General features: G+C 37.6%; 1 protein-coding gene and 2 long non-coding RNA genes across 15 annotated transcripts; 2 read left to right on the top strand and 1 right to left on the bottom strand.

Moving 5' to 3' along the window:
* Positions 1-107,006: 107,006 nt before the first annotated feature.
* ADGRL2 (adhesion G protein-coupled receptor L2) lies at positions 107,007-493,380 on the bottom strand. Of its 13 annotated transcripts, XM_059854096.1 has the most exons (24): positions 493,239-493,380; positions 418,778-418,953; positions 282,004-282,045; positions 231,191-231,363; positions 178,575-178,788; positions 158,038-158,147; positions 151,656-152,456; positions 143,444-143,740; positions 142,791-142,894; positions 141,767-141,952; positions 140,091-140,129; positions 137,027-137,210; positions 135,016-135,138; positions 134,545-134,750; positions 133,295-133,468; positions 132,075-132,284; positions 130,887-131,107; positions 129,546-129,612; positions 121,587-121,678; positions 119,536-119,704; positions 115,779-115,907; positions 115,267-115,363; positions 112,448-112,576; positions 107,007-109,084 (listed from the first exon to the last, which is right to left on the bottom strand). In XM_059854096.1, the coding sequence occupies exons 4-24, from the start codon at positions 231,261-231,263 to the stop codon at positions 108,330-108,332; spliced, it is 4,380 nt and encodes a 1,459-aa protein (XP_059710079.1). In that variant the 5' UTR covers positions 231,264-231,363; positions 282,004-282,045; positions 418,778-418,953; positions 493,239-493,380; the 3' UTR covers positions 107,007-108,329. The 13 variants fall into 13 exon arrangements, with proteins under 13 accessions (XP_059710079.1, XP_059710081.1, XP_059710078.1 ...); XM_059854098.1 differs by lacking the exons at positions 418,778-418,953; positions 493,239-493,380 and adding an exon at positions 394,020-394,094; XM_059854095.1 differs by lacking the exons at positions 282,004-282,045; positions 418,778-418,953; positions 493,239-493,380 and adding an exon at positions 262,686-262,823.
* Positions 245,159-252,597, top strand: LOC132331088 (uncharacterized). The gene is made up of 3 exons (XR_009487489.1): positions 245,159-245,404; positions 247,228-248,415; positions 250,263-252,597. It is a non-coding gene; the product is annotated as an uncharacterized LOC132331088 (long non-coding RNA).
* LOC132331089 (uncharacterized) lies at positions 492,885-518,379 on the top strand. Its single transcript, XR_009487490.1, has 3 exons — positions 492,885-493,258; positions 499,864-499,936; positions 518,299-518,379. It is a non-coding gene; the product is annotated as an uncharacterized LOC132331089 (long non-coding RNA).
* The last annotated feature ends 58,337 nt before the right edge of the window (positions 518,380-576,716 follow it).

The following is a 576,716-nucleotide window of genomic DNA, read 5'->3' as shown; positions in this document are numbered from 1 at the left end:
CTGGTCTGAATTCCAGTTTTATGACAAATCTGTAGTCACATAAAAACTCATCTGGTTCTGGTGAAATTTTGTTGTCAGTTTTCTCACAGCCTTCTTGAAAAGCACTGGCAACAGAGTTGGCTTTAGCACTGTCAGAGCTCTGGAGTGGCACAAAGGAGCAATAAGGCATGGATCTTTCAACAATAAGTGTGACACTAGGCACCAACTCTGTTCATCATTACTGCTCTACAGCTTTGTCCTGCACCTTTTGAGATTTTCCTTGTGAGAAATATGTTGCCTCCCTGGGCTGGCAGATAAAGCTGCTGCCTGAACTAAAACAGGGAAGCAGTATTCAGCAACTTCACTTCTGTGCTCTCTTTGTGAAAACATCTATCTTTTACTCTTCTGTAGCCCCTGCTTCACACTAACATCTTTAAGTAACCCTGTAAAGCAGTTTTCACTGTGCTTTTCTAACACTTGTATTTAACAATTTCATTTCTAGTATTTTTCTTTGCTTCTTCATGCAGCCATTACCCTCTTTTGCTATTCCCTTTAGAACTCTTCTGATGACAATATATAAAATACAGTTCAGCTCTTTCTCAATAGTTATTCATGGCAGATAGAGAATAGGAAAAACACGAGTTTGTCCTCTATAGGAACTGTCTCCTCATTGCCTACCCACCTTCTGCCAGAGGGATGCTGGCTGACATGTAGCAGCATGTGTATCTCCCAAGATTCCCCAGGCTTGGAGTTGCCTATAGGATTTTGTCTGCACAAGTAGAGCTTCATTTAGGTTTTTGGCAAGATTTTTGAGTTCAAAAAAGTAGTTTGAACTCTTGGACAAAATCCCCTATCATTCCTGAGCTTAAAGGTGAAATTAAGCTTCTATTAAGGCTGCTATCTATAATTGTTAACAAAATTGGAGATAATGTTAAAAGAGAGAAAATTAGAGATATTTTGAAAAATTAATTCTAGATTATACTTAAGAGACAAGTTGGTTTCTAGTTGTTTTGCCCTCACTTGAGGGACAAATGACTCAGACACCAATGTGACAAATATTTGTATTTAACCACAATGAAAAGTACTTTATATTAAAGGTAGCCTTTACATCCTGCTTACTTCAGTCCTTTGCTAAGCCTGTTTCTCTCTGTTTTTTCTGCTGCATTTTGTTGCTCAGGTCTGATCCCCAGGTTCTTTACCTTTCTTCCTTTTAGTTAGTCCTTGTATGGGCTGCTGTAAATGTCTGCACTGTGGATTCTATTAGGAAATTGCAATCCCCAGTTGTCCTGGACAAAATTCCTGGAACAAACAATGTTTATGGTTGAACATGATTGTGGTAGTTGGTGAGGAAAACAACCAATCCAATCCCCCTGCATTCCTAACAGACTTGCCTAAATAATATGCTTCATGGCACCACTGGATGTTCTGGGGAAGCCAACATTACTTGAATATTTCTCTTTTACTGCTATTGTTGCTTTGACAGCTTTGATTTTATAGCAACTTTAATCATGTGTGTCTTATTCCTTCACCTCTGGCATTTTGCAAGTATTCTATTTCTCACTTTTTGCTACCATAACTACCTTCATCAAGTTATAATTCATCAATCTTTTTCTCTGACACCCACAGGGGAAACCCCAAAAGTATACTATGTCAGCTAAACAAGAAAATGCTAAATGTATACATGTAGGAAAAGCTATTAATTAAAAAATAAAAAAAACCTGAAAAAGAAAAATTAGGTATATAAGTTAATGTGACCCCAAGGCAGCATTGGCAGTAACTTATGTGCTGACAGTTATGAGCCTGTTTATTCCATGCTCAACCATACATGAGAAAAAAGTGCCATCAAGTAGAACAACAAAATGGACTTGTGTTATCCTAAAGATAAAAAGTAGCAATAAATTATATGAGGGACATTATTGCTATATTTACATTTTTCCCTAAAAAAATAATTTTCTGAGGCTTTTTTTTCCTCATAACATTTGTTTAGCTCATTGTTCCAGGAAAAGCTGTATGAGGTTCTGCCTGGATTACAAGAATCTATGGAGCTGTATGTGCCATCAAGAGCTATACAGAATTGCATTTGCAGGGCTCCTAGCAGCTCCCATTTCTTGTAAGATGTATTCTTCTTCATCACCTGGCAGCTTTTAAGTGTGGTGGATAAAAACAGGCCCCCCAAAAATACTTCTGTGTTTGTTTTTTTTTTTTTAATACTAAGGAGTATTGGCTGCTGGTCCTGGTCTCTCAGCAAGACTGGATGTGGACACAGGCAGATTCCTTATAGCTGGCAATGTGTGAAGGGTTTTTGTTTTTTTTTTGGTGGTTGGTTGGTTGCATTTTGGGTTGGTTTTTTTAATAATCTCTTTTTGTAAATGAGAATGCAAAGAGGGTGAAGTCAATGAAAGCAAACTAAAATCAAGTTTTGAGCGTGCTTCTATAGCTTCCCCTCCCCCAGTTATCATCCTAGAAAGAACTTGATATTAAATGTCCTTGGGGAAGGAGATGGTGAAGGACCAAACGTGGTGAAGGGCCTCGAGGGGAAGCTGTGTGAGGAGCAGCTGAGGGCACCGGGTCTGTTCAGCCTGCAGGAGACTGAGGGCAGACCTCACTGCAGCCACACCTTCCTCGGGAGGGGAGGAGGAGCAGCAGGCACTGATCTCTGCTCAGTGACCAGTGACAGGACCCGAGGGAATGGCCTGAAGCTGAGTCCGGGCGCGTTTAGGGTGGATATCAGGAAAAGTCTTCACCCAGAGGGTGTTTGGGCACTGGAACAGCTCCCCAGGGCAGTGCAATCTGATTCTTATTGACTTGAAAGGGAGCACGTTTCAGTCCAAGATGGTTCTTTTGATGGTAAGCCTGAATGTAGATTAATAAAGCAATGCAACCATGAGAGCTGCATCCAAAATGTATCAAAATTGCCTTTTGACTGAAGAAGGACCAGATGCAAAGCTACCAAAACTCTGCAAAACCTTCCTTTTAAAATTTGTTTCCTGTAATCAGAAATGGGAGCATGTATTTCTAGACATGTAATTGCACATTTGCTTGCTAAAATTCAATTGAAAGATGTACATGAAGTAGTTTTAAAAATTTTTAATTTTTCAACAATTTAGAAACTATGTTTCTAAATTTTTAGTACTGTGGATATGGACCCATCAAAAGGATAATCCTTACAGAATATTGTTCCCACAGCATTTTCAGCAAATGCAAATTTTCCAAAGCACAAACAGCAATTGTTGTTTAAAAGGATAACCGAGTGGTAAAAATGTAAGAAGTATTTTTCTAAGCAATGTCTGAGTTTCAAACCTAAACAGAGAACACTGAACTAAATGCTGAAAACTGGGAAGTTTTCACTAGTGAATCACTAATGATAGAGAGCTTTTGAGTAACAAATCTTCTCCTGAGAACCTCCTGCATTTTACCTCAAGTATAATCAACAGACAGAAGAGAATCCATTAAATCCTTAATAATAGATGAAAGCACCAATTGATCTAAGTAGCAATTTAAAATCGACAGAAATATTAGAAATTTAGAAAAACAGCATGAGTCCATTGCTTTACATCAATCATCTTCACTTAAAAGTGATGTCATCCCTACATGAGATCCATGGGAGTGACTTCCAATTAGTAAAAGACCTTAAGCAGCTCAACATGCAATGATGACATTAAAGAGAGCTTGTTAAAATTACATACCATAGTTAGCTGAACAAAGAGGTAATGGGAGAATTTTGCTATACAGCAGCTCATCAATACGAGCGATGCTACTCCTTATGCTTGACCATTTGGTCTGTTAGATTTTATGTAATTAATTTCTCCTAAGGTGTTGAAAGCTTGTATGTCATTTCCCAGCAGACTTAACTATGATGACACACAAAGCTTAGTGCTTTCTCTTTCATTTCATATAATGGGGGACCATTATGGGGAGTCGTAATATACTTTAGAAGTAAAGTAGCTCTTTTGTTTATGGTGTAACATAGTCTTCCTACTCAAATGCAAAAATTAGCAAAGTGATTTAAATTACCAATTTAATTCGGTCTGAATTAAGTTCTAGCACGTACCAAAACAGGAATGAAGAGCTGTATTTTTCTTGGGATTGTGCCAAACAAATGAAAATATTTTGTTAATAGGTAGACTGCATATACAGTGCATTTTTCCTCCCTCTCCAATTCTTCATCTCAGCATTGATAGATATTTATCACCATGGCACAGAACAATGTTAGATGTGAACACCCCAGCTGAACATGGCAGTGTGGTATGACAAATAAGCTGAGACACAGGGAACAATTAACTCTACTAGCTCCAGAGGAATGTTGTGCCATTGCAGGTGCACATTTTCAGTATTCACAAGCATGAATATTCTCTAGCATGAGAGCCTTTCTGGCTTTTGGCAGCTGGAAGAGGTTTGAAACAGCAGGGCAAGTGTTTGCAGGGGTTTCAAAATAATCTTCTTCCCAATGGCCTATGAAGGAAGGAGACAAATACAAAGAACAAATGCCATCCCAAATGCTCTTTTCTGTTTTGTTCCTGTATAGGTAACAGGAATTTATAAAAAACAATAAAAACTCATTTTCCACCTCCAAGCAGGTAGGTTTTTCTCTGAAATATGTATGTGATTGATTTTCTGAACAAGAAAGCTTGTTATGCACAGGGATTTTGTAATAAAGCAAGAAGCTTGGTCCTAAAGGCTATTGTAATAATTGCATGGTTGCAGGTGTCTCCTTACACTTAATTTTCCATGAACACACCAACACAGTGTTGAACAGGATCTCTTTCAGAAATGTTTCAGTTCTTCACTTGTCAATTTTAATTGGTTGTGTGTTGATTAACATTCTCTTTTTAATTGCTTCTGTAGGACAGCAGTCCTTAAATCTAAAGAGGCAGCTTTTGCAGATTTTGTTGCTCTTGTTGCTCTTCCTTGCTGTCTTTTGGTATATATAAGAAGAAAGCTTTCCTTTATTTACCACTGCACTTGAGCTCATGTAAATGTGCTCAAGTGATCTCTCTAGAACATCAAAATTCTCTGCAAATTTCACTTGCATTGCTAAACTGGGAAGGAGTCTTTTATTATGTAGAATGCTCTATTAAAAACAAAAAGACTTAAGCAACTATTTTTCAGTAGCTTTTCTGAATAGATCTCCAAGGCTATGGATGCAAGTCCCATGTTTTCTTAATCATCTTCCTCTCAGCTCTGGTTGAAAAAGACAAGCAAAGAATTGAATAGCAGTTTCACTTACTAAAATCTGCTCCCACTCTCTGCTGCTTTTAGGTACTGGCACACACAGCCCCTCCAACTTTAGCCTGTGCACTGCACAGGAATGAGGACTTTTTTCTTTCTTTTATTGCACTTCCCAGTACTGCCCTGCAGCTTTCCCTTATTCCTCCCAGTCAGCCAGCCAAATTAAATTCTTAATGCCAGTGAGCTTTCTTGAGCTGAAAAGAATTAGATTCGCCTCGTTCTTTTCATTCGTCTCCAAAATATTATGTATTAGGGTACAATATGTTCCAGCAAGGAGCTTGTAGTGGTTGGATTCTGCAATAAATCCGTGCTAAGTGAGACCTGCTATACAACTCACTGATTTCCAATATTCACCTGTGCTATATCTTGCATCTCATCTCAGATTATCAATAGAGAGAAGATCCACTTTTAAAAAACTAATATAGAATATGCTTCTTGATGTTGGTCCAGAAAGTGTGCAAAATGTAGACCACCTATATATACTCTGCAATTCAAACTATTGTAGAAGATTCAGACACAAATTACAGGAATTCACAGAGACAGAGAAGGCAGTAAATTTGCTGTCAGGTGTGTAAGTGCAACAAGAACTTATGGCTGGGGAGCCTATCAAGACCACTGAATTTTGTCCATTGCCTTTCATGACTTGGACCTAATTTAAAATATATGGTTGGAAGATTTATTCACTTCCTGTTAACTTACTGTAGGCTTTCCCTGTATTTTCTTATGCTATGCTGTGTTAGACATTACGGTTTTCTCAATTACGTTCTTCCAAAACCAAAAAGGCACAAGGTATCTGCTGTCACTGATTTAACTGAGGGTGTTTTATTGAGGTCTGTGCCTGCAAAGAAATAAAAAGAACATAAAAGGAACTGGTGAAAAGACAGAGAAAAGCAAGAGTGTGTTTTGCCCTCCAAATCCCAAATCAAACAGAAATCCACACACCGTCCCTCTTGTATGCCTGTATGTTTGCCCTAAATAAATAAATTAATGAACAAAAGAGCCTGAAAGGATTGTTGCTATAAAAACAGAGGTAGAAACAGTTAAAGATATCTGTCCCCTGTTCTGAGGGGACCAGGATTTTACCACATGCCTTTGAAGAAAGAGGCAATGTCCTTATCTTTTCAGAGAAGGGAAAGAGAAATTCCTTCTCCTGACAGTCCTGAAGTGCAACAGAATGGTTAGGGCAAGAAGACAGAGCAATTTGAAGAGCTAATCTTTAGTGAATATCATCCTGAATGATTAAAGGGATTTAATTCATATACCTAAAATGATCAGCCACTGCTGAAATACAGACATTTTGGATAGTGTATTTCATGTACTGGTGGCTTTTCTGGACCAGGTGCCTTGAGTTTCTATTTCTGTGACATTTCTCCCCTTTTTCTTCTGACCACTTGGTTTAAAGGACTCTAAGCTACAAATATTGAGTTCCAGATCCTGATTTCAAACCTTCTGTGTTCAGAAAGATTCAGATCTGTAGGGGCATTTTGACCCATTTCTCATCATAATTAAATATATTAAACAATGTTAGCCTTGTTGCTGTTCCCTAGAGTATCCCCCTATTAATCTTTCCTACACAGAGAATGGGCTATTTATTCCTACCCCTTGCTTCCTTCCTGTTAGCCAGCATTTAATCACTGACAAGAATTTACCTCTTACCTTGTGGTTACTAAATTTCCTTAATAGTCTCTTGTGATGAACTTTCTCAAAAGCTTTCAAAAGTTATAAGTACATCATATTAATTTCTGCTTCTTTATCCATTCTTTTGTTTATCATTTCAAACAATCATAGTGGTCTGAGAAGCATAAATTATCCTAGTCAAACCAGGTTTTCTTTTTATTATATTGTTTTCTAGAGTATTTTAATTTTTAAAATATTAATTAACTTTTAAAATTAATTTTTAATTTATTTTAATTTTTTAAATTAATTTAATTTTTTTAATTGGTTTTATTTTCATGGTACTGTAGTGTATTTGTAAGGTAAGGGGAAGGAAATAACATCCTCTCAATGATATGACTTTATTTTTCTAGTGCTCAAGAGCTTTTCTTCCCACTTTTTTTTTTCAAGTGCCCCCTTCCCTGTAATTCATCCTAAACCAAAATCTATTTCTGTTTATACACTGGCTTCAGCAAAGCTGTCTAACACACAGCTTGTATGTTGGGTTGGTTGGGAATATGTCATGTTATGATTATGACAAATATAAATATTTTCTATAGATTAAAGTAGAAAACAGTTATATATGATTGACTATAGCATAGTCTTAGCTTGGAACACAAGCTCTATAAAACAGAAATTGTTCTCCTCTACAGCTATTAATTTTCAAAATTATTTAAGATCAGGACTTCAAGTAATTTAGGCAGATAGATGTGCAGCACAATTTTATTTTTGTGAAGTCAGATATCTGTCCTTGCCAACAGGCAAATAAGCAGAGAGGAGAAAGATGGAGGCAGCTTAAAGAGGTCATGAATTATCTTTTGAAAGCTGAAAAGCCCAGCACAACACAGAATATTTAGCAATGAGTCTCAGAAATTTTCATTCTCCTTGTTGGGTAAAACTCAACTTTTGTCAGTCTCATGCTCAGGATGTGAAAGGGTATCCAAGTCCTTTCCTTGTCTGGGGAAAACAGTGCTCAGTGTTCGGGATACAGTGGAGCCCTGACTCTGAATATTGGCCATAATTAAAAACATAGTTTTTACTTTTTCTCATAATGTTTTTATGACACTGGGAAATAATTTTAAAAGTCATTTACTCAAGAAATGCCTAAGTACTCATATGTATTATCCTAAAATGCCAAAGAGCAACAATTCCAAATAACACTTGCCTTGTGCTTTGTGGTAGATGATTGGTACGCTGGAGAGTAATTAGTGTGGCACTGAGAGTGCACCAAAGTGCACATTAAATGGTAGCACCACCTTTAACAAAATGTTTCCAGAGCCTGGCACAACGAGGCATTGAAACCTGATTATGGTACTTAGGTACTACCATGGTATGAATAAATGATGATAGAAGAAAATTTTCTACTGCTGACTGCAATACCTCGCCTGCTCTTTCAGCTTCCTCAGCAGCCCCCTCCCCTCACCCTCTCCTCACCACTTCCCTGGTGCTTTTCCCTCCCTTCAGTCAATACCAATGGTTCAAGTGACAAATAAAATTCCTGCCTCTCAGTACTTTTCTAGGCTGCAGGTAGGAACGAGTGAACCATTAGTCACTTCATGAAATCCTCCTTTGTGCCACCAGGCTGAGAGCAGTTGCACCTTTATGCATATTTTATGCACATTTATGGGCTGCATTTCACAGTGCTGTATTTAGTTCCATTACAGTTTTCCATCATATTGCTCTTTTATTATGGCATTAATTATGTATTGCTTTTACTTTATCTTACACTATTTTTTTCCATTATTTTCATGGTTGTGTTTCATAATGTGTATAAAGTTAATTTCTAACAGTAAGGTTAATGTTTTCCTGGCACTTTAGATTAGCCAAGTTGTTATTTTTTGAATGATTTCGTTTGGGTACCTCTTAAATTTCCTTTAAAAAAAAAAAATCAACATTAAAAAGTCTGAGACACTAAATAATTCATAAGCAGAGGGAATTTTTATAACAATAAAAGTGCTTTTTTAGGAGGATGAGCTTCCACTGTCACCATTCCAGGTCATATGAAGCAGCCATGTTGAAAGTGGGCCACAGTCAGCTTGGGAGATGTGGTGAAACAGTAGTGAAAGTGATTGAAAATAGCACATAGACTTAGGCTCACAGTAATATAAATACTTTCTCAGCAGAGATAATTTTGATTCCCACATGTGACGATGTACAGCGAGCATCTGAGCTGGCAGCAAGACGAGAATGAGTCAGCTATCAGTTGTGGGTTTTTCCAGAGATAATTCAAGGCACTAAGGGGAGAATCCTCTGCCTTTGGGTAAGAGTCTGTTACAGAATACCCTGGTTTTTTCAAAAGTGCTGATAAAACAGTTATGCACACCAAATAAGAGTGATGCAAGTAAAAGCGAAACATTATGATCAAGAGTTGTTTGGATACATTGTGATTTCTTGTGAAAAATAATAAAATGTTTGAGCTTGCATAGGAGATGAACTTAAATGAAGTTATTTCCATTGCACTAACCTAAGATAAGAAAAAAACTATTTCTTTGTGTGATATTTAGAAGCTCTGATGTGACTTATGAAAGTAACATCATCCAGACTTTGAATTGCAGTTGTGGATAACAATCTGCATATTTTATTGTTATGGAGGTAATTTCAGGGCTGCTTTCTGTGTTCTGCTTCATCTGGCAAGTCCCAGCAGAAGCAGAAGTGTAGAAGTCCCAAAAAAACTTTGCAGCCAAAATTCGTAATATGAGCTTCTTACAGTAAAAATTTCTAGGGCTAAAAAGCCTGGGTGAGGGTCAGTGACATAACATTAGGAAGTGCTGTCTTCTATTTCACATAGAAACTTGTTCATTGTCTTTTGATTTTCTGTCCAGTCATACCCCAGTTGTTCTTAATTCTTGGTAGGAAGATTTATTCAAATCAGTCCTGATTTGTAAATAATAAAAAATTATCCAAGTTAAGGATGGGTTAGAAATTCTGCAATAATAATGGAAACAGAAGAAAAAGTGTAATTGACAAAGCTTTGGTTATGTCTTCCCACATTATTTGTAGATTTAACTCTTTAAATATATTAATTTATTAATTCTTTTTTAAAAAGGTAATGACTACGCTAACAAATCTGAGATCTTAATTGCTAAACACATGCAGATCTCAGAAACTGTGGCTGCTGACAGCTTTTGAAAATCAAACTAACATTTCATATTGAGCTTTTCCAAATATTTTCCTCTGTTTACAGAGGACAGAAAAAATCTTTTGAGTTTGGTGATTGTTTGAGAACATTCATTTTGAAGAGATTTGCCCTCTTGAAACAAAGACTGAAAAAAAGAGGCGAAGGGAAAAGGTCATTTTGTCCTTTGTGCTGTTTTGCTGTTCTTAAGAGCTCAAAAATTCTTTTGTCTAGTGCTTTTCTAGCTGCAGGCACAGCTGGAGTTCTGGCTACCTTTCCTACCTGAACACTGGTTCCTCCTTCGTATCTAATTTGGGGTAGGCAGGAAAGGAAAAAATATCTAAATGTAATCAGCGAAAACAAACATTTAATATTAAAAGAAGGCAGGTAAAGTGATCATATACATACTTCTTCCCTCATTAGATTTGCCACTTGCCTCCTTTATTTAATTATAAGGGTCATGTTGCACATCTATTCTGTCGTTCCTGCTTCAGTGATATTATTCTTCCCTGGCATTTCTATGGCAAAAAAAAAGTCATAAATCTTTCTGACAGAAAAATCTGGGTAATTTCTTCTCAGTTACACTTCCTTGTTTTATGCATGGGGGCTGAGCTGTCCCACCAATTTACCCCAAGTACCAAATGTAGGCACTGCAACAATAACACGTGGAGCTGAAAGCAGTGCATTAAGCAGAAATCACTTTTTAAAGACAGATCATATAAAACAGCATTAGATTCATTTATAATTGGGCAATCATTTAGAAGTCACGTAACTTAAAAATAATTAGTTACATTCAAAATAGTATTTTGTAATGCATCATCTTAAATTACATCTACATATATCATCAGAATGAAAATAAATATAGAACTTCATTTAATAGTTGTGAAATAAACCTAGGTTTTATATTTGTGTCTTGTGAGTATACTAGAAAACAAGGAAAATAATTTCATATTAAAATCTGGGTAACTGCAGGGCATTTACTAAAACTAATATTATCTCAGTTAACTTTCAAATATAAAAAAGGGCTGGGTAAATAACTCTCCGTGAAATCTGAAGTATAATTTGTAATGAATTTGTACTAATGATATCTAATGTGCCTAGTTAAAATGAAAGCTTTATTGAAAATAAATGTTACTCATTTACTTCAAAGGGAGTTACCAGACATATATAGTTTGACAGTAATTTTAAAAATAAAACAATATTGGCTAATAAATGCACAATTTAAATATCTCCCTTTTGAAAATGAGAATCTTAATGTAAAAAATTTTATTTAATAGTAGAATATTTTTTTAAAAAATCTCCAGAATACTTTAGTTGCAAAACACCTAAAAAGGAAGTTCCTGAAAATCTCTTTCTTTGATGAATTCTTCAATAATAAGAATTGCTACTTAAATCAACAGACAAATAACCTTATTGAAATACTAAATTAGCTATTATACTGGTACTATGAGGTATAGTTTCCTGGAGATGTTCAAGAATTTGAATTTGTATTTAGTTAATTTTTATAGTCAAAATATACATTGGTTCTGATTCTGTGAGTACAATCAAATAATTTAGGCAAAAGGAGTCGTGCACCATATATTTTATTTTTAATTTTTATGTTTAGTGTTAGGTAGATTCATTAAGAGAAAAATACAGCAGAAGGAATCCCATTTTATAAACCAGTCATTGTTTTTAATGAATGTATAATTAGTTCTACTGTAATAAAGTGAAAATCTATCCCATAGATAGATTTCCTTGGATTTTCTTTGCAGGCATGAAACTCCTAATTTAGTGTAGCATCGTCTAAAATATTTCCCCCCATATATTTTTTCACATTTTACTGAGGAACCCTTCAATCATCCTTATGGCTTGCAATATAAAGATTTGTTCCATCGTTAAGGGAACTTGCAGAGACCTTTGCTCACATCATTGTTCCATGGGGAATGTCGGGTGGTTTTTTTATTTTATTTGTTTCATTTAAAGTGAAGGAATGCTTAGTATTTCAGGCTAGAAATACAGGGTGGTGTTGCAGTTTCACACAGCCACACATTTTCATGTCTTACTTAGTATACATTAAAGGATCTTTAAAAAAAAGAAAAGAAAATTATTTTCTCATGCTTACTTAAAACAGTATCTTGTATATATTTAATGGCAAATTCTCTAGTACATTTACTTTTAAAGATGAGAGCTATGGCTTGGCTTCCTGGAATATTCAAGGCATAGCAGAGTTAGATCCATACAGCGTACTGATGTTTTCAGTTTTTACAGATGGTGAAAGAACATTGTGGGGTTTGTCTGATTGTGAGGTTTTTTTGGTTTTTTTTGTAGGAAGTTGTCAAGATTGGTAGTAATCATTTTACATCAACTGTTTTCTGCAGGGGCACCTCCAGAAATGCTTATAAAAAATCTTTGCTGAACTGAAATTAAAATTTGAAACCTTTTTTTATAATCTATTCTTTCGCTGATGTCCTAGGGCAATTCCTTGATTTGATTGCATTTTGCATCATTGAAAGCTGATTCCAGTGGATTGGATCAGTTCTCCAGTGAGCTGAAGCCGTCAGTGATGCACAAAGAATGAGAACAAGCTCTTCCAAGGGAGGAACTCTCATGCTAAAGGAAAGTTATGGCACTAAAAATTCTAACAAAGACTAGGCAGCTGTAGTGACTCGTCCAGGTCACAGATGTTCAAGATGCTTTGACAAGTCAGTATTTTTATTTATTAAGCATATAAATTTTGAGGAGAAGAGAGGTGCCTTTGTTTCTGCCCCAGGCAGAGAGAGCAGCAGTACAGTGTAGCTGGCCTGGACTATCCTAGAAGGGGAATGTCTCCTGTTTACCTGGCTGCCACATTTCTACCCACCTTTAGGTATATTTGTACCTTGGCACAGGGACACTCAGGCTGCTTAGTCCCTGTGTAAGTTGTATTTGTTCATTCATAAAAGCTTTGGCAAAGGGTGAAGAAAGTTGTTCTGACGAATATTACCTGGTCTAAGTCTCATTTACAAAACCATTTCTATTATTTCCTTTCTTTCAGTGACAGCCCTTCTCCCAATTTGGTTGCAGCAGTTTAGTGGCCAAATGTGTGTGTACCAGGTTGGTCTGTGACAGAAATGCCATCCTGTCCTCTTCCTCGTGCAGTACTTGTGTGACAACACTGATGAGCTCAGGGTGGGGCAAAGTAAGGGAGCAGATGAGTGTTTTGTTAGATGAATTCCACTTGTGGTGTCAGTACCACTTGCAAGGACAAAACCATCCAACTCCTTGCTAGATATATGCTCATTCCAAACAAGGGGATCTCTGTTAATGGAAAAGCCTCTGATTTATCTGCATAGCAACAAAACTTATTTTTCAGTAATGGTAGTCTAATGTTGTGGCTTTAACAGCACTTCACTCCTAACAAAATTAAAAGGAGTGTTTTCTTACCTTCCATGTTTTGTGAAAAATTAAAGCTTCTCTGCTCTTTCTTGTGCATGTTTTTGTCTCCTCTGGGAGTAAAAAGCTATGAGACAGTGCAACAAGGGTTCATAAAAGTCGCAGGATTTGCCATAATGTTCTGAACCCCCTAGAGGGTAGATTTTGGAGTCATGCAGGGAAGTTTCACTGCAAAGTCCAGACTACTGGCTCACAGTATTTTGACTCCATTCCTGTTCCCTCTGAAAAGTAACCCCTCAAAACGTCAGGGCAGTACTGAGAATGTGGATACTGGTTGTGGGCTACGGGGCTGCCAGAGACCTCCCTGGAATTTTATTGTTCTTCAGAATTCGGATAGTTTGCTCTCACTGTATTCTTCTTCACATATTTCTGTGCTCAGGACTAAAGAGGAAGCATGATTAGTACCTGTGCTGCTGTTGTACACTGTCAGCTTAGGATGGCTGCAGACCTTTTCATCTAATCAGCACTCATGTGTCAGCTAATGCAAGCGTAACACTAAACATGTTCTGATCATCCCCCAGAGAAATGACATTTCATCTCTGGGTGTACACTGTGAGAAATCCTAAATGTTTTTCTCATTGGACTGAACACTGTGTGAATACAAAAAAAACCCAGCTAAATTCAAAAGGTCACATTAGACAATTCTGAGGTGAACAGATGTGAGTGTATAAGGTTACAGCTAGGAACTTCATTGTGCACTTTTTAGATTTGTGTTGGGAATTGCATTTCTGAGACAGTCTCATTGGTGCTGTTATGCAAATTCAAGTGTAAATCACCAGGAGACCAAAAACTAAGCAAGTCTAAACCCTTAGTAAAACATTTATTGCACATTAGATGAGTCAAAGCAAAGCCCAAAAACATACCCTTCTGTGAAGTTAAACCTTAATTAGATGATAAATCTAGAATTTTATGATCTGATAAGTAATTTTGAATTAGATTTTTAAATGCCAATTTTTTCAGTTAATAGCAAATTACCTGAGAAAAAGCACCTATTAGATGGCATGTCCTACTAAGTGACATGAAAGGCTCTATTCTCTAATGAATACTCACAGTTCTCACCACCATTGACCACAGGTGTGCAGGTACTGTCAAACCATGAGCAGACTTCTCTCTGTATTGAGATAAGCAAAACGTTATCACAGTAAACAAAGCTCAAGGCAAAGTAATATATTTTTACTTGGTAAGTGGTGTCTGAGGGAAAGCTGAAAGGATTACATTCTCATCCCCACAGTATAGAACCTCTCTGATACACTATATTTTCACTAATGCAGAAGGTATAAAAAATTTCTGGCTATCCATGTTGACTGTTCTGATAACAAATAACACATAAGCTTTGCTTTTGGATTAGTGGATGCCAATGCTTCAGTATATGAATTCCTAACCTGTTGGATTCTGCTGCAATTCACAAGTCAAAACTTGTGATGCTTCTCACGGACATTAACACTTTGCAGTTAACAAGTTCTGTGACTACAGAGAGTCAAGCAGAGATCTCAATAAGAAAAAGGATTTTACATTACCTTATCTTAAAATCATAGTTCCTGCATTGGAAATATACTCAGTATGATAGTTTGTAAAGGTAAAGTTCAGAGAACAAAAAAATCATATAAGTAGAAAACTAAATGTAGCAAATGGTCCCATATTTATATCTCAGTAGTCAGAATACAAATAAACATCCTTGGTAAAAACACATCAGTGCTTCCAATTAAGGTAATATAATTGCATGCTTTGAAGTGGAACAATGGAAAATTCTGACAATTCCTTTTATTAATACGAGGCACAGACTTCAGAAATGTATAAAAATAACATTTAATCTGTTTAAAACATCTGTTACTATATACTCTTCGTATAACATTTATGCATTTTGTGTAAACACACACATTAGATCAATAAACAGATATCTAAATAGATAAATATCTATCATATGAGATCTTGCCCTGTCTTAAAAAGCCTTAAATTTTCACACATTAAATTTAAGTGCATTTTTAGTAGGCACAAGTACTATAATGAAAGCATGGGACACTAATGTTGTTGACAAAGGAAGGAACCATCACTGTCATGACCATAACTGGCAAAACTATTTAAACTCTAAATGAAAACTATTGATGTTTCATTAATTATATTAATTATTGAACAACATAAGTAAACTATTGGAGCTTTTTCTCATCATATCACATACTCTTTTTTCCTTTCTCCTTCTTGTCATTTGAAAATTTGTGGTAGAGCATTCTTCAGTCAAAATCACCAGAATGGGTGTTTACATTCCAGTCTGTGCTCATGGGACTTGTTAGCCTTGATTATAAAATTGAGCTCCTATAAGTTAAACATCTTCAACTAAAACTAGCTGTTTTGTCATAAATATTTATGTATGGACAGGGCTCTACGTTAGTAGTTTTTAAAAGATATGGGCTGCAGTTATCTTCTTTGGGTGCACTGTCACAAGAAGTTTTACAGAGAGCCAGCTCGCAGAGCCTTTCCACGGGAAGGGAAAGCAGCTTCCTAACAAAAATGAGTAAATGTTTACTCTGCCTGTTTAGCAGCCTGGCTGTTAAAGCACTGTTCACTCACCAGAAGAGAAACTGGGCCAGGCATGCGGATTTCACCTCAGGAAGGCAGAGGTAGATCAAGTGGCTTCATCCTCAAAAGGGGGGGTCATTTAAATCATTGGTACTGCTTCTAGATGGCATAACACAGCTTCTTTATGCCAGTGCAGAGCAAAGGGCATTTAAATACTACCTCTTCCTTTGGAAATGTTTTAGACCCTCCTAGCACTTAGTGGCAGGTGGGAATCAAAAGAACTGGTCTGACACCATGTGCTGACAATTGCCTCAGTTTGCTGCTCCCTGTGCCTGGGATTTGTGAGCCTGGTCATCCATCAAAGCCTACCCCATGCTCTTCCAGTGGGTGTTTATTCCACAGGGCACGTTGGCACTGTTGACTTCCTGGCTACAAGCCCTGAGCAAGTTTCAAAATTGAATCTAGAAAGTCTTTGGGTGGTTTCCATGCTCCTTCCTTGAGATGATGTTCAGAGGTAAATTATTTGACTAAACCAAAGGTTTTATGAATGGGGCAAAATGAAATGAGAAGATGTTAAGCTGGATGTAAAAAGTGAGAGGACATCTGCGATTGCTACTACTGGATGGAGAGCTGCAGAACTGCTGCTGCATTTGCTGCTATCTCTGCCTCTGCTCTTGTGTACCACAGTTGCAATGCACTGCCACAATTATAAGAGTTGGTCTTGCTTTTCATTTTGACTTTATTAGTGTAAGGAGATTTTATTAGTGTAAGGAGATTTTTTACTGAATTTTGTTGCTGATATGTAACCCCAGCTATATTTTAGAGCATAAAATCTCTTGCAGTACCTGAACCCTCCTGGCCTGAAGCAGCAAAGCAAACATATTTTACTGATGTGCTTTGAGAAGAAACTGTTTTCCATCTCTCTCTCTTTTGTACCAGTTTCTGTTCTCAGCTAGTTACGCTTGATAGCTGGCATAAATTTAGTCTATTTTCTTTCGCATTATCTAATGCTGCTGTAACTGAGGGAAGATGCTATTGCACCCTTTGCCTGCAATTTGAGCAGTATGTTCTCCTCGCCTGATGAAATCTCAGAATAATTCAGGTTGGAAGGGACCTCATGAGGTCTCTTGTCCACCTGCAAGCTTAAAGCAATTCCTGCTGGAGGTCGGACAAAGCTGCTCAGCTGGTCCTTGGAAACCTCCAAGGAAGGAGACTGCACACCCCTGCACAGGGTCCCTGCTGCTCTGCTCAAGCAGCAAACCTGTCTGCACGGCGAGTGTGATGGCAGATAGGTGTGCCCTTCCCTGCAGCAGCAGGGCTCCCACTAGTGTCACTTGCTGCATCCTATTGGGGATGTTGCCCAAAACAGAGACTTCCCCCTCTTAGCTTGCTATCAGGGAACTGAACCTACTTTAGAGTTGCAAAGCTGCAGGTGGAGAAGGAGCCAAGTGCCAGAAGCTGTGAGCCTTCAGGCTTCCCAGCCTTGGGAATTGTGGTTTAACCCCAGCCAGCAACCAAGACCCACATACCTTTCTGTTCTTGTGGCTTGTGTGTATTTTTAAGGAATTTTTAGTGTTTGTGAAAAGGAAGCAATTGAATAACTCAGTAATTAACTCCTAGGGTAACAGCATCTTTACTTTTCCCCATCGCTGCTGTATCTCAATCCTGATCTTCAAAAACTGTAGCTTGGGGGTCCAGGCAGCAGTTCAGAGTCTTTGGCCCTAGGACAGCCCAGTCCTGCCAGACGTTCAGGAGGTGTTTAAGCACGGGCTCCTGCTACATTACACAGACAATGCCTCGGGGTGATAGTGATTGTTCACCATTCAGTATTACAATAGGGTTTTTTGTTGGGGTTTTTTCAGTAGCTGCTATCTGAAGAAAAAGGGAATACTGCATTTTAAATAGAAAGTGCTTATAAAGATTTTATTCCTTACTATATTTTGTCAGTTCAACACTGCAATACTAAAACGCTCTGAATTCAAGAAAGTGAGAAACAGGAATCTTTTTTTTCCTTCTTCTTCTTCTTTTCTCCTCTGTGCACCTCTTGGATACTTAGAAACAACCTTGAGAGGTAAAGACTTAAGTACTGGAGCCTGAGTGTAATTATGCTTTAAGTTTGGAGTGTCACCCCTATAAGTTACTACAATTATTTCACATGCACCTTATTTCAAATTGAATATAATCTTATTTTTATCAGAGTTATAAGCCTGTAGTTCTGAAATGAGAATGGGCTTGTGAATATGTAGCAAAATATTAGAAATATGTTAAAGTAGATCACTGGTGACAAAGTAATAATTTTCAGTGCAAAAAGTCTGCTAATAGACATTTTTTACAATCAGGCAAAATGAATAAATGTGAGCTTGAAGGTGTCTTCAGCAGCTTTTTCCTGTGAACACAAGGCAATGATGTGAACGGAGGAAAGAATTTTAGCCTACCTTTACAAACAACCCTTGCCAAGAGCTTGCAACAACCAGCATTACTTGACAGTTTATGGAGAGTGTTTAAAATGTATGTAAAAAAAGAAGTGTTAGCAAGTTGGCCATGTTGCTGTATTAAACACTGTATGCTGCAGTGCTCTCAAATTTGGGTCATCAGGCCTCTTAATGTTGTTACAGAAATAAAAATAGTCTGTGTTTAAATGTCTGTATTTACACCTTTCTCATACCTTTCCAACCATGTTTGTATTAATACATTTCTCTCAGCTTTTAAGCCAAGAAGCCTTATAGGTTTTTATGTTCTTTTGTAAATAGCAGACTTCAATTAACTACAGTGGAATTCACCTGAAAATGTCACTGAATTTTGCTAACTAAGTGGCTTCCTTCAGACAAAATGACACCTATTACTGACTGTCAGTTGATCCATTAGTGAGAGTGAACAAAATCCTGTTTCTCAGTTCAGCTGCACAGCAAGCTCTTTTTTTTTTAACATATCAGTCATCTTACTAGGAAAACTATCTGTTAAAAAGACTTAGGGAAATGCATGCATAATGGAAATGGCCTGTGTTTGAAGGGGAGTATGGAAGAACACACTGTTTTTAGGGAGGAGTTATTAGTTATTAATTAAAAACAAAATTATGGAGCTTCCAAAAATAAATGCTGAAGTTCTTGACATTTTGTTTCTTTTCTCCTCCTGAGTTATTTTTGTACCATTTCCTTTCCTTCTTGAACAATATAATCTTTGTTTCCTTTACAAAATGCTTCCATTGTTTTCCACTGCATTTAATTTTTCAGGATGGAAACATGACCTAAAGAGAGTATTGTTGTCTGTCAAGATGAAACACAATGCATTTTTGTGCTATCTTTCCCTGGTTCTACCCCTATTTCTTCCCTATTTCTAGGCAGATATTTGTGGTCATTTTCAACAATGTAAATAGTGAGGCATTGGAGGAAGAGCAAAAAAAATCCTATTTTTTAATTGCAGGGCTTAAAAACCTGAAATATGGTCACAAGTGGGATCTAAGGTGGCAAGAGTTCATTATCCATAATTAAAAAGAAATGCAACAAATGAACTGAAATGGACCAGAAAACAGAAGGGGAAAACTGAGCTGTTTCTCTCTCTGTTATTAAGGTCAAGCAGATAACTTGTGTTTTAATACTCCATTTTCTTGTAGTCAGAACTTGCTCTACTACTACAGCTGGGCACTGGTTAAGTCCATTCTCCATTTTATTAACTCATCCTTATCATAAACTGCTAAGCTTGGCTCCTGGTGAACTTTTCTGTGAACTCTGCCAAAGTTCAGGGCCTGAAGTCAGAGATATGTCTTGCTCCTTTCTCAGACTGTTCCTACACATTGCAGTGTACTTCAGGAAAGTCTGTCAGCAGTAATCTCATATTACCTCTTCTTGACTTTTTCATTTCCTCACTGTCTTGACTTTTCTTTGTGGTCAGTCCACATGTGCCTGTGGCAGTGTTTGTCAGGACCTGCTAAGTGGGTGGCTGGGCCAGTTCCTGATGAATGTGCAGGGAGTGCAGGGAGGTCAGCCCAGGCGTGCTCTGCAGTGCAGGCAGCTCAGGGCCAGATTGCTGTACAGACAGAGGATTAACTATGTGAAAATACAGTTCAGACAAGACCCTTGACAAATTTTATGAAAATGATCTACAGTGAGGAATTTGACGAGGCACTCAGTGCTGCAGTCAGCACTAAATCCCTTGTATTTTACAACCCAATAATCAACCTGCTGCTGTGATTATCAGAGTGGAAGGGGATGAGTGGCGAGAGTAAGTGGCTCTTGGTGTGGTGCCCAGACCTACCAGGGCCCTGAAGCAGCTCCAGCAGGAAGCTATCCCCATTTGACATCCTTGCAGTCTAAACAGACAGTGGCAATTTGCAGAAGAAGGAATTCATGGAGAAGACCTTTAGTCATTTGCCTTTGTCCTCTATTTGCTCTCATCAGAATCCTTCCTTTACTCTTTTTTTTTCTAGTATCTCAAAGTTACTTAAAATATAGTTTAACATTTTCACCTAAGAAAAAAATGTCACCTAACAATCTAACACTTTACCAGCATTGATTTATTCTCTCAGATACAATTGTCACCAACTCTAGGACTACCAACAGTTTCACTAAAATATCACTAAGAAAATGTCTTAGTTTTTATTTTATTTTTGTTTTTTTTTCTTTTCTTTAGAAAAAGTCCCATTTCTCCCCATCAGGAGACAAAGTTCTTTGACAGATGTAAAAGCATTACATCTGTAAAGCCAGTGAAATAGCAAACTTGGGTGAAAATATCACCAAACTGACTTTTTGAATTTTAGAGAATGGTTCCTTTTCAGTATGTGGCAGCTCTTTGGCATTTTTAATAAATCTGATACTCAAGATGCATGAAATCCTATGAGTCAGAATTCATCTATTAAGAATAACTACTCCAAGACCATGTATGAAATCTGAGACCTGTCCAGTCCTCCCTTATGTTTTTCATTGTATCCTGCTTGAATTGCTGTGGTCTCAAGAGCTCAGATCCTCTCCAAACCTGCAAAGAAGGGAGCAGGCAGTGCCCTGGAGAGCATTGCATAACAATGGAATGAGGGGTTTCCAAACCAAACAGGATATTAAATAATACAGATATTGAGTAAGTTCTGCCAGTTCAGCTTGACTGCAGAAGGAGAAATGAGGACTGGAAATGTTCCTGCAACTGCAGTATCACCCTCCAAACCTGCCAGTGCCATAAAGAGGTGCAGCTGAGCCTAACTTGCTTTTTTGCTCTTAAGTGACTTTCTCCCTAGGAGGAGACTGAGTTTAGCAACCCAAGTCAATCCTCTACTTTATACTCAACTCTTCATTTTCTGCTTAAGTCTTCAGTGAGCCTAGCTCACATGGACTGGAGGATTCAGTTTGGAGAGGTTGTTCTTGCTGACATCTTTTGCTTTTGTCCTTGTCTGTTGAACTATTTGCTCTAAGATGTCACTAATGACATATTTAGGAGTCACAGAAAATCACATTTCGTGTGGATAAGAAAAGATTATTACTGCAGGCAAGTGTCAAGGTTATAAAGGTTAGATGTGTTTTTTCATCACCACAGAGGCAGGGGAGTGGAATGAAGGGAAGAAATAAATATTTTCAAAGGATACTTTACTCTGCACACAAGGTGGAATTCCAGTGTTTCCTTTTGAGTTATTTAATGCAGTGGCAGAAGAGGGGTTTGTTTGTAAGGAAATTCAACTTCTCCGTTGCTAAGAAAAGTTGAACTTTTGCTGTTCAGTGACTTCGAAAAGATTTAAGGATCACTGATCAATTGCCATGCTTTCTTGTACGTGAGGGGGAGGATATCTGATTAATGACCTGTGACACAAGCTTCACCTGTCTGCAGGAATCTGCATACCAGCTGAATTCTGAGATGACAAATTAACAAAGCATTTTGTATGGCCTTCACTGAAAAAACTTATGGGGTCTGGAGGTCAGTTTAGCAAGTGCCAATGCATGGTTATTTTTAATTACACATAAACTGTCCTTATTCCCTGAAAAAGCAGAGAAAGAGATTTGCCATCAAGTTTGGAGTGTGGACACACTTGTCCTTTTTTTCTTTTATTGGCCTGGAGATTTTCCCAGTGTTAATCCTTTAAGAATACAACTCCACAGCTTTTTTTTTTCCCCTGCTTTTCATTCTGCTTTTTTTTTTTTTTCCAATTAATGTGCTACAACTGACTCCTTGTTTGTAAGCCTGAATCTAGACATTTTTTTAGTGAGGATAGACAGATTAGACAGACTTCTGAATTACCTATTATAAATTGTAAGAGCTGTGATTAATTGGTAAAAAAACCAGCTGCTTAATTTATGGATATGCACAACAGGACAAACAATTTCAACATGGCCAGCAAAACACTCATCATTGATAGAGTTGGCATCATTTCCTCATGTGTGGCAGTTGCAGTAGGAATCTTTGTCTTTTGGAGTCAATTCAGTGCTTTAGAAAGGTGCTGGATAGGGCCCTGGGGACAGCAGCCCTGGGCTGGGCACAGCATCAGGTGCAGTGCAGGTGGCACAGGCAGCAACCTGGCAGCCTCTGTTCCAGCAGCAGCACAGATTTGTTCATCCCACCGGGAGGGAAAATCACCAGAGGAGAGAAAATGAAGGTGCCAGTGTCCCATGGCCTGTGATCTGAGATTGCCAGCAGCTGTGTCAGTTTGAAGGCAGAAATTTGTCCGCTGTAAAGAGCTGGGCTCTTCTCAGAAAGATGATAGTGAGTGCTCAGTAGATAGTAATTAAGCTTTTGTCACTACACTGGCACCTTCTCTTTTGTGAGGAATATGCTCATTAAAAAAATAATGTCTCTTTTAAACCATAGATTTGATATGTGCAGGAAAAGAAAGAACTAAATGACTGGAACATGACTTCATGGTCAGGTACTCCATGCTCTCAGCTCTGCATAGACATTGTGCTGCACTCATTAATCTCTTGAGAGTGCCTTTCAGCAGATTATTAGGAAACATCTGTTTAATAGTTATTATTTTATTTCCTTATTGTGTATTCTTTCTTATTCTCAAAATATTCTCCCCAGGGGCAAAAACATGTGTGGTGGAAGCTATGATTTCGATAGCATTATTGTTTGTGTTGATTCTTCTCTTCTCTTCTCTTCTCTTCTCTTCTCTTCTCTTCTCTTCTCTTCTCTTCTCTTCTCTTCTCTTCTCTTCTCTTCTCTTCTCTTCTCTTCTCTTCTCTTCTCTTCTCTTCTCTTCTCTTCTCTTCTCTTCTCTTCTCTTCTCTTCTCTTCTCTTCTCTTCTCTTCTCTTCTCTTCTCTTCTCTTCTCTTCTCTTCTCTTCTCTTCTCTTCTCTTCTCTTCTCTTCTCTTCTCTTCTCTTCTCTTCTCTTCTCTTCTCTTCTCTTCTCTCTCTTCTTCTCTCAATAAGTGTTCCGTAACTGTTATATGATCACAGAAGTGCAAATTGAATTTACTTTTGTCTTCCATCATTGGGGATGTTCTGTCTTCTATGTAGATGAGTTGTAACTCTCTGAGTTTATGGCACTGAAACAGTAAAGATGTATTTTAAGGTTGTTGATACCAAAATTTAGTCTTCTAAAAATCTTGGCCCCAGGCTATTGTTTGTCTTGAAAGTGGTAACTGAGATTTTCCCTTGCTTTAGGAGTCTGGAAGAAGTCACTGTAAGAGATGATAGATTTGCTCAGGGCAGCTCATGTATTACAGCATGTTGTACTAATTGGAGTTTCCTAAGGTGGGATGGCTTCATGCCCAGGAACTACATGGCTGTAATCCAGCTGAGAGGTGACACATGTAAATAACCAAAAACTGGGCTTCATCTGCCAAAATGGGATGGAACCTTGTAGCAATCAGTGATAATAGAAACTGCTGCTTGTGGATAGCACTGTATAACTTAGTTGGATCAAGGAATCCATATACTCTCAGGCTATATATAAAGCTGGTTGATTTGGGGCACATTTTCAATCAAAGAAAAATTCACCTTCCTTCATTTTCTTTCTAATTCCTCCCCCTGCCCCTCAATGCTCTTTTTAGATTCAAATGCTGCCTGATGTTTTTATAAATGAATTGATTTTATCTAAGCAGTTTGTATACTTGACTTGTGGTAAAACATAGAAAGAGCTGAATATCATCAATGTTTTAATAACATACCACCCTAGGTGATCTGACAAATTCCCCTTGGTGATTGAGAGAAATACAGAAAATTAGTGGAGAGAATGGAGTAGTGTGGGAGGCCACAAATGAATGAAGCAAAAAAAAAATCATTATGACACTTTGAGAAGAATTAAAAGCTGTGTACTCTTGTCACCTCTTTCAAAAGATACCAAGATATCTTCAGAGAAACTGTTGTTGAATGAATTTGTACAATAAGGGTGAATGTCTTCCATCTATTTACAGCTACAGATCCATTCAATCTCTAAGCAATTTCAGCAGTATGGTCTGGTTCACTAATGGTTCTTTCAAGTCTAGAATAGTATCAATCTTTTACTACATTTACTGTTAAGTTTTTTCCATCTTATCTTTGAGCCTTTTAAAGGATATCTTGATTATCACTAGATGAATTTAATTGGATATTTAGGATGGCCTAATCAGTGACACCTGGAAAATAATGGCATCTCTGAAGAAGGAAAGCCACCAGTTTGTATTGCTGACAGGCATGAACTGTTGTACCAGAAATCAAAGGGGTTTCTGTCCTTTAACCATCCACCCACAGCTCTGACACTCCTGGCATACAACACAGTTCTTTGGCTCATCAGCCCTGCTAGCATTGCTTTCATTCTCCATAGCTAGACTGTGGTGATAGTTCTTGTTACAGTGATGCATCATTGCTTCAGTCAGGAATGTCCTATGGTTGCAATGTTTTCTGTTTTTCTTGAGGTAGGGAAGACCCACGCTGAATCCAGGTGTTGCAATGCAGGGTGTGATGTGTGATGAAATGCCACAAATGAAAGCATCATTTGTTCAGCAGCTCTGGACAGAGCAGCCCTTGGGATTTGGGAAGGCCTTTCCATGGATGTCACCTTTGAGAGTAACGAGGTAATAGGTGTGATTCAAGTCCTTGCCATTACTGAGCTCCTGTTTCAAAACAAATCTTTATTATAATCAATAACATCTGAATAACAGCATCTTATACATATTGACAAATTTCAAGGGTGTCCTATGAGTAAAAAAAATGTGAATCAACCATGGCTCTAATTATATAAGCTGCTGTCTTGGTACATCTCATCTGGATAGAAATAGAGAGGACTGGGTATTTTCTAAAAGCCTGGTCTCACATGATTTCTAGCTTCATCAAGAAAGTTCATTGAGTACTTAAAAATTAAGGAAGCTACTTGACCTCCCAGTCCTCTGAGACTAACTTTTCCACCACTGCAGAGACCAATAAATATCTATATCCTGTTGTATGGTATGAGGGAGCAGTTGGACCATTTTTCAGTCTGTGGGCAATTAAACTCCGTGCAGGATAACCTAACATGTGAATTAGGGGACAAAGCCAATACACCCTTTCTTTTCCAGCCTTTAATTTTCAAGCCAAACCTGTGTATCCACTACTCCAAATCAGTGTGTGCACTGTTTTATAAAGTTTGATGTGCAAGTCTTAGAAGTCATTGAGGTGAACTGTTAGACTTGCTTTGATTTTGATAGCAGATTCTCTGTGTATTTAGAAGGACACAGTAGCTAAAACTCATAAAAAGAATTAATCAATTTTCCTGTATTATTAATTACACCCTAAATTATTAAGTGATGGAATTTTCTAAATGCAATTTATTTTTCCACCACCTGTTGCTGCTAATCAACTTCCTCTTCAATTTAGACAAAGGGAAAGGACCTATGCTTTCATTTTCTGTATTACATAATACTGTACTGTTTGTGCTCACATATAATGCAAAGGAATGTCAAACATCTAAAAAATATTGTTTTAAATGTATCATTACCTGTGATGCTGTTGCACACATTGATTAGTATGAAAATCTCAGAAAGGTAGATCTGTGTCAGCACATGTCCTGTGGGAAATTCCCTACTATGTAGTGGACAGCACTACCTGTTAACATGCAAGTATTCTGCTTCCCTAGCCTTAGAAATTAATTTCTTTTTTGTTAAGCAATACTAGTGCCCTGATATGTGCTGCCTAACTTCAACAGAAGGGAAAATTATTAAAAAAAACTCATCCAGGTACAGACCTGATTATGATCTTTGGACATAATACAGTGGGAGTTTTTCATGATTATTTTTAAACTTTAAAAAATGGACTTTAAAATATGGTCTGAAAAATGAATACAAAGTACCTCCTTATGCAGCACTGCATTGTAAAAAAAATGAAGAGAATGGAAGTTTTCAGCATAATATCTGATAAACTGTGAAAACCTGCATATATCAAGCAAAGTGTAGTTTACAAGAGGCAGACTTCTTCTGTGCATGTGCATAAGGTACTAAGAGCAGACTCATCATGCTTGAAAAGAAATAAGAATTTAATTGACAAGTCCCTCAATTACCTGTGTAACAATATGGTCATATAATTAGTATAAAAATAAATGTGCAAGCCAAAGATTAATGTAACAAATGTAGTTTTAGTGTAACAAAGGGTGGTGACAGGAAGATATTAAATACAGAAACGTGCTTAGAGGCTGCTCTTTAATCATTTGCCACAGATATTTATTTTACTCACAGTGAAATTCCAGTGGTTTGTTTGTGAACTTTTAGTATGGGGAAAAGAGTAGCTGGAGGGCACTTGAAAATGGCCACTAATATGATAATAATTGTGTAAGCAACCAAATGTCTCATCCTAGTAAGGAGAGTAGACGAACACAGTATGTGCTGGAAAGACAGGACTTTTCTCAGTTTTGGCTGTGGTTGTATCTCAGATAGCAGCCTGCCAACACAGCCTAAATAACTGGCAGCCAAACTTGCCTGTTAAATCAGGCTCTCCCATTTCCCAGCTCTAATTCATTTCTATCCCTGTGACAAACACTAACACTATTGGAAATAACTACGTATCCACCTGCCAGTGTCATTGAGCAGGATTTTCTGCCAATCTAATTGAGAAGGAAGTTCTTGGCTTAATTATAAGAAAGAAGGCACCTGGTTATTTTAAGACCAGTCTAGAAATTGTCATCTTGCTGCTAATTTCTGCTCTCCACATAATTCACAGTGTAATGCTTCCTTGTTTTGAGGTCTTGCAAGGGTCCTGGAGCTATCATCCATCATTAAGGTAAAAGTTAATAGGACACAGTTTCAGAGGGAATAAGAATAAATCCCTTATCTATACAGATATTCTCCATCTTCCTAACATGAGCATTTTGAAATGTTCACTGCCTAAACTCCCACCTCACATGAATTATCACAGTTACCCCTCATATCTAGATCACTTACAGCTTCAGCATGCCACCTGTGTCACTGCTACTATCTTCAAGCTAAGTGAAACATTCCAAGGAATATCTATCATTATAAAGTCTATGCTAAAAAAAACTTTGAATTTCATTAAGATGACACTATTTACCAGTTTTGGGGATTGTGCTTTGGCTTTTGTATTTTTAATTATGTATTTCCTGACTTTTCCTTTTATCTTTCTTGCATACCTGTATGTTTTTATGTTCTTGAAGTTCAAGGAACTCCCACATTAAATGTTCAGATTTTATCCACAAAATTTTCTTTTCTAAATATTGAGCCAAACATACATTATTTTTTAAAGATTAAATATATAGTCCCAGCAAAGCTGATCTCTCCTCCATCACTCTTTATTTTTCAAATGAAGTGGAGCTCCTACCACAGAATTGAAATTAGTTGAAGACAGAAAAAAATTGCCTGGAAAAAACATGGTTTAAGTTTTGAAGGATATCTTGAAGACAAACAATCTCAGAGTTAAAACATTAGAATTATTTCAGTGTTCTACTGGAAACATTCCTCCCTTTCATCTAAATTCTTTTATAAACCAAAAGACTCTTTGCTGATGTTCTGCCAAATGCATATTTTGCTTTTTTTTTGAGGGAGCTGGAGCAGACAACTGATCTGGTTGCTGTCTTGAAGTCCCATGCACACTGGGGATATGGTTTTGGCTCCAGACAGCTACTTTAGGGTAATATGGGTTGCCTCTTGTCTTCAGCAACTCCAAATAGATGCATGGAGGAGGAATAATCAGCCACTGAGTCTTCTAGGCTTAGAGAAACTTGGAAAACCATCACAGAGTTTGGTGTATAAGGGAGGGGCTTTTGCTCATCAAAGGAAAATGGAAGTTCCTTATTCCAGCCAGGAGATCTGGTGAAGATATTTCTCCTATGTGATTTTTCACCTGGTGTTGTCTCTGTTACGATTTTTACTGAAACAAAAAGTGTTCCTTGAAGTAAGGCAGTTATATTTAACCTCTAAAGCCAGAAGCAAAATTTTCTGCTAAAACCACATACACATTGTACAATTTTTTAGAGCCTTTGATAACTGAAAAGCTCTTTAATTTGTTTTAATATTTCCTTTTTCTCTTTTATTCCTCTTTTTCAATTGGTCTTTATGCTAAATAAGAAGAAACAACCTTGGAAAAACAGAAGGCAACTGTTTTCTGTAAGTGGTTTTAAGTCATTAGATTTTTTTATCTCTTCCTCACACCCCCCCTTCTCTATTAGAACAGTTTCTATCTTATGCCACAAGCAAATGTAATTTCTGTTGTTGCTTCTTTGCAAAATCCAATTTGTTATGATGTATTATGCATGCGAGTATAATTGCAGAGGAGGAGTTAAACTGAGTGACAGTTTAAAGAGGTGCATTCCTTTGGCTGTGTCACTCACAAAGAGCAGCAGAAAGAAAAGTGGGACAAATTGATGCCCTGATGAAAGTATTAATCTGCTAAGACTTCAGATGAAACAATGGGACTGCCCTAATCAAGCCATACCCTCTGGAGAATAAAATCCTGGCACTGACTTGTGATAGAGAGAAGATTACTGTAGCCTCAGCAGCAATATCAGGGCTGAGATCTACTGCATTCTTTGTGTATACATTTCTAGCAATTAAAAAAGTACTTGTCAGTAGCAATCTTAGCATAAACCATTTTTTCCCAAGAAATGTGAGAGTTTTATGAGATCCTGTATAATGAGTTAGTCTTTTGCCATTTATTTTCATAGAAGAAATAGAATAAAGTATGTAATAACAATAAATAAAAGCAAAATAGCAAGGTAGGTGAGTATTCCAAGTGAAATATCTTTTAAAAAGTGTAAGATTTTCACTGCAAATGAGGATAGAGGTTATAAATACAAAAAATTCTACCTTTATAATTCTGATGCTGGGGAACATGGTGTATCTATTAAAATAATGGTAAGGTGTTTTATCTTTTCTATTTTCTTCCTCAGTTTGAGGTGGTAAGTATGGGCTTTTAAAATCAAGCTTTTTTAATTATTATTATTCTTCATATCACTGAACTACAATTCCTTTGTAATATTTTAGAGATAACAGCTCTGAAAATATTTGGGCCATGTGTTTTTGCACTGTTTCCTGAGTCTGTCCCAAACAGCCAGATCAGATGGCAACAGATGTATGGTGCAGGAAGATTTCATCAGTAACCTTTGATGCTGGAGACTTCATGCTTGAATCTTCCAGAGTTACTCAAAGCTGCCTACTGTTGGACAGGAACCTGAAATCTAGGATGATTCTTCTTTCACACTGCCTCACATTATCCTGTCCCAGATCTTTGAGCAGAGGAAAGAATTTATTGTTGTTTTAAACTAGTTACAGGAGGCTCTACACTACAAAGTTCTGTGTGCAATGGGAAAGTAAGACTGATGTTTCATATTCCTTAATTTTATGTGACTCAGATTAGATAAATCATCTTCTCAAATGCAGAAATTATAGTTTTGATGGTTGACTTGAATGGGAATAGGCAGCAGAGTAAAACTGGCCAGTTGTAGTATCATTTGGCTCACTTCTTCAGGGACATTTCAGAATAAAATGTCCTGTCTATTTCTTCTGAACATAATGAACTAGGCCTTGGAAACTTGCCTGGTACTCCTGGAGTCTCTTCTCATTAAGTATTTCAATATTTGCATGTGAAGGTCATCAATTTACCCATTCAATCACATTAGCTGTTATTTTGGGAGTTTGGGCTTCCTGTAATTCTGAAGATCTGAACTTTTCAGCATGTCTCAGTAGATAAATTCTACAATCCTTATTAAGGACAATGGGAAATCCGAGAAAAGTAGGTCAGATCCTCCTTCCTTGATAAACTAGTTAGTGAACACACTATTCACTGGGTGTGAATACTACCAGATAAGAAATCAGTCTGTCATTGTAGGTGTGACATTATGAGATCTCCCCAAGAACCCTAAATGGTGGACACAGAAACTTTTTGGGTTTTGGAGGGTTTTTAATAGAAGTGTCCCTATAAGGCCATCACCTACTGTTCCAAGAAACACTGAATTTTTCTTTTTTTATCTGAATTCAGACAAAATCAAGTCTCTGTATGGAGAGACTTATGGACTGAATGGGATTCTATAATAGTTTTATCCCAGGGAAGATCAATTAAAAGAAAAAGACCTCACACATAAAAGCCTTTTTTGAGTGCTAGTTAGCAAGTCCTTTATAAACAGAATCTGTTTATTATTTCCACAGAGTTTTCTTATCAAATCCTTATAGAAATGAGATCTATCTAAAAGTGTCTTTAGAAATTGCAAACAGATACATAAATTGAAGCAAAGTCTTGCTATTCATGACAATAATCTTTTTACAGGATATTTTTGTACAAAGCAAAATATTATGTTTAGTAATTTCTTTTCAAAGATACACTTTAGGCTTCTGTAATAAATAGTTCTGTTATCAACACACACACAAAAGTCAAGTGACTACAAATTCTGATAGAAGTGTCATGGACTTTGGCAAGAAATACTTCTTTCAGTCACAGAGTTGTATAGTCCTGAATAGAATGGAAATACTCAGAAAAGAAAGAAAACCAAACTCTTCCAAATTTTAAGCCTTTTTTTGCTAGCTACCCCAGCTGGTAAAAAATTAATGTACTGGATAAGTATTGAATATATTTTCAAAGCTGACACTTGTCTCTCCCTCCCTGTTTAGTGGGTAGGTGAGTGCCAACCAAGCTACCAGCTCAGAGAGCATTCTAGGCCAGGTAGCCTCACAAAAAGCACCATTCCCAATGAAGATGTGAAAGAATCAGTGTACTAATGCATTTCCCAAATATTCAGCTGCTGAAAGCCCTCCATGTGCCTGCTCATGACATCTGTGGCAACAAGCCTCAGGATCATGGATACACAGAATGGAGACTGCCAAGACACAGTATTTCACAGCTGAAAAAAGCATAACTTTCTCTCCAAATTTCTGGTTCTAAGTGTAAAGCTGAAAATAAAAAGGAAAAAAAAATTGGCTTAACAGCCCCTTTCCATTTCATAGCAGATGAGACACTGCTCATAAAAATCAGCACTAACTTCTGTTATGGAATTCCTGGTGTACACATTCATTGAGTAAAGAATCCAGTGTCTGTAGGATACATAAAGTAACTGATTTCAGAAATCAATAGTAAAATTAATAACAAACAGCCAGTGCTCATCTAGTCCTCATTTAATACCAGTATTTTCTCTGAATATTTTTTTCCTGCTCTTTTCCTAGAATGTCTGTTTAAACAGCGTAGTTATGACAGGTTTCACTACAAAGGTCACTCATTTGCTCTCACTGTGTGAAACAATTTTGGCCAGATAGCTCATGATACATAGAAGCAGGCAGATAGAGGAGAATTTTGGGAAACCATTAAGACCTATTAAATTTGGCTCAGTCAAACTTTATTTTACAGTGAAGAATAACTTTGTTCTTAAAGCCCAGTACAGAAGCACTGCAATTTCCTAATGATTTCTGTAACTAGAGTCAAAATGCCTTCATTGCAAGAGTGGTGAAATATGGGTCTAATCTCCCCAGCCCACACTGATTTAGGGTCTTCCTGCTGCTCTGAATGATCCTTGGTAGCTGGTTGTCCAAAGAAACCATACAGGATAGATGGGATCACATGTTTGTCAATATAATGAAAATATTTCAATAAAATGAAATTTAGTGCTCTTTAGGAAGATTCTCTTTGTGGAAGAAGGAATTAAATAGAAGAAGATACAGCAGCCTTGCTGCAGGTTATCCATAGAATAATCATTATTATTCAGTTAAAGTCATTTCAAAGGTGATCTCTGCTACCTTGAAAGCAGGCCACAATGAGAGGCTGCAGACATCATTATAGGAAAGTGAATCCTTCACTGTTAGGTGCCTTTACCTTATTTGTCTATATGTTATAGCTCAAAGAAGAACAAAAAGAACTTTTCTTTTAGAGCTATTGTATTCCTGTTGGTGTTTAGAGCAAGTCACAGTCATCTGAAAATAGCTGCTGATGTTGTTTTTCCATCTGCTGCTTGGATGGATAGGTCAGTTTGAAAGAGCTTTCTTCCCTGACTTTTAAATATGAACTAGAAATGCAGTATCAACTGGGTTTTTTAATCCTTTTATTCATACTGTATCATAGTATAAGTGAGCATGAATATTATTTGGGTCTTGTGATATATTAATCACAGGTTAATAAAAAACAGTATCAAGAATTACAGAATTTAGTCTGGAGTATTTAATATAGAAAAATCTTCTCTTGTTTTAGACACAGCTGGTGGAATTCTTGACATTTCTAAGCACTGGAAATGCAGAATGCACTGGAACTTTCCAAACAAGTTCAGTTTTTACCATCTTGTACTATAGACTGTAAGTGTCTATGGAAAGAGCAGGATCACAGGTCTTAGAGATTTAAGAAGACCTCTTTATTCACTAAGTCAACTCCCATTTAACCAAACCATGCTGTTTTCTGTAGAACATGCACTACTGCCTTATGATGGAGGACTTCTGACATTAAAGAGGTTCCACAGAGCAGCCCTGGCAACAACAGATCAAAGATGTTCAGAGGCCAAGCGTGGGCTTCAGTGTATCCCAGGCTCCCTCCAAGGCTTGGACCTGGAGTCACCCCTCAGAGCCAGGAGCAGACCAGGACAGAGCAGTCCTGTCACTCTCACCTGCAGTTTTGAAGGTGCCCTGAATTTTGTTCAGACATCCTGTGCCTGGGGAAGCCCCAGGCCTGATTCAAGACTAGAGATTTTCCTTCCTACTTTCTGTGCCTTTATGATTCATCTGATTTTATTTCTTTGTTCTGAAATTTATTAAAAGAAAAAGCATGTATCCAAAGGGAAACAGGTTTCAAAATGTTAGCTTTGAAGCTTTTAATCTCCCACAGAAATCCAGGTGAAACTTGCAGCGTGGTTTGCCCCACAGAGAGCAGGTGAAAACATGATTTGGAGCAGCGTGACAATGGCTGTCAGCTCCAAATTCTTCAATTAAAAAGAGAATCCTTCTGCCCACGAATTCTGTCTGCATTCAGTTAGAATGAAAGTATAACAGAAAAGTAGATGGATTAAAGAGCACTTGTTTTTCTTTCTCTTCGGTAGTCGAAATGCAATATAATGCAACTTTTCAGTTTAATTTGCATAGATCTAGTTGCTTGCTTGGTCAGGCATTTCTGTTCCAGCCTTCTTCAGCTGCTAGGGTTGCTAGTATTGCTTGCATTCTTTTCATACTGTGTATACATTGAATTCATATTATCTATTGTTTATTCCAAACTTCTGACTTTGTTTTGCCAAGGCTATCTGTTTTTAAATTAGTAATTTTCACTCCCTCATTCAAGTCTCCTAAATTACTTTTTGGAGCAGTGGCTATTAATATTTTAGGTATCTTTGATGTTTTACTTTATAGTCTTCAATTTTATTTTACATTTCACAGGTTCCTAGTTGCAAATAATCCTACAGGCAATTTTCTCACATTGCAACTATTCCTTGAAAGATATGCTAATGTAGCAGGCACTTGTAATACTGGGGGTTAAGTTAATCACCCAAAATGAGCTGTATTACTGTCAGTGGTATGTAAAGACATCCCAAAGTGAATTACCAGGTGGACTAGCATTAAAGCTCCCTTATAAAATAACAGAACCTGAAGGTGTGCGGGAATATACATTCGTTTCAGAATCAATTGTGCTAAGGAATCTGGGTTTTGTAGTTTCTGCTCTTGAGGATACCAAAAAAATACAATATTTGTGTTGTCTTTTAAAAAAAAATAATTCCCATATTATTTGAAAAGCCTTTGTGAATTAAAAAAGAAGTTTAAAACTAATAATGAATGCCTTTATGTGCATATACTTGTACATAAAAAAATTTGTCACTCTGTGCTCAAGCTGAATAGAACACCCAAATAAGAAACAGATATATTTAATTACATCACTTAAATGAAAATTGCAATATTTCTCGTATCTTTAGTCTTATTTGCAAGTATCCAGAAGACATCCACAATAGACAAATGTCTTAATTTGTTCATTTAATAGTATAATTCACAGTGTATGTTCAAATAGACAGATTGAACACTGTATTGGAAATACACTTCCCATTCCTAGAATAACCAGAGACTATCAAACGAGGTGTTCCCCTGCTCTAGGTGGGCACAGAGGGCAGCTGAGAGCCCCTGTGAGAGCAGCTCAGCTGAAGAATGGAGTCAGGCTGTGCTGCCAGGTCTGATTTCTGTTGGTGCATCATGGTTGATGCAACAGTGCTGTCTACATGGACAGCTGTTAAGGAGTTTCAGATAGTCTTAATCTGCTCTGTCACAAGGACACTTTCTCAGCAGACTGACTCTTTAGAGGGAGGCAGAGGTACAGATCAGGGCTGTGTTCTAAAACAGTGGTACAGCCGTAGTTACAACCATCTAGATTTGTGTTTCTTGTCTGGAAAAAATGAAAATAAGATTTAGTTACATTGTAGTGATATGCATTTTTATTAGAACAAATATATTTCAAAGAATAAAAGATAGGGGTTATGCAGGGAAGGTTTATGTGGAACACACTATTTATTTGCCATGCATATTTGATATGCTTTCATTAAGCAGGCAATAGAAATGTCAACATAAAGCGCAGTTTAGATCATCCTGTAAAAACAAACTGCATTGGTATTAGAATTGGATGCACTAATCTTTGGTTAAATACAAGCCTTATTTGCTATCCAGCAAAGAAATATTTGGTTGAGTGTTGTTAAATAACTGTACATTTAACCTAATTTAATTTACCCTTAATTTACGATGTCTGATGAAGTGATACAGTGTCAGTGTAAGCAGCACTTTCCTGTACCATCATCTGTCACTATATGGGGGTTTTTCCTCTCTCTCACTCATTGGCATTCAATCACTAGCAATTATCACCAGCCCACACCTAAAATAAGATTATTTTTTCCAGTCTTGCTGAACCATGACCAATCCTTCCTACAGAGAAGAAATAACATCCATCTCTTCAAGGAATATTTTTGTAGCCATACAGTCATCTGACATAACTAAAACAGATTAATCTATTCCTCACTAAAGTAACATTTGAGATAGAGGCCTGCATTTGTGAGTTGGAACTTTAAACTAAATGCTAAACACTCCTAAGTTTGGGGATTCTGGTTTGCATTGCTTGATTGGTTTTTTTTATTTTGCTGGTGTATACAGGCTGACTTAAAAAGTTATTCTTCACCACATTTGACTCGCATTTTTAATTAGTGTTTATAAAGATGGCTAATATATACTGAAAATATTCTTCTAGAACAAACACAGGAAAGGGGCTTTTAATCAGTATATCCAATTAGGAATATAAAATATACCATACAGTATTGTCATCTAAATCTTACCTGTACCCGCAGTTTATAGGGAACTTTAAATTGAGGTTTATGCCCTGAAGCATAATAATATCTCTCCCTTATAGCCTTTGCAATTATTTCATTCTCTGTAAAGTAATTGTGATGATCCTGCTGTCTGTGTATCCAGTATTTTGGGAGGAGCCTTACTGCACTGTATTACTAACACAATATTTTTTAGAAGGAGTTCCATAGGTGTATAATTTATCTAACAACTGTCTCTCTAGAATCTTCTGTAGGTTTACCCAGCAAAAGTGCCTGCAGTGTAATGCAGAGACACCTGAGGCAGACGTAAATTCAAACACTGGTAACAACCCAAGCGAGGCGGCGCCGAGCTCAGCACAGCCAATTTGCTTTGCTGAGGAGCTGAGTAAATCAGCTCCTGCTGAGCCCCTGCTGCCCTGGTGCCTGCTGGAGTCCTGGGAGAGGGGGCAGAGCCTCCCTGGGGCTCTCCAGGTGCTGCTGTCACTCCTGATGGACTCACAGGGTAGCGGGGACGCAGGCACCCAAATCATTGCTTTCCTGTTTCTGTGGGTGGCTTCCTGGTGAGTATGTTACATCTAAACAGTTCCTATATTTCTTGCTCTGACATTATAGTTATAATTTTTATCCTGTCCTCTTTCTGGTCTATTTTTCAAAAAATAACAACAAATCCCTTTTTACTTGGTTTTGCCTTTAGCTTCTTTCCACTGTTCCACGTGGAGTGACCAGAGTAAGAAACATGTAATCTCCTTCCACGAGCATCACACTGCTGTCAATACCTGCCCCATCTGAATGTCTCCCATCCGAAATAAATAGCAGGATGGTGCCCCACAGCCTTTAAGGAGATTTCCTTCACATAAAGACATAATGTGTCAGTTCCCAGCACAGCAGGCTCACTGCAGCCTGGTTCCCTGAAGATTATACATACCACACATGTTCCAGAACTACGAAGGAGTCACAGTGTGCACAGGCTATGCTGGGGAAAAATTAAATACACAAGGGAAATTAGAAATAAATTTTGCAAAATATCAAGAACAACTAAGTCCAATCATTTTTATAGTTCCTCTCCAAATATTGGTATACCTTTTTTTCTCTCCTCTTCCTGTTCTCATTTCTTTGTCTTTTTGTACTCTGCCCACTGTGAGTCTGACTCTTGAAAAATATGCTTTGATAGATATAGCATCCTCTCAGCTCATTAAAACTGTGCTTTCATGGCTATCCATTGTGATAGAATAATTGAGCATATATCTTGGTGCATAAGAAATACAAACAAAAAGTAACAAAAGTTTGTCTCATTCAACAGGTTTATTACAGTAATTTATTGTTTCACATACCTGTTGAAGTAGATACTACTGTGAATGGGGCCAGGTAGATAGACAGACACACAAGCAAGACTTTGTACTTTATTGCTTTTGATGATTGATGAAAAATTATAATATTTGGCAAAAAATTCTAAACTTTATGGGAGGAAAAGGCCACAGGAAAAAAAAAAAGACATTACTGTATTTAGGGATTTCATTACATCCTTCATTAAAGATCAGAACAAAAATGCAGGATTTTAATAATGAGGTATAATTCAAAATAAATTAGACAATTAGAATAAATGCCTTATTAAAATAATGAGTTTGTGTGCTATACAATGCCACTTGTTTATTCCTCATTCCAAACTATGGAAGTTTTGGTTAATATGTTGAACTCCCAAAAATGCTGTTTTTCCAAAGGAGGCTTTAATCCAAGACCAAAGTAATGACTGGCCTGAACTGCATGGTGCAGGTGAGCACTGCTCCTGAGACTCAGAGGGACACAGCACATCCTTCAGAACAAAGTGGCAGGGACTGCATGCCTTAGCTGCCCTGAATGGTTTTTTGGAAAAATGGTGTAAATTTTGTCACTTTAAAAATTATATTTTGAGGGGAAATAATGGAAAATAAAATGGCTGTTAGCAGGATAGGAACACCTTGGCCTCCAGGCTTTTCATGAAAGAAACACATTTCATTGCTGTCTGAAACTACCAGAGAAATATTTGTTTGCATTCTCATATCACAAACACCTAATCAAAATGGTATGAAGAGACAGGGAAAATCATTACCAAGCTGAGCTCAAATATGCCCAGTTTCAGCCTGAGATAAATGTTTAGCCTGAAGTTATAAGCCGCTGTGAATAGGTGTTTATAATGGAAGTGCCATCTTAACCTTATCTGTAGTGGCACTACTGCTTTGCCATAATATCTCTGCTCCTAACATCTGTGAAATTTTTAATCTGTCCTATGGCTGGCAACTGAGGAGTTGGTGAAACCCAGGGATTCGCTCTGAGCTACCCTAATTTGTCTGTACTCGGCTTTTACTGGCACATAAAACGGGAAGGTGAGCAGTGGGTGAGCAGAAGGGGCTCGTGTCAAACAGATGAGTGCCTCAGGGAGAAAGGGAAATGGGCTACCACATGGCTGTCTGCATCAGTCACCAGACTATTTTATAATTCTTCTTTCTCTTCAGGAAACATGCACCAAAATTGTTCATGATGTTTGAAGGGTTAATCTATGGCATTTGTTTTTCAGCCTGGTGCACCTATAAGCAAGTCAGTGTAGGACATCATAGCCTCACTAATGAAGATGTTATCTCTGGAAACTTTCTGCCTGACTCAGCAGTAATGCTGCCCAGCCACCAAATCGTGGTGTGTGCTACACTGACTCTGTAATTAAAATAGCTCTTCCATTACTGCTTTTAGCAAGCAGGCATGATGAGAGAGAGCTGAAATGCTATCTCTGAAAACAGCCATGGTGAATATTTTTGTTGTTTAAACACCTAGTAGTTTTTCTCCCCTAAATCATTTGTTGCCTTACCCGACCTCTTTGTAAATTGGCCAATTGTATCTTTAATACAAATTATCTGCAATGGTCCAACAAATGAACTTATTTTTCAGATAGTTATGTTTCTACTCTTTAGCTCACAGTAATGTTCAAGGAGATAGGATTTGACTCCTTCGGTCTTTTCTTTTGGAATTAACCTTTATCCCATTTGAACAAGAGCACTTAAATGTTGGGGGCATAAGTGATGTGAGCCCTGAAAGAAGATGGGATTTTAAGCCACGGGAGAGAAAGCTTTGCTTATGACTGAAGTGGTACTCTGTGTCTTTACCCAGGCAGAGGTCCAAAAAGGTCTCACTTCAGCCCTGCTGTCAGTCTGCAGAGCTGTTCAGACAAATCTGGTGAAGCTTTGGATTTGATTCTCTGCAGAAGAGAGGAATTGACAGAAATGTCTTCCATCTGAAATCACTAAGTTTGAACTCCTCCTCTTAGCCTATCTTTGTAGCCAGTTTTCATTTATTTCATGTGCATAACACAGAACTGCTAGAATGAAGGATTCACAGGGGCTCTGTCTTGGACACTACTCAGTGCAGTTTGTACCTCATTCTCTGGCCTCATTTCCTCAGAAAATAACCTTGTTAACACCGTGCTTTATCCTTGTAATACCTTTTGATTCTCTTAAAGCTCTGTGAGTGCTCTTATTCTGGCTCAGGCAGATACACAACAGTCATCAATGATTTCTCAGCACCTCACATCATTTACACTTCTGCTAATTCTGGGAACTGGTTGGCAGTAAGGGACTAAATTTCCCTGTGGATGTATTGTTTGTTAGTAACCATGTGGACAACCAGTGTAGGCAGAGCAGGAGAGGCAGTTCTTGTGTGTGTGCATGCACATGTGGTTAAGTCTTGGAACTCTCAGCATATGTGAAGAGAGCAGTTGTATTTCCCATACATAGATGATATTTTTAATACTATTTTCAAATACACTATTGTATTTTTTTTTCTAAATTTGACTATAGTAGTGTATGAAGAATAACAAAAAATGCTAGATATTTTGGAAAACAGGAGAAATCCTAAAACAGAGGGAGAGATAAAGAGCTAAAATGCCTCCCCATCCCCCCCCCCATATCAAAACGAGGCCATGCAAACCCAATACACTGTCAAATCTATTTTTTGATAACAATCAACAGCAAAGTAACAATTAATTCCTTGCACAAGGACCTGTACAGACTCTTTCCCATATTGTACCTTGTAATAGTGTTTCCCTAATTATCAGAAGACTGTTTCAAACTCTTTTGATATTCTTCTTAGTAGTGAATGTTATTGTTGTTTTGTTTTTTTTTTTTCAATTGGCATTACAATTTCAGCTACCTTCCTGAAAAAAAAATAAAAAAGTGATTGCCCTGTAAATAATGTTTAGATAAGCTGGTTTCTTATCTGAAATGTCAGTTTTTCTAATACTTGTTAGGACACTTTAGACTCATTCCAACCCAGAACTGACATAAAATTTTACCATCCTATTTTCTACATATCCTGATGCTCTCGTGCTGTCCGTTATCCAGATGTCCTTCACTACCAAGATGATTCTCTGAATAGCTGCATCTGTGTTGGGAAATGTCACCTGAAATTGGACAACAAGAGATAATCTTTTTTATTTTCTGATTTTTCAATAATCTGTGCCCACTTTGGTGGAGAAAATAATGAACACAGAGACTTTTATCAGCTGTTTGGCAGGCATGTATTTGCATGTGCCTAAATACCTTTCCTGTTTGCTTTCCAAGGTCCTGATCCAGGGTGCAGCAACATCCAGTAGCACTGGGTAAGTTCTCTGATTGCAGCTGCATTCTCCCCTCCATGTAAGGGTCTTTGCAGAAATTTTTGTTTGAAACAATCCAGCTGTTTATTTCCTGCCAGTCTGTCTCATGTATCATAGTCTCAAGCTATTAGTTAAGAAGACTTCAGAGCTAGAGGTGTCTTCTACAACAAAAAAAGTATTTAAATTCACCTCAGTTGATTTCTACCTGAGACAAAGAAATAAACACAATAGAGATTCAAACAAGACAATCCTAAGAGCCTTCAAAATACTTTTATCATTCAAAGGACACAAACACTTTGCTTTGGCTAGACATAAAATCCCTGAGATATTGAGCCTTGATTTCTGTTTAAATTCTGTAGCATTTGGTAAATAAATCTATCTTTCTGAAGTTAGAATGTATATGGATATAAAATATATGTAAATCACACCATTTTGCCTTAGTGAAGCTAGGTTAAAAACATTCTCTAGAAGCACAAACCGCAGGAACAGAAACTGAAAAAAGCATTCATTGAAATTCATGCCTCCGGAATTCATACATTTATATAACAAGTTTGTTGTGGTCTTTCAAACTGGTGAGTTAACTCTAAAGTGTGCATAGATGACCCACTGCCCCCTCTCTAAACCCTCTCCCCAGACCCCCTCCCCTCACCCCTTACAACCTGTACTTTTGAGTGAGAAACATCTGCTCCTCCTCAGCAGTTACTTTTTAATTACTTTGTGTGCCCTACTTCTTTTGTTAAGAGAGCCTGAGGTTTCCAAAACCACTTTTAAACTGAGAAATTGCTATTTTTTGTGCTAGAACTGAAGTCAGTCAGGTATTGATTTCAAGAAAAAAAAAAAATTACTGAGGATTGTGGGGATTTTGCTCTTTCAAGAAAACAACTTTTAAGACCTCCAAAACTGCAAAATTATTTCAGTGAGAGCATTAATGTTAATCAGTGTGTGTTGCTATTGTTCAGCAGAAGCCAGGACTGAACTTCACAAAACTCTTTCAGCCTTTTGTCTCTAACTGTATAGATGTGAAACTAACAATAAATCTTGTTGACAATTGCTTCCACATCTATTGGCAGTCAGTCAGCTGCAATGTGAACAGTGTCGTGCGCAATATGTGCAGCACAGCCAACACCCATTAACTATCTCCCTAGTTTCTCCTGTGACTTAGAGAACATGTCATTTTTCCCCAGTGAGCAGCCTTTTCAAATGTTGAATTAGTAATATTACCACCAAATACTACTAATTTGTCAGCCAGGCTGTGTTTTTCCAAAGTGTTCGCAATGGGATCTGATAACTGCTTTGTAGAGAAGCAGAGCAAAGATGAAAATTCATAAACTTTTGTAAATCATTTGTATAAGATGTAAAGAAGTGGTACGAAATTCTTTCTTTTTGTTTTTAACATTCAAATAGCAAGAGCTCATCTTAAAAAAAAAAGAATTGGAATTTCAGCTCTACCCAACAACAGACCTGAACACATGCTAATATGAACCATATACATAAGTTTTGTGAAGAAACAGAGCTAGAAACATTTAGAACAATATGAAATAGTTATTCAAATAGGGTATTCTCTTGATCTCTGTATGTTCAGATTTTAATGGCTAGCTTTGAAAATATTTATTGAGAAGAAAGCTCTGCTATAAGTAACAAATTTCTATTATATATCATGCATTCATTTCTTGCATAGTTTCTACAGACATCAGTATGACATCTGAGTAAATACTCATGTAGCTAGTGAAACTGAAAATCACAAATGGGCCAGAGTTGATAGTCTTATTTTTCTAATCAGTTTTCCTATGCAATTCTTACAGGCAAATGCACATCCACACTTATATGTGAAGCTGTACCCATAAAGATAGATAGACTTGTATGTATCTAATTTTCATAAATACATAGCATCTACCATAGGTAAAAACATGGCATTCAATAGAAAACAGAGATTCACCATGGACATCTGAAAACCACATTCAGTTCCTTTCCTTTCATGGATCTCTAGAAGCAGGGGTTATTGCAGCTGCAGCTATTGGTAGTTTTCCACTTTGCAGGATTTGCTGCAAGTCAGCATTAAGCCAACTGACCTAGTGCAGGGAGGGAAAAGGAGCCATTCTGGTGGCTAGGAAAAAGGCATAGGAAATCTTTGCCAGAATTGTCTAAAATTTGGAAAGAAGCTTGTGAATTGTGATTATCCAAGGACTTCTGTCCACATCTGTATAGCACTATTTTGTAAGGAAACAAGGTGTAATCTCCCTGGAGAGTGGATGGCATTTTAGGAATAATGACTGGAGGCAGAGCTTGTGTTACTGAGTAGCTTTGTTATCCTGCAGTCCCCAGAAGGTTCCTCATTTCCAGGACTAGGGAGCCAGATGCTGCACATGGAGAAGGGCCACATCATGGGAGATGGAATTCTGTCTTCTGTGACTGCCAGTCACTTCTCAACTGGCCTAATGAACTGCTTCCAATTTCTAGAGGAGCCAGAGCACTCTGCAGTCTCTCTCTTGCAACTTGAAAGTTCTTCCTAGTTTTTCAGCTGAATCATTTGTGGATTTTGATATAATTTTAGGAACATCCTCTGTGTTGCTTTTCTATGCTCTGAAAGTTGTGTTACAGGAAAGCTTGTAATGTAGGAAAACTGTCTTTTGTTCCTGGAGTATGAATGTTGAATGAAAAAAATATTTATACTGGCGGTGAGGACTGTGAGGTTGGTTCTGTTCTGAGAGTTAATCCTGATTTACCTGACCAGGCCAGTGATGGGAAACAGTTTCAGTGCTACATGAACTGGATGGCTAAATCCATTTTAGACAGTTGCTTGATGGATATCCCCAGATCTCCCCAAAACAGTGGCTCTGGCACTTCCCTAAATATTTGATAATGTGGAGAGAGGAACACTGCCCAGAGATTGTGGAAATAGAATAAATTTCATCATTCTGAAATGTGTTCTGGGGTGCTTAACATCTAGCTCCCAATTTTGTCATTGCCCTTCCTGGATCCATTGTATATGTCACAGACCTACCAAAATTTTGACTTACAGATTTTTGTCTTGGTTAGCCAATATTTTAAAACATTATGATATCCTTCCATGGAAAATTCTACACATGAAAATGTACTGCCCATTGCATAATATATTAGATACTACCTTTAATTTATTTTACTGAAATTTTGAGAAAGAGTTAATGGAATTATTCAGCACTAGCAGAGCTGAAGCAGTGATACTGGTTGTAAAAACTGCCCCTGTGCAAGAATGTTATGTTTTTATTGAAGTGAGTCTTCTGTTTTATGCCATGCAATTGCCCTGTGTTTTAATTCCCTCATAAAGATCACAAAATAAAAAGGAGGGAAAAAAAGGAAAATAGAAGACTATAGGCTGTAACTGTTATGTTGGCACTTTTTTTTTCCCCCACAAAGAAAAGGAAATTGCTAGAAATGTTGAATTGTTTTAAACCTTTCAACAATTGGAGATTATTGAAATACTAAATTACTGGCACACAAGAGAACTAGATGATTGTTGTTCCACATTTACAACACAAACCAATTGATGTCTCAGAAAAAAACAACTGCAGCAAATATTTTGAGTCTTAATTATCAGGCTGAAAAGGCTGATGAACAAAAGAGAGAAGGGGGGGATGTGTGGAATAATGAACAGAAGGGCAAACACGTTAAAAAAATTTTAAAGCCTTTGTCAGGCTCAAAAAGAGAAACAGACTTAATTATTATTTTGTCTTCATTCCATTTTGGGAGCTTTATCTGAAACTATAACTTACAAAGAGCAATTATAAGCAAATGGCACCCAGCATGAATACTTCTCTGTGATTTGATTGTCTCATCCTTGGCTCTTGCATCAGCACAATGATGTGATGCCCATTGGAAACCAGCATGAGTAGGAGCGTGGAAGGGAAGCCATGCAGTGATTTAAACCTATGGCTTCATTTATCTGCTCCATATGGAATTACAACCTGGACAATAGTATCAATCCATTAAAATGAAGGGCTTATTCCAAAGGAACCTGGCTGGATTAGTTAAAGTATTCTGCAATTCATGGAGAACAGCAGAGAATAAGGAAATAATTTCCCAGAATAATCCAGAGAATTATTTTATGTTTCTAATATAGATCGCTAGGGAAATAATTTAAAAACATTTTTAAATATCTTCCATTTTCTATTATGAGCCTTTGGATTTCTACAGTTTGAGAGAAGTGAGACATTGTGGCTTAGAAAACTAATTACAAAACATAAAAATGCTCAAGACTAATGGAACAAATCAGACAGAAAAAAGATTTTCATACAGAAAGATCAATGTTGGAATGGAAGCTACAGATTTTACGTGTCTTCCTCTCAACATCTTCGTTATACATTCTCTTTGTTCCTGTTAGCTTACTAATTAGCTGTGATTTTTTTAATGCCCCTTACACTGGGTTAATTTTGTCTTACTCAACAGCAGGGGTTTGTGTAATAATAATTCACAAAGCAATGTCAATGATTAAAATCCTTTCATTAACATGGTACCTTAAAGATAATGAATGTGAAGCTTTTAGCTAACCCAATCTGTAGGCTCAGAAAGGCAGTTTCTGCAGAAAATAATAAAAAAAATCCTTGTGCAGATTAGCTTTTGCCAGCAGAACAAATGAGATCTTTGTTTGGGTCTATTACAAACACAAAGTCATACAAATCAAAGAGCATTTATTATGAATACAATGATGTAGCATGCTTCTCTTGACAAAAGAATTCTAATAGTGTAGTTGAAGAATGCAAAACAGGCGTTCAGAAGTGCTAATTTTCTGGCATTTTTTGTAGACAGCATTGTCAGTGCCCAGATCATCATCTGTGGGGTCAGAGTGCCTTGAGCTGACTGTTGTCACAGATGTGGTGGAAGGTGCTCAGGGCTGGGTCCGTCATTTCTCTCCAGCCCCTTCAAGAATTTTAAACAGGTTTATCTGTCAGGATACAAGAAGTGTGGTTCAGTAATTAGGCACATGAGAAGAATTAACATTTTGAAAAGTTTTGATAAGTGCTAGAACAACTGTTCTGCTGAATTTGTTGTCTTTTCTAAAGAGTACCCCTCTACCTACACTGTAATGGTTCTAACATCTCATTTTACCCAGTGCAAAGATGCAAGATGTTTGCTGGAAGAATTAATCCATGTACAAATAGTATAACTGATAAAGAAAGGTGCCTCTGCAGCAGCATCTGGATAACAACATTGAAAAGACCAGGAACTCTCATTCAAATTTCTCACATTGCTCTCCCCTTAATGTATAGTGCTTTCACTTCTCTAAGTCAAATTGTGGTTTTGAAAACTAATTTATTGTGTGTCTGTATTGTCTGTCATCCCAGTGTACTAGAAATCTGCATTTGTTTTAATATCAAATAACATTTGTACAGCAGCCAATTTACATTATTAAATTCTGGCTTCAAAAGGTTTGTGTAAAAACTAGGAAAAAATCCCCTGTCCCTGAACCCATTCTTTCCAGTTAAGACTGTGGAATTTTTATACATTTTAAACTAGATTTTTCCAGTGCAATGGACACTTCTAAATCTCAAATTAAGGGATCATGCTGCAGAGGCTTAAGCAAATCTGTGTCTTTATAAAAATAAATGTTGTCATTGAATTCATCTCTATGCTTGCTAAGCTTCTACTGCATCCTGCTCTGACTGTTGTAGCAAATGATCAATATGAACAGAATTCCTCAACAAATGAGCTCATCATTTTCAATGGGTTAGCAGCCAAGTGGGTCTTTCAGATTGTCTTTGTGCTGTGTCATTCACTCAGGTAAGTAATTTAAGATGCAGGTCAGAAAAAGGGTACATTTACTTCAGTTATATCTTCTCTGTACTTTTTTTTGTGTGGATAATTTCATATATTTTTTGTCTTTAGTGCAATGCTGTCCCCATTGTTCTCATAAGCTCAAATAATTGCTCCCATTTTTTTAAAGGAAAGAAAGCAGGTAATAGCCCGCTAGAAAGCTGAGTCACTAGGCTTGCTACTTAAATTGATATAAATATGACTAAGTAAAAGTTTCACCTGATAAAGGCATTAATATGAGAGCCAAAATAAATGTTTTTTTTTGTAAGAGACTGTCAAGACAAAGCTTCGGGGTTCAATTTGCCCAGGAAGATGCAGAAACTGTGAAAATTGTTAATTTCATCTCTGCAAACAGAAATGGACTGTATAGTATTATTTTTTTTCATATTTTGTCTTACAGGCAATAATAGCCTGATAAATTTGGTTCAGCTGAATGGAGTTCCACATAGTGTGCAACTTGCCTTATATCTCTCCTCTCAAAAAACCCCTGCACTGATCCATATAGATTCTTATTTCCCAGAATGTTTCACAGTCTTAAAATGAGAAGAAAAATGCCAATTTGTAAATGGTGAGTATTTAAGTAATGTTGTCTGGTTCAGTATTTTGAATGTATTTGGTTTTATTTTTTTTATTTGCTTTTATTAATAAGTTCTTGTGGAAAAAGTGCATCCTCATTCCTTTTTCAGAGGTCGCATTTCAGCTCTGTTTTTCACTGATTTCCTCTCTTTTTTTTCCATCCTGACATGAAATGCTCCCCTTACCCTTCTAAAAAGTAATGAACTTTGTCTCATCAGTAAATATTTTCCTAAAAGAATGGGCTCAAATGGATCAACATCCCGACCTTCATCTCTCTGTCCTGGATGAGCTGTGCTTAACTGAGGCACTGATAGTTACCTATCAGGAGATACCTGCTTCAATAACTCTTTGAAATCATGCTATGCCAATCATATCTTATTGAATTGAAAAATGTGTATCTTATAAGAGTTATCATTTTCTTCTCAGCCTGCAGATGTGTGAGAGTGTATTTTCAGTAAAAACTACTAATAAAAGATACAGACCTATTGTTCCTATATATATTGCTATATTCTGATAGACATTTCAACTTCTCTGGCAGGTGGAATGGCATACATGATAAAAGTGAGACAAAATCAAGTGAAATTGAATACAGATAATCTCATAGTGGATGAAGGAAATATTCTTCCCCTAGAAAATATTTTGAAGCAGCTTATTTCTGTGTGAAGAGGTGTCATTCTCCATGTACCAGAAAGGCATTGGAACTTGATCTTTTAAAATTTTTTTAATGAGAAAATCAAATAGTGAAATAGGTAAAAATAGCTAAATAAAAAAATAGCTAAATAAAAATAAATAAAAATAGCTAAATAAATTGAAATAATTTTTAGGTTATTTGTTTGGGGTTTTTTTTCAGAAATGCCTAGCTGAAGTGTTAAAGCCTCTAAGTAGTGCTGATTTTGGCTGTAATGGAGTTGATTTGCTTCGTTTGTGGTGCAATGCTGTGGTTTTGATTCAGTATGAGAACAAGGTTGATAATGCACTCATATTTTAGTTGTCACTAAGGGATTCTTATTCTGAATCAGGGATTTTGCATTTTCCCATGCTCTGCCAGTGACCTGGTACATGAGAAACCTGCAGGGAAGCACAAACTGGCCAAAGAGATATTCCATAATATAAAATGTCATGCTCAGTGTATGAACTGGAAGGCTTTGGCCAGAAACTCCCAGTTGGGAGAGAGGTGGGTTACAGGTGCTGAGCAATTGTACTGTGCACCACTTGTTACTCTTGGGTTTCCTTCCTCTCTACCTCCTTTTCACTATTATTGTCATTGTTACTTTTATTATAGTTTGTTTATTATTATTACTATCACTAAATTTAAATTATTAAACTGTTTGTTTTTCTCCCCAAGAATCTCCTCCCCATCCCACCAGGGCAGGGGATATGGAATGAGCCAGAGGCTCTCTCTCACAGCTGTGGTTAAATTACAGCATAAGTGTGTTGGGCACTGGTGGCTGTGCCTCACAGTGGAGTTGGTAAGAAGCCCTACTGTCACTAGCAGAGCACTGCCAGTGTACTTATTGTCTGGGCTGAGAATTCATTTTGGGCTATCATTAGCAACAAGGATAACCTTCACACTGAAGTTTGTTGCACTTTTTTATGAGTGCTGTCTCACTGAAATGCATTCTCCCCAGCCTACAGCCACAGCCTACTAGTCTGGAACAATGCTTTTGCACATAATGAGAAAAGTGAAATCATACTGGAGAAAATTAATGGCAAGTCCTTTCTGCTGGCTCTGTAAAGACTGTGACCTCAGCAAAGCTGAATCAGTGTCCATGCTGCTTCTTCTGCCTGGAGATGTGCAAGATTTCCTACTTCTATAAATTTGGTCTGGAGAAAAACATATTTATGTAGCTGGAAGCCAATAGATGTGTAGGTCAGGACTTGGTCTCATAGGTCTAAAGAATAACAGCCTGTATGTGATATTTGTGCTCTGCAAACTGCAGTCTGTGTCTTGTCCTTGTGGCAGACCCTGCCCTCAGTGAATCATGACTCCTTTCACCTAGGGCAGGGGGGTTGTGACTCAGCTTGTGTTCCAGACGTACCACAGGTCCAAACAGATTCTTGCCCCATTCTGAGGGACTTTGGAACAGATAAATACAAATGCTGAGAGGAGAAGGGAGAGATTTATAATGCAGCTATTGGCACAGTTAGAGGAAAAGTTTTCTTGATTCCCTAACAAAAATGTGAGGTGTTCAGCTTTGGGGAACAGAAACACAGGACAGACTGTAATCTCTTAGAGTAACCATTCTGATAGATAACTCTCACTCAGGGAGAGTTCTGTCTCCACTAGTTGCATATAACAGAAAGGTCAGGTTCCAAGATGGAAACCCACCACTTTCCAAGCAAGAAAACTCTGAAAGTGTTTTGGAAGACCTGCTTAATTTCTGTGCTTTTTGCCTCTAAGAGAAAATATCAAGTATTCCCCCCAAAGAGGGTTTCTATGGCAAATGCTAACTAGCCCTTCAACAAGTTCTTGAAAATGGTAGCATTTTACTAGTCTTGACAGGAGTTCAGATTTTGGGGTTTTGACCTATCTGTACCTAGGTACCTATCTGACCTATCTGTATCTGTAGGTGTTATTTTATTGTCCATTTTTCAGAACATCTCCATATGGTGAATAAAGTGGAAGCAGAGTTGACTGGCAAAATATAGCCTTGCATTTCAACCTGTGGCCCTGCCCTTACTATTCCTGAAATAATGAGATTCTCAGGGTGTGTCTGAGTACTCCACTATGGTTTCAATCATAGAAATGCACTCCTCTGATTGTCAGGTGATGATTTTATTTCTTCATCTTGGACTGGAAAATAAACAGGAGGCCATAATTAACTGATCATTGCAGAATTAGATGGCATTAAAATGAATTTATTTTAATAAGCTGTACTACTTGCCCAGATGAAAGGCTCAGTGCTCTGAAGGACCTCTGGAAAGAACAGGGAATAAGCTACTGATTTAATTATCTGTGGTTAAAGAATGAGAAAAATGTAGCTGAGCCAAATATGTCTTTCAAAACATATAGTAATAATTGCTGCATATCCTCATATCAGAGTAGGAAAGTAGAGAAGAAAGATGAAAAATAACATTTAAGCACTCTTGTTAGAATTTCTTAGGTTCAAAAGAAATTCTGAATTTCTTATTTGAATGTGAAATTCACTGGTGGCTGTTACAAGTGCTAGAAATGCCCAATGTAATACTTAGCTGGCTTGATAAGACGTTGGTGAGCAAGGATTTTATCCTGCAGTCTCTTGAATCCACATCCATCCTCCATATTCCTCCCCCATGATTCATGTCTGTCTTGACTTCACATGAGTAGAACAATTTTTGGTGTTGAATTATGCTGCTTTTAATTTGGCTAAGTGGGTCACAACCAAATGATGTGGATGATGTTTCTGCTTTTTTCTTCACGTCTAGCTCTTGGTGGTGCATTTCATTATGATCCCTAAGGTAACCTAAGTCTCTCCCACGGAACATTGCAGAAAACTAATCCACTATAACTCAGAAACCACTTCAAGAAAAGGAACAAATTCCAAGGCAGTAAGTTATGCTACTTGAACTCACAATTGCATAGATTACTCACACTGACACTCATGAGTACAAAATGGGCACACACCTTTGTGTAAGTGAGATGGAATAAGGCACAGGAAAGATATAAATAGGACATGATCTGCTCTTAGCATACATCCTGCCAGTAACTGCTTTACTGCTTCTACTCCACTCAGTAATTTTCAACATCATAGGTCAAACTCAGTAACAATGTTTCAATGATACAGTGGTAAATGATAATATGGTAAATCTTAGGGCCTCCTCTGGAAGAAAATTAAAAATTATATCATCCATGAACTCTTCTTGAATGTATTCAGATACGTCTCTGAATTTGATGCTGTGTTCATGTCAATACAGATCACAGTAAATGATTTTACTGCAGAATTTGGTACTCTGAAACAGCATTATTTCATGTTCATTGGGGGCTATCAGAGTGGTCTTTACTGCAATTAAATGGTGGTGGTGGTGTGAGGATGGACATCAATGCAGTCACAGGAAAAAGGGATGTGTAAGTCATCCTGAGGGTAATAAATGCTTGAGAATTTGACAATAACAATTTGAGAGTCAACAGGGAAGCTTGGCACGATGAAGTGCAGTGAATCAGGATGATCAAATGATTTTATTAGTTTGCTTTTATTAGTCAGATCTATTTTCATTTCTTTAATATGACCAGGGAAAAAAGAAGTAATTGTAATCAGTTTATCAAACACAACCCTGGCAGAGAGTATGCCACTGGTAACTTGATTTTGTTCTTACTGAACACACTATGTTTTGACTAATCTTCAGCATCCAGGATCATTTCTCTTAAAATGTCAGGAAGATGAGTCAGAGTAATCGTTTATTTGTTTTCTTTTGGTGTTGTATTTAAAATAAGCTCAAAATACGTCTTGGAGCTGGCCTCTTTTCTGGCAGACATGGGATGGATGAAGCTTAAAAACTGAATAACATCTCAATTTATCTTCAGACCACCAGCTGAGAGTCTATCAGGGACAGTCACAATATGAGCTTTGCCATGCCCCTGCCCTATCCCCCTGCTACATGAACTTCACCTAGAATAATCACATACTCAGTGGGAGAGTAGGGATTCTGTAACTGTGATAGCTAATGCCCAAGGCTCCCCTAAGAAGTGATGAACAATTATTATAAACTATTCCAAATTATAGACTGTAGGCACTGTGGTGGAGGCTTTTGTAGACTGGACTGAGACAATTACGAAATGAAGGAAAATATTATTATTTTAGGAAATGTAACATTTTAATACATTGTGAAAAATGATGAGGGAATAATAAATGGAGGGCATAAAAAGAGCTAATAATAAAAAGGAGCTTGGTGAGAAATCCCGCTGTCATATTTGCATTTACCCTGAAACTAATGCCGTGCACATTTTTGAATGCAAATAATTCACATGAGGAAGCAAAATGAGGATGTTAATAATCATTTTTCCCTTAATGAGAAGCTGTACTTTGATTGAAAGGAGCTTTAAGGTGGCCTAAACTAGGCCTAACAAAGGAGCTTTTGTGAAGGTGGGTTTTTTTGAGACTTTAAAGGAATGAGTTAGAATAATATTCTGTCACTTAAAATCCCCAGCATTAACATTTTTATCACAAATCTTATTCCAAATTAAAAAAGACATGTTAGAAAAATTATTCATTCCATTTGGGATTTTCTTTTTCTCTGTGGCTATTAACTTAAAATGCTTTTTCTTTTGGGAACAAGTTTATAAGTTCCTTTTATTTTTTTTTTTTTTTTAATTCCCATTCACAAAATAGATTTTTGCATCAGTCCCTTATCTCAAGACTTCCACATCAAAGTTCTAGGTTGCCTGCCATCATTCTTTTACTTAGGGAAGGCTAGTTTGTCTCAGATGGCTTAAACAGAACTTGCCTCCTGAACTGGCTGAAGTCTCCATCTTCTCACTGATGCATCAAGAGAGTAATGAATTTCATATGAAACATTTCATGAACTGAAACTAGATTAATTCAGGTTTGAGAACACCATTTCCAAGCATCAGGAGTATGGAAATATTGGATTAGACTGAGGACACATTGGCAGTGTTGGCCATCACCTTTTTATCCATTCATGGCCAGCCCTACAAGGACATAATTCTATTAAATTAACCACACCTTCTCAAAAGGAGGTGAGCCAGATTGATAAGATACAGGCTATGCAGGGATGAATCATTCTCCCCACCAGAGGAGTATCATATAATTCCCTGAGTCATCAGCAGCACACTGAACAGCTAATCAAACATCCTTCCCTGCCACCCCATGTATCCTGGAAGGCAGTGTTCGTGTTTTCCATGAGCATTTCCTGCACACGGGGTTTGATTTCTCTCTGTGTGTTTGTTTTCAGTCAGTATTTTGACAACAGCCTGTGGGTTATGTGTGCACTGCACTGCATGTGGCATGTGGCTGATCACTGGTGTGTTGTGTGAGGCACTTCCTGCTTGATTGCACCTGTTGTAGCAGAGACACACAAAATTAATATGATGAAGTAAATAATAAATAGGAGCTGTACAAGGATCCTGGTATTCAAATTAACCCACATGGGCTTCCAGCCCTAAAAGTCCCTCCTCCTATTTAGTTGACATGGAATAGGGACCTGTAAGTCCCTCCACACAGCATCAGTGTGGGCAGCCATTCTATTCCAGGCACCACTTAGTGACAGGGGCCTTATGCACATTTTCAACTATAAAATTACTCTCACAGTTCATATGAGAGTTTAGATGGACTCTAGGAGTCCAAGCACAATTTGGCTCACAAAATCAGAATAAGTTGCCACTAATAATTCTTCCCTGCAGTGACCATTGTGCTGTAGTGGGCATTGACAGGGCACAATTAATGCTGCCTGTCATTAAGATGCACTCTCTTTCTTATATTTCTCTTAATTACTTTGTTTTGATGCTTCTCATCACTCATCAGCTGGCAATGGCACGGCAGGATAGATGTGTTTGTAAAAGCAAATGGTGACTTAGGGATGGTTGTTAGCATTTCATAGAATTAGTTTGTGAAATGAGCTAGGTAATCGCCTTGGCCCCTGCAAGACTGAAACTAAGCAGGAACAAAGTTCAATTAATGGGATTAATTCTGTTCTGCATGCCAACTTTACACACTTAAGTAATTTTGTCTTACATGTTTATAGGTTTTTGAGACATTATGATACCTCCAATTTTGGCTTGGTTAAGTCTCCTGAACAATCCATGAAAATGGATTGATGGTAGTAATGACTAAAGATTTTAACATATTATTTAATTAAGGAAGCATTTCTTTGCCTCTTTCCCCTGAGGTTTTTTTCAGGCTTCTCATTAACGTTGCAGCATGATAACTTCAGGTTGATCAACCAACAATTGTCATCTCTAATGGTGCAATGCTGCCATTTTTCTCATGTTGTGTTGCATTAACTCCACAAATAATCCAATTCAAATGCATTGGGTTGGATTATTCAATTAAATAACCAACACTGAGGTTGGCTGAGTATCAATCTCAGGAACAGCTTCCCAATCATCTGAGCATGCACTTATTTAGGACCGGATTCTGCAACAGCTGATTTGTCTTGAACTACATGTGTGAGATTTATCCATGAGGTAGTTTGTGTGCATAAACACGTGCATAAATCATTGTTTGATTAAGGCCTTACACAGTACAACTAATGAAATGGATTTATTTGTCCTCTTTAAGGTTCATGGGTTTCTTTCTCTTAACAAGTATGTGTGATTTTAATGGGCTAGTTTTGATTATGTTTTAGACTTAGAAAAATATTATTTCTTGTGACTATGAAACTGCTCTGTAACTCCTTTCAGGTACATTTTCTTAATGGTGGTATAAGAGTGCTCACATTTTTGGAATGGCTTCCCTGGCATTTGCCAACTTTTAGTTCAAGTTTAATAGGTTACAGGTTTAATAGTTCAATTAAATTTTCTGATGTGTGTTCACAATGCAGGGTATAGAGACAGAGTTTTTAATGCAAAAATACAAAACCAATCATTGTACACAAAACATGGTATTCTTTACATAGATATATAGATCTATTTAGAAAAGCCTGAAAAGGAAACCAGAGGCAATTCCTAGATTTCATTTGAAGGAAAAAAATGCATGTAGACACTATTTGCCTTTCCAAACAAAATTATTTGTAGGAGACATACTCAAATGGAGAGACAATAATAGAATTCAATGCACATATTTCTATTTTTTTCATATGCATATGTGTTGTTTTATTTTATTTGAAATATTGATGTTATAAAATGTACCCCAGAACTATATATTGGCTAGTATTATGTAAAGCAAAGTTTTTAAAAATAGACTAAAATATGCCTTGGATTTCAACTACTACAAAAAAAAAGAAATTAATTTGAATCTCAAAAAATTACAGCAAAAAGAACTGCAACATCTTTGGCAAGTACAGTGTGTGCATGTGTTCAATATTTTGTTCACTGTCTTGTGGCATTGGTGTTTAATCTCACACTGATTTATTGGCTTGTCTCTTTCTATGCACATGTGCACATATGTCCAGTTTTTTACAAAAATTTGTGTCAGTGATTGTTTAAATGGAAATATTCCTAAGAATATCTATCAGACATGGTACTTATGTTTGAGTTCTACTTTATGTCCTTTTCCACAACTTCTGACCTTTTATCTAGGCTATTCTTCTTTCTCTCACCCCATGAGTTTTGTCCCCATAAGACTTTTGAAGTTTTATATTTTCAGATCTCTAACAAAAAATAACAGGGGAGATGATAGAAACAATTGGATAAAATGTCATGGATATAATCTAGTCCCACAGAACTCTGATTTATGTTTACTTAGTCTTTACTTTTCAAGTATATATGACTTTTTACACCTCTTCCTTTATCTTCAGCAAATACTGGATAGATTTATGTCACAATTGCTAATTGGAAATGTTGTTGCAGGTTTTCCCATTTGAAAACTGATAGAAACTTTATATTCTGAGCTGAAAAAAAGTGCCCACAACAACTATAGGTGCATATGGTATTGCTTTAAACTAGTATTTACAATCACCCTCTATCCTGTAGTCTCTAAGCCTACTGTATATTTATTTATGTAGCTGTAGAAAATGACAACATTTTTCCCTGAAAATCAGGATTTTCAAGAACTGAGAGTAATGCATAGATTAATGAATTGCTCTTTAAGCCATGTTTCTTTGTTTATATATATGTATATACAAAAAAAAAAAAAAAGAGAAAAAAGAGATCTGGTTTTAAATGTAGTTATATTTTAAACTGATGTTAGTCCTAAAAATTCTTTCAGGCTAAAAATACCAATAATATATTAAAAAATAAATAAATAGCCTTAATGACCAAGTATTCCTGAGGCAGTCTCCTTGCTCACAAGTATTGTTTTTATGGATGCAGAAGCCAACAAACGCTGCCCTCACATACTGAAGATTTAGGTTTTGTCAAGGAAGGAACACTTTCAATGTATTTTTAAAAGTGTAACATATCTTGTTGTGCTACATAAAGCTATAATGTTTTAACGTATACCATACACTTCATTTCCCCTCAGACTCCCCATTATCAGCTTATATTAGGATTTTTGTTTTCCCTTTGACAGCTGTCATTAGTAGGGAAGTCAAGGGGCTCATCCAGCTCAAGTGACTCTTGCCCCAGTTTTCCTCGAGAACAGGAGAAGGAGCAGATGCATTTACTGCACTAGGAATGCTTTTCTTCTAGCATTGGAGGCTGGAGACTGAGTTTAGACAGGTACAGCTGCAGCTCCTGGATGATGCTTTCTCCCTGTGAGACTCCACGCTGAATTCCTTGCCCTGGATCCCTGTTGGGAGTGGCAGAAATCACACCTTCCATGGCAGCTGGAAGATATTGACTGAGGAAAAGTCCCTGTGGGCACTTTGGTGATTTTCTTGTTGTTCTTTGCACTGCAGGCATTAGGGAAAATGTTTATCAGGAGAGAAAAACCTGGGGGTTAAACAGAACTAAAGAGAAATTCAAGCATGTTTAAACAGTTTTCTCCCAGGCATTGCACCAGATCTTGATTTGCATACCTCTACCAAAATTAAACAGTGCTTTAAATTTAGCAATCTTTTGTATTCCTTATTTAATTCTGAACTCCTGACTTGAGAATTATTAATAACATTAAATATTAGTCTTACCATGTTAGCTGACTAGGAAATGGAAAAGATGTCTAAGAGGTCTTATTATTACTCTTACTGGAAACATTTCACATAGTTAAAAGGTACAAAAGACATGCTAATATTAGAATCATGTAGAGGAGCTATCCAATAAAGAATAAGAATATTTAATATAATACCAAATAAAATGAGATGCAAAAAGGATCTAATACTAATTGCTTTTATCTCTAAATTACTAAAATAGTTATAGTCTACAGAAACAAGAATCCTATTATTCCTAATTTATTCTATAACAGATAACTGCAATGGTTTAGAGATAGACAGAGGTATTTAGTTTTAGGATTGAGAAATCCTTACTGGCATTTTGGATTAGGTAGGAATTAGTAAATGCAGAAATGCAAGTGACTTGACCTAATGGAACTGAAGGTGTTTAATTTAAATAATGGGATGAACATCAGTGGATTTTACTTGTTAGACCTCTATTTATAAAGAGCATTTGGAACAGACATATTAATGAAGATTGTAGGCATCAAATTAGACATAAATTGAATTTTTTTCATTAAAATTTCTCTTTTTTCTGGACTGCACAGTAGACAGTATAACATGCTTTTGGAGTGATTTGTTACTGCTCTAACTTCTAGTACCATTCTCAAAATCCTATTTGTTGATAATAAAAAATTATTTAATCAAATCTCTTAGAAGATCTTTTGACAATAGTATCTAACCAATAATGCTGAAATTGAATTGCAGAAACAATGGTTGTCTGGGTTGTTTTTCATGGCTCTATCAGGCAGCTTTCTTTTTTTCTTTAGCAGCTTCCTCGTTTAGGCAGTCTAAAGTGAAAGTGTGTAAATGTGGAATTAGCATCTCATTTTAGAAAGCAGTACAATTAGCACTTCTATGTTTCCTTGATCTCTTTTTCTTTCCTGGCACAGTGAAGGACCTTTTTCAGGGATTAAAGAAGGCATTCCTTCATGAATGTAACATGGTGTGTTGATTACATCTCATTTTATGAGCATGCCCCCTGCTAGCACATGTGCAATGGGCTTTATTGACAGATTTCTCTGAATATTATTATTATTATTATATTAAGTTTATGAGGTAGAGCTTTTCTTCAATCAGTTATATCTCTGTTTGAAATTGATCTAAACCACACCTAAGATCTTTGCTTAAATCTCTATATGCAAATGAACAGCAATGACCAAGTTCTATTAAGTGTTTCTAAAGCTGATTGTTAACTTTCTGACTGAGTTTTTAAAGGAAACTGGAAAAAACTAAATTTTCCTGTCAAATCTGGTTAAGAAATTGAAAAAAAAAATTGGTGGACTGTAGAAGCAAACAATTTATTTGCATAAGATATTTTTGGGGAGGGAAGAGTTTTACTGACTATTTTCGTTCAAATAAGAGCTATTCCATCCTCAAGTTTCCATTTTCCCTTCATGGGAAGGAGCTCTTTCTGTTTTGGGGAGGAAAAAAGATTATTATAAAAAAAGCCTTCTCCTTTCTTTTGGGCTGTGTTTTATTACTGTGTATCTTTTACTGGTCTGGGTTTCTCCAGAGCACAGGAAACACGGAGGAGCACAGTTTATAAACATTTATTTTCAGTCTTACCATGGGGGTTCCAGGCATTCCAGCTGGCAACACATTAGCTTCTGATTTGAAAGCCATTGTTCCAGTTCAGTTCTTAATTAACTGCATGTCCTGAGGTTAGTTATCTCAGATTTTCTTCATATAATCTAATACAATGGAAAGGCATTTTTATTATCTCTAAATTTGGGGCTACAAGATCCTTTACAGTCATATTTCTGAACTTTACCTGAATTTAAACTAGGTATGGTTATGTTTGATTGTTTCTGTTTAGTTTGGTTTTGTTGTTTTGTTTTTTGGTTTTGGTTTTTTTTCAATTATGTATAAATAATACATATAGTAGGATTATAATTTTTTTGTTTTCACATGAAAAATCTTATAAATGATAAGGGTATATAACAACTACTTAGATTGGAATGGTGCCATTTTTTGTGAATTGGAATTCCAGCTGATTTTGGGTTTAGTCAATAGATGTGATAGACGACTGTGTCCTAACTGAAGGAGCCAAGGTTTGGCATGTGGAGGTCCATTGATAGGAATTCAGCAGGAGTCTTGGCTATGTCTCTCTGTACCTGGTTGGCCTAAAATAATTTCATTTGTCTTTCACACATGTAAGCAATTTATTCACAACTCTACAAAACCCTGTTAATATTTTAAAGAAATGTATATTTGTGCCTGATATTTTTAACAATATTTCCAAATGAAAACATTTAGAAAATATTATCCCAAAACTGTGCCAAGAAAAAGCAACCTTGCATTTTCCAATGTGTAAGGACTGACTGGGTGAACTAGAACTTGCCACAGTGCTCTAATCTGGACAGCTCACATCTGAGATAATTTTCCACTTTTAAAATTGATCTGTTTTGTACTTTTTGAGAATTCTGCAGTCATTTTGAGAATAATGAAGTCTTTTTTTCTTAAATTACTCAAAATATAATCTTTTTCTTTAAAAACCTAATATTTTTGAATTTATCTGGGAAGTTTAAAAGAATGTTTCAAACAGCTATTAGTTCAAGATCAAATAATTTCTTATTTTGCACCTTGGAGGTTGTTATGAACTTCTGCATTTCTATTAAGTGATCCTATGTTTTCTTCAGTCAATGCTATTTAACTATTCCAGTAATTAATTAAACCAAAGAATGGTTCCTGCTGTGAGTTTTGCCTACATGCTTTTAAGTCTGCATATCAGAGGTGAGGATATGCTTGTAAAGTTTGGCATTTAATTAAGTTGTTTTGATCTTTTGTTCCTCTTTTTTACACATATTAATTATTATACCTATGAAGTCTAATTCAATTGTTTAAGGTGTGTTGATGATTTCATAATATAACAAGGCTTTGTTTCTTGTGTACCAGAGTTATTGTGTAACTGTGATCACAAGACACCCAGAGCTTTCTAACATATGATAAAAATATACCCATGACCCAAGTTTATAACTCTGTTTGTTTTCCTTGTAAAGTAAATGTCAATAATTTGAATATGTGAATTGATTTCCTTTGTGATAGCTACATTTAATATAATGGGACTAAGGTCAAAGCTTAGAGAAGGAAGACCTTTTAAATGGATGAAAGAGATGAGCCCTACTTTTCACTGTATATGACTTTTAAAAATTTTTGCCCAGTTCATTTCAGCAGGAAATCTTGAAGGGCATAAATTAATATGGTCATTTGGAAAAATAGTCAATATTCTTCTATAAATAGATCTGCATCTGAAACCTCTTTCCTACAAAGAAACTTCATGCCCTGGATGCAATTGTAATTTGTATCCTCTGGTAGTCTTGGTTTTGGTGGTTTTGCTCCTATTTCCCCAGGCTTAGCTGAATTCCTCCCTCCCCACAGGTATTCCCACCTATCCCACAGGTTACTGAACCTTTTTGGAATGCATGGCAATGGACAGTGCACACATCTTCTGACAAAGATCTCTAAAAGGGACTATGGAAAGGAAGCTTCTTATGAAACAGGAAATTTTTATCCGAATAGATGGGAGCAAATTAAGCCATATAATGCTATTGCATTAAGCAGCATAATCAATAATTACACTGATTTTAAAAATTAATTCTCACTCCATTGAACTAGCCCCAACTCAAAATCATTGGAAGTTTTAGTGAACATCTTCTAAGATGAAGCATTCTTTGGGTTGACTTTTGCTGGCCTTTAGAGGTGTATTCCATGAACCAACAAGGAAAGTACAGTGGTAGGTCATAACTTACCCTGTGGGAGATCTATGAATATGGAGTGAGTAAAGGGTGTGAGGTTTTTGTTATGCTTTGGTCCATACTAACTCTTCAGTACCTGGCAGGTCCACAATTAGTGTGCATTTTCTCATCTGTATGTGCACAGTTCTAGCCTTGTTTCCAAGAGCTGAAGGGAAGGACACAGTAAGGTACTGATCCAAAGCTGATCCAAAATGCCTGTAAACCTCAAGCTCAAAATCTGAATCTCTGCCACTCATGGAATTTGCCCTGTTCCTTTCATGTTGGCTCGCCTATAAAACCAAAGGATTTGTTTTTCTCTTCATTCACTACAGCAGCCAGTTGTCCATGTCACGCAGTCTGAAACTACATCCTTCACCTTTCAGATAAAATAATATTGTTAATATTTTGGATAAAATAGCTGGTTGAATTTTTCGTTATCCAAATGTATAGGAGGTGTATTTCAAAGAGGCTAAGAGAGTGTATTTGAATTTTTTCTTAGATGGAGGAGCTTCTCCCCTATTTAGGATATGAATTTATGTAATATTGAAAAAGAATTATTTTGATGTTGTAATATTTTGTTTCTTCAGTTCATTTTCATCGATGTTTAAAATTTTTTTTAGTCCAGACAAAGCAGTCAATTACAGTGCTATGTATCCCTGGTTATTCTGGTAAATTCCCTGGTTTTTCTAGTAAACTACCCTAAACTTTTTCAAGTTTTACAAGGAATATATTTTCTTCAGGAAATACCTTGTAGAGTGGTCTTTTTGGACTCTTGCTCATTTTGATATTTTAAGGTTTATAAACTGCTTTAGAGTTGTTTTGCTTGAAGATAAAGGAACAATTTACAATAATGAGAAAGTCTCTTCATATTCATCATAAAGAAACACACCCTCTGAGTGGAATTCTCCTTGTTCTTTGTTAATCCTGCATTTATTAATGTAAGGCTGCTGATGATTCCCATATGTGCATGGTGTCCTTCATACTTCAGATAAGTGCCACAGAGTAGACAAGGCATATTTTTCCATTATTTAGGTAAAAAAATAGTGCCAAGAATTATTATTGTCTTGCTTGCTTTATTATAGATTTAGAAGATAATTTGCCAGTGAGTAGAGTTATCCTTTTTTGTTGATATTTTTATTCAGGCATGCCTTGATTCAAAACTCTTGTGGAGGCACTGGATGTGCCATGACCTTTCTCATTGTATGTAAATAGGAAGCCAAACAATCTTAAAAGCTCAATGGAAAACCTCTCTGGGAGGCAGTAATTAGAAATACATTTCTACAGAGGCAATTGTCCACTCCTAAGGCCTTCATCTTCATTGCCTCAAATACAGAAGAGGCAAGGATTTAAAGTCTTTCTTAGAAATACATTGCCATTCTTTTTCTATTAATGATGTTTTGTATCGCTTGCCTTGCAAACAAATGTGACCCTGTGAGTATTGAGAAAGTATTCATCTAGACAACTGACTGTTGTTATTCTTATTTGAAAAAAGATGTGAAAGAGGAGCAGCAGGCTTGTCATCAGAAATGCAGTCACAGGGTAATTTTTCAATATTGAAAATATGATCTAATACAAGGCACAAAAGCTAAATTCCAGTGCAATGAGCAATGGTTGGACCAGCAATTTTTCATAATGGAGGAACAAACTGTTAAAAGCAAAGAAAGCAATGACCTATATATTGATCCTGTATGCATGAATCAATCATGCAAATGTTAAAAACCTCAGAACCTTGTTTATAGCATAATAGAGATTATTCATTTAACTACAAGAGACTAAACTGCAATTCACATTTGGATATGCAAAGCTACACAATGGTGCTTCATTAATATTCAAAATTACTATAGACAATTTTCAGGTCTTGATATTGTTTCTTAAAACCTGACCCATCTAGGCAGCCCTTGTTAACACAGTCCAGTGGATTTTCATGCCATTAAGGCTACTTAATTTTTAGTTCTGTGCTTCTCCTAGTATAATATCCTAATTACCCAGTGACACTACTTACTGCATACTCCTCATAAAGTAGCTTTGTAGAAGTTTTTTTGACTGAAGAAATTTTTTGCAAGTTTACAGATCAAACATGAATAAATTTGACAATTTAATAAATTTTCAAACACTTTAAGACAGCAAAAAAATTCTCCTCTTTTTGATAAAGCCTTTTTTTTTCCTGTAAGCTCTCCAAGAAGGTCTCCACCTCTCACCTACCAGCCCAAAAGAGCATGGCACACTCCCCCACATCATATGAACTGATGGCACTTGCCTGCATAGCTGAGGTTTTTTCTATCCATTTCAATCAGAAATCTGCTCCAGGGTACAAGCCAACCCTTGTGCTTCTCTGAGATCTGCAGCAGCTCTAAGTGACACACATCTCCATGCTTCTGTAGCTGAGCTCTGTGGTGCTTCCCACAAATCTGCTTCCCTCCGATCGGCTTTAGCCACTCTGCTGGGAGTGCCTGCACTCCATCCATTCTGAGCAGTAGGGTCGTGGGGAGGAACAGCATAAAGGAGAAACAAGTAGATTGATATGAGTGATTTTGACAAGGGAGAAACAAAATCTGCACAGCAGAGCATTTTTCAGCTTATTTTCTTGCAAACTTGTGTTCCCTCTTGACAAAGAACAAAAAAATACATTGGGTTTTTAATAGCACATTATGGGCTTAAGGAAAAGGCAGACAGGAATTTCATGTCTTCTTCTTCTTAGCAGGTATAAGCAGCCATCTGTCCATGGTGGCCAGTCAGTAGCCAAGCAAGAGATGTTTTGGAAGTGGAACAACTGACTTGCATAGATATTCAAGCAGACTGTAGAATTAACTGAAGATTTGAACAAAATTCAGCCTATTAAAATAAATTATACTTTGTCAAGAGTGTCTTCAGAACTTATTAATGACAAGAAAAACTGCATACAGTGAAAAAAACAATATAAGTATACTTAGAAAAAAATCCAGGGGAATTGGGTGTGTTCTTTCTGGACAGAGAACTAAAGGTAATTGTGTATTAAATGCAGTTGCACAGAGAAGGTATTTGAGACTCAGCTCCAGCTCTGTCTTATTTTCATAAGCATCCAGGACTGCAGCTGATGCTGCAGGCCTCAGTTTAGCACAATTTACTGGATGCTTCTTAATGTCCTTGACAATATAAAGAAAAAACCTTGACAACATAAACAAAAAACCCCAAAGCTTCATTTATGCTGATATCACTTCATCAGTATGTTATTGGCATGCTTGCACAGTGTGATAGATGTAAGCTAATCACATGCAAAATATTAAGATAGATGCTGAACAAATGTGTTTGCCTCCCAAAATGTAATGACTGTATGATGCTTTAAGTGGTTCTGATTGTGTTGCTATTAAGGTTGCTTTACATTTTCCACTGGAGCACTGTGTTCTCTTGTCATGGCCATGCTGAACTATAACCCTCTCATTGACTGAGACAAATGCAATCACAGGATGCTGAGTCCAACCCAGTAAGCAATATTTACATCATCCCCATCAGGAGGGTGTGGGTATGTGCATAGTTCAGCACTCAAATAATCATTCCATCAGTGTCTTTATGCCTCTGCAGTTTTAACTGTGGTGATTGTCTGATTATATTGTTATTTACATGTCCCCTCATCCTCATGTAATGGTATTTATGATTTTAACTAATGCATTTTTTCTAGGTAAAAAGTTATTTTATGACTAAAGCTGTGATGAGAAAAAATCCTAAACAACCCATGGGTGGAACAAAATGAGACCTTTTGTGGGTAAAGGGCCACAGAATGACAGAAGATCCCAAATGCTTATTGTCTGGGGAGAAAACTGATTTATAATAGATGCTGAATTAATTCAGGGTTTGAAAACTAGCAAAAGGGTGAGGTTGATTGTTCCTGGACTGCTTTGGTTAAGAAATCTGGCACTCTGCTCTACATAAGTATATGTGATGACAGGACCAGGGGGAATGGATTCAAACTGAGAGCAGGTTTAGATCAGATATCAGGAAAATTCTTTACTGTGAGGGTAGTGAGGCACTGGCACAGGTTGTCCAGAGAAGTTGTGGATGCCTCATCCCTGGATGAGCCCAAGGCTGGATCAGATGGAGCTCTGAGAATCTGGTCTGGTGGAAGGTGTCCCATGGCAGGAGGGTTGGAACTAGGTGATATTTAGGGTCTCTTCCAACCCAGACCACTCTATGGAAAGGTCCATGTTTAAGTGACTCCCATATGTCACATGACTGGAATAGTCCCACAGTGCCTGAGTGTTTTACAAAATAGTGGGAGCCCAGGAGAAACAGGCAGATAGTTGTCATCTAAATCAACGGTTCCAAAAGGGGTTTTGTTTGGAAAATAGATTTTTTTGCTAGTGGAGTTAGGTAGATAAGCTAGTATAGTGTAACAATTGAACTTTACACTGTTTTTGTTTAAACAAGAAAATAACCAACCCATTTCTTTCATTGTTTTGTTATAGTAAAATTACAGTCACAACAACTGTAAAACTGAAACCATTTGTTTCATAAGGAGAGCTAATCCTGGGGTCTAATACTTAAGTTATATATAAACAATAACAATTCAAAAGGGATTTTGCTCAGGAACAAAGTTTCAGGTGTATAATCCCTGGTCATCTAGAGTCTTCTACATTACCTGACTAGAAAACATGGTGGAAATGCAACATAAATTGTGTGTGTGGTCAGTAGAGGCATGTAAGGCTATATGGCAAGACATGTTTCTAGAAACCTGCTTTAATTTACTCCTCTGTCTAGAGCTAAGTTGTCTGGAGTAGGGCTTTATGGCTGAACTCTCCCTCCTTGGGATCTGCAGCCCCAAAGCTCCCCACGTTACACACCTAGAACTGCTCTTTCAAGACCAGAAGGTAGTTTGTTTTTCAAATGCACTTGAGGAGAAGAACTCTCAAGGTTATGTGTGGGGTTTTTTTTGCTGTAAACACTCTCAGGATGAAAAGGAATTGAATATGTTTTCTATTTTTAGTGACCACTCTCCCTTCTAGGCTATTGAACCACCTTTTTCTTGCATTCATTATGGCAGAATATTTAGCTGTATTTTCATTGAGACTAAATTGCTCACATATATTATGTATATTTTTCTTCCACCCCCTGGGTTGCTCCGTTCAGAATTTAAGATATTCTCTGCATAATTTTTGGATTCCTATCAAGCTCAAGACAAACTAAATGAACTGCTAAACCTGGAATAGTTTTGAACATGCTCTGAAGCAGACTCCTAGTTCCTAGAGGAATTGGACTAAGCCAAACAAAGAAATGCCTCTGTGGTTAGATGGTGGTGAGGATAAAGCCTTTTTAGTCATAGTTTTAAACTTTTCCTCAACAGCAGTTGAATTCAGGAGAGAAAGGGTGGGTTGTTTGGATTTTTTTAAATGTCTGTAAGAGTGAGTGTTTTTCACAGCAACACCCAAAACTTTGAGAGGCATAATGTGCAACTTGAGAGAGACAGAACTCTTAACTGTGAAGATTTGGTGTTATAAAAGATGGGTTGAGAACCTGAAACATATATTTATCCAAAGGAAAAATCAGCTTGAATTTTTCCTCTTGGAGACTATCTTTCTCTCCCCCTGTAAAATAACCAATTTTGGCTGTTTCTGTTCTCCTATTTATCTCAAATGTATTAGAGAAAGGAAAGCAGAATACATCTTCTTTTGTCAAGGAAATTACAGATAAAAGTTTCAGTCTTGGAGTAATCTTTTAAAATTGGCCATGGCCAAATTCAACAGTGCAACACAGCCCAGCCAAGTACTTCAGTATGCACATAATTTTATTCAAATACTTAAATCCCTCTGACTTCAAGAGGATTTAAGCAATGTTTAGGTGCTTTGCTGCAACAGTGTCTTAAATTGGTAGATGGAAAATTTTAGACAGAGAAGGGAAGGCAGTCTCTACTGGTAGATGCCTAAAAATTGGTTTGATTTTTCAGATAATCCCAAATTCTTACTGCCTCCAATTTTCTTTTATTCTTTTGGTGCCTTTTTTCAGAGCAATTTTATGCTTTTTTTTAGGCTCCTCAGTTATACACTACTCCCAGTCTCATTCCAACAGCAAAATAAGAGATTTTCTACTCTGATTTCAGCAAGCAACGTTTCAGCAATTGCACATGACAGAGATAATTTCAAGGCAAATCAGACATACTCTAAACCAAAATGGATCGATCCTGCAAGAACCCACTCCCAGCACTTAACAAGGTAAATAGAGACAATTGCTAATAAGTTATTTTCAAAAGCAGTTAGGTGCTAACCCTAGTGAAAGTAAGTAAAGATTTTGAAAATTATCACCTGAAAAATGTTACCTTTGGCACAGTCTTTTGGGTTTTTTAGTTGACATAAATAGAATCTTCTTAATGTGATGACTGGTCTTTAGTATAACCAATTCCACTTTATTGTTAAAAATATCATGAAGTGTTAGGATGATTAATGTGACTGTCAGGTGAAATATTCATAAATTTAGCTGACCTACCATACATAAAAAGAGATGATAATATGTTTCAAGGTTTATGTACTTAATTTGCTTTGGAAAACACAGCCTCTGACTTGAGTAAATGCATGCTAAATGACAAATATCAAGAGAAAGGAAAAGAGAAGAAAAACCCTGTGTTTTTTCTTTCCTTAATTTTATTTCAAATCAATCTTTAGAAACAGATCCTTGTACTATGTGTTTATTTAGTCCTCACCCTGATCTGAATTTTTGGACTGCACAGAAGTTATTAATTAAAAAGTTAATAATTGAAAATGGTTTCTATTAAAAGAAAATCCACGGATCAGAAGAGAGGGAGAAGTGATATTGAAGTGTCCTGTGAACAGAGCTCAGCTTTGTGCTGTTGCTCTTTTCCCCATTGAAGAGAAGAACTTTCAGCACGAAGCCTGGACGTGTGGCTCAGATGAGGAATGGAGTGTGTGCACAGGCAGCTGACTGCTGGCCAGACTCTGCCTGTCAGAGCCTGTCCTCCAGAGCACCTTCTGGGAGAACATTCCTCTTCTAAAGAGGCCCTCTGAAGTGTGTGAGGCATGTGGAGGACTCACTAACTGCATCAAGAAGGCAAACAGCACATTTCATGAGGGCGTTTTATTCCAAAATATTTTTTCAAGTAAGTTAGGAGCATAGACAGCAAAAACTCTGTAGGTGAGGTGCTGTATGCCATACCTGCACTCAGTTCCACCTTTCTTACTCTGACTTGGGCCTGCACTGCATACCAGCCTGTGTATTCCTAATCTTTTTCCAGGAGATTTAACATGTCAGTGTGATAGATAAGGTGATGATTGTTATTCTGAGTGGCACCATTTTTGGTTTTCCTTTTCCCAAAAGCATTCTTGACTTACCTGGTTATTGCTGGTAGTCAGGAAGCAGCAGGATTAAGTAAATCTAATTGTTCATTAAATACAGTTTTAATTGTTTTAGATAACCTGGTACATGTGTGTTTAAAGTCTTTAAAGAATTTTTCCAGGGATCATGTGGGAAAGACTCTTTTCCTTTTTGGCACATTTTGAATGCTATTGATAAGCATGGAACAGTTCTAAGCATTTATTGGAGTGCTGTGCTGGAGCTTTTTGTTTTCAGTATAAACTGATGGAGATCAACAATTTTTTGATACTCCTAGTACTAAGTGCTTATAAAGTGTTTATATCTATAATTGTGTCAAATTATGCTAATGAAGCACTGAAAGACACTAGTAAATTTAAGTGCTCAAAAAGTGCATTACTCTGAGTGTCACCTAGGGGCTCTTCACATCAGACACTTGGGGGACAATTTTTTTTCTTCCAAGCACCTTTAGAGCACTATGTCTTAAAGTGTCTTTCTAGAATTAATTAAATTTTAAAAAGTGAGTGCCAGGTAAGCACACATGATTTATGCTAATCTTTTGAAATGCAAATGTATTTTAGACTAAAATACCCTTCCCTTTTTACAACTCACTGCTTTCCTCCTCAATTGTTCCCCACACCTTTTCTTATTGAGTATTCAACTGCTAAAAACAGTCATGGGAGAGGCAGGGAATTAACTTCATTAGTAATAATTAGGCAGAAATGAGAACTATTCAAAGGATCAAATACCCATACTAGATTATCTAATAACCTAATGAATAAAAGTCATAGTAGCTCAAAAAAGAAATTTTGCTGTACAAACCTTGCATTTGTTCTTCTGCCTGCCCCACTCCTCTGGGCTGTTCATGACATTTCTGCTGTAGGTTGGTAGAGTGGCTGTGGCTGACAAGAGTTATGTTTTCTTTCAGTGAACTGAAACCCTGCCTTGGTCATTAACCATGAATCAGTCACGTGTGTGATCTCCCAAAGACTAAAGGGTTTGGCCAAGATGATTGAGTGAGGCAGGAGTTTGTGCCCCACACTGAGGGATTGAATGCCATTACTGTTGTAAGGTGGAAGAGCTTCATATGGCACTGTAGATATTTAGTCTGAGGACAGAGGAAAACACATATGGTTTCTGAAGAACAGTTTGAAGACAGAGACAGCAGCACCAGGACACCAAAATTCAGTACATGCTGACCTGAAGAGTTTAAAGAGATAAATGAATAGGAAAAATATCCTGTCTTATCAAAACCAGGAATTTTTAGGATGATGATGATGATGATGATTATTATTATTATTAATAAATGTCCTACTTCAAGGACTATTCTGTTTCATTATTTTATGCGTGGGGATAACAATCCTTATATTACCTAATTCTGACTAGAGCCTATTGAAATTATTTTTTTCACTTTTCTGAGAAACTGTATTTAATCCCTATGTCAATGTGCTGAGAAAGGTAGTAATGATATATCTGAACTTTAAACATCTTTAATCTTTCTCTTTATCTTTCATTCTTGTTGCACAGCCTCAGCAATCAGATTTCAACACTCCATTCCTCAGAAAATCTCACAGATTTAGAAACCATGGTGAGATAAGTTTCTCCTTTGACCCAGACACACATTCAACTGTGCCTTTGGAAAGTTTTTTAAATAGTAATGTCCATTGAAATTTTCTAAATGCATAGAAGTCTATTTGGCAATGACTAGAAACTATCAGACAGGTGGCAAGAGTCCACAGGAGTGTAGAGGTGCATTGTGTACTCCAGGTAAAGAGATATCCCAGTCAGTCCTTACTGGAAGCATTATCAAAAAGGATCTTTTCAGCCTAGAGTTTATAAACTGAATTGTTCTTAGCTTCATTCCCTAGGGAAAGATATCTATTTCATAAGTGTCACTCTAAATGCAGCAGGAGTGAGGAAGCCAAGAACTGGGTAAAATTGAGCTTGTTTTACCAGTTCAAGGTAAAAGACATTGTCAGGGCATCTGAAGCCTTTCCTAGCAATTGCTTACCCTGTGTAAGTGTGGGAGCAGCTTTCACTGCTGTGCAAAGCAGAGAGCTTTATGCTCGACAGACCCCAGTCCAGCTCTTACCTGCAGGTTGATCCAGTTATCGGTGAAGTCAATTACCAAGGGGCTGATTTAGAATGAGCAGAAAAAGGTCTCCAGAGTATCAAATGTAGAAAAGAAAATTTGAAATGTGATTAGTTTCAACTGTTATTGTCTGCTGTTTGGAAGGAAAGGAATCAGTGCTTTGATTTTCTTCTGTAAGGTTACCTATTATGCACCATATCCCTTTTTTCTGTCCTTCTAGCTACTTGATTGCCTATTTATTTGCAATAGTCTTCAGAGGTAATGAACAGATTAAATTTAGATAGAGGGCTCAGATTCAGTGTTGGCACAGCTCTGCTGAAATAAATGGAATTAGCCAGGAGAGTCAAAATACCTTGTGCTCAGCAACCATAAGCTATCTGGACTGTTGATGACTCCTAAAATCCCTGCAGCAGATGCCAATGTCTGGTCATATGGTGCAATTTTAAAGACATACAGGTCTGAAAAGCAGAAGTTATTGAAATATGGAAGCTATTACAATGCCTAGGTGAAATAATTTTTAGAATGAATAAAACTAAGCATTTGGAAGAGGGACCAGTGAAATAATTATTTTTGCATTTGAGCAATGTTTCATTTCATAGTGTGTTGGGGTTTTGTTTTGGGGGGAGTTTTTAAAAATTTGTTTGTTTGTTTATTTATTTATAGTAAAAGAAAGCTGAACTGGTATGCATCCAGGTCTTTTTAATATGGGGTACATACTATCCACTGAGTGCTGTGGGTGGTTAGAGAAATGCTACTGGTCACTGTTAAATAAAGGACTTTGCAATCAAAGCTTCAGCCAACAGCTAGCTTCCAGCATTGTTCCTATTGTACATGCTGCTAGTGTTCACTAATTCCAGGGCATAACAGGTCTTGGAAAATCTCAAATCATCTAGCTGCTTTCCTATCTAGGAAATAGAAGAGTGAGAAGCATACAAAATCAGGATCGTTGAGGTCCAGATTTGAAGCCAGAGTCGTACAGAGAGCAGGACAGAAAAGGGGCACTAACAGAGTGAAGCTAAAAAAGATAGGCTTATAGGAAATAGGAAAAAAAGAAAATTCTGAGAGCAAAAAGAATGAAGTTAACTGAATATATATGCCATGATATCCTGACAGTCTACACCACTTTTAACTGCTGGCCATGAGGGTTTCTGTGCTATGGCTGGACAAAGCTGTGGCTTACAAGTGCCTCTACCCTTTTTAGGCATTCAACTCCTGAATGCAGAAATGGTGAGTCTTTACTTTTTACTTCCCTATGTCCCATTTCTATGAGGGAATGAAAATTTAGCCTTCAATAAAAATGTCATATTTGATGCATATCTTACGCTACGGATATTTTTAATATGTTCATACATTAAATACTTGGCAATTATTTCCCATTTCTCTAAACTAGTATATATTTTCCCTATCCAGACACTTAGTGCATAAATCCAACAATGTGTTTTTCCCTCTACACCTGCAGTAAGTTAGTTTTCATAAGGATGAGAAAGTGCCTCCAGAGAAAACACATAGCTGAGAAGAATTAGAAGACTAAAGGTAATAGATCTTTTAATTTAAGATAGAGCCACTTGCCATTTCTGTTCTTTTAAAAAGCAGTCAATTCTAATTATAGAGATTTATCTTGGATTAAGGAAAAAAATACTAAAGTAAGCACTGCTTCTTCTACTGAAACTCTTGTGTTAAGGCTTTTTTAAAAGGGAATAATGTGTAGTGCAGACAGTAAAGAGACTGCTATCAAATTTAGAATTAACTGGTTTTGCAATGGAAAGTTTGTTCATCTAAAACTATTTTCCTTTTAATTTTACATTATAAACCTTGAAAAATAAGAGGCATTACTGACAATTGCCAATGCTGAGAAAGAAAAAATGAAGTGAAGGAGGGATTTTCTGAAAGAAAAGTATTTCTATTAGTTCTTGAAAGGTAATATTCAATTTCACCCACAGAATATAATAATTCCAATGGAGGAAAGCACTTGTGATCCATTTAAACTCAACTATTTTTAGGGTCCAATGCAAATCATGAAGGTTTCAATCAGAACTACAGACATTCTGGCTAAAAAATTACTGACATGGAAAGAATCCCTATCAGTGCACTTTCAAAGACAACTGTTGCATTTCCTTCTATTCCCTTTTTTCCTCTTGTCCCTGAAATATTTTTGATTTTATCATATATCCCTTTTTTCTGGTACTGTTTGCTCTCCACATGGAAATTCTTTAGTAGTCATCAAAATATCTGGTATGGTTCCCTGAGATAGCATTTATCATGGGACTGTATATCACTTTCCTTATCTGGCCTACAGATGTGCTGGTCTATATTTGGAGACTTCTTTCTCTTCTGAGCAATCAAAAAAATCTATGAAAAGGGGTGGGACAACAAAAATCAAGCTACCTCCAACTAAAAAGTATTCACAGTCTTTGGAACTTTTAAAATATTAAACTCTTCTTTTGTCCTCGTCACCCTCTTGCTGTAGGAAATGTAAGCTGACTTTATTTAGTACAGTAAAAAATCAGATTTATGCCAAACTTTCTGGCATTTCATTGTCACCCACATGGGGAGAAGAGTAAAGATGCTGTACTACTTCTCTGAAAAATCTTGGAATTGATACTGCACAGCAATACTTGCCCTCAGTTGGTTTCTGAGAAAGCAAAAGATAATCAGAATATTCAGTATAAATTATTATGGATAGTAGGGCCTTATCCTGAAAACTATAAGCCGCTCTTAAAATATTTAAATTGTCCTAAATTGTCTTAATTTTTTCTAAGTAACTTTGGAAGAGGATGGGCACTTGGCCAAAATAAGAATTTGTAATTAAATATTGAGATCTAAACAATATCTATTTTGTCTTTCCATTGTTTTAGTAACTAAATTTTCAAACTAATATACTACTGAATAATTAAATGTTGTGTTCTTCCAACTGCATTATACTTTTTTACTCATTACCCTGCATCTTAATGCAAATATCTCTGGAGTTACATTTTCTTAAGAAAAGAGTCACAAAATGAGAAATCTCCAGGGAGGAACTTTTGAAGGATGTCTACATGCACAAAAAAGAAGTGATAAATATATAGAAAAGATGAGTGTAAAATTGTAAGAAGAATATCCAAAATTATGACAATCTAAATGCACTTTAAAGGAAAGTGTGGCTGAGTTTAATTTCAATGGTTATTTGATGTAATTTGCAGAGTATACATGACAGTTGAAAATCTGTTCATATATTGATTTTTTTTTTTTTTAATATTGAAGAACATGATGTAAAAAGGACCAGAGCAAACCAAGCAACCATCAAGCCTTGAGACAGTGTGATCATCCACTTGAGTTTTTCAGATAATGAGTGGAAGCATGTGCTGTGCTGACACTTGGCCTTGCATGACCTAGGGGTTGCACTGAGGATATAAACAAGAGTGCAGAGTCTTTGACTAATTACTGAAATGTAACTTCATTAGACTGGACTCTGCTATTCTGGGAAAGGTTTGAAAGCATGGTGGGAGACTGTGAGGAGCTGGCAGAAGATTTCAGGCTCTCAATGAGCTATCTGAGATCTCCCTTTCTCCACCACCAAAGCACTGGATGAAAACCTGGACCTATTTTGCAGCTGAAGCAAGAGCTGCATCTTTGTGGACATTCCAGGAGCCATCTATCAAGCACTAAAGAAATCCCTCCCATTACCTATGGAAGTGCTGAGACCAGGCTGACCCCATGCAGGGGTGACATTCAGCTGGACAGATCACCCAGCAGGAGATACCTGAGCAGGCAGTGCAGGCAAACATGAAGTGCAGCAGTGTTTTCTCCTGCAGCCTGGTGAATAGTGCCCAAACCTGTTTGGGGCTCTACCAGCAGTCAGTTGCTCTTGACCCAGTTGGAGGGAGTATTTTACTTATTTTTAAAATACTTTCACACAGTTTGCTGCTGTGCTTCCTCAAATTAATGCCGTGTTGCACTTCCATTTATTGAAACTTTGTTTTGTACCAAAAAGTTTGATTTCAAGTGAGAATGTGCTGACCAGCATGTGATCCCCGTAAAATATTTTTCTCCTGGTTTTGAATGGGAGTGTTTTTCTTATTCAATTTTTAATAACTCTGAGTTCTAAACTAGGCATTTCCTGCTATTGAAAACTTCTGACTGAGCATTCAAAATACTGCTAGGAAAAAAACCAACTCTGGTAAGTAAAGTGGTATAACTCAGTACTGGTGGCATTAGTAATCTAATTTGAAGCCATTAGATATCTGTTAAAGTAAATACTTTAACAACCTGAAGAAAGGTTCCAGAGTTAATGAACAATTCAATCCATAACTGGCCTGAAAGAGGAGAGTTGAATACTTTTGTTTAAGGTATTAGAAGGAGGCTTTGGTCAGAAGAAAAATCTAATGCATGTTCTGCTTCAAGTGTCACTGAAACAAGGCTACATGGAGAGTGAACCTGCTGGTGACACTTTCATGACCCCTCTTATCATTTTCAATTGAATTCTACTTTTACATATGACTAAATATTTCTGCATTATGGTTTGGTTAGTTCTTTTTTTCTTTTCAGATTGTTCCTCAGAGCATAATTAACTGTTTTAAAGTTCAGATTTAAAAAGAGCACTCTTATTCAGTGTCTTCTTCAGCTTCTTCAGTTGCTTGTACAGCTAAGATGTAAAAATGGAAATAAATCCTGGTCAGATCCAAGGGTTTATTCAGCTATTGAAATGAACCTTCACTAGCAAAGTATCTTCTCCTGGAACTATGATATGCTTCTTTAAAAAAGCTCAATATTTTTTTTTGCAAATGGAAAAGCCCAGATCTGTACCAATCCTCCAATATTCTGTTTTTCATTTGTAGAAATGCCAAGAGTAAAAGGGGTGGAACTGTTATTTAAGAATCTATGGAGACTGTTTTTGGTTATTTTCTCTAGCTCTCTGATGAATCTGCTTTTAACATATGTGGAGAACAAAGCAGTTCAGATAATTCAACTTTCTAAACAAAATGTCTGAAAAGAGGCAATGCCTTGTGCAGTTACTTGAGCACACCAGCTCTTCAGCTTGATTGTAAATAGCTCCAAATATCTACCACACCAAAGAATAATTTACCTACCAGTGAGGAGATGACACACTATTCACTTTGTTTGGTTATTTGTTTGTTTGTTTGTTTTCTAGAAAAATCCTCCATGTGCTGAGCAAGTAAAAAGTTATCCACAATGGAAAATGTGTGAGCTTGAAGAAAAGGCCCAAAGGCTCCTCAAGGAGCAGGGCTGTTCCTTTTGCTCATTGAAAGCCCTCATGCAGGCACATTTGAGCAGTGTGGTGTGCCAGGGTGAGCACAGGTGGTGCATGGTTCTTCCTGCTCTGCATTCTCCTGGCTGGGACTAGCTCCTTTTGAAAAATACTTGTCAGAAAGCAGGGGAGATAGTTCTGCAACATCAAATTCAGATGTAGTTTTTGGTAGCTTGTCTCCAGCTCTGGCAAGGCACCTTGGTGCTAATCTGAGGGACCCATGGATAAGTTATCTTTGTGCTGTGTGCCGGGACCCAGCAGTTCAGCTGTGAATTTAAATAAGCTTTGTTGCATGCTTTGCTCTATAATGTCAGGCCTTTCTCCCCCCTTGTTTTCCCAAAAGGTCAAAGGCTCTGGCAGGCTCAGTCTGGCCTTTGGGCTAGGTTGCACCCATTTAGCAAGTGCCTGATTTTCTCTGATCACACAGCAGTGCTGAGGGAGCACCAGGAATGTGGAAATCCTGCCTTCAGTGGCTGCCTGTGCTTGTCGATTGAATCCACATGGCTAGGAGCTATTTAGGATGGAGATAATCCAAATATTAATTGAAAGCAGAAGCTGGAAGCCAGAATTCCATTCTCCCAGGTGAATGCTGAATCAATTTAGGTTCTGGAGTGATATTTGCTCTTACTTTATGCTTTTTGTCCATGACTTTGTAGTTAGGATGCAACAGCAAAATATATGGGTGTGATTTTTCCTTTTATATGAGGAAACAAATAGATTCACTTCCTGTCACTAGAAAAATTTTCACTGATTTTCACTGAATCAACTGATGCTGGGTCTTTTATTGGTCTTTTCACCATGAACAAATGTTTTACTAACTCCCATCACAAACCAAGAGCATTGCAGTCTTTCTTGTATTTATGGTTTGACAGGGAACATTGAGACAGGGTTCTACCAAGTGATTTTCTTCCTCTTTCATGAAAGGCAGTCTGAAAAATACAGCTATTCATGTTAGAAGTGTATTCAAAAGAAACTACATCAGTAACTAAGATGTCAAGTTTAAAAAACTGAACAAAAGCCATTAAAATAGAATTTTTCTTTTTGTTTGGTTGGTTTGTCAGCTTTTTTCCTGTAAGAAGCAAATTCCTACTTTTGGTCATTATTTCATAAATAATAACTAAGCATAAGCATGTTTCTACATTATTTGAATAGTCCAGTATTGCTCTTTGCTTTGACTCCTTTTTTCAGTTTACTGGTCAGTATTAAACAAGCAGTATTGATAATTTTATGTGTATTGGCCATTCAGAGCTGGCAAATATACATTCCTTCATAAATGCCGTGATGTTTGTATTTGCAGAAGTAAGGGTTATGAGTTAGAAGAAAGTAAAGGGTACATTATGGAATTGAAATTACAACAATTTTTTTGGTAGTTATAGTGTATTTGTTCAAGTTGAAATGTAATATTAGCATCTGTGCTGTGTTTTAGGTTTATTTTCTACTTCCTAACACTAAATGAAATGCACAGTACAAATAAAATCTCTACAACTATCAAAGTAAATAAGCATAATACACAAACTCAACATCTCAGGGGTATTATATCATCTTTTTCTTCTTCACAGTGCCCATGCTCTCTCACACATAAAAGAACTCATTCTCAGCACTTACTTACATTACTTTATTAGTAGCATTTTAATTTCAAAATAATGGATAGTACTTTTAATGCTAGAATAAAATGGATATGCCTCTTATTGGAAATTAGGACAATGGTTTCCAAGCATCCCAGACTTACCAGTGTGTTGCTCTGTCCTAGTTCAAGAAAGCTCCCTTCAATAAATGATCAGCAGTTAAATTGCAGGAACTTGCAGATTAATTTTAATAAACCTATTTCCATGAAGGCATAAGGAAGAAACAATCAGAAGTTCAAAAGTCAGAGCCCCCTGATTAATTTTTAATGATTTCCAATTCTTTCTGAGGTTCCCAGTATCAACATTTTACTCAGTTATTTGCCCAGCAGTCATCCTATCCATGTTTGATATGGGATAATTAGCAACTGGCCTTGAGAAGTGCAGCCCTGTCTACCATCTGCACAATCAATATTAGAAAGTGATGCAGTTCCTAGGGATATTCATGTATTTTCTGAACAGCTCTTGATTTATTGAAAGGGATGTAATGACATGAAAAGTGTAACACTTACAGCCTTCTATTGACAGTGGTTCTGTTTAGCTTCATTAGATGTGATACCAACACCTGGCCAGTGAGATGGAGGCCACCTGTTCATTTCATGTAACTTCTCAAAATCATCAGTGGCTAAAGACCCGTGTATTCAGCATGTCATGCAGTGCCAGTGGCGAAAATGAAAGTATTTGTGGCTCCTTGTCAGCCTTCCACTTTCATCTTCTCTTGCTGTGTTGTATTCAGTGGTCTATAATCAATTGAAAGCAGGCAAGAGTCCTTGTCCTCTCACACAGGCACATTATGCCCCACTGAGGTAGCAGCCTGAGATGGTGCTGCCAGCTTCACTGGCTGGTGTGGTGACCAGAGAATGCACAAGCTGTGAACACTCACACTTGTAGATGGTTTGTAGACACTGGAAAAATAAGGACATTAATCAGCATGGCTTGCCAGTAGCAACAGGTGACTTATTAACATGAATTTGCAATTAATGCCTAACCCCCCCATTTGAAATGATGCTACACTCCTTCTTTCCCTTAAAAATAACCATGACAGCCTAAACTCCTCTGTACAGAGCAACTTACATCGTATTTTATTAGCCAGTTGAATGGTTGATTTAAAATGACCAACTGCATGTTTGCTTCACATCTGGTAAGACCCTTTCCATTTATTTTAAGGGAGTTTTTATATCATGATGAATAAAACCAGAGAGATAAATGGTATTAAAGCTTTGTGGACTGCAGCTAAACAAGTATCAAAAGACAGACCACTCCTGAAATCTTAAAGGGGTATTCTTTTTCACAAGGCAGTTCTAACAAAACAGTAGAAAACTCTTGAAACCTAGTCAGTTCATAAAAATTATTTAATAGCAGGTTCCTGGAGCACAGTACTCCTTTTGCCACTGTGGTTTTAAATCCATTTTTTCTCATCTCATTTATGAAAACGTTTCTCTCTCTTTTTGGGGCATTATGAGCAGTGAGCAGGGGTACAAGTGTGTAGGTGAGATGGTGAAACCTGACACAGGAAAGCTGGCAGTACTAAAGTCAGCAGGGAAACAGTGCTGAGGGGGAATTCTCAGAGAAAGTGCAGCGAGATCAACAGTACAGTCATCGAAAACAGGCAACAGCATTGTTGCAACTATGCATCTTCTAGACCAAAGAAATTAGACATTTTCAAAAGAAAGTAGAAGTTTCAAAAGAAAGTTGAAGTTTTTGAAGTAGGTAGTTAATCTTTGATTATTTAAAATGTGTTGTATTATCACTTAAAATGCATTGAAGCAAACAGTGTCTTTTGATGCACAGAAGCCATTGAAAAGGAGTGTTGCTTTTTAACTTTTTTTCCTTTTCCTAGGAGGATTCTTTATGCCTTTATTGCATGATTTTGCCTTGTATTTAGTCATTGTATTCTGTGATTCCTGCTCTACCTTTCTTACTCTTGGCAAACTCTAATCTTGGAACCCAGCTCCACGATTTTGATATGCATATAATTTTAGGTAGATGATGAATCCATCATGCAATAGTAAACAGCAGGGAGGGGCTCAATGGAAACTCATTTGTTACTTTTCCCACTTGGAGGCTGTTATTTTTATAAATTACTTATATTGGACACTGTGGGAGTGCCCTTTTTCATATACACTGAAGTACTTCGCTGGCCCCAGGAGTCACTAAGACTAGTGGATTTTAATAGTTATAGATCCTAAATGCAGGGTTAGAAATTGTTTCTTTTCATTACAATTACAACGAGGAATTAACCCCAAGGGTATCCACTTAATTTCATAATATATAGACTGGAACACTAATAATGTGTCTCTCCTAAAATGTAATAAAGAAGCAACTGCCCCTTGGCTCCCTGGGGTAGATTTTTGTAAAATGTATTGCAAGAAATGTAACACAAAGAAGATTTTACATTAACAAGCTTTGTAATGTCACCAGCTCCAGTGCTCAAAGTGCTCTGGAGCTCGTAGACATCCAGTATTGGCACTGGTTTTGCAGCAGGAATTTTGTACCAGCACTTTCGTGTGGCTCCACTGGTTCAAGGCAAAACTAAGTGAGGGAAGGAGTAGAGGGTAATTTACAATTAAGCACATAAAGAAGTGAAAGAGTGGATGGAGGAAGAGGGAGTACAGTAGTGCAAAGTAATTACTTCCTTCGAGGTCCACTTGGACCTGTTCTCTAGCCTAGTTTCCTGTGTTGTTTTAATCTTCCATGCCCTATTGCAAAACAAACCTTGGCCTTACAATGGGCAGCAGTGAACTCCAGAACATTTGCTGTTGCATTTGCACTTGTGAGCAGCAAAGTAGCCTCTGACCTCTCAGTCATTATGGATGGTGGCTGTGGAGCAAATTCCTGGCCAAGATCTTAAATGCTGGATCAGGCTGTGGGTTTAAATCCAGGTTAAAGACATTTCTATTTGTTGATGATTTTAATGGGTTCTGACTTGATACAGCGTCCTGGGAAAGCCTGACAGTAAAGGCAGCAAGAAAACTAATACATTAGCTGTGCCTGTTTTCTCTTGAAAGACAAAAAAAAGAACAGTTATAGAAAATTTTTTTGTCTGATTTTTTATGGGAATTCCTACTGACATTTTTATGATTGTTGGTTTTTAGGAAAATCCATTAGGAAAGAAATGATTGGCAATTTTTTTTTCTTTTAATTGTGCATGATATGCTCAGAATTCTGGGTCCCTGTTTATATTACAAATATTCTGCTTATAGGAGAAAATTTAAATAATATCCCTGAGTAATCACAGATATGTTTGTATCTTAAATGTTTGTACCTATCCCCTAAAATTGAATTCTTCCAGAGTAACTTGGATGAGTATTTTATTAAAATTTGTGGCTTATTTATTGGACTCCTACTCCCAAAAGCTGGAAATGCAAAATTGTGATCTCTGAGCTAAGTTTTCTAGATAAGCTGATAGGTCTCATTTAATTTATGTAAAAAATTCTATGTAGATGCAGAACTACCTGTGTTTAACAGAAGTTACTGTTGCTAACTGTTGGAGATGTGCCAAGGCAAGAGGGAATAGATGTCTAGAAGGCTGCCAAGAAAAAGAATGGAAATAGAAAGAGTAAGATAGAACTCCTTTTTTTTTTCCTTTTCTTATTCTATTCCTGTTTTCCAGGGATGGTGATCTCCATCTTCAAAAAAAAAAATTAAAATCACAAAACAAATGGGAAGGAAATCTAAATTCATAAGTTTTGCCAGCTGGTTTCAGTTAATTTTATTTTAGTGGTGTTTAATTTGGCATTTCTGGGTTTTTTTTTTCCTTTACTAGTTTTAAATTAAAATAGTGAAAAATATTTGCCTAACAGATTTACTTTTTAACAACTTTCACCATCTTCTCCATGTTGCAGTTGCAATGGTAAATGTATCCTAAAGCCAGTCTACTGAATAAGAACAATAGCAAGAGTAAAAATGTCGAGGAAAAACAGGAGAGGCAGAATAGAAGTGCAGCATGAAACTGAGTTAGAAGCTGAAGGCTGAAAGGGCCTCTGAAGAGAAAAGTTTCAGGATTAAAGGAAATTATTTCAGCCATTTCTCTTCTAAGTAATTACTTATATGCAGCTGAGTAATAATTGCAACTGAAAGCATTTGAGAGAATTCAGCAGTCAGCACTATGATCATGGGTCATAATCTGGATCATGAATCATAATTAAGGCCAAATTTAAAATTAAATGCTATGGATCTCTTCAAGAACTTTTTTTGTAAATAATAAATCAGAACTTTTTCAGTAGGTGAGTCAAGTTAAAACTATGTGTACATTAAAGAATAAAGAAGTTTCTTCCCTTCCTTCCACCTATTCACAAGTGAGACACCAGCAGTCATTTCAAGGGAACTCTGAGATGGAGCAAGATAACAAACGTGATGGACTCCACAAACAATGTTATCTCCTTCTACCAGATAAAAACATAGATACTATAGGTTAGGTGCCAATTTCTTTCACTGAAATTACATCCTGTAAATCACTCCTGCTGTATGGCAGGAGTGCCTGCTCATATTGTACCCAGCTTCTGCGAGCCTAGAGTACATTCATTTGTAATGGAAGAAATGTGTGGTAAAACATATATTATAAAAAATGGAAATACCTTGTGTGAGAGCTAGAAGCAGAAATCTGACCCACTGGCTATTTCTTTTCCCCAGGTATTACAATTTTTGACCTTTTTGTACTGCCTCCATCTAGTGATAGATGAGTATGTGCTTTGTTTCCCAGACTGGGGGGACTTCTGCGATAGACACCAGATTTTATTCTGAAATCCTCACTCATTTTAAATAAAATATGGATTTCTACTGTTAATTACAGCATGGCGATGTGTTGCTTGTCCATTTTATATGTTTTTGAAAAGGCATAAAAAAAACATTTTATCATAAGTACTAAGGTCATGTTTACTTAACGATTTGGTTTTGAGAAACTGGATGTAGTGTGTTATATTTTTTTAAAAGAATAATTTCAAATGTGGACAGTGCCAGTTGTGCTGGATCTCTCTGAGCTGGGGGGAGTGTGACAGCCAGGGACTGCTCCCTGCAGAAGGACACCAATATATAGATTATGAAAAGCAAAACTGATTTGGCCACTTGCGAAAGGCAAAGAGATAAATGTTTAAAATGTTTAGATTTAAGTGATGTTTTCCAAAAGGTTACGTTTTAAAAATGTCTCATCATAAACTTCCATAGGGAGCCCATGTCAAAGTAATAGAATAAAATGTTTGCAGTGAAGATGGGGTTAATGTCAGAATATTGCTGATGGTGAGTGTGATCACAGGCTGAAAGGATGGGGATGCAAAGACATGTTTGGGGTGCTCCAATACTTTTCCCTTTGTCTGGGGAGGAGAGGCAGGGCAAAATAATTGAAATTAATATTATAGCAGTGTTTAATTTGTTTAGATTTCTAGGTGTTCAACACTCTATTACCCCACCTTTTCTCTTTTTTCTTTGCAATATATAAACAGTTCCAGCTGGAAACATGTCATCTCCATCTTCTGTGCATCCAGGCAATCACTTTTGGGGGATTAAAAACAAAACTGTTTTACATTTTATATAATAGAGTTGAAAGCATTTAAGAGCCAGTAAGTTTAATATTAGAAGCATGACCATGTTATTTTGTGATAAATGGTGGCTGATATTTGCTCTAAGCAAATGATGAAAAGATCAGCTTCAATGAAGTACATGAGAACAGGGATTCTACTAATGAACTTCATGTTCTCAGAAGAAAAACCATGGAATCATCTCAGCTGAGGCCTTTGAAAATACCTGCTGTCCCTGATCAAAAGTATCAGCAGATAAAGGAAGGTTGGAAATAGATAGAGTGCTAGAAGTAGGCTCTGGAAAATTCTTCCCTGGGTGGCTTTTATTATGAGCTAAAGAGATCTCCTGACTTGCCTTGGATGCAGTCAAAAGCCTGGAGTGTGAACATCAGGTAAATGCCTGAGATATATATATATATAAATAAATTTCTGTGCCTTTTTATATCTATGAACAGAAATATATAAGTATGTCTATAGATATCTGCAGCACAGACTTCCAGTGTTATGTGATTGAAGTTTTGTGACCTTCTGTGTAAACCTTTTCTCTACCTGCTTGTCCAGATCAAAGCTGAAGCAGAGGGCAAAGTCACAGGTAATCAAAGTAGTGAGCTGCTTTTTCAGCTGTTTAATTATTGAAGGAGGTTTCTGCCTAACTGCTTTCCCGTAATATAATCCATGACACTGGAGTTTAAAATCAATAGCTCTTTGATTAGGACTAAAAATTGTAACAGGACGTTTCAACATCACTGGAAACGACAGACTCTTGTGCAGTACCTCACCACCTGCACCTGCTGTTCAGAACTGATGATTCAAGTGTGGAATATTTATGCCTGAAATCTCAGTAAGATGCCATAGGGAGTAATAATGGCCTAACCTTTTCATATTCAATAACTCAAAGAATGGACAAAAAAGAAGAAATAGTATTCAGCTCTTGCCCAAAAATGAAATGTATTATCACAACAGTTGTCTGTCCTTGCCCTGTGCAGTAGAAGATTTCACATTAAAAGACAAATATCTGAGTTTTAAATAAATTTCTTGGTAGAAAAAAATTCATGGGATACATGATTATTTTTCTGAAAACAGGAATGACACTTATGTAGCTGTTCAGACAGTGCAAGGAGATCTCAAGCTGTCATCATCAGAAAACATAAACCATCTATTAGAAAAATGCCTCAAAACCAATGGTAGGTAATGGGTGAACTGGCCAGGCAAACTTACAAAACAAGATTTGTGCCACTCTCCTCAAAAAGGGGCAGTTTGAAGTTATACTAATGTATATAATTAGTTCAATTTATATGTCTTGTAATTAGGAATATAATTGTCCAGAAGAATTAAGGTAGAAAATTGATTCTGATTTAAGCAACTTAATTGCTGCTTGGATTAGGTAGAGCCAATAAAGTTTGTGCAGGACATTTCTGATTGTCCTTCTTTCTTACCTTGAGTGAATACTGGAGAATAGCAGCAGAGACAGCTGTGCTTAGAGCCAGAGATTGCTGCTCTCAGCCTGCCTATTTAGCTGGACAAATGTACAGCTTAATGCCTGACATTTCCAGCCAAACTGCTTCTCTGCACTATATCGGGTATCCTGCATGTTTTTCTGCACTAAATGAGGCCTTTTACTCGAAAAAGTTTGCCACAGGAAGTGGTAATGCCATGTCCATTTAAAGTGCATATAATCCATTTCCATATGAGCATTAAGAGGTGAGCTAAAAGACTTGCAGAGCACCTGATATCTGTGTTTTTTCCTTTTTTTGTTTTCCTAGAGAAACTATAACTATAAACTATAACTATAAACTTAGGTCTAGCTGAACTAATGTCAGTAATAGTCCTGAATCTACAGTTGCTTGGGAGCAGATGAGGAATCAGGACATTTAGCTGTTGTGAGTAGGACATGTGAAAGACACAAAGTAGCAGCACAATCCTGCTATTCAGCTTTTCAAAAAGACACAAAGTCAAATGATTTAGGGAACCTCTGTGCCACTCAGTCACTGGAGCTGCCTGGAATGACCTGTGTTGCCATGTCTCTGAAATGCTGGGATCCTAAATCTCCTCTCAGGGCAGTGCAGTAGAGGCTGACACCGTGGTACCCATTACACAGTTCTTGTGTCGCCAGAGTCAGCCAGCATCTGGCAAGCTGCAAAGAGTTTTCTCATTGTCTGTGGAGCTGAGCCCCTCTCTTGTCTCTCAGAACAGTGCTCCAGCCCCCAAAAGCAGAGATGGGACTGCACACTTCTCAAGTGGCAAAACTCAGATGTGCTATAGCTCCTGCTCATGCAGGTGTCTGTACTCTTATTTCATTTTTAATTATTAAACATTTATCAAATGAAAATGCTTTAAACAAGAATTAAGTAACTTTTCCTCCATATTGTGGCCTTTTAAACAGGGAGGTGGGAGGTTGGACATGTAAGCCTAAGTGCCTCCAAGGCAGAGAATTTTATCCAGGTTTTAAATGTGATAAATGAGCACGCCTGGTCTGTGAGAAGACTAATCTATGTTATTATATTTCCTGGACAGGTCAAGAGAATGAGAAGATTGAATAATTGTCTAATTTGTGGATCCAGACTGGACTTTGCTGAAAATTTAGGACCTATTTCATTTGCAGTTCTTGAGATGTGTGATTCATGAACAAATTGCTGTTTACAAAGAAGTGAAATTAACACATGTGCTGCAGTCTCTTAGATGTGGTACATGCAAGCAATCTCTCTCTTAGCCATCTCTCAGTGCTGGAGGAGGAATGGTTGATTAATGTTCATAAATACTCAAACCCATGAAAGCATATGCATGTGAGGATCCTTGGGGGTCCCTTCCAACCCAGAATATGCCATGATTCTGTGATTCTTCTAAGACAAAGTTTCTCATTTGCCTGTTCTGCACTTAGAGCCAGTAAAGGGAGAAATTTTCTGGTGGAAAAATCAAATGTGTGTGTCAGCCAACTGCTTTCAGTACTGGAGAGCTATTGAACTGGTAAGTGGACTGCAGTTTTACATGAAGGGGTCTGTGGGATTGGAGCTGTCATGAGTGTGCTGTCAGGAATTGATAATTGTAGAGTTCTGCTAACAAACCTTTTCTGCTTCCAAAACCAGAACTCCCCAATATTCTCTTCTGCAAAATTCAATATAGAAGCCCTTGAATATTTCTGTGTATAGTTCTGGATATCCTCTTCCTCTTACCAATTTCCCTCTAGAAATCTCTCTTTGAAGTTTAGACATTTGAATAACTTAAATGACCTGACTATCAATGAATCAAAGCCAGATGTAGGAGAAGTTACACGGGAGGTATGTTTATGGCAAACAAGCTAATTGTGTGTGAACAGGAGGTCAACATTGCAATGTGTTGACTGTGACACTGAATGTGCTACCCAACATCTTTGTCTGTACTCAGTAGTCCACAAAATTATGATGATGATGCCTATTAAACACAATGAAAGATTATAGTGAATTAATTCATTAATGTTTGCAAAGAACTTTGAGATCCTCTAGCAGAAGGTACTACACAATTGCTAAGAGTTAATTTGTTATTCTCTGTTATCAGATTCAATAGGACATGCAGTATAAATCTTTAAAAAAGCAAACAAAAACCTAATCAGGAGTCTCTTACTCACACTGTCAAAGCTGGTAATGACCAAGCAGTCTTGTTTGTGAAAGTACAAAAAAAAAAGTCATCCATGCTACTTGATATGTTGAAGCAGCAATTAGTACACATTGTAGAGAAAAGAAGTGGAGCTAGACCAGAAATGAGCTTTGATGAGCCTAATTGCCTTTAATTACCCCTAAACATTTTCTTGTTGTCTGTCCTATAAAGGCAGAAGAAACCCTGTAGTTCTAAAAGGAAATAAGGCTTGGTTTTGTTTTCGTCTCTTAGAGGGACATAATAGCCACCATGGAAACATGTTCTTAATCAACAACATTAAACTCCTGGCTGCTCTGCTTCTCTTGAAACTGCCTAGCTTCATTATTGTCAGGGGGAAAGGGGAGGGGAAGGGGGTTTAATCACTATTTAGCTTTTCTTAGCAAATTAAAATATTAATTACAATACGCATTATTTTATCTTTGCTAAAGCTGTTTGTAAGTATTGGTGAATAAGAGCTCATTTCATGTTAGAGTAATTTATTCTCAAACTATTCAGACTTTCTTTTTCCAATACCTTTTAAAAAATCATTGGGTCATGAAATGCTGTCTTCCAAGAGCCAAGAAAAAACTAAAATGTGATTGCTTCAGTACATTCAAATGCCTGGGAAACCGAGCAATGGAAGGCCAGACACTCCAGACCAATGGACAGATGTTTCTCTTTTGCCTGTATTTACATAATGGAATGCAGTAATCGACCTGATTCATTTGTTTGTTTTAGTTTCCAGAATAATGGAAAAGAGGAAATTTTTGATAAAATAAACCATAGGAAATCCATGGCCTCTGCAAATGTACACCTCTTAAATCTTAAATAATATTAATTCTGTTTGTTTGGTTGATGGAATACAGAAATAGAAAGGGATTATAAAATGAGCAAATCAGCATTATTATGCATATTCTGTGAGCATCAGGTGCATTTTCTTGGTGAGTTTGTGCCGAGACCTTTAATTTGTAAACAACTAACCCTGAGTGTGAGTTGTGGGTGGGTGTGAGTGTGTGTGTGTGTGTGTGTGTGTGTGTGTGTGTGTGTGTGTGTGTAACTCTGCATGTGGCAGTGTGTGTGTGTGTGAGTGTGGAAATGTGGGTGGGTGTGTAAATGGGTGGGTGGGTGTGAGTGTGTAAGACACATGCACACTCTTACACACTCACATCATGATCTGTTCCTTTCACCTTAAAAAACAAATTCTTTAAAAGCTCGGGGTATGTGTGCAGAGAGGGTCAACAAACCCAAACAATATTTTTAATTGTAGCCATGGGATATTCATCTCAGAAGACATGCCATGAAGTCAAAGGATTTTCTTTTCCTAATTGCAGAAGCCTTACACAGGCTTCCTCCTAGACATTCTTGCTGACCTACATTATTGATGTGGTCTGCCTCACTGGTCTTTATTTATTCTGTATGGCACCTGATTCTCCTGCCCCAGTGCTGTGTCTTCTGAGTATTTTCTGGTTGTTCTCTTTATTGTTGCAGTTGTTCTTATGCTACAAGAAAAGCTGAGAGAAATAAATTATGAAGCCTGGCTACAGCGCATCTTCTGACAGCAGAACCAAAGCATATTTCTCTTTCCTTCTTTCTTACCTAATCACAGACAAAACCAGCTTTTGCTTAATCATGCAGGCCTATATCTCACCCAATTCAATTTTCTTTTTTTTGTATGTGAGTGCTCTTGGCTGGCACATTACTGAAAGAACTTTTTCCCTGACCTAGACCATTGCAATACCATCCTTTTCTGGAAACTTACTGATGACTTAGGAGATGAAGCTGGGTCCTTAGTCCAAGGAAGTGATTTTTTGGAATGATGCAGTGCTAAATATTTTATGTCTTGGAGGATTTGAGGGTTTGGACCATTCTGTAGGACCATTAAATCACTTTCTTTTTAGGTGATTTAATGGTCCTACATTCTTCTCCCTGGTTCAAACTTATTTTCCTTCTTGCATAAAAAAGCAAGAAATTTTCACAAGACTTCCACCCTCCCAAACAGTTCAGTTTAATTTTCATTTTCCACAGAGCATATCTACTAAGAGCAGTAGCATGTGGGCTTGATCTAAGCAATGCCCTTCCCCATATTGGGTTGTCACTTTGAAGAGTTCATTGTGTTACAGCTACTCAAAGACCAGATGCTCTTTGTCACAGTTGCTTTCCCCTCGCATTCAGGATGTATAGCTCTGCACAGAGATTTACAGAAGTGGTTTAAACACATACAGCTTCTGCTCTTGCCTTTACAATTACCTCCCCCCCCAAAAGGTTTCCTGCAGCAACTCGTGTGAATTCCTAGCTGAACTAAGAAATTAAATCCTTAATAGTAAAATATCTAAATTACCTGCCCAAGAATGATGAATTGGTGGTTTTGTGTAGGATTATGAACCTCTTCTGTGCAGATGTTTGACCTTCCTTTAGATGTGTGTTGTTTATGTACTTGGTGAAGAATGGTGGTGGATTTCCTAAGAGAGGTTGGATTTTGGACCCTTTGAAAGCTTTGTTTGTGCTTCTCTGGGGCAGAATCAATGCGAGAGAGCAAATGATTGCTGCTGTTTGCCCCTTTACCTGTGTCAGCACAATTCCTTACAAGCTGAGAGGAAATCAGGAGTTAAAAGACTTCTGGAGGGTAGAGGGGAGAAAAGTTAATAGGATCCAAATTAGTAGAGCTGCTAGATGTGTAACATTTTATTAGCTCTGTGATCTTTGCTTTCTGTATATGAGGCAGCAGTTGAATGGAGGGTTTTGCCCTGAAATCAGTGCAGCAGCCACAGAGTTCAGTTTGGATTTGAAGCCAGGAGCAGGTGATTTTCAAAGGCAAAATCCTGCATCAATGTGTCACCAGTCCCACAACTTTCACAACCTATGTAGAGATCTTAGCTCCTCTTTTTCTCAATGGTACAGTTCTGTCTTCTTGAGGATATTGACTTTGAAGAGTGGAAGGGTTATTCTGATCCCCAGGTCAGGGGAGACTGGGTTTCCTAGCTTCCAGTGAGCTTAGAGAGCCTAAACTGGGACCAAGTAACCTGTTCTAGAAATGCTGAAAGGTGAACAAAGCATCTGCTTCTCCTGAGTTTCTGGTGATCCTCTTCATATAGATTTTTTTTAAATTGAAATGAGGGCTATAATTAAAATCTTTTATTTTTGTATATGAATTCCTAAAATTATGTGCAACCTTGAGTTTAGGAAACCTAGGGACAGATGAAGAGATCTTACTAAGGGATCGTCTTAAGCTGCTCTCAACACTTTATGGCATCCCTCTCTGACAGTTGTTTTGCTAGATTGCATTTCCATTGCTCAAGAAATTGCCCTGGAAATAAAGCAGCCTCATTAGATTGACTGTGCTAGGTCAGACAAGTGACGTCTGACACTGACCTCTAAATCTGATCATCAACAAACCCTTGACCTTTATGCCATTTCATAATCACACAAAATAGGGCTGCAGTGTGATGATATAAAAAAGATAACAAAGACAGCGCTAGCATAAGAAATACTACAGAGTCTGTAGAGTGGGCCTTTGCCAGAATAAATATGTTCTGCTCCTCATCAGAGTTGCTAAGTCCATCTAAGTGCCCAGCAGCATGACTACACAGCTCCCAGCAATTAGCTATTTATTAGCTATTTAGTGCAGAGGTAGGTATTATTCACTGAAATGCAGGATGCTAGATATCCTAGAATATACATCCTCCTTATGTGGTACAATTATATAAATCCTGTTAGATCCTTCAGAGTCTGCAAGCTAGTCAACCTGTGAAAGTTCCCCTTAAGAATGAGTAATGGACAATAGAAAGTAAATAGAAAGTATTCTAGTATGTAAGAGGTTAAATTAGAGTGCTCAAGGAAGCCTGAATCAAGCCAATGTTGTGGTATGTGAGAGTGAATATTTTCCACTAAAACAATTTTTCAAAGTATTAATTTGTGTTTTCAGTGCTACCAACCATGGAAGCTTCTGTTTCAGGCAGGATCAAATTGGAAACAGTAACACTCAGCCAAACAACAGCTCAGTAGTGAAAGCAGAAGCCTTGACTCTGGAGACTATTGAGCTGATATCTTAAAGTGTAAAAACGTACTTTGAAATTGCTAATAAACCACCATCCATGGTCTCCAAAGAGCAATTTTGCCTTGTATGCCATGCTATACTTTTGCTTATATTAATCAGATCTGTCCTCGTTTCTGATCTTTGCTGCATTTTCTTCCTTCACTTCTTCCATTACTCAGCAGCAAGCTTGTGTTTTATGCAGAGATTAAAAGGCAGTGCTGTGTAAGCAGCTTATATGTGGTTTATGAATTTCACTCTTGTACTCAGCTACAGGTGACGGAAAAGCTGCCAAGACTTGTATCCACTGTCAGCCCTAGAAGGACATCAGCTCTTAGGCAGTGCTGTAAGGCCTGTCGTGGCTAAGAATCAGTGTTTCACTGTCATGAATTGGGTTCTCAGCCTAGAGCATTTTCAGACACCAACTGGTATCACCAGAGTCAGTTGAAACTTCAGGGATGTTGGAGTTGAAAGTTATCTTCTGCTGTTGTAATAGATTTAATTTTTTCTTGGAAAAACAAGAGGTAAATTCAGAAGTCAGAAAGTCAGTAAAAGGTAAACCAGATGTATTTTGATATGTTTCTGGAAGTGTCAAATAAAACACAGACAATGCAGTTCATCCCACCAAATGATGGACTGTGCATGAATAGATGCATTCCTTCAGTCAAGGATTGAAGGAATTCCCTTTTGAAAAAAATCTTCCTGAAGACTTAAGTCCAGCCTCCTGTCTTCTCATTGGAAATGATCTTTTAGTTCCTACTACCTGCAAAATTGACAGATCAGCTTTTGTGGCTGGCTTCACAGTTATCTGGAAACAAAATGGAATCTTCAATTGCAGCTGAAAGTGAATTTATTTCTAGCATTTGACACAGGTTCAAGAAGTCCTGTTGCAATGAAATGTTGGATGTAGTCCAACCTCTACTCTTACAGTTGTGTTTGACATTTCAGGATTTATTTTATTTTAAATAACCTTCATAACTACGCTTTCAAGATAGGTTTTCATCTTCACCTGTTTGACACTGTCAGCAGTGAATGCCAAGTAGTCAATACTTCTGACCTAGGATTTATTTTGCAGCCCAAGTTTGGCTTTAATATTTCTCCTACACAGTAATAGATGAAATTAGGATAGAAGAGAAAGATGGAAATGAAAACTGAGACTCTGAAGATATCAGGAGAACTAAAATCCACCTTCTTCATCTCATTCCTAAATGTACTGAAAGTTGGCAATAGCACACCTGGCTAATTGTCTCCAGAGGACTCTTCTCCCCTTCGTGATGAATAACAAAGTTTCAGTTCAGCCCAAAATGTCCAGTTTGCTCTCTTGGCAATAGGAAAATAGTTGCCATGACATAGTTTGCAGAAGCTCTGGAGCAGGCGTGTGAGTCTTGCTATAATTTTCCAAATCCCTTACTTTTAGAGAGGGTGATTGGAATAGAAAGTGTTTAAGTACTTCTTGTTGAGGAGGACTCACCTGACACTTGCAGGTAACCTGAGTCTCTGTGGAACAGCAGACAAACTTAGGAAGATGCAGCTTGCAAGGAGAGGAAAAATCTCCTCCCTGACTGCTTTTGAACTCCAAATGTACAGGTGAGATCATTCATACTTGTCATCCCCAAACTCTGTAGATGAATAGCTTTATTATGAGACTGGAATGATCTTGGTCTTTTTTGACAGATAAATGATAAGATTTTGAGTTACTCTAAAACGCTTCATCTTCCATTTCTACTAGGATTTCAGAAAGAAATTGTTCCTTTTGTACCACTTTTTACACCTTGCCATCACCCTTCTTTAAGTTCCTATTTCTCTCTGTACCAGACCTTTTACAAACTGCAGATATGGACATTAAAAAAGCCACTTATGTTTTGAGAACAAAGGCTGGGACATTAAAAGTGATATGAGATGTGTATATATGTTGCATTTAGTTTTGGTACTGAGGTGTAATATGTTTTTTTTTTTTAATTTGACTGCATTAGTATGGTATAGTATAGCATTTATATGGTAACAATTTTATGCCTTTAAAAATATATATGTGGTTGAAACAAAGATGAAGGCTCAAAATCCACAATATTTCCAATTTAAATCACAGAATTAAATACAAACATAAAAGGATTTTTGTCATTATCTGTTTGGTTGGTAGAATGATAATGTATTTGAATATAAAATAGCAGAGGTTGCAATATCTCACTTTTTTCTGCTAAACCTCTTCATAAGGTTGTGTGTCTAACAGAAAAACATCTGAGAGGCAAAATGTTCTAAGATGTTAAATGAATGAAAGTCTTGTGGACTTTCTGAAAATTGTGAACTTCATAAACACTGTTACACATTTGCTGTCTTCAAATCAGTAGGAGTGCAAGTCCTCATCTTTGTAATCTTTTTGCTGTGAATAATATTAAATATTGTGTGATGTTTTAAGGATCACGGCCTCAAATAATAAATCTGGAAACATTGTCAACTTCAGTTTTGTATTCAAAGGAATTAGACATGTAATAGTGATGGCTTTGTCTCAGAATGGTCCTCTAAAGTCCCATCTGGGATGCTCTCTGGGCAGATGTCTTCACTCAGGGTCTGAAATGACACTAGATACCGTTGTTTAAGCACAGAATTATTTTCGTTGTTTATGGCTTGGCTGCTCCTCGTGTCTTAGAGGGGCAGAAAAATCTCAGCTGTAATTAGACAGCATTGGAGATTTGCCCTAAGAATGTAGATCCAGACAGTGGCATTCTCCCAGCTGCTCCTGAGGCTGAAGCCTGCAAAGGACATGGTGGGAAGCAGCTGTTGGGAACTCCTGTGAACCTTGAAAGCAGACCTGCCCCAGAGACCTCCTCCCCAGTTTGCTGTCAGTGCTTATGCTGGTCCATCCTCTCTGAGCTAAAAGACTTTGCCCAACAGCCTTTGATCAAGAAAACAAGAGACTTGTTTGTCTGAGCCTTTCTTCAGACAAATTGCTCCAGAAAAGAGACCATGAACAGCTAAAGAAAATAATCATTAGTAAAAGCATCTGTCTCATCATTTTGGAAAAGTATTTGAGACAAAAGTTTTATGGGAGATTTTTCTGCTACATGAAGGCTGTGTTCTCCCAAAAGTCTTCATTTCTGAGCTACACCACCAAGTACACTAAATTTATCTGCATTCTGTGGACTAATTCAGCAGGTAAACTGTGATTTTTGAAGCTTCCCGTGAGCTTGAAGAAGTGTATGGGAAGGCAGTCTGACATATCTCAATAAAGATAGGTAAAACAAGAATTCAAAATTGAATTCAGAATTAAAAACAGAATTGCAGCTAACCTGTATTACTTCTGCTTTGAGCAGGAATTCCAGAACTTTGACATTTTTCGGCAAAGAAGCGCTGGTAAGGAAAAAAAAGGAAAGGTATAATTCATTAAAATTACCTCTGTTACCATTTACTTATTTCACATTGTAACAATCAAGAAAGAGCTCTAAAAGGCTGATGTTAGATGGTTGTCTGACTATATTCCTAAATCTGAGCCAAGTTACCATAATTTCTAAGTAATAGTGTCATGATTTTGTAGTAGGACTGTAATTATTCAGGCAAGAATTTAGCCAATAATTTGAACCCCTTTAGCAACCTAAAAACCCATCTTAAAATGCAGCTCCTTCATTTTGGCATTCTACCAAAATCTCAGTCAGAGAGATGCCTTTTGCAGCCTGTCAGAAGGTCAGCAAATACAGTTTATTTTATAATAAAGAGCATTTAGATAAGCTCTGTATTATTCTTTAAGTGTAGAACGACATATAAGGGGATGATTTCTTTTAAATTTTTCCAGGGAAGGACATGACTTGTAGTTAGCATTGTCAGGACTACAGCTCTAACACACTTTTAAAATGCCTATATTAATTTTATAACTTCATTCTGCATTAGTTTTATGCAGCTCTTGTGAAACTTTTTCTCAACAGGGTCAACATAACAAATGTTTTTAGATACTCCCTTTTAAAGATTGAATTTGGATTCACAAAAGTAAACAGGAGATTCTGAGATATTGATGTAAATGGACTATTTTTATTAGAAATATGTCAGGATTTGTTTATTTTAAAATATACCAAATTAGCTACAATAAAGATTTCCACAAGTTCTTTGCTCTTCACACGAAAGATGATCCATTTTGGATTCTTCTTTCAGTGTCATTATGTCTTCCTGCTTAAATATCTCACCAGACAAATACTTGTGCTTATTATTTTCCATCATCAAAATTCTCATAGTCTTTACTCAGCATGCTCCAACATTTGGGTTTTTTGATTTGTTGTTTCAATTTTTTCTCAAACTTTTTTTTTCTATTTATTCTTCTGTGATTTTTGTTACTCTGTTGTGGTCCTGCTTTTGGTAAATTTTTATTTTCCAGGGGCTGATGTTATGTTCAGAGCATTCACTCACCTCCTATAACATTGCAGCCACAGCGAATAACCTTACAGGACAGGCCTGTGAGATTTCTGTCCTTTCCTGCTCTTAATTTTAAGCATTTCTGGGAAAAGAGTGGTGACTGTTGATTTTACTGTTTGTTGTCCCCAGAGTGCAGCTGGGCCATTGTGAGAGCAGGCAATGAGCCGTGCCCTGTCACTGAGCGCTGCAGAAGTCAGGGCGTGATACTGAACACACTCATTCTCTGTCCTTCACTATGATTTCTACTAGCCCACTCTTTATTGAATTAAATGTGTTAATAAAAGACTTATGTAGCAGCTGAAAAGGAGTTGGCTGTCATTTATCAATTAATAACCCATGAAAACTGGTGTTACATAGTGGTGGTAATCGTACCCATGGTGTTAGGCATATGCTACATAAAAATGCAGTCACCTTGAAATAATATGGACAAATCAGCTTGTAACCTACAGAATACTATTAATAATGTAGTCCTAACCACGGTAGGACTGAAGTTTGTCTCTTACTCATCTGTGGACTGTGCAATATTTTTTTTTTTTTCCCTAAAGTTTTGGGTGATCAAATCAGTTGGGCTGCCTTTAATTCTGAAACCAGGGACACCTCTCTTACATGATCTGACATGAGTGAGGTACCTTTAATATTTCTCTGGGGAGGGTGTGTGTGTGGCTATGTGTGTGTGTGTGTGATGGTTTGTGGCAGACGGGTGACAGAAAACCAAGTTTTAAGCAAATTGGTACGATTTTATTGGCTTCAACAGCTAATTCCTACAGCAGTAGAATGAGGACCCTGATATGATACAGTCCTCATTGCTATTCTCTTTTAAATCCAGGCTAGTACAAGGTCAGCTGCAGTAATTTTATTGCTAGAGGAGAAAAGGGCCTATGCAGCTGCTGGGCTGCAAGTGGTATTGTGTGCTTCGGGTCATTTGTGCTGCATTAGACACTGCTGCTGCACAAGCTGATGGAGGGAACAGCACAAAACAGGAGTGTATTTCTGCTTGGTACCCCTCACCTGGGTTTGCTTCTGGCTTAGGAATGAATGAGAGAACTTGGAAAGAAAGCAGCTGTGATAGGCAATTATGGCAGTCTAGCACAGAGGTTGTATGAAATGCTCATGTGCTTGGCCTCTCCTCCCACTGTACTGTTTAAAGAAACTCTTTTTTATGCACACCTCCAACTACACCAATATCATTTAATCTTCTTGGATTCTTGGCTCTTTTTTTGTCAAAGTCATTGATTCAATGAACTTTTACTACTATGACTGGAGCAGGTACTGACACTGCTCAGACTTTGTTCTGGAGTGTCAGACAATGAATGCAGATGATAGCACATCATAATTTGCGTTTACATTTTCAACAACCATTGTCCTTCCTGTTCATACAGAGAAAGGTGTAGTCACTTGCCAGAAAGCTCCCAGCTGACACTTCTGGGTGAGATGCAATGAGAGAGTAGCAAATAAGAGCACAAAGTGGCTGGAGTAGGAACAGCAGTGTGATGACCTACAGCCTGTTTAAATCAAAAGCAATGTGCTCATTGGCTGCTGTTATCTTCAGAGTCTAGAAAGATGATGCAAGAAAAAAAAACCCAACCGATGGCATTTCGGATTTTATATATCTAGTTATCTACTCTTTCAGTAGGCTTTGAGCAGAAAATACAGTGAGTTACTCGGGAAGACAATTCTCTTTTGTTTTTGTGCATCGTGGTATCTGATATGCATAAGGAAAAGCTTTTCCTTATACCCTTGACACACACCTTGAGAACCACTCCCATTCCACCCCTTGAAACAGTAGAAGCTGCAATATCTTTGTAGTCCAAAAAGTTCCTTTCTCTGGTTTCAACCTATTGCTTAATAAATGAAAAATAATATGTGTTGCCCTGAAAAAAATATGCACAGGCATTAATTTCAGAGTTGGAGCTATTTGGATGAAACTATAAATGCACCAGTTCTGCCAATAACTAAACAATACTTTTTTCAGCTTTATTGTTGGAGCATTTTACACTTCAAGCATGTGATATGCTTCTGATCATACACTGTGCATTGTGTACTCTTTGTAATTATGTCACTATGACTAGTTGCTAAGGTTGAAACAGGTAACTGCCACTAGAAATCTGGGAAAGTGAATTAATTAAAACACTTTGTTATGTAAGAGAGCGTTGTCAAATTTCCCATTTTCTGTCAAGTTCAGAGATATGCTAAAATGCTGCCCTTTGGAGAATAAAATAAAAAAGGTATTGTTCTTTCAGTCATATTGACAAAGATTCACTTCAGATTTTATTCCAAATTCATTTGTTTCATGCCAAAATCCAGGCTGTAATTGCTGCTTCCTTTGAACAATAGGACAGAACTTAATAGCCTCTGTAAGCACATCAGCAATAAGAAGAAATGAGGTCAGGGTATAGGCAAAGATTATGTTGTCTGGAATGTGAAATCAGAGCCTGTCACACTTTTTTAAAAGAATTCTGACAGGCAAGTTCTCAGATGGAAAGTATGTCACGTGAAACTTAAAATTTGGGCACTAGGTAAAAGAAGCATCTCTGTTGAGACTCATTCCCAGACCAGGCATTCTGGTGGTCATTTTATGTCAGGGCCCAGGAGGGGAGCTCTGGCCGTGTTTACTGGGCACACAGTGTTGCTGTAATTGGCTCATTCTTCCTGTAGATGAGGGATCTGTTGTTAAATCCTTTCCAGATCCCTCAAAGTGGGGACATCAACCCCGGATGCCAAAGGGGTGACAGTTTTAATTTTCCTGTTGTACTTCCATCTCTGCAACAATCTTTCAGTTGGACTGGAGTGAGTGAACAGCTGCTTTTTGCTCCAGATGCTGCTTTAAGAATACAGGTTTTAAGTCTCTCCTGACAGTGAACATGGTTTATCCGTGTTTCAGACAGTTGGGAGAAAGCATGAGCTTCTCTAAAGACAAATGGTGTGTCAGCAGCCAATTGCAGGAAAGATAAAGGATTCCAAAGGCTGTGAATATTGCAGTCAACTATCCAGGGCTTATTTAATATCCTTTTATTCCAGCTTCTTTCATCACTTTAGTCTTTGCTAGTCAGAATATAAGGTGTTTGGTTGAATACATTCACAGAGTATGATACAATAACTGCTGCCCTATTCCAATAGAGAGTAGATTACCTGTATGTCTAGCTTGCCCTTCTACTCTTCTTCTGTTTCTATAAAACAAGTCTCCCATCAGTCTTTTCCATTTCCTTTTTTTTGATCATCATCTTCTTGTCTCCTTTGAGCTGCTGTGAACAGGAACTGAAGATAAAATGTGTGTTTATAGGCAGCATTTTAAAACAGCTGCAATTTCAGGGCTGGACCAACCCTCTGGTTAGACAAAAGCTATGATGCATACTCTATAATAAATGTCAGAGCAAAGAACTAAAAACATCCTATTAGGAGCTAGCAATAGCCAGGAAATAAAAGAAGAACCTGTGTCAAAAAGCAAAAAATTTCAAGAGCAGAACAGAAGTTCAAGGGTGACAAAGAAAAGGATCACAGCCCTTTTGGTGAGTAAATACTTTTAGACAGGTATTGATCTAGTGGGCGAAAAACAGTGTGTGTTCTCCTTTGTGAAATAGCACTTACTGGGGGTGATGCATGTGGAACAAGATTATGAGAGGTGAAGAAACAAAGCATTTCTCCATGGCTGGAAATAATTTTGAAAAACTGAGGTATTTTTGCCTTTATTTTTAATGTCCACTATTCAAGTCTGAGAAGCAACAAACTGAAATACAGAAAGATTCTTGTAACGATTCAAAAAAGAAATCATGGTCTCACTGAAGTCAGCAAAAACTTTTGCCATTGATTTAACTGGGGCAAGGGCTTCACTGCAGGCTTTAGTGTTATGAACAGCAATCTGGTGCTGCTGGCAGAACAAAGCATGGCAACAAAGAAATACATTGCAAAAGTTCCTGTCTTCTGCTGTCTTCACTTTTTCACCAGTTGAAAATGTTATTTACTGTGGTCCAGTGCTGGGCTTGGAGTACATGGTACCTGGATGAGTTGACATGGATTCCTTTACTCTTAGGGTCATTTGGTTAATGAAAGAAATTGAATATGCATAAATATAAATGGGTGAGTTGTCTTGTTTCCTACGAGGAAGTAACACACTAAATCTTGTCATTCCCCACTCCCCAACTGTTCAATTATTCGTTACCTGTTGAGAGAAAATTGATTAAGTAGTGAGCATTAAATTTAGCAATGATTCTACAAGAAGGAGTGCATGGATGTGGAACAGTTCTGGCTCTGTGATAAGGTAATAAAACAGAGGGGGTGAGCAGCAGAGAGAAATGGCAGGAAATAGCACCAGACACCAGCCCTCACTCTGTTCCCGTTAACTGGTGCAGGACTGGAATAATCTCACAGACCTCAATCAAAATATGCTAATTTTGGATTGGCATAAATTGAGTCAAAAACTTATTTGGGCATATCCTGCACGCTCTTCCACTCCCTGATGTAGCAGAACTCCTGCTTGTGTACTGATTTGTAGCTACAATGAATTGATTGTGACAGTCTTTCAGTATTACAGGAAAAATATTCCCTAAGAGTTATAGCAGGAGGCCACAGTATTTTTCCATAATTCACCAAAGTCCACCAGGTATCTTCCTGATCTCTCAAATGTATGTTCAAGAATTAAATTTCATTCCTGATGAATGGAATTTCATTCCTGATGAATGAAATTCCTTTTTTCAACTGGATGCTTTCAGTAAGTCAGAATCACAGGATGATTTGGGTTGGAAGAGGTCTTAAAGATCATCTGCTTCCACCTTCCCTGCCATGGGCAGGGAGCCTTCACTACACCAGGCTGTGTAGAAGTCCTGGTGTCTCCAGCACCCAGAACTCACAAACTGCAGAGTTCTGAGCAGATTCACAGCTGGTGAGCCTTTGCTTGTTTGGAGCTACCACTTTTTTCTTACCAAGAATATATAATACTTTATTCTGTGGCACACAGCAGCATGCTGAACTACAATGTCACTCGGAGAAACTTTCGATCACTCATTCTGTTTGTGAGGACAAATGAGGACTAAATATTTGATATGCAAAGCCCTTTAAGCATCACCACCGTCCATTCAGCAGAATGTACCTTTCCTTGTACCACTTGTAAGCAAGTGGTGCTGGGTGTTTGAAGATGTGAGGCTCAGTCTAGCTTTGTACCACCCATGGAGTACATGAGTCAATGCAAAAAAAAGTCCTTTAAATTGCTGCGTTTGCAAATGGAAGTCCTTTAAATTGCAGTATTTGCAAATGGATACTTTATAAGCCTGTTTCTGGCTGGTGTTGCTGACTCTCACACGGGGTATGCAGACCACTTTAGGAGCAGTCTGTATCTTCCCCATGAACAGAGACTTTGAAAGCTATTCTATTCCTGATACATTTAATCAGAAACTTGTGAAACAGGTGTAATTTTCTGTATCACAGAGTGAAAAATAATGAAAAAGGAATTAGTTTTTATTGGAAGGAAAAGTTTATTTAATTAGTTTATCTAAATAGTAAGTTGGCAAGCTTTTAGAACCCATCTGATTGCAACTAGTTGCTGGAAGCCTCCTTTCAAATTACTGAAACTTATGAATCAGTATGTAAAGACACAAATCAAACAAGATTAGTGTTATTTGAACAATTTTCCAGATCCTAATTCCTCTGCTCTAAAAAATATATTTGATGTTTCCTTTTCCTGACAAATGCAAATCAAATATTAACTGATTACATTTCAATGCAGTCATTATATTCTATGAAGGGGTTGAGGAGAGGGCAAAAAGAAGAGGAAGAGTTGTTTGTTTTCACCAGGGTAACCAAGTTCTTTTCTCTGTGTATGTTTAGTGAGTGAATCAGACTGCTTTAGCACATGATTGCTTAGATTGGTAATTATTCAAGAAACAATACTGCCTTGGGAAAATCTTTGGTAATAAAAAAGAAATCTGGATAGGCTGAATAACCTTTTCAGGCAGATATTTATCTTCAAATGAAGCTATTTTTTGTACAGTTTCTAGTCTTTAGAAAATGCATTATTGGTTGGTTAAAAAACAATCAGATTGTTAGTGTTTAGAGTGGGGAGTTGAGGGTGGCAGTGAGATAAAGCACTAATGGATGGTATGCTCAGATACATAGCTGGGAAGGTTGCTAGGCTTTAGGTATCATGTCAAAGGACAATATCAGCTGAATCTATGCACCTGTACTCTCGTGACAACTGTGACTATTACCAATATGAACAGATAGCAGGTTCTAATTAAAGTTACAAGCCAGAGGGAATAAGCATTAAGAAAGAAAAGAATAATTCCATGAATAAATAGCAGTTGATTTATCAGTTCACATAAAAGGTCTAAAAATTAGTATTTGAAATTACTTTAAATGCAGCATCTGTCAAACCACAGAACAATAGTCAAGTTGACCTAATTAGAACACTTACAACTAAGCATATTCTTACCTTGATATGGGGAGACCAAGTAGTCTCATAAGTGCCAGCTAATGTGCTTCAAACTTTTGCTGAGACCTAGAAGAACCTCTCCTGCAGCAGCTACCTGCTTACTTTGAATGTCAGACTATTCAGAGCTTATCTTTGTGTACTTTCTGCATCAAGAGAAACTTCTGTGTGCTCACCATGAGCTGGATCATGAAAGCAAGTTACACTGCAGGACTGTACCTGTAGGTTCTCCTTCTTTATATACTGGTGTCACTTTTGCTTACTTGTAGTATTCAGTCAGGGCAGTAATCCTTTAAATATGAGACAAATATTGCCTCTGCATACACTTTTAGCACTTCTGAGAATGGACATGGACCAGATTCCTTAAGTGATGCTGAGAAGCACAGTACTGTGATAGTTACAGCACCCCTGCATGGGTAACACTGCCTTGCTGTACTAAGCCTTGTTCTCAGGGAAGGGTGTATTCATAGCCTTAGAAAACTTGCCTAGATGACCTATGGAAACCCTGTGCTAAGGAAAATCCTTAATCAACTTTCTCTTGCTAGGTGTTCTCACTGTTTTCTTCATTTTCAGTGATTTTTGTGAGTGGTAGAGTTTTGGTCCATTGAAGTAAGTTGTTTTTTTGTTAAATTGGATTTTGAAAGTGTGATTTGAAAATTTCAATACATTAGAATGAAAAAATTCTTGACTGCTTTCTGTAAGCATATCATGATCTGGCACGGCTAGGTCATATACATGAATCAACAAGCTTGAAGAGTTAGAAATGGCTCTCTGAACTATTTTGTCAATTTACCCAGACAGATTGACACTACTGAGATTTTTCTGTCTTGCCTTGAAGGGGCAGCACCTAGTGGTGCTGTAAAGAAGAGAAATGAGAAAGGGCAAAATTAATTTTGCACCCCATTTGCTTTATATTGTCCTTTTATTTTGTCCATCTGTCTGTATTCCTTTTCCTCCCCTGCTTTTGAAAAACGGTCCAGGCTCTTCTGGCAACCTCTAATGTGCTTGGAAACCACCACTTTTTTTGTATAAACTTGCACTTGTTCGGGCTTTGTCATGGAGATAGCCCTGTCATCAGTGATTTCAGCTATGTTCTCTGCAGGAAGGATTTTAGCAGTAGCTCCTCACTAAGCCACTCCTGCCTGAGGGAGTTGGAAGCTGAGAGCCCCAAGCAGCATTTGCAGCCAAAGCATGGCTGTCACTGAGCATGGGCACCGAGGCTGTGGGCGGCTGGGCAGGGCAGGCTGAGGGCTGCCCACAGTGCCAGCCCCAGTCTGGCTCTCTGAGCTCCTTAGCTGCCAGCTGACTGTGGGCAATGGGGGTCCTGAGTGTCCCTTGGCCGGAGAGCACCTCACACCACCTTGCAGGTCCCCTGGCAGGGTCAGTGCCACCAACAGGGCATGGCCCTTCTGCAGCCTCGCACCATCTGTCATGGGAGGGACACCGGGCCAGAACCTGTGGTGCTTTTGAGTGCAGGCAAGAGTCATGACCCTTTCTCAAAAGGAATAATAAACTTGGTCTGGTCAGAGCCTTCAACTTCCATGTGATGAAAAGGTGGGAGAAATTTTAGAGCCCATTTTCCACAGCAGAGGGATACACATAGGCTCACAGAGATTTGGAAATATTGCCAAATGCAGCTCCTGCTGAAGCAAGGGCAGATCCATGGGTGCTGCAGAGCTCTGGTGGTGGCATTTACATCAGAGTTACTCCAGGCTAGTTACTGTCAGGATTTCAGCTTCAGCAGGGGAAGGAAGGAGCTCTTTTGTAACCTAATTCCTGGATTATGGCATTCAGGGTCTGCCCTGGTAAGCACAGCAAGGCAGTGACACTGCTCATGGCTCCTGGCTGCTGCGCCGGGGCTGCACACACAGCGTCACCAAACTTGGCATGGTAAAAAGGCTTTACTGACAAAAACATACATGTCTTCCAGATTATAATTAATTCTGGCCCTGAAGTAACATTTGTTGTACCTGGGATTTAAGTGCCTAAATTCCACCAATATTTCACTTTGAACAGTGAAGTGCTTTTTGGGTCTGACATCTAGCAGATCCACATTTAAGCACAAACTGCAGGGGAAACATTGCCAAAAGAGATGTAACTGCTTAGAGCAAGAAAATTGTGCCTCTCTAACATACTAAAATTAAGTCAATCGTGCAGCTGTTGAGACTAGAGGGAATGGTTGATGTAATTTATTTGGATTTAAAAAAGAAAAAAAAAATCCATATAAAAATATGCCTACCAAGAAGCCATTAAAGCAAATGCGTATTAAGGAAGTGAGAGCTAAAGTAGTTGTGCATTAGAAACTAAGAGGTAGAGCAGGATTAAATGGTTGATTTTTTTAGCATGACAAAAGGCTAATGGTCTAGTGCTCCTGCTCAGTTCAGCTGGTGCTATCTGAAAATGGGGATGAGCATGCTGCCGGGGAGGTGGCACTGTTTGCTGTTAGCACAGAATTACTTCAGTTAATCAGAACTAGGGAAGATTGTGATTGACCTGGGTTAACAAAGTGAATAAATGGGCAGTGTGATGCAGATGAAATGCAGCGCTGAGAAATGCAAGGTTGGGCACACATTCAAGAGAATAATTGGAAGTATTTGTAGGCTTTGCTGGGCTCTAAATTAACCATAACTATTTAGGTCATTACTTACTATGTCCAGCCTAGTGGAATAGTGTGTTGTGAAGGGATCCTTATGAAAGCAAAAGATAATGTGAGACCATGGGGGTGGCAGTAGCACAGAAGATAAAACTCCCATTCATAAATTAACATGAACCCATAATTTTGTTCTTGCCACATCTCTTAAAGCATACTGACAAAAAGTAACTCTGAAGACTGGCAACTAAATAATTAAAGAGGTGGAGGATGCTGAAAACAAGCGTTTGTTTAGCAAGAAGTAATAGGAAACAGAGGGCAAGTATTTAAAAGAATCAGTGGCATTAAGAATACAAGTTAAGAAGCTCCTATTTATATTCTTAGTGCAAAAAAAGAAAAGAAACGTGGTATATTTAAAGAGAATTAAAATGAATTGTTTTCATGAGAACCTCATTAACCCTTGGGAATCATTCTGTTAAGCAATCATGGAGGCCAAATGTTCAGCAGCATTACGTTATTTTAAAACAATTCTATTGCTACAATAGGACTGGATCAGTTATTCTGATGCTATCTACAGAGTTCCAGCTTCTCCATTAAAAAAGCCCATACAGGTACTCACCTGCTGCCTCCTATTTGGGAACCTGAGCTTTTAATGTGCACTGATGTTTTTGTGCTCAGCTTTGCTACCTAAACTTCAAACTGGTTGGCACTGGAGAGTCTACATTGTGCCTGGGATCCTACTTCACCACATAAAAGAAGACATGCACCCGAGGAAGCAATGACTCAGTACACAAACTTTGCTGTAGAAAAATTTTCCTTATGGAGCTACCTATTCTGAGTGTAATTTATGCAGCTGTGATTTCCCCCATCTGGGATCCCAGAATGATGTCTGCAGCAGCTGGTGCATGATATTGAATGGTCCTTTAAAATCTCCTTGCTGCTGAGTAGAGGCTTGTGTGATTTTCAGTAGCATTTATAACCACTCAGGCTGCACCATGGTGTGATCCCCTGCACATGCCAGGAACTTGGATGGGGAGCGGCTGAGATTAATGATGACATAATACACTAAGAAGAGATATTAATGCTCTTAGGCATGAATTAATGAAATACCATTGAGAATTATCCTGCATGAATAAAAGGATTTGGAAGTTGTTGTTCTAAAAACCACATGAAGATTTTACTGAAAAAAGCCCCAAACACTGTTGAAATAGATGGGGTCCCAACGAACCCTTACTCCAGACTTTTGGCAGAGCCAGATGATTGAGCTGGAGCCATTAACTGAATTCCTACTAATTTACAAAGTGTTTGTGTAAATGAAAGACACAGATCTCTTGCTTCCGGGGTTGTGACAGTGATAATTTTTTATCTCCAACTCAGTGCAAAACTGTGGTGTCACTGTGGAATAGAGACCCAGCAAACCAGTGGCATCCATAAATCTGGGATCATCATCCCACAGTGCAGCCATATGGCAAGATCCTTGCTTACTGAAATGGTAGCACTGCTCTTCATGAAAGTGGGAGGTAATTGTCACCATTTATTTATAAAAAAATTAAGGAATGCTTTACTGTGATCTCTCTGGGGTGTCTTTGCAGGATTACTTAAAAACTGAAGGATTACTGCTGAATCCCATCTTTTTAAGTTCTTTATTGTTCCCTAGAATTAGTGAATTAAAATGCTGTGTGTGTATGTCTATATATATTTATATTATTGTCTACCTGTAGCTTCTCTTGATTTTGAAAAGGCATTTTATTCAGGGATTAAAAGTTACACTACTCTATGTTGTCATATAATCAAATCTAGAAGAGAAGTTTTGTTATTTTTGAGGCAAAGGAGGGATAACACCAGCTACAGTACACAGGGACCATTTACTTTTTTTGCTCTGTTAATGTCTGTTCTGAGTAGTAAAAAAAAAAAAAATCCTTAAAACTTAGGACATCAAGTATGACACATATTTTATCCATAATTTATGGCAACTTGAAACACCTTTTATTGCCTACATAAGTGAATATATGTAAACTTTATTAGTAACTTCATTTCAAATTTAAAATAAGCAAAGGTGTATTGTAGAATTTACAGATAAAGGTTAGCTTTAACTACGTTATTACCAGTGTTGCATTTCTTCATGTTATGGTTCACTTATGTAGAATTGAGATGTATTTTATATTAGACAATGCATAGCACCATTATACAACAGTTCACTAAATGCACATCCCATTCAATCTTTTGTAGGAATTAATATAACTGGACTGAAGTTACAAGGAAGAATTGGACTGAGCCAGTAGGGTTAACACTGATGCTAACAGGAGATTACCAGCCATATGAAAATTACAGCTCTTCTGAAAGACAGTGCCTAAAACAGCAACATAGTGTGGGCACCATCATAGGAAGTGGTTAACTGATGACCCTGAAGAAATACTTGTTTCCATTAATTCTGCTGCCATTATTTCACTATTCTTGAACTCTTCCTCTGAATTCTTCTGTCCTTCTGATCCCAAGACAAGATGGCAGGAATGTCAGAAGAGAACATAAATTACAATAAGCTGTCAAGTATATAATTATACTGTAACCTACTACACTGAGAAATTACACCAACAGAAATTTGGCAATGTATTGGCTGCTAGCTAAACACGGGACACTCACTAGCCCAACGTTAAAAAAAAAAACAGGCTCACTAAAAAGCAACATCTACATTACAAAGAAGCTAACAAAAGAATTCCCTTATGATACTTAGGTTCAGCTGGTTCATCTTAGGTTCATCAGCTACATTTTCTTGTTTTATGATACTTGTTACATTTGCAGTTGAATATGTATTTAAGATCACAATGCTACAAACCTTTCTCCAATATGTAGTTTTGCCACCTTTAGTTAGACACAAAGGAGTAATTGCTTGAAATAGGGTTGAAGATTCTCCAGAAAGTTGGCGATGTTATTAGGTCATGTGTACTGTAATTACTTGACTACCATAATTTTGAAATCCTTGAGAACATGATTTCCTAGGTAGAAGGCAGCAAGTATGCTTTTGCCAGACAGACTAAGGGAATAAATTTTACTCCATGGAGTCTGCTGTGTACCCTGAATCAGCAAATTCTAAGAACTAAGTCCTGTTTCATAGAGACTTCAGATTTTTAAAGCATCTCTACTAAAGAAGTAAACCCCTTCTTGTTGTAGTGTGTTTTGATTAAATGTTCTATGTTTCAGTGACTCTACTGCAAACACAGTAACTTTTAAATGTTAAGGAACTTACTGGCAAGAGTTACCAGTGGCTGATGGTGGAGATGCTTTTTTATTTATGAACAATTGCTACAATGTCACAGTCCTGAATAGATATATTGAGGTTACCTAACCCCACAGTTCCATCTCAACCTGGATTTTAGTTTTATAGAGCTTGAACCTTCTCAACAGTGGGAAGTCTAGCCCAAAACATTCTTCTGAAATCCAAACTTCTTAAAAATGCATTGACTTATTTTCCAAAAGGACTTTTTGTGTTCCAATGCATTAGAAGGTAATGATTCAGCTTTCAAGTGAATTTTTGCTGTTGTCATACAGGAAGTCATAGTGGCCACATGTGAAACTGTGGCCTCTGTGACGATGGGGCATTAATTTGAGAGGTATTTGAAAGAACACAGTTTAGGAAGTGGTGACAAATGCAGTCCTTGATGCTGCCTTTGAAAGGCCCTGGATGAGAGGAACAGAAGAGGCTTGGGAATCAACACAACAAAGATTTCAGACTTCCAATTTAGCTACTGATTTGTGGATAACATCTTGGGCATCAGCTGCTCTCTGCAGTTCTCTAGCTTGATAAAAAGAGGGACAGTCATGCTTATTTATCTAACACAAACCAGTGCCGTGATGGATGAATTATTTAGATAGCACTCAGAGTGCTAGCCAAATGCTGCTTATTTGTGTTTTCCCCACTGCAACAATGTATCTTCATCACTAATAATTAACTGCTAATTACTGTTGCCAAGAACATGAGAGTGGTGTTTACCACCTTATTTTTGATTTCAGTGCAGATGCCTACTAAAAAGCTATGCGAATATATGACTTTACAGTACATTTTCCTAATGACCCTGCTATATCTGGTTTTGATCCTATTCAATCATGACAAAGGAATAGTAAAGATGACTTGTCTTCTGTAGAGCTATAGACAGTTTCTGTTGAATTCTTGACACTTAAATCATGAAATGTAAAGATGCCATTCTAGGCAGGACACATCTGGGTCGAAGGACTGCTGATGCCAATTATGCTTCGTACATAATAATGCACATTTTACCTATTTGGAAAAAAATTCACATTTATTTACTGTCAAACAGGTGTTAAACTTTACACTGGGTATTAGTGATGGGCTCATTATTAACAGGTTTACACAAAGGGATGAAAAAAGCAGAATTTTGTTGAAACCATTTACATTTCATTTGACTTTTTATCATAAAATAAATTAATTACTAAATATAGGCAGAAGGAATATGGAAGAGTTATAGTTATGTTTTATTTATTTTTTTTAAAGGACAGGCACCTTTTATTCACGAGAAAGCTTGTGAGAAGTGTCCAGTGTCCCCTTTACCCCTTACCACCCAACCCTGATTAAAGAATGAACAGGGAATTGAGTTACAATCTTTGTTAGCTACACCAAATTTGTGCAAGGCTTGGCATAATTGGCTTCTAAAACAACTTTCTCCCCAATTATGGTTTTTTTTTTTTTGGCAATAAAAATTCAAAACTTAAGAATAAAAACTAACTTGTCAAAGCAGAACACTGTTTACAGTGAAAAAATAAGTGAAAACAGGTAGAACTTGCATTTTAAACAAACTATCGTACTATGAACAGTGTAAGAAAAACAGCTTATAACATATGTGCAACCAAGAGCTTTTCACAATATTTTCTTCAAACTCTTTAAAATTATTTTTTAATGACAATTATATTTCAGTTGGACACAAATGTATTTATTTTACCCTAGCAATAGAACAAAATATAATTTCTTTAGCCATTTTTTCATGAGAACGGTTCATTGTACAGTTGAGGAAATATATGAAATAAGGCCTGTGGCTTGATTGCTAGTGGTTAGACATGTATTCAATCTTTGCCCTAATGGAAAAGATTTGCAGTGAACTGCAAATTGATGCAGAATATCTCTCCTGCTTTTGCAAGTCTTGTCAGGAACAGTAAGGTACAGTAAATTTGTCCCACAGGATTTTAAAGCCTACGCCTTGTATATAATACAATGTAGGCCTAGGAAAAAAAAATGGTGCAGCCATATTTACAAATTTAGTTCACAAACTGCTGCAGTAAAATGGCTGGAAAGTGTTTATTTCTCTTTTTTTTCACAATTTTGTTAAATTCAGCAGCAGAAGATATCGTAAATACCTTGTTGGTATTTCTTTTCTTTGTAACAAATAATTCATTTTAGTATACTCTGTGTATATACAAAGTTTTTGTTTTATAAAAATTCACAGAACTGCGAGGTCCAGTCATCCCTGTTACTGGAGAACCACAGGGTCAACAGAATTGTCTCTTCGAGCAGATATGAGGGAGCCTGCACGGGGCCAATTAAGTCTTTTTAATACTTGAACGTGACCTTTAATATTTCTTTGCTACACTATTAAAGGCTTGTCACCAGTTGCATTTGTCCTTCTCTAACATCTCCTTCCGGAATACATCCTTCTTTGTTAATGGGAATGATATAGCCGTCGCTATTACCCCTGCTGATTTGATAGTACATCTGAAGCTGATGGCCAGCTCCTAGGTTTGGCATGCTCTTGTAGTAAATGTCCTCATTTTCACTCCTCCTGGAAGGAGAGAGGTCTTCTTCAACGTCGGGGCTGCTCTCTGGGTAGGGAGAGTCTCTGAGGTTGGGCATGCTCGTGTAAAGAGAGTCTCTGTTGGGGGACTGGAGGTGGTCGTCGGCCTCGGCTGTCAGCTGTGAGACGTAGCTGTCAGTTCCCTCGGTCTTCACTTTCTTCTGGGGCTGGTACAGAAGGGAGTGAGTCCGCTGAGGGATGAGCGGGGCCTCCAGCTCTTTGTGGTGGAGCTCCAGCCCGGGGGCGTCACTGTGCATCAAAGATGAGGCGTCTGCCACGATGGCGTCATCTTCGCTACTGCTCCCGCCGATCACAGCCTTGGCTGGCAGCGCCCGCTCCAGGTTGTGGTTCTTGCTGCTGCCCCGCAGGTTGTTGTGCACTAACTCTGAAATGATCATTTTCTCAAAAGCTGTATCATTCAGGCTTAGTCCACAGTCTACAACTTGCACGCTGTCGTTATAGTCTCCATTGCGCAATGAGTAGCTGTTGTTGAAATTACCATTTAGCGGTAGAGTATCCATGGCACTTGTATCCCTGGCATTGTTCAGTGAATGTCCTGAAATGGAAAAGGACAGCTCTGGTTATTGCCCTGACATGTTTTTATCACCTTTTTTTTTTTTTTTTTAATTTTTTTAACAAAGTTCTTTAATGTAGTTCAGGACAAAGTTGTACTTGGAAGTAAAACTTGAGAAAAGTTAGTTTATTGAACATTCCCAAATGTAAAGAGATGCACACCTTATAGGAAAGATGCATTCTAAAAATAGCAACGTGTGTTTCCTGTGGGGAATCGTGGCATTTGAATTTCGTAATTTAGTGTCAATTATGTGACTTTTCCACAAGGAACTGTTCACTCCATGCCCTTGCATATGTAATGCAAAGCAATTCATTTGGAAGCATCTGTGTTTTGAAGTACGTCACCATGATTTAGAAAAAGAAAATTAACAGAATTTGTCCTAAACAACACTAAATTAAAAAGGAATTAGATCACAGACATAACTGAAGGTAAATGTACAACATAAACCCACATAACTGGCAAGCAACTACTTTAACAACATTTCTAACATTTTTTCCTGGTTTTTTGGTTTTGTTTTTTTTTGGAGATGAAGTAAAGAAAAGAATGAAAAAAAATGGATAAATACAAAGAATTTATGTTAAACAAGGACAGCCATCTTTCACACTACAGGGACCAGGGCCCACAAGCACCATCCAACAACACGATAGACAGCAGGTGGAATGACTCACTTTGGACAACTCACATCATGTCTGTCTGCTCAGGCTATCTGGCCTAAGAGTAGCTGATATATAAAAGAAAGTAAAATGATTTATTGTAACATGATGAAGAATTACTGAGCTTCTCAGCAACTTAGTCAGAGCAAGGGTTCAGCAAATTAGATTACTAAGCAATAACAGCTTTTCTTTTCCCACTTAATGTAATTTTTTTGCACTAATATTCTGTCTGCCAACAAAGGCCCCAGGCTCCTAAAGGTCAAAGTTTGCCTGCAGTCTGCATCAGTCACAGTGACAGCGCTGAATGAACCAGAATAGTTAATTAAGAGCTAGGCCCACAGTTACCATGGGCATGGAAGTCAAATGCAGAAATGTTAGGAATTTCTGTAAGTATGGGTCACAGAAATTAAACCAAAGAATAAATATTAGTTGTGGAATGGGAAGAGGAAATCAGCCATGGCTGATATCTCATAGCTGTTGAGGGAATGACAGATTGGGTAAGTCTGCTGAAAACATGAAAAGGAGTTTAAGAGGGGGGAAAATGAAGTCTTATGATGATTAAAGTCTTTATGCTTTGGGTTTTGGCTTTTTTTTCCGATAACTTGATAAAGAAAAGGTTTTCCTATAGACACAAAGACATGTAAACTATGACAGCACAGTGCTTCCCAAGCAAGCAAAGGAAAAAAAAAAAAAAAAAAAAAAAAAAAAAAAAGATAAAAGAGAAAAAAAAACTTTGCAAGAAATTAAACAGTCTGAACCATGGAAATCAGATGGTTAGAGCATTCCTAGAAAAGCACTTATCTACAGATATGTCTGGAAGTAAAGAAAGAATGAAGTGACTTTACTGAAATGAGACTGACCACTGTGAGGCTGCTGCATAATATGCAAGGCTTGGAGGAGTATAAGGGAAAAGTTTTTTGGAAAAGATTTTACATTTTCTCATTTTTGTGGATTTCTTTTTTCATAATTAAAGCTGCAGCTTATCCTAGAAAATTCAATATTCCCTGGAAATGTTGTTTTCAATTAAAAACAGATTGCATTTTCTCATGAAAAGATTTTTGTCTTCAACTTTGAAAAATAGAGTAATCATTTCCAAATAAATTCTCAGCAATTTTCAAGTCATTTTGCATTTGTGTTATTGCTAACTCTTCTCCATGTGTACTGATTTTAACAGTGATGAGGGTTGTTTGAAAGGCCTCTTTAAGCTTTGATTAAACAACTATGTAGTTTTGCAATTTCATGTATGTTCCAAGATTTTTCTTGCAATGGATTTAGCTGTGCAGAACATATGGCATTTATAAAAGTAGACAACACATGGACCACATGCTGGATTCATTTCCCTCATGAAAGTGATTTAATTCTGTAATTTTCATTTTCTTTTCCTCTGTTAAAGAGATATCAAAATACATCTGATAATCCAAAATGAGTTTTCTATGATATACTGCAGAGTTAAGCATGCTAGAATATATTCAAATTGGTTTGATGAGGCAAATTTTGTTGCCCATGATCAGGTAATTAATTTGAAATCTTTCATAGCCTGTAGCAAGATTACTGTAGGAATGTAAAAATATGAGTAAATTATTAAGCATTTCGGCATGATACTGCTTTGGTTTTAAACAGCAAATTATTTCAGCATTGCATAACTTGTGTTACCAATAGGGTTTGCTACAGACCTCCTGGTGTTTCCCAAAAAGCAGTTTGCAAGTACTTTTTGAATGTGGAAACATTTTATTTGCAAATTGTGAACCACTTGCCCGCTGAGTCTACTTCATGACCGCTAGTTATGTTTTAATTGTGCCCATTAAAAATCATGCTGAAAAAATTTACATTTGATAGGCAAAGTTAAGTTTTACTCCCATACTTGTCTCTCTGTAGGTTGCTAGAGGAAAGCATAAGGAAAGTAAGAAAACAAGAGAATGAAAATAGAAACTACAGTTCAGTTAAAAAGGAGACTTGAAATAAAAACTGGAAACAAGGTTTTATGAGCTCTTTTTCAAAGATTTATCATTCTATTTACACTAAAGTGATCTTAGGGCTCATCAAACAGTATCGGCAAGATATTTACTGATGAACTGCAACATCATTAAAAAAAGCAAGTAGATAATGTAACAACAAAATGTTAGGTAAATGATGACACCATTTATTCCTACAGAACTAAACTTTTCTAACTGTTAATCTCGAGATTTTCCTACAGGAAAACGATCTCCCAATAAAGCTGCACTATACTATAGTTTAGATCTGTTTGACGCTGGATACAATTTTCTACACCGGGGTATCCAAAGGTGTCAAGATGCCTTGCACTGCTTTAGTATCTCATCCATTCCATAAGCAGGGTTTTCTCAGCAAGCTTTAGAGTCAACCTTATATTGCATAGACATGATACCTCTAAGTGATATTTATCTTGAAGATGGGCTCTCGGACCATGTGGTGTCAGTCCTTTAATAGTATATTAAGATTTATGCCACCTGTGTTAAAAACATGGATAATTATTGGTAAATACTGTTAGGGCAAAGGCATTACTATAATATAGTGCAGTTTTACAAGCTGACACTGGCAACACTGCATTTCTCGAATTTATTTCAGAAATTCAGACTGTACGGCTGGGGTATTGCAACTTGAGTTTCTATCTAGGGAAAAAAGGGAATTTGGAGTGAGCCAAGAAAAGCAGTTTATTCAGGAAGTATAAGCACACCTGGTGAGTTAAACACAGGAGCTGAAGGGGCATTACATACAACAGTTTCTGCGAGCAATGTGTTATAGGGGTTGTTAGTGCCGTGTGGTCGAAGAAGAGGGTTTGTTAGTAGGTAATTGCCAGTCATTCCTAAAGCAAAAGAAACAGAAAAAAAAATGTCAGTTGCTTAATTTTAGCCTGACAGTTTCAATAAAGAATAATTTTTATTCATCATGAATCATGTGGGATTTCTAAAATGTAACTCAGCTGAAAATTTCTGGATGTATTTGAGCTATGCATTGGAAATGGGAGAAGGAAAACACAGTTAGATTCCAGTAATTCGCAGGTGCTGTCCAAATCCCCAAAGTAAACATCTAGCGAAAGTGATATTTACTAATGTATACAAAATCACTGTTACACAAGAGTAGCAATTAAATGTTTAGAGATCAAGGTACTACATAAAGCTATTAGGACTTTTAAAATGATCATAGGGAGCACTTCTGCCCAGAATTGACAGAACTGAATTTCTCAAACTGAAAGGCATTGAAAAACCTCTTATGACAGGATCAGAGCTGTTACTCACTTTATTAAAAACACACAGATAGTGGAAGGGAATTGCTGTTTTCAAACAGACAGTGGATGACAAATTGCAAGAAGCATATCTTAGTATATGCAAAAGTATGCATGCTGAGGGGAAAGCAAAATATTTGCTCTAAGAAATCAGAGCATTCACATTTTCTCCTGGGACAGTCATGCTGCAAACGTATCTGCCAGGTTTTAAAAAAGAATTTCTCGAATGACAAATTTCTTTAAACTATCAGTTTACAAACAATGTTAAGACAAACAAAATAACTACATGAACAGACTCTTTTAAACTCTTGTAAACTCAAAATTACATGTTAACACAACACCATTTAAACACTCTCAGAACAATCAGATAAAAAAAACAGCATATTTTGAGAAACTATTAAAAAGTCAGTTGATCTCTGATTTCTAGCTACTACAAGAAAAGTGCTGTGATTTAAAAATTAATTTAAACATTTCAATAAGATTAAATTCAAATTCCTTTTTTGTTACTTTGCAGAGCAGTACATCAGTATCAGGGTATTACAGACCCAAGGACAATTAGAGAGCAGCTCTATTTTTATAGTATAAATATTTTTATTTGTCAAGTAATGATATATATTCCAAATATTAATGCTTTTCTACTCCCAGAGCTACTTAGCAGCTACAAATGAGCAAAAAATTTCTAACACTCAGAGAGTTATGGTCTGACTATGCTAATCTTATTTGAAAGTTTGTATTAGTGATCAACTAAAAAAATTATCATAGTTTTTTCCCATTGTAAAGTACTTCTTACTAGAAATAATAACTGATATATATTTTGCTTGCTTATTTTTTTAATTTTGCATGCTATATTTAATCTTAGACTAATTACGTGTAATTTATAGTTATTATTTTTTTCAATCCAAATTTCTTTGTCACAAGAAAAAAAACTTAATTAAAGCTTGATTTTTACTTTAAAGGAAAAATGCCACTTGCCATTAACTATTAAACTACCCTAATACGTATGTATCACTGAGATATTGACAAAATTATAAGTGAACAGAATTGATAACAATTTTTCTAACCATGGCAGAACATCTCCAGTGACTTGAGTCTGGAACTTGAAAGAGGGAGAAGCTGCTGAGACCTAACACTAAATTAACTAACAGTACAGCACAGTTAGGGCAAACCTCAGGAGTCAGAGACAGCAAATTAGAGTAATTACCAAATTTTATGTGCTTGTATTTTTGGAATTTTAGTAAGACACTGAAGGAGACATGAAAAATATACATTTTCTACCTAGGAGAAGTTACTTAATTTTGATTTTTTCCAGAAGAACACGCAGGATTCATAAGGGGGGTGGGAGGAGCAGTGAGACACACAGGTCTTACCCACTTTCTATGTACCAAATAGCAAAAGTAGAATCATGCTTTCTGATACCTCTTGCTTTGCAAACACCACGGTTTTTACTTCCAAAATGAATGTAAATACACGTTGCTGCTATCAAATCCTGAATTTGGGTTTTCTGGTTCAAACTTTTGGAGTGGAGCAGGAACTGGTTGAAGTGTGACCAGGGCAACCTGCTCTTCACTTAAGGATTGGGTGATAGAACAGGCTTCAAACCTGGCTTACACAGAGCAGTTCTCCCTCCACTGCCAGCTGAAACTGCCTCCAAAACACAGGAGGGAGGGGAGAAAGGGAGGGACAATCTGTCTTGGTATACACCCTTGTCTTCTGTGCGGACATGAGAATGAAGTTGCAGATTTCAAAGTCTGTCTGAGATGAGAAGTTTTGAGTTTTGACTTCTCTGTGCCTGAAAATCTGGATTCTATCCCATGTTACAGATATGATGCTCTTTGAAATAGAAAAGATAAATGCTTTACAGACATCTTTTGCATAGAAATGATATCAATTAGATTTCACTGGGAAAATTTCTGCACCTAAAAATCAGTCAAATATGCATTAAAATGTTACTGCACTCATATTTCTATTTCAGATTTAACCTATAAAGGTTAGGAAAGATTTAAAATTATGATCTTGCTTTTAAGCTAAATTATTGATGAAACTAATTTAAATACATTCCCATGAATTGAAGAATTCAACTTCTATAGCAGGGGCCAGTTAAGGGAACATGGTTTTCAAAAGTGCTGGTGAATAACTTTAAAAATCTGCTTTTAGAGAACGCTTGTTCCAGATTATTTTTTTAACGTTATTTTCAATTCTTCTGTGTTAAGTGATATAAAATCTGTAATAAATTTAAGGATTCTAAAACCGAAATGTTCCCAGTGACTGACCTTGATTAAGTGTTGAAGTGCTGTTGATGTCACCTGAGATAAAAGACGATTCCGATTGTTTTCTCACAGTGTCGTTCCACATCCTCCTTATCCGACTCTGTTAGCACAAAGCAGTGAGACAAAAGCATAGTAGATTACAAAAGAGTTTTTCCTACTCATGTGCTATTATGTGGAATATTTGTGTTTATTTTAGCCCAAAGTAAACCATTTTTCTAGCACATCATGAAAATCCCTTATTGTATTATTAAAACTCTAATTTATTAAACTTCATTTCAATGAAACATGATGGTATAAACCTTCCTATAAATCACTCCCTAATTACAAGAAAAAATAACATATTTGTATTATATCAAAATAACTGTTTAAAAAGAAATAATTCTACAATGCAGAAGTATGTATTTACCATCTAAATGACAATAATGAGAAGACAATTAGTCTTTCTGATTGGAAGACATCTCAGTAGGCTTTTCATAAATAAGGTAATTAAAAGATGCTGTCAAAATCTTTGTTACCTGAGTGCCAGAGGAATAGCGAGCACTAGTTCTGGTGGTTGATGCCTTCACTGAACTGTGGGGACTCTCAGTTGGAAGTCCTCCACAGCAGTAGGAATGTCGGAAGCATTTCCCATATTCCTTACGTACCTGTGGGGGAAAAAATATTGCTTAGCACACAAAATAGTTTTAAATAGCTGCTGGCAAAAACACATGAACCTTGCATCGAAACTACTCACTTTTCAAGCAAATAGATAATTCTTGTCTGTTGAATTTCTGGCTGTTAGCAAACCCACATATTTCTCTCTACTTAGTGGCAGTATTAGAAGCTACCCAGGAGTTTTGAACCAATTATTTCCAAGGTATACACACACTTAGAAATGTCCCTGAATAATCATTACTGACTTAGTTAGAGAATTGTTTTTATTCAATTTTCATATTGTAGATTAATATAGTGAAGCTTACCTGAATTGAATGCTGGCTGAAAATAATAGTTTTTATGAGAGCTTTTGGTGCAGAAAGCACAGCAAACCTGTCTTCCCATCCTAGCAGGCAAGAAGGGCTTGGGCACTGCTCAGTACTACCCCTTATGCAATGATTTCCAATAAAGAGTGCAAAATTTCCAATGCCTGTAAAGGCATTTTCTTACTTTGTGTAACTCATCCAGCTGCTATTTCAGACAGCCACACCTGCCCTGGCCCTGAACAGAGCACACAAACTCCACTGCCCCACTGCAGGCACAGCCTCAGCTATGCTGGTGGAACCACTTGCCAGGGTTCCAGAGTCACCTTTTGAACCATAAGGGCTGGGAATGAAGCACCTTTCACTTTTAAGACTGAAACATAAAATTCTAATTCCTGTCTTTGTTGGATCTAGAAATTTGAATATACCCATGTTTGTGCTTTTTTTTTTTCTGACAGCAGCAAAACTAACAACTTCAGTATTTGGGCTACATAAATTCACCTTCTGTTTCTAATGACCTACTGGAAACTTTAGTTTTGTTATGTGTGATAACAATTGCCATAAAAGTAATCAGGATCACTTTACAGAGCAGTTAATTCTCTTATATTCCATGACTGCTTCACTGACTATTATTTTCGGATAACAGAAGAGTGTGTGCATATCTTGGCAGCAAGACTGCACCAGTGAAAGGACACAGTGGATAGAACTGGTATAGATGTGTAAGTCTAAACTCATAAATCTTCTGCCAGATTACATGGGAACTTAAGTGTCTCTGCTACATCAATGAGACCCATGAGTTTCTGTGAAAAGAGGGATTTCAGCTAATCTGGAAATTCTGCCTGACCTATAAGTGTATAAGACAGAAGGTTATGTGCATGCAAAAAGGGGAGAGGAAAAAATGCAAAAAATTAATAGGGTGGATTTACATATGTAATGTGCTGTTTTCTACAGGAGTTTTACTCACAGAATAGTACTGTGTTGTTTCTATAAATCACAAGGATGAAGAAAAGTTTAATAATTTGTACTTTACCTTCAAGCTAGGCACGATAATTCAGCTTTTTATAAAAGTATATGGTACATATTTTAAGTCAACCCCTATCTATATCAGCACAAAAGACATGTAAAAAATGAAAACAGAAATGAAACAACTTTGAATTATAATTTTTAACCCTGGAAAACATAGGTCTACATACATCATCACTAGATGGTATAAAACACCTAAGAAAAAACACTCCTGAACACTAATGGATATTAAATGCTCTAAGCCACTACACAGTAGAGACAATGGCAATCAAAACTGTATTTTTACCCAAATACCACCTCCAGGGCTGGTTTTGCCTAATGCCTGTATTGCAGTGAATGTACATTATCTGTCAGGGCTGCACATTCCACTGTCATTATTTCTAAATTATAGCTTGCTGGAAACTGATGGAAGCAACAGCACTATCATCTCGTCAGAACTGGAAACATAATAGTTTTCACTTCTACAATTCTATTCCTCTGTTCAATTTAGTGACCAAGTAGTAATAACAAAATAAAAAGACTACATTAGCTATGCAGACAGAGCACAGGACAATATCAAGTCAAAGGCAGTGACACTTAAAAATCTTAAATGGCAGCTTTAACATTCTTTCAGGTATAAATCTTATTGCTCTAGGTTATGTTTTTTCACACTTGACTGGTATTTTAATATTGCTTTTTGCTGACTCCACTTTATAAAAAAACAATGCACAGCTGTAAAAAGAAATAAAAAAGGAATCTGTTTTTGATTTTCAAGTCCAATACAAATAGTAAAAAGGGAAACATTATTTGAAACCTTAACCTAGAAATTATTTGCATTTTTGGAATGTTTGCATTTTCTTCCCTATCTTCTTCTCTTAGGCTCAATCTGCTAAGTGTGCTTTTGTTCTCTCCAAATGAGTGGAGTGTCATGTTCATCTGGGTAAAATTCTGTCCACCAGATCTTTTCCTAAAACACCTCTGAATGCCATTGGCTAAATCAAATTTCGAGATGCTGGTAATGTTAGAACTGGTACAGTTGAGAACATGAGCACAGGATTTTTGTATTTAAACAACACTTTATCCAATGGTCTCAAACTATCTTGAAATTTCAGTTAATTATGTCTCTGGTGAGCTAATTATAATGGGAGTTAATAATTGCTAGGTCTCCAGCCTAAAACTGGTAAAAATATTTAGAATCTAAATATTGCAAATTGGATATTTCCAAATGTAGGACATACTGCATTTCATGTTAAGTTTGTTTGGGTGGGATCTTTTCATGTTCACCCTTCCTCTCAACTCTCATTACTTTCTTTTGGCCTGCCTTCTAACAAAGGCTTTCAGCATTTTTTATGTACTCTTCATTAAAATACCTCTAAGGCATCCTTGGCAGCAATCTCCACCCTCTGGGGAAGAGAAGGGGTGCAGGGAACCCAAAAAAGAGTCCCACAGAGCTGTGCCCTTCACTTTCCTTCTCTCCCACTTGCTCCTCTCTCCCCTTCAAGCTTTCTCTCGGTCTCCCTCTGCCTCTCTTTGTCTCTCTCTCCTTCCAGCTCCTTTTGGACCCTTCTGCTTTCATCCAGAGAAAGGCAGCAGAACTAATTTAGCTCATCCCACTTGTGAGGGAGGCACCAGTGAAGAGCACAAAGCTCTTCATTTCTGGGGGAAGCAAACACTGGGAAAAAAAGCATTAATGCTGGCCTCTTTTCCATCTTCAGAAAACTATTCCTGTTAGCAGGTGTCTAGCATTAATGACTACTTTGTTCTAAGGTGTGTCAAAGTTCATAATAAAATTAATTTTTACATTCCACATAATTTTGTAATGAATGAGCACACATAGTACAATCCCTGCCTATCACCCATAGCTTTATGTGATCTCAGGAAAGGTGCTCTGCCTTGATCTAAGAAAAGGAGAGCATTTCCAGCCTGATATGGGCTGATATCATAACTGATCCTCTGTTTGCAGCACTGCAGCAAAGGTAGGACTTGTTTCATGTGGACATAACAGATTTTTGGCTGTAAGTCTAAGCTAATATGTACCGCACTACCAGTGTTAAACTTTTAAATTTTCTTCACAAAGCCTTCAAACTTTTCAAGCCCAGGCTGGAAATGCTGCATCCATGTTAAACCTGTCTGGGTCACAGAGCAGTTGCATGACTGCCACTAGCACATACAGCAAGAACTGCACTGGAATTCTAGTACCCTCCTCAAAATACTCCAGTTCTTCAAATTGTTAATTTTATCTCTAGGTTTTAAGAATTATGTGTGGCATTTCTAAGGAGTTAGGGAACATTCATCTGTGGTTTTGGTAACTTACTTTCTTTTGAAGGGCACAATGAAAGATGAAAATAAACATTCCTTGGAAAGCATTAAATACTGTGAAGAGATATGTCATCACAACGGTGCCCTCATTTATAAACAGCAGACCAAATGACCATGTTAGGCCAAGGAGACACAGGAGAGCAAATGCACCCAGGACCCAGGATCTGTAAAAGAAAATTGATTTTAGTAACATTACTTACGAGAATGTACTTCACCAAATCCAATATTAACATTTCAGTTCCTGCAGTTGACTTTTTACTAGTTTCACATTCAAATGTAAAAATTCCTTGGGTTTAACCTTTTATCTATTAAAGAAAGAACAATTCCATTCAGTACTCTTAGACTCCAATGAAAACAGCAAGAATAGATATAACCTTTGTCTTTCTCAAGAACAGCATAGGATGTCAAAACTATTTTGAAATGCAGAAGTATAGCACAAGCCTCAGCTGCTCCACTGCTTTATCTGCTTTTAGAGAAGAGATTGATAAATCTGGCTTAGCCACTAATCACACCATAGATTTTAAACAGTGGTGCTGCCATATGACACCAAATAATGTAACACAAATGCACAAAGGTTAAACAGCAGATTAAAAGCCTAGAGCCCAAATCATTAATGCTTCGATAAACTCAGCTAAACTGAAGCTAGAGGATGTAACTTCCGCATGAAGAAACCCTGCTGAAATGCGACAAAAATATGGATATTGCTTTACAGAACAATCTAAAAAAGATTCCATCATGAATAGGTTAAGGAAAAGGAATTGTAGCAAACAGCACAGAATGAAAGGGAAAGGGAATTTAGTCAGTGAATTCCACATCTAACTAATGATCTTACTTGATAAATGGCTTATTATCTTCATAGCTAGAAAGCATTATAAGCAGAAAAGAGAAACAAAATTATTAGACAGAATTTAAACAGAAATTAATAAGAGCATTTTAATTGTCTATAAAAATTAGTCAAAATTAGGAAATTCAAAATGCAGAGGCAAGCAATTTAAAAGTATAAAGGCATGTAATAGTTTAAAAGTCTTTAGCAAATCAGGTATCTCAAAAATAGTTAATTAAAATTAAGGGAAATCCACAAAATGACCGAGTTTGTAAAGTTAAAAATCATGCTAGAAGTTTGTTAATGTAGGGTTCTATCTTACCCAGGTAAGTCCGTATTATAGTAGCCATCACAAACACGGTAATTACTGGTGTGGATGAGAAGACAGAAAGAGGAAAAGGAAGAAAAGAGAGAGATGCTAAAGATTAGCTCTCTCTCTCATCATGCAACATGCAATGAAGCTGATACTGACCTATCTAGAACATCTAGTTCAAAATGTTATCCTTACTGAAAGTCTCCCTTTGCCATTTCCAACGTTCAAAGCAGATCTGTAAGACCCTTTCACATCCAACCCTCAGTGTTAGAAAGTGGCACCATCCCTTCAGTGTTGGTAACAAAAACCTTGAATACAACGTAAGGCTAAACAGAATACAGTAAAAAGCTATCTAAAGAAGTGAAAGCTGCCAAAGCCTTGTTAGTTATCAAAAACTTATATTACTCTGCAAAAGGGACACTACAGTAGAACACCATGACAAAGTAAACATTTGGTAAATTAGCATGAAAACAACAGATAATCTTCCAGTTAACAATAATAATAGAGTCAATTCTCTTGGGAGAACAGGATTACGAGTAGAAACTGCTCAGAATCCCTAAATCAAAAAGTCATTTAACAAAACAAACTTAATATAATCATATCAGCCATGCAAACAGGAACATCATTTTTGAACTGCATTTTAAATGCAAATGAAATTACTACAGTGCTGTGGCATTTCCATGAAACAGTTTCTTGGCACTAGTTCCAGGCTGAAATTATCTAATTTTGACCGGCGTTTGTGACATTACAGCAACAATGTGACGAAAGCAGGATTGGCTCTGTTTGCTTCTAATTGACATCTGCAGTTGCTGGGAGACAATGGCATGTGCTCCTAATGGAGAGTAGCTTTCAATCAGTTCAGCAATCAGAAAATAATCATAGTTCTCATACTTGAACACAAAGCACTTACTTAATGTTTTCCAACCTGCTAGAGTCTGGTTTCAAAGTGTTTGAGTGCTTCACCATTTTGCACAATGTGATCACCAGGAAGATAAGATTCAGCTGTCAAAACAGATAAGAATGAAATTAAACTACTTCAAGTAATAGGTTGAATAATGATGATGTTACAGGCTAAACAAAAACCCTGTAGTTTATTGCCAAGTAAGTAGTGAAATTTGGTAACTAAATCAGATGGTCTGCAAACCATGACTGCAAATAAGAATGAGAGGATAAAAATATTAGAAGTCCTTGATTCACCTAATTTCCAAAATGCACCACATCATCATGAACCACTGTATTTAGCTAATGTCCAGCACTTGCCATTGCCAGTTTAGCTCTGTCCTCCAGCATGTTTTGCTCATCACCTGCTCACCTTTACCTGTCACCCCTGGCCCTGTTCCCCATATCACTCTCTGAAGACAATGGTCACTGCTTTACTGGCCTATACTAGTCATCTTTTTATCACCCCATCCTGATTTTGAAATGTTTTTCACCTTTGCTGGTTTCTCCTTTACTTTTTTTTTATTCCTTTTTGTTCTCACAATCCTACTGGGGCCTTGAAAAGACCTTAAATGTAACTGGAAAAAAAGAAAAAGAGAGGAAAAGAAGAAAAAGAAACACAAAGACGTAGCAAATGCATCAAGCTTAACAGTGCCATAGACATATGCTGGTGGTGCACCCTCCTGCTGCCCTCTTTCCCTTTGTAGTCTGGATTCTGTCGAAGCGAGACTGTGTGTGCACTTGAAGGACTGTGGCATCTTATTCTTGTTGTGTCATTCAAACAGGTAACACCAGGGAAGACACTGAAGGAAATTTTTTATCATTCTCTTATTGTGAAACAGAATCACAGATATCAAAGTTACTGGGTGCCTTTCTCCTATCGATTTCAAAGCCTGTGAAAAGCACAGGCGAGCCAAATACAAGGATGCCTGCAGAACACGGGCTAAAAAATGGTGTCCAATTAATTTCAGTAATTAGTTTGTGCTGTCCTATATCACACAGAAAAGTTGGACAAAATTCTATCTTTGAAACCAGTAAGAGCCATGTCCTTTCAGCAAGAAGACACACATCCTTATCTACTACTACAGTGGTACACACAAAGTGGCTGGACCAAAAGTTAAGAGAAGATGGAAGAATATGCTTGGACATCCTTATAGCACATACATTAGATAGAGAACCCCATCCTTATAATCTTCCATATATATATCTGCAACTGGTTACTGATGGAGCATGATTATACCCAGTCTCTCAATTTGGGAAGCCTTTGGTTTGAGACAGTTTCAAAATCTTCATTATTTTTGTAACACTGGGGATATCAGTTGATGCTAGATGTGTTCCTGCAGCTGTGCCTCAATGGTCAGAAATGCCACTGAAATACTAATAAGGAGCTGGTCTTAATCTTGAAGAGATGAGTATTTTGAAGGCTCTGATCAAAGTCTGTTAATAAGACCATGTATTACAGAGATAATTCCTACTGCTATGGGCAATCATGTTATTGCTCCTGCTGCTGTCTCAAAATCAGGATGGACAGCCCGAACTATAATGCAGTTCTCAACACCAGAAAAGTGTGTGGCAACTTTTGATTTCATCATACAAAGTACAACATTTTTACAATTGTATGTTGAGATTAGTAGAAACAGGTGTTTGTGATAAAAATAAAAAAAATAAGCTTTTATGATTGATTTCTGTTTGTGTTTCAAGAACTGGCTGAAAATACTTAACCTTTAGGCTGATGTATGTACATGGTGTAGGTTATTTATATTTCCATTGCTGCAAAATGTAATAGAAGTGTCAATAATTCATGATCTTGGTTATTAACGTTTATGATTCGTATAGGAAATTACTAACCACATGAGAAAAACCATTTCGTTACATCATTGTGATCTCTTCCTCTTATCTAGGTTTCCACTGTACAGTGTAATTTCATTGGATGAGAAAACAAGTTGCTTCTTTCCCTGGCCTTTGCACCAGACAGGACCAGGGCTCTGCAACAGACCTGACCCTCAGTTCCATGTCTTTGCACACAGATTTCATTTTTCTCTATTTTAAAAAGTTTCTTGGACAGTTTGGTAGCTGACATAACACAAACTTCTTCAGCCTGCCTTAAAAATGCAACCTCAATTTGCTTTTTGTGAGAACAAACAGATTAAGAGCTAAGACACATGCCCTGTGTCAATCCTAACACGTACATCAACTTTGTCTGCTACCTATGCATCAGTTCAGAATAATATTTACAGCACAGCTGGAAGCTAATCCTTGCCTAAGTAGCTACCCTAGAGTATCCTAGTACTGACATCATCATTCTTGGATCAAAAACTCACAGATATGGCTTAGCCCATAAATGACTGCCTTATGAAACAAGAGGGTTTTATGCTCTGATTCTTTGTACAACTGAAGTGCTGGTTTGCCACATGACAAATAAAAACTTATATTCACACACTGAAGTTCCTTTGGTGACGTGGGCAGACATTGCTCACCCCAGAGCTTGAGCCAAGCTCCATTGTATTAAAGAGGTATTATACAGGTACTCAGATCTGTCTGGGCTGAGTACCTGTATAAAACTTCTTACTACACCAGGGAAAAACTGCACAAAGCAGTTTCTTAAGTGACTTTTTAATTGTAATTTATGTACAGACCCAGAAAACCAGCCCACAGAAATAATGCCATAGCACAGCAGCTCAAAAAGTCCTTCCAAGAAAAAAGGAAAAATACTGTACTTTGAAGACAAAGTAACTATGACAACTGAACATATGATACTTGTTTCTCCATCACTGTGAAATGTTGCATAGTTTTCAGTTTCAGCAGTCAAAAGACCATGGTTTGCCACTTGTTCAAACATGCTGGCATCTCTGTTACACATTATATCATTATAAAAAACCCTATTTTGCTTGCTTGCAGATACTGTAACCAAACATTTCTATAGATTTGCTTTTGGCTCCCTAATTGTTTTTTGTCTAGAAATTGATTGTTTTGGAGGAACTCACAAGTTAAAGACTTTTGGGCATCTTGTCTTTTTTTTTTTTTTTCCTCATGAAAGACACTAAGCAGTGAGGGAAGGGAACTTGCTGGAAAATAATTGCTTTTATAAGGAATAGCTGAATTAATTTTCTTGGTGAGAAATATGTAGGGGGGGAGAAGAAAACACAGTTAGGACTTTGGTATTCATTTGTACAAGCAAAGCTTTTCCAGCTCTGAGCAGAGTGGTCTGGCCCCGAGCTGAGGCTATTTTGAGAAGAAGTCTTGACCACAGATCTCCTGGAGCTCCTTTCAACCTGAATTGCTTCTGTGAGGACTCAACTGCTACTGAGCTAAGCAAATGAATTTGTAGATGTTTTCCAAGCTTGACAGATGGTCTGAGTAGGACACCTTTCTTAAAGAAAATGTTCCCCACAAGCATGCAGTATTCTGAGGTCATACAAAGGCCCACATGAACGGCAAGAGAGACTTTTGAGAGCAATCTTCTAGGAGAAAAAACAGGCCTCTGACAACAGTGGTGTTCTCACCACTTCATGTAACATAAATGGTCAGGAACTGGCTGGACCTCATCCTGACAACAGGGCTGCATCCATCCCAGATGAGCCAAAATCTGCAGCTGAACACTACCCCTCTTCTTTAATGCTAATAAAAAATATAAATATAATGTTCAAACACACACACAGATGCACAATGTATACATCTCAGACAGTCCTAAAATTATACCCTTGATCGTGTCTGTAAAATCATTTTCATGCTGCCTGTCTGCAAATCAGACCAACATTCTTTTGAAAGCTAAAAATAAGAAATTAAAAGTCTGGTCAGGCATTAGGTTTGGATTTGAAGATTCTGCTGTGATACCAAAAAGTGTCAGAACACACAGCTACAGAAGGTGGAGCTATAATATGAGATCATTTACAACATTAGCTGGTAATAGCAAGCAAATATTTGAATTGATAGTATTTAATTTATGTTTATACTTGATTCTGATGTAGTTTCTAAAACTTACTGTCTACTGGAAGAGATGGAATACTGGATAGAGAACTAGCTTGATCTATACCCTGATTTAAATTATGGTATCTTCTAATATACTAGTTCCTTTTCATCTCTTAATACAAGTGTTACTGGATAGAACAAAGTGAAAGACGATATATATTAAAAAATAACAACTTACTACTTTAAAATACAAAATATAAAGAGTTTTTATGGTAATAATCAAATGCAGCACCATAGAAGATCATGCTTCTTCCTCAGGCAATACACATATGGGCATTTCTCATTTGGAAATCAGAAGGAACTGGACATGAAAGAAGGTATACGTAGAAAATTTGTCTTTCTAGCCCCTGAAACCTATGTAATTTTGAGACAGTGAGTGCGTCCAACTCAAATTAACTTTTTTAAAAAGTGGGTGTGCTAACCTGCACAGAAGACTAATTAACTGGAATTAGCTGCAGGTACAATGAATTAGTAGCAAAACAAAGTTAGATCTGCAAAATCTCTGATAAATTTCCCCTGTGAGTAACAGATAAATACCATTTAACAACTGTCTACTATAGAAAGATAAACACTTATTATTTGTTAAAAATAAGTTTACAAATACAGTCCATTTTCACTTGTGGAGCTAAGTTATGTCTACATCTGTCCATCCACTGACTCGGGTAAGCAATACCTCAGTCTGGATGAGAACATTTAACACATTCTGTGTGAATGAAATGGGGCATCTTAGTAATTTTTGCTTAGACAACCCTTGGTAGACTGATACATGGGCTTTGCCTGCAAGCTGGGAGAAGCCAACTGCAACAGTTCTGGCTGAATTAAACCAACGCCACTTGTTCCTCAGACATGAATGAATACAGATCTACACAGCAGCCAAAGTGCTCGGGCTTTTCTGACCACAGATTACAGAAGTGCACTGTTTGTTTTATAGCCATGAACCTGCTCAATGGAATCACGTCCGCCTTGAGCTTAGCAGCTTAAAATTCATTCCACACAGCCTGCAGTGCTGACATGGATACGATAAGACAGAAGAACAGAAACACCACTCTGAAGTAACCTAGCTGAACTGCACATGTTCTGACCCTTTTTGAACTCCCCGGAGCTTTTGTTACCTGGCAAATGCAGCTCTAAAACTGCTCTTGTATCTCCAGATCTTTGCTCTTAGCCATGCAGAAGCCTATTTCTCCCTGGGACTGGCAGCGAGAGAGGTGCTCTCTGAAGGCTTCTAAATGAGTGTGCACACTGAACTCTTACTGAACTGAATTAATTATTAAAGATGCAGATGGAGCTGTCCAAATGATAAGAACAGCTCCTGACGTATCATGATCCAAGCTTTCATTAAACCATTTCAGGCATACTAATGGTTTCCCACCGCTCATTACTTACATGCTCTTTTCTCATAGATATAATAACCCTGGTGCCCAAAGGCATGACAGGCTATAGAAATAGTGAAGTTAAAAGTTCCTCAGAAGATGTACTGAGGAACTTCATGCTTCCCCTTCATATTTCCCATTCTCATTTTGTGCAAAAATGTGCACAGACACAAGTACAAATGCTTATAAATTCAGAGAAAAAACTGTAAATTCGAAGAGAGGACAATACTGTCAAAAAAGAGTTTACATGCAGAACTATTAAACTGAGAAACACAGGAGTGATTTGAGCAACATGTTAAAAAGCTTACCAAGGCAACATTCTCACATGCTACTGACACTTAGTAAGCTACACTACAGATGTAGCTCTTTGGTTACAGTGCACATGACATATTATTTTTCAGCCACTACACTTCTCACACTTCTTCCTCTGGTTTCTCTTGCCTTCTCAGCTGGGACGATTAGAGGGCAAAGCAATTGCTAGAGAAGAATTACTCCTAGGAACTGTGCTGTGATTGCTACCTGCTGTTTCATATTTTTCAAGTTGGGAATACTGCTCCCAAAAGCCTTTTGCGTCTCAGTCTAAATTATTTGCTGGAGGATAATAATGTCATGGCCAGTAAATAATAGTGAACTATGTCTGTACATGGTCAATATGATTAAATGTCCTTCACCTCTATTCTCACTCTGACCTGGTTATGAGGAAGTGAAAAAGCCATCAGCAAAGCCCAAGGCTTCCTATGTGAAATGTTATTTTAAAGGAAGGGAGAGAAATATGGGTGACTTAGCAAAATACTCCCAGTAACAATAAAATAAGGAAGGAGCCACAAACAAAAAGCAAAATTACCACCACACGACCAGACTTGATGTGACTTAACTATTGTAGCATGAAAATCAGAACAATTTCCAGAATAATTACAACTGCAAAAAACTACTTGATGCTGAAAAATATTGTCTATCATATTGAACATACTAAGTCTATCTTTCAAAGACTTTCAATTGCAATTGTAGGTTTAATTTTAAAAAAATCCCCATCATGCTTAGATATGATTTAATTTGAATGTATTTAGAATAAAGTCAATTATTACAATTATTATGGTCTACACTTAAAACTTACAAACACTGTAATTTTTCTAATTCAAGTCATACACACATAAATTTTGGCATCTACACCCACGTCTTTGAAAATATGCCAATGAACTCTAACAACGTCTACACTGCACAACTATCTTTTCTTAAGTGATAGCTCAAGGATTCAAATAGTTTTTGATATAAACAGAGTAAATGCAAACCAAAACATTGGCCAGGCACATTTTTTAGTAGAAATTTCCATAATCAAAGTATCAGTTTGTACTGTAAGTACAAAAAGTGCTGAAATATTATGTCTGGCACACAGATCTATAAAAGTCAAAGAAATTTCAAAATTATGCCTGATGCATGTGCTTCCTACTGAAAAAATAAAATTTCTGAATATGGAAAAATATAATTCCTGAATTTGGACATTTAAGTGAATTTAAATTCTGCTAACATTTCACAACTCTACTGCTGTGAAAGGGCAGAAAGACATGCAACTATTTAAGATTTCAAAACTTACAAACACAAATTAATTCATCCCTCCAAACTATCAGCAATTATGAGAAAAAGCCTCTATGTATAGAGGCTATGTCCCCAGCCAGCCTTCAACAGCATTTCCCAAGTAAAGCCTGGCTTTAAAGATACAGAGCTAGCAGAGAAAACCTAGGTGAGCCAAAATGCACATCATGCCTTCACTGTGCTCACAAATTGCTCCACTGTGTAGTGTTGGCATCGTTAGTCTGAAATCAATGGGAGAAGTTCTCTCCCTGGGTTGACACGTGACTACAGGCATTTTACCTGGAAGGGCTCAGAGAATTGGTAACTGATGTCTGAGTGCAGCATTCTGTGTTGAGGGGACACTGGGGCACCCAGCCATGGGTGCAGGCACACAGTGACTCAGCAATGAATGTGCACAGGCTTTCTACTGGTTATATAACAGCCCAATATTTGTACTAAAACAAAGGAACTTCTATGTCTGACAGGCACTACGTGTAACACAAACACACACAGGAGTAGGCATGGAAAAATGTGCATATGCAAATACACAGACAAATACTGTGCAAGTGTAATGGAACAAAAAATTTATTTAATTATCCAATGCATTAGAATACACTTTTAAGATAATTATGTTGGATAATTAGCAGTTAAATTCTAGAATGTGTACAGTAGTGACTCAATTGAAAGCAATAATAATGGTTCCTTTTAAAAAACCCTGTGTTTAGTACTTCATTGATCTTTCATGTGACAACACATGTCAATACGACCTTCAGAATTCAAGCCAATAGGAAAAAATGGCCATGCTGAAGTGCCACCACAGCTTTGACAATTAATCATTTGGTCAGTACTCTTTAAAGATTTCTACACATTTATATAACCATTAGTCACATTACAAATTGTTTCTAAGCATTTTTATGGAATGTCTTGTGAATAAGGATGGCATTGAATGAAATTTTAAATCTTTTTAATCTGCTGAGAGGCAACCTAAAAAGAAAGGAAAAAACCCCCAAACTTCTTACCAGAATAATAAAAGTAACAGGTCCAATGAAACTCCAGATGAAGTAGTTATCTACGTGTAGCCAGCAACTATTATGGAAGAAAGAGAAAGAAAAGTGAAAAGCTGCATTAGCACCTCAGTCCAATAAATGGAATGTGCAAAAATACTTCTTAAGGTAACACTTTGCCAGTAAACAATGATGAAGGTTGCACAGTACCACTATTCCATGGACAACACCTAACCTGAACCTCTTCTAATGAACTCTGTATAACACAACTGAACCACAAACTACATCATTAGGAGTAACTAACAGAAGGAGAAACAAAACCAAAGCAAGCTCTCCTTTCAGTCAAAAGGTTTGGTGACAGGTGCTATCATGGACTAATGAAACTAACATCAGTAAATAATTCTTGCAGGCTTCCCATGTGATCTTCAAAGCCTGCTTTAACTTTATATCCTATGTTAAATGCTCACGCCTGAGGAATATGGGACAGAAAATGCTCAGATGCCATGTTTTGCTGAATAATAAAATGGCATAAATAGAATGCCCCATCTGGGAATTGAAATGTAGAGAAAGAATACATAAGATACCAGACTAAATGACGTATAAACCTATTAGGGCCAACTTCACTCAGCAATTCATTTTTCATACAGCCCAGCTCCCTGCTGAATTCTCTTATTTGTCTTTCATCAGTAGCAACATCAAGCAGCTTTCTTGTAGTCAACAATATCTTCCCCTTCTGTAACTAATTTCATCAAAGGACAAAATAAACACTACTGAAAGGCAAATTCATGCCTCCAGCAACTCAAATCCTCAGAAATGTTTCCTGTCTACCTTCTGTCACTTCCTATATACATCTGTATTTTTGTAAATAAAAGGCAGTGGCTAATTTTAATCCCACTCTACTTGCCTGATAAAATATTATCAAAATAAAACACATAGGTTGGAATATTATACTGTCATACTTCAGGATGAGAGCTAGCTAGAGGGACAGCTGAACAAAGAGATCTAATGAAGCATTAGCTTAAAGCTGGGTAGTTAGGCTTGTCAGATACTTTAAGTTGAGAAATTTTGCTTAATATACATCTGAGTACAAAAAGTTATTTACTTTTTCAATTTGTTTCAGGTCAATCTTTTGTGTTAAAAGAAAGACCATAATTTAGAATTGGTCTCTCTAGAGTACAAATCCCCTGAACCTAGAGAATTACAAAAGACTTGATTGTAATTTGTGCACAGCATTGCCATTCTCTTACCAATAAAGCTTTCAGATGGTATTTTAGTTTGTCAGGGACCCTCTGACAGCTAATAGGCTTTAAAAAATTATTCACTTGAAAAACACTCAGGTCACTTGCAATTACTTACGCTTTCTCTGTTCCGTAGCTCTTATAGTCAATAGCTGCTGAGACACCAACTACTGTAGCAGGGAAGAGGTAGCCAGCAACATAATAGTACTTCTTTCTAGAATATTCACTTTCAAATACTTCTACTAACATTAGATAAAGCTGCACTCCCTCTAGACACATCCAGGCAAAGGCTGCCAGGAAGAAAAAGTGTAAGAGACCCGCAAAAACTGGACATGCAATCTGCAAAGAAAGAGAGAGATGGAAATGTAAACCACAAAACCTTCACATCATTACCTCTCCAACTGAACAGTGTGCAATAGAACTGCAGACAGTTTTATTAGAAACATTTCACAAATTCAGGAGCATCTTCCCTACCTCAAAACATACTCTGAACATTTGAAAACACTAATATGTGCTCAGTAGCTACAGAAAATGAGTTAGCTGAACAGTATGAATGAAGACAAGGAAAGTGCACCCTCATCTCCCAGTCATCAATTTCAGAGTGGACTTCTTAATTTTATAAGCAACTTTTTAATTTTGAAACAGATATGGTTTTAGGACTTACAAGGTTAGATAATCCTAGACATGAACAGTTGGTTCTCTATGCATAATGTGATACTACATATTTAAAATTATGAAGTGTCTGTCCCAGGATTTTTGTCTGCTGTAATATGGAAATTTCTACTGTTGTAACAGAAATCTGTTTTAATTCTTTCCCCATTGGCCAAATTCTGGACGAAACTATGCTAGATTATTAGTTTCAACTAAATGAATGATGTCAGAATTAATTTTACCAATACTACCAAAATACCTGCTTGAATTTGAAATGTAAAAAATGTGTATATATATATATATAGAAAAGGTTTTGTACTAAAGTACATAAAAATGTAGTCAATACCTGTTAAGACATTTGAATATATATAGAAAACTAATTTATGTTCCTAATAGTCAACATTCAATCTCCTCTTTCAAAAGTCTAACCACCTGCTTTGTTAATAGTCAGTGTTTTTCAACTGAAAATAAAAAGCATATTTTGGGATGTAAGTACTATGTGTGAATATATCTATCTTATTTTCATGCTGAGCTTTTATTTCAGCCTTGCTGTGTTGGAGTGCTAAAAACTTGTCAGTGTTGTCATGTTTTAATTCAAATCCATTTCAAACAGTCATTTCAGAGAACAAGATCAGTACACAGAGAGAAAACTTACCTTGTACTCTGTCTTATCGATGCCTATTAGGAAAATGAACTCAGCAATGAATAGGTTGATACAAAGGTTCTTGTGAATAGTGTTACGATCACTTTGCAGGCCACGGAAAAAACAGAATGTGAAGATGCAGATGGCCAGGCAAACAAGAGAGATGACAATTCCCACCCAGGTGATGACAGTGAGGAGCAATTCGTGCACTCCATCTTTGTACTAGAAATAACCAAGAATGGAGAAAATTAATATGACTCTCTATGAGTATAAACAAAAACCTATTTTCACAGGTATCCAGAAAAGTTACTTGTTCATTACATGAGATGGGCAAAATGTACTCAGTAATTTCTCAGTCTCAGGTCAGCTTCCCAGAAGAGCAAGATCAGGGTAAGTAGAAGAGGGGCAGGTCTGAGAGAAAAATGTGACTATTTTATCCAGATCAGATAGCATTTTTACTTTTTCTATGGCTCACTGTAGACTGGCTGGAAATACGAGCAAAGAAACATAACATTTTTAAGGTACCACTAGGCTCTGATGAAAGGAGAGAGGAGAGCATTCCCTGGGATTCCCTACAGACCTGCAGCTCCACAGCAGAGAAGAAAGCAGTGCTTTACACAATGATCAGGACAAAATGCAGAATACGCTGCCCATGTAATTCTGGCTTCAATCTCATGTTTAGCTAAAGGAGATTCCTTTGCTTCAGTTCTTTGCAGTGAACTTTTCAAATATAATGGCTTAATGAGAAGTCCCATACCCCTGCAAATATTGGATCCTCTTGGGCCCCTGACATGCAGGAAGTGCTTTAACCAGACAACAAAATTTCTGACTATGAAGAGGTGTTTAAACCACCAGTATAGAAGTTCCTTGACCTTCCTTGCCAAGGAGAGCTGGCACATGGGCTTCCAGGGAAGAGCCTGCACAGCTATCTCAACAGACACTCTCCATCTGTACTGAGAGAGAGTCTATAAAATGGTTGTAAGGTTGGTCAGTAACTTTAAAACATGGCTTGTAGAAAATTCTTGTTCTTGCTTGTTTTCTCTTCCCTGTTATTTTGCTTTCAACTTAATGGATGAGTAAGAAAAGTGCTACAGAAAGCGAATTGCTTTGGAAAGAGTGGGTAGGAGCTATAAATTCTAGAGAAACTTCAACAATTTTGGATCTTGCTAAAAATTTAAAGCTAAGTCTTTTAAGTTTGTTCCCTGTTGATGGCTGGAAATATTGTTACCTACCACAATTTCCCGACGAGCCATAAGAATTGCAAAGTTGGTGAGGTGACTGCAAGCACACGTTGTGTGAGTTTTATTTGTGTCAACCAGTTTGCAGCCTTGAGTTGACCAGTATCCCATCATAGTCCTCTCTGAGTAGTTCCAGAAGGAACAATTTGCATTGAAATAATTGTCAGGCTGGGAGATAAAAGGATAACATAAAATGAGGATTTTACACACTAAGATGGCAAGAACAATTGTTTAATATGTGTAAAAGGCAATTTAGATTAAACTTTGCATGTTTTGGACAATAAAGTTTTTCATCAGCAAAACTGTGGACTATGTTGCACAAGGAAGACATCTAGTTTAAAAGGGACTTTATAGTCTGAAGCACTCTGGAGTGAAGTCTCAATTACTGTAGACCCCATTTTAAACAATTACAATTTTTATGCATGGATGGTACATTACAGCTATTTTTGCTTTCTGGAAAGTTAGGACTGTGAATTTATTCTGAAGATTTTTTTTTTTTAAATTGACAGTTTTAAAATAGGATCTTTTTCCTTTGGTTCTCATCTTTGGTCAGGCCAAAGTATGTGAATAGGTATCACAAAAAAGTTCGCTTCTCAATGCCTATCTCTTTTGATGAAAAAAAAAATCCAACCAGATTTATAAAAACAGGCAAAATGAGAGCAAAAATCTAACTATGTTGTCTCTATTTCTCACAGTAGTGATTGTTTATTTTCCCCATGTGAGACATGAAAAGAGAAAGGGACAGACTTAAGAGCAAAGAAACACATTAAATGAAATACCACTAAGAAAATATACATAATTTCAAAGTATAACAGATCAAGATACCATACTTTATTCTTTGCTGAATAAATGCAATTTGAAAAATTTGTATAAGCTTCCACAACTTGGTCCAAAATTAATGTAAAAAGTTAAAGAGTCAATAAAACTTACTACATCAAACCATCGAGAATCTTAACAGCTATTTTCTACCCTTCCACTAAGGTAAGAGTTAATTTTCAGTTAGAAACAAATGAGTCATTTACATTTTCATGTTGATTACTGAATTAGCTTTCATTAAGAATACACTTAAGTTCTAATAATCACTGAACCAGGCTCATTTAATTTTATGTTCATAGACTTAACTCGCGTCTCTGACCTAGCCCAACATTTAAAATTCAAATGGAAAAAAAAAGGTTGTTTTTCTGCATTGCTTTTCTCTCTTGCTGATTTTGTGACCTTCCCATTGACTCATTAGCATAACTCACATCGATGTGTTCCAGGGTGAAGTGCACGGGATCAGTCAGGTACACCCGGCTCGACTCCTTGTTGATGGAGGCCGCGATGACGTGGGAGTTGACGGCGATCGTGCTGTTCTGCCCCGCCAAGTCACTGCCTAACTTTATGGTTGCATTTTCGGTACTGAGGAAACGACCCAAACTTTTGTAAATAATGAAAACCAGTTTGGCTAGTCCTACAAAAGAGAAAAAAAAACCCCATCATCACACCACAGAGGTCTACAGAAAGACAGAGACTTGTACTCTCATGACAATTAAGCATCAATAAACTGAGAGGTATTTTCAGGCCACGGACTTGAAGAAAAATGACCAAGTATCCATGATCATCAAAAAAAAAAAGCTATAGAGCAGATTTGTGGAGTTTTGTTTTGATGTTTTAACTAGGTAAGGTGGGTTTTATAGAAGTTAATGGAGTTCTACTGCTCCGTGCCCAAGGCTCACCGTTCCTGCTGTTCTGTTTCATGGTTCGTGCAGAGAGCTGAATCCAGTTGCCTCCTTTACCAGCCTGAGGAAATCGCAAGTCTTGCACTTGGCCCTCAGTAGAAAGCACTGCAACATCCAAAACTAAGCAGACCAGAGGAAAAAAAAATTGTTAAAAAAGGAGAATGTAAAGAAAGTCTCTTGGCCAGATAACAATATGCCAGATGACAATTTTTCCCAGCAGTCTTTATTTAGTTTTCTCACATGGCTGTCTGTAAGGCAGATTTGTACTGCATGCTTCAATCACACAGACTTAGCTTCTTTAACTAAATCCAATGCACACTGCTAAAATGACAGCACTTTAGTAGTGATAACATGACATCAAACCTTGTTCAAATTTGTGCCCACAAAACAACCACTTAAAGATACTACACACATGTTGCAAAAAAATGTTAGTTTTCAAAATCTTAATGTCTATGCAGTATCCTCTACTGACAAATTTAGATCTTTAAGTATTGATTTAGATATAAAGAGGTTTTTAAACAGTCAGCAAAGAATACCTAAGTATACTCATGCCATGTATTTAGCTAAATCAGTATAGGTAGCTAAAAATGAAATCCAATTTCTTTCTACATCTAATTATATATACTTATAGGAAACCATTTTATTAGTTCTGCTAATAAGCATTTAAATTGAAAAATCAGATCCCACTCAGCCGTCCTTCATTATTACTTTTATAACACACTGCATATCGGGAAGTTTTCACGGGATTACCATTGAATGCTGGATTTCCTTGCACAGATAAAATCATATAGGTGAGAGTGGACAATTGCTTGACAAAATCTGTGTTACATTAAACCAGTCCAGCTACAGCTCTGAACTACAGACTGACAAAAAGTATGAAATTAGGAAATCACTTCTCTTTCTCCAAGTCATACATACATATGTGTACTAGGAATTCAGTCTTGCATGGCATCCGGGAAGTGTTATTATGACATGAAGACAGCTTATCACAAGAAGCAATAGTCAGTGTCTACTCATCTCCATGGAACTGCTTGTGTACATCCAAAGGCAGATCTGTGATTCTACCCACATTCCTTCAAAACAACTGGTGCAGTTCCTTTGATAACAGACTGTGAGACTTTTTCCCATCCTTTCCCAGTATCCTCCTACTCAATTAAAAACTAGGCAGAATCATCTTCTACAGCTACAAATATGTGGACACTGAAACGTGAAAACTGAAACTCATTTCTGCAGTCTATTCCAAGTCTCTATCTTGGTACTCTGCATATTAGCAGACTTTCAGGTTCCTTGTACCTCCCTGAGACTACATTAATCTCTGTAATAAGGAATTTTAATTTTATGCATAGCAATGATTTTTGCTTTAACACATCCTGCACAACAATATTTGCACATCTTTAATACCAAACCCCTTCATTTCTCTGTCACCACTTAAATTCTAAATTACGCTTCAACTATCTCCAGCTATTTTGCAGTCTCTGGAGCATAGCTATTCTGCATTATGGGAGATGTAGTTCACTGAACACATTTTTACCTGAAGGCAGTCATGTTTAATATAAACATTTGGCCTATGCTGAGTGCCTAAAATATTTAACTGGCACAGCACATTGCAAAAAAAGTAATTTAAATTCATTAGGAACAGTTTATATTTAACAGAAAAGTATTTTCTGCAGCTCTACAGAAAGCAGTTACCTCAGAAAAATCCATACTCTGCCTTTTAAGCACTCTTCACATCCATGTATTCTGCTAATGATTTTTCAGTGATAAATCAACTTTGCAACATCAACTACTTTCCATTTTACAATGTACTAATGACAGTAAAGAAGAAGGCTAATTTCAAAGAACCAAATAAGAAAAGTGTGTTTTCCCTGCTTTGGAACACTCACCTTTCCATCAAACGTTGCACAGCTCAGCCTTCAGAAAGTATGCCACTATCTGGGGCACTTTTTTCTCCTTTTGTGTAAAGCAATACATAGCACTTTAACTTATGCTCGAAAAGAAGTTTACTTACCAATATTTTCTGTGGGCATTGAGACTCTACTTGGTTCTACAAGGTTATCAGCCAAGACAAAAGCCCCTTCTTCTAATGTATCAAGTAACATTGTGGCTGCGTGGGCTTGTTCTGAAGAATTCATGTCCTTCCAGGACTCCAGAGCTTCAGGCCTGAGCAAGTTGTCCACTGTATCCACAACTGCCTGCATTCATTAGAAAACTATCATTAGGTCTGAAGCCCTAGGCAGCTGGGGAAAATTCCCAATGTTACACGGCGACAATTATAATACTTAACTGTCAGAATGATTTACTGTGATTTAATGGCACAAGAAGACTATTTTCAACATTAAAATATTTTCCATCCGCTTGTTGGATTAGCACGAATAGAAGCACAGCTAGCCACTAGCATTGTGTGGTCTCTAAGCAGTAAACATGCAAATTTGACTTGTTTTGTATCAGATATAAGTATGGTATTATTAATGTGCTGAAAAATGTAAAAATAAATGCCAGAAGTCTTGCCTGAAGCTTTCATCTTAATGTCAAAATGTATAACTTCTATTTAAAAATGCTAATGCCAAAATTAGCACTCTGCAGTTTAGGCTAAAATGACAATAATTGTCCTCTGGAAACTGAGCCTCACTAGTGCAGCCATAGCACTATAAACTACTTGTCTATGACAAATAGACCTTCTTTATTACAGGAGGCATGAAATGAAGCTGACTCAGTGGATATAAATTAGTTTTGGCCACTCTCACTCCCCCTCCTGTTCCTGTACCTGTTCATAGATACTTAGAAGGATTACCAACTCCCATTCCTGCACAAAGGTCAGCTAGAAAAGGAAATCAATAGAGCAAACAAGATGTCCACTGACTGTTCCTGTTATCAGTGACGGCAAAACTGTAAAGCTGAATAAAAGCTGATATTTTAAAAAGTTTTACTTATAACAACTCTATCATCATGCTTTAAGGTTCACTGAGCTGCATATAAGGTAGTAATAAATAAGGAAGAAGAATAATTCAGTGACATGATTACATTATTTTACAAAATAATCCAATCAGAGTAATCAGGTAATCAATTGAAGGCAGGCTTTTACATTAATGCATAACGTTGCTGTGCACCGAGTGTGCTGTGCATTGAGTACAGCAGGCACTGCTGCAACACCCTGTTTACTCTGTCCCATTTACCTATCCCTAATGTGTCATTAAGCATATATATCACTTGTTTGATCAATTTAAAAGCATTAGAAATGGAAACAGAACACATTATACAAACAGAAAGATGTCAGTCTGGAGTACTATATTGTGCAAACAAACGAATGGGAAAACTTGGTCAAGGCTATTGTCAGAGCAAGATTAATTAGCCTAATCCATTTTAATATCCTCTTTCTGTCTGCATTGTGAGCCACCACGACCTTCCTGGCAGGTGGAAGATACTTCGAAGTGGCTTTAAAGCCTTTTTTCTTTCTCTAATGGGAGAATAGTCAAAATGCCCGCACTGATACTGCTGCAGCCATTAACTAGAGTGGAACCAAAATTGGTCTGCAGAGGCCAGATTCATTAGTCACTAAGAAATACAGATTGGAGCCTCTAATCTGAGGTACAAATGAATTCTCTGTCACAAAGTGGGAGCTCGCTTCATTTGCATAGTGTAAGTCAGCTTTTGATTTGTAATTTCAAGAGGTTTATTAGTCTTATCTAAGCAGAGAAGCCCATTTGAGACCTACAGAAAATGACACCAGCTGGAAATTAAGGTTCAGCTCTGGTTTCCCGTGTATCGCCATACAGCACTGACGGCAGGCATTCATTGATACACGCGCTTTTCGTTCATTACGGCATAACCTAACTCTGCATTTTCCTTGGGGAAAATCATCACCTGCCCAGAAATATTTCTGAAGTGCTTCTCCTCTCAGACAGAGGCAAATGGATGGGAAAAACCCCACAGCCCCTCTGACACAGCTGTTGGAACAGCCTCCTCACTGCTCTTCTCATGATCCTGTTTGCTAATGAAAAGGAAGCAGAGAAACCCACTCTACCCAAACCAAATCTGCTGGATTACCCTTTACTATTAAAATTTATTTTCTAATAAAAGCCTATTACAACTATTATTGCTTGAGAAGTAAATTTCTCCTGATCTTTGTCTTTTTTGTCAGATTTCTGTATAACTGGACATCTCCCATGCACTTCCAGGGCTATAGGATAAAAGACAGAAGTGCCCTGTACAGAGAAATCTCTTTTCAGTAAGAGTCTGAATTTTTGTATCATGTTGTGAACTATTTCAAAATTATTTCCAAAAATAATTCTTACATTTCATCTCAGAGGATACATGTTAAAATCAGTATTTTTAAAGAAGTTTTGAAAAAATCTGCAATAAAATCTTTCAGAGCCAGACATCTCTGTTCTAGGACTTTTTTCTGCCCTTAACAGGGGCGAGGTGGCATTACTGGAATTGTACTGCAGCAAAGGAGCTGGCCACTACAGGCAACCATTCTACAGCTGATGAAAGGAACTGGAAATCAGGTAGCAATGTGTTACACGCCTTCTATATAGCCTGGTTAATAGGACACGTGGCAGACATTTTACTGGTGAAGTTAGAGAAATGTTTGTCTTTGCATTGTATCCTCAAGTCACTGAATTGTAACAATTCTTAAAACTGTAATAAGGAGTGATTTTACTAGGAATAAGAATACACACAAAGCAAGCTATACAATGTACAGTTTTCTTGCAAGCAAATTAACTCTAAACAGTCTTTGATATAAAATTCTATCAAGGTGAACTGATTTCTTTGAGTTGCAAGCTTTTTACCCTTGCCCAAAATTTTATTACAAGAGATATGTTACTTCCAATTCAGATAATAATCCCTTCTGCTCTTTTAGTTTTAAACAAGTTAAGGAACAAGAGGTATGAACTTAGATTTTTTTTTTTTCTGAGTGTTATACCTGTGCAAAGCCAACATTTGTAAAGTTGATATGGGGCACAATACACATTTATCAAAGACTGAAATACATAGGATCATGCAGCAAGATGATAAAGCGTGGCAGGTTGCTGAAGCAGGGAGAAAGCAGGGTGACAGCACAGGAGATATACCTTAAGGTAAGCCCTGCACGTCTTCTCTCGTTTTTGGAGCTTTTTAATAAGGAAAAAGAAAATCAGAAGTTAGAAAGATTCTGGAAAACTTCAGAAAGAGAAAAAAAAAATACTCTGGTGTTTCAAATTCGGATTTTGAATGACAGCCTGGACATAAATCTAGTTTCTCTCCATGATGACTACAAAAGAACATCACACAGGAAATGTTTTTTCCCAGCTGTGGTTTAAGCCCAGCTGGCAACCAAAGACTGCACAGCCGCTTGCTCGTTTGCTCACCAGCAGGATTGGGGAAAGAATCACAAGGGTAAAACTGACAAAATCCATGAGTTGAGATAGACACAATTCAATAGGTAAAACAAAATAAAATAAACCAGGGAATTAATTCACTGCTTCCCGTGGGTAGGCAGGTGTTCAGCCATTCCCAGAAAAGCCAAGCTCCATCACACGGAATGGTTACTTGGGAAGACAAATTCCATAACTTCGAAGTCCCCCAGTTCTTCCTAATTCCTGCCAGCTTTATATGCTGAATATGATGTCACATCATATGTATGAAATACCCCCTTGGTCAGCTGGGCTCAGAGGTCCCAGCTGTGCTCCCTCCCAAATTCCCATTCACTCCCAAATTCCCTGACAGTGCGGGAGTAGGAAAAGAGGAAAATGTTGTGAAAGTGCTGCTCAGCATTAACAAAACCATCTTTTTATCAAAGATATGGAAGATTTATTTCAGCACAAATCCAAAACGTAGCCCCATACTAGCCACTGTAAAGAAAATTAACTCTACCCCAGCCAAAAGCAGCACAGCAACCTTTACTCAGGTGTCTAGATACCTTTTGCCCAAATGGTGGGGTTTGTATGAAAAGGTCAAAGGAAAAATTCTGTGTGTGGGCACTTGATCTGTCTCTGGGAAAACTATTTTAAGGGCATCTAGGGACTGTAAATAAAACTATTGCCAAAATAACAGAGAAGTGCATGGATCTCTCTTTCTCTAAAGGAGGATGAAAAAATATTTCATTTGTGGCTTGCTGACTAGGCTTGTGCAAGGAAGAGGCTGAGAAATATAGCATTTCCTCTGAGAAAAAGAGGAAAGGTAATAACACTATAATTTGTATTTAAACCACAAAGACACATTTTCTCTGAAATGTTTCTTGGAACACGTTTCCAGAGAAAACATTAATTCAAGTTTTAGTTATGTGCAGTAAGGCCTTTTTATAAAGATCAATTATAAGTCATGTTGGTGCCTTTAGAAGTCTAAGAAAGCGCTATTATTCTGCAGGAAGTTGGATTAAAATAAAACCCTGCACCTATGCAGAATTCCACTGATTTTATTACATGTTCAGGGTTAAAAGGATCACTGGATAAACATGCTGATTTGTTACAGAATTTCTGAGAGCTAATACTCATTTCCCTCACACTAGTTATAATGCATTCCAGATTTTAATGTGGGACACAGCTATGTATTTTAGGACCAGTCAGCTATGGTGAATTATATCTTATTCCCTAAAGAAGGTAATTACAACTTTCTGCTGCATATTTACTGCTGTTTTCTCTCACATGCTTATTCCAGAACTGTACACATGCAGGAACAAAGTATAGATTAATGTTTCTGAAAGGCAAAAAAATACCAAACCCGAGAGCAATTGTTATCCCAGCAGGAGGAGGTGATGGGAGGTGTGTACCTTGTTATAACTCCTTCCAGCAGAGTCTTTTTCACTGGGCCGTAGTTCCTGGAGCTGAGCATCCAAAATGTCCACGAGCTGTTCCATCAGCCTCACTGATGAACTAACATCGCCAGCAAAGACCGGTCCTTTGGTGTGTTTAGCCAGTTCATTGGCCAGACTAGCAGCATTTTCTCCACTTCTGATCTGAAATGACAGTTTATATTATCTCAGCAGGGTCCCTTGTTCTGCTTGCGGCTCCTAATTCCAATTCCCTGTGTACCTTTGTTGTGGTGAAATAACCATTTGCACATACATTGAAATCTGTAACTAATTGAGACCAATAACGCTCTCTTTATCTCAGAAGATTAAAGGTTCTTAGATCTGTGACACACAAAAGCAGTTCTTAACAGCCTTCAAAACCAGAAATCTGAGTGGGACTTTTGGGCTCGATCTTCTATTCATCCCCACTTTCATTTTACTGCCATTATCAGACAGTAAGAAATCTGTTTGTTCATACCAGTGCTTGAGGCATTTGAAAGTCAAGTAGCCTTGTACTGACAACAAATTATCCAGTTTTCATAAACTTTGTAAATCTCAGTAGGGAAGGAAAACACAGAAAGGGGTTCTGCAGTCTAATCATACCGTTATCAATTCATTCAGACAAAAATCTATTTATTACAGTGTAATTTTTACTGAACAAAAAAACCCCTGCTGCGTATCAGAGGTTTTGCTGTGTGTTGCATAGTATTTGATTTCTTAAGCAAATATTGCTTTTGGTTTTTGAAAACAAGCAAAGCTACTTTGCTTTAAATAGTGATGAGAACATGTAATCACAAATTCAACATAAGAATTTAGAGAGGGTATAGTAAAACACATGCAAGAACCTAACTGTTGGCCAGTACTTTGCACACGGAGCACACATAACTCCTTCTAATTTTAATGAACACAGCAATAAAGACAACTTCAACAAACTGAAATATTAATGCTCAGAGTTAAAATCCTTAATCACCAGTGTACACCAGATTAAAAGGTTTCAACCAACCTTCTGAGCCAGCTGATTTACCCAGTGTGAGGTGCAGTTGCTAAGATCAGGGCCTTTGGGGTTCCACATTCCTGTTAAGACCACGCAGAGATACGAGGCAGTTCCTACAACAGATGTAGAAAACTACAGTGAAATGGAAACCATTTTTCTGCATGCATTCAGGAAACTGGCTACACTATGCTCCTAAACAACATTCAATTCTGAATGCTGCTAATGGTAGTACTTGACAATAATTGACAAAAACGTAAGGAAATAATGTAGATTACAAAGAGCAATAAAAAAAAAAAGTCAGTGAAAAATACCAGACGTTTTCTGCAAACAAACAAAAAGCCCTTGATTTTTCTTGGAGCTCATCCAGAGGGGAGTTCATAATGAGAAAGGCAGCTGTAAGCATATTTCACAACAGTGCTCAAGCAATGCCCTAAAATTTGACCTGGATTCACACAAGTGCAAGCTCAAGGTAATTCTGTGGCTATGCTCAAATGACGACTGCAGATTATAACTTGACCATTTCCTGTAGATACTGCACTCTCTGGGTAACAAAAAAATCATGGGACAGACAGCCTGAGATTAAAAAACATTCATCATGAGAGAGCTGCATATTGCTTTTGAAATGTCTCCTTGGCATCAAGACATAGTTTTAAAGGCAATACCTCGTGTTCCTTTGGGGCAAGGGCGTTCAACCATCATTCCTCTTTGCGTTTGAGGCCAGCTAATCCCCCTGGCCTCAGTCGGTTCACAGAATCTCTCTGGCAAAGGGAAAAAACTTGTCACAGGAGGAATTTTGGTTGTGGAAATGGGTGGCGGTGGTTTGGGTCCTCTGCTTCCTTCCTTTGTTCCTCCAGCTGATGTTGTGCTTATGGGACCTCTCTGTGACGTAGTGCTAGTGGTTGACACTGTGGTTTTGTAAAGCTCTGCTGAAGAAGTTATTGTCACTGCTGTAGTAGGCACTGCACAGGGAAAAAACAAAGTAATAATAAAATAAATTACTTCAGAATTATATATAAAAAAGTTATTTAAAAGCTATTTATGTAGCTTTCAAGGATTCTCTGGCGTCTCCTTTCCTTTATATTAATATTACTCTTATTGCTATTCTGGATGCTTAAGATATAACTTTGAAATTTTTTTAGTTTTTTTTTTTTCTTTTTTTACTCCGAGCTCATACTGTTATGATGTTTCAGCACATTCTCCAAATAATCTCTTCTGTAATAAAAATTGATAGTTACATTTCTAAAAGCTGAAAGGCATACTAGGGAATTATCAGTACATAACAAACACGCTCAAAGCAATTAAAGATTACTTAATCACATTTGCAGCAGGAACAACTCAATAGATAGAATCATTTGAATCAGTGTGCCGTGAACAATGTAGTCCAGGTTTAACAACAAAGGCAGTGGGCTGTAACTAACGAGACCATTTTTGAAAAACAGACCCCAAAACTTCAAGTCACCCAGTACACACCTTCCAGGGCAATAATTATGATAACATCTTCCTACTCAGCAGTTATGCTGCTTGAGAGAGCTGCATGCCCGATTAGCTCCAAGCAGAGGCAGCACCCAGCAGGTACATGGTGTTCTCCTCTTTGAATATTTGGGGCCTTAACATCCTTTTTTGATAGAGCAGGTAGGAAGACAAAATTCATACAAGCCAGTGGCAAGGACTGAGTTTTCATCTTCTATGAAATGCCAGGACAGGCTTAGGCCAAATCCCTTCTGCTCAGGATGTGCAGCTGCTCCTGCCACTGTCATGGCAGGAACTCACGGCTGGAGCTGCTGAGGTACAGCCCAAGCCATGCCAGGGCTTTCAGGCTTTGGAGAGATAATATAAGTTAATGCTAGTGGAGTCTGCAATGGCTGTGAGACACTTTCACGTGTATATTGAGAGACAATGCAAGTGAGCAAAGCAACTGCAACAGCTATCATTATTTCCAAATATTCATTAGTGTTCAAAATGCTTTACAGGCACAGAAAAGTACAGAGGCTTGTGCTGAGAACAAATAAGCTCACGGAAAATATTTTTGGCTTTTTTCTTTCTCCCTTTTTTTTTTTTTTTTTTTTTTTTTCTGCTAGGCCATTACATTCTTGACTTACTGGACAATGAAGCTTCTCTTTAAATTATTAAATCATAAATAAAATAAAACCAAAATGAAGAGCACTTTTGTCAGCAGTTGTTTTGTAAATCAGTGTTTTGCATAATATTAAATTTCAGCCATTTGGCAAATTACAGTTTTTTCAAAACCCTTTTCAATTATGTTTCACTTATATTAGAAGTTTAGAATATTAATTAATTTTTTTATTTTCCCATGAATTTAGGGTGAAGTTTTGATCATCATGATCATGTTTTTTCAAGACTAAAGGCAAAGATGTGCCAATCATCTCTCTCCTGCTCACAAACTTCTGCAGAGCCTGTCTTCTCTTCAGTCTCATTCTTGGCTGCTTGAACACAGCCTGTGTAATTGTGCTGAACTTGTGGTGTAGCCAGCGACTACTGAAACCCTCAGATCTGTTCTGCAAGTGCTTGCCTGACATCTTGTGAAACTGCTCTAATTTGCTTTTGATTACAATGCATCCAGCCTTCTAGTGCTTCCCAATTAACATTTGTCAAAAGCATTTGCAATCACTTGCACAAGTGTCAGGCAAGGCCTGCTGAATCAGGTCCTCGGGAACAGGGAGCTCATGGGGATGGAGAATGATGCAGGGGACAACCAATTATTACGATCCATCTCCTAATACACTCTGCTAATTAATACATATTTAAACATCAAAATGGGTATTAGCATTATTGCAATTACTACGCAAACCCTGTAATGTTTAGGACAGTTTTGTCTCAGAAGCAAAATATCAGTGTCAGAATTCATAAAACTCTTTGAAATTCAGTGGTGAGGTAACAATTTTCAGAACGTGATGCACCCTGAGCTAAAATAATTCTGCTGTCATTACACAACTTTAGTTAGCACAATTTTCATGCTATCCACTAAAATAAATTTCAAAGCCTATCACCCATTATTAAAAAATGACCTGCATAGCATGGTAGTACTACATAGAAATATATAAGTAATCTCACATTGTAAGAGAAAGACTTTAAATCACCTCTCACAAAAAAAAAACAACAAACCCAATGCAGATAACTTCTAAGAGCTTTTCTCTTCAATCAAATTTTAGAAAACAAGTCAGCATATTTAAGAATGCACGAGGAAACTTCAGATAGTGCTGAAAGTCTGGGAAAGAAGGTGGTTGAAAACGAAGAAACAACCAAACATCACTTCAAGGAATATATCTAGCTTTTAGAAGGCAGGTCATTTTGTCTTTAACGACCTGTGGGAACTTAATCTGCTCGGCCATTCTCCTGAGCTGCATGAAGACACATGACAGCTGCCACCACCTGATGTGCCTCCTTCTGAGAGCTGAGGGCGGTGGCATCTGCAGGCTCTGCCTTGCAGAGCACTTTGCCAATACAAGATATGGCAGTGATGATTAATAGGCTGCAACAGAGAAGAAGAACAAACTCCATGTCAAGGTTATTGACCTCTTGCTCCAAGCAGCAGGGATGAAGCTATGTAGTTTTTGTCCAACTCCAAAAAAGCCACTTTTATAATGTGAGATTCTATTTTGACTTTTTCACTAGGCTTGATATGCTAAGGAGAAAACAGAAACCTCTTCTGCCTTCTTTTCTTATTAAGAATAGGTTCTTCTTATTATCAGCTGAAGACAGTCATTAAAATTAAGAAAATATGACAAAAGAGCAATAAGAAGTAAATCCAAAGACTCAAATTGAGGCATAATTAATTTACATTTGTTTCATGCCGTTCCTAACATCTGATTTAAACAGTTATGTATCCTATCTGTTACTAAAAATGAAGACACCACTGGAGTAAAACTTAACACCTGTTTAGCAGTGTGATGTCTATAAAAACTTAACACAATTGCTGTAGGACAGCAGGGGAATAGTAACTTTCTTTCTCCAACTATCAGTGAAGAGCAGATTTAGAGGAGGCACACAAGCTATCTAGTATTCCTTGCCAACAGGTTTCTATTCTAGGCAGGCATAAAAAAAGCTTTAAAAAAACCCCAAAAACTAAACCAAGCCAAATAAAAAATATCCCCACCCAAAATACAACTGTAACCTTAGATTTACAGTTGTGTTAATTGTAATGCCCAAATGATATGCCACTTCTGAAAATGGCTACTTTCCCCCCTCCGGCATCCAGGTCATTTGAGAAATCAGCTGCACAGATTTTTCCGTTAAATGTATATTTTTATAGGTCAGGTATTTCAGTTTATTCGGACAGGAAAATCTATATGCCCACCTTTATTCCCAAAAGGTGTCATGCATGGAGCTGCTATGTAAAGGAACAGAGATCAGAAACCTGTGCAAATCACAATTTTCCTGCCTTTCTGCTTTTTACTGTTCTGTATCTGTTTTTGTGCTTCAGTGAATAGCAGGGAAGGTACTAAGAGTCACCTAATTACCTATAGGTGATTCCAGCTATTATGTTAGTCAGTACTCTATTGACCCTGCCAAATCCCATTAATTTGAAAGGGAAATGTTTACACAGCCATTTATAAATTTATACCTTGAAAATGACAACACACGTGAAAAAAAAAAAATAGCAAAATACCTGTGGTTAAGAAATATGCTATCTGGTCCCCATTATGTTGTCTTTACTTGTACAACCACTTTTTAATTCATCTGTAGTCTATCAGATTTGACAAACTAGCAAAGACCCAATTTACTTAATTTGTGGCATGACTTGTAGATTTTTGGTGTTGCACTAGTTTCCTCTTACTTCAAGCCCTCAGTGATACTACTCTCTGAGTTTCTGTTCTGTCCATACTCACAACATCCATCTCTTCCTGCAGTGATCCAATAATACTTAATGATGGGTATCATGGCACAAAAGGGGAGACAACTACAGTTTGAACAGTTAGCACAAATTGGGATGAGTGTGGATGAAATCTCTCCCTAATGCACTAACACAGAACAAAAGGATTTATCTTCTTTTTGTTACCAAGGAAACCTTACAATGTAATGCTCATATTCACTTTTTAGAGGGAAAATTCCCTCAGTCTTCCTGGTCTTTTAACTTAGAATTCCTTTAAAAATTCCTGTTTCACCAGGGATTCATTTGAACCCCTGGTACCTCTTGTAGAAAGAATGTAACTGGATATATCCACTAAATTTACCAAGGATTTAAAAACTCTAGTTTGTCTCAAATTTTTCAGTGTCTTTTTGCAAGGCCTGATATATTCGATTTCATTTTAAAATTAGGGTTTTGATTTTTAAATGCTTTTCTCCATTTAAATCTTTAAATTAAATTAAATTTACATTTAATCTTAGAAAACATGCTCTTCTGCAACATCTGAGCAATACTTGACAGCTGTAGCTCTGAAAACCATTTCTACATCTACACCAGAGACACACAGCTGCAGGCTGAATGTTTTACACGTAGCATTGTCTTGGCAGACACCTTGCAAATGCACCATCTTGGCAGACACAAGCACTGCAGAAACAGGAGGACCCCTTGCAAATGCAGTTGGGGCATTTGCTCAGCATCAGATGTGCAGACATGGAGCTCGGGGACATGGTTCAGTGGGGGACTCAGCAGGGTGAGCTTTATGGCTGGACTTAATGATCCTTCCATCATTCTATGATACATCTGTGTACTATAATTTCCAAGAGAAGCAGAAAGAAAATAGCATAAAGAGAACAGGGTTAAGGGAGGAGTTCTAAGGGCAGCAGACCCCACTGTCTGAGTACTAAAGCAGTAGTCTGTCTCCAGCAGCTACGGTTTTAGAAATCTGAAGCATTTCTCCTGAAGACTAAAGAAAATAAGGATACTGGGAAAGATACAAGAAGAGAAAATGGTGTAGGTTTGCAGCAAGAGCAAGGTCAACATTAGGTTAATTGCAGTGGTATTTCAGAAGTTTCAACAGGGAGATTTGAAAATGAAGGAGGCAATACAGAAAACAAAGCCAGGAGTTTCAGGATATGGATGAGCCCAAGTTTTGGCCCTGGGAGCAAATTTGAAGGGAAAGTGCAACTCAAGTCCAATAAATTCATCTTTCATGTAGGAAGAAAGACTACTGGTGTTTTTGAAGCACTTGGTAGCTGGACATTGTGGTGTAGACAAAAACTAATACCCAAGACAGATATATAGGGAAAAAAACTAAAAATCAGTGTGTGTCTTATCTATCATTATTTCTCACTTGGCAACGGAGAGAGCACAGATTACTGAGTTTTCCACAATGGTCCCAAGTTAACCATTTGAAAAGAAAGGGCCATGACTTCCAATTTTGAGACACTGACCTTGTGACACCATTAAATAGTTGATATTAAAGTACTGTTGCAAAGGACACTAAAAGAAAGTTCTTGTGTTAGGTGACTTACAGAACGTTATCGTAACTCCTCTGCTGTTGAGTAGATGATTAAGAAATCTGAGTTGACCACAAAAAACCCAAACCAAATTAGAATAAAAAAAGCATTAAAATGCTGTTTGTCAAGCATGCTTAAAAGCTGATCTAATTCCATATGAGAGAAAAAATCCAAATGTGTATTACACATGTAAATCCTTTATATAACAGTCAAAGAACTGAGCTGCAATTTATACAGAATTTATATTGAAACAAAGAGGAACTGGAAATATAATAGAAATAAATATAGAAGTAGATACCATAAAGAATTTCTCCTTGTTTTTACAGCAGTACATCTCAAGGACAATTATGCTAGATAATTTTTCCTTTCATTTAGTAGTTTCTAACTACAGGCAATTGGCTTAGGCAAAAGAGGAAATGACCTGAAACATACTCTTAGATCTGCAATGTACATGTACCCACACAAAATTAATATATTGGGTACTGGCTTTATCTAAGGAAAATGCTATGTGTGAATTTATGCATCACATGCTCAAATAAAATGAGTGTCTTCATTTGGTATCTGTATTTTAAAAAGACCAGAATCAAAAGATATTTACTGATGTCCTAATGCATTTAAAACCCAAACTCATAACTTACTCAAATATTCCTTTTCTGTCTTCATGGGTGAATAGGCAAATAGCTCAGAGGAGAGGCAAGCACCCTGCAGGGTGCCCTGGACCCATTCTTGCCTAGGTCTTGCTGGAATAAACAATTTCTGCTCCTGCCTTGCATGCCAACAAGAAATCCAGGAAGAGAAAAGGGTGCTGGTGGATGCCCAAATCCGGTTTTGAGAGAAGATGGGATGTGACCAGCACATACACTTTAACTTAAGATCCTGAAGACTCTCTCATAATAAAAACATTATGAAATGTCTGACTGGAGACATTTGGATGTTTACTAAAGTGAACGAAGGAATCCACAAAGCCTTTTCTGCCCTTCTTTTCCTTTACACTTTTTCTTCTAGGCAGTGACTTAAAGATTAGCTTTTTTCACAGTCACAGCAGCTGCCTGAGCTGCAAAAGCTACTTAGAGCCTGCACCTCCATCTTCTCCTCTTACTCTTAAAGCTTTGGAGAATTTAAAAAGCATCTTTGTCTCAGCTGAACTGAATGAAAAGTGGCATGCATGAGAATGTATGAAAATGAAAGCTTTAATTTTTTTTTAATTACACAGGTGGTTTATCTCTCTTCTAAGAGCAGCCCAAAGCCTCCCTGAGGAATAGTCTTCCTCAATGTACAGAGAGCAAAACTGGCCAGTTCCCCAAACACCTGTAACCCACCTGAGCCTGGCCAGGTATTCCCAGGGAGGTCTGTAGAAGACTGGACAGATCATCCATGGCTTTGGAGGTCACTAATGTATTGGTTCTACACCACCCTGTTCTGCTGCCTCACATGCAGTTTTGTACCTGGAAAAGCTATATGTGTGCTATTATAATTGTGTGCATAATACAGTTTGCACTGCTGTGCATGAATCAGCTGAAGCAGGACAGCTATTTTTCATGTGGAGAAGCCATTATTACAACTTTCTTGAAGTAGAAAAAACGGCTGCTAAACATGCATAGCAGTTAGATGAGAGAAGTGAAGTATTTCCTTCATTGCTAAAGCAGCTTCTGCTGCATATATCTCCCGCCACAGAGCATTTCTCCTGGTATTTACTCTCCTCTGTAGATGATAATATGTGGCTGTGCCTGTTCATGTCATTTTTAGGGATTTCTGGCATCTAAAGACCCCCCATTTTTCTTTTCCCTTTTGACAGTTAGTATCTTTCATTTTAGGAAGTAGTACTAACTTCTAGCAAGCTGGAATGCAATTGTAAGGGGCTTACTGAGAAATCCACTAAAAAGATGTCAGACAATCTCGTCTAACCCAACATTAGAAACTGTGAAAATAAGGCTGCAGAAAAATACTTATGCTTGGTATTGCACATTAACCCCATATGTCTCCTCTGGGACCTCCCAGCACATATTGCTCTCCACTGCTGGCGCCAAGAAGTTAAAAGGTCTGCGTGTGTGCTGCAATCAATTCAGAAGGCAGGTAACACCGAGCGGATGGGAACAGGCTTCTGGATCAGCATGAAGCAACTCCAACTCAGTTTAGCTATTGGAGTCAAACTGACTGATGGTACAAAGTAAATAATTCCCCAACTCATTCTCAACCGCAGAAAAGCTACGCACTTGCATTTAAAAAAGGAAAAAAAAGAAAAAAAGAAAAAAAAAGCAAAAAAAGAACAGCACGAGCGGGTAAACCAAATACAGTAATTCTATTTCTCTTCACAGGTTCTGCAAATTTGTCTTGCACTGCTGTAATGCTGCTCAGTTTAGCACAGCACAGACAAATAGCCCTTCCTCGCCTTTCTGTCATGAGCAAAATCTAAGACCAAAAATATCCTAACTTATTTCTCTGAATGGAAACACCAAGAGATCAAAAATGAGGGGAAAAAGAAGAAATTCTTACCTTGGGCAGGATCAGGCGGGCCAAACTCCAAGGAGTATCGCAGAATGAAGTTGTTATTCCACACATACAGCTGGTTGTCTCTGGGGTTGTAATCCACTGCGGCGATGTACTGGTACTGGTTGGGAAAAGGAATGTCCACGTGCTCGCCTCTGCTTAGCCTGGTGTTGTAGATGTAATCGATGGCGTTCCTGCCGGTCTCACTCTCGTTGTCCTGGTACACCGACCGCACCACGTACAGGACGCCACATATCATGAAAGCATTGGATGCTGCCCGCTTGTCGTAGGTCGTTTCCCAGGTGGCTTCGAAGCGCAGAGTGTAGGGGTTCAGCTGGCTGATCACTATCATCCCGTTGTTTTGTTCCGTAGCATAAATTACCCACAAGCCGTTTTCATCAACTGCCAAGTCAATATCAGTCTTTCCTCCCCATCGGTAGGGAGAGGTGTCATGGTAATTAGCATAATTGATTATGGCCTCTCCACTCTTAATTCTAGTCCTCAAGTCAAATTTTACTATGTTCCGAGTTCTTTCCTTGTTGAAAAAGACAGCTCCGTCATACACTACAAATCCAGTACCATCCACTCGGTTTGGGAGTTTGTACGTCGTCTGCTGGCGTCCGTTCTGGAAGTCCTCTAAAGAAGCATATTCAATCAAAGTATCCGTGCGATACGGAGTCCATGGCATGAAGTATATTTTATCTGCAGCCTGGAGAGGATCTTTGCACCAAGCACCTGCTTTTTGTTCAGCTTCATATAAATACGGTGAGTCCACAATTGCTTTCAACGTCCCCGGGCAAACAAAAACTAACAGTCACAGAGAGAAGTAAGACAAGAATTGTGTCAAATTAAGACCGTCTAATAATATAAATTTAAAAAAAAAAGAAAAAGAATAAACCAAAAAGGTAGGTAAATCATAATGACTGTGTCAGGAAGAAAAAAAAATCAATTTAATTGGCACTAGATTATACCTTATGTTGTAATTAATGCAATTATCACCCTTTATCATCCACTTTTCTTAAAGTTACCATGTTCTTGCTGTACCAGTATGGAAAGTGGATGGGAACTGTTTTCACTAGTACAGACCAAGGCTCAATGGCATACACAGACAGCTGAAAATGTAGAGCTACTCTTGCATTTTCGTTTCAGACTTTTAGTGAGTACACATTAACGCTCCAGAGCTTTTTACTGGTGTGCAGCAGAGTGCTAGGTCATTTCAGTCCAAAAAAATCGCATCGACTTGTTTAGAACTTTAAGAAGTGGTGAGGCTGAAAAAGGAGGTGCCTCGATTAAAAATAAAGGAACAAAACAAATCATCAGGTATATAGAGAAAGCAATTAGGAGCAGAGAAAACAAAACACAACCAAAGCAATGAATGAAACAGACCAGGAAACCCTGTAACCATGGCATGCTATGGAGAGGGTTCTGGAAGCCAGGCAAGATGACACTTGATTAACAAGAATTTACCCAAGGGTGAGAGAAAGAGAGGGAAAGAAAGACAAAGAGAAAGGGAGAGAAAAAAAGCAAGGGAGTCTTCCCTCCAGCCCAAGAACTTCAGACACTATACCCCGCCACCTACTTTAAGCAGCCAAGTCACTTTATTGCAAACAGTCGACTTCTTTATGAGGTGTACTTATGAGATCCTGCTGATTATCATAATATAAGAGTGTTGTGGGGAGGGGAAGGGAAGAGGTTAACATCCATAAGGCACATAACAAGGAGCTGGGGTTTGGACTGTATACGTTATTTACCTTTTTGCTCCACTTCTATTTTAAGCATCGGAAGAAAAATAAAAAAGTGCAAGGAAAAAAGAAAGAAGATTAACATAAATTGACTATTAGACTAAAAGATTAAATTAGTAACAGACGCTAAATATAGGGAGAATAAGAACTGCACTATATTGGATAAAGAGAAACAGACAACAGGATAACCTAGCAGGAGAGAGATTCTACGGTTACGCAAATGAACATGGATCAATCATTTCAGTAGATTAAGGAGGGAATACAGATATGTTGACATGTAGTTTCACTTAGTGAACCTGAATAAATAATGAATTACTTTACTAATACATGCTATATATACTCTTCTTCTTCTAAAAGCATAATGCTAATCAAGTTGGTTTTTAAGCAACATATTAATTTATCATATATGTGCAAGTGCACATATACATATTGCATTAATTGATAATTAGAAATCTAAAATTCAGTACATTAATTATATAGGTTTGCATATGTGATTATTAAACCTCCCCCATCTTTGCCCCAGACATTTCCCTGCTTTTCTTTCTTGTAAAGAAAGCAGCTTGCACACTTTGGGTCTCCTTAGGCTGTATTTTATTTGTTTTCCCGAATGTTAATCTTGAGAACTTTTGCCACTTCTTAGTCTATAACTGCAAAATCAGACTAGAAGGAATAAGCAAAAACATCTAGAAAAAAAGAAGCAAAAGCACAGTAAGCAAGAGGAAAAGAGAAGAAAAAATTAACAATTAGCTCATTCAGATATTCTCCAGCATCATCGATTAAGCCCGAAACAGCAAGCTAGTATGCAAGGACAGTATTGTGTTTAAAACAAACATCCATCCTGCCACCATACATGGGAAACATAAACTGAACCCAATTAATAAAGTTATATTACTATAGCAATTTTTCCCCCAGGAAATTTTAAGGAAGTTACAAAAAGATATATAGCTGAAGCTCAGCTAGTAAATAGCTTTTCAATAATTATTTGCAATAAAACCTATTTCATATACTCTGTGGCCTTTGAAGTATGCTCCCTCGGTTTCATAAAATGACCTGGAAAATGACAGATGTACCAAGCTGTGTAACAGTAGCTGCTGAAACCAGGGAAGTGTATCAAAACTATTTGCACAGCTATTACATTTTCAGTATTACATTATCCTGAAAAATGCCTTCGTATGTTTCATATAAAGTTTTGAATTTTCAGTTTCATTTAATAAAATTACATATGATTATTCTGGGAATGATATTGGCTGATCTGATCGAGTGTTTCTTCAGGAAACAATTCCAAAACCTTACAGGGGAACCAGAGGGTGTCAATATTTTCAAAATGAGAAGTAGTTTTCCTAGCCTTTGTACTGTTATACATCTTTAGGTAAAATACTCATTTTTCTGTAATTTGTAATTCTGGATTTATCCGAGTAAACAGAAGATGTATTCTGAGGTGAATTCTTGGGTTTCACCATTAGTATTAATGACTTTCAGACGATTCTGTTTGTGAACTCCTATGCATGTGCTTATTTCTCACCAAAGAGCAATATTGATACTGTACCTGCTTAGAGTTAGTAATAGGAGACGGGGGAAAAGATAGGGATAACTAAAATCATTACTGGCATGTCTGCTCTGCATGCACTGGTGTACAGCTGTACATTTTTCAGGGACAGATGGGCTTATTGAAATAAACAAATGCTGCAAAGTCCAATCAATACACAGAGAGAGAGAATAAAACACTTTAAAATGTTTTCCATTGAATTCCTGAATCCAAAATAGGCTTAAAATAAAAATGCACAGATATACAAAATGGCACTTTTGATGTTCTTTATAAAAGGGCTGGCTTCTGTTAGTCAAAGTGCCAACGCACATCGTGAAACATAAAGTGAGAGAAATGTCAAGTATAGTACTCCCAATCTCTTTGTAATTTAATTGATAGCACTCCTACTATTTCAGGACAAAGCAATGTCTATCAAATTTGTCTGGAATTTTTGTTCAAGATCCAACTGAGTATCTGAAAAGTTGTTTTGTTGTTTTGTTTTTTTCACTTTGAGTTGCAAAAAAGGAAGCATTTATTAAGTACTTTCAAACTTAATCAAATTTGCAAAATGAAGTACTTTCCCATAAGCAAAGCAGCTATGTATTTCTGGAGGCCAGCAAGACATAGAGGAGCTCATAAACTGCATTTTGTACAAGGGTGACAACTCCAGTGCATAAGAGCTCTCACCTTTCACCACAAAACCTATTAAAATTGTCATGAACTGAAAGCTACCACAGTGAGTATTGCAAATTTTTCAGTCATGCAGTAACTGAAAATGAAATTCATGAAATAAATGAACTTTGGTTAGAAGTGCTGTGATCACTAAACTCCTCCATTCCTGGGCCCACCAAAGCTTATCCTACCTTCCTAAGAAGTCTCTTACACTGATACAGCTGCTATTTGCAAATCTAATTACTTCAGTCATTCTGTAAATTTAGATAAGGAGCTCTGGAACAAGCAAGGAAATAAAATTTCGATTTGGTAACTGGAGTTTAGCAGGCATCAAAAAAAGACTTGGAAAAATAACAAGATAGGCTTTGTGGGACAGGGAAGAAAGAGAGTCAACAATCAAAATGGCTAGTGAAGCACAATGTGATTTGAAACCAATCTTCAAAACTCATTTTAGTAACTGGCAATCTTTTTGATGACTGCTGGTAATGGCAGGTGATGTATCTTACAGTTCTGGAATTGGGTAGCGTCATCACTGTACATGCTGCAGTTGACAAACTCCAAAAGTTATAGACTTTGAAAAACAGGAAAGTATCCAGAATCCTGAATTATGATAGACATGGAATTACAGAGTTCAAAGGGTAGGCCAATGCAACTGACAAAAACAAACACTTTAAAATTAAAGTAACTACAAGTTAGAGTACAGGGTAGGCCGCGCTGTGGCACTATACTTCTGAAACTGGAAAAGAAAAGATTCCTGGAGATAGCAATACCCAATCAGTAGAACATATCCACACTTCTCTTCCTAAAACAGCATAAGAAATTATGTTTGAACATTATTTGCATTACATTTTTTCCTCTATGAGCTAGCCTACTGGAACTGGAAACGTAACTTCTTGTCACTTGACTGACCTCAGGTTTTGGAATCAGATGCACTGCCCTCTTTCTGAGAATTTGGAAATGAAAATAGTGCTAAAGCAGAAGTGGTCTTTGTGGAACAAAACTTTGGTTAGATTGGGGTAAGACATCACTCCTCAAAAGTGGCACAAGAAGAAAAGTTACAACAAGCCACCAATACTACACACAGGAGGAATGGCACTAGGGATCACTGTTTGCAGTAGGCTTCCAAACCTACAAATGGTACAGGGAAAAAAATCAGCAAGCAACCATTTCACAATGACACAGCAGAAATGAAGAAAAAACAGATGATCTGTGCTTGGCCTTTAACAACAGTGAAGGTTCAGTATGGTGAAGCAGTACGGAGTAGTATTTCAGTTTCAGAATTCTAAATTTTGCAGAAAACAGTATGGACAGTTTTGGCATGGCTTTGCTTATGCCAGAACTCATTTCCTTCCTTTTTCAGTATATACTGTCACCACAGTGTTTTTGCATCTCAGACTTGGCCTGTTTCCTGTACCAACAGAAAATACGACTTTGGTTAAGAATTACTGCAGATCAAGAAATTCATGCCTAATAATAACTCAGGGGGATGATCAGTGCACTGCTCAAATTCCATTGCAAGCACAGCTATTTCTCTGTTGAGTTACGGGACGGGAGAAGTCACTGCAAAGAATGACCTTACGAGAAAGCAAAACCAGTTAAAAGTGTCGAATCTGCAGAACTTTCATGAACATGCATGCATGTCAATAAAAAAAAGCATTAATTATCGCAAGGAAATAAGAAGTACGTCTAAAGCTACTGAATTTTGGCATTATAAAGAATGTTGTACAAAACTGCTGAAGTAGCGAGAACTTCACATTTTTCTATCTCATCATGAGTTCACTATTTACTTTGTTTTCAGTGAAAAACTCTATTTTGCTAGCTGATTCAAGACACGACTGATATTTTGTCTTTCAATTAAAAGCGAACATTTCTTTCTCACTCTTTTCCCCTTTGCTTTTAAAGAACACAGTGTGAGTACCTTATTAAATGAATTATTCACTCTGAATCTGCGTTCATTTATAACGAAGCACAAAATCCTTTTACAATGTCCCCCAACTGGGTCACTTGCCTCTGAATGTCAGTGCTGGGTTTTGCTGTGCACCCAAAGTCACCACAGCAGCAGGTAGCCTTTCAAGTAGATCATGATTAAAATTGAAGTCAATTCCTGCTTTACAAGTCTGTGAGCCAAGCCAATTTGTCAGCAACTGGTTGCGGGCAAAAGTACAAATTTCTATCTGGCCTATTGAATAGCTAATTTGAGTTTGTTTTCTGGAAAAACAGTAGCCTTAAAAGCCAAACACTTAAGAACACAGACAGACACTTGGCCAGCATCACACCATGGCTTCCTTCCACACTTTGTGAAGCTAATTGGAGGCCCTAGTCTGCAAGTGCTTTGCATGCATAATGGGTCCATGGGCCATAAACATATGCTTCTTTTCCATGTAACAGCACTCCAGCTTCAATTGTGAGGGCCAGAGGAAGTGAGCAAGAATAAAAAGATTATACTTACTGTAAGGAACGCATTCATACTGAACTTCTAGATATTTGTATGTTCCAGGACAAGGATCAGGAAACACATCTGACCCAGTAACTACTATACACTGTGTTCGGTTGTTGCACCTGTAATGGGAAAAGAAAGCAAGCTAATTAATTTAAAATTACATTTAATTTGCTAGTTCATACTAAAGGACTACATTCAGTGCTAACTCTCTTCACACTTGGGCAGTTCAATCCATAAAACAACAAAGTTAATTAATACTAATTAGCTAAAGTCCAAAAGAAGACTTCAGGACAATATTTTAGTTCAGGCTCTATACTTAAAAATTTGGGGATCGATGCTATCTTAACTGTTCCCACTGGTAGAGACAGCTGTATCAAGTACCAAGTTTAGACTGATTTGATACTACTGCTCACTAAAATAAAAATAAAATGCAAAGACGTTATGATTGAAAAAAAGTGCAATTTTGAATAATGTATAATAACAACAATGAGTAATTCCTTCCATCTTTAGAGACATACATCCTGCTGAATGACTTTAAATCTCAGAGAGATTTTTCTTGTGATTCGAGGAAATTATTTTGGTTAGAAGTGCTATTGTAGAAAAAGAATATTAGCATTTCCATTTTAATTATTTTAGGAGCAATTGGTGGACTCTGTTAGGCTACAGGAAGCAGTAAAGAAAATTAATTCAGATGTATTTTTGAGGAGACTGAGACATAACAATTATTTGCATAACAATGAAAGAAAATGCATTTTCATACAAAGAAAAACTTTATTACAATGCCTCTAATTGTGAGAATCTACTGAACTTCATGTTTTTGAAGGGTAATAATAATAATAATAATAATAATAATAATAATAATAGATTTTAGACTACTATTATTTTTTCCAGAACAAAAAAAAAAACAAACCCAAAAACCCAAATATTAGCTTGGAAGTTAAAAGTGAACAGTCACCTAACCTTGAAGAGATGGTCAAAATGTAATACAGGAAAACAGTCACAAGGAAGAGGAAGAAAAAAAGGCAAGGTCAGGGAGTTTGGTGACTAACAGGGAAAGAGCTTGGCTGATCTTCTCAGGGGTTGGTTTTGTTTGTCAGCAAACTGAATAACAGAAGTATGAACTGAAGTAATAGACTAGCCTTTGACTCCAGCTGTACATCAACTTCTCTATTGCCCTACTTCTTCCCATTCTCCTGAATACCACATAACCCGAGCTAAAATAATCTGCCTTGTATCAGTGGCTTTCCCCAGCTGTACAGCACCAACAGCTATTAGAATAATTCATGCTACCTCATAAAAGGTAGAGAAAACATATTCAAAGAACTTGATTATAAATTACTTCCTTTTTTATACAGTAATCAAAATAGCACAGAGCCAGTCAGGACATGCTGTGCCTCTCTGCTGAGCAAACTCAGAGACAAAAGCTCTCTAAGTTGATCTGTTAACTCTTCTTTTCTTTTTCCTCTTTTTAAAAATTTTTAAATAATTTTTTAAAGTTGCTTATTTCTAATATCATAAGCCTCATAATTGCAGAACTGATGGAAATAGTCAGGGATTTCTGATATATACACAGCCATGGATACAGATAGGTGGTGGGGATTCATCTGCCACCCTTTCCAGAGGGCAAAGCCAGGTCCCCTGCACAGCTCTTGCACAAATAATGCCACCCCACTCCCACCCCAATGGCTCAGTCAATCAGTGCAGCAGCTCTGCAGGACGTCAGAGAGTCTGGAACGATTCTGACACACCCAGTGGCTTCAGACCCAGGCTGAAGTGGTGAAATGTGCACCCAGCTTGCTGAGAAAACCACTGTACTCAGTGTGTGAAATGTGAAAATGTGCACACAGCCCCTCCCATGGAGGACAGAGTGCTGCTGCTGCTGCTGTATGTGGTGTAGATGAAGGCTGTAGAAGCAGGAGAAGGCAATGTGGCCCCAAACCTCACAGGCCTCTTTGCAATATCCCCAATACAGGTGTTTGTATGTGCCACACCTTAGGTACACCAACCAGCATGAGAAAATCTGGGATGTAAGATTTTGTAGCAAATTTCTTTAAATTTGCATTTCTTTTGCAAAAATCTTATGCTGACGCCAAAGTAATTCCTATAAGACTTCTCCTAGTGCATCTTCAGTATGATGGCTTCCACAGCTTTGAGCTGTATGAAAATTTTATTTTATACTCAAATGAGCAGCAATTAAGACAGAATTATTTATTTGTTACAAAATAAAATGAGTACATGCTTGAGAATGAAGCTAACCAAGGTCATATTTAGCGGTGAGAAAAAGATAGACTAATTTCCCTGTGAAGAGCTGTTTTCTTCAGTTTCATTTTCTCCCAGTAAAAGATTCATAATGCTGCCATCAGCCAGGAAACTGAGAAGAACTCCATTCTAGGTTTTATCAAAAGGATTTGTAATAATAATTCAGAAGAAAAAGCAGGTTTTTTTCTTTGCACAGTAAGTGTCAGGCAAACTTCCGTGTTTACAGAAAATTGATAACAATCCAAAAACTTCTGACAATTCTTTTATGAAAAATTTCACCTGCTGTGCAAATGGTCACCTTTTGCTCCCCTATGGCCAAACCCAAGACCACTGTCACAAAGCAATGAGTTATGTCCACTGCTGCAGTATACAGCAGTGCTAGCAGGCCCACCAGCACTTCCCCCAAGAAGTGGAATTACTTGAATAACTACATGAATAGTGTATTTGTGCTTTAAGTTATAGGTTTGCACATTCAAATCACTGATTTTGCTGCACTGTTGGCTGTATTTTATAAAACCTGAGTAATTTACATACACTTCTAAGATTTCAAATTAAAGACACGTGTTTAGGATATTCAGAGTTTAAAAAGCTGACATTCAGGTAACAATTTTTTACAATATTTAGAGGTCATATTTCCATTAGAGTGAGACTTTTAAGAAAAACCAACAGCAACTATTGTACCTGCCAATCCTAATTCATGGGTTACAGAGAAGAGATGAAGAATAATGATGAATTTTGTGGAGGTAATTCTGAGACAAGTAATTCAGGGAATTTATATTATCACTACTGTGATTTGTTATCTGAATAAATTAAAGCCTTCTGTCTGCTGCACTGTTTTTCTCTGTAAAACCAGGGATACTTCTCTGTTAGCTATTGGCCTATACTTCTGCTACTATCTGCAAAAATCCATTTTCCAAATTGGTAAGTGTTTCAGTTGAATTTCTTAAAGACAAGAAGCCCCAAATTCTGTAGCACATTGGATAAAAGAGACTCCTCTCTGCACAAATAGCCTCAGACAGCAGATTATCCTACATGGCTACAGATTATCAAAGCTACCTCATCACTGCCACAGCAGAAATTTGTATTTTAAGAAATCTTTACACTTAGGAAACATTGTGCTTGAAGAAGAGGATATTCCACTGTTACAGCCTTAAATCTGGTGACCCATTTCTTTTTGTAATGGGCAAACACCTTTTGTGTCACAGGATTCTCCAAAACAAGACTATTGTAGAAATAAAGTGCCTTGGAAATTGCAAAAATTTCAAAATTAGGAAAAAAAAAATTAAAAATCCAAACCTCAAAAACCTGAACTGGTGAATAACTTGGAGTCCCTCATTCATTTTAACCAAAGTTATTTTTTCTACATGATATATTGTTACTTTGTTCTCTCTATTCAAACTCTTTCAGAATTGTTCTAATGAAGGTGTGATACAAACCAGCTGTAATTTCTGCAAAGTAAAGAAGACAAATCACAAATACTCTGGTGTTTCAGTGTTTGTAATCTAGTGTTTAAGGTCTCTGTAGGTTTTAAATACCATTTAAGTGTTCTGCAATCTACCTCACTGCATACTTCCCCAGCATATGTTAAAATACAGACATTTTCAGAGGATTATGCACAATCTTAAAATTCATAGGATTGCACACTGAGAAATGTCTTCACACTCAGGAAGAATTCATAATATTCACAAAGATGCAATGACTTTGTCATTTACAAGGAAATACAGCAGATCAGCAAAGAAGTCTGTATAACCCAGTAACAGTTAACTTAGGAAAGGTAATGTATGAATTAAAATTGAAATGCTAGTTAGAAAAAGACTAACTGTAGTGATGAAAGAATAATAATTCAGGTTCTTGTGATAGCAGCAACAACAGTTTTGCAAGGGGAAATGCAGGAATTCTCACTATTCTCATGAATGCAAGGAGCAATTGTGTACTCTGACACACGTTTCTTCTGTATTTTAGTATGAATGAAGAAAGGTTACATCTTCATAATGCACATGCATCACTTAGAGTAATCTAAAAATCAAATGGAGTGTTTAATTAACAGTTACAGTATAATGTCTGAACTCCTTTCACCTCAGGAAGAAGACTGTGCAAATGAGGAATGGCCTTTCACATTTCAGATGAATACAGAAAAAAAAAGGAAAGTAAAGCAGCTCCAGCAGGGCTGGTATTATCTTCTGCTCATGATGTAGCCCTGTCTCTGCTGCTTCCATCCTCTCTGTTCAGCTATAAGGACATCTGCATTTTCCATGATAATTTGTTTGTATTTCAACTCTAATCTTGACTTGTACAATTCCCAACAAATTGCTTTTGCTTTTTTTTTTTATTATTATTATTACCTTATGCTTATTATTGCACTTTTTCATGTGCAATGTATGGAGATGAGATTCCATGTGCAATCTATTGTGCGAGGTGTTTTAATCAATAATCTTGTTCTGCTGATTAAGCAGGGGCTTCTGTTTTGGCAAGATAACATTAGTTTCTCCTGTCATGCTCCCAAAGCTATTGGGAATCTTCAGCAGATCATTAGATATGCTACAATAAAGCTTTGGTACATTCTCTTTTCTTTCTTAAATTGCTTCTTCACTGTCCTATCATTCCCCGTCACTGCTGGCACTGCATTATTATTACAGCTCCCCTGAAACTTGCACTAGAGCTATGTCTGCAGGCCATAGGATGCCATTTTCAATTGAAGCTTCTGCTTGAAAATATAAATTAAGAAAATTTCATTATCTCCTGCCAAGGGCCATTATTCACCATTGTTCTAAGGAAGATTAAAAACGCACAATCTATGGACTTGAACAAATACTCCAGCATTAAAATGAAAACCACAGTGTATCATGACTGGACCAGAAAGTGAAGCACTGGGATCTGAGAAACAGATTCTGGAAAGACATTAGCACTGCATGGATCAAAGCAAGTGACTGAGGGAAGAGGTCATCTCTGTGGGCAAGTCACATCTGACACAGAAAGATACAAACAGATCCTTAACAAGTGGTTCTTGCAGTTTGCAAAAATAATTTATGTATGAAATAATGTCTGCATTGCAATGTATCCTTCAAATGCTTTTGTTTTGCATACAGCACTTTGTCATAGATAGTAACATGGAAGAAACATCATGCTATTTTATAAAAGGTATGGACTAACGTATAGCCAGAAAAAAACCTATCAAGATAATTTAGGTTATTCCTAATGCTGTATTTTTGTGAAAGTAGTGTTTCCTTGAGTAGGGCGAAATGCAAACACAGTCACATGTAATTCATTATTAAAAAAAAAAAAAAAGATACACTATAAATCCACATCTAGTAAGTAAAATTAATTTTTTAGTAACATTGTTGATACATTAAAAAAACTATCTTGGTATGTTTTGAAACTTTCAAGCCAGTTCTGATGATATTTCTCTTTCAGCATATTGATTAAACACTTAAAAGCCAGCATGATGGCATGTTCCTGCATATCGCCTGCAGCAACCTGCTTAAACACCACTCGAGGCACGTAAACTCTGAGCTGCAGCACCACATACTCCATATGGTCTTCTTGTTCCTTATTCACCCTGGGTGAGCTGCACTCTGAGTGAAAAGATATGGGAATACGGGATGAATGCACTTCATGTGATGACTTACACTGAAAAATTCCTGAACCTCATTACCCAGAGTAAGTAGCTGTCTTTACAGCTGTATTCCTAATGGTCTACAACTGCCATGTGAGATGTGGTTTTGCTTTTGTATGAATATTCACTAAACCTCTGCTGCTGTCATTAAATGCAGTTAAAGATATATGAAGACATCAGATACTACCTAAATGCTATGTTTTACTGCAAAACTTACATATAAAATAGAGAACAGAGATCTTATTTTAGGGGTGTTTTGGTACATAAGTATGCACAAAGAAATGCCACAGTAGATAAATGTGAAGGCATGTATTTAAATTCTGAGTTTCAAATTCACCTCACAAGCCATACATTATTATGTACTGAGATCTAATGAGTTAGCAATTTAAGCCAAACCAAAGCCTGGAACAAAGACCTGCTGAGAAAATCCAGCCTTCCTGTAAAGCCTGGATTTGAAGAAGGATTGGCCAGCCCTCACTGCTGTTTCCACAGTGCTCTACCCTTCCCATGCAGGATGAGTGAGTGCACACATCCTACAGAGCCACACACCCCTAAGGATAGATCTATAATCTTGGGACTGGCCTGACACACTGACAATGTTTCTTATTCATTTGTAAGATTTTCTAAAAATTATTTTTAAGTTAGAAGCCCCAAAACCATTATAGGGGAATGAGCATGCAAAAATGAAATAGCACCTATTTTACTGAGCTCAAAGAGGAAATGGATTTAGTGGGCTGTGCCTGGTAGTTTTCATTATCTAAAAGAAAAAAGGAGATACATGAGCAGGTATGACAGCAGAATTTGGCCATAAGAGCTCTGTCTAGATACTGGTGACTCACCTATGACCGCTAAAGCAGTGAGGCATCCTACAACTTGGTTTGAAAATCCATGAACTGGCCCTAGGATTTTCTATGCACTTGGCAACGTGACCATTACAGTAATAAATCTGGGGGATTTGGATGAAAAATATTTGAGGCGTGTTTTTTCCCTCCATTTTCTTTTAAAATATAATATGGATGATTTGTTGAATCTTCCTAATTACGAAGTAAACACATACAAGGAAGGTAAATAGTGTATAATTAATATTATAGGAGAAGGTGCCCCATAGCCTTGTTTCCATTTGCCCAATAAAAAATTGCAATAATATTTAATTGTGCTTTCTTTATACAATGTAATCTTGTGGGAGTCTAAGGGTACACATTAAGCATAAATCTCCAAATAGACAATAAAACACAGCATAAAATATGCAACTCCCATAGGCCTTTTCTTAGAATTACTCAGTCTGATTCACTGTCAATGAATGTGTATCAGACTTGTATGGCAAAGTCATTTAACTATATTTCTTGCTTTCAACCTCTTCTTACAACTTTAATACATTTAGTTATGACCCATTTGCCTTTTAGTATTCATGTCTCTAAGTTCAAAGCAGTCACTGTTAAAATGAGGAATCTTCTCACTTACATCTAAGCTATCAGAAACAGTTTTTCTTGTTACAGTTCATACTTGTTCTAATACTTTTCTTATTGGTGTAAATGCTATTATTATGGGGTTATCATTAAGCTGAAACTGGAGCATCAGATAAAAGAGGGAGAGGAAAAAAAAAGAAAAGAAAAAAAAAGGGAATTCCAGCGGAATACATAACTCCTGCTTTCGCTCAGTATTTTTAGGTGCATTTATAATCCTGCTTTTCTATCTCTACTACTTTCTACCACATATACCAAAGGCCTACTAAGCCAATCAGAGTTTGTGAGGAGATGGCTGTTAATCAAGGACAGTAAAAGTAAGTATCAAAGATGCAATGAGGTATGCAAAGTAAATGGAACAATCTCCTGGTGAGGTCTGCGTAGGTGCAAACCCAATCCTTGTAACAGTATGAAGCAGAAGAGATCTGTTCTTTAGAGAAAATGTTTCTAATGCAACCCCACCTGAGGAATAAGAAATGGAAATACAGTAATTTTCATAATAATAATAATAATTGTCATATTATTTATGTGCATGCCTATTTGCAAGCAAGCTGCAGCATGGGATTACAGGCAGTGTACATCTTAGAACACCAACTAAGCCAAGCAGATCTGCACTGCTGAAAAGTAATAAGTTCAAAAGATCCAATTAAATGTTTCACCATTTAGACAAAATAAATAGCCTGCAGCTATGCTTACTTCCTAATGAAAACTTTAGTAGTGCAGCATCGTCGTATCTGAGCAATTTGCACAGATTATTCACACCGAATGAGCACGAGTGCAGCATCATGCCTTGTGCATTGAGCAGGTTTCAGGGGAGAAACGTGGGGCTTTAAATAAACCCAGAGCTTTACGAAGGGGCATTTATTTCAGAGGCACAGTGCTAGAGCAGAGCTATAGAAAATCCAAGAGAAAATCCTGAAGCACAGTGTCTGATCCTTAGGAATAACACTGCAACAGACTTGCAGGAGAAGAGACTACCAGGCAGAGAGTATAGGATAACAGTAAAAACCCTTTAGAATTCTTTTTTTGCAGCACGGTTGATCTTTTTTATCCATGGCTTGGCATGCACCATATTCATAACGTAGTTAAAAGTTATGGAACTCAAGACAGCTTCTGAGTCATTATTAAATGAGTAACTTGAAGAATTACAATATTGAAAACATGTAGCCTTATCCTTCACGTTAATTTGCACCGATCTGAAATACATTTTTAACAATCACCCACTTTAATTACTAAAATAAGGCGTTTTAGATGACATGATGTATGATTTGTTACTGCAACTTCTGAAATAGAAGCCTTCGTACACTTTCAATGCTCACACTTCCACCAGACCTCCAGGCCTGCACAATGCAAATTCAGCTTGATTTGCTATCGGTCTCCTGAGTTTAACACATCTCTTCTGCATACAGAAATGCATACTCAACAAAAAAAAACTATTTTGCCTCTAACAGGAAATTAAGATTTAGTCATTTTCAGAACTGGCCACTGGGACAACCAGATTCCACAGAGTCCTTTGGTTTCCCTGTGCAACAGGCAGGCTGAGGACAACTTCACAGGGGGCACGCAGTGGGCGCAACCCTAACTCAACTTTAACACATGCATTCACCTTGAATAATTAAAAATCTTATAGCCTGTATCAATTAGGAGAAATTATTTATAAAAATGTTCACCTATGGCAGTTAGCATATGGAAAAATGATCATATTTTTAACAAGGGAAATGGGAAATCGCTATGGGATGCCCTACTTAGATTAAATTAGCAAGATCTTGTTATCAGACCATATAAAAGATACACCATAATAAGATGTGACCTTGCAGAACCTTGGAGCCAATCCGTGATTTTTCCCCTATAACCCTTCCTAATTATCTGCAAAGTTACAGACCCTTTTGTGTCAGGCTATTTTTCTGTGAATAGTGAGGGGTTTTGGGCTTTTAAATATTTAATTAGTCTTCTGAAATGAGAATTGTTGCACATGCCAACTGCTTCGATTTTCAAACTGTGTTCATCCTAATTATGTTCAGATTTAGATTGGTCATCCCAAACCTCTCACTCTTGTAATTATTTACTCCTTAAAGATCATTCAGCAGAGAAATATTTTTCACCCTTATGGCTCTTTCTTTCCACAAATGGCTTTTCTGGTCCGTTAATTACCCACTCAGAGGATTAGAGTTTGTAATAATGCAAGAGATCCTGCATGTAAGATGAGTTTTACAGGGTGAAAAAGAATAAATTGTTTTTTGTAAACTTGCCTTGGGGAATATCCCCTTTTTGGGTTATTATTTTCATCAACAGAGGCCATGTGCCCACTGCTGCATATCCACCAACTCCATAGGGCTGCAGAGTGACTCATTTATACAGCTCAACAGAACTCAGAGTAAAATGCTGAGCAAGAGGCAAAAGACAATTTGGTTATTTTAAGAGATTTATAAAAGTGCAATCTGCTAGCAAGAAGGTACAGTCCTTTTCCTCATAATTTTTACAGCAGATTTCATGGCCTCAAAGTTACGTGTATTTAACTGATAAGTAATAAGTAATAATAAAATTACAACTTTTCTCATTTCATCTGCTGATTTTTTCCAGAAGTGTCCCTTGGTAGATCTTTAATCAACTCTGTAACAGTGGTGTCATTTCCTATTAAAATGTGTCTGAGAGTCCTCACTACAAGTACTTTTATTTCTTCTGAGAGGAATGCCTGTCACAAAAGCACTGTTATTCATTAGAATATGAATATATATATTCCAGTGATGTCTGGATCTAATTATCATCTGGAAAGCTTGCAGAGCTTCCAGGTACAGAACTTCCCCTGCAAAAGCATGTTGTTCTAACTAGGAAAGCACAATCCCACTTTTTCTTTGCAATCCAAAGTTAAGGGTTTAAGTTACTGATTTGAAGTGTGCACTCTCTGCTTCCTGGAACTTCCAGTTTTGAGCCCAAGAAAGTTTAGAGGACTGCTTCGGTTTGCTCGTTCCCACATCTGCAAAAATCCTCCCTTTTCTGCAGTAGGTTTTTACACAAGCCAAGCAAATTCACCACTGAAAAACATTCATCAGAAAATTCACTGGCTTCACTTTGTCAATGCACAGGTAATCTTTAATTGTGTCAAAAATATTCATGATCTAATCCTTTTATGAAACTGTCTACCACTGAAGGAGACTCGTGTGCCTGCACAATTAAAAACCGCATGTTAGCCATACATAATGCTATGTTACATTTGATGCAAATCCCTTACTATTGAAATAAGCACTGGGCTGACAGCAGGAAGTGGCTGATAAGAAAGCAACAAGGCACTGCTGATGGCATTCATGATAAGTGAGCTCTAACTCATATGTGTTCTGTCTACAGTACATTACCCAAAGTGCTCCTGTTTTAAATGTGACTCCAGGAGGTGTTCTTTTGCTGTATCTCTGTCAAAAAGGCAGCAAAATTATCCAAGAAAGCTAAATACACAAAGCAAATTATGTTTTTCATACCCACCAGTGATGCTGGCACCAGAATAATATACTGAAAGTAATATCACTGCTGCTACCTCCTAGATGAGAAAACACCTACAGTTTCATGAGTGTAACAGTAGAGTTGAACTCAATGTCTGTAATAAATTCAGTAAACAGGGAAAGATTATGGGTTCAGAACTGTCACGTTATTGCTACACTCACAATTCAGCCTAAAAGAAAGCATTTAATAGAGCACAAACTCTTGAGTTATGGCAAAACAATTTTATAGTGCTGCAAAAAATGTGTGTATTAAATACATTTCCAAATTATATAGATGTATATCAACATAATAGATATACATCCTTCATTATACAGATGTATATCACAAGTAGCAAGGTATCTGAGAAGCAATGAACAGTAAGGTTTAAGATCACAGATTACTACTAAGAAAGGAACATAGATGCCTTTGCCCCTACAACAGCAAAATACACATCTTGCCAGATGAAACATTGCACAGGTTGGTGTCACTGACGAGTAAGATGGAGGAAGCTTCCTCCAAGGTGTTCAAGGGGCATGACTTTGCTCAGAGTAGCTTGCCAAATTAAATTATTTTTCTGCCTAATTTCTTCTCTTGTTTTTCTGTTTTGCATGTGTATGTGTGTGTGTAGTAGAACTATTTGAAATTCAAAGGTTCCTATAGTTACTGTATTACCGGGTAAACCTGAAAAAAAAGGCTTTCAATAGTAAATTTGTAGCAAAGCTTCGGTACTCTAAGTGTATTGTAAATCAGGTTGGACACGGAAATAAATTCCTCGTGGTAAGAACCTTTCCTTCCCATTGATACGTCTACAGAGGGCTAAAAATATCCTGAATATTGAGTATTCGGTCTATGTAACACTCCTAAGACTGCATTAACTTCATTGCAATAACTTGTTTTATAGGCTCAGTTCATCATGACCTATAAAATGTTAAGCTGAAGTGCTTTAAATATCTGCTAACACCATGTGCAAGCCTGGGAGTACAAGGCACTGTGCTGTGAAGCGGCAAAGACAGTGCTCTTCTGAGAAAGTAGCACGCACTCTTATGTCACTGATATAAACAGGGTAAGCCTGCTAAATAATGTATGAAACAGGCAGCCAATCTTTATATAAAGCAGGAATTCTAGCTGAATTCTTTGTGTGATTTTATTTTACCAGTATGACATTAGTTGTTTAGATTGCTTCCTAAAAACCATAGAAGCTGAGTATCATACTAGACTAAAGGACATACATGCAAACTCCTTTCATTCATAGTTGTTACATGAAGAGAAAAAAAATAAAAACTTCTTTCAGTTGTGGTAGTAGCATTTTTCCTAATTATTGTTCTGCAATATGGAGAAGATAAAATGGAAAGAGGGAAATTATCTATGTCTTTCAGTAATCATGGCCCACTTATTAAGCAATTAAATCGCAATTTTATTATTAGAGAGGAAAAAAAAATGCTGTAAAATAGCACCATTGCTTGTATCTTTGATCCTTAAACTCTTCCATTTCAGCAACCTCATTAATGTCAAAATACCACAAATATGGCCATCCCTTTTTAGAATGTATACTCTGGGCACAGGCAGAATCTATGGGATTCAATAAAGAAGACTTTTCTTGTTGAATACAACTAAAAGCTTAATTGAGCCACAAAGGTCAGAAGGTTCTTTTTATTGTAAGTAGGAGATTATTCTGTGGCAGAAAGACATTTACAGAATATGAGATCTGCTAATTTCTCCACTACTCTGTAGTTTTTAATTTTTAAACCCATGTTACTCTTCTGTTTCTTTCCTCTGAATTAAACATCTTCACTGTAATAATTTTTAAATTCCATTTCCTTTGTGTTACTAATGAAAACTTTTCACTTTCATGGCTACTGCTGACTTTTAACACTAGAAAGTACTCATAATTTACTTACATATATTTAATTCATGATCTATACCCTGCTCTGCCCATCTTCATGTACCTATTCCATGTCAGTTCTGTTTACTAAGTGATATTCAACAGATTTCCTACAGTGCAATGAACCTTAACAGGCAGCTTTTAATTGCCTCGCGTAGGAAACCACATCACTATTAATTCCACAGCAAAAGTATAAAATAAAACTATTGCTTCTCAGACTCTAGAGCAATTAGACCTCTCGGCTATTTGGCTAACTCTGCTTCATGATACCCAGTGCAGTTAATTATATTTTTTGATGTTAATAGTCTCTGTCAGTTTCAAGCATAACTCCTCTTTGATGAATATTTAAATTATATTTGAATAAAAAAATAATCTTGGTTACATTTCATATTCAGCAGTCATCACAGCTTAATAAAGGTCTCCTCAGAAAGGGTTGAGATAAATGGCTATATGAACACATGTATAAAGTCCTAAATCAACTTATCAGATAATGTAGCTGTTTTGGCTAAGTATTATAGAGGTTTTATGGGGGTGGGAGGAATTAATAGGTTTCAACTATTACATTATTATTCTATATGAACTAAATTTGGTGCAGCAATATATAAGTAAATTAGAACGTCTTAATAATAAAGTTCTGACTGTAACTGAACCAGGAACTTATATTGGCTAGACTAGAAATATGAAAACCATGTAAAATTCATGCAAACGCATTCAAGACGACACAAAATTCAACTGAAAGGTGCTGAAGGTTAAGCAATGTTGTCTCAGACAAGTTCTCTAAAAAATTAGCAAATTACTGAGAGACAATTACGTACCCAAAACATATAGTAAATGATTAACTGGGCTAAACAGTGTGCACACCTAGTAAAGCCCATTTCAGCAAACAGAAACAAAAAACACAAGAAAATCATAGGCTGAAGCATGTATTTTATATGAAGTTCAAATACACAAGCAACAGCATATAATACTTAAAATTTAATGTATGTATATGTACAGTTAGTTACATTTATTTTCACCCCATGAATAGCAAGGAAAGACTGATGAGTGTGTATATATAATCCTGCCAGATAAGAGATACGCTGACTTAAGAAGAATTTGACTGTGGTTTTGCCAATAATAAAGGAAGAAAACTACTTGCATAAAAGATATGAAAGCTAAATAGAATATCAAGCTACACCCTACTAAAATAATGAATCCCATATCTTTTGGAGGAAACTAAATCTAAATTTTAAATGTAATTAGTTGGTACGAATAATCCTTTTGTTGTTTCCTTTGCAGCCTGTCCGATGTCGCGACTACAGCCACGCGTCCATGTGTTATGTGTTTGCATGTGAGTAAAAAAATTTCTTCTGCAGGAAATTAAAATAGAACACACTGCAAAATGATGATCAAGTACCACTGACAGCTATTTCCCTTCGCCTGACTGCTAAGAACCTTGTAATATGAGGATTTCTATTTCATTTATTAAGTAATGCCATGATAGAACAACCCCATTAACAAATCCCCCTATTTTTAATGAGTAAAACTAGACCTACTACTTTCATATTAGGAATTAATGATAGTGAAAATACATAATGCCAGAAAAGGCTCTTCTCAGTCACGGGTATTACTGTTTTCTGCTGTAATAACAGCAAGGACTGAAGTGTGTTTCAGGAACCTTCTGGGCTCTGTGATTATGCCTTGCTCATGAAAACAGACTACACGTATTTCTGCTTTTTTTTCTTCGTATTTGAGTCATAACTAAGTCTGTGACTAACACATAGAAAGCAAAACAAAAATCAATCTGGCCACAGCTCAGTATTGTGAAAAGCTTAGTTTCACAATAAAGAGCATTTTAAGCTTCTGCTACATCAAAATAGTCACAGTGTTGACTGCTGTACTAAGATCTATTTCAGATTAATAGAAGTCTTAGTTTTAAAAGTGTGCTTAAGAAAAGAAACGTCTAATGTTGATGATGTCGTATGGCAAATGTTTTGTGAAGCAGTTGTAAGCAAGCTGGATCAGAAAGCACTGGCATGCCAAAGCAAAAGGTCCTCGCTTGTGAGATCAGCATCAGTACGACAGAACTTCCGATGTGTGCAAATTCCAAGAACGCACCCGATGCACAACAGCCTGTGTACCCTGCCATCAGCACTGGGATTTCTCTGACATAAAAAGGAAAAAGACACACAGAAAGCAGAAAAAGGCAAGCTATACCTCTTAATCAAACACACTTCTCACCTGATAGTATCTTTAGCAAAAAGAGGCAACCTTTGGCTGCAGAAGGAAAAGCAAGGGAAAAAGCAGGGATAGCAGCAGGGGTCAGCAGAGCCCTTGCCTAAGCCTGGCAGACCCCCGAAGTGCAGTGTGCCACTGCCTCAATTACAGGCAGCTCCAAATGGCAAAGGATGAAATCCAGCCCCATGAAAAAGGCTGTAAGTCATACCACCAAGAAATGCCAATCTGAAGCGTGCTGCAGTTTAAACACTGAATCAACCCTGGGCCCTGGCTGAAGGAGCTGTTTTTGAAAGAGGGTCTGAAATGCTTCTCTTTGGAAATCTTGCACAGACTGGAATTCAGGTCTGCAGTGATCTACAGCAGGCTCTGCATTCTATCAGCAAAGCACCCTGTGCCAAGTTTCCTTTCGATTACACCGTTTTGCTACAATGAATGAGATTCATCAGTTATAGATTTCACCCAAGCTTGGAGTCCAGTGGAAGATTTGCTTTATCCACTCACATTACAGAACAGACCAAACTTGTTTTCATTTGAAAGGACACTAATATGGTGTGACAGTGCTTTCTCTGCAGACCTGACAAGCAGGAACAGGAAAGAGGGCTTGAGAGATGAGTCCTTTGAAATAGAACTCATTTTGTTTTCTTTCAAACATGTCTCACTCCTTTATATATAGAAGTTTTCAAAATGACCTATTTCTTGGACGTGTGAATAGATGGAAAAGAATGAACATCTGCAGTCTTCCAATCTCCCATGGGATGCATTAAGAAATCCTGGGAGAAGGAATGGATGTGCTGCTTCCTTCAGCTTTGCCTTGGTCACTCAGCAGGGCAGGGGTGCGTGGCTCACGTTGTGAAATCCCTCTGCTGAAGTGCAGCTGTCTGCAGAGGGATGATGGACGGAACAGGTTAAGAGCATTGCCAGGGGAGAAAAGTTCATGGTAACAAACCCAGGCGTGAACTCATCACTGGTGTCATGATGGACATGGTAATTGAAGGTACATGTGTTGCTTGTGCTATAGATAGGACAGGATAGATGTAATAAGAAAAAACAAACACTGCTGAAGAGGATTTATTCCTCTTTCAATCCTTTTACTTTTCTGCAGCAATGTTTTAAAAGGGAAGAGTATCTAAAAAAAAAGTTACCATTGTTTAAGTTCATCTATTATACCTGACATACTTTTATGTTTAGCTCACCTATGGAAAATGAGGTTTGTGCATATTTAGAAAGCAAAATTATACTGATTAAACATGCTTAGCAAAGATGCAAAGTACACAAAAGCCGCAATTATAGTATAAACTGTAGGTGAAAACAGAATTTAAAGGCTATTTCAGTACAGAACTGATGTAACTGCCTTTCTGTTGCAGATAAAAAATTTATCCAAAATAAACTGAATATCCCGATGTGAGACTATTTTTTTAATGTAGGTGTTTACATGGTCTGCAAAAGAAGTCTAAACATTTTGAATTTTTTTCTTTTCAATGTTTACAACAATACTCTTGGTATCAGATCAGAGAACATACAGTTCTATTTAAAAGTTCAAGGTATTTTAACCTGTATTACAAGTTTCCTTCTAAACTTAATTTGGCTGTCAACCTAGGACAGCTGTCAAAAAAAAAAAGTTTGAATTTTTCATCTATGTGAATGATTCCATAGACTGAATGAATAGGGTTCGTTTTCTTCAAATACAAAATACTAATTTTCTACTAGCCCCAACAATAGTAATAACTACAATTGCTTAAAAAATAAGCTGTAGAGATTGGAACAGACTCGTCATTTTCTAAGTATGGGGTTTATCAAGATTTCAAATTATATAATTCCAAATTATTATCTGCCACACCATTCAAGTATATATTTAAATACATAGTCAATTTCAAAATTAAAAAAAAAATCTAATTGCTCTGTCCTGGAATCACAAAATCATTATCCAATTGTGACAACAAATAACTCTGAACTTCTCCTAAACAAAAAATTTAGAACTAGGAAAAATGACTCCTACGAACCAACTCATTAAATTGTAATTCAAAAAAGAATAGTCCCAACATGCAAGAATCCATCTTAGCATCTTATTATTCCACTATAATATTACATACATAAGAGACATTTGATTTGAAATATATTTTAAGTACATATCTAGAAATATCTATTAAATATCTGTTATTCTTTTACCTATGGTCCAGACCATAGGAGACACTGGAGACAGAAAACGTTCATAAACACCCAGGTGGTTTGAACAGAACTCACAAGATCCACCTGCAATCCGCTTGCCACAGAAATGGATAGTACGAGGTCATAAGTAAATTTTATGCTGTTAATTTTCAAATCTCTGCCGTGCCTATAAAAAGCAGTATTAGCCTTATCAACTTCAAAGTTTCATGACAGTTTCTGCTACAGCCACGCAAATGCACTTTATGAGCAAGCAACTAGAGCAATTTCCTCAGGCTGCTTTACATCTTCTGCTTCCCTGTTCACTTAATTTCTTTTTAAATGAAAAGGAAACAGAGGAGACTTGTCCCTGCTAAAGGACAGTGGAGCACAGAGGAGTTGGACTATTTTAAGAACTAAAACGTGCCTGAAACATGGGTCCTCTGTCACTCACTTATGCTACTTACTCACCAAATATTCCAGAAATTAGCTTATTTCTGTACTGAACTGCAGCATGTGGTAGAATCTCTCAAACTTGATGGTATGCAAACGCTGGGGTTAATTATCAGAGAAGTGTGAAAGAGGAGAAGGATTTTCTAAAGGTCTAGTCTCTTTCTTCAAAGCTTTAATTTCAACCATGCCAGTCTGAAGTTTACATAGAATCTAAATACATCTGAAAGACTTTATTCTGGAATAATTGGGATGTAATTTCAATCAGGGACTAAAAATTTAATAACTACTTTACAGAGGTAAAAGCAAAGCAATGAAATCATTAGTGTTCTAGTCAGGCTTCCTAGGAACGCATTAAGTTAAAAATCTTTTGAGAACTGCTGCAAAGAAAGAATAGGGTGAGGTAGAAAAGATTAAGTAGCAGCTCGTTCTGAGAAAGAGGAGCTGATGCGTCAGTGGACACTGGCAAGGTCTGTGTGCTAACATCTCAAACTCTCTGGAAAGGGAGCAGGGCACGTGATGACATGGCTTTGTGTTAAACTGGAAACCTCATCTTATTTTTCAGTCTTCAGATTTCACAGTACTGATCTCATTAAGCTCATGTTTTCACCTTGTAATTGCAGAAGATGTAGTTGCTGTGCAAAAGCTGTGGATTAATGTTGCAAATGAATAATGAGCACTTAGTAATTGCTGCAGAACTACATTTAACTGTACATCTAAACTGAACTGAGTGGTCAAACGCAGTGGTAACACAGTTGACTGAAGTGATAAAAAATGGTCCTTAAAACTAAACACTGCAAGATTTTAAGTAGAAATACAGAAACTATGGCTGCTTACTTCCAAAGCTAGAGAAGATTTCACTGTCATGAAAAATTCTAAACAATAAATAAAAAAGGAAAACCAATGAACCTGATAGTCCTTCAGGTTAGATTTTTCTATGCAATTGCTGCCATCAAAATATAGCTGATGTGTTACTTTTATATATCAGATCAAGGACATTTGCTGAGTAACAAACAACAATTTGCCTGAGACAACAAAAAATTACAATCACGATGCAGTTATAAATAAATGAGATATAAGAACTTTTAATATTTCATAAGAAATTAGCAACATTCTTCTATGCTTGCAATTTAGCACAAATTGAGCAATTCTGGAAAAAATTAAGCAAGACAAGAGACATCTTTTCTACTTAATGACAGGATCTAAGAAAGAAAACTATGAAAGCAAACTTCCAAATTGCTATAAATGTCAGACAAAAATAGAAAGCAAAGTGTCAAATGATCTTTGCCATTTGTTCAGACAAAAAAAAAGAGAACAAAAACGAAAAACTCTTTGAGCATAATCTGAACCAATGTCCTCCATGTGATCACAATCTTATTTTAATGTTGAACAAAGCATAAGAGTAGAAGATGGGGGAAGTTCAAAAATACACTCTGCTATCATATTTTTACAGCTGATTAACTGAAAGGGAAAGATTGAAATTTCAGCTTTTCAGCAACAGTCTGATGTCACATCAAGCAAGACTGTGCCTCTATATTTGTCTCTGACTACCCTAATCTGTACATTTGCAGCGAACATAAGGAAGACTTTGATCAAAACACAACATGCATTTTACACAACAAGGAAGTCTAGAGAGCGGCACTACATTTACAAAAGCAATTGAAGGTGGTTTCAAAGGGAGTTGACAGATTAGAGGATGATGACACTGCTGCTGCAGTCTTGATGGAAATCTGGCTTGATCTAATTAACAACTATGAACTCGAACCACAAGAAGATAACTCAAACACGATTTAAAGAAGTTGTATTACCTTTTTAACAGTGTAGCAATGGAGCCTTTCCCTTACTGATCACAAAACAAGCCACAGGTTCAACACAGAACAAGAAATAAAAGACCTGATATCCTTAATTTACCTCCAGCATTTGAAATTGAAGTCCGAGATCCAGCCCAAATATTTGACTACAGAAGTAAAAAATATCTGCATATTCATATAAAAATGATAAAAAATTATAAGAGTCCCACTCTTACAATTAAGTGAATCAGTAAATCAAAATGGAAGGCTATTTTTAAGAGGTGACTATGGGACTAAATGTTACCATGTTACAGAACAGAGGAAATGGAGCACAGAAGGCAGGACAACTTGCATATTTCATTTGACACATCTGTGTAGAGGCACCAGAAAGCTTCCAGGTTATTCCCATCCCCTTTTTGTTCAGATTCCTCACCCTAGGAAAAAGGCACTGGGAGGAAAACTTCCAGCCAATCCTGAACTCATTCAAGCTTTTAGTTTAAGACAGTAGGAATGCCAGTGACTTATTTGTACTGACATTTACATAACTGTCAGTAGTAGGTGGCTGCTGCCCATACACAGCCTTTAGCACAGGACTTTCTGTGAATCTGAGCTCTCCTGCACCTTTTGAAATAAAAATACTTTTACTGGCAGTTGGGGACATGATTAAGAGGTGGAATTGGCAGCACAAGGTTAATGGTTGGATTTGATGAACTTAAAAAGTCTTTTTCAACCTAAATGGCTTTATGATTCTTGGTTGGTTCTTCTGTCTTCTCTGAATGTCAAGCCCTGTCACTAGCTTGTTCTTATATGCACCTGAATGCTCGTACACACATGTATAATGACATATAATCATCCTGGCATGCAATCATTCTGACATTTTCCATTGGAGGGAACTACTATTAGGAACTACGGTGGGAATTTACTGCATTTACTGAAAAATACAGCAGCCATTTGGAAAAATTCTCAGAGCTATTTGACCCCCTGAAAGACAAGGAGATAGGGAATCTCCAAAAAACTGAATTGTTTAATTCTCCTTGAAGTTATCTTTCTGCTTTTTAAGCTTTGTTTCCTGAATTAAAAACCCCAAAACCTTTAATTGCAACTGGTAGTTTCTATTTCCTTTAAATATTACTAGATAGAAACAATACTACCTGAATAGCAAAGTGGCAATCACAACATTTCTTACAGCATATACCTCTCCCTGTATTAATGCAGACGTTTTTCCCCGTTAGTCCCCACCACGATATGTATATTTTTACCTTTGTGTCATAATTTTGTAGGCGTCTGGAAGGAAGCATTCCGTGTTCTCCATCTGGAAAGGGTCAGCATCACAGATCTTGTCGTCTGTCCGTCCGTAGTTGGCGCTTTCTATCATGATGACATCGCTGCCCGGACACCGCAGGTCGATGGAGTAGCCTTCGCAGGAGAGCTCCCTCCTCACCAAACCAAAGGGTAGTGCTGCTCGGCTGAAACCTTGGGAAAAAACAAGGACAAAAATGGGGTTGAGCCTAAAGGACACACTGAATTGGACTATTCTTTTTCTGCCACAAAAGCACCAACTCTTGTTGCTAAAGGATGCGCACCTTTACGCAGTCTGACCTGGTACCATGTAAAGTGAGGCATCTTTCATGGAACTGTCACATCCTCACACCATGGCTGCTGTGTCCTTAATCTGGGAAAAGAGGCAATTCCTTTTCACTGCTTCTAATCCTGGGCAGGGCAGACAGTGGTGCCTGTCTGCATGGCTACACTGCACGTTCCAGTTTCCACCTCTTTTCTCTCTGCTTCTGTCTCCAGTCCTTGGGCACAGTCAGACAGGCTGTGTCTGGGAGCAGGAAGCAGCAGAGCAGGCAGGATTTGCAGAAGGGATTTTAAAAAAGAAAACAATACAACCACAAAAAAGCCCAAAGCTGTAGCTCCAACTTCCAACTTCATTAGTCTTTCTTACTTTGTGTCTCCCTTTCTCCAGGAAGAGCTGGTTACTTTTGCTTAGCTATTTTGTGACCTCAGCATGGACATGATCCAAATACACATGCTGACACTTCACCTAGTTGAACTCCAGTGCTCCTTACTGTGTCTTTTACATAAATTTAACTAAACACAGATAGGATTTTGAATCACAGATGTGTACTTCATTAAACCTCCTCATCTCTCACAAAAATAATACATTTAATTTTAATTTTAACATTTTTTTTCTACTTAATAGAATTCCTAAAAATAAGTAACTTCTCCAATGAAGGGGTATAAAATACTTTAGAAACAGAACAAGGTTCAGCTATTCATCCAGATGCTTAGTCTTTTAGAGACATTTTTTAATGCAAAAGAATATATTACATCAGAATGAAACTATCTGCATACTACAGTTTTAATACAAAAGAATATATTACATCAGAATAAAACTATCTGCATACTACAGTTTCTTATACACAGTTACTGATGGATTATTACTAAACAGTATTTCTCTTTCTTACAAAATTGTGTGACTTGGAAGAAAAGCTGGGCAATATGGTGGTGTTAAAAACTTAGTCCTTTAAAATAGTAAATCCTGAATTTTCAGGAGAACTCTCTATTTTTTAAAAATGCTTTCATAATAGAGTAACACAAGGCCATTAATATTTCTGTGCAGGCTGTTGGAGACCAGTTGTCACAGCTGCTAAGTATGGAAAGTTGGAGCTCTGTGGCTTTTTGAAAGTGAAGAAAATAAACCTTTCTTTAAAAGTATGATGCACTGGAAGATGCAAGTACCTAAAAAAATCAAGAACGACTTGAGATAACCCCTGGATAGTAAATTTTCCCATGAACCAGAGGCTATCACTTTTTCTATTGAATTCTATGTATTAAAACTCCTACTATATGCAGATGATTATCTGTTAAGACAGCAAAAGTTTTTTATAATGATCATGCAAGTATAAGGATGTGGCTCCCTGGCATGAACTTGCCCAGCCACAAGGAGAACAGTTGGCCAGAGCCCAGGGACCAGGTCTGCCTTTATACTTTGTGGAACCATATCCTGCAGGAAACCAGTACTATTACTTGGCCAGTATGCTTCAGTATTTGTTAATAAGGGAAGGAGTCAGTGCTGTGGAAAGCATCAAGTTCCACCTCAGGTTCATTCCTGGCTCTCAGTGTGGCTGTGCACACCATGAGCAGTAACAAACACCATGATTACAGGCTTGCTGAGGTGTCAAGGGCTGAGAGCTGGAAAGAGCTAAACCATGAATCCATCACACTGACACCCTGCATGCTCCTCCCGTGCAGCAAATTAATGCAATGAAGACAGAAGTCACTCACAGCTCAGGGGGGGTGTGAAACAGGCACAGGGAGGGGTACGTGCAGAGTCCCCACCACACTCAATACAGCAACTCCTTTCATTAATTACCATCACAACAGCCATGGTGGGACCAAATAGAATGCTGCTAGTCACTGCCATTCCTACATCCTACTACTCCTGTCAAATCTAATGCCATCCCCAGGAAACTCATCCCTCTTGCTGGCAGCAATGGTGCCTGTATCTCCTGCACTCAGCTGGGATTCCACGGCCTGCAGCACCACCACAGCCTGGCTGGGGAAGTCCACCCCCTTCAAACTCTTTGACTTTCCATCAGCAAGAAAGGGAACAGCACCTACAGCTGTCCAAAGAGATGTTTGCACCAGAGCAGGAGGGAAGGGGCATGGGGTACAGCTGTTGAGGTGTCAGTGGCTTCACGTGCAGCAGCAGCTGAGGACAGTTATGGGGTCAAGGCTGACAAAGCCACACACAGCTCCCTGGGACCAGCACTGAACCCTGCTGTGGATCCTGCAGCACAAGCTCCACTTCTGCTAGGAAATACTCTAAATTCAAACACAAGACTTCTGCAGTTTTGCTACAGAGAAATCAGCAGCCTGCAAATCTTACTTCATCATCTATGGCAACTGCTATAATGACTATGAATGTGTTTTATCCCGCAGTTTTTCCCCCTGCAGGCATCCACAAGAAGTTCTGTATCAGGACAAACATTAAAAATATTAGAGCAAGGTTAGATCACTTTGCAGGCAACAGAGGACACACCTGAGATTGCAATGTAGGTGCTACACTGCAAAAGCAGCAAGCAATAAAGCAAAACAATGCAGCATGTGTAAGGTGGGAATGCTGCTCTAAGAAATCTCTGTGGTGCAGAAAGAATTTCAACTAAATAAAATAAATAAATTCCAAGTCCACGAGCAGAGCTGCTATGATCTTTATGCTGAAGCTTTATTTGTATTTTTTTTCCTATCACCAAAGAAAAAATAAGTATATCAACAAGCAAAGTGTAATTCAATCCATCTTGCAATCCTGACAATCGAAGAAAGAACTTGTGGGAGGCCCTGTAAGCAAAAAATCAATATTGCAGCTTTGTGCCGTGCAAATGTGAATACTGCCAAATAGCAGTGCTTAGGGTAAAATGAACTGGTTTGCTCCATTTTCTCCTCTCTGAACAAATGATTTTGAAACGACAGCTTTTTTTTGGAGCTATAAAACGTCAAGCAATAACTCCCTGTGCTTTAGGCAAGTGATTGGAATAAACACCTCTTGGCAACAGGTGCAATGACTTAGGACTGAAATTCATTTACATTCAGGAGATAATTCCCGATAAACAGATGCACTGCCACGGGATGGAAGTGTGAACAACCGGCATCTGAATGCTTCAGTGTCATTCCAGAGTTTTTTAGACCTAAGTATGTGGCTCTGTCAATAATTACTGTTGTCACCAGTAACTTTGTATCTCGAATGCATTCCGCAGGAGTATTCCCAACACTGTGTTTTCTTAAGCAAGCTGTATTAAACCTGCTGCTTGCCTTACCGAACCTCGAACAAACCTACTATGTTTGGCTGTCCTCTGGCAGCTGAAATCAACATTCCTCCTCTTCCTGCTAATTGCTTGGAGGCAAACTGTGCCCTGGATGACACTGCTCCTGCTGTCTGCCGCCCAAAATGCTCCCCGACTGCAAAGGCCTTTTGGTGCCTGGGCTGGGACTTCCAGCACAACCTAAACATTAACTCAAATAAGCGTCTCTTACCTAATGCAACATATGCTGTCTCTGATTCACTCATGCCTCTGTATATTAATCAGTCTTGTATGCCAATTTTTAATTTATTTTTTCTTTTTAATGGAAGAAGATCAACACCTAATGAGAAGAAAAACATTGTTTCTCTCCTGCTGACCATTTTGATTATAGAAAAGCTTCCTGGCAAACATATGTTTCCTGCACATTTTATCTGCTCACAAATTAGGTGAGAGCAGGCTCTTTATTGAAAGGAGCAAATAAACTGCTTTTGTGAAATCGCATTTCTAACAAAAAAAGGTAGAGGGGATGTTTAGTGGCAATATGCATTCTTTAATTCTTTATTGATCAATCCATATAAGAAAAACAAACTGAAAGGAAAAAATCATAATCAAAATCTCTCCTCTGGTATTTCAGTCTATGAAATGAAAAGTACAAGTCCTGTACAAGAACTGTAATTCAGAATCATGTTTTGGAAATGTGGTAAATTCAAATCTGGCTAAAAAATTTTAATTTAAGTTTGCAAAGCCTTATTTACCATTCCACTGTCTTGGTTCCTTCAGAAAAAAACTATTTCTCTTTACAAAGATAACCTAAATTTGTCAAAGTGCAAAGAAAAGTTAATAATTCACAGCATCCTGCCCACTAGCATACCATCTTTTTGAGCTGTCAATAATAAGAGAGTGTGCTAAGTTTGGTAGATAAAAGCAAAAAGGCACCACCGCATTTGAATGTTCATCGAATACAGGGGGAAAACAGTGGAATGTAAACAGGCTAACATCAGTACTCGACATCAGAAGCAAGGAACCTTTGATTAAAACTTAAAGCTCAGAGAAAGTCAACATGGAAGTATAAATTTATTTCAAAGAATGAAGATACTGGAAGAACGGAGAATCCAAAACAAATCTCTGCTGAAGTAGCTATATATGTTTCTGCGAGCAAGGAAATATTGCTTCTTGTGTTATTTGGCTGTAACAGAAAGGTCTTTTGAAAAGAGCACATCTTTTCAAACAGAATGTTTACAGTTGTCTCTTTCACAATCTCTTTTATTTTACCATATCATGCAACATGATGATTTAAGTTCTACACGAGATGAAGTGATGTGTCCTGGGCAGCATTTCAATAATATATGTTTAACAAATGCAAAGCCCAATGAAAACTGTGCTGAGAATCCTCTCCCTCTCCACTGAAGTGCATACAGGCACACACGGGAGGGTGCACGAAGACAGCTGAACACACTTTGCCATCTGAAAATCATGCAAATGCTCAACATGGGCGTCTCAAAGCTTTTGTAATTCCTCAGACAAGTCTCAGCATCCTGCAGTTTCTAAAGAATCCCATGAACTCTGTCAAGGGAGACTTTTCTCCCTGTCTCTCAGCACTGTATATATTTCACACAGACAAGCATGTTATTTTGTTAAACAGCTTTTAAATTATCCAACCCTGGTCAAAAGAACGCTACCAACTACTACAAAAGACAGAGGCAATTTAAATGACAACTGTGCTTTCTCATTCTATCTTTGAAGGAAAAAGTCATTCTGGCAAGCATGTCTATTAAAAGATTACATTGGCCCAGTAAGAGCTTCTGACAGTGCACAGAGGTCTGGAGTTCACAGCACTCAGCTCCTCTTTCAGGGAAACCCAGCAGCCATGCACAGCCAGCCTGTGCTGCAGCCCAGCACACAAAACCCCACTGTTCCGTCGGGGTCAAATTAGGCAGGAAGTGATCATTTCAAAAATATCCTCCTACAGCTGGATTCTCTACCATTTTATGTATATACTCCTTCTTGTCAATTAAGATGCTGAATGGAGCAGACATTGGGAGGAAAGGGATTTTTTAGTAAAGAAAAACTATTTTCTACTAAGAGACACCTCCCCCATTTTTCAAAACTCATTCATAAAAATGGGATCATCTCAAAACAAAGTACATGAAAGTATCTCATTATGTGAACTTTAACAAAGAGGCAGAGAGTCCTAAGGTACAGACCTGACCATTTAAATTACACTGAAGCCAGGCAACTTGTTCACTGAATAAATGAGCTGTGAGGGGAGATTCTTAACACCGGTTTCTAGAATTCTGCTTCTCAGACATTTCATATTACAAATGCATAACTAAAGTCTGGAAGCCTGTCTCTTACAAAAGGATATATGAATTCCTATCAACAAAAGCTTTCAGAAATATTAAGTAACTAGTGAAGGCTTTTTATAGATTTTTTCTACATTTTATTTGAACATGATTTTGCCTTTTAAAAAATTAAAATTTTTAAACTCTTTGACAAGTTTGAATGTACTTCAAGATTCAGTGTGAGCAGCAAAATTAAAACAGCATGTAATTTTCTGTAATTATATACTTAATATTCAGTATACATAAACATAAAGTACGTATGTCTGCTTAATGAGATTCAGGAGAGAAGCCAGAGTTACACCCTCTGACTCACACCAGGATGGGTCCTGCCTTCCAGGTTCACTGAAACTTATTACAATTTTCCTTCTATGTTTTCAGTCTCCATGCAATTCTCAAATATAACCCTGTGAGGCTCTCTTCAGCAAAAAAAAAAAAAAAAAAGAGTCAGGGCTTACCTACTTTCTGCACCTTGTTAAATGATTCAGCAAAACCTAAGTGAGCAGCAGCATCTCAGCCTTTTAATCTAACAGCGTCGATCCTTCCTGTGTACTGCTGGCAAGGATCTCATTTAAATTCTCCTAAACAGCTCTCACCCCTCATTCAGAAGGGCAAGAATGTGTCTCTCTGAGCCAGCAGAATTAAAGAGCTTTTTTTGATGGTGTTTTTGTTAGGGTTTGGGTGTGTGTGAGGAGAGTGTGCGCACTTCAATAGCAGGAGAGAACAGAGGGCAGGGATGAGTGCTACACTGACAGACCTGCAGACCACAATCCTTCAGTCACCTGGAACAAGAACAGGCAGACTGCAGCCATCCACACAGCCCCACATTAGCCCAATATGTCTCGACCCTACTCTGAAGGAATCGCCACTACTGAAAAGAGATAGTTTGGTCTTCATGCCCATTTAATCCTTCACCTGCCTGCTGAGGCTGCCATTAGAGTGCTAATTAATGCTAAACTGTGAAAATGGGCTTCTGCACTTTGAATCCAGCCACACTGAAACTGGAGAGAAACCACTAATTCCTTTAATGAAAGTCACCAAACCAGAGCCTGGTTCCTGGCAGCATTTTAGCAATGCCTACATACGGCAGATGGAAACCATGTGATCTTAACATGAAAGTCTAAATATCTAATGTAAAAATACATGTTCTTCAGTTCTCACTTAACACCACATTGTATTCTCATATCCATGCACCTTTCCCATCCCTTTCAGTGAAGCTGTATGCACGAGAGCAAAACTTGGCCCTCTTGATCTAAAATTATCCCCGTTTAAAACAGTATTCATCTGCCAATGATATTTCTTTTCTTTTGCCAGCCAGATGTCTGTTCTCAGGCTGCAAGAATCTCCTTCCTTTTTTCCTTCACATCATACACACTTGATCCTCTGCCAGCTCACAAAAAGCACTCTACCCTTTTCTTTCTTGCCATTAAATACATTGCATCTTTAAAAATTTCTCTAGGCAAGTAAGTCCCATGGTCTTTGTAAACCCGCCCTCCTGAAGGTTATCTCCAGTTTACCTACTGTGAACTCTCTGAGCACACCACCTGTCAGGAAGGAGAAGCTTCTGAATCAGAAACAACCTCTTAAAAAGGGACCTAAGACACACAAAGGCTGATGTGTCAGAAATGTTGTGTCAACAGGATTTCCCGTTGAATTATTTCCTCTGCACAGGATACTGGTAGCAGAACAAAAATAAATATGCTTTTATTTTCTATAAAAGTGTATCTTGACAACAATTTATATTTCCAGTTATTGCAATAATTTTTTGATTGGAAACCATGTGTTAAGGAGGGGCAAAGGAAGAGGAAGAAAGGGGAATTTCCATCATCAGTATTCGGAGTCGCCAGCTGACAAAAGAACTATTTTCTTCCCATTGCTAAGAAAGTCAAAGCCTTGTCACCTCAGAGGCTGATAGAAGCCATGCAGAGATGTATCATTTCCTTGGGAATATGTGCATTGGCGAAAGCCAGATCATCCCAGCAGGTGACATGCTGGGTGCTAATAATAACGCTTGGTGTCCTGTGCACCTCGCCTTCTTAGCAGGCTATACCCTAACCCATGTAAGAAAGTAAAACAATTAATCTCACTAAGATACCTGACAATTCTGGCTCATTTTAAATAAGATTTAATTCTACAATTGCCAAAGTTGAAAATACCAAATACAGCCCTAGCGCTAAAAAAAAAATAGATTTCATTATTGTACAATTGCTACCACATGGCAATATTTGAGATCACAACTGCAAACTTAAAAATGGGGCATTTTCTTGTTTACAAATATAATTATATATTAGAAATGGAATCAACAAACAATATAAGAGTTCATATACTCTCCTTTGTTTCAGTAAAATGATGGGGTGGAGTCAACTGTCACAGTATAATTCATAGTGGAAAAGTTATGTGGTTAATTTTAATGATGGCAAGCTGCTTAAAGAGTGCATGAGCATGCAAATAGCACAGCAACCCCCTTCTTGTAAGTACAGCTTCAGGAACATTTCAGAGAACTCAGGGGCAGAAAGCAGAACCCTTGGAAACATTAAGGCAGGGATCCTGTAGATGAAATCAAAATATACAGTCATACCTTTTGAAAACAAGAGGAGCCATGTGATGAATGTACTTTAAGGTAAATGTGCCATCACTTTAAATGTTCCCCATAAGTAGATACGAGACAAGAGCAGCATGCAATCTTGGAAAATACCTGTCAGAGTGAAAGGCTTTCTTCCTGACCTCACCTTCTATGAAATATTTCTGGATTTTTAAAATACTATTATAGAGAGGAGAGGGATGCACCAAACAGTACTTAAGGTTCTGGCACATTCTGTGAATCATGAAATAATTCTACATACATACATAAGAAAATCCTCTGAATAATAAATTGCAAGAAGAAATGAAAACTGTTTCATTTTTTGTAAACAATGAGGTAATTAGAAAAATCCTAAGGAATATATGCAGTTCTGACATGCTCCCTGGGCAGCAGGGAGTAAGAATAGCAACAACAGGTACCATTTCCAGAGTAAATAAAGGAAACAGGCACCTTTTCCACCCATCAAACTGCTGTTAATCCCTGTAAAGGAACTGCATATCCACATGCCTCATTGCAAACATAAAAGACAGCGGAGATAAGGGCACAGGATCATTAAATTCCACCCCGATTCAAATTCAGGGCTTCTGAGTTTCAATTCTGGTTTTCAGTCCTGGAATTTGCGTCTTCCTCACCAACCCTCACAATGTGTATAGCAAGAATGCTCTCAGCTTTTAGAGAACCAGCTAATGAAGGTTCAAATTAGCAAAAATCAGGATCCCTGAAATCTGAGTACTAAGACAGCAACTGTGCAATTTTCCATAATCATGTGTAGGAGTTCCATATTTAATACTATTTATATTAGAAAGTAACAAGAGGGATGAACAGGCACTGTAGCACAACACAAAAAGGAAAACTTTGCATTTACCGATTCCTTCAATTTAGAAGCACACATCTAAGAGCTGAAAGACTGTTTCCAAAGCTCTGCATTGATCTTAATGCAACCCCTAATGAAGGCAAGGGCTAGGAAAGTTCTGCACCACACCCAGGAAAGAAATAACTCTTAGGTGCTCAAATATAAACTCAAAACCAGCAAGATAGAAGTGCTGCACCATTACTACAGATGTGAAAGGTAATTTTCTCAGTAATTAATCTGCATGGTGCTTCACCGTCCCAGGTCAGAGTTTTCTCTTTAAAAAAATCTTTCCCCACATATTTAAAGCAAGTATCTCAGGAGACAGCTATGAACTAGAGAAGATCTTGTCCAGTTTTTTCCACACCACCAAAACTGACACCTTGCTGCCGAAAGCACGGCGCTCTCCTGATCCATTACTGAGGTGTACAAACAGGCAGTCCTGGCAGGCAGAGAGAGGGATGGCTCCTGGTAGCCAGAGAGGAGGGATGGCTCCTGGCAGCCAGAGGGGAGGGATGGCTCCTGGCAGGCAGAGGGGAGGGATGGCTCCTGGCAGTCAGAGGGGAGGGATGGCTCCAGAGCTCCCTGCGGGGCCAGGGCTGCACCCGGGTGCCCGGAGCTGCACACACCCAGGGCGCTCGGCTCTGCCCTGCCCACCTCTCTGCACTGCCCCTGCTGCCTTCTGCAGCGGTGAGTGTTCTTAATCAAGGTAATTTCCATATCGAGCTCGGAGCATGATCAAAGTGGCCATTATGGCAGCATAATTGAGGAGGGAATTGTTAATCTGCTGGGGATGCCAAGGAGGGAAGGAGAAGGTTAGGGGTGTCCAAAGGCGGCAGGAATGAGCAGGTGTTAGGGTAACTATTTAAATTAGGCATCCTGACACAATCATTTATAACAGGGCTTTAGACTCCCTGGAAGGCACTACAGCTGGATATCCTATCTATTCCACTCAGTAAGCAAAGAGCATTTCTTTTGGTCCAAACAGTGACTTTAGTAAGTCTGCAGTACTGCAAAGTGAGCTGCATTTAATTAAACTATTCTCTGCAACTTAAACAATACCTACTGCAGTGCCTTTTCTATCTCTGCTGCTGCTGAATTTGACCTCCAAATCCTTACTGGGATTCAGCAATGTGTGGCCCACTTTAAATATACAACAAAGGCAATATTTGAGCTCCAAAACCAAAAGGAACCCTATTTTCCACAATGGCTTTCACATACACAAGCCTCTAGAAGACTACGAGGGCACTTCATGAATCAAATGCAAAATACAGAAATAGTATTATCTCCCACTGAATTGCTGTCATCTCTGAAGGATGTGTTGAGCTCCAACATTACACAACTCTTCATAGTAGCAATTTTGTAGTATTTTATCTACTTGAAAATAATAGGGAATTTTAGGTAAGCAGAATCTTAATTACCTCAATTAAGTTCTCATCCTGCATCACTAATATCATTGGGAGCTTTGTCATTAACCTCAGTGAGTGCAGGACAGATTCTTTAGAATTTAACCTGGATACTCAATATTCTTGTTCTAATGAAAAATGCATTAATGAGCTTCATTAGACTACTCAATTTTAAAGAAGCATCTTCCCTCAGCAGCCAGCCTCCCTCAACAGCCTAATGGGGCACTGGTGCATGAGTGAGCCAGAACTCAACACAGAGTGTTTAGGTCTCTCTAAGTCCTTTTATTGACTCAGTGAGCTTCACGTTCAGCCTTCCACGGGAAGAGCAACACCTATTGACTCACTTCAGGAACTCCCTGAGGTGGAGATGCTAAAATGTGTATACACTTTTGAAATTAAAACTGGAGTGGTACAGCTAGAAGACTGTATGCAGTGAAATAAACACAATTAAACCAAGAAGTCCTCCCTATAATTAAAAAATGACACAAGTTTTCTACATAGTCTGCACAGAGGATCCTCAATGCATTTCAAACACTACCTTTTTTCCAGTCATCTACTGGGACACATTATGGGAAAACCAGTGATCTTCTGTGACCTTCATTTTATTTTATTAAATGCAGCAGACTCCTCATGCTGAATACAAAATAAAAAATATGCAACCCAGGAAAGTACTTTGAGAAAAAAATGCCCTTTGGAAGACCCAATTTCAATCTTGATGTATAATGATACAAATTTGCCAGTGACATTTGAATAAAGATCTCTATTATTTATATTATTGTGTTCAGACTTCTATTCTGAATTACTAAATTTAGAACGGGCACTGAAGATCACTATTCAGTCAATGCTTTATAAACATGGGAAATACATATTTGAAATACATCCCAAGTTAGAAAAGACTAGCTGTACTCCCCAACTTTAGCCACAATTTAGGAGATATTTTCCTGTTCAAATAGCTATCCAACTGGTAGTAGAAAAATCTCCCAAGTATCAAAATACACTCTTTGTTTACACAACAGTGGCTGATGTATTGCTAATAAAGACTTCAAGGAGAAAATAATGTGAATTGCCCAAGCAAGGGAAACTGACACTAGCAGATATTTTATCTTTCCCATAGCTCTAACGACAATTGAAAAGTGTCACTTGTGGCAGTCCCTTGAAAAACTGGGTGGGGGGAGAAGGTTAGGAGGTCTAGTATTCCTGCTAGTAAGTGCAGATTAACAAGTCACCACCCAACATAACAACCACTGAATTTCACTTCTCTGCTGTCTGAGCTACCTGCCCAATATTCCAAATGCTAAACACAGAGCCAAATTTGTAGCTGGTTCAGAGCCACATCAAGGTGGGATAGGTGTAGCTGGTTGTAGCAATAATGTGGGGGTATTCAAATTTGGAAGGGAGGGGACTTATGGAAATCCTTCTCCCTAATTAAATCAGAGAATGAGAGTTTGAAGTGGTAAATAATAAATCACAAAGAATCCTCAATCTGGTTGTCAAGGAAACCAGTATGCCTCTGCCATAATTGCTGTGAGCCCAATCTTGCCCTTTTTGACATCAAGCCTTATCACACATTCTGGTCAGAGACTGAGAAAGTGGCTTTTTATTCCTCTCGGGCAGAGCTCGGGCTCGCCGGAGCGGGGCCGCACACGGCGGCTCTCGGCGCCGTCCGTCGCCCGCCTGCAGACGGGGATGGGGATGGACCAGTGAGCTCCAGCACAGCCCCATCAACTCCTCACTGAGACACGGGACAGCCAGTCCCAGCCAGCCACACACTGCTGGGCAATGCCACAGCAGCTGTGTTTACTAGGAAGGCATTCCTAATTTACTGGTGCTGACATCTCCAGCCTGGTTATCACAGCCTGTCACAAGTCCCAGGTATTTCCAGCTGCCCTGCGCTCTTTCTCCCTTAAGCACTTCTGGAAGCAGGAATCAGCCATTTGTTTCACTCATGGACATGTAAGATGCTTATGAAAGAGATGAAGAGGGAAAGGGAAGTACAAGACAAATACGCTTTCAAAAGCACAACAAAATAGATTAAAAATTGACTCCATGCCAAGTCATTCAGATAGCTCAATGCATCATTGTCTCTTTCCTCTGCGATGATAATTACCTTCTATAAACATATCCAAACTTGTTTTTCCCTTCTGTTTCTGGTGTAATCACACATGGTCACTGGACAAGCACCAAACTTTGAGCATAAGCAATTCTCAGTGCTTCAACATCAGGAAGGCCAAAAAAGGAGGATAACTATATTAGTGTCTCTATCTCATCCTTCAAGAAATCCTGAAGCAGATTTTAGAGGAAGTATCTTCAAAGTAAGGAAATAGGAGGAACAACAGGCAAGTACATTATGTTCCCAGCTGACTTTAAGGGAAAGAAAATCTAGAGACACAGGGAAGAATTGTGAGAATGAAAAAAACCCAGAAAAACTCCCTTTAAGAACTACAGAGAAAAAAAACTACCAGAAAAATTTCCTGTAGATTCTTCTTTGAATCTTCTTCAACTAGTTGACTGGTTCCTTGCTGTTTTACCAATGGATAAATCTTTTTTTCATTCCTAATCTGTTCCAAGCAATAGCGACTAAAAATATTTTCCTTTAATATATTTTTATAAATTTAATGTTAGCAAAACATGTTAAAAGTAGTAAGACTGATACACCCTTGTGATTTTAATCCTTTGCTGTACACTATTCTAATGATCTTCACTTCTTTCAGTATATAAAGAATGTAAAAGATTCAGCTCAGGATCCAAGTTTCAATGGGACAATGGGGATACTCACTGCATAATTCCAAAACTTCATATTGACGCCACATTTGGGTAAAGGTAATTTACTGATTTATTTTTATCCATTTTTACTGAAAGGGGTGTGCTAACAGCATTTTCCTCTGTCTGTTTAGCTACTACTCAGAGATGGCTATTTAGTTTTATTGACGCTAGCAACTGGCATTTTTTTTTTAGGTTGGTAGATAAACCAAACATTTCAGCAAAACATATAGTGTGACACAATTTTTCCCCTGTAATATTCAACTATTCAAACATTAACTAAGGACATCGGTAAAATCCTTTGTTCAACAGATCTGTAGACATGCAGTGCATAAAAAGCAACAAATGTTTGTTTCACAGCAGGCTTAATCGAAGCAAAGTAAACTCTTCTCCAAGCCCAATCCAAATCCCTTCCATATTCTTATTCCAAGGAAATATAATGCTGGTATTTGGTAGCTAAGAGAGCTTGAATTCAACTTTGACCTTTGTTCCAAAACAATTCATAGTTGCAGAGTATCACGAGATAATTCAGGCTGAAGTGGATTCCTGCCTCTTATATGCTCAAAATAGTCTTTAATTCAAATGCTTTTTACAGCTATAAAACTTAAATCACATATAGGAAGAATTATTCCTACATAATTTAAGAACTGAAGCCCCTCCAGTTGTCATCCCAGTCAAAAAGGTACAATTATGGATTAGTTACAACCAATTACAGTAATGCACATTACTCTCTGTATGACTGTGTATGCCTCTAAAACTTGATTGCCTTACCAGAAAAAAAAAGATAATAAAAGTTTCCATCAGAAAAGATAACACAGAAGTAAATGATTGAGCCATTTGAGTATAAATACATTCATTTGCAAAATACACATGTACATCCATCAGAAGAAAAACAGGCCTGTAGCTGATTTACAGATAATTTACTATGGCACACTCTTTCTACTCTTTCATTCTTATTTGAAAAATTAGTCTGGATTCCTGAGCACAATGACAGGAACCAGTTTATTTTTATGTCTCTTGCTAAATTTCAGTGATCTTGAACCTTTAGGGCTAAACATCTCTGTGACAATCTGTTTTTATCATCTAAGAGTTTCACATACTTCGAGATTCAAAGAATGGTGTCACTGGTTTTCCCAGTGACACATCATGCTGGAAAAGGAGTTCAATATTACCCAGGACGTGCTCCATCATAATCCACTGTGAAAAAAATACCTCTGTTTCTTCTGTTGGTAGGAAGCCATAATAAGCTGATATTTCTCTTCTGAACAATCTTCCAGGTGGCCAATTTGATTTGTCAATTCTTTAGAATTTTTATGTCCTCTGAGCAGTATTCTATCCACTATCTTTTGTCTTCACCTTTTTGCTTAGACTCCTGCAATTCTGAACAAAAGCTTTCAAACCTCTTATCCTCTATAACACTAAATTCTGGACTTCAATAAGCTTTGCTATTATATGGGGAGTTTTTGCAGAGCAGTATTGGCTCTCCTGAATCCAGCCTGCTACTCACACCGTGTGAACTGAAGCAGAGGCAGTTTGTCCTGTAGCTGTGGGAACCGAGGGCATCCCACCTCTGTCTGTGCCAGCCTGCACCAGGCAGCAGTGGGATGCTGCTCCTGTGCTTCTGCAAACTTCAGCTCACTGCCTGGCCTTCAAACCACTCGAGAGCTGTGCTGCAGGGCTGAGCACTGCTGGGCACTGCCTGCTTTCGGAGGTTGGGCGTGGTACCCCTAAGCTGTAGATAAGCAGTTTCTGATCAATTCTGAACTCAAATGCAATCTTTGTATGTCTCTGTATAGCCGAAACATCCACAGTTGTCTCCTGCTGCAGTTATGAAAAATGGTTATTAGCTGTAATTGGCCTAAGCTACTTTTAGAGAAATTCTATCTCCAGGCGTCATCACCTACCTAACATCCTCTTTTTGCCATTACCACAGACATTCCTCTATGAAGAAATACAGGCAATGCATCCTGCATTTCCTCACAGAATACCAACTATATTAGCAAAAAGGACTGGAACCAAAACAGGAATAAAAAATTAAAGGCACTCTGAAACAAACTAGTTGTGACGCTTATTTTTTGGCCTCTTTCCGGGAGAGTAAGATGAGACTGAAACAGCTAACCATAGCATTCCCTTTGTGAAAGTTACAGAACATTGACTCCAGGGAAAAGCTCTGCATGCAGGACAATGTTCCACTGACTCTTTTCTTTCTGTCCCTGGTCCTGCTCCTTCTCCTCCCAGGTACCTGACAGGATTAGATACAGTTCACAATCTCCAGTTGAAAACAAAAATTATCTTGGTGTCAGATTTAATATAAAAACATCCTAGCTGCACAGGACTGATAATTTTAAAGGCTACTATGGCTAACGATTTTGAAAGACAAAGCATTTCTCATTGTCATGACAATCCTACAGACTTATAAATCAGAAACCCTTCCATTTTTAAAGTTCTGGTTTAGGCACTTCCTGTTAGCCTTTGGACACCAAGGCTGTAACAGCCACAGGTGATGGAATACCAGAAGACAAAACAAGGGTTCTCTCACCTCAGTAGCTAGTGAGAAGCTTTACCAGGCTTTCCCATCATCTTTCTTCACATGCATAGCAATAAACCAATCAGTGGAGCAGACAAAGGAGCTAAATTTGTGCAAGCCTTGCTCAGTAGGGCTGCTGGAACTAGGACACTGAAGAACATCAGAGTGGAATCAGTTTTACCACGAAAAAACAAATTTGGCATGAATATGAAATACCTGACAGTTTGGAGTCTAAAACTTGATCTGTTCTGAAGGTCTGTGCTTTATGAAAAGTAACCACTAAGACACCTGCAGAATAATTCAATGAACTGGAATCTTGGCTTTCTTTTTTTTTTTTTCTGAAAATACCACATTTCTTCTTAGGCTTGCCAACAGTTTGAACAAGTAGCCTTAGAAAGCTGTGATTTAGTAAACAAACATACAAAAAATTAACTTGTGAATTATAAGTGCCTGAAACAGAGTCTGCTGTGCCCACAATTCATATTAACATGGTAAGCTCTTACAGAATGCCTTTTCAAGGAAAGAAATATATTCCTTGTGTGTTCAAGTATAGAGCCATAAACCATATGAGACCCTATTTATTTCAAATTTCCCATGATGCCATTTACTCCAGCTTTTAACCTTTTATGTGACATTGAGCTATTTTACAATCATAAAATAGTAGGGAAAAACGACCTGTTAATTTGAAAGGGACACATTACAACATCTCTCCCCGGCGCTATAATATTTTAATTTCTTTTTTCCAAGGGAAACCAGTTGGAAAGTGACCATCTGCTAGTCTCTTAGCACTATTCAAGCAAAGCAATGCACAAAATGTCCTCCATTCCCAGAAAGAGTGGGACCATTAACTGAAAGGAATTTAGGATATTGTCATGTGAGTTTAACAGATTGATTAACAACAAAATTTAATCTTCATTTCTTAAATTATTGTTAAATATACTGACTATAAGATGATGATATAAAACTGCTGCACATTGTATGACATCTAGAGCAGTATAAGAAATCTGAACCTTTCCAAGAAATAAATCAATATTACCAAATTTCCTATGCAAATTGTGTTCTTCTATTTTGAGTGTTACACTAAATGCAAGCACACTTTACAAGTACAGCTCTATTTCTCACTTCAAAATACACAATGTGCTTTGGACACTGGGTAATTTTGCAGTATCACTTAAGGTTTTGAATATTTCAAAACAGTTGATAACGGCAGTAAAAGAGGAAACTCGACAAGCTCTCCATGCTGATAAATATAGAACTTTTTGGATGAGTAGAGCTCAATGGAGCTGTAATCTTGGCTGGCACCTGTACATGATACTATAACACATACAGCTAGAACTGCAAGTTTGTGAGAATAAATTAAATTAAATTCACATTCATGTTAGCACTTTAAAAGATGTTGTCGGCACAACTTTGTATGCATGCAAGCCACTGCACTTTTGAAAGTTTTACCCTTAATGTTTAGAATCCAAGCACACTGTCTCTAAGGGTTAGAAGATACACTGGCTGCATCTTAGTTGGCCTTTATCCACTTTATTCACATCTGTACCTCCTCAACATGCCTAACTAAACTGCAAATTAGGCTGAAAATAAAGTAACTACACTTCAAATTGTTAAATTCTAAATGAGTTTATAGTATCTAAATTGTGAAATATAGCAGATGTCAAATGCCCTTACCAAAATGTACTCCACAGTTGCCTTAAATCTGCACTATATTTTACTTTAAAAGCATTTTTCTTTTGTTCCTCCTCCTAGTCTCTCTCTCCCTATGAAAAAAACAATCAAGCAATTCAGGAATTTATACCAGTAGCAAAATACTTGCTAAATATAAACGACAGTTTCTCGCTGTTTTATGAAATAAATAGATCTTTTTGATCAGCAATTAATGACATAGTAGTCACATCCATTTGCCCAATAAATGTGCGAGCCTTACTGCTTTCCTTATTTTTATTTATAAATTTTATAATGGCAGTAAGGCACTTTAAACTGTATTTCTCAGGGAATACTGCACTTTGGGGACTGTTAAAAGTCACTTTGCCTTCAGCCTTTATCACCCTACGTGAGGTACAATAAACACTGAGAAATGTGCTGCCTATTGTGTGCCTTATTATAAAGTTTAGGTCCAGCAATTCTCCTGTCCTTTCAGTTTGAGTTTCCTTTCTTTCCAAGCCTTTCTCAGACATGTTCTTAGCCAGTCTAACTGATTCATCCTAATTTTAGATGACAGACTGAGTTGAGCAGTACAGGCTCAAGTTATGCAACAGGCTCATTCACATGGCTAAAACATCACCTACTGCTTATTCCATTCAGTTGTGGCTGGGGAGTACTGCTCACTCATATGTTGGACTCTGGACCTTTTTCCCTAAAATACTCCACTATTCCATAAGAAATTTCCCGTGCTCTTTTTCAGTGTCCAGTTTCCAGTAGCCACACATTACCAGGCTTCAATTAAGTCAAACAGACCTTGCTCAGGATGTTTCTCAGGATCCAGAGCACACTTCTAATAGAAATTAGAGGAAGGCAGTACATCATTTATGAAATTTCTTTACCATGAGGTAAGACAATCCAGTGGTATTTTGCAAGGTACAGAGAAAAGTTCCAGTCAAACAGTAAACTACAAAAGCTATTCAGAAGACAGTGATCCTCTAAACTTGCTAGGATGCCATGCAGATGTTCAACAGCAACATTATCTACAATTGCCTTGGTTCTTGGATTGGCTGAATCAGACAAGAGAAGGCCAAGACTACAAGCTTGCTGTGAAGATACAATTGTTAATTCTCTACATGGCTCTAATACTCATACAAAAACCCAAGCATGCACATAAATATGCATTTATTTGCTGTTATGTTAATTTTGTTTAAAAACATCAATAGTTGATAAGCTGAATAATGTGTGCAATTTTGAAAGGCTTTGCAAACATAGATGTCTGACTTGACCTTATGACTATTTTCTCCTTCAGGCAAACCAATATTATAACCAGAACAACACGAGGGGATGAACATTGTTGGGGAGTTGCTCACTGTGCCTGTCATACCCCGTTAATGCAACTTTGATTTGCCTTTGTTCTGACAGTAGCAAACAGCTGCTTGTAAATGAGCCACAGTCCCTGGGCTGCCTCCCATTATTCCACACTTTTGTTTGACAAGGTCACTTGCTATGGGGATTTTGGGGAGAAAGAGTGTGCAGCCTATGGAATTAGAGTTAAACCACAGGCAACCCAGCTTGAATGCTCGTATTATATTTTTTTTTCATAGCACCAGCAAAGCAAAAATAACAAAGAGAAAATCTTTTACTCTGTGAGCAAGTCAAACTTTTCTTTTTCCCAGTGTTCATTTCATAATCCTAAAACTATCTTACAAAAAGCAAGTCATGTTTCCATAAATCCCCTTTCATTCAAATCTTAACAGGATTTATATGAAAGATGTATTTAATTACAAAACAGGATTAACAAAAACAGATTAATATTGTTTTGTTCATCCACTGCTACAATTCATCAGGAGACGACACTGAGCTGCAGCTAACAGCAGCTCCGACAAACACTGCAAAAACATGAAGAAACAATCTGATTAATGCTAGTTTTCACAGGAAATTGATTTATTTTTGATAGGAACCAAGGCACATTAGTCTTCCAGAAAGAAAAGCATCTCATAAGCAAATTATTGCTATGATAGCTGTCCATATAAGGGCAAGCAGACATTTCTCTGGCTGGGGTTTTACGATGCTGAATTAAACTGCAAGATCAGTTTACAAAGATATTAGGACAGTATCTGGTGCAATCAAATCATCCCTGAACCTTCATTTTCCAATTTGACCTGTGATCTTAAAGGCAGTGAAAGCTGTCATTTAGGATAGCCTGTTTCTTTGTGACAACTGTTGCTTTTGAAGCCAGGCATAAACAAGGAATAGGTAGCAAATATTCAAAGGGATGGTTGATGCCATGGGAGGAGACAGCCAGTGGCAGTCTGCAACCACAGATGAATCAGTGCAATGTGCTTTCAAAACTTACAAGTGAAGAGAAAAGAGCGACTGACTTTAAAAAAACGCCTTTCAGGCTTTTCAAGAAGGGTCACTGAAAACAATGAATGGAAATCAGTCCAAAAACCTCCCCCAGCAGCCAGCTAAGCTATTCTGAAGGGACAGCCCCAATTGTTCAGATTTTTATCTCATCAACCCAAAAAGTGACTGAGCTCTTCCTGCCCTGAATCGTTTGCTTCCTAGTTCTTTGTTTTGCCACTGGAAGAAATGTCTTCATCACAAAGGCCTCTGCATCCGCCTTAAAAGAAAGGCAACAGACATTTCTGGAATCTTTGACTCAAGTCTCCTGGTGTTCTCAACAAAAAAGCACAGATGACTGTTAGACAAGTTTACATGTCTTCCCTGGACTCACTGAAAATGCTGACTGAGCTTGGAAGATTAGATTTATGACAGTAGGATTGGGATAGGCAGCCCTCTACTCTCTTCTCTTTCCAGCTAACTCAGCTTGAATCTCACTCTCCACCACAAATCTGTCAATGTGCAGGTAAGAGAAGTCTTCCCAAGTTTCAGCTGGAAGCAGTTTCCCTTGTCAAATGCAAGTTACAAAATACATAATTAGTGACATACCTAAAACGTTCTAACTGAATTACACTTGAATTATCCAGTGCTAACAAGCAGTCATCAACAACAACAAAGTCTAATGATAATTCATGGTGACAACACTCACTTTCCAATAAAGCACCCTGAAAACACTCCAGTAGCTGACTGCCAGAGTGCAGGATGGGAGGTTGTTAGCCTCATTTGTATTCAAAGGCAAGCAAATCACTAAAAGTCATTTACATCCTTCCATCTTTCTTAGTTCATGTCAACAGCAGGTGGTCTATCGATACTACCTTTGAAATAAGTAGGTGGCTTAAATTGCCTTCAAATTTCAGTAAAAACCCTGAATTATAGAATAGACCTTGAGTTTTAACTTTCGTGTTTTCTTTGTGTGGGCTGTAATAGAACATGAATAAGTACAGCATGCACTTTGTTCATATTTAATCTACATTAAAAACTAAGTTTTACACATAAATCTAGGCACCTTAATCTTGAGCCTTAGCAGACAGTCACAGACATGACTGTTTATGAGCTCAGCAAAGTGAGTTAGAGAAGTTTATTTGTAAGGGTTTGAGTAAAATCCACAACAGATTAAAAAAGATTTCTATAGATGATTGCTGTGTTTTTTTTTTTTTTTTGGTTAAAGCACACATTTTTAGGATAAACAGATGAAGACTGACTCTTGAATCCTTCCATGCATGTGTTTAAGTTTCCCTGCTGTTAGCCCACTGGGAACTACTCCTCTGAATAGATTACGTTCACTACACACTCCTAGGGACATATGTCTTCTATTTTTCTTTGTGGCATTGTGACTATTTCTAACAGTCAGTTTAAAAACACAAATGTCTGTTGTCAATCAGGACCAGTTTCTGATGAAGTGAGAAGAAACACTGCCTGAGACAAGAATCAAGGCCATCTTCATGCCCAAAAGAGTACACAGCCAGCAGTAAGCAACATCACAAATGTGTTAAACAAATCCAGAATAGATTGAAGTAACTAAAACTAGCATTTGGTTGCTTTTCTTCTGTGATATTTGCTTTCACATTTTGACAACTCCCTCAGATTTTGTGTGAAATTTAGTGTCCGCCAGAATTACTACTTTGATGTCTGCTTTCAAACTTCCACAAAGAACAGCGACTTTTGAAACAGAGGTCAGTAAGAACTCTGCAGACTGTGCAGATTACGCTAAATTAACTCCCATATTTTGGTCAGCAGGTGGAGAAAGCATAATACACTGTTGCAGTATCCCTGAAAACCAAAGCTGGGGTCAGTCCCCACAAACCCATTGCAAATTCAGAGGCTTTGTTCATTACCCTGTCTGGCTTCAGCTGAGCATTAGTAAAATATGACATGCAGGATTCACATTTAAAGGTTCGAGTAAGATTTTGTTGCTAATAAATACACATATTTGTTTATATGATTGGGATTTTTCTGTGTGAAAAATGGTAAGGATGCTGAAGGTGTCCCCTGAGCTACTGAGCATAAGGGAGCCTGTACTTCACAATGAGTTAAAGATTGTTTAAAGACCAGGACAGTCATTAAGCTGTATTTACTGTCTAGACAGGAATAGCTCCACCTAACCATTCCCAAAGGTTGTTAGCATTTCTAAAAATTAAGCAGCAGCAGGAAAAGGTTAAGATCAACTTACTAATTAAGTTACACTCACAGAAATCTGGAGAGGGGAAGGGAATGTAAATATGAATAGCATCCCCCAGTCTGAGTTCAAATCCTTAAATACAGGTCTTGCTTTGCTAAGGAAAACATTAGGACTGAGCATCAGTGTGCAGTTGATGCCCAGACATGGGGCTGCACAAAAATGCCATTAGCCTCAGACAGATAAACTCCAAGGGGTTCTTTTATCTAAGTTACTGGTAGACACAAGCAGTGTTTTTTGTTCCTGACTGTAAATCTGCAGTCTACTGGTAGAGTACATTCACTGGTCTTTCCTAGCTTTTGGTGTTAAAATGTGAATTCAAGATAAGCACCAAACAATGAGGAATGTTCCAAGGCTAGTTATGATGTTAATTGTATGGTAAAAGCAGATATTTAGGTCACTTGCAGGGTGCTTAGCAAATTCCCAAGGGCACTTGACAGGAAAACAGAACTCCTTCAAGGAGCTACACAGGCAGCAACCCAGATAAAAGAGATCCCTTCTGGTGACAAGTATTACTCAGAAATTCCTGAGCAAGTGGTGAGACTGGATCGTCTGAGAGATCCCTCAGACTCCCAGGAGGGACAGAAGCTCTGCTGCTCTACAGGTTCTTGTAGTGGAAACCCTGAGTAAAGCTCAGAGAGGTCTCTGGTTTCCCTGCCCCACAGCTCTCCCTGCACAGGACAGGCAGCATCGCTGGGCTTCTTTACATGCTGCACATGAGAAGAGTCTGTTGATGCAACAATAATAATTTAAATCCTAGTCCAAGGAATTACTGCTTAAGCAAAGAGCAGGAGACAAGCAGAGCTATCCATATCTCTGGAAACAGAAATGATGAATGTAAATCAAATTGTTCAGAATCACTTAAATTGCCATTTAAATCAAAGTCCAATTATTTAAATTGTCAGAAAGGAACCTATATTTAGATAACCAATTTATCCTTATTTATTTTTATCTTTTATCTGTATTTTTGTTATAAAATAAAGCATAACTCAGTGATTGTTAACAAAACATACTGACAAACATAGCTTTTAGAATGAATTTGCATTTCCCTTTCTCAATTTGTAGATCTACCTTTATGCTATTTCAATGGAGATTTTTACATTTTTCCTCTTTTCTTATATTGAAAAGAGTAAATAAGTACTACTTTTTAATTAAATGACTATCAAATTTATCCTGTTTATTTATGTTGGACCTTTTCTGGGAGAATAAAAAACAGACTGGAATTCTACTAAACACACAGTTCTTCAAATCTTGGGCATTATCGCCACATAAATTAAGTTATCCAACTTGTTTGCATTACAAATGGACATATTTAAAAAGCACTTTTTCTGGAATGAAAAACTGAATTGTTTGCGTTTGGTGACCAGGTCACACAAAATTTTGAAAACAGGATAGTCCCATCCTCTCACTTCAAAAAAATTAGTAACAAATCAGAAGGAAAAAAAAAAAATCCACTTTAACTGTTCCTAGATAACTTTAACTTTTCACGATATTTGTCACAGAATTAAAATGAACAGAATAAATGGAAACGAACAAAGAAATCCCAAACTGTTTCTACACCTGCAGAGGACAGCACTATGCCTAAAGCTAATTTAGCACCTCCCATTCTTTTGTTCCAGAGCAAGTCAGTGCTTTCACCGTTCCTCTCAGAGAAAGCAAACCGGTAGGGCTTGAATATTGCTTATTAAATGCAACCCGAGCAGTGCCCGCAAGGGAAGCCCAGCACCTGCAGGAGCCCGGGGCTGTGCCCGCCCACCCCTGCCCGGGCACAGAGAGAGGAATAAAAACAGCTCTCCTGACATCACTTCTGCTAAGCAGACACTAATGACCTTTTTTGTTTTTTTCCTTCCTCCTACTTCCCTGTGAGAAGAAGTTGATAATGAACTCGGTGTATGACATTGGCACTCTTACTGGGGAGAAATAATAAACTGCAATTCCACCTCTTCCCTGCCCATCTCTTTGGGCGGATGGAATAATGGTGATGCCTACATTTTCTTCTCCACTTCCCTCAGAAAAAAGGTTAATAAGCCACTCAGCATTTGCTTTTCATGGAAAACAGTATGTCTGGATTAATTAGCATTTTCCAGGTAGCACAGTAATAGCATTTTGAGTGCTCAGTACCAGGTTGTTCCAGAAACCTATTACAAAATTGTAACCCAAAAGCAATTGAGGATTCATTCATTTTAGGACAGAAGAAATAATTCTGCAAGTTACAAATGCAGCAGTAACTTGGCCTAGAACTGACAGAGACAGACTACTGCATCGGATCAGAAGCAAGACCAGAGCTGAGTGACCCAGTTAGAAGCGCTTGCTCTCCTCTGAGATCACTGACAGCAAGCCTTGATGCTTTCAGACAATTTATACTTGATCGAGGCTGGAGGATACATATCTAACATCAGCACTGGGCTATTCTAGAACTGCATCTTGCAGGGTTTCTTGTACCTTCCCCAAGCAAACAGGATGGGCATGTGGACCCCTTCAACCTGGAGCTTTGGGTGGCCTGAGAAGAGACAAATGTTTGTGTCTTATCAAGCACAGAAGACACTCTCCAAATTTCCAGCTCCTGTGTGAATGCGCCTGCATGGGAGTATTTCTGTGTAAAAGGTGGGAGATGGCACCAGCAGCCAAAGAAGAGCCACTCCTGGCAGGCTGACCTCTGAAAGAAGCTAAATGTAGGAACCAGTGTTCACCTCCAGATCTCAGGTGGAAGAAGAGGCCTGCAAGCAGTCCTCAGTGCTACTGAGAACTAAGACCCAGAAAAACTCATTCTCTATGGGCTAGCAGCTCGCAGCTCCAGGTCAGACCACTGCCAGCTTCACATCCTACCTGGGGGTTCCACAAGGGTACAGGGACCACATAGCTCATGTTAAGCAAGACCAAGGCTGAATGCCATATCTCCAAACCTCCCAAGCCAATATTGCAAATGTCTAAAGATCACTGCTTCCAGAATTAGCAGTTACTTACTGACAAAAACTGATACTGAAAAGAAAAAAATGCAAAGATCAGCTACATATGCTGAAGAAGAGGCCAAAACTAAAACCAAACTGAATAGAGTATCTCAATCGATCTGTACAGTCCCATTTGTATTATTATATTTCCAGAAAGGCATCACAGTTTCAGAGCAAGACATCTGCCAAACTAATGAGAGCCCAAGAGCCAAAACAAAAGTACAAATAAGTACTAAGAAATCAAAAATCCCCAAACTGTTAGGTAGACTCTACTGTCTAAAACTACAGGTGCTTAGGAAGAAATTATTTCTTAACTGTAACATAAACATTTACAAAAGATGGTATTTCTTCATCTGGTGTTCATCAGAAACTTTTGCTCAAGTCTCAAAGCAGCAGCCCGCAAGTTTTGCTTCTTCCAGCACAAAAAAACAAAAGGGGCTGTCACCAGGGATGGGAAAAAGAAAACCTTGAAGAGCTGGCTCAGAGTAACTAAATACTTCAAATCCAAATTTTACTCACTTCAACATGTTTGGAAGCGATGCAGGTTGGCTGAGAGCCATCCTCAACCCAACAAGTGTACCTCACCAGCTGGCATGACACAGACAAGAGCCCCCAACACCTCGGGAGGGAACAGATCGGGTGAATTAATGCAGCACTCCAGGTTGTGTGCCTGGGCAAAACTGTTTGTTCTTCGGCTCCAGTTTCAAAGTCAGTCAGTATTTAAACTGCTTGCTCTCCAGCTCAGATTTCAAAATCAGTGTTTGTGTTTTATTGTTTTACAGTTCAGCAAGACCAAGCACAATTAGCTTGTAAAATACTATACTGCCTGTCTTCAAGGTTGAGGGAGGGTGAGGAAGCACAATGTCAGTAGTGAGTAGTTACACACTTGGGCAGCTCTGGGCACGCTCGGTTTTATGCCACGGTGTGCTCGGGCAGCTGTTGAACTTAGTGTAAACCAAGAAGAATAAAACTGTGCAGTCAACAGCAAAGTAACCCTTGTCTGCATTTGCAAGGCCAGGCCCATTGAAATGCCACATTTCTGCTGTCCTGGGAAGAGCAACACGGGGAGGACAGGTGGATGCAGCAGGGACTGAAGCAATTTACTTACTGTAAACGTTACAAAAAATTTATTTTTTTGTTCAAGATAATGTTTCAAGAAGGAGTTTTGGATGCACAGTGAAGTTTTTGATCAGAGGAGGCTGAACCTACTGAGGCAGGAGTTAGGATTTGAATGAGTGAGAACAGTGTTTCAGGGGTGTTCCCTGCTGGGAACCCGTTGGGTTCTGAGGCCCCATGTCATATGCAGGCTGTTCAGGAAGGGTCTGGAGGCTCTTGAGAGCTCCACATGTGAAACCTGCAGAGCTCTGAGGAGAAACATCTATTACAACATTAAAGAAACGGCTCAGAATCTACAAATTTCAGTTCTGTGGGGTAGGAAATCAACGCAATAGAGGGTAAAGAGATGATTTGTGCTTAAGCACCTACAGGAGGGACAACCTCACTAGCAACTGTGCTCACAAACACGGCAAGCAGAACGTAGGACAAAGCTCCAAGAAGCTGGGCACATTTGAAAGCAGCATGTTCTAAAGCAAAGAGAAACACTCATTGCTGTCTGGACACAAAAAGCATTTCCTTCTGACCAGTTCTGAAATTTGAATTCCACTCTGGATACAGACTGTGACATATACATGTATGATATGAATCCCTGAACTTCTGTATGAAACAAACAATCCAAGTGATCAGTCCAGGATATAAAAAGGTTACTTCTTGGGGAATGAGTGTTCGACAGCCTCAGCACTGTTTTGGTAATTTATCAGAATAAAGATCTTCCAGTGGAAAGTCCGACCCAACATTCCTAATGATAAAATTCAAAAAAATTTCAAAGGCAAAAAAATAAGAAAGACTATCAGAAATACCTCTCTCCAGCCATTTAACATATTAAGTATTTTGATGACATTTGTAGCTACAGCTACATCATTCAAACGCTGTAAGTATTTTCAAAGGTACTAATCAGTGGTTCATAAATACTCATTGATACACTCTAGTGGTATTTTTTATATTTTTAGGAGTGTGTATGGGCATGCCAGCTATTCCTAAAAGAGGGAAAAATATGTATGAGAAAACTGTTATTCTACATTATTTTCCACAAGATATGTGAATTTAGCCAGAGGCTATCAGTCTTGAAAGAACACTACTTTTAGAAAGCTTAGTCACATGTTGTGTTTCATTTTTTTATTCTGTTTTTCTAAGTAGAAACATACTTGTACAAATGTGATTGCCTCAACTCCTGGCTCCAGACCTACAGGGAAAATCCACAAGTGCGTGCATGCAGTTGTTTTGTAAGATCTCAGTTTATTTTCTAGCAATTACTACTCACTAGTTACAATGATGCATTACCAGATTACCCATTCCAATTGCTTATTAAAGTATGAACAGGGTATCTCAAGTCTGTTATAGACATAATCCTGGGGGTGCCTCTTCTGGTCTCTGGACAACAAAACACACATCCCCAAACATCAGTGCTCCATTACCCTTTCAGACATGTGAGGTCCCTTCTAGCTAATAGCCCAATTAATCATGAGTATGTACTTGAAAAGAAAGTTGAAATCTTGTTTGGATAATGAAGTAGAGATTACAGCATGCCTAAGAGGAAATTGTGCCATACAAGCACGAATTGAACATGTTCATCATAGTGATACAATGCACTTATTACAACTTTTAAAAAGTAATTGACAAAATCTTAATTATCATTTTACAAATTAACAGCTACAGGTAAAAATGGATGTGGATAGATGAAGGGGTGTGTGGACTCTCACAGGCTCAAATCATATGCTGTTGAGAATCCACACAAATTAGTTTTTTATTTGTAGTTATTAACCCCACAAGAATGTTAAAAAGTAGCATATTTTATACACAGATTGGACTGAAGAGGTTGAAAATGAAGATGAAAAGATCTTTTTGACTGAAGATAGAATACATTTTAATGCTATTGACCTAAGGTTGTTGAGCCTAAAAATACATTTCCTAGTCTGTCCTCGGAGTTTCTTTTTACATTCAGGAATATTTGTATCCATCTGTGTGAGGCATTGGACTCTGATAAAGGTGGACAGCGAACATGTCCACAGTGTTGTTCTTCTACAGAAGATGTTAGATCCATATTGCTTCTAATAAGGTAAGGACTTCACAAATACAGAGTACGAAATAATATTACAGATTGTGCAGTCTGCATTTACATCCAGCCAAGTGGCAATTTGTTTCTTATTCCAACTACTACCTTCTTAAGTAATTTTTTTTAAACTATTCACTGGATTCAAAATAGTCAAACCTCATTATGTAGTTTCTTTGAATTTACTTTCAAGAGTATCCGTATTCCAGTTACTTCAGTAATTGTAGTTATAATTGTCTGTATTTCAGTATTTCATTTATTCCAGGAAACCGTAATAGAATCATTAAAATAGGATAATATGGGAAATTCTTTTTCCTTCTTAGGCAGTGAGCAGTCCAAATCATATAAAAATCTTGTTTATTTATAGCACTCTTTACCCCTCATTACAACAAATTGCTGGGTTTACACCCCTGAATCAAACTTTCAAAACCATAATGAGACTGATGAACACTGTGTCATGTTACCTTTTTCATGTGACCAGATGCAAACCTTCTGTAGCTCTGGTCAAAGATACTGTGCTACTGACTAATCAGGACAGCAGCTCAACCTTGTGTTGTTATCAAATTCACAAATAAAGAGCATTGAAGGAGATTTCAGGAAAGCCTTAAAATACCCAGAATTATACCTGTTTATGTTTCTGCTAGCTTTGAACAAAGCTAGGTGGGAATTAGTGGAGACACTACATGCTTGTCAATTCCAGGGTTTTTATGTCTCTTTTCAGACTCCCAGGAAAACAAAAAATATCTTAGTAAGAGAAAGGGAGCCCTGAATTCACTGGTAGCAAAGGCATCGCAATTAAACTTGTTCGCATTTAATGAGGCTCTGTCCTGAAATCTCTCACCTGCAGGAATAAAAAAACTACCACGATGTTTTAATTTAATTATTTTACTTTAATTTAATTTGAAAGGTTTTTTTAAGGAAACAAGACCTTACAAAACCATATCTTTTAAACTACCTAACCAAAAGGGCATCGGACTACTTAAAGGGCATGAAATTCCGCACTCACATATAGTCTCAAATAGGCTGGTAGGCTCTACTTTCATGGATAAGTACATCCTAAAGAGATTACAACATCTTAGGCAAAAGGCTATTGAATTACAGTGTGGATTAAATTACAGAATTTGGTAAGTGTGTATTATCATATATCAGCACATCCACCAATTTACTTCAGGAGATAAGTTACTAAAACTATGCAAGGAGCTGAATAGCCTCTTATGACATTTTGATGCATTATTGATTTTTTTTCCATTTTTATTTCTAAAACAAATTTCATTTAATTTTCATTATTTAATTCCTATCAATTCAGGCAATTCACAGACTTTTTTGGCTGTTGAATGTCTTTGTGCAGAACACATTAAAGTAACTGAGGAGAAAATTCTGTCATAACAATGCTTTTTCCTGCTAACTATGGGCAATTATTCTCCTAGCCCACTGTCAGAATTACAACCAACTTAACTTTTATATATGATGACTGGAAGAAAAAAAAAAAAGGGAACACAGACAGTTATCAATACTCAAGAATTCCAGGTTACTACTCACCCAAAGCAATAATTATCCCTTGATTCAGCTTACCACACAGTCACCCCTCTGTTTTAACAAAGATTTCATAATACAAATTTTGCTTTTTCACTTCAGTAGCATAGAGAGGCTACTAGAATGCTAAAATAAAATGATCTACATTAGATCAGCCAAAAAACTCATTATTCATACTTTAAGTAAGCAAAGCAAGGAGGGTAACTCTTCTAAGTACTCAGTCCTGCTAATTCTTATAACAAAAATAATACTTCTAGGATATTTGTACACTAGAGGGTAATATGAAGCAAGCCAAACTAGAATAACGAAGAAGAACCAATTTAAGTATATAGAAAAGAATCTTTTTTTCTGGAACTGTTCAAACGTAACCCAATCAAGAAATAACTATATTCAGCCTCTAGGAACCTTAGCTAGACACATTGTTTTACATTTATATCATAACATAAAACATAATTGATATTTTCAGGAAAAAAAAGTTTAAATTAGATGAGGAAAAGCTGCTTCAGCAGTAACTTCAAGCTGGTCCACCAGAATGCAATACTGTCTCTTAATGTATATATTTCATATTTGGAGAGAGCAGAGTATTTCACAGAACCAAAATTGAACTGCTAGAAAAAAAGGAAGCTTAGCACCACTAGCACGGGGACATTCCTTGTAAAAATATGAAATTATAACTGTATTTCAAAACACAAAATCTGACAAAACAGAGATAATTAGTTTTGCCTGCTAAGAGAACGTACTGCAAAATATATTTCACTAGTCCACTTGGCCTGAGGGGCTGCAGGCTGAACAATGATCAGGCCTGACTGTATAATAGCACAGCAGAATTGGGGCTCCCAAGATTTCTTTTTACCTGTAATAAACTATTGTTCAGTTCATTCAAAAATGCAATATTGTACTTGGGTCAATGATAGCAGCTCAGGCAAACAAAAGAAGTCTTTATGCTCCATCTAGACGTTGCAAGGTGCTTATTCAATTTCTTCTGCATCAGGGGCACTGTTCCTTACCTAATATGTATACATTTGCTGAGTGTTATTCAGCCTTTGTTGCTTCTGACCCTCACTTGGCATTTAATTCCCAGCCCACCGGGGTATTCATGCTTGATGGCACTGATGCACACACTGAATGCTTTATTTATTTAATGGCACAGGGAATGAAGCTATAAACTGTATTAGATAATATCCTGTTTAAAGGTGCCAGTGGTCGGTGTGGCAGCATTCCTAACCCACGTCTGCAGTGGTGAATGTGCCTCTGGAATTCAGAGGATGGTATATACTGATTGCAGATCAACACTGCAATAAGGAAAACAAGGCTCCAATTCAAAATTCCATTTAACATGTTTCAGGAATATTGTTCTACCATTGAAAACGTTATGCATGCATTTATGTTCTCTATCTTTTAAACATACCCATTAATCTTCACTGCTAGTGGCAAAGAAATTTTCCTCCAGACTACAGTCCCTACTAGAACTGCTGCCACTACAACGAAATTTCAGCTATGTCCCTGTGTAGCTATGCAGAATTGTTTTAAAGCACAGTTCTCTGTGCCTAAAGCAGCAGAGCTGATTGCAAACAACTCACGTACAATTTGACAGCTAGTGAAAAAAACATACTGACCTTTATTCAGTTCAACAACTTTGTTATTTATAACAATAGATGTAACTTCACATACCCTGGTAAGGTTCAGTCTCTTAGTTAAGGTAAGATTACCCAAACAGCAAAAGTCATGAATGTTATTGAAGTATTCTCTCAAAAGGTCTATTATCTAAACCCAAACAAACAATATTTAACAAAAATAACGTGGAAGTGACCAACCCAGCCTCAACTTACTGAAACCCCCACATTCAAATATACTGACTAGAGTGAAATATCACACAAATAGGCAACCACAGCAAGAGGTATTTTAGAGGAACTTACAATTATTCTGGAAGCCTGGGACCTAAGATCCATAACAGCCTCTACCATCCGTTGTTTTTAATTATGTCTTTTAAAAAAGCTCCCCTGCTGTGTTTCTGAAATACTAAATGGCCTCCACAGCTACTTGGCATAACTCATTCTAATTCAAGATTACAAGATGGTATTTTCAGACTATTCCCTCTTTCCCAGCAACTACTTAAATGGGGAAAAAAAAAATCATTTTGTCTTAATTCCTATTTAAGCCATTCATCTGAGGCATAAAATCTGAAATGCAATAAATGTCAAGTCACAGAACATAACATTTACATTATATTTCTGAAGAATTCCTATCTAAAAGAAATTTTTAAATAACTAAAGCATGATGGCTTTAATATTTACTTTTAGGAAAAAAAATCTCATGGTGGAAGTTTTACTTGTAAGCAGGACAGGGTCAACTGGCTTAAGTTTGGTTTCAATTTTTATTCTGCCGTGCAAGATAAAGAATTTTAAGATTAGAATCACAACGCTAGAAGTAAAATGTTCTGCTCAATACAGTAGACATTTCCTAACTGCACTTCCATGTTCAAATGCTAAAGGTTGATAGGTATATTTATCCTATAAGCTGTGAACTTTAACTATTACTGCTAAGAAGGTTATGCCCTTAAGGCTCAAACAAAACACACTGGAAGACACACTTAAAAGGAAAAGATGCAACCACTTGGTGTGACCCGTCCTCTGCAGGATTACTCCCATTACATCGAGAGCTTTTTTCTTTCTTTCTTTACCTCTTCTTATTCCTTAAATATTACCAATTCTTTTTAAAAGGATACTGCCTTTAAGAATTGCAGAATTTGCATAGGAGAATTACCATTGTTATCTCCCTGAGAAAAGAAGCTGCCAGGTAATGGAAAGGGAAGGGAGTAACTGAACCTCGGGGTCATAAGGACTAAGCCTTAAACAAAGACAGAATACAGAGTATTCATGAATTTGCAACTAGTCAAAATGTGCCAAGGACTGTGTTTCCTCTCTGTAAGCTCTTTTGTGCTTCGTGTAAGCAAAAGTCAAGCCAACCTCAAAAGAAGCAGTATCTGATTTTCTGGACAGTTTCTCTGATAGGATGTAGCTGGGGCTCTGTTTATCTGAAATAATGCTTGACAGCTGCATCCCCCAAGCACACACTCCAATACAACGTCCCAAGATGGGTGAAGCATGTATAACAAAATGAAACTTAAAGCAAGACAGCCGAGTCAGAGTAAATCCCTGTTTCATTGAGTTCTTTCTTGACTGAAAGATGTAGAGACTGTCTCTTGGTAACTTACAGAGAAACCAGCAGGTCTAGGGGGGAATATAGTGCCATTCTTTCCCTTTTTCTTTTTTTTTTAGGCATTGATTTTGAACAGCACATTAGAAAAAAGGATGACAGAATCAATAGAATTTAAAATGCTCTTGTAATCTGGGTTTAACTTCATAGTAACACCTCTAATCAAAGGCAGGGAACCCTTTGTGGCATTTTGACATCTACATCTATCATGTGGATATGGCTTTTATTGAGCTGAATTAACAACTTTACTCAAATAATTAAAATCTAACCACCCAAAATGTCAGAGTAAAAGCAGTTTAACACTTCATCATTCTTGTAAAAGTGTAATTTTAATCTCTGCATTATGCCAGCTGTTTTGTGGGTTTACAATAAAAGTAATCAAGCAGTAGAACAGAAAAAGAAATTGTAAAACAGCAAAAGAAATAACATCACAGTAGCCTGCCACATGTTGAAATTAGCACAATTTTACTCCATGGAAATTAAATCCACCTATAAAACTGATAATACCTCAAAACTGTAAGCAAGGGAATACTTAAAACATCAAATCCAACCTGGGCTCTATTTTTCTCCTTAAATAAAAAGAGTAATAAAAATCCCTGATTTCCTCCCAAAAGTGGAAGTAAAAAATATCATGGGTTCTATCCTTCAGTTTTTCTTCTCACATCCTGTTGCTTAGGAAAAAATATGATTCTCCAACTACAAATGGAGTTTAAAAAGACTAAGGCCGTATTTTCAAATGGCATAAACAAGCATCACCACAGAAAAACAAAGAAAGGGTGAAAAAAAGACTTTGCCTTTCATCTTTGCTGCTCCTCCCTTGTTTAGGCTAGGTGTTTTGTGGTGTGTGCTTACTTTTTTTTTTTTAGTGCTAGTGGATCACCCATGCTGCATAACTGATTACAGTTCAGACCACATTTCTGCAGGGAGGGGCAACCTACAGTAGAAAACAGGTCCCAGGGATGGAGAGAAGAGTAACATGCTTTTTAAGTGGTCACATTGGCTTATTTCAATCACAAATGAGTATAATCCCAGATGTTTTTTACACTCAGTAGTTGATTGAGTAATTTAATGAATAATCACTGAAATATAGACAAAGCAACACACTGGTAATCCTCCACGACAGAGATGCCTTTGCCTTTCCTTTCTATGGCTGGTACTGGGGCACAGGACCATTTACACTAACAGATCTGACCTTTCAAAGCGATGGAGTGAGTGTGAGACAGGGCAGGCAAAGGAGATGAAAGATGATGCCGGTGCCGCAGTCATTTTATGTTAAAGGCTCTGCTTATATGTGTAATTCATACCACTGAAGTCAGAATAATTTGAGAGCTGAGTTTTCAACAGCCTTTATAAATGATGTGTTTTGTTTCAGGAAATGTCGTCTTCACTGAAATGCTGGTAACATGTATATAATTATGTCAAAATAAAAACCACACTTTTTAAAAAACTTCAAAGCCTTAATTTTAAAAATAAGCTACATCTCAGTGACTTTTTTTACTACCTTGATGCCAATTATTTTGAATTTTACTGATACATATCTTTGTTTCAGCCAGGTTTTTTCCTTACTAACTGCATTAACAGGAGAACCACATTTTCCATGCAGATGAAAAAAAAACTTCATAGCCATGTCTTTTTTTTTTTTTAACTTCTCTTATGGTTTAAAATGCAGAATATGTATTTCAAATTATAAGACTTGCACCACAGCAGTAGAGACCCTACAGCAAAACACTTCCAAAGGGCCATGCACTGTCCCCAGTTGCACAGCATGGCTTCCTATTTATTTCAGTAGGAGTCTTAGACAGGTAAAGAAGGCAAAAACTAATAAGCACCTGGGAAGAGATTACAACCAATAAAAAAAAGAAACCAAATCTTAAAGACTTCTCATTCAGGCAGGTGCTGACACACTTCTCACCTCTGTGAAGTGAAGAGTAATGAGACAACTTAATTTTTCATATTTTGATAATGCTAGCTATGCCTAGAAATTGCAGTTAAAATTTCCAGCAAGAAATTTTCTCTCCTGCAACTTGGATCCAAGTCTGAACAAGCACCTAGGCTGACAGAACTGAGATAACTCACAAATCAAGTTTCTAGGCTAAATTAATACATCCCTCTAGTACTCACTTTAGGCTGAGTAAGGTGAACTGAATTTCATTAAGAAAATCTGGAAAGTGCTGTTTGAATTGGCAAGGAAATAGGGTAGGCTAGTGGGAGGCAGAGACTAGCAGTTGAACACATCTGCAACCTAAACTCCAAACCTTTCTAGAAATGCACAATCCTACTGGGTGAAAGGGCAAAAAAAGATACAAGAATATGCACTAAAGAATGCTCTCTTATCTGGACTGGCTACTAAACCAACATTAACTCGAATGTTTTGATCCTTCTGTGAGATTAAGAATTGCCCTAAAGGGAAACACTGCAAAAGAAAATAGACATGAGTTTTAAATTAAAAAAAAAAAAAAAATATAGACAAGCCAGAAATATAGAAAAAACAGCTGAAGGGAAAATTAGAGAGAAAATGAAAGTCCTGAAGACAACGAGGAATTGAGAGGGCTCTGATCTTTCACAAGATTACTACAGCTAACAACCCAGTTCAGAGAGATGCAAGATACATGTTACCATTTCTAACCCCTTTAGAACATCAACAATGTAAAAAACACTACAGACATATTTTAATTGTACAGCTAATTCAATTTTTACTCTTTGTTAAACAGTATATTGTGTTCATATGGCTAAGTGTTTTTGTCTGTTTTGCATCAACCTCACTCAAGCTGCAGAGAAAGTTGAAGTAGGTGAACAAAGGCTTTTCTCCCTCAGACAACTTCCAAATATCCTAGTCCAAAAATGGACTAGAAAAGCTGCAATATTTGTTTTTCATTATTTTGAGGTTCCATGTGAGAAACTGCATGTTACTCATTACGAAAGCCTCTCGCACGCAGTTATTTGGCCTGAGAGGCTGCAGCTTTTCCTGCACAAGAAGCATTTTCCTCCTCCCACCCTGCAGGAACATAGTGCCTCCTTGCAATCTGCCTCTTGCCAAACGGGACACCTTGCTGCCTGTGAGGCATCAGCCAGGGGAACATTTTTTTCTGGTCTGACACTGGTAATCCCACTTGCCAGGCTGCTGCTGACAATTGAACAGGAAATGCATCCCAGTGCTGTTGTTCCCGGTCCTGAACACGCCCTGCACAGGTTAGGTAGGTAAACATTTTCAAAAACTGAGAGGCGTGAAAGGGTCACTTCCTCGATTAGAAAACTGAAAAGAATTCAGTAAAATACAAAAGCAAAAAAGCAGAGCTTCCTTCCCAAGCAAACCCTTCCTAGTTCTTGCACTTGTCTTGGTTTACTCAGGTTTTTGAGCTCCTCCTTTACCCACAGCTGACTTGCTTCAGAGAGTTATTTGCAGCTACATTTCTCTGTTCCTTTGTTAAAGATGGAGTCCCTCCAGGGCTGCTCGCAGCACTTGCTTAGGGCTACCTTCCTCTCCCTTCCATCAAAACTTTCCTATTAGGCATCTCTGCCTTTCACAATTTCCAAAACTAGTCATAACAGATACAGCTATGGAAATTTATATTTCCACCTTCTGCTTTCTGAGATAAAAATTTATTTTTTAAAAAAATGAATTAGGTAGGACACCACACTTCTTGAACCAGGGCATCATGTTTCATCCAAATGAGATTCAAGATTTATTATAATGTAGGACTTCAGATTATAAATCTCATATATTTAGAAATTTTCAGCATATACATAGCTTACATATTGCCTAATGCCTCTCTTTTACTGCTTTGGCTAGCATCCACACTGCCTGTCCATTACTGTTTCATACCAGTTGGGAAGCCTTGTCATTACAAAATGCAGTTTCCACCAGCTGAAACTTAAGTGAAAGCAGTAAAAAGACAAATCTGCGATTCTGCTACAGTTGTAATAACCAATTCCTTTGTTCAGATTCAGATCCACTAAAATTCAGTAAAAGAAAAAATGCCATGTTAAAAGGTGAAAGAATACAGTCTGTGTTTCTCAAAAAAGCTGATCTATGGCCTTCTGCATGAATCCAGCCTCTTCTGCAGGGAGCAGCACAACCTGAGCACAGAAAGTGCCATCCCTGCGATACCGACTGCTCACCATGTCAATAATGAAATCACAAGAAAATAGGTGAGAATAGTGACAGCTACATCTTGAAATAAAACTGAATTGCACAATACTGTGCCTAAATACTTTTTGACTGTTGACAGAACAAAGGAGATTACATGCTGACCATAGGAAATACCAGTATGATGAAAACAATGGAAGAGTTTACTTCTGCAGCTCAACCTCTATCTCCTCCTACATGTTCTTCAAAATAGTCTTCATGAAATAAAGCTGAAGAGCAAAAAGAAAGTATACAGCCAAAAGAAACACACATTGCAGTGCAAAAATTGAAAAAAAACCAAACTATCCTTCAAATAATCATTATGTTGGAGTTATAACAGCATAGTACTAAAGGCAACCAGTAAATTTAAATTAAAGGATACAGAAACTGAATATGCTTAATATGATTAGAATTTTTTCTTAATTTTAATAACTAATGTTCTTAAAATATGCTGCCATAAAAGTTACTCTTAAAATTACTTAATATTTTTCCAGCGAAAATATTTTACTATGAATATTTTCTATTTATTTAATTTAGAGACATGTTTTTGTATTGTGATTTTTGGAAAGGAGTGAAAAAATTGTGGTTTTGTGAAAGTGTCCAGTTTTCTCTGAATTCAGTTTGTTTCTACATGATCAATCCCTAGTGAGCCCAAAAATCTCACAGTAAAACTTACGAAACTGCTACAGCAAATATCAGAAAGACAAGAAATGAGAAATGGCTGATCTGACTTTCTGCTCAGGCTGTTGCAGGATGAACAGATCAGCTTCCCAGATGTCTATTCATGCCTGGACTGGGAAAGCCATTATAATGAAAATCAGAGTTAAAAGGTCTGGGGCCTTACCTGGCCTGGAGGTATTCTCTGAAAAAACCTGTTTTTCCTGATCTAGGAGTCATAGAAAGAACTGACCCCTTGAACAAGGTAAATGAGTTCTTCAGAAGCCTGGAATAAATTCCTAGGCTCAAGATGCTTTTTGGTCTTTGTTATTTACCCATTTCCTTCAGGTTAATGAACTTCAGCAGAAACAAGAGCTGGAAAACACCACTCTCACAGTCTCCTAACTATGTTTTAGGCACCTAAAATACAGGTACTAATGCCTAATGGTATCCATTAACACACTTTCAGTAACACCTGAGAACCCACAGCGAGCACTGACAGCAGCTGCCTCCATCTCTAAGCATTATCAACACTTTTTAAAATCCCTGCTCTTAGGACAGAAAAACGAAGCTTTTTTAAACTAGAACAGTGATGGGAGACTGAGGAAATAGTTTCAGAGTTAATTTGATCCATCCTAAAGCTGCACTGCATGTCCCCATCAATGCCTAGCCACTCCCAGGGCTTGGAGACAAGCCAGGCTGGTGCTGGACTGGGGCCAAGCCCCAGCTGCTGTCAGCACAGGGCCCCGGGGCTGGGGGATCCAGCAGTCCAGGCTGGGCTGCAGGAGGAAAACCCCAATTCCAGAGCAGGGCAGAGAACTCCTGGCACCGAACCCCGTGAGAAACTGGGACACTGCAACCCCAAGCCCACGAAGCAAACTGACCTCTGCACAGGAGAGGCACTGGCAGTAGGTCAGACAGGCAAAGAGAAGAGATCTGCTCCATGACACAAAACCCACACCCCGAGTTTAAGGCAGCCTGATTTGCATACAATAACTGCATGCTCAGGTATTTCTCCAGCCTCGTTTGATTCGGGACTACAGGCTGGGGGTTCTTTTTCCCTTTGGGCTGGTTTTGGGGGGACTTTTTTCCTCGGTTTTGTTTGCCAGGTGTGGGATATTTTTTCTTTAATTAACGAGTTGCTACATAACACCTTCTGAGTGCTAGTAAATATTAAAAACTAGAGGCAAGAAATAAAACAAGTGTAGAGGTGCAGCTACTAATAAAATTTTCTTGGGCAAGTATGTATAACTGAGATGCTCAGTTCACTCAGATTCATGGGCAAACACCATGAATTTTAGTGTGTATAGAATGCCTAAGAATGAAAACTGTAACTCCTATAGGAAGGGTGGAAAAATGCAAGGAGAAATCATAAACAAATAGATGTTGCACTTAATCATAGTAAGGAATGTTCTCTACAGCAATAAAGAAACCTAAAAGGGCAATTGGATGACAGCAACATTTCTGAAGTTTCTTTGGATTCATTTTAATAAATATCAGGGAAAGGGAGGGATAATTTAGCTGTCTGAATTACAGGATTATGAATTAAATGGTTCCTTTTAACATTCTGTACTCAAACCACAGTCCTATTAAGTGTAATACTCTAATGTGAATTTTTAAAGAATGAGAAAATATTATCAGTTCTGCAAGTGATTAAGTCTAGCCCAAAAAGAACATGTAAGGCAAATGCTTTGGAAAGCCTCCCTTTTTGTATAAATGACAGATCAAAGTGTTATTAGTAAAATTATATAATCCTGTTAAACTGGATCCTGGAACAGTAATACTGAAAGGCAATTTAGATTCGACCTCTTCCTTAAACCACCAGGTTTTATTTATTTTAACTTGCAGGTCCTTGCAAAACTCTCACTGGCATGTACACTCTTTTCTTTCCACTGAAATCACAAGACAGGACAATCAGGTTTGTTATCACAAACCCCTCAAACGTAACACACACACGCACACATTTTTCTTGGGCTGTGGAATGGCAGTCTTCTGCTTTTCACACAAACTTTATAGGGATAGAAAAATTCTCGCAAATTTATCTTCTGTTCTTCATGGAAGACTTAAAAAAAAAGAGAGAAAAAAAAACCCCTCATGCACAGATGGAGATTTCTTACATGTTCTGCACTCCATACTGTCACCACAGGACCACCTGCAGTCCTGCACTGTCCAGATAGGTGTTCTCAAAAACACCTGGGTAAGCTGTTTGCCCAAGGACTACGTGCCGGAGATAAGAGATAATTAGCAAATGAAACTATTCCTAGCACTCCTCCTTCAACATTAAGTGCAGAGCTGCAGCAGCAAGCTGGCACCTGGTACAGGGAAATGCTAGATGTGATCATTTCAATTTACACATTCAGCACTACATCCCATATGCTTGTCAATGTGAAAGTGTCAGTGATAACAGAGATACCCTAAGAAACTGCTCTGTTGAAATGCTGACATGAAGTTTTTATGTATGAAACAGACCCTCTACTCTGGACCATCTGTAACTTCTTCCTTTTCTCATGGGGCATGTGTTGGCCATAAAATCTTTCCATTAAAAAAACATATAAAAATTAAGCTTGACTTTAAAGGGAGAATTATAAGCCCTTAAACATCTGTAAACCAAATTTATATATAAAATTATTTTTCATATAAACACATTACTTGCTCAGCAAGAATAAAATAAAAAATGCTGAGCAGAAAAAGTTTCCTGCAATTAGATATAGCAAAATTTATAGCTGTGCTACAAAATTAGAGGAAAGTGTCTGGCACAATGACTTGTACCAATATATAAAAGTAAACAAACTGGCAAATTATGACTGGTTTTGTCTCTTGACTCTTTAGTATGTTTTTCCATGCCTGTGTTCTGTATGCATCTTAAACTCACAGGTGTTTTTTTCCAAAATGCTTTCCAATGATCTCACAACCAGAAATTTCTCAAGTACAACAAAAGTAGGAAGCTTCTTTTGTGTGAGAAGTGATGAGTTTGCTGAATTAGGTGACTGACCAAGGCTAAGGAAGACAATGCAGAGAAGCAGCATGATTTCCTCTGCACAGCTGAGGTCTATGAAGTGGTGTCCATCATCAGAAAAGGATCATGGAGAGGGTGGAAGGAGGGAACAGGATGGCAAAATTTACAAGGCAGCAGTATTATTTACTATACTCCTTAAATGATCTGAAAATGCATTGAGAAGTGAGAGATGGAGAAATATGCTCTGTGATAATGTCTTTGAAAAGTAAAGTTGACAAAAGACAAGGAGATTCATGGCCACAGTAATTCACTCCAAAACCCAAACCTAAATACTATTTTTAAATCCTAAGCAAGAGTCAAGAAATATCTACTGGTACTCAATGACAGTGGATAATTAATAAATGTACACTCTAAGCAGGCTACTTTGTGCATTTAAGTATTTTGGCATCTTCCTCTGAGGCTTTCAGTACTGACTACCAGTGAAAGAAAAAAATCTGAAGGACTGAGATATAATGAGGCAATTTCTGTTCCAGTGAAAGTAGTCTTGAAAGGGCTAGTTTATCTGGGAAATGAACCCTTTGGAAAAATCTTGTTTCCCTCCTCAGAACAGAAATCAGATGCAACTCTGGATCTACCCACCACATCCATATAAAGACACATAGGCTGTCTTCATGTTTGCAGACAATTTGGGATACCCTTCACCATCTTCATAACAAAATCAAGGAGAATGAGGCTCTAGATACTCTGCCTTTAAATGACAGGGTCCTACAAAGGAACATTATTCACGTTAAGTGTCAAACTGGCACTGTATTCCAACAAAGAATGGTATATTCTAGACCAGTTTTTCATATGGAAAAGAAAATGCCCATTCAACTGGCACAATGGTTTCCCAAGCTTCAGTGGATGCACAGATCTCACTGGTTTTTCATCTATTTAAGGGTGAAGCACCCTGACAGCTCCACCATGACCTAGACATCTCCCAGTTGTCAAATGCCTGGGTGACATGGGTCAGGGAAGAGGCTGGGGGAAAGTTCTTCCTAAGAGAGAAAGAAAGGCTGTCTCCTGCCGGTCCTGCCTCCTGCATCACAGGGGTGCCAGAGAGACCACAAGGGAGCTGATGGGGTGACAGAGCAGGAGTCAGCATTCCTCCCACCACCAGATGGAAATGCTGCAGCTCAGTGTCCCGAGGCTGACCCCACTGGGGTGCAGGGCCCCTCTGCGATGGCAGCTCCCGAGGCAGGAATGTCCCCCTTTGTCCCCCTGCCCAGCTGCAGGAGGGCACCTGCAGCCTCGCCCTTGACGGGCTTTCCAAGGCACTCTGCCTACTGCAAACATCTTCTGATAATTAAATCTTAATGCTTTCACTTTGGAAAGCAAACACCAGACACAGAGAAGCTGTACACATCTCCCCATGCTCCAGAGACTTTCCTAAATAACTTGTCAGCAGTACTAATTGAAAGTGTGTAACATTAATATGTTAACAGCAGACATACGATCAAAAATATGAATTTTCCACAAAAACCTGGAATTTGTCAAGAGAGAGGAAAGAGAAGCATGTATTGTTGTCTGATTTTATTGTTTTAAGCATTTATTTGGGATCTAATTTAGAAATTGCGTTATACGTTTTAACATATTTTTTATGAGTGGGCTTTTTTCCTCCCTTTAAACAGCATCAAAGCCTTTCACTAACCTCAGCAGAGGCACTCCAAGTTCTGACCTCCTAAACACAACAAACACAGAAAACAACTGCAGTGCTTCTCCTAAAGTATCTGACTGTAAGGTCTAGGTGTATATTCAGGTGACACGGGCAAAGCTGACAGCTCTAAAAACAGACTTAATAGTTTAGGTTGCAGACATGCTATTGTGTTGTCAGCAGAATAAGCACTCTTGTAACCTTCAATACTTTGGTTGAGGAAACTAAAAAAGTTGAGCTTGAAAAATGGAGGGAAAGCAAAATTAGGCATTCTAAATCTAGGGAAGTTAGTCTGCTATCATCAAAAGGAAACACCTACTTGTGCTGCAGATCTAATTTAGGAGGCATGATTTTATAAATGTTCAAAGAATAAAAAAGAAATTTTAACTGAGCATATATGTTCACACTGTCAAAATATATCTATATCTGTATCTATATCTATACCTGCATAAAACTATCCAGGTTTAAGCTCTAGCTATGCCGGTAATTTGTTGAAAAAATAATTTCCAATGAAGGGTATATATGTGTGTGGGCATTAAAATAGGAATTGACTCCAGAGACTTTTATTCCAATACCTCCTTCTCTTTTAATTCCCCCAGGTTATCTTAAGAATGTAGCATAACTGAGAACTATTTTCATGGAACAGTAATTCTAAATAAGTGGGATGTTGGAGATATATTGTATGTCTAAAAATTATTTTATATCTAAAACATTAAATATCTCACAATCAAGATAGCATCTTTTGCCCATTTAAATGCTTAACTGGCATAAATAAATACATATTAAAAAGCCCTTCTAAGAACAAAAGTTTTAGTTAACAAGCTTCTAGAAATAACCACCTCATGCAGGCCAAACCAAGGTATCACAAAAATATTCATTGTCTTTTTACTGATAGAGATATTGTTAATACTCCAGTGAATTGCTTGTGAACAGTTAACTAACACCGCCCTATCAAGATATAAACATGTTGCCAAAATTTTTCAAGATCTTTAATAATGATCTTTCTTTATGTTATTTCTTCATAGTGTCACTGGTAACAATTCACTGGCCCTTATCAGACAAGAGTTCCCATTTTCTATCATTCCATTTTTACCTGCCTAATCAGTTGAACAAAAGTACTTTATGTAAAATGATTCCTTTAGTTGCCTTAGCTACAAATCCCTGCAGTATTGTATAATTGAAATCTACTCACGTAAGTTAGGAATAATTAGGCCCCAAAATTAAGCCAAACACAAAGTTAATTCAAATAGTCAGCTGCTGTCATTTAAATGGTTACAGAGTTTTATTGTTGCTTAACATCCTTGAATGCTTCTAAATGCACTTTTTTTCCTGTGTTACAACCTTATCCCTTACTCCAGATGGAAAGAGGATCAAGAGAATGAATTTTGATTATTTCATAATCATTCCTCCCTTGACCAAAGAATTTCTTTACTAGTTTTTCCCAGTTATTGTCACTACGTTTTTCTATTTTATTTTTAATCAGCCATATAAAAAAGAGAATTAAAAGAATCAAAACAGATGAGGCTCTGAGGTTAGTAAAGTCAGAATCACCGAGTCCGTTACAAATAACATTAACATGATGATGAATTTTTAACAGCAAATATTCAGAAAGTCTCTCTTCATACTTCAAAAAGCCTTTTGCAAAAAGAAGGCAACATAGAAATACAGTTAAAATGGATCTACAAAAAATCTAAGAGCCAGAAAATAATACGTCAATGACATAAGACAAAATTTCATAATAGGAATTGTTCTCAGGACTGAGTCAGGACTCTGTTGATTTATCAGCATGAAATTTGAAATAATTTGTACAGCAAAATAATTGTTATATTGTTACAAAAAAAGCATAAAATGATTGCTGCATTATTAGATTACTTTGTAACTGATAAAGGAAAGACTGCTGGTTAGATGTATTTCTGACTGGTTTTCTGTCAGCACTCAGTTTACACTGCAGAACAAAACACTACCACAAATCCTTCAAGACAGTTTACATATGGACGACTTCCAGCCTTTTTGTATTGTGAATTTTTAAAAATGTACAGATGCTTTTTATATCTAGGAAGATCTATATACATATATAGATCTTCAGACTAGCATAAAGATAGAGAAGATTAGTGAGCAGGATTTGAATTGAAGGCCTAAACCAAGCAGTTTATGCATGATATAGTATGCTGATAGATTTTTTTTTCCCCCAGCTGGTGCATTAATACATGAAGTGATGTTTTGTGGACCCTATCCATCTTTATGGGTAATAATCCACATCACAAACCACCCGTTTGCCCTCTAGTACTTTCCATGCTTCACTCTTCACGCATGCCAGTTTCATCTGTTGCAAATTAAATGATGCAAAAGCATAAGCAACAAACTGCTCTAGTTTTGTTTACTAAAAGCATATTTATCTTGAGCTACTAAAAAGCACGATCAGTGCTCGGCTAGAACACAGACTTTCCAATAGACTTTCAATGGCAAATGTTACAATGTTGCAGAATAAAAAGCCACTTAATTCTAGTAACATTTTGCAATTAGAGGCAATTCACAAGCCTGAGCTAAATGAACCAGGGCAGCTCAGTGGGAGAAATACAGTGGAAGGCAGATCTAATCGCAGGCACAGGACCAGCAGCAAACAGGAAAATCGGAGTGAAGCTCTTTCAAAAGATGGTTAAAACAGAAGCGATATGAAACAGCACTGAAGCCTATAAAAGGCAAACATTTCCCATTGCTTTTCCAACTGTTCAGCACACAGGCGAATCTGGTTTCGGTGTCAACTTCCTCTCAGGTTTCCTAAATGAATTACCTAATTCAAATTTAACAAGAAAATTGCTCCAACAGCACCTTGCATTAATTGTACTTTCTGCTGGAAGAGAACAAAACTACCTAACTCCTGAGAGAGACATCAAAACCCCTGACAAGGGAGAACACAAAAGCCAGCCTTCCTCCCACCGTCAAGATCCCTCATAAAACTCGCTGAGTGCTGTAGCCAACAACTGAAAGTTATGTGGTCCCCCTGGGTTTCTCACATGTATGGGTTGCTCAGGCAACAGATGAAAAAAAATTCATTTTGCTTCCCAACTAGTCTCCCCCACACATCTTTTATACACCGAGAAAACATCAGGGATTATTATACTGGGATAAATTGAGAAAACAAAAAGAATTAAACATTCCCAACCACCTGGACTGGTCCAAGCTCAGAAGGAACAAGCAGGGAATCTCCTCTACCACTGGCAACACCCTCAAGTGCACTTACATGGGTTACCCTAACGTCACTGGGACATGGATGAATTGTCTCCCTGACTGAAAGCAGGAGCCATAAACAGAACTGACATTCATACAGCTCCATTGCTTTATACTTCAAATGAAAGCAAGGAGGTAGAGATTATAGAAACACACAGAGCTTCAGCACAGTTGGGTTTTGAAAGCCAACAGAGTAGTTTGAGACTCTTTCTGGAACAGCAGAAATTTCTAACACCTCGCACAAAAGGATTTTTTTCATCTCATACTATCAAAAAGAACTGCATATTCAATTTACCATGCTTTGTCTGTGGATTTCAGGTATGGCTGGTCTACAGAGGCACACATACAAAATATACCCTGTGTTAAACATGCAAAAAATTTAGCATTCCTTAAAAAAAAAAAAAAAAAAGGAAAAACATCCAGTATTCTTGAGTATCATTTAAAGTATCAACCCAAACATAATAAACAAACAAACAACAAAAAATCAAAAGGAGCAACTGTAAATATTCTTTAACAAAAACAACATTGATGAATAAAGATGACACCAGTTAACCACTGCAAAAGGTCAGACAATTTTTAAGTGTGTCTTTGCCATTGTTAGGAGCTCCTATACTATTAAGTGCCTTTATAATGGGAGTATGGATGGTCAAGCCAAGAATTTCTCTCTGTGGATAGTTTTATCTCCTCTTCCTCACATAACACAATCTGGAACACTAGCACAAACATGGAAGTGGGCACATACACAAATGACTCTAAAATATGTTTCATGTAAATCCTTTTTCTGTAGTGCCTTCATCCTACATATGCTTCCTGCTATCAAGACATCCATCCATGCAATAGACAATTAGCACAGACTATTACTTTCTGTGCCTTTTGCTCACAGAGGTAGACCATAAGCATCTTGCAAATATAAAACCCATTCTGTGCTTGTAGAGCTTGGCAACAAATATTAAATCTAAAATCATTATACTTTATGATAATTTTTATAATCTGATCATAAGGACACTAAATGCAATAAGAAAGCCAGTGCTGAAGCACTCATTGGTATCAGATGCTTCAGGCAGTTATACTTATATTTTACACTATCACGTGAAAGTACAATATAAAGCAATGTTAAAACTATATAAAAAAAAAACTCTGCTACTAAGACAAGCAGCATTATTTTTCATTTTTGTTTTTTTGTTGAGTGGAAGAAAGATTTTTAAAATACAACTCAATAAAAAATAAACTACATGTTTTCCTATATTTAGTAGCAGACTACTAATAAAGCCTATTTGCTTTCTAAAGGACATGTCCAAAATCTGTTACTGTATTCCTGCAAAGGTCCCTTTATCATAATAAACTAATCTAAAACATTCCAAGATTTACACTTAACAAAAGAAAAGGCCCTTAGGCAATGATGTTGGTGCAGGTCAGCTGAGGGTTAAATAAATCCCCTCTCATTGCACTGGTCACCAGCACAGCTCACCTCACCCTCTGAGACCCATAAAGGTTACAACAACCAAAGACAGTAAACTCCAGCAGCAGCTTAGAGGGCTCTAAAAGTACAGCATCTGCCCTTAGCACAACACCCTGCACTTTTATCATTTTACACATTACAGGGGCTTTTTCTTCTTCTGAACACAGAGCCCAAGAAAATGCAAAATCTCCCCTCATAAAGGACAATGTTTTTCAGTAACTGAGAGGACAGCATATCAAAATAGTAATATTGTTACTCATCTCATAGTAATTATGCATTTATACTCTTCTCTTTGCTTAAACTGTAAGACTCCTACACTAACACTTCCTAGCAAGTTTTCATTTAAATGTATTAAAAATGGCTCTTCATCCATTCTTCTACATGGTTCTTCCACATTTTGAAATAGTGACGGTATTGCTTTGGTTTCAAAAATGTAATGTTACAGCACAGAATCCTGCAGAGACCTCAGTACTCTGGGAATATATAAAAGGTTATTCACTGCCAGCATGTTAAAGTATCTTTGGATTTTCTGTGCAGTCTGTCAGTCTCTATTTTTTGGAAATGCAGTTGAAAAGCTTAACAGACGTTCTCCTTTAAGAAGAAGTTTGGTTTTGCTGTTTAAATAAATTTTCTTTTTAGAAGATATGTTGGCCCTCTATTAGAAAAGAAAAGAGAGATGTCCCAGATACGTATGCACCAGCAAATCCCACTGAAAAATGCATGCTCTTTCAGGACAGAAAACAGGAGCCAGAGCAGCAGTTGCTTCCTTTGGAAAAATTCTGCATAATCTGCATTAACCAATTAAGAAAAAAAAAAAACCCATTTGCTAAAGAATCCTAAACCACATCAGGTATACATGATACAAAGAAAGATAGCATTAAGCTTATTAGAGTGATCCTCCAAATAGTGGGCAATACCAGTCTGGGCTTAGCACACTGGGTGTGCTTATGGATGCTTTGCAACCTCTGCAAACCAAGTGGTTCCTACTAACTGGGGGCCTGGCAAAACCTACTGTGATAAATTCCATGGCTAGAAATTAAATCAGTGCTCCTCTTTGCTCTGGTGAGATTCCATAATAGATTTCATTCCTTGCAGAATCTAAATCCACTAATTAACAAAAGCTGATTTCTACTCAAGGCCACGGTACAAGTTTTTTGTAATTTTTATCCTGGGCAAAGTCCTACTAATACTACTGTTTATTCAGTACCTGTGCCATGTGCCTTAGACACTCCACATCTGAGTGGCTTCACAGGAAGCTGAAGAGCTGGAGTAATACACTGAAATAGCAAATACCTTTGTAGTGGCCCAAAGTATGTTATCTGTATTTAGCATTTTCTTTAGTAAATGCACTAACATTGAATATGCACTTAGAACTGCTTCCAACTCAGCACTCAGCTCTTTGGCTGGCATAGCTGGAATTTACAGGAATATATCCTTTTCAGTGTAATGCTCATTAAAACAAACATTCAGAAGCAAAGACAAGCTGGATTTCTTTAAATAACATTAATTCCATTTAGGAAAACAGAATTAAATAGATAATGAAACCATGATGCTTCTTCCTTTGGACAAAGCATAGATAATAATTCATAATAGAATGGATTTAAATTGTATTAAACCTTGGTTAAAATAGAATGTTAGCAAAGAAAATTATTTCAGCACTTCCAAGGCACTTGTGCTTTTCAAGCAGCAGAAAAGAATAAAAACAAACAGCATCAAAAGCTAGTCAAAAAGGTAGACTTTGTAAGCAAGATAAAGCTTAAAATACTGAAACCTGCACTGTCCAAAAACCAATCTTCACCAGAATGTTTAGCTCTGACATCTTTTTTTCATATGCATATTAGTGTATCTGTCTTAACTTGCTTGAAGAGAAACCAATAATACATATAATATGCTTTCTACTTTGCTTTGCTATGGAAACAAGACGTGTGTGATCTCACTCTCTGGCTTTCTGTATTTTCTCAGATAATTTTTAACTTGTTAGATGATTTCACCTAATTAGGAAGGGGAAAAAAAATAAAAGGGGGAAAAATGAGGTGGTGTCAAAAGTAAGAGTTTGTAGGAAACAGGTAAGTAAAGGTGCCTGGGACTGAGCAGGAATCCCCTCCTGATGGGGTGGGACAGACACGGGGTCTGGCACAGTGCAGAGGGAGCTCTGCTTTGCCCTGAGTCCCCAGGCCAGGCCTCCCACAGGCACCTGCCCAAGGCTGAGCCAAACTGCTCCCCAAGGCAGTCCCTTCTGTCTGCCTTTGCAATAGAACCTTAGTTTGAAAGACATGCCTATATAAAACATGCTTGAAAAAGGGATAGAAAAATAACTTTCAAAAATGAGATTAATAATACTCCAACTCATGACTTGAGCTTTTCATTCCTCTTTCCAGCCTCTTGTTTTTTCCTCATTTAGGGCTGCAATGCTTGCTGTTGATGGCAGTAACAACAAGCACAACACTATTGACTCCTTGTTGATCAGATGTACCAGCAGTGTATAATAACTCAGTGTGGTTTTCCTGTCCAGCTGTCGGCACTTGTTTGTTCCAGGTGCATTTTACCTGAAGGAATGGACTGTTTCAAAAGCAAGCCCATCTGGACTGCATAGTCAGGAAAAAAAAAAAAGGCAAAACCAAGACCTTCTTATCTGAGGACACGATTCCTGTTTGGATAGGCAACACTAAAATAAAATTACAGCCTTCGTATAACTGTGCCTGCTTGCTAATTCCCTGGTGAGGTAAAGTTAAGGCTGTGAGAGTTATAAAGCCTTTTCTTGATTGGAAAATGTTTCATTATATGAATAAATGAATCACTTGTCCACACCCAGGATCATTTCCCCCCCTTCCTCTCCATTAAACTGTGCAGAAACATTAAAATGTAACAGCAGGGAATTCAGCCAGGTTTTATCTCTCCCAGTAACTGCAACAACCTTCATGTACACATCAGATTTCTATAAAAAAAAACCTACGTTCCAAGCAAGAGAATTAAAGATTTTCTTATTTCTAGCAAAAGTTAGATGCTCTTATTTTAACCTTTGTTCATGTTCATACTTCCAGGCATGAAGTGCTACTAAAGCATGTTATACTTGGCATCTCTTATTACTGAAGCAGAAGGCAATGTAATTTTGTGAGAAAGTGTAATAATGCAGTATTCATTTTTCTTCTGTGGCTGGAAGCCAACTCTATATTAATATTCATTTCCAGTATACAGAGCCACAGTATTTCATTTATTTTAAGAATTTACAATTAATTTGGTATGATTCTGTTATCTGCTCCCAATTTCCTTCCCTGTTTCTTTTAGCTGAAAAAGCAGCTCTTGTATAGACTTTAAAAAAGTAAATTCACAACTGAAGCATCAAAAGATTGCTACTGGCTACTAAAAGCAAGAAAAACAGGGACAGAACAAAATGAACTTGAAATATTACAGATGACAATGAAAATTAACTTTCTGCAAATGGTAAAAATTCAATCTGCAGAACTTCTCAGTTGACTTTTTCCTTTCCAAACTCAGCAGATAAAACATGTTTTACAGCCTGCTGTTTGCAACTGTAACCACATCACAGAAAGTTGTTCCTCTGTTTTTTCTTTCTGCTTTCAGATGTTTTCAACCATCACACAGCACTAAACTGCAAGCACCTGAATGTTTGTAAAATGGATTAAGTAGAGAGATATGAAACAATTGCAATAATAATAATTTAAAAAAAAAAACTTTGTGTTTTAAAACTTCAGAATAAAACCCCATAAATAGATGTCTCAACTTCCTACACCTTAGGTTTCACCTAGTGCAACTACATTTGCAATGTAAGTGCATTTATAATTAGCACCAGCTATTACCAAACCAGCCAGTCATAAAGTTTATAACTCCAATCTCCTAAGCCACATTTACCTTTCTTACCTACGAAGGAGGCTGGAAAGCATTTTCTCTTCCAGCTGTGTGTACTTACTGTCCTGTACAAGTAAGATTACAAGTCCCAGGGCAGACAGCGCGAGGGCAGCGAGAACAGCAGCTCCCAGATCAGGAGTCCCACCAAGCACAAACCATCTCAGATCTGTTCAGTTCTCTACTACATCCTGGCAACATTTAAGAAGGAGGGGAGGGATGGGAAACTGACTGTGGAAGCTATTTCAGTGAAATGAGACTTCCCCAAGTTGAGAAACAGGCAGGAGGGCTCCGAGGACGCGCTCCCCGAGATGTGTGTGCTCACACATGCAGATGAACAACCCCTCTCGCAAAGCTCGTCTGCCAGCACGGCCCCAGCTGGGCAAGGCTGGAAAGAAAGCTTAGGAAATGATGCAGTGAGCGTGGAAGGCTGCAGAAAATATTTGAATTGTTAGGGACCTTTTTATTTATATAATAGTTCCTTTTTCTTCCTAAATTTATATAAGTAAAGAGAGAGAGAGGCAGGGTAGCTTTCCAGAAGTATTTCTGAAAATCTGGCCTAAAAATTCAGGGAATTTTGACAGAACGACATGCATATCTGCTTTAAAAACTGGTGAGACCATGGCAAAGATGGAGGAAGGAACTCTGTATGTTATACATCAATTACTGAATAATGTGAGATGGCATGGAGATGCTATTTTATTACTAAACCAATCTTTTCACCTACAATCTAGTCAATCAAAATGCTCACACCCAAAACCAGCCTCAAGTTCTACACGAATATTTGCAATTAAAAATTCATAAGTCATGTTTTCTTTTTCATTCATTTGTGTTCCTCTGCTTATTAAAAGGGCCACAAGAACAGCTGTGGAGACAGACTAACCGGATGAAGTACAGTTTATGAAAAAAAAACAGATAAAGAATAGATAATGCAACTTCTTTAAAAAAATCTTTTTCCTTCCTCATCTCTTTAATTTAACAGCTATTTTAAACACATTTGATAGCAGTGAAGTATTTTTCCTTTTTCCAAAAAGAGCAAAAATATTTTCAAGTAGATGCTATTTCTGTATGAACTTTGAGTTTTATTTCCTGAAATTTAACTTGCATAGGACTAATCTTAATGAAGTGTTTGCCATTTCGTTTTCAGTGAGCAAAATTAGAAAAGTAAAACGGGTATTTCATTTAGTTGTTTTATATCACATTTAACATATCCATACATTTCTTGTGCAGTGAGAATAGGAAAGGAAGGATAAACTGGAAGAATCCAAAAGTAAGGCACCTACCAATCAAGGCTATTAATACTTCACCTGCCTGAACATTGCATTTCAATTTCAACATATGACACTATCAAACCTAAAAAAAACTATTTTCTTTTTTTCTTCATTAAAAAGGGACAATTGGAGTCTTATAAATTAAACCTAGAATATACTACATTTAGTTTGTCATCCTCAAACTTCAAGTTACCTAACAGAAATTAATTGTACAGTCCATTTAACTCATCTGAAAACCCAAGTAAAAAATAAACCAAAGCTTACCTTCAGTACACTGCAGGAAGCTGATAATGAGCAGAAACCAAAAACTTTGCATTCTGCAGCCAGAAGACACCATTATTGATCCCTGTAAGAATTCTCTTTGTATTCCTTAATGAATCCAGTTATAAAAGCCCAGCATCATCGAAACCAGTGGTCTGCATTATTCATCTTCATACCTGGAGTAGCAGAGGATTTGGAAGAAAAGGAGGGAAAAAAAAAAAACCTATCAGTACCTGAACACCAATAATTTGGAATACCAAATTTTATTTCACATGAAGATGGAAATATTTAGTGAAAACTGAGAGTATTCCTGCACTGCAGCTGGGAATTTGGCAGCGTTCTGGGATGTAATCTCTCAAGGTCAATCATCACTAAGCACAATGCCAAATAATGATACGTGTTAAAGTTGAAAGTATGAGTGTTACTGATGTATTTGTACTAAGAAACATGAAAAAAAAAAAAGACAGGAGAACATTTGCACCAAATATAAGAAACTGGACCTGTAGCTGAGTTGGCTAAGCTTTACTTACTCCACAAATCTGACACAACCTGCATTTCTGTACCTCAAAGAACCACAGAAAAAAAAATCTAGGGCACTATATATTACATATTATAATATATATACATATAGGTATTGCATATTTTATATATATATCTTTATTGGAGATTTGAAGCATGGAGTGGCTGAGAACAACACAGCAACTCCCCTCAGCAGGAAGGCTGAGCAGGTCTGCTCCCTGCCATGGTTCTGGCGTTCCCTTCATGCTACACAACGATTGCTCTCCTTGGATGAGAGAGGCAGTAACAGCTGCTTTGCTGACAAAATACGCCATTTGGTGAGGCAGCCTCTTCATATCACTGCACTTAGCTGCATTTCTACACATGAAACATCTTCAGAGAAAAGGGAATAAACAATGGATGAGACCTTCTTCTGTCCTTAGCCTCAGACAAGATTTGTCTCCTCCTGAGAAATACGAACTGAACTGCTCCTGTAAACGATGTACCAAAGGAAGAATTCTTCAAGCTATCATTTGCATTTGAAAAATATAATTACAGTGATAGAGTGCAGTAGCTGTGGTAGAAGGTTTGACAGCAGAGTGCTCCCTTTTGCTAATGACTCTATTCTCTCACCAGCCAGCTGAGTAACTACACACATCCTCTTCCATATCTCACTGTGTGAAGCTGGGTCATGCTTCAGCCCTGACTATTAGAGTTTGGGAAGCTAAAGAAAAATTAACATCCATAGAAGAACAGATTACTTTTAAGTAGAAAGCTGGCTCTACATATTTCAGACATGTGAAACAGCTCTGGAGAAAACTGAGCACTGCAGCAACAACTATGGATGCAAAGGGCTGAGCCCAGTGTCACATTCGCTTGGTCTTTCCAGGAGGAACGAACAGGACTGTGAGGACATATTGCTGAGATATCTGAAATTAATGTTACTTTAAAACCATGTAACAATGACTGTGTAAAAATTTAAGTGGCAGGATCCAAGGGCCACTTATGATTCTTATGAGTACTAGAGCATGTTGAGGGCTTTAAAAATACATTTACCCTTTTGGCAAGGAGAAGTGGAAAGGATGAAGAGCACAAAATACCAGATAAAGAAATTCTATGAAATGTTGATAATTTTTAAAAGTAGAAATGTTAGTCATAATCAATGATAAAGTTTGTTTCCTGACGACACAAACAGTAACAAAACTGACACATTTTTTTCCCACAAGGAGAGAAAGATGGGAATTAACAGAAAACATCATGGAACAATTTCTCTGGCTCTCAACGAAGGCAGTGTATCTGTGGAAATTATTAAATAGACAAGCAGGTTTCTTTACTTGGCTCCTCTTTAAGAGAACTGGAGCCATCCCTCTCACGATACAAGTGTGCTTGGGATTCCTCACACAGGGAAATGAAAGAAAACTGACATCTTAGACCATATGATTTTATGTTTATTGATACAAAAAAAATGAGCCCTTTTTCCAATTTTCAACAACAGACAGGTGCTCTTCAGTCACAGGTACTTTTTTCCCACACATATTTCAACAAGAAGCAGGCGACAGCAAACAGAGTGCAGGACGGGCAGAGCGTGGCTCTCCCTGGCACACACCCATGTGCCCTGAGGTACAAGGTGTGAACTAAAAGAAAATAAATCTAAAAGTCCACAAAGGATGCACTGCATTCAGCAGAAATTAAAATTGCAAAGGAGCTCCTGCTGAGTTAAGAAGAAAAAATTGCCACCATGATCTCCAAAAAAAAAAAGCCCTGGAGATAGTTCAGCTAGAAGCTTGGGAAGAGTTTGGATTAATTTTTCACCTGTAGCACCCAAAGGAAAAATCATAAAACTATTCCACACACACTACAGACTAATCAGCGTAATTTCAGTAAGCAATCAGAATAATCCAGGAGAATAGATGATAAACAATAATGGCTAAAAGTGAAATTAAATCAGCCTTCTGATTGCTCCCAGTCTGTCCAGAAGATTTGGACTTCTTGAGACTCGACTTTTATCATTATTTCTATAACATATCACTGCACTCTCAGGTTTTGAGCTATCTTTCTTCAGCTTCAACTGGATAGTGACATCCCTGTGCTTTATCATCCTCGGTCACCACTTCCTTGTGGGCCTTTTTAAATTGGAGTGGGAAGGAAAGAGTTATGTCAAAAACAAAACCAATAATTAAAGCATCACGTGTGGTAAGATCCAGCATCTCCCTAGGAAATAGCTGCAAAATGTATGCCAAATTCTTTGCCTTTTTTTTTTTTAATTGAATAGTTCTTGACTTTCTAAACTGACTTAGGCACTTTTAAAAGGACCTACAGTTTCTGAAAATATACTGATGCCTTTGAAATACCAAAACCAGCACAAACTATTCAAATAAGAAGAAATTGCAAGCACTTTAAAGAACAATATTGAGTGTTTTGTGCAATATATTGTTCTCTTTAGATTGCTGTAGCCTACAGACATAGAATTTAACTCAGTGTGCTGCTGCAAAAAGAATTCAAAATAAACTAACCAGCCCCTACCAGATTATCAGTAACACATGTTTATCTAAAAACCCAAGAAAAAAATGAAACAGTGTTTGAAAACTGATGCAATTGGATTTGGGTTTGCTTCTTTTCTTTTGAATAACTTAACATGCTCACAGCAAACAAATTTTAATGGAGCCTCTGTATTTGAGAATCTCTGTGTGGCTTTAAGTAAAAGAGCGTGCAGTTCCAACCATTCATCAGTATAACAAAAGCTAAACCTGAGAAAGGCATCCAGACATGAGCTGGAGCCAGAGAGCACTCGGACTAAAGACACTAAAGACAGCGCTGTCAGCCACATCCTTCTGACCATCCATCTATCAGTGATACAGAGACTGTCGGTGGCATCTCACAACAACAACAAATCCCAAACCAAACGAGTAGAAGCAGGAAAAGACGTATTAAGTTACTTCTTTGTAAACAGAAAAAGGAGACCACAGCGAGTGGCTGGCCTGCTCAAATAAGTTATTTCCCCTCAGACCTTAATAAACATTTTCTCTGCATTGCTGACTGCTTCAGCCTGTGGGTGGGGCAAAGAGAATCTCCCTAGAGCAAAATCTTGCTTGAATTTCAGAGTGCAATAAAAGCTGCCCAGAAAATTTCAGTTGTAACTTAAATCCCTACCTCTGGGCCATACTGCAATCTCCCACAGGAAAAAAAAACAACCCCCTGCTGGAAGTAGAGTGGTTCACCTTGTTAAGATTCTTCTCATATGCACTGTCAAAGAAGGCTAGATCAGGAATAGAAATGTTAATGTTCAAACCTGTAACACTGCACAGGTACTGGGCATCTCTTCATACTGTATTCATAAGCTGTGCTCCAAGGCCCGAGTATCTCAGTGCCCCGCCTCGCCTCCTTGTTCTTCTGTGCTTCTGAAACTCCTCACAGACAGAACACGACCACAGCAGAATACATGCCACTGCTGGCCACCCCTCTCCCCGCAACATTGCTCAAGAGCACCCCAGAGATAAGAGAAAGCTGCTCCAAGCATGCTCCTTGAAATACTTTTATCTTGGAAGAGAAAGACCTCTAAAGGACTGCTGCGTCCCAACTCTACTCTGCTTAACCTTCCCAAGGTTTTATTTTCAAAAGCCAAAAAAGGGTCTTTTAAGAGCTTCCGGACAACTGACACAGCATGCTCAAAAGCTGCCTTTTCCCTCCTGTTCTATCCAGCTTTTCAGGCAATTAAGACAAAGGAGAACACAGAGATCTTTCCAGCTAAGCAAAGATGTTTTTCTTTAGCTAAAAGTCACTGACGTATTTTAGAGTATAGTGCTTAATTTTCCAAATCATTTTAGAAACACTGCAGAGCACTTGCAACCTCAGTGAAGCTTTAACATCCGTATTACAGAACTCAAATTTGTACTAGCTTTACAGATGATGAGGCACATGGAGGTAAGGAACATCAGGCATAGCTGCACAGCTCATACATGCCAAGGAACTAGCAGGACCAGGCAGCCCTTCTCATAAATCCTGTGTGACCTACCTTGCCACACAAGCAGCACCCCCACTGCCTTTCATAACCCAGTTTATGAAACTGAGTAATTCTGTAATATATATGAGCCATTCTGCAGAGGAAAGGAGGGGGCAGAGAAGGCAAGGGTGAATAGATATATATTCATACAATATAATAGACTACTTAGTCTCCTGAGAAATCATGTGTCCACGTGCTTTCCCATCATGAGGCTTTCCCCATTTAAAAAAACCAAAAAGTTAAACTTCCTATAATCCGTAACACAAGAATTTAATTAGTGAAGTGTGATTAGTAAAACAGTCTATGCCGCATTAGTAAAATCCTCAAATGAGACTAATACTGTTTATGATCCAAGAGCTACCATTTCCTACAGATCTGCAATGAGATCCAGCTCTAGTTTTCAACATCGAACATGTCTTCAGATGCATTCAACATTCCTAAGTTTTCAAAATGCTAATTCAAAAATTGATTTACATTAATAATGCCACATTAGTGCTACAGTACCAGATTGTAGAAAATCTGGTTATGAGTTTTAGCTATGAGACCTTACAAAAAAAACCTCTGACAACAATCAAGACTGCTGATCTAGCCTCCTTCTACTGCCTATGATAAACAACCAATGCCTGATCTGCTCCAATGAAACCAGCTGCATATTGCAAGGTGAAAGGAAAGGCTGACTCTGATCCATCTAAAATGGCTAAAAAATCCTTCCTTTTCATTAAGGCAATTTAATGTTCAAAAGGTAGCAGGGAGTCTTATCTACACTTCTGTATTCAACAGTCCCTATTAATTGTCACCTTGAACATTGGATTTCTAACCCAAAACATTTCTTCCTAAGTTACATGGAAAGAATACAGTATGAGGGTAGGGAATAATACAGTAAGAACAAGGCTTGACCAAGGTCATCCAATCTAGCTACAAAAAAATTACTTCAATGTATTCAGCTGCACTGTGCTCTGAAGTTACATGCTAATGCCTGATGAACACCTGAAATAGTGAGCAATAAATGTGTACCCTAAAATTGACAAAGACTCCAGAAACACCCACCCCACCCCACCCCGAGTTCCCAGCTCTTCAGTGTAAGGAAACATTGAAAAAAATCCAATCTACCTATGCAAGACATGACACTAAACAGTGCACTGACACTATTTTACCACCGGAACATCACAATTTAGTCCATCAGTCCTCAGCACCTCAGTGGTCTACCACAATCATTCACAGACAAAATAAATAGGATTTGAGAGGAAAAGACAAAGATTTTCCTTTCTCATCAGCACTCTAATTCAGCTTGGCCTCACTCTTGTGTTTTACAGACACGTTACACAGCGGTCCATTCCCAACAAGCCAGCTTTGCCCCTTGTTAACACAGGATAAAGCCTGGACACTCAAGGGAGTTTTCATTCAATAAGCCAGCAAAGTAAACCTTTGCTAGCGCTAATAAGAATGGCTTTTTTTGGCTCCAGGCACTCTCCTTTTGCCAAGCCTGAATTTCTCTTTTTGCCTTTAATAAATGCTCAGAATCAAGGGGGGTAGGGGCGGATGGGGCGTGTCACTCAATCCTCATTGCAAATTCCCTGTATTTCACCTGAATCACCTCATACTGCTACATGAGACCACCACGACACAAGCAGTGCAGGTAAAACCTTTCTACCACTTCTGCCCTCTGTGTCACTACAGCTTCCTGGGGACTCAAAGATAATTCCCCACCATCCAAAGAAGGGGGGAGGGAAGGGGATGCTGTAAGTCAATTACAACCGTTATCGGCTGTAATATCTCAGTGTCATGCTGAGCATGTTAAATATGCTGATCACTGTGGACACCAGAGGCACAGTCTGAGGCTGTTTGCCATTCTCTTCATTAAACTGCAAAACAAATAGCTCTCATTTTCAAACCTATGTAGGACAGATTTTATGAACATCAAAAATAAACAAGAAAATAATGAGTATCTTTACAACAACACTGAGAACCATATGACAAACCTTAAGAAGCAACTGTTACAGCTGAAGAAAATTCAAAGGCTTTTCAAACTTCTCAGCGAAGAGAAATCCTCAAAATAATCTATTTATATTAAAGATCTCATTTCTTTCCCATGGAAAAAAACCCACTAGACTAACATCAACCAAAGACATAGCAGTCTTGTAAGACAGGAAACTGTTTGCTGACAGCCTTGACAAGGCTTTGCAGAGGCCCATATTTCTCAAAGCTGTTATGCCACTTAGCTGATTTTTTTTTCCCTTCCACTGTTTTTCACAGCTGAGAACTTGTTTGAAGTGGAAGTAGACTGAAAAACAAAACAAACAGAACTAAGTCCTGGGACTGTGGTCAGACATGTTGGTACCTGTGAAGCGACATGGTGTTTCTCTCATTGACTGCAAGAATTTCAACACACCTGATCTGCTTTATGGCCACTAGGCTCTGGGCTTAGGCAGGGAGATGAGCTCTGATACTGACTATGGAATCCAGCTCTGGAGCCCCCAAGTTATGAATTATGTGGACCTTCTGGAGGAGGTCCAGAGGAGGCCACATAAATGAGGAGAGGGCCAGAGCTCCTTTCCCATGCAGACAGCCTGAGAGAGTTGGGGCTGTTCAGCCTGGAGAAGAGAAGGTTCAGGGCAGACCTTACAGTAGCTTTCTAGTACCTACAGGGACACATGAGAGCTGGAAAGGGACTTTTTACAAGGGCCTGCAGTGATAGGACAAGGGGGAATGGCTTTAAACTGAACGAGGGCAAATCTAGAGTAGATGTTTGGAAGCTTCTCCTCACTGTGAGAGTCATGAGGTGCTGGAACAGGGTCACAAATGCCACATCCATGGAAGTGTGTTAAGACCAGGCTGGATGGGGCTTTGGGCAACCTGGTCAGGCAGCATATCTCCCCAGCCAGGGAAAGGGGGTTGAATTAGATGATAATTTAAAGGTCCCTTCCAACCCAAACTGTACTATGATTCTGTCTTTCACTGAAGTAAGACAACTCTGCAGACCAGCACAGAGCCAGCAAAACACCCACACGTTACTCACTTCCAAAATAAAATCAAGTTACAGGCAAGAGCAGGCAAGAGCACATTTTTATCATGCATGTACATCCCTTTTATCCATGCTATAACTGGGTTAATGGGGGCTGTATAGCCCCAACACACTGGACCTCCTGGGGGACAGCTGTGCTGCAGCCTCTGCATTTGATATTCAAGCACAAACCTCAGTTTGGTAGCATCAATTCCCTGGAAACTACTGCATTGAAAACTTCTTTTCTGGGCACGTGCCAAGGAATATTATCAAAAAGATTCATGAAGCTGCTGGTTTAACATTCATTTTAAAGCATCCATTTTCTATCAGTTGTACTTATAATCATATTAGGTGGTCTGTATTCAATATAAATTATATTGTTCCAGTTTCAGGAACAAGCTTGAGTGTGCAGTAAAATCACTTTTGATTATTTAAAAAAATTCTATCAAAACCCTTTGTTATCAGAGAGATACCAACTCTTTATAAGCAACTGAAAAATATTTACCATTTTAAAGTCAGAAGCAGTGGGCATATAGAAATAGTCACTATGCACTGAGTGCAGTTCGGGCAGATCTTTGCTTGGAGAGGAACATTAACATCTGCGAGACCATGGCCTAATCACTGTGCAGTGAAATATGAATCAAAATCAATGGTGGCACCTAAGATGTAATCTCTGCTGTGTTTGGCTCACTGCACTGAATCTGTGACTCATAAATCATTGTTACTAGCCCTTCAGTAAAATCGATATTCAGATTCCCTCTTGGTCTATACATATGACCACTAAATGAAATAATAACGACCAAAATCTGTCATATATTAGGTTATCAATATTACCAAAAGGGTTTTCTTGGGAGCAATGAGATAATCTAGGATAAAACACATCAGATGAGCACGCAAGTAAATGTGAAATATCTGTGACTATATATGGAGAGCAAGAGAAAGGAAATTTTAAATATTTCTTCTTCCATCATATTCTCAAGTATTAGAATTCATCACGGCATCACAACAATGCATTTTATTAAAGGCCATCTCAATAATGCATGCTTTTAACCATATTTTAAAACATGCTGTACCTAAGCTTTTTTCCTTCTTCCTCTTTCAAATAACCCCTTCTTACATTATTCCCAGCTTTGTTTCTTTCCTCTGAAGTCCTATTAATATTACCATGATCAGAGAGTATGTTTTCCTTCCAGCAACCTGATGGTCAGGACACTTAAGACCACATTTTATTTCCACTAAAAAACACCACCACCAAACAAACTTCCAGGAGTAATTCCATAAACCTGGATTTTCCACACTGACAAACCATTTAGCTATTAAAAGGTAATGGCTTATGTCTTGCATAGAAACCTGAGAAGTGCTGTGTGCTACCATCCCATACTTGGCCATGAGCCACACCAAAAGTTTTAACTTTGACAACAGAAGAAGGGAAGAAGTCTTTAACTGCTTTCTAAGCAGACAAGGGATTCTCCAGGCAAGTATGACTTACAGGTAGAAACCTCACTGAATTTACGTAAGCCTTTGGAGGACTTCTGTGTGGACTGCCTAAGTACAAAAAGAAGCAGGCAGTGCCAGAAGACACATCTTTCATGTTCACCCTTTTTACATACCAGTAGCACTTAGAAGGCTGAAAACTAAAATCATGAAATAAAAATCAACAGACTCCTTGGTTTTGTCCCCTTGTAACTGGCTTTTCTCAGACACATTCAAGACAAGAGCCCAAGGGTGAGAAGCCCTGTATGACAGCACTGCAGACAGCACTCTCTTCCTTGTGCCTACACACAAACGTACTACTGAATTACACACCTACTGCTTGCACATCATCGAGGATGTGAGAAATGTGGGCAATAAATCTGGCAAATGAATCTACAGGATCTATTCAGAAAGGGCCTGATTCTGCAATGAAACAAGGGATTCAATGCTCTTACTGCATGATGGGCTCTGCAAGGACATACAAGTTGCCAAGGTGCATAATAGTGCAAGAGTGCTATAGTTAAGAGTATTTTCTTGTACAATTTAATAAGCAATGAACATTCAGGTGACTATTCTTAACTATGCAAGACAGCTGAATAAGTACCAGTCATTCATCAGAGCTGCAACATTCTTTCAGTTGGGGAAAACTGGTCTTACTTATTCAAACTACAGCAGAAAAATAGAAATTATTTCAGTTATTTTTTTATTCCTTTTGTAGAAAGTCTAAGTCAGGAAACTATAATGATTACATTTGGAGAAGTTACAAGCAAGAAGAACTCTAAATTACAATTCAGCAGGAAGGCTCCTTCTACTTGCATGTACCACTGTTAAAAACTCTTCTCCCTATCAGCCTACATAACATTTTCTCTTCTGCAGAGAAATTTCTGTAGAGAAAAAAACTCCCCATGTATTGTGGAAACAGTGAAGGTCTCTTCCACGCATGGTGAAAAGGGAAGTGTGAAGTGATATCTTTTAAATATTAAACAAAATGGAATATGAGTTATCTCCAGCACTGCCATGCCAGCCACTGTGAGCACTTGAGGACAAAGTATCCTGAAATTGCTTTCATGCAAAGAATTTTTAAAAAGAATGAACTCTTTTTAAAGTATTCAAGAGAATGAACTCTTTCCATTGAAATGACTGAAAACATTATATTTCCTGTACATTTTAATTTTTTTAATCATCCATACAGCACAGATGAAATTTGAGATACATTTTTAACACATTTTTTAGCAGCTATGTGACCTCTGATATTCTGTGGTTTCATCAAGCAGACCAAACCACACATTTACAATTTCTTTTAAATAATATAGCTCTTGATGGCTCAATGTGACAATGACACTGTTACTTTGGAAAATATCCTATTTTTCTTTAATTAGGTTGCATTATGATTTTAGATGATAATTTATTTAGCCTTTCATCATTATAAATACTTATTGGCTTTTATTTTGTATTCTTTCACTAGAAATCAAAGAGAATTGGTTTTTTATTAAAACCCTGCTCTTCATACGTTCTGCTGCAGTTCATGAACTGTATGTGCAACTAAGAAAAAAATTAGTCTACATTTGTCTATCAACAGTATTTATAAGTAAGAGAGTGGAAAGATTACAAAGTTTTAATAAGAACATTATATTATAGTAGCAATAATCTAGGTGTTTTACTGGGAAGTGAAGTGGATTACCGTAAATGAAATTTTTAAATGTCCTTTCCATTTTACAGATAACACAAAATGACTCTTTTCATGTCTCCAGCGATAAGGATACATGTGCCACACATTTAAATAGTGCCTTCACCCTATCCAACCCTGCTCATGAATTAATAATTCAGTGACATTAATACAAGAAGATAAATGATAAAGAGGTTATAGCAAAAGGGCCAGTGGTACACATATACTTCTTTTAAAACAGCTAATACCTCTCTGCCAATTACAGTTAGAACTTTTTTACAGTTTTCAATGGCATTTTTACAATCTAAATAGCAGCTTATGCACACACAATTTCACACAACTCAAGCTTAATAAATCTCCTGCTGCTACCAAACAATCATTCTGGGGGATTAAAGTGCAACATCTGCTAACATTAATAAGCATTTTACATAGCAATATGTATAAAAGCAGTTGCTATCAGTCCTCTGAAAAAGCTTCCAGACTGGTTTGGCATAAATTACACCTTTGTCGTTCAACTGCTACCTTCAGCTTATGGCAGCAATAAGGTAGCTGTAATGCTGGAAAACCCAAGGAAATTATATCCGGACTGCTATTATCCTTTGTAGAGCAACAATTTCCAAAATACTTGAAAAATAAACAAAAAAATGTATATATGCAAAGAACTTCAGGTAAGAACCTGGTAAAGTCACATAATTTCACTGCTTAGAAGAAACCAAAGCTGCTAACCTGTTTGCAAGAGAAAACTTCAATCCTAATAGCAGTTACAACTTTCTAATCCACCTTGGGCTTTTTAAATTTTTATTTGTATTTCTACCAATGCAGCATCTACTGTGAAAGAATGCCTGCCTTTCCAAGGAATAAAATAAATATCAGGAGGGTTATTTAATTAGGAATTCCAGCATACATTTTTAGGTAGAATTTGGCAAATGAGCATGCTTTGGAGTCGAGAGACGTGTAACATCAGCTTGAGCCAAGAACACAGTTGGCAAAAGCGGCACAAACTTTTACTTGCAGCCCTGCCAAGGCAACTCAAGCCCTGCAGTTCAGCTGTGGACAGCTGAATGCCAGAGCCTGCCAATCACCCTTCTCTGGAGTGAAGGAAATGAACAAAGTCATATTCTAGCATTTAAAAAAACTAGAGAGGTAAAGTATTTCAGGCTCTCACTGCAAAAGCCCTTCTATCCCGGTATGTTTTAGAAACTGAAGAGAATCAATAGTCAACAGTGCAATAATAGATATGATAACACTTTGAACACCTTTTTATAGTGCCCCAAGATACTTTTGTCATGCGGACACGTGGGCCAGTATCTGCAAGCTCATTTCTTTCCTTCATGAAAGAATAAATTTGTATAAAAAATATTAATTTATAGAAAAGAACAGCAAACCAGATCAAATACACACGTAGAAATTATTCAATACACTAGGTTTAATTATCACTTAATGTCCCCTGATTAACATCAAGCTTTGCTTGAACAGGATTGTTTTAACACTATTTTAAAGTCAAAACATTGCTTTAAAAATTACTATTATCATATTCTTCTGACATCGCCCACATTGTTATTTGACACATTTTAAGAGAGATGAAGAAAATCAAAGCAATAAGATAATAAAAGATTGCACCAGCAATGCCAGTGCTTGACAACTAACACTCAGGGCCTTTTGATGATAGCAGGCTTTAAAAGTACCCAGAACCAGGGCTGAAGCCAGGCTTAGCTGAGAGAAAAGCAGTTATTAAAGGACAGTAGGAAAAAGCTAAAAACAAAAGAGAAGCACATTTATTATCTCCTTTTCCTCAAAGTGATTGTTTCTTAAGCTGAAGTCTGCACCTGAAATCCCCATCCATATTTCAAAGATCGGAATCACTGTTTCCAGAGGAAGCACATGAAGATTAAGAACCAGGTGCCTCAGTGCCACAAACAATCTTTCTTAAATACAGCTTGAATTTTAGATTGCCGTTTTCAAATAAGTTTTTATGAAGTTACTGTGTGCTACCTTTAAAAACACAGCTTTATATTAAAGTGATAATTTCTCTTTTTTTTAAATTTTCGAATAAAATTATATTGGCACATGATTTTGTTTTCAGGCTATTCCTGCACTCGCACTCTAATTCTCACATCAGACATATCCCTGCCATGTGCCAGCCTTACATGTTCTGGGAGATCTACTGCTGCTGTGATAGTCTCATGGCTATTTCAAATCCAGGTCACAACTTTCCACAGTTACTTAGATTAACATTTGCAATTTAATCTATTTTAACACAAGAATTCAACAGCACTGAGACAAAAATGAGGTGACTTTTTTGCTCAAAGATGACTGAATATTAAATATGAAATTTAACAGGTTGTAATCATAACAGTTTGTAAACACTGTAATATATATGTCTGCCCTAATTTAGTAAGATGGAATTCTCACACAACACTTATCAAACTGAGCACAAAAAAATTGTTCTGGCATTTCACTAAATTAAAATCTTCAGTCTCCACAGCCAGAATGCACAAATTTAGATTTTATTAATACCTTAAATCAAACTCACTTTTATGAAAGGCAATTTACAAGTCATCGTCTCTTCCAACAGCCAAGAACAGAACGGGGTCTTAAGCATATTTTTACAGACACTTTGATGACAGTCTAACCTTTTGCTCTGATTGCTACTTTTAACAAAAATAGCATTTTCTTTGAAATCCAGAAAACTCTTGTTTTCATGAACATAGCTTTAAGCCTTCAGTGACAGAGTGGCTGACAGCTCAACAGATAGAAAGCAAATTTAAGAGAAGCTGTCCCTGTTAACAAAATGCATGCCATTTTACCAGCTTCTTGTTCAGCAATCTCAAAACCTCCAAATTTAATCTAAATCACCGGATTTCACACCTTGCCCAAAGATATTGTGCCAAACCTTCACACTCACAAAACGATGCCATTTATACACACGTTCAACAAGCCATCCTGATTTAACTTGTGCTCTATGTACTCTAATATCTTAAAATCCTAACACTAAATAACAGCAGTCAGCATTACAGGCACTTCACAATTCTATTTGCAATAGATTGCAAATCAGATGCACAATGAAATCATCATCATCATCAGGCAGACTCCCTCGTGCTGCCAGCTACTCACCAGAAATCAGTGAGAGTCACACCATGGGGCCAGGGAAAAAAAAAGGAAAGAAAAGGAAAGAAAAGGAAAGGAGAAAAAAAAGAAAAAGAAAAAAGGGAAGGGAAAAAAATAAAAAAAGCAAGTGAGCAGGCAGAGCGGGAAGACGGCATTCCCCCAGGTAGTTTCGAGTGCAGAGGAAGCAGAAAGCCCTTGGGTAGGGCGTAGGGGAAGGCAGGGATGGGAAGGGAGGGCACGGCCGGAGCGCAGAGCCCCGCAGAGCGGGCAGGCTCTGCCGGGCCGGCCCGCGGCGGAGCCGGAGCACGGGGAGCGGAGGAGGGCTGACAGCGAGGAGCAGCCAGCAGGGATCAGAAAGCACACACGGCACCGCACACACAGGGAAAGACCTGCTCGCACGAAACAGCTGAGCTCAATGTGATTCCTTCAAGCCGACTGCCAACATTAAGGATCAGCTGCCCATAACCCAAGGTACAGAACTTCCTCCTCTCCAGGAACCAGCTACGTGGACTGCAGCTATCTGCTTTTGCACCCACACGAAAAGCCCACCAAGCTACATCAGGGTCCACGCAGCTCTCTGGACAATTGAGTTAAAGCAGTAATGAACATGGACACTCGATGCCCCGACAGGGGCCAGCATGCCCAGTGTGCAATGAGAGCTATGTCTGCATCTCTTACCTGCACACAAGTATTTTGAAACACTTGCCATGCTGCAAGTAATCATTTTCTATAAACGGCTGATGATTTCACACTGCCATTGCAATATTCTGTAAGTGGCTAATGATTTCACAGTGGCATAATAATAATAATAATAATAATAATAATAATAATAATAATAATAATAATAATTTTTAAAAAGCTGACCAGAATTTCAACACATCCATTGCCCATTCTGGGAATTTTGTTTGTTTGTTTAAAATCAAGTCCAGGAGAGGTTGTGACAGTAAGTGTACAGCGTACTTACGGGTCACTATTGGGCTGAACTAAGATTTTATTTCAAGAAGAAAAAAAGCAAGACGGGAGGATGAATAACACAGATGAGAATGGACAGGAAAAAACCAAATCAACCTAAAGCTCCATCTTCTCAGATATGTAAGAAGTGACAGACAGAGGCATGACAGAACACTTCACCTGACACTGCTTGGTTATCAACATTCTCTCCAGAAGTTATTCAGTTTTATTTTAATATCTCTTCAGTCAAAAGGTGATGCGACACTTTTGACCTAAAAATAGCAATTTTATAGGTTTTTAAAAATAAAAATATCTGGTCCAAGACTACCATGGTATACAAGAAGAGCTTGCAGCAAGCACAGTGGAAGTTTTCAACAGCTAGAGAGTTCACCCTAATCACTTCTTGTCTCCAAAATAAAAAACAAATTCAATGTGACAGTACTATTTTACAACAGCAATTTTTAGCTTTTCCACGGTGTTGTTATTTACTAACTAGAACATGTAGCTGTACAGTCCAGCTGGCTGAGAGCAGAATGAAGGGAAACAGGCTCTTCCTAGCTAGCAGCGACCTTATCCAAGACTCTAGACACACATTTCTTCTCCTGATCTCACAAATTTTATCACAAGATAAACTGGAGACTTTTTGTTTTTAAATAAGTAGTATTTTAACAAGGACCCAGACATATGTGTACTCAAGTATATAAACGTTCATGAGCAGATATTTACTTAGGATTGGTAAAACTTTGTTGTTATTTAATTCACTTTTGAAAATATTTGTAAAACACACAGTCTAAGAACAGCTTAAGATAGCTAAAATTAAAAATACATTCATCTAACTATTTTCAAATATTTAAATATGCTACTAAGTTTTGCATTTTTGTCTAGGAAAGTATTTATCTTGCAATGGCCACTAACAGTTTTAACTTCCAAACAGTTAGTACTGATTACTTCAACATCCACAGAGCACCAGTTTCTGAAAACCTGAACTCACACGAAAGTTTTCCACTTCCCACTTTTAGCCCCACTCAATAAGCCATAATTATGATTTTGTTGTGTGTGTGTTATAATTCTATTACAGGTACTGGAGTACAACTCATTAAACAGGGGTTGAACAGACTGTGGTGTGGGAGGAAAAGTACCACTGCTCTTCCACTAAGGACCAAAACATCAATAATTCAAGTTGATTGGGAAACACTATTCAAGCAGACAATTAATTTTTAAGAATGTGGTAGAGATAGTAACAAACACTGCAAAACAATTTTAAATTTTACAAGACTCATCAACAAAGCTTGCAAATATGAAGCTTTTGAAATAACAAAAATCTTCATCTCTTCTTGCTCCAGGTTAAAGGAAAATGGACTCTAGGAAACATTCTGGAATCCAGCCAGCAAAACTACAAGCATCACCTGTGACTCCGGCTGCTGCACGGGGAGGATACCCCCAGAAATTCACTAGAACTGAAGAATACCTGAGAACCCAACGACTTAAGGAAAGAAAAAAGAAAACATCACTCTACCAGGCAAAATGAAAAATGCAAAATACACATATCCACTAAGGGGGCTCCCTTTCCAACACGCTCATAAAGCCACACGGGCTGCAGGCACAGCCCTGCCCTACCCACTCCCGCAAGCCTCCCCGGGTGCCCCGCACAGCACAGCGAGCCTGGCCAGAGCTCCCCCAGCCCCAGCTGGGTGCCCTTTCCAGGAAGGGAGAGAAGTAAATCTGTGTTTCCTATGGAGCACAGGATGAACCTTTCTGCTCGTAGGAGCTCTTACTGTTTCCATAGTGAATATCATTTACATGATGGGATTATAAAGGTTCCCACATGAAAATGCATCTATGGCATGACTACATTCTTTCAAGTTACTTTTCCTCCCACTTGCTATAGTTCCTAGGTGAAAGGAAAATATTGACAAAAACAGGACATGAGGGGGACAAAAGATAACCACAGACTGAAAAACATGAAACTGTCAAGCCATTTACAATTCTTTTTTTTAAACTTTAACTCCTCACGGCAACTGGGCAGCCTGAGATCAACTACAGAGGGTAAAACACTTTAATTTATAGCCTAAGGCTTCTTCCACGTTTAAGAGGAAGGAGCATGTAAAGAAATACAATATCTTTCTCAGCCCGTCTGTTCTCTGAAATGTCTTCATTAAAATGGAGATTTTGACTTTTTGACTGTGAATAACAGAAAAAGGACAAACCTGGTTTCCAAGGATCTTCATCTGCAGACAGCACACACAAAGCTCCCCCTTCACTCTCAAAGATCGCACTCATGTCTCACAGACAGGTTTTCAGGGGAAGGGCAGATGGGACCACCTCCAGCTCATGATGATTAGCTAAATTAGTTCTAATTACACCTTCATTTTATCATGAAGCAACTGAAAGAATAAAACTGAGAATGTGCACCTGCAGGACAGAAGGACTCATACTTTCCTAGACCCAAGTGGCAGCCATGGCAGAAACCACCACTGCACCCAGGACGTCAATGCCCATGCCACCAGAGAGCTACAAGTCACAAACCTACAGTAATAAAACCTACTGTTCCTTTTTTTTTTTTTTTTTTTTTTTTTTTTTTTTTGAGGAGGGTGGGAAGGGGTGGAAATCTCTTGTATCCATTGGCATTCAGTGTTTCACCAAAACTGCAGTAAAAACACAACTTCTTCAATGGTCATATGAGCTTGAGTGAATGCACAGGACGATACCGGGGCTACTCCTTCAGAACATCTGTGAGCCCCAAAAAAACTCCACTGAGCACACCTAGCCAGCTAGTATAGCAGCAGCTAATACTTCATATATGCACTGATCTGAGCAGTTTTCTTTCAGGTAACCTAAATAATGGCTGTAATTAAGTAGTTAAAGGTATATTCATCCTATCTCTCAGCTTTGCAGAGGTTGTGAACACAGTTGTGCAAACTGCTTAACCACAGCACTGAAATAGCAGCAAATTTTCTCACTGCCCCACGTATTTTTCGCAAACCTTTACCAATGAGTTTTAATAATCTGTTAATGCTGCAGCTTTATTTGGAGCATTGGTTATTATGTATCTATTTAAAATACAAAAAAAGACTGGACATCTTCCAGCAGACCTACTAAAAAAATTTTCATTTATATGAGTCTGATTCAACTAACATTAGGACTTTGGTGACTTTTTTTTTAATATGCAAAATTGTATTAAACAAAAAGAATTGTTTGAAATAATTGTTTCACATATTGAGTGATTCTCTGTGGAAAATATACAAGAACTAAGATTTGCTGACTACGGAATCTTGGCAATAAATCACATGCTAGGGGGGATATTAAGCTAAATATAATTTAAATAAATCAAAATTTTCAATTGGTTGGTAATTAGATAGATAGCACAAAGATGCTGACTTCACTGTTGGTCCCTATATTCATATATTTGTTTTTTTTAATTAAAATCTATTCAAGCAGTACTTGCTTATCATGCCACTGACCAAAAAAAACACTGTAATCAGAAATAATACCATTAGAAGTGAAGATGTAGGAAGGACAGATGAATTACTGTACAGGTGACAGAAGCATAAGGAAGAATTTTATTCACAGGTATACTTGAAAGGTTATATTGGTTTTATGTGCTCTGCTTGGCAGATTTTTCAGTCGTGAGCCAAGAACTGCTGATTACTTGCATCCCATTTGCCAAATACAAAAGCTTTATTAGTCATAACAGCATGGCTGTTCCAAACAGACAAAGAGATATAAATAATAATGAAAAAAAGGCAGAAGAAAAAGACTTGCCCCTTCTTCAGGGCTAGCTGTCTGTGGGCAGTTAAGTATGACTTAGTGTGGCTTCATTTCTAATGCACGCTACAAGTAAAATGACAACAGTGTGGATTTGTGCTTTGATTTGTTGTCTTGCAAACAGAAGAATACTGATTTTAAGAGGCCATTCATTATGGCATTTGTACAAAAAGAAAAATGGTTAATCCATCTCACAGTTATATATACACATTCTGAATATGTTTCGGGAGAGCACATAAGGCTAACAATTTGGTAAGAATATTTCTGCATACATTTTCCTCTTTCAAATGTAGAAATTGTATTCTGAAACATTTGACAACTTCTAAAATGATAAATCCATGTAAAACAAATCCCCTGCAATCTACTGTAATACTTTCAAAATTAATTACAAATACTTGTAATATTAAAGTGAGGACACAATGCTTTACGTCTTACTGAATTCCTATGCATTATTCACCCTTTTATTCTAAGTACTGGCTTCTTCTTAGCTTGGGTATAACAAGCCAAGCACTGCCCTCAACAATGCAGTCACAGTTCACGCTCTTAAATCGGCTGGAGCTCCACTTTCACTGGGGGTAACATTCATCCTTTTGTGTCTTCTTTTTACTTACAGACAAAAGATACCATCGTTTTCCACAGTTCAAAATGAATGCAATGTGAAGCCAACCTAAGAACCTACAGGAGTTTGTTTAAAATAGAAAATGTTATTCTTCTTCTGAACACAAACCTACAAAGTTCCAGAATTTTGCACTAGATACAACATGCATGGGCTACTGGTCACAGATGAAGCCATATGCTGCTACCATGATAACAAAAATAATGAAGTTTTGAGTATTAATTTTAAAGAAGATTTGAGGTCCCAGTTATTTTGCAGTAAACCACAAAAAAATCCACATTTAAATCCATGGGTGACTTCTCCTAGCACATTTTCAGAAGTGGAATATATGTCAAAAGAAACATGTACATCTTTTCTCTGGTGATCAATAACAATTTAAAACAGATGGGTAGAGAATCTTTCTATAGAAACTCTTACCCATAGAATTAATCCAAAGCATCCAGGAAATGTGTCTTACAAATGTAACCAATACTACCACTGCGTGTCTGCAATGTACTGTAAGTTTCTTATACAACAAGAATTGCCATCTATATAGATGGCAATTTTCTTGATTTGGAATTACCTTATTCTAATTTTGGCACAGGAAATCAGGTAAGGGAAGGTATTTTGTTTATTTAAACACTCATTATTTCAGTATTTATTGAATTATAGCTCAAGATACCATCTTAAAATACGTGGCTGTTTCATCACACTCTGTCATGCAAACTGCTGTGCTACTCAATGCAGTTATTCATAAATGACTATATAACCTAATGCATTTTGTTCAATTAGTCCCCATAAGTGTTTTTTATTGACAAAACATAATTTAGTTTTATTAAATGTGACTGGAACATTGCTTCTGCCAAGTAAGTGAGTATTAATCTCTCACTTTTTTGTTTTTTTGAAAAACAGATGGAAAATTTTAAGAATTAAGGAACAGCTTGAATGTCACTTACATGAAAATTGTACAAGTATGACATTATTGTCACTTTTGTTGCTTGCAGTAATTTTAAAAATTATCTAAGTTACTTATCACCATAAAAACCTGGCACTAGTGAAAGAGAAAATGTGTTACGCTACAGCTAAAACAAAAAAATTACATGATTTTATTCAAGTAGGCTCTTCCAATGTAGCATGTAAATTACCATTGTTCTACCTTCAAAATACAAGGCTGTTAAAAATATATCTTAATTGCAGCTGCATTATCCTCACACCAGAACTAAAGTTACATTCACGTCTGGATTTTCATGTTGTACGGCAGCCTCCACTGAGTGGAACTTCTGAAACTTCCCTTCCTCACCAGGAAAGAAAAGGACAGACTGTGTAAAGAAAGATTATGTCCTTGCCTCTCCACAATTCCTCGACAAGATTAAATTAACAAACCTCTCTTTCTTCGTCACGACTTACACATCAGTATTTTCCCATGCAAAAAGGATGGTACAACTTTTCAACTCCTAGCACCTACCAAAACCTCCAGGAAAGACAGAATTTATATATTTTCTGTAAATCTTACCGTTATAATCCTATTGGGGTGTAATTGCTGTGGCTAATATTCTTACCATTATGAAAATGCTCAGCATAAACGTGGCACTGAGTTGTTAAGATAATACATGATCATGCTGTGAGAGGGTAATACCTATACAATAGCCCTTGCCAATACCATAAATCTCTTTATTAGACAACAACCTATTACAGGAGATCTACTTAACTGTTTCCCTACTTAGAGGGCCATTTGGTGTTACAATAACAAGCTGACTTTTCACATTAGAAAGGATTAGCCAGTATAAATAATAAATTGAGACAGAGTTACTACTCTTTTAGATATGGTAAATCTTCCCCGATGTTTAAAAAGAGAATCCAAACTAAACCCCTAAGACCATGTTAGGCTGAATGTATATTAATTTTAAAGTTCTCTTCCTTTAAACTAACAAAAAAGAAAAAAATCAACTCTGACTAATTTGTGTCACAGATTTATTACAGGAGAGCATATTAAAGAAATGTTTCTGTTTTATGGAATGTGCATACCTACTGCTTTATTTCCTAACAATATCACAGCAAATCATCTTTAAGTTTACTGAAATATTTTAAAGTAAAATGATTGCCACCATTTTTCCAGAGATAAGTACAGAATAAATCTAAGTACCATCTATTACGCTTCTTACTCAGCAAGTGAAACTGTATTATATATTAATTATTTTTTTCTTTGAACTCTTAACTTTTTGAAGGATCACACACTTTCACTATCCAGATAACTAAAATACAAATTATGAAGCCTGCAATACACCAGATGACTTTTTCATTGTGCTAAATTAAGGAAAAATCACTACCTAAAGTACATATTTCTGATTCTTCAAGCTAGTTTTTTAAGTTACAATATACAAATAAACTTAGATTAAGACATTCCTTGCTCTTTGTTGTCAGCATTTTTTAAGCTTAAGACAGAAATCTTTTCAACTATTTGCCTGCTTTACTACCTGACTGTATCAATTCCTCAGTTTGGATGAAACTCATTCACTTTATATTTTAAATAGAGAAAAAGCAAAATTGAGAGTTAGCCTTTCATCTGCAGCCACCTTGATTAAGATCCAAAATACTGCTTGGGTAAATAGGAAATACTTACCTCCTGCTTTTTGGCTACCACACTACTCTGCACGAGATGTGTCGAAGACCTGAAAGCACTCTGCTGTCTCTCTGATGCTGACATTTTTAGAATCTGAGAAAACAGTTTATGCAACAAAAATCTGCTTCTTGTCATACAGAATACCAAAACCGTCCTCTTGCACCTCGACCGGCAAGAATTGTTTTCCTCATCTCCTTTTTAAACTTCTGATTAATAGGCACTTCTTTGAAATATGAAGTATTTTTTTAAGTTGGCTTGTGCTTATTGATGTTTTAAAATCTTTGCCCACTGCAATTTGCTATTACTGATGGACAGCCTTTTTAAAAGCTGTCTTGCAGAACCTTTCTGCTCTGCATAACAGAAAAGGCACAGTGAAATGAAATTGTACTTACTGGAAACAATTCTGCCTGAATGCCTTGATTACTCTGATTATCTCATATACAAGCTCCCTCTGCAGGTAATAATAAGAATGGGCAAAAATATGTGAAAAATGTGGGAAACAGCCAGCATAGGAAACCAAATAATCAGTCATCATTTTAAAGAAACTCCCCCAGAAATCCTTCTGTGGTGTTATCCAGCATAAGGAGGTAACACAGAAAACATTCTCTGCTTTTTTCCCCAGCTCTGTGTCTCTTCTTGTCTGCTCAGAAAAGTTAAACATTCAGCTTTAGTTTTTCCTATATCAAGTCACAAAAATTTCTTTTTCCAAAGTCATCTAAATGCTTTCAGTGCAGGAAAAAAAAAAAAAGAGAAAAAAGAGAAAAAAAAAAAAAGAAAATTTAAAAATGGCTCTGCTTATCCAGAGCTAAACAAAAATGAAAGACCACCCCTAACAGTCAAACAAGTTCATCCTATCTGATGCATTTGTCTAACTGAAAACCAACCAAGCAGCAGCATTCCTTCATTCTATTTACTGCTGGAAGGAAAAACCTAATGTCACTTTTGGATACAATTACATATGCACTCCACCAAAGTTTATAATGCAATTGAACTGAATGGTAAGTTATCTTAAAAATTAAATTATATTTTTTTTTAAAAAAATCCCTATAAATTTAAATCTAATCATGAAGTAACAATGTAGTTTTAATCCAACTGGAAGTAAACTGCTTTTCTCCCAAAAGACATTACTCTTACCTTAAAACGTCTCAAGCTTGTTTGTCGTAATGGGATGAGCTTTCTAGATAAAAATCCCTTCAATGCAAATGGAACAAAGCTTCGGTGAATGAAGCTATAAATAATAAGTACATCGTAATTAAGTCTTCATCCTATCTAACCTTTAGCACACACCCAAAAAATCTGGGAAGCCATCAGGCAACATTAATTTCTCTTCTCACATAGCGAGAACAAATGTATGCCTGTGGTTTTGTTTCTATTGCAGAGCAAAATCTCACTTTCTTCAAGCAGTGCCCTAGACTGATGAAGAACATTCCTAAAATGAATGCATACGCATTGGGCAGAAAGTCACATATGCCCTGTGTCAACTTTAATTTTCGCTAGGAAAATAAACTCCAAAAACACAAACCTTCAAGCCTTCAATATCAGCTTCAAAAAAAAAAAAAAGAAAAAAAAAAAGAGGTGAAAAATACTCCTATTTCATTTTTTCATTGATACAGCCATTTCAGTACTTGTATTTCAGTAAGGCCACAGCCATTACTTAGGATAAACATATGACAAATTTTGGGTGTTCAGTTCAAGAGGACGAGACTGCTGCAAATAGAGCTCTTCTGTGCTGATGGAACATCTTTAACAGTTGGATAATCAACCACTTACTATCAGATACTATTATTCACCTGCTCAAATGAGGAAATAAAGAAAGCAGGGGGAAAAAAAAGCCAACACCTTTTTGGAGAGATGATGCTCTATTCAAGCACGGGTAAGATTACTGCCTGAAGGGCAAAAGGATTTCTTCTCAATTTCAGATTATGTCAGCCTGCACCTCTCCTCTCTCTTCAAAACAACTCTCAGCCTACACCCATGTTCCTGGCACAGAAGCTCAACCAGGAATTCACCACTGCTTAGGCACTTTCTCTCCTTTAAGCACTTCATACTGATTTACACAAGAATCACCCTCACCAATTGACAGTCTACGTTTAAAAAAATACCTATTAAAGTAAAGCAAATAAAAGCTGCTGGAGACACTGCCAACAAAATAGTCATGAATTGGTCTTCTGTAGAATACTCATTTTGTTCAAAATGAAGATTCAATCATTATTCACTCTGGGAAAGCAGGTTTTTCCAAATTGGTCACTTCACACTGAAAAAGTCTAAGAAATAGTGTTATAGTCTAATGAAAGGATGCCTGGATCAGATGAAAAGAATTCTGCCTACCATCAACAAAGGCATCGGGAATTTGCCAGAGAAATGCAGAGTCAACAGCAGAACTTGTTCTCAGAAATATTTTCTTAAAACGTCACTTTATTTAAAAGCAATGCTGCCTACTGAGAGGGAATTGTTTCTGAACACTGCTTATCCCGGCGTAGACTGCAGTGCTGTAAAAAATTACAGAGAATACATAGAAAAGTGAATTAAAGTCTCCTTCTGGCATGTGATCGCTCTCCACCACTGCAGCACTGATTTCACAGTAAGGCTCTCCATGCACACCCGAGCCCATCAACAGCAGAGCAAGTCTGATAGTCAGGAACAAGGTCAGTCATCCCCTCCCCAGCTGCCAGAAAGAACTTTTAGCAGTTATCGGCGTTATTATTCTGTCATCTGGATTCAGAGCAGTAATCGGTGTGAGGTGTCGACTGATGGGAAAATACCAACAGAGGGCACAAAGGAAAGCAGCAGCCCAACCTAAACGAGAGATTGGGGATTTTATCAGATCCACAGGCAACTGGATAAACAGAAGTACTCTAATTTTTAAAGCATCATTCTCCAGTGATAAATTGTTTTGCTGCTACTCCAGTGATACTATCTATTTTTCCAACAGTTGCCGACACAAATGTAACCCTCCATGAAGGAGCTGCACCTCTCCAGCAGTGGTGCACACCCACACTGTCCCCACCACAGGAAGCAGCAAAAAAGCCCAAGAAATGGGAAAATTCCCTTCTTTACTATAAAATGTATAAATACTCCCACATCTATCTATGAATCAAGACGTCCCTTATTTAAGTATTAAACACAATTTGTATAGTATCAGAACTCGGGATCTTAAATAGCACTCTTCACTGACGTTAGTTCATTCCAGTTTTGTAGCCCATCGCAATAAAGTAACACATCATTAACATATAAACATAGTAAAAAAAAAAACCAAAACAAACCACTCATCTGTGTTACATTTTAGAAAAACTGCTCCCCCTTTTCCCTATATTACCTGTTTTGCAAAAGGAAGTATCTTTCTTGGGTGATAAACACATTGTAAAACAATTGTAAAGAAAAAAAAATTAAAGTTATTTAGTAAACCAAGGAACAAAACAGGCAGACTGATACTCTACCATATTTGTATGAGGAAATGGCATAAAATAAATCTCTTAAGACAAAAAAGCCCTGCATTACGTTAAAAGGAAAATATTCCTAACACTGAATCTACGTAAGAAACACAAGTAGCTTCTTATTAACTCTAACTAGATTTTCTCCGACACTAGCTACTCTCACTACTGAAACACAGACATTGATACTTAAATCTTTTTGTGTAAATGTTAGTGTTTATAATGTGCTCCTAAGAGATTAAGATTAGAAAAAAAAATAACCACACAACCAAGACAGGCCCTATTTCTCTCAGCCCATGATCACTTGTCAAGCCATGATTAATGCTGTGCTCTGTAGAGGGAGACATTACATCTAGGCTACAACAGACCTAAATTTTACCCTAAGGCAGAAGTCTGATTTAAACATCTCTATTCAAAGTGACATTTGTCCTCTCTTTTCAACCAGTTTCCTCTGAAATTCCAGTAAACTGACTTTGTGACCTACAAATGGTCCATTGATTCTAACTTGTCGTGTTGCCTGTCCTTGTAGCAAAGTTAGTTTTGGTGACTGAATGAAGCAAGATGCTATGCATTCAAGAAAAATATAGGAGCAGAGTCCATTAGGTGCTCTATTAAATGTTCTGTTGGATAACAGCAACTAGAATTCATGGTTATAAGGATTCCAGCTTACACAGAAGAGCTAAAGATGAATACTGAGGTCAACATTAGAAATCAGAAAATATTTTTATATTGAGAAGTAACAACGGCCTTCATATTCTAAGGCGATGAGCAAAAGATTTTTTTTTTGTTACAGACAAGAACATGGGCATCGTCAGAGCCACCCTGAAAAGTAATTACATTTTATCTCTTGCCTTTCACTCTGAAATGTCTGCTAAGGTATTTACATTTGTCTGTTACGAGAACAACAAGTGAAAAAACTAGTTGTTATCACTTATCTCAAGTAAATACTATTTCTCCAGTGAATGGTATTATTCCATCTATTTTATAAAGTTATTGTTAGATCCTCCGATTTATCTGTAACTGCTATTGTAGGAATAAAAATAAGGCATGCTTATACCTCATAAAGAAATAGACCAACAGCAGACCTGAACATGTAGAATAGTCAATATCCTTCTTACTGAACATGAAAAATAGCAACATTTGATAATATTAAGCAATTTAGACAGTGCTGGCAAGTTCCTACTAGCCAAGGTAATCTTATTTCTGGTGCTTTTCAGGGTAAATTGATTTTTTCCCTCCTCTTAGCTGCTCTGATAATTGAACGAATGTATACAAGTGTGATGGGGCTTTACTTAGCAGACAACACACAAAACATTCCCCAAACATGGAATATCTTACTCATAAAAAAGCATTTTTGTTGTAATTGAGCAAACTGTATTTAAGCTTGCTCTGCACCAGAGACACAATCAACAGCATTTTGCTAGAGACTGCACTCTACCTGCAGGTGCTGAGCATTGTGCTTGCTTCAGTCAGGCTGCAATGCTTTTTACTATGTGGCATTTCTAAATAATTTGGGTAAATGGCAAGCTAGAGTTGGTTGAATCATTAGAGTACCTCATGAAAATCAGAAAGAATGAATTCATGGCATATGCATATTACACATTCTTCTAAAACCCATAAAATGCTCCATTTAATGTAACAATCCATAACTTGGAGGTGCTACGATTCTGAATTTGAAGACTTTTTTCCTTCCTCCCTTTGGAATCAATTTCCAGTTAACTATCAGTTTGCATCTAGAGAATGCTGCCAGATCACAGCACTCACTAAGCAAGTGTATTTCTATAACTAAATTGCTGATATTAAGCGACACAATCTTCCCAGCCCATGCTGTAGAAACACATCTCGTGTATTACAGGCTGAAAGAAACATGAACTCCTAGAAAATCACCTGCTGAAGAGGGCTTTAAGCCTGTCATCTTTCACCTTTTAAATGAAGAATGTTAAAAGGAATCATATTTGCTAAATAAAGACCCCAAGTTTTTTCTACACCAGGTATATATGTCACCAATATTCCAGAACCACCTGCTACTTTTATTTTAAAAACTGTTGGAAACAAAATGCAGCTATCTTTGAAAACTATTTAATTATTAAACACGATTGTTAACAGAATTGAGAATGGCCTTAAAATAGGTTTTTGTTTTTCCATTTTTCTTGAACATCCAATTACAACAACCATGATGGCTAAAATTTTTTACCTGTTTCAAACAGAGGGTGTTTTTAGAAATAAGAGACAGCTTTCAAGTTTAAAAGCTGCACATAAATACTTAAGGAGGCAAATTTCTCACAATTTCAAATCACTTTTATACATCACAAACATCAATCCTAAAAAATGCTTTGAAAGAGTCTCTGTTTAATATGACATCTCCAAGTAACATGACTGACTACAAATTTCATTGTCCTATGCTCTGAACAGTCTTGGTTCATAAGTGACTGCTTGTCTACCTGTGCATGGTATGACTTCCACTACACACCACACGTAGTGTAACTTCTTCACTGGCAGCTGACTAGGTAAAAATCACTATTTGCTTCTTCCAGTTCCTGTATAATCAGTCATCCACAGATATTCCTTAATGGAAATGCAGAGGAATCACAGAGTACATTTTGATAGAAAGTGTTACTGGTAGGTTATTTGTCACTAATATTAGGCAGTGCACAATCCACAGCAGGAGCCATAGTACAAGGTAACAGTGTTTTCTTATAGGTATGTCAACGTTTTGGGTGGACAGAGAATGAGCAAGGGCTTGGAAATACATAAACTTTAAGTCCAAATTTCAGTAAAAACTTATGATGTCAAGGAATGCTTTCTATTGTATGGCTATTACAATTTACATGAACTTATGACACACTATCTAGAAATGTATTTCAAATAAGCCTTTGATAAATATTTTGCCTAACTAGAGATTTCTCTCTCCAAAATCTTTAAGTGAAAATTATGGACTTTTAAAAAAAGCTGTAATTCAAAACTGTAGGAAATTTTCTTCATCACAACTAGTCTCATTTAAAAAATATCTATTCATCAAAATGCTATGTCTACATATCACATTTCCAGAATAAAACCAACCATATTATTACATACTATTAACCATAAAGACTACAAACTCCTAAGACTATACTACCTTGCTTATTTAAACTTTAATAAGGTTCTTCCTTACTAGAGACTGGGATTCCTGAGTAACCCCCTTTCCTGACTTTACACATTCAAAGTGGTAAGAGATAAATAAAACATTGAGAAAGCTTCTGAAGTGATCAAATAAGAACTAACGAAGCACACTTTGTTTTTTTTAAAGCCTTCCTCTTGCTCATTTTAAGAAGGGAAACACCCAGAAGCCTGGTGTTAATGTCTCTGCTGATTGTGAAAATTGCAGCAATAAAAACTCCAACTGCTTGTTTTAAATTAAGACTTGCAAGACTACATGTGAGATCTGTATCTTTACATTAGTTTTTATAACATTTGGAAGTTTGGTTGCCTGCTTTGATGTTGGTCTATTAATGAGCAGGGGAGCCAAAAGCCAGAAAAAAAATGTTTACTGGAAATTCTCAAGTCAAAACCTGAAGTAATTGGTTTGCTCTACCCCACATGATTCAACATCCTGATTCCCCCAACTACCAGCTCCCTGAGCTATCTGAACGTCTATGCTTTTTTTACTGTTGCCAACACATAGTAACCCACAGTGATTGAAAATGGCAGCTGAAGTGCTGCTGCAGCACATTAATTTTTCTCTAAGTGGTCCAATTTTGTCATCTGAATGTGGAAAATCTTCTTTTTACTACTTTTTTACCTTTAGAGATTTGTCGAATTTGGGGTCGCCGTCGCATAAACCAAAGTGCAACATTTCCAAGACAATTTTTAGATTATCCCTAATAGCTGAAAGGATAATGCGCTTCCTTTATAGCCCTCTGCATTCAAAGCAGACTAGTTAACAGCAACTTAAGTGTGATAATGGCAATTACATCAATATGTTCCTTTTACACCACCAAAAGGTACTACTTCAGACAGCTGAAGACATTAGGTAAATAAACTGTTGGAAATTACCTGAAAGTAATTATCTAATTTTAGGACCACTAAATACATCTATTTACAAAATGCCCAAATAGCCGTGTCCATCTAAGAATAACAGAATACTTGATCAACTGCAGTGTTTTTTACCAAGACATACCATATACGCTCAGTTTCTTCACTAGATGAAAGGAAATTGAAGCCTGAAATTGAATATCCTACTCTAAAGGCACATCACTTTCATGGCAGTAAAAGAAACAGCCCCCAAACGGTGAATCAGAAGAAAAAAAAATATAAAATAAACAAACCCACCCAAACAACGGACCAATGTTACATATCAGTGACTTAAACCAACTTTTTAAAAACACAAAATATCTGTTTTAGTATCTGTATCATTCAAGTAAAAGGTTTGGAAAGAAGCAATAGGCAAGGAAAATTTAGGAAGTTCTTATTTGCCAGAGATAGAAACCAGAATACAGTTACCAAGAAACATCTGGTCCCTGGAAAAGGTCCCAACTTATTGATGGATAACTGGATTTTGCTTGGCTTTTGGGTTGCTGGATTATGAATATTGATTTGCAAAGGTAATAAAAGGGTAGGCCAGGCCACATTCCCTTTCAAACTCAAGAAAATACTAACAAAAGAAGAAAAAACTATGACTATGTAGTCTCGTAAAACAACTTGCAATGCGATAAATGTTCTACACAGCCACCAAAACAACACGCCTGCCATAGCTGGTTGAGAATTATTTATTATAGGGTAATACTAACCACAAATTAGGTTATCTTTGTAAACACAGTATCACTGATTAAATGAGATTACAAGAATTACTCATTTTCACTTTTTCTAGAATGAAAAGGAAATGGAAGCATATGGCTGGTGGTGATAAAAACTTCTTTTAAAACTCTCCATAAAAATATCTATTATTCCAGCCTACCCACCCATTAAGGAAGGAAGCATATTTGTTTCAAAGGCCTGGAACCAAGAAGACTTTTATTACAAGATTTCATTTGTTTTCTGAAGTAATTAGAAGGTCTTCTCCATTCATCCCTCCACACAGTAACATGTAGGCCATACCAGAGCAAGAGCGCGGGAGAAAGCACTTTCTAAATCCCCCTCCCAGAGAGGAGGAATCAGAAACCACGCCACAGTGCCTGTCATAAAAGGTCACTTTTTTTTGCTCGGAACAAACCATTAATCAATAGAGTGTAATTGTCCGAGCGCTTGCAAGGGCTCTGCAGCGGAGGGACCTTGTTTTTCACTCCCATAATTGCAAAACAGCAAAAGTTCAGAAACATAACCCAAATCCACCTCCCCATTTTACCCCTTTACAATTCCCACTGCCCTTTGGGCCTCTTCTTGGAAGCAAATGGAAGACAAGCTGAAGTTTTCTCAATTGAGCCGGAGCTAAGAAACCTTTGATATGCTAATACCCTCCTTCAAACGGTAAGAATTCACACTTGCATTAATTCAAACAATTTCTGCAGAATGATGCGAAATGGCACCTCTTTTCGTGGCAAGCAACAAAAGGAGGGAGCCAGGGCGTCTGAGGAAGCCAAACAGCAGAACATTTGTTCCGCAGGATTCCTTCCGTCGCGCACAGGGGCATTTCTGGGCAAAGAAAACACACCTGAACACCAGCAGAGCTCTTTACTTTCTGACAAACCGCGCTCAAATCCCAGCAGGGCCGGCGCAGACTAACAACAAGATGTTATTTTTAGAGCCAGACACAGCAACGGTGCCTCATGACACACTGTTTTCTGTCTCCAGATGGCCCCAGATTTCTACATGTGAAAATAAATAGAAATAAAAAGAAAAAAAAAAAAGAAAAAAAAAAAAAGTTGTTCTCACCCCACAGCCGACAAAGGATAATTTATTCCTCTTCCCACAAGCACCCCCCACCCCGCACGGGCTGGGAGCCGGGCGCTCGGCAGAGTTACACAAATACACCCGCAACAGGTAGTTATTTAGCGAACGGGTGCAACTTTGCGCGCTGCGCGGGGCGCGCCGCGGAGCACCGGGCCTGCTCGGCGGGCGGACCCGGCCCGCAGCCCCCGCGCTCGGCGGGGCGGCCAGCGGCGGCGGGCGGGGCGGCCGCGGCTGCCGCAGGTCCCTCCGCAGGGCGCGGGGGGGCGGCGGCGGAGCGCGGCCGTTCCGCGCGGGCGGAGCGCGGCCGTGCGGAGCAGCGGCGCCGCCGCGCTGCCCGCGCCCGGAGCCGCGGGCTCACCGCAGGGCACACCGCTCCGCCGGCGGCGGCCCCGCGGCAGCGGCAGGCGAGGCAGACCCTAAAGTAAGTGCATCCCTGCCGGCGGCTCGGCAGGGGAACATCCAGGAGTCAGGGAGCAGGCGCCGGCAGGAACGCGCGGCGAGGCTGCAGCGCGGGGCTCCGCTTACCTATGTCTGGGAGCCGAAGGCGGGCCGGGGTCTGTGTCCCCGGCGGGACCCGCGGTCCGGGTCAGCCCGCCGAGCGCGGGGCTGCGGGAGATCGCGGCGGAGTTAGTCCCGGGGCCCCGGCGGCGGCGCGGGAGCGGGCGGGCGGGCGGTGGGCTGGGGCGGGAGCGGGCGGCAGCCGGCGCTGCGGCTCGGAGGGCTGGGGCAGCGCAGAGCAGGGGCGGCTTCTCCTCCACGCAGCCGGCCGGGAGGCTCTTCTAGGTCTAAGTCAACATTTTCCTGCAGTTCCCCACACTCCGCTCCGCAGCAAAAGCGCGATGCAGCCAGGCTCCCGCACGCACGGACACAAGAAATAAATTCAGTACAAAAAAAAAAAAAAAATTAAAAAAAAAAATGCCGAAATGGAGAGGAGGACGGGCGCAGTGCAGTGTGTGTGCCCAGCCTCGGGAGTCCCTTCTGTGAAGCGATCAGGAGGCGATGCCAGCAGCTGGGGCAGCGGGGAACAACTCGAATGTTACAATGGACCCCCTCCTCCGTGTCTCTGTCGCTCGCACCGACCGGATTCACATCTCCCGGGATGACATTCTGGCCTCTGGCGGAGTGCGGGGCCGGCCCCTCCTCAGATTTTCTCCTCTTCCTCCCTGTGCTGCTGCCCCGCCAACGACTGGAGATCGGGCGCTGAGCAAGTAACGCGCGCAGTAATGGGAAAAACGCAATACATACACACCAAAAAAAAAAAAAAAAAAAAAAATCCCAATGAATGTATGGCAGCCTCTCCGTGCTCGTGCACCGCTCCGTCTGCGGCTGGGGAGCGCCAAGTCCTGACACGGACTCTGCCGGCTCTGAACTGGAGTCACCTCCAGCCTCCTCCCCCTCCAATCTCCACCCCTTCTCCCTGCGCTCCCACCCCTGGGCTCAGCTAATCATATAAACATATTATCACGTAGAGCGGCATCGGCGAAGGACAAAAATCTCCCCCTTCCTGTCTTTTTTCAGTTCCCCTCCCGCCCTTCATTCATTTGAGGCGGGGGATGGGGGGGCTGAAGGCTAAATAGCGGCCGCTCGGCACCGGAGGCCGCGAAGACCGGCTGCGCGCTGCCGCTGCCGCGCCACCGCCGCGGATGCCGAGGGGCGCGCACCGCCGCGGAGCCGCTCGCCCGCCGCCGCGGAGCCGCTGGGCGCCCCTGCCCGGCGCCTCGGGCCCCGGCGCTGGCCGGGCCTGGGGCCTCGGGCCTGCCGCCACCCCCTCCCTCTGCCTCCCCGGCGGCTGCAGGCGCGCAGGCCGGCCGGCCGGAGGCGTCCCCGCCGCACCTTCGTGCCCGTACCCGACCGCGCAGCGATGCCGCGCACCCCGCCTGGTGCGAGGGCCCGAGCGGAGCTGCCCGGCCGGCTGGGCTCGCCGCGCCGGGCCGGCTCTCCGCACCGCAGAGTCTGTTCCCCGCCTCCCCTTCCCCGGCATCACCCAAAAATCGTTCACCGGCTGGGCGAGCAGCGAGAGAGGGCAGGCAGGGCGGGAAGACGGAGTGTCCCGGCACCCCAGCGCCTTCACGGCTCCGCTGGTCCTTTCCTTCTCTCCTTCGCACTGACATGGCCCGGCTTCTGCCCGGCAGGGACGGCGCGCCGAGGCACAGCGATGCGTTAGGGAAAACATGTCAGGGCAGGGTAAACAGCACTTGGAAACGATTTAAAGGATACTCAGTTGACTCACTGGTGTGCTCGGATACAAAACGCAGTCTAGTAGCGTGGCTGCATTTTCCCAAAAAATCCGCTCTTAGAAACCAGGTCTGGTATTGCAGGGTTTGTGTTTCTCGTCTGTATGGATGCAAAACACTGAGAATCCGCTCTGACCTTTCAGGATGTGCAACATGGGCAATTCCCAGCTCTCAAGGTCAGGGAGAAGCAGCTGGGCATTAGCGAGGGCCGGTGCCAGCGGGGAGCGCGGCGGGGCCGGTGCCAGCGGGGGGCGAGGGCCGTGCGTGCGTCCCACGCTCCGCGCCCGCCCGGGGCTGCGGTGACCGGAGGGAGCGACAGCCGCGGTCAAAGCAGCTCAGACGTGACCTGATAACTGCCCCCTCCCTTTGTTTGGGGATTTTAGCCATCCCCTCCCTCGCTGCAGCACTGAAATGAAATCCTTTCAACTGCCTCTACTCACGGAATCACATGTACTAGGCCGGACCACTTGGGGCTTGATCAACTGTTTTAGGTCCAAAGCACATTGACAAGCCAGAGTACAACACTTACAATCAGGATCATTACCTTTGTTAATGGTAATGATTTATTTTTTACTTAATCATTTTGATGTCTCTGCATACCTGTGCAATTAGTGTTTAGAAATTGTAGCATGTATTAAGAAAAACATGACATGATAAAAGGAGACTGGATCTTGAAAACCTTGCAATATGGAGTACTGAGAACCATAGGGCTGGTCCAGGGATCTTCAAAACCACATTAAACTTTCAACAATGCTAGCAAAAATCTGGGGGGTGAATATCTAGAAGTCACTGAAATATGGACATGCCATAGACATGCTGACCTTCCTCAGTTCAGGGTGTCTGTCCAGGGGACTGGGAAGTGGAAGAACAATCCCAAGCTTTTAGGAGAAAGGAAGAGTTCTGCCATAGTGAGCAGTGCACTTTCCTGAGGCCATTTTCAACTGGGTTAAAGCTCAAATGCCTCAAACAGAATAGAAGGACAGATCATCTGTCTATGTAACAGTTTTGTACCTATTATATATAGTTTAAAGTATGGGTTTCTGTGAGAGCAACATATAGCAAAAGGGCAGAGTCTCTATTAAGTTCTTGGTGTATTCCTAATATATCCAATTGCCCTTTCTTGCTATCCTTATAAACACCTGTATAAACCCCAAATAACCCCTTATGCATTTCTAGTGGAATTAAATTATACAGGCATTTTAATGTATTTTATTAGAAGCTGATTTTCATTTAAAGGTCTGGATGCATCTGTTACAGAAACATGCTTAAAAAGAGGGTCATAGAAATACAAAGATATACATATTGACTTGCTATGATTTTACCAAAGTTTTAAATTTTATCATTAACAAGTCCTTCTTTCTCTTTCTTTCTTTCTTTCTTTCTTTCTTTCTTTCTTTCTTTCTTTCTTTCTTTCTTTCTTTCTTTCTTTCTTTCTTTCTTTCTTTCTTTCTTTCTTTCTTTCTTTCTCTTTCTTTCTTTCTTTCTTTCTTTCTTTCTTTCTTTCTTTCTTTCTTTCTTTCTTTCTTTCTTTCTTTCTTTCTTTCTTTCTCTATTTCTTTCTTTCTCTATTTCTTTCTCTATTTCTACCTTTCTTTCTTTCTCTATTTCTACCTTTCTTTCTTTCTTTTCTTTCCTTCATGTAACTGCAAATAAGCAGTGATACCCCTGAGCTAACAGACTTTTGCTTAGTTGATGAGAACAGGATTTAGCCAGAAAACTGTCGATAATACGAGAATTATCTAGGGTTGATGGTTTTCCTTTGAGAGGACATGAGAGAGAGAAGTTCTTATGTTTGCAACAAAAAAAACTCTGTTGGGTTCTCTAATTTTTTTTCTGCCTACAAAAAGATTGAAAAGAACTGCAGAACTAGGCTTTGTGCTAATATTTGCAGAAGTCAAAGTGAATTCACCTATGTGGATTCAAATATAGGACTGAAGTTCATTTTCCCTCTTTTCATCAAAAACTTCTGGAATCATATTTCTTTCTACATGCAGAGATGGAGTTTTACAACTCTTTTACAATGGCAAGCTGTAAAACTGAGTTTTAAACAATTGCTAAAAATGCAGAGACCTTTTAGCATTTGTTTCAAAAACACATGTTTCCATTAATTCTCATTAAAACTGCATTAAGATATAAGAATACCTGGCAGAGGTGTATATTGTTTTGGCAAGTATAATACTATTATTCAAATGATTAATTCTACTTCACATGAATCAGCATATGTTTCTTAAAAAGAAAAATTGTACACACATGTACTCCCAGCATACGTAAATCTGATCCTTTAGTTTTTACTCAGCCACAACTATTGCCAGATTTGAATATTAATACGTAAGAAGGAATTATAACAAATCCATTTTCCACCGTTATGACTTCCTACTATTTGCTTTTTGACATATCCCTATAAATATGAATCTTATTCCATACAGACAAGAAGAGACAAGTATATTTTCCTTAAAATCTTGCTTTGCTTCAACAGTGCAAAAAATTTAGCTTGAAAACACAGTAAGAAATGTGTAAATTCTTATTGAAATATTTTGTGGTATTTTATCCCCACTCTTTAGCGTAAGTTAAATTTGTAATATTTCATGTTAAGGTGTATATTCTGCGTGTACTGCTCTCCAGTTACTTTCATTAATCTGTGGGATGATATCCTTGAAAAACTAAAAAGCAAATCCATAGCAATTTTTAAAATAATCACAACAATTGTGTATCAATTAGCATTTCCAGGGACCACATGTAGGACAGTAACAACTGGAAAAGATTGAACTGTCATCTGTGTACTTGAAAGAGATGCATCTGAGAAAGATGATTTAACTTGTGGCAAAAATTGGCTAAATCATGATGTCTGTAATATGATCTTATAGGCTGCTTTAGCTTTTTTTTTTTTTTTTTTTTTCGGTCATAGAATTGCATTTTATATCTGCCTATTCTTAAAAAGGTTAATTTAAAATGTTTCAGTTCCTTGATAAATAATATTTTGTATTGCCCTAAGTGTCAGTTCCCCCATGAGTAATGGTTTACACAGATTTTATGCAGCCTATTTTTTATTACTGGAGTTTTATGACTGAACTTTAAATACTAGCGACTGACATTTCCTCTTATCTGTCTGTACTCCTGTGAATAACGTATCAATGAACCTGTAATTAGGTGTAATGTTGGCAAAGACTGACAGAAGTGGTAGTAAATATAGGTATGCATTATTATCAGCTAAAATTGGTGCACTGGTATAAAGACACAGTTTAATTGGTATGATGTAAAGACTTCATTTTTTCCCCATGAAAAAGTAACAAATTACATGATTTTACCATTTTAACATAAAACAGAAAAGAGAAAATTTTGCTTGTTTCATTTAGGAAAATCCCCAATTAATTTTGCAGGCAAATTCATATAAATAAACTGTGAATGATACAACCCATAATAGAAAATATCCAATGTATTGCCTTAAAAGTTTGGAAATATATCTTGACAATTAGTGGTCTTTTAAACTAAGTAATTGATTTTAGTGTCACTTGGGGGAAAAAAAAATGAAACCCATCAATAAAATAAGAGAATTCTGCAGCTGTTTCGAACAAATAAATGTAATATGAATTTGCATTTTGCACAGTTTACTTCAGTAATCAATTTTAATGACTCATAATCTATATCATTATTTAAGAAATGACAAAATCATTGACTTATTCATAACACTTGCTAATTGTTTTTAAAAATAAATTCTACACATGACTAAGGAAACACCCATTTCCACTTGCTTTATGTTAAATCAACATCTAACCACTCATGGTGATTTCATTCAAAGAAAACAGAAGGAACACATTAGCTGTGTGGTTAAAGAGATTGATGGGCTTCAAACATTTTAACCATGGATGGTTTTTTTCCAACTGTAGAGATGCATGTTTTTAATTTAAATAGCTTCAAGAAAATGAAGATCATTTTATTCAACAAAGCTGTTTTCTCTTGTTTCTTAGAAATTAATTTAATTTTGTTTAATTAAGTAATATTAGAAACAACCTTGTTCAGAGAAAATGCAGCTATGAAACAAAAGCATGTGTATGCCATATTAACTCGTATTCTGAAACAGAATTTTTGTCTCACATTAATGAATTAGAAGAGATCAATATGATTTTTGCCAGTGTATGTAGATGCAGTTTTTAATGCCATATTTTTCAGTTAGCTCTCCACTCTCTGAGGTAAATTATGGGGAGCAGCGGAGCTCAGTGTTACTGAAGAAATACATTTCTTTGGAATTCAGGTATTTTGGATATATGTTGGTGGAGAAAAGTTTACAGTTTAATGCTGCAGGCATTTACAAAGGCCAAAGAGTTTTCAAGACTGAGCTGTTAGGAGTAACATAGCAAGGCACACTTAAAAAAGAAATGAATGCAATTCCCTGTTTTCATATGAAAAGCTCAGCACTGAAGCTTAAATGATCATACCAGGAAAGGAACTGAAGTGCTGAGCTTTTGGGGAAGGAGATATGTCATGAGATCCCAATTCTCCAAATAGGTTTGCACATTCTAGGTTCCCTTTTCTCCAACTGCTATATCTGTACAGGCACGCATCCTGCATTTGGGCAGCAAAAAAAGGTCTTGTTTCAGTTTTTTTAAGGACAGAAGCCCAAGAGATGCTAAGAAATTACACAGATTTTTCTATTTAAAATAAATACAGTTTTGCCTGACTGGCAGGGAGCTCCTTCTCCTCCTCCCCCTTACACAACTATATTGTACAATTTGCTATGACTTTGCTCAATCTCTGTAATTTGAGTGAGAGAAGTACCCCATGACTCAGACTGGCATGTGTGGTGGTCTCAGCATATTCTCATCATCCCCTCTTACTTCTTGCAACCCTCCTGGTCAATATAAAAGAATGGCAATAATTTGCTTTATCAAATTCCAATTGCACCTGGACTCCAATCTCTAACCTACATTTACTACACAGTGCTTTTAAGTATCATATCACCTAGATTTCTGGCCACTCTTCTATTGCTTCTGTATCACAAAATGAAAGGTAATGCAAAAAAGATAAAGAATTCAAAGGCAAACAATTGCATTTGCAAATATGAATCCATGAAGGCTTTTCTCTTCTTAGCCAAACACCTCACTTAATCTGCACTGTTAAAATCCATATTCTTTATGGAACAGACCTCTCATTTAGGAGATGTGAACAGCTTTACAGACCCATAAAGATTTAGGTGCCTACATCAGGGGTAAGGTTAAATTTACATTCTTGAGAAGTTATGGGAAAAAAGACATCAAATTCTTGGACCACCGACCAGAACTGAGGTCTCCCCATTTTGGTTGATTGCCCAAATCATTAAACTACAGAGTCATGTTCCCTCTGGTGTTCTCATTTTCTAGTACAGTGAATCATGAATCATTTTCTGCCTGGTGCAAGACTTCAACAGGAGAAGTGGAGAATATTTCCATCGCCAATCAGGTTGTGGGTTAGAGAATTGTTTAGCTGGTGAGAAATGTGCATTTGAAACCCTTCAAGCAGAGGAGAGAACTGACCCTGTTTCATGCACTGGACAAGTCTCTAAATGCTAGTTGTAGACTAAAGCTACACCTTTAAAAGAAAGGGACGACTGCTGCTGGCTTTAGTGGCAGACTAACTGCATTCATGGGTGTCAGATGCTCTTAGAGTTTGACTGTCACCTTTAACTGCTCAGCTTTGTTTTACACAGAACCTTAGCAATAATATAGGTGCAGATCTCCTTAGTCTGGTTTATCTTGACTGAAGCAGTATTTGGCATGATGAGTATCACAGCTGCAGAAAAATGTGATATGAAAAACATGGAAGTGCCTGTTGAGCATAGACATCTTCCCCAGGTAGGCAGCATTTAAGCAGAGTAGTCTTTAAACTTAATGGCTTAAATTCTTTCCATGTTTCTCTTTAGGAGTCAAGTTGCAGAAATTCTATATATTGCCTACATGAAAACCTGGTCCATAGTCATAATAATCAAGTTGAGAGATACGGTAATAGGGTATGAACAGGAAAGGACAGGGTGCTTACAATCAATCATGAACAGAAAAGAACCTCCCACTGGGACTTCCTCACCTCATGATTGCAACTTTCAAGTTTCCCTTACCAAAAGATGGGCCATGACAGACATATTTGCTTCCAAACTTGCATATTTCAGCTCCCTTTTGCTGTTTCCCCCATGTCTCAATACGCGTTATTCTGTCAGAGCAAATGTTCAGTTTTTAATTTAGAATTTTCAATTGGTAGCTTTAATCAAGGCAGTTTTTAGTTGTGCTTTACATTCAGTTATCTGATTCTACCCATCAGTTCCTCATGCCAGTCTGGAAGTGCTTTAACCTCAGTTGATTGGTTATACTTGCTTTGATTTTGTTGTGTGGTTTAACACAAAGACTTGGTACCTTATATTTTTTATAAGATTAGATTTTTTCCTCTCGTTACTGATTGCCATTGAAATGGTGAAAGTTATGTGATTGGCTCCCTCTGGAGCAGATACCAGAGATGCATCATGGATCACTGGTCAGAGAGCCCAGACACAGCAGCAAATTCAGTCTCCCTCCCCTCCCCATCAACTCCGTACAGCGGCACTGCTTTGCAATCCATCTCAGCTGACACGAGCAGAGCATGGAGAGGGAGACCCAGATTTGTTCCCAGGCTTACATCTTCTAGTTCACATTTTGTTGTGCTTGTGTTACATTGCCAGGTGTAACTCTGGCAGCTGTAAAGAACAGTCGTTTTCCTTCACCGAAACCGCCTGGAAAAGCCTCTGCTTGGGTAATGATTTGTTATATATTACAAACACCTGCAGCACAGCGAATTAATATCACTAAATATAGGGATCAAAGATATTCCACCTTTTTTTCTTTAATTAAATGATCATTTACTTTTGACAGACCTCAGTGTTTTTGACAAATAGACTTGGATCTGATTGAAGGTATGGCTACGCCTTCCTAAAAACACTGCAGTCTAAGAATGACATTAGTACCATGCTCTGTTTTGAGGAACATCGATTGACTGCTTAGTACTACTGCTAATTATAAATAATAAAATGTATTCAATAAGTAAGATGCTATTCTTCACCTCACTGTGAGCACAGGCTGCTGTTTGTTGACTACTCAGCACGAAAATATGATCTTTTTGTATTATATCTGGTAAATCACAATACTACATTTAATATATCATTAAAGCACTTAAATTTTTATGACAGTGTTGGAAAGCAAAGTGATAGCCCCGTATGCATTTACACAGGAATGGCAGAATTTTCTGCATATGCAAGCACTGAATATTACTGAAGAATAAACCACTAATTTGCATTGCACCATGTTTCGCCTTTTGGTTTTCTCTTCCTGTTGTTTCTCTATATGGCTATGTCAGATTAATTTGCTTTCATCAGAATTTTTGTTGACAGTAAAATTAATGTGCAAATTTCCTATCAGTTGTATATATTAATATAATTCCCTCTCAAATATAGTTCATTGAAATTAGCACTGGTAAAAGGTGGGATACATATTCATATAGTTATTTACATAAATCCCATTCAGCTTTATGCACCCTAAGCTCTAATGCAAAGTATCTACTACCACAGGTAATTTTAGCACAAGAGTAACGGCACACAAGCGGCACCTGACTTCCCAAAGATTGGGTGTCTTTTAATAAAGAGATTATTTGAAGAGAAAAAATCTGTTAGAAATTACATTTGCGACATAATTTTTATACATAAAAACTTTTGTCTTTACAACAAAAAAAATGTTGAAAATACTGATGTGTCTCTCCAACAAATCACATACAATTGGTGCTTTTCAAATTACATAAATTGTGCATGATGCCTCATTTGTGATACGGCATAAGATATTAATAAATTATTAACATTTTCAATAAGAACTTTATTATGAAGCAACTTATATGACAGAGTACAAACTAGACCAAAAAGTAAATCTTATAAAAATAACTGTGTACTGGGAATTGATTTATTCAGCACAGCATTTTTATCAGTTCTAACGTCAAAAATAAAATCATTTGCAATATGTATATTGATCTGCAGGTTATTTACCTGAATTTAGAATACTAACTATAGGAAAAGCCATTAGGTCATTATCTACATAAGTTTAGGGAATCCAGGCACCAAGTAGTTCTTCTTGTGAAAGGCATTTGCTACTAAAAATACAAACTGGAATCTACTATGTGCAGGTGCAGATTCTACTCAGCAATGCAGCTCTGTTTGTGTAAGTTTTCCCTGGTAAACAGAGGAGCTGCAAGGTCACGAAACAGACAATGGCACATCTCTTAGAAACTTAGGCTTTACTATATAGACTTGCAGTTTTTATATTTCCCTGAGCATAATGCTGCAACACATGACTTACAGCAGTCTCTATTTTTCACAATTTTCCAGTTAATGAAAGTAATGTTTAAATACTCTGAAGTTAGATTATTAACTTCTACAAAATGGAAACAGATGTGTGTCTCAGTATGCCATTAAATTTATGATTTACATAGTATTCTTGAATACAGCTGAGCAGAGGCCAATGATTCTAATTTGCTCTAGATTTACAATAACCTGATCTGGTTTTTGTAAGTACTGAAACACTTTAAACAAAATTAGAAAGCTGTTGTGCTTTGTGTGATTAAAGATGCAATTCCCTTTGGGGTAATGAGAAGAGTCAGAACATGTTTCTTTCTTTATGGATGTTTCTATTATAAACACGAGTCCCATACATTATGTATTTTTGTTACTATTTCCTTGCTTTTAATTATAAAATAAACCGACTGAGTTGTACTGGAGTTACAGTGAAACAATGCCAAAATTTAGCAAAAAAATGCATACTGAGGTTTACAAAAAATCCTTAAAATTCTTGAGGGCCTTAAGATCTTGTTAGAAAAATGCTAGTTCCTTATAGTTTGCAGAATCCAAAACATCTCTGTGATTTAAAACTATGCAGTTTAAAGAAATTATTTTAAAAGCTAACACATTTCTCAGCTTATTACACTATGTTAAGGCACAGCATTTTACAGAACAGAGTTTCTGTTTATTCACAGCATTTTACACCTGGAGATACAGATTCACTGTATCTAATGGCAGAATGAATATTGGATTACTGAATAATGAACAACTGGAATGAATATTATTGTTTAAAACAAGGTGTATCTAAGGGTAGAGATCAAGTTGTGTTGCTGTGACACTAAACACTAAAGTTTATTAATAGAGTCAAAATGAGATTAAATCTGTCAGATACAAGCAATGCAGGAAGAACACCCTGTGTATGAATATTTAAGGTCTGTTTCAAAGATTCTGAAAATCAGAAGCTAGGCTTCTAAAGATGTATGGATTCAATGTTAGCTAGAAATGAGGTATTTCCAAATTGTAATCTATGACTCTGTGTTCAAAAATGTAGGTCATTTACCATTGTAATTAACTTTTCACAGGGAAAGGTGACATAGTAAGGAAGTGTATGCATCTATTTAATAGGGACTTTTCATAAGAATTTTTAAAACTACTTCAACTATTCTTTGCATATTGAACTCCAAAAATCAAATGGATTTCATGAAGGTAGAAGTAATAAACCAGACATTTATTTTACATAGTGCCTGGAATATAATATTATTTCATGTTTTATTTTATTCATTTTCTATTTTACATACTGCATTGAAGATAATATGGGCTCAATATTATACACTCATATTAAATCATACTACAATACATGTATTTATATTTATCTTTACCTCTGATGAAATGTTTAATATTATTAATCCTTTCATTTTAATTATATATAATTAACTCTCATTAAAACAGGAGCATTACCTTTTAATAAAAATTTAATCATACATTTACTCAAACACGGGATCAAAATGCTGCACAAGGATGACATGTCTTGGAAGTGATTGAATGAATTCAATTTATTTGGTCACTCTTCCAACACACTTAGGGATTGCCATCTGGGCTTGACTCAAGGGATCTCCAAGGGTAAGCTCCCACACTCCTAGTCTGTGTCAGAGGTGGGATTGCAGCATTAGGCACTGCAAGCGCAGTGCCCAGCCTGGCTGCTGCTCCAGGCTCAGGCGTGGGGTCCAGCAGAGCCCCCTGGCCCTCCAGCACACGGCCCCTTACAGAGGGTCCTGCACTTGGCCCTGGCTTGCTGCAATGGAGCTCTGGCAGAATTCCTGACCCAGGCAGATTCATGTGCACATATCTCAGTTAAGGAATCACAAGGATCGCCATGGATTTTTTTTCTGGGGCATCTGGCAATGGCGACTGGAATGAAAAAATGGTAGGGAAAATATTTTTCATCATACATTGAGGCTGAAGTGCATATAACTGGACAAATGTGGTTTCCTCTGAACTTTCTGGGAAATTTTTCTGTTAAACACACAATTACCCACACACGAGGCATCAGGCTGACGACAAGAGATTGGCAAACACTTTAATTAATTCAACTTTGTGTCTAGGGAAGAATTTGTATTTGAGAATTGTTTGTTTCCTTCCTGGAAAAATGCGCATGGATATGGAATAAATTATTGGTAGGAATGAATGGCATCAGGCCATCAGTTGTACTTTTCACCCATAACTTAAGCTGAGGCCCCTCTTCTGCAAACATATGGGTCTAGGTCAGCAAACTTCTGCTGAACCAAGACCATATCCAGAGTCCTGCAAATACTTTTTCCTAACAACAACATTAACTTAGAAATCACAAATATAGGGAAATGTCTCATGTATTAAAATTAGTGGGGAGTTTTGGAAAAGTTTTTAATTGCTTTGATAAATTCATACTAACTCACGGAGGCCCAGATTGTGGAATTGTGTTTGCAGCAAACTGTTCTTCAAGAAGCCCTGAGTGATTAAATTGGGAGGCTGGAGGTAAAAACTGCAGATGAGAATTCCATATGTCTGAGACAAAGCACCTGAAAGTAAAACTCACATTTTAATGACAGAGCATGGGATGGCCATTATAGGAATATATTGTATTGATAAAAAGGGAAAACACCTGGTCAACAAAGGTTTTTCAATCTTTTTTCATATTAGTTATTTTAAAGTCATATTAAGCTGTCAGAAGACTTTGGTTCATTACGAACACTCTGTTTCTTAAAGATGCTTGGTGAGTCTGGATGCACTTAGGATAATTTATTTTCCAATCAACTCTGAGTTGCCCAGACCTACTTCTATTGAAGTCAACTTTTATTTTTCCAAAGAGAATTAAATTAAGTTTTATTTTTCTTCAAAAAGAAACTTAGTTAGGTTTCTTAATTGTCAATTTTCTTCAAACAATTATTGCATGACAGAATTTTTAATACATTAACACCCAATAAATTTTGTGATTCCTTATATTAAAGACCACTCTAAAAACAGTTGTCTGGTGCAATTACTCAACAACAGAATAAATAGGAAGTTCAAAATTGAGTTTATATTAGTTCTTAACCTTTCTAATAAGGTTTAAAATTATCTTATCCAAAAATACATTTAAATTGAAAAGGGTTTTATTTTAAATGTTTCTGTGGCTGGAAGGCTTCATATTTTGAAAAAAATATTAACTAAAAATACAATACAAAAATACAATGGACCCTTTCCTGTTTTTTGTCTTTTTTTTTTTTTTTTTTGTATTTTGCAGGAGTGTTTCATATCAATATTGACATAGATTAGACAAACCTGAGAATGATAACAAGGCCATTTTGCAATGGCTTTTTTGTTGAACAATGGAACTATAAAGAGAAGAGCAGATTTGGACTATTCAGTTCCTGCCACTCTGATCACTCTCTATTGCACAAGGTTCTGGTCAGAAAGTTTTAGTGTCTCAAATCCATAGATTGCCCATTTTCAGAAAATTCCAGAATAGAAATTCCTGTTGAAATATGTAGGAGAACTTTCAACTTTGTGACAAGACTTTTTTACTTATGAAAACCTGGCTTCGTTGAAGAGCTGCTGTCTTCATTATTTAATTTCTTTGTGGAGCTCACAGTCAACACGATCCCGTTGAGTTCTTTATTTAATATGTTTCAGAGCACAGGACACCTGCTGACTTCTTTAATAACGAGTTGTCCTCCATTGGCTTATATGTGAAAACTGTTCAGCAGAGGCAAGTAAAGAATAACCTTAGACATTAAGGCTGATTCCATTAAAAAATAAAATAAAACTGTGGCCAGGCTCCACACCCGAAGTCCCTAAAATAAATTTGCAAGGGCTTTTCACAGCATGGAATTCAGGTGGATTTTTTTTTAATTGAATTCTGTTCTGTGTGAGTGCAGCTCAGCGGAATTCAATTTCCATGTAGGCTCCCAGGAAACAAATACATGCTAAGTATTTTTATCACTAATGTCTTGGATTTAGTTTCTTGAGTATTATTTAGGTTTGCCTGTGGACAGAGTTGCTAATGTTTACCTTAACACAGGGCTCTGTGACTCCCATTGGAAAAGGGACTCTTTAAAAAAGAATTGGCTAAAGCACAGAAGTTTAACAATGAATAAATTCCAAGGCTTTGTATTGTATTAATAAGGATCAAATTCCACTTCTTTGTACAAATCCTACGAATTCAATGGAAAATCTCCATATTCCCAATTCAACCTACATTTTTTTGTCCCTTTTTAAAATATCTTCCCTACTTTGTTGGAAGCCTCTTTCACACCTTGTTAGACTTATGGGGTTATACTGTGACAGATGATTCAGGGAAGTCCTACACTCTCAGTCCTGCACTTTGTAAAGGAAGTAACCCTACTAAGATCAATGAGCCCTGCTCTGAGTGGATGGTAACTAAAACAAAGAAATCAGACTTTGACCAATTACTTTATCTTAATTGGCCTTATTCTGCACTCATTCACATTTCTCCCATAATTCTTTCCCTTCTGCTGGAAAACATTATTTCACCACAACCCACAGAACTCAGGTGATGAATAAAAAGCATTGCACAAATGAAAACTGTGCTCAGGCACTGCTAACTCACACTCAGATTATTTTTCAATAGAATATTTTAAAAATGCTTTTTTTTACAACTATAAAGAAAACTGCTGACTGATAAGGCAAACTGTGAAAACAACTAACTGGTTTAGGTTTTTTATGTTAACCCTTTATTTTAGTCAAAGAAATACTCTGAACCAGTGGTTCAGCCTTGTTAATTATTTTATATTACAATCAATAAATTAAGCAGCCTTTATCCACCCTTGGTGTTATGTGAAGGATGTTTGTCTGATGAAGACACGTGCTCCCACCTCAGATTCTGTCTGAGGACCTAATCCAATGTATGCCCAAACCCCTACTAAAAAACAGACTCTGCCTGGTTTTAAATCTGCTTCCCTTTTCTTTAAGAGGAAATATCTCAATTTACTATTTGACTACTATATATAGTCTATATTATCATTATGCCCATGCCTCTATATTCTATATTATTTATTACCTATTCCCTGTTTGTATCATATTGCTGAAGAATCTTTAGGTGTTGGATGAATGCAATTATTATTTTGTAATTGAGTATTTTTAATAGGTAAGTTTGTTGATACATGTGTAAGGTTTATTAATGCTTTTGTTAGGTTTGTCAGGAAATTAGGATATGGTAGAGATATATGTCTTTTTAAAATCCATCTTGTAACAACTTGTGCACATAACCTCTTTTCAATTTCTGTTTACGAGTAATCATTTTTTTATGTGTTTAAATCACATTTCAATTTTCTGTAGACACAGTTCTTACTACATAACATATACCAGTGCTGGTTTTGTAAGTATGTTTTCACTATTACTTTATAGAACTGAGACAAAACAGCTTCTCTGCAGCATGATAGCAATGCCTACCAAAGGATTCAAACCAGGATGGACACTGGAGAGCACATAGAGCACATGGCAAACCTATCCCAAAGAACTTCTGTAGCACTGCCTCCTTTTGAATTACACAGCTTTTACTTTTCAGTCTTGGTGGGGGCTGAATGTCATGGGAATGGGGGGAGGACACCAAACCCCACAGAAATCTCCAAGCTGAAGTCCAGCACCCAGCACCACCGTTTCAGTGTGTGCTGCAAGAACAGATCTATGGGGCCACTGTGCCCTGCACCTGCCTGCAAGCACAGTCCACCAGAGATGGAGAGATGCTGGATGAATTTAGGTTTGGCAAAAGTAATTGTGAATACAGCCTGCCTAGGGACTGGTGTGGGATTCAGGCCTGATTTCAGGCCCAGCAGGGAGGTGCAGGCAATGTGGGTGTGCCCACACTGTGGGCAGGGCAGGCTCTTGGTCCTTGCCCTTCTGTGCCATTCCCTCAGGCAGCTGCATCAGGGTGACCTTGGAGGAAGGCTGCACTCTCCAATGATGTTTTGTCACAGTTCATCTTCCTTTTACTTTCCCTTACTGTCATTCTGTATGGTGTGGCTAAGCTGGTCACAGACAGATAAAATGAGTCACATTTTTTTCCACTTCAGCTCATGTCTCTTCTTCCTGTACTTCATACAAGTATTTCGTAGCACATGAGGAAAAATGTTTATGTACTGCCTAAATCAGTCTAAATGTCTAAATAAAATGTTAAAGGTGACAATCTCTTTAAGCATTACTGATCATTACTTACACAACTACATTTTAAAATTGTGAAAACAAATGCTTTGACCTTGTGAGCTATGGAAATATTTAGAATCAAATCTGCTCTGCTTTTTTGGCTAATAGTTGTGATTTGCATAGTAGAACCTTGAATGTAGTCATAAATAGCTACAGAATCCATCTTGGCATAATGCCCAGCAATGTTGGGTGCCAGACAAAAAATCGGGTCAACCACTTACCAAGTAAGTCATTCTGTCTCAACAAGGTGATGTCTAACAAAGAAGCTACAAGGCTGAAGACAGCTAACATATTCAACTGCTGTTCAGAAAGACAAGAACTTCTAATTTATCAAGATAATCTACTACTCGTAATCAGTACACCAAGGGAACTCCCTCTTGAAAAAAGAGAAAAGCCCATCAATTGTTTTTGCTAATTAAGATGAATATTATTCCTGTGAAATGAACCAAAAATTTCTGTATAACCAGAATCCCAATAGAGATCTATAATCTCAAAGAATAATTGCAGAGTTTTAATTGAGAAGAAAGTGAGAACTATTTTTTTGTCTCCTGATTTTAGCTGCAGCTGTCTTCCCTGTGTGTTAGTGGGTCTGTTATGTTCTCAGTTAATCTGCCATGACTTTCCATATATTAAAACTTGTAGAATTAAAAAAATTATGAGAAAATGTTTATATATTTGATGAAATGCTACCACAAAAAGGCACATATTTAGGAATAATTTGAGGTAACAAATAATTTATTAACATATATAGAAAAAAGTAAATTTTTAGATTGAAATATAGATGTTATGGCTGCTCATAGTAATGTGTATTTAATCTTTATACATTAAGCAGAGGTAGAGTTAGAAATGAGAAGGTAAGAGTATTTTCTTAAAGTGATATTAATTATATATTCAACAATTTATTTTATCCCATGATATTTATCTTGGTTTTGAGATTAGAGAAAGCCTTGCCACGTTGAAAGGAAGTAATGTGACGAAGCTCAGTTTCCCATTCCTTAAACAGAAGATACTCAACTTGAAAATATATTTATATTTGAAATAATATTTACATAAAGGAAATCCATAATCAACAGAGTAACCCTGGGCTCCTGAGCAGGGAGAGAAAATTCATTGAGGTATAAATGTTTATATGTATAAAAATTAATTCTAACCAAAACAATATATTGCTGTCTCTGTTGAAGTAACCCTTAAAGTCCAAGCTTTTGCCCTATCTGCTTCACTGATAGTGTAAATCACACATTTGGCCTCAAAATAAAAATAATTATAATTTCACTTAACATGCAAATTTAGAGTTAAAAATTACCTCAGATGAGGATACTGACTGAATACATTTATTTTCATGAAAAATGAAATGCTGTGTCTCTCTTATTCCCTTCCCCCAAGCCTTCTTCACAAAATCAGCCTCAGGCTAAAATGGTTTTAAGGAGAACTAAAGCTGCTGGTAAACACTTACCTTTGACAGTATTTTTGTCTAATGAACATTGCAGAGGAGGGTGTATGCAGTACAGGTGTCTGTCTGTGGCTGCAACCTACGTACAATCCTTGTGCCAAGGACCCACTGCTAATAGGCAAATATACACAAAAGAGGCAGGCCCTTTGATGGTTTAATCCCAAACATACTTAACTGTCACACAGTTAATCTCTTAGATTAAAAATGACTCTTGAGTTCTTCTTGAACATTTTTATGTTTGTGGATGAAAGAGGTTAAATGTAGTTCTCAGGCCTGTTTGGACTGTTCTTTTATTTTTCTTTTTTATGTCCCCTCCACCCCTAGTTTAACATGACTTTTCCCTCTCTTTAATCACAGATATGCCCCTGAAGGATCTGCAGGCATGATAGCTCTGAAATACCCCATTCTTTGCCTCTGAGCAGGCAGGTAAAAGTGCATTACAGACCTTGCCAAAGCACACCTCATTGCTATTATCAGAGGGGTAGAGCTAGAGATCAAAACCAAGAGTCAAAACAGCTTCACCTGCAGGTTTTACTTTCCTAGAAAAAAGTTTCAAAGAACAACTAACCCTCCATATTTATCAGAAATAATTCTTAAAGGTTCATAAATTCATAAAACTTGTGTTTCACTATTGGTTTTCTTGAACACATTTTGATGGTGCTCTTATCAGGTATAACAAAAAATCAGTCCCACGTATTTCAAATCATTGTTTTAAGCTCTGATGCATTAGATTTTGTGAATAAGCTACTTTTTTTAATGGAGTTCTTTTTGGGATAAGATGGAAGATATTTCAAGTGTAACACTAAGAAGGCCTTTTTAAGTCAGAACTTGTGCTCCAGTGAGATATTTTTCAAGTAACATTTCTTTCCACTTTAGCTTCCGCAGTAGTTTCACTTCACGATGGTTTTATGTTGATTTCATACTGCATTTTTATGTAGTGGGAAAGGATATTTTTCGTAAAGTGAATGCCCAAGACCTGCTGGAAACATTTCTCCTCAGCAATGTACTCATAGGATTCAGTAGTTTGTTCAGAAGTGTTATTTTAGGATGACCTTTACACATACAGTATAATGGATTTTTTTTTTTATTTGATTGTAAAGATGTTATGATCAAGGGGCAAAATAAATACTGCCTTTTCAGCCATTAAAAAAAAAAAGAATGAAAGATGAAACCATCTTTTTAAAACAACATGATAGCATACAGAAGTGATGTCTGTGTTTGTAAGCTACACATTTTTAAATTCACACATACAGCAAAGCTCTAGTGAAACATAAATAAAGATCAATTTTACACAGTTCAAATAGCAACACACTATGAAAGCCATCCCTTTTCAGCCTAAAGAAGAGAGATAGTTATATTTAAGGGAATTTATACATTACAAATAGTTGCTCTTAAAAATGAACAGTTGGGCATTCTGTGGTCATCAACATTTCTAACAAGAATGTTAAATCCTCCCATATTTTCTTTTGAGTAATTGGCATAATGTTCAGCAAATCTTTCCTAGGTAGCTTACAGGATTTGAATATTCAAGTATTTTCAGCTGTATAAGCCATATAATTATGAAATTGTACAGTACAGTTATTTCTCAAGCAATTTGGCAACCCTTTCTTACAAAAATTTACCTTCTGTTCTGGGTTATCAGAAACAGAAAAAGCTTTTTTTGCTTACCATTTTGGAAAAGATGGAATTCATCATTCTGCCATAAAGACCCTAGAAAGCAAAGAAAGTGTTATTAGTTATTATATTCTAATCTGCAGGGATGCTTACTGCCAAACAGCGTATTGGCATCAAAGCAAAAAATGAAAACACACGTTCAAATCATAGACCAATAGTTTAATGCAGTTCCAAATATGTATTATATGTACTTAGCAGGTACTGGATTAGAAAAAAGCACAAGCTATTGTGCATATCTGTATTTAGAACTGCATGCCAGTTGGAATTTATATGCATTGTTCACAAAATACAGACATAGGATCTTGGCATCCAACTTGTGACTGGATTTTTAAAAACAAAACCACAGGCTTGCTGTCACTGTGCTATGGAGTGGGAGAAAACAGGAGCATAAAGCATAACTACCAATGACATGTTAAAGGATTTCTTCCTAACTCATTGAGAAATTTGTATTAGTACTGAAAAAATTCCATTACTATTAAAACAATTAATCAGCCTTTGCATTTTGCTTCAGAATAATATTGCTCATGAATTCTGAGTTTGCAATGGTCAGAGTGGGGTCCTGAGGGAGTACTGAGTACAGCCCACACCTCATCAGCATGCTCTAACCATGGTGTGAAAATGAAAGCATGGATCTCTCTGGCAATCTCTCTTCACTTCCTTCTTTCCTATGATCCCTTTCAGTCTGTTTTACACCTGACATCACGGCTATTCTGTTTTCCTTAGAAAGAAATTAATCACTGCTACCATTCCTTGCACCAAAGGCTGAACAGAGAGGGAGTGATCACTTTCACTCAGCACCTACACAGAGCTTCTCTGTGATTTCATGTGCTATATGTACCAATTGTGCACTTTGAGAATAAAAAGTTGACAGGATAATAGGCTAAATTCTGTGATCATTTCTCACACAGAATACAGCTTTACTCCTGCTGAAATGGCCAGACTTAGGTACAGAATCTGCCTCACATATAGTTTTCTGAGGTAAAACACTTTTGTGCTAAAAAAGGAAGAACACTTAAAACCTACTTATTATTCTTAACTGTTTTCACTGTTTGAGAAAATTAAATCTTTAAGTAAACATGCAAGGGAGAGAATTAAGAAATTTAATTAAATATTATGTTGAGAAAATGTAACTACTACGAAGAGGTGCAGTCATAAGCTACTTACAAAAAGAAATGTTGAGGTCTAAGTAGGACTATTATCTTTAAAGAGGAAAAGTAAAAACTCAAATAAATGATAGATCAATTCCAGGTTTTCATCCTGGAATTTTACCATGGATGGAATTACCATCCATGTACCACTGGATGAACTACAGGCATTTAAAAGAAAGGAAGACTCCAGATAGAGAGGAATTCCACAGTACAGTAAAGAAGTTATTTCCATTCAAGGAGTTTACCTTGGGCAAAAAGGGAGTTTCCAGGGTGTGCAGTGCTGCAGAAATTCAGACCCAATGTAGGTTGCATGCAGCACAAGAAACAGGGAGCCTGGCTAAGCTTCTGTAAATCAGAGCAATCCCTGAGGGCTGCTCTATTTCACATGAGGATTCATTGGCCTGTAGCAGCCCTGAATCTCAGCATCTACAGAGGTGGTTTAAAGCCACTTTTGGGCTTTCTTCATGGGCTACACCTCCTTCAAAGTGCCTCACTCAGATGTAGAACAGGATATTTCTTTTGCTTATAAAACACAAGAAAACAGGATCCCTCTCACCCAAACAAACAATATTTCATGTAAGCTCAAAACAAATCCTTTGAACATCTGTTTCAGTGGAGCCAAGTTCCCACAAAGCACTGTGTGCTTCTCAGAGTTCTCTGCTCCTCATCCCTCTGAGTTTGCAAACATGCTGTTTGAGTGAGGGATACATTTATCAACTGCCTGTTTGGGACTCTCACTAAAAAAATCCATTCATTTCAGCAAAGTAATAGTTCCCTTTCCTCCACACAGCTTTTGAGTCACCTTGCCACAAAGCTGTGATTTTCTTTTTCCAAAACTATTTGTATACCAATAAAATGTCACTACTTCATAAATGAACAAAAGCTCTCATTGACTTCAAAAGGAATTATATTCACAAAAGATTCTGTCTCTAGTTCTTACCTGCTTAATTATTAAGATTCTAGAATGCAACTTTCAGTGTTGTAAGATATGAACTGAAAATTGTGGGCCTGTCCCCACCTATCAGCCAGGTATGCAATCCACCAGGCTGACACATGAGTTGTTCAATACTTTCACACGAGTGTCCTCCTGAAGGCATTGCAGCAATGTGTGTGCTTAGAGTTAACTATATATGTTTTAATGTTCCACTAAATCATAGTTTAAGTACTTAGATGGTTCCAGATGAGCAGAGCAGATGAAAGTAAGTTTAGTGTGATGGCTAGTGTACAAACTCTTTGGACACAAATCATTTTGATTAAAAGGTTATTTGCTGCTATATGGAATACAGAATTACTGGTTTAGAAGAAGTGAGTCAAGGCTTCTCCTGGATTTTGTTTTCACTGGCTGAAATAAGTAACTGTCTGGGTAAGTGTATGATCGCTCAGCTCTCAAATTTAAAGAAATGCTAACATGCTAACAAATCTGTGATCTCCTTTCTGAAAAATCAGATTTGTCTATTTAGGTTATAACTGTCTTCAGTGCCTCTGGCCCTAGCATTACAAATGTCAAAATGAAAAAAAAAAAAAAAAAAAATTCAGCCCTGTAGTTCCCGTTTGCTCAGTGCAGTTTCTGGAGCATTAATCAAAACTGCCCATTTCTGATCACGGGCTCCTGAAGAGGGCAGCACGTTCTAGATATTATGGAACTGTAAGCTCTGAGGTGCCAGCCTGGGCCTGACTGTACTGCATGCAGAGCAAGGGTGAATAAAACTTTCTGGATATTCTGTGTACACGCTTCCCATAATACAAAAAGCCAGCAAAAGTCCTAGGCTTTTGACCAAGGTCAAAACTGTATTTGATTATTAAAGAGAACATTCAAATTAGGTACCTGAAGCAAAGTATTTAAAAAGAGAGCAACAAAATACCAGCAATGAGAACTTCCACAAGGAGTATGTTTTATCTTTAACACTGTAGATAACTTTTCTTATTGGCAGTGCATCGACTATCAAAACTACTAAAGGGGTTAGATTTAATTATCTCACTTCTTTGCACATTTCATCTCAATTGCTATGGCAACATTCAGTTGCCTGAGCAGCAATGTACACTTTAATCAGATATTTCCTCACTCATTTCTCTGTGCACCACAGCAATGTAGTCAAATTTACAGCCAAACCCTGATGCATCTGATAACACCTCTTAGGAATTAATGGTTATGTTTCCTCTGCCCCTCACCCATAGCCACAAAGACTTCCAGAGAGTTTTGCACTCCGATGACAAAAGCTTTAGGAGTTGAAAAGTGTGTGTGCTTCCCCACCACAGTTTCTTCCCTACTTCACTTGACACTATGTCATCTTCTGCCACCATTCCCTTTTCCCAAGGCTTCTACTGACTGGGGAATTCTTCCCATCAAGCAAAGGGCAGGTCTTCTGGTCCCTGCAGGAACTCTTTCAGGGCTGACAAAAGGAAACATAATAATTGGGCAGACAATATGGTTCCTCCCATATTCCACCCTGCCCTGAAAAGCTTTTTGTTGGATTACTCAGCCCTGATTAAATGCTTCGTCAGAGTACATCATAGTTCTTTAAAGTTCTTGGCCCAGAAACCAGGAACATGGGCTAAAATAAAAGTAATTAGAAGTGATGAGCAGATAGTAGGGACTCCTTATTGAAATGCAGACAGTAAAAAGAGTCAGGAAGCAAAAAGTACATGGGGATTACTAAATTCAGGTTATGGGAAATCTTGATATTTCTGACATAGAATATTGTCTGGTTTGCTAACATGTCACCATTAAGGTAAAGGGCAAACAGAGATAAGTTCCTAATGCTGCCTTAGTGTCTATGGTGAAAAACATAGAAATGCATTAGAAGGATTGAATTTGTTTGGATTATAGTCAAACATTTAGGAAAGGAGATAGGCATAAAGCATTAAAGCATAATTCCACATATTCCAAAGACAGTCTTTAGACAGTCAATTTTGCTTTTTTGCATTAAAGAAAACATTCTATACTGCTTCTTGTTCTAGATTTTTTTTTCATAGCTGTTCATCTGTTTGCATGTAATCAACTATCACAGCTCACTTTTTAATAAGGTCTCAGATTACTGCTGTCCTAAAGATTTCAGAAACCCTGGGTAAGTACAGAGTTGTCTTGGATCATTTTGTTCCAGAGAGATATAATGGAGTCAGAGTCAGAACTACTCCACATCTTGTCAATGATAACAAAGTCTGATCAACCTCCCTGACCATGCAACATGAAGTCACTTTCTACACTTTATCTCCACGTGAGCCATAGCAGATTTTCTAGAGACTTCATAATTCAAGATACCAAAAACTATAAAGTATCGATTTATTAGGAAAATAGAGGAAAAACTGTGCACATTATGCTTTCCATACATGACAAAGATCTGCTCATAAATTACAAGGAAGCTCACATTATATGGGATGTTTATTATGGATCTGGGGAGGTTTTTCCAGCTCAGGTACCAATGCCTAACATTTGTGGGCCTATGTCATATGACAGCACTGTCTCACACTCAGCCAGTAAAGCTGTTTTTTTTCAGTATTCTAATGAAAAAGCTAAAAGTTACAGAATCTACAATGCTTTTTCACGGCAGTACTTCTAGAGATGTACACATATAGTCTTTGAAATAATAGGTCTAACCTTATAAATAAAAACTATTTCAGTTTGCAGGACTGCTCTCAGTACTTTAAAATAACTATCTCCTTACAACTTTGTATATCTAATATGAGCTTTATATATAACTATACACAATATATAACAAACAACACTGTACACAATATATAACAAACAACACTGTCTTTTAAAGTACAGTTTTTGAAATTGTATTGGAAAAGAAAAATTTTTAAAAAGTCCAAAACTTCAAACCCAAAAATTTCAATATCTATGAATAAGTCAGGAGAACAAAATGTTTGCATTATAATTTCTTCCACTTGATTGTTGATTCATGTAACTTTGGAAGAGCTATGCTGATTCCACCAGCTGAGAATCTGTTAGATAGTCTTTATAATAACAGTAATTTTTTTTCCGAAATTATCTATGTCATACAACTGGAAATCTAGGCCAAACAATAAATTCCTTGTTTGAATACTTTATAAACAGGAAAATTTGTAAAAGATTGTTGTGGTTTAGAAATGGTGGCCTCCAATTTGGTGCTCCCACTAAACCCACCTGAGCCTTCCCCTCCCCTCTCCAAATGGAGGCACAAAAGGCAAAGATCATGTGTTGAGATAAGAACAATTTACTGGAAATGGCAATGAGATAAGAAAATGAACAGTAGCAGTAATATTAATAACAAAAGTGTACAAAAAAGAGAGTGATTCCCATGCAGATATGCTCACTGAGGAGCTTGTGACCTGACCTGTAGCCACACCACCCTGCAAGCCCTTCCCTTCCTTCTGGAAAAGAGATTCCCCAAACCCCCGACAATGATGTGGGGAGGTATGGAATAACCTCCTTGTCCTGGCCATGCCCTTCCTGGCTACTGCAAAAAATTAACCCTGTTCTAGCTGGAACTAGGCCAAAGATATTTCAAAACCCCTCACAGAACAGTGCCATGTTATTAAAAGACATTTTTTGTACCTTGTGTGATTTTGCTGTAAATGTGTAGGAATTCAAGTTTTGGAACATATTTCCCTATCCTTTTGATGGCTTTCTTGTATGAAAGATGTACCCAACAAATATTAGGAAAAAGTTACCTATACAAAAAGCAGACTTGCTAAAGTACTTTAAACTTTATTAAGCCCTCTACCTGTTTGTATTTATGTGAAATAATCAAAAGTAAAACATTTCCAAATCAGTTTCAGGTGAGGATGAGATTTCCACAGGGTACAGGAGAGTTCAATACAATGTAATCTCTAAACTAAGGCACATCACACAGTTCTGTAGGGGATACACAGTTCTCACTAGGTTTCTTATCAGCAGTTTACAAATTTTTGCTGTGGGTTGTCTCTAATTTTCAGTAATAGTTCGTTTCCTTCCCCCCTTTGATTCCTTCTCTAAGAAGATTTTTCTTCAGCCAGTTTTAACCCAACCCCACCCCCTCCCTCATTCTAAGTATAATAAACTACATTCTTCATAACTTGAAAACTCTCCCTCCAGCACAAGCACAGCTCCTGGCAACCTCCTACTGCTCAGCAGTTGTCCCTCCCACTTCTCCAAGAGCAGCTGTGATCCAGGTATTCATCACAGAGTGTCCTCCTGATCCACCAAATCAAACATTTTCTTAGGAGAAGTGCCTGTTTTTCTTGACCCTGGCTGTTTGCAGTCTGAAAATCTGTCTTCAAGAAGAGGACCTGGAGTGTGGCACCTGTAGCTGCTGCTGCAGGTCCATTTCTCATATGGGTGCCAAAGAGGGAGGAATTTGTGTGACAGAGAGACAGGGTAGGATGACAAGAAAATTTAAAAGCTGAGTAAAACTCTGAAGACTTTTATTTTTTAATTCCCACTTCCAGGTGCTCAACAAATTCTCCTTCCTCTCCTTGGGGTAAAGACTCCTTGCTTGGTATATTGCTGCAGCATTTTCTGCTCACTTCTCTAGTCACTTAATTTCAACTCTACTTGAGTTTAAGCACCCTTTCTGTAAAGCCTAATAATGTTTTTGCAAGTGACCATATTATTTTTTTAAAGTTTAACCAAGCTAGAGATTGGAACTACTACACTGCCCAGTTTTTGTGTATGTTATGCACACACACACAATATGTACATGTATACAAAGAATTTATGTACACTCTTAGTGTAGCACTAATACTCCCTAAAGGTATTATTATGTTGTAAGACAAATTAAATTAAACAAGAGGTAAAAGTGCACATGAAAACTGTTAAAAAATGCCTACAGGCAAGACAGAAGTGAACAGCAGGAATTTATCCAGCTGTGGGTGTCTTGGAGTTCCTCTGGGCCAACTGACTGTGCTCCCATTTCTGCTGCAGGAAATGCAATTTAAAAAAAAAAAACAAAAAACCATATAGGTGTTGTGAATTTCAAAAAAAATGACATGAATATTTTTCTGCCTCTAAGACAAAAATTAAGAGAATTTCTGTAAAAGTCATTAAGCTACAGGACTGAATGCAGAGGGATGGAGGGATTATATCACAGAAGAGCCCAGAAAGAGAGCAATATCTACCCAGGTCAGAAATGCGATAGCAGGTAGGTTTGCTGACAAGCACATCTCATAAAATCTGCAATCAGTGGAGTATGTGAGATCAGCTTTGAGAACTTTTATTAAAAATTCTGTCCTGATAGAGTATTTCTAAAGCCAAATGCAAGACAGAGGTTTTTTTGGACTGGCAGATGCAATGAGACCCTGTAAAGGATACCTGAGATGTGCAGAACTGACAGGGCCAAAGTTCTGCACATTATGATCAAGAACAGAATCATAAACAACTATAGTGGTAGTAGCATGTGTTAAATGTATACTAAATTTGAATTTGAAAAGCACATTTTATCCAAGTGCAAATGGGTGCACTCATTAGAGGTGAAGGTGCTCACACTGAATAATTCTTTATCTTTGTAAGTAAAATTGTCAGGTTTACTACTTCCCTTCATTCAAACCTAAAAACAATGCATCTCACACTGAAAGAATTTGCTGTGCAAATTATTACGTGTTATGCACTGAGAAAGAGAAATGACATGGCTCAATATCACAGTCACATAATGAAATAAGGAACCAGTTAATTCAGTTATTTTCATGACAGCGTTATCCAACAGTTATCACCATGACAATGCATCTTTGTTGACTTAGAAGTGTTCAAAAATACAAGAGCATTTGGACATGGAGACAAGGATATTAAGCCATGGTAGGAAGGAAGATTAGGAATGTAATTCTGTCTCGTTTTGACAATACTGTAATCCCAGTGGTACCACTGGAAGTGCTCCCCATTTCCACCAGGACAAAAGAAAGCACGTCTTCCTCTGACTCTTTGTGCTTGGAAACTATATCTTAATAACAGCAATATTTATAGTCCAACTGCTATATAATGAAAGGAAATATGTGAAAATGAAAAAAAAAGTATTAATGCATGCATCAGAATAACACAACAAATAGGATGTGGCTTTCTCCTGGTGAAAATATAAATTAGTCTTCTTTTCTGCTTTGAGCATTTTGACTCCAAGTGCAGTCTTATAATCTAATTGGTATTCTAGAATCATAGAATGTTTATACTGGAAAAGACCCTCAAGATCATTGAGTCAAACCATTCGCCTCATGCTGCCAAGTCCACCACTAAACCATGCTCCTAAGTACCACAGCTACATGATTTTTTAACTACCTCCAGGGATGGTGACTCAGACACTTCCCTGGGAAGCTGTTCCAATGCCTGACCACCGTTTCAGTGAAGAAATATATCCACTCTAAACCTCCCCTGATGCAATTGGAGGACATTTCCTCTTGTCCTGTTGCTTGGTACTTGTCAGAGGACACTGACCCACACACATCTACACCCACCTTTCAGGTAGCTGTAGCATGGTCAGGTCACCCCCGAGACTCCTTTTCTCCAGGCTAAACACCCCCATCTCCCTCAGCCACTTCTCATAAGACTTCTCTTATAGCTCCACTGTCCTTCTGTGGACTAGCTGCAGCCCCTCAATGTCTTTCCTGAATGGAGGGCCCCAGAACTGGACACAGCACTCGAGGTGGGACCTCTCCAGTGCTGAGCACAGGGGGACAATCACCGCCCTGCTCCTGCTGGCCACACCATTGCTGATACAGGCCAGGAGGCCATTGGCCTTCTTGGCCACCTGGGCACAGCTGGTTCATGTTTATATTCAGCTGCTGCCAACCAGCATCCCCAGGTCCTCCTGCACTGGGCAGCTTTCAGACACGCTGTCCCAAGGCTGTTGTGCTGCCTGGGGTTGTTGTGACCCAGATGTGGGACCGGCACTGATGAACCTCACACCATTGGCCTCAGCCCATCGATCCAGCCCATCCAGACCCCTCTGCAGAGCCTTCCTGCCTTCCAGCTGATTGACACCCACACAATTTGGTGGTATCTGCAAACTGCCTGAGAGTGCCCTCAATCCTCTAGTTCAGATCATCAGTAAAGATAATAAACAGAACTGTCCCCAACCCTGAGCCTTGGGAAATGCCACCAGTGACCAGACACCAAATGGGTGCAGCTGTGTTCACCACCACTCTCTAGGCCCAGCCATATCCAACCAGTTTTTAATCTGGGGGAGAGTGCATCCATCCACACCATGGGAAGGCAGTTTAATCAGGAAAACATTGAGGGGAAACTGTCAAAGGATTTACTAAAGGCTAGGCAGAAAACATTCATGGCCCTTCTTTCATCCACAAAGCAGGTTACCCTGTCATAGAAGGAGATCAGGTTGGTCCAGCAGGACCTGCCTTTCATAAACCCATGTTGGCTGGGCCTGACCCCCTGATTGTCCTGCACCTGCTGTCTGATGGCACTAAACATGATCTGCTGCATGACCTTCCCCAGCAGCGAGGTCAGACTGACAGACCTCTAGTTCCCTGGATTCTCCTTTCCAGCCATTTGTGTCATATTTGCTAAGTTCTTGTCAACTGGGACCTCCTGGGTCAGCCGTCACTGGTGGCTGGACAGAAAGTGGCTTGGTCAGCACTTTCACCTCTTCATGAATATTAAATGCAAGTAGCTGAGATTCATATAGTTTTTTCTATATGAAACTAAACAATTTGTATAAATGAAACTATTTTTCCTTCAGAATAGAGCTCTGTGAAACAAATCAAACCTTAAATTAAACAATAGCCTCAAAGACTTCTGCCTTTATAGGGCACTTCCATGCTTAAAAGCACCAATGTAAAATGTACTGGTTTTGCTCAACAGATCTGCTTTTTGGACTAAGTCCAGATTTCTAGTTATTGGGAGAGACTTTTACTTCTGGATCAGGCCCCTTGTGTATATCCACATTCATGTATGATTACTTTAGTGGAAAAAGTGGTTTTATTCCCATTTATGATGGAGTGAACTGAATTATCTTTTGGCATTTCTTACTGTATCAACAATGAAATTTATGCAATCGCAGTGCATTTAAATTCTGTGCTATAATAAAACCACATTATCCCAATGAAGGGTAGCAGAAAAACTTCTAATGTTTAACTGTGAGCATCTTTAGTAATAACAAGATGCATGAGGGAAGGAACCCAGCCTGGTCTTTTGCAGCCCATTTGAGTTTTCCAAGTTTTGCTGTTAAAAGCTGTAAAATATATTTTTATTAGTGAACTGAGAAAATCAGATAAATCCTATGAAACTTAAAGCATGTGGAAATCTATTCTGCCATTCTAACAAAGTAACTTTTCATGATGCAACTGCGCTGAAATAGTTCCTGTTGTGAAACAATTAAATTGTTAAAGTATTTTTGAGTATGAGTAAAATGCATTTAGTAAAAATCACTTGTACCCTTTCTATAGTGTTGCTTTCTTTGGCAAAATTTGGCATATACTATATGTTGGTATTTTATTTATTGCATGCTATATTTTAAAAAACAGGGTGTAAAAACTAAGGTTCATGTGTATATTATAGGTGAGAGAGCCAAAGGTGCATAGAAAAACTAGACCTCTGGCATGTACTGAAATTCCATGGAAGGTAGGCTTCCCAGACTGTGTAGAAAACAGAATTTCTCAGCATGTATTCAGGTATGCACCTTAAAGCAAAACTTCTATGTGATCAAGTACCGTGCACATAGGATTGAGTTTTACAATTTCCTGAATAGCTTTTATGAGGAGGGCTCGTGCCTCTGTCCTTCTCCTCCCTTTGCTGTTCATGTCCTGCTTTCCATTTTCCACTCCCTGCTTCTTAAAGCCGCCCCAGCAACCTGCTGGACTTAGCAGGAACTGGGGTCAGGGTGGTGATCAGTGGCTGGGGCTGTTGAGCATTCAGCCATTGATCACACTGAATAGATTCATAGATCTCAGCCATGCCATCACCAGCAGCTGCTTCGACTTTGCCTGCCAACTTTCTGTCACCTCCAGGATTCAATGAGGTTCAGAGGCAGTGTGAGAAGGTTATATAATTCTGTCAAGAGATCATGTCTTTGATTTTTTTCATCTTTTAGACCTACACATCTACCCTTTGGGGGTCTATCACAGGCTGAGAAGTTCCAATATATTACATACCATAACACAGCAGTATAAAGAGTGCTATATAAAATATATAAATGCCCTTCCTTTGAAGAGAATAGCAGGAGCTTTCACTCCTTTCTTTCATTAAAAGAACATTACCTAATGCTGAAGAGAAACCACAGCTGTATTCATATATGTATGCACATGCTTTGCTGGTAATTTGAAACACATTGTCAGATATTATCATATCTAGTGCTCCCTCTCTCACTTATATTTAAATATTCTATGCCTAATGTGTAAGAGTAAAAAGTTACTTTAATCGCTTGGATAAAATATTCAGAGTTTAGCAACTTTACTGCGAAAACAAAACATATTTCACCAAGCCATTAAAAAGACACTGGGAACTCAAATGCTGCTTTCTCATCTAAAAACTCATCATGCAGTCTAGCTGACCTGGTTTTGCTCCATTTTTCCTGTTTACTTAGCACAGGTAGTTTGTGCTCTTGCTCACATACACTGAAGCACAAAGCTGCAACACTTTTAGATGTTGCCACTTCCCAGCCTTGCACCCTGCCCTCCACTGGAAGATTGCAATCCCATCTCCAGTCCCAAAGACCAGGGCAAAGGCTTTTCACTGGCAGTTTAAATTAGCAGGCAGTGTGACCGTGGGTGGCTCATGCACAGACACATGCTCCTCTCTCCCGTCTCTGTAGGCTGACAGGAATTTCCAGCAGAACTGTGAGATGGACAGCTGTGAGCATGAATATCTGAAATCATGGCAAGGACATCTGGCAGAGCTTGTCTGTCACAGCCCATGGCTGAAAGGCTGCTTGGCAGGGTGGGCTCTGCAGGCACAGGTCTGCTGGAGAGAGGTGCTGGAAAGCTCAGCCCTACAAATCCTCCCCAAACAACTGGCAGCAAAGAATGAAAATAACCACAGTGCACAGGACAATGCTGTGGCAGAGTCAGATTTCCAAGTTTATAACAATTCTGAAATGATTCACAGGAGTCAGGCTGGCTGGATGCACTGGGCTGAGTTCCTGTAAGAAGAAAGGATGTGAGGGGGGAATATGAAAGTATTCATGAGTAATAATGATGGCTATGATGGTAACATTATCTGGTCTTCTGAATGATGCTTCCAAACATTCACAGAGAAAAAAAAAATCTAGATATTTTCCAAGAATTAGAAAAAAACCCTTCCATACTTAGAAAAAAACTCAACTTTAATTGGTCATTTTGAAAATAATTCAAATTGACATCATCTGTTTTAATGATTTAAAACATTTTCAAAGCTTTATGAACTCTCCCTGTTAAATGAGGCTACTACTTTAACACATTCAAAGATGTCTATGCAGCTTGAAAATGGACTCAAAATCCAGGAAAAGAGGCCATATTCTGTTACACGAATGCAGTTCCAGGGTTTTAATGAATCCAGACAATTTACCAATAAACATAGTACATAAATTAAGTTGATTTACTATGCAATCTGCAATTTAAAAGCTTCCTATTCTACCATCTTGCCATTTTTATAGTTTATCATAATAAAAAATGAAAAGAAAGTGATATCAGTCAGTATCACAGGATTCCATATTAGCTTTTCAGATAAACCAGGTGCAAGCAATTAAGAATATGCTTCCTGTATTTTTAAAAAGCTTTTTGTCTATTTTCTTTTATCCATTCAGTTAAAAAGAAAAGAAATATCCAGAGCTACTCTGTACAGTTTGGGATTTTTGCTGCCTGTCTTGGCTATCTGGATGCATCAGCTCTGTTCCTGAGTACATGGTAAGGCCCATTTGAGTTCACATTAAAAGAGATAAAATTTTCATAACAAGTGATGGGAGTGATACTTCTAACAAAACTAATTTTAATTGAAATTAACTCAAATGCAAACACATCTTTCCATGTTAGGTTTGGTATGCCCATTTCAAACCCATTTCATAGCAAAATCCATCACTTGGACTAAAACTAAGGTGACATTGTCACTTTAAATCACAATTCTGTATTTCAGCAATTGGCATCTCATGAAGTGGTTGTGCCACTTGCAAAATATTCAAGGACAATACTAAACACACATCTACAACCTTCCCAATGTTATTTGAAGAAAAAATAGGTTTTCTATCTCTCTAATTTCTTTGCCACTTCAAATACTGTTAACATTCTTTTTCATAAGCCTAATTTCTCCTCTTTCAATTTTAATTATATTTTTTTCTTTCTAAATTAATCCTTTGTTTGAATTGCTACTTTTGAGAGGAAAAAAAAATAGAGTTGTACAACAAACAGCTAAATATTTGCCAGTTTGCTTTGGGTCTTTTCGTGTTCCTTCTCAGAGGCCAGATCTGACAAGGTGCTGAGCATCAGGCAACTCACTAAAAGTTGAGGGTGCTGAGAATATCTCAGAAGAGCCTAGCATATTGCAGGATCATGCCTTGCACAGCAAGTTCTCCAAGTGATGACTATTTATGTTTCACTGAATAGATTTTGCATAAATTTTAACAACTCTGATATGACTGGGATTTTTTTAATGGGCAAAGAGGAGGCATTTTTCATGACCATATCACTCAGCACTTTGAGAATGAAGTGTACAGCAATGCCACCCAAAATGTCTGGCAAAGAACCAGATGTCATAGTAACAAAGACACAAATACTGGAATACATTAGAGGCAGTTGCAAGGTGTATAAGCTCTTCAGCGCTGAGAAGGCAGCCAGATCACCTTAAGTCCTGCCTTAATCAAATAATAGTACAAAACAAACTTACACACAATAACTAAGCAACCACAAGGATGACCCTCAAAGTACTGGACACTTTATACTTTTCAGCTGTATTTTTTATGTTACAGATGCAGCATTTAGTAATAATCTAAATATGCATGCTAACTAAAAAGAACATTAAATACTTTTTTAATGCAATTTTAGCATAAAATTCTCACAGTTTTTCAATCTGTTATACAGATAGTATATATTTGCTGTTTCTCCATTTCTTGCAGATGAGCACTTAGGATTTCTTTCACAGACACATTATAGAGCCACAGAGGCTGCAGCTGGACCTGAGTAGCACCTGTATCATTCCAAACTGAGCTGTGCAGGACATTGTGCTGGTGGGCCACCACTGCCCTTCTGCCAGCTGCCTTACCCAGGCAAGGCTGCAGCCACCCTGGGAGGCTGCTCTCACTTACATAGGGTTGTGTGACATGATCTGTCCCTGCAGGACAGAAACTCACACAGCTCACAGTTACCTTGGGTTAACTTCAGCAAAGGCTTACTGAAATCTTTAAAAGCTGTATAAATTTCTCCAGGATTTTCCTTTAGATAAGAAAATGATGGTTCAGTGTTGGCAGTCACAACTGTCCCTAGCCTAAGCTGTTGCTTAACTCATGGATGCTGTGCTGCTTTTCTATTCAAAGCGTGCAGTTGGTTTTTACCCACTGCACCTAGACATATCACACAGTCATGGAATCACAGACTCAGATGGTTAGGGTTGGAAGGGACTTAAAGACCATTTAGTTCCAACCCCCTTGCATGGGTGTGCACACCTTCCTCTAGATCAGGTTGCTCAGAGCTCCATCCAGCCTGGCCTTCCAGGGATGGGGCATCCACAAGTTTTCTGGGCATCCTGTTCCCCTGCCTCACCAGCCTCACAGTAAACACTGATATAACACAATGATTTATGTCTACATATAATGCTTTAGCTATACAATAACTTCTGAAAATACAGAACCTTTCATTATGAAGAATCTACCCAAATTAAAATCTTACCCTCTTTGTGAAACTTGAATCAAACAGCCCCTCCTGCTAATAAAACTATCAATACAGACAAAGATATATTGCAGAAGCAGTGGGCCTATGGGCATTATGGAAAGCTGAAAAAATTTGTACATGATATGGGGTTTGAGGTGTGGTTTGTCTAATATATAAATAGCACTGCTTTCATTTTTGTTAACTTAATGTGAACATCCTTTAAAAATATATAAAAATAAGCAGTGTCATGCACCAGCTCTACAGCAAAGTCCACAGAAACAGTGCTATAAACCTCCACCTGAACACCCAAAATCAGAGGTGTTTCCAGGGAGCTCTTGGTAAACATTGTCCTGATGACAGAACCGCAGCAGCTTGCCATGCAATAATTTGTTTAGAAAATGCTAGCAGTAGTTTTCCATTCAAAAATGAGTATAGCCCTCATTTAATTACAGAATGACTTTCCATCTCAAATGGAAAGTCAATATCCTCTCAAATATATCCTCTCAAAATTCTATACCTACATATATAACATTCATTAACCCTATACATCATAAAAATCTATTACAATGTAGCTATGTAGACATTCAAGGTGGAGAAATGGCACGCATTTGTTCTGAATCTACACAAGGAAAAGGACTAAGAAATACTAGATCAGAAAGGGAAAAAATCCCAACAAAAACTAACAAACTAAACAAAATTCTGAAAAGCTCTTGCTCCTAAAAAGTTCTTGCACCTTTTGAACTACTCAGCTTACATCAGAAAATGTCAATAAAAGTACTTAACCCTTCATAATTTACTCAGTTTTAGCAACTGAGAATAGCTTTTTCCAATCACAGTCTTTTTGTGTCTGTTTTGTTCTTTTCTAAACATAAATGCATATAAGTTTTTTGGATTTAGTATTTTCCTTTATCACATCTCTTTCATCTTTTTTATTGAACATAATTTCTACTGCTGGTGCTTTGCATACATTGAGCTTTCAACAGGTTAGACCTGAGCTTTGTATTTCCTCCTTATCATTCATACATTTGAAAAAAAAGGAAGAAAATTGCATTTCTAAATTTTTTAATGTTTTACTATGTCCACAAACGTCTTTCCATACTCACCTTAGTAAGCCTCTCAAACTTTCCTATCATTAACCTCTTTACTGTTCTGTATTCTGCTTTCTCTCTTTTTGTTTTACATTCACCAACTGTCTCATACGTTAAAGAAAAAAGTGAAGAACTTTGATTAAAAAGGTACAATAAAGGCTGAAGAATGTTCTATTTTGGTTTAGCTTCTTAACTTGCTTTTAATTATAGTAAGCAAAATTAAAAACAGGCCCTTGGACATCAATGCACACACAAACAAAAAAAGGAGACTAAACACCTTTTAAAACTACTTTTAAACTAAGTTTTAATGAAAATATCTAATATCTGAGAAGAGATAGATATCTTCCATGATAATTAATACCTGTCCTTCATGGTGTACTCCACATGAAGATCACAAGGCATGGTACTGATGAAATTTCAGTCACCCAGTACTGACATGGTACTGGGTAACTGAAATTTCATAGAAATGGCACCACAGAGAGGTAAAATGGTGCTCAGCCATCAAGTCAGGTACACCTGAACCTGCAGCACCTTGATGCTGTATCTGATAGCCAGCACTGTCTCCTCCCTGGTTTTGTTTTCTTAGGTAAATTGCTGAGGATGTTGAGTGAGATAGGAGATAAGAGGAAATCTAGACCATATTCTAAAATTAATATCAGTGTGACATATTGAGGTCTTCTCAAGTACACAGTAAAACTGGCTGAATATGGGAGCTCAGCAAGAAAGCACTGCATGGATATGGGAGCTGAATGGAACAAATCCCTCAATTGTATATGATTTCTGTGACTTTATTGTTATCTAAACTTAATTTGAACTTTTCCAAATAATAAGCCAGTCTAGAAAATTTGCAGTAAAGCTAAATTAAGATTCTAGGGAGGGCTCTTGTAACTCAAGCTTACGCAAAATTCTGTTACAAAACATCTGCCTAAAGTTGTGTAATCACTGTCAAGTCTGAGATTATACTGTGTAAACATTATATTAGTGATAGTGTCAAAGCTTTATTGAAGTTCTGAAGTTTGGTGGAATTTTTAACAAGTTTGCTGTTGTTTCTTGTAATGTGTATTTCAGTTGATACCCATAAAAGTCACAGTGTGGTTTCCCCTAAACCCCCTTTCCTTATCCAAAACTGACATAACATATTCTCTCAGCAAGCAAAGCTTCTGCTGAATTTTGTGATCCTTTTTAACAGTCATTCAGCATCAGCATGTATCTATAAATCAGCAGAAATTTCCTTTTGTCTTGTGAATTTCAGGCATTAGATGGTCATCTCTCCTGGAAAGGCACAGATTAGCTTGTTCTGTAGATGGTTCACAGTGGAGTTCTCTTTTTTAATAACTTCCTAATAAGTAAATCAATGTACTGGTTTCCGCTGATTGAAAGTGCCTCCATCAAGGTACAAAGGCAGACTAAGAAGTCTTTTCATATTTCATCTGATCTCTGGTCATTGAATTGATTCTTTATATAATAGTGAAAAGACTTCAAGATTTTGTAATTAACATTCAGGGTACTGCTAGCACATGATCTTAGCACTATCTCTATCAAAATGCCTGTTTTTTTTCTTGTGGCACTGCTTTTGCTAGCTGTTTCAAAGGTTTACCAATGTTTCTGCCTTCTGTGCTCTAAAACTGCTGTATCAATGCAATTATTTTCCTCTTGACATCACACTATGAAAACATTTGCTTTTGATCAGCAAACTAAAAGGCTATTTTTTACACTGACTGACAATTAGCCTAGATGTTATTTTAATTTATAGTCTTATCATTTTTCTGAAGAATTCCAGGATTCTTAAGACATCACTAGGTTTGCACTGGGATGTATTTTTTAATAATTGTATTTATCATTATGTGTCATTAAAATGAAAATATCTGAAGTGCTTCAAAATAACATTCACAAGAATTTGAGAGTAAATGACACTAATCATAAGAGCACCTCAAAGTGTATAATTTAACAATACACAAAATAAGGAAAGCACAACACAGAATTCCCATATCAACTCAAGTTCTAAAAATCTGTATTGGAGCCAAGATACCTGGTGTCTTACTTAAAGCTCCAGGAAATCAGTTTCTAAACACTAAAATGTTAAAGATGCAGGATGTAGCTACTGAAACCCTTCTTTAGGGGCTCAAAACAGTTTCAGGGCACTGAGTTAGCATTTTTGATAGGGATCTCACATTAAATTGACCTTTCCTGGTGAAAAGATGCATTACCTGCAAGCAGCTGCTAACCCTGCCCTGACCTGCCCTGAGTCCCAAGGCTATGGAGGTGTGACTGTTTCCTTTCTTGGCTGCTGCAGTTTTCCCAGCCAGTGTAACTCAGATACATATTGCCAGCTGTGAGGGAGGCCATGTGGTTAAAGGGGAGAAAAAAGGTGTAAGAGAACCCTGACTTTGATCCTGATTGAGCCACTGGAGGGATGTGTGGCTATGAGGAACTTCTTGGCTTCTTAAAACATCATTGAGGTTCCCAGGCGAGATAAGAAACCCTGCCCTATGAACCACGGCCACACCGGCCAAGGTAAGCACTACATGTAAATAAATGAAAAGGAAACAAATCTCTGGGGTTTTTTTGGTGAAATAGTTCTAAAGAACACTTAATGAGGCAGCCAGGGCTCAGGAAATGCAGGTAATTGTGCTCTGCAGATATAAAAGCAGGGACAGCTCCCTTCTGTCCTAAGCACCAATCTACCATGCAGCTAATGCTCTCAGACTCCTGCAGGAGAAGGTAAAAGCTGAGGATTGTTTACCATTGCCAGGCAGGAAAGGTTGCCTATCCACCAGTGATTGAGCCCCAACAGCACTGGCCTTTCAAACAGAGAGGCTGAGGAGATATTTAGAAGTTAAGCAGCCTTCTTGTTCCTTGAGGGGAACACACCCCTCAGCTGAAACACGAGCAGGTTGCTGCTGAACACCTTCCCTCCTAAAAGCCTCTTCTCGGGGGTAAAGTGGTGGAGGGTAAACAAAAAGGTATGTAAATATAACACATTCCTATAAAATGCAATAAAACATTTTTTGATACTCATAAAATATGACCAAAGGTTCAGATAAACCCATTGCATCGATTACAATAGCACCTGTGTACTTAAGAATACACTTAAATTATAGTTTGCTTCAGAAAATACTTTGAAGAAAGAAGAGAACTCTGTTCATTTTTGATCCTCATGAAGTGTGGTTATTTTTGGAAAGAGAATTGTTAAAAATATTAATGTTACTGGATGGAGCAGCACAGTTTACCGTAATTGCTACTGGAGTCTGTCTGATGATTGGTGGTCAATATTTTCACATGAGACTCCCCACAAAAAAATGTGCTCTTTAGCCTGTACTAAACCAAAAGAATACAGAGAATTTGGGTGAGGAACTGGAGAGTATCATTGTTTCATTTACAGTGAAAACCACTGCAGTTCCAGAGCTAGCACCCTGACTATGTGTCTGTGTATTCTCTGAAAATAGAGCTGGCTTTGGATTGAACCATCTCTCACCAGCTACACAGAGGGGAAGTGATGTCACTCTGAAAATAAATATAGAAATGGGTTTTCTGGAAATATTTATACTTTGTTCATGGATAAAGTGCTGAATGTACAGCCAAGGAGAGCCCACTGCTCAGCTTGCACCACTTGAAAAGAGGAAAGTTTTTAAATTTGCAAAGATTCTCACACCAGGGACTTTTTTTTCTTTTAAAATAACTGACTCTTGACATAACCTTGTCTGTTTTAAAGGCCAAACATTTTCCTTACTCCCAAGTGCTTTGTGAGCCTTAGGGATATATTGTCCCTGGCAAAACTGGGATAGCAATATCCTGGGAACGGGTGATTTCCATCAGGGACAAGGAAATCGCTCCAAACCACATTTCATTCTGGTTACAGCATTTTAATGAGATTTGCAAGCCCTTCTGAGACAGTCGCAAGAAACATTCAGCCCCAAACCCTCAATCAGAATCCTGAAAGTTATTCTAATGTCTCAGCAGAAGATGGATCTTAGGACTCCAGTTTGGCTGTGATATTTCTTACATTATATTTAGCATTGACTAATTAGGGGGTGACTAAGTATTGACCTCTCAATTAATTCTGAAAGAAGCTGGATGACTGGAAATACCTAACAACATTTGAGAAGTGACTCCTTAACTGTTTCCTGGAAAACAGCTTCCAAAAATCTTCTTCAGTAACTTCCAAACCCCTTCATGATATGGATTTCACCTTAATCAAGCCACTCTTATTCTAATGAACACATAATTCCCTGTGAGAATATGAGCAAGTATTTATATGGGAAATAATAAAATTGTAGCTAGCAATATAACTCTTAATGTGCAATAAGAGTGCATATATGTGAATGCAAATGCAGACACCATCATCTATCTCTCTGTGATCATGCCTCAGTCACTAACAGCTTGTTTGCAAACATTGTTGCATGGATCCATAAGATATTCCACTTAGAGTGAAAAAAGCAGTTTATTGAGAACAGGATCAATAACACCAAAAGGATAAAATAATAAGGGGTGTAAAATAACTGCTAAAGAAACAAAGGGTTAAGAAATGAATGTTTAGGGTAAAAGGTGATTTAAATTTCATCAGAAATGAACTGTGATTCAGATCATGCTGGTTTTTTTCCAGTTTACACATTTTGAATTAATGTAGCATGGATTATGTTGCATAAAACAATGACAATACATGAATTCTACTCATGGAAATTACTCATCCATCAGCCAGTGTCAGGTACATTCAGAAGCACATGCATTAAGTTCTGCACTGTAAGTTCAAGTCATTTGTATGTGAATAATGCTAGTTGTGAAAACGAAAACAAGAAGAGATAAGGAAACTTTGGGATCCTTCTTCACTGACTTCTCTTTGACCCAGGAAAGAACAATGAATGTTTGCTTTCCCTTGGAAGGGGTGCCGACAAGGCTACACAAACAAAGAAGCAGAAGCTCAGCTGGTGCAAATTAGCACAGTTGCATTGACTTAATGGAACTGCATCCTTTTCTCCAGCTAAAGATGTGGACACAAATGTTAAAGGTTCCTCTGTTTTATTTTTTTCAGGACAAGGATCAATCATGAATCCTTTCACAAATCTTCAAACAGATTTTTTCCCAAGCAGATTTTGCAGACCTGAGTCTGATTTTTTGTTTCTTGAATGGCCCAAAATATTCGATTCCCCTCATAACTGTGCTTTTTCCTAGTCCAGCTTCCACATTATTTTGTTGATTCTGTAGTACTGCAGTGAAAATAGACCTGTCAGTACTTCCAGGTCCTCCTCAGTTCACTAGCAGTGTGCATTCAAGAGCAATCTTCAAGGCAGCCTGGCCATGCATGCCCATATGCTTCCTTCTGTCTCCCAAAAACTAACTACAGTCTCTGAAAATGAGCAGGCAAGGGCCAAACTTGCATCTACCTCAACAAAAAGACAGCACTCTATTTTTAAGCATTCCTTTCAGATGGAGATACCACTTTCATTCACCTAAAACCAGAAAACAATTAAGTTAAATCATAAAAAGAAAAACATTTGCCAAATTTTACTGCTGTCTGAAGATCTACCTCTTATATGGGCCTGAAGTGAAGTGATGGCGTGTTTGCCTGGAAACTGAACTGTTTTGAAACCAGGAAAAGAATGTTTGTAACAGCTTGTCGTTCTCGTCAGTGCTATTAGTGTCCAGTAAACTCTCTCCTTGTAAATCCATAGATGTCAAAGGTTTCTGTGGATCTTTTCTAAGCAAGTGTATAGTTGGGCATAGTGTCTGGGCAAAGGTGAAGGATCCTGGCATACAGATCTTGGATACTGCCATTTTCTCCTCTGTCAGAAATCCTGGGAGTTTTCTAATGCTACTATTTGGCAAATGCATATTGGAAGACAGCCAAAAGACTGCTCTCCTCTGGCTCTGGGAAGACTGGTGCTCCAGAAGAAGTCAATAGAGCCCAGTAAAAACAGAAGAAACCAAATGAAAAAGTCTGTTGGGGACTGTATGACTTCTGGGCTTAGATGTGCTCTGCCATAGTAGCTTGTTTTTACTGTTTAATAATATTCAGATTAACATCACTGTTAGAGGGATTATAGAAAAGTAAAGCTTATAAAAATGTAAAAAAGAATAGAAAAGAAAATTAATAAAGAAGACTGAAACAAGAAGGAGGAAACAAGCAGAATGGGAAGAGCAACCTGACTGGAAAAGTTCATGTTTCATGACCAGACACGGACACTAGGACTGAATCTTTTAGAATAAAAAGAAGACTGACCCATTAGAAAACTTCATTTTTATGAAAATAAAAGTGCAATGTTAATTTGAAGAAAGAATTTTTCTTGAGGCAAGGACAGCTGGATGATTTTTGTTAATAAAGCACGATCTGTTCTGTGCTAGGGAAGAATTCCCTAGCAATATGTGTCTCTGTCTGTATCCCCTCTGCAAAGGTCCCATGAAAACACTATTAAATTACTGCTTGCCATTCTAATTTTGATGCTTTGCTGAAGTTCAGAAAATGGCTGCCAGCCTAAACTGTGAGCTGCTTTAAATCACTCCTATCCAGGTGATGATGAATGCTCTCTAGATTTTATCTGTAGAGTGAAAAAAACAAACAAGAATACATTACTCAACCCCTAAGATTTTTTAGAAGCTGAAATTCATCTAAAGGAACACTTGAGTCCTGTCTACCCCCCACTGAACTGATTAGGAATTTCAGCTAAATAAAGAATGAAGGTGAGACTGAAATGCCCATGTAATCAACCTTCACAAAAAATCTAATACAAAGTTAAAACTCTTTTGAGATAAGTGCAAACACGGGAGCACTGAAATAATACTGAAAGAAATGAAGGAGGCTTTTTAAAATTCCCAACTTGTGCTTTCCTCAAAGTGTAATTCAAAACTGATTAAAAGTATTAAATTTTTTTATGCAAAGGGTTAATAACAAAATTCAAATAGTGCTGTGGTGTCCCATGGATACTCAATAATGAAAATTCAAATGCTCATTTCTTTAAGCCTTTTGTGTCCCTTTTCTAGATAATTGGTTTTTTGCCTAATTTTTGAGGCTATTTAATAACACCTCCTGCTAGACATTTCATGTAAACTCAGCAAGAGGAGGCATCGTGAGTAATAGAAAAGACTTCTGCTCATTTTAAAGCTCAAATTCATACTTTTCTTAACAAAGGAGATCCCCACTGTTAGAGTTTGGCAACCAGCAGGCCAACTGCATTGGGGAAGATTGGATTAGGGGGGCAGCTGACTGTGCAGTAAAGTCTCCACTCCAAAGCAGGATTTTTATGTAAATTCCATTACAATTCATGCTTTTTGGAGATAATGAAATGGATACAAAACACTTCAAAGTTTCCAAGTCAGCAAAATAATGAACAGGGGCATTCAGAAAGTTGATTTAATACTTTTTTTAACATTGGGACCCTTGCATGGACAGGATTGGCATCTGTTCAATGTATCACATGGAATTTACTTTTAATACTACTGTGTAAACCCCAAAACTTTTCAGGCTATTAGAGATGTGTGAACATCAGCTATCAAGAGTTTTCCTCAGTTTAAGCTCTAATAGGCTGTATCATTTTTCAAGTGTTTGCCTGCAGGCAAATTTTACCAAAGAATCAGCCAAATACTTTTTGAAAATAGATTCTTTTCAACTCAACAGCTTTACACAACTCTCTATGACTATGCCACAGCATTTTTAATCAATGAACTTCAAATAGGAAGAGTCTGGGGTCAAGGGAGCATTACAATGATCTCTACTTTGTTATCTCACATAAGGTATGGAATTTATATTGTATTTGCTCTGATCTTATGGGAACCAGAACTTGGATGCTTAGATATTTCTTCAAATTTGTAATTTTGCTGATTACAAAATTAAAATGTGTATATATTTGTATATTTTGTATATATTTGTAAAAGTGTGTGTAGATAAGCATGTGTAGGCACACACTAAGCATTTTTAGACTGGAAATACTCTCAAATGTTGAGTACTGCCTTTTAATCCAGCTGATATGAATATCTCTGGTGCAAAATATGCAGTGAGAACACTTCCACCACACTGAAGTGCCCAGCATCAGGTCCATCCATCACCTTAAATACTAGAAAGACTAAAGACATCATGGGAGGGCCAACACAGAATAAAACACACATGTACTACTCAAGAGCTGCAAGGCCACACTTCTCTTCTGTGGCTTGTGTGTTAATTTTGGTATTAACCTGCTGTCAGTGATAGTCAGGTTCACAGTGCTCAACAGGGATATCTGTTCAGTAACCACATTCAAGGCAAAACTGTACTGCTGATACTGTTAGTGTCCTTATGCACAACATCCCTACTGATATAAATTCTCTTAAGAGAATGGAGAACACATCCACTTTTAGGAGCTAAAAGAAGGAACTCACTACCAAGTATGTAAGCTATAGATATAGAAGGATGAGCAAAGTTCAGAATTTGTAAAATACTGGGGCCACTGATGTCTAAAGTAGTACTCTTTCCACTTGGTGTAAATTTTCCTTCAAACAAATATCTATTTATTTAAATAAAAAGGAATATCCACACTACCATTTTTCTTCAACATATATAGTAAAACAGAAACTAACTAGTGTTCCAAAAATGTTTCAAAAAAGGAATCGACCAAGATTTGAACCACAATTGAGTTTGTATGATGTGAACATTTAGCTATTAAGGTTCTTTATTATGACTGATGAGGCTAAAAGGTGAGTTTATGAATTAAAGTTTGCAAGCTCTGTTGTTTAATAAAAAACATTGAGAAGCCACAAAGAGCAGAATCTGAGAAACAGCTATTCTTATTGTTTACCACAAGATCACACTGGTCATATTGTACTATTTAAGAGTAAATGTAAGAGGCTTTTCTGAAACAAACAAAAGCAGTAACAAGCTATAAACAAATTTGATTTGTGGGGCTTTTGTGGTTCCTAGTTGTTCATTTGGTTATAATCACATACCTTGCTTTTCCTAGGGAAATACCAGCCAAATACACTCACTTCAGAAATAAAAAGGGAAGTAAGAAGCAACAGAGATAGAGAAAACACATCAGGATCCTGCCCTGCTTCCACTGTACTAAGCAGTAATTACTCTGGAAAGTGCTATTAAGCTGAGTACTCAGTGGGCCAGGCTCAGCTAGCCATATTCAGGCAGACTTAACACACTGGCTGCCAGTGAGTCCTCCTGGGCCGTGCTCTGAACACCACCACACAGTGAGCAGCTACTGATATGAACAGACCTGCTGACTTCAATATAATTATGGAGAAGAAAGAAACGACTCAGGGTGGGTACAGCCGGTACCAAAATCAATCTCAACAGGAATAAGGATGGCAGAATCAAGTCTTCGGGGCACAGCCAGCTCACTTAATGCTACAGCAAAACACAGCAAAAAGCATTTATGCCTGATAGACTAAACACCAGGATGGAAAAAACCCTTTTAATTAAGAATGATAGGACTGGAAAATCTTCTTCCTAGAAGAAAATAAGAATATACCAAAGATATAAGCAGAACCAAAAGAACGATAAAAAAGCCACTTTTTTTCCCCGTGTTTAGGAAATGAATAGAGCTGAATTGCTCTTTGTCACAGCGATATAATACTGTCTTCAGGTGGCCATTGTTTCCGTGTCACCTTTGAACCACACAAAACCCTTGTCAACATGCTCCTCAAATATTCTGTTGTTTTCTTTCAAGGAGTGATTTATAACACTTCCCAGCAAGGAATGTGCCACATCCATTAAACATTAATACTGAGTTATAGTTTTCTAAATCATAGCTATCTGCTTTGTAGTCTTGTGCTTGACTTGTATTCCAGCACTAGAAATATATATTTTTCTGTTCTGTCATTTATTTATTCAACACCGGGCTCTACTGAAATCTCCTGAAAACAATGAGAAAATGTCTTTTTGTTTCTTTTTAAAAATACCTGAGTTTGCTTGAAATACACAGTGAGAGACACTACAAATATGAGTAACAATTTGATAAGACTTGAACTGAGGCCACAGCACAATATGTCATAGCTAGGACAACTCATGAGAGCTGCCAGAATTCCCTTCAAAATGAAAAAGCCTACAATGACCTTACATGGGAAGATGGGAGAAATCCAGAGAAAGTGAGATTTTTATTTAAACTGGAGAAGAACAATGGTTCTGACACAGAAGAGAGATGTTTCCACTGGACAGCTATCCCATTACATCCACAGGTACTCCTGCCTCTGATGCCTTTTCTGAATACAATTTACTAAATAACTTCAGCAGATATTTAAAATTAGGTACAACAATAATACCATTGAAATGAATGGAAGTAACTATGTGTTTAAAATTAGACACATGCTTAAATGTAAGGCAGAATGAAGCACATAATCCTCTCACCATGATATTTTCAAGCTGTCCTTGAAGCTTGGTCAATGAAAGCACATACGGTCACAGAGCAATTCCCAACACCTCACCAGTCTTGTCTGTGACACTCATTCCAAGGCATTAGACCCTGGATCCATGGGGAAGATGACTGCAGCATGCTGGAGGCATTGGCTTCCTTGAGCACTTTTTGCTGGCTAGGAAGCAGAATCTGCTGTGCTCAGAAAAATGCATGTCTTAGGGGAAGGATTTGGAACTAATGCATGCCAGAGCATTCTTAAACTCTACTAATCAAGTGATCAAAGTATCAATTATTATTTTTTTAGGACATCAGTATTTTCCCTCACTGTAATCTAAGCACAATCTTCCAGCTACCATCTAGTTATATTGGACTCCACTTTTAACCACCCAGCACCCAAAGCACAGTAAAAGCCTTGGTGCCTAATAGAGCACTCTGGAATTCATCTGGAGACCCTGGGAAGCCCCAAACCATACCGGTGTCTAGCATATACTGTTTATTGTCAATTTTGTAATCTATGGTAGTTATTACATTTCAAATACAAAGATGTCTGCACTATATAATGTGAAAGAGAAGACAAAGCAACCCCATCTCAATATGTGCAGTAGACAGTAAAAGCATTTCTCTACATGCACATGAGGAAATTAACAGCATTCCCCACACATTCATTCAAAGTAGTGAACATGCTGTGCTGGATGCACATATACATCAGAGAAGCAAAATTGCTTTAAATAATCAAAATACACAAAGGAACATTTTCTGTGTGGCTGGAAATAACCCTGACAAATGTTAATGTTTTGCAAATGAAAAACATTCTTTAAGAAGCAACACAAAAAACAGAGCAAATTTTCAGAAGTATACAAAATAAGCTCCTGTATTAACCTGTGTTTCACTACCTAGATGTATACAAAGATCATTGTGGGATGAACAAGTACATTCAAAATCCTCTTTTTTTTTCCTGAATTATGAAGGTATTTTGGCAGGATCCAGAGAAGGTCAACAGCATGATTAAAGTTATGAAGAAGTTCCATATGGTGAGATACTGAAGAGGAGTGGACTACCTGAGTTTAGCAGCAGATTTTGCTGATGTATAATGAATGACGAGGACAGACCTATGTACTTTTCCCTGTGTATATCAACAGACAAAAGAGTTTCATCCAAATTAGGAACAGCATTTTTAGTGTCCCTGCTATTATGTTACTCAGCATATAATTAATCAGTGAAATTCGTTGCTGCAGTAAAATACTGAGATAAATTGATTGCAAACAGGATTAGTCACACACGGGTAAGACCAACATACTGATTAAGACTAGATAGGATGATACACAACTTCCATTTCTCGGGCTACCAGTTTTGATTCCTCAGAACACAGCAACTGCAAAGTCCAGAGAAAAAGCTTTGTACTGGTATTTTCTGGGTAGGAGAGAAAAAGCTACATATGGTCTTTTGTCATGGTCTTTGAAAGGTGTGAAACATCAAACAAGAGGGCTTACTATACTATGACAATTTCTATATTACAGTTGCCTACAAGACTTTTTTTTTCTAATTGAGAATGCTGACAATATATAATAAGTAAATAAAAACTGAAATTGAAAAGCAAGATTGAGTTGTAGCTAGTGTTTACAATAAATGAAGCTCAAATCCTGCTGTTATGTTTCTGACAACTTTAATAATAATAGATCATCTTGTTTTAGTAGCACGCTGAGAGGGGGCTGCAAGGTGTGTCACCCACAAGAATGACTAATGTGTCATGCTTATCACTTTAGAAGCAGAACTATCTGAATTCTGCTTTCTAACTACAGGGCAGTGCAAATTACCCCGACAGCACCGTGTGTTCTTTCTATACCTTGCTCACAGGCCAGGATTGCTTAGTCCCAATGTATTAATAGGTAAGTGCAAGGATTTCAACAATCAGCATTTTAGCATTTGCATGCAAACTCTCATGCTGTGTAATTATACACAGTGCTGGCACTCAAATTAATTAAAGCTGATTTCTCTGTGACTGCAAACTGGTCATATCCCCAGACTTGCTCTAGTATGAAGTCATCACCCTATATTCAACATGACACTTTATGTCCCTAGCATTCTTAGCAATGCTAATATGCAACAACTGTAAATTAGGCAATATTTTACACAGCAGCTGACAACCACTGGTTAGTTGTTGAGTTCCTCCTCCCCCTCCCCCCGACACTTTCCACATAAAAGTAAGAAACCAGTTATTTCCATTGTGCTTGCTTTGTAATTATCTGAACTAACAATGTAAACAAATTACATACATTGTTTCAACAGCTACTCGCCCATGTTTGATTAGGGGTTACAGAAAACTTATAAAACACAAAACCCAAAAACAACATCAACAATGTTTGTTTGATGCTAACATGCAATTAGTCCCTGACAATTTCAATGTTAATTTAAAAACTCCTTCTCTTCCTCTTTTTCTCTGAAATGGCTTTTTTAGTTTTAAAAGGCGTGCTCTTGCTAGGCAAGAATAGGGAATTGAGGAGGCAGAGCAGAAGAGCTGACTGTTAGATTTCAGGACTCCTCATCAAATAAAGTGGAGCTGCAGAAGAGACAGTTCTTTGCAGCAGAGATCCATAAATGCTGACTTCTGGGGCAGTGCTGAGTTCCAGTCTCTTTCACAATAAGGTTGCCTGCTCTAACTTTATAATTTGGTTGAAAGAAGTCCTTTCTTAATACATTTTTTTCAACAGAGATCTCGTCTGAGAAATTAAAATATTACCATGATCTTTTATCTTACAAATATGACTGCACTAGGACCATTCTCCTATAACCTTCAGAAAAGACCACAATCAAGCCCATTGGTATTTTGCATTTACAAAATTTCATATAGACTGTTTCTTCAGCTACAGAAGTGAATTACTCCAAGAGAGTTTATGGCTTTATTTCCTTGGAGCCATAGACTGCTCTTGGTGCAGAGCTGCTCTCCTAGAGCTTCTCCTATTTGTACCAGTAGATTTGCCATAGTGAGTGACAGCAACAGTTTAAAAAATGCTCTGACTCTCCCACTAAACTAAACTCCCAAGTAAGATCAGAGCTTTTTTTTTTTCTCTCCTTTCTGAGGGCATAATTTGGTCCCCAAAAAGGCAGAGTCAAAACATGACAAAAGAGAATTGTACAGGTTGATATCATAATAAAGTAGTTTCTTTAAGCTAACATAAATCATAAAGAGAATTTCTGTATTCTAATGGCAATAATCAGCATAGGAAGTTCTCTTCCCTCAGTTGACACAGAAACTGCTGAAATACAATGAACAGATCAAACCCCACCTTTTTTAGCCTGAATGGAAACACTGTTGTGGCTGTTATGCTCCTTCCTTCAGCGTTGAGAGCATGTTCAGCTTTGGTGGATTTTAGGTTCATTTTCATCACTTATAAAAAATATAAATCAGAAAAAAAGGCATGTTGGCTCACATTGTTTTGACATGGTGAGAACATGGAAATGCTAGAAAGACTTATTTTGGGTTGACAAACTGGAGATAACTGAAACATAAAGTGATAAATATAGACTTGACAAATATTTGTAGAATCAACTGAGCTTAAGCAACTAGAATATTTAGAATGCCTTTGATAATGTTTTAAAACTTAGCAGTAGCCTAAGTTTTGTGAGTCCCCATTAATATCAAAAAACACTGAAACTAGGCAAAGGCAAAAACCATTCCCACATCCTTCTAAAAGTTTGTTACTTTTCAAATGCTACAGTATATTCACATACTTCTGGACATACTTGGACAGGCCATGCCCAAAGACTTGTTTCTATTCATAGAATCACAGAATATGAAAGGACCTGCAAGGATCACCGAGTCCTGCTCCTGGCCCTGCACAGCACCATCCCCAAGAGCCACACTGAGTGCCTGAGAGTATCCTGACCAGCACTGCTGCAGTTCAGTTAACACCAGAAGCAAACAGTATTTTGTAGCATTTCTTGTGTATTATTCTAGGACCAAAAATGTTGTTTGAGCCCTGTCTGCAATGCTAATTTGTACGAGCTGCAGTACCAACAATGCCAATACTCGAATGGAGAGAGTAAAGCCTCTTACATGTGTAGATGGAGTTTACTCCTGGGGAAGGCATAAATCAATACCAAAAAATGATAGACTAAAGGGAATTATTGTGCAATTGCCCTTCTTCAGCACTAGAGATATCATTCTTGGTGGTTTTGAAAGCTCAGGTTTACAGTACTGGCTATAAATGCTATGATCTCCATTAAATATTTCAGAAGACATTCAAGATCAGTGATAAATTCAACTTGCAACTGGGGCAGCACAGCTTCAGCAACAAAGTAAGAACAGGATTTTGGCCACAAAATCCTTCCTGGATTAATGCTTTCTCAAAAATGCCAGTGAACTCAGTCATCTAATTCTCACCTGGTCTTCCTTTACAAACCTCTGTAAACAGGATCAATTCAGGGCAGATCCTCAGGTTAGCACACAACCCATTCTTAACCAGATGCAGTTGCATGAGTTGGAATAGACAGGAATGAGACTAGAGGTCAGTCTCTGAGACCCAGACTTCACACAGGCCCTGTGCATCCAAGAATAGGAGATAACAGACACAACTCAACAAAAACATGACTTCAGTATCCGGCGCTCCTTTATTCTGACATGGGGAAGACCTCTTGTAAGTGCTAAGATAAGGCGAGATATAGATAAGATGAGTCTGTTCACCATCTCTGAGCTTCACAGGCATGTCACCACCAATCAAATGTGTACTAGAATTACTTGGAAAGAAGTCAACAGTCTGTGCCATCATGCTCCAGAGTGTGCTGCTTTTCTGAGGCAGCTGAGCTATATGAAAAAATGATAGGCACTATGGGGCCATTGAATAAAAAGTATTATGTTGTTATTACTGTAATAAAGAAATAAATAGATGATCACTGAAGTGATCAAGTAAGCTATTGCCCTTCTCAGGAGTTGTTTAGATATGCCATGTCTGTCTGGAGAAAAAGAAAAGCATGCAGTATAGAGACCTTTGATGAGCCCATTTAATTTTAAGCGCAGGAACAGCTTATGCTTCTTGAGAAATTACCAAAAACTTTGTAGACAAATTTCCATCTCTTCTTGTTCATTAAAAGAGATGTTTGGAAGACAAGGGCTTTATAGTCAAGGACATAAAGTGTATGAACACTCCAAAAGGATGCTGGAAATAACAACACATGAAACAATAGTTCTTTGTTGCTTCCAGCTGCTGTCCATTCAGTTAATTTTAAAAGAACTATTAGAAATCCAGAGTTGGAAAGACACAGTAATCTAGTAACCATTATTTCCTTCCTAATCTAGTAACCATTATTTCCTTCCAGGTGATATGTGACCTAGAGCACAACAGTGTTTTTGTGGTACATCTGAGAAAACTTGTATTAGACTAAATTTATAGTTAGTTTAAATAAGTTTAAATAAGTGAGATGCAAAAAGTTAACCTGAGTTGTAAATATCAGAATTAATGCCATCTGAAAAAAACAGCCAAGAGCAATCCTGGGTGCAGCCAACAACTCTACAGCCTACTGCATAAAAAACACCTTGAACACAGCCCTGGAAAGGACCTCTGTTTTTTCAAGGTAAAAAAACCCTGAAAACATCAATGTATCTGTACATTAATCCAAAATGTGGAAGCTTAGAAAAGAAGCATGTATAGCAAAGAAGCCTTTCTAGCCAAGTAATAGAGTTAGTAATAGACTGTTTACCCCAAGGACACTCTGGGATTACTCTATTTTGCCATGTACAAGCTGAGAAGTTGCATAACAACTGATGAAAAAGACATCAGTTATTGATCATTCAGATAATAAGGATTTCTGGTGAGCTTAAAACATAAACAGGTCAAGAGTAAAGGAGCAAGATTTATTATACTGAGTTTATATTACCAATGGGACTAACAGCAGCAATCTGCAGCTCAGTTTTTATACTCTGGATCATTTTCATGTCTTGCAGCTCAAAAATCTCAAAGTTCTACATAAAGTTAACTTCAAAGCTCTAATAAGAGACTGCTGAAGCTGACAGAGAAATTGTTGAAACTGATTCTGCAGCTCACTCTTTGTGACTGAGCAGATGCATTTCTAAATTTTCCTTCCCATCATTTACCAGCTCCTTCTCCACTAAATTTAGGATTGAATGCTCATTTTCTGAACATTTTCCATTCTGTTGGGTTTGTTCCACGTTTGAGAATCAGTAGGTCAAATGTGCTGCAGACTATTTTGTTAGACTTGTTAAAATCGAATTGAAACTGTATGATTAATGATGTGACTCATCTGTGTTGGTTTGTTGTTTTTTTTTAAACAGGAAAGTAAACAAGTACTTGTCTAAAGCTCCACCTGCTTTGCTGCTGTTATGGTGCTGTGCATATCAGAGAAAACAATTCCCCCTTCTCAAGGCTGAACTAAAATTAGGCTCCACCTGCAAGATGTTAGTGAAATCTTACACAGCTGCATTCCAGAGACAAGTCCTACAGATTGCTTTTGGAAAGCACTGCGCATTTCTGGCAAAATCAAAATCAAACTTGTTAGCTTTTTTTTGCCTAACTTTTCAAAAATGTATTATTAATGATAAATGTAATTATTATCACACTAATCATGCTGATAAGTAATCTCAAAAATAGATCCATTTAAAATGTAATTTTACACCCACATCCCACTGTATTTAACCACTTCTTTGCAAATGCAGGCAGTAATCATAATAATACTTAGCACTTAGACAGCACTTTATTCATTTATAGACACTTCTGTGGCACTCATCACCAGAGAAACTTTATTTTCTTTATTATGTCTTCAAAGTGCTGCACTGACATTAACAAATTAATCCTCACAGCACTTCAGTGGGAAAAGAATACGTCTGATCATGCACTATTTACTAAGCAAAACTCTGCCCTTACCCACCCCCAATAACCTTCTGCTCACTAACAGAGGGACTATGAACATTGGAAAATAGATCACAAGGATTACAGAGCCCTTAAAACATACTCAAATTCCAACTCTGAAGGGACAGACAATTGCTACTGAATTCAACAGCAGAAGGGTCTAAATTGTATTCCTACCCTTTCTTAAAATAATTCTTTCTGACAAGTGAATGCTAAATATTCCAATGTATGGAATTGTTGGAAGGGTCTATGCAACTGTAAACACAACAAACCTAAACCAAATCACTGTTCCATGTAGCAAATGGGAGTGTGTTATATACGGTTTCTCTTTCCAGAGGTGATGGGCTTTTAAGACCTTCATTTATAAAGACAGCTTATGCATATTGGAGACTTAAGTGAAATTTGTGTTGGTTTTCATTCTCTGTGTTTGCAGAAAGACAATTGCTTGTATGAGACTTTTCATAATAATTTAAATGGGAAGTGGATTAACTAGATGTAAGTCAGTTAATATAGTAAACAAAAGATGAAAACAGGTATTATCTCATTATATATTTGATAGCTCCACTGCAGACAATTTTAATAAATGAGAAAATATACACTCAAAATCTCGGATGTGTAGTGTCATTAACCAGTTGTAACACAGTATAATTGATACCTGTAACTCATGACAGGCCCACAATGGATAATTAATGTCACAATTTATTTTCCATGCTAAGATGCTAACATAAAAATAACTGAATCAAAATAGGCGACCAACTACAGTGCGTGAGCAAACATTTTGTTTACCGTGCTTCCCAGTGGTTACTGTCAAAACAGAGCTATAAAAGGAGGTTTAACTTTCAGCTCCGAGGTAGTGAACTCCCCTCTCTTAGCACACCATAGCCCATTAAAGACTTGACGGCCCCCTGAGACCGAGTAATTCTAGTGCACAATATAGCAAGTCACACAGGGCGGGGTGGGAGTGGGCTGGGGCACTTAGATAAGTTTCACTCATTGCAGTAGCCCAAGGGAATGGTGCATCAAGGCAGCTGCACTGGCTCAGTTCATCCTGTAACTTTACACTATTTTCTCTCTAAGTCACTACTAATCCCTCGGGTTTACATGTTTTTTTGGGCAGCATCAGAGAAAAGCAGTGTGAAATTGCCTGAAAGCCTCTTTATAAATAAGACTTATGATATAGACCAGTTCTGTTGTTGAAAGACTGAAAGAAACGCCCTTGAGGATTGCAAGAACCATTTTACAGGTCTCCTACTGTGATGTTTTTTGTCTCTGTCTAATGACTGATAACTGTAAAAAAAACCCAACAAACAAACAACCATTCCCAGCTTCCTCTTCTAATTTAAGTCAACTCTGTCTGGTTTACTTTTGGTCAGCTACAACAATACAGCCAATAGAAAATATCCTTTGCTTAGATATTTTGGCTATCTTGTTACTAACAAATTCACTCTTTTTAAAGATTTGTCTTACTCCCTGGAAATTTTTAAGATTTTGAGACAAATTCCAGCCTGGCTGTATGGGTGTGGTTTCAGTGAAGGTAAGAGAAGGTAAATCCACTAAAATATAAGGATTTGGTCCAGGCACTTCTCATGCATGAGAGGCATATGCTGCTAGTCTTGCATCTCTGTCTTATATTCTGTGCTACAAACTGAGACACAGTGAAGGTCACCAATCCAAGGAGAAATTTCCAGCTGACCTTGCATATTGTTTAAACCCAACCTCAGTTGTTCCTGGGAGTATGAAAAGCCATTTCATATTGGCAGAATTGTAGTTCAGGGATAAATGTTCATTAATCATGCAAAAAAACTACTACACTGTGACAGAAAAGATGGATACTGCCCAATTCAGGACTTAGATGACCGAAAAAACAGGTCTCATTTATAAGAAACAAACATAAATGGTGGTAAGACTTTTTTTTTCTCTGTTTTAATGTCAAAACCTGGAAAATTCCAAATTCTCATGGATTCAGAGTGTTTCAAATCAGACCAAATGCATCATCTCCTGAGCTCATGCCTGACTCTTTATCTAAAAACAGCCTTTAAAATTAACAGTCTCAGGGATGCCATCTACCACAGTACCATCTCAATGACTTTCCTAGCAGCCACAGCACCTGTTTCTGCTGCTGATAGTTCTCAAATGAGTTCCACACAAGAAACATCCCTAATGCCCACCAAACATGCAGAGTACCAGTTGTCTCACCTTTGTGAGAGCAGGTTTGGAAACTTTGCCTTCTCAAGGTTCTCCTTTTGGGAAAGTTTGTATGCAGCAGCTGATTATACAACAACCTTCAGGGCTCTACTAGTAACATTTGGAATCAGTCATTAGATTATATAATATTCTCTGCTTGCAAAATAATTAATAATACAATCCCTATTTCTGAACTTACAGTTTCTATTTCTTTAGTACTTATTTTCTTTTGGATAGGGAAGAAAGGTGTTGCAGAGATAATGATATCTTCTGTCAATCACCTTCAAGAACAAAGGTGTTTTTTTTTTCTTTTTGTTAACATTGGTTATGGCATTTGAACCACACTGAAGCAATTGTAAATTGGCCTACTGGCTTTCCAGTAAGTAAAGCTTAAAACATTAATCTTTGAATGACAAGTTTTTTTAATTTTAGCTGAAGATCTTGATAAATATATTTACCTTTTAACTATAGTGAAAGATTACTAACTTTAAGACACTGTCATTTGTTCAGTGGAAGAAATAATGTATCTCCATAACTACACCTATATGGATACCTATCTATTGGTACCAGAAACCTTGATTGGAAATTAGGTGGTGCTTAGGATAAATTTATCCTTTAGACAGAAATATAGAAGAAATAAGTGCAAAAATATGTCTGCATTGATGGTTCATTGACCAATTTGCTATTGATTCTGTGATAAACAGCATCAACGCCCTTATGTTGAAACCTACAAAGCTCCTTAGCAGGCAAGCTGAAAAGCCATTGCTTTTTGATGATAATTTTTTTGTTAAAGTCAGAGACAAAAATCCTGTCCTGTGGGGTTCATTCAAGGCCCTCAAAAGCAGAATGAGATGCGGAACTGATTAGTGAAAAATTAAGAGTTTCATCCCCATAAATTACCTGAGTACTTGCTTTAGAATTACTCTGTATTTTCTCACAAATCACCATCTATATGAAACAGTAAGAAATAGAAAATAACTAATTAGTGTGAATGAATGTAACTGGAAGGTAGAATGACAAAAATCAGTATACTTCTAATATTTTTCTGTGGAACAGATCTTCTCATCATAACAAATGGGATGTATATTTATGTAATGGATGAGCATATCTCCAAAAACTACACTGTTTTCAGAAAGTGCTCAAAAAGCAGTCTTTACATGCGCCAAATGTTTGTATAATTCAGGCAACAGAACATTTCCCATGTTTTTTTCCAGCATCTTTCACCCATGCTAACATGAAACACTTGTTAACTTACGTAGGTTGTTCATTAGGGAAGGTGTTCTCCTGCTTAGACTCAAATAGTTTTGAGTTTGCCTGGAGAACTCTGTGAAACTGTAAGTTAATCTGAAAAATCATATCCAGGTTTATGGGGCTTAATAGCTAAAACTGTGACGGCACATTAGTGAGCTTTACTCCTACTTATGGTAAAATCAATCATTACAAGGCGACCTTTACTGTTTACTTCCATTACCCCTTTTGTCCATGGATTTTCTGAAAGACATGCTATTTCACGCTGTATACCTGCTCTAAAACATTGGAGGAAGAGATCAATGGCATGGCCTTGAATGCTTTGTTTATCACAGCATTTTTCAGAACAGAAGTATGTTTCTATGTGGCAGAAGTTGCTTTTGACATGCAGATCAAACAAGATGCTCAATACAGAGTCTTCCCTTTCCGAGCATTCCAGTCATTCCACAGTGGGACACCCCTTCTTTCAGCTTCTCTGGCCCCTGGTTTCCTTTTGTACCTGGTGTCTTACCATTGCCCCTTTGGCACAAATTCCTTAGCAGAGACATTTTCTGAATTTGATCCCAAGCACAGTTTCTTCCTTTCCTTTCCCTTCCAAAGATTCTGTGGCAAAGACTTTACTCTGACATTCTCTTCCCCATAAGTAGTTGTTCTCAGATGCTCTAGTAATCTGCAAATTGGTGCAAGCTTTTTTATTTCAGCTGAGAATGAATGAGGAGAATAGTAAATCTGGATTGTTCTGCTTCAACAATATGCCATAGCCTTTTCTCAGGGGAGAAGAATAGTGAGGGAAACTTTGGGCCTATTCATTAGTTTGACTGATATTTTTTTTCTTAGTTGACAGCTAGCACTGAGAGTACTTCAAAGGTATTAAAGAAGGAACAGAGGGCCAACACATCCATTAAATCCATTTATTTAATAAACCATAAAAAGCTTCAGTGCATGAGTGAGATGTCTACAAGTGCATGGAGCCAGCTTTCTCCCCAACCTTTTACTACCACTGTTAGGGATCAGAAGGAACTGGAAATCATAAGCTTTTTGAGAATGGTAACACTTTGACTTGAATAAACAACACTGTTTATTTATAGCAATCTGCACAGCAAGGCAAAAAAGCCCAGGTTTAATACAAACCAGTCAGACTTTCTTGAGCTAGCAATGAACAGACTTTGAGAGAGTCTAACATGAGATGGACATCAGTACGTAACAGGTATGTAACATCCTCCTTAGCAGCAGTATCAGCAGGTTTGGCAGAGAGCTCTCACAAAGCTGTGCTAGATCAGAACTAGATTAACTTGGCTTTGCTCTCCTATTTCTTGAGACAGTCACCTCCGGCACTTATATCAGCATTCACACTCCCCTTGGTCCCTTGGCAGTTGGAAATTCCTTGAGGCTAAATGGATATTGGAAGCATATGTAAACTCACTTGAAGGTCTTGGCCAGTAAGACTTCAATGAACTGATGGGAACCAAGCTGGTGCCAAATCCAAACTTTCTAGAGAACATTCAGGTGCAGAATTTGCAGCCTGAAAATATTTACCTTAGATAAGTTATCACAACTTATCTATTGAATTCTGCTATCTTGTCTAGTGTGCTACTGTGGCAAATGATACTACAGGTCACTTCAGGGTAATGAAGAATAGTTTCTGTTTCCTTTTGAAGCTCACCTTGATCACTTACTACTGAGGACAAAGTCAATCCAAGACCCAGTCATACATGCATCATGTAACCAGAAAGTCTGACTGTCACCTACCAGCTGTTCCCAGCTGTTGGGCCACAGGAGTAGGTCAGTGGGGTCATTCACTCCACTGAGGTACAGCTGTGGCTTCAATACTGAACTGCTGTTGACCAAAAATCAGCAAGGAATCATTTGGTGCTGCTGTCCCAGTTCTCCTGTATTTCATTATCTTTTCTCTATTTTCTTTTGAGACTAAATGGGTGCTTTCATCTTGGCTGAGGTGTGCCAGTTGTTTCATACTGCAACTCTTCTTGTTTATTTTAATTTGACTGCTTTAAAATTCTTTGCTTGTGTTGGCAATATTCACCAGGTGTGTGCTGGCAGTTTTCTGAGAGGACTTTTGCTGTAATATATCAGCTGACTTTGAACTTGTCACTCTTAGACAAGAGGTAAAGAGCATACCTGAAATTATGATGCACAATCTACAGCTCACACATGACTCAGGAGTTCTGTTTGACTTTTTAGAGGAGAACAAATCTGTGGCTTTAATTTTGCAAGGTTCTGTGCACTCTCCAGAGTGCTGGTAGCAGCTGTTAACTGCCAAATGCTATTTCCAGGGTTGTACCTCCATTAATCATTGTGCAGGTGCATGAACAAAAAGTGGTTTTCTGGCATGATAAGGTGTTCACTTCAAGAAGTTGAAGTTAGACAAAACAGCTATATTGATGTTAAGTCTATTCAATATGAAGGGGCAAAAAAATCAGCACTTTTCTCATGAAAAGAACAAAATAATTTGTGACAGAATTATTACAAGTTTTAGGATTTTCATAAACAGTTCTAGTTTTTTCTAAGGGAGACCACAGAAAGAAAAGTTCTGTACCTTTTAAAATAAAATATTCTCATGTGTTCCTAGTACTCACTGCGGTTGTAGTCCCAGACTTATATTTTGCAGGTGTTATTTTCCAAGCCAGGTCTAAAGACTGGATATTATTTTTCTTGGAGCAACTATGAAAAACTGAATAGCTGTTTTCTATATTGGAAAAAACAGCCCAAAATCCATTTATATGGATCATGTCACATAGTTTATATAAGGTAATCTTTCATAAGGGTTTGTATAGACAGCTCATTCAGGTTATTCTGAAGTAAACATCCCATTCATTGTCCACACAGTTTTGTGTCTACAAAAGAGTACGTGACTTAATGCACAAATTTGGGGTTCTAGCCACTGTGTGCATGTAGGCAGGACCCAAATAATCTCAGTCAGAGTCCTTGTGATATTCCAGCAAGTCTTCTTGCCTTTCATGCATGGATCACATGAGTTCACCATAGGCTAACAGTGCAAACTTTTAGTGAAGTCTGTACTAGTATTTAACATTTTCTCTGATAGAAGAAATGTCAATGTCCTGTAAATTGAGTGCAGAACACTGAATATTGTCCAGCATGGGATTCACAAAATTAGAGCTGGAAAAAGCTGAGACATGATTTCAGAGACAACCTTCTCCAAGCACAGAACAAGCACGAAGAGATCTCTCACAGTTGCTCCCTATTTTGGCATTAGGCAGTGGAGCTCACCTGCCTGGTCATGTAATGTCTTGTTAAGAGGCTTCCCTATCAAAACTTTCTCTGGAGAAACTGTGCTTGCCTTTAGCACATGCCACCAGCAAATTTCCTATCACTGTTGGGCACCCTGAGTCTGACACTTCAGTGTGTTATCTGAAGGACAAGGCCCTAGCCCTAAATGAATATTGTCTAATTTACAGCCAATGTTTTCATGAAATACTGTTTTCTTAAATTTCAACTGGATTCCCTTCAATTTTCAAAACCCAATTTGCTTGTGGCAAAAAAAAAAAAAAAAAAAAAAAAAAAGTTTTTCATCAAATAGTTTTAAGTGCCAGTTCCCTGCAGCAGTTCATGTCTACTATTAATAGTTAGATGTGTGGCACTATCATTGTTCAGCCAGTGCAAAGCATATTCAGAGCCGAAAGTGATTTGGAGAGGAAAGTTTCAAAGGTGACAGTTGTTCATATCTCATCAAAAACCCAACTGTTCTTTTGCTCCATGAACTTCTTACTCCTATCTTGACTCTAATATATACTCTAGAAATCTGCTGTGTCTCACAATACCACTGAAGCACTTCATGAGAGTCCTCACAAAAACACTCTGGTACATCATGGATGCTATGTTAATATGTAGAAAGATATGGAAAACATTTGTCAGATACTACAAACTCTTAGTGAGCTCAATGATTTCTTCTAAGGTGAGTTATGATAAGCATAAAATCTATATTTTCCCCCTTTATTATTTTAAAACATTTATTATTGAGTGGACTGCATTTTTCAGTCTTAAGAAACTTCGTAAAGAAATAAATAATCTGGAGCCTGCTAATTGTCCATGAGCATAAAAGCTCCTTTAAAATCTACTTGCAAGTGTCACATGTGATTGCTGTGAAATGGAATGTCTCATTCTTAATCCTGCCTACTACATTATTTGCATTGGTTCACAAAGTAACAGAGTCACAGAATGAGTCAGACTAACGGAAAACAATTTCTCTAATTTTTTCTTCCTTAGAGATGCTGACAGCATACAAAATGGTGTCTACTTTCTGCAGGGTTACATTCCAACTCTGCTGGCTTACAAAAGTAGCTTTAATTGATGTTTGATCTAGGGTCTCCTATCAATGAGCCTAAGCTCTATCAGAAAGAAAATTAAAGCAATGCATTTCTGTATAGCTGTATGTGTCACTTACCCTGATGTTAGAAAATTGTGACTTAAAAATAGGATTGAGAAGGAGCTTTATGATCCATGTAGACCAACCCTCTGCCCAAGGTGGGATCCAATATGCTTTCTGTAATTGCCAATGGATGTCTGTCCAATGGATGTCTGTCCAATCTGTTTTGGAGGTTCCTCAGGCAATATAATGCAGCACTTCCACAGCTCTCACTGACACAATTTTTCCCAATTCCAAACCTGGCCTTTCCCCTTAGCATACATGACACACCCTTGAAAGAGCTAAAGACTTTCTTCTTCCTGTTTCATGCTCTTTGTCATGTCTTCCCTTCACTTTTTGCACCAATGAATGTCTATCTTATAATAAATGTTTGGAACTAATTTTCCAAAGCTGTAATGCTACTTCTCAAACAAACAGAACAGAACAAAACTAATACAGCTTTGATGCACTTATCCTATTACACCATTTCTTCTCACAGGTAAAGTGCTTAGCATATAATAATGTATAAATTTTTTGACACCTGTAACTGATGTCCTGGGACAATGTTTGGGCAATAAATTTGCAAGCATATAATGAAGAGACAAAACTGGGACTACCGTTATGTAACCTTTAGCCCTTCTAGTCTGCATTTATAATGAAACAACTGAAAAACTTTATCTGGGAATGCCATAAAGGAAACAAAGAATTATTAAGAACAACTTTTTTCACACAAAACTCTGAGCAGAGAACACAAAACTGAGGAATTTTTTGCCCTCCTGTTGATGCATGAGTCAAAGTGAAGATTTTGGCTAAAATTGAGAAACAGGGAGACTTAAGCTACAATGGTGACAGTGCTTTACCTAAACTGAAGGAGTCAAGGCAGAATTCCAATAAAAAAAAAAAATTAAAAAAAAAGCTTTTACTTATTCATAATTGAAGCTAATTTCCTGTTGATATCAAAATTCCTGATGAAGATAACTAGCCATATGTTCAGGTAAAATACTAATACGGACCACTAAAATGGATTCTGCAAGATCCCAGAAAATACACAATATGGTATGAACATTCTAAACATCTATGACCCAAATGAAGGGAGAATGAAAAAACCCTAAAACAATAAAGGTGATTCAACCCCTTGCATGTCATTTTTGTTAATATTTTTATTAAAAATAATTACCTTTGCAGGCTTTGTTAGAGATTTTCAATATTAATGTGTTCTTAAAATCAAACTCTAGAAGTTTTTACATCTAAAATACTAGTTGTACAATTTTAACTGTCCAATTTTAATATTGACAGAAATATATAACAAATTAGACTCATCAGGAAGGTAATCAACCCCAAGTTTAGTAAGGCATTAATTTTATTTATTTTAAACTAGACATTTCCTTGACATTCAGTTACTGTGTTGCACTGATTATTCAAGCAACTTTTCACTCTCACAGCTTGAATTTACTCAAAAAACATCCCAGCTTCATCTATTTAACCCATTTACTCTCACTTGAATTTTATGCAGATATTACTACTATGAAAGGATAAGTAGCATCTGATAATAACTAACATGAAACTCAGAATCCACAGGGTAAAAAGTGCTCTGTTGAGTGTTTGCTGCTTAAAAGAGAACTGCTGATGGACAAGAGACAGTCCCTGGAAAGTTGTTTGGCCAATAGCAGCTGTTAGGCAGTAGTATAAACCAACCTTTATATAAAATGTGCATTTTATGATTCCTAGTATAGAAGATCAAAAATTAAATATAAGCAGGAACATAATTAAAGGATTAATGGCCAAAGCTTCTATATAAAGGGAGAGATTTCCAGGGGGAAAAAAGTGAGCTATAAGCATTTTTTAATGACTAGGCTTTAAAAAAACCCTCGAAAATAGAAAAACAACAGCGTTCTTGTGCTGGAAAGGTCACATTAAACAATTCCACACTGACTTTATCCGCCTTAAGAACTAGGAACCGGTTTTACCTCCTTAACTTGCCAAGAAGTGATTCTCAGCCTTGTGGGAAGAACCATGAATCAGAGTTCCTTGCTTTCAACAGGTAGTCAAAGGAAAAGGTTCACTTATTTAAAGTAGTTCACAAATACAATGCATTTGAGGAACACATTTTATGAGTTGAACTGCCATACTTTCACTTGTAGTAGTCTCATGTAAGTTCAAGCGGCTATTTTAACACTCTACAATAAGTAATTTAAGATCTTCCTTAAAGAAATTCAGTTTTCTCTCTCTCCCCTCCCCCCATGAAGCACTTTCTTGGTTTGATGAAAATCCTTTATTTCTCTCTCACCACAGATACACAAGTGAAATCCCCAGACTGTTGCGTTAGTTCTTTTTATAATAAGCCATTCAAAAATTGGATGCTGGCAGGGAAAAATAGTTAACTACACCTTTTGTGAGTAGTGAGTGGGTTAGCCTGAGTATAAAGTAGACAACCTTTAGGATTCAGAATGGCTGAGCCATCAGGGAGCTCCCAAACACTCTCTTTGGTAACAGATAGTAAGCTCTTCAGCTCAAACTGTGTTGTCATATGTTTTATTCATGGGACATCATAAGGGCCGCCAAACAGATTATCATGTTGACATCAGGCCTCCTCAGAGAGATAAATTCTTTAATAGTTGAACTGGCAGGGTCAGTGAGTACAGAGATGCCTGCTGGGCAACAACATATGGAAAAAGGAAGGAAGGAAGGAAGGAAGGAAGGAAGGAAGGAAGGAAGGAAGGAAGGAAGGAAGGAAGGAAGGAAGGAAGGAAGGAAGGAAGGAAGGAAGGAAGGAAGGAAGGAAGGAAGGAAGGAAGGAAGGAAGGAAGGAAGGAAGGAAGGAAGGAAATCAAGCATTAAGCTATTTAAGGATGTCCTTCAGCAGTCAGTAATCTCTTTTATCTCTTGCTGAAAAGGTGATATTAGGGTTTTGTCATTTTAGTGACATCATCCTTTTTCTGTGAAGTAATGGGAAAATTCTCATCAGTATTAAAAAATTGGGGTAATTCTCATCAGTATTAACATATGAGGCATTTAAAGGTAAAGACTGGATTGATATTTGCTGAGAATCTCTCACTTTCCATTTTTATAGGAAATGTTGTTAGTACCAGTTACATTTGAACTAACTTAACTGTTCCTCTTTTTCAAACCCTCCACATTCTTAAGAAAATTTGTTTTTAAAAGAGAGTAGCTCCAAAATTCCAACACAGTCTTGCTCATAGGAGTTAAAATATGTCTACAGCTTTTTCTCATTCTGTCTAGACAAATTCACTTTTCTCTGTCCACTCTCCCCCATCCCATTTTCTTTAATCCATCTCCCCACAAACTTAAGGGCAGCTCTTGAAACCAACCTGCTGCCTTGAACTCATCATCTCAGGTATTTCTACTTTCTTTTCTTTCTTAGTTCATCAAATTCAAGTTTCTACAAAATTTCAAGTGTAATGGCTTTTCTTTTATTCTTCTCTCTTGTTATTGCATTTACTTTTCCAATAGCTGCATGCCCCTTTCCTTTTGAGAGCTTCTCATTTTTTAATTTGGTTTTAATTTTTATCCTTCTAAGTCTGATATTGTCAATTTCCCTCAACCAGACAATTGCTCTGTACTTATCTTCAGAGGCTGCAAACATTTTAAGAGAAGAAATGGATCATATAGGGGTATAGAAGAAACAGAGTTAAGATGGGATGAATAGGTGTTCTGGGAGTTGTGTAACTATTCAGAGCATTAGGTTATTTTCTATGCTGTCACACACAGTTTATATATAATCTTTACTCCAATGCTTAGCCTTTCTGTACTTTCTGTCTCCTCTCCTAAAATGGGAAGAGCACTTCTTCCATCACACACTGTTTTAAGAAAAATGCATTAAAAATGAAATGGACAGGTAGAACAATGTTTTAAGTACTCAAGATTTGCACCAAAGCTTGGGTTGTTTAATTTAGAAATTAAGTAGAGCTGATCTGTATACTGCACTTACTTCATTCATTTGGAACAGAAATTACTTCAAAGTTTTAGTCAAGCAATATCAGAAACAAGAAAAAAAAACTGAAGTACATAGAAATAAATGCATATAGAGACTGTCCTTTAGGGAAGAGATGTCTGAGTTATGCCTTTGGCCATGGGCAAGGAGAAGGGGAGACACTGGCTTAAAGATCTGTGAATAGCAGGAATATGAAGCAACGGCATGCCAATAGCTACAGCAAATGTTTGTAAATTGAAATGCTGTTTTACTTTGGAGAGATCTGCTTATTAATGCACAAACAGCAGACGTACTTCACTGGGCATACAGCTTCTATTTCCCCATTATGCACAGATTCATGGCTCAGTACCTAACATGCTGGCAGATGAAAACATTTTGAAAAAATATTTTTTATACATTCTGTTGTGTTAAATTCAGTTACATGGCATCTGATTAGGCTGCTGGAAGCTAGAGTGATGAATTGCAAGAAAACATGATGACACATAACAAGCTGCAACAAACTTGGCCAGAGTGTAAGAAATGTGAATGAGGCAGTGAGCTTAAAAGATACAAAGGTACGATTCCAAATAACCAACTACATCCAAGTGGCACACCACACAGCGTGGGGGGCAATACAGGAAATGTTTATTTCTTTGGTCCTGAAATTTTCCATTTTGGTCTTATAACTTTGAATAAGGAGTAGCTCATGAAGGCGACAAGGAATTGAAACAGCAGCTGGCAGCTGGTGAGACACAGAGAAGCTTTGATTCCTTCACTACATGTCAGGAGGAAGAGTACTTTATGGGGACCATGAGGCTACCACTGGGACACCAAACTGAACAGGGCTTGTTGCCCTGAATCTTTCTCATGTTGTATTGAAAAGACTGGTGAAAAAGTGCTGCTGTGCATGTCACATAATATATATCTATCCAAAAAAGTCAGCAAAATTTGACTGCGTTTTCCCTCTCAATTTGTGTTTCAGGCATTACACTATATTTGGAGTATGAACAGTACCTTGGACTTTTTTAGAGTGCAGTATGTTTAGCCTGACAGAGTAGATGAAGCAAACACCTGCCTATTTGAAGAGAAGGTGGATTTAGGAATGATGGAATAGGCTGCTGTGGTGCGCTTTGTTTAGTTTATTTTATTTATATTTACCAGTGAGGCAAAAGGCTTACAAACTCTAGGTTTTCTGGTCTCCAAAGACAGCCATAGTATATTTTATAGGCAAAATAAGCATTACTGCTATATTTTTATGTAATTCGAAGAACCTTAGTCTTCTGCACTTTGTATATCATTTCAGACAGTGAAAAATTTCACATAGCTTTTGGACCTCTTTCTCAAGCCAGTAAGTAAATTCCCTTTACTACTCTGGGAAGCATTGTAAAAGGAAGAGGAAGAATAGGTGAACTTTATTATATTGTATCATCGTAACTATTTGAAGAAATACAGATGGAGTATTACAAAAACATAAAGCAAAATGTGAGAGTGGGAAAAGAACTGTGTGTGCATATGCGTAATGTACATTAAGGGTGAAACCACCGTGAGGGGAGAGCCCTGCAGCAGTAACACAGCACCAGCCTTTGGGACAACACTGCATTTTAGAGAGGCACCAACTGCAGAAAGGCACTGACCAAACTTACAAATACTAAGGGTAGGTTCAAAAACTTCAATAACCACTTCAACTTTGCTTTTTAGTTTTAAGATGTTGGATGCCTGGATCAGCTGACCAGAAAAGCACTGGTAAGAATGATGAAAGGGAATCTATACTATTAAAAAAAAAACAACAACAAAACACCCTTGGATATCTCTCACACTATTCTGGCACAAGTTACATTTGGGGGTAGCTGCAATGCAACATCACTGGATGTCAAAACCCTGCACAGATGGTAACTAGCAGAGGAAAGAAAAGGTCTGTTTTCTTTAGATTTTTTTTTTTTCTTTTTCTTCCTTGACTTAGTTAATCCGTATCTTGTTTGCTATTGTAACAAAAAGATAAACTTTATAAAGCAAAACTGAGGTAGTCAAGAATTTTATTTGTCAAGAATAAAAGACCAAGCTACTAATTTCTGGTGAAGCTCTGTACAGAAAGCCTTTAAAAGACACCTTGGGGACTGACTTCAGGTGTGTTGAGCATTCATCACAGTGGCTTTCAGTGAGTGACTGTGTATTCTACATCTCCAACATAAAGAGAAAGGAATAGGAAAATCCTAGCAAGAGTATTCCAGCATGGCTGTATTTTTTGGAAGCACCATCTAATATGTAAAAATAATATTATTTATTCAGATTAAAAGTCACCATAATCCAGTGCTCAGTAGAAGATGCTTAGAAAAGAGTATAACAATAAAACAGGCATCCAATGCTGACTCCCTACTATAATATTCCAACTCTCAGTCATCTGCTGTCACATACTCTGAGTCAGTTCTTGGTGGATTTCATGAATTTGTCTAATTGCTTTTTGAATCCATGGAAATTCTATTATCTACAGCCCCCCAGAATTTTTAGCTGCTATTATCTATTATTATGTATTGTTTGATTTTAACCTGCTATCTGACAATATAATCTGAAGCCTATTTTTCTTGTATTATGAGAGACAGTGAATAATTGTTCCCTAATCACCTTCTCCATGCTATTCTGATTTTATGGAGTTTTATTATATCCCTCATCAGTCATCTATCCCAGACTGAAAAGCATCTAGTTATTCTTTGTACTGAAAACAGTTCCACACTTCTGATCATCCTATCTCCCTTTCTCTGTAACTTCTTGGGTTCTAACTACAGTTACAGAAAGGGGAGGGAGGAGTGTGGGAAGGAAGGTTTCTAAAATACCTGGTTTGTGAGAGCACCATGAAGTAATAATTGTTCCTCTTCCTCTCTTAATAGTTTTTGCTCACTTCTGAGCAACAAGCTATGGTTTTAGTTTTGTTTTGCCTAATTTATTGGGTTGGCTTTTTTATTCTTTCCAGCTAGCTTTTGTAATTCCAAGATCTCTTTCCTTGGCAGCAATTGCTCAGTAATTTTGCAAGTAAAGTTAGGAATGTTTTTCCTATGTGCTCTTGAGTTGGGACACAGGAACAGGACTTTGAATATTTAAGATCTGTATGGATCTTTCATGATTTGTGGGATTTGTGGTTTCCCATTTACTGCTTAGAAAGAATGGAAGAAAGCAAAACAAATAGAAAAAGAAATCTCTGTGAAACGTAAGGAGCTTTTGTGGGTTTCCTGTTACTTTAATACTATATTTAATATCAAAGAAATTAAGTAGCTGTCGGTGCAAGATGGGAAAATCAATTCTTATTTGACATTTAATTTGTACTTTTGAGATGCAATGTAACAGTAGAAAAGTATAAAGGTTCTGACTTTCCTATTGGTTCATTTCAAAGCTTTGATTAAACTTTTCATTTTAAATAGTTTCAATTTTTTATTTGACATTTTTACCAAGGTTGCCAAATTTCTGACTGTTTTAAATGAGAAAAGAGAATACTATGTCATTTCCTATCCACAGATCCCAGGTTTTTGAACAACATTTCCTTGGAATATGCATCAACATTTCACTAGAAATTCATAATGTAAAGGATTTGAAGAGACAGCAAAGTCATAATACAAGTATTAGACCAGCTGTATTCAGCATCTCATCCTGTATCAAATTCAGACTGTTTGCAAGACAAGGAATTTTTTTACTCTTCCATGAAAAAGGCTGAACAGTCTTATTCTGTGGAACAAAGAAACAGGAAGGCCATGTAACGTAATTGAAAGCACAATTAAGCCCTTTCCAGTGAAAGCACAACAGATAACGAGGCTCCACATCTTTGTTAAACTGTGCACTCTACATTTTTTTCCTATTTCTTTCTGTATTTGCCTTTAGAAACACCATTACATGCTGTAAATAACCCCACAACCACATGTTAGTGGCTGCAACTCAGCAATGAAGTCATGTTCTCTGGTCTGGAGCTGAAACGAGATCTAAACTTATTCCCATTGACAGCAGTAAAAGTACTTACAATGGAAAATATACTGTTAAAATTAGTGTTCCTTTAAGTATCAATTGCATTATTTCATAACTGAACTTACTTAGTCATGAATAGAGCCGGATACTGCAAATATTTATAAGTAAATGGTGTGCTGGCAGCAATCTGTCAAACTGGAATGAGCAGGACCATTGCCATGAGTAAGTGTTGCATGAGGAATGAGTGTTGGCCTAAGCAAGGCTTCATTCCTGTCACAGGGATCTAGACAAGAGGGAGCTGATCTGGAAGGAAGGCTGCACTTTCTCTCCTTGCCCCTCTGCCCTGGGGTGCCCAGTCACCCCTCTGGCTGCCCGTGGCTCCTGCCATGCCCGTGCTGGTTCCGTGCAAGGACAGGGCAGGGCTGCCTCCATCCTGCTGAGGGGCTGGGGGCAGCAATGGAAAGCAAATGTTGCCTTCAGAGGGGAGCTACGTATTCATTTTGATAGGTAATTATAGATGACTGCTGTGACTAACATTTTAAATATGTGACAGGGTTAGGATTGTGAATAAATGCTTTAATGCAAATGGGTTTGGTAAATTCTCTCAGACAAATATGCTTTTGTTCTCTCACTACAGCACCGAGCACAACATGGCCCTACTCCTTCTTTAACTTCTCCAGTGTAATGCAAGTAATAAATAACAATTTATGCTCATGGGAGGATTTAGTAGTTAGGACATCTTGTTTATTACCTTACAGTATACATAATTCAAGCTTTATTTTTGTTACTTTTTTTTTTTTTTAGTAGACTACTTTTCCATCTTCTTCAATCAGAAGTCAATAAACTGCACTTTTGTCCTATGTCTAAGTTGTCAGGGTCTCTAAGAGAAAATATGTTTTAAAGGAGTAGGAGTTAATGGTCACTCCTGCACCATAAATTGCATTGGCAGACACACTAGTAAGCTTGTAGAAGCAAAGATGGCTTTCTCCTTGAAAGCTCTAATGAGACTGGGGAATAATATACAATCTGTGATTCAGGTACACTGCACTGCAAATTCAGGAGCTTTTAAACAAGTTATAATGCTTAATAATACTGGAAATACATTCCATCTCTGGAAATACATTCCATCTGCTTCTTTTCTGAACTCAGTGAGATAAATACTTGTTATATTTGTGGAATTTAACTGCCTTTGATTTCTATTGCTTTCAAAACAATTAATGATTATTTTATACATGTGAAAGCAAATGCCCTCAAGGATTGTCTTGAACTCAACCACGATGGATAAAAAGGAAAGACACCAAAATCTCCTGGAAACTTCTTGTCCATTTTCAAATAACAGACTTTTAACTCAGTTACTACAAATCTTTGTAATTCACATCATTATCATAAGCCTCCCAAGACACTTTCACCCAATAGTGGTATATTAGTTTAATTTTATCTGATGTGCTTTCAGACTATGTAGGCAACTACTGACAGAAGAAGAAAACTTGCAAGGAAGGAAGGAATGAATTTTAATACTTAATTGATGTACTCTGGGAATGTCTTTTTAAAGGAATAAGACAACTTAGGACTGGACTTTTTCTAAACAATTAAATGAGTCTCACTTCTAAAGACTAAATACGACAGATTTGTAGTTTTATTCTTGCTACCACATTCTTTAAAGCCTGCACAAAACTGATGGATAGGCAGAAATCATAGCCCTGGAAATAACTCAGTATGTATATTAACCCTCAAGGGAACAAGGCTGATTTAGTCTGGAACCTGCTCACAGCTAGCACAACCAAATTATTTCTTTTACTCTTCCTGATCTTTAGAGAGGATCAGACACCACAGGACATTACAGCAGTTGTAGTGATTAAGGACTGGAAGCAGTTAATGACTACATATCTTCTTAGTGTCAGTCTTGTAACTTTACTCTATTTTCAAGATGTAAGTGTACATTCAACTACTCAGAATCAGTTTTGCACTCCACACTATGGGGTCTGACTGCATAAACGTATTGCTAAGTACTTTCCAGTAATTAAAGTGTAAGAATTTCAAACAAGATAAAATTAATTCTTAAAGGAAACAATGAAAATTGAAATCTTAATAGCTGAAACATACAAAATAAATATATAACATAAATAAATATAGATTACTTTTTAAAAAAAGAAATTATAATTTGAAAATCTTAAAACATAAACTTCTGCTATTTTCATTGGAAAAGGAAGTTCAACTCAAGAACAACAACTTTTGCTTGGAAATATGAAATTAAAACACTGTACTTGCTATTCTAAAACAAATTACATGAAAATTATATTGCCAGTCTCAAATTTGCACAAAAATGTTTTCTCGCAATCATTGTTTCCTTTTATCTTAACAAGTTCAGAGCTTCAAAAATTTGACAAATCTCTTATCCATACAAATCCTCAGGGAGCACAAGTTTTATAGTTTGATCCTTAAAATTGCTCAAACTTATTAAAACAGGAGTTTATAAATGGTAGACTTTTTTATGAGAGGTGCAGATACAACTTTTTACTGTGTAGCAGCATTCTTTAGTCCAAGCTAACAGTAAACGAAAGCATTACTGCAATATTACAGCCTCAGTTTTCTGCTTTTGGGTTAGACTGAGGTACAGAATTATTACAGAATGGAAATCTTTCTGCCATTTATGGCTTTTACCTTGCAGTAAGAGACACTGTCTATTTGGCCTAGTCAGTGATACTGGGAGCTGTTGCCTACAAATGTCATCATTGGGAACTGTTTCACCAGCTTCTTGGAAAAGGCTAGTAGTCCGTCTTGCCTCATAATTCCTACTCTAAAATACTGCTGTTTATTATCCTCTCATTTCGAAATATTATTCTATAAAACCTGTTTTCTGCTACTTGCCACTATTAGAAGACAATATTTCAGAGTCATAACTCAAGAAGTACCAGATTATACTGACTTTCAGCTGCTGAGAGCCACATATCCTGCATAACAAATCCTGACCCTTCAGTGCCTTTTCAGTCAGATATACCACTAATGAACTTAAAAGAGATGGAAACAAACACTGGAAATTGGCAACAATTTTTTTCATTATTCTCTTAGCACATTCTGAAGAATTAGACTTATTAGCTGTCTTGAAAATAGAGCAGAAGTTTTAGCCCAGTTATCACAATTGTGTCAGCTTTTGCAGGACATTTGTATGTGGAAAAGAGGCAGCTGGTAACTGGGAGGAAAATTGTTGCTGATTGTTAGAAAGATTCAGAAAAGAAGGAAAAGCAACACTGTACCCTCAATCAAGGATGTCTGCTCTTTGAAGTCTAACATACAGTAATCAGAATTAAAAACTCCTTGGATTCATATATGTTTGTTCCAGGACACTAAGTGCAAATGTGCCTTTTATCAGCTTCACCAAAGCAGGACACGCATTACCTTTCACTCAATTCAAGCTGTCCTCCTGCCACCTCTTGGGCTCACAGGTCTATGACAAAACCTACAGCAGATGGAACAGGGAGCAGAGCTAGAGGACCTGCATTCCCCCTGCCACCCTCTCACACTTCAGCTCTGATTGACTTTGTGAAGTTAATTCTAGTTGCTGAGTTACTGAATAGGCCTTTGTGAGCCATCACATCACCAGTGATCTGGTGCAGTGTTTTATTTTATGATGGAGGTGGGCATGGATAGAGTTTTGTGTAGTCATTGTGAGAGGCTCTTACACAATAGTTAAGAGTCCTTCCTCAGGACACTAATGGAAGATAATCTGCAGTGATTTGAATTTTATACAAGTTTTCTAAAAAGTCTCCAGTTGACATAATAAATTAATTCTCTTCACTCTAGTAGGATAATCTATCAGCAGAGCTCATTAGCATCTTCCAAAACAAAGCCTCTTCTAAAATCCTGTTGACATCCCTGAAATTTATTGCAAATCATATCATCCTATTTTAGAAAACAGTACTGGAAAGGACCTCTGGAGGTTAATCTGATCCACATAACTCGACAGCCTGCAGACCAGTGGTGAGCTGCAGGACTGCTGCCTGTGCCAGCTAGCAGGAGCTGCCTCCCAGTTGTTATCAAATGCCTCCCGGCAGGCAGAGCCAAAACCTGGCTCCTGACTGCTGTCAATACCTACAGGCAGGCATAATTGGGGGCTGGCTTCCCACTGCTGGCAGACACAGCTGGGAATCCATATTTTTAATTATCCCAGGGAAATTAAGATACAGTTTTTAAATAATAAAGTATGTTTTACTCTAAATTTTAAGTACTTTATTTATTGCCCTTCTTCCCCAGATGGGCAATAAGAGCTGGAGACAAGATAGTCCATGGACATTTTTGAAGAGGGTTGGATGATCTACAGATGACTGCAAAATATTGTGAAAAACAGAATTAGGCTTTCTCACTGCCAAAGGCAGGATAAATACAGTATGCATCAACCTTGCTTCTAAATTTGAAGGCGATTTATCCTTTATATTAAAAAAAAAATGACAGCCATAATTTTATTTCCAATAAAATACCTAACCACTCTTACTAAACTTCATGCAAATCTTCATGGCATTTAAAAAAAGAAAACCTTTTTAAAAGTGTTGCTAAAAAGACCCTTTGAAAAGCAAAACAGGGAAAATTCTGGAATAGAAATTACTCCAAACTCTATGGGGAAGCCTAGCTATGAAAGAAAATAATAACTTTTTGCTAAGGAAGAAATTATATGTTCTAAACTTTGTTCAGTCTTTACTGAAGTCTGACATGATGACTTCCAATTTACAGAATCAAAAAGTTCCTATGCAAAAACTGATGAAATACCATATTGTTCCAAAATCAAACTGAGAACTTTCAAAACTACATATCTGCCTGATTTGGTTTATTTTATGAGATGCAAATGTCACCTGGCCTTTCACATCCACTGTGGAAAGCAGCAGACATCACCACTCCCATGCAGTGCTACAAATCATCACACACCATGCCCTGGCTCTCTTTTGGTCTGCTGCCTTTCCTTTCTCAGCACAGAAAGCAAGGTTTCCTTAAGACCCTATGCCATATAATGGAGGTAATTGCTGTCTTTTCTCACCTTGTATTTGGGCTTTGGTTGAGAAAGATATTGGGGCAAAAATCCTGAAATAAAATGTTCTGGTAGGTCCTGCTGCCTTTCCTGGAAATAAAATGCAGGTGGTCTTGCATTCTTAATGTGTGTTTAGGTTGGGTCATTCTGTCCCATCCTTTGGATATATTTTGTGTCACAGTGTGCCTTACTAATGTGTACCAGGCCTGTGACAGTGGCTATAGAATCAGAACAACAATTTTAATGTGGTCTTAGGATTATTATTAATGGTACTACTATTATCATTGCTATTACTAGTAGTAGTCATTTATTAAAAATTAACTGTGCTAGGGAAAATTTATATTTGACGTTTTGTTTCTGTTTAGGTGCTTGCCTTTGGTTAGAGAGCAATGTTTATGTTTTCAAACCCATGCCATGTGTTGGTAAAATAAAATAATAAATGTCTACATGAAAGTGTCACTTTTAAAAAGAAGATTGATTGAAATGTATTATTCCACATCTGGAATTCTGCCTTTATCCTTGAAAAGTCAGTTAACATTAAAACAACAACTCAAACATTGCTCATGTTAACAAATGCTGTTCCTGCCTATTGCTCCTGTGTATCAGTAAAATTAAAATTAATATCCAGTCGGTCTGAAGCAAGATGGGATGATTGTGAGCTTTTAGCTCAGAACTTACCTTTACAGCTTTAGTAAAGAAGAAACTGTTTCCATCATAAACTATAACTACATCAAACAATCACATAATGTTTTGTTTGTGACATATTTATGTCTGGATGTGATCAAGTTAATTGCTAGGTGACCAGAGACACAGGACTCAGAGGGATTAAGGATACAAAAAAAGCATTTTGACTTAGTGTTTGAACCCCAGACCAGTGTAAAAAAATCCCAGTGACAAACAAAATGCATCTCTGACACAAAAACAAAGTTACATTCCTGCCTGAAATTAACAGTGAAACACATTAAGATTCAAATGAAGAGCAGAGGGGGAGTTGTTGAAGACACATGATTTTTCTTGGGGAAAATTACTTTGGCAATTCTGTTACAATAATTCTTGTTTAGTCAAAGACTTATCCAAGCATGAACCAACCTGAGATGGTTTGGAAGAGCAGTGATAAGGAATAGGTAAGGATTTCAACAGAACTACTGAATATACTACTAAGGTGACCACTCCAGTTGCTAAAAAATTACTGATGACACTTTTATTTTTCTGTTTTGCCATTTCAATCCTAAAATACCAAAATAAATCTGTGAATAATTAAATGCACCCTTTCCACAGATATTTCCCTTAATCCAGAGAAATAAATCTAGATATATGATCCAGCACACCTTGCAGCTGAGTTCCCCAACTTACATAACATTTTGAAAGAAAAGCAGAGTAAAAGTGACATGACAGCTCTTTGAGGTCATGGCCCAGTATGTTGATCCTACTATATTTAAAGGGTAAGGTTGGGTCACTAACTAAATAAGAGCAGGACCGAAGATTTTTTTTTTTTTGTTGTCGTTCATTTTGGTCTTGATGACCTCGTCAGAGGTCTCACTTATTAAAGTGTGTTTGTGTATGGAGGCAGGTCCAGAGGGAATCTCTTAGATTATGCTCCTAGAAAAAAAACACTCCTTAAGGAAACACTGTGGGGCCACTGAAGCTTCATTCTAACCTGCTGCACAATTAATACAGTCACTAATTAAATACATGGCTCTGTCCTGAAAAGAAGCAAGAAGCTGGTATTGTTCCATGGGAAGGGAACAATATTACCATTTTGCTCTATGTGTTCCTGAACATTACAAAAAAAAACCAAATGTGCAGGCTCAAAAAACATAAGATATTCTTACGTTATATTCTAGCCAACAAAGAATGGATATTTATTTCAATATATATGATATGTCAGAGATACATGAAGGTATAATGCTAACTTCTGACATTCATATTCACATTCATATGACTTAGAGGTACCCAGTGAAATACTGTGACCATTGGTGTTAATTATATTTGTAACATTTCCCCCTTTTTTCCCACTGGAACCTGCTTGCATCTTCCTCATTTTTACTCATAAATAAATTAAAGAGGGGGTGGAATGCAAATTAATTGCACATTATTTACTTACAAAACTTTATTTACATGACAGAGACTTAGAGAGTTTACGAGAGCTGGGGAACAGATCTGAAAAACAAGACAAAACAATCCTCAGTAATGAATACTGAAAATTCAAATACTTAAGAGAAATAATCTCAAACACAAATATACTATGGAAGGAAGATAGCATTTGGTAAAGCACTAAAAAAAAGAAAGACTGAGGACTAGTAGTGAACAGCAAATTAAATAAGGGTTTGTAATGTGATACAGCACTAGGAAAACAAACAAATGTGATTTTGGCCAGCCTATACAAAGGGATCACATTCAAAGCGTTGTGTTAGAACTGCATCAGAGAAGAAAAGTATTTGTGACTATGCTGTAGAAAATAATGCTTTAATGTAGGAGTATACGAGGTGATTTACTGTGTTGAAATTCAAAGCTATGTGAATAGGTACAGCTGCATAAAATTTAGTAAAAATGAACCTCCTTTTTCTAGACCTGAATTTGATTCACTTTGTTCATTAATGCTGTGCCTTCCTCATTCCCATAAATTTAGTGGACTCCTTGGAATTTATCCTGAAGGTTTAAGAAGACTACATTGGAGACCAGCAGGTCAGTGAATAGTTTTCCAGCTCTATTCTTAGTTCCACTCCCACCTTAGGAGCACACAGATCCTGCCTGCACTCCTGGCTGCTGCTCTAAGGTAGACACGTGCAATCAGAATTATAGCTAAAACAATTTGCTTGATCTTTAGCTCTTTTGTTCTGAAAAGTTCCAGTCATATGACATTATTTATATGGAATTTCTGAAAGCTTCTTATACCATTTTCACATGACAATCCCCTGCTTAGGCTTGTAGCTGAAAGGATTCAGGAAAGAAGCACTGGAATGGCGTCAGCATTCTTTCAGTGTGGAAAACAGACCCGGTGACACAACAGCTACAGAAAGGCTGAGACTGGGCTGTGAACTTCTCTGGCTTTGCTCTGTCCCCAGCACACCTAAAACACCTCCTCTGCTAACCTGTGCTGCCCCTGCTGAGCTACAGCTGCACGAGAACGGTGCAAAATACCAGTGCTGCTGTGCTTGGAGATTCTGCACGGGTATCACTGAATTTGTGCTTTTCACCCACTTTATATCAGTGAAAATACTTTACAACATGCTGGGCAGTAGAGGAACAGGCCAAGTGTTTGCAGTTTGGGAGCACTAAACCTGCACACCGCTGCAGGATCCTTGTGCCCAGCCAGGCTTTCGTAGTGTTGGCCAAGAGACCAGTGGTCTCACCAGTTTGGAGGTAAATGAGCAAGTTAATTGCTAACAGCACATGGAAAACAAGAATAAAAGAGTCTGCAATCTACTATAATTAAAAGTAAACCCCAACAACCTATCTGGTCTGTTAGACAGGGTAAGCATGTGCAAGGCCAATGCTCGGTGCTCTTAAGCAAACAAACAAACAAATTCACAAACACAGAACAGATGTTTGATTCATAGGAACTTTAAACTGGTGGGGTCACTGCTTGGATGTCTGCCACTTTCCATGTGGCAGTATATAAATAAGGCACAGAGCCTGCAATCCATATAAAAATCTGTATAGCCTAGAGGGAGGAGTGGGTTACAAATTTGTAGCCCAGGGAAATTTGCTGATGACATAGAGCATGGTAGCACACCATGAAGAAAGAACTCATTTCAAGTTTAAATAAAAGTTTTTTAATTTGCAAAACAAGTTGGCTGCTGTCTGTCCTGTATGTGTCTTTCAAGGTAATAAACAAATATAGTGTATTCACAGGTGACTGCAGTGGAATTACAGTGGGATTATTTGGAAAGAAATTGTAAGAGGGGGATCTTTTCATCAAATATCAGTTAAATGTGGAGAAGCATTTAAAGAGGAGAAGAAAATCCACCAGGAGAATTCACTACACAGGTGAAAGAGTTGAATGAGTGTTTTTCAGAGCTCTGAGCCAAGGTAGAAATGTCTGCTTTTACTTCTAAATCCTTTTCCCAACAAGCTGTTTTAGCACTTGGGAAGGCACAAAGAAGGAACAGAAAGATAGAGAGGATGATGACAAGCTATAAATCTCAAAGTTTAAATTAAGTGGTAGGGCTAGAAATACAGTACAGTGCGTCACTTGTTATGGTGTGACAAATGGTGCTCCATTTGCTAAAGTCATTTACAACTGGCCATTAATAAAGGGGCTGGGACAGGGGATGCCACTTGCAAAAGTTGTAAAAGGAAAGTGATTAAAAGTAGAGGAAGTCTGAGTGTACACTTCACTGCATTGGCCAAGAAAGGATTGAATTCTTACCCTTAGACATAAACATTTTACTGATAATGTGAACTGCTCCCCCTAGGATTTTAAGATCTAACCATAACAGACAATACCCCAGATGTGTTTTAAGGAGAAATTACTGGGAAAACCTTAACACAAAGTAGTTATGAAGAAGCTTTACGCTTTTATTATAAGACAGAGGTTTGTGGAACATCCTCTTAAGAGGTTTATCAAGACATTTGTAGCAAACCTGTTCATAAAACAAATCCTAGACAAGATCTCAGTGGAAATCTAACTACCTTTCCCAGTGTAAGAGCTTAGATGTGCACACTCTTCACCTGATTTCCTCTTGTTTCTCTTTCCCTCCATCATGTGGAAATAAGGAATAAAGGAGACTTCTCATCCTGATGCTTAAAGAGGTCACAATTTATTTCTTCTTTCTCCTTATCAGTTCCCTTCAATATCACATATCCCCATTTTTGGTGTACACTGGCAATGCCTCTTATTGAAAATTGTTTTGCTAGATTCTAAATTAAAAAAAAAATGTTCTTTGATATAAAAAAAAAAGTGTATTCCCCCCAAGATCTTTTATCCGATTCTGTCTCAGAGCTACAATACCTTCTGAAAAAGATATAGGCAGAGGAAAAAGCATGAGCCCATTTCCCCACATACCAGAGACTCATGGAATCATTTGACTCACACTGGAGCCTTTGTGGTCTGTGGTCATAGATAATTTCACCTGCTGCTTTTCTGGAACACCAGTCCTGAATCTGTTTATCCCATAATTTTAATTCAGTAGTCTACTAATACTGAGCATTAAAGTGGCTGTAAATGTTATGTGTGCCCATCTCTACCACACTATTAAAGTTGGATTTGAGTGTAAACCTCCAACTTTGAGAGTTACAAGACATAAATGCTACAAAATAACAGGAAAACCCTGCACTAGCTTCACTGGAAGCTTTTATTTGGGAAACACAGGAATGCCACTTTTACATGAATTAGAAGCAATACTCACTAGTATAGACAACACACACAATTTGTGAGCTACATAACAAATAAATCACCTTAAATTGTAACACCAGGGTTATTGATATGTTATTAGAAACAACACGTGTATTTTAACTATAAAAGAGGTGTTAAAAAAGGGAAAAAAACTATCACAGGCTGTTCTGTTTGAATAATGTATTTCTTTTAAATGAATGCACATAGTTTACAAATCACTGTGCTTCACTTTGCTCTGTTCCAGGGAAACTGAACTTCTTTCCTGATCACCTAGAGAGAAGGTGCATTAGTATTCACATTGCTCTGACATGGATCACTTTTGCAGTTGTCCCTGTCTTCCATGTTATTTCTGGTAACCTTCCAATTATTATGATAATTGTAAGCAAACAACTTGAAATGAATGGTAAGAATCAGCACAGTCAGACTGTGCCTTACTTTGTTTCTTTTACTTTAATGTTCATTTCAATGCTGTTTGGTCAGGATGCCATTTGATTTGAATTCATCAGTCTTGGAGGAAAACCAGCAGAAGCTAATGTTTTATCCAAATGTAGACAAAATAGGCATGTAATTACAAGTTGTTTCAATGCATTTATTTTCAACAGGTAATTTGATACTCCTACTTTTCAAGAATTAAGATGTCACAGATAAATAATCACAGCTCTTCAAGTTTGCCTCTCAAAAGTACTTCAAATCTTCTTATGCTTTTTATTTAGATCTCAAGTACATATATAATTATAAACTTGAACTTTTAAAATGTTATATACATAAACTTTTGTAACGAAATTGAAGTTGGAGATAAAAGAGCAGTTAAAATAAATGGATGTTAAGAGTAATATTTATCAAAGTCTACATAACTGTAAGGAGCATTGTGAATATTCTGGTCTGCCACATTTGTATTTTTTTCCCAAAGACCAGGCAACACATTGTCTGCATAGTGAAGTTTGCTTGTTAGAACTGTTCAGGTTTTAAAATAGTGAGACCTATAAATGTAAGGGGCTATTTTGACACTATTCAGTAAAAAAACTGTTATGTCATAACTCTGGTTTAACATATGTGTGCAACATGGATAAATAACTGAAGGAGTTCTAAAGTATGATATGGTCTCTACAGTCTGACTTTAGTGATGCTAAATAGTAAAAAATGGAGAAAAGGAAAATGAGACTAGGAAAATTTTGGTTCAGTTGATAAAAAGCAGGGAAGAGAGATTCACCCTAAACAGAAAAAGGAACTTGTTAATGTCAGGTTTAAAGCTGGATGTTACTATAATAACAGGGACTTTTAAAAAACTATCAGTTTTTCTCAGAAATATTAGTACTAGAACTTGTTCATTTAAATATAAAGAGTAACATGCAGACTGTCAGTACTGTACAATACATGCAGATACTACTAAAGACATTATGGTATTTGTATAAATTAAACTATACGAGACCTTACACGATGGAGGGAAGAAGTTTTGAAGGAATTTCAAACAATTTCCAAGTTTGTTTTTGGTTTTGTTTTTTTTTTTTTTTTTCTGGAGTAAAGTAATTCTTACAAATACTTTTGTGGCCCTAAAATGGCAGCATCCTCTAGGCTCCCTTGTTTCCGATAACAATGAGCTGCCAAGATGACCTACCACAAAAAGTGTAGTAAATAAATCCCTGTCATATTTTTCTATCAATACACAAAGAGAAGTTGTAACAATATTACTGAGAGATGGACATGTTTCACAAATGAGCAAGCAGATGCCAACTCAATTAAAACTTCAGCTGTGGGATGAAATTATATTAGAATTTGACATGCTGTACACAGAAGAAGAATTGTTTTTTGGTAAATATCACATATGTACATTTTGATAAGCCCAGCTGATGGGCAGATTGGAGTGTGAGTAAAAGCAAGCTGAATTGTACAAAGTTTGTCAATTAGATTTGATGACCTTAATTTACTGAAATCTGATAGTGAACTTAGAGATATTTTTTTATTGAAAGCCCATGAGAGTACAATCCTATTCAGAACTCCTTCCCCAATGCATTCTTTGTCTAAGAGTGCCTGACAATTTACAATCTACCTTCATATCAGGGACTATTGTTGAGGAAGAAGCTCGCTATTGTAGGCTGATAAAAGATCATGATACTTTTGAAGCATGAGACTAAGAACCTAAAAAGACAATGAATGAAAGAGTATGTACAGAGGGATTAGAAAACAGGTACAGCCATCACTTAAACCACATAGCTGGAAAGATGTTGTGAAACAATACTGGCTTGGATTGGCAGTGCTTATGCATCCATTAATGCATAAGTGGCAAGGAAAGAGAAGTACAAAGGTTTAGGGATATAAACAGTAATCTACTAGACAATATAAGCAAATCAAAAGAAGGCAGTTTCTTCAGGAAAGTTACTCCTCTAGTAAAATTAAGTACTAGTAATGATTTTAGATCTAATCAGTTAGATGTAATGGGAAAACATGAAAATTTAGAAAGAAAGTAAAAAAAAATGGGTTCAAGACTTAAAAAAAATAACAGATATGTAAATTCCCTGAATACTGAGCATCTAGATAATTATTTTTATATAATCTTTGTCTGCTCCCTACTTGCAGAGGCTAAACTCTGTTTTCTGCAGTATGGCAGTTTTCAACTTAATGATACAGATCTTTGGTCATGACTCCAAAGTGTAGCTGTTAATATTTTTTGGTAACTGAATGTCCATCAAAAAAGGGGCTATATTTGAATATTCTATATTCCTTTATTAGGTTTTCAATTAGAACCACAATAGGCATATTAATTATTTGGAAAGATCATATTACTTTCATCACCTGGTATCTTCCTATTTATCAATTTCTATCTTAACCTATCTTTCCTTTTTTAATCTTTCCAGATTAATCCAGGCTGTTGCATGCCCACAGATGATGTGAAATACATAAAAATATTTTGTAGAGAAGACAACAGAAAACATTAGTCCTTAAAACTTAAAGTCAGACTTAGAAAAAATATTAATTGGTGCAGTTCCTTTAGCATTAGCAATGTTTTCTGATCTTTGGTAGCTAAGAAGCTGCTACAGTATTGCCATTTCACATATCACTACTGATATTTCACCTAATGTTGCAGCAGAGGATTGCTTTGGCTGTGAACAGCAATGCCTGTGGAATAGCATTCACATACTCTGGCAGTGTATAGATTATATAGGCTTAGTAGATGCAAATGCAAGTCTGTATTTTTTAAAGGAGGGCAAAAAGAAGAAAGAAAGAAAACGTGAAATACTGAACAGCAGGGCTGCAGTGATTCATAACTTGCTCTCCACATGCTGTGACTTGTCACTGGTTGTTCATGACTTCAGCACAGTCTCTGGGGATTCACAAGAGTTTATGCATTAGCACAGCATTATTTCTGATCCCGCTGAAAAGTGCACAGAAACGTACATGATTCAAGTCTTTGATTCCTTTCACACAGTAAAAAATGCATCCAGAACCGACTGAACTGCATACAAACTCCTGCAATCAGATGAGTATAGGCTACATCCCTACTCCAGACAGGGGCAGCCAGGCTGCGGGAGTGAGCGTGCAGTGCAGACCCTGCAGAAATGCAGAAACAGTTCTGCATCTGGATTACCAAAAAGAAAATATGAGGACCTGTCTTGTAAATACACAGGCATGCTGCATGCTCAAACATGCTATCTGGTAACAGCTATGGATAAAATCTTGTAAGTCTTAAGGATAAGTTACAAGAATCCTTCTTCTGGAAGGATGGCACAGAATGATGTTTTTCATGCCTAAGCATTTCAGCTGCTTCACTGGAACAGTGCACAGAAGCAAACAGCTGGTAAGGTGAAGAAAAATGTGTGGGTGTGGGTTGAGAATGAAAAAGCAGGTCAAATATTGCAAGTACTTGAAAAAAGAGCTTTGTATCAACCCATGCTACCAGCTGAGACAACTAGTGGCTAATGTCCCAGATTCCCTTGTTAGCTGGCAGGGTAGGATAGACACACTCTGGAGGTCCTGCTGATTAGGGGGAGTTTAAAGACTTGCATTTACTGAGGAAGGGATGCATTAAAAGAAGGAAGGAAAGAAAAAGGCTTTCCTCTTATCATCCTTCTGTCATCACCCACAGAAAGGAATTTGACCTTTTGATTGAGTTGTTTTCTTGCTTTGTTTAGTAGTGAATTGTCATTTGCAACGGGTCTCTGCCATCCATGAAGTCCCTAAGCTCTCTCCTATAGAAATTTATGCTATGGAAGGAATGCACATCAGTAATAAAGATCAACAGGATTATGGTTACTTAATTGGACTCTGGCTAATAAAATTAACCAATAGATTTAAGAGAGTTTTTTTGTTTTCTTTTGTTTAGCATTACCAACAATATTTTCCCTCTGACTACATGCCAGGGAAAAGCATTTCCTATTTTCCTAAGCTTTTAGTGAAGTTTGCTTCTTTTTACACATCGAGTCTAAATTTTGGAAATGTAAATTCTTAATAAATGTTCAAATATAAATTAAGCAAGTGATAGCTCCATTTTACAATACAAGCCAGTTTAGTGTTGCCTTATACTATCACATCTTCATTAGAGTAACAATAACAAAACTCATAAAGTTTCCTCTTTGTTTTTAAAGTTTTGCCTCTTCAGGTTTTAGCAGAGGAATTCCATATAAGAGAGCAAGCCTTAGTAATTTCTTGTCTCTTTTAATATTTACTTTTGCCCAACCCATTTCACATTTGTATACCACATTAATACACTTGCAGTTGTTTGAATAGAAACTGTATTATGTATTTTGATTTTTGAGCAATAATTGGAAGTAACAACAGAATCTTAAGCAGTAACCCAGCTGTCTCCCAAGCATTATTAAACCTAAAGAGTTATTGTGAACGCACTAAACTACAAAGGAATTGTAAAGAAATTATTTCATCTGTATATGATTTTAATCAAGCTTGGCTTGCTGTTAAAAGGCCTTTTTAATGAAGACTGCATTTCCCTTATGAGAGTCCTGACCGTGCAGTTCAGTATCAGCCAACCAAGGACTATTGCCATAACAATAGCTAGAGGGTTTGCCACAAAAAAAAAAAAAAAAGCACCACTACCAAAAAAAACCCCACACAAAACAAAACAAAAAACCAAAAAACCCCCACAACCCTGCACTTCAGTCTGTTTCTGATCACTTATTTAGGGAATGGCAGACAACTAACAAACAAAAATAAGTTCATTGATAATTAGCAAAAAGTCTGTTTGGACAAATAGAAGTTAAATAGTTAAATAATATTTTATTAATATAGTTTTCAATCCAGTTATTTAATTAAAAGTATCAGCTCTTCTGGGATTTTCTTCTTTTCCTACTTCATTACTTCCACTACTATAAATTACTGATTTTAATAGGTTGAGTCAAAGTCTTTGCTGCTAAATTCTTAAAAATTTAATATGCGAGTACTGGTTTTCTTATTTCTAATGCAAAAACAGAGAACTCCTTTACAGAGCTATGAAAACACAAAAAGATTATTTTGACTAAAGCTGGCTGAAAACTGAAACAAATGTCTCCATCTTCTAATTTTAGGACATGCTCCTGCAAGCATTAAAAACTCATAAAAGAATACTAACAACACCAATTCCTGATTTTAATGACATTAATAAAATGAAAACTTCTACATCTGTCTCAGCGTTTGCAGTCAGGATTGATGCATTAGTGCCAAACTTTGAAAACTCCAACTCACACAAATTGTTGCTTTGAAGTTAATGAGATATTTGTATGAGTAGGGGCTACTCACTTGAGCCAGTGTTTTCTGGTTTGAGCCTTAGTCCTTTCTATTGCCAAGTGTACTTAAGTTTATAAGACCATCCATTTCAACACATTTTGTTTAGTTAAACTGAAGTACTTCATTTTTAAGGAAAAAGTTATATTGCCAAAAAGTATAAACAGGGCTAACGTTGACTAATATAAATATTTGAAAACCAGAACTTTTTGTAACATCTTATAGAAACAATCTAAATGCAGATGACAGAGGGAAAAGTGCCTTTATGGAATAGATAGTTCAGCTGAAAGATAGCACAGAGGAAATTTCAAAAATAAATACAAATAAAATTGTCTTCTAACATCCAGCATATTTAAATCCAGTTCAGAATATTTTTGCCTAGCAATTAAATGTGAATGTTTTACATTTCCAGTTCTACAGCATAATATTTAAACCTTAAGCTGCTCTAATTAAGAGAAATCAATAAATTAATTCCTATTGCCAGCTTTAAAGTTTACTTGCTAATAAGCAACTGGACAAGGGATGTGTGAAATGAATAGTTGAAGAAAAACTCTGACAGCAAAAGAGAGGTCCAGAGGGTGAAGTTGGTTTATTAGGCACCGTTTGTCATGAATGGGTCTACTGCATGTACAAAAGCAAATCCCACTACCTTAGAAGATTAATTCTGAAGGAGGCACTCGTGGGTCAAAGTATACATAAGCGTGTGCCTAATCTCAGAGAAATCAGGCTATTTTCTCACAGCAATTAAGCAGAGGTCTAGGGTTTCACCCACAGTGTATTTAAACACAGGATACAATTAAACCCCAAAGTATTAATATCTGTGCTGTGCAAAATTGCCCAGGAAATAGATTTTGCACTCTTTCAAATGGAAAGCAAGGCAAATTAAGGAGGGTGACTTTATTTGAGCAAAAATTATCCCGAAACAAATGTAAGTCATTCATTTTTAACTGTTAATTCCTTACGTACACTTTTTTCCTTTCTTTTTCCTGCTCACATAATTTACTCTGGAATGTGCAATGTTCAGTGGATATAAGCAGTCAACACAATCTCATGAAAATAGTTTTGATTTCAGGGCTAGTATAATATCTACATGATAATGGTTCAACAAAAGCATTTAAAAAAATTTTTGAACAAAAAAGCTGCTCTGCACTGGAAATCTTTAAGATCAAGGGGAAGAGTGACTGCAGCATCTCATTCAGCAAAAAGCTGTTACAAAAGAGTTCTTTCCTCCTCCATGTCTACGGATTATTGAGCAGTGTTAGTGAAAGGAACACAGAAACTTAAAGAAATTTAATGCCAATTTAAGATGTTTCTAGAGAAAAGGGAAAAAAATCCTCTAAAGATGTAACATAATTTTTATTGCACTTGAACTTCTCTACATAAATGTAGTAAGAATTAAATAATCATGTAAATAATCATTTTAAACAAACTCTTTTTCATCTCCCTAAGAATCCTCTCTGATTTTATGGTCTTCCACATTATTTAAAATATGATTCACTTTGGTCTATCTGTCACACCTACATAATCTATTCCACTCCCAAATCACTTTATAAAAATAAAAAGATCAATCTTCCCCCTCACTGTAGACAATTGGCATATCCTATCAGAAAAACTGTTTCTGTACAAAGTAACACACTATACTCTGATAAATCTCATCTCCTGTATTTTTACACTTAAAATTGTTACACCTTTACTACCATAGCAATGTACATAACAGTATAAACTAATTCTAGATTTCAAATCTTCTATGTATTAAATTTTAGAAATTCTGTGAAAAATCGTGGCACTTCAAGCTTTCAAATCAATTATGTGGTACACAGGATGCTAATAAATATTCTACACGGTCAAGTAACATGAGGACATTTTTAAAAATCAACAAAAAAATTGCTTCTTGCTGATCACATTGGTCAGCGAGAAACTATTTTAACCTTTAAAAATGCAGCATATCCCAAAACAAGTTGCTACTTAAATAAATGCTCTTCTTGAGCACAAGTGACCTTTTAAATGATTATATCTCAGCACTTGCAACAAGAAGAATTTCACCTATCACCTTTACACTGTTGATGCGCTGCATTGGGTGAATCCATAACCTTTTCACAATATGTAACATGCTGCAGAACACAAAATTACTTGCTAACTTTAATTAAATCCCTTTAGAAAAGTCCTGCTGACCTCTTTAGAAAGAAATCTTACTAAATGAAAACAAAAAAAGAAACAATATCCAAATCCTTCAATATTTAATAGCTCTAAATGAACCTCCAACCATTTCAGAAAATTATCTTTCTGAGCACTGAATAAGTTTGCTGCTCTGAATTTTTCATAGTAAAGGTTTTAGATAAATTTCAGTAAAGGTTAAAAAAAAAAATCTTGTTTAAAACACCTAACTCTTTTCCAGCAATCTCTAAGGGCCTGGTGAAAGCTTGGTGAAGTCTTTGGAACATGCCTTAAAATAGTAATCTAGTTTAGTCCTCCAGATTCTGGACTTTCAGAAAAGAATCCAAAACAAAAGAAAGAGAAAAAATATTTTCATCACTTTACTTTCTAAAGCTCCAGACTTTTTTTTTTTTCCTGTGAAAATACAATCTAGACCAAAACAATAGATATAAAAGAACTCTGACTAACAAAACAAACAGCAAAACTGCTCCTGAACCAAATTTTCTGTTTTTATATAAATGATTGTAGCTGGAGTAGAGCTGTGACCTCTTTGCTCAGTACAAAATGACAACAATGATTTCAAACTTTAAATTAAGTTAGAAGCAAAATCAAACATAATATATGCTACCTTCAAAATCCGTGATTAATTTAAAGGGACACAAGAGTTTGCAAATTCTTTTTCACTCAGTTCAAGTTAGGGATCAGCCCTCTAAACACAGTTAATGTTTTCTGATTATAGAAAGAAGTGCAGTAAGCCTCTGCCTACACACGTGTGCAGTAAGAGTTGTTAAGCATGTGTTTAACATGAGCACACACTTCAAACCAGCAAGAGATACATTCCTTCAGTTCACATGCAGCCTGAATTTATAAACACTTTGTAGTCATCTGCTGTAAGACAAAGGTGCTACGGTTCACTTTTGATGCTGAGATGATGGTAATTATTTACTATGTTCTCTACAAAATGAATTAAAGAGGAAACATAAATCGATGCGGTTTTATACTTTAAAAATCTTCATGAAGACAGTGGATTTTAAGAAGTGTGACACATTTTAAATAACATTATTTGTTGCTGTCATTGTTGTATTTTTTTTTAATTCTGTTGAGACACTGCTAGAGAGAAGCCTATTTATTTGAAATGAAATCTATTGCCATGGAAGCATGTATTAAAATTAAAAATAGCCCTCAATAATGAAAACAAATTTACAAAGGATTTTTCTTTTTTTTAATGTTCCGGGTTAATAAGCCAGTGATCTCAAAAAGGATTACAATCTCCTGATATAAAATAAAAATTAGTGTCCAATAATACACTGAAGTACTGGAACAAAGAATTGGAGAGACATAAGAAATATGGAACTTGCTGTGGCTTTCTCTAGACAAAGGAGATGAGTTATCTGATTGGTGTGTAATCACAAAGTTAAACAAACAGCAATAAGGCTAAACTAATTCACTGTCAAGTCTACATGTCATCCTAGCTGGTTCATTATGTGCATTTGTGACAAACAATACAGAAGAGACGACTGTACTGAATCAAATAACTTGCAACAGTTTACACTCCTATAAAACTATTTACATTTTGTCAAATGAATATTTATAACAAGTGGCTTTCCCTTCACAAACACTATAGCTCAAGCAGCTCCCATTCATTATCGTATTTAGGAAGTACAAACACTAATTCTGTGATTCAGCAGCACAGTCTGTTGTAACTTGCCAGAAAACAAGGCCTGCAATACTAATATAAAATCTAGGAGAAACGTGCTGTTGCCTCCAGTTTTTCAAATGTCCCAGCATTTTTATGTCTCCCAGTCACAGGAATTCAGTTTCAATATTCTATCTGCCCTTCAGCATAGCACGCCCCAGTGAAACAGCCGGTGGAGTTTATTTTGCACTTTATCAATACAGTGTAAACCAGCATGTGCTTACCTCCATGGGGTTACTGAACCCAACTTGTCTGTGTGCACAGACAGCACTTTGGCCACAGATGTGACTGGTTAACTGTACAAGCAAGGAGGATAAATCCACACAACAATACTTCATTCACCAAGGAAATCTGCTGTGGATTACAGCTTCTCTATGGTTACGTCTGTTCTTAATTTACTGCTTTTATTCAGTTTTCAACCATAAATGAGCCCCTTATGAGGTATTCACTATGAAGAATTGACAACTCTTTTTATCTACTCGAAAAATATTTTTGGATAATAATTTATGGTTACGAAATATTTTAAGCAGTTTGAATAGTTACATTATAGTCTTTCAGTACTTAATGATGCAGTATCCCCTATAAAAATGGAGACCTGGCCAATCTATCGATTTCACATATTTAAAACAAAACCCAGCAGCCTCGGCCATACAGAAATACAAATTTTAAAACTGCATATATCATGGGAATGGCATTGTGGTTTTTTTAAAAAGCTCTTAAACAGTATCTCATGAGGAAATCCTGGGCCAGAATTGTGACTAAGGGCACTGTGGATGGGAATATAAAGAAGGCCTTTTTCCAGGCACAATATTTTGTTTATGGCCTCTTTTTTTTTTTTTTTTTTTAAAGTTTGCGATAGATGTTGATTTTAAACAGTATTCAACAGAGAAATTGTGAAGCTGTCTGTTATGCTGGGGAGGGTTACTGCATTATTTATGTTTTATTTATGAAACTGAAATGTGAGCATGGGTATTTTAATCTTGTTTCACCATCAAAGATAGTCTCTCAATTTGTATGCTGAATTAATGTGCTATCTACTTCGTAAAAGCAATCTAAAGGGACTGATTAGCATTGGGCACTCGGTGATGCTTGGAAAAGAAGGTTGTGAGTAAGCAGAGCTGCCTAGGAAACGTGCTGCAAAGCTCCTGGTGTGAAGGTCTATTTGTCACACGCCGATATCAGCCCTTCCATCGGCTCCGAGACACGTCCACAGGGGGACAACATCCACTGGAACTGCAACTGGCAGTGGAGGAAGGCAGCCATGTGAATGATACTGAATATTTTTATTAATTGAGACAATAGCGATGAGGCTTTAAAAAGCCTTCCAAGATGACAAAGTCCCCTTTGCATTATTTCAGATTAATTTAAAGTGCTGGCACACAAAGCTTTACAACTTTATTCTTGGCAGAACATGAGTACTTTCAGACTCATTGATACTCAGGGATTCTTCACTATTACAGAGTAAACTCCCTGTAGATAAACAAAAGAAAACATTTGAATGAGGTACTTGCAGTGTTTTCCTCATTAGCAGCTACAGTGTCTTGAGCAGGGAATGAGTGTTTTGGGAAAAGAATTCTTGGCATTAACAAGAAAGGACATTGCTTTTACAGGCAAGAACACTTTATGGCTTTCTGATACATCCTATCACAATACCATATGTAATCCAAATAAAAAAATATAACTGAAAGCAAAATTAAGTGTTAGGGTACTTTAAAAGTAAGTGCACTTGTATATAAATACAGCAGAGAAATGCTGAACTGATTTTAGTTTGGTTGCTTTAAATATTGCCCCTGATGTTTTATGGATTCCAGTTCTTCCTTTGTTTGCTATTTAATTGCAACTGGTTTTGATTTCTTTATAAAAAAAGAAAATGCTTTGTTTAAGACTGAATATCCTCATTTTCATTTAGTGAATGCAGTAAGAATGTTAGGTGAAGGCAGACATTTTCTGCATGCATTTGAGATTCCCCTGGAGTGGCTGGATAAAACACTATGGCAGATACTCAGCTCTACAATCAGAGGGATTGTGCCAGCGAGTCTTTAGAGCCTTTTGAGCACAAAACTTCCCTGAGTTAGAGGTTACCTTTCAATGGTGTGTGCATGCCTGCAGACACATTGGTGTGCTGGGACTGCCACTGTGCTGTCACAATCTGGGTGCTCTCCTAATCTGCATTTATGAATGGAAGTTTTAAATTTAGCTAAAGTCAGTGGATAGCCCCAGGGCTACTATCAGTTATGTTTGGTACCGTGATCCAAACTTAGCACTTACATCTCACTTATTATGTAGAGATGTAATGGATGGCAAAATCTCTAAAAGCTTGATGAGCCTGAGAACTCAGCAACTTTTTCATGACAGATGCACATGTCAGAGAGGGAAAAAAAAAAAAAAATAGGAACACCAAAGCAGTAAAAGTTGCTGCTGTTCTGAAGTGCCAAATTGGCTTGAAAAGAGCCACCTGGATTTGTATTTTTGAACAGCATGTGCTGCCCCAAGAATCTGCATTACTTCTACTGCATACAAAGAGAGGAAAGGATTTCCCCCTAAAAATCAAATCATTGGATTACTTGCATGTGTGCACCAAGTCTGTGAGGTGCACACCACAGCCACCACATGGAAAAGTAGGAGCTGAAACTGCTGGCAGACTATAAATGCTTCTATAGCATTTGGATATTTTATAGATTTATGCCCACGGAACTGAAATTGTGGAGAGGAGAAACACTGAAACCCCAAAGTAGCTAACAGCTCCTAACTTGACAATTCATCCAAGAATTAGAATGAGGGGAAAATTTAATTAGTAAGTCTCCTTCTTTTTACTGTAAGGGCTACTGAACATCACACTGCTCCAAGACACAGAGCCAATTTTTCCCCAAGGATTTCTGTTTCAGAAATAGGAAGCTAAATCCACCAGTGTTTTCTAGCATAAATACTACAAATCATGATAATTTAATGCTACAGGTCTGAATTAAGCTGACAAAGGCAAAGACACTGCAACAGAAGATCCCCATTCCACTGTGAATTCAACTTCTACTCACATGTCTTGCAGCTAAGAATGGATCTGTACTGGGACACCTGACCCAGGCAGCTGATCAAGTGTAACCCATCTGACCCATCTGGCACTGGAGCTAGCCTCTGCTCTTGCATAATTTATTTTTTAGGGCAAGGTACTAATTTGAATCCTACTCCTCATTGTAGCACCTGTATTAACAAGTGCTAGTCAGAGGACGATTTAGCACTAAATTTTTCCAACAAATCACAAGCCCAGAACTACTTCTGCTAAACAGCTTCTTCTTCCCAAGCTACTGCAAAAATCTTCAGCTCCTCAGGAGTCTACAAAATATACCAATTCTTCTTTGATGTGAGGGAATGCATTGTTAGCATATTGGAGCTGAATGATAAAGCACAGAGAAGCAGAGGGGCTGAAATATCATCAAATTATTGACATTGATTTTTTTCTTTACCTCTTTTCTCATATGTATATTTGCACTTAGGCAAAGCGAATTTTGTCCAGCTGATCTGCTCTACAAGTCAACATGCAAAGATTAACAGTTTGCTTAATTAGAGTTTGCAAATTGAACCTTTGAAAATAAAAATTCATAGAAACATTCAGGTTGTAAAGGGCTTGGCAAGGTTGCTAAGTCTAAATTACTGCTTAAAGCAGTCTCAAAACTGAATTTAGACCAAAAACTAAGAATTCAGCCTTTAGCAGGAATTCTGACTTGAATATCTAGTCTCTTGGAGACCCCCACAACCTCCCTGGGCAAGCTGCTCTAAAGACTACTTATTTTCATAGCATAAGAGAAAAAAATTCTTGCATCTAGTGAAACCTTTCCTATATCAATTTATGACTGTTAACTCTCATGATGATGCTGTACATCTCTGTAAAGAGCTTGACCACACCTTTTCTGTAAAGTCATTGCAGATATTGGAAGGTTGCTGTCCTCTTGGAGATATCCCTTCCCCAGGGATAAATAAAGTCAGCTCTTCAGCCTCTCCTCACAGGCCAAGTGCTCCAGCTTCTGATCACTTGGTAGGCCTTCCCCTGAATTTGATCCAGTTTTTCAATGTTTGTCCTGTGGGCAGGTCCAAACCTTTTCTAGCAAATGCTATTTAAAGAGGAATAACCACTTCCCTTGATCTGTGCTCCTGGTTACACAACCCTTTCATGATGCCAGGATGACTGAAAACTCTGGTATAGACTATTGTCCACTAAGTTCCCACCTCCTTCCAGAGCTGCTGTGCAGCACTCCATAGCCTAAGCTGATGCAGAAACATTCTTCCCAGGGCTAGAGCCTTGCATTTCTTCTTGATGAAATTAATTGGGTCCCATTGTCCCAGTTCCCAGTATCTCAGAAGCCATAAAACTGATGGGTGTCTCCTCCTCCAGGTCACTGGTGAAGATATAAACCAGTGCTGGTACAGGTCACAGAGGAACTACAATTACCAAGCAGAGTAGTAACCTTTTTAGCTGGATGATCCAACCAGTTTTTCACCTTAGTAGTTCTCTCATTTAAACTGTGATGTTCCTACTTGGATGCAAGGGATCTTGTTTTGAAACCCTTGGTAAGGTCATTGTAGATGACACTCATTATGCCCCCTCCACCTACACATCTACCTGTTTCATCATAGAGGGCAATCAGGTTGATAAGCATGATTTACCTTCATACATTTCTGTTGGCTCTTTCAAACCATCCTCTTCTTCACGTGCCCAAAATCTAACATCACTCAATTATTTTCCCAGGGACCGAAGCAAGAACAACCAGCGTAGAGTTCCTTGGGTTGTCTTTCTTGATGTGCTTGAAGATTGATAGGAATTTTGTCTTCCTGCAGTAATTAGTGACTTTTCATGATCTCCGCGACCTCTCAAAGATGATGGATAAAGTCCAGCTCATTCACAAGTTCTCTTAGCAGGATGCCTCCCAGCCTGTCCTGCAGACCAGTATAGGTCAAGGTTTCTCAAGAGAACTCTGACCTGATCCTCTCCCACTACTGGTAGCTTCTGTTCTCCTTCAATCCTGCGTGTCTAGTCAGAGGCATGGGAGGCTTTGTCAGTGAACAGTGGGGCAATGAGTTACAGCTTCATGCACCTGCTGTTACTATTTAGCAGCACCCACTTAGCACATTATCCCTTTTTACTTCTAATACAGCTCTAGAGGCTCTTGCTGAGTTTGACATCCCTTGCCAGGTTAAACTCTAGCTTTACTTGCCAGTTTCAGTTCTAGCTGAGGTTTGGTTTTCCTAACACCTTCTCTGCTTGTCTAGGCAAGGCTTTGTATCCTCTTTTTCCCTTTGTATGTTTGCCTTCTGTCTATGTCCTTTTTGCATAGGAATTCAGTCACAAGAACATCCAAGATATTCCTGATAATTAACATTTTTCTGGATGCTGGGATAAACACTGTTGTCCTTTGAGGAGGCAGTTCTTAAAAAACTGCCAGCTTTCCTGAGTGCCTTTGTCTTTCAACACTGCCTTCCATGGGACCCCACCCACCAGCTCCCCAAAACAGTCTTCCCTCACCCAGCCTGACATCTCTTCTTTAGATAAGCCCCTAGAAACTATTTGATGCAGTCCCCCTGGCACCTTCTTCCATGCCTAGCCCTCCTAAAGAGCCTGCACTATTCACCCTAACTGCACTTCAGTCCTATCAGCCACAGCATCAGTCATCCCAAAGACGTTATGGTTCTGCAACCACACGTTGAGCTCCAGCTCCTCCTGTTTATTTCCCAGGCTGTGTTCTTTGTGCACAGGCACCTGAGGTTGGCCCTCAGGGTGGAACTTAGCCTTTCTGATAGTTTGTCCTGTTAACCCACCCTACATAATAACTATAACCTCTGTTTCCTTACTTAACTACAAGGTTGCTTTCTCATATTCTAGTCCACATAGTTTAAAGCCTTCCTCATCAGGCTGGCAAGCTTGTTGTAATTGTTTTTGCTTATAATCACTGTGTGAAACAAGATGTAGTTGTCTTCTACTCCCTTCTTGAATTGTATGTAACAGCATAACAAAGATCAGTTATGAATGCTGGACATTCTGATAACCAAAGAAGAACCTTTTTCTACATTAGTAAAAATGTCATTAAAGTCCCTTTGCTTTGCTATGAAATAACAAGCAGAGATGACATGGCTAGAGGGAAGGATGACTTTGCACCTATACAGGCTACAGGCTGATGCAATGACTTCTTGATGCCACTGAACAGCCCAAGAACAGGTTTGACATGTTTCACAATTCGAATACTTCAGGATAAAAAAGTATAGAGATGACTTAAAATCCCCAAGCTATGCCAGCTCCTTCTACAATTGAAGATCTAGTCCTGTAAGCAAAGCATCCAGCTGTCAGTGTCAGAGTCAACAAACAGACTTTAAGTGTAAGCAGCTAAAACTGCATTGAAACAAAACATTCACATACAGAAATTAGGTATGTCTGTTAGCAATAGCTTCAGCACAAATGAGAAGGCAAGAGGGACAAGCTAAATGAATACCAGATTGACCCTATCAGGACATCAGAAAAGTGAACCAGTGTAGTTGGTGAGGAGCTGAAGCTTCAGTTTCAGAAAATGGCTCTGGTTTTAGAGCAGAAGTCCTGTTGTTTTGGCTGGCTCCTTTATATTCTAGAAACAACAGCTTAATCCTAATTGGCACACATATCTTCACTGATAAATAAATGGAGCACTGGAATGCTGTATGCAATTCATTTTAGCTTGTGTCTGGGATATATTGCTGGCATGCAGTGTGTGGGGCTGTGCCAGATGGCAGGGTTGGCATCTGCAAAGTTGCACAGTGGGCATCTCACTACTACTTTTCAGAAAGCAATGCACCATTTCTTTCTAAGATTGAATTCTGGGAGAGAAATGGCTGCTAAAACTTATTCAGCTGTGTTTTCATAGGTACGATCTGTTGCCACTTCTTGGCAACAACCTGCTATAACTTCAGCACCTAAATGTATTAAAAAGAGTCAATCTTTCAGGAAAGTCTAGGATATTTTTGTAAATGGGAATGCAGATGACTAAGGGCATTTACTAATAGACTGCAGCAAATGTAATTGCAGAAAATTGCCAGATACCTTCTCCCACTGCCTGCTTTGCCCCTCTGCTGAGTACAAGGAATGGAATGCATACGTGTTCTCAGCTGCTGAAATGCCAAGTCCCAGGCTTTAGATTAAAGGCACCTTGGTCAGCAGTTTAAAGCAAAGCCCTCAGACTCCTCACTGACATGACTGGGATATGGGTGTGTGTCCCAACTTGCCTGCTCTCCAGTGGGAGCAGCAATCTCCAACAGTGGGGAAACAGTGGGAAATGATAACATCTCACCCAGCAGTTGTACTGCAAAGAGAATGCGTGCCAAAGACTTCAGCACCAAAGGCTGAGCTGCTTAAAGATACACACAGTATGGGAATTTACAATACATCCACTTGAATATAAGGTCTTTGTCTTTCACTGAATCAACAAATATCTATGGAAAATGTCAGCAATCGCTTCTCTAGTTACTCAAGTGCCTTTAAAGAACTAGTTACACACCAAGTGTGGAAAATTACTAATGAGCAGACAAACAGACCCTTTGAAAATGTTTCCCCAATGGCAGAGGGGAAAAAAATGTTCCCATTTATGGATAGAACTCCCATTAGGGAATGGGAAGGGGAAAATAAGAGAAAAATTACATTCGAAGAATTATTTTTTGTCATTTCAAAGGAAAAGTGGATCTTAGTCAAAACTGAGATTGAAGGTGTGGATTAGCGACAAACGTGCAAGCCTATTTTGAATTAAATTGCTAGTTGATTCTCACCTTAAAAGTCCAAAAACGCTATGAGGTGCAGTGACTATAATTAATGGAAAGTAATTTGTACATATCCAATCACACTTTAAAAAAAAAAAAAAAAACCAACATGCAAAGCTAATCTCACAAACCCAAATGCAAAATAACAATTGAAAAATGTGTCCTTTAGACTTGAGACGAATTTAAATAAAAATGTGTATTGGATCTGCACATTAATAAAGCCTGTTAAGATCAGTAGAATACTTTTTATTCATCTGTGCTTCATCAAGCAGGTTCACGACCTCTACAGAACTGCAGCAGCTCTCTCTGTTCTGAAAACCGCATGGGGGAAGATGGTAAATATTATTTTGTGATTAGAAAATGTTACTGGAATTGTCATAGAGAAATATTTAATGTGGAGAGTGTGGTTCAGGAATTAAAACATACACAGCAGGAGAAAAAGCAGCATGGAGCAAATTTTACTCCTGGTGACAGGCAAGTAAAATTTAAGGATTGTCTATGACATTGAAAACAATGTGCCATAGTTATACAGTTATCACTGAGCTCATGAAGATACTTAAGCACCTGCCTAACTTAAACCATGTGAGGATTCTCATTGTTTTAGATGAGACAAAATCGATATTTTAAATACAAGCAGATGATTAAATATCTTGCTGAATTAGTATTTGAGAACAATACAGTTGAGTGATTTTTGTCGCTCTCAAATAAGCATACATCTAAATAACCAAATGTGTTAAATATCCACATCAATGACATTTGATGAGAAGCACAGGAAACACTTTGTGCAGAACATTATTCTAACATAATACATGAAATATGTGATGCAATACTTATTAAAAGCTCAGTACACCAACTATGTCAGCAGTTCCTTTCCTGATTTCATTGCAGTTTGCAGGAGTATGTGTATCCATGTGTGCTTCACTAGTAACTAATCTGCCTTGCTCTTTTCACAGATTACACACCAACCTACCTTTGTAAATGTGAGAGCCAAGTGGGTTGGTTAAAATATAAAAAGAGAAGCATGGTGCTGTGTCTCTCATTAAAATCCCAAATATGACAAGGAGAGATAAGAATGTCAAAACACCTCCTTAACAAAATCATCTCCCATAGGGCTAATTCAAAATCTCTTCTCCTTTTCAATTTACCCCCACCTAAAGGACTCTGAAGACTCCAAGCTCTATTGCAGTCATGGCAAACATTCCTTCTGACTTCCACCAACTGCAGCAAGGTTAAGCCTTCACCATTCTTTTTCAAAGTCTTCAGTTTGAGTGTTTCAGTCCAGCTTGGTTATCTCAGTGATCTGTTGATAAAATCATTGATTCCACAGTATAATTTTTTCCCCATTGGTGAAATATTCTTGATTAGCATATTGTTGCCATATACTTGTATTACATGTTCTGTCATTATCAAATGGAGACAAAGATAGTAATGATGCCTGTGTGAGCACACACCCACAGTTGCTTATGCTCAAATCCTCCTCATCTAGAAAATTCAAATCACCATAAAGGTTCCCTGCAGCTAAATATTGCTTTCGCATAATTGCCAGGAAAGGGCTTCCTAAATTACAGGACAGAATAAATTATAGGAGAATCATGTTCCTTACAATTCAAGGGGGGAATTAACACAGTCTGTAGACTCCCAAAAATTACTAATCTGAATTTAAATTCTACATTTAATTGCAGCAAGTTAAACTCAATGAAAAAGTTCTCTGCTCTTAAGAATGTCTGCTCTAGAGAGAAATAATATGGGCTTTCTAGACTTTTAACAGGTACTTTAAACCAATGTTCTATTTATTAATTACTAAAAAATGCAATGACCCCAGTGGTGTTCATTCAGAGTAAAACTTAACAGGAAAATAATATGAACCTCAACAGACTGTTTGAGTTATCTGTCCCTTCTTTAATCTGAGAGATTACTCAACAAAACCAATGTTCATTCAACAACATTCATGAAATCTGTTGCGGATTACCAATATCATCAGTTAAACCTGTTTCAAATTTATTGCTTTCATTCAGGTTAAATAATAAAAGAGTCCATTTGTACCACCACATGTATATACACGAATTCAGCTTTCATCATTCTCTACAGGTTTAATCCCATGATTTATGTTTTTTAACACAGTTTTGGGCAAATCTGTTGAAAAAATTCAGCCAGACTGAGAGAAGAGTTAGACTGGATTACCATGATGTGTGCCATGTTTAAAGCCAGCCTGTTCTGTTTGGAGAAAAGAAAAAGTCAAGCATTTTAACACTGCATCCCTGCTTGAAGTTCTAATAATTTTAGTGGCCTTAGCAAAGGAGAGCTGAATAAGGCTGAGAGAGTTCAAAGACAATAATCTTTATTATAAGAAATATGTTACAAAAGCAAAGAAGCAAAGTTTCTTTTTTCTGCTTTTTCTTTAGTCACAGCAGGAATTAGATTAGAGTTTTCTGACATTTAAACAGTTATGGCAGTGTCTACATGTTAATTTTTTTAATTCACCTCTGTTTTGACTCTCTCTCCATCTACCAATATTTAAAAAAAACAAAAACAAAAACAAACAAACACACATGCAGAAAATTAAATGTAAAATGTTTCTCTTATGTTTCATATCACAGCTAAATTTTTTCACTTAAATTAAACTAAATTGAATTGAAAGGCTGCACAACATAGCTGAGGGTTTTGCTAATGAGATGCAAACCTTTTTGTCTTTAGGTTACTGGTTCAAATCCAGGCAAGCCTAGAAACAGCTGAAAGCTTTTAACCATCTGATGGCTATGTGATACTTTAACATGAAATGAGTTTGTCAATCAAAATCCAACTCCAGGAAGTAAGTGTTCCTACCATAAAAATAACCATCACACAACCAGAATTATTTGCAGTCTTCTGAAAGTTCAAAAATTATTGCCTCTGCACCTTTTGAACTGGTATTTCAGATTAAATGACCTATGCTGAAGTATGTAGAGAGTGAAATATGGAGAAGTTTATATTGCTGTTACATTTGTGAACATGGCTCTCCTAGGTAAAAGAGGCTTAAATGACTCTCCTTCCTTAAACCTCTTGCCTGCTCTCTCATTAGCATCACCCTGTGTAGCACATACTCCTAAAATAATTTGTACAATCCTATCGGGGGGAGAGGGCAGACGCGCAAAAATAGAGTCCTTTATCTGCCAGATGAAGACAGAAAATATTTTAATTTCCATGTTAACCAGCTCTTGAAGAAAAATAAAGCTTCTGAAAGTTTTGAAGGAATGTCAGTAACCTGTGACATCCTCCTACAATTCATGCAGTATTTTTTTCTGCATGTAAATAATTCCTCACTTCCAAGAATAATTGATCATACTTGAACAAAAATGTTTTTACTGAGTCATAGACACTGATCTTCATCTCCTTCACCAATCAAAAGGCAGAACTTTAATTTAAACTAAATAAAAAGGATATTTTAAAAATTTTGCCTAACTGAAATTTTTATTATCTCATCAACTTTTTATATTTTAATATCATGAAGATGTGAGAAGCTCAAACAGTAAGAAAAAATGTGATGTAGGAGCCAAGCCCAAGCACAAGGACCAAACTTAAAGGAACTTCCCATCCTAGCACTGAGACAAAACCAGATTACTCTTCATGGTGCTGCTTTTAGCTAAAAGGAGGATGAAAAATTTTGTCCGTTCAATCACTTTTTTTTCAGGCTGGGGACAAAGAATCAGAGCGAATGGGGTGGTACCAGACTGGTGACCTGTCACTAGTGGGGGTTCCACAGGGCTCCATCCTCCCCTTGTGCTCTTCAACACCTTCACAAATGACTCGGATGACTGGGACTGGAAGGAATACTGAGTAAGATTGCTGATGACACTGAAGTGGGAGGAGCTGTCCACTCCCTCAGGACAAATCAGAGATGGGCCATCATCAACTGCGTGGAGTTAACAAGTCCAAGTGCTGGACCCTGCACCTGGGCCAGGGCAGTCCTGGCTGTGTGTGCAGGCTGGGGAATGAGAGGCTGGAGAGCAGCTGTGGAATGGAACCTGGGGGTCCTGGTTGATGGCAGCTTGAGCCAGCAGTGCCCTGGCAGCCAGCTGGGGCAACCATGTCCTGGGGACATCAGGCACAGCATCACCAGCTGGGCAAGGGAGGAGACTGAATACATTTTAAATAATATCACTGGTTGGAGTTGGGTCGTTTTGGAATTCCAAGGAGGATGTGAAGATCAATCATTTAACCATTCTCTTCCCTTCCTTCACCATATGAACTCAGTCAAGACATCCTATTTTCAATGGCACCATTTACCTTGTAAAAACCAGTGCTTTTACAAATCCTATCACTAAAATATTTATGTTTAAAAGCTCAGAGAAATGGTGATGCCATTTCTGGGAATGAGAAAGAAGTAACGTCTAACTTGAGTTCTTATCAGACTGGAGTAAATTAGAGTAATTAACATTTTGAATAATCCTGTTATCTTCAGAACTGCACTGGTACTTATTAAGAATCAAAAACCTATTTCTGCTTCAATACCCTCTACTTCTTGTACACTAAGTGAAATTAATTTAATGGGGACAATCACAGTTCGCATTAATACACACGGTGCAAGTGGCTTTTAAAATGCTGCAAAAACATTTACAAGGTTTCAAAACAATCCTGATTTTTATGATGTGGTGATTTACTTCTAATGTAACAAATCCTGCAAAATTATAGAAGATGATTTAGAGTGAATTTTCAGAAGATGTCTGAGTAAAAATCATCTTCTACCCCTCTGAACTAATACAACATTGGGCTCTCCAACTTCAAAAATACTTTCTGTTAAGTTTTCCAACGAGAATGTTCAAAGAGCCCAAGATGACATTAATTTTAATTTTCCTCTTGAGTTCAGATTTTAGTTGCTCTTATGTCTTTTATAATAATATGTTGCTGACTTTTTTTTTTTTAGTAAAACAGGTTCATTTGTTGAACTTTCAATAAGCATGTGGCTATAACAAAATCTTAGAGTCTTACTGGAAGTTAGTTGAAAATGCACCCTTCAGAAAGAGACTGGGATGTGCTTTAACACTTGGGCTATATTTCCCAGTATGTTTATATTGCACAGCCAGCACAAGTGATTGGCACCTGCATCTGAACTCACAGCTTAGCTCAGCCTAAGTTTAAAGATTCCCACAGCAAGGTCTTTCTCTGTTATACATCCTTGCTATTTCTGCATATCCAAAGGGAGTAGCAAAGAAGTTTTTAAGATAAAATGTTCTCAAATTCTTTCCCAACAAGAAAGTTCATTTGTACAGTGGATGTCTTGCTCAAAAGATTTGTTGAAAAGAGGCAGAAAATCGGCACTCAGAAAATTGTCACTTCTTAAGTAACCACTCTCAATAAAATACAGCTTGGTCTTTAACTTAAACCCTCCAGTTTCACAATCAGTGATGTAAATTGCTGTGAATAGGGGCCAGACCACTTTGCACAATAGGAAAGGGGACAAACACAGTTGTGCTGGGGCTAAGACTATAAAAGTGACTGTAGAGATGAGATGGCATAATTAGGGAGAAATTGTGGAGAGTCTAAACAACAAGGATGGGTTCTGAAAAATCACTCAGTTGTACCAATAAACTGGCAGAACAAATCAGTTTAAATAAGCTGGAGAGGCAAATCACAGCTGGAAAGACCAATTGATTCATTGAGTCATGATGCACTCATTAGATCAACCTTGTCCCAGCTCTCCTCAGCTCTGCTTACTGAAGCTTGGAGACCTCCCTAGAACCATGCCCCAATTCACTAAGGCCTTTTCCAGTCATTCCTTTTTTTCTTCTGCTCAGTGGAGGAAAAGCATTTGCTTTATTAAAGACTCTCTGTAGGACTAAGGGGGATAAATGTGTCTCCTAGATCCTAAAAGCAAGATTGAACTTTTCAGTGCAGTCATGAATAAGGCATAACATGTAATAGCAGTGTATTTTCCAAGACTGAAACTCTAGAAATAAAAGATCACAGGTTTCTGAAAGATTTGTAGCAGTTAAGGAGGGATCAGTTCAGGGACATTCTATGTTACACAGAGTGGTCACTTCTAGGTGTATAATTAACATAGCAGGGCAACTTTTTTACATGGCTAAGACAAAAAAATCATCCTTCCCTTTCCCTTCCTTTGCTCCACAGTAGCTACATTACTGCAGTTATGAAAGTCAGCTTTTTCCCCTTATCTGGCTTGCTGTCCTAATCAGCTATAGAACAGGGCTTATGCAGGGAAGGGAAAAGAGTGCTGGTACAAAGGCCAGGTTTTTTCCTTCCTTCCTTCCTTCCTTCCTTCCTTCCTTCCTTCCTTCCTTCCTTCCTTCCTTCCTTCCTTCCTTCCTTCCTTCCTTCCTTCCTTCCTTCCTTCCTTCCTTCCTTCCTTCCTTCCTTCCTTATTTCCTTCCTTCCTTCCTTCCTTCCTTCCTTCCTTCCTTCCTTCCTTCCTTCCTTCCTTCCTTCCTTCCTTCCTTCCTTCCTTCCTTCCTTCAATACAGTTATACATAAGGAATAAATGGATGTGGAGAAATAGCCTGGCTCAATGTACAGCCTTTAGTTTGGACAGCTGGAACAAGTAAGTGAGTGAACAGCATTAGCTTTTGTTCCCTTACTTGGCTGATTAATCAGGACAAGAAGACATACAGGATAGGTGTAAAGGGATATGACAAGAATTTGGACATACTTTCCATTTTCCCAAGAACTGCAAAGATGGGAGTGAATGAAATTTAGAAATATGTTGATGCATTGTGCTCTCTTGCCTCCAACGCTTTGGAAGCTTTACTGACAAGTTGCAAAGTCTTCATTGGAATTCAACAAGCTGTGATGAGAAGACCTTGCTTTCCAAATGTTAATGCTGAAATCCCATGCTTGAAAGAAAGACTGACAACAGACAGACAGAAAAAAAATTAATACACTGCTTCTTGTCAGTCCTTTGGGATTGTTGAATTGCAATTTGGCATCCTTTGCCATTTTAGTAAACTGAGAAGAAATGTAGGTTTGAAAATTGAGAAAGGACTTGAAGCAAACTTGCCTTTGACAAATGTTGCATTACAGAAAATTCAAAATGTGGCTACAAATGTTAGCTAAAGATGCCTTGCTGACAAGCAGAACCATTTATTATCCATATTCTGTATGCAGTACTTACTGAATAAGGTGTGTGCTCGTGGCAAGAATGTTTGATAACGTTAAGAACAGCTGTGAACATCAATCTGCCACTGCTGCAGGACAGAGGAGCTTCTATTTCTAATAGCTGGCTCCACAATTAGTAGCACCTGTCTTGGGCTTCTCACTTATACTGACCCTTGAGTGGCCCACTTAATGAAAAGGGAAGGAATTCAACAGGACTCTTTCAGGAGTTAATGAAATTACCTACACTGATGCAACCACAATTTGGGTGGCATGAAGTAGCATAAAAAAGATAATTATATATTATCTTCAGCCTGGATGAAAGGATGTTTGCTAGTCTTTCTGAATTTCAGTCAATGACTGTACACGCTTTTAATGCATACGCGTCCGCTCATGCACTGTGCCTTATTGTGGTGAGGAGATGGACCACAAAAGTGAGGCACAAGGGCTGATGCAGCTCTATTAAAGCAGTGAGAGTGCTGGGCCTCTTTGGGGAGAGTCTCCATCTCCATGGAGAGCAGAAGTTCTCTGCACTGCAGCTCCCCAGGGCCCAGCGTCTCACCCAGAGGAGGGCAGCTAAGGTTATGGACTGATATTTAAAGGACACAGCAGCTCTGTGGGAAAGGAGCTAGCACAGACACTAACTACCCAGCTCTGGCCCATCACTGGGTTTGGATGGGGTTTGCCAGCAGATGTTAAGTTTTAAATATTTGACAGCACAGCAAGGGACACCTGTCTTGACGTCTCACCCTTCATTTACCCATTTAATGCAAAATTTGACCTTGTGTCCTGAATATGCCAGGAGAGACAGGCATAACCCTTTGCTTAATACAGCCCTTCTCTGTAACCAGATGTTTTAATACAACCAACGCTATTTAAAACAACAAAAACATATCTCATTATTGTCTGAGGAGAAAAATGGGCCTCTGTATAGCACACATTTATATTCTGCAATAAAATTGGCACCTGGTACAGCAAAAAGGAGATCAATGTGCATGTTACATGACTTTACAGAGTTCATGTGAATAATGAAAAAAGTATTAAGTGAAAGAAGCACTGAAATTACCACTGTTGATAATTTTTCAAGAGTACAGAATAATTTCTTGAGAAAACAAGAGGCGCTATTCATTCCATTCTATCACTTGAGCTCTGCTCTCTTTTTTTCCCCCACTGGAATTAGTTCGGAAAAATTCAAGGATCCCAGCTGTTTAATAATGATGTTGTTGTATTCATGCAAATCCCCCAGACCTTATGTCAACATTTAATTTTACAATAAATATAAAAATAAGGCGAGTGGCATCTGTAGTCCCCTGGGTTGTAGCTGGCAAATCATCCAAAACATCCCTCTCCCTCTTCCCTCCTGAACATCCTTGCTGCTTAGGAGGTAATAATAGTCAAAAGGAAAATGTTAACATTCGTGTGGTGTATTGAGAGAAGTTTATAGATATTGACAGTAGTGCTCACGAAACAGATTATATCAAAACACCAAATATATTACCTTTACCCCAGTGGTAAGCTTTTGTAAATTGAAGTCAAATATGTAATCGTTGAACTCTGCAAGGACGATAAAGGCATCACAGAAAGAACTTCAAGCACTATGAATTTAGAGAAGAAACTGTTCCCACTAGCCACTTACTCTTAATGAATTTTAAAGAAAAAAACCAACTTATTTACTGAATGACACCTCAGAAAGAATTTATAAATTCTGAGCTGTTTGCATAAAGAATGCAGTATCTATACCTCCCTCTAAAAGTTTTGGCAGTGCATTGAACCCCCAAAAAAGCAAAGAGAATTTGAATTGTCATAATTACAGGTGCTTAAATCCTAAGAACCAAGTATCTCACAGAAGAAAACCTATGGATTGTAAATTTAATTGGGCAAAAATTACTCCAAAACAAAACAAGACAAGAAAAAAAATAGGGTTATACCAAGAATATGGAATTTTAAAAACACAGTAGAGCATTTAATGGAGAAAATTCTACTTAAAAATATTCTTCATGCAGTTCAATAGGAATTTCTCATAAGAATATATTTGTTCAAAATACAAGAAATGTTCCTCTAATGTCAACACAACCAGATTGTTAGGCAGAGTATTATAAAAAAATCACTCCCAATTCTGAACCTTGAAAGACCAAAGCAACAGTAGTAGGACTGCCTACTTCAATGCATGCAGAAAGCTAAAACTAGACATGCTGGAGTCAGTGAGGAGTACACCAGCATCCCCCTATGCAGCAGTATCAAAGAGAAAACACTTCAGAACACTGGGATTGCTGGCAGCCACTGGCGGCCTTGATGAATCTCTTGTTTCACCACCTCTGTGGGAACTTCCCTGTTAATGTTCAAATGGGTCAGGATTGTACTTCATGCATAAAAAGATGACCTCCACAGCAGGTTTGAAAGGTCGCATCTCTTAGGCAGCTAAAGCCCAAAAGGGTGAGTAGGCTCTGGGAGAGACAGCAGGGATGTTTCTTTTGGCTTGGCCCCATGTAGATTCAGAATGTGTCACAAAGTCTTAGACTCCAAAGGCACATACAAAGACACATCTGCTGTCTCAACCTAAAGCCTGTAGCAATACTTGTGCACCATTTATACAGGTGCTTTGGAAGAATCTGTCCTACAATCTTCTGTATGCCTCAAGCCAACAAGGCCTTTTCTTGCACTCTCAGCTCAAAACATCAGCCCTTAATCTTACAAAAGACCTTTCTGTTTCTTTAAAAGAACCAATAAGTTTTGTTGTTCACATTCAGGGATCCCTGTAAGATTCTAATCCATGTTCATCTCCTCTCTGGCTTGCTATTCCTTCCCCAGACACTCCACATTCACTCTGCAGACTCTGTCCTGTGCTGTGCTTCTTTTGTCTCTTTGCAACTTCATACTTTCTTGACCAGGCTCTGCCTCAAGTAGTCAACCTTCTCCCCGTTTCCCCAGTGCATCCATTGACCTCATACCCTTTCCATCAACTCCTCATTTTCTTCCACAAGTTTTCTTATCATCCCTCCCCACCTCTTATCTTTGCTTAAGAACAGCCAGTAGTACTAAAGCAATTGGGCTAACAAAAATCAAACCAAAAAACTTTTGTTTTCACACTTTCCCCCCCGACCCCTGCCATAGAGCTATACATGTTTATAGTAGCTTTGCTTCAGATGTGATTTGTGCTGATTAGATCAGGTTGCAAGATGCCAAGAATGGATGCCTTGGACTGACTTTTATATTTGAAATGCCAGTCATGTAGGTACGTGTTATAAATGGAAGAATACTGAGACAATAATGAATACAGCAGTTGCATCTCTGTCATATCCTTCGCCTTGGAAATGCTATGAAAGATTCTGAGTGGGACTGTGTGTGAAAGGGTAAGTTTATCTTTCTAGTTCCATGTAGCTGGAGTCCCTGAGGAAGTGCTCAATATTAGTGAAAAGCTGAACAGTTTCTCTAAAACCTCAGGGATCCTCTATCAGCCATGCCACACATACCCCTGCTCTGTAAGTCATCCTCTTTCTGTATCATTCTCTACTCTAACATGCAACTCCCATTGTATTAATTACATTGAGTTCAAGTATTCTCTGTGATGAGAAAACTGTGTAACAGATATTATCTGTAGAGATATATCAAAAGAAAATGCATGGATGAGAGACTGGAGATGTGTCTGCTTTTCAGCTGCTTCAAATGAAGTGCAAACACTTTAGATTTAAGCAGGTCATAAATGATTTCCAAATAGCATCTTTAGGACTGGAGCACTGATCCCAGCACAGTTACTTTGGCATCTAACTAAGCTCTCACATAAACTTGGCTCTAGAATGATAAACCTGATCTTGTGGATGCCTTTAAGACATCATCAAAACACGAGCAAACAACCGAGTAACCCAACTGACTCTGGAAAAGTGTGCAAGAAGCCCAAGAGCTGTTAAAAACCACTGACATTAACAAGTTTGGGGGAAGCCTGGTAAACTTGAGCACAATATTCCAGCCTAGTCATTTATTTTTGTTCTTTTCAGTATTTATGACTTAGAGGAAAAATACACAAGGTAATCAAAGCAGGAGTGCACCTTTCAAAATGCAGACTTCAAGCTGATGTGAGACATGCAGCCTTTGTTCTGGCTTTAAACAAGAGCTTATTTTGCAGATCATTTACAGCTGTGCAAGAGATCACAGTGCCATAATTTGCCCTGGACTGTAAATGCACTGGATCACACCACAAAGGAGCAGCGAGACCAGAATTTTCCCTTGCACACATACAAAATTCAGTATCCATAGCCAGCAGTCCCTGCAAGCCTGGCAAAGCTTGGAGGTTAGTACACCTGCCCCAATTCCCAGCAATGCTCCCCAGAGCAGGTGCACAAAGTCTATGGTTTAGAAAGTCTCCTCACACCTGCGCCTCTTAACTAATGACCCTTTTTGTTTTCTCCTTTTTTGATCTCCTGAGTATGAGAGATGATGCTGACAAAGCAGACAAGCAGGTGTGGCAACCCCAAGGAGAGGATAGAGAGGGCATGTGCCTGTGTGTGTGCCTGCCAACCAACCATTGATTTTGTCCTTTATCTTTTTGCAGGTGACTTCTCAAGGGACTTACAAAAATACTCGCATTTTTTAGAAGCTAGTGATTTCACTGGAGCCTTACATATGTCCATGTTTCTTAGAGGGAGGAGGAACCAAGAGGCCCTTGAACCTATCCAGTTAATCCCAATCCTTGTACTTGAGAAAATACTTGGCTAAGCCTGATCCTAAGTATTTTCTCAAGTACTTGCACACTGTGATGTCCACTGGTGTCAGCACAAACACTCTCAGCTGAGCTGAGTGCTATTTGGCCCATGGTCTGGAGCACTGTGGAAGAGCTAAGGAAGGCTGTCCTGAGAGATCTGACAGCTCTCAAATCTTGGTCAATCAAGCAAGTATGTGAGATAGACAGTATATACAGTCTGGTTTGTTTATTGCATACCAATAATCTGCTTTTGAATCTAGTTTTTATTCTGCTTATAACCCTTCTGTAAATTAATCCTGATTTGTGGATATGCTTTCTGTTTTCAAGATTAATCTCAAGAAGTAGAAATAAACAGTTCTCCCAAGTGTCATCCATAAACTCCTGAATTTCATTGTTTATTCATTATTCTGTCTGGGAGCCATGTAAAAATCCTTGTTGTTTGGTAAGGGAGCTAAAATATTTCACACAAAATAATGATGCATACCACATGATCAATAGTGTGTAACAAATATTTTTGTTTGCACAAATACCTGCATTTTTACCAAGAAAACCCATGGTGTAAACAGGCAGAGTGACAAAAAAACCCTCTGTTTGTATTTAATAGCAATAAACACTCCTGCTAATATGGTTTGACTGGATACAGATTCTGAATTCAATTGGATGTTTATACTCACAAACTCAATGTTGTGTGATTAATATATAAGATCCTATGAGAAGTATATGTCATGTTTAAAATAATCTGAATGGATTCAGTTTAAAGTCATTTGCCAATAACTTGTAATCAGTATATAATCTTTAATGATGATATTGCTGAACTTTGCCCATAAACCAATAAGCAGTTTAAGAGCTACTTCTATTTCATAAATTAAACATTATCTGAATAAATACATGTCAGTAAAGAAGCATTTGTGTCTCATATCTTTTCCTTGATTTAAACGGGTTCATCCAATATCAGCTAGGTAGTGAACTTTGAAGCAGAGTCCACTGTAATAATAGTAAAGTTTAATGATGCATAGCTTTGTGAGACTGACAAATTCCCAGCCAAAGTATTGATTCCTGGAGAATTTATGAAGCACAGGCTCTATTCTATGTCATTACGGTCCATTTTTGGCTGAAAGAATCATGTAAAATAGATTTTTAAATGAGTGGTAATAGCCAGACATAAAGAAGGTATTGATGTGTGTCATGAAGGGTGAAATAGCATGCCAGGTAAAGGCATATAACAAATTGCAAACAACAGTGCTGAAACTCCTGCAAATGTAAATTTGTTTTTAGTTTTAATCAAACCTTTGTTTCAGTAAGTACAAATTTTGCCATGGAACTGAAAAAAGCTCACCCTTTTAAAAAAGGTAATTATTTACAGTTCGATTTCATGCTTCACATTGGAATGTGTCTATAAAATGCATATCTCGCTTACAGACCTGTTAATCAATATGAATTGTGTACTACATTACAACAAAACTACATCTAAGATTATTAGGGAAAAAATCAAATGCACATAGTTCTGCTTACTTGAGCAATATGTGAAAATTAATAGCTTGAACCTCCACAGAACTGGCCATTAAAAGACAGGACTTTTTTTTTCTTTATTTCTTTTTTTAAAAGACTTTTAATAATACTATCTGAGGTATCTTCCAATAAGGTAAAACCAAATTATGGCGCAAAATTGAAACGGGAATAAAATCTGAAACTGCAAAGGAACTGACAAAAAGATGAGGAAAGAGAGCTGTTGATTGGGTTACTGGGGCTTTAAAAGAAAGCAACACAGCATTTTAATTGCATTCCAGCAACCTCTTTTTGATCTAGCAAGAGGTCACCTAGGTCTAACAATGCAAGGGACCTTCATAGTCCAGATGTAAATATATCTCCTACACACCCAGAAGCGCCCTGAGAATTAGCTAAATCCTCCTCAGAGCAGCTGCTTTTCAACAATTCAGGAGTTTATCAGCCTAATAAAAAAAGTAGCTAGCAGGAAAAAAGGCTGACAGTCTCAATAGGCTCTTCTGTGCGCTAGTGGGGCTGAAGAACTCTTCGAGGTCTTAGTCATTACTGAAGGGAGGGCTCTGAACTGGCACACATCTCTCCCACAAACAAGTTGCAAGACCCAGAGAGGTCATTCTTTCCAGAAATGGTTTTCCCAGGCAGAATGCAAATCGATTCAAAGAAAGCATGTTGCATCCAGGTGCAAGGTTAGAACAAATATACTTTCAGGCTCAGAGAAGGGGGGAAAAAATGTTCCCACCTGTCATACAGTCTAATATTGCACTATTTACTTCACTTCCAGTTCAAATCTTCCTAATTTTGTATTCCATATGTTCACTATGATTTCTAAAAGCAGACCTCATCTCTCAAATGCAGCATTTTTGTCTGAGGACTAAATTCCAGGGGTTTTTTTTATAACAACAATTTCAAGAGTCTGTCTGGGCATACTGAAAACATGTATGACAGCAATTTCTCCATGCCTTTTCCTGTGAAGACTTTTAAAATTGCTGCAATGGAAAAACTTTTACGTGTTAATGAGCAAACATGTAATACGTATACGAGAACATAATTATTGTACCTGACTGCAACAAATCAACTTTACTAAAACAGAACTGTCCTTTTCTCAACAGCATTAACTGCTGAAAGGGGAAAATAAGCCTATTTAATGGCATATTAGATTCAATAAATAAGCTATTCTACAATTACTAACTCACTTGATGACAGGTGTCCAAAGAACCACCTTTGATCACTGACAAGGCCCCACAAAATCATATGAACTATGATAAATACCTATAATTAACAGTATGAAGTTATTTCTGACCTACAGCAAATGGATGACATCATATTCAACAGAATTTTCAGTCTGTTTACTTACTGATCCATGTGTTTCATTTGGGCTTTAAGTTTTCTGGATATTTTTCTAAACTTCACACATGAATCTTCATGTATAAAAAGAAATTTATAGCATAGCTTAATTTTAATGTATAATTACTGCAATTTGCACATGCATTTTTATTTTAATATTGCCTTTGTAATGTTATTGTCCAGTTTTTACATTTGACTGGCCACACAAAGAAACCTTGTGCTGAACACTCAAATGGATTGCATATTAATGAACTACTTGTATATTCCCACATCTTTGCTGTCAGGATAGATCCATACCAAATTTTTTGCTATAACTAAATGATACTCTAGCTAGCAAAATAAAAACCTAGCCAATGTTCCTCACTTGCCCCAAATTTCACTAAGAAAGTGCTCTGGGAATTTATCCTTTCCAAGCTAAGCTAAACTGGATTTAACAACTTAAGTGCACACAAGCAGACAGTTAATATACATCAATAGTCTGTGGATGTAAAACTCCATATGTCACTTATTTGTGTGCATAAATTCAGTTATTTTCATACAAACCCAACTTCACTGGAGTTATCACAGATTCATACTTCTGTAAATAATGTAATTTTACATGAGATTTTAACACATCCAAAAATTTTTGCGGGGTAGGAAAGTAACCCTAGTGATAGACTGAAAAGTACCTATGGCTAGAATGAGTAAATTTCAAGTTTGAAGAAAACACACAACCTGTGTGAAAACTGCAGGCTCTCTATGAACTGCAGGCCCAGCAAACAGAGGGTGCATTGGAAAATCCCCCTGACTGCACTTGTAGAAAGTAAAGCAGAACCTTCATAAGTCAAAAAAAAAACCCCCTATCTTGCTTTAGGGTATTGGTCAAATGGAACTATGTAAAGATACCAGTGTGGAAACCAAAAAACGTTTAAATATTCTTTGTCTTTATAGAACTGTCACTTTAAAGATAGACTTCATCATTAACATTAGAAACAAAGTCTATTCCCCTGCAAGTTTCCATCAGTCTGTATTTTATATACGGACTTACATGAACAGAACAGAGCACTGAATCACTGCACCACAATGTCAATCTTTCACTTTTACTTTGTGCTTAGCCAGACTTTTTTGGCCTGGACTGATGGAATGCAACCTTGACACCCTCTAAGGTTCACCATGCTCTTGTCATTCAGCAGCACCAAGCAAGCAGAGAGCGGTGTCTGAACGCACTCGCTCATTGTTGTTACAGCTGGTGTTGCAAATGCAAGCCCTGAAAATATGTTGCTTGTCTGGGAACTCCTCATTATAAAAAAAAATTTGTTGAGTATGTTGGGCCATTGATTTCATACATGTTGTATTAGGTTTCGGGGAGAACAAAAATTACCTACACTGAACAGAGCTGCTCTTAGCTGTGGCTACAAATCAAGGCCATTGAGCAAAAATGTAATTCCTACGACCACCAAGGAGAGGAATACCATGCATCTCACAGGCAAACACAGACCTTTGTGGAGAAAGGTTTCTTACCATATGCATCCCAAAGTACACAATATGAGTTTTGGTAGAACCCACCACAAAGAACTGTGTTTCATCTATGTTTATTTCATATTACATATGTTTATTTCACATAAGCAAGCTGCTTTCCAAAGGAAGACCAGGTCACAGCTTACCTAACACGATCCACCCCAGAGGTTAGGGGGAATGACTGCTTTCTGCATGACCAGCTTTTCCCTGTTATTTGCCATAGATACTGCTCTCATCAAACTGGAATGTGAGATCTAGATGCTGCTGTAATGGTATCTTCTTTGATTATGTAACTCCATGAAAACTATAGCTTAAGCAATAGACAGGAAGTACCACACCATACAGCTGACTGTCATAGCTGAACAATGTTAAAATTACATACAACCATATCAAAGGACCAGCAAATTCTGTTAAAAGCATTGAAAATGAAGACCTATATAGAATTTTCAGAATAAAGGATGGAAAAGTCCAGTATAAGACATCTAGCTCTTTCTGGGTTTTTTTGTTTATTTGGCTTGGTTTTTGCTTTGTTTTTGTGGTTTTTTTTTTTTGGGGGGGGGGGGAGGGTTTGTTTGTGGGTGTTTTTTGTGGTTTTGTTTTTGGTTTTTGGTATTTTTGGTTTTGGGGGGGGGTATTTTTGCTAGTCAATAATAAAGGTATGGCCTATAATCTCTGCTGAAAATAAGAAGTCATAAAAACTGTAAAAGCAAAAGACTGAATACAAATAATATTTTATGATTCCATTATGGTAGTGTACACTTAGTCTCCCCAGGAATGTATGTGAAACAAATGAACAAAACTGGTTTAAAATTATTTTTGCTTATTTTCTAAAATGTTTCAGAGTCAGGCTTGGTAATGATGATGAATATATTTTGCACAACTTACAAATATTCAAAGACAGAATGCCTTTTATATTTTATTGCAAATTCTCTGTATATCTAATGTATAGAATTAAAATAATAACCAACAAGGAACTCTTCAGATAACATATTTCAGTACATATGTTCCATATTGCTACACACTCAAAGCATGTATATGTACGCATACATGCTTAGGCAATGTATACAATAAAAAACATCTGGAATATTCACAACAAAAAAAGTTAGAAGATTCACAAACTTGTAAGAAACTCCACAGTAAAAAATTAACTTTGATCACCATCATCTCTTTAAGAGTTATTTATGTGAAATAGAGCATTCTGTTTTCCTGACAAGTGGAACACTTACACATGCAAGGTTCTCTACTTCGTTTCTTCATTTTCAGTTTACTGCAATTGTTAAATTCTCTTTTACTTATGAAGATACACTCCAGACATATCATACTATATAAAGAATATCAAGTACATTCCTTCACTGATATCTGTATCTATACGTCAATACAATGGCTTTGTAATGAATGTGTTTTAGGATGTGTGTGGTTATGGGGGGCAATTATCTTGTCAAGCGTAAGACATAGTGAAGAGAAAAAGAGTGCAAATTGCACTCGATAGCCTTAAAAGCAGTATTCTGCTCATAACACGTTACACATACCCCTGGAAATGGGCCAAAATGAACTCTTCCCCGAGGTCTGCATTTTGTGCATGATAAGGAATAATCAGTCTCATGTAATATAAATGCAGGTGACAGCCTATGTGCTACAATAATGCAGATATAAACCAAAGTGATGATACAAAACCCCCTATTAGATGTAGATTAATGTCACTAAACATTATTTTCCAAAGGTCATGGTCTCCAGCATACTTCTGGTTTTGGCTAGGCTACATTATAGATAAAAAAGCTCCCACTCAAATATTATAGAAGACCTACTACTCCACTTGACTTGCTATTTTTGCTTTCTGAAAGATAATGCAATGTCACTCTAAACGCAAATCTTAAAGCATTCATTTCTGTTAAAAACCACTCAAACATCTTTAGACTTTAACCAAAAAAAAGAAAAAAAAAAGTGAATTTCAACAGTGCTTACACTGATGAAGTTTACTAAGGACTAGAACAAGCTTTTCAAGCATAACACTAAGTACATCCACTCTGAAAAGGAAGAGTTACATAAATCATGTGCTACTGCAAACACAAGATTTTGTGTGCAGTCCTCCACCCATCATCATCATTATTTTATCAGATCCTTTTGCCCTGGACAAGGCTGTGACCATCCCTGCCCATATCAGCAATGATCCAGAGAACAGGCAAGAAATGCATGTGGTTAGCACAGCTGAAATGCAAATCCCAGTGACCTCACCAGTGCCACGTATTTTTGTGACACCATAGCAAAAGATGTTGAAAGAGAGTTAAAAGAAAGCTAGTGAAATATGTTTTGTATATTAATTGGACGTCCTTTGAAACATAAGCAGTAGTGTGGTGAAGGGCATGAAAATTCCTATTTGCAGAATATCCAGAAGGAAATAAAGAAACTGGCATCATGGCCAGTTGGAGGCAGGAGTTCAGACCTGAATCAAAATCTAAATCAAACCATTTAATCTATTAGGACTGTGTTCTGCCACTGTGCAATGCATAGAATTGTTGAAGGTTCAGGGAATATTTTATAAAGAACATCAGTGGCAGAACATCAGTTCTTACCTGGCAAAAGAGTTTAACAATCTCATTAGAGAAGTACAGAATATTTATTTTCAAGTGTCCTACTGGTTTAGGAGGTAAATTATTAAGCATTTTCTCTCACATTACAACAGCATATTTGCTTATTCTTCAAGATAAACTAAAGATTTCAGTAATGATATTTCATATTCTTTTCTTAGCAAGTCTTAAACATAGATGTTGGTTCCCTCTTGAAAAAGCAAATATATAATAGATGGAGAAGCCAGTTAAACAACTTCCAGAGTGTCTTTTTCACCAAAATCAATCTTTAAGGCTGCAAGGGTCTGATTCTCCCTTGATATGTCTTGTACAATTTCCCACTCCCTTTATATACATTAATAAATGAGCAGCATGACTGTAGGTTGTGAAGAATAATTCTGCTCACCATCAAGTATCGTATTACATCATATTTGGGACTATTTCTCATCCTGGCCATTTTGAATGGCAGGATTTTGGCAACATGTCTTCTACTGAAATATAGACCAAACACAACCGTGGTCTTTCCAAGGGAATTTTTTTCTTCAGTCTTGTCAGATGCCATAACACCTTGCAGTGCAAGACAGACTAAAGTCATGTCAATCTCTCAGTTATTCACTTCTAATCACACAACTTTATCTCAGTTCCCAGACTACAGCTGCCTGAGAAGCCAACACAGTGCTCCTGCTGTTCCTGTTCCCACATGAGCAAAGCAAAACCAGTCCCTTATCTACACTTAGGACACTGAATATAAGCAGGGTCGGCACGTGTTGGAGAGGAGGAATTTAGTTTTTATGTTCTTGCAAACTACTGCAGTAGTTTACCAGTCTCAGTGATACTTCTTTGTTCCTCATCCTTTGGAATTGTAAAGTTTTTTTGAGGCGGTTAAAATGCTTCTTTTTAAGTCTGTATTTTGTACTTGTACTTGACTACAGTTGAGAATTGTGATCTTACGTTGACTAGATAAGAGTACTGCTGCCTCAGTTCAAGTCCAAGATAGGCAGTCTGATAATCCACAAACTCTGAGTAGCAGGGAGCTCTCAGAATTTAATTCCAGAGATCAGGGCATCCAGGCAAAATGGGCTTATGAATCTCATCAAGGAAATAGTCACAGTTACTGTTGGTTATCAGTGCTACTGCAAGTTTAATTGTTCTCAAGGCATTCAGAGTTTCTATGTGGATGACTTCTAATTGCTGTTGCATCAGAATGAATGAACAGTTCTTGGGCAAAGAACTAAGATCCCAGACAGACAGATATTGCTGAATACTGCTCAAAGCAATCTGCATTGCACACCTGCATCTAGGGAGGGGTTTTAACTGTTTTATATTAAACACCATCAATAACCCCTTCTTTGAATTCAAACTTTGAATCAAGAGAAAAAATGAGGTTCTGGGAGTCTGGCTGTTTTCTGGTTCAGTTTTACTTTTTAGTCTATTGTAAAATTGCATAAATTTTTCTCTTAAACATGTGAACTTGGACAATATAAACTAGAAGTCAAATAATGTCAAATGCATTATACTTGTAGTTAACATTTTTTTAAATTTTTTTGGGTCAGTATCATGGTGGAATGTGAAAAATTGATTCAACATTTGTAAAAAGCAGAAATGGAACCGAAGAGCTAGGCATTGCTGCTTTGAAATAGAAAACTAATTTCTATGAAGCTCTCTTAACCTTTTTGATGAAAGAGTCACTTTGAAAGAAATACAAAATTCAGACTTCCTAAAGGGTATTTTCATAAGCAAGCTCCCTTTCCGGTTGTGACAGTCTTTCAAAATCTCTCTGCATCTGGATACAAACCTGGGATAAAATCCCATTTATTCTCAAATTTAAATGAATCCACTAAAGGAATTTTAAAAGTAAAGGCTGAATTGGACAATTTAGAATTTTGGAACCTGGTTTTAGCTTTTTTCTGGAAAGGTTTTAATTCAAGGATGGATGTGAAGGTCCAGAAAAAGAGTTTTAACTGTTTTAATTGATGGGTGTGGGACAGGGTGATACCCAAGAGGAAGGCTTCACAGTCTGCTTTGGGAATGAGTCAGTCCAATCAAAGCTAAACAGATGATACAAACTCCACCTCGGTGACTAAGACTTGGTAAATGTTGCTACTGTAAAGGTTTCCATTGTAATTACATCTCCTCTTCAAATAAACAATATGATGCTCATTTAAAATAAATTAACCTGTTATTTCACCTAATGCATTTGAAACTGGAGTACTCACTCTCCCCAAGTAAGCAATTGTTGCTTTACTTGAGAAGTCTGTATTTCTTCAGTGATGACAGAGAGGAAAGGTTCTGCCTGAAACATCTTGGCATGGTTTGTAGTTTGTGCTGCTAAAGTAAAAGAAATGATAACCTAAAGGACAACTCCCTTTTTTTGCACCTATGAACAATTAAATGTACTGCTGGCTGCAATGCTATTGCTCCATTCCTCCCAAAGCAGCACTGCTTAATGCCTCCTAACAATTACAGAAACAAGTAAGTCAGGATCATCCTGAACTGGATTGTGCTAACACACAGCTGAGGATAAATTTGGCCTTGATGAGTCTCTCTTTACTCAACACTTCATGTTGTTTTATTCAGCCTGTCCCATTTCTTGCTTAATCTCAAGGGATGACTATGACCTATTCTGACTCCTGTAGGCCAACCTGGAGAGGAACAAACCTATTTTTTGGGGTACTGAATGTCATTTGTGTTTTGTATATTGGTACTCATTCACATACTCTCTTTCACTAAGACTACTGCCCCAAACAGTTCTCCAAAGGTTTCTGTATTTCCAGCATCACTACTGTCTACATCCAAGGGCCATTAAATCATTCACTAAAATTTGCTTTCAGCTACATCCTACTGCACAAACACATGCTGCAAATGACCTTTGCTTAAAAGTGCACAGGACCCTTTATATTTATCAGAGAACTACAATTCTGCACATGATTACTTTAATATTGTACCTTTGGCCAGAAACTGAAAGTCATTTGTCTATAGTTTGAAGCTACTGGTCAGACAACACTGCCAAAACCCTTGAGTTCTGTTCAAACTGGGTTCAGCTCCCATTTCCTATTACTGTGATTGATAAATCCTGCACAAGGAAAACACAGCTAAAGCATGAACTATTTCATGGGAAATGGTAGCTCAACTTCACATAACTTTCCTTCTTTCTATTTTTCTGGTTTTGTTGGTGGTTGTGGCTCTGTGTGTGTGTGTGTGTGTGTGTGTGTGTGTGCATGCACACACCTAATCTCTGCAATATTTCAGAAATTCTCTCCAATCCTCCTGGTCTGCTCTAGTGAGCATCTCGTTAAGCCTCTGAAGGGCTCACATGTATTGTACTAACCTTGACATGTTACACAGTCTTAGGAAGTGGAAGGTAAAACACAATTTGTCAAAACCATCAAAGGAATAGCTTTTTTTATTTTATAGAATTTGGAAAATATCAGTGGTAATTAAAAAGAAACTCCACCCTGCCTCCTCCCCCTCCCAAAAAAACCCACAACAAGCAAACAAACAAACAAACCCCACCAAAACAAAAAAAAGAAAGAACAACAAAAACCCCCACAAAACAATCAAACAAACCAAACAAAAAAACAAACCCCAAACAAAAACAACCCTACAAAATGTCTTGAAACAGGCAGGAACTTGCCCTTCTCTCACAAACCCAGAGAAGAAAATTCACCTTTGAAAGTCCTCTTAGTCAGCTTTTAATGGTTTCCAGAAATTATAAACCATGGACTGTCTTGCAAACATATATACACAATTCTTTTCATAATGTCTGATTCAACACTCTGTCATCTGGAAAATCTCCCACTGACTTCAATGCACTTTCACCTAAGCAAGGTCTGAGTAAAGACTGCAGAATAGAGTTCATAAGCTTTAAAAACACACTGTGTACCTTTGAGGAGGATAATCTTTCTCTCTTTGTACACCCTGTGCCAAGTTGGACCTGGCACTGACAGGATTTTTGCTATTAGCAGACAATAGGGACTAGGTTAAAAATAGTGTAGCCATGAGAAAGCAATGATTCTGATTAAGTAAATTCCATTGAACTCTTTCTAGTAAGCATTATTCAGGTCATGAATGCTAATTTGTCCTGCAGGGGGCTGTGGGTAATTACCCAGAAAAACTATCAGCTTTATTGAGTTGCTACAAAATAGTATTACTGAATGGAATGCTCTGTAAAGGGACACAACCTTGATATGTGCCTGTAGAACTGAACAGTCTTTTTCTGAAGAGATCATAAGCTGGACCAAAATCATAGTAACTTTACTTTGGATTAGGATACATTCTAGGCTACTTTTATGTTTCTCTTAAGTAAAATTAACATGCAAAATTATGCAGCACAGAAGTGCCACTATGACACCTAGAGCAAATTTAGCGTTCTGCATATTTAAAGTTGTGTAGAATCAGAACCATCTTAAAAAAATGAAGCAAATGTGGCACATTGGCTGCATTCCAGCAGTCACATAGAACTGCTGACATTAGTAAAATCTAGATAATTTAGTCCCATATGGGAATCCATACCACAATTATATTGTCCCTGTTCTGACACAGTCCTGATTTTGCACTTCTTTAAACCTAGCTTTTTATAATTTTAATTCCCTCCACCAATAAAGCAATTTGCATTCACACAGCCTTCTCTGCTAAGTGAGAGTGAAGAAGAAATCTGTTACATGACCTTGGTCTGTTTTGCAGTTGATTACAAGGAAACAAAGTCTTCAGCTAAACTGTTCTCTCATCTGTTTTTAATTGATGTAGAACGTTGCACTCCTAACCGTAGCAGAGAACTAAACAAGTAGCACACCATGGCAGGTGACAATTCACTTTCAGTTAAAGAATGCATATGCAAAGCAAATTCTCTTGCATGGAAAGAGGTGCAGCACACACACTGGAAGGAGGTACATATCTGGGAAACCTTACTTGCTAAGGAACTACCAAGTGCCCCAGTTGAATCTTCCCTGGCTTACTGGGCTCAGAGATAGCATGCTCAGATTGATTCAGATAGAATCAATCCCCCTGTGTTCTCCAGCCACTCTGTGGGATTCTGGGGCCTCTGGTCACAACCACTGCTATGATCCTTCCTGCAGATGTCCAAAGATCCACTGACTGCTGTTAAAATGCCAGAAGCATTACAATGGGCAGGTATATACAAAGGAATGGCAAGTTATTTTATACAGCTGTATCAAAGTAAATTAAAATAATTTCCTTTTTGTTTGGACTCAGTATAAATCTCCAGTCAGGAAAGACTACACCTGAGCACTGTCATGCTCATCACTGCACAGACAGCTGGAGACCTCAGCTAAAAATGTGCCAGCAGAGACTGACATTTCTACTCAGGTCCTCTTTTATGGCAGCTGGGATCTGCTGCTCCTTAATTGGATAAATTTATGGTAATTAACACCCATTGATGATGTGGCCCTTATCCTAAACATTTAATGGCAAAAATTAGTTCCAAATAAATAGTTCTTCAAAAGCACTCCAGGTAGAAATGACATGAATCAAACTTTATTTGTTATTACTTCTGACATTTTTAGGTACCATGACTGAACAAAAAAAAAAAAAAAAAAAAAGTGAAGAGTATGATGAAATTAAAATTTAATATAAGGAACGTTAAAATTATCCTCATGATTCTTCTTAACTTTTGGAAGTGCTGGACACAAAACTTCTTAAAATGTAAGGCTGTGGCAGACATAAGGAGTATTTTCTTTAAATTTCAGTAACAATGGAGAAACCAGCAGCAAAGTTTGCTTATTATTTTAATAAATGACATGACACTTCATTCTTTTATTTCAGTTTCTCTTGTTTTTTCTCACTTTGCACTCTCCAACTGCTATTTTCTTCTTTTCACACAGCCTCCAAATAAATTCATTTCCTTTACTCAACAAAAGATTAACATTCTCACAGAACCAGCACTGCTGAGATTGGCTACTGTAATTTGTTTGAAGGATTGATTTCATGTTCAAAATATTGGAACGGCAATGTTTGTCATTAAAATAAAATATTGAACATAAGTTTGAGTAGGACATGATATTAATTAATAATGTTTTTCAGTGCCTCACTTTCCATAAAAGGTATGAGGTTTGAATCAAATATCAAAATGTAACCCTACACTTTTTGCTGAAAAGGGCTCAGTTTTTCTAAGTGTTTCAATGTATCTGTAGAAGTCAGCTATTCTATATTTTTACATTTGATTTTAAAATAAATTTTATTATTACTTACTTTGAAATTTTTCCTGCTTTTTTTTTGGCAAAGAATAAAAAAATGGTTTCATCCTCACAACTAATCTTTTTATAAATGTCCTGAATAAACTCACCAGCTACGAACAAAGGCAAAAAAAAAAAAATTGTGAAGCTAAATTCTTCTAATGTATTAAAAAGGAAATACTTTTATCATTCTTTTAGCACCTTGACAATAACAGAATTGAAAACCAAAACTCCACCTTAATCTATTGTGATTACTGGCAGATCTCATTTTCAGTATCACTAAAAACCATAAGCAATCATGACAATTATGCTGCTATTGCATTTTTTTAAAATGTATAAGATCAAAAATGCACAACCACCATAGATTTTTATTCTTGAAAATATGATATTCTTTCTTCTTGCGGTTCTTTCAAGAGAATAATAACACAACATATTAATGAAAAATACCAGCCATGAGTAGGGGGACAAATACACTTATAACATTAGTCAGTCCCCCCATTTCCAAAAAGTTTTGCAATAAACTTTTTGCTTACTCCACTTACATGTGAAATATACTTTGCCCTGTTTCCAGCTGACAGATAGGTGCTCCTATATACAACTATCATTGTGTATTTTTTCTTCACAGTAATATTAATTTCCCAAACAAAGATAATACTGCCAGAGTACGTAAGATTAATTTTACTGTTAAGTCATTAGTCACTACTTTGTGCTCATTCTAAAAAAGGCAGGAAGCATTAATCTGAGCACATCACATGGGATTGTTGTTCATATTAAGGAAAGGTTAAAAGAAGTTTTTTATATCCACAGGGGCATTAACATAAAGAAAATATAAACACACTTACAGCAGCCCCAACAAACTATAAAATTCTGGTTTTTTAATTCAGGCTGTGAACAACTGAGAGCCATTTCTCATCATTCCTGAATGTGCTGTGTTGTAGAAAGAGTCTAACAAGGATTAAAAAGGCCATCCTGTGCATGCATTTTGCTAAATCCCTGCATGCCATTCTAGGGTGACTGTACTGTCTGAACAAGTTCTTTCTGTTTGCCTGTAAGAAATAGCTGGCTCAAACAATTCATCTGATCACTGAGGCTCAGCCAGAGAGTGTGCCAGCCCAACTATATGCAGTCTAATACTCTTTCCATGAATGACAGTTTAAAAAGGACTTTTTTGCTTGAATGGTCCTCCATAGGATGTGGAAATAGGCTCAGCTAGGGAAGGGAAGTAGGGAGGGTAGGAAACCAGAACGAAACATCACTGTTTAAAGTCCTACTGGCTACCCGTCTTTTACTCCAGTGCAAGCAGACAGATTTACAGTAAATTAATATGAACTCACCTGTCAAAAAGCTCTTTATTCTACATCTGTTACAAAGCAGTAATCTGAAAAGGGCATGAGGTCAATGAAATTGCACAATAGCAATAGGACAGTGAAAGAAATGCACTGGGGGGATCCTTGCTTCCTCTTATGAACAGCCATTTCTCATGTGTTCAGATGTTTTGAAAGATTAAGATGTGGAAATGTCAGAGCTGGTCTGCTAAATCAAGCTACCAAAACATAGCTTGGATAATAACTATTCCACTAAGGCAGAGAAGGAAAAAGTGGCATTTTACTATTGCTATTGCAGAAACTGTAGATGGACAATAATTTCACACTACAGGTACAATAATCATGCTGTATACATACATATTGGTCCGACTGCATTGAATACAGAACAAACCCAAGTTAAGTTTACTGAGCACAATCATTATGTTTAAGTATGTTCAAGAGACTCAAGTTATTCACATCAAGATCTGAAGCTAATTGCAAACTAATTCAGTTTGATATTTCACCTTGCAGAGGTTATGTGAGTAACAGCCATACAAAATAAACTCGGCAATCCTATTTTCTATATGCCAGTTGAAATGAACACTATCTCACTAAGAGTTGCCGTGTTCTCCTCTGGCAGTGAACTCACTGCTTGGCTGGAGAGATACTGATCTACAAAAGTAAAAGTTTTACAAGCCTTCCAACCAACTGGCCTCTAACCTATCTTTCTTTGAAAAGACAGAGTAAGCCTCAGGATTGTGAAGCTTATACACAGAAAGCAGCTTTCAAAGTATTTACAGGCCATGTACAAAGCAGGCAGCTGTAATGTGAATTCCCCATTACTATCCCACTGAATACATTTCTGCTTTCCCACTGGAATTTCTCCTTGGTGACAAATGATTCATTCTTCATGCTTACTCAGTTCTGAACTCACCTGAACACATCATTTCCATCAAATACTGCAAAGCTTTCCTAGTTTTGTGATGTGGTCAAATTTCAGACAGCTCAAATGTCTTCACTTAAAAGAAGAAGTGATGATGTTCCAGAGACCTCAAAGGCAAGATCCAGCAAGACATCCTGCCCTGGGTGCAAGTGCATTGTGATTTACCCATTCTATGAATTATGCTACATCATGTGTGCCTGTTTTTATAATCTGACAATTGTGCAAGGTGATCCGGATATTATTTCAGGACATTTTTGTAAGTTTTTTTCTTCAGTTTATAGAGGATGTTTGGTTTTTTTTTCAGCCTGTCTTGTGCTGAAATTTCTATTCCAGGTTTCCCGTAGATATAAAAGATACACATGTGCCTAATATTACTTATTCTTACCCTGTCAGCATCAATAAGGCATACTGTACCTGGCCTTTCCAGACATACAGAGAATAGTAATTACCTAGAAAACATTTGCTAACAAAATTTCCATAGCATTTTATTACCCTTCCCTTCTACAGTCAGATTGCCATCTCTGGACATGTATGAGACACATTTGGGGAAGAGATATTATTGCAGCTCAGGGCTTAAAAGACTTATGGAAAAAATCAAAGCAGTCTCTGGATGTGATAGCTGAAAAGAAGGTTCATGTTGTCATTACACAATATCTTAGGACTCCCACAGTCCTCAGGCTGTAGAAGATGAGCTTCCTGTGGGCTGTTTGTTGGAAGATCTCATTGCCACTGTTATTAGATGCTTCATTAAAATTAGAGCATCCCACTTTTTTTTCTTTTTTTTCTTTTTTTTTTTGTTTTTTTCTTTTGTTTTTTTCTTTTCTGTTGATTGATAGTGCTCAAAGAGCAGGAATCTCAGTTTCTCCATGTGTGTGATCTGCCAACAATCACACAAGCCCACACTAGTTGCTCTGGTCACTGTAGGAACCTCAGGAGGTTGCTGGGTCCAGATGGCTCAGTTTATCACAGCACACTACTGAGTCTCTTAAAGGAGCTGCAAACCATCTGGGCAGATTTAAATCCAAAAGGAAATATGTTGGATCCTATGGAAACAGGTCTCTTGCATACTGCCCTCACAGTCTTTGTCATCTATCTGTTCCTCTAACTGAGGCACAGGCAAGAAACTTCACGGGAGGTGCAATTACTGGACCTCAGGGAAATAAATGCCCAATATTATTCCTCTTCTTATTTCAATGTTTCTCTTTCTATTAATCGCTTCTGATGACTGATTGAGGGAGAACACAGCAAACAAACATATGTGGGACTAGTCTTCTTCCCTGTCATGGAATCCAGTACATTTCCAACTTTGTGGAACCACAGCAATTGTAAGAAGTTGATGTTTTCTAGGGTGTCTATATACATATACATCTACTTACAAATCAAAGACAATGAGAATACTAAATTAACATCATCATTTACTGTTTAATTTTTGCAGCATGTTGGCTACTTCCTCAAAAATTCTAGAGCCTGGACAGCTGCTTTGTTCCCAAGCACAACCAGAAAGCCTATGGAGGCAATCTCACCTGTGCTAGAATTACAAGCAGCATGGTTTAAATACACATGCAAGTGGCTTCAAAATTTTGTAAATCACTTTATATATCTTTAAACCCTACCTTCTCATAACTTACGCAGCTAGGAAGTATGTGATCAATCATTCTAACATACAATTTTATTCACCATTGTACAAAATGCACAGCACAGGCCCATGTGATGGTGCATGTGAATCACAGCATTCACACTGCCTAAGGCACATGAACACCAAGAAGCAGTCTAGGCCCAGCTGATTAAGCTGTAGTGCAAAACAACACATCAGTACTCAGTAGTCAGAGGTATGACAGCCAACAGTAGTTTGCTGGACCAAGGAGGAATTTACTTCTTTAATACATATCATGTTCTCTCCTATGTTTCCCCTTACAGAGTGAAATATATAGGTAAGAGATTGCTGCAGTTTTATGTGTTATTATTTCCCTCCAAAATTAGAGAGTAACAAACTGTCTTTATTAGCCTTTACATTTGGTACAGTGCAATAAACCACTGAAAGTGCAGGTGAGCACACAGTGGTTTAAAGAGTCAAGAAAAACTAAAAAACTTCATGTATCTGGTAAAAGCAATTTTAGAGCTGAAGCACAGCAAGATAAAATACCACACTTTCTAAGCCTATCTATCCTATTGCTTGTTTTTAGGCTTTTTTTTTGTTTATTGGCAGGAAAGTCACAGTTTATAAAGCTTAGCTCAGAGCAGGCATTTAAAAGATTTTCTTTTTAATTCCCAAAGTATAGTAATATGGACTCAAACTATTTTTTGTACCTGCTTTTCTTTCAAAACCGGAATTTGTGGCCTTATTCCAGATGACCAAAGTATTGGTCACAAAGAATTTGTAAAAAATGCGTGCTTGTTTATGAAGCAAACACATGTAAGATTGATGAAATTATTAATGTCACAGTGTTAACTTTCTTCTCATAAATACAGTTTAACAGTGCTGACATTGCAATTACACTCAAATGTTCCGGCTCTTTGCTTATTTGCTCAATCTGTCAGTCCACCATGGGGGGAGACAAATTGTGGTGAGCATTTGACAAAGCACAAAAGAGATATAAGACCATTCTGATTAAATCTTGGTGAAAGATTAAATGACTTTGAACGCTTTTCAGATTTTTCAGATATGACATTTTTAGCCAATATTACTAAAATATTCTGCTCACCACAGGTTTATAAACATTTAGGGTAAAAAACGTGTGTGTAGCTCACAGACTAGCTGGTTGTTGTGTTACAGAACCAACAGATTAATAGCTGCATTCATATTATGTGTCTCAGGGATGTGAATAATGTATTTTCCTGGATCAAAACCTATATGTAGCACATCCATACTCAGACATCTGACCCCAAATGAATGACTCCTCTGACAAAACTTTCTCACTGACATCAGAGCAAGAACATCACAAAGTTGACTCTACATTGTGAAGAAAACAGAGTATTAAACAAATTTCCAATTCAGTCATGCATGTAAGAGGACTATAGCTCAGGCAAATTTCAAATATACCAACCCCATATGTTTCAGAGTCAGAAATATTAAACAGAGAGTAGTAATGTTCGTGACATTAAATGTGTGCTAAGACTTCTACAGACCTCAGCTGTGCAGGAGTAGGTCCTTACAGATTTTGGCACATAATCATAGAAACAAATTATGTGAAACATGTGAGCTAAACCTACTTGTTTACATTCCTATGGATGATTAAAGGTCTTGACTTCTCAATACAAAAGCACACAAGAAATGGAAGACAAGCTTCTAATGGCTTTTACTGGGAATCCATTTAACTTTGGCATTAAAGTTGCTAAAGATACTAAAATGGGTTTTTTTCCTAGCATAAATTTTATCCATATACCGGACTATTAATTATCATTATGACTTGTAGTCACAATATCAGAAAAAAGCCATGTAAAATTTAATGTTTTTTAATCAAGGGATTGTAAGTGTTGACACCAAATGCAGGAGCATTAAGAAAATGAAGTTCCCATTTCTAGATTTATATTCTGCATTTATAATGCAAAACATATACTTAATACTGTTCATCTAGACTGGTGAGGATTTGGTCCTAAACGTCCATTTTAGTAAGACTTTCCTTCTTTTTCTTTTGTTTTTCAGACTGATACTTTTGTAAAAGGCCCAAATAGACAGGTTGGGCCTTTCATTTACAATTGATGAGACATATATTGAAACTGAAACACATAAATGACACATTTCAAAAATCTCTAACAGACGTATGTTTACCTTCTGAGTGAATGAGAGTCTTGTATTTGCTTTTTCTGTCATTAGATCTGAAGGCTGAAAAAAGTCTCATATGCTCACAATGAAAACGTTTTGATTTATGATTTGCCAGATTTCAGTGATGACTTCTTTGAAAAGAGAGAGGAATCCTCTGTATGAGTTTCACAAAATATTTAGATAGCACAAATAGCACAGAACCTACCAAAATGCAATTCTCAAAGTCTACAGAAATAAAATAAATTGAAAAAAAAAATTAGAAGCTATTTTGTTAGTATTCTGCTTTTACATGCACCACAGGTATCCACTAAATGATAGGATATGGTGAGCTGGGAAAAACCTAGAAACTGGAGACCTTTTTGTTGGCGTTATTATCCTAGTTAGATAAATTTAAATAACAACTATCTGCCCCCAAAACTGTTATTGCTTACAACTCCCTATGCATTCCTTTCAAATTTGAAATATATGATTTTTTTAAAAAATATTTTATATATGAAAAATACAGAATTATATACTTTTCAAATGTGATAAATGAACAAGCAAGTAGTAATTTTTAAGTCCACCTTCCAGCAAGTACTTAAAATACATATGAGCTGAGCAGAGCAAGCAATCTCAATCAAAGTCAATGTGTCTTGCAGAGCTGTGTGTAAAATGACAACCCTACAAAAGATCCTGTAAATTTACTGCCCAATCCTGACCTTAATACTTTCAGGAGTAAAACTCCTGCTGACAGCAGTAAGAGCAGAATCAGGCCCCTACAGCTTAGGTTTCTAAGGTTTTCTCCCCCTTCCTTCCCCCTCCTTCTACAACAGCTTGAATTCCTGTATTCTGATTAAGATAGATGGAGTATTTGCATCCTATCCATATTCATAATCCTCCTTTTCAGTGTCAACCCAAAACACTGCATTTGTTGCCCAGGCAGACACATGCAATGTCTCCAGAAGGTTTTGCGTAGATGGATAAGGACACATCCCTTTTCAAATTTTGCAGAATAGGTGGCCACTAGGTGAATTCATGCTGTTAAAGTGCTAAAAGACCAGAACAAAAAAACATGTCTTTTGTGTGTGACAGAAACTGTAATTAATGATTTCTCCCTTTTTTGCTAAAGAGAAAAGGGAGATGTGCTGTTGACAGGCATTTTATTAATGGTTTCTACCATCTTAGTATACATAAAAGGCATTATTGGCTGCAGAGCTAGTTTAAAAGATTTTTAGGTTTTTTTCAGAAATGTTGAAGATGTTTCATGGATGAAAAATGAAGGCAATCTGTCCACTGCCTCTGAAAGTTTGGGCTTCAATAATAAAACTGAAACTATTGTGACAGTTTCCATTGAATCCTTTAACCATTTGCCTCCTGCTGGCACAATCAATGATGGCATCTGCAGGAACATGGTCACCCTTACCTAGTTTCCCTCTTATTTCAGCAACAAAACCTGTCAATAACATGTCTCATGGCTGCTCTTCTAAGGAGATTTATCAACCATCTAGGTGATGGCACTTATTTTAGTGACTGTTGGTCTGTTGTTTTATTTAGAACCAATAGGAGATACACATTCAGCCTGGCACACAAGAAATTAGACATGCATTTTCCAGTTTCAACAATGGCAGCTGACTGCCTAATCCAGAGGCCAGAGCAGCGATGATTTAGACTTTGCCTCACAACGAAATTAAAGTGAATGAGAATAACACAATTTTACGTTACTTTCTTAACTACGTTAAGTAGAAGAATGTGACAATCCTGCATGCAATTCTTGAATTTGCTCTCATTTTGAAATATGCCAAGCGAAAATCCTAATTCCGTACAAATGAAAGGCGGCAGCTTGACTGTTCCGATAGCGCTATGCTCATTTACACTGGCTAATGGGCTTCCCATTGCTTATGGACAGACAAGAAAACACCCATTTATCTAGGTTAGTGCTCCTTCTGCAACACTTTGAGAAAATGTTTAGCTTTGCTACTGATTTGTGAACAACTTAATAACTTGTGTGAAGCAACAAGAAAGCAGACATTTACCACAAGCGTTCACAATAATGCAATCAGAAAACATGTCGGGGAAGGGATTTACAGCAGTTTGCACACTCTCTCCAGACAACCAAGCAGGAAAAGGTTCTCAATGTATTTTATTGAAGGGTTGCTGATACCTTCATTTTAAGCACAGGACATTTTGAGACTACTCTGCTCAGCATCACAACTGACATGGGTGTTAAATATAGCTGTATTGCTGGCTTAATAAAATATCCACCTCTTCTGTAAGCAAACGCGAGATTCTTTAGGTTCAGTTTTTCTAACTTCAATTCTAAATGTCTTGGAAAATCTATGTTTTGGGAGGCAGCTGGAAATGCACTATTTGCACACTGATCTATACTAGCAGCCATTCATTTTCTCTGGGAATTTTCATGTAAGCTCCCTTATTGGGAATATGCTAATGGCAACCGCCATGATTACTGATTTTCTTTGAATCATTATTCCTCTGTGGGCAAAGCAATCAGAAAGGGAGAACAGGAGATTTACTTCTTGCTTGTGTGCCTTCTTCAACCATCTGCTCTATCCTGATTCATTTGAATAAGATCTGCAGTTTTAGATTCTTTACTCTGGCATTCTGAAGCATTTTAAAGCTTAAAAGGAGTTAATAGTTATCTATCAGTGTCACAAACGTGGTACTGTGATGCATTCTAAGAGCAAGTTTGCCTTCCAATGGTTTACAGGGCCAGATTAATTTTATTAAAGTAAAAAATTACAATGTTCTTTAACAGCTTCATTATTTCAGACAAGTCTTTTGTGAGCACATTTATTATCTGGAGCGTGGAGTATAAAAGCTGAAAGAAAGGGAACTAATTTATAAAGCAAGAACATTTTAAAAATGGAAATTGTTAATCTACTCCACCCCATACATGGAAAAAATAGAGAGCAAAATTGTGATCAATTTAATGAAAATACAACCTTGTAAAACACACTGAAGTTACTGAATTCTTGTACCTGTTATTTTACCTGGGTGAATTTCTGAAGTACATTTACACAAGGTCATTTTGATTTTAACAAAGGTGCTATTTAGCTGAAACAAAATTCAATTAAATTTTTCTCTCAAATCAAGTACTGGCCTCATATAACCAGTCTCCCATGCACAGTGATAACGATGTGCATGCTTTCTTTTTTTTTTTTTTTTTTTTGTAATTTGATGACAGTTTTCTGATAGAAATATATATCTATATCTACACACACACACATATATATATACCAGCTTAAAAACCCTAGCACTGCTAATTGCCAAAGACCATTTTGTACAACAGAGATGGAAAAATAAGCAAGAAGACATCACAATAAGATAGAACTAAGCACAGATGAATGATAGCAGAGGCAGCATTCAGAGAATTGTAGTGAATACTCCAGTGCAGTCTTTTCACAAGCAAGTAACCTTTGAAATATTAAGAAAAAATAGTGTTTGGGAATCAAAACCATTTTTACCATTCTTATTTCAGAAATACTGTTATGATGAACACAAGAAGAGTCTCTCTGATCAGTCCTGCAAATTATTTCATAATGCCCTTCTACAAAACTAGAGAATCTTTAGACTAGCATGCAGCACACAATGATCTTCAAACCACAAGATGACCCATTTTGCTAGTTTTGGAACCAGAAACCTAAACTAATGCAGAATTATTAAAACAGAGCAGTTTGTTAGTTCTTTTGGTGAGGCCGCAGACATTAAAATCTCTGCCTAGCTTTTCTAATTTTTTAAATAACTTTTTCTGGCAGCCCCAGTTGATTAGCATTCTGATTTCGCCTTATCTTTTTAAAAATAGAAAGAAAATACAAAAGACTGAAATGGCAGTGCCCTCCCAGCTAGAATTAGTTATGGAGAGCCACTTTCTATCAACTAATTTCAGGTCCTTTCAGAGCTCTCAGAGCTGCAAGTTGTGTGAAGAAAGAGAAGTTTTATAAGAAAAGGTTTGCTTATTCTTGTTCAAACAAAGTGAACTTAAAAATGCACTTTGTGCTTCCTTTTAATTAGAAATGCAACTAAACTAACGAATAAATTACAGAACTCTATGTATTTGTAACTTGGTTTTCCGAAAGATAAGAAACAAGGACTACACTTTCTTTTGGTTTAAAGATTCATCAATCTTTGAAATTCCTTATCCCATAGCTCACTGGAGGACAGGAAATCCAGTTTTATTTTTATGGTGTTTTTCCAATGTCAATATGTTTCCATGAATTTCAAGGATTGGTCTCAACCTTATTTTTACTTTGATGTATTGTACTAAGTGAGCATTTCTGAGAAACATGAATAAAAATGTTCTATCTTAATAATTCATAAGGCAAAATTTTTAACACCAAATTAATGATAGGCAAGTAGCCAATGAAATAGAGAGAAACATGAAAATCATACATCTTTATAACAACATAGACACTTCAATATTTTGCTGTCCAAGCATACTACACATTAAAACACACAGTGCAATATTAAGTCCTTTTAATTGAGAAACATTTTGTTTTTCTCTTTCTTCCTAATGAAACATTTGTATTTCTCTTTCTTCCTAATGAAACTGTTCTTATTGCTACACCTTTGTGCAATGCAGCTTGCTTATTTCATGGTTAAAGCCACTTACCACATGAAGCTCTGGCTCTAAGTACACAGCCTCACAATGCAGTAGGAATATTTTAATCTCCTCCTCAGTGTATCTCTGTGGTCTTAAACATTTTTAGGTTCTTTTTCTAGTACAAAAAAAAAAACCAAAACAAAACAAAAACAACAACAACAAAAAAACACAGCAACCTCATCACCTATCCAAGAAAGGAGTCCCTGAAAAACACAGCATCAAATGCTAGCCCCTCTTGAAAAGCTGAGGGGAAAGCAGGGGAGGCAGTATGTTTACTCTTGACAGAGAATTGAAGAATATCTCTGACTGCAAGGTAGAGTAATAACACCAGTTAATAGATCCAACTGCTCCCATATTAACAGCCAGCAAATCCAGACCAGGAAGGTCTACCAACTACACTGTTACAAATACCACATCTTTCCCTCTGCAATGACAACTGTACAGAGTTCAGCCTGGGGTACCTGGGGAGAAATGCAAAATACTCTGTGTTAGCTCTCCATAGGCTGCCTTACAACAAAGTCTGTTTATGGCAAACTTGCAGCCCTTGTTAAAACACTCAGCTCATGAATACACCATTTGTTGTAGGCACTTTACATAATCCTAATCATAATAATGCTTGAGAGCATCACCATCTTTACAATTATCAACTCAAGCATATGAAATACCAGTGGAAAAGATGAGTCTTATATTTTTTATCCAATTTTAATGATCCTCTATTATATAATTTACCTAAACCAAACCAACAAAACAAAATTACCAAACAACAACAACAAAAAAGTCCCTTCAAAAAAAACCAAAAAAAACCCTAGAAAGCCAACAACAACAAAGAGAGAGAGAGAGTATTTGTGAGACTAGACCTGAACTGTTAGCATACCCTGCTGAACCTCAGAATTTCTTGAAAGCAGTAGATAGGTACTAGCAAAATATTCTTAATACAGTTTTTTTCTCTTGAATTTAAGGGAGATGTATGAAGATTTTCCATTGATTAATAACGCAAAAATTACAAAAAAAAAAAAAAAGCCAAACAAACAAACAAAAAAACCCCACTAAAAAAACCAAACTGAAAAAACCCCAAACAAACAAACCAAAACAAAAAACACGCTACAAACTATTTTGAAACCCACAAATGAGATCTAAATATACTTGCTTTATGAGTATTTCTATAAATATATTTGGATAACATTAAATAATATCCTTATGCACTATTTAAAATGGTATGCATTAGTTTATGCTTTCCAGTGTATTTTTTAACACACAGATTTTAAAATACCACCATGCATAAACATTGTAATAACTCAATTTCATGTAAGTTTTCTTTTACTGTTGATATATACAGACTATCAAGTCACTAGCATGGCTGCATTTCTATTTCTTTTCAGAATGCACTGTATTTCTCAACTGTGCCATAAAATAAAATAAAAAGATTTTCCTTTCATTTGCATATGATGTTATTTGGAACTGTTAATCTATCATGTAGACACAGTCAAATGCACCTTGTAATTAACACAAACTAAATTCATTGCACTTAGGTAGGATGCTAGTTGATGTACATACTAGACAATTGTTCATACAGCCTGCTCTGGAAGTTGAAAGCCTTTCATTTAATGCATACAACAAACCTAATGTGATTTCTAAAGAGGTAGGTTTTTTAAATAACCTGAAGAATGGAAAGGGGTGGGGGGAGGACAGAAAAATAAAATTCTTGGCTTACAGTACTTCAAAACAAGTGCTTCCCAGACAACAAAATTAACACTTTTTTTTTACTATTAAATATTGATCAACTGGTGACAAAAATAAGACTTAATTCAGAATCTTTTGAATGGTTTCATAATTTGAGTCTACTTCCAGATAAGAATAAGATTTTCTCACATTGTATTTTTGAAACTGAAGGAACCAAAATCTGGTCATTTGCCTGATGATGAATAAAATTTCTGAATATATATATATATATATATATATATATATATATATATATATATATATTCCTCTCAAATATACACGCAGCACTGCTATTTTCTGATTTATGCAGCTGTAAGGGTGTTTCCACAGAATTCATTTGTAGTATCATCACATTCCAAGAAACACTTGCAGTAATTCAGTTAAGTTGGATTGATGGAAGTTACACCTTTGTGTACATTATGGGCAGTCCCTCACTGAGAAAGGAACCTGTGACTTTGGGAGTGGCAGAGAGATGTCAGAGTAACCAGCAGCTTGAAGGCACAGAGAACACCAGGTTCAATGTGTGCATTTGTGGCAAACACTTCAGTCCAGAAAGAAAAGGCTGAATAGCACAAACTTGGCTCAACTTCTCCCAAAAAGCACAATCCAGGACAGTGAAGGTAATTACAACTGTCTCTCTTTCCCATCAAAATTTAGCAAGCACCCAGCTATCTCCACAATATATTACTGCAAATCTCTGCACTGATTAGGCAAAGAAAGTCTCACATCATAAACACTGTGGTTAGCTACAGCACAACTTAAATAATTTAAGTTTAAACAATAAGGAGCAAAGGACCAGAAACCAAAATGCTGCAGGAAAACATAAGAATTAATCATCAGCAATCACTCCTACAGATTAGTACAGTGATCAAGGAACTTTCATTAACTACTAAAGAAATTATTTGTATTTTCTCAAGTCATACACTACTGAAAAAACAAGGACAAGGTGGAGCTTCAACAAAGCTTCGTATGTGAGTTAATTAAGCTTTTGGAGTAATTGTCCTCCCATAAACCTCAACAGATTTCTCTCAATTCTTTTCTCAGATACTAGATTCCCTAAGGATTTTAATTTCCTTCTCCCGTTCCTAATTACTGTATCCACTCAGGTTCCACTCATCTTCTTTTTCCTCTGAGTGCTCTACTCCTTTCAGCTCCCTATTCCTTCACCATAGGATCTAGCTTCCCCATTCAAGCTGACTTCCCATGTTATTCTGGGTAGTCATTAGTGGAGGGTTTTTTGGGATTTTGTTTTTTTGGGTTGTGGTTTTTTTGGTTTTGTTTTGTTTTGTTTTCTTGGCTTGGTTGGTTTTTGGTTTTGTTTGGATTTTTTTTTTATAGCTTTGTTTTGTTTTGTAGGTACTGATGAAAATCCATTACTATTACTAGCAGACCAGATTTTGGGGTAAAAATAGAACACTCTTCTCAGTACTCTGCATTAGCTAGTCTTTTTTTTCATTTTTTTCTCCCAACATGGTTTCAGCAGTATTTCTGTGCTAGCTAGTTTATGCTTTGGGGTTACTTTACTGAGAAATAAGCCCATCTGCTTACAAAATTTTAACAACAACATTACTTTAGGTGGAAATGCACAGATCTAAGATCTGCAGACTGCATTCGCATATAAAACTACAGCCTAATTTATCTTTCTCCAGAAGGACTTGAATGCTTCTTCCAAAACAAAGACCACAATCAACAACAAACAAAAGGAACCAAAAAAAAAAAAAAAAAGAGAAAAAGAAAGAAAAAGCACACTCTCCAGCTATGCAGCAATTTCTTTTCAAGAATGGTGCAATTCTGTATCTTGTCTCAAAACTCGTTGGCTAAGAAAGTTTAACTTTATATGTAGTAGAGCTCAAAATCATGCCAGCATCTCAATGCTTATGGAATAAAAGAACACCGCATATTTTATGGTACAAAAATCAAAGGTTGCTCTTCCTGCTACTGGTTTTACTCAGCAGTAAAGAGAAAACCTTGCAAGTGTTGTTTACACAGTACTAAATCCTTGTAAAGTCATACTGAAACAAGTCTGCTATCTGACCTAGCCCTTAGGGCTACTTAAACACCTGTGGATTTATAGAGTTCAGATGTCTACAAGGTCTGTGCTGAAGTTCATTTCCAAACCTGTGCCCCATGTGAAGTCCTTTGTTGGCACAGTTAAGCCATTACTACTTGTTTCTGGTTTGTAAGGCAATCACATTATGAAACAGAAAGAGTTCAGAATTAAGGTAACTTACCTTTATACACACACTGTAAATGTACATAACAGCTAAAAGCTCAACATGTAAGTTTTTATTTGCAGAAGCTTAGCTTCACTAAGATCAAAACAACACAGGGAAAGAGAGGAGTTATCCTCATCTGTATATGTATAATGAATTCCCCAGCAGGGCCTGTACATGTTAAATACATATCAGACCATCAAGCTCAAGTAGAGTATGCTTTGTTCTAAGAAAATAAGCATTATGGTAGAAAACCCAAAAAACCCTTCTCATCCCACTCTCAGAAAATATACTCTCCTGCACTCCAGATACAGTAAAAAAATCATAATATAATTCATAAGAGGAATAGGATAGAACATGTTCTAAACTTTTCAGTAATTTAGCTAGTTGGAAGGCTTACAGGTTAAATCTTGGTCCCACAAAAATCCATGCGGCTGACTTAAAGAGGACCAAGACTACATAGTTCACTGGGTTTAAATGAATTGCCAAAAGCCAAAGGTGTTTGCTTTGAATTTAATTATTTCACAATAATCTCACATTAAAGTTTACAGTTAAGGCCATGCTACTGTTATTCTCTGGGTCAATAACACCCATTTTCTATAGATCCTTTATTACTGGATGTACGCTTACCATACGATGAAAATAATGCTAAGTGCATGTTCTGGGTGTGTTTTGTATAACTCTGTCCACCACAAGTGGTAATGTCAGGTTTTCTATGAGATCTCCCAGAGGTTCCAGAAACACAAAGCCTCACTTGGATGGTGCAGAATGGCAGTGACTCTAGAAGCCTGCACTGCCCCAGGACTCATTGGAGCATTTGGCCCACTTGAGCTGCAGTGTGAATTGAAGAATCATGGGTTTATTAAGACCTCACAATCCTAAATATTTTTCAGAACCCTAGTTCTTAAAATATGAAGTCAGGAAAAGTTTTAAAATACTATTCTAATATTTAATAAAAATGAAAGCAAATAATTATTACAGAAAAGAAATGCAGCCTTTTTTTTTCTTCCCCTGTTTTTTTTTTTTTTCCCTTCCCCTCTGGTTCTGTAATTTTATGTTTTTGAAGCCAATCTCATAATGCATAAATGTGTCACCTTAATTTGCTAATGCTGGGACTGGTAAGATTGCTTCCTGGAGCTCTGAGCAAGCGCATGCTGAGAAAGAGCTTCAGGAAAGTGTGCAGTTGGGGATCTTTTTTTTTTATCATTCTTCTTTTTTAACTACTAATCTAGCATCACTACACAAAAGAGAGCAAAGGCAGCAATTGTATTACTGTCATCCCATCTCTCGGAGATGGCTTTAGGCAGGCTTGTTCTGCCAATAAAGAGCAGTGAACAGGGGCTGCTCACCACTATACCGAAGCTGGCTCTTGCACAGGGGGGACAAAGGACACATTCCTGTTTCTATTCCCTGTTTAGTGGTGCACTAACCTAGGGCACAGCAGCACTTACACCTTCTCATCTGAGCTGCTATTGCAGCTGTTTAGAGCTCATGTTTGTACCTTGATGAATTAAGAAGTTACATAAATGCTAAATGCTCTTAAAATGAGACACACAAAAAACTCAGAACTCTTGTGAAATGCAAATTCCAAATTAGATCTCCCTTAAAGAGCGGAATAATAAAAACAGCCATCACAATTTACCACTCCTTTCTCTTTTACATGCCTCTCAGTATGAGTTTCAGTTAGGTAGGTATGTATAATAAACTACTGCCATGCTTGGCCTCTTGTGGATCTATCCTGTTTACACATTGCTAAATCTTTTTTATTGCTTCTGACAATATGTTGTTTCATACCTTTATATCTGTACCTATATTGGTTATATTGCTGGGTTACCATTGTGGTGGTGAATTACATTGAAAACAAGCCATATCTGTTTATCAGATAGGTTTTGGCTCACAAACATTTCCATTACCATAATATTTTTGCACCATTCATTTAACATACATTTATACATAGATACATGGTTATCCTTTACCAAACATACAAGAACACAGTAATTGCCATCAGTGCTATTACTAGGAAAGGAAAAACTGACACTTTCTGGCAAAAGCAAGAGACGACACAGCCAATGCAAATTATTTATCTCAGTTGTTCCCCATGCTGAGTCCTTGAGGTCTGAGGATGAATTAAGTGCCTAGCAACTAACACATAGTCCCTGCCACCCTTCTTTTCTTGTCTCTCTTTATGTGGAGAATTCGGCCCTCACCAGGAAATATCTCTTATCCCCAGTTAATAAGAAGATCCTCATTTATCACCAATTGTCAATCCATGCAGATATCTCCATCCAGTCCTACATTAGCCATTCTCAGAAATGCTGACTGCTGTGCACTACATAGGGAAAGTCAAAATATGTGAAAACTGCAAGCAACTCTTATTCATATAACTATTTATACAGCCAAAGGTTATAAAATACCTTTGATCTGACAGCTGCTGGGTAAAACCAAAATGAATATAACTAATCCTCTGTTTGAAATTTTTTGGGAAATTCAGAATTGCAATCCACAGGGTTTTACAAGTGGCAGAAAACCAAGACAATACGGAGGCAAAGAGATGCAGATCAGCCAAGTCACATATTGAATGGGAGATTCATGCACTTGACAGCCTGAAACTCCCTGTAGGTAAACCTTCATCAAATGCATTTTATAATCAGTGCAGAGGTTTCCCCGTGCTCCTGCATGTACAAAATCATTTTTGTCTGTCATCTGGGGTCATGAAGCAGAAGGCAGAAGCCAGGGGCTCAAAGTAAAAAACCCCTCATCCTGTGTCACAGGTGTCTCCCTAGGACACCCCTTGGCCCGTACCCAACCTCTCAAATGCCAGAGGAGAAGGGTTAATTTGAGAGCCTGGGGTGCCCAAGTCAGGGCTAGTCATGCTAGTCAGTCACAACACAAAGGAAATTGCCAAACTGGGATCTGGGGTATTAAGGTGGGAATGTAACAGTCAAACCTCCACAAAATCTTTGGAATAGAGAGAGCCCATTTACTTCACATCTACTTGGCACACAGCACAGGGAGGCTCCTCGTGGCACCACAGCAAAATGGTTTTACATTGCTGGATGTGATAACAGTGTGAGGCCATAGCAGGAGCTGCTGAAGGGTAGAGAGGAAAAATGAAGGGTAATGGGTCTGAATTAAGATGAATGGAGCAGCAGACAATTAGCTAGTTCATCAAAAGAGCAAACAATCATTAAGAGAAGCCTTTCACAATGTAAAACCATTTGTAACAGGGTTGCAGTAAAGAGGACGCCAATTCTTCAAGATTGCAATTGAGCTTAATCTTATTCCTAACAGGGCTGATTCTCAAAAACTCAGAAAAATAATCAGTTATTTCCTGCCTTCAGTGGAAATGGAGCACTGGATCTTTGATTAAACTTCATTCCTAATATTTGGTTTGCTGGGAAAAAAATGCTCTTCTAAATTATTAGAGTACTTTGATGGAACAATTTGTTCCTTGTGTTTGAAATATTTCCTACTGCAATAAACTGCTGAATGTAAATGCTAAAATACAGATTTTCAGAGCTATAGAGATATTTTTAGGTTTTCAAATATTAAGACAAAATGGCATCATTTTGTATCTAAATCTGAATTTTAATGAGAAGCTCTATTGATAATCACAGAACATCTATATTTATAGAAAAATGGAATATCATAAATACAGGATTGTGCCACTATCTACATATGTTGCCTCTCTCCATACACAGAGAAATCAGAGTTTAATTTCTATAGCAATGGAAATCCGGCAATTTACACCAGAACTATTAGTCAGAACGCAAAAAATAGATCAAACCCAATGTGTTGGCTCAGTTTGTAAAAGTTGGATCAAGCTAAATTTTTCTCATGTACGCTTTTATTTCTGCCTCGCTGAAGAGAGGGACAATTCTGCACTCACTCCATAAGGCCTTTATAGAAGGTTCTCAGACTCTCAATGCCCTTTATTGTTGCAGTACTTACGACCTAGGTCTCAAACAGAATTAAAATGTACAGCAGCAAACCAGAGAAGCCAAATACAAAGAAAGTGATATAAATTTTGTTAAGATAAGTTTTATTTCTAGAGGTTAGTAAAAATATTGAAAGAAAAGAAAAAGACTAGCAACCATGATTGTTAATGCCTACTCTATAGCAAAATGAAATATTATTTTTAACAGTGAGCTTGAAAAGTTCCCCTAAATAAACACAATAGCTGCTCTCTAGAGATGGAATTTCTCTAATTTGGTTAAGTGTATAACTAAGTTGTGCATATGGGGTACATATTCAGAATAAAAAAGCTTTATATAGTAATTTAAAAATAGAAAAGTTGATGTGTAAATTCTTAGTCCCTTTTCTTAACGCTGTACCCATTTTATCAGACACTTTAAAATGTATCCATTAAGCAGTATACCTTCAGATCTTAGCAGCATGAATAAACAAATAAACATTTAAGAGGAGAGTATAATGGACACAGCTAAAATGTTGAAAACTGTCTTTCTCAGCATATTTCCGTAAGTATTTTGAGAGAAAGACATACCATTGTTCATTAGCTTTATTTCATAAGTAATATAACAATTGGAGAGGCAGAAAAAAACCTCCATGTAATAAATTACTGGTATATGTTATTGCATGAGCAAGAGAGCAGAATGTGAAATCAACAAAAATTAAATGTCTTTTTCTCCAAAACATGTGTTACAGAAATGTAAAAAAACCCCCACAACTTGCAAAAACCTGACCCCTCCTTCTCTAAACATATATATAAACTCCATATTTTTGCCAATTTTCTAAATTGAAGCTTAAAGGGGTCTTGTTTTCTTTTAAACTTTAGTGGCTGTGAGAAAAAATTTAAACTCTGCACAGGGTATTCTTTTAGGTACATATTTTCTAGCATTGTTATTATTAATAATAATAATACAAAAAAGTGTAGCAGATCAAACCAGAAGGAGCCTTGAATATATTTGCTGGGAATTGCCTCAGGCTAAACACCAGGGACATGAAACAAACTGTTCTTATCACCTTTTTCCAAACACAGCGATTTAAATTTACAATGAAAGTGCCAGCACCAGCTGCACTTTAAGAAAGCACCACATGTCTTGATGAGCTCCAAGAAAATGGAAAAAAGCCCAGTTCAAGTTGGAGGTGTCATCTTCCTCTAGTCAGCTGGGTGACACAAAGCTGAAAGCGATGAAGTGCTAATTAGAGGTTGATGAACAGAATCTCAGAGTGGAAACTTGTCGAAATAGCCTCTACTGAATCACAGCCTTATGAATCTGCCCTTATCTCCCCATACAAAGCACTGACAGAACCAGAAAAAGGCAGTGTGAATCTAAATATCTATATGGTTAGGTTACACATTTTATCTCTTACCATATGTCCATTTTAACTTGGGAGTTATTTAAAAATTACCTTATTTTTTAGAATACAGAAATGAATTTTCCCTGGTTAGTTCCCTTAGAATGTCTAGACTGTATTGCAGAAGGAGCAATCAGACCCTTTTTTTTTTTTTTTTTTAAAGAAAGCCTTTTATAACTAATTAGATAAGGGAAAAAAGTCTTCCAATGCAAAGTGATAATGAGCAAATAGCTATTTCTTAATCAGAGAAATGAATAAAACCACATGAAAGAAAAAAGGAAGAAATGAACTTAAATTTAAATAAGGATCATGCTTAGAAGAGGTGTGAGTTTAAAATTGTTCTTCACTAAAAGCAAAGGTGGAGGGAGAGGCTTTAGCTGGCAGGAGAGTTTGGTGCTTTTTTTGCTCTTTTTATATAATATTAATGTTGAATTGACAGCATTTTTGGTGAGCATCTAGCTCTAATGGAACCAAAAGCAGAAATGTTTAGCAATGCTGGCAGGCAAGTACAGGCAGGGCGATTCCACTTCTGGCAGCAGCAGGAGCTGCTGCTCACACGGGAACAGCAGATGCTCCAAGCTGGGCTGGCAGGACACTGGAAGGTAACACTGGTTTGCACAATTGTGTCTCTCCTGCTCTTCCCTCCACCCCACAGACCCCCATTTCCTCCACCTCATCCACCCATCCACAGTGGGCTGTCCTCACTGAGCCAGAGCACCCCTCCCAAAGCAGCAAAGCCAGCTTCAGTGGGAGACAAATATGTGCTGAATGTTAAACGCAGATTCAAAGGTTCTGTTTGATTCCGGATGCCAAATCCAATTAATAAGAATGAAAATGTGAAGGTAGAGAGGAGGGTTGAAACCTTTCCCACACTGATGTGGCAGTGGGGCACTGCAGCAATAACTACTCTGTGAATGTGTGCACTATGCTGGAGACACACTTCTTTGGGTCACCAAAAATATTATTGGCACCAGAATGTCTTACCTGAAACTTTTTAGAAGCTTTTTCCAAATGAACTGCATTGATAACCAGGAACTAGCTGAATTCACGGACAATTCCTATTTTGTTTTAATATTAGGATTTTTCTTAACTAGGCGTAGCAAAATGGTCACTTTTTGAACATTAAGTAGTTTGTGAGATAAAATACCATCAGGACTAAATGTCGTCAATTTTGAAACATCTCTTAGCACATACACTAACAAGTCCAGCAAAACTAGACTACATAGAGCGGAAGCATTCACAAAAGCACAACCCCTTGTGCTCTAAATTATATTCTTGGGAGGCATTATGCATTTCTGTGCAATGCGTCCTAGCTTATATGGTGAGGTTTTTAAAACAATCTGATTGTGTTAAGCTGTACTAAAGTTACAGACCTTTGCTGGTATCAACAGAGAAGGAAAAGATGACAAAATCCTCCTAAGTTTAGTCACAGCACAAAAAATACAGCCTTTGCCCTGCAGAGCACACAATTTAAGAATAAAAATTCAGGGCTATGATCATTTTATGTAAAAAGGGTGTGCTATACAAAATCATAATTTAAATATTTAATACCCTGTGAGCACACACTCACATCTATAATTTCAGTCAGTGTTTTTTTCTGTTAGCCTATTGCTTCAGAAACTTAGTTTAGATTAATTGTTGTTTCAAAAAAAAAAAAAAAAAAAGAAAGAATCCATGCTCTTTTGAAAATGTCAACTCCCATTAAACCAGCTCTCCAAAATAATGATGTTCATCTGATTTTTCTCTCTTTGATTAGGCTTGTATAATTCTGTATTATCTTGGTAGCTTTGATGCCAAACAAGATTAAATTGTCATGTACAGTATATTAAATTTATAATCTGAATAAGAAAAATCACTTGTAAAACACTCAATCAGTATCTAGAGACATAGTTACTAAATTTACATAATTTACACCACTGATGTGCCATTATTTCCTAATTATTTATGGCCAATTATCAATTGCTGGTCAATGCTTGGAATCAGTCACTATAATTATTTCCCTACGGCCTCTTGTTTAGATGCAACAGAGATGGTTTTATCAAGCTTCAGTATAACACCAACATACACATTTCCCCTGCAAAGTGACAATATTTTTTGCTGGGATTTTAATTCAGCAGTACTAAAAAATATTTCTATTACAAACTGTACTCTACCATTCCTACTACAAACTTAGAGCAGCATTTTGTAAAAAAAACACTTAAGAGAGGATTCTCCAGAAAAAAAACCTAAAAAATGTCAAACCAAATAAAAAAACAAACCAAGACAACCCCCACACCAAAACTGACATAGAGGGAGAATCTTATTAACAGTAATGTGATCTTATTGTCCATCCTGTTCTCTTTTAATTTATTTTTTATTTAGCACATTTTCATCTTTTTCCTTCTGTATTTTGTTAAAATGGATGAAATAATAGCTGATTTCTGCCCTCATATCTAGATTTCACTTCTGCACAAATCATGTCCTAAAGCATGCAAACAAAAATCTGCATTTGAATTCCTAATGATTCCTCCTATTGTCTGATTGCTGCTACAACCTGTCAATCACTGCTGAAAAGTGCTAATCACTCCCAGAAATCCCAGTCTCAGAGACAAAAGTACCAGTCACCACAAAAATAATACCAATTGGTCATGGGTGGAAGGCAAATCTCACTAGGGATCTAAGTGCACAATGGAGTTTATTAAGTCCATTTTGCTATAGTCTAGCTCTGCTAGTAGCATCCGACGGTTTCAGACTTTAATTTCAAAGTCAACTAAAATCCACTAAAGTAACTTATATTCATTAGCTAGGCTTTAACTGAACTGCTGTGAAATCTCTTGGCTGCAAGGGCTTTTAGTAGAAGTGGCAGCTTTCATTTTCAATTTAAGGAAAATAGATCTAGTTGGATGTTAGGTACTTCTTTTTTAATCAGCTTGATTTTTACAGGCACTTACTTCTTTCCAGAGTTGTTTCTTTAACTAATTGTATACATCTTTGGCTAATACTGCACATGAAAGAATACCTTGCAGTTAATACTCTGTACCTGATCAATTTCTCTCTGTTACAACATTCAGCTTTAGTAGAAGGAAGGAGCAAGAATGAATATATACAATGCATTATAAAGAACTCTTGCCTCAGGTTACAGAAACTGCATTTTCTGTTAGAAAGGGGAAGGTGGCTAATGCAGTAGTCTTGACATCTAAACTGCTGTACCCTAAAATCCACATTTTTTAAAGCCTCAGTGCAGACTGCATTGTTTGCATTTAAAACTATAAACACAGACTGTGTTTTCCTGTTACATCAACTAAATACTGAAGTATGTTTGATCTTAATAAACTATAATTAGGCAATATACAGTAATTACCTTTTAGAAATCCCTATAGTGATTATTACCTCTGGAGTTGACTAGAGGAGACTAAGAATGTGCAATAATTGAGTTCTGTTGGTTATATGCATTCTACTTTCTTTTTCTTAGAGAAACAAAACATTTTAAATGGGCAAAACTTCTTCAATGAGTAAGGTTCATCTGGCTTCAGGCAGACACTACTGCAATCATTAAACTTTACCAAAGTTGCTGTTGAGTTAAATTTATCAATTTTATTGCAGTGGAAGGACTACCCCTGAAAAAATGATAATATTTACATTGAAATTGTTTTGCAGAGAGGCATAATTTGAATATGGCTTTGGGCAATGTGTGCCTGCCTGCTTGGGACAGTTGGATTTCAGTAGTTACAGCATGCAATTCTGAACACTTCTTGCTTCAAAAGGAACCCACAGCTCCCAGCCTTAGAGTGCTTCCACAGCACACTCAGTGCCCATACTGCTGGCAAAGTAACTTTTAAAACTCAAAATACAACATGGGAAAAGCTTGTTTTGTTTTTTCCTTTTAAAAGAGTGTTTTCAGTTTAGGTAGCTTTCTCTTTCTTACAGTTAGAATAAATAGCTAGCCTCAGCACAAACGCAGGGTCTGCAAAGCAGTACATAACTCCAAAACATAGGTTCATTAATATAATTCTCTCATGATTACAGTGTCTATTATTTTGGATTTTTGATTTTGATATAAATAATAATGCAATTCAAATGACTGCACACATGGTGATCCAGGAAGGGAAGCAAGCTTGCACTTCAGATATACTCACTTTGTGATACAAGCCACTCTAGGCACATTAATTCAGAAGTACATTAATCCACAGTGCCACCTAGCCACCTGTGTATATTTCGTTTAAATGTGACAAAAAGAAAAGCCTTCTAAACTGTAAAAACTGTTAACCCTCTCCCCTTCCCCTCCCCTCCAGTTACAGGATGTAGATGGAGTAGAATAATAATAAAAAAAATAGTCCGATGTGTTTATAGCAACTGTTACTGACCTAAAGGAAACCTGCAAATCTTTGCTACAGCTCTGTGTTACACTGTTATTACTCCAAACAACATAAACTGGGATATTAGCTTCACTGAATTAAAATGAAGTGTTCTATAAACACCTGCTTTGTTGCACGAAACTTGTTTCACTGAAGCGTGGAACCTCTTCCCTTCTCTTTTTGCTTCTTTTCAGCTTTAACCCTAGAGCTAAATTAGATTTCACATTATGTTTATGTTGCAAGAATGTTTTAAAGCTTCAGCAAGTATCTAATTTATTTTGGGTCTTATCATTGTAAAAATAATAAAGTCAGGCTAGCAGACATTAAAATACATCCTCTAAATAGACATCTAATAGATACTCTCAACCAGTAATATTCCCACAGCAACTTTAACACACACCATGAGTACAGCAAACCTCTCTGACAGAATGCTCAAAGCACCATGTAGTGCCCAGCTCAAGGCGTGACAGAAGTGAGTTGCTTTCAAAACTTTCTCCTCCTTTGACAGAAACCACACACTATTCCCTGACTGCCTTTTACAATTTGCATAGGAAAGGAAAGAGGGTACCGAACAGCTCTGCAAAGGAAAGCCTGAGGCTGGTATCTGCTTCACCCAGGGAAGCAAGGAACTTGTGCCCCCATGGCATTTGAACCTCTTTCAGGCAGGACAGAGTTTTGCTGGCCACTACCCTACAGGGCACAATTGAGAGTGAAACACAGTGCTTCAAAGGTATGCTCAGAAGCCCTCCCAAACACTCTGGGTTTTAGCAGACAAGCCAAAAACTTTCCCTCTGCAGGCAAGCTGACCCAAGAACTGTCCTCCTCTTAATCCTTTCTAGCTCCCAGGCCTTCACATTTTAGCTGGTCCACCAGGGTAAAGAAGGGCCAATAGGCCAGTCTACTCAGACAGTAATTCTAAATACTACCCTGTATGCATTTATTTAGACCTCTGCATAATGATGGCGCAGAGAGAAAGCCTAGGGTGAAGGAAAAGAGAAAAAAAAATGGAAAAGAAGTCTTCAATATATGATTTTCCACTTCTATACTGAGAATTTTTCACCCTTGTTCAATTTCCTATGAGTAGAACCAGTCATCCAGCCATGTTTTTTGCCCCTTTTAAAGAAATTAAGCTGATTTAAAGAAAAAGACACATAAAGGGCACTCTTAGTTTATCATAAAAAAGAAAAAAAAGCCCTAAAGAGCAAGCTACAGGAAAAGAGATGGGTTGTTCCTGACACAGATTAAAATAAATAATTCTTACTTCACAGTTTTCTTGTGCGTAAAATGTCCAGTTCTGAGCTTCCACCCCTGACACTAGACCTAGGCTGGTTCCAGGGGACTGCAGACACTGTTTCTCCCAGGTCTGGGTTTATTTATTCATATTTTTATTTATTTATTTTTAAATACTCTTAATGTCCTATTTTGAGGATTCTTTTGTTAACCTCTTCCTTCTTAGCACACATATGGGGAAATATATGCTTATGCTCCTCTGCTTGGTTACTTTCTGAACCTTGACTAACAACTTTTCCCTGACAGTACAAATCAGAACTAATCAATCAAAATAAACGGAATATATTCACAAGAATAAAAAGAAAGACAAATAGAGAGATTTAACTGGTAAGAATTATAGGACAGAAGCAAGAGGACTTAAAAAACCCCAAAACAAATCATGATTTGAAGGCAACCCCACCTGCCTCACTCTATCTGGCTGTCTACTACAGACTCAATCAATTTAGGGCATGGGCTATTTCAAAAGATCCTGCTTGGTTTTGGTGAAAGTAAAAAAAATTAAAATTCAGGGATTCTTTTAAAACCTAATCTCACCCTTCCCAGTGGAGTGCCCGTCCTTTCTGTGGAACTTCAATACTGGTTATTTCGTATCACAGTAAATGCAGTGGGCAGGACGATGACTGACACCTGATCCAAGACAATGGGGCAAGGACCCAGGGCCCGGCAGCCTTGTGCTTTGACAGGCTTTTTCTCCTGGTGACTGTTAGCCATTGTTTGATAACTACAGACTTCCCTTCCCACAGACCTTTCTGAACTCTGCTGTCTTTGAACGGCGCACGAAATGAGAAGGAAAGTATTTACCAGCCAGTAATTACAAGCCACCCCTCATGTAAAGGTAAACGGTAATGAGGAATGTGCAAAGAATAGCTAGCACTGTCAAAAGAGGGGGAAAAAAAGAGAAAAAGCTTGTAAAACGTAAAGCCATACAAATGCCTTATAGACTTATCCGCAGTAACTGTATCAATTAACCATGCTAAGAGCCCTGACTCAGATGGGCACTGCACACAGCATGTCTGCCAGTGTTTTATTATCAAGTCCATTATGATGAGTTCTTGTCCTAGACAAAAGGAGAACAGAAAAAGAATTCAGGCTGACAAATTAGACTTGAAATCAGTTTCATTTACATAACGACTGGAAGTTCATTAATAACAGAGTTTTAATTATTCATGCTCTTGTTTCACTAGATACAGCAGTTTTCCCCCTGCTGTGCTAGATGTCTGGATTAGGTAAAATGAACCATAGCAAACTGATAGACTGCCCAGATTTCCTAGGTTCTTTGCTGTTTTCAAGGAGAGCACTTGGGGGTAGAAGAGTAGGAGAGGACAGGGGGATGGGAAGAAAGCCTTTCCTTCAGCTAATGTTGTAACATGCTAGTGAAGGAGATATTTAAAATCTGCTACGGGTGTAAACTTTGATTTAATGGAAACTCAGTCTCAAAATCCAAGCCACAAGAAACAGATGTCAATTTCTGTGTTGATTTGCCAAATTCTAGTTCCTTATTTAGATCAGTAGAATCAATGCTAGAAGTTTGCGTTAGGATATGTGGTGTGAGCAGAGAGTGTTATAAGAGAATAACATTTTAGTCTCTCACAAAGAGTCGTTTAACTTCTACACTAAATTCATGGCAATTTTGTAAATTCAGTTTTCTCACATTTCTTTTGTGGGCTTTTGTTTTGATATGCATTTTCCTTTTGGTTAGCTTCATTCTTAATTATAAAATGGAATAAAGAAGGTCAGAAGATAATATATTTTCTATAGAAAAAAATCTAATTACTAGGATCTTTATAAAAATTAATCAAAATGCAACAATGAATGGACTGCTTTATCTTATAAGGATAAGTTTTTCCCCATCACAGCGTCTAACAAGTAACTCCCATTGACTTCAACATACCCTGCAGGGAAAGAATAGGATCCGTGGATTTTACATGACTATCTGCCATTCAGTGAAACCTGAGGGCCCTACTCTCCCGCTGCAGGATGCATGTAATACCCATTGAAATCAATGGGAATTACCCTTATGTCCTGCAGCACAAGCAGGCCTCACAGCTACGTGTCGTGAACCGTGAACACTGGCAGGTGGACAAAGTGAGGGACAGATTTGAAGAATGGTGCTTACTAAAAGATCTAAGTTATGCTTTGAGATTCTTCCTTTTTCTTGTAGCCTGTAACTATGGCATGACAATACAGGTCTTTTCTGTCAAAATGTGAAGTTTTCCTAAAACAAAACAATGAATGGAATTAAAAAAAAATGTGCAGAAATTAAAGCTAATGGGTGATCTCTTAAGCTTTTACTGTTCACTGCTTCCTTTTTGCTGGAAGAACCAGTAGATTTTTGGCCCACTGTTTCTCCATCCTTGAATGCTCGATAATATAGATATAAAAAAAAAGATGGAAAAAGTCTTAAGAGGACAGAACAGTAGAGATTCAATAGACATCTGAACCATGTTTGCTCTGGTACTCTAAGTATTCTGTCGCTACTGGGGGGTAAGGAGGAGAGGTGTTTCCATTTGAATTCGGATACAAGTACACAGCCACCAAATTTCTGTCAATATGTTGCATCTTCCAATTCTGTTTATTGGTAGGTAGTGTACATGTCCATAATAAATATCATGTCCATAATAAATGTCACTGAATGCTTACAAAGGTATTTAATTTTTTTTAATGGAAGCCAATTCTAAACTAAGAGGAACAACACGAAGTTGGAAGTCAGTAAATTTAGACTACATTCCAGCTATATCACTGTCCTTCATCACAGAGCCTACCCTGGGCCAAACCATAAATCCCTCAGTCATTCTGATGGCTAAGGAGTGCATTCCTATATAATCATTCACAGGAATTGTTCTGCAGGGCTAGACAAAAATCTACGAGCCACTGTTCACCCCTGTAAATAAGCAGTGCTTAGACTGGCCTCATATTTTCTGTTTCTCTCCCTGGAAATAAGAAGACAGAATTTCCTTGACTGATTGGTTTACTCCATGAATACATTCCTCAGCCAGGTTAGTGATGAACACAGTAAAAATCTGAAATGAAAAGAAATGAAAAGAGCTGCTAGATTCCTGTTTGAGAAGATTTGGCTGATGTGAACAATTTCCTCTCAGTCTGAGAGTGACAACAAGATAATAAAGGCATGAGAGGTGTATGGATGCATTAACCGTGTAATGTGTTTTTGATTGGACTTTATGAGAATAATGTGAGTTTCTTACAGCCAGCTCCAAATTTAGGTTGTTCATAAAGAAACTAGTGCTAACCTGACAGACTTGATAGGGTCTAGTGGAAAAAGAAGTCTGCTTACCACAGAGGTCAAAAGGGACCAAGGTTATTCCAGCCTGCTCTATGAACACATTTCATTTTTATTCTCACCAAGTTCCCAGATATATGATGTCTCTCACATTCCTGTGGGAGATCCTATGTTTCTAACTGTTCTTCTAATCTTTTAGGAAACATACCAGGCAGCTCCCACTGCACAGATGGCATGCAGAGTCTGACTGAACCAGCAGACTTGGTGCTGTCTCAATGCCTTTTATTGGCAAGAACTGATTGAGTAGCCCTGATTGATACTCTTAGTAGTAGCTGGACAATCTGCCTTGCTATGTTTAATCCACAGACCATGTGGCTGTTGGAAGACACTTTTTTTTAACAGCTTTTTAACAATTTACAAGGGCAGCTTTTTTGAGAAACTATTTTTCCTGATTTTAACATGTTGCTGTCTCTACATATTCTTTGTCTATCACTGGATATTCTAAAAAAAACCCTTCCCCATAACTCAGTGGGGTTTATTTTCAGTTGCTTTCAAGTTTTAGAATATAAAAAGTGCAAAATCCTGGGAAAAATCTTAGTGAAAAAGTGTCACTTAGCGAAAAAAATAACAGTCACGAAAAAATATGGACACACATATCACCTCCTTGTCATTGACAAACCACATTGCTTAAAAACCTAACGAGATAGAAGCTTTAAACAGCACATTAAGGCAAATCAAACAGACTGAAGGACTCTCAGATTGTTGTTCAGGCCCACATTTTCAGATATTTTAGATTCAAACCTAGCCAAGACTTGATTGTCTAGCTTACAAATAGAGCCCTTAATTTTTACATAAAAAATTAAAGATTAAAATTACCTTTCTTTGATCACTTCTTTTTGAAAGAAGTGACCTACAGCACACATTTTTGAACTTGTCAAACCTAATAACTGTCTTTGATTCATCAGAAACTCAATGCCATTTGGCCCACTGCATAGTATGTGATGCTGTAAACGTACATTTTTTTCCCACAGCTAGAAGAATTATGTACTGCTTCTTCCTTAAGGAGGATACTTAGGTGAAGGGGAAGAGACAAAAGAGAGCTGTTTTTCAGATCTAACCCTTGTTATTTCCATTTACAGCCTTTTACCTGTTCTCACCAGGTAATTTCCAGTTATTCACAAGTTTCCCTTTAGCCTTAATAAGGAAATCTTCAAGTCAGGTTAGTGCAGAAGATTAAGACTGTATTAAGATGAAGTCTGAAATGTTCTGCTACCAATTAGCAGTCTAGTATTTCTGTAAGCCTTGAATTTTTGATGCGATCAATGACACCAAGTGGAGCCATCTTCTGTGGAGTGGTTATTAAAGATATAAAAATCAATACAAAGATGATACTTGGAAATCCATATCACAAGATAATGAATCGCCATGAGAGCCAGCTAAGAAGGAATGTCAGCAAACCAAACAGAAGGTTTGTGCATAACAAATTATTTGATGCTAGTAGAGTTTAAGCTAAATTTTGCATGAGACAGAAGTCTTCAGGCAACACTTATGATACATTTGCATGGCAAGGTTTTAATGAGATGAAGGCACAAGACCAACCATGCACAGGGCTTTTTGTGCATTAAAGAGAGACAGAGGGAGAGAGAGATGATTGAGACGTATGGGATTAAGACAATAATGCTATAATTTGACTTTAATGACAAAACAGCATCAAAAACTTTCTCTGTCAGTAATCCTTATTCAATTTCTTTTAAATGAAACATTATTTGCCTGCACCTTAAGTGCTGATTGTTATTGGAGTTGTGTATTGGAGCTTCACAGGATACTCCAAATTTAATTTGAACTAGGGATTGATTTGGTTGGCTTCAAAGCCAGGTTTTCCTTTCCAAAATTGAACTAGTGCATGACTTTGCAAGTTCATTTGGGTTTACTGCCTGACACAATTGTATAAGACTTTACAGCACTTAGGGCACGTTTTGCCCTGCTGATCTCCTGCTCACTCACATGTTCAGACCCACACACAGAACTATTAAAACAAACAGTTCTGCTGCCCCTCCTGCATTTCCCTGGGAAATACATTCCTTGCTAAAAGCTAAAGAAGCAAGAGACTCACACAGTTCAAATTCATATTATATGAAAAACATCATCACTTTAAAATTATAATATATAGAATAAAAGGCTTTGAGAGGATTTTGCTATCATTAGTTTTCCTCAAACTTTTTCGAAATATGAGAACAGCATGTTCTTTATAGATCACTCATTTTACTGAGGTATGTAAAAAACAAAATGAACTAACATTAAGATATGACAAGGTCTTAGGTAATTTGATCTTCTTTAGTTGTGGGACATTTGCCTGCTAATTGCCTATCCTGTCTATTTAAACTGTGAGTTCTTTGTGATACAGCTGCATTACTATGACTGAGTCTAAATCAGGGTCTCTGAACACTAATGGAATTCAAATGACTGATATTAATAAAAATCAGATAATAGTATCCCATAGGAAGTCTAGAAGATCCAGAATGACAACAGGTCCTCTAATGCATCTTAATCTGCTGTAGCTACAAAAGCCAACCATAGCCTAAAATTTGTACAGCTTTATTCCAATTTTTTTTTTTTTTTTTTACAAACCACATATATTCCTTTTTTAAACTCCATATTCCCTTTCAAAAAGTATTTGCTCTTATTCAGTAGGATTAGGGCACTTAAAACACACCTACTGTGGTACAACAAATTTTCTGTTTCCTTGTTTTTCCTAGGCACACATACCTTTCACATTTGCAGGCAGTAAGTAGCAAGTGCTTGCAGATAATCATAATCTCAGCACACAATCACAGCTTATTGTGCTTTTAACAGGACACTATATGCAAGCCCGTTATTCTTTGTTAATCAGTAACTGTCTGTTGTTTGACAGCCACTAGATTTTTATTTAACTTTTTTGTGTGCAATTTCTCACTTCTCTATTTCAAAACCTCTTCTCTATTTCAAATAAAAATACTAAAAGGCAACAGCAGTTCAGATCCTCACCAGGGTAATATGCATACCTCCAAAGGTTGCATCAATTGAGGATCAGCCCTTTGTCCTGCAAGCAAGAATAACACTGAAACATTACAGCAACTCTACTGCTGCCTGCTAGAGACAGCTGGCAAGTTAGTGAATCAGCCATCCAGTTGTACAGCAAAGCTACTTCAAACCTAAATAGACACATAAAGAGCAGCCATGACATTCTTCGTGCAGTTTTCACCAGCTACTGCAGTTTTGACTTAATTTGTTTCCCTGCCTCTTTGCATCTTGAGTCTTTGAAGGCAAATGAACCAGTCGGTGTCATAAAACAAGGAGAACTAGAGCAGCCTTCGGTAATAACAAAAACTAACGGAAACAGGAGATCTTTTGCAGGCAACATTTCACATGGCTCAAAACGTCTTTGCCGCAGTTTCAATTCTGCAGCCTTGCGATTGTTCTGACACCTCTTTATTGTTCCTTTTAAGTGCAAATGCCTAGGTAGCATCACTGTAAATGAAACAGTAGTGTTCACAGATTGCATTCAACGGCTGTTAGAGCTTCGTCTCCTTCATCGGCACAATTTGCATCTATTACAGGCTCAGGAATATAGTTTTTTCTGCTTCTCAGTGGCCTCAGAAGGGGGCACAAGAACCCCCCCGCTAAAGAACGGCAGTGAGGCTGATCTTTAAAGCCCTTACTGAAGGGTGGGAGGAGGGGAAGAGGCTGGTGCTGTCAAGAGTTTGAAGGACTATGAGGACCACTATGACGCACTACGCAAGTTCTCTGAATGATCCTGCCTTGTGGTACCCACCACAAAATTGAAGGTGTTTAACAAGAATTGCCAATAAAGATGCAGAGCTCTAGTCCAAGCACAGGCATTCAGGGCCTCCTGAACGTGGCTCAGAGGGGTTTTGTACAGTGATTTGAGCAGTAGTCTTTCTCTGGGGGGCAAAAGAGGTGGGTGAATACATTTAGTACCTGTGAAATTCACTTTTCTTTCACGGCGCAAGAGAGAAAAAGAGCCCACAGAGAACAACATCTCCTAATTCTCTAATATCAGTTATGTGCTGAGACTCTTTTAACAAAATTAACCAGTATGGCCTCAGCTAAAGCCCTGTCTGGAAGCTCAGCAGTGTCTTCATGCAAAGCAGGATGCACTGCAGGAGGTGCTGCGTGTTTCCTTTCAGGTTGCTCAAACCAAGAGAGGACAACCACTCTTAATGAAACAAACACAGAAAGTGCAGAAGCTGCTTATTTTTTATTTCTGAGAAAATAACAGTTTGATGATTTGACTGCTCTTCTTGGATACATAAAGAAAGGTTTGCAGATGAGATTCAGAGCCTTTGTCTCTTTCAGGGAAATGTTTGCAATAACTGACAGGAGTGACACATTCCAGAAATGAAAATACTAAAAATGTGAGTTGTTCAGGGAAGAAACTTATGCTATTTATGTTTAGTACTTGAGCAGTCCTAGTTTAGTATCTTTAGGTGTGGTACAAATTATAACCAGGCTAGAGGTGATAGCATACTCAATGTGGTTTTATTACTGTTATTATACCTGTGTAATTATTATCTCACAAGTCCAACATTTCAACACAGTCACACTGCAGCATGTGATGCCATTGATGTTCAGGTAGTACACACAATTATTTGTCCTTTCTGTCATGAGACTCCACTATTGCAATATTCACATCAAACGAAAGCAAAAATACGACTTCTATTATTATTGTTATTTTTCTTTGTTGTGTCTCTCAGGAATCAGAAGATAAGCCAAAGCCAGGAGATGGGAATTCATTTTACTAGGCCACCCTGCTGATCAACTAAAACAAAAAGTTACCATATGCTTTATCTCTGTGACAATGCAGTGGGATTATATTATTTTATCTTGTTTTACTAGCAAGGCATAATTGTATACAGCCTCTCCATGGAGCACACAAAGAACTGAGACTGGAAATTTGAAAAAAAGAGATAGGTGTATGGAAATACATTTTCTTCGACTCTGATCAATAGAATGAAAATCTGAAGAATCACTGACACATCTTTCGTATTCTCATTCTTTTTCGAGACAGAGAACGTATTTTACTTACAGAATTGAACTATTACAAACGCAGTTGGAGTCTGCATTATCTGTCCTTTGGATCCCAATCATCGGCTTAAAATCTTTGTCTTTGTCATAGTTTTTTCATTTAAAAGAAAAGAATTAGGTAAAATCTCCTCAATGACCATAAGAATTCATAAGCAAATACTCTATTTGCATGTCCAGCTTCCGCAGAATACAAAATAAACCTCTCTTCAAACACATAATAGACACATTTTCCTGAAGACAGATACTTGTTTCATAGAATGTTTTGCTCAATAGTTAAAAAGATGAGATTTTGTCAAATGACCTACAACAAAATCAGTCCTAGGGAAAGCCCTAAGCACTGACTATCCACTTTTCTATTTTAAAATTACATTTTGTCTATTACTGCCTTAAACACCTTGCAGTGTGGCTTCAGTGTCCCACTATAGTATGCCATCAAGTGTGGTGCTATTATTCTGTTAAAAATTCAAGCCAGAGACACAGGAGAGCAAATCACAATGCCTCAACCTTCTACACCAGTCAGCAGCTATACAGAATACAGATTTTCAATCACCCTAAACATTCTAGCAATTCATTTCAGCTACATCTATCTAGCACAAATTTATATAACATACTTGGATCCTCCAAATAAGTTTATATATAATAACTTACATAAAGCTACAAAGCTCAGAAATTCTGCAAGACCTACATTTGCCATTAAACTAGGTGCCCCTGGCCAATGACTTAGAGACTGTCCATCATTACTGGAAAAGAGAAGTTGGGCACAGATATCAGAGATGATGTAAAACAGACACAGTATATGTTTATGCAAATAGATGGATTTCATGGTTTTGTACTCCTCTGCATTTCCCACTAAAACTGGATTTGAAACAAGGTAATTAAATTAGACCACTGGTAGAACTCCAGGAGAAATTAGCTCAACCAGACAGAAAAATCCCAACAGAATCATTGATAACTGGTTGCACCCTTCCAGACTTTGCCTTCCAGAGAGGCAGATACAGAATAAACAGGTGCAAGAAGGAAGATAACAACTTGGCAAAACCTGGATGCAAGAGTGCAGTAGCCAGGTAAGTACAGCTATCCAAGTAGGAGGAGGAGCACTGAAAATGGTTCATCAGGAATGACTAGGAGGCTTTTCAGCCCCATATGGCACCTTTTCAGCCCCTTGACACCAAACACTACTGGCCTCTCTCTCAAAAGCAGCATTTTTGAAAAAACTTGTCAGCGTGACTGCACAGGCAGTGCCAGGAGTCACCCCACTCACTTCTTCATGCTTCCCACCACCACCTGGTGCTGGCAAAGATCCCTTTGGCTAGCAAGGCACTGGGGCTTTGTTTTTTCTTGTGGCTCTATTGTAAAGGGTACAATGTGGATCCTTGTCTCCTTAGGTATAATTAAGTGCTTAAGTGGCAGCATGTCATGCTGCAATTTTGTGATCTGAGCCTGGGTCCTGAGCTAGCCTGAAAGCTCAGAGGGCAGACAGGCAGCACTGCATTGAATAACTGGTGAAAATTGCCAAAGATAACATTAATTCAGGGGATAAATGCACATGAAAAATTTAGAGGGGCCTACCTTCAACTCAACTTCATCAGGAATGCTTTAAGGAACGGATGAAAGGAAACAGCAAGGAAGAAGCCATCAAATTATGTTTCTCACAGTAGCACCTCCAATCAAACAGGTCTCTTACCCAAGATTGGGTTTCATTCTGCCCAGCTTTAGGTAAGGTGGTATCACTGGAGAATCGTCATCTGCAAAAAAAGCACAAAATATTTGTGGATTTAAGATACAAACATTACAAGCATTAAAAAAGTAAAACATGACACATTTAATCATACCCCTCACCAGAAATGAATCCATATTTATCTAGCAAAAAAGCAAAAGACAGAATGAATCCAAAAGCTCAGTTTGGTGGCTGACAGCAGGTGAAAAACCAATGAATCTTTTGCAGCATTGGAAGGGCAGTAACCAAAAAAAAGCATACCAAAAATCCCAATCAAAACAGCAAACCCAAACCAATTAATTTCTAATCTTCAACAATTAGTTATTTGAAGACAGCATTTTTGCCAACTGCCTGTATTGATCATTAAAATAAAGGAAGGCTTCCACCACCATTAAAACTAAATTTCTTTCTCATCCAGAGAGAAAGTAGTTGCCTTTGGAGACTGAACAAAGACAGGTCTGAATTCTTCCCCTACACTCTATTCTTCCCCAAGCATGGATCCAGAGAGAAAGACAAAGGGGTTATTTTGATTTGCACACCACTGCTTCCTTTCATGCTTTTTTTTCCTTGAAGTGGCATGTGCTCCTTTAAAAGGAGCAGACTCCCAGCTTGCCATGGGACCCCATTGTTTTCTATCTGTGATTGAAATAAATCTCCTGAAATATGTTTGGTTTCTCTTAAATTTCAAAGTGATGGCCAGTACTCAGCTGCAAATGGTTTCAAACTGATCTTAGCCACTGCAGATTAAAACTCCCTCATCACTTGCTGTGAAACAAAACACAGTTAAAACCCTCTCATCATCATTTGGGAAATTCTGGCCAAGCTTTACTTTCAGCTCTCCTCATTCAAATCTGGAGACATTCTTTGGAAATCAACACAGAGAATGTTATACTTCAGGTAGTGTAAGCAAGTTCCCACCAGGTTTAGCGAAGTTACTTCAGGATTTGCCATCATGGCTAAGCATATATTTCCACAAACTGAACTGAGAGCAAAGTGTCCCCATCCCTACATAATCTTTGCATCCACCTCCCTCTCTTACTTTCTCCTCTGCTCACTCCTGATATTCAATAAAAACTCCAGACTTATTCTTTGCCAAATGAAGCAGACAAGTGTTTCATTACTTTTTTTCTTTTTTTAACTTGTTTATCTTATCGCTTGCTCTCTCTGAAATAAGTGATTTGCATGTGTCATGAAGCCAAGAAATATCTTCATACATTCTTTCATACATTTCTGATCTGATCAAAAATATTTTATTGGGAGAAATGATTATGTAATGGTTAAGGGGGAGGAGAGTGTGAAACTGGAGTTACAAATAACTAATTATTCAAGGAATTTTCCAGCCTGAATTGGCTGTAGAAATTTGATTTTAAGCTCAGACAGAAGACACTTAATATTATCAAAGGAAACAAAATTAACAACAGCTTTGCAACAAAACACCAAACCCATAAATAAAAGCTTATTTTGAAATTGATATCCAGAGTAGTAAAGGAGGAACTAAATCAAGATCACAGCTAAAACAGAGAAGCTCTATTCTTATATCAGTTTTGATCACTGTGCCGCCTCAAGTAAGAAACTTCTTTAGTATCTAATGAATCAAATTCAGATAATGATACCATCTTTGAAGAGCTTTGACATCCTCAATCCTAAATTTTATTACTATTGCATGCCTGGGTCTGTGGCACAGTTTTTGCAAGAAAAAGCTAGTAGTTTCAAGCAAAGAAGTAGCATATGTTCAGTTTAAAATTCAAATGTATTTATAACTGAACACTAATGGCAATGTCATTTATTCATTTAACAATTTTGCAATAGGCCATATGAGGCAAGCCATTTTAAAATGCATTGATTGGTACTGTACAGAGAAAGAGGAGTTAAAAAGTAGCTGAGATTCATCAGAAGCTGTAGTATGCCATAAGGTGGTGAATGCTGCCCTCTGGCTCAGGTTGGCAATGGTCACTCATTTAGAAATGCTCTGTTTTCGAAGTGTGGGGGAGAAAAGAGAGGTTGAGGTTCAACAGCTTTCGTTAATATTTTGGTCTGCAATAGTTGTATTAAAAGGCTACATGCTTGAAAAAATGCAATGTTAGAAAGAAATTTCCTCAAAGGTTAAAGTTTGTGGTTATTTTAAAAAAATGTTTTTCAAGTATCTCCAACACAGAAAAAGAGCTACTTTCTTTTATCATCTATCTAGAATGGACCATATAAAAGAGTCATGTCAGCACTAAACTTACAGGCCCATGGAGGACAGTTTCTTTTATACAGTTTTTTTTAATAATTCAAGAATAGATATAACTTATTTCAATGTGTTATTTTAAAGTTTTAGGCAAGATTTATAACAAAGGAAAAGCACAGTACTCTTTATCTGTTCATACAGTGAAGAAAAGCTTAACCCATTTCACTAAAAGACAGTGTGATTGAGATGTGTATGTCTGCAGCTTAACCATAACAGCTTTAGAATTTGCTAAAGATTATGCTTGCATTTTTCTGCTGTAGATACATCATTGTTTTTTAAAAAATGATGAGTGAACAGATGTTTAAGAACTAGAAGACAATGATTTTATTGTGCTCCTTCTAGAAAATGGGGACCGTTTTTCCCTTTAAAAATGTTACACCTTCCCTTCTACTACCCCACAACTTTAGTTAGTTGGAAATAAGGGGAAACATACCTCACTTATGAATTTCTATTACAGAAGGTGGATGTAAGATACTGCTCCATTGCCATGCTAAGTGTCCCCACCCCACAAGAGGCCCAGAGCCAGCCTGTCTTGCTGGCTGGTCTCTTGCCTGGCAGGTTGATCCTCAGCAAAGGAACACTAGACTTGATGTCCTTCTGAGTGCAAGGCTCAGTTTTATTTTCCTACCTCCTCCCACCTAAAATTCAGTGCTTGAGGAACTGTTTGAGGAAGCATGGAATAGAATAAAGGGTTACAGGCAACATGCAGGTCCCCTTCAACGTGGTATTCTATGATTCTATGAAACCCAGCTCCATCGTTGCCTTAAGTTCTAGCTTTCATATTTTCCAGACTCTGTACTCCATTGGTATATAACTCTGAACTTCATACAGAGTGTCAGCAAGTTGTCTTCACAGTTTGGTTGGACAAAACAATCCTTTTCCAGACCGAGAACCAAGGACTCTGTTACAGCTTGAGGCCCAAAAGTGTAAACAGGTAATGGAGGAGAGAAATCTGGGAGGATGAGACTGCATAAACTGAAGCTGTAATTGGACAATTAACCCAATATGTACATGGGCCAGAACTTACAAAAGTGTGAAAATGTGTGATCTCGGGTGTAGCCTCGGCCAGGCTCTTGTACTGCCCAAGGTGTATCCTTTGAAGGCTTTTTTAATAAATACCTACTTTATTCCTTTAGCACTGTCTAGCCTCTGTTCTAGGTAACCTCTCAAGGCATCACCATGACTAAGTCCTACAGCTTATTTTCTACAATATGAGCTAGAAGAGAGATTGGATGCCTTTCTCTTAAGATGATAAAATACAGTATTCTGAATACGAGACAGTATTTCTCCTGGGAATATTCAATTTTGGATAAGAAAAAGTACTCTTTTATATCTAACGAGAAAATTTTGTTTTGTCTTGAGGGAGAAATTTCAGGATAGCTTTGGGAACATCTCAGAATAAAACTGCAAACAGAAAGAAGTTGACAGAGCTTTTTGTACACTCATAGTACACACTGGCATAAAGGTAATTAAAAAACCCCAAACCAAACAACTTTAGCATATTAAAAGAAAAAGGAAACCCTAAGCAAACTTTCAAAGGAAGGATTTTTAGAAGTTATGAATGGAACACATGGATTCAAAAGACCCAGGGGAATCAGGTAGGGAGAGCAACATACACTGGAAAAGCTCATAATGTGTGCTCTCATCTGCACTTAACAGTGAAATTTACACTCACAGAATGAGTTTTAAGATTTTTTTTCCTATAAAAATGAGTAAAAACAAGGCAACTTGCAAATCTTCTGGCTCAAGTTTTTATTTCTGAGCAAGGAAAATGTTACATTAATTCTATATCCCTGTAAATAAGGAGATCTAGAAAAGCTTTTAACTTGGAAGATACCTCCTTTGCTTATTTATTCAGCAGGGAATACATAGAATCAAGTGAAAAGTACTGAAAGTGAATCTGAGTTTTTTAGCAATAGAATTAGCTGTGTGGGAAAATTAGTTTCCATGTCTTCAGCTACTACCATGGCTTCTGAGAAGGAAAGAACCTGTTTGGGGAATGGTCATGTAATTAGAACTGATGGAAAGATAGAAAAAAATTTTTTTCAGGTTGTTACCCTGCTTTGAGCACATAAAAAGCCTTTCAAAGATCTGCAGAAACAAAACAGTATTAAAGAGGTTGTTTGATACTCAGTGTAGCCTGCTGGGTATGCTCTATTCTGAGGAGTTTTCACACTGAATTTGGCAGAACATAAAGCTGAGCCTAGGTCATAAATTTCCCAGGCCAGGGCCAAAGTCCACAGAACATAACAGTCTCTAGAGCTTGATGACAATGTTTTGGATTTTATGAAGGCATGTTTGGACTACATTGCATGTGACAAGAAAGCTTTTTCTCAGTGATGTAGCCAAGAATTCAAGTGGTTGGTACTGGCATGGCAGGAGCACTGGTATTTTGGAGGTGCTGTGACCTTGAAAAGATCTCTGTGCACATGGTGCGAGTTGGCCAAAGTGCTTAAAGGTATCCTAGGGAAATGCAAGTGGCTTTGGGAACTATCTTCTTATTTTTTCTCTGCAACAGCATGTATTCTCTTATTTACATCTCCCTAAATTCTGAGAAAAAATATCAGTGGGAAAGAGGGGATAGAGGAAAGCTGGGAACTTGACAGGGAGCTTGTGACAACACAGGGTTGACAGAGTTGAATGTCCTAACATCTGGAGCTAAATGTGAAAGTGCTGCTGAGCCTACAGAGGTCACATCTTGTGTTAGGTCTGGCTGAGATGGATAGCACAGCCCTTGCAGTGCTCTGCTTTGCACTGGTAGCAAGAAAATTGTCAATAACACACCAATGTTCTGGCCACTACTGAGCAGTGCACAGCATCACAGCTGTCTCTCCAACATTCCCACCTCACCAGTAGGCTGGGGAGAATCCTGAGAGCAGACACAGCTAGGACAACTGGCCTAAACTGACAAAAGGGATATTCCATATCATATATTAGTCATAGATATAAGCTCAGATATAGAAGCTAAGAAAAGGACGAGGAAGGAGGGTCATTTGTTATTTCCATTTGCCTTCCAGAGCAACCACTGCCTGTACTGAAGATCTGCTTTCTGAGAATGTCTGGACATCACTTCCTGGTGGGAAGTAAGGAATAAAATCTTTGGGATTTTTCATTGCTTGTGCCTGCTTTTGCTTTAGTAAACTGCCTTATCTCAACCTATGAGCTGTTTTCTATCTTATTTTCTCTCCCCAGACCAGTTTAGTAGGAGGAGTGATAGAGTGGCTTAGTGGGCATCTAACCAAGATCAACCCACTACACATCTGAAGCCAGCACTGCACAATTTTCCTCTCTGATGGTATGGACAAAATTCAGTCTTTGGGGAGCTTCCACATCTGTATAAAGACATCCTTGTTCCTCCTGCAAGCACAGAGTCACTGAGCTTGACAATGGGAGCAAAAGAAGATATGAAAGACCCTCTGCAAAGCACGTGTTTCTCACCCTGCTCCCACCAGCCTTGGTGTTTCCCGGGCCTTTTTTCTCTATGGAGATCCCAGATGTATGAGTACAATACAATGTACTCATGGGATAAATACAACAACGGGATTGCTGTATTTATACAGATATTTCCACAGATGAAATATAAAGAAAATGAAGGAAAAATTTTTACACATGCCACACATTTATACTCCAGCCAGAGATTCTCTGATCGACTTCTAAGTCCACCCATATATTTTTTAAACAGTACATTGCTAGAAAATCCATATTTGTATTAATTTACTTCATGGAGTAAGACAAAGGAACAACTAATTCTCAAGGAAGCTGATGGTAAGTCACATTGTCTTGACAGTTGGTGCTTTTTCTCACTGATGTTACATTCCAGAGACATGAGTGCACAAATACCACATAGCTGAGATGTTTGATAGGATCTGAGTGGCAAGGACCTCAGCTTCTTCCAACCAATCAATCAGAAGACATTCCAATATACTTTTCCATTTACCTGAATAAGAAGCCATGTTACACAGCATAAAAACCAAACCTCTAGCTTCCCTGATGAAACTGGGAGGGCTTGTGCTGGTAACAGTTGACACAGCAGGCACAAAGTGAAAAATATATGCTAAGTAAAAAACCTGGTTCTTTCTTGGTGAGTTTGGAAACTGCAGATCTCACTCATCACCTGTGAATCTCTTTGATAAGGTTCTAGCAGCTCCTTTGCTCAGAGTGACAATACCTAAGTGACTTAGCTTCTAGCATCACACATTTAATTTACATCAGAGCAGAACAAGCCACCACTAGAAAACTACTGGCAAATGTAAGACATTTCATTGCAGGGAAGCAGTCAGGAGCCTTATGGGGGTAACTGTTTCACCTCCAGCTTTCAAAATGAACTCTTTCTTTTGTTTTAGGTAGCTTCTTACTTTCTGAGTGATTTTTGCAATAGGAATTTGAACACATTCTCAAATTTAAAAAACTGGAATAGTAAATCACACTGTAAGATAAATAATAATACCTCTGCTACTAAGTATCACAAAAAGTTACGATTAATATGAATTTTAATATGTAAGTCAGATTCCACTCAAAAAATCCAAAAACCAAATCCAAAATAGAAGGAGAGCTCCGAAACAGCTGGGTAGCTTGAATCTGATATAAACTTTATCTTTCAGAAAGATGTGCTGCACATCTTATAGCTAAAGACACAGCTTTAATTTTCAAGCCATGGAGAAGAGAGAACACCTAGGGAGAATTCCTCATTACTGTGTCAAGGGAAACTGAGAACATTTGCTTAGACTCCCAATAGGGGTACGAAGACATGTTGAAATTTAGAGGTTAGTAATAGTTATTGTAGTCCTTTTATGAGTTTTTATTTTCAAAATATGCATACATAAAGCAAAAGAGCTCAAGACTTTAAGTGAGGTTCAAGTGTATGCTTTGAAATGGGAATAATATGGGAGTAGATGACATTTACACCATCTAAGTTTAAAAAAAGGAATTAAAATGAGTTTATATCTAAAGCGAAAAAAACCAATCAAGCTAATAGTGTAAATTTGAAGTTATTTGTGCATCAATGTCTGGACAAAAGAATGCAGTAAAAACTAGCTTGTTAACAATGACAATGGACTTGAAAGGAAACACCAAGGTCTGTAGGAGAAAAAGGAAAGAATGGAGAAACATTCCCTGTTTACTGTGACATTAGATCTGCAGTGGCCCGGGAACACTTGGTTGAAAATTAAGAACTAGCTCTTTCCAACGAGATCTAAATGTTGACTGACAGCTGACTAGGTTGAGTGAAATATAAGAGGAGAATCACATTAAGTATAATAACATAAATTAAGGGTAGTTTTCACACTTGTAATATCCATTTTAACCATTATCTTTGGATCAGTATCTAATTAATACTTCTGGACCAGGCCTTGTATGCTGGTAATAATACCTCTCATATCATTTTTATTTGAATTCTTCTTAATGTTTTCTTTGTCTGGGTTCTCTGCCTTAATGCAAATTAACTTTGCTTTTATGTAATGCCCCTGGCAGAGTTTTTGAGAGTCATGGCACAGAGTCACATTACACTAATCCATGGCAAATGTTGAAAACTGCTGAAAGGACAGTGGCATTTTGGGTTTGGTGGTTTGGTTTTTGGTTAGGTTTTTTTCTGGGGCGGGGGGGTTTGTCGTGGTGGAGGGACACAAACAGCCCAGAGGGGATGTGTGCTGGACTGGGTTAATTTTGTGTCAAGTCATCTTGGCAGGATTACATGATCTTTAAACTTGATATCAGTAACACAGGGATGGGACTTTTGGGATCAACCAGCAGTTACACTGAATTAGGTATAATGTGAAACTGCACCTTGAGAAGGGAAAAGTCACTTCTGGGCATTTTAGAGAGCTGTGAAATGCCCTCCCAGCTTAAGAGAGAGAAATGAGGCTACAGGCCTGTCAGAAGAAAAGAATTTAAAGTGAGGTTGTGTCTGAGGGGAAGGCAAACCCAGTCAGTGCAGGCGCAGAGTTTGATCCACAACTCTCTGAAGTCAAATGTTTTAGTTTACGTCAATGGCCTTTGATTAGGCCCAGAGAGAGCTGTAAGATCCAAGGGCTGCCAGGCTTGGTTACAGTCATCAATACTAGAAATCCCTGAGAGAGTTTCCTTACTAAACTCTAGGCCTTTTTGCTGCAGGACGCTAAGTAAGGGCATGATCCTGAGCAAACCTAGTCCCATCGGCTCCAAAGGCCATAAATTCTTTTGACCATCTTGCAGCACAGACTCTCTGGTTTGCTGTAACTATTTAATACAAGCACCAGAAAGGACAAGAGAATAGGAGACAGTTTCTGGCAAAGAGAAGCTGTTTCTGTTGCCAGAACTGGAGCTTTCTCCAAGAGCAGGGTGAGTTAGGAAGGCCCAGCCTGCTGTGAGCTGTTCCCAGGAGATCATCACAGCTGGAGTTTGGCCAGGAGATTTCCCTGTGCAAAGGGGAAGCTGGACCCTGAGGATGCCTGAGGGAAGCCATCAGGTCCATTTTGTGGCATTGAGCCCAGCAAGTGGCTCACTAACCTTAACAGTCTATACTAGTTTGTTTCATTTTGATAGCACCTTGTGAAAAAAAAGTGATTTCCCTAGTGGTTAAACCTTTCTAAACTGAGACAAGCTCACATGGAAATCAGTTCTCTTAGAAAACAAAAGCTAAACCCTCCTTGCTGCAAGAGCTCATCATAATGTTGTTGTATAGTTGGGAAATCCTTATCTGCGGATCAACCTTGAAGCTCACCATCTTACTTCCTCAAAGCCCAATTTACATTACTTGGTTGTTGTGGTTTTTGTTTTGTTGGTTTTGGTTTTTTTTTAAATAAATTTTAAAAATAAATATTTGCAGGATAAGCAGAAAATAAATCAACAATAACAGAAAACTAACAACTTGATTCTTTCTTCCTGCTTCTGCAAAAAAAACCATAAAAGCTCAATTGTCCTCTCAGGACTCCTTGTAAGTCTTAACAAAAGTCTCTAAAAAGCAACTAAATGAAAGACCAGGGAGTTAGCAGCAGGGCAGATCTATCATAGACAAATCAGACAAAACCCTCTCTCCTTCTGACCATATCTAGGCTTAGTTCTGATCTCCTTACTCACGCTGAGTAATAATTCACACCATAACTAGCCCCACTGGAGCTGCTAAAATCACCTGGAGTAAGCCATAAGCCTGTTTGAAAAATATCAGTCTGATACACTAAGGCTAAAAATCCTAAAAGCTAATTCAAATATTATTTTTGTAATTACATGGCCTCAAAAAAATTATTCTGTTCTTTGTTTTTGTTGCTGTGGTGTGTTATCTTCCAAACAAAACCAGAAAGTTTGTAATTTTCTTTTTTGTTTTTGTTTTTCATCTTAATATAGAATCCAGCTAGAAAAATAATATTTTGTCTAACCTAGAAAAGGCAATGAATATACAAAGATATATGAAGAACATGCACCTTTTTGACAGAGATATTAAACCAGGAAAACCTGAGGCCAAGTCTACAGTACAAACTTCTGTCTGAAAAGTACATTAGTCAACAGTGTAATAGGACACGATCTCAGCCATTAACCCAGACTGAGCCTACCCAGTGATTAGCCTGACTCAAAGGCCTTATTTATTTACTGCGTCATCATGTAGCTTTGCTCACCCATGGGTATGTGACAGTGACACTGCTGGGAGGGAGACTCGCTGTGCTGCTGCACAAGTGTGCACCACAGAGATTTTTTCCTACCTTTGTAAATTGATCTCTTCTCTGTGTCTTTCTCAGTAAGCCCTTGGAGAGTTTATCCATGTTTCTAACCACATGAAAGGGAGCTGCTGGAAAGTGTCAGAAGACTACTGATAATCAAGCAAATTTTCATGAGTTTCAGCCTAGCAAGGCTGGACACCAGTACCAGTGGAAGCACTCCAAAAGCTAATCAGGATCCTTGGGAAGGCTATTCTGTTCTTGCTTAAAATACTGAATCCCTGCTAGTGAGCTCAGCATGGAGATGTGAGGCCTTGGGAAGTCCAGGAGGTGCCAGCAGCACTGCTCAATGAATGCCATTGCTCAACACACCCCAGTGGTCCGGCCAAACTCCTCCTCCAGCAGGAAGCCTGGCAACAAGGCACTCAACCAGTTGAACAAAAACTACAAGCTTTGCACCATGTGAGCTATTTGCCAACAAGCAGTAGCCCGCAGGCTGGATACTGTTACCTAGCTATTAACGAATGCTGCTGATTAACCTTTTCAGAGCACTCTGTCCACCACACCTACTGGTGGGAACCTGCAGCGATAACGCTCAGGGGAAGTTGCTGACATCAGACTGACACTGGGGCTACTGAAAAGGCACCCCAAGAAGTGACAGCGACTTTAAGAGTTAGATATAAACCAGGATAGTTCTCCCAGAGATATTTGGGAAGAACAGGGTGGGAAGAATAAGCTTTTTTAAAGCTTTCTAAAAGTAATTACGAGTTCACCATAATTTACAGTATATCTCAGGCTGCTGTGCTTGATGGAGAACAAATTAAAATTTTATTCAGAAAGCTTCTTATTATGCCCCAGAATTAAATTTGGCAGAGATCGTGACACCCTCCCCCAGCTATTCTCACCCACGTTTCAAGCCCAAAATTCATGAAAGTAATGTACTGCTGAAACATAGATGATGGCATCTAAAGCACTCAAAATGATGTGTGTGACAAGTTCCAAAGAATCTGGGGACTGTAAAGCTCTGGCAAAAAAAAAAAAAAAAAGTATTTTTGTATCTATATTTAATTTTTTATTTATTCTGGTGGTGGTGGTGGTGGTCATACCTACTAAGTATTTTGAAGTTTAGTTTTCTTTAGAATATACCAAATAAATAAGAAGTCAAGACTCTGGGAAAGGGTAATGAAATAATACGAAACTAGGGCAAGAACAACAAGAGATACAAGATTTTGAAATATAACAAAGTTTGCACTAAGATATTGAAAGGTCACAATTAAAACAAAAGCACCAGGAATAAGCAAATATGAAGAAGCTGTCTAAATCTTAATCATGAATAGCAACAAAGGAGGCAAAACAAACAAATTCGTAAAGAAAAGTACAGAAAGAACAAGTACATAAAAGACTGCACAAAAAGCATATTAGAAGGAGGAAAAAAAGCCAAAAATTCATAATTCATGTAAGAAAACACCCCAGCCTCACTTTGCCACAATAAGACTGCTTATGCATACCTTTACTGGAGGTTCTGCAGAGCACTTTTTTTAAATTGTTATTTTCTCAATTTAACACAACTGTTACTCTTTAGGCCAAAAGCATAGTGGGAAAAAAAAAAAAAGATTTCTTGCGTAGATCCTTGCTATAGCTGAGATTTCACATGACAATTGAGCCAGTTTGACAGCTTGCCGCTGTTGATTGGGGAAGCTGCCTCACCCCCCTGCTTTGTTCCCAGCCATGTGGTCTTACTCCTTCCCTTGCACTGAAATCAGCACTTGCTGACACCCCAGTATAAAATACTCCATTCTCTTATTTTCTTCTTCTTATCTTTTTCTTTTCTTCTTCTTCTTATCTTTTTCTTCTGCAGATATTCTTTGTTGTTAAGAAACACTGAGGAGAGATCCGTGAAACTGCTTAATAGTTCCAGGAAATCTTCACCATTAAAATATTCCTGGAGCTATGGAGATGACAGACATTTGTGTTTTGTGCCTGTTCTGTTCATTCTAATATTCCTATTTCATTTCTTGGAATAAAAATATTAAATGCAGTTCCATTCCCATCATAAATTAAAAAAAAAAAAAAAAATGTAGCAAAGGCTCAGGTTATAGGCCCTGTGCAAATTGTAACAAAAGTGGGATATGAGAACTAAAGCGAGTTTCCCTCTGACTTCCACACTGTGAACTGACACTGTACAAGCACAGATCAATGCAGGCTATCTGGCATCAGCTACACTGAAGACTGAGAACAGGAAAAAATTACAAATCAGTTGCCATATTCTGCCACCATTTGCACTCTTACAACCTGGTTGACATTCACTGGTTCAGCAGCAGAATTTGGGTTTGTGTATACAGATTAGAAAACAAGGAAAGTCTAACATGGGGTTACTGCTATTATTTAAATAAAGGATCTGGAGGTTTTTTCCTCTTCTCTTTTGGGGAGGACAGATTTCTTTTTGAATGGTCCTATAACTGGATGGAATAATCTGAGCTTGTGCTCAGATTAATCCACAGACTACAGAAGGATGTCCATTACTTTGCATAAGCCAAACATTTTTCTTTGGGCAACATTATTGCCAGACACACAAAAAAACCTGAAAACCCCAAACACAAAAACAAAACACAAACTTATTGCTGAAAACAAAGCTTAGTTCCTAATATTCAGCCCTGATTCTTACTCATAAAAGCAGTTTCATTACTATCTGTGGTACAAACAGGACATGGCAACATTCAGGCTATTAAAACCAGAGATTATTCAAAAGTTAACATGTGGTTTTTATTTACAGAAACAGAACAAAAGAGACTCTAATTGAAACAGATCATTTAAATAAAGCCAGCACACTGCTTATGCAGATAGTGTACTTATGTAGATACACACGTGCATGCACATGCACACCCAGCCAGAGCTTCCAGTGTTTTCTGGCTTCTGCAGTACACACAGGGACCTAGTGGGCCCAGAACTCTCACTGCACATTCCAGGATTTTCTGGGTATCCAGGCCCCCCGGTACAGATCTGGGAGTCACTGGGCATGAACCTCTGCTCAGCTGCCTCTCAGGGAATTAGTCTGTGTTTCATCAAATACAGCATTTCTCTGAGAAATATCTGAGGATATTTGATGTACTGATATTTTCCTGATCATTTCCCTTATTGTTCCTTTTTAAGAGACAGCGGAAATTATTTAGATTGCTTGTTAAAAGAAACAAACACAGGAAATGAAACCGGGTGAAAATAATTTCTTAATTTTGAGGGTGCATTGAGGTGGAACAATCCTTACCATAGATAACTGAAAATGTAAACACACTGATTTCAATCAAGAGCACTTTTCATAAGAATATTTCAGTCACTAGTTGCTGCTGATCCTTTTAGAGGTGTGTTACCCATTCTGGAATATACACAAGAGTTCAAGTGTTGCATAATTACATTAAACAGGGCCTATACAAGAATATCCTGTTTTGCTTCCTGTACACTCACTAGGGTGGCTCAGCTGAATCCTTGACAACATCTAGCTCCATGAAGAAAACATCAAGACTCCTTGCTGATAGAGGCTTTTTACCTAGAGCTTCTCAGCAGTTGGGCTGTTTAGCCCCAATGTGTAAGCAGACAATCACCCTATTGTTTACTTTCTACTCAGAAGGAGCATTACTGCTTTTCCTCACTGTCCACAGTCTCTGTAATCTTAACAGTCATGTTCACTCAGCAGTTAGTCTAAATATGAGCTTCCCAAAGGAGTTTCAAATCCATGACATAGATTAGTATCACTGTGGTTTGATGCTATCTGTGACAAATTCCACAGTAATTAACATTTTAAACCACGCTCAATACCGAAATTATTTGACCAGGACTCACTCTAGCCCCCAAATCGTGAGAAATTAACAAATTTAAGGGGTATTATTACAAAGTGAATAGGCTGTGGAGGACAATGTATCTTTCAAAAACCCTGTCAGCATTGCTTCATCTCATTACATATCGCTATATCTTTAAAAAAGGAGGGATTCAATTGTGTGATGGTGAATCACGAAACTTCACAAACATTCAAGGAACACACATGCCACTACAAATTAACCATTAGCACTGCATGGTATTCATCCTTTCTGTCACACACTGTGGGAAGCACGCCTTATTAGCATGGAAGCATGGAGCAATAGCATCTCAGCGTACTTAACATTCGCTTACCTTGGAAAAAAGAGCACACAATTGCAGTCTTAAACAAAAACCCCAATCCTCAAAATGCTGCAGATCTATTCCTTTCCACATTTAATCCTTGGATTTAAAAATTGCAAAATTGAATCCTAAATCCTTTTCTTTCCTCTCTTCCAGTTCGCTGTTTTTTACAATGAAATGTACTTTTTGCATTTTTAATCAGCTTTAATCATAAACAAGGCTGGCATCACAATTGCAGCTATTGCAGGGTTCCCCCTCACACACTTCTTTCTTGGTTTTGAATTTCAATAGTACCCTCAACTGGGGGTCTTCCTAGATCCCAGATGTCGAATTATATGGTCTGTCCTATTCTTCTTAGAGGGGCAATCCCGTTCCCTGTTAAGTTTCACAGGAGTCTGAATAGCTATTCTGCAATCACCCATTTCTTCCTTAATTGTGTTACAACTGAACATAAGTTTGATCATTAAGAAATAGTTCTCCTTGACTTAATGGTTTCTTAGAAATTTTTAGAAGTATCTGCTGTCTTTACTTAGTAACACGAAGCACTCTGTGCAAACCCTTAAAAAATAAATCTACATTTAGCATCATTGTTCCTGTCTGAGGTCCTGTGCGGTCTATAAAATCTCAAGAAAGGGGCCCACTTCCCATACCCATCCTACTTACATGCTGTTTTATTTAAGAATCAAGAGTACATTTTACAACCACTTTGCCATGTTAAAAAAGAAAGAAACATAAAAGTGACTTTCAGGGGGAGGGTAGACCTATGTTTTGTTTTACTAGCTTCTTTCAGAGTAAACTTGTAAAATAAAAAGATATAAATGCCAAAGAATTTTGTAAACGCTAATGTAGCAGTAAGCCAGAGCCTCCCACTGACCTAGAAGCAAAACTGGTATTTTAAAGGTGCCCTGCTTTAATGTACATTTTATACATATATATGTTTGAAATGTCATTTTCTCTCAAGTGTAACCCAACACTATGGAATCACACACATCTCAGAAATAACTCCTACCCACTCCTACTTCAAATAGTAACAGAGGCTAGCTGGCAGATAAGGTTAACATTGTGTAAGGTATTTAAACTAGCAGAGCAGTTCAGATATGCAGCAATGCATCACGAAGGCAAGTCGTGGCCTTTGGCACCCCTCCTCATATTATTATTAATTACGTATTTCCTCATCTTATTAGTGTTTGAATGGATGTACGAAATAAACAAAGGTGCTCCAAAGTATATTGCAGACATACTACAGCCTGACATCTTTCTGGGATTAATAAAAGAAGAACCAGTACTACAAGTGAACTTTGGCTTGTATGTCCTCAAGGCAATTTTGTTTTTGGATAGATTACATGGTCAACTGTTATCTGAATCTGGGAGGGATCATTTCTTTAGAGATATTGAGGATCCTGTTGAGCTACATGGCAGCAATCATAACCTCCCTTGTTCTTACAAAAGAAAAAAATAATCTTTTGAGGCTTGACCATATCAGCAACCCACTGAGTTATTGAATAATCTGTGTGCTGCAGACTCGGGCACAGCTGTTAGCATTCATTATGCTATGATTTTCGTTTTATAATTCACTTTTAAATCATAAAGATCTAAACCCCAGATACGTATAACAGTTGTATCAGCGTCATATCAGGTAAGCGAGGCGCTGAAGTTCATGTAACACTATCTGAACTTGCACATAAAGTTGTAGACATGTAAAGTTATCTGAAATTGTACAGACGTCTCAGCTCCAAATTTTGGATATGTTCACAAGTAACGCATCTCTAAGCAATTTTACTTCCCAAGCAGTGTGCTTTATTAGCATTATCAAAGGGACGAAGTAAACTCCCATTGTTTGTGCTGTACCACTTCACAGCAACATCTGCTGGGTAACCCAGAGCTGTATTAACAGCAACCCTGACATACTGAAGTGACAGAACAATATGAGGCACAGCTATGGGAAGGCAAGGGTTAGATAAGAGGATAAGAGAAGGCTTTCACATCAAAGACTTTGCCTCGCAATGACACCTACCCTTTGCTACTGCCTGTGCCATTGATTTCATGTCCGGGTTGCCAGTTCATCTAGAAGTCTCCCCAGCTTATGAGAGTTTGTATCAGAAACAATAAAGTCAGATGGCAGTTTTGTATGCCTTGGGGGAGGAAAGCAGATCCATATGCTGGGGAAAATGATGGAAAAACCAGAATGATTTTACTCTATTCTACAGTCATTTATTCTTTCAGCCAGCATTTAGTTTAAGTGCACCTCACAGTGTTAGGACCTAAAATTTCATGGCCTAAAGTTTCCTCCTCTCTAAGAGGAAAAAGGTTTAACAACCCTACATTCCCCTTAGTAAGTCAATAACAAGAATATTTGGGTTGATAGTCCTGTTGATGCAATAGTTGAGGCAGGGATTTTTTCTGTTTGTTTGGTTGGTTTTTCATGGGGTGTTTTTCCTTCTTGTTGTTGTTTGGGGGTATTTTTTCTTCTTTTGCTGTAGCAGGAGTATCTTTAGGGCAAAAGTCTCTGGGAGAAACACTATTAAATACTTAGCCTGAACAAAAGCTGCTTGCAGAGGGAATTTCAATTGCTTTTCAGCTGCACTGTGGTTTATTGTTTGCTTTAACTCAGGCCAGAGCCTAAGCTACATACCATGGTGTCTGTTAAAAAATCATTATGGTGCAATTAAAAACAATGTTTAAAGTGGAATTCCCCCCTCCCCTTTCTCTGTATAACTGCTGTATGCTTCCTCTGTGCCTTTCATGATTATCTGCACCAGCTCTGGTCAAGAGATACAGCTGTCATGAAACACTCAACAGATGGCAGTGACTGGGTGATGCTTCATCCATTTTTGGATGCTCTACTGACATTTGAGCTCATGCCTTCCATAAATGCTGTCATGCCCCTGACTCTTTTTAGCCAACGCAAGCCTACAATGTGCAGTGACAATATTCATCTTTCCAAAGGAATAGAGATAAATTGAAATGCCCTTATAAAAAGCAATATAAAATACTTAAATTTAGTGTCCTTTAAAACTTTTAACCATTATAGATAGATATGGCTAGAAAATAGATAGACTGATAAATTGGTAGATGGATCTCCTTTCTTACTGCTGTTTCATCCTTAAGCTATTTTATTTTTATAAGGCTCTTCAGAGATTGATTTAGCTTACAAAGAACAGAAATGTCTCTCCAGTTTTAGGAAACTCCTAGGAACTCAAGTGCTTTGAAAAAAAATTGATTAGCACAACTGCTTTAAAAAGAAACATCTAAAAGATACAGAGTATTTTTAAGCTTTTCGGGTAGTAAAGGGTGCTTAGCATTTAATCTTATATTAATTGTTAAAAGCTCATTTCTAGTGTGTTATTATTATTATTATTACTACTACTACTACTATTATTATTATATAGTTAGAGTCAAACTGGAAGTTGCATCAGTTTGAGTACTGAAAGATACCACACTGTCTTTATGTTTTTTGGGGGGGATTGTTTGTTTTAAAACAGCTTTATAATTGTGCCATCTAATATCATTGCTTGGTATGAAGGGACTGTGACAATCCCTGTATGTGTCCCACAAAGGGCACTACCTTCCATGCTTACCAAGGTTCAATCCCAGTCACTGTGGCTCCTGATACAAAAACAAACAAGAGATAAGAGATGGAGGGAGAAGAGGTGGATAAATTCATGTACTTAATCACAGGGATTAAGAAAGACATCTTGGGAATGGCAAGTACTGGTATTTTGCCCTGACCTAGGAGTGGTGGCTACATTTTTTTCATGCTGTTTCCAGTGCAACTCATTCTAAATGCAAGATGTTCAGAGACTATCACTGCAAAAGCAGATGATGTGTTTAATTGCAAACACATAATCTGCATTTGATGATGCCCTTCACTATGAGGCCTATTTTTTCCTGTTAAGAATTATGTGCTTTACAAGTTAATTTATACCCTAACAGTGATGAAATAAAATGTATGGGCTACGTTGCTTTGCCAACAGTCCTTGCTGAACAGCCAGGAGATATTTAACCAGGTACTTAAGCAAGACACACCTTCTAGTGTGATGAAAAGGAAACTAAAGTTAGGGAGTATGATCTAATTCTTCAAGCCTGAACTTATATTTAGCACTGGAAGTATCAGCAGAATAATGCCATGACAGTGTGAGGGTGCAGTGAGGCAGGACTCACTTTGTACAGCTCAGCAATAGATTGTGTCCTGTGTGAAATGATTGAGATCTCATAGAAACTAACTCCACAACAAACACAACTCATTATTTGCTAACACTAGCCATGTTTGGCTCCCACATAACACAGCTAGCTGACTGATGTAACTGCTTACAGTTTTCAAATTAGTTAAAGGACCTTTGACTGCTGTCTTTTCTGTCAGATTTAAGGGCAATGACTGGAGACTGGGCAATTTCAATCACTTTTCATATCCTGTATTTCTGTTACACTTCAACTGTTAGGATGGTTAGGTAAGAGAAAGGGACTCTCAGTCTACACCTGAGCCTGTAATTGATCAACAGGATCACAGCCACTTATTTTCATCATGAACTACATGGTCTGCCTCTACAAAAGTTTCATTTATTAAATATTTGATTCCCAACAACAAACTACCAAGAGGATCTAAAGCTGACATCTTAACTTAGCAGTGTCTATTGTTTCATCATTCTTGGGCTTCACAGACAACATCCTTGCTAGATCAGAGCAGTCAGATATGGCCCACTAATCTGCACTATTAGACCTCAGAGAGCAACAGGAATATTCAGGGTTCAGGCTTGGCACCATCACATATATAACTGTATGTCTGAGCATTAGAAATGAAAGAGATGCTAATGCTGTAAATCAGAGGGTTAATCTTCTCTCTCAGTACTTAGAAGTCCTCTGGATCCTATTTTTACTATGTACCCACACCAAGAGTGCAGACAGCAATTCTCATGAATTTCTGCCTTTAAGACAGCACAGCTCTCTGATGCCTCAGCAAGTATCAAAGAATATGTAATATATGCATTTATCATAGTTTCACAACCCATTAAACACTCTCTTATTTAAATACTATATATCTCATGTTGCAGAAAAGCATGTTCTCTAGCTGTAGCCATATCATATGCTATTTTGCTGAATTGTGCCACTGCATTCATTACCTAATATATGAAGAGAGTAAAGGAAGAAAGTATGGTTCTTTGCAGCACTGGCTTTTGCATTTAGAGGCTCTTTTGTACCAGTTTCAGACACTTTATCTTACATCAAGAAAAAGGATAAGGATAGAGAAGTAACTAGAGAAGGATTTGGAACTTTTGTAACTTCTAAACTTAAGTTATGGAGAAGTCTGCAGTGCATCTGTGTAAGTCTGGATAGTATTTCTATTTCCTGAAGCATTTCCCATCCCATATGCTTATCTCACACAGTTTCATGGAGCTGTATTAATGAGTGAAACATTACTAGCAGTTATAGTTTCATTCTAAGTTAAAACCTCAAGAATCACCTGTTGCATACTTCATACAAATAACAGCATAACACTGAAAGCTTACATATAAATTCTAGCTATAATTCACCTCATAAGACATTGATTTTCCTTGTAAAAAAGGGTAAGAGCAATCCCTTTCTTTCATATGTGCATGACTTCGCCTTATTTCGGCATCATTAACTTGGGGAGTGGGCATTTCATGTCTTGTTTGGCTCTTGGAATAGATGAGGTTATAAAAGTTTGAGCTGAGAGCTGTATGGTAATGGTTACTTCTCTTGTTACATTATTCTTGACTATATAACAATATAAAATGATAAAGGATTGAGAGCAGAAACACTGAAAAAAGCAGTACCAAACACTCTGCAAACACAAAAAACAGCAAAGCTGAGCAAAAAAAAAAATCTTGCTGCAAAGATTCAGAAGCCACAGCTGATCTGTTTGAGTCTGGGACTACACACAATAGGGAGCTTTCCAGTACTAATCTGTTGTGACATTTTATAGAAACTAATTCTTTCAGACAAATAAAGGTCTAGTTTGGAACAATTTTTATTCAGGCCATCAACATCATTCCTGATTTGATGTGATTTTCAAATAGCATATGTTTTTCTGTTTGCGGTCTTCACATCCTGCATAAAAGCAAAATAAAACCAGCAAATTCAGCATTCACAAAAAAGTCAAGATAGCAGGCAGGTACAATTTAACAAATTTTAAAGCAGGATAAGCACGTAACAGGGAGAATTTTAAACAAGAACAGAATTACCAATGTCAATATATTTGGTATATGTATGCCTATTCACACATATGCACACACATGGGGAATTTTGGCACAAAACTGTTTTATCACTTCCTCAGTTGCCTGTATGCTGATCACCACTAACTGGCTGAAAACCTAAAAGAAAAAAAAAAAAGGAAGAAAAAGTTGTTTGAGAGGGTTTTTTTGTGTGGCTTCAGGCTTAAGTAGTAGCCCTTCTGCCAGGGTTTCACTGTGTTATTCTGAAGAGCAACTCTTTGCATGTGAGGAAGCAGACACTGGTGATTTAGGCAGGCCAACAAAGTACAGTACTATTACTCAGCTGATAGTTAATGATTTCCCATTTAATGCAGTTCATTTTTCATAACCCAGGGTTCAAACAGAAGCAGCTGCTATTAGGGATATAACGATATTGAACTTCAGACCAAAGGCATAGGAGAGCTTCTTTTTTAACTCCAGCTACTGGACCCATCTGGCTCTTCACTTAAGTACTGCAAATGAAGGAGAGTAACACTTTGCTTCCCATCAGCAAGGTCCTGAACAGAATACACAATTATTCAGAATAAAGGCTTTCCAGTAAAAACTAGCTGCATTAACAACACACTCCTCAACTTTGGTGGATAAAAACAATTTAATCCACTGTATTTCCTAAAGAACACTGAAGAAATTAGAAGCATATAAAAATTTAAATCATACTTACCTTGAATAATTTTTAATACCAACATCCCCCAAGTCTCATCATGAGAAAACTGGGTCAGTATTTCTAAACCTTTTTCTTCTGGAAAGATTAATTTTTTATTTACCTCCACTTTGAAAAAAGAAGGGGGAGAGAGAAAAAAGAGAATTTCTAGGCTTGTAGGACACAGCAGAAGCTCATATACATTCTCTTTCTGGTAGGAAACTTTCAATTTTGAGGCATGAGACTTGCAGCTCCCCAATACCCTATCTTAGAGTGCTTTAAGTAAAGTAGTATTCCCTCTCTCCAGCAATCTCTAATGAAATGGAAGTCTTTAGACTTGCTTTACATTTTTGTTTCCTTCACTTTGAAGGAGACAGCCTTCAAGTGCTAGAAATGTTATCAAACTGCTTACTTTTGAGAAAAGATCTTTTAAATAAAGAATCATTTCCTTGTGCAATAATCTTCTATTTTCATTTCTGTTATGGAGATCTGAGAGAAAGTAGATTATGACAGAACTACATTTACCTCCGATTTCTACCAACATCTGTAAATTAGGATTTGCAAGAAAAGAAGTGGATTATATACTTTCATTACAATTACAGGACTACAGATCAACAACTGTTGCCTAGTTATGATTATAGCTCATCCTTTCATTGGTCCCACAGTGGACCAAAAAAAATTTCATAGCTTAACTGTAAAAGTAAGTGTCTTTTGTTATCAGCAGCTTTTAAAGCAGAAGTACCCAAGCACAATGCAATTTTAAATTACAGGAATCTATGTCATGCAAGTTCACATGTTTTTGGGTTCCCTCCACATCTAAGAACACAAAATCATTTCACAATTATTATAGAACTAATTCCCAAAATTGACTGTAATTTTGGTGTTAATCATTTTTACTTTTGAAATCTCTTAATACCACATGACAGCAAGCATTGCTAGAATTTATGTCCACATACCAAAACCAGGTCTGGATGGGTTCTCCACTGCTTGTAATACTCAATATTATTATCATTCTAGGGCACTAAGAAAAGTTGACTCAATTCCATAAACTCCCACTTCTCAGTCCTTCCTTTATCCTCAAGAATACTAACTCCAAATTACATAATTTCACTCAAATATGAAAATTTATAAAAGAAATTTATAAGAAGCTTGAAAAGAGTTTTGCTAGATCTAAAGTTTATTCTCAGCTATCAGAATATCTTTTTGTAGTCTAGGTTGATTCTCAAAGACACAACTTTACTTCCAAGTGTTGACTTCCCTTAGAAGTTAAACTGGATAACCACATACAATTCCTTGCCAAGCTTTATCAATTTTATATTTCCAAAATCAGGTTATGTAAAACTTGGCCTTTTTCCTTGTATTTTGTAAGCATCTCCCTGTCCTGTCTTTCCCTTAGACTTCATCCTTCAGACACACATACCAATGAACTGTTGGGGAACTACTGGGATGTTTTTTCTTCAATAAATATTACACTTATTGCCACGCAACTCTATGAAGTTTCATTCAGCATCCTCCTTGGTTTTCCTCTGGTAGCTTCCAAAACTCAGATGCTTCTCTAAATATTTTTTCTTTGTGTGAATAGCAGTTTCCACTGGATAGCTGTGCTAAAAAATGTACTTACATTTGCCAGTATTTGTAAACAAGGGTGGCAGAAGAAAGCAGAGCCTCTCCTCCTCCTCCCTGCTGTTTCTTTGCATCCCAAGGGTCTTACACAGCCAATTCCTCCATGCAAGATAGACTAATGAACAGCTTAATTTCTGTTTTATAGATAGCCTTGTCCAAAACTTCAAAACCTGCTCAGGTGATCCCTAGCCCTAGGAGTACCTCAAGTCTGGAGGCATTTTCAAGTTAGGCAGCAGAAGTCCACAGATATCAGAAGGGTTGTAGTTTTTTCTCTTACACAGGTCAGACAGTGCTGGGAGTCCACACTGGGAATTCTGTTCCGTCAGATTTCTAGTCAAGGCAATTCATTAAGTTTCTTACAAAGGAACTGAAGTATCCTGATACCCTAAAGATTCGTAAATTTTCCTTACGGAGAAGGACTCCAAGTTCTGAATCCACAAATCCTTCTGATTCAGCAAAATACCTTCTCATTACACACACAACACCTTTGTTCAGGGTTCACAGAACCCTGGTTGCTTTCATAACTGCTTAGTTTATGGAAATGTGGGTATTATCCAGATTTCACCCACCATGATTAAGTACGCTACAGCTGGATTTTTGAAGTAGGTTCTTCCCAGCTTCCTATCTAGATGGGTCTAGTATATTTATACATAAGAAGTTACTTTACAAGTCATGCCCTAATTATAACAGTCACCAAAATCAAGTCTGCTTATGCTGTCTTCAGCACAGAGAGACAAATTTTTACCTTGCAGCAGCTTAAAAGAAGAGAGCTTAATGTCTCATACATAGGGAGTGAAAAGACTAGAACTATTGGATAATAGCAGGGGAAAAAGTGCCACAGGGATAAAAATAATTTTGCGTTTAAGGGTCTAGACATTTAATTCCAGAATAAGAATCAAGGCTGCAAATGCCATCTGGTAAATAGTACCGAGGACTGAGATTACCTGTTGCAAACTGAGACATAAATACATCCCTATGATACAATGAGTAGGTGTGAGCTGGGAGAGAGCATCTCAGCATTAAGTCACCTGCTTTGACACACATACCAATGGCCACCCTGTGACCAGGATTACATATGCCATTTATCAGGATCTCCTCCTATGCACATTTCAGTGGCATAAGTATGGATTTGTTTTAGTGATAGTGGCAGATGCTACAGAAGGCGGGGGAAAGGAGAGAGAATATTACACACACACAGAGGCTATGAGCCTGGCAGAATAACCAATCCAGCCCCCAGTTTTCCCCTTTTAAATTCTGTGACCTTTCAAAGAAGCAGGCCAGGAAAATCTGGCAGGCCAGGCAGTCTATGTGCATAGGCCTGACCTATCTATGACAGAGAAATTTATCTCATAGCGTACTCGCATTCTTCTTCAGACACCTTTTCATTTGCTAATGCATTTGTTGTGTTCATTAAATAGTTTTGTAGCTGCAACAGAGACACCGTCACACTTCACAAGCCTGCTACACTGGCACCAATGTGTGGGCAGACAAATATGACTCATTCCTTCCTGCATACTCCAGTCTAGCTCACTTTTCACTAACGTCTGAACATTTCTTGAACTTTTCAGTACTCTTGTGCTGTGTTTTATTTTTGCCAGATGCATCAGCTCTAAATTACCCAAGTCTGATTTTTACTCCTCAATGTGAAGTTCTTAGATCCTCTTCCTAAGAACTAGTCACCTGCTCTTAGCAACATACGTGATACTGGCCCACCAAACTCACAGACTAAGCTACTATTCTTTCCTCATGGAAACAAAACAAAATTACTAGCCCATCATACATCATGTGAAACCTTTCTAGAGACTTTGTCAAGAAAAATTCAACTTTTCACCCAGATTTCATTAAAAATATTTGTCATTAATGCATATGTGATTCAGTAAGACTATTGATATAGTTTTGATTTCTGTAAAATACCACCTCTGAAAATTGACCAACACACTAATGAAATCACAGTAGTAAAAATATATTGCAGTTTTATAAAAAACTACATTTTTTAGCATTCTTTTATCAAACTTCTAATCACATTACAGTCAAGATTTTGCCCACTGCTTCACTACTTGTTCCCTTATTTTTCTACAATTAGATATTAAACACAAGAACTAGAAATACTAGAATTACAAGACAAGTAGCATGCTTTTCCATTATCTAGGAGAAAAAATGAGTCCTAAAATAAGCTCAAAGTCTTCATACAAGCCCTGCCCAAAGAACATAGTTTCTTAAAATTTATATGTGCTAATATTTCACCCAAAGTAATTATCCTGTGTGCTAATTTTATACAAAGACTCTAATCAAAAGAGATTTTTTTTTTTTTGTATTGTACTCAACAAATTTAAAGGCAGATAAAATGGTGTTTAACATCTAACACTTAGATATACCCTCCTTCCTTCGACTGAACTGACTTTCCCAAATATTAACTACTGTAAGTTTCTGGTACTTGTCAAGGAAAATTGCTCTATAGCAAGATTTCTTGGAAGCAAAAGGGGAATTAGGGGTATTAAATTTTTTTGGCAATGCCATCTCTTAAGAGTGACTATTTGGATCTTCAGTCTAAAACAAAATGTGGCTTGTGATAAAAATAATCTGACATCTCAGGTTTCCATGAGACTTGAGCCTCAGTTCTGTTGTTATCTCCTCCAAATATTAAAATCAACCCATGACCTCAATAAGAAAAATATGGACATTAGAAGAGAAGAGGATCATAATTAAAATTGACTGTGGGGAAAAAATTTATGTCCTTAATTACACTTATGCAAAGTATTTACAGGCTGAACAGAAGACATACTTGTCTGTTTCATATCAGATTGTTTCTAAGGAAGAAGCTAGCAAGATTTGTTTGGCAACCACTTATTTTGTAATGAGGTCAGCATGTTCACTTCATTTGTTTTTCTCATGGTAATAGTTAGTCCCACACCTTCAACTAAAGGCCAAAGACTATTATTCCACAGTATTAGCAAGAAGATTATGAAAATACAGAGCAGAGGTTGCTTAAGACCATAATATGACGGACAAAGGCATTTGACAACACTGAAAACTGAAAGATTTATAGCTAATGATAAGTATTTGATTATACACAAGAAATATTCTGTAAATAAATGTAAATTACTTAGCATAGCTGTATTTGCAATCATTTACATTTAATCTGGCATTTCTCATATGCTACTGACAGCAGATAATAGCTAGTATTGTTTCCTTATATTTAAGAGCAAAGCAGCTTTGGGGAAAGTTTGGCTTGGTTTGGTTTGCTTCATACATACAAATTCACGTTACTAATAACTCAGGAGGTGTCCTTCCTCAGTGCTGGATGAACAATAACTTGCTTATCATGTGCATTTTGACTAAAAAATGTCATTTGTGCAGAGGAAATTGAATGCAACAATTTTCATCTCTAGCTGACAAAGTGGTTACCTTGGAAATACTGCAATGCAACAAATGCACTGTTGGTCAGTAGAGACTGGATAAAAGCAATATGGTCAGGCAGGCTTTTAGATGAAGTATGAATGGGAGAATGGGGAAACCAAACCCAACTCAAAAGACTTTTTCCTCTCCTTGAGTACCAAGTGTCAACCTCAATATGATGAGCATAAGAAATTCTTTCTAGTTGTGATTGAATAACAGTGATACCTCTTCCTTTATTTAGAGTCCTTTCATCTTTTTAGATCAAGTGCTTTAAAGGCTTTAGATGAAGATTACTCCCTCACATCCACCTACCACTGACATGCAGTCAGCCTCTGGGATGCCAGTGAAGAGTGCCAGCAGTGCCAAATAACTGGTTCCAGAAGGGGAAGTAAAAAAGAATTAATCCAGCTGAAACTACAGGGGAACAGCAGAAAGGACAACATAATGACCCAAAATGGAACTTGGCCAAGACACCAGGCTTAACAATCATGCAAGGAGCTGAGCAACTGTTAAGAGTTTAGTTTTGTGTTTCATCAGCCACAATAAACCGAGCCAAAACACCACTGCTGAGCCCTGTGCTGATGAACTCATTTAGTCCTCCTCTTGCTTCTCTAAGTGGCAAGAGGTGTCATCTATTAATTTGCCAACAGCCCCGACTGCAACACCCAAGTCTCTATTGTTCTCCTTTCCAAGGCATGCACAACCCAGTTTACTTAATAGAGGATGACAAAGCGGCAAGGCAGCATGGCTAAAGAGACAGGCATCCGAGAGGATAATGATCTGTCAGCAGGGTTGTGGCAAAAGGAATTTACATGAAGATTAATCAATGTTTACAGCTCTTCTCATTTATGAGAACAAGCTGCTGTTTCTACCTGCCACCAATTCTATGACTATGGAAAAAAAAAGAAAAAAAAAGAAAATGAGCCTTGCTTTTTATCTGAGGGGTGGGAATATTGCTCTAAATACCTTGCAAATGCCAGTTTTAGTAGGTATAAATTCAGTTACTCTTTAGTGGGGGACCAATGTTTCACAGACACTGGATGCATCATTTACACACTGCTTGAAAGTAATTGCAAATTATGGTAAGGTTATCTGAAGAAAAAAACCAAACACCACCAAACCCCCAAAGCCCTGGAAAAACATGCTCACAATTTGCCTCTATGAGTTACAACAGCTGTCATGATTAATGGTGGTTTGAGAACTGAAAAAATAATTTATTTTAAGGTTTCTGTAATTCAAAAAAAACAAGCGAGTGCGTATTTTTAAAAGGCAACACAAAATTAGAGGTGATAGGACAGAACACGCAGTAAGATCTGTACAAAGTAGGCTATGAGGAACTTCTTAATAACGTGAAACTGGAACATGAATTTAAAAACTAACTTATTGATTTCTACATCATATTTACAAGAGCTATTGTTGTGAAATATGAATTATAGCTTTCTATGCCAAGAGAAGCCCTGAGCCCCAATGGAATCCACCCTAATGATAACAAGTGGGTGAGTGCTGCTCACTTCACTCAGTCATTACCCAGTAAGGATGAAAGGTTTATACTCTGTGTCTGCCTAATGGGAGTAACTCTCACTTCTACCTGTCGCAGTCTTCCTTGGTCACAGCACCTGGGTGGGTGGCAGTGCAGACATTAAAGCTTGCTGCCTTCACCCTTCCCTCCTCCTACCATGAGGGAGAATCTGCACCACATACCAACCTTAGGGTGGAACAAATCCAGGATAACCCAATTACAGATGATAAAGTTACTCTAGATCTGCACAGCTTTCATTAAGACAGGAATCCCTCTTAGGTCAAGCCAGCATGAAATGGGACTGATTTGGCATGGGCTTAATAGGCAGATCCACCAGTTGGCAATTTCTGTTTTCTTCTCTGCCTTGTGGGGGTTGCAGTGCCTGAGTAGGATGGTGGCTTCCCAGAGCCTCTGGGAAATGCCTGCAAGCCTCACCCAGCTGCTTCTCAAAGGAGCAGCCTCTCTCCCCGCCCTTCCCTGTGATGAACTCCTCTGCAAATATGGAGTCAGGGCAAAACAATGGCAAGTGACAGTGACTGAACTGTATAAACATGTTGACAACTGATTAAGCAAAAATAAAACAAGACTCAAATAGCTCTTCTGCATAATTCCCGATTTGCATAACCAAAAGGGTGGCAAGACTCCAGCCACCGTTCATTTCCTGCAGCAGCCAGAATAATGCAGATTGGAGCGCTCCTTTGCCAACAGGAATTTCAGAACTCCACAGGGCATAAGAGAGCCTTGCAGCCGGCCATTGAGACAGCAAAGCCTCCCCTCATGGTCACAAAGGGGCAGCAGGGTTTTCTTGAGGCTGCTCCTCAGGAGACTCACAGGAGCACAAGCAGGCTAAAGGCCACAACAACAGGCAGCGGAGACAGCACATATTAGAGACCTGAACAGGAGACAAACTGCAGTGCCCCAGCCGCGGTCAGCACTTCATCTAGGAAATTACCTCAGCTAAAGCAGGAACGCATCCCAAGGTGTAATAAAGCAAAAACGCATGTCTCTTGCTAGACAAAAATCAGTGAACCACTAACCCTGAGCTGAGAGGTTATTGAGATTATCTAATACTATTTTGGGGCTTCTAAAGCATCTCTACTTTTGGGCAGTAATTGCCAGCTCTGTTCCAACAAAACCAAAGCTGGAGAGAATTTAATCACTTTACCTTGACTATGAACTAGTTTGGGCTGTGCTTCTTCGGTTTGGGTTTTTTGGTTTTTTGTTTTACATTATAATTTCCACATGATCCAATACAGAAATTGATGTTCCTTAAACAATAAAAAAAAACAATGCCAACAAGGTCAATATAGTGGCATTACTGCAACTGACACAAAGTTTTGCTGTCAAGACAGGAATGTTGCAGGTTGCTTACAAAGCCACTAGATTGTATAAATGCAGAGGTTAGACTGACGCTTATTTGAAAGCAGAATTTTAACTCCGTTTACATATAGGCCCAAATAAACTCAGCAGAAATATGACCATTTTTACGGGTGTGAAGAGGCATGCACTGTTTGGCCAAAGCTGCCTTCCTCCTCTAAAGCTGCTTGAAGCTGTTTAGGAAACTCAGCTCAATGAAGTATTATTGAAAACTATTGGATTGGTGATTTCTTTTCCATAAGGTAGTTAGAAAACATTCCTGCCACCATAGCCACAAAATAAGTTCAAACAGGACACTTCCTGATGCTCCTAGCATGGGCACTGCAGTAGAAGAGTTTGCAAGGTCACAGTGATATAGCCGTCATCATTAATTCAGTTCTTCTGGACAATAAATGAAGGACTTTATTGTTTATTTGCTTTTAGAGAGGATCCTGCTTTCACCCATAATTTCAATACCTTCTTTATGTGAGAAAAAGAGTTAGGTTGAGTTTTCTTCCTCAGCCAGAGGAAACGTGCTGTAGTAATCCCCTGCTTTTAGCTTTCTGAAGGCAGGGATGTCGCAGCTCGTCTCCCCTCTGTGCCTACCGCAGCGGGACCAGATATTGAAACAAAGTTAAAAATAGTATCAAACTCTACTCCCAATCTGTACGCGGTGCTTTTTTTTTTTTCCCGGTTTCAGCTTTTCTAACAATTCTGCTAAAATTTAGGATCAGGTCAGTTGTATTCAAAGTGTTTAGGTTTGGCTGACCCTTCTCCATAGTGGCTTATGTAGCCCTTTCCCTGTACTCATCCTCCCCTAATTCTTTGCACCCCAGTCTCCAGGGCTCAACTGCGGTCACAAAGAGCTGCCCATCCCCACTCCTTGTACAGTGAGTTCCATAGAACCAACCCTGGATTTGTTTAGCTGAGTGTTTCCCCCTCCTCCTCTCCCCCAGAGCTCTTAGCACAAGTTTACCAGCCTTCCCTAGATGGTTGCCTATACTGTTAGTATTATCCCCTGAAAGCACCCTTGATCCTAGTGCACTTCATACTTCCCTTGGCTACTAATTCCTGAGGAAGGATGCCCTGCAGGGATATCACTTTTTTTGTTACCCCACCTCAGCTATCCTGAAAAGCCTGAACTTCCTGGGAAGCAGGAAACCAGACTGCCTAGGGACTTTGTGCATCTGCATAAACACCAAAACTTCCTCAAGGTCAGCACGGATCCCATCATAAGGGGGATCCATCCCACCAAAGAGGGGTTCTAACAACTCGGGAAATAGCATTTGGCTGCCTTAGAGTCCACTGTGTTTTCTCCTAAACCACCCCATTCTTTGGTTCGTCTCCCATTCTTCACTGCTGCTCCCACAATTGGTCAAAATATGTGTCCCCTGGGATCAGAGACTCCAGCCCTGCTCCATGCCAAATCCAAGCCAACAATACTCAAAAAGGAAAGGGAGTGGGAAACAAAGAAGATATGGAGGGAGAGAGGCAATGGTTAATGGAGTTCCTTGCAACTTCCTGTACCCCCATCTTGACAGGTTCCAGGTTTTCAGAGAATGCTTTTGCCCTGCTTCTATGGTTCAGTGTCAATTCTTAGAAAAAGAGTGTTAGAGCCCCTTCAGTAACTCAAATAAAGCTACAAGATGACTCATGATGGGGGTGATGACTCATGACTGGGGTAATGAAGATGTTTCCATGAGAGCCATGAAATATATCCAAGGTTTCCTGTTTAAAGCTAGCATGAATGACCAGTATTTCTGATGGGAAAGACAAGCTGATAATTCAAAATAATTGAGGAAAATTACTTAAACTCAAGTATCAAGAGACAACTTCACCAAGTGTTTTTATCAGTGGTCTGTCAGTTCCTAAGAACTGCCATGAACAGTGAGATAAGAGCCTAAGATGAGAGATAAGGCAAACCTCAATTACCAGATGTGTGTGCATTTGCACACCAGTGCATGCAAGGACCTGCATGTGTACCCACACACAAACCTCAGTGCAATAAGGCCCTGCATTAGCACATCAAGCTAGTGATGAGGGTTTTCTTCCTCCAGATTTCTGAGGTAAATGCACATTATCAGTATCTATGCTGACACTTTGGAGTTTTTTTACATTTAATTGGCATGAAATCTTTGGAGCCCAGCTTTCTTATCTCTATTATCCAAATGTGGTAAAGTAACTGACAGCAGATCTCTAACAGCCAAATAAGTATGACCAGTAGAAATTATTAGATTTCCATGCTCTTTAAAAAGAAGAGTTATTAGAGAAAGTTCATTTAGGTTTCCTTTAAGGAAAGAAAAACCTCTTAAGCCATGAAAATATCTGTTATTGCTGAGCAAAGTGAACATCTAATTTGGAGTGTAAATAACAAAATGACATTTCTTTACTACTTTTTCTTTTTTTACTACTTAACTCTAATTCTGTATTTCTGAAAAAAAATCAGAGGCGAGAAAGTGAAATAATTGGAAATTCTTGATTTGCTAAGATACACCCCTTCTATCCTAGACACCAACTGAATTTCTCTGTTTACATATCCACGCTTCTTTCACTTTTGGATTCTATTTTGGCTGAAGAAAATATACAATCCATAATAGTTTGTTGTGGCTTGACACATCACATAGATGAATACTTTGATCTGAATTAGCTAAACATGGAACAAATTATTGAAAGTTAATGCTGACATTGATACTCTACCTTTATATCTTCACCAAAGGTAGCATTGACTTGCAGTTATCCATAGACTGCCCTTGGATAATATGACAGATTGCAGAAGAATTCAGCCCAGAGTCATTTTGAAGGCAACGATGACAAAAGGTGTCTTCTGTCCTAATCCTGGACTCTTTTTTACTTCTTTTTTTTTTTCTTTTAATTAAAGAAAACTGGTATCCAGTCTTTTCTTGCTGCTAAAACAGCCGTGGAATAAATCACAGAAAGCTGAAGTATGGCTGTACATGTAGCAGTATACATTTACTGACCACAGAGAAAAAACTGAATCCAAACACACTCCAGGTACTATTAAACTCAATAAATTACCTTGTTGATAACTTAGGCATTAGAATATAATTATTAGTAGAATGGCTTAGTATTTAGTCTAACCAGAAGCCAAAGACACAGATTCCAGTATGGTATTCCTTGGCAAAAGGCTTTGGGCAATCTTTGAGCTGCACCTTTTAGGAGAGGCAGCCCAGGGAGACAAAAGGGAAGGAGATTTGAGACATCTTAAAACAAGCTGTTTGTATTTTCCTAGTGCAGAACTAGAACTAAGGCAGCCCTCTTAAATTTACAGCAGCTCTTGAGGATCTTGAAAGGAAGTTTACCACACCTCTGTGGCCCAAGATACCATTGTAAACACCCATCAAACCATACTAGGCTGAAAAAAGGAAAAATGCATCTTTTGTGCCACTCCAAACCTTTATTCTGAGAATACCATTAAGGGCCTTGTGAGTAGGAGAGAATTTTTATAAAAACAGGAAGAAATAAAACAGCCAGATCTTCAAAGATACTATCTTCTTGTAAGGAAGAGTCCACACATACAGTACAATTTGAACTGTTTAGGTTCAGATATCAGAATATTAATGATATGAAAAATTAAATGTAGCCAAATAACATCATTAAAATCTCCAAAAATGTGAATTCTTTCATCTACAAAGAAAAATAATAAATCTGAAAAATGCCTTTTGTTGAGAACATGCCCTCCCAATCCATCCAGAATAAATACATTCAGAGCAAACACTGCAAAGGATAGAAAATACATGGCCTTTTTCTCCCAGATTTCTCAAAGAAGAAAATAATGAGGCACAGGAAGACAGATTTGTGTTGTTTCACGACACAGTATTCTCTTTCTGCCTCTCTCAAATTTGCTTTACTTCTAAGAACAATAAAAAGTCACTGAAGAGTTGGCAAAATGGTTCTCACCAGATACACAGAATTAATCAATGAACAGGACACAGGACTGGATTTCAAGGAACATAGTTTTACTCTGGCCTTTTTTGTCAGTTATTTCACCTCTCTGTGCCTCAGTTTCCTTGACTATAAATAGGATTAAGCCTTAGAAAGCCATTTCATACCCAGGGAATGTAAAGTGCTATTATGTTCATGTTATAAATGGAAGAAAGGTTTGACCTTTAAATACATGTCTTCAGAAAAAAGAAACAAAGACAATTGTCTGTTTATTTGAAAGTTGCCACTTTATACTTTTAACATCCCCATAAAAATACAGAATCAAAGCCTGGTTTTGATACATGTGTGGTATTACAATCCCTTGTTGCTGATAGTACTTCTTAATGTTAAGAGCCTGGTGGCTAACTTATGTTTCCTCTGGGTGCGTTCCCATATTCCTCTCCACTTTGGGAGGCAGGCTCTTGTTGCTGCTCAGATATGTATCCCACATCTTGTAATCATTAATGTACTCAGGGGAAAAGGAGGGGGCAAGACGACGTTGTTTCAAAGTATGTTTCTGCCCAATTCATTTTGGCTTAATTTGAAGACCAAAGCAGAGCTCTATTGAAGCACGTCCTTCCTCAGTCATTTATCATGCTTCCCCTTCCCCACTGCTGAGCTCAGACACTAAGCAGCTATAATACTGCTTTGGTTAGATTAGAGAGTAATTTCTTTGCTCATTCTTATTCTAATTTTTGTTTAGATTTTGAAACTTTCTTAATTGTTACAAATGTCAGTGGATTGGCAACGTAAAGGTAACAGTAGAATTATTAAACTGCTGCTTTACTTGGCAGCTAAGTGTACAGAAAGAATATTCCCCTAATAGCTTTAAAGAGCAGGCAAGAATCTAACTCAAAGCTTCCCAGTATGGGGAAGGAGTAATAAAAGAAAAAACTTAAGAATTTCCATCCCTAGGATGATGGGATAGAAACAGTGCCAGCCAGTCCAGACCTGATAAGGGTAATGGACAAAGTAGCAATTTTCCCACCCCACTCCCCTAGACAAGTTTTTTTCAGTGACAAGTCTGGTTTTCAAGGGCTCTGGGACATACAAATATAATTCTTCTTCCTCTAGGAAGACTTCTGCCCTAAGCAACCATCTAGTTTGACTTTATGTGACTCTAGCCTACACTGGGAAGGGCTGAGAATGTGGTTGGTTAAGATTTTTACAGCTGGTGCCCAAATACATGACAGGAAAGCTTTGGAGAAGTGCAGGACTATCAGAACTAGTGCACTGAACCAGAGAGATCTTTTGGTGTCTCATTCTGCAGAAATGGGGGCAGCTCCTGTGCCGATGGTGTGAATCTGTTCCCCCAGCCTTGCTCTGTTTACTGTTGGCCACAAATGCATCCCTGTAAATAGCTAAACCCCTCTCATTAGGCAAAAAATATTGTTTGGCAGTGAGATAAAAAATATCAAGGAAATAATCCTTTTAAGAAGCCAAATTTGTCCCTCTCTCCAAAAACAATGCACTGCAAAGGCCTACTGTAAAAATTCTTGTTGAAGGGGCCCTCTGTGCTCATTTGCCAATAAATAGGATTGTTTTTTCTTCCCTGGTATGTGTTTATGCCAGTAACATGAAATATCATTGAATAAATAAACCAGAGGGAAAAAATTAGAGTCCTTTAAATTAAACCAGAAAGATTTTCCTGATTGCTTATACACTGTGCAGTGTGTATAGAAACAGACAACTACCTGCAGAACATGTCTACTCTGAATATGTAGTTATTAAAACTGATTTTATTTGTGCATTTTACTACCTGAGTGACTAAAAATTGATTCTTATATTATACTCCAGCAGGTTTTTAGAAACTGTAACTGCACTCTTCCTATAAATTGTCTTGAATATTTCCCCATAAGGAGAATTTAATGCTTCAGATAAAAACCATAGGAATTAAGGCAACAGGCTAACATTTGTCCAAATATGATCTTAACTCCTGATAATTTGAGGAATCTCTCTCTCTATTTTTGTGTTCACAGTTTGTGCCAGATCCTCACTGCATAGTGAAACCTTTCAGTGTTGGACTGTGTTCATTCCAAACCCATAATGAAACAAAGCAATAGTTTTGTGGAACTGCACTACTACCCATTTAAGCTACTCCCAGCTCTTTGGCACTGTCTGGTACTGCTAACACAGCAGACAGCTGCCCAACCCCCTTTTCCTTTTCTTCCTGCTGTTAAGCTACACCTATCTGTAGATCATCGAGTCTTTCTGGACTTGTAAAAAGATTTGTGCCAGACTATGTTTCTTGGCTTCAATGGTTAGCTTCCTTTCCAGAATATACATGCTGCTTTACACATACTTTTATTACTGACATCATGAGAATACATGTCTACTATGTTTAAATTTGGGTGTTAACCTGATTTTGCTTCTTCCATATGTGGGTGATGTGAGACTAAGAAAGCAAATTAAGAAGCTGTTACCTGCTTGAACCATTTCCCCCTGCCCTTTCACAGGGGAAGTGATAGTCATCTGAAACAGCAGGCAGCCTCCAGTCAGGATGGTTTTCCAGAAATCTGAGTTTCCATGTATTTGAATCATATCACTAATGCAGTCATATTGACTTTGCATTTTATTAAGTGATTAAAATATTACTAGGCACTAAAATAGCACCTGCCCAACTTTCCTTGATTCTCAGTTGGGACATATTAAAAAACAAGTTTTTAGAAGTAACTGTTAACAGTTGTAGGTCCTCGCTGAGTTCTGTCTCATCAGGACTAAGTAACAGATATTTCCAAATGTCGAACACACAAGAAGTAGGGTGGTCCCTATTAATCAGGGCACATTTAAAACTATTACTGTTGTTCCCTGTGAACTTCTTGCACTATGAGAGTTTCTAAAAACTGGTCAGCAATAAGCAGTACCTTGTATAAATCCATTCTACTGAGCGAAACCAGATGAGGACTCAGACGTTCAAACAGAAGATCCTGGTGTTCTCAATGAGCCATACGGGAAGGTTTATTTAGTTTATTTCTATTCAACCCTCTCTCCTTACAGACTATTTTCTAAGGATCTCACTACATTTGCCTAGACTGGGAAGCCAGAATTGGATTTAGCTCTCAGAATGGGCCTTTTATTTATCACATTCTGCAACCACACGATTCCAACCCATTTATTTCCCAGACCACATGATTTATGGGATCAAGCCTACATCAGCCAGTGGAAAACCACACTCCCACTTTCTTGCAAGAGAAGACTATCACTCTGTACAATCAGAATTTATTAAAAGGAGATATTTTTCTTACTGTCCTTTGGAAACTTACTCCATGAACATTAACAACATAGGCAAGTGGCTGTTTACAGGCAAACAAAGCTATTTCTAGGGCCATGATTACATAATATGAAATGCTCAGCAGCAAAAATGGTTTAAATTTTCTGCCATCCTTTCAGTAATCTTCCTCTTTCCCAGCACTTTCTTGTAAAAATATTGAGTCAGAAAATCTAGATCAATTCCCAGGTTCAATTCTCTCATGCTGATACTGGTACAGCTGAGAAAAAACCTGCAAGGGCATAAGCAGAGAGCAAAGAATAGCTAAAAACTGTTTACACTGCTATTGACTCCAAAGATTTCATATCAAAGTGCAGCCTAAATTTAACTTCTTATCCTGGCTTTAATCTGAACCAGCCACCCTTCTTGTGTCTGCAAAATTACTCAGGAAATGTCTGAGATTAAATTTACTCCCACATAATTCTCTGACTCTCCAGCTCGCTCTGGGACAAGAGACATGTAAGAGTAGCTCGTTTGACAATACTTTAACATTTCTTTCTTCAGTAAATTGTTGCACTGGGAGGTAGCAGGAGCATATGAAAACAAGAAAGACTGACCAAATTCTTCCCATATATCTGAAATTAACAGGTGAGTACTGGGTTAAGTCTTGGATGAATTCTTCTCTGCCCTGCATTAACACCCAGGATTTTCCTCTTACATGTACCACCTTGCCTGGTGAATAGCTGATTCCTCAAACTAATAAAAAAAAAAAAAATCAGTAATTCATTAACTTGATTCCATGAATTTGTGGGGAGGAAAAGAATTTCATAGCAAGGTATTACATTAACACAAAATATAAGTATTATGGTGAAAATAGATTTCTGTTTGAAGATTGATCCTATGGTTCCATTATACATAATATAGGCTTTTTATGGTAGGTTACCTAAGGACTATGGAATAACACAGATGAATAGGGTATTAGAAGCTAGCAGGATCTCAAATATAAAATGGATTATGGTAGGGCTGAATGTTTGCGGTTCCCAGGCTATTGGCTGGAGTACAATCCAGAAATAAATTGAGCCAGTACTAGCTGTGCAATGACATAGAGGGTTTTTTTACCAATAAAATACCACTTGAAACTTGGTTTGAATTTAAACAAATTTAAATTTGTACCCATTTGAGATCTTGTCACAAAGACAGAAAGCATGTCAGAGTATGTAATCTTGGAAGTGTTACAGTTCAGGTAATATTGACCATGAGGAGAGATAGCTCTTCATACAATTTAACAGAAAGCATGGGAGTCACAGTTCAAAGAACCACGTTTGAAAGGATAAAATTAGGTAATTCTTCCTAGCTATAATTAGTGTACTGAATCTCAGTTAAATCAGCTTCTTCACCAGGTATGCAACTCTCCCCTTTCTCTGTGTCAACCCCTCCCTGCTCCCCTCAATTAAAAAAGAAAAAAAAAAAAAAAAAAGACAACACAGAAATATTCCTCTATATCTAAATTCCCAAATCCTGCAGCTTTAGAAGACCTTCGTTTCATCCTTCTTTATATTACAAACTCAAAGGCAGAACTAATAAAAAGAAATCAAACAAGATGATGCTATCTGTTTCCCACTGGACTTAGAAGTACTTCAACTCAACCACAGACCCACATCACATTACCGGGCAAGGCATCTCAAATAACAGACTCCTCTAGGGAGGACAGAATAAGTCTTCTGTTGCAAATTTACCTCCTGCTTATTTAATGCAGACTGCTAAACCCAAATATGCCCCTTTTTGGAATGTGGGATTAGTTCTGAAATGCCACTCTAATACAGATAATTCTTTCTTGCCTCCTTGAGGGTTTATCTGCCAGGCTAGATGCTTGGTTAGCATTCAGCTGGTCTTCTGGCACTCGTGAGTGGAAGTTGGTGAAAATAGATGAGACTGGGTTGCAGAAGAACCCTAGGGGAAAAAGTATTATTGAATGGCATGTGAAAACTCAATTAAATTTATGCCAAATCATTGTCAGCATATGAAAAGAAAACTCAAAGCCAAATGCAGAATTCCAGTTCTCTAGAAGTATCAAACTTCTATGTCTGCTTTCCCTATACTATGAATCCTCAATTCCCCTCCCCTAAGAGAAACCAGACAGTACCAATCTAGAGATAATGACTGAAGCCAGCATGCAAATAATGTGCTGACAAACTCATCAGGACCACATGGCTTAGATTTTATCATTGTCAATCAAGCAACTAGGTAGAAACATAAAAATCTACAATCTAATAGCCATAATATTGATGTCTTCCAAAAAGGACTGTTTACTATATTCAGATATTGAGAGATACTTCTTTTATTTGGGTGTTGAAATATTCATAATATGTTGGTGTACCTTTGGGTTGACTTTCTGGTAAGACCTGAGATTTTTTTCCATTAAAACAAAATCATATTGCTATAATAATTTGACAACATAATGCTGTCCTGACACTCATATGCTAGCTATTTAGAAATGAAGCAGCATTAAAATATTGCATGCATTTTTCCAGTATCCATGCACAAATCCTTAGAGCCAGCAGTTATTTACAAAAGCAAAAGAGCATCACATTAATTACTACTGGAAGCTATCCATTTTCATGCTGATAACTGCACCAAATATTATCTTGTATTAGGAAATATTTGATAGAAATATACTTTCTCCAGAGTTAGAAAGAGGCTATTAAGTGATTTTATTTGTAAAAAAATCTGATAGTTAGAAAGAAAGTAAAATATTCTGATACTTATGTGTCATTAACGGCTTTTAAAAAGCCTGGAAAAACAATCTTTGACTGATTTTTGAAAAAAAAGTACCTTTTGATTTGTACTTTCAGTTCAACTGTACAAATATTATTTTCCAATAATTAGAGGCACTATGGAAAGTTATTTCCAAAAGTTGTAGCTGCTTATGTTACATGCACAGATCCAAGTTTCTAATTCACATCTGAAATGAAATCTTGCCTTAACTGCTCTGGTGCAAAGAAAAATTAACTACTCTACTTGCAGCTTTTATGCATCTGAACCAACCAAGAGAATAACTACATGACATTACCTTGTCTATAGGACAGAGCACATTTAATCCCCTTCTACAAGAATATCAAGAGCTAACCAAAGCCCTGTCTCTCTAAGCCCAGATTTCTGAACAGGTTGCCAATGTGAAAATCCAAAAAATTCAGACCATATCCCATCTATTGCTTCAATGAAAAAGAGCAAAGGCTTTGAGAAAGTTGACCCTAATCTTTTATGGTCTCTCTTTATGAAGTCAATAAATGGTAACACTTGGACTTCTACTGCAAACACTGAAGTACCTATAAATCATGATAAGAAGCATCATTTTACTACAATCATATAACAGCTGACAAGAAAATCTCATCTATATTTTGATGTTGTCATTGCCATTTCTGATCCTTGGTGAAACAGGCAGCAAAGTTCTGTTCTAAATAAGCAAATTTCTTCTAAAGCTTTAGCTACTGGATGCACAGCCCCACCCTTGTTACCAGCAGAGAGCTCTGGCTGCAGGTGATGCTCCCCATGCCTCGTGCCCATCCCAGGCTGGCGTTGCCCCAGAAGGAGCTGGGGTGGCTGCACTGGGTGCTCCTCCCAAGGGCACTGCCAAAGGGCAAGGATGTGCCTTGGAGACCTGTGGGGAGCCTGATGGGCTGAGAACTGGCACACTGCTTTCTGTCATTGGAACGGATGATGAAAATCAATAAAAGTACAGTGAAGCACTTCACTGAAACCCAGGACTGCTTCTGCCTGCAAGAATGGTTTAAAGGAAAATTTGTTTTGGTTTAGTTAAAATCTGGTTTTAGCTATTTAAATGGAACAGTCTTTGAAGGTCTTAATCTCATCTATAATAATTTAAGACTATTTAGACACAGAAAAACCTTTGCATATCATAAGAAGCCATGATGATTCATTCTGTAAATGTCATAGGCAGTACCAGATAAACACTTTATTTATAAAATAAGCTTAGAAGATGATTTCATGCAATAGTGTCTCTAGTAGATGGAGTTATATGAGAAATTACATGATAATTTCCAATTCCAGTCCTTCTTAGCACCTCCATTTCAGCTTTAAGTGTGGGTTGTGTTTGGGTTTTCCCCCAACCCTTGCATTTTGACTTTATTGTTTACCTCCTAGGAGCCAGAATTAGTTCTGTAGCATGAATAATAGAACATGGCAATTGTTGATTTAATATTAAAGGAGTGACTTCACTTTTAAAAACATAAAAAGAAACAGTTTTAAGATAGACCAGGAAAACAAAATCATAGTTAATAAAACCACAATATGATTTTAATACCATCAAAGGCATCTGGAAAATAGCTAGTGTCATTTAAAAAAGACTTTTGAAAGAGTTGTGTCACAACATTGCTGAAGTGATCAATTTTAAACAGATTTACATGTATAGATCAACTTTCTCAAAGAAAGTGTTTTTCTTTTTTAAAGGAAAATAAAATCCTACATTTTCTAATAAGACTTGAACAAAGACTTTGAAGAAGACTTGAACAGTATCAAAAGTTACAGAAACCTTCCATTTTTGTAGGACATTAATAGCAGTGACTTCAGTCTACTTAGTGTGCAACAGCACTTTAATGAGCAGTTATACTGTGAAGGTCTGTGTCACAGATAATACAGATAAAAATACTACTCAAGACAAGATTGAGGCATTTTTCCTTAAAGATGATTTTTTTCTTTTTTAAACAGCATTACAATGGAAAAGACTAATCTAATGACTTCAACAAACAGCACTTCCTCCTGTCCCACAACTTCTGCTAACGTGCCAAAGAACAATTTCTATCACACCAGCTCCCCCCCAAAAAATCCCCCAAAACTTCACTTAAAGTCATATATTCTAGAGACCAGCTAAATATATGGAAATATTATTAACTTAGAGCCTTTGTTGTTTCTGGCAGGAATTGTACAAGTGGTGTCTGAGCCACTTCATTTCACACAGAATAAAGGAAGTTAGGCATTTCTTTTTTAAGCAGGTCAAAGTACAGATAATATTGAGAATAACTTCTTGGTAACATCTGGTGTGCAGAAGATGTTGCATAACCAACGACACCTCCATTTTGAGGAAACCATCCAGGAAGTCTGAACAACCTTCTAGTCACTGGTATTGTAACAGCAATGCTCACAGTAATAATGGAATTGGAAAAATTTAAAATACATAACTCTAGTATGAAGCCTGGTCCAATCCTTCCTGCAAGAATTATCCTCCTTGCATTTCAATTATACACATTTAAGTGATGCTTTATTTAATGTAATTTTTTCATGGACCTTCTCTGACAGTTCCCTTCTCACTCCAGCGTCCACCCTTTATTGGAAATAAAAATCAATTTAGCCTGCCTATGCCCATCTCTTGGAGAAAACCAAACATTCACACACACATTGCTTCTTTCCTGACCTTCTTATTCCCTACTTCACACTCAAACCAAAAAAAACCAACCCAGGCACATGGCTTTTCACATGAACTGGGACTTTTGAACATGCTCCTCCACAGCAGAAAACTGCTTTCAGGGTTAGAACAATAGCTTCAGCACAGTGATGGATATACTCTACAAGACAGAAGAAACATTTGAATGCTTTACAGAAAAAAAATTGTTCAGTCCCAAATGGATACAAGATTCAAGTAACAGAACAATTTGCTCCTCTCAAGAAGTGCAGCATTTGACATGGAAGGTGGCACATTTTGCTTTCCCTCCATCTGTGACCTTTATATAAGGTGTATAAGCACTGTAAAAAGATTTAGTTGAATGCCTTAATGCCTTCTTTCGAAGATTGCCATAATCTCTTTTATTTACTTTTTAAAATAAAAAAAAAATCCTGTAGAAAGCAATTTATCAGGTAGTAAATTACTATCTGAAAGTAGATAGTGAAATAAATACTACCGTTGCTTTGGAACACCTGGCATCTTAACTGAAATGCCTTTTGCTTTTGTAAATCCTCAGTTCAGCATCTCATTCGGCAAAGAATGAATGCTAGTTGCAAACATTTAAATAATTAGTCCACATTGTGGCTTCTTACACTCCCAGAAGGAGGTAGTGCAATTATTTTTGGTCTCAAAATACACAGCTACGGTAAAGAGCTAAATTAAATTTACTCTTGGTTTCTCCTTCTGATCCTTCTGTATGAACAACATTTATTTTTTAAAACAAATCTGTATTAATTCTCCTGAAGGTAGGGAAAAAAATGTGTGAGAGGCTCATAAGCTACTTCCTATTGTAGGCGAGAACCAAATCTCTGCCACTACAGCTCTTCCCATACAGCAGTGTTGACAGTACCAGCTGCTATTGCAATAACCACTGCTGCAATAAAGCCATTTCTTCAAATTAGAGGATGCTTACACTGCAGAATGATCCTTTTCTCTTGTACACGAGCAACAGGAAACCTCCAGTGAAACAGATCCAGCCTGGCAAAGGTTTTGCTGAGTGTTGAAATGACTCCCTTAAAGCTCTAGGTTTACAGTCCAAGTCCAAGTTTACAGTACAGTCCAAGTCCAGCACACCACTGGTTGTGAAAGAAGTTTTTTAAACATTAAAGAAAAAATTATTATTAAATATAAATAATTACTGGTCTTATTACATTTTCATTCCAATTCCAAGTAGTTCTGTGACACTTATGAGAGAATCATGTTGCAAGTTTGCATCTCTGTCATCTTGGAGCACATCACATAGAAGCTAAAAACATCTTAAACTCTAAAAAAGCTGTAAAATGTGAATCCTATACTTAAGGTATAGGATTTCTACATAGCTACAAACACTGAACTGCACAAGACTTTTGAACACACATGTTTCCATAATTTCAGGGCTCCAGCATTCACATTTAATGCTCCAAGTACACTCACACCACTCTTGAAGCGATTTTGTTCTCACTGTCCCTGTACATTTGGTTCCTGGAGCAGGAGTCAGCTGCACAGCATTGCCAAGCCTCTTGTCAGCACACACAGGTGAGACACACCGTGGGCAACCAGGGGCTCCCCAGAAAATTGCCAGCAAGAGAGCTCCAAGACAGGTAGGAACCTGTGTTCCACCAACTTTACACTCTGCCAGCTGGAAACCAAGAGTGAGACTTGTTACAGACTCTCTGAGAGGTTTCCTCCAATACTGAAGTGCTTCATCACATCCCAAACTAAGTGGTGCTGGCTGGAAGAGGCTGTGAGATTGAGTGGCTGAGACAGTTTCAACACAAGGGTATTTGTGAAGGAGCAAGTAACAGCACCGACTACTCCTGTTTTTAAATGGTTTGATCCCAAACTAACTGCAGTGCTTCTGCAGGCTGGGCCAAAGATGGGCCCGAATTTGTCATGGTAATTATGAGCTGATCATTGTTACCTTCTGCTGTCATCATCATGCTTGCAATGTATTGGGAACTTCTGGCTACATTTATAAACACACACAGTGTGTTTTTACAAGAGGTACTGCTGGGCTAACAGACTGAGTGGCTTTTCATTGACATTTTGGTGTTATTTACTCATTTTTCCTTGATGATGCAAGGCATAGTTCTATCATTTGGTATTTTATGAAAAATTATATACAGTGCATTTTTTTTTTACACACAACTATTAACCCAACAATGCTAGTGTCAGGAAAATCTCTATGCCAAACGCTATTGACTATAGAGTTCTTGATTCATTGCCAAACAAAAAAAGAAAACCAAAAAACCAACTGCATTTCAAGCTTAAATACCAAAAAAGGATAGCTTTGAGGTCAAAGATGCTGACAATAAAACCATGACACCACATCGGCTCACGCATCACTGAATATTAACCAAAAATTTATGAGTACACATGTATCTATTCAGATTTTACAATGTCTGAAGAGAATTCAAAATTTAAAAAAAAAACTATTAAAAATACAATTTGAAACAACAGCAAAATATTTTGCCACAAACCTGGAAAGAAAATGCAACATTTTGTTTCACTAAACAAGAATAAACACAGCTATACAGACAAGGAGAGACCACAGCCCAGATCTCCAGGAACGGATTTTCCTGTGGTGTTGGGACAGGGAGGAGAAGCAGCTGTCTTTAACCACAGCCCAGGACTGCAATTACTCATTTCCTTAGCATTCTAGTATGAGCAGAGACACAAAGCTTTCAGTAGGTCAAGCTATCCACCTTGAATCCCAACAAAGATATACATACACACATCTACATACACATACATACCTATATATATATAAAATGCAGTATTTCTTCTGAAGAGACAATTATATTGATATCTAGTGATATTACATAATAACAGGGCAAGTTTATTAGCATTTACTGCACCCAAGCAGAGATTCTTTGAGTCCTTTAAATGTATGTTCATCTAACAAGAGTTAAGCTATGGGAAATCAGAAAGCATAGCCTGGCCTTCTATTTCATTGTGAGCTTTACAACTGAGGTTTCCTAAGGAGATTTTGTGTCAAAATCATGTTCTGTCCATGTACCACACCTGCAGATAAGCCAGGAGCTGGTGAGATGGAGAGAGAACAAAAGTCGTCACAAAAATGTTTTATCATTGGTCCTTATGTATAAGGCATCACTCCCCTTTACTCCCCCACAGCTCACAAATTCCACATCCTCAGCAGAGGAATTAACTACTTTGGCATTCCAGCTGTCAGTGTCTCCAGAGAAAAACAGCATCTTTTTTTCAGCAGTCCCAAGGCAATATAGATTTGAACACCCCTTCTTGAGTCACTCTTGAAGTATCTGTACATTGTTTTGTAAAATTGAGGCCTTTCCTGAATAAAAACACCCTAGAGGTGTTGAACATAAGCTCTCCTACAGGCTTTATAAATATTAATTTACTCAGCCATATAAACTGCCTGAAAGAACTTTTAATCGCCCTGAAACAGCACAAACCAGGCAGAATCCAGGTGCTCTGTGAACTTCTGGCTCAGTGTTCTTGCCAGAGTCACATATCACAGCTAAATGTGAGTCACAAAGAGACTGCAGTTCTCTTTTCGGTCAAAACAGGAAGGAACAAGGAAACGAGCAAACAAATGAGGAAACAAACAAGAAACTGTTGAAATAGACTTCATGGTCACTATCAGTCTACCCAAGAATATCATCTCATCTTTGCTTATTTCCTTGGGAACGCTGTTTGTTTTCAGATGTTGGCTTGGTGGGTTTTTTGGTAGGTTTTTTTTGGTTTTTTGAATTTTGTTTTGTTTGTTTTTTAAATTTTTTATAGTACAGTTCAGACTTCAATTCTCTGACCTCAATTCTCTAAGTGCCTAGTGTTTGAAATTGTTTAGATGGTCTGAAAAGAATACAGTCCACCAGCCAGAGACACGAAATACACAGACCTAGCAGACAACTGTGTCACACACTGGGCCATAACACACCCTGAACATTAGGATTGTTTCTGCATAGTTTAGTCTCCTTTCCTTCTTCAGTGTGAGGTTCACTCTGGGTTATTTGTTCCATCTTAATTCTGTTTCTCTTGAGAAACACAAGCTGCAGTCACTCATCTTCAGACTACATACAACCACAGGAAAGCCACTTAATTTGGGGGGTTATTTACACCACTATAGGGCTACACATTGCAATGTATTTCAACACTTGAAAATTCTGCCACTTTTTTCATATTGGTTACATTGGTTACATATGAAACTTCTCCATGCAAACTTTATGAAGCTGGTGATGTTCTGCCACTTCTTTTTTTAAAAGGCCACTAAATAGTAAAATTAATTCCCCAAAAGGTTTCAAGATTTCCAAAGCTACTCAAAATCCATCACAGCCATACAAATGTTCTGGTAAAAACTTGACTCTTATGATTTGTTTAGAGTGTTAATACACACCGTAAAGAGAATAATACTGTGTTCAGGTGAAATTAGTGATGCAAGAATTCCACTTATTCCTGGGAGGTTTGCACAATCAGATGACATACTGCAGTACGTCACGAAGAGAAACTGAGTAACAGAAATGTGCTAAGTGCTGCTGTTGGGCTTTCTTCCCTTCCTTAATAACAAAAGTCTTGAGCCCCTCAAAGGTCAATTGTCACTGCTAGGAAAGATGTGTGCTAATTATCTATCCATCTTCTCTTTTTTTAAGTTACCAGTACTATATTTCCATCTAAACAATGAGGGCCAAACTTTACAAATACTTTTTATGCCTACCTGCCTGCTCATTTTTTTTCCTCAGCTTTCCAAAACTTGTAAAAGAGTGAGCCCCGACACGAAACAGCACCTTCAGCTGTGCGACTCAGCCTGCCGGGGGGAATGCCAGCCTCGGGCAGACCCTCTAGAAAGAGGGAAAACTGAGACATGAGCAAAGGGAGGAACACAACTGATTTTAGCGAAGTGAATGACAGAGGAAGGGAAACCAAATCTAATGAAAGCAAGTCCCTAAATTTAAATTTCAGTCAGGAAAAAAATCTGGGGGGGGGGGGGAGGGCAAGCGCTGTCCTTTACGCAAATTAGCTCTGTCACAGGACAAGAATGAAGCAGACAAAGCCTGTTGCACAGCCACCTTCAGTAGCTCCTCCAATACCTTTCAGGAGGTTTTGCACATACAAAACATCAAGTTTGTCGTTAAACCACGCACATTGCTGGGCGGTGACAGCCACCCCCGTCCCCTCCCACGGCACGCTGCTTTCCCCCCGGCGCAGCGCAGCCATTTTGCGGCCTCGAGTCACTTTCAGCTCACACTCCTTCAAACTCCTTCCCAGCCTGGGGCTCGGACATTACACCCAAAGTAACAGAAAAAAAGAACACGGCACAAACTCACTGATCGCCATGGAAACAGCCAAGCACCAGGCCCAAGCCCAGGGGAGAGCATTCCTTTTTGCCGTGCCTCTGTGGCACACAGGCTGCAGCCCCAAGGCAGCGGGAGCCCCGCTCCTCCTCGGCACTCCTGATCGCTGCCCGCTCCCGGCTCCTCCTATGGCATTGAGGCGAGCGAAGGAAGAGGCATTTTTCAGCGGAATATCTCGTAAAATGCTTTCTGTGGCTGCCTCTGGCAGATGCTGTTTATAATATGCCTCTTCTCTAAAGTCATAATCTTACCTTAAAGCCTCTTGCTCTCCCTGACAAATTTATACTAAACTGGATTGTGGTTAATACAGCTTGGGTTCTCTGTGTTGTTTTGCTTTATTGTCTCTAGGGTTGGTTTATCCTTCATATTTGCCTCTTCTAATGCAGCCACACAGAGAAAGACATCAACATTTCTTTTGCAGTAATCTCCCAAATCTCTTTCCTTCGTCTCTTTCCTTCTTCAGTATGCTGCACGTTTTTTGTTATTTAATAGGTTAGATTTTTTTTATTTTTTATGTTTTGGCTCACTGCTCCTAGACTTCATATTTTTCATCATGTACACTAAACTTTGTTTTCATTTACTGGCCCAGACATTTAGGAGATGCCTCTATCTCTGAAGCAGCTTATGTTGCTCCTCATTAGGTAAGGCAGCGGGCTAGTAAAATGTCAAACATTAAAATTAAGTAGTTTTTACTGCTTTGGCAAGCCTACCTAGGTTTTAAATGCGTTTTTTCTGCATTTAAGTAACTTACTGATAGGGAAGAGGTGTGCTAATGTCTTTACAAACAATCCATGGGTGAAGGTGTTAACCTGTTTGGAATGGGGCTGAATGTCTGTGCTGGCTCTGGGCAGCAGCTTGGCTGCAGAGCCCAGGCAGGCCGGCTCCTGGAACAGACAAGTGAGGCTGCAGAACCTGAGCTGCTGAACTTTGGGGGACAATGACAGCTTCAAATGAGGCAGATGTGGCAACAGCATAACCTGCACTTAATAACTGGTGATACAGAAACATGTGCTACCTGAAGAGGTGAGGGGAGGCACGTGCAGAGCCAGCTGCAGCAGCCTGTGCTTCAGGCTTTGCTGGATGGAAGTGAGCTGCCACTTACCACTCCATTGCATCTGATTCGTGAGAGTCAGTCAGCAGAAGTCTGTGTGTACTGGAAAAATGTAGACCTACATTTTGGTTAACATGCAAACAAACAATAACACCAAAGCTGGGCATGCTAACAGACACAAGACATCGAGATTGACAGCTTGAATAAGTTTAAGACTCACACTGATACTTTGCTTTCACTCAAAACTCTGCTTGCAAACTGCTCTTTAAAGTGGAATCTCAATCAAATTTTTCACTGCTAGATTTAAGACAGGCTCTCTGACTGTGGTCTCTACCAGCACCGCTAAAGGTTTGCCAGTTACTGCCAGAAATGGCGATAAAAGCTGGTGCTGCTTGCTCACTGATCCATCAATGAATCACAAAAGTACTTAATCTGATACATGGTAAATCCATAGTGAAAAAACCCTCCTAACATCAGTGAGCCTCCCTACCATGAATAAAGATAAGCATGTGCAGGAGTCAGCTAAAATCCACATTACTTTAGTATGTTCCAAAGGCAGACAATGAGCTATGTGAAAATTCATAGGGGCTACAGCAAGAGTTTACATCCAAATATTTTGAATCCTGAAATAATATCCATCTTAGCTTTAAATGTGTGTAGTAGAAAGAGAGACAAGTTTAACATAGTACTTCTGGACTTAAGTAGCCTTTATGGAGTGCATTGGGCCTTAGCTCCTGTGCTGTTCTAAGGTGAGAACAAAAAGACTCTTCTGTTGCTTTAACTCTTGTTTTTCACACCGAGAGTTGGTAACCAAAGGGCTGGGGAAGCAGCTGGCTCTTGTCCCTGCAGGTAGTTTTGTGGAGCGGGGGGAGAGTGCTGGCTGCCCCAGCCTTTGTGGTTCTGCAGGGAAGGCTGGATGTTCATGGAGCAAAAGGAGCTCTTCTCACTTTTCCTTCTCACAGCTCCTCCTCCTATTGGTGTACTTTTTTCTTGCTCTGTAACATATCTCTGAAATACTTCAGCAGTTTATGGTATCACAGGACTTTATTATTAGTAGTATTGCAAAGAGTTGAAATGATCATCATGTATCCAGGCCTGAAAGAATGTAAATCAGAATATCCCTTTTCTTACCTTCTTATTTTCTTTCAAGAATTGTGAAGCTATGGGTATGTGTTAGAGTAAAAATAATACTTATTACAACACAAAATTAAAAGATTCCAAACAATTATAGTAGGATCATCCCATGCTTTTAGCTGTAAACCCTTTTCTTTCTCACCTCCTGAATGTGAATGGTCATCTCAGCAGATGACAAAAAAGTATCACTAGGACAAGGTCCAGGTTTAGGGCTGAGGGTCTATCCCTCTGCAAATTCAGAGTTTGTTGTCCACCTCTGTATTCCTACAAGAAAGTCAAACTGCCTGAATGAGCAGACTTGCTGAAATGATAACAAGGAATGAAGAGCTGGTCTCTAGATCATCATGTCACCATTCTGAAGGTCATTTATGGATTTTGGCTGACAAAATACACAGGGAAAAAGCATGATTGAGGATTGAAGTCTGATGGAGTGTTTTCATTTGGCTCTTTGTGATTCAAAGAGCTTTCCATACTTGTTCCCTTTTTACTTTGAAGTGTCAACCCAGTTCAGAATGGGCTCTGGGACTTCAACGGGCTTACAACCTGATGTGACAAGTTCCACATACAATTAAAAAGATATATTGACGTGTGCAATCTCTGCTGTGTGTGAAAACAGGGATTTAACAGTAAATAACAAAATGTGTTTAGTGTTGTAGGGGATTCTCTCTCTTTCCATCAGCTGCTTGGGAGATTGAAAAGGGCTATGAAAAGCAAGGAAAGAAAGCAAGACAAACAAATGTTTCACAGTGCTCAAAGTCACAAGCAACTATGCTGATGCCATGTTGAAAGTATTTCAGCCAGACAACCTCCCCCTGCCTTATTCTCCCAGCTGCATTTTCTCTTGTGAAGGAGAAGTTTACTCTACAAGTTATCAGAAAAGCAAACAAACAAGGAAGTTTACACAAAAATCAAGGGGAATGGAATGATAGGACAATGACAAAAAACAACAAAAGCAAGGAAATACACAGATAAATGTCAAATGAACCCCCTGGACCCTTCCATTTGTTTTACAGCAGCTAATTTAAAAGACTCCTCCTTCCTTACTTTCAGGATGCCTCCTGCTGTGTCAAGGTTTGAAGGCATTCAATACTATTTACTTTTAGTACCTGGTGTGGATTTCACTAGCACTAATGGATGCACATTAAGGCAGGGAGAAGACCCTCTTCACAAAACTTCTGGGGACAGGACAGAAATTGACCTGGTGAAGAAATCTATGATCCTGTTTTTAAGACTCAATGTTGCCACAAAATTTCTGCACAGACCTGGATGATAATACTTCATCTTTTCTGCTTTAGCTCCCTATCTCCAGAACAGCAAGATAATACATTTGCTAGGTCTTTGTGGGTGAGATTTTCAGTATCACTGAGAATTAGCTTGAAACAGAGAATAAAATCTCTCTGGATTTCAGCAGGAGGATATTATTTGTATGCTTTCATTTGTATGCTCAGGTTTTTCCCAACTGTCTGTCTGGATCATAAGTGCTTTGGGTCAGAGATATTCAGTGTATGTATTTCAGTGTCTGTGTTAACCCCAATTCACAGAGCGGAGCTCTGATTTTGGATGAGCCACCAAGCACCAATGAGTAACAGTAATTGAGTGGGGAGTGTGGGCCACTGTCTTTCAGCCAGGAACCTGGGGTACTTGGTTTGGTTGATTCTGAATCAAAGGCAGATAAATTTAGCCTTGGATTCTTTAATTTTATTTTTTTCAGACAGGATCCAACATGCAAGCATGGACTAGGCAAATTCCTCTACTTTTTTCTGAATATTAGTGTGAAAAATGGGAACAGCTTTATTCGTGAACAAAATTAATGGGCTTGGGATGTTATTTTCGAATTGTTGTAAAAAGTTTTTCATACCAACACTTCTTTTACAATTTTTTTAATTGCTCAGTAATATTAATTTTCTTCTTTAGTGAAAGGTCACACAACTATATACTGTCTCTTAAAATCAGTGAATGCATAATGGCTTCTTCTGCTCTAACAGGAATCATTAAGCAAATTCATAAATCAATGAAGCACACCAATGCATTACTTTAATTATCATTTTTGCTCAGATGGTTGGTTTATGTAATGTAATTGTTTACTATGTCTGAGTATTACTCCAGAGAAGCTTGGCTAGATCTTCATTTCAAAATCTATTCTAATTTCTAAAGTGTTTTTATGAAAGTAAAAAACACTAGGCTATGGAGTAGACCAAAGAAATTCAGTTAAAGGAAAAATACACCCCTCCTCCCCTCCTCTTTTGGCATTTGTTATGAGATAATTTTAAACATTCTTGTCATTCTGTGTGTTTTCTTAGAGATGAATTCTATCCTTAGATTTGTCAGTTAAACCTCCATAACAGTTTTTGGGCACTGCAAATCATTACATGTCATTTGATAGGCAGAGTTTATGAGTCGCACTTTAAGAGTTGGACTCAACAGTACCACACTTAGGGTATTAGACACGACCAAACAGAAAATGGTAGACATTAATAGCATGAGGAGCACTGACATTTTTCTTTGAAATACAAGGAATAATGGGTTAAGCTGAAATACTATAAAATTCATTTTCTTGAAATAATATTTTTCCTAGCTGAGTGGTACAGAATAGCTAAGTGTTTAACAATCATGATTTATGCTTCTAGCAAAATCAAGAGCTTTTCTCAGAAATAAAGAGATTAAAACACCTTCAACGACCATAATTTGGATTATTATTTATTTCTCATGTTTTCAGCTTTTAGGGTTTGTGTTTTCACAGAGAAATGAAACTCCCATAATATGATAACCTTGGGCAGTGGGGTTTTCAGAATAAAATAGAACTAAGAATATCATGAAGTCCCTGTGATGGGATTTACAAGCGCCCAATGGCTTGGATGAAGTTAACTCAGGCAGCAAATTAGGGCCATGCTCAGGGTATTGAACAGCAGGAAGTGAGGATATTCCTCAGCCAAACAGACTTTGAGAGATATGAGTCAAAGACCAGGATTTCAGGGGAGCATAAAGGGGAAATCTGGGCTGGAGGAGGGAGGCTGAGAAAAGCTATACATTTACAGTGTAGAACAAAGGACTGTATTAGATGAACAGATCACCTGGCTGAGAATGAGCTTTGCATTTATCCCTGAAGGCAGCATCAGCACAATTCTTTTGTATCCCTGTAGTCTCTCAAATTGGCTACAGTAGGACATTTGTGATTTTCAGACCTTCAAAACGGAATGGATTGAAAAGAATCTGTGACTTTTCTCACCATGTATCTCATAACCTACATATGCCTTCAATGACCAGGCATGAGAATGCATTTTTCTGTCCCATCTCTTTTTCTGAGTAAAGAGTAAAAATGTCTTTAGTTTATTTTTATTACAGACAAGATGTTTAAATGAGAAGTGCTATCTAAGTTTCTCATTAATGTTAACATGAGCCACGTGATTATATCAGATACAGGTCCTCTGAAATCTGTATCTCCCCATATGTGGTACTATCTAAAGTAAATAAGTAGGTAATAGGACAATCACGTGAGCTTTGCTTATTTACAACTGTTATTAAAGTAATTTAAAAGCAGTAGCGAGGACAAGAAGAATATATGAAACCATATTGCTGTATAAGTGTAAGAAAGCTGCTGCATAAGGTGACTAGAACAATAAAATGTCATGTTTAATCACATCAGGGCTAGGTCCACCAAAATCATTGGAGTTTCATCACAAATTACTATGGTTATGTCTTAATGCATTCAGATTATGTGTATCTTGAAGCTTTAGGAATATAGTATAGTATTTAAAGGGTCATATTTAAAAATCATTGCAGATAATTTAGAAATGAGACAGAAATTAATTAGCCAAATTTTAAGAAAACTAAGTTGTTGAACTGTTTTAACTGCTGTACCCAGATATCCTTAGAAATTAATAATCTGGAAATTAAAATATTTGGGGATTCCATTTCTTTTGTTTAGTGTGACATTTCAAAGAAATCTTTAATTTTGTCTACACCCCCCCTAACGTCCCCCCCAAAAAAAAGCCCACACCAAACAAACAAACCCCAAACCTCCAATAATAATTCAGCACTGTTTGTAATGCATTTTCCCCAGGATCTTATAAACTTCCACTGTTTCACATATGTAGTGTTTTCTCCTATTGGCATGTTGCTTTAAAGATTGAATTAGAGTATTGCATGGGCTGGAAATCTCAGGATGTCTCTAGAGGGTAGAATTTGTCTTGAACAACTTTTAACCCAAACTGGTCCATAAGCTGTACCTCAGCAGGACTTATGATTTAATAGTCTGTTGAATTTCTCTAGTTTTCTGTCTTTGCCCTTTCCAGAGTATGATTTTTGTGCCAATCAGAAGCTGGCTGAGTTGCCCAAACATGTGATAATAGGAAGGGCAGAAACCTGACATCCTTGCCATACTATTCTGCTGCAGGCTGTGAATGACCAGTGGTGTACAATTTCTTTGTCTGTGTGAAACTTGTGAAGCACTTGTAAAGGACTTCTTACTATTTTTAATCATTTGTGGGAATCTCTAATCAAAATCACAATCAGTTGCTGATGTGCTCCTTGTAGTCTTAATTCAGAAACATCATTAATTGTGTTTTGCTGGCATTAGGAAAGAAATCTTTTCAGCAGATGCCAAATCATATATATCAAAACACTTGGGACTAAAATAAAAGAATGTACCTTTTGAGCTTCTGAAAACTAAGGGGTGTTGTCTGCAGATTTACTTATGCCTGCTTTTGCTGTGTATTACTCTAAATTAATCTTCCATACAACTTCTCTGAGAAGTATCTAGACACACCTGGGCCTCCAGAAAAATAACCAGCATCAATCCAGCTCTCTTTTGTCTAGATACAAGGTTGTATGGCACGTCTCTCACCAACAGCACAGACCTTTTTTCCCTTTCTTGTAGGGAAAATTTCAGTGGGTGGTTTTGTTCATAAGACACAGGAATTTAAAAATTCTTAGGAAACACACAGCAAAAGCCATGCTACAAAAGGTAATGTTATGAAACAAATTATAACAACAGTTGCACAAAACACAGAGAACATGGTGAGTATTGCATTTTAAAGTGACTTTTCTGGTTATAAATCATTTACTCTCATCGTATGTGAACCTGATCCATTCATTGACCCAACTTATAGAGATACAAAACGCTTAAGACTTGAAAGGAGTTGAAATTTCATTGCAACTAGCATGAACACATTTGTTCATATAATTTGTCTGCAAATTGAACACTTCACTGTTTATCCTTGATCTCTATACCAGTTTTCAGCAGAGATGGGTTTGGCTGTAGAAAAATGTGACTTTGTACCATAAATTAATTACCTGGCTTTATGAGCAGCAGTTGCAATGATCTTTTTGGGGGGTGAGGGGTATCTGTTGTTGTTACTGTGTTCTTAGGGTTTTTTAAAATATAGCTATCTCTTGAGGACTGCAATGTGATCAGTCCTGTATTTGCACTGGTGAGGGCTGTCCAATAGGACTTCTGTTCTTGGGTAGTGCAGTTCAGGCGCACGGATTCAGCCTGCTGATTTACCATGTCAGAACAGATTTTCCCTCATCCCTTGCCCTGTTAGACTGCAGTTCTTTGTTGTCTGGTGGAGGCAGTTTCTCTCCCCAGTGAACCAGTCAGCGACATCACCATTCTCTGCGATGCTTCTGCAGCTCCCTGTTGAGTCTAACTCTGCAGCAAGGCTGGGAGAGAAATACACATTATCCACATTATTGCTGTTGCATCTAAGTAAATAGCCATGATCCTGGAGAAGGAAGTGAGAGCATGGCCAGTCATTGGTGCATTAATGCAAGAAGATTGCACCCCCAAATGATGAGGTCTATGTGGCACTGATAGGCAATGAGTGGCACTGATAAGCAGCTGAGAACCTACATGGGGAGGGAGTTTTCTTTGCACTGTTTTCAAAACAGGTCCATGCCCTAAGGGCAAAGCCTGTTCTCCAGATGGAACATAGTGAGGTAACAAGGCTTCAGCTACAGACCAAACGGCCAAATGTCTTCTCCAAAGCTATCCTGATTTATTTATTTTTTACAAGGTTTTGATTCATTTTGTTTGAGTGAAATGGCTGCTATTTCTGCCTTTGCTCAGTTTGAACATGTTTTAATAGAGGATTAGTCTCCTCAGGCAGGTGCAAGGAAAATGCTTACAGGGTACGACAGTGAAAAGAACCGGCCGGTAGGGAACAAAATCCCAACACGTTGTGGTATAATAAGCCCATTTAAACAGAAGTGAATGTTTGACATTTACATTTCCCTGTCTCCTGTACAAGGCCAGAACAATGTTCTGAAAGTATAAAAGTGGTGGAAAATATTTTGCTTAAAACAACAACAAAAAAATCCCTTTAATTTTTTAAGCCTCTAGCCCTGAAAACTTGTCATGGGAAAAACTGGGTGTGCTTCATCCCTAGGGACAACTCTGTTCTCAGTTGTTCCACAGATCAGTTCTGGTGTCACTGCGGAGAAAAGACACCTGCTTCTGTCTCAGCCAGCAGTGAAACAGCTAGCACTATTAAAAAATTAACAAAAACTTAAAAGGAATGGGAAAAAAGAGAAAGGGGAATTGATGAAAATTAGAGACTGGGGATAGGAAAATTATAAGAGAGGGAAAAAATTAATAAAGCCTATGTTATTTACTCTAACTTTCTAAAGCCATGACTAATGCATAATTTAAATATGTTTAATTAATTAATCCAGTAAATGGATACCTAGCAATTTCAAGGAGCTAGCAAATAAGCTAAAATAGATTACATTATCAGAATAGGCAGAGAGCATGCCCAATAATATCTGAGCTAATTTGTCTGTTAAATAGCACATCATTGTTCCACTTCAAATTCCTCCTTAAAACCTCTTTGCTCTGTTGCACCTGTGAATGGTAAGGCTCATGGCTTGTAAGGACTACTGATTATGTTGGTGAATTTTGTCTCATTTTCTTTTGGTTTATATTATTTGTACTATCTTGCACTTAAACACAGCACAGAAAATTTTCCAGCCTCTTTAGAAGGATTTCAGCAGAGTGGACTTCAAGTAAGAACAATTATGCTTGTCGACAGCATAGTAATACTACTAAACAATTAATAAAAAATAACAGCATTGAGTCATACTTTGGTTTAGTTCTTGAAAGTCACAATCATAATTAAAGATACATTTTCTAGTTAATTTTCAAAGAAAAGTAAAGCATAAGAGAGACTTTTCATCTCTAGGATAAATATTATCTGCAATATTTTAATTGTCTTAACATTTTTAGGAAACTGATGAATATGTAAAAAAAAAAAAGAACAATAAAAATGAAATGCTTGATATCTATATGAAAAAATTATTTAGATGAAAAAAGGCTGGTCTTAGTGTCTGCCAAAACTTATATCTAACACAGATCTCTTTAGGCTCACCTAATCTTGGTTTTGATGATGGAGAGAGAGAAATAGGGCAAGAAAAGACAGAGTTTTGTTTCAGCAGAAGTGATGTAGGCACTCCTCCAGGAACAGTGTCATGGTGAGAACTATATAGAATGAGAGTGAAAGTGAGGATGACTGAATGAGGATGCTTTTTGACCTGCATATGAACGAAAACACAACTAATTAAAAATAAGATGATAAAGAAAAGTTTTATATCTAAAACTAATGAAGGCTTCATAAAGAACTTTAATCCCATCTGCCTCTCTCCTAGAAAGATTAAGATAAATTCAGAAATATTTTGATCTTTCTATAAAGTCCTAGTCTCAAAGCCTGTCTTGGCTTAAATTCAAAAGGCCAATGTGTATTTTTCAGTTGCTGACATCTGAATATCTCATTAGTATGTTAAAATTATCACTCAAATGACTGTTTTATTTGCCTAAGTGCTGATTTAATAGACCAAATCCAAGATTTGGCAGTGTTGCCAACGCATCCGTGTTTAAAAAGGGAGTTCTGACTTTGAATTATTTGTGACAACCTTTGTGCTGCTGTTCAGTACAAGCAAGCCTTCCACCATGGCAGTTCTTGCACCAAAACCTGAGGTAGTGTACACAAACTATTAGATCCTACAATGCATCCAGATTTTGTCTTTGGGTTTTGTTTAGTTTTATTTGATTGTTTTCAGATTTTTTTTCATCTTATTGAGGGAGGGCTTTTTTTTCAATTTTAACTGCTCCTTTATAATCAAAAATTCATTTCCTGGGTATAACAGCTCATGTGAGTTTAAGGGAAAAAGACCAGAGAACAGCCCTGTAGGAAGCAGAAGAAGTGAGAGAGACTAGAAGCTTAAAGGGTCCAGGAAGGACGAACAAAGGAAGAGTTAAGGGTGCCTTCAAGACACATTTGCTGATGACAAGTGGATGATGACTAATGAAATGCTGTTAGACAACCACCTTCAACTGGATCCTCATTCTACATACAGGAAAATATTGAAAAGGCATATCTTTAGGTTAAAATCTCTCTCTTAATCATTGAACATGGAACATGACAATCTGGGAATTTGGGCTCTGTTGCTAAATATCAAAAAATCTATTCTAAACTTAAAAGAAACATCACAGCAACAACAAACAACAAAAACCTCAAGACCTCCTGTTATAAGAAACTCATTTGATACTACCAGTAAAGTTGTTTGAAAATACAGATGAATTGAAAAGTATAATATCCTTTTAAAGTGAAACTGAGCTCGTTTCATTAATAAACAGTTTATTCTTGTAAGAGTGTTATAGTAACATGGCACAGCTTTGTGGAATAGAAGGCTCATTCTCTATGGCTTTTCTATTATTATTAACTGCAGGAACACATAAAAGGTGCTATATTTGCAAAGTATTATTATTCAAACCTATCAATGTTAAAAATCCTTTTTAGTTAATTTGCCCTCACAGCTTGAAACACCCTGGCAGTTCTTGAAGCTCTGGTGTTTTCTCTAGACAGCCTTTGGCATAATTCCAACAGTGATTCTGACCCTTAAAAGACCCGGGACTTCAGTTAAGGCCCGTCAGTCACACCAAACTGTGACAGATCTGTGGTGTGGGCAAATACCACGGAGAGGCTCTGATGCTGTCCTCACACTCATTTTAACTAACTCCCCTGAAAACTCTTGGGTCACGTTTACAGAGCAGTGACACTATTGTTTCAAGAAAAAGCAAAGGTATGGTTTATTATTGCATGAGGATGCACAAAAGTGCCTTCAAAAAGTGAACATCTATTTGTCCCTACGAACCACAATCACAATGGGATACACAGATATTCCAGTGTTCAAATATGTGCGTGCAAAATCAGAAGGAAAACATACATGTTCCTGAATGAGACATTTTTATTTTTGAAATTGATAGTGCCTATTACATACAAACTACTTTGCATTTTTACAGTTAGGAAATGTCAATAAATCTATGGCATGTAAAAGGGCACTTCTACTATGGCAGTGATTGGAATTCTATACTTTGTCAAATACATGTACCTCTTAATTCAATAATCTTTTAAAGCAATACTCATTGTGGTTTACAGTATGATACCTGACCTTTTGTTAATGTCAAATACCATTTTGCTTTAGCATGGAAAATTATTATATTTCTATAAATATAATCATTATTCTTGGGGAAAATGTATTAAAGAAATAGAATAGGAAACTGATCAGCTTATCAATTATTTCACATGACAGTGATTTTATGTATTATTGTTGACATTTCTGGAAGTATCCTAAAAAGGCCCTAAAAGAACAGCATCTCTGAGTCAAAATTCTGCCTGCAATACTGGCCTATTAGCTGAGGGTAGAGAAAAAACCAAAAATTCTGTTGTGCTGATTGGCAAGAGGAATGTAGCATTAGGTTGTTTCTCCAGCCAAGCTCGATAAAATTTCCGCCAATGGTTATACAATATGTGGTTTGGACCTCTCCTTAAAGGTAGCTAGGTACAATTTACAAAATACCTATTTAGTTATCATAGGTATGTCCAGTTCTGCCTTAAAAGCAAGCTAGCAGCAAGGGAGATAAAGAATTCAGTTCCACATCATTAGGAGATACAGGTTTTTTTTTGCTGAACTAAGCAAATATACTTGCCATTGAATGAAACGTATCAGTTAAGCTTGAATCCACTGCTTGACCAGTGTATTTGTGTAGATTATCTATCAATATATGCTTCTCTTTTCATGTTGACTGGGTAAATCTCATTGATTCATGTCTAACTTGTGTTAGAGGGAGAGTGTAGGTTGAAAAAGAACTCTGAAATATGTGTATTTTTTTACATATCTCTACATATGTAAATATGGCAAGAGGTTCATTTTACCTGAGCAGCTGGACTTTACTGAGCAATCTTGCACAGAAGTGTATTGTTCTTTCCATTGGGGTAGACCAAGGCAGAATTTTGGCCTGTGGAAGAAAAGCAATGCACTTTCTTTTTGTTTATGATATGCCTCCAATTGTACTTCATGTGCCAGAAAATTATCCTTTAAATAGCAATCTTCTTCACCTTCCATGCTTGGCATTGACATTGTTTTCTTTACGAGGTAAAGTGTAGAAAGATACAGCACAGTCTTAGAATGGCTTAGCAAGAGAGTGGTGCCAGATTTAGACTTTGTTTATGACATAGTTCTTCTATGAATATGCAAGCAAAAATCAAAAGACTCTCCAGCTTGTGAAAAGGAATTCATTATGAAACCCCACAACAAACCTAATGAGAACTCTAACAATTCCTTATTCAAACATTATATTAGAGGGCAAAAGAGTAGCAGAGATGAATCAGTTGCCTTACTAATGTATGAAATAATGGAGACAGAAGCTACATTCATGTGTATGGAGAACATGAGAATATTTTGGAATGTTTGTGTGGACATTTTAGTTTATTAAGCTTTCTGCAGGTTATTTAAAAGGAGGAAGATGAGTTAAAAACTGGGAGTCAGAATAGGGCAGTTTGAAAGCGCCTTTCACCTCCAGAAGTTTCTTTGCTAAAGATAATAGAAGACTCAGACACCTAGACAGTAATTTTTAAAAATTAACCACCATCTAGAGAAGAGAGAATTTTCCAGAGACAGCATTTTACTACTGCTATTACAGACTTTGCTAAATTTGGCCTGGACATTTTGCCCCTAGACATTCAGTAATTGAAATGACCAATAGAGGCTATGGCCATAGCTTTGAAAAAACCTGTGTTGCCTACTTGTAATTCATTGCTGGTTGCTTAGCTTCCCCTAAAAGTCAACTCCTCATTTACAGCTGATATAAGTCTTTCTCTAAAGGCTGGAGAAAAGGCAATGTGAGTTATGAACCTGCTTTTCAGGACACAGAAAAAGTCTTCTTCAAGACCTCACTGAATTGGTTGGTGCTGTTTTCCATCATGGGAAACAACTACCCCGGGGCTCTGAGAGAGGAAGGAGGTCATGTGAGTGCTTCTCAATCCATTTCAGACAAAATGAGCTGGGTTAGCTCATACTCACCTTCAACAGTCCATTAAGCTTTCCCAGTTCATTTTGTCTGTAATGCAAAGGAATGTGTACACAAACTCCTCCACAAACAGAGCTTGGAGGATGGCAGCTTCTGGTGGAGTAAGTTGACAGACCATTGGGGAAAAAGCCATTTTCCATTGCTTGCTCAGGAATGCTTTCCCATGAAGTCTAAGTCAAAGCAGGCACTGTCACCTTTTATGCAAGGCAAGTTAAAGTCTGGCCCAATGAGGCTCCCTGAGATAGCTTTGTAAGGACTGGCACTTGGTGGAGAAACTTTTAGAAAAGTCAGTGGTTAACCCACAACCATTTTAAACAAGAGTTGATAATTAAAACTTTAAAAAAACAAAAAGTGAATGCTTAATTAAAAATCTTACTTGCCCCTTAATATGTGTTTAGGAAAGCAGGTGGATCTCTATGTGATTTACTAAAAGATATATTTGAAAGTAAATGCCTCTGAAAAAAACTAGATATTTAATTACAGTAAATTAATGCAAATAAATTACAAATGTCAAGATTCACTGGAAAAAGCAATAAAATCTCTGACATTCTTTTAAAAAATTCTGAGAGCTATGGATGTATCCACTGCACACTTTCAAAGACTGAAAGAAAACAGGGAATAAAACCACAGTAAGTTCTCTGGATAGATAAAGACAGAGAGCACTTTACATCCTTGACCACAACCTTACAAACCAGTGATGTTTGATGGTACAAGAGTGGCTTCAGAATCTTTGGACAGAGCCATATACAAGCATTTAATTTCAAAATCAGATTGAAAATCATCTGTTATTTCAGAAGAATTGTAAACCTATGGTTTTGTCTAATAGAACACTAAGGCCTATATTTAACTTATATCATTCTGTACCCTCTCACCTTAGAGCAAATTAAGTGGTTCAGTTGTGTCATTTCAGGGCCTACAAGCCAAATTATGTAGACTCCTCAGACCCAAATATGTTATTGGGAGGGGAGCACTAATTTTAAGATACTGTAACATACACCATGTCATCTTCTCTTTTCAGTTACAAATTCATCTCTTCTGTTGTGAGAGAATGAAGTATGGAAAGAGATAAGGAAAGGAATATGACACTGGAAGCCTAACTGGTTTGGCTTAAAATTCAGCAGTGTCTACTGCTTTGCTGAAAGAATGTAACCTGCTGGTGACAGCAATCATGACTTGACAGAGGATCAATCACAAGAGTTACAAGTGCTTTGCCCTTTTTCTGATATGTGACAGTTTTGGAAAACAGCATCCTAGATAATCCCTTGTGGAACAACTTTCTGGATTATCTCTAGTGACCCTAGTTTTCCTACACAAACGTAAATGTGCTTCATATTATTAGCCCCAGTTAGGATAATAGCCCTGGTAACAAAGAGGTGCAGAAGAACTGGGGAGCTTTTCTGTGCTTGGCAGATACAAAAGACACCTTGAACAAGCAGAATAAAACAACAACAACAAAAGTGTAAAGTTACCTGCAGCTGCACTGTGCAGCTCTGGTGGGAACAGTTTTACTGACTGTGAGGGGTTTAATTCACTCCTTGCGTTTCTTCTGGTTTTAGTCAGTAGAATTTTAATGAAATAGTCAGTTTAGTTTCCTTCCAAAATTCACACAATAATTTAAAATTGGAATACCACAGCTATGAGCCAGACCTCTTTTACTTGGCCAGTGTTCATTCTGTAACTATGTAAGTGGCTCTTGCATTAGCAAAGTCTTCCATGCCCAAAGACTAGGAGAAGATTTGGAAGATTAGGATGCACAAAGTTTTGAAAGGATTTTCCAAGTTTGATATTTGCACCTGTGTAACTAGCAAAGGACAAAGTTTAGCCCTTAATATTATTTTATCCTGGCAGCATTTTAATATATCCTGGTTTGATTTTGCATCAATTCCTAGCTCCTTAACAGTTTTAAATATGGTTGTGACTTACAGCTGGGGTCACTGAACAACGTTAGCTAAACATCCAGAGTGTGATATTTTATTACAGTTAAGCTTTTTCAAAAGCCATGAGGAATCTGTGAAGAAAATACTAGATATGGAATTTTTAAAGTCTATATGGCTGCAAAGTCATATAACTTATTTACATATATCTTAAGGATATTGATTCCAAAGAAGAAATGCACCCACAAAAAGAAACCCAAGTTAAAGGCTAATGTGTAAATTGCTTTAAAAACTGTAGTTGCTGTAATTACATGGAGCATTTTACAAGCGACTAGGGACTGCTTTGGATAGATGACTGAAATTTAATCAGTATCTGGCACAGATTGCCTTTTTTTCACACCTCACATTTCTGAAGTACTATTCTAGGGGAACCTGCTAGAATTGTGAGCCTTTGTTATCACATTTATCTCTCTATGCAGCTTCCAAAAGAGTGGCTTTCCCAGATCTCCCAGAAGATATGGGTCTGAGTCCTTTTTCAGAAGCATATATCTTTCTTTTCCTTTTTGGGCAAAGTTCACTCCGCTACCCAGGCTCAGGTTTGTAGTCACATGGAATTTTATGTATGAAATATGGAAAATATTGGTAATGCTGCTACCTGATACTACAAGATAAAGGAAACATGCACAGTTCTTTGTACTCACAGGACATAAACACTTGTGCTAAACCTTTTATTAAATACAACTTATTTCTTCTTCAGGATTTATTTTATTATTTGTGTTAGCTGCCATGAAACTGTCAGTTAAACAAAGGGGGCCCCCAATAATCTCTGCCTTTTAAAGTCCGAAGGAAGCAGAAAATAATTAGGTATGGTAAATGTGAAAATTGATCTATCTGAAGAGTGTGCAGTTTACAAGCAAAAAATCAATAAGTTTACACCATGCAGATTAAAATCATGTTTTAAATGGTTCAAGATGTAAAGATCTGAAAGTCTAAATAGAATTCCTGATGATTACTTCTATTAAAATCCTAAGTATTGGAAGATATACAGTGACTGTCTAGATTCATTACTATATTATCTCCTTTGTAGAAAAGAATATCCTTGCTGCTTGTTTGTAAAATCCTCATTACTATGCCTAATATACTCTGTCCCTGGAGTAAATTAAAGTATTTCCTTCTTTGGTACTATGCTTTCCCTTAAGTTGGATTCTTCGAGGGGATTCTTTGAGAAATACAGGGACTATTCTGTGACATCTGAGTTCTGGAGATCAATTTTTAGCTGTTAAAGATCATGAAGAATTGCCCATTAAAACAGTTACTATTTGACAAATAACAACATTTGTGTTTAGCCTGAATATTTATCAAGTAGACAGAGCACTTATTCCTGATGCGTGAATGAAAGTCTGCATGAACAAACTTATTAATCAGTTATGGTCTGTTTTAAACCACCTGTCTTATTTAAATAGAAAATACCAATGTGCACTTTTGCATATATTAATACTGCACTCCTGATCTGGAATGTGCCTGTGTTGAGATGTCACAGCCATGGGCCAAACTACCAACAGTAAAAGCTCTGTTATAGAAATCCTGCTTTCTTTTTCTTGAGAAATGCTGGCGCTCCATTTTGATCTATGTGGATCTGGTGGATTATACATTCTGCATTTAGCCTTAGAAAACCTCAGCTCATGGCTGTATTGCTCACGCATGGCGGCTGCACTGTGTCACTGAAGTCAGTGGGGACACTGCTACTGAAGTCCTTAGCTTTTCAGAGGATGGAAACTGATTCAAAGAGCACCTCATATTTTAAAGTTCTAAACTAAAAACAGGCCTTGGGAAATTTCTTGTGAAATTAATTGTTTGTGAGCAAAAACTTTCTTTTAAGCAAAACATTTTGTCAAAATCAAAGGTGTTTCAAGTAGCTTAGTTATTGAATCCACAGGGGAAAAAAAGAAAGATTTGCATAGGTCCCAGTTACAAAGAGTCTACTATTTTCTAGTAAGGATCAGCTTAACTAAAATAAAGAGGTATGGATAAGACAAAAGTTTCTAAGGAAAGCTTTGTGGTTCATCATCCTACTTAATTTCTTTGAGGATTATGTAGGAGTTGTTAAATGGTGTGGATTTCTGTTCAAATTTAACACAGTATGAGACTATTTAATTTCTGTTTAGTGTTCAAACTACTACAGTTTTAGCATATATTTTAACAGCAAATAATGAATTTGGCCCCTCAATTTTGTTTTACTTATTCTGCATGCAGTATCAGGTCTGTTTCTTAAAGACAGGTTCAAAATCCATGGAACTTGTTTCAAAAAGGAATGAATAATTATAATCTGTGGTTTTTATCCATGAATAATTATAATCTGTGTTTACAGATTATTTACTTTCAAAGCTGTATACAAATATTAAAAAAAATAATCATCACAACATCCTTGTGTGTCATATTTTACATATAGCAAAATAAGAGAAAAAAAAAATAAAATATAGTGCCTAGCACTTTAGTCACATAACTGGGGTGTCAAGCTACTAAAGTAATGCAAATAACAATAATGGTATGGGAGAAACCTTTCAAGTTTAAGTCTCTAACTGGCTTGATTTTCATAGGTTTAGACTTCTGAGAACTCACAACTCCCTTTGAAGTCAATTGAAAATGTGAGTGTCAGCACACATTAAAATCAGACCACTAATTTGGATGCTTAAATGTGAAATTTAAATTCGCAACTTTAAGTTTGGAAAAATTCACCTAGGTGACTATTCCAAAGGTACCAGTGTTAGACCTAGGAGATTCTTGATTTTCAACACCTTGTTTTCACAGAGATTCCAGCACAGAAACAATGGACTAAGAAAATCACAGTATGGTAGATCTGTGCAGGTAAAGGAAGTTGGAGTGGGCATGGAACACTCTACCATAATCCAGATATTGCAAGGACAAAAGAACCTTCCTTTCTTTCCAGAGCAGCCTAATGATAAAAATAGCTGAGACCACACTGCCTCATGGAGAGGACACTGAAAAAGTCTGGTCATTTCATATAAACTGCTCCTGTCATCTGCTTGTGTGTTGCCTCCTACCATGTTACACAAAACTGGCTGGAATAGCTATGGCCACAAAACTCCTAGGGATTAGCTTTGTTTAAACTTTTTAGGAGTTATGCACCAGATCATCCTGTCCAGTGTCCCAAGGTCACTTCCTCAGCTTCTGATAAGCATGAGGAGTTTGTCTCAATTCTAGTTGTTACTGCACAGGTATTGCTGAGGAGGGACACTGTGAGGAGCATCTTCCTCATCAGCTGACAGCCCCAGGACATGGTCACATTACAGAATGAGTGTTCCTTCATCTGTATAGTTTCTTAAGTTTGATGAGGCAACCAAAGTTCTTTTCTGTGTTAGGTCTGCAGCAAGACTCAAGAACGAATGACTTGAACACATAGTGAGGTCCTAATATTGAAATAAGGGGTGGAGCTGGTGAATTCTGTCTAGTGCCAGCTCTCTATGTAATATTTCTCAGCATATGTCTACCTTAGTAAGCACTGCCACTCAACAGAAGTCAGTTTGTAATGTGAGACACCAAACACTGAGAACCCAACACACATGGCCTGTGTTTGAACATGGGCTTGTTCCTGTGGTTTGAATGCCCATGACTGCTCAGGTCCCACCAGAGGCATTCCTGAAACACATCCTCTAACTCAGTGATGTCCAGAAGGAGCAAGGCTATTTTGTCTCTGGGCTGCAGCCCAGTGTTTTGGGAGGCAGTGGGGATTTCCTTCAAGAGTGCACTCATAATTTATGTACCCCCTCATGGAGGTACAGCCTCCATGCTGGTTCTGTGCCTTGGAACCTCCAAGGCAGCATACATCTGGAGTTTGCCCACAGCAGAACTCTGTAAGGTGGGAAGTAATCAAATACCTCGGGCTTAGAAACCTATGGAGGAGAAGTAATGGAAGTTGGGAGTTACAGTAAGCTAAGCCAGGTTATTGCAGAGATTGTTTCATCTTTTTAATGATCAGGAACAGATCCTACAATCTCACGTACTAAGCCCCAGCTAAAAGTCTTACTCATACACAGCTGACTTTCAAAGGATGGAATAACAGTAAAGCTATGGCTGTACTAAACTTGCATAAAATGTAAACAATATTGTAAATAAAGAAAGTTCTCTACGGTTCAGTGTATTTTCATTGCATTTTGTGAGAGAATGGGGCACATGAATGTCAGAAAAGCATCAGCTTGTATTGTGATGCTTGCAACTTTAATTATGAGCAGCTCCAATTCTCTATGTTTACAGAAGGGAGATCACCTACATGTTATTTAAAAACCACTGGGTGTAAGTTTATAGTGGTAACAGGCAAGTCTAATTTTCTTTCATACTTAGGATTTAATAGGTACAGAATGCTGCCCAAGGGAAAAAAAAATGAACAAGTAGTAACTTGATATTTATTCTACACAGACGTGAAGAAAGCTCACAGAAATACACAATGTCTGAAACATTGACATGTATAACTATTTTAATTGTAATGTTGATTTTCTAATAGACCATTCTGCTATGGTAGAGCTTGAAATAGTTGCAATAATTTCCAGACAAAAAGAAAAAACCCTCCAAATCCAACCCCCATGGCAAAAAAAAAAAAAAAAGCCCCAAAAACCCCAAAAAACTGTTTGGAAAAGGTTATGGTGGAGTCATAAAAATTGCACCAAGCTTATACATTCCAAAGTTGAGAATATAGCATTATCATTTTGTATAATTGATGCTGTCTTTCCCAGGGCAGATTTTTTTGTAAGTAGGGTCTTGAACTTTTGATATTTCTTGTCTTTGCTGGAGAATATTTATGTAGAATCCTCAGATGGTTTCTAGTTCAGATTCCCAGCTCTGCCAGTTTGACGCAGAATATGACCAGGAATATGGTGTAACAAATAGAGCAGTGGTGGAAATCCCAAAATCTTAGCCCTCCTGGTCATCCCATGTCTGGAGACCCAAGAATATAAGCCCTGTTACTATTCTTCATTTTTTGCAGATGTGAGTGGCTGTACAGTCAATGCTGGTGATTTACCCAAGAACATATGGAAAGTTTGTGGCAGAATCAACATGTGGAGCACAAGCTTATCCTTGCCCTCAGTTCAGGCTCACTTGCACCTGGACCTCCTCCTGACGCTAGATTTTGAAAGCCTGACCCATCACAGACTCTTCTATGAGCTCAAGCTAAAGCCAATATGAAACAAACCATTTTTAAAATTAACTTCTCTATTTTTGCAGTAGATAATTTTTATTCCATTGATATTTACATGCATAGCAAATGTATTTGGTGCCTCAGTTCCTTTTTTCACATTAGAATTGTCATTTGTGTCACATGTTAAGCCAAATTAAATAAAAAAAAATACTCAGTTATGTAACTACTAGCACCATAGAATTTCTTCTTATTAGAGAGACAAACAAGGAGTATGTTGGAAAAAACCTGTGAATCTCATTTCTGATCCTAATGAAGCAAGTAACCCATTATACCAAGGTTAATTTGTTGACTCATGATTTCCACTTATCCAATGATATACTGAATCATATGAACAAACCTCTACATCTAATCAGTTTTTTTATTGAATCCTGACCTTTTATGCACCTTCTTCTTGATTATGAATGACAGTGACCTTTATCTAATTTAAAACACACATACTGATGCAAAAATATGCAAAGTACACATGTAAATTCTGAATTAAGATGAAGATGTGCATAATCTTCCAGGGAGAAATTGCTTTAGAGAGAGATGTTTATATTAGTGCCAATTGAGGGTATATGGGGAGAAAAAGTGAATTAGTCAGAACTCAGATGGTTTTGGAGGAACAGCTGCAGAGATACTGAGGGCTGTTTAGATTTTCTCTGCTTCTATTTAGAATCCTGAAATGTCAATATAAATATCAATTTTTATTATGCTATTCAGCTTTTTATGGCGTTCATGAAATGATCAAAATGGAATAAAGTCAGATAAAACACCTTTTCACCTAAGGTTTGACAAACTGTACCCCAGTATTCCATTTATGTTTCACTCAAAATACATAGTAGTAATTTTCTACAACACAAAATCTGGGTCAAATTCACAATATTGTAAAAGCTGTCTGGTTCACTTTGCCATTTACCTCATTAGGAAGGAATGGTATGAGCATCATATGGAGATGATCTTTTTAGTTCAGGATATAATTAGGAATTGCTGTAAATGCTGAAAAATAAATAAACAAATTTACGAGTAGTGAGTCCTGGGGAAAAAAGAACTCCCTAACTTTCATTTTGCTTTTTTTCTGCTCATCACTAATGGGCCTGCACTGAAATTACTACAGATGAACGCACAATGGGCACAGTCTGAACCACTGTGTAATCCTATAATCTACTCTCTCTTTTCACAAGTCATTCCTTCCTCTGAATTGCTGTGAACCTAAGCTGTAGATCAGCAGCTTTGTTCTAGCCTCTGTATTAAAAAATATGTGAAAAAAAATATACAGAAAATTTGCAAAACTCAGTGTAAAGACTGTCAAAGCACAAATCTAACAAACACATTCCTCTGAGACGCTCCAACCAAACAGTACCTGGCATTAGCATGTACTTTCATGATTAACAACAGGGGGTTGTCAGACTGCTATTTCTGAAATAAACAGATTTATCCTGACAGATAATCAGCAGTTTGCGCTACCTAATACATGTTATCATCCACCACTGACATCATTACATTAAAAGCACACTTAGTATAATCTTTTGTATGAAATTAAACAGGTTTTATGATACATTTTTGGTGGTTCTTTGCAGAGGATAGAGGGAAGCCTGGTGAAGAGACTCCAAACTTAGAGAAAACAACCATAGCAAACAACACAGAGAACCTCCCAGAAATAGCATGCTGTATTTGTTTTTTCATAATCTATTAATGTAATTTCTAAATTAGTTAAACCCAGGTGTTCTGACTGTAAACCACGTCTTGTACTTTTAAGCAGTTCTCTATAATGTCCTTGGGTGTCCCCCATGTTACCTTAATACTCTCCAGTGTCCCTCTGTCTGTCCATCCTGCTAGGTTCACATAAAAACTTGCCATGTAGCACGAACCTGTGAAACATTTTTGATCTTTCCACGTATAGACATTTTTTTGGGGCTGGCAGATGGACTTTGGGAAACCATCAAGCAATGCCTGCACAGTTTTCTGGCAGGCTCAAACTTATCTTTAACTTTTGGGCATCTCTTTGTTGATCATCTGTTCCTTCCTGCAGAAAGGAGGCACCAGGACACTGGACAGGTAAAACAGAAACTTTTGAATCTATGAAGGAAATATGGAACAAAGTCACTTGAACATGGGATGTCTTCCAACCTGCCTGCTTACTCTCCTAGCTGTTTCTGCAGTAATCAAGTTTGTACTCAACATGGGAAATTAAATACTGGAATTTCTTTCCTTTTTTAAATTTTAGGTTGTCAACTGACATTATACTATTACCGTTCTGTGAACTCATGTAACGGAGCCATGGCAAAAACAAGGAGCAAAAATTGCATGGGGACTGTTACTTGACTTTAACAAGTATTTCATCTTCTTCCTTAGAGCACAATTTCTAGTCATAGAAAAAAAAGTCATAGACTTTTCAGCAGGGGCAAGTCAGATATCAAAGTCCTGGCTCCAGAGGCCTGTTGTGACTTATTTCTCCAGAGACAGAACCTGTATCCCTCTCTCAGTCCTTTGTCTCACATGGAATAAATTTTGTCTTTTCTGCCTTCTTTCTTCATAACTTGGCAGGAAGAAAAGTAAGAAATAATATCTAGTGAGTGAGAGATTTTTATCCATTCACACTCATGTATTTTCACATGCATTCCCCCTAAGGATAAAAAAACCAACCAGCCCCCCAAGTAAAAGAGCAGAACTAAAAGAGTGGGAAGGGTGAAGCTCCTTATGTGATGAGTGTAACCTTTAAACAAAGAAGTTGCAGCATCAAACACTTTAAATGCATCTTGATTCCTATGTAATCTTTGTGTCCCATAAAACCTAGCTTTTGACAAATATGGACATATTGATTAAGGATCTTTTACCCTCCTTTGTCCCTGTATTCACCTCCAAAACCTTTCAGTTGCAGTTGTTAAAACTAATGCATAATTTTGCCACAGACCTTTTGCCCCAGGTAAGCTGGACAAAAATGCAACATCTGATACTCTGATGTGGAATGGAGAAATAAATATTAAGCTAACCAAGTGATTTCAGTGGTTTATTTTGCTTTCATTTTTAAAAGAGTTGAATTTCTACTGACCCACATTCTGTGTATTTCTCGTATTCAGTGATTTTTGGGGTTGCTTAGATTTTAACTTGCATTAGATATTTTATGTCCAAAGGTGAAATGAACATTGCTTTTTAGTCAGATGCCTACTGGCTGCATTTCTAATACTTAATCTTTTCACACTGAGAAAAATAAAAAAGTGGGAGGCAGTTCAAGCTATCCCAAATAAACAGACAGAAATAAAGCAACAATTACTTTTCCCATGTGGACTGCTCTTGCTCATTTCTTCTCAAGAGATAACACTCACTGACATAATGTCAGATAACCATGTTCAGTGTTTCACAGACTTGCCATTTAAAGATTCATTTCCATGCCACTTATTTTCTTTTTATCAGCTTCTCTTTTGGTGCATTTCATCTGTGACAATTTTCATGTAGACTCCCAGGACAAGTACTTGGGAGAGAGGGAAGCCAAAGGGTTCAGCTTGACTTAAAACACCTCTAGAAATTATAAAGCGAATAAGATAGGACAGAAAAATGAGAAGTTCTCATGAGAATAGTTGTTTGCATAAAATTCTCAACTCTTACTAAAGTTTCAGTGCAGTTCCTGAGGAAGATGGATATATAAAGCCTCAGGTTAACTTCAGTCACTGCCAAGCATTTTACATCTGCTGAAGAATTCCAAACATTAAAGATTGTCAATCCAAATCTTTAGACTAAAATAAATAAACAAAACCCAACCAACCAAATAAAAAAACAAATAAATAACTAAATAAGGAGCAACTTCAAAGGCTGTCAGTAGTCAAGTTATAGACCTGATTCAGCTTTTAACCCCTAGAGGTATAAGCACACTTTATCTGCAAAAGATATGCAATGTCTGTACACTGCAATATTCCATTTTAATAATCTGCTGCACAAGGCAATAATAAAAAAGGAGAATATGATATAATTGGGTACGTAATTGGATGAGAGGCTGTGGGGAACATCGTCTTTCTACGCAATTATAGAAAATACTAATAACAAATCCTCGAGGACTTTGTTGACAATTAAGTTTCCTATTTTTAGCCATGTGTTTTCTCAAAAGCTCTACAATTTACTTTTTAGGATTACCATTTTTCCCCCTCTCTCTGTAGAATATTTTTAATGTGTTGTTTAGCTTAGAATTGTAAACAAGGCTTTCAAGAAGTTGGATGGAACTTAATAGCAATCTCTAAAGCATTCTTTTAAGATGGCAAAACCAGCAGAAAGGAGCCTGAGGGGAATAAGAGCCCTGCATTATGTACAGCTCTGAGGCCCCATGGACCTGCTGCAAGGCGCACCACAGTAGAGTATCTGGGCACCTTTCTAGAAGAGAGGTTTGGCTGAGTTACTGTAGCAATGGCAGGTTTGCAGAGGCAGAGGAAGAAACCAAACCAATGGGAAAAAGGAACTGGCTGCAGAGAGTCTCTGACAATCTTCTCTTGAAAACTGCATAGCATTAATTAGCCGGAAATGAAACACAGGGTCTCGCTCCTTGGACAGTTTACTGAAAATGCATTCAGAGGCCTCAATAATATTTCATCTCAACATAGTTTCATCTCATTTATTTATTTCAGTGTATCAAAGAATTAAACTGAGTTGTGTCAAGTAAACCTGGTGAACTTAGAGGAAACTTGAGTACATAATTTGGAAGTAACTGTATGAAATGCTGCTGACGACTCACTAAGGACCACTTTTGTCCCTGTGAGACATTGATCATTGGGTAAAAGATGGAAAAGAATCAGGAAATAGCTGTCTGCTCCGACAGTATTTTAATCCACTTACAAAAAATCTTCCTTGGAAAGGCCTTTTTCATATCTCCAGTGGTGACTCATCTAATCTCATCTCTGTATATTGCTAAACTCCACAGGGATCACCTTTACTTTCCAACTTTACCCTGGCCAGAGATTCAGTCAGACAAAAGATCCTTAATGTCTTTCCTTAAGTTAGCTCACTTCTCTAAAATGCATTTCCCCTCTCTTTCACAAAATGAAAGAAGTAGCTTTTTAGAAATGCCTTCTTTTTTCCCCTTTTTTTTGTTTTCTATTTTTTTTCTTCTGGGGAGGCAAGATGCCAGTATCAAATGCCTCTTTTCTGTAAATCAAAATTTCTTTCTGTGGAGCAAGTTGAGTTTTTGGGAAGAAAATATTTCTTTCTTTCCTGTCTAGAAAGGTTTCTTAAATTTTACTCTTAAAACTCATGTATCAAATATATATATTTGTTCCTCTGCATTATATATATGCTTGTTTTCTTGCATTAATTTATTCAAAAAACTCTGTGCTTGAAAGAGTTAAAAAAAATTCTAATTACAGGATAAGAAAGAAAGGTCAGACTCCACTTACATCATTGTGAAGGGCTTTTATTACACACTGCTATAAAACATATTTCTTTTTTTCAGTTGCCATCTTCACAGGGTAACCTGCATACCAATAGGATCTCCAAAATGCCATGAAGCGAAAGATATTTATCTGCTAAATTCTAGGTACAGTAACCTTACAAATGCCAGAGAAAGAAAGATTGCCCTCTGCACAGTAATACTTGTGTAGATGTCTTCTTTATGCTAACAATGACAAGGCTTTCTAGGTTTGCACTGTACTCCAAAATCAGAAAGCTTTTTTTTTCAAAAAGCAGACTCTATATCAAAGAGAAAAGATGCACATTTTAGGCACTGAAATACTTCACAGAGCGAGCAAATACTCTCCTGAAGCATTTTTAGTAAAAATATCTAATCCAGAAACATAAAATGAAAATGTATGACTCAAATGTTCTTGAAGAAATTAGACAGGATATGTTTGGGAATATCTCTCTGTCCTGGCTGGTTAACTAAATTTTCATTTTGAACTCTGTTTGAAGCCTCACAGAACTGTTATTTGATTAACCTGACTATGTTAGATAGCAAGTTATCCAAAAGCAGGGTGGCTCCAAATCTAATTGCTGTCATTTTTTAAATCCAGCTGTGCAAAACAACAAACAAGAACTTTACTCCAGGACAAGTACAAGTCAGAAAAATTCTAATTTTTGCAATATATTAGTCTTCAATTCCATTACTTGTGATTTAGCATATCTGAAGTTGTTTATATAGTTATTTATATAACTATTTTCAGCCCTAAATTCTGACAATGTATTCAAAGAAATATACATTAATAAATGCAAGATTTTCTGTCTGCTTTCATAATTCCAGTGTGTGCTGTCAGATGTATTAGTTCAATATTTCAAGTATGCTGATGTTTGCTTAAAATTAGAATGTAACTAATGACGTAGTGACTGACTTTCCTTTTCTTAAGGAGCTTTTTTAGGAATCTCATTCAAATAGTTGTTTCAGAGTTGCACTTTGTTTGCAGAGCAAGCACTGCCTATCCAACCTTTCTAAACAACAAATATTAACACAGAATAGTCAGGGTTCCATTTCATCACTTCTGCTGGTAATTCTACTAACTATGTTTATCTTGTGGTCTAAATTTATGACAGGCCCATTTGCAGTGAGGCCTGGAGTTTCCTTGTTTACAACACTGCAAAGTAAAAGGTGACCCTTTTATTTTTGTTTAAAACCTTTCAACAGTTTGTTCTGCTCCAGAGATAGCACCTTAATAAGGTTTCAGGCCAGAAAGCTCTCTTGTTTTCTTTTGTGGGGGTACAGTTCACTGCATTTACTTACACAGACATTAGAAAACATTTTTAAAACAGAATACAAACTTGGCTGTAGATTACATTTGTAGATTAGAAAGCTTCTGCACTGAGATCCTACCTGCCGTTATGTAAAGGAAAAGAGAACCAGGGGGGAGAGGATACATAGCTGGCTAAATAAACAGTAAATGAGCTGTTTAAACAGTTGTATCTATACACACAAGTAATAAAAGCATCAGGCACCTGGTGCAAAGCTATTAGGTCCTAATTCTGACAACAATATACATCATTATAGTGGGATCTGATAAAGAGCAAACACTGGAGGCATTACATGTCTTTAGAAGAATCAGGCTTCCTACCTTAGCAAGAGTGATAGAAGGTAAGTCCCCCTTTAAAGAAAGTTGTAAGTAAAGCCAGGCAGCAGTTGCAGTGAATTGAGTCCTTTCAGTCACTGTATACATGCAGTAGTTCTGCAATAAGGGAAAAATATAATGGGAGGAGCAGCTGTGAACGAGTGACCTCCTGAAGCTGAGTTCTCTTTGTGAATCGAGCACTGGGAGCCAGTGCCTCTGATTTGCATGGATTATCTCCACTTGAACAGATACATTTAAATTAACTGGCACGGGGGCACGGGGAGAGAAAACAAAACAAAACAAAAAATTAAAAAAGGGAGAGCAAATAAAAAAGGGAGTGAGCGGGTGAGCGGAGGAGCGCGGGGAGCGGAGCGCGGAGGGCGAGCGGCGAGCGGGGCGCTCGGCTGGGCGCGCTGACTCGGCAGCGCTGCGGCTCCGAAGAGCTACAGCTCCCTCTTCATGCCGCAGCCGTAAGACGAGGAAAGCTGCCTTTACGGTCGAGTTTAGCACAGACTCCCCCCACCCCCGCCCCTGCTCCCCCCAGCTTATGATGGTCCATTTGATCAGATTTCTATAAACACTTAATAACTCAGCCTGACGTGCACCCAGGGTTTTGGACTGCAAGCTTTAAATGATTATAAATCTGGTAAACCCTGCTAAACGATTTTAAACACAGAAGTATTTTGAACATAGCAACTTGTACAAGTGAAGATGGGTTGTTTCCAAGTGTGCCATGGCAGATTTATTATTTGTGAGTGTACAGGTGCTTTTAAAATAGTTAAGGGATGGCAGCAGTCAGAGCACGCTGTGCGGGAAGATCCCCAACAGGATGGTGGTGTGTGTTCCAGCCGGTGGTTTCAATGTTATCTAAAAATCTAACAAGACAAAAGAGAGGCAAAAAATTTGCATTCAGCCACTTCAGAATTTCTCCCTTATTACCATAAATACCACAAACATTACCTGTTGCGCACTCCTGATTTGATTTAAATGCAGTACTTAAGCTGATTAGAGAAATATGAGAGTATGTTCAACCCTCTTGAACCTGCATCCAATCCAAGAGGATCCTGAAATAAACTTTGTTTCTTTTGTTCAGAATATTTAAAATAAGTTCTTTGTACACAATGGTGTAGAATTTTGTGAACCTCTACGTGGATTCATTCTGCTCAGAAATTAGATCAAAAGTCATGAAAAGTAGAAGAATGACTGGTTATGTGTTCTTTCATGAACATCCTAAAACAGGAATGGATGCAATTGCATTCTTTGAGAATTTTTCATTGGTGAGGTTTGGTGGGACAAAATGGCCTGTATTAGCACTCAGAAGACTCAAATATTGCCTTGTAAGATGCATGTCTTACTGTAAAATAGTGCTTGCTCAGAGATAAATAGAATGAAACTGTGTACAAAGACAGCCGTGGCTGAAGTCTGTTTCCAACTCATTTGCAAATCAAGCTGAGTCCAACATGAATCTGTTGGGTTTCACATTTCTGGGGAAGCCAACATTTATTTGTGACACTGAATCCAGAATGGTGCCTTTATCTGAACAGAATATAGGCTAAGTACTATACTTAATTGAATGAGAAACTGCTTCTTTTGAAGTAAAATTTACTACAGATAAACGATCCCATAGACATTGGAAAAGGTAGTGGAAGATATATTTGGGTTTCCTAAGACATGCTATATGACACAGTTATTGGTGTACCATTTAAAGTATTTCCTCTGAGAAGTGCTCTTGTTTCACTGGAGGTCTGGGAGTTTGATTATTTTGAGAGGGGAAGAATCCTTCAACTAGACTCTGTGTCTTTGAATACTTACCCAGATAGTATTTAACCTGACTGAAATATCATCCTTCCCTGTGCACAGTCCAGAACTTCTCAACTATGTTCTCTGGAAATATCTTACTTGTAAGTTGGACCCCAAATTTTATTTCTTATTTTCTCAATTGCGACCACTCCACTTCCAGTGACCACTCACCAGGTAATAACAGATGAATTTGACTCCAGCAGGGCACTCAGAAGTCTAGTCTCAATATCAAACCTGTACATGATAGCTGTGTAAAGCGGCCTCCTGGTTGATAGATGGCTTTGAAAAAGATGGACTGTGAACCAAATTTGCTCTTATTACTCTGTACCCTGCAATACACTCCTCAGTGCTGCAGTATCCAAGCTGATAATGGCATAGCTATTCAGTCCCACCAACCTGTATGTCACCAGCAACTGGAAATCCTAGAAAAAGAAAGAAATAATCCAGCAGTGAGAGGGATTTTTGCCTGAAGGGTACATGTAAGAGGAAATGCCTTTTGTAAGGAGTGAAGATAGCCCCAGAAGGTACAAGAAAAAAATCCAGGGACAATGTGCACTGGATTCAGAAACTGTGTGGTGTATCTTATTCTCTGGAAAGATATATATGCCTGCAATGTCATCTGCTAAAGTTCATCAAGAGAAGACCTTACTAGAGACGTGCCTGGAGGTAATGTTGAATGAAGATGAGGATTTGGGGAAATGGTGTAAGAAAGAGCAAACTGAATGGGCAACTGGAGAATTATGGGCACTTTTTAAGCAAGAGGTCATATAAGAGATACCTCAGGGGAGACTGGTGAGTCTGGGAAGTCTGTAAAAATATAACAAGTGGAGCAATCTGGGAAACAGAGGAAAGCAAAATAATATGCTTGTCGTCTGGGAGACTAAAAAACTAAAACAGAAAAATAGCAAAACAGAAGGTAGAAAGGAAGTGGAAAAATTAACTCTGGAAAACAACTGTAGAATCCAAAAAGGAGTGATAATGGTAGAGAAGTTAGTGAGTAAGGAAAAATGGAAGTAATGATCATCTGTTAATAGAAGGCAAAATGGACTAAGAAAAAATAGTGGCTGCTTGAACAGGGAGCCTGTGTTAATCAGAAAGAAATAAACTGTCACTAAATCAATTCCACAGAGCAGGATGTGAGGTAATTTCTCAATACGGAAGATGTGGGTGGAAAAGGAAAAATGCATTCTGCTGGGAATAGGGAAGGATCTTTTTTTTAATTTAATTTTCTTCAATGGGAAGTGATGCTAAGAAATTCCCACTGGAATAAATCAAAGATGATTAGACTAAATGATTTCATTTTAGGTAGGGGAAAAGTGCCTAAAAAGAGAAGACTCATGGGAATAGTAGCTGGCTGAATATCCATGGAAAAAAATGGAACTGAGATCCACATTATTTAAGGGGAAAAAAGAACCTTTAGAAATACATGGAAACCTTGTTAGAGCTTCATGTCTTGTTGCTCTACACAACAAGAAGCAAATCTGCTCAAGGAAAATTGAGCTCTGGTTGAGGAAATATTGGTGGAAGATCAGGTAAGAGAAGGTAAATTTACATAGTGGGACCAAAGTATGGTAGTGTTCAAGCTGCTCAGGAAAGACCTGAAGAAAGATAAGTGCCTTCTAATAATCCAATAGATTAGGAAGGAAAAATAAAGTGTGGCATGCATCAGACAAGAACGCATTTGGGCCAAACTAAGGCAAATATTTACTATGCAGTCACCAGCCAGTAAGAGATGGGATTACCACTCTCTTTGTTCTGATAAGCAGCACAGATACTATCAGAAAACTGGTCCAAAACCAGAGCATGAGTAAAGCTCATTTAAATTAAATGGAAAAATCAATAAAAATAAGGCTTTATGGCTGAAGCAAATTTTGTTAGCCTAAAAGACCTTGTTAGTAAAATTAGACCAGATTATTCAAGATCTTGAATATAGAAGATCCTTGTAATTCCTTTGGATTAAAAAAGCTAAAGATATGTGGAATGTGTAGGAGATGGAGATAAGACAATGCATGGAAAAGTGGCCAAGTTATTCCATGAAATGGAAGAACACCTTCCTTTATAAGACATGTGCAATCACAGGATGAAAGAAAAAAGATGGATCAACAGACTGATGTGTATTAGAGGGCAAAATACAAAGTAAAGTGAAAACTGTCAACAGCCAAACTGATTTATAATTTGGAAGGATTATTTAAACAAAGAAGAAAACAATCTTCATGCAGATGAGACCGAAAATTAAAACCATGGGGCTTCAATACAAGCTAATAGAAATAAAGAAAATGTATCAGCAATTAAATATTTCTTTATGTATGTTTTCACAGGAAACACGATAAATAGTGGGAAAGAAGCTGTGATGCCAGAAAATTACCAAACTGGAAGCAAAACTAAAAGCACGGTGTACTCAGGACAGGGAGAGGTATCAAATAAAGTCCATTCCACAATCTGACAAGAAAGGGAATGTGAAATCCCAAAGCTGGTAGGAAGCAGCTCAGACATGATACTGGCTGACTGGAGAAGAGCAAATGTATTATCCATTTATAAAAGGGAGACCTATGCAGCTACAAACCCATTAGTTTGACCTCAGTTGCTTCAGAAGAAATTTTGAAGGAAAAAATAATTGAAGACAGGGAGGCAAATGGAAAATGGGATAACATACAAAAAGGATTTACTAAAGATAGAATGTACAGAGTGAATTTGTTATGGCTCTTTAATAAGATAACTGATTTTCTAAACAAAGATTTGTGATACATCTTATCTATATCTGTGCTGCTTATGATACAGCATTACATAGGAAACAGGGGATTAGGAGAAGAGTTGTAAAGTGGATAAGAGATTGTCTAATGGATAGATGGCAACAGGTGGCATTGAAAGAAGCAGCACCAAACTGCTGGAAATTTACTAGCAGGAATTCTCAAAAATCAGTCTTTCAATCAATCTTTTTTTAACATTCAGGCATGAAGAGAAGAGGTATGTAATCTATAGTTTCCATTGAGCTAGGAAACAAAGTCCTTGCAAAAGACAAGTGGGGTTTTTAAATTACATGAAATACAAGTACCTGAATATTTTATACATACACACATGGAATTTGGTACTATATTTTTCTGTAATAAAAAGAGTATTTATGCCATGCAAAGAGTGCGGCCTTATCTGAAATTCTGTACGTGGTCTTTGTCACTTGGAATCAAGAAAACATGCAAAAACTGGGATAATTGCAAGAAGGTGCAGCTGCAATGGCTGGCAGACTGGAGAGCCACCATTCATGGAGGAGAGTAAAATACTTAGCTGCTTTTGTCTGACTAAGCAAAAAACTGAAAGAGGATATGACTGGTGTCTGTAAATGTATTTCTTACACAGCAGACTGGAAAACATTTGAATAAAGCTATAGAACAAGGCTGACAAATGGAAAAGCAGCTCATGCTTAGATAAGAAATGCAGGGAGGATTTCAACCATAAGAAAAGTGAATTTTCCAGACTCCCAATAGCTGCAGTAGGGGTAAAAAAAAATTAAGTATGTTTTAATGGAGAATGATTCTTCTGTTAAAGATGTCCTTTCACCTGGTTGCCTATGCAATTAAAAGACTAGGCTTGAGAGATTCCTCATCTTTTGTTCCCAAATTCTGTAATATATTCCACTGAACTCGGTGACCTGTCATGTGTCTTCTCCCTCCCCCTTTTTCAGTGCCAATCAGTGTCTCTGGTGTTGCTGAAGACTCAAGCAGACTCAATAGTGTATCTGTCATGCTTCAGAACATGCTGTCTGTAGATGCACTGTGCATTCTTCCCTCTTCTGCCCTTCATTTTGAAACCTGTCTGATAAGGAAAGATTATGTCATAGATATAACAATTATTTTAGCATCCAGTACAGAAGCTGTTAGGTACTCCATCCAAGATAACTAAGAAAAAGAAAAGAAATAAAGAAAGGAGCAAGATAATGTAGCAAGAAAGACAAGAGTGCACTTTACCAGGAAAATGTTGCTGGAGTAAAATAAATGAGAAAAGCATATTAACTTTTAGCCATGACTGAAATCACAGAGCAAGTCAGGCAGAGAGAGTGAAGGATGTAGAAAAGATTAGAGAAAATGGACAAAGAAATTCAAGAAAACATTTTTTAACTTTACAAGAGGCTTGATTTTGATTCACTTATAAAAGAGGTCCCTTTGATTTATTTAAATCCCCCCTGAACATCCTTGCTCTGCAATTGTACACCCTGTTAACAATTCTCTGCTGATTAGACAATGGAAAAGCAGAAAAGAACCAATCATGGTTATAACAGCAGAAAAGCCAAATACATTCTAACAACTGGCTATCACATTATCTGCTGCATCCCAGAAAGGAAAGTCCAGCAGATATAACTCAGTACCTAAAAAGTCAGATTAATATGCAAAAGCACCAATGTGCTTGCTGTTGTTGCTATTTTTGTTTATTCCTGTTCCCAATATAGGCAGATGTGAACACCAGTAGCAAGTATATACATTCAGATATAATAGGAGATCCTGGATTTCTCATAACTTATTATAAATGCATATGCAAGCTGTAACTAAATCCCAAATATTCAAAATAATCAATATCAAAGGGTTCTACCTGAAGTACTTCCAGCAGAGCTGATTAATTCCAGAAAGAAGGGCCTATGATCTGGTTTCCTAAGGAGAAAAGTAGAGGAAATCAGATCCTTGGTGACCCTCTAAATGAAGTCTTTGAAGGAGGCCAAGCCAGTCAGAGATTTTCTGGCTGAAGAAATTTCATTGAGAAAAGCTGCTTTGTTAAACTGGAGAACTTTTGATAAAGTGTTGTAGATGCCAAGGAAGGCTCTAAGGAAACCTTTGATCCCTTGCAGGTCTCTTTGTAGAGGTGAAGAAATGTGGTGTAGCAGTGGTGTAGCTGGCTGGATCCTGTTTTCCCTGTCTCAGGTGTGTAACTATGGGCAACATATTCACTGTTCTGTTTAGATAAACTCACTGATAATAGCAAAGGTGGGGACTGGAATGTAATTTTCATTCAGAAGTTGTAGAGTCTAGAAACAATAAAAAAAGGTCCTTCTTTTAATTTAAACAAATAAAGAAACAAAGCTCTCTTAATCCTGTGAGGGAGATACTGAGCTTTCCAACTACCTGTTGGAAGTCCAGAGGGTCTATTCTGTAGAGAGTCTCAAAATCTGTAGGTCTGAGAGAGAAAATAATTAAATTAAAAATGAATTCTCCCCGAAGAAACCTGAAATTTCCAAAAGCTTTTCTTTTTATTACACCACCTTGTACCAAAGTTTTATGAAAAGATAAGGAATCACCTCAGAAACAACCTGTCTGAAAAGCAGCCAATCTTCAAATTTTAGCTTAGGTTATGCATGTAGAATTCATCCCCAAAATAATTACTCAGAAACTGAGAATCTACATCCCAACAAAAATTGAATTGAAAAAATGGATTCCATGGGTTTTTCCACAAAGTGTGTAATCTATGAAAAAAGCAAGTTGGTGCCTAGTGAGAAACTATTTCACTGGTGAATTCCTGTGTGACTTTAATTTTCCTGTATGCTTAGAGACATCTATGTTTTTTCTTACTTTAAAGATAATCTCTGATGTAGTTTCATACTATATTTTTTAAAAATGGAAAAATGGATGTTCTGGTTAGTTTGTGGTTTACCTGTGATGTCTGTAGGTAATCAAATTTCTGGTTCAGCCTTCCAAACCCGACATAATGAAATGGTGGAAAATGCATTTAAAACATATTTAGTAACAGAAGAAAAAGGAATAAAATAAAACATTTCAGAGAACACTGAAGCAATTACTGGTGTTTTACTTGTAATGACAGCTTTCCCACACTTTATACAAAGAACAGAGTGCCTGTTAGGCCAAAATGTGGTGGATAATCTTTATGGAAGAAGGGTGAAATTTAAATCCAGACTCTAAGACTGGATAGTGTAATGAGCAATAGACAGACTATGCACTTAATTCCATTAAGTGAAATGTATTTCATTAACAAAAGTGTTAGCAGAATTAAAACCTCACACTAAAGGAATGTGAAAATCATCGGTGGCAGCCAAAAAGCTGCTGCAATATGGCACATATTGCAGAAGAACTGAGGCTGATGTGGGATTAAATACATATGAAATGAATAAAAAAAACCTGACAAAATTGTAGCAAAATTTGAATGTTAATTTATGGCACCTAGTGAAAGAAGCAGGACAGCAGATCATCTGCATATAAATGGCCTCAACACATTTCTTGGTGCCAGTCTGTTACCCTGCTCAGAAGGAAACAAAACACATTTCTTAACCAGACTAAGACAATGAATTGCCAAACAGGAGATTCATTAAATTTCGTTAGTTAAACAGGAATAATAAAAGCAACAGCTTTTTTATTAAAGTCTAGTAAAACTATGAAAATGATCTATGGACTAGAGGAAGCAAGAAAAGATGGAAAGAAGAAATAAAAATAACCCAGGATACCTCCATGTTAGAGATAGAATGCTTTCACATATACACTGTGTTATGGATAATTATGCTAACTGACCCTGAGGAAAAGTTTCATATCTTGTGAGGCTCTGAGTATTGGAAAGGACTCTGAGGAACATCACATAGGGAAGAAAAACCACCATAAATATCAGGTGACAGAATAAGATGTAATACCACAGACTTTCAAATAAGAGTATGCAACAAGTCCACACATAAATATCATAATTACAGAAGGAAAAAAGGCAATGTGGGAAAGTTTATTCTAGTCATAATTATATTCTTATCCATTTTCCAATATTTTTTAAAAGCAAATTGAAAACAAATATTACAAAAATCAATGGAAACTAAATGTACATAATTTTCAAGTGTTTAAAACAAAAATTATTTTAGATTTTTATTTTCTTTTCATAAATCTGTTCTGTCTTTTTTATCCACATCAAAGGACCAGCTAATCCTTGCAACAACTATTATCTTAAATTTCTAAAGTGGCTGAAGTTTTTATTTTTTAGATATACAAGTGAAAACTTATATGTATTTAGCAAGAAAAAGAATTCAGAAAAAAAAAAATTAAGAACCAGTATGATGAATAAAAAATCCAAGACATTTGATTTCTTTATTTGGGATTCTCTTTTACAGAGATGAGCAAAAATTTCAGAAGCCCTCTGTTGCAGAAGTGTTATCTGCTAGTATTCAAGATTTTTTTGTCAGAATTCACAGTGGTTTCTGTGATACTGTAGTCATCACATCTGATTACATTGATTGATATCACAGTGTAACAATTGATACAGCTCTGTCACATCTCTTTTTGTAATGACCAACCTCAACAAGTCACATCTGCTAAACTGTGTGAAAGAAAGGGATCACTGAGTTTTTGTCTAAGTGGAGCTTTGTCTTCAGAGTTACTTGAGGCTTTTTCCACTTGTTTCTTATGAATACAATGTTATCAAACAAGACAAAAGAGTTAGTCTATTGTCATTATAAAAGGATCCAATGTCTCTTCTCTTTGTAATTATATAATGGGGTTGCCTGTAATTGCTGGAATAGTCCGAAGGGTGAGCTGGGTATCTGATAATTCCCTCACAATTTTTCAGTGGCAGTGACATCTAAATCATCCTTCTTGGGTCTTTGCCTCCTTATCTGCAGCAGGGCTTCCCCCACATGTTCCCCTGACAGCCCTTTTAGCTCCTCACCCTGCTCCAAGTTTTGCATCCCAAATCATCTCCCTGGAGCACCAAGTCCCCTCCTCCAGGCATCTCAGGCCCTTTTCTGCAGCTCAGGACTGCCTAATGACTTCACCACTTTCTCACCTTTGTCTTTGCAATTGAAAAAGTAGATCTGTTAACAGTACAGATAGATGTTTTCAGTGACTGACTCACTTGGAGACTTTTGGTATTCTCCTGGCATTACTTCATGTTGTTTCTTTTCCTGTTTCACACCCCTTCAACAGAGTCTGTGAGTTTTGGTCTGTGTAGAAGAGAAGATTAGTCAAGTGAACACAACAGTATTTGTACCAACAACATGCAGCAATCTTCTCTTTTCTCCCCAGTCACCGATGTAGTATTTTAGGATATGAAATGTTCAATTTTCAAGCACCATTTTGAGATTTGCTATTTAATTTCAGCAACAGTATGATGATCAAGTTTATTAAATAACACTCAACTGAGAATGTTCCCATTTCAAATCTTGATTCCTGAAAGGTTTAGGGCTATTGTTTGGTTTCTTGTTTCTGGTAATTTCAGTGTAACTGTACATGGTACATAAACATACATTAAACACCTCTGGGGTCCCCTGCTGAAGGACATGGACCTGTTAGAATGAGTTCAGAGGAAAGCACAAAGCTCTTCAGGGCTGGAGTAATGGTGCTAAGGCCAAAGATGTAAATAAAAAAATATTTTGAAAGACTAAGAATTTTAATTTCTTGCTAATCCTGTAGTGTATTAATAAAACCTGACATTAAAAATTTAATTTAAATACAGCACTAGGAGCCTCATCTTTCTAACTATCTGTGTGCTCAAAAAGGAGAAAGAGCCATTCCTTCAAAGAGCAATCCAGGTCACCTAGGGCAGGCTGGGCTCCCAACCTTCCATTTTACCTTTGAACTGAGGTTTCACCTGTGAAGAAGCAACAGCAAGTTTACAGAGAAGATGAATTAATTAACTGGATCTGTGGTCTTTTATTCCAGCTGAGTGTCAGGAGTGCTGTGTTTGCAGTGTCAAAGATGAACACATTTATTTTGGGATCTTTTTAACAAGCCGTTAATGGATGTTGATACCCGTTTGCCATTACAGTTAGTGACAATTTGATGTCTATGCTGACATTGTTTTGAGAATCTCATCCCAGGAGATTTGAACAGAAAATCTAGCAACCTTCTTTTTTTTTTTTTTCTTTTCTTTTTTTTTTTTTTAATAGAAGGACTCTTGTTTCCTGAAGTATTTTTATTACTTCCTCTCACTACCTGTTTGGGCAACCAAACTCCTCCCTTTCAGAAGTGAATGAAAACAGTTTGGGCAGCACCTGAATGAATTAAATTTTTCAGTTCTGTGGCTGCCTCTAGGAAGCTCTTTTCATTAAAAGTGATTTGCATACTTCCAAACTGTATTCCTTATGACTGTCAAAGCTGATTTGAAGCAGAGGGCTGATGGGCAAAAATCAACAAAATTGCTAAGGAAGAGTTAATAAGGTCAAACAAATTAGTTGATCAGTCTTTAAAGAAATCTTTCTGGACTAGTTTTCTGTTTGCTCAGGAATTCAGGCAAACCTATTCTTCATGCAAGTCTTACTTTTTAATTCATCACATTTATTTTTGCAGAGAAGCAATATTGAAGATTGAATTTAAGCAATCACTTTAGCCTTTTCCACTGGGTTAGGTAATGCAAAGAAATTACTCTATGAAGAGTCTAAAGCTTATCCACCTTTTCCTTACTGTGTCACTCTCTCATGACACCTTGTTGTATGCTTTGTCCTGTTATTAATATTCATGGTTTTATTTCAGTACCAGCACTTTATTCAGAAGATCTGATTTATGCAGACAAGTCACCTCTTCACAAAAAAATGGGAAGAGGTGGGGAGGATTATGTCCATTTATTCACATCCTGAACCCTTAAAAATATTTATCACAGCAAATATAATTTGGATTATTTTGGGTTGGGTTGTCAGAGGTGCTGTGGTTTGTGACAGCACCGAGCAGCTGAAAGAAGCTGAGGGCAGGTTCAGTTCTGCCATGTGTAGGTGCTGTTTCAGCCACAGAGCTGCACAGCAGAACTCTCTCCTCTGCCACTCCTGCTTCAGGTGGAAATAACCCAGCTCTGCTTCTCTCCCTTATCTAGAGCTGAAAGCAGGTCTTTGCTGCTTTAGTGGGCTTAGCTCCAAAACTTACTGAGCAGGAACAGGAGCAATTTATAAAGTTCCTCTGGATGTACCGAGCAAGTTTTTAAAAACTTGATCTCAGTAGAATTGCAGCCATTGACCATGTGGGATGGCTGGGAAAGAGCAGGAACATTTCAATCCCTGGAGCAGGTGACATAAGTTTGTTGCTGGCATTTTCCTTCATGATGACAGGGACCTCTGCAAGCTGATGACAGTTAGAGGCAGCCAGGTTCCAGTTTTGTAAAAAGAAAGCACTCTGGGGATTGTAGATATCACCTGCCCCAAAAACCCCCAAGAGACAGAGGCACCTATTTGGACTCAGACTCTGTGCACAGCATAAGTCTACATCCTAGCCTCCAAAAGACTTCTAAAACTCATTTTGGGTTTACAGGGCAAAATTGCATGAAAAAGAGTTGTTATGTGTGCATAGTGGAGAAGGGAGAGGAGAGAAAGAGGTGTCGAAAAACCAAAAGATGAACCAAATGCAACTTGTCACAGGTCTGTCCAAGATCACTAAGGCTGGCTCTGGCAGTTGGCTAAACTCAATATTTGTACTATTCAAAGTATTTCCTAGGGTAATTGTGGAGAAATACAAGGAAATACTGTATTTTTAGCCAGAGCTGCTGGGAGGTAATGAGTGCTTCCTTTGAAGCTGGTTTGAGTTTCAGGCACTCAGTACCTGGCAGGATCTGGCCTGTGTGGAGAGCTCATTTGTGTTGAATCACACTGACATGACAATATATGACACACACAAAGGTGGAAAGAAAAATCCATGAAATACAGAGGCAACTCTGTTGACTTCAATAGTATGTCACACATCTGAATCAGGCTGTATTTGTTCTTGAGGCTTTAAAGATAGGCTGTATTCAAAGGAAACAGATTGCAGAAAATCAAGTAGAAAATGGAACAAAATTCTTTGTTATAATTACGATGTAATTTTTCTTTCCAAAATATAGAAATTCAGCAATATTTTTCTGCAATTGTTTCTACCAAAGCAAAAAATGAAGTAAAAACAGTTTTTATTTTAGATGTTTATTACTTTTTTCATCCAGTGTTTAGAGAGTGAAGACTGAAATGTCTTGGAATTTTATTTATGGTGACTTCTATCATCTTTGACACAGAAGTTTAGACTGATACAAATGTATCCATCTGTGTTCAGTATGAACACAGAAAAAGGCATTAAACCAAGGCAAACTCCCTCTCCTATTTCAGTAGTAATAGTATATGGAGAAGAATTATGTAATTTACAATATAATCAAGTGCTCTCACCTTTCTTCCATGCACGCTGCAAATTGTTCTCTCAGAAATATGCTACATCTTAACATTTTTGCAGACTCAGTTACACTTTTCTGGCCAGAACCTAGTACATCTCTTATTTGATGAGAAAGACATTCATTCTCATGAATATCATGTAAAATTCATTAACATCTCTATGAAATTGCTGTCAGTGGTGTTAGAAACTGACAATAAGTGAATAATATTAATTGGAAACCTTTTGGGCATTTTTCATCAGGATTTTGGTGTTGATATTAAAATGTATTTGAATAATATATCTAATAAATATAGTTGGAAATAATATCAGAAAGTTTTTAAAAAGACAGTATATGTTTCAATAAATAAATAAATTATTGGAAACTGTATTGTAATACAAATATTATGTATGTTTGTCTTTCATATAACACTTTTCTTTTGAATTTCCCAAACTTCAGACTTTCTCCAAAAAATAGATTTGCCATTATAATTCCCACTCTAAAGGTAGGGAAATTTGGTATTTAGAAAAAGCATCAATGAATATTCTCTAAAAATCTCAAATTACTGCATGAAGAATTCTGGAAATGATTTAGCATCATGACTAAATTAAACACATTTAAAACAACAACAACAAAAAAATGTTATCTGTTCCCATGATCTTATTAAGTGAACTGCAGAGAAAATTCATGAACAGGGTTGGGGACCTTTTATCAACATAATCCTCTTTCCATCAAGAAGCCCCTCACATTCTTGCAACTCTCCAAAGAAACATTTCATTTATATCACTGGTAAAATACTTTATTTTACAAAGATTTTGTTCTTCAGTTCTCTGGCTAAATAATTGATCTGAGAGGGGCAAAACCTTTCAAGGAAATAATTTGAAACCCTGAAAAAACTTGAGAGTTCCCGATTTTAATTCACACTCTTTCAGATGAGGAAATGTGTCACTGAGTGTACATTCTGCTGTGTCTAAATTGGAATGTCAAAATATATACATACTTAACGTGGGATTCTCTAGGAACAGAAGTTGACTGAAGACTTTACAAGCCAATATTGACTGTGAGAGGGCACTGGGAGGAACTGACTACCCACTTGTGGGGCCCACAGCATCTGTTCTCATGACCTGTTCCTCAGCTCTCAGCAGTGCTGGCGTGCAGCAGCCCTGCAGTGAGGGGAGAGGTGCAGATGGTGACTCAGTGGTGGGCCATATCCCGGCTCTTCCACTTCAATATCCAGCCCCCAGCTCCTGGGACAAATTCTTGCTGCACTGAAGGAAGGGTTAAATAAGAAGAGCACAGCAGTTAAAGACACTGGAGTGCTTGCTGTCACCTTTTCTGCTTGCAGCCAGTGCCCTGGAGGGGTCTCTCCCAGCTCTGCCCAGCCCTGTCCCATGCCAGCAGAGTGAGCAGTGTGCACTGGACAGCACCTCAGTCCTGAACAACATGCATTTGGATACACCACAGACTGAGAATTCCCTTGCAAAATACCTCCCTTCTGTATGGAAAAAATATTGGGAACCTTCAAGTTCAAGAGTTTATCAACTTAATCAGCCAAATCCCACCCCTCACTCCTTTCTAAATTCAGTAATTCTGTAACTTCCCATGCCATCTTTTCATTGCTTTTTGTTTGGTTCTCTTTCTCACACCCTTTCATCACTGAGCATTTCTGATTAACAAAACTCTATGTAATTTTCTCTCAATCTTTATTACTGTTAATAAGGACTGCTTCTGCAAGGTTCTGCAGACAATTGTGTAAACTTTTCAGAGTTTATTCCTCTCTGCATGTGCAATGAATTACTCCACAACCCTAGACTGCTCCTGCGTATCCAAGGTGCTAGGGGCTGTACAAGAACGCACAAGTGCTTGAGAACCAAAGATCCAGAGATCTGACAGCATCTAAGTGAAATACTCCCTGCCCCTTATGAGCATTTTTCCAGTGCACACAAACCTGTTTGGACTGATATGAAGAGCCCTGGCACTGGATTTCACATTAGATACACTTCCTGCATCCCTATGTTGCACTCTGGTTCCTAGGGTGGAAACTAAAAATGCCATAATCATCATTAGTTAATCTAATTTAATTTATTATTTGGTTAAATTTCCTCCCTTTTCTAGTTCTTTTTCCCAAAGAAAACACATTGAAGATAATCTACTAACAAAGATTTTGCTCTTTCCACCAGTAAATGTGAGATTCAAATATATTTTGTGAATCCACCTTGACAGATGAAGCAGCAGCAATCACTTGGCATGACCTCCTTTCCTTTAACAGAATAAAAAGTAGTAAGGTTTTGTATTTATATAAACATATGGATAATGCATTAATATGGTCAAAAGTTCTGACACAGATGCCAACTCTGTGTGAAATGGATGACCATAGTGTGTTATGCTTCTTAGGACAGGCTCATCCTAAAGTGTGTTTGACATCACAATCTGGTCAAGTTCTCCATCTCTACATGGTAAGAACAACAAACTTGTGGTATTTGGCCCCAACCCACAACAAGCCACCTCCTCCAGCTGCACAATGACAGCTTCACCCCTCCTAAGGACAAAGTTACAGTACTAGATCTGGTTGTAAGATTTTGGTGTTAGCTAGGCCCATATAACTACCAAAGGGAGCTCTCACCTTGGAAACCAGTGGAAGTGGAAACCATTACTTTGTGACAAGGCTGGAATCAGACTCAGTTGATATAAGCAAGAAGAGTAATATTGTTGCAGAAAAAAATAAACAATTTTTAGGGAATAATGTCTAGTTTCAACACATGTTTTCACTTTGTGGACTGATGAAGCCTTCTTGTTTAAAAATATCCAGGATTACTGTGACTAAAACAATAGGGAAAGCACTACCTTCCTACAGCATGTATGGACAAATCAGGTGATGTTCAAAACAGAGTTTGAACAGTGGAATGTGAAAAACGTGCTGGGGAACTCAATACATTAATGTGAGACCCTTTTAGACATGAATATGAAGTTAGGAAACAGAAGTAGAGGATCGTGGTCTGTGTTCAATGCAGGTTATAAAAGATTTTCATGGATGGATGTTACATAGTCCATCCTAATAAACTGATTTCTTGTTTACTTCTGAGGTATTCAACCAAGATTGGAAGTGAGTTGAAATATTTCCACTCTTTTATGTCCTCTCCTGAAAGACAGCTTAAGAAGAATTTATTTAAGTACCAAAGCAGAAAAAAAAAATAATAGATGTAATGGCTTTCTAATAGCAATGGAGTTGAAAGCCTAACTCATTGTTACTATATCCAAAGCATTTTAAAAGTACAAGCAAGGAATGCATCTCTATCATCTGAGTTTAATACAAAATCATGTTCCTCTCCTGTCACACACAGGATTTGTTATAGATTTTATCTGCAATAAAAGCTATGTCAGTAGTGCCACATAATACATTTGTAAAGGTTAGAGATATTTTAACCCACATCTGTGAGCAGAATTTTAATGACAAGCATGTACTCTGAAGCAGTACTAGGAGAGGAAAACTCTTCTGTAGATATTAATGCAAATCAGTGTAGAACAATGCCTATGCAACATTACAATAGGGTCATTGTGAATCATGTCCTTGAAATTACAAATATGTGACATAAGTAAAAATATAATATTACGAATTCTGCCAATCTCTTGTCCTTGTCAGGGGTTTCGTTTTTTGCAATCCAGAGAGATTAAACCATTTTATTGCTTAAACTGTCATGAAGACCTGCGAAACAGAACAGCAGAGTTACTTTAATGACTTTCTTTTTGAAATATGCATTCTTACTAACCATGCATAATGAACAGCAAATTCACAGATGTATTGTTTCTGTCCATTTCTATTTTACTTTCAAAAAATTCATTTATTTCCACCTTCAACTTTGCTAATTAGGGGGAAAATGAAGGAAGCAAACACCCCATCAACAGTGCTTTTGTTCATATCCAAGGGCTTCAAGTACTATTTTTGAAACTGAAAGGAGGTTAACATGGGAAATTAAAGTTTTGATATTGAAAGGTGATGCTTCTTCTTTAATCATCCTCTGTATTGATAAAACCTTTTCATGGGATTACATCTGATTTAATTGTTCTTGATTCTTCTAATTGGTTTGAGATGATGCAGTTTCTGCAAGATGCAGCTCATCAATGCCTTGTCAGGAAAAAAACACTACAGCTGAAATGAACAAGAAGTTTATCATATGAGTTCCACTAAAAAAATGAAATTGATCCTTTGAACGTGTTTCACTTAGGCAGAGCAAGAGATGCAAGTAGGACAATGCTTGAACAAAAAGTTACATATCCAAAATAAACTCTTGGGTTATAGGTCTAGGACCATAACTACTTGTGCTACTTTAAGCTTATTTTGGCATCTGATCATCTTTATTGGAACTGCAAGATTCGCTTGGGGTAAATGATAATTTAATTAGGAGGCTCCATACAAAGTTTCAACTTTTACCTTTTCCACTTAAAACAACAAGTTTCTAGAAAGCACAGGCAAAAGTCTTGTTTTGATTAACCTTTTATCTTCAAGCCTTAGATCAGTATCAGGACTTTTTTTTCTCTTTTCATTCATATTCAATTTTAGAAAATAATGTTGCTATTTGCAGCATTACTGAACCTCCACATTACATTGTGCAATTATCCATAAGATTTGTGGAGCATAAAGCAAAACTGTTTGATTTTAGAGGACATCTGCTATAAATAAAATGATACTATAAATTTTCTAAGACAGCCATCACCTACCCAGTTGTTACAGAGGCAAAAAGTCTTGGCTTCCTGGAGCAGGTTCCTTTTCAGCCTCTTGTCAGGGAGGTCAACAGCATTTACTTTTGTGCTTTTTCTAGGTACCTTCCCCCACTCTAATGAAATTAGAATGTAATGCTTTCGACGCCTGCTCGTATCAGCTTTCATTCTTTGGGGAAACATGTGAACATCATTAAACACATCTCTCCCTGTTTTCAAAAATGTTTCCTTAACAAACTTTATGAAATTCAAACTAGGGGAGTTCATTCCGATGCTGTCTTTAATAAAGGGGCATCTGCTAATGCTGGTAAATGTAAGCATCTGTTACAGTTTCTGGTTGGAATCCCTCTTTTGAACAGGGAGATCTCAACACGGACATTGCATTAGCTAGGAAGGTGCCATCTCTGGAGCCTGGCTGAGTATTTGCTTTATCCTTAGGAACATTGTTGAAATCTGTTCATCCTGTGCTTTGCTAAGTGAAAGAAATGAAAGGAATTTTTAATTATATTACTGCTGCCACTTACTGTTAATAACAAATGCTACACGGTGCCATGCATGGCTCTCGTCTCCTGAGAAGATTCACAGCACAGCTGGGGAGTGGGGTTGCTGTGGGTCTCTCTTTAAAGCACACATTTCTGTGTAGTGCTTTGCTCTATAAGCTTGTTAAGAGTGGAATGAATTAGGAGTGAGCTGATGACTTGCTCACCTCAGAGACGCAAGAATTATGTTCTTGCATTCTTTGAAAAGTTCATGGGCAGCATCTACTCAGGTTCTCTGTGTGCCTTTTCTTCATGAGGCTCTCAAATATCTGAACTGTGGTAGGCCTTGGCATTTTTATAGTGTATTTACCTTCCGGTATGTAAAGAGCAAAGGTGCTTTTTAAGTCAAGCAGGATATGAAGGCTCCTTCTCTGGCAAGATAACCTCAAATGGTTTTGCAGCTGCCTGAGACTGAAGTAAGTGCTTTTGATGAATGAGGCAAAATGACATGTTTGGGGATGAAATAAGGTGCTAGTCACAGGTTTGTGGAACAGCAACCATGGTAAGTGCTTGAAATATAGCTTTTTTCCCCAGTAAATTTCTGTTGTGTGAGCTAGTTACACTTCTGAGCTGCTGCTTGTGCTATCGAAATCCCTTATTGCTATTAGATAATGATATTAAAGTCGGTTAGAAACTGTACTAGCAACACAAGCTGTGAAGAGTCATGAATCAATTCACACCCCAAAATGAGTGCAAGAGCATTTCTGTTTTAGAGTGAAATTTGGGACTCTGGTGTAGGCACATGACTGCTTGAGTGGGAAGATAAGAAAAACCCTAATATGCTGGGACTTGTGGTATCTCACTGAGAGATGATAAGACAGAAATAATAGCATTCCATGTGGGACTCCCTTGCTTTTGTCATTGGAGAAATATCTTATGCTAGCAATGAACAGGCAACCTTTTTGTTCTGCTTTACCATTTTATTCTATAGCACCTTACTTGTACTTTGTTACAAAAGGAGCTGTACAATTGCATTTTAAAGGTGTTTTGTATGACATACAAGAAGATGCATGCTTAATAGTACCTCCCTAAAGACAATTTGCTCCTTAAGCATCTCTGATACCTGTTTTGAAAGGTACAGCTGTCTAGGACACTTGGGAAGAAATAGATAAGATAACATGCATATGGTATAATTAGGCTGCAACTTTATTTACTATCTCATTTTGGAACTACTGATAAAGGATTGCAAATGTTAACACTTTATTTAATTATTTTCATTAGTTAGAGTCTGATATGTGTCCTCTGTTCTTCCACAACTGTTTCCTGAATTAGAGGAACTGGGAAGCGTGAATATATAGAGGGAATTTTAGAGAATTCTGGAATTCCCAAATGCTAGAACAACACTAAAAAGTGCTGCATGATGCAAGGGGTGAAGAGGCTGAAGAAGAAGGATGGCTAAATACTTTCCATATGAGACAAAACTAATTTTCATTCTGTGAAAATCATGTTTTTCCTATTGTATATCAGGTCCAAAATTATCTCTAAATATTTTTTTTGATTTTAGCTTTTCTTCAGATGAAACATGTTTTAGATTTATTATCTTTTCTCCTATTAATAATGGCTTTTTATTCAAATAAGTGATTTTAAAGTATATTCGTTTCAGTCTGAATTAGACCAAATTGAAAAGGAACATTTGTATTAGACTGTAGGACTATACCAGGTTATAGACCCTGGTAAATTCTTAATTGTGCCAATTTATGGCTTGATCTCAGAAGGACAGATTGCTTGTATACAGAGTGTTCAAATTATTCCCATGCCTGTATATATTTTCCTAGAACACAGGCTTTATAACTTTCACAGGTCTTCAGATGATGCAGTCTCTAAACAGTCCACAATAAATGATAACAGCTACAAAAAAGGTTTTTAATGGATTCCTTTTAAAAAACTGTTTAGGCCTCATCACTGTTATCTAATATACCCACTGTTTGTGAGCCATTTATTAAGGAAAAAAAATAAAAGAGAGGGGAATATAGAGGCAATGGATAAGGAATTCCTAACTAGATGCTGCAAGTAATTTTTTCTCAAACAACCCAAATCTTGCTAATTTTGAATACTTACCACCATTCAGATCAGCTGAGCTTTTAACAGTGGAAGGGTTACTAAAAGAATAATGTAAATAATTTAAAGGCGCAGCTGGGAATTAAACATAACAACATTGCTTGTTGCTGATAATTACTCTCCAGCAGGGAATAGTCCACCTATACTTCTGCATTTAACAAATATTATTACCTTTACTTTTTAAATACGCATTTCTCTGTTCTGCTCTTTTGTTGTTTGTTTGGGTTTGGGGTTTTTTGGCAACTTTTTGATACCTATGTCTTTTTCTATACATACAATTGTAGGATTTGCAAGAATAGTACTGTGCACTCAGGACTTTTTTCCTTCAGATTTTGTTTCCTAATGGCATGGGTGCTTTAGGATCAGTGAAACCAAATCTTGTTCTCAGGAGACTTGACTTGCTTTAATGTATTAAGCTGATAACCCATTCAATGAAAGAATCCCAATAAAGCATTTTTTCCATCTACTTTATGTATTTCACAGACCCTTGTGCTTTAAAATGTTACTCTTTTATGAGTTATATTGTGATTTTTTGACAATAAAATATGTTATTTTCTTTAACTGATGATATTACCCCTCATTGGAGCTATATGACTATCTAAAGGAGAAAATGAGCAAATTCTACATCTAACTACTTGAATTTCAAGGAGAACTGAGCATTGATTATGATCATCAGCCTTACATTATTCTAGTTTGATGCATCTCTCTCTCTCACTTTGTCTTTTCTGGCAGCAGCTGGGGACACTCTTAAGAGGAGAGATGCCCCGAGTGCCCTGGGGAGTTCCCTTTCACAGGGGACATTACCCTTGGTCACTGCATTGCCAGGGCAGGTGGCAGCTGTGGGGCAGAGGCTGAGGGCAACTCCCAGACTTAGCTCAAAAGCAGAGATACAAGGAGGCAGAGAAGATGAAACACCTTACATAATTACTTGCTGAATGCAGCTGATTGACTGGTTATTTGTATGTTATATGTGCATTGACCCTTGCTCACCCACTGTCAGACTCAGAGTGCAAGATTTGAATGGTTCAGCTTAAGGTGAATTATGTAGTCTGGCCAATGTTAACATAATTAAAACTTTTATACCAATTACTTTCATGTAACCTGTGCTCTATATATTTGAGAAGTGTTTTGAGCAGGTTTTTTTTATTATTTTTAATGTATTGGTACTTAACCTTTTTATCTCTCTCATCTGTAATACAGCTCTGATTATAGTAGTTAAAGGTGAAGAAACAATTAGAATTGTGGAAAAATGCATCCAACTTAATTTTACATAAATCTAAGTCAGAAACGTTGGCCAATAATATAATTGGTGTTTTTTTCCAGTAGGGGACAAAAAGAGGTATTTTTGGTTCCAGAGTGATATTTACTCTAGTCTGGCTCAATGGTGCATGGATATTCCACCTTAAAACTGTAGCTGCTCAACAACTCCAAAGTTATTTCAAGTACATAATTTTGCTTGCTCTTTGAATTTCTTTCTTACAAAGGTTCCAAGAGAGGTCCCTGGCTGATACAAAAACAGCAAATGGAGTGTATGAAATATAACAAACACTGTAACTAAAACCAACATCTTAGTAGGCAACTCTATACATAGATAATAATTTTGAAAATCTTGGTTTTAATAAGACAGGGTGTTTTGTTGATCCCTGCATTAGGAACATTGTAATAATTCATGCACAAGCTGCCTGGGGAAAGACTGCCAGACTCCAGGACAAATAGTCACAAGGAAAGTCCCACAGCAAGGAAGATGCAGGGTTAGTTCATAAATCAAAAACCTTGGGAGATCTGGGAGATCAAAAGCACATTTTGTAGAAATAGGTCCAAGAAGTTGGAGGCACGCACAGAAATCCTCCCTGCATCCAGCTACAGCTACAGCCTTGCAGCTGCAGCTCAGGTAATGGCACTGACCCTGTTACTGCTCCTTCGCTTTCAGGCAAAGTTTGGGCAGCTTTGAGCTAAGGCTTCAGCAGCCGAAGCTTTGGTGATTTTGGATGAAATAGAGTGCTTATGTAATCCTTGGTTTAGGGAAAGCAGAGTGAGCTTCCAGCTGGCTGAAGACAAGAGTCTGGGGGCTGGAGCACTTTGATATTCCCACCAGTTGCAAAGTGAATGTTTGTGTATTCCTTACTCACTGAAAACGAGACTTAGTTAAGGTTTAGGGTCCAATAATCCTAAAATCCCCTTATGATTTCTGGTCTTATATGCCAAAAAAGCACTTTATTTTTTTTCCCCTACCTGGCACATCTTTAAGTGTATATAGAGATGCATTGTTCACATTCTTTGAAGAGCTCTGGCAAGTGGGAAATCTCTCTAAGCACCATCGGAAACCAAAAACTAGACAAGGAAGTGTTTAAGTTCCTAGGAACTATTAATTTCCACACATCAGGAGGCTTACAAGCCATAATCACCACAATGAGTGAGTCACCCAACTTTCTGGAATTAATATACACCTTCTTTCTTGATAACATAGAATGATAACAAATAAAAAAAAACAGCAAATAAGGCAAGAGTAGCTATATCAGCTAGCTTCATCAGGAAGAATGAAAAATAGTTCATAGAGAGCCAGAGTTCACAGAGTTTTTGCTAAAAAATCCTCAAAATCTTTAAATGGGCTTTTTGACTAGGCATGTCTGGGGAAGCCCAAGTTTTTTCAATGTATAGTGTAAGATTACTCCTGTTGGCTTAGCTCAAAATAGTGCTCTTGATTTGTTACTTAACTAATTCCACCTGAATATCATAGTGAAAATCTGAACACTTAAATCTTGTCTTGAGATCTTGTTCTAGACACTAGACACAGGGCTGTTAAAATTCAAAGTCTCCAGACCTCACAGAGGCAACAAAGCTTAAAAGAATATGACCTTTTGTCTACTGGAGTTTGCCCTCTACAAAATGAAATACTGCTTTTGCCTACCTTACTGAGGTGGGTATTAAAGTCCTCCCTTAATGAAGGAAATCTTGGCTCTGTTAGAATCAATGTCAAAATGCACATTGAGTCCAACACGGCCAGATTTTATCTAGTATTTAGGATGCCCTCATTACTGCCCTGTGTGAACTGTGACAAACCCTGAGTGTTCTGCATGTGCTGTAAAATATAACCATCCGATGACTGTCTCTCTGTGTCACTAACTTTTGCCCCTTTCCTCCCCACATACAGACATTTAATATGTCTATAATTTGCTTGATGATTTTCATGCCTTCTTTTAATATTGCAACCATATTTGCTGGCTTTCTGCCTGGTCTCCTGGTCTCTTGGACTCGTGTGACAATGTATGCTTTCATTTGTTATTCAGCTAGTTTATTATCCTCTATGATTTTGTTTCATATTCTTTCCTGCATTCTTTAGAATGTCACTCTTGACTTCTCTCTTCCTTTGGCAGAGCTAAACCCCCAAAACTTCTTGGATTAATGTGGTTTGCATTTCCAGCTGTAACGTGTCTCATTTGAAAGTTTTTCTTAGCATTTGCAATATCTTTATCTGCTCTGATGCATAATAGAGTTTCAATTTATAAACTGCTTTTAACATCAAGCAGAAAGTTAAAAGTCCTTTATGAAATAGGGAAAGTGGAAGATAAACCTGAATAGTTGATACAGATAGAAGAGTTTTCAGGGTAGACTTAAATTGAGATAGCATAAAGGCATTTTACATATTATCATCTTTCTTGCTTTACTCCCATTGCTCCCTGCTCTCTTATTTTCTATTAAACATTAAATTCAAAGTGATATTTCAATTCTTTTGCATCTTTTGTGTTACTAATTGCTGTTCATAGTTGAGGGAAGTTGTTGAGCTTTTTTTCATAGAGGCTTTCACACATAAATTTTTGAGACTTTTGTTATGTTACTTTTACACTTGGACCAAAATGAATCCTCATCAGGGGTTTGCCTGGATGCTACAGTTTATCATCACGTGTAAGTCTCTAGAGCAGCTTCATTCTCTGGCAGAAATTCAGCTCCTATGCACTCTCAGGAATGTTAATTTACCACAAATTGTAGTACATTTCTTGAAAGTGATTTGCCTATAATAGACAGTCCCTGGAGAATTAAAAAAGTTTTGTTTTGTTGTTATTTTTTTTTTTTAACAAGGGTTATCTGACACAACCAGGATTTTCAGTTCTGGCTTGAAGCTACTGCAATAATGCATACTCTGTCTGATTTTTCTAATGTCATGATGAGACACCTTATTAAAGCTTGACATGGACAGGGTGTTGTGGAAAACACTTTGATTCTATAACCCAGAGACTTTCATAGGCATGCTGTGACACTGTAAGACTTTTTCCTCTTGTGATTATCTCTCTTTAATGTAGAATTATTGTACTGGAACTCTTAGAGTCTAATTTCCCAGAGTATTACATCACTCTATTGTAAGGAATCCTTCTTACTGTCATTCCTAGATCAGGATTATACAGAAAGGCTAATGAATACTCAAGAATTAATCATTACCTCAACCACGGATTGAGCTTTGGGAGTGGAAGAAGTAGGAAAACATCCACCATTTATCATTCCAGAGGCATTTGCAGGGCAATTCTGTACCCAGAATAAAGTGCAAACTAAAAAAAAAAAACAAACAAAAAAAACCCCCAAAAAAGCCCAAACAAAAAAACAAACCCCAATACTAATAACACAAGGTTATTATTATGTTTTTATTTTTTAAAAAGTTAACCCCTAAGTTCCCAGCTTCTAGTTTGCATTGATAAGATACTCCAGTGGTCTTCTGGCCACAATGACAGCACACATACCTTGAGGATGCCACTGACACCTCTGGGCCGTGCTTCATGCTGGCTTTATGAACTGCTTGTTGCCTTCTAACCTGTAGATCATCATAGGAAGAGTGAAAGCAAAATAAAAGGTATTTAAAGTAAAGCACAAATACCATTGTTACATGGATTGTTATTCTCTTACAGGAAGCATGATGCACCTCCCCAGCTCCTATTCAGAGAAATCTGCTTGTCGCTGATTTGCTATTCAACATTTAAAGGAAAGAGTTTACTGTTTCTTCAATGCAAACTTCTAAGGTATAAAATGGAAAATATTTGCTTTAACTTACATAGGAATACTTTAAACTTTTACTGCTTGGTTTCATTTGTCTGTGACTGAACAGTTACAGCAATCCCCTCACTTCGCTTTTGCATCATAATTTGCAATGAATGGAAAGAATTACTAGACTACATTTCCCTCAAAATCATTCCTCAAAAATTCTGTGATTACCTATTTCTTCTCAATGTGTCATTGGAAGGCAGAGGAGAGGGCAGAAATATGGATGGAAAGCAAATATCATGGGAGACTTGTTGAATCCCTGACCTTGCTGCCAGCAGCATTGATCAACACACATTTCCACAAGCTCTCTAAGCTGTGCCATCACCCACTTTCTCTTTAGCAGTCTGCCTGCATGTCAAGCTCTTTTACATGGAGTACTTCATGGGTTTTGATTCTGTTTCCAACCTAAAGCTGCTTCTTCTGGCATAATTCTTACAGCTCTTTCCAATCAAGTAATATTGATTTCAGGCTTTTCAAGTGCTGTTGCTATACAATTCCCTCCTCTGCTGAGTATGGTCTGATTCTCTCTTTAAAAAAGGCTGGCTCACTCCACTCCTCATCAGAGGAACAGTTCTTCTCAGCTCTTCTTTTCCTCCTGATAGACTTGGCTCATGCTTCTTTTCCCACTGCCAAAACTATTGGCCTACTTTGTTATGCTCCACTGGAGCCTTCCTACCCTACTTGGCTGCAGTTGGCCGGTTCCACTCTGCTCAGATTAAGCTCTCTAACTCTGTCCTTTTCTACGGTCATTCTCCTGTAATCCTCTCTGCTTTTCTATAATCAGTCTGCTCATCATTTGTAGAAGCTGTCTTGATAATCAGATTTTGTCCTTGTGGAATTTAATCCAGGTATTTGCTAATGACCACTAAGACTGGTGTCTGCCTTTTTGTGGCAGAGCCACGCTGTGGAAACTACACTGTCTAGCTGTCATGTGTTCTGTAAAAAATGTACACTTCCACATTAATGTAGGATGATCTGTGTAAAGCATATTAGTACAAAGCTGTGAACAGTCCTTGCACATGTCTTTGGAGCCAGACAGAAATGGACCAAGGAAAATTCCAGTTAAAGGCTTATTATTACAGAAGCACATATTACATATAAAGGAGTCCCATTGGTGTTATTGAATCCCACCTGACTAAATCCTTCTCAGTGTACCAACATCAATGAGCATGCCTTGGGAGCTGTGCAGAAAACTTCCCAAAATGGATGTAAACTTAGCTTAAGAGCATTTGTAATCCTACAGTGTTTACAAGTTGCTAATTAGGTGGTCCCTGATTTGTGTTAAATATGAAAGAATTTTAAGTCTCCTTTCGTGGGTTACTATTGACAGGTTCTAGCCAATTCTAACAATTTATTACCTTACTGCTTATTTGATGTAGTAATGGCTCAGAATGTGTCAGGAGTTGGCTTTTTTTCTCAATAACACAGAAAAAAATACCCAGATATTAAACAGATGAGAAGATATAATTAATTAATGAAAGTCCTTTTTGAAAATGTTGGCCCACATTTATCTGCCTTTTTCTAGGTATTCATGCCACCCTATTTTTTAATTCACCTCTTCTGCATTATGAAAAAGTATAAATTCATTGCTGTGAACATTTATTTTGTCTGAAGCATCACCAGTTTTAACCAGTGTGCTTGTATGAATCAGAGCATGATAAAAAACATTTGACTTCATAAATCTTTTACTTCTGAATGACTGATGAAAAAAGAATCTATAAAGCCATGAATACCTTTTCAGTAAATGATGCAAACATTTATATGTAAAGTAATTGATAATTTTGAGATCAGAGAAAAGAATTATAAATCTTTCTCCTTTATGAAGTCTTTTGTATGAAATATGGGATGGTTTAGGCTATAAAATTTATACTTACCAGCAGGATACTCAATCAACAGTTTTAAAAAAGTTATTTAGAGATGACACAGAAGCCAGTGTTATAGACTAGCAATCCAGAAACTGAATTTATTTATACTTTTATTCTCTTTCTCAGTTTCACTTAAAATAAACGATTACAACATTATACACAGTTAATTACTTCTGCTGGAAACTAAAATATTTAGTTCCAGCACCTTTTCTCTATGGACTTGCAAGACACTATTTAGAATTTGTGTTTATGGTGTGCTGCACATATTAAAACCATAAAGACCATGTCAGGGGCTCAAAGGAATAATAAAATATTAATTTGATGGCAAAAATTAAGTGGCTTAAAGCAAGAAGCTCTTGTTTATCCCATGAGTGGCTTTTAAGACATTGATGTCTGGTTTGATTGTGTCTATTCTTAGCCAAATTAACCACATGTAATGAGACCTAAGTAACTATCTGACTTCAATCAAGCACCTCACTTATGGAAAACCACCAATTTTCCCTCTGTCAAGTCCTGAGTATGAGAAAGGACATTTCCTCTCTCTGAGCTCATCTGATTTTGATAACACTATAAAAAGGCCTGTTTCATCCCTGTCACTTGCAGAAAATGCATGTCCTTATGGAAAAAAACCACTCTCTTTACACATAAAGAAATACATGGAAAGAAGGCCACAGAAAATGCATCTTATGTGTGATATCCTAATATACTGAGAAAACAGAAATACCTAACTGACCGTGAGTAGGGAAATGAATAAATTAATTATTTGCTTGTTAAAATAAATGAATGGTTCTAATGCTCTGCTGCTTCAAGAGAGTTAATTCAATTTACAGCACCTAAGAATGCTGCCTATATGTTAGTAGTGGTGTATATATTGTCATCAGATGTAAATAAGCTGTTCTGCAGATGTAAATTCCTTTCAGTGATTGCCAGAACCAGGGATAATAGTACAGTGAAAACACCAATTTACACAAGAAATACTGCATCATAAACTGGTTTGCAGTTAACAAAAGGCTATTGACTATGAATTGCATTAACATTTAAAAGCAATATAAAACATGATAATAATTAATTACTTTTATGGGAAAAAAAAAAGGGAAAAAGATACTTCCAGATCTGTTTTTGTAATTCTTACATGACATAATGCCAATTTATCAATTTTCTTTTGTTATTAATATAATTCAGAATACAGCATAGAAAATATGAACCCTGAAAAGGAATTTTTTCAAAAGCATCTTTTGAATATCTAAGGTTCCTGACCATCCCCTGTCTTCTTCCTCCTTCTGTTGCATTTTCTTCAAAGCAGAGCAAAATGGTGAATACATCTTAAGGAAGCACCAGAAAGTCTATAAAGATTTTAGGTAAGATAATGTGAAAACATTGGTAAAAGGGCAGAAGTTGGCAGAAGCAGAGCAGGGAGGCACTGGCAGCACAGAGGTGAGTAGAAAAGGATCAGTTTCACAGCTGAGAGAGCTACAAAGACTAGGAGTCCCTGAACTTAACTCAAAACTGTAATTCTTTTGAGATGTTCTGTGGAATCATTCTTCTTATCCTTGAAGTAATGATCAGAAGGACAAAATGAAACTGTGACCCATGCTTCTTGAAGAAAATTTAAAAAAAAAAGAAAAAGAGGACAGAGCTTTGCATCGTGTGAGCCCCAGGACTCTGCCCAGGGCAGAACAGCTGGATGTATTTTTTGCTGACTCATGGCATTGGTATGTATTAGACTCCATCATTCTCACAATTAGTATCAGAATTATTTTGAGAGAGACAATTGGCCTCTGAATGCAGATGTGCCAAGTATGGCTGGTTATGCATACGTGTCAACAATTTCAACAGGAATGAGGAGAAAAGGAGACAGACTTGGATGTTTTGTTTGGCTTTTATGCTTTAGACACTTTGCTTTGGTGCTGTGAGTCTGGTATTCACTTTGTCACATAATTATACTAGGTCTCAGTCAGCTTGGAAAATCAGGTTTATTTTCTTTTTCTGAAGAGAGTTGACAAGTGCTATTTTAATCTTTCCAAGCAATTTCAGCATTAAGCATTCCCATCACGTATCAGTTCAGGGAGGGAGGTTACAGCTTTAAGTTACTGCATCTGGAGTTTTGTCCACTCTTAGGTGGACGTGACTGCCAGCAGCAAAAGAGAGAGAAAGGTTTGGAATCAGATTGCAATTAAGGTTATGCAGCATCAATGGTGTCAGGCTCGAGGGAGGCATTCAGCAGTCTCTCTCTGCTATGCAAACCACCAAACGCCTCCATCTGACAGCTTTTCAAAATAGCTACGCTTGGCACCACTTCTTTGGGCACAATATGTCCTGGATAATTTATTTAGTTTATATATTCAGCTGTGTACTAATTAACTCTTTGTCTTTTGGAGTTCTGATTTCCTGTTTAATACATATAAAATTTTGTCTTTATAGTCCAAGGGGACAAATTCTTCTGGTCCTTATCTGGAATGATCTCAGAATAATTCAGATGGTTTCAGTGGACTTACACTGCCTTTAGAGAGCAGAATTTGATCCTCTCAGTGGAATTAGCAAACAGCTATAATTACCTCAATTAAAAAAACCCAGTACAAACAGATTTTACCTTATTTTCTCACCATTTGCTTTTTGTGTGCCAAAGAACACTTAGTAGAGGACAGCACAAGCTTTTCAAGGAGGATCACTCAAGTTGGCGGTCAGGCATGAAACAGAACCTGAATTTTGAATTGGACCTCCATTGAAACTACCCAAACAGGGGTGATTCTCAAGATTTTGATTTTTTAATTTTAATCTGGAGCACTTAAATTCACTACAGTAGGTTCTGAGAAGGCTCAGTGTACAGGAAATAAGAGGGGCTTGTGCAGGCCTCACATCTATTGAATTAAAATCCAGTGTTTGCAAGAGTTGTCAGTTTAGAGACGTGGAAAACCCTGTTCCTATTAGAAACCCGTGTTTATCAGCAATTTGTAGCAAGTTTGATACAGTGCAGCACACCGGATATTCAAGAGCAAGCTGAGGGAGACATAGAGGTTACCAATGCATTCCAAAGAGGGAAACTGTTTTCCTGAAATTTCTGCCACATATTTTTGAGTTGTGTGTTTCTCCCACATTTTGTTTTCTTATGTATTTTTAATGATGGTTATGAATTTTTGTTTCACAACCTTTTTTTTGAAAAGAGAGATGCCGTTTAAACTTCATTACATATAATGTAAGATTTAATGTTTGTGGAGTGTGAATGTGTGCTTGTGTTTATATTTACACTTTTGCATTGGAATACTTCACTTAAAAAATTACGCTGCAAAACAGGTTGAGAAATACTGAGAATTTTGGGATAATTTTAGATCTTTGAATGCATTTGTTGGCTACCTGGGTTTTGCAGCAAAAGGCATTGGACTTTGTTCTTCACTGAGACTAAAATTAGTTTAATTTGCATTCTTTTTATGATCCACAAGATACTGTATAGCACATATTAAAAAAAACTTAACTGCAAATGCATTCTATCAAGTGCATTATTTCCAGTATATTTCTACCTTTATATTTGATCAAATAGGAATAATTAGACACATGATAAACATCTATGGCAGCCTGTATAACAAGACATTTCTCTGAGGTGTGCATTAGAGTCTTCTCTGCTTAGTGTTATACTGGAGTTTCCTGGATCACGTGGGAATATTTTTGTTTTAGGAAAATATTTTCAGTTTAGAAAGAGACAAGAAATTACACCTGCCTGGAAATAACTTACAAGTTAAAGTTACTTTTATTTTTTAAATTTATTATAATAAGCATTATCATTAATCATATAAATCATAAATTTATAATCACAGGCATAAAAAAGTTTGAAAAAAAACCTGTTAATATTTGAGTACTGTAACATTGACAGAAATGTATTCCAGGCTTTTTTGGAAACTTAATTTTTATAAAATTAGAACTGATCTTGTACTGTAATAACAGACCTGAATGTTCCAGAAGAATATGATTCCAGCTAAATTTCTCTGACCAGGCTACTAATAATTAATGAAAGTTTTTGAAGTTCCCATCACAGAAGCATACAAATTGCTGGGAAATTAGAAACCAGAAAAAGAAATAAAGTGTAGACATTTAATCACTCAACGTGGGGAGCAAGGAATTTGATGCTGTTTGTTGGCTGACAAACTCAGTTCTCAGATTTTTAGAAAAGCTGAACTTTGTAGCAGGATTAAGCTGATATACCTGACTGCAGAGTGATGAGCTTTGACTGACACAGCACAAGCTGAATGGTGTTCCCATGCACAACAGAGGAAAAATTGTTAAAAATTCCCTTGTCTTTGAGAATGGAGAGGAAAGAGAGGGCAGTGAAAGAGAAAAAAATACATAGATGCAGCATATGTTACGCACTTAAAAGAAATACTGCTTACTGAAGTGCATGTAAGAAGTATTATGGTTGTTTTTTAAATTTAGAGTTCACTCCTGTGGGGTGGAGCAATACTGTGGCAGCCTAAGCACTTGAGTGGGGGTCAGGCCTCCGTTGTCACTGCTGCTAAATGCTGGCTAGGTCCAACTGCATGAGAGACTGTTAAGGAAACCAGAGGCAGAAGTTTCACACCAAACCCAGCACTCTGGCTCATAAGCAAAAACATCCCCCAGAAATTTACAGTCTGGCACTTCCTACTTGTGTGTACCAGCCTGCTCAATATCCAGCTCCCCGCAAGCTACTTTTCACTTTGGGATTCACAGTCAGCACATTGAAAGCAATGGAAAAATTCTCATTGATCTTAGGGGCCTTCCAGACAGACCTTCTGTGAGTGTAAATGCTCCAGACACTAATTTAAAGATGCTAATGTGAGTTTGTCATACACTGAGGTTGTTACAGAATTGTGTATAAACAGCGTTTTAAAGTGTGGAGCCATAACCATTTAGTGAGTGAGATGAAATGGGGACCTGTAAGTCACAGCAACATATTTTAGTAACTTGTTTATGTAAAGCAAACAAATTGCTGTGAGTTTTAGCAATTACCATCAATTTAGGAGCAATTATTAGCAATTTTTTTTTCCATATTGGTTTGAGGGATTCACTCTATTCTGTTTCCTTGTTCTCTGGTATTTTTTTCTATTTTATACCTCTGGAATTATGAGTAAAGACACAGATAGCAGAGGATGAAAGTGCCCATTGTGGAGCAGTTAGAAATCATGTAGTGACCCTTGAGGAGAGACAGGGGATGACCTGAATGATCTGGGGCCTCTTGGTATCCTACAAAGAGAAATCCAACTGACTATGAAGTCCATGTTATTAATACTTTACCTTTTTTTTTTTTTTTTTTAATAATCCTTTTACAAATCTAGCTATCAAGGGAAAAAAACCCAAACAGTGAACCTGCTGTTACCAGGGGTTCCCAGTGTCCCTGAGGGTGTGTGCATAACAGGCAGCCTGCCCCATGTAACACACACCTCGAGCACTCTTGTACTTCTACCACCCTAAAGCAAACAGAAGCCTAAAGCAGAGCCATGTGTATACACAAAAGTCTAAACAGATTAACTTGCTCAGAGACAGTGAACCCAACAACAAACAAACAGAAATTAGGATAAAAGAGATCAATACACAGCAACACAAGGGGAAAAGTTAGCATCTAAATCTCAGTTTGCTGACAACTAGCAGATTCCTGGCTCTTTCAAAGGAGAAATAGCTGCTTCAGCACCTGCAATGAGAGTGTAGGCAAGAATGGCATTTACACTTTTGTGGCTCACACAGCCATCCTGTGAGAATGGATTATTGCATTCTGATGAAAACAAACACGAGCCAAGCTCTGGGATTGCCTTGTGCTGCTAACTGCTTTTCAAAGAAAATGTAGACTATGGAGATTGCAAATATAACAGGTCCCACACTGCAGTGACAAGCACAGTATACAAACAGTAAACCTGCTGCTGCATTCAGATAGTCCTGATCAACAACACCAGACTCTTGCTATCATGTTTTCAAAGGGAATTTTCTGAAAGATAATAGAAATGTGTGTACATGAGAGACAATCAAATCTACCAACATCTTTTAAGTAAAAAACATTGCCTTATGCATTCCTCTTGAGCCTTAAAAAGAAAAAAAAATATAATTAAAAGTTGCCAGGGCCATATTGCAGCTGTTTTCCTCAATGGTTCTAGTGACAGTAGCTTATAAAGCTTTAGTCTTCCAGCCAAATACCAAACACACCTGAGATCCCTTATTATGGACTTGATTATCCATGTCTGATTGACGTGGTAACCATGGCATCTTTGCTGTGAAGAGGAATTCAACTAAAAAAAAAAAAAGGAATTCTGTTTTATAACTATACGGATTCACACAACGTAATAGTAAAGAGAGTAAATGGTGAAACCTGCAGTAAGCACACTGAGCTTACTGCACAAGTTGGACAGCAGAAAAGGCAAGAAATAATACAGTTGTCACTGGACTATTTCCCCTTAATACCATATCAACAAAAGCATTGTTGTGAGTTGGTCCAACTCCTCAACTGCATAATCCCAGAGTATTAATCCTAAATGTGAAAACTGTAAACCTCCAGCTTTGCTGGGAACAAAAAAATATACGATTTTACAGCATTCTGCCTTGGTCAAGAAATCATTACAGAGTTTGAAATCAGGACATACACATGTATAATGAATTCTTACATAATACTTTACTTTTTTGGTGCTCTAATGTTGCTCTTTATTGTATGCAATACCCAATTTCTACTGAAAATGGCAATTAATTTTACTGGTACACAAAAGGTACAGTGAAACTATATGAGAAATGGCTTAGCAGTAAGTGCTCTTCTTGGCTTTTCCACAGACATTCTATTATAGAAGAAATATTAAATCTGAAACAGCTTTTAAAAAAGAAATACCTAAACGCTTCTTAGGTATGTGGTCTTAAAGAGTAACTTTGAAGAATTGCATTTTTATTCTGGAAATGCTTTCTTCAATCTTACTATTTATAGGTATAGTTTATTTTGCAGTAATACCTAGCCATGAGCTTCTCTAGTATCAAGCATACAGTCTGGCCCAAGAATGACACTGAGATGGTTTTAATATAATGTCAGTGTGCTAGCCACAGCTATTTATCCTCAGTATGAATCAGCTTATATTATTTTTATACATATGCAAAGGCTTTTTTTACACTTTTCCAAAATAATAACAAAACCCATGTTTGGCTTTAGGTTCTGAACTAAAATATAAATGTAACAAGGTGTTTGAAAGCACTCCTTTTTTTTTTCTCCAACAATTATCAAGTGAAGAACAATATAAAATAGGCAACAGTAACTTCTGTACGGTTTAGCCCCAACAAAAGAATTTTTTTCCCCAATCTTAGGTCCCTTGTATTTCTTATTTTTCTACGTACTTCATCATGACTAATTGGGGTAACATAAGCTTGCACTCTTTTGGATATTATTCACTGTCAGCTTTCTCTGTTGAATAAACCGATCTCTTGAAAACTTACTTACATAGCACACAGCAGGAGAAATGGAGGAGAAGCAATCACTGTCCAAAAAGAGGTGGAAAGAGGAGGCTGAATGAAAAATAGATAGATATGGATCACACATGCCAGGTGCTCAAGTAAAGCCTGTTTATCCCTAATAAGTTGGTGAGGCTTCGGAGAAGAGTTTATCCTTGTGAATATAGGATTCTCGTAGTATTGCCAAGGTCAGTGATAACGGATGGTGATCAGCTCAGTAAATGCTGGTTGTGCACGTTAAAGTTGCCTAGGGACTGCTTTAACCTGTGCACCCAATTTTTTTCCAAGCCTACAAAAGATTTCAGAAATGAAAACGCACATAAAATGCCTATATGGGCCATGTGTTCTTTGTTTCCTACCTTCCGAAGCAAGCTCTTGTTTCCCTCTATTTTGTATTTTCTTCCTGGCCTGGGTTCTTAAAGATGGATGTGTAATTGTAGTTTGAATGACAGATTGGGGTAGTGCCTTTCATTCACTTCACACAAACCTCCAGGATCCTCAGGGTGTGCGAGTAGGGGCAGAATAGAGTGCTTAGCTTTTAATGGATGGTTAAGAAGTAATGAAAGGGGAATCAGCTTATCTCGGGGTGCCCTGTGGGCTACATTGTTTTCAAATAGCTTTTAGCTGGGACTTCTCTCTCTGAGGTTATATATTGTTCAAGTGATTACCTCAGGACTGTTTCAGATACACCCCTTAGATACCACAGCTGTGGCCACAAGTCTAAATTGTGTTAAAACCAGTTTGCATTACCCTGATAATGTAAAGACACGCTACTGAGCTCTGTTATGGCAAAAAAGGCATAATTTTACATCTTTCTGCAAAGAAGGTGGTTTAGGTTAGTCCACCAATGCATTTCATATGTCTGGTTTATGGACAAACTGGCCAAGATGACAGCAGATATGGGGCTTTAAGGCATGCTTTGAGACTTGCTGTCCACCCTGAGGAGGTTATTCCCTGCTGCATTACAGACATCGACTGTCCAAGACTTTTTAGATTTCTAGACTTGATAGAAGCTGCATAAAATTGTTTCTTTGTCACTCTCAAAGGACCACTTCAGTTATATTTATACAACATGCCCACATAAAATTATTTTACTGGACAAAGTGAACTGTGTTGCTCTGAAATTGCACAGCTATTAAAAGGAATGCTAACTTGAATTTAAAAGCATTTCTGCTCTAAAAACATGGTGGGCTGAGTTAAAAGTGTGATATTAGGAAAGATCATTCCCATAAAGGGTAACTTTCATCGAACAATCAACATTTTGCAGCAGACTCAGAACATTGCTTTAGTCCAATAGAAAATCTGCCATGAACTCTAGGGAGCTTTTCCCTGTGCTTTCTGGGAAGGAGATTACACTTGCCTTCACCTCTGCTAAGTGGACAGGATGGTCACCTTCTGGACATTAAAACCTTTCAGACTTGTAGGAAGTCTCCAAGCTACTTCTGTAGAATTTTCCAAGAGTGAAGTGAGACAGGATGTAACTATTCCATCTACTCCTCACCTCTTCCAGGAAGTCTTAGGGTGCAGAAATATCTGATTTTTAAAGGTGGGATGTGTGTCCCTTTGTCCTTAGTAATGTGTCTGCACAAGGAGTCCTTAACTACCAAATAGGACAGTGTATACAGAAAATGTTTACCAAGAGTTTGTTTTCTCCTGAGGGAATGGATTCCCCAGAAAAGTAATGAAAAAAATTGCCTAAATAAAAGAAGAAATATCAAAATGCTTATTCAAGGCAAAATTGAACAACTTTGAAAGAGTTATTTTTATTTTTCCTATTCCATTCTTTTAGTATCATATCAAATCTCATCTTGCTTATTTTCTTGTCCAGTGTAAATTTTTGCTTCAAAAGTCATTTATTGCTCAGGGAATTCAAAGAAAGTATGTGGTCTACAATTCATATCAAGAGACAAGCTCTTATCCTAGTCCTGTCTCTTACAATCATCACCCTCCTTAAAACTGAAAAGCTAAAAATAGGGAACTTGAATCTCACAACATCTTCTGAACCAGGAATCTATTTATCTAGGCTATAATGGTCCAGCTTCTGCTGAAGTCAACAAAAAGAAATCCTATTGATTTTGGGTCATGTTCCAAACACACTGGATTGAAATATTTGGTTATATATCTGAGCTCAATACAATTGCTATATTTTTTGTGTTTGCCCAAATCAGCAGATATTTTATTGAATATATTTTGGATAGCCAAGGACTTATCCTGCTTCTGCCAGGTAGCATTTTCTTGCCACAAATTTGATAACACCTTTTGCAACCAATTTTAACTGGTATTAACAAAATCATTACTTTAACTCACTGAAAGTTGTATACTGCAATTGATTTTTGCTGAGTTGCATTAATCAAATTCACCAAGACAAGGAGATCTTGAAGTTTCAACTTGTCCTACCAGTTTTATTTTTATCCCTGATGTCAGAGTTTAATTCCAGGAAATAAGGCTTTGAGTGTCAAAAATATTTAGAGTTCATATGCCAGTGATTGTTTTACAGTGGAGGCTTTGGAAATCTGGAGGAACAAACAAGCTGATCACTAAACTTAAACTAGAGATGTTAGCAGTTTATTATACATAGCCCTCTCCATCTGACCATTCAAACAGCTGATAAACCTGAAAACTGAACCATTATACTGTTTTATAGATCTATATATACACCGACACACATATATGTGATACATATGTAATATTCCAGGTTTCTGTGTATGGGGAAGTACTGCAGGCAGTTTACATGAGTAAGTGGAAAAGTGTTAATACACACATATGAACACATGTGCACACACCCTCTACACAGCTTTTCAAATGCCTCCACCATTCCTTCAAGATTTAGAAGAAGGGACATATTTTTAATGATATTTTATTAAAAATGTGCTTCCTTGGAAAGTGGTCAGGAATAAAACCATGTTTCTGCTTGGCAGCAAAAGCAGTATAGCAGGTACTGTTCTGCAGGTAAAGTCCATCCAAATCTGCTTTGCTACAGCTTTGAGTAGTAGTCACCCACACTTCCCAGGATAAATCTCTTGGACATCTTCCTTGACTTTAGATTTCCCATTTTTTCCCTCTCTCTCTCATTTGAACATTTCCAGGCTATGCTCCTTTTCCAAGAGGATAAAAAAGCAAGCAATGGGAAATATAATTATGTTATTAGGAAGACAATCTTTGTCTGAACTTGTATTCTTGTTTTTGCCTAGGAACTTGTTTTCCTGGAGTCTGGTACTGCAGTTAAAGAGACGGGGATCTCATTAAAAATAAAGTTTGGGTGACTGTCATTTTTTAGAAATAAGACAGCAAAACTACTGACCTTCAGTGTCTATTTAGGTCAGTAGACAAACGTCACAGTCTTGCTTTCAAAAAGTGATCCATTTTGCTATTCAAATAAGCTTTACTGGGGCTCCAGATTTTAGAATACATTTTCTGTGATAAAAACTAGCTGAAAGCAGTCAGCAGAGGGTTTTTAAAGATGCATTTTAGGCAGTGTAGCAACAGTACATTCAGATGTCCCTTATGTTAGCTTTTCTGAACAGGTATGAGAATTCTATTTTAATTATTTATTCTTCTCAAAATCTAGCCTCTCTTTTTATTAAATATTAAAATGCATGAATTTTTTGAAAGGCACTGTTTTCATTGATAATGGTGGTTCTCTGAATTACTTTTAACTAACTTTGTAATTGAAAGCTGAGTTTGAGAAAGGTGAGTTTAGCATCTTCTGGGAATGGGATTGTAACAGTGTTTTCCAAGGTTACTTTCTCTTCATTAAAAACTTTGTAAAATAATAATGAAGAGGAAACCATCTCATTAAGGAAAGAATAAGATCACTCATCAATTTTACTGCTCTTCTCATCTAACTTTATATCAGTAGGAGTACAGCAGTGCCTTGCATTTCTTAAGAATTCTTTGCCCCATATTCACTGTAAACAGAGAGGAGCCATAATTATACTTCATTTGATCCATATCAAAGGTACTGATCCATGTATCAATTTACATAAAGCACATAAAACATTTTTGCTTTTCACCCCTACTTCACCACTTTCTAACGAAAGTTTTCCTTTGCAGACTTCATTTGAATATAAAAATCTCCCGGTGAAATTTGCGATGTTAAACAAACCATACCAGTCATTCAACTTTTTAATTAAGGATTCAGTGTTCCATCCCTTTTCAGACATTAAAATTCAGGTGCAGTCATTAATCTTTCTAAATGAATTCACCTGTGGCTAATACTGATGTATTTTCTATGAGGCTTGTCATGGACTGCATACTGCATGCATAACCACTCTACAGTTAATTACACAAGGGATTATCGTTAGTGTCATAAAGATAAAGCCTTGCTAGAAGCATTACAGACATTTTTTGAGCAATGACTTATTTAATTTTTGTTAACAGCTACCTAAGTATTTAAGAACAATAAAAGTTTGTTTGTATCATGGAAGAGTGAATGGCAAAGTTCAGAGAACTCTCAAAGTGAGAAATCATGTCCAAAGCAGCTGACCACCCCTTTCTTGTCTTCCTTGTGTCAGTCTCCCACCTACTCCTCTAAGCAGCAGGAAACAAAATAATGCACATACTGCACTCCTTTTAAGGTCTGTATGTTAGAGCTCTGTGTGAAGTATTCCTTTCTTAAAAAGATGAATAGCACAGCTTATGAGAACTGTAATTTATAGCAGTACACACCAGTCTGCCTAACATGACAAAAGTTCAAAGGTTGTTAGGGAACAAAGCAAGCAATGTATTTTATAGGACAGTTCATCAAAACATTAATGGTGTGGTGTTCCAGCAACACTCCCCCCAAAAAACCCCCAAAACTAAGAGAATAGCATATAAACCTTATAGTTTATGGCATTCTAAGGTTTGGGTTTATTAATTAGATATTATAAATCAGAACTGAATTTCTGTCTAAAACTGCCGTGTCTTCTAGCAGAGAACAAGGTGTTGGTAAAAGATTTGCAGTATTCAGCAAGTCTGGGAAGCCCTTCCTATCAGTTGAGCTCACAGGCATCACTCCTGGTGTAACGTGAGCAGGCTTGCCTCAGCCATCCAGAGAGATCTAATCAACACACAGCAAACATGAAATAAACAGCTGTACTTAAAAATAAGAACAACAACTTTGTTTAAAACATAATACAGTAGAGAAGAAGATTTGATTTTCAAGCCCATTGCATCTGGTTTAAATTAACTTTGGTTGATTTACTTCTGATTTACACTATTAGAAGACAATCCCCAAGATGTTCCTAAATTATATAAAGAATTTGAAATTATATACATCAGTGAAAAACAGAATGAAAAAAAAGAATAACATTGTGAAAGTCTCAAGCCAGAAAAAATTGTGATAAAACCATCTTTTAATGAAATAAAGCTTAAAATTACATTTTTATTTCCTTATAAATATTTGGTGGGGAAGAAAAAAGATGTAAGGGGGAAACTATGTTATTTTTCTGATTCAAATATTAAATGTTCTGCTGAAGAATCTGCAGTTTTTATTCTGAGTTGCATTGCAACGCAAAATAAATAAAAAGAACCGATGAGAAGTCTGATGTTAGGATTTACTGTTCGAGATTCAGAGTTTGTTTGGGCTTTTAAAAAAAACTTTATTTTTTAAAAGCTGAGAGGCAGTGGAGCAGAACCACCCACTTCAAACCTTTTTTTTTTCACACTTTGCTTTCCTGTCTGTTAAATCCCTCTGGGCTTGCTTCTATAAACAATAGCAGATAATTAGATTTATGCATGTAATTTGATTTAAATTGATTCTAGTGGTTATCCAGTGATGTTACAGAAGCTGCCCAGCCAGTCAGTGGGCACACACACCCACACACACTAGAAACTTCAGAAGTGTCATGAAACAAACAACCATCTTTTTCCACATATAACTATAAGTGGAATGCAACAAAACCCCCCAAAACTTGTGTAAATTATTGCACTTTATTTATATATAAAACTTAAATTTCATTAAATCTGGAGTTTTCCTCATGCATCCCTCCCTGATTAATATAGTTTTATTTTTTCTATTGCATTTTCAAAATTGCATGGATGATGGTCAAATAATGGTAGTAAATCAGTTATGAATTAGCCAAATCTTTGATTTGGGGCTGGAAGTGTTTTATGGAAAGGGGATGTGCTACAGGTAGCTCAAAGGATGCAGTTCTTGCTAGGGTGGAAAAGTGGCTAGTTAACATTAAAGTTAATTGGGAAAGTAACCTACATTCTTGCCCAAGGTCAATGGTAACCACTAAAACATACCAAAGTAGTGCTGTTTCTGTGTTTTCAGAGGAATAGACTCCCTGTTATACAAAAAAGACCCAAAAAAAGTCTTCAGGTAGCTTTCTACCAAAAATACTGTGCATATGAAATTTTAATTCAAAAGGAATGCAATTCATCATTACAGGAAAGTAGAGACTTTTAAAAATTGCAGTTTTTCTTTTTTCCATATTTTCTTTTTCCTCCATTTCTTTTCTACTCACAGTTTCATTTATTATGGCAAGGTTTCTTCTCAATCTTGAAGTTTTTATAGAAAGGCAATTACCTCATCAATGTTCTCTGCCTCTAGAAAGTTCAATTCACCCCAAGTGGAGAGAAATAATTTTTTATTGAAAGAGAAGTCCAAAGGACTTATTCCAATGACACAGGATGCATTGTTCTCCCATTTTGACTTGATATGATAATAGAAAGCACCAAAATATAGTGAAGGTAAAAGACTCTCAGAACAAGAAAACCCTCAATCCATGAATCCTATTTTGTTTTCTGCCTGCTTGCTTGGTTTGGGGAAAAAATGCAAACAATGGTTTAGTGAAAACTAAAGAAACTTCAGGCATTTTTAATGTTTTACCCTTTCTCTTTTGTTCTGGGGCAAAGCATCCAGAACTAATCTATTCCTTAAGTTGCCCTTGGGAGAAAGAACACCAAGATATTATGCTTTATTATTTGGGAATATCTTAGGCATGCTGCAGTAAATAAATAGTGCTGTCAAAAGCTCTTATTTATTTAATTGTGAGAATGAGTTTGGCGCTAATGAGGTTGAGGGGCTGATAGCAAAGTCTAGAGTCAGGCACAGCATGGGCAGGTGCTCTGAAATCTTCTTCAAACAGCTCTGTCAGCAAGTGCACTTTAATCCTGCTTTGCAATATCCCTGCTTGCCATCAAAGTGCCAGTTCCTGCCAGGTGCGAGTGCCCTCGGCTCTCACCGATGACAACAGCAGAGCAGTGAGCTCAGTGCTTGGCACAATCGGGATCAAGGATTCGAGCTCTAGTGCAGGGCTGGAAATTAAACCAAAAACGAACTTTGTCAAATGCAGACATTTGTCCTAAGGACAAAGACATTGGCTCTGAAAAATCCTTCATTAGTTGCTCAGCCAGTATTCAGATTCTCCAGAGGTCAGTCAGCTCACTGCATTTAACAGTTATGAAGTTTGCTATTGTACAGATACCTAAATGATGTGAAAATTAAATGTTAGAACCGTTGTTAACCATACGATAACCTACCATACTATGTTGGGTGATAAAGCAGAGAAGCCCCAAAATTTGTCTGAATATACACTGTTAGAGTGTTAAAATTGAGCACTTATATATGTGCATTCTTTATACAGACCAGAAATGACAGGGCTTCTGGACTCTGAGTTATTCTTGCATAGATTTGCACTTCTGTCTCAGAATCTTTTTTTTTTTTTTTGCAAGAAATCATTCAAATCTCATGCTTTAAGGGCCAAAAATTTCCTTCACGCTTTCAGGTTTGAACTGGGGTATTCATCTTTTAAAAATCTTTTTGGTCTTTTACCCCAAATCTTAAGCAGCACATGGCTTTCCAAGCCACATTCAGCTTCTGCTCTGTCACAATTTTATACTTCTGGTACTGAAGGCCCCCAAATCCTCAAAGAATCTGCCCAGCCACTGAAGAAAGCTGTGCTCTGGAACCTGCAGATAGTGCAGCCTGGATTTCTAGAGGTCCAAGAGGGTTTCTTGGGAGGTCCAAGACAACAAGAATTCAGACTAAACCATCTCCCAGACCTAGACATTTCTAAATCTTTTCTTTTTATGGATTCTCTGATGCCTAATACAGGCTTCATGAGATCTTTCCCTCTAAAGAGATGCTAATTAGAATCTCTCTTTTACCTGGCTTCTTACCATCACTAGAGCTGAATTAACTGACTTTTTCCAATCATTGTGAAAACCTGTGTCAGCTTCAGTCAAATCTGCCAGGAGGGTTTCAAAAAGATGTGTACTGTAGCTGCACTGCACTCATTTCAATCAGAAACAAGGCCAAAGAGTGAGCTGTTTATTTAGGATTTTGCATTACAAGATGTACCAAGGCCTCATGGAACAGCAATAACTTCAACAGAAAGGAGGGAAATATAGAAAACCATACTCTGTCTTATTCTCTATGGATCAAATAATGGACAGTGAAGGTGTTGGGAGAAAAAAGTAAGACATTTAATAGAGTCAGGCTTGACATGCTAGATAGGAGGTAAGTTACAAAGCTCTAAAGACTGAATTCAGAATCATATAAATGATGGTATCATACAAGTCGAGGACAGATTCTTAAAGGAAAAGTAAAGAGCTCCAAGTAACATTCCCCAAGAGGTGAATGTAGCTCCATCTTCACTCTAGTGATAATGAGCAAAACCAACACAGCCTATCTGGGCTCCTGTAATGCATGAGAGAGGATTTGTTGTACTAACTAGGACTTCATTTCTGGTTTTGTGAAAGTGTACAGGTAGGGGGTCTACTCATGCTACTCAGCACATGTAGTTGTATGCATTAACAGAAGCCCAATGAAACTCTCATGTGGACTACAAAAAGAAGACATATGTTTATGTCTTACTCTGATTTGGCAGAATCTGAATTTTATTAGAGCCAGGTCACAAATGTACTGACAAGGGAAATCCTTACTCCATTATGACACACTAAATTACTAGCAAGGTTAATATAACTCCTGTGATGAAGATCTTTGACCACCTTTAATAGCTAGATTATTATTCCATTACTCTTCCTAAACTCTACTTAAATTTGGTTCCCCTAATTCGTTCATATTAAATATAATTTACATAATTAATCTCAGTATAAATATGCAGATTTCTGAAATACACTTTTGGTGATTCAATAGTACAACTCTTGCTAAATTGAAAGCGTTATGCTTAAACTAGACTGGCAGCACTTTGTGAAGCTTTTCCTTGCATTTCTGGATATATGCTCCATTTCAGCTCATGAACAAGCTGGTTACTGGCCTGATACAACAGCCATGAAAGTCTTCATTTTTCTCATTTATTGGTTCAGCAACATGCCTGTGGAGTATATTTGCAAGATGTCATGTTCTAACAGGCATATAAACAGGACATTGAGTTGGAAGCAAATTTCATAAAAGGGCTCCAAAGCTAAAAGCCCAGCAGGACCATCCAGTTTACAAAAGCTCTTCCTCCTTGCAGGCAGGGTGTGCTTGGATGTACCCACATCATCCTTACCAAATGTCTTTTTCTGGCTGCTCAGGTCATATTTGTCACTAGCATACAGAAATGTAAAGTCTAAAGAAAGCGTGAGCTGCTTTGCATCACTAATCTTGTTACTGTAATGGCTATGAAAGTGTTCAACAAAAAAGGAGCATATAAGCCAGTCCACATGTGTATACTATGCACAGCATGTGCCCCAGTGAGCCATGGATGTTCTCTGGCTTCCTGAAACACTGACAAAACCCAGTCATTTTAATGCAGCTCCTCACATCCAGCCACAAGTGACAAATACCTCTCCATGACTAGACGAAAGGGCTGCTGACAGTTCTTTCTGCCTTAAAGACAGATGAAGCGCTCTGATGGGAATAAAAAGTTCACCAACCTCTCAAATCCAATTAAATATTTTTATCTTTAGAGTCTTTGGAAAAGAAGAGAAGAGGCTCTCCTTTCCCTCTCTCCCCCTTTCAAGCTTCTCTCTTGTCATTTAGCCCCTCTTTAATTTGGCATATAAGCCCCCCAAGACTTAAACCCTAAGTGTCTTGAGACCAAGATTACATCATTATTGTTATGGCATGTTATACACTGATCATAACCATTACCATTTACAAGTTCACAGCTTCATTCAATTAAGTGCCTGACATGGATTTTTCAGTTAATTCATAGTGAAGGTCACCAGTGGGCAGAATGGCAGGTGCATTCTGCTACCTCTTTGAATGCTAATTACCAGTCTTAAGCAAGTACTGGAGAATACAGAGTCAACAAGTTAATCAAAAGGCTTAGAACTCAAGACACATTTTTATAGGCGTGTCTAATGGTCTGTAAAATAATATAGCATAATTAGCATATTCGAATGACAGCCACATCATTTAAAGCTCTAATTTACAACGAAAGGCAGTAAAAGATTCTTTCACATTACTTTTTCAATAGAAATAGAAAAAATGAATTCATACAACTGTGTTAGAAGCCATGTAGCACCATGCCTAGACCTATCACAAGTCCTTATGTACCATAATCAAATATTAAAAGGTACAAGGACTTCTTCATCTAATGTTAAAAACAGGTCTGCTTGCTTTATTGCTGAGAGATAGACATTATCCAAAAATCCTGTATATATGCTGGTATAAAAGTAGAATGTGGTTTCAACTTGCAAGAGAAATTCCTAGAATGGTTGTACTAGAATGCACGCAAGGGTGCAATCATATACACAAAGAATTATTTGAGGATATAGAAAAAGACATGGTGCTTCTCAGGTGGAGCTGTTTCCAGCTGCAAATGGCTGAACAGTTTATGCGAGAGCCTGGATCAGCCTGGATGTGTCAGGATGAACCCAGATATCCAGCGGGTAGAAATCAGTCACAGACTTACAAACCTCTTCCTGAATATCCATGAGAAGAGTGGAATTATCTTTTTCTGAGGGATACCCCAAGGTCTACTGTGTTGGCAGTTCATTTGCTGTAGAATTTGTGCCCGTATATGAGACTAGTGGACAAACATCTCCATATTTATTAAACCCCATTTTCATAGTCTAAGCAGAACTGTAAAACAAGCTTTCCCTAACTCAATGAGTCTAATCTTCCCTACATGGCCCCAGTCTAACTATATTGATGCATAATAACATTATGTATACAAAAATATATTCTATATCACAGCTATGCACACACAAGGCAGCAGAGCAGAATTAGATTAGGAAGTCCCAGTATAGAAATTTGGATACCCTATTTAAAGAAGTTATTAGAGGTTTGAATTGCTGAAGAAATTCACCTAGCTGAAGGGGGAAAATCCCCACAGCCTTATATTACAGTTATAGTAAAATTTCCTACCAATGTTAGCAAGCTGTAAGCTTTCCTAGTGCTAATATATAAAATTAATTTCATGCTTGTCTACTCTTGTAAAAGTCACTGACAGAATACTTCACTTTTTAAGGCAAAATTGGGGACTCATATAAACTCAACATTATTTTGAGCAAACTAATATTTGGATTATATGGCTACCCAATTAATTAAAATAATAAAGCATAAACCAGGTGAAGGTTCTTGCTAAGATGGCAAAAATTTGATAACAGACACCAATGCTTTTTTTGTCTCTATTCCCTTGCTGACCAACACTCAATGTGATGTTTCATGCCGATGGAAAATGGCAGTGAGAAATATGTATGTTCTCTCTATATATTACACACAGTGATAAATACAAAAGAACTGAGAAAGATGCCTTAGGTGTAGCATTAGGAGGATGGAAATCCCACCAATAATTAAAGTAGAACATTTACATGAGTAACTATTTGGATATATCATTTAAAAATCATAAGCTCCAGGACAGTTTCCTCAGCAGTGTGCCAGTGGTACCCTATGCCAAACAATACAGAGGAAAGGTGTTGGTATTTTGTGCTTCTAACAAAATTTGAGTAACAGGGCAAGCCACATCCAGGGAAGAAAAGGAGATTGAACTATTATTTGTGCTCAAGAACGAGTAATATTTCTTAATATTCCAACTATGAATAAAAACAGAACAGCCTCCCCTAGATCAGAGGACTATCAAGCAGAACTAAGCAACAGGAAGGTGTACAAAGGAGAGGAAGATACAAGAAAACAAGAATTTGGGAAACTTGAATAAGATTAAGTACTCTACCTGCCCTGGGCTATTCCAGCAGGACAGATAGGCTGGTATGGCAGTTGCTGCGGTCTTCCTTCTCTGATTAAATTTGCATGTAGCTTATTTGGTCTAAAATTCATATGTCTGTCAAGGACATGTCAAGGACATGTTGATCAGGATCTACCTGGAGGTGCTGCAGTGATCAAAGCTCAGTAGGGCTTCTGGGGCCCCTCCAGCACTCCTCTCCTCTGCTGAAGTCAGCCCAAGGGATCTTGCTTTCGATCTCACTTTTGCTTTCTTCACTGCTGTGAGCTTCACCAAAACTATTCCTCCTCCTTTTCCTTTAGCAATCCACACATCAAGTCTACAGCTGTCACTCAGTTCCCTCTATAACACAGAACACCTGAAAGAAAATTCTTCCACAGCCCTCTTCTCACTGTTTCCTTTTTGCAAACTCTGAAGACTTTGATAGAGCTTGCGATGACCCCTCTCTCCCAGAAACATTGTACAAACACTTCCAAACATGAATACAAGCATCATTCTCACTCCAGGGTTACCTAGAGTGATGTTTTAACAAAAATGTCACAAATACTTCATATCCATCATACAAATGAGGGCTGGCATATCCAGGCAGCTCTCCGTGCTCTCCAGCACATTTCTTTAGAGGACTTCCCCCCCTTAGGGCTTCCTGCTCATCTGACCTGCTCTTCTCTCCACATACCATCAAGTCCAACAGCAATCTGGCTATTCTTTTGTTGACATCTCTCTGTGAGGCTTACCTTTGATACTCCCAGTAAGTATATCAGCTAGATACAAGAGGTGGTACCAGTACAGGTACCAGCCAAAACAGGCTGGGTTTGTACCCAGGGCCACCTCAAGGCAGCCCAGCTGGCTGATGCCAGGAGGGGCCTGGGCTGTGTACTGCTCAGGGAAAGGAGCTGTGCTCCTCAGGGACTGATCACTTCAAGGAAGAATCATTATTCCTGTCTGAAGCTTCTCTCATGCACCTCAGCTCTCGACAGAGCCTGAGCACTTCTGAAAGAATGAGTCTCTAAGCTGGGGCTCTCCAGCTCATATTAACTGCAATAAGTGAGAGCAACCAGGGACTGGTTTGTGTGCAAGGGTCACCTTCAGAGGAATCTCTGTAGAATAAAGCAAATGCTTCTCTGTGCAGCTTCAGCTGGAGGATGGACTACAGTTTACTGTAATTGAAGAACAGTTTCCTTTTATAATCCAGCTAAACAGCCCCTGTAGTAAAGGCTGATTTACCTTAGCCTCATTTTTCTTTACACAGCAATTGTCCTGTTGCATTATCTCACATAGACTGTGTTGAAATACAACACCAGCTAGTGCTGTACCCCACACCACATTGAGACAGGGACATTGTATGTGAAGTGGTAGAAATAGTATAAAAGAGAAACTTCTTTTTCCTTAGATTAATTACATGCTGTTCAGACAACAAGTGCCCATTACACAATTTATGGAAAAAGTTGTGATATCAATATGTTATACTTTGTCACAGGTTTATTTGCACTTTGCAGTAAGGAATAACTTGATAGCATTCTATATTTAAATCCAAGTTTAGCAAGAAGCAAACTACAGATTTTGCTGAATGGTTCCCAGTCCATAGAATCTTCTTCCCTGACAAAAAACCGAAGAAAAGAAAGAAAAGAAAGAAAAGAAAGAAAAGAAAGAAAAGAAAGAAAAGAAAGAAAAGAAAGAAAAGAAAGAAAAGAAAGAAAAGAAAGAAAAGAAAGAAAAGAAAGAATTTTTGTCACAGAATTGAATCTACTTTTCTTAGGAGGTAAATGAAATATCTCACCATGTCACCTACACATATTCAGCTACCTTGCCTACTGTCAGAAACACTTGCTCTGATCCTTGCCATATCATCTCTCAGAGGAGACAGTTACAGCCTCATCCCAGGGGAAAAAATCTTTCATCTTTGTAGTATTTGAGTGTAACTTCTCATGGTATACTAACTCACTGTTCAACTACTGGAGATAAACCAATGCAGGGAAACTTAGTGGCTGGACCACATGCCTAACACAGACCTGTGTGGAACTGCCTGCTGTTTTTCCTTAAAATATGCACATAAAACACCTAGATGTCTTCCAGGCTATAAACAAAAGGCCAATAAGAAGCAGCAACAAAACTATAGGACATTAAACACTTCAGATAAAGAAATCTTAGATGTGCCACAAGGGAAAGGCTAAATAAGAAAGATGGGAAGCCAATCTTTGCCCTGTCAGTCTGTCCTCATGGGACCAATCCTTCACTCTTTCAGTGGCTGTAAATGTTGCCCAAACTCTCCACAGTATTCACTGACTTCCTAGAAGAATCTCCCTTGCTATTACCTTGCAGACCTGGGCACGTACCCTCTCCTTGATTCTCACACAGCAGCTTCTCTGCCTGCTCAAGGAGAGCCCCCTCTTCAGGGGCACTGCTGCGTGTAGCAAAGGAAGGAAAGGAGCCCTTCCCTTCTCCTCCTGTCACTTGCAGGGCCTTTCTTCCCTAGCTCCAAGCACACTTCACACAAAACATAATATGCAGTGCATGTGCACTGACCTGGCCTATACTCAGTTGGCTTAATGTAATCACTGACCCCAGCCACTCTAATTTCCTTTGTCAGTCATTTTAATTTCCGTAGCAGATATGTGACATATGGTCCCAACTAGTGGCTAATTACTAATTGTCAGCTAGAACAAAAGACATTATGTTTGGTTAATTGTTAATTGCTGTTGACCAATTCCATCAAAACAGTTGGTTTTATTCCCATTGTAATTCAAAATTCTCTTCTGTTACTATATATATCAAAATAGCAACACTTATTGTGATGGTTTCTGGTAGCAAGGCGTGGGGTTTCTTCCTACTGTAGGGTTAATTTCCTAACTGAGGCAAATTTCTTCTGTCTTAAGAAAAAATAAGGACTATTTTGTGACAATTATATTCCTCAAGCATCCATAAGCTCACATGAATGCAAAAGAATTGGTTAGGCCTTACTTTACTTTGATGTGTGGTCTGATTTTGTTCTTTTTTCAACCACTGTTTAGAGGTTGCAACAAAAGGATGTTTACAAGGATGCTGACATTCTTCATAAGGATTTGCAAACTATGCAGTCATGGGTACGATATGATCCAAAACCTATTAAAAAGCCCCAAAACAATGGTTCAGTTTTAATGAGCTTTGCTCATCTCTTTTGGTCTGGTCAGTTTATGGGATTGTGTGTATGGCTGGTAAATAACACATTTTGTTACAACACCTTTTGCCCCCTCTCCCCTGCTTTCCCTCGTTTGTCTGCCACAGCCACGCCAGGGGCAGGTCTTGCCTCTGCCTCAGGATGCTTGTTAAAACTGCAGGAAAGTCATTTACTCTCTCTGCTTCAGTTCCCCATCTATAAATTGAAAAGAATACTATTTCCAGGACTATGATAAAGGAAATACTTTCCATTACAGACTAGGAAGTGCTTAGGTGTAAAGGTGCTGATATAAGTACCTTAGATAGGTAAGTATCTGGGGTACAATACAGGCAGATAACAAATAGCTTAATCCAGCTCCTTATCAAGCTAGTCAGCAACTTCTGCAGAAGCAGGTTGTTGGACACAGGAGAAACCACTTGAGACTCAGAGTGGGATCTATTAGAGAGGTCTGAACTCTACATTAAGAACTGCTCAAAATAGTGAAGTGCTATTAGTCCCAATTTATAGACGAGGCATCTGTGGCAAGAATTTTCAGGAGCGCTTCCTCTGCTGCCTCTGCCTTTCCAAAAGGACAGGGTGCATGGCTTTGCAGTCCCTGCTGACAGGGGAATGAAGGCAGCACGGTCATCAGCTGTGTGTGGCTCCTGTGATTTCTGTGCTGCCCTGCAGTGCATTCAGCGTTGGCATAAATTAAATGCTGATAAATTCGGACAAGTGACAGAGTGCAGTTTTGCACAAATCCAGTATTATGTTTGAATAGAAGCTCCAAGCGAGCAAAAAATGAGGATCAGGCATCTAGAATAAACTCTACAACAGCTATGAAATTTCAGCATCATGTTTTTTTCATGCATTCAAATGGGATCTGTCTCCCTACGCCTACTCTACATCATCTGACTGGACTGCCTGCTGGGAAGCAACAGTACCATGGCAGCTCTCCCTGAGAGATCACTCAGTCATACCATTTACAGCCATGGAGACTGTAAATCTTTTAGGGAGACCATAAAAGGGTAGCTGTAAAAAAGATATGCTGATTGTTTGTTAGATTTGTTTTTAAAGTACAGTGTTCATTGCTATTTAGCAAACATCTCACTACAGCATCCAGGGGATTACAAGTAACCTCCCTTCAGAAAACAAAGTTGCTTCTCCTGGGAAAATACATTTTTCCAGGGGTTTGGCTCTGCCATTCTATTTTCTCCAAACTCACGACCTGAACCATAACTGTCTTAAAAATTAAGACCACACTGTTATTACTAACCTGATTGTTTCTGTCTGTAGCAAAGCAAATTTTACAAGTATGTTTTGCAGCTTTTTTTTGTTTGAAGTCTGTAGTATTTTGCTGACCCTAGTGCATTTTGCAGACTGTATTGCATTTTAATGCCTTCACTGTATATATAATTAGGTCAGTTGTTTACTCCAAAAAGTTATTTCAAGGTCCAAACCAGACTAAACTGAGAAGCTGTATTAGTCTTTTTCAGTTTTGTGTCTGAAGTACACCAGAACTCAAAGAAGAAAAAGTAAATGAAAAATGTGTTAACTAACAAGAGATCAGACAGCTGCAAAAACAATGTTTTATAATCCCCCATTTAACATGCACAAATCTTTTCCATTTCACAGAGAAAATTTCCTAGATTCACTTAAATAGGAGCTAAGAATTGTGCAGAAATTACTAAAAATGAGTGAAAATCATATACCACTGTTTAAGCTGCCACGAGCCAAACAGCATTTTTCTAATGTCTTCTCCTTTCAGACTACAAACCAGACTTGCTTGAGTAGCTAAATTGTTCCAGCTCTTATCCATCATAAGCAGATAACAAAGTAACCTGGAAGATAGTGCTTTGGGTGGGAAGGAGGAGAAAAACTAAGTAATTTCTTCAGAGCATGAAGAAACTCTTGAAATTTTTTTCCATTTATTGCAGATGAAATTATTTTGAGGTTTAGGGAACTTTGACCAATTCCAGAAGCTTTTATGTAAAAGCATGAGTGGAAAACATTTCATGGATTCACATTTCACTCTAGTGCGACTTTCAAATCTCCAGCTTTAAGACTTGGTGTGCAAAAAACAGATTAAAAAAAAAAGTCATTGTATAAACACAAATAACATTAATTATTAATATTTATTAAACATTTATACAACCACTGCAAACTCCAACAGTTTAGAAAAAATAAAAGACAGGCAAAAAGTTCTTTAGTTATTGATTGAATGAAACCTAAATTTTAAACCTATACTGAATTACTATTATTTCTGATCAATTCATTGATTGTTTTGAGTGATGTCAGGAAACCAGAAGTTATCTATGTCATAGCTAAGCCAACTTGCATTTGGCTAAACTCTAAATTTTTGGTTATGAACTTACTGACTTTTGTATTTCGAAAATTTGCTTTTAAGGTTCTTCTGCATGTTTAAGATGCAGAAGAGCTTTTAGTGTTCATGACATGCTAAGTACAATTTTGCTAGTCCTCTTTTGGGAAGCAACAGGAATAATTTTTTTTTCTATAGGTAAAAGTGCTATGATAATAACTCTTATTTCTGTGTTTCTATAGGGAATCACAAAAAAAATAACATTAACTTTTTGAACTGAAACAATCATTCTACTATTTTTAACAAATTATTAATTGCATTTTTCCTTAGATAGCAATCTGTTACTAATATATACATTTCAGTGAGGTTTTAGCTCATGTTTCTATCAAATAATTAACACTTCTTACTTATTTTCATAAGGAGCTATTTAATTTACAAGAGGCCTCTTAAGAGTTATGTTTTTCCTCATTAGATATAATTGAGGGAGATGACATTTTGTTCAAGAGAAACTTTTTAGCTTTAATTAGTCAAACAATGCAATGTATCAAGCTTCCGCTGAAGTTAGTGTGACATTACTTCATAGAAACTAAAAATAGATAAAGAAAAAAAAATAAGAAAAAAATTTGAAAAATGATGTCATAATAAACCAATTACATGTTCTGAAATCAGAAGTTTCATAGCCCAAAACTGAGACTGTGGTCTTGTGAACACTTCTGCATATGCTTAATTTTAAAGCAGAATTGTTAAACTGTTTATAGAATTGGGACTCAATGTAAAACATATTTAATCAAACTGATGACAAGAGAATTGTGTCAAATATAATTGAGATCAGAGCTGATGTTCCAAATTTGTGATTTATATGTGCTAGCGAATGTAAATCATGAGACCTGAAGTCTCCTGAAAGAATGATTAATGTTTCTGAAATGTTCCCATGAAGCTGCATTCCAAGAGCGTGCAAAATGTGCAATTTCTCTCACTTTTGACACCAAGCCAGAGAAAACTCACTGGTTTTGATGGTGTTTCACTTTGCAATTTTAAGTTTGCTTGAAATCAAAACCTCGTAGTCAAATTTGAGGGTGGAAGTGGGTGTGAGCCCACACAGGTTGAAACTTTGCTTTCTGCTTGCACAGAGCCAGGAAGTAGTGCAAAGTCCAAATGCAAACTAAAAGTGGGTCTGCATGAATATGTATGCATGTGCAGCTGGGGCAGAGCTGAAATTCATAAAGGCCTTTGTCAGTTCATGTTGGATTTTGGTGCAGTCCCTGATTTCAAGACATGCAACAAACCTGTGTAAGGTACAGCTCCCAGAGCCTTTTCCCTTCCTCTCCCATGCTGTAAGTGTTAGCAAGGCAATTGGAGCTGTTGAGCAGGCTGAACAGTACACTTTGCATACTCAGCTAGTCAGGAAGGTCTCAAAGGTTGTATCATTGTAAAAGCCAAGTAATTAAACACCCACTACTTACTGTAAAAAAAGAAAAAGAAAAAGAAAAAAAGAGAGAAAAGCAAAAAAAAAAAAAAATAGTGTCTTCTGGGGAAAGGAGGATGGATTCAGAAGGTCTAATTTAACACAGCAGATTCCAGTGGAAATAGAGCCTTTAACTACATTCTGCTTGACTTCATCCAAAAGAAAGGGATGAGAGAAAAGATTAGAAAAGCTATTCAGTACTTGCTTTCAGCAGTAGAGCTTTGGGAGGTGACAACAGCTACTGGTAATTCTTTCCATAATCTTTTCCCCAAAACAGTATTTAGAATCCTCTTCAAAATTTGGCTCTGGATCTATGGCTTCATTATTTTTACAAAATACAAAGCCACCTCCCTTCTGTGCTCTTGGCTGCAGATTAAATGTTTCAGTTCCCCAGAAACTCCTCATTTTAAAAAAAGCTGTTGCAAACCCGGAGAACTCTGTTCCACCTGATTCTACCACCTCCTTGAACACTAGAAAAATCCTGCCTTTGCCCTGAACCCCTCTCAGGCTTCTCCCCTCAGTGCCATCAAAAGCTCAACCACATTTTTGTGGCTGGCTTGCCTCTGCAGAATCTGAAGAGAAAGAAAAGGCCACTATTTTCTTTTCTACCAGCCACCACTTCCCAGCCTCTGCTCCTGCTGCCACCTGTGGCACAATGGCTCTTTTCATAGCACAGGCATGATTAAGAATTAACCATTAAAATCTGCTACGTGCCATCACAACATCAGGGACTTGGTCTTGTAAAACATTTTGTTGAGTTTCTTTTATTACAAAACCACTGAGAAATGAAATATTTTCTCTGTAGAAATGTATCTGCTTCGAGCTTCTCAAACACACATTAATATTGTTTATTGGAAACAGCAGAATGAAGGTCTCATTTTCAACACACATCAAGTTGATTACTTACATCAATTGTTGTGATGGGGAAAAAAAAGTGCTTCATTTTCTTGGCACTGAATATTGGCTGAGTTTATTCACACCTACTGAAATATAAACAGGCTTATGTTTACATTAGGTACTTTGGGGAAAACATCCTGCAGCCAGAACTCTGGAGCGCTTCAGGAATTTTAAATACAGCTATGATATTACAACCTAACTAAATAGGCCTTTCTATCCACTCTTCTCTTTACAATTGCATTTCACATGTTCATTGTACTCTCCAAAGGTTAAAATCCAGACAGAAATGCAGTATTTGACAAATTGATGCTCATTTACCCCACACCCTTCATAGCATTACATTTCATCCCTGCCCAAGGGTCACTGTCGATGTAATTATCAGGCACTCAGGAGGTGAATGTTAGTTGTGGAACAGAAGAATTCATCTTTTGAATTGTCTTCTTTTTTGACAAGTTAAATTAAACTCTTTTCATTTACATTAAAGGAAATTCTGACTCCTTATGTAAAAGAACTACCATAAGAGCACCTCTGTCAAAAAGTAGCAGTAAAGGGGTGGAAGTAACCAGCAACACATGAGAGATGGAGTGGAATCATGTGGCAAAGACTAGGCTGGGATTTGGGGGAACCCACTGCCTGTCTTTGTCGAGTCTCCCTGCATCAGATAACAGCACCTACTGCCATTGTCTCACGTGCCTATCATCCCCATCTGTTCTGCTTTTCTGTGCCAGTGGCAGCATCTTCCACTTAGAGAGGCTTTGTACTGCACCTGATATAAAGAGGCTGCTCACTTACTTTTTTAGATTTTAGATGCTATTTTCCTTTCAAGAGGTTAATAGATTATATAATCATATCATGTACTCATGAGTAGACTCCTAGGTGAGCTTATGTGGAGATCTTTGTGTAAAACATAGCAGGACTATCAATATATGGAGACCTGACTGGTGTGTACTGAACTCAAGTGGTCAATGTGCTACTAAAGAAAGAAATTATTTTTAATGAAGGTAAAAATCAGCAAGAAAAATAACCACATTTGATCAAGCAAGTTGAAAGGAGGAGTGATGCAGAGTGGCATGCTTAACTGCACATAAGGAACGATTATCTGGGGCAGCAGAGAAATTGCTGAATGAAATGTGCTCAGTAAATGAGAATGATTGAGACTGGTACATATTTTAATGTCTACTCTGAGTATTTTAAAATACAAAGATATGGCTTTAACCAGTGTGGTTTTTTTTTTTTTTTAATCTGTTTTAAATTACTTTCCAAAATAATCAGTTTTTGAGTGGATACAGGGGATATAGACCAGAGAAGAGGATAGATACCTCTACTCAGGCTTTACTTCAATTAAGTCCATTCCTACAGAGAAAACACACTAAAGCACTTTCTTAATTCCTCTGGTCTAAGGGTTCTCATTAGCTCCTCAGACTTAATCCAGGCTTTGACATTGACTTAAAATTTCAGCTTCAGTTTCCAAAGTGTTTTGGAGATTAATTAATATCATTTTGAAATCACTTCAATCATAGGATATAAGGAACCTTACCGTAGGTCTATTTTACTAAGACACATTACTGAAGTATGATGAAAGCATTAGAATGATACAAATTTGAGATAACACATATACATGAATCTATATGAAAAGATTCACAGACACACTTCAGAAGCATCCAAGTAAGATTTGTCCTTCTTTTATAAAAGACATATTTTTTTATTCACAATTAAAGCTTTTTGTTTCCCTGTCTCATAATAAAGTGTTTTCTGTTTTGCCTTGGAAGGCCCATTTCAAAGGCAAAATCTCTGTTGAGATGCATAGCTGTAATATGTACACAGGTGTAAAAAACTTAGCAAGAAACTGGCAGGAAAGTGAAGGCTGTGAAAGACACTTGCTTTTTTCAAAAGTTTTTTACTAATCAACAGAATAATGCACACTTTATCAGCAAGTACTCTAAGGAGAGCCAAATCCTCCCAACCTCTTAACCAGGTGGATGGTCCTAGGAAAACAACTTTCCTTCCTGTGAAAGTCTCTGTGTCTGTGCTTGTCCATGTACATTTTTGTCTCCCAGACAAACATTTATTGATTCCATTTAATCCCTGAGTTGCAAAGCTGCTACCTTTGAAAATGGCCAGTGGACAGCTTCATTTGCAAACTAGAGGTTATGGGAACTGGGTGCATTATAGCAACTGTATAAATTTATATCTGTTTAGATTTAAAATTTAAAAAAAAGACAATTTTCACTGAATAGTCAAGGAGGCTATTTTGTCTTCACTGGTAATATTACACTTTCCTGCAATGAGGAAGAAAACCCACATTCTCTTAAAATTTAAGTCTTCCCCTCTCATGTTACTTAGAATTGTGATAATATGAAAAAAAACAACTTGTTCAATCACCATGGGCCATGCTGTAGGCCAATTTCTTTGTTCAAAACATTCTCCATCTCACAATTCCACTGAAATAAAAAGGATTACTTGAATGAATAACTCCTCTCTAAGGACTTTAGGCCTCTTCTCAGGAAACAACAAATATTTTACTTAGAAATTGATCAAATTTTTTAATGTCAGCATGACCTATGTGGAAACAGAGCCTTTCATTTAACCTGTGCCCAGTCACGGTGGTGTGGAGTTCAGGCTTTACTTAAATGAGCAAGAGGGAATGCTAGGAAAGAGGAGTATATATGACCAAACAATCCCAGGATTTTTATAGCCACTGTTGCTGATGCAGTGGTTGGTTTCACTAAAGCAAACAAGGAACACAGTGACAAGAATGAACAAGAATGTTTGGAGCTTCCCATGAAATATTTTCAGTAGACCTCTGCTCTTTCTTGAGATGGTAGGATATCTATGGCCCTGTTTCTTGAAAAACTCCATTTATTTTAACAGACCTTGAAAATCTCTGGGTTTGGAAAAGGTGGGTCATTATTGTTAATGAAATGTCTGGGAGGTTTTAAACTGTGCTGTGAGGCTGCAAATTATTAAAAAAGAAAAACAGTGGCCAATGTATATCAGTTTTTCAAATGTAGTGGAGCTGAAGTAATAACAAAAATAGCAAGAACTATAAACAGGTTTTCCACATTGATTAGGCTTCTCTGATTCTACGATTTTAATAAATTGATTAATTTTTAAATCAATAGAGTAGGAAAAGAGCATGGAATAGCATACAGCTAACTAGCTGTTGCAGATAACAATCAGGACTGTGTTTAGAACTATCCTGCAGAACATAAGGGAAAACAAACTGAAAATCCCATTTCTGTCTGAAATATGTTTTTTTATACTGGGAAATGACAGAAGCAGCACTGAGCATGCAAATATGAGTGTGTGCATGTGTTGTGGATACACATGCTTAAGAGCATATGGGCATCTTTTCTCTTTCTCCTTGTCCATTATTTTAGCAGAAATAAATACCTTAATTTTTGCTTCTATTTACAAGGAATTTCATTCTCATTTCTTCCACCTGCAATATATATCAGAGTATATCTAGACATATATCCATCCATCATCATCCTGCACTGATATCCAGTTAAGTGACTGTTTTTCAAACCCAGTCAACCTTGTTCCATAGTGCACAGACTTATGGGCAAACATTCAGATTTGTGTTGTCTACAGTCTATCTAGAAGATAGAACTTTCCTTATATGTCTGTAGCTTGAGCCAGTGGACCTGGAAATCCTGGGATATTCCTTGGGCACACCACACCATCCCTGCTGCTGAGCAGGAGTCAGTCCTCTTCCATTAGCCAGCTCCTTTCTCAAGATCAAAGCACTGTGTAATGAGCTGCACTTTACTCTGTTTTTCAAGTTTTTCCTGTACTTCCATTTTGTACCTTTGGCATGTAAATGTCAGGCAGGTGTGATGATGTTTGAGGGGGCACGTGAAGCCAATATTTCAGCATTAACATCAGCAGGGACCTCCTGCAGCACGGAGGGAACGTGTGCTGCCCCGGTGGCTCCAGTGCCTGCCGTGGTGGCACAGTGGCACATGGCATGGTGGCTGGGGCTCCCCCAGAGAGGGAGCAGGCAGCCAGCCATGGCAGCAGATGGGGAGAAGAGGAGGCAGCCAAAAGACAAGACATGTATGAATGCAACTACTGAAATGTGGCTCTCAGCTGAATTTTAAAGTGTTGACCTGTCTCTTTTAATCTTAGAGTCCAGTATTGCTAAGCAGCATAGACAGTTTGTGTCTGCAGAAATTAATACTCCGTTTTTCTGTCAATAAAGGATAAATTTTTGATTTATCTGGTATTTACGAGTTCTAGAAAGAACTACAGGCAGCTGATTTTATCTTATAAACATACATAAACATGACAGATATAAGAAAATGTGCAGGTTTAAAATAAAAACTTAAAAGGACTTAGCCTCTCTCTGCCTTTTATTTGCCTTTCAAGGATTTATGCCCTTTATAACATTAATTAAACCCCATGTAACTTAAGGAATGCTGTTTATAATGACAGAAAACGTACTGGCAAATATTTCAAGTCATTATTTGATTCATTGATAAGCTTTATGGTGAAGAAGTTTTGCCACATCTGTTGAAAATACCTGAGGTAAAGAAGAAATAGGAAACAGTTGGCAATGATTTTTGCAGATAACTAAAGGCATGAAAAAATATCTGTGAATAGAGTAAAAAGAATAGGACTGTTTATTTTAGAGAAAAGATAAATACAAGGAGGCCAGATAAAGCTTTATAAAATAATATATGACATAGAGAGCAGAGAGTGGAATATTCTACTCTGGGTTTCTCATATTACACACACAAAGGGATATTTAGTTAAAAAATGAAATTTAAAGCTGAGGAAAAAAATATTTGTCTTCACAACAAAGAAGAATTATACCATGGAACTCTTTGTCAAAAGGCAGCACTGGTTTAAGCAGAATTAAAAATTAATAAAAAACCATCATTTAGATGGTGAGAGTATCCAAAGTGATAGTGTTGAGGTGTAAATCATATATAACTCTAATTTCAAATGCATTGCATTGGAGGAGAAAGAGCAGAAGAAGAGCATCTGTTTTGGGTGAGGCATCCTGAAAATGCCTCTTCACAGAAGCTCCGTCTGAAACGGCAGACCTGTGGGAGTGAATGACATACTGGTTGTATTCAGCTTATTAATTCTGTAATAATAAGCAGGAACAAAGAATGTTAAAATCACTTTCTCTATTATTTTTCTGAGTTTTTACTTGGATGTAATAAAGAACCATTTAAAAAGAGTATCAGATGTTGTTTCACTTAGTTGAAGCCATAGACTGTCATTGGCAGATAAGTGACACAATAAGAGTGGAAGAAAGTTCAAAAGACAAATGCCATAGTTTCAAACTTGGACATAGACACTGCTTCATGCAATGGGCTGGGTGCCAAAAGATTTAATGGTGGTGGTGAGGAGCTAGAAGAGGTCTGGTGGTGGCTGAGAGGCAATGTCTGAGCTGTAAGCAACCCCCACATTTACTGTAATTAATGGTATGAATCAAAGACCCACTCCATCATCAAACTCCTATGGAGAGGTATCATCGCTACAGCTGATTGGGTATTAAGGATAAAAGTGCTAGACAGCTGAGGTGGGCATTTACCAGCTCTAGTTACTAAAATTTAAATAACTAATAAAAAAACCAAAAAAACCCCAAAAACCAGAAAAGAACTGTAGAATAGGTATTGAGATTCCATATCCCTTCTTGGAAAGGTTTCTTAAAATTGAATGTACTGCAATAAAAAAAGCCCAAACAACCCACAAGCTGGCTGTGTGCAGCTCCCTCTCCATCCCAGTGAGAGCTGTTGTACATCTGTCTATCTTAGGCTGCACATCTGCCTTTCATCTCAGCGGACTTTGACTTTTCATGACATTATGACACAGAGGTGAACGCAGATGCTTATCCCTGTGCCCCGTTTCAGGCTGTCTTCCCGCAGTCCTTGTCCCTGTGGCACAGCTTCTCACGGGACTTGTGTTACAGAGGTGCTGTGGCAGGAGGGAGGGTCTCAAGCCCGAGTTTTCCGAGGGGATGAGAGGAGGGTGAGCGCTGCCCAGCCCGGGTGCAGCGCAGCGGAGCAGCCCCGGTGTCCGTGCAGAGCGGGGTGCGCATGGATTCAGCTCGTTTCATCTCGAGTTCATCAAGCCCTCACAGCTGCCCTCACAGTATGCTCAAATTTGGTATGAAGGCTGTATGTAACTCTAGAGCCATGATCACACGCTAAAATGCTAATAGGATTAGCATTACAGTTCTAGGGGAAGAAAATTATATCTTTAGATAAGAGGTTTCTTCCACTTTGAAGATTCTGAGCTCTGTACCCCAACTCTGCTGTAGTTGGGGGTGGGGGAAATCCACTTTCTTTCTCACCATCTTTCTCTCTGCGTGCTGTCCAATGGTGTCTGAAGGTTTTTCTTCCACTTTATTCCCAGCTTTGCCATGGGGTGTTATGATATTATCCTTCCACCACAGAAGGGGAAGCTAAGGCAGCAGGCTAGTCATTAGCAATAAGTAATGCCAGGATTACTATTCCAAGTGTTGTTGCTGATTAGCTTGTGGTCACAGGCTGCAGGGCTGAGGAGGTGATTTGAGTTGAGGAAACTGTGAGTAGCTGGGAGCGTGTCTGTGCCCACTGCCCACGCAGGGGTGACATTTGTTACTTAGAATTGTCCTGCACTGTGCTGTACATAGCACCATGCCACACAGAACTGCTTTCGTTTGACAAAGGTATACCTCGTGACACATGTACCACCAAGGTATAAATAATTCTCAAGGCTATCTTACAGTGGCATTTCACCTTAATTTCTTTCAGCATAAGCCAACATTGTCCTCAAATTTCCCAGCATCCCTGAATTCAAAAAACTATGACCATGGAATCCAAAGGATCTCCCCATCCTTTAATCTCTTTAAAAATGCTTAGTGAAGAAAATCGCTGAGTTAATTCTGTTGGATGCTTCTTTACTCCCAAGTGGGAAAAGAAGTCCAAAAATGTGTTGATTTCCAGCTCAGGTAAAAAAACTTGTTGGGCGGTGAGGCTTAAAGCAAGACATGCATGCAATGCTGGCTACAGTGCAGTGTTGATTTTTTTTCAGAGTTGACCATTTAAAATATGTCAGGACAGAAAAAAATTCAAATTCACCAATAAATGTTTGCTGCATAAAAAGTAAGAAAGAGAGCAGGGGAGCTTTCTAAAATTGCTTGTCATCCTTATGTAATATAGCAGAAGGAAATGAGGAAGTTTGGGCAAAATGCCTTTTCTTAAGTGATGTTTCTTTCAGGAGAAAGAAACACGGGAAAGGAAAATCAAAATATTTAAGTTATAAATGAATCCAGCTGAAAACAGTGAGATCTCACACCCATCACTGGTTTTAGGCAAAAAATTGCTTTCAGGATTATATAGACACCATTTACAAAAATAGGAAACTGTCACCTGGCTTGGTCTTGTTCTTCTTCCCCATCAGCCTGTCGTGGCCTTGCCACAGCCTCACTTACTGCACTCACGTTGTTTTGAAATATTTACTGGTTCAGAGGGTAGTTCATGGGTACAAGAAAAAATGTTCCAACAGCAGGAATAGTCTTAGAGAGATGACAGTGTGCTATTTACTGTCTGGCAAGCCGTAGTGGAAGGAGCAAACAAATACGAGAACAGACAATTGTAAACAGAACACTTAAAAGTGGTCTATCAATGTTTTGTATTAAATCATCTGTTTAAATTTCCACCCAGACAAGATGACTCCCTGCTTTGGAGGACTGCATGAAATTGTATGTTAGAAGACACAAGTGAGTGTCTTTCTCTGTGATTTCTATGAGTTTAATAATTGAAAAAATAATTCTGAAATAATCCTGTGCCAAAAACAAAATACTAGTAGTCATCTGTGCATATGCACATGACTTTTAGAGAAAATGGAAACTTAGTAAAATGATCTGGCCTATCTCCTATTAGCCTGTCATTTTTCAACAACTTTCCAAGATAATCAATATAATGTTCCTAATATTTAATATGATTCTACCTTCATTTATGGCTCCTTTGTAGAATTGAAGACTACTACTACTACTACTTTAAATGAGCCCTTCCTAAGAGACAGATTCAAAATGATTATATTTATGCACACAAGCCTTGAAATAAGACATATCCTGACCTTTAATTATGAATTAGTCTCATGGTTTCAGAAAAGCAGCTGAAATCCTAGTGATGTTTTAAGAAAGTAAAATCCTGAGGTTTATTTAAGAGGGTTCTGTTACTTTAAATGTCATATTCTGAAAGCCCTTGTTAATAAAGACTGGCACAGGTCACACTGTCAAGGATAAACAATCATTCCTAAATCCTTTGTTTCAGGCTACAGTGAAACCTAATCCCCATGGTGTTCTTGACTGGCCATGCATGCATGTAGATATGCAACACTTTTATAGTACTAGTGCTTCCTTTCAAGCACGTTGCTCCTGACTGCAAGGCATTTGATTTCTGGTAATTAATCAGCTCATCATACATGCTGTGTTTCTCCCTCAGGCCCAACTCAAGTTAGTGATCCAAAACTGGCCCCAGGAAAAAAAAAGAAACCATTTATGTTTTTAGTGCATGGAATAAAACCTTGATAAACATTGCTTGGCTAAACATTGAATTCAGATGGCATTATTTATTTTTTTTGCAAGATACAGGTCTGGATTTGGAGGTTGGGTTTTTAATTTTTTTTTTTTGTTTTTGCAAGCTATAAGCCTATTTTTTCTTTGTAACTTGCAAGTCTGTTTACCTTGTCTGCCCCTGTAGAATGTTAAAAAAGCCTGGAACTGCCAAGTGGGCCCCTAAATGAGACATCAAGATCACTATATTATTTTTGAGGTTTTGCGCTTCTACATCTGAAGTCACTGTCTGAAATATTAGTGTTCATTTTTTAAAAAACACTCTGTCACATGTCTATCTGTCATCCTTTATCTTTGTGTTCCTTCATATTTGGCTTGTCTGTATAATAGCCTGGATACTGTTAATTTTATCAGATCCAGGAAACAACTTCAGCTTGTGTTGGTAATTCTTCATGCCTGGAGATGTGGCAACTCTCATTCTTTTCAATTAGGTACCAGTTGGCCTTAACTGCTGTTTGAAGAGTCACACCTTGTTACTAAGGCTCCACAAGAACATTAGAAAACTCAACAGGCAAGCTCTCACTTTTTGTTTCTTATGATTAAGAAAATAACCTGTATACTTACCAAGGCACCATGATCAGCTAGTGAAGACTACTGGCTCCCACCTCTCCATCAGCTCATGGGTTGTGGTACCACTCCTCATTCTGCTAATGCACAAGGATTTTGAGTGCTTGCTTTCTGCAGTGATGAGATACAGCCCTGCCAAGGTTCATTCTGGGCTGTGTTTTTTTGGCACAGGCTAAGCTCTTTACGCCGGTTCTTTTCCCTATGGCAAAGGCAAGAAACTGAAAAGAATTATTTCACCTAATAGCTCCTTGCCTCACAGGGCTGCTCTGAGACTTAATTAATTAATGTTTGTAAAGTTGTAAATGTTTCAAGAGCCTGGGATAAAGAGGTGCTATATAAGCACTGATATAAGGACAACATATTGTTATTATTAACTCACAGTCTGATCCAAAGCCACCAAGTGAATAAGAAATGGAACTGTAGCCACCAGTGCAAAAATGGGGATAGTTTGTCCAGCATAAGTGAAGGCAGCAGAGTGTATATTTATTTGCAAAGAATTATGTACAGATACGTGTTTAAGCCATGGGTCAGTTTGACCAAGAATTCTTGCAAGACAGGAAAAAAAGAAAAGCATTTTGAACACTACTACTGTGCTGTTTTTAATTTCCCTGTCTTTTCTTGTTCTTAGCATATCATCCAGATAAGGAAAATAAACCACAATGGGCTATAGATTAAGTCAAATATCAAAATCATTGCATTCTGACTGTGAAAACTCACTCATGCTGAACATTTGTGGGTTATCAGGATCAAAGAGCACTTCAATATTTATCAAAAGGCATAGCCCACCATGGTTTAGTCTTCATTAACCTGGTGTGTATTTGAAGAATTGAATTGAGCTAATGCAGTCCAAGCCAAAGCTGACATTTTTTGACTTAGGAAAACATTTATCCTCTTGAAGAGATATGTATCAGTTTGTAAATGTTGTGAAAGGGCAGAATAACCTAAGGCTCACATATGCTATTGGGTTGTCTGAAATTTAGCTTTACAGAGCTGAATTATGCTTTGTACAGAGTCAAGAATGAACTTGTCATTTCTGTAATACCAGTAAAGCTTATTTCACGTATAATGGGACATCCCGCTGTGCATAGATGATACAATTTTTCTAGCTGGATTTAAAAATATTAAAATGAAAAAGAGGTTAAATTAGGCTGTGAAAGCTTGGGCATGTGTGATACAAAGGGTGTGCAATCAGCTGTAGGGAGTTTTGGTACTCCCCCTGCTACTTTTGGCTGATTGGGTTTCATGTCTGAACAAGACCTCGAGGAGTTTAGCTCATGTAAAATACTCTCCCCCATATACAGAAAGGAATATGGATCGTAATGGGTGTTAGTTCTGATTCCCTGGCACTGCCTCTAGCTTTTTCAATCTGTTCTTACTGTGCAACTAATGCTCATATCCATGATGTTCATCTAGAGAAAGATCATTTGAAAACTTGCCGTGCTAAAACAGTAAGTTAGTATTGCAAAATTAAAAGAAAAGAAAGAATTTATGCATACTGATGACATAGGATACAAATGTATGTCAGGGAGAGAAATCAAAATGGAGATTATGGAACAGGACCTAGACTCCTAGCTCAGCTTTTCTGTCAGTTTCTTTCCATGGCTTAAGCAAGTTGTTTCATTTCTCCAGATCACAACAAGGTGTTGCAAATATTTTCTTTTGTTTTCTCTGTATGAAACAGCAGGAAGAGAAGCAAATGGGAGCAGGGATGAGTGACCGAGAGGATCGTGAGTGCCAAATGGATAAAGAGGAATTGGGAGCTTGATGTTTAAAGAAAAGTAAAAGCCAAATTCCAGTCAACAACTTCTTGTTGGTTGGAGCTCAAGCCTGAGAAATGTCTCATAGGCACTGTTTGCTGCTGATTTGTTTCATATTCTTTCTGAACATCTGAAAATTTTCTTCTAATGTGTAATGCCTTAATGGAATAAGGAAGCTGGTGAGCCTTGGACACCCACTCCAACAAGAGATGCATGTCTTTTGAGTTAAACTGAATCATAGCTTGACCCAGAACTGGCAAGAGATTCCTTCATTATCTCCTCTTGAATATTATTATTATTATTATTATTATTATTATTATTATTATTATTATTATTATCGTGCTTCTTCTACTGGGATAATATGGAAATAAAGTACAGTAGTTGGGGAGTGTGGTGATCACAGGTGGACAGTGAAGCATTGCTGTTCACCATTGAAACATACTTTGCATTTAATATGGTTTAACAATGGTTTTTACATTTCATTTCCTAGTGGCTCAGTTTCTACTCTCAAATCCTGAAGGGATATGGTTTAACCAAACACTGTCAGTAGTCTGCAGCCTGTGCAGATTTCCACATTTTCACTAGAGCCAGGTTTTCTGGAGCTCTGTAACCGTCTCATCCCACAGAGCTTGTGCAGCCTCTGTCTGTACTAACAAGTTGGCAGCATGTGCAAGTTGCACCAGACCACACCACAGACATCAGTCAGGTGCTGGGGTAATAAGGCAAAGCAACAGCTCCTCATCCACAGGCTTCCTGCTGTAAAGCTAGTGTCAGCAGGGAGTGGCCTGGGCCACATGGAAGATGGAAAACTCCATAATTCCACGTATCATTGAGGAACATGTCAGAGTGCTGGTTGAGGCTGATCCAAAAAAGCCCCCAAAAACCTCTGGGCATTTTGTAACACCTGCAATAGAATTCTGTCAAGGGAAGAAGAGTGAATATCTGGGTCTGTCGGTGTTTAAATGCAAATTAGAAGGAAAATACCAGCTGCAATGGGAACAGAACAGTGTTCTAAAGGTTCAGTGGTTCAGTTTGAATACCTCCCTTGTGTAACATCAGTGACTTACTTTTTAAAGGACCTGTGCACCTGTAGATCTTATTGTTCTCTACTGTTTGAATTGTTTATTCTTCTAAAAATTATTTTACAGTAGATGTAAATTGGTTCTTTATACTGAGCTAAATAGGAAAAGGAAAAATATAATGCAAATTAAGTTGGGAAAAAAGGAAGAGAGCCTTACTGGAAATTGTTAGCCTCTCATTTTTTTCTGGTTTTGACATAGGGTTTAGCTGGGTTTTCCTTACCAAATTAGTTCCTCCATTGCCACAGAAAATACAGGAAATCTAAGCAGCTTCTCAAATGAATCAAGTAGAAGAGATAGCACAACCTCTTATCTGAGTTTTCCCTCTGGCTTTTCCACCATACTATCCCTTTACTCCATAAACTTTGAGCAAGTTTAAAGGTGCTCCTGCAGTATAAATATAAGTGGGTTGCCTAAGATAAGGGACACTGCGTGAAATGGAAAGCATGAAAGCAAGCATACATTGAAACAGCCATCTGCTCAGCCTTGGAACAGGGACATTGCAGAGCTCATGTATGCATTAGTGGTGCCATTTAATGCAGTTCCTAACAAAAAGAGTTAATAAAATTCATGGCTGTAGCTGATTCACATTATAATGTCCTTCTAGAAAAAGCCTGTACCATTGCTCTGTGAATCTGTGCACAGAGTGGTAATCAAACTAAAGCAAAATGGTAAAGCAAACTAAAGAGCCTGATGTTTCTCTTGCTGCAGATAGAGCCTGATGTTTCTCTTGCTGCAGATAGGCAGACTCAGAGTTTACGAGTGAGTTGGAAAACCCTTCTGGATTGGCAGCAAGAGGCAGCCTGTGTTCCTGAGGCACTTGCAGCCAGAGCTGTCCCCAAGCCTGGGAGCCATGTGCTCTTAATAGCCAGCAACTGTGCCAACAGAGTAAGTACTGGAGAGGAGGTACAGAACAACTGTTATTTACATCACTGGAAAATTGTTAAGAAATGGGATATAAGGTCAATGGAGTCTTAAAACACCTCATCAGCATTATCTGCTTCTATGCTCAGTTATTTTGCACATGGTGGCCCACAATGGAACCTTTCAACATTCACCTTTTGCTTGGGAGTTCACTTGCTGTGTTACTTACCAGGGGAAGTAAGTTGATGGCACATGGCAATACTGCAGGAAGGGTAATTACATGCAAATAGATGCTGTGAGGCTGTTAAGAGAAACCATTGTATACAAATAGTACAATTTAATAGCTTACCCTACAAATCATTGCAGTTATTTTAAATCTGTCATTCTACACAGAAATATTATTTCTATAGGCTGGCTCTCATTCTAAAGCCTTTAAGGGGTATATTTGCTAAGAGCTATTCCACTTCATTTACGTTATTAAATTAGGTTTCTCAAACAAATATTGCCAGTAGTATTAGTAAGCAGTTCTTGTTTCGTTTACTGAAGAGGGAGCTGTGAATTCTTTGAATGAAAAATTAGAATGTTTTAGCATATGCAAAAATTTGGAGGGCAAAATCCATAGCATCAACTATTTTCTCTGCTGCTGTAAAGTGGTGCTTTTCCATAGTTTTATGCTTTACACAAACAGAAGTATCCAGAAGTTTTTAAGTACAGAAAGACTGCAAACCAACATATTTCACAGTTTACAAAACACATCTAAGATGCACTTTGTTTAAGACATTTAGAAAACAAGGTATTTAACTGCAAGATCTATTAGGTAAGTGTTCAAAAGATATGAAAGTGAATGGCAAAATGCTGGAATCTTTCAGATTTGGGGGAGTGATAGGCTTTGTGCATGTCTGTGTGTGCATGCATGCCTGTGCTCGTGACGTCTTTTATTCAGCTGCCAATGTAATTAACACACTACCGTGGGAGAGGAGGGTGGGGCTTATTTTCCAAATCACAAACTCCTTGTTGTTGAGCCCAGGATTGTCTCAGCTGGGTGTTTCTAAACATCTTATGCTGAATTATTTAATTTGGCATAGATAAGTAAATAATGTGTAAAGAAGGAGGTCTGACCCCACACCTCCCTCTTAGCTGAGGTCCAACTGTCAAGGCTCTTGGGCTTGGACAGCAAGGATACATTGCATTGCCATACCCAAATCTTTTTTCATTTGTTTTCTCCTAAGTGGCTCAGGGACCATTAATTGTGAATCAAAGTCTCCTTAGTGCTTAAACTGTGTTTGAGAATGAAACTTAGGCTCCTAGGCTTCTTGGAACCCTTGGAAAATTTGATTCTTGCAAGGATTTATGCCTGTTCAGTATACCCCACACATGGAGTGCCAGCACTGGAACTTTGAGTCAGAGAAATGGGGGTTTACTGAGACATTTAATTGCTGGATCTCAGGTTACTTGAAATAGGGTTGAAACCACAGTCCAAATGACACCTGTGACAAAACTCTCAACAATTTTTGGATTTCATTGAAGGATGTGGGATGAAATTACAGGGGAAAATACCAAGCTTTACAGAGAAATGCATAGACTGGAGCTAAATGCTTTCTTAGTGTAACACAAATAAATGAATTTGGCTCAAATAAAATGAATGTTGACAAGTGCTTGTAACACTGGCAGTAGAGGTTTTTTTTTTTTTTTGAGTAATAGTATATTAGTATTTTCTACAAAAACAAAGGAAGTAGGAGATCCAAGTTCCCTTTCTTCCTGTCTCAGGCAAATTGAATCTATATCTGTCATCGATCACTAGATGCTGGACTGGATAACAACTCTTGTTGGCTTCTATTTAAAAGTGCAGGGCAAAACACTGTGACAATTCAATAAATGGGATCCACTTTCAAAATTAACATTAATTGAGACATAGAGGATAACAAAGCCTAGTGGAGACTTTTACTTATTCAAAACAAATTCTCTCTTTCATAAATTGTTCATTTTCTTGACTTTTTACCCTTCTGAAATGGAAATATCAAAGAAAATCTGAAATACATTCATGGAACAATACATGAATAAGTTTGTATTTTGTGAGTACAGTTTAGATGTGACAGGTTGGAGAAACTGCTGCAAATCAATATAATACAGAATATCAATATAATGCAGAATATAAAAAAAGCAAACATTTAAACAGCCATGACTACTAATTACTGAGTTAAACTGAAAAAAGAGACCTGAAGGTTATTTCCACTTGAGAACACTCTCCAACATAACTAGCAAATGAAGAACTTTGAATCTTTTCTCTCTTCGCTGTGCGGCGGTGCCGACTAATCTTCCTTTGGTGAGTCATACTTGGCTCTCTGTCTGCTACAAAGTATTGGCCACTGTCTTCATGCTTAAAAGCCATAGAGAAGTTTAAATATCAGTGCAAACAATGTTTAAATGTGCCCAGCTAATCACTGAAGGCATTGTCACAGAACAGAGGAATGATGCAGACATATCGGATACTTTGGCAACAGCAGCATAATCCAATCATTCATTAACATAAATTAAGCTACACTGCTGCAGGCCTAAGAAATGAAGAACAAATTGGAAATGTGGAAGTTAAAAGAACTTGATTTGGAGGGAACTTTCAAAGCATTGTCCTACACAAACCCTGTTTGCCTTAGCCAATGGACAGGGAATTTCATTTACTGAAAAATGGAGGCTTTGAAGATGCTGATTAACACAGAGTTCAGCCTTGTGTTACAGGCTAGCAAAATGACTAGACCAAGCCTTTGTTTTGAGACTTAAATAATAATGTAATTGCACCTTTTTACTTCACCTATTTTTTTCTCAAATAAAGAAGTTAGCTTAGCAGTAACTAAGGCACTTCTCTGGCTTTTGAAGCCTATGCATTACACTCAGGCTGTAGGTTTTCCTTCCATTTCCTTCTAGTTGTTGTGAGCTTTCTGAAAGGCTGAGAAGCAGTTCAGAGTGACTGAAAGGCAAGTTTATGCTTAAAGACCAGAAATGCCTTTTCTCACAGCCCACACATATTGGGGCTGGAGGTTTTCTCTCTGTCTAGACTGCGCTGTATTATTAGTCTTGCAAGATCTATCTATGGCAGCACATTTTTGTAGCATGTGAAGTGTGTTATGCAGGGGGATTCCACTGTCCCATGCAGAGAGTGAAATTCTCTCTATGTCCTTGTGTCGTAGGAAGTTTCCATTGTGTCTGAAATTGAGAAATTATCTTGCAAACATCAATGCCTCTGAAGCAAAAAATTCTAATTTAGACCAAGTGACAGATGAAACATTTGTGTTTAGAAAAATAATCTGACTGTATGGATTTCATAAGCTTATTAAATGTTTTATTTAAAAGATGCTTAATCAATTCATTGTGCTAAATTCTACCTTTAATTTTCCAGAAGAATCCAAGATGCTGTTGTGTTATTATACATAGCATCTAAATATATCTAAATGCCTACATTTAGTCTTTTTGATACAAAGGTGTATTTGATTGGCCAGAATTGCTGGCACTTCTCTGTTTGCTGATGTAGCAATATCTGTGCTTTCATCTATTTCTGATTTCAGTCTCCTTTTATTTGCAGCTCTTGCCACTCCAGTGAACCTATTACCTTCAAAAATTCTGTATTTGAAATTTTACAGAAAAATCATGTATGTATGTAGTTCATGTAAACTTGATTAATATTAACCAGATGAGTAAAATTATTCATGGACTTTTCAGAGAAGTTCCAATGCTTCTCAATGGAACTGTATAAATACATTAACCCCAGTGTCTGGATCTTAATATAATTTAAGTGTTTACTGAGATTTTAAAACTTCCATTTTTCATTAATATAACTGCTTTCATGTTGTGATTGCTTTTGAATTTGAAGTCTTTCTCTGACTGTGTGCTGTCTCTTTGCCGTCCTGTTGCTCATCTTGTTGGACCTTTTGAATATTTGTACAGTGTCCCTCAGGTTGCACTCAATCAAATGTTTATCATGCTATTAAATTTAATACTTTTCAATCTAGCACATATGCTTAAAGAGATTTCTCTAGCTGTTTTCACAATCTGAAAAAAAAATATTAAAATTAAAAGAATCTATCTGGAAAAGCAGCTTGGGTTTCAGTGCTTTCTAGTTGTGAATCACAGCTTCCCTCTGTGCTTGACCTAGGGGGAGTGCCCCATAGCACAGAAAGCTGTATTTGCCCTGCCTAGGGGTGCACAAGAGCTTTCTCCCCTCTTGTTCCAGGATGTGCTAGACAACACTGGACTGCAGTAACTGGTTTGAAAGGCTTGGCATTTTTCTACTCTTGACTCCAAAGCAGAACGGCCTGGAGTCTGATGGATCTGACTTCAGATGTACCTTTTAGAGAAGACAGGGGTTTCAAGAAGAAAGCACAGAATCCTCTGACAAGGTGTTTGGGCAATGTTTCAGGTTTGGTGGCAGGAAAAAGTACTGATACAAAATTATTTCTAAAGGACTCTCTGAGTAATGGCTCCTTATATGTTTATCATCTAAATACTGAGCTAACCTGACTTGGCACAGGATATAATTTCAAAATTGCACCAATGCCAAACCTTATATATATATATATATATATATATATATATATATGAATAAATACAGTGATATAAATAGTGATAAAATTCTGTGTGCTGAAGAGTCTAGTGTAAGATAAAATCTACATAGAAACACTAAGCACTAGGATTTATTAATGATTATTCCAAGCGTGCGTTAACTACAGAAACAGCACCATGAGCTACTCACTACAAAATGAAGAAGAAATCTAAAGGAAAATGTAATTATATGAATTATTAATAATGATAATGGCTTTTACACTGATATCTCCTTTTCCCTGTCTCTTTGCCTTACAAAGGTATAGTTCATAGCTTGCAACAGCTTGAGGCTGACCAGCTGCATGTACATAACTTTTACACAGTAAAACATTTCAATTGACCTGTCATTTCTTCTAGATTCTCTGCTATCTAGTATTCCTATTTTCAGACATTGGCCCATAATTTTGATCCTGAATATCTAATAGTGATTCATTCTGCAGATCTTTTCCCTAAAGATGTGGGATAATTTTTTTTCCTAGGCTTATAATTTTCCTAGAGCAAGACATCACTATTTCAGCAGGAAGGTAATAAAACATTTCTGAACACTAGAAACAGCAGTCTCCCCTGTAATAGATTCTTATTTATTTTTAACAGAATCAATAGTTGTTTGCAGGAACTTGCACACTGCAGTCTGTAAGTAAGGTAAGATTGAGAGTATGCAGCTGTCTCATGATTCAGGTAGTGTAGTCTGATTGAAGTCTGTGGCTACTTTCTGTGAAATCCACAGTGCCAGCTCTTTCAGCAGGTTCATAAGACTGACCTCTTTCCAGATGGCTCCATATATCCCTCATGAAATCCATCAATACAGTAAACTTCCTTTGCCTAACCTCTGCATTGATTGAAGTTAAGTACTACATTTGCTAGTAGTGCTCAATGAAGCTAATCATCACAGAAGTGCAGCTCAATGTTTCCCATTCAAGAGACTTCAAAATACCTGAATATCATAGTAATTGGTCTGCAGTTGAGCGTATTTCTATCTTCATTTTAGAAGATGATGAAGCATTCCCTTTTATACTCACGTAAGTCTGTCATCATACACAAGAAAATAATGAAAGATTTATACTAACCTGTTGTTTTCTGCAATGAACAGGATATTCAAAATAACAAGTCTAACTTTTCCCCTCTAGCTACTCCACAAAACACAGTTGCTTTGGTGTGAGTAGTAGTTAATTACATGAAAATTACTAATTTGTAGTCCCTAACCCTCTCTTCCCCCTTCTCCCTTCCCTTCCCCCTGCCCCCAATAGACATTACTACCAAAACTGGAGTATTATCTCTGACTGGAACTGGACTTTAATTAGAAGTTTGATTTGCATTAGAATCTAAAAGTCAGACAGGCACAGTGCTGGCAACTTACAAGGCTTTTGCATTCAGAAGAGCAGTCACATTATTCATTCCTATTCTACTAAGATATTCCCTTGAGAAGGGTTGGGGTATATGTAAACCTAAATAAAATTCTGTTATTGAAAAGAAATTTCTAAACACATTCATCTCTCAGTGGCACAATTTTGATTTATTTTGATTTATATTAAGAGGAAAGACCCACATATTGCATGCTTTTAGAGTTTTATTCCTTCTGATGCAATAGATACATACTAGCTATGCAATGGAACTACTAAAAGGATGTTCATAACATGGAAGACAAGAGAAAATAAATTACTTATAGCACTGATTTGTACTTTATTTGGAGATAACCAAAGGAGTTTTATGGACATCCCTCAGGTGCATATTCAGGGTTTTATGAAATGATGTAATGTCTTGGAGAGTCTGTCAAGGGGGCAAATGTTAAAATCAAAGCTGTGCTCAGGAAAGCAGCACGGAACAAATTTACAAGGTTCAAAACTTTGATGAGCTATGGGGGAAGATATCACCACAGGCCTTCTAGTCTCTATCTTCCTTCTGTGAAAAATGAGTGAAGAACACTGCAATTTTTTGAAGCTCAATTTTCTTATATTTATTGATTCAAACACCTCCAGCAGGGGGTCAAATCATAATGAATCTTTGAAGGGACCTGTCCTTTATTCAGGGCCATTGGTCTCTTCAAATGCTTTCCAAATCAAAGGTAAAAACCTCAATATTTTCCAACAGAAAAATTCATGTTTGTGAAGTGCTATTTCATACATTTATCTGGATAATCTTTAGCACAAACACGTGTCCACTGAAATGGGGAATGTGCTCAACACTACTTCAGAGAGGAGTGTTGAGCACATTCCCCAGGTGTGGCACGTGCTTTGCTGTCACTGCTGACTACTGCATGGTCCCAGAGAAAGAAGGGTATTTCCTAATGAGACACAGCACTTGCTTCAGGTTACTCACATGGCATGAGATCAATGAGCAAAAACTACAAGTACCTCATTGAAGATATTTCAGGATGTCTGAAATTAGAGAAATGGTTTATCAGAAGAGCAAAACCATTCAGAATGTTTTCATGAAGGCAAAAGGCAAACAGATTATAATTAAGCTAAATTTAAAAATAATATTATGTCAAAATAACTTTTAATGAAAGAGTGATGACAAGGTATTTCAGGGGGATCCTTTTCTGACAAATTTCTTGTATTTTGTTATCTTTGGAATCTGCTTCCTCCTTTGCTGTGGCAGAAGCCAGGTGTTGACTTCTAGGAAGTGTTAAATAGTCTTTTTTATTCTTTTTTTCCCCAAGAATAAATAAGACCATAGCTCAAATTGCAGGAAATATATGATTTCCTTTTCTTTTGGGATATTTTTTTGTTTGTTTGATTTGGTTTTGTTAGGTGATTTTGATTATAGCTTATTTTATATTAAGTCTTTTTCTATTTACATATGAATTCAGATATTGCAACTTATGAATAAAAAAAAAAAGAACCAATGTATCAACAAAAGGAAGGATAAACCAGGGTGATAATTTCTTTTACATAATGATAATTATGCTCCAAATAATAATAAAAAAGCCAAACCCAACAAAATAGACTCTTTATTAGCAAAGAAATAAATTTTTGTGGTGCCATGTTAGCATCATACTGGCAGCATCATTCTTGGTGAAGAACTTTTTAAGTCTGGACATAATAAACCACTCTGTCTCTTCTGGATAATGATTTTCTCACATAAAAGTCCTCTTTCCTATTTCAACCACCTGCAATCCAGTACCAGTTTAGTGCCATGGTATCTGTCATCACAGTTATTTTCTCCAGCGTCAGCGGTTTCAGAGTCACAGCTTGTCACTTGCTGCCTCTGCTGACAGAGTGAGGCTGCTCCCAATGCAACTCAAAGGCAGTGAAAGCACATAGGAGTTCCAGAAATTACAACAAAATAAAAATATAAATAGCCCCAACATGAATAAAGCCACTAACAAGAGCAGTGCAAAACTTTGCTGAAAACAAAAGTTTACTTAGTTTCACTTAGAATGAGCTTGAGGATGTAATGAGTGGGCAGAAGAAAGGAAAATTGTAGTGGCGGTCATGCTGCACTACTCCACTTCCTAAACTGGCAACAGAACTTAATTAGAATTCTGTGTAAGAGCCCATGGATTTGACACCCACATTGCAACCAAAATGGTACTGCACTAAGGTTTTTTGACATCCACTAAATACTATATTGTATTAGAAAAATTAACATGAATATATATGATAATGAGCAGTACTAAAAACTAAAGAGTACTATAACTATAAACAAAAGTTAGCCTAAGAGCAGGAGAGAAAGAAAAAATCTTTAATTCAGCATTTTTAGTAATACAGATTTTCTTTAAAGTGGAAATGTTTTTAGCCATTTACTTTGAATGATATAGCCACATTCTCACAGAATTCTGAAATTTAACTGAAACTTCATTATTACACAAAAAAAAAAAATCTAAATTAAACAAAAGTAAAGCTTACAATTGATTTCAGTGAAAGTCTCTTAGCATTTGATACACTTTGAAGTACTTTGGTGCCCTAAATATCCTCACCTTGCAAAACTTACCCTGTACACTGAACAGGCCATATTCCATTGTAAGCCTCAGATTTGGATGAGAATAGTGTATTTATACACCTGGAAGTATTTTGTGCAAACATTATAATGACATCAGTTCCAACTGCCAAGTTTAAACTTTAACTATTTGTGTACATATTTGTACCATGTTTTAAGAAAACAGTAGCTATTTCAATGTTTATATACTGGGATATGTATTTCAGACTAGCCGTGTTTCTAAGTCAACTGTTTTGCTGCTTTAGTATTTACAATAATGGCTTCTGTCCATTCCACATTAATATATATTAGTGAAATAACATGGATAAGAATGAAAATATTTGGGGTAACAGTATTTGTTAATTTAAAGGCATTCTCTTCAGTAAAAATATTGAAATCTCAAAAAACTAGAGTGTGTCAAAAGCAAAGCTATATGTCACATTGAAAGATGCATTTTGTCAGAAGAGTTTTTGCTTACAAAATTGATTTTTGGGTATGTTAAACAGCTATTATGTAGACATGTAAGTGGGGCATGAGCATCATATTTCTTTCTTATTTTAATTTGCAAAGTCAAACACATGACTTGTCTGTGTACATCAAAAATATACAAATGACTGCGTGCATCAAAAATGTCTGTGTGCATTTTTTCTTTAGCAAAATATAATAAAAATTCTGTGATCTGACTGTTGCAATGAGTTAATTAGATTTACCTTGTGTGATAGCTTAAACATCAGTGCACTCTGGCAGCATTTCACTCACTGAATTCCAAAGCAGCACATAGAGGTAAATCTAGATCTGTTTATTCCCTTTGACCTAGAGGAGAATCTCCATCAAGCACAGTCAGATGGGCTTGTGCCATGCAGTGTCAGAGCCTTAAACCTGTCCCACAGGGTGCAATGGCCCAGGGAAAGGCTGTTTGGTTCTTTAACAGTACTTGGAAGCAAAGACATCCACTAGGGAAGGAATAAATACCAGAGGTGCACTTGTAACATAACTTAGGTTACAGGTTTCATTCCATTTCTGACACTACCTCCTTCCCCACTAGTTCTCATCATCCTAAAGTTTCATCTCTGAATATCAGGATCCAAAAGCTGCCATATAGGTGTATATGAAATATATGGATTAATGTGCCATATAATGGACAGGAAAAAGAACTCCCTAATCACCTGGGCTGAGTGAATGAAGGAAGACATATTTGCCTGCCATCTATTACTGTAAATGGTGCAGCTAATTTAACAGTACTAGACCTGAATCATCATGCTATTATTCCAGTTTTACATCACTGTGAAACTGGAAGTGAATCATTAATATCAATGAAATTATACCAGTGTCAGCCATGGAGTAATCTGCAGAGGGGATCAGGTTCATTAATTTTAATAATTCATGATGCAGTGTAGGCTACACAATTTTACTAAATCTGCTTTTATTTAATGTGACTTACTGATCCTTGACTGTATTACAAAGCATTCAATGTATTTGATATGTCTATTATAAATAGTTCCTGTGGAATCATGACTTTTTAGCAGAGTGTACTAACTTCCGAATTTGTCTGGGAAAACTGTTGACCACTGAAATATTCTCCAAAGTGCAGGATTCTGTGCAATGAAGGCATGTTTTGGGAAACCACCTTGCTCAAAGCAGTCTCTGCTCAACTTTCCATCTTGCTTGGTACTGTTAACATCAGCCCATGAGTGGGCAGAAGCTGAGGAACCAGAGCTCTATGAACACAATTCATCAGGAGAGCATCTACAGACGACCTAAATGACTATGACTTTAGTCTGTTGTATATTTGTTGTAAAAAATCAGAAAACTTAACTTCATCTTCCTTCCAGACATAGGAAGCATAGACCATATATACACACTGCTTAAGTTAAAGCTGTTTCTCTAATTCAGTGTTAACAGGTTGAGCTACCAAAAAAATGGGTATGAGAATCAAATCAACACTAGTTGATCTTTCAAGTCCATGGAAACTTCAACTTACTTCCCTGCACAACATGTTGAAGATAACTATCCCATGTACATCCTAGTGTCCTAAGAATGGATTTGAAGGCAATGTTCTGCATCTGATCTTGCAAATCTGGTTAATTGCCATGCAGTAAGAAGGTAGCAAATACGGAAAGTGCACGTGAGAGATTAGAGTCTGGATAGAATACCTGCTGTGAACTGGGGTTTTACTGCTGTCTCCCTTCTTCCAGCCCTGGGGAAGGCTCCTGTGCTTGTAGCTGAACCATCAGAAGAGATGGATGTGTGTTGGTGCTGCTGCCTCTCCAGTGCACAGCTGGGTGCCCAAATGCACATCCATCCTCATCAGTTGTTGAAGCTAATACAAAATAAGCCCAAGAATGCTTAATTATCAGCAGATGGCAGCTAACCTTTTATGTCTTGAAGCTACTGGTGCAGGAGAAAATTTCCCCTGGATGCAAGCAGTCTATATTTCTGGTACTCTCTTTCTGACATCATATACAAAGCATTTAGCTGAAATTAGACTGATATTCTTGTGGTTAGCTCTCCATGGTTTCAGTATACTCAGACTTCAGTACTCTTTCAGAGTAACAGGTTTACCTCTGAGATTTTTCCTTATTATTTCAATGCCAATTCAAGAGATTTCTCAAATTAACAGAATAGTCACTGTCACTGTCTTGTTTATGCTGTGGAATTTTTATAAACCCTGCTTTACACCCTTTCTGTGCTTTGGCTGATGCCTGCATTTATAGGGACAGAACAGCACTTAGCAATATATCTTGCACCCTGGCATATTTAATTAGTGTGTCAAACTTGTGCTTGTACTTCTTTTTCTATTTCTAAAGCAGAAGCACTTTGCTCATAGTTTGGTGTCAGAATGCATGAAACCTCCTTGGCATAATGTGAATTAGAACCAGCAGCAAAATGAATGAATGATTAGCATTGGGCATGGATCCAGTGTTTGACATTCCACTCATTAGAAAGTCTACTCTAATTAACTTAATTGGAATCTACTGGGTGTGCCATTGATGGATTTGCTTGTCACCACAATTTTGTTTTATGTTCCATCAAATTCATTGGTGAAAACATGATGTATGCTGAGATTACCTTGTAAAGACCTAGTTCTTCAGAGGGATCTGCAAATTGCAGCCTCTTGCTCCCACACAGGGACTTAATGAAGTCAATGGGAGGCAGGGTGCATGCTAGTGAACTCCTTTGCATAAAAATTATTTTCTCATAGTCCATATGAGTTACACATGACATATAACTTTCAATTTATCTAGCACCTGGGGATTTCAAACGATCTTCTGAACACTGAGGAATCAATTGAGCCACTTTTCCTAATGCTAATAGCACCTTTTCCTACAAGGGGTCACTGAAAGTACTCAATAAACTCATTGGGGCTACTCAATACATCATCAGAATCTGTCTGTAATTAAGTGAGTCTTGTGAAAACACTTATAAATAAAATTATATGCATGTTCTGACTGGTATACTAGGAATCCAATATTTCTACAACCATACAGTAAATGATTAGCAAAACCAGAATGAGACCAAGCATTCTGTTGAATGAAAACAGTCTCTGCAAGTTGCCACTTGAATGATTAGAACTACTGACTTACTTAAAGGATTTTATTCTTTTATCTATAATCCAGATGCAGCCATCTCAGCTGAAGCTAGAGATTTACAAAGAACTTTTGCTATCCAACTTGAAGGTGTACACCTGTGCTGACTTTTCATCTGCTTTATATGCATATGCATATTTCATCAGATCAGGGCTCTCATAATGGTGGGCAAATAATCTATTTCAGCTCTAGAAAATAGCATTGATATTAAATGTAAATGGGAAGCTGGATTTCCATTACACTTCTCTGGTCTAAGGCATAGAATCCTGTAAACAAAATGGAAGGAGACATATGTTAAGATTTGAAAGCATGAAGTGGTTAAATGGATATCAGTGGAAGGAAAATTTTCATGATGGGGTAGATATATAGGCAAAGTTAAATCTCTTTTATTAAAAATAAAATCTGTGGTCTTACTTGGAATGAAACACATATCCCCAGAGAAGTTTAAAGGATACATGCAGCAAGGAAAATACCATTGTTGCCTCATGAATAATGGGACTTCAATACATATCATGACAATAAGTATATTCTAAGAAACAGTATTGTTTATAGCAGTTTTTTGAAAGATTAAAAAGATTTAACATTTAATTTACGCTGTTTATTTTTTTCTTATATCTTTTGAAAAACAGGCCTGTAGAATGCATTGCTTCTTTTTTTTTAATACAGAAATTTCATGAGAACAGAAATACTACTCTTGTCATCAGTTGTGATTATTAATATGGGACTATGGAAAATTTCTCTTTACCTAAAATGAGTTCTGTGAAACTAATTTACATTTATTTAGAAGTATTCTGAAGATTTACAGGTATTGTGCTGAGTGTGAGAAGTTAGTGCTGTCTGATGATGCAAATAGAAAGTGAGGTAGGAGTTTCTGCTGACCTTGGTGATTTATAAGCGACTCTTGGAGACTGAATTAAAAATAAGAAGAATTGCAATAATCACTGCAAAATAAAAATGTCTCTCATTTAATCTGTTTCCAAATATATTTAAAATAAAATAATGCAATTGTTTATATAGCGCCTGTCTCTAGAATTCCTAAATTATTTCAGTTTCAATGAATGTAAAAATATCCTCCCAAAAAACTTACTAACCCATTTCTCATGCTGAGCACATCTAAGGCAGTTTGTGGTAGCAAGTGCATCACACAGCCTGCAATGTTGGAGTATGCCCAGTTTGATTAGAATGATAAACTAGTTTTGCTGGAAAGTTAAGGTTTGGTGGGCTACAGTGAAAACTAAAGACTAAACAGAAGGAAAGAAGCCAAAGCATATTCCAAAAGTCTTTATATTCTGTTAAACATACAATAAATAGCCAGAATGCTCAAACTGATGAAGGAGTCATATTTATGTGACAAGTATAGTTTTAATAACTGAAGTTGGTGGTTTGTTGTTTCATTAAAAAGCAGCTTCTTCTTAAGCTTTCATTCATCAAACAAAATTTAACATTTTAAGGTTCAGAGAAAGCAAAGGTGGCTGAACTTAAGGCTTCATATGGGTCATGCACCTTCCAGTGGTGACTCCCAGCCTTTTACTTCACTGGCCATTTATGACATAATGCATTTTTTCAGGCAATTGAGAAACTGGACAAAAAACAAACATAACTTATACACTGTCCTGGAAATGAAAATTCACAAAGCCGCGTTAAATATAAAAGCATTGTGTTCTAAAAAGTAATTTTCCAAGTCTGTGTTGGAATACAAGACTAAACAGAAAAAAAATTCACAAAAAAAAAAAGCATGAGTTTATTATTTAAAAGGAAAGAAAAAAAAAAGAAGAAAATAGAGAGAGGGAGCCAATTAAGATAATTACCCCAGAAAAATACTTTTATTTTGCAAGTCTCTATTTGCAAGTCTCTCTGGAAGTCTGCATCTTCTGAACTTAAATGTGTTTTGCAATCTGTTTGTATGTTGGTTGTTTTTTTCTTTTTTTACTTGGAGCATATTTGTAAGGAGCACAGAGTTGCTTTTACTCTTTAATTTCTTGTTATACACAGCTTGTTTGTGAATAAAGTGTGAATTACAAAAAGGCCTGGGTCTGGATCAGCTAAAGATTCATTTCAATTGTTTGCTTTTTGACCTTCTGGGGAGCTCCCACATTTTTCACTTTCTGAAGACTTTCTGCTTAGGACAAGTTTTCTAGCAGGATCTGGCTTGTCAAGAAGCAGATTCCCATTTTTCTCTGCTATCAAGAAGCAGATTCCCATTTTTCTTGGGTTACTGAACCAACAGAGTCACTCACATCTCTTTCTCAGGGAAGACACCTCCATTTTCCAATAGCAGAAAGGGTTTTCTCTGGAATTTTCCTTTGGCTGCCATCAATACTGGCTATTTTGATCTCACAGATCTACCAATGCACAAGTGTTAAGCAGATAGTGCAACACAGAAACATGGGGTTTAGGTTTTTTTGTTCTGGATTTTTTTTTGTTTGTTTGCTTTTGTTTTAATTCTTCTGCAAATGTTTTATGCTCATAAATTTTCCTGAATCTTGCCAAAAGTACATTAGAAGTATTGACACTGTATACTGACACTGTTTTTCCCAGCTAATGCCACTGTTGGAGAGACCTTTGAAAAGGGTTACAATTTTGGGATAGCACAAATCCAGACAATGACCTTCAGTCCCCCAGCACTTAGGCTGATAGGGTTTATCTGTGCTTTGGTCAAAAGAAATGTAGACCATTTGTTAAGTGTTAGGTTTTTGACATAGTATCAGCAGAGCTGGCAATCTCAGTGGCTTAAAATGTACACAGGCAAGCAATCATGCTGATCAGGGAATGACTAGAAATAGCATGAGAGGTTTGCAGTACAATAAGAGTTTGTGCTCCTTATTGATAGCTCCTCCTAGATTACTTTTTCCTATTTGTAATAAGAAGCAGAAAGAAAAATGACAGAACCTCATCTGGCAATTTATATAAGGTAGACATATACAACATATATAAATCTTAGTCTGGCAGTTAATGCTATATATATATATATATATATATATATATATATGAGATTTCTTTTAGTAGACTAGTGTTCTAAAAGACATCATGCTCCCTTTAAGTTCTACATGGACATTTGGTTTCCTACATCATGTTCTGTACATAGTCATTCAAGACAACCTGTAAATAAAATTTCTTTGAAAATTGACCTTCTGCTGACTTGTTAAGATTGAATGATTAAACTACAATTCATAATTTGAGGTCATTATTAATTGAGTCCATACTTGTAATCTAATTTTTGCTTAATTTTCCTTGTCAGCAAGACACAGCGGGAAAAATTATCTTGATATTTTATATATGCATAAATAACAAAAATACATGTAGTCTACTTTTTTACAGCTTTCACAACCCTTTTTCTCCTTGCCCCCCACCTTCCAAAAAAAGAAATATTTATTCTCAAGTTCATAGAAAACAGTTACCAAGGTCACCTGACTCAGAGTTCAAATTTGGCTCAAGGCCAAATTTGGCTCAAGGGAGCCAAAACCCCAACAGCGAAGGGGTTTAAATAAGTTGCTGTATTGCATCATTAAAAAATGCAGGTTTGCAGCACCAGCACCTCATTCCAATCTCACAAATTCTGCCTTTAGAAAACTGTAATTCTTGATTTATACTGGACTCACAAGATCTCCTACATTCCGAACTCATGTCCATTTTAAAGCTATCTTGCAACTAAACTCTCACACAAATGGGACCATTTCTTTCCCCAAATGTCATAAATTCAATTTCTGCTGCTTTATACAGCTTTTTTTTGAGAACACAACTAGTAACCATTTTTATATTTTTTCTGTCTTTGCTTAATATGTTTTAAGTTAATGCATTCCAATTGAATTCATTTTTGATAGTAAAATCTGCAATAATACATTTATAATGTGTTAGATTTTACAGAGACTTTTTTCACAGCTTAATAAACTTTTAACCTCTTAGCTAAAATAGGTATTGCACAGTAGCAATTGTCTCTGTGCCATTTGTATGGGCAAAGCAAAATGTCCCCATCTGGGACAGGTGTGTTAGAGAGTGTGTGAGTGGCACGACACTGATTTGTGGTTCCTAACATGTGTGACCAGTCCAGCTTCCCTCAGCATCTCCAGCCACTATGTGCACCACAATCTACAAAAGGACAGTCAGTAAGTGAAGCTATCCTTGCAGGATTACACCCAAAAATTGAATTATCAGGTTTTCTTCTG

This window comes from Haemorhous mexicanus, chromosome 9 (assembly GCF_027477595.1).
Source record: "Haemorhous mexicanus isolate bHaeMex1 chromosome 9, bHaeMex1.pri, whole genome shotgun sequence".
Classification (NCBI taxonomy): domain Eukaryota; kingdom Metazoa; phylum Chordata; class Aves; order Passeriformes; family Fringillidae; genus Haemorhous; species Haemorhous mexicanus.
The sequence above is the reverse complement of the archived record's forward strand: the minus strand, read 5'-3'. Positions and strand labels throughout refer to the sequence as shown.

Excerpts from the sequence above, each read along its gene's own strand:
- ADGRL2 (XM_059854096.1), bottom strand. The coding sequence starts at position 231,263 with ATGGTGTCTTCTGGCTGCAGAATGCAAAGTTTTTGGTTTCTGCTCATT. Across the intron at positions 178,789-231,190 it reads CTTCCTGCAGTGTACTGAAG|GTTTCAGCCGAGCAGCACTA; the intron begins GTAAGCTTTGGT and ends TTTTTTCCCAAG. Across the intron at positions 137,211-140,090 it reads CGTGCAGGGCTTACCTTAAG|GCAGTTGTGGATACAGTGGA; the intron begins GTATATCTCCTG and ends TAATGAATGCAG.